General features: G+C 50.9%; 2 protein-coding genes and 1 non-coding gene across 7 annotated transcripts; 1 reads left to right on the forward strand and 2 right to left on the reverse strand.

The window, feature by feature from the left end:
• Positions 1–3,515: 3,515 nt before the first annotated feature.
• Positions 3,516–71,671, reverse strand: CACNG3 (calcium voltage-gated channel auxiliary subunit gamma 3). The gene is made up of 4 exons (XM_036308219.1): positions 70,880–71,671; positions 11,817–11,900; positions 8,794–8,934; positions 3,516–4,538 (listed from the first exon to the last, which is right to left on the reverse strand). The coding sequence occupies exons 1-4, from the start codon at positions 71,088–71,090 to the stop codon at positions 4,027–4,029; spliced, it is 948 nt and encodes a 315-aa protein (XP_036164112.1). The 5' UTR covers positions 71,091–71,671; the 3' UTR covers positions 3,516–4,026.
• A 34,169-nt stretch (positions 71,672–105,840) lies between these two features.
• PRKCB (protein kinase C beta) lies at positions 105,841–405,195 on the reverse strand. Of its 5 annotated transcripts, none has more exons than XM_036308214.1 (17): positions 404,839–405,195; positions 403,887–403,918; positions 253,970–254,052; positions 224,855–224,966; positions 224,198–224,326; positions 190,222–190,378; positions 188,848–188,982; positions 180,978–181,074; positions 174,990–175,136; positions 155,918–156,091; positions 141,044–141,135; positions 139,692–139,754; positions 135,719–135,857; positions 133,085–133,165; positions 132,733–132,840; positions 127,778–127,918; positions 105,841–106,483 (listed from the first exon to the last, which is right to left on the reverse strand). In XM_036308214.1, the coding sequence occupies exons 1-17, from the start codon at positions 405,009–405,011 to the stop codon at positions 106,331–106,333; spliced, it is 2,016 nt and encodes a 671-aa protein (XP_036164107.1). In that variant the 5' UTR covers positions 405,012–405,195; the 3' UTR covers positions 105,841–106,330. The 5 variants fall into 5 exon arrangements, with proteins under 5 accessions (XP_036164107.1, XP_036164106.1, XP_036164110.1 ...); XM_036308213.1 differs by lacking the exon at positions 105,841–106,483 and adding an exon at positions 108,589–112,097 and having other exon boundaries at positions 404,839–405,194; XM_036308217.1 differs by lacking the exons at positions 105,841–106,483; positions 253,970–254,052 and adding an exon at positions 108,589–112,097 and having other exon boundaries at positions 404,839–404,905.
• A 3,239-nt stretch (positions 405,196–408,434) lies between these two features.
• LOC118657119 lies at positions 408,435–408,541 on the forward strand. The gene has a single exon (XR_004967858.1). It is a non-coding gene; the product is annotated as a U6 spliceosomal RNA (small nuclear RNA).
• The last annotated feature ends 72,218 nt before the right edge of the window (positions 408,542–480,759 follow it).

The following is a 480,759-nucleotide window of genomic DNA, read 5'->3' on the forward strand; positions in this document are numbered from 1 at the left end:
ACAGATCCCAGTTTCAAATTATATTGATTTTTGATGTACTCATTTAGTGCTTGTTTCTCCCACTGCACTGAGAGTTCCATGAGGGCAGCGGTCATATCTGTTGAGACATGGCTATTTCTGGCACATAGTAAGCACTGGATAACAAGTGCTAGCTGAATGGATAAATGAATGAATGAGTGAGTGAATAAATGATGAATAAATGAATGCCAACAAGCAAGAGATTATGTGGCCTAGGAGTCACTGAAGACTTTATGAGAGCGCCGAATCCTAACCACTAGACCACCAGGGAGGTAAAGACTTTATGGAAGGGATCTTGGTCTTGAAGAATGGACGGCATTTGGAGAAAGCAAGGAAAAACATTTCAGGCAGAAATGTCAGGGAGTTGGGAATAAGTATGGTGTAGCAGGATACAGTGTGGGCACTGGCCTCATGGGAGCAGAGGTGTGTGTTTACATGATTTGGAAAGTAAGATGGTCTAGGTTGAAAAGGGACCAAGCAGGAAAAATGTAAATCTGAGAACACTATTAAAATATTATGGTAAGTACTGTTTTTGTGTCCATTTTACAGATGGGAAGTTGAGGCACAGGGAGTTCTTGTGGCTGGTAAATGCAGAGATGGCATTGAACTCTGGGCAGACACAGAGTTAGTGGGCTTGCACACTATGTCAAGCTGCCTCTCTGCTCCCGAAAGGCAGAGACATGACTTGGCAAAAGGTCAGTTCTGGGGCAGCAGGATGGAGAAGCATGCAAGGCAGACACAATGGCTCTGGTCTCTAGGAGACTGCTGGGCCAGAAACGAGTGGGCTGGGGAAGGGAGCTGCATGACATCTAGCTGTGGGTTTAGCAATCGCCCCTGCCTCAAAGGTTAGGATGAAATGAGAAAAGAAGAGGTGTCCATGGCAAACTGCTTGGCACACACATGGGGACCTGGTGAAGCGAATACTCTTCACAGGGGTTTGGAGGACCAGGATTGCCCAGGACCTAGAGATAATATTAATATCTCTAGAGGCCGGGTGCATGAAATTCATGCACTCAGTGGGGGCGGGTCCCTCAGCCCAGCCTGCGCCCTCTCGCAGTTTGGGAGCCCTCGGTGGATGTCTGACAGTCGGACATCCTTAGTGCTGCCTCAGAGGCAGGAGAGGCTCCTGCCACCTCCACTGTGCTCACAAAGCCGTGAGCCCGGCTTCCGGCTAAGTGCATGTGAGTGGTTGAGTGGCCTTAGCATATCATTAGCATATTACATTTTGATTGGTTGAATGGCTGACGGATGACCAGACACAGCATATTAGGCTTTTATTATATAAGATTTGATGCTACCAGCTGTGTCTAGATGAGGACTTTTTAAGCAAAGGCACTCTGAGGCCACATACCAAAGCCTTGCAAAGGCCAGGGTTAGCAGCTGTGCGTGTGAGGGTCCTTCCAGGGCTCAGGGCCTCCTTCTCTCCCCCTCCCACCCCTGTCTCTGGCCTTCACAGGAGGGCTTTGTACCTCAGTCTCCAGAGCAGGCACCTCCATACCCTAGCATCTTTCTCTCCATCTCTGACCAACTCCCCAGATGCCCTGTTTTTGACAAACTTCTAGGTCCCAGGGCTGCGAGTTGCCTTTCCCACCTCACAGTATTCATCAGCTACTCAATGCATCGCTAAGATCCTTCCCTCCTCACAGGGCCTCAGCCACTTTTCCCGAAGCGCGGGCGGGATGAGATCCCTGATGTGACGTGGCCGGCTGTTAGAGAGCAGCAGACCCCTAGAGAGAAAGTGACCCCCTTTCCAGGCCTCCTCTGATCCTGCTGGTCCAGCCAAGGGAAGCTCTTCTCTGGTGTGCGAATACCTTCAGCATCTTTCTAACACCTGGGTTATACCTTTTCACAAAGAGCAGAACAGCCTGCAGCTAGAATGTGGTGTGATTGTGGTGTTCCATTGTATTTACTTTCCCAGTTACTATTTCTACTGGCAATTACCTTTTGAGAGTAGTTCTATAAAGTTCAGTCTCAAGAACTGAAGTAGAAACTGAGCCAATTTCCAGAGAAACATTAGGTAAGTGATCGCCGATGTGGTGTGTGGACATGAAACTTCACGGGGTTTCACTCCATCAGTAACTGAAGTTCGGAGGAGATCAGTAAGTTAGAGCAGAGGCTCGGATGGAAACGCTGGCCCTGCTCGCTGGCTCCTAAGACGCGTGCTGTGCTGAGCCTCTCCTTCCTCACCTGCCGAAGCGGGTGATGATTCCCACTACACACGGTTGTTTTCAGGGTCAATGAGGTCACCTGATGGGTGTGAGTGCAGGTTGAACACAGGGACTCTGGAGTGTTAACATGGACTGTTGCTATCTGTGCCTGACAACCAAGTTCGCTGTGAGTGTGGACATATGACTAGTTTCAGGCCTCTCGTCCCACCGTGGCAGTGCAGTCTGGGCAGCCGGTCACCTCTCTGCCTCAGCTTCCTCTGGGTAAGCGGGGACACTGCCGGGAGGGCAAAACGGTGGGGTATGTGTGCAGTGCTGGGACACAGCCTGGCACAAGCCGCATCAGGGGAGTGTGAGCTCTGGGACCGTAGCTCCGCCCCTGAGAGACTGGGGCGGAGCAGGAAAGCTCTTGGAAGGGAGAGTGCTGGGGTGTGCCTCAAACTCCAGAAAGTCAGTGTCCGTGGAGGTGACTGCAAATATTCAAAATATTCAAAAGTCCTTCCACTTTCTCCCCCAGCACCCTCTGAGCCTGTGCAAGCACTCCCCTCCCTGCAATAGGGAACAGCCCCATTGGCCATGGACTGGGTGGTGCCCCACCCTAACTTCACCCCAAGGTGAGGATATTTGGAGGTGGGGCTTTGGGGAGGGTTAGGGTCAGATGAGGTCATGAGGGTGTGGCCCTGGTGATGGGATTAGTGGCTTTGTAAAAGGAGGAAGGGAGAGAAAGAGTTCGAACTCACCCTCTCTCTGCCATCTGAGAGGAGGTGGCTGGCTGCAAGCCAGGAAAAGAGCCCTCATCAAGAACCCAATTGGCTGTGCCTGCTCTTGACTGTGCAGCTCCAGAACTGTGAGAAGTAACTGCTGTTAGAGTCACACAGCCTATGGGGCCCTGTTACGGCGGCCTGAGCAGGCTAATGCCATGCTCATTCTCTCCCGAATCCATCCAAAAATTACATATGTACACACATGTATAATTTACAATGTGCTAGTCACTCTACCTGTGGTGTTTTTTTTAAGCCTCACAACCTCATGGAGAACAGCACTAAACCATGCTCCATTTTTAAGATGAGGAGACTGAGGCTTGAAGTGTAGGTGGACTTGCCCAAGATCCTGGAGCTACTGGGTCCGAGAGCCCGGCTTCAGACCACATGCTGGCCCCGGGATCCAGGTGGGGGACACCGACTCTGACATTGGTGGGAGCGCCTCGCTGCCTCAGGAGGCGAAGGGATCGTCCTGCCAGCCAGCGTGCAGCTGAGCAGAGCTGGGCCTCCAGCTCAGCGGGGCAGCCGGCTTCGCAGCGAGACCGGAAGCAACAACACCTTGGCGCGGTTGGTCACGCAGAACCTTTAATCACATGAGTGCTTATTACAGGAGCTGCTCCGGGGCCCCGCAGCTTTGATTTCTGGTCATGTTTCTCTAACACGGAAAGGTGAACGCCTCCCCAGGGCCACTGGGCGGTTGGTGTCCTGAGGATCTGTGTGAGGGGACAATCGGGACAGCTGTGCACACGCCTGGGTATGCGGGGATCCCCCCGAGCCACCACCTGTGACTCTGAGTGAAATCCTATTCCCAGGAGGGAGGGAGGCGGAGGTCCTTCCGGGGAAGAAGGAAGGAGGGAGACACTCGGCACAGATACACAGAGAGGACGCGTCGGGGTGGGCTTGGAGATCGGGGGGAGCAGAGGGTTAGGGCCTGGAAGGTAAGGGGCAGAGGGGGGGACAGGGCCGATCCATTTGGTTTCATTCTTTGTAAAAAATAATACCATCACCAGGACCATGCCATGCAACCTCAGCGACACCTGTGCACCCCTCCCCGCCCGCTGCCCGCGGAGGGCGAGAGGCAGTCAGACCGGCGTGGTGCGCCTGTTGGCCAGGTCGTTGTGCAGCGCCTCCTTGAAGTCTTTGGGCGTGGAGTTGTGGAACTGTAGAAAAGCGTGGTCCCGGTCGGAGTTGAGGAGGGTCCCCATGGTGATCTTGGAGGGGTCCCGGGAGAGGGTGAACATGGAGATGTCGGTGGAGGGGATGGCGTGGAAGCCTTTGCTGATGGGGGACAGGTCTCGGGACCTGGGCTCCGTGGAGCGGGAGCTGGACCGCCGCCGGAACCTGTACCTGTAGGGGGGCAGGCGAGCGAAAGTCGATTTCTTCAGGAGCTCCGAGTGGGACCTGGCGCGCAGCTGCTGGTGCTTCTCTATGTAGATGTGCACGGCGACCACCCCCACAATCTCGGCGATGATGAAGGAGAAGGCTCCGAAGTAGAAGGACCAGCCGTACGAGTAGCTCTTCTTGGAGTCGCGCTGCCCGGGGTCCCCAGCATTGGCCGATATGTAAACTATGATGCCAATGATGTTGCTTAACCCTAAGATAAGGGAAGAGAAACACACCTTTTATAAGCCTCAGTGATATAAAAAATAATAAAAAAATATAAGCCTCAGTGGTAACTTGCAGTCTTGGGATGTTTATAGAAGATGTGGAGGGAACGGGAGCGAGAGGAAAGGATTTGTGGCGGGAAGCCTGAGCCTGCTGAGCTCTCCCACGCATCTGTCCCTGGGACCTGAGCTCAGTCCTAGGCGGTGGCCTTCAGCTAAGAGTCAGCTGACTCCCACTCGGGATGCGCGACTGCCCCGAGAACCAGTTCACTCCACCGACACGCAATCTCCGGCAGGAAGCCATGAGGATGGTAAAATGAATGGGGTGCAGGTCCCTGCCCTTGAGATTGATATGTGAATGCAATTGGAGCAGAAGACAGGAGGGCTCTCCCAGAGACATGGACAAGTGGCTCAGGAGCCAAGGAGAGAGATGACGCAGCCACTGCCCTTTGAAGACAAGGTGACACTGAGCTTGGCCCTGAATTTGAGGAGGCGTGAGCCAGGCGATGAAAGGCCATGGCCCAGGGAGTGAGAGGAAGAATGACTTACAAGGCTCCAGCTTGAGTCATGGGGACACTGCTGGCATCTTGAGCTAAAATAAGAGGCAGCAGAGAGAACAGGTTTTGAAGAGGAGAGGAGAGGAGAGGAGAGGAGAGGAGAGGAGAGGAGGAGAGGAGAGGAGAGAGGAGAGGAGAGGAGAGGAAAGGAGAGGAAAGGAGAGGAGGGAGGGGAGGGAGAGGGGGAGGGAGGAGAGAGAGGGAGGGGAGGGGATGGAGGGAGGGAGAGAGGGAGGGGAGAGGAGAGGAGGGGAGAGAGCTGAGGGAGAGGGAGGGATAGGCGGAGAGAGGTGAGGGGAGGGAGCAGGGGGAGTGGGGGGACTGGAGGAGAGAGGAGAGGAGAGGGAGGAGATTGTGAGGGGGGAGGATCCTTCGAGTCGTCAGCGGGGGGGTCCGCTTTCTTAGCGCAGTTTGGCACACCGAGTTGGTTGCTGTCCAGTGGATGTGTGTGGAGCTGCAGCTGCAGTTTGGGGAACTAAGGAACCCGTGGGGAAGGGACAGTAGCCCCCCAAGTCTCCTCTAAGGGTAGGTAATGCTGTAGATTAGCTGCATCGGAATTGGGGCATGAAGTGTTGCCCCAGTAGGCAAGGTCCCCACTTCGTGTCCCCAGGCGCCAGCACGGTGGTGGCTGCCGAGGCGTCGGGGAGGAGCCAGCTCTCCAGGGAGTGGGAAGAAGGAGCCACAGAAGCCGGGCCTGGGCTGAGCGCCTGTCTGACCACCTCCCTCCCATTACTGCTCCAGAGGCCGAATGTCTCTCTTTGTTCCTTTGCTTCAAGGGCCTCGATACCAGCAATGACTCCGAGAGGTGGGTACAGCGCTGGCGTCTCCTGGCCTCCACATTTAGACCACCTGCAGCGCCCTCACTCTCCTTCCCGCACTCGCTGGTCAATCATCGTCAGGACCTCCTGACTCTCCCCTCCACTCCCGAGCACCCCGTACGCTTCCCGGGATCCCCAGGGTCTCCCCATGGTCCAGCACCCGAAAGGTGAAAAGCAGGGCCTGCTCTGTGCTGCCATTCTGCCCAGCTGGTGCCCGCGCACTAGGGGCCTTCACATTGGAGGGGTCTCCGGCCGCACTCCACCAGGCCTGGCCCCTGAGGGCAGGCGGGTCTGCTTCTACTGTCTCCTCCTGGCAGGACTCCAACAGGCATTGGCGGCAGGCACTGGTCCTGAGCTAGTCTCAGTGTGGGCTTGGCCCCGCTAGGCCAGGCCGGCCGCAGCACCCACAGGATGGAGGCCTCCCTCCCCCGGCCGCAGCACCCACAGGATGGAGGCCTCCCTCCCGGAGCGCCAGCTCCAGGCTCAGTAGGGCAGGCCCAGTCTTTCACATTAAAATGAACATAAGCATAACGAGGAGGGGGGAGCAGAAGTCCTAAGTGTCAAAGGGAGACAAAGACATTTCAGCTTCTCACTGTGGCCCGACTCCCATGCAGTGGGAACACATTGGAAGCTCCAAGTGGAAGTCTTGCCAGAAAAAACAAAGTTCAGAGAGAGGCTCCGAGGTCAGACCAGGTGAAAGGAGGCGGGAACAGGCGGTGTCGGGCACCTCCTGTGCACTGCCCCGGGGCCCCGGGCGGTCTGCGTGCACCACCCAGGCAGCCCCGGCAGCGGCCGCGTGGAAAAGTCCCCTCTCCCACAGATGACAAGACCGAGACAGAGAGCAGGAGGCACCTCCCGTGCCCACACGGCCAGGAAATGTGGGTGGGATGTGAGCCGAGGGCGGCCCCTCAGCCAAGGTGGATTGAGATCCCGTTGACCAAGCTCACGAAGCACCAGTGGTGAGTGGGCAGCCACTGCCTCCTGCTGCCCGCTGTCAGCTCCCTGCGGGCAGGGCCGAGACTAGTTCTGGTCACGGCTGTGGCCCCTCTCCCTGCCCGGAGCTGGGCCCGCAGCGCGCGTGCAGGGCATATTTGGGGGTTGAGTGAGTGAACTGAGACGGCATAAGAATGACATGGATCAAGGTATAGAATGGCAGCTGCTATGCATTGAGAAGTTGCTGTGTGCTGGGCAGTTCTAGGCACTTTATACCAACACATCTAATCCCCTCAGCAGCCTGAAGAGGTAGAGCCATTATTAGCCCCGTTTTTCAGATGAGGAACTGAGGCACAGAAAGGTTAAGAGACTTGTCCGAGGTCACACAGCTGCAAGTAGGAGAACCAAGCTTTGCAGCAGACAGCCTGGCTTCAGAGCCCAGCAGGCTCTTCAGCATTTTGCACATAGGAGGTGCCAGTAAAGGGTTGTTGATTGCTTGTCTGAGACCACAGGTCGGTAGAATAGCTGAGCGAACAAGAGCCTCAGAGAGGCCTGAGTCCTCGGGAACTTCCAATTTTTAGGTGGAAAACCTGAGGCTCTCCGAGTTCCCTGCGGGAGATCGTGGGGGAGGTGGCCTGGGATTCGACCCCAAGCTCCTGCTCCTTCTCCCGCAGGTTCCCAGCTCCCTGTCCCTGATCAGCCAGACAGCCCCCAGCTCCTCCGCTGCCGGTGACACGCCTCCCTAGGAATCCCCTGGGGCACACAGTCCGGATCTTCTCCTGCTCAGAACTCTCCCCTCAGCACAAGGCATCCCTTCTGTGGGCGCCCAGGGGCCTGGTCTGGCCGCCAGAGACTAGAACACGCCTCTAAGCAACGTGTGACCGGGCGCTCCTTTGGGGTGACCACAGCGGGGAGGTCCTGCAGGGGCCAGGACTGTACCTTTGCTGCTTTGCCAATACTAGACAGTAATACTGTGCTTTTTATGTTCAACCTACTTTCAACAACCCTGTGAAGTAGGAAGGATTATTATTTCCCATTTTACAGGCGAGGAAAGCAAGCTACAGGGAGTTGGTCGGGTTCCCAAGGCCTTGCAGGTGGAGGAGCAGAATGCAAATCCAGGAGGTAAGCTCCACCCCTTCATGCTCTTCCCCAGTGTCTCCTCCCGAGAACTATCCCGCCATTATTGGCAAAGCTCGAGGTCATCGCCCAAGAGGCAGGCCCCTCCCCAGCCCCTGCCTGCTCTTTGCTTTCCTAAAGCATTGCATCCGATGGCATGGGGGGCAGGGGGTGGTGAGGTGGGGAGCGGAGGGGAGGAGATGGGGGGAAACACAGAGGAGCCAGGGGAAGATGAGGAGAGTGGAGACAAGGGAGGAGAGAGCAGGCAGAGAGCAGCCCTCCCTGCAGCTTGTCTCTCATCTCCTGGGCCCCCTCTGCTCAGGGCTGCCGTGGACTAACTCTTCCCCTGGCAGCGTCTGGCGCTGCTGGCTTTGCCTTGTTCCCAGAGATGCTTTGAGCGATCTGCAGCTTTGAGCCCTTGAAGAGCGGTGAGCAATCGTTAACCAGCAGGCACATACCTCCAACGGCCAAGAGGCCCTGGTGAGCGGAAGTTGGACCCTTTCAAACACACGGACCCCGTCTCTCAGGCCGCACGCCATTCAGGCCCCTCACCCTCGTGCGAGCGTGGGCACCCCTCAGTCCTGCCCCCTGAGCTGACCTTGCACGTCGCCTCCCGTCTTTCCTCCACGCCACCCCTCGTGAGTGTTGGCATCTCTGTTCTGATTAAAGTCCTTGGGCCCTCCTTCCTAACATAACAAGCGAAGGTTTTCCTGCTTCTCCCTGGAGGGAGCCCTGGGCAGCACTGCCTTGCCCCTGGCCCTGGCCGGGTGTGGTGTCCGTGTGGTGTCTGTGCGGATCTCAGGGCGGGGCCGGGTGCTCACCTGCAGAGACGAAAAAGATGCCCGCGCTGAGGATGACGTTGTGCCTGCTGCGGTGGAACTCGCTGGCCGCCACGCAGAGTCCCCCGAAGAAGAGCAGTGTGACGCTGAGGATGGGGAAGACGCTGGAGGCCCTCACAGCCCCTGCGGGGAGAAGGAGAGACCCGCCTGTCCCAGCCGGCCCAGGGCCCCCGCCCCCCTCCCCGAGGCCCCCGGCACAGATGCCTGAGGGAAGCCAGTGTGTGCTGGGCAGAGCCTGCATCCGTGTGGCCCTGAGACCAGCGCCTCCCCAGGGCCCGGGGCTGGCTTCCTCTGCAGCAGACCCTGAAACTCAGTCATTTAGCTTTGGATTTGGGTAAGGAAGTCTGATGGGCCAGCGCAGCTACCCGGGGCTACAGGCCTCACTCACATGAGATTCCCCCCCACCTCCCACCTCCCCTTCTCCTGGGGATGGGTCCTCAGCTGCCCACTTCCCTGCCCAGCCAGTGAGCACAGCCGCTGTTTGCTCCTGGTGGGGGTTGGGCACGGGCACAGGAGAAGCAGGGCCCCTCTGAGTGTCCCTGCAGGAGGGAGTGTGACAGCGAATAGCCAGTATAAGGCACTGTGCCAGGATGGCAGGTCGCAGAAGAAACTGACGTTTTGTTTTGCCCACGTTTCGAACCAGGAGCCCGGGCTTCATGTTGCACGGGGCCCTGAAAATACATGGCCAACCCGGTCCCGGGCCTCCCACCGATCACACGCTAGTCACCATCACACAGGCTCTTCCCAGCGCACACCTACACCTCACAGCCCTGGGCTGCGTGCACGTGTGAGAGGCGTGGCTATGCGGTGCGTAAACGTGGCTGTTGCCCTGTGGTGCTGTCACTGCGTGGTGACCGGTCGGTGGCCAGCCCACTCCCCCGAGCGCTCGGCTCCACTTGCTGCCTCACGCCGCACGCCAGCTGTGCCGTTTCTTCCTGTCGGCTGGTGTCCACTCTGGGTTTGTGTTAGCCCAGCCAGGCACTTTCAACAGCCTTAAGAGGTAGAGCCATTATTAGCCCCATTTTTCAGATGAGGAAACAGGCTTCCGAACAAAAAGGCTTTACTGTTTTCTTCCCCAACCACCAGGGCTGAGCGCGGGTCTTCAGGGTGGGGAGGGATGCTTATTCCCGGTGACCTCACCATCGGTGCCTGAGCGGGGCTGGCCGAGCCCAGAGGTCTCTTAAGGGGCGTCTCTGGTCCACAGGAATGTGTGTGAACAAACCTCCCACCACAGGTGTAAGCTGTCGCCCACCCACAGCACACGGGAAGGAGTGGACGGCAGAAGAGTCAGTGTGCAGAGCCCTGTCCCGCCACGTGTGGTCACACCAGGACCTGCTGTCGCCAGCACTGGGGCCGGCACCCCTGCGGGAACATGACCCTGTGTGGCTGGGTCAGTGGCTCCAAAATTCTCAGCAAGAAATCCGTGTGCTGAACCCCTTAACCTGGCCACTTCCGTGGCTGAGGGTGGAGCACAGGTGGGCCGTGGTGAGGACCCCGCCCTTGCAGAGGCAGAAACGTGTTTTGTGGGAAAAGCCACGGACCGCTCCCAAGAGCTGTCCAGCAGGTTTCCGGTTGTGAAATAGAAGTCACAGTTCCATTCGGTCTCCAACAGGGCAAACAGCACAGCCTCATCAGATGCGAAAGAAAACCGAGAAAAACTCGGAGCACTTGGGAGAAACCCCACTGGGAGGGACTGTAAAGTCCTCTTTGGAGGGGTCCACGGACTCTCTGTCATCCTCAAACTTGGGTCACGCCAGCTCTCTAAGCGTGGCCTGTATTCCCCACACCAGTCTTTCTGAGCTGCTGGCATAAGTACCTCTGAGCAGGCCTCTGGGTAAAGGCTAGTAAATGGATAAGGACTGAAAAGAGATAAGTGGTGCGCTCATGTTGTAAAAATTAGCTTAAATATGACTGTTTCTTTCAAATTGACCCCTGCACCACTCACATTGTTACGTGACTAAAGGCTCCTACATAGACCCACAGCCCATCTGCAGACTAGCGGGTGTGAATAGAGCTAAAAATGATTTTAATTGTAAAAACACTCATCTTGAGTGATGAGGTACACACATACTCTGAATAGGACAATTTCTCAAAGTCCTTATTTTAATAGCAGTTTTATAAACAGCCACCTTGCCTTGAACACTCCCCTCGAATTCCCCTTTCAGGCGAACTGGGTACACACGCCCGTTGGAGAAGTTACATTTCAATTACACTAAGTCCCAAGTTCTCCTTGTGCCTGCGCGGGACCTTGCTATTGCTCATCTCACGCAAGGGAAAGGGCTAACGCGCGCTGGCTAAATGGAGTGGGCGTGAGCTTATTTACTAGTAATTGTCCTGACCCTGTCAGAGGGAGGACATTATAATCTCATTTCTGACGAGATAAAGAAATCGAAGAGATGGAGGGATAGGCGGCTTGGCCCAGGTCCATCCCCGCTGGCAGGGCGCCAGGCGGGCACTCAAGCCCACAGTGACCGGCATCCAGAGACCTTGCTCTAAGTCGCCACACTCTGCACCTCCGCCTGCTGTGCTTGGGACAGTCCATGTCATTTCTGGGTTATGACCTTGGGACAATCCTAGGGAGACACTGGCCCTGCCCTTGTAGGACTGAAGTCAAAGAGAAGTGAGCTTTGCTTTTCATTTATTCCCCCAGGTCTTGCCCCTAGCACCTCGCCCATTAGCACTTTTCCATTAGCACTTTCCCCATTAGCACCTCACATCCACCCTCTGGGGAAGGTGCAAACTTGGATGCCAGTTAAAGGAAACGCCTTCGATTTCTCCCAAGCAGACGACAAGGCCCACTTCATTCCCGGTTTCCTGTTCAGTGAAAGGAGACTCGGCTATCAGAACCGCCTGAATGTCCGTCTAGAGCAAAGGTCCCCTGAAGGCTCCTTTGCACGCGTCCATTTCTAGGGGGAGCTCTGAGCAGCCCCAAACTCAGGGGCAGCTGGGTGACTCCAGGGCACCTTCCCTCCTCCCTGGGGAGACCCGGGAATGGGGCAACTTACGAAGCAGATACTCAGCCGTGTCCTGTTCATAGTCAGCATCGTCTGGGAAGTGGTCGATTTTCTTGCAGACCCCTCGGAACGCCCCTGTGGGAACAAACGTGGTCCTGAGCGAGGGGGAGGGCTGGGTGTGGTGGCGGCGGGGGGCGGGGGAGGGGGGTGGAGAGCAGAGTCTCTGCCTGGTCCCAGCCCCGCTCCTCAGCCCCACGGTGAAGACCCGCCTGGGTTGTTGGGGTTGTGGCCGGATGCGTGGAGGCTGGCCCAGCAGCATCTTTCTTAGGGCACAAAAAGGAGCCAGTAGAGGAAAACAAGAAGAAAAAGACAGGGGCACCTGTTTTCTAGGTGCTGCACGGTCTTGGGATCCATTTAGAAGAGCGGAGAACTCTGAAGCACAGGCACTCATGTTGAGAACTGTCCTCTTTCCTTTCTCCCAACCAGCGCGGGAACCGGGAGAAGGGAGCGGAGCGTCACGTAGAACTTCCCTGCCCGCCCCGCAGGCGCCGAAGACGGGCATAGGCATTTGCTTGTGCCTACCCGGTGAAGGCAGCACTGGAACTCCCGTCCAGATGTGCTGGCTCCTGGGGGCAGGTCCCAGGCCCCCCAGGAGGAGCCACCCCCCTAACAATGGGCACGGCTGGCACAGGACCGTCCCCCCTCCCCTGACAGACTCTAAGGCTCACCCTTCTGGCAGCTGCATGGCTGCATCTTGGGGAAAGTGACTGTCAGTATTTCCCTTCCTTTTCTTTCCTCAGCATCAGCTTGACTTAACTCATTGTGGGTGTTTGATAGTCGGTGTGGGTGTTTGTTAACTACCCAATTAACCGGTCTCTGGGGGCAGCTAATGGCTCCGCCAGTTCTTATACATGACAAACAACTTCAGAACTTCTCACCACAAGCAGCACGGATTGCGCGTTATTAGCGTTCCGGTCCCTGTCACAGAGGTCTAGTGGAAGCGCGGGGCAGGTGTCCTGGACAGCGGGCAAGGTTTACAGTCACACAGAGCCTGGCTTTTGCTGTGAGAATTACGTGAGGTGACATGTGAAGATGAGCTCATGGTCTGCAAAGCTCTGGGCATGTCAGAATAATGGTCAATACTTAACGGGCTTCCAATGGGCCAGGCACAGAGCGGAAGCCCGGCTTTCCTTCTCCACTCAGTTGGGCAGCCCCAGGCGACGGGCTATTCACAGGGGCATTTGATGGTGAGGCCAGAGGACCACAGAGGGGCTCAGGCATCACCACTGGCGGTGGGGAACCTAAGCCCACAGTTTTCCATGACACTATGGATGTAGCTGCTGTTATGATGCGTATTATTATCTTACTAGAGGCCCAGTGCACAAAATTCATACACTCGGTTGGGGGGGTCCCTCAGCCCGGCCTGCACCCTCTCATAGTCCAGGAGCCCTGGGGAGGATGTCCAACTGACATCCTTAGTGCTGCTGCGGAGGCGGGAGAGGCTCCCTCTACCGTTGCTGCGCTCGCCAGCTGTGAGCCTGGCTTCTGGCTGAGCGGCGCTCCCCCTGTGGGAGCCCACTGACCACCAGGGGGCAGCTTCTGCATTGAGAGTCTGCCCCCTGGTAGTCAGTGCATGTCATAGCAACTGGTTGAGCAGCCTTAGTATATCATTAGCATATTACACTTTGATTGGTTGAACATATGACTGGATACTTGGCATATTAGGCTTTTATTATATAGGATACTATAAAGAGGCTTCGAGCCAGAGGCATCTCAGAATAAATGCGTTGCGCTATGAGGCCATCCTCTTGGGCTCCGAATCAGGAAGGGGTGTCCTGGCGAAGAGACCTAAGGACTCAAGGAAATTCTTGGGAGAAAGACAAATTCATAGCTTCTTTCCTGATATTGAAAAAAGGACTTCATTGTTTTTTCTTTAGACATTCGAGGGTCATTCACATGTCCCTGGTTGTTTTAAGCCCCCTGCCCTTCCAACTGGCTGGGTGTAAGTCGGAATAAGTCACCCGTTGAGCACACACCAAATAGCACATACCATTCTGAGCACTTTACCTGTTTTATCTTCTGTTTTATTTTTTTAATCTTCACCCGAGGATATTTTTCCATTGATTTGCAGAGAGTGGAAGGGAGGGAGGAAGAGGAGATAGAGGTGGAGAGAGAGAGAGAGAGATACGAGAGAGACACACTGGTTGATTGTCTCCTGCATGCGCCCTGACCCAGGCTGGGTACGCACACCCTTGACCGGGAATCCAACCTGTGACCCTAAGGACCAACACTCTAACCCAGTGATGGCGAACCTTTTGAGCTCAGCATGTCAGCATTTTGAAAAACCCTAACGTAACTCTGGTGCCGTGTCACATATAGAAATTTTTTGATATTTGCAACCATAGTAAAACAAAGACTTATATTTTTGATATTTATTTTATATATTTAAATGCCATTTAACGAAGAAAAATCAACCAAAAAAATGAGTTCACGTGTCACCTCTGACACGCGTGTCAAAGGTTCGCCATCACTGCTCTAACCACTGAGCCAAACCGGCCAGGGCTGTTTTGTCTTCTTTAGCTCTCAAAATACTAGTAGCTATTTGAGGCACCTGGTCGTCTAATCCTATTTTCCAGAGGAGGAAACGGAGGCTTAGTGAAGTGAGTGCCTTCCCCACGGACACAGCTCCCAGTGGCCACTCCAGGGCAAGTCTGCCTGGCTCCACGTTCGTGCCCAGCACTGTGACTGCTTCTCTTCCGCAGCATAGAGCCGGAAGCGCAGACCTCTGCTAGGAGGCTTTGTGATAGTTTTGTGGTCCATCCGCTTGTATCAAACTGGACCAGCAGTTCTCCATCAACCATGCTTTTCCCATGATATACGTGGGGGCCACAGAGCAGGGTGATAGCAGTGGTTGTGTGACCACCTATTGTCAGCTGTCTTACATCCTCCAACAAAGATTTCCTGGGAAGAAGAGTTCAGATGATGATGAAATGCAAACCCTACTAAGACAGACCAGCCAGAACCACGTGGTGATAAGGACCTGCGCGCATGCCTGTGCCTGAGTGTGACCTGGGCCTCCCCGAGGCAGCCTAAAGCGGCTTGAAGCGAGCGAGGACTTAGAGCAGCACACCCTGCAGCTTCCAGAGAAACAGCGTCTGTTTTTTTTCATAGTCCATGAGCTAAGAATGGTTTTGCATATTCAGGTGGTTGGGAAAAAAGTCAAAAGAATAGTATTTTTTTCATGACATGTAAAAAACATGTGTGCAATTCAAATTTCAGTGTTTGTAAATAAAATTGTACAGAAAAGCATTCCCTGGTTTACAGCGTTCACGCTGCAATGGCAGAGACGGTGAGGCCGCAAACAGTCATTGTCTGTCTAGGAAAGCCTTGCTGATCCCTCACAGCCCTGGCACAAACTCTGGAGTCTGGCCTTCCTGGGACAGAGGACACGGCGCAGGGGGCACTCCCAGAGCAGAGGTCAGGTGCCACGGCTTGCAGAATGGCGTGCGGTCTGGATTCTCATTTTGCTTCGTGTGCAGTATTTCGGTGCATCATTTGTAAAAATTAAATATGCTTCTGCAGTTTGAAATTTAGGATTTGTCACATGAAAGCTTGATGTGCAGATTCTCTTTGAGGAGGGGGCGCTCTGGCCCACCTTCCCCTGGGGCAAGGACCCCTGCAGGGCCCCCACCCCCACCCTGAGAGCAGCCCCCAGGCCTTCGTCACCAAGGCCCCTGCGCAGATGACCACCCGAATTCAGCCTCTTCTGCACAGTGACGACAGTCACAGCTCACGGCGCCGTCAGAAGGGACTGAGGCCGGGGTAGAGGCACAGCGCCAGCCCTGTGCTCAGCGCCTTCCTCCTGACTCTTAATCAGGCACCAGCGTAAGCACTTAGTGCAGTTCCTGGCACGTGGTTAGGAACTCGGTGAATTAGAGCTATGACTACCGGGGATCTCGGTAGGTATTTTAGGACCAGAAGAGACACGCTGGTGTCGTGGCGGGTTTTAAAAAGCAACATAAAGGAAAGAGAAGCAGGAGTTTCCCCGAGGGTGACTCCACGCTGAATGAAGCCGCTGGCACCTCGTCATACGCGCCCCGACAGGGGGCTGGGCCATGCGTGTACTAGTAAGCGGCATATTGCCGGCTCCCAGAATACCCACTGTTAGCGCGTCTGTGCGCGCCCTCTCGGGCTCTCTCCCCGAGCTCGCACACACACGTGGTTTTATAAAATTGGGCTCATGCTGCTCTTCTCAACTCCATATTCTCAGGAGTATTTCCCCATCAGTAGATCAAAGGGAAATAGGATGGGGTGGACCTGCTCCTGAACAGCAGAGGGTGGGACCAAGAGCGACGCCCGCCACAGGCACCTGCGGGGACGCAGTCAGAGGCAGAGACAACCCTGACCTTGCACAGTTGCAGCTAAGGCCCCAGGGCTGAGAGTGTGGGAGCCGGGAAAAGGAGCCGTGCAGGTTGGTCTGGGGGAGAGACCCAGTGGTCACAGGTGAGAGGCGATGGGAACCCGGGTGGGGCAGGCTGAGAGCGAGGCTGTGAGGATCCAGGTCCGGTAAGAGGTTTGGGATGGAGAGAGTTGGCAGAGGCTGCCTGAGACTGGCTTGGGGGTGGGGTGGGGTCTCATCCTGTGTAGAGGCGATTGTGCTGATGGTTCGTCTATGACTTGGACAAGGGAAGCACCTTTCCTTTATGTGAGGAAGGGCACACCTTCTTAAAGGGGAACCTCAGAAATATTCCATTAGAACCAAGAACTAGAGGCGGATGCCCACCCCCACCACCTCTATTAGACCACGATTCTGCCAGTGCCCAGGCAAGAAGCAGTAAGACAGAGCACAGAGTTAAAGCAAAAGAGAAAAGAGGCTGAAATGACGGTTTTCCAGGTGATAGAGTGGCTACTGAGGAAGCTGAAGGCTGTCTGCTAGAAAAAACTTCAGAGTGAATGCATGAGCTCAGGAAGGTGACTTCTTATGATACTAAGCCACACAATGAGGCTGCAATCATGAAGTCACTGTGGTCCTGGCATTAAAAAATAACATTTATTAGGATATTTTTTCAATGCAGAGAAATATTACAAAGAAAATAGGAAGCAGCCCATTATTCCATATTCAGATAATCCATGTAAAATTAAAAGAATATATGTACACAGAAAATTCAGTGTATATAAAAAGCATTAGATTAAAAGTAAAAAGCATCTCCCTCATCGCCAAAAATTCTCTCACCTAATAACTTAGTAGAGTGATTTTTGTTAACTGAATGTTGATGGAATCATGTGTAAGCTGAGATCCGCAGGTTAATTAAAAGTTAATCAGAGTACGGGAGGCGTGTCGCTTCAGGCAACATGTGTGATGATGAGAACTCAGAGTAGCTCAGGGTGTTAGAGGATCGAAGGTGGTTGGTCGGGGGACAGATCCAGCGGTTACAGGTGAGAGGTGAGAGGTGAAGGGCTGTGACAACTGGTTGATTCAACCTTTGTCCTCTCCCTCTCTCCTTCCTTCTTTCTTCCCTCCTTTCTTCCACCCAAATTTAATGAGCACCCACGGTGTACTAGAGCTGTGTGAAGGCCTGAGAGCCTGTCCGCATTGGGGAGAGCCTGCAGACCAGCGAGCCAATGAGCAGGACTGCTGTGCCTCGGGGCGCCGCGGCCATGCTCACTGTGCATGGGCGAGGGCAGGCGGCGAGGGCAGGCGGGGAGGGCAGGCGGCGAGGGCAGGCGGGGAGGGCAGGCGGCGAGGGCAGGCGGCGAGGGCAGGCGGTGGCGGTTTTGAGCAGGGTCTCTGGGCAGACACTTGAGCTCAGGCCTGAGTGAAGGGGAGGGGCCGGTTTTGTGCAGAGCCAGAGGGGCTTTAGTTTGAGGACCAGGAAGGAGGCCCGTGAGGTGAGGACGGCGTATCATGGCAGTCTCACTAGGCCCAGCAGCTGCCCTCCTCGCATCCCTTCAGCGGCGGGTCTCTAGAATATCCAGGAGGTTGGGTGGCACAAGGACCAAGGTCAGTTCCCCCCTTCCTTGGGGTTGGGTGACCTAAAGGACCCACGCGGTCCTGAGGGGTTTCCGAACAAGGGAGGCCGCAGGGCGGGGCAGCGTCCTGGGCGCACGGTGCGTCCAGGCTCCGTGGCTCCGTCCCCTGCGTGTTTCCCTGCGATCTCGCACGGCGCCCAGCCTGGGCCCGGCCTGGCCAGCAACAGCCAGGAAGCCGAGCGAGGCTGCTCGGCTGTGAGTCTTTACACACAGGTTGGGTTCTCGCCATCTGGAGGAAATGGAGGCTGTCCTTCAGCAGGACGTGTCTGACCTCTAGAGGGGTCGTGTGGTGCAGTGGCTGCAGCGTGAGCGTGGGGGCCCTCAGGCTGAGTTCGAATCTCTGCTCCCCCACTCACTAACTTACTCGGGGCTCTTGGCTGAGTCATTTATTCCCCCGAGCCTTGGTCTTCTTTTCTCTAAAACATCAATAATCTGCAGGTTGTTGGGAGTTTTCAGAGTGGCGAGAAGAGGGTTAAGGCGGGACAGCACTCTGTTCCTCGTTCTGTTTTGGCCATGGGGGTGGGAGGGCACCAGTGGGCAGCGGGGGGATGGCCTCCTCTCGTCACCCTCACGTAGACGCACACACATACGGGAGATCTGTGTGTGGCGCACACGCGGAGGGTGACGCAGGCAGGAGCCCAAGGGGACACGACGCTCCAGCAGGGACAGGCTTCGACCTCCAGCAGGGACAGGCTTAGACCTCCAGCAGGGACAGGCTTAGACCTCCAGCAGGGACAGGCTTAGACCTCCAGCAGGGACAGGCTTAGGCTGCCTGCCGTGCCGGGTGGACAAGGGCCAGGCTGAGCCTTTCCGGGTCGTCTCTGGCAGCTCTGCGCTTCGTGTTTCAGCCTCGAGTCAGGAGATCCTGGACCCAGAGCAGAGAGGCCTGGGAAGCGCGAGTGTCATCCCAGGCTCAGCCTTCTTACGTCTGCAGCCCCGAGGGGAGATCCCACATCTGCAGTCCCGAGGGGAGACCCCACATCTGCAGTCCCGAGGGGAGACCCCACGTCTGCAGCCCCGAGGGAGACCCCACGTCTGCAGTCCCGAGGGAAGACCACAAGTCTGCAGCCCCGAGGGAGACCCCATGTCTGCAGTCCCAAGGGGAGACCCCATGTCTGCAGTCCCGAGGGAAGACCCCAAGTCTGCAGCCCCGAGGGAGACCCCATGTCTGTAGTCCCGAGGGGAGACCCCACGTCTGCAGTCCCAAAGGAGACCCCACATCTGCAGCCCCGAGGGGAGACCGTGAACGGGAGGCAGCCGTGCCCTGTTTCCCTCTCCAGGGAAGGAGAGGACGCCAGCAGGGCTGCTCCCTGGTCCTTCAGGAGGGGCTCTCCTGCGAGCAGCCCACACTGATGGTCCTGGAGCAGAATTCGGTGACTGTGGCACCAGCCGACCCAACAAGGGACGCTACTTCTGAGCAGTCTCGGCAGTTACCATGCGCCCAGAGTGAGTGGGACACCCCTAACCAGCTTGCCCAGCCCAGCAACAGTGCCCAGAACCTGGTCCTGCCCAGAAATACAGCCAACACAGGCCCAGAGCTCGGCACCTGTCCCAGCCACGAGTCCCACTGGTGCACCCACATTCGAGGCTCCAAAGTCCAGCCCAGACCCAGACCAGGGTTGCCTGGAGCTAGGGCCCTGGGCCCGAAACGGGGGCCTTCTGTGAGGGCCATGGTGATGAACTTGCCTTGAGAAATCAGGAAAGAGGAGAAACATCACATTTGTCTATGCCCCTGAGTGCTTGGGTTAAGAAAGCAAAAGTAACTTTTGCCTGACTGTAAGAATGTTCGGGTTCCTGTGTTCCAGCAGGTTTTCATCATCACAGGATACAGATACCATAAAGCATGTTGTCAGCGTCGGCTGCACATGGAGCATGTTGTCAGCGTGGGCTGCACATGGAGCATGTTCTCAGCGTGGGCTGCACAGGGAACTAGCAGGGGCAGGCGAGGGGTGGAGGGCTGGGGAAGTGAGTTGGAAAAGACGGACGCTCTGCGAGGTTGTCAGTCAATCAGGGCAGCTGGGCTTTGCAGGGCCCCCAGGGAGGCCCACCTGCGCAGCCAAGACAACCACAGCCTCCAGGTGAATCCACTTAGAAATAGGGGCCAATAAATAATGACCTTCAAGATGTGCTTCCAGCTTTATCTTACAGTAAATGGTCGCTGATGAAAACATGCTATTTTGTCTTATCTTTTCTTATGGTTCACTCGGGTGATCAGAAGCGGAAGCGCTGTTGCTCTTGGTGGGAGGGTCATAATTTTTTTGACAAAATCGTGTGATGGTCTGATGTGAAAGCCCCGCTTTCCTGGCCGGGCGGTGAAGCTTGGCTTTCACAGTAGATCATAAAATGGGTCGTTTTTGCAAAACACACTTGGGCACGTCATCCGTTTCCTCTAGGGCTTCGCTAACCCTTTGACATTCACGTCCTTGCACGCGCCTCTCACCATTCTGGTCCACGGTCTCTTCCCCATTGCCAGCTGGTGTCCCCCTGCCAGGCTCTCACTGCCCGTCGGCATGCACGCCACCCCGGCAGACCCACGCCCTCACATCCCTTTCCTGACGTCCTGTGCGCTGTGCTAGACATGCCACCTCGCCGTGCAGCCGTCCGCCTCCTGCTTGCACGGTGCTGACGCGTTGACAGGAGGCGGCGATCGGAGCTGTGGGCCGAGCGGACTGTGAACTGCAGAGCAGTCAGCGGGCCGGTGTGGGCCGGGCGGGGCGGCTCTGAGTAGAGGCTGGTTTCCTCAGTGGTCAGGCCATGCATGCACACGTCCATATCAGGACTGGGTTTGCTGGCTTGTCCACGCAACCTCGCAGGTGCAAGGATTTGGATACCGAAATCAGGGGCATGAGGACCCTGAACTAAACTTGGTCTCTGAGCAAGATGGGCGTGGGCACAGCAATGACGGCTTCCGTTTCTTACAGGAAAGCCGAAGGCGCGAGTCCGGGAGGATGACGCCTTCTCTGATGTTCCCGAACTGCTGTCAGTGCACAACCCCGGTTCAGTCTTTCGTTCCACAGACTGAGGTGAAAGGTCATTTCACACGAAGCAGCGTCCTGGGCACGAGGGGCTTATCAGCGAACTGAACAGACGAGGTTCTGGATCTCAAGGCTGCTATATCCCCGCAGGGGGAGACCGACTGTATGAGCACGTTAAGAAACAAATGCTTCTGTCAGAAGGAAAGGTAATTTCAGACACTGATAAGTGCCGGGACAGCAATACATTCTGGAGGGAGGCTGACTCCGGAGGACAGGAGGAACAATTACGAGTTCGGGTGGACAGGGAAGGCCTCTCTGAGAAGGCGGCTTGAGGGGCAACATGAAGCCGCCCACGAGAAGATTTAAGAGAAGAGCTTTCTGGGAAAAGGGCCCCGAGAGTGCAAAGGCCCTGGGGCAGGGTCACCTTTCGTGTGTTTCTGGAACCAAGGGAAAGGCAGGTGACTGGAGCAGAGTGAGGGGGAAGCAGAACAAGACCAGACCCAGGGGAGAGATGACGATGGGGCGCCTGACCGGCCAGGTCGGAAGTCCGAGAGGACTGTGGCGCACAGTTTTGGAGGCTGTTGTGCATGTGACGCGCACGTCTGGTTTATAGTTTTAAAAGGTCTCTTGGATGCCAGGGGCTTGCGGAGGAGCAGGAATGGAAGTGCATTTTCAGAGGGATCATTGAAAGCCACCTTACCTTGCTTGATCGGCTCATTGGGTGGGTTTGCAGTAAAATGCTTTCTCTGGTCCTAATTATGTAGTTCATCCAGGTCCAATCGGAACACAAGCCTAGCCCAAAACCCAGGTCTCAGCCAATCCTAGAGCCTGGAGCCCAGGGCCCTGCCCAGAGCCCCCCCCATCCGGGCCCAGACCAGGATCCTAGTCTAGTTGTATGTTCTAGGTCTCTTTGCTGCCTGTCACCCAACACAGCACCTGGGACTTCATGGGCCCTGGTGTGGGATCAACCAATTAGGCAGAATAAGCCTGTGTTTGGGGTACCAGCTAAACAGGGGTGCAGGGAGAAAGAGAGGAGAACTTGGAATTATTTGATATTTGACTTTTACAAAAGAGCATTACAATAGCATGGAAAAATTAGAAGTGTGTTGATTTTCCTCATTTAATGGCTTAGTATTACTATTTCAGTTTTGGATTATCTATGAGGGTGGGTGGTCATAATCATTTTAGTGCTTCTAAAAGTCTTACTTCTGCCTTGGGAGGCGGTAAGTCAGGAACTCACCCAGTTTCCAGACCACAGAGGTGACGGTGGCCATGGTCGGGGCAGGGGGAGAGGGCGGTGGCCTCTTCATCTCTGTGCGGTGAGGTGGGCTCTTGTTAGCAGAAAAGCACATTCCTGGGCCCACACGATGCGCTGACTCAGACGAGTCCGAGAGCCTGTGCTTTTCGCAGCAGGCACCTGCGGGGCTCCAGCGCCATGAGCCGGAGCCAGGAGGACACCGTCAGCGGCGCGCTCGACCACGTGGCCTCTGTGGATATTGGACCCCCGGCTGGAAGACAGGCCAGGTGGGTTTGGGGTTGGGAGTGTTTGTACACGGTGACCCTCACTTATGTGAGCTGAAGTTGAGGCCCGAGGAGACGTGTTTGAGGTCCCTCACCAACGGAGCGTCACACAGCCCTTGTACTTGGCCTTCACATTCACAGGTGCCAGGGGACGGTGGTGTTGTTCCCAAATGCAGCTCCGCACACAGCCACAGGGACACGCTGACATCCACCGTGCACCTCTGACCCTGTTCCCATCCCCAGACCCTCCCCTGGGGCTCTACTTCCTGTAAGTAGCATGTAAATGGCACAATTACAATATAATGTGGCAAGTGTGGGGTTCAAACGATTATTATTATTATTTTAATAGATTTTATTTTTTAGAGCAGGTTTAGGTTCACTGCAAAACTGAGCAGAGGGTGCAGAGCATGCCCACACACCCCTGGTCACATGCACGCACAGCCTGCCCAGCGGCAGCGTCCCCCCAGGTGGTGCCTGTGACAATAGACGAACCTGCATGGATATATCATTATCATGCAAAGTCCATCGTGGACATTAGGGTTCACTCTTGTTGGTGTACATCCTATGGGTTTAGAGAAATGTATAATAGCACGTATCCACCATGACGGTATCATACAGAAGAGTTTCACTGCCCCAAAAAAGTCTGTCTACCCATCCCCCTGTGCCCCGAACCGGGCAACATTAATCTTTTCACTGTCTCTGTAATTTGCCTTTTCCAGGACATCAGACAGTTGGAATCACACAGTGTGCAGCCTTTGCAGATTGGTTTCTGCCACTTAGTCAGATGCATCTGAGGCCCCTCCGTGTCTTCTCATGCCTGGCGGCTCATTTCTTTTTAGCGCTGATAATATTCCACTGTCTGGAGGGACCACGTTTATGCACCCATCACCTACTGAGGGACATCTTGGTTGCCTCCAGGTTTTTGCAATTATGAATAAAGCGGCTCTGAGCATCTGTGTGCAGGTTGTTGTGTGGACATAAGTACCAAGGAGGATTTGGGTGGACACCAGGGTGAGTGGCTGCTGGGTCCCATCGTAAGGGTCTGTTTACTTTTGTAAGAATCTGCCACAGTTTCCTGTCCCATCTGCATCCGCACCAGCATGAGTGTGAGCTCCCGCTGCTTCGCCGTCGCCAGCACTGGCTGCTGTCAGTGTTCTGGGTCTCGCCGTTCTGTGGGTGCGCATCGCATCGCGTTGTTTCACTGGGCGCCTCCCTGATGTCGTGTGATGTGGAGCATCTTTCCTCTGCTTACTGGCCGTATCAATATCTTCTTTGGTGAGGTGTCTGTTACTGTCTTTGGCCCATTTATTAATCGGGTTGTTTGTTTTCTTGTTGAATTTTAAAAAATATATTTTTATTGATTTCAGAGAGGATGGGAGAGGGAGAGAGAGTTAGAAACATCAATGATGAGAGAGAATCACTGATCAGCTGCCTCCTGAATGCCCCACACTGGGGATCAAGCCTGCAACCTGGGCATGTGCCCTAACCAGGAATTGAAATGTGACCTCCTGATTCATAGGCCGATGCTCAACCACTGAGCCACATGGGCCGGGCTTATTGTTGAATTTTAAGAGTTCATTGTATATTTTGGGTATGGTTCTTTATTAGATGTGTCTTTTGCAAATATTTTCTCCCAGTCTGTGGCTTATCTTCTCATTTTCTTGACATTGTCTTTCCAAAGGTTATGTTTTAAATCCAAATTTAGCACTTTTTTTTATTAAAAAAATAATCCAAAAGAGTTTTGTTTTGATTTTTAAAGTGGCATCTCATATTATGAGTGATCTGGGCTCAGATATCTGCCCTCTGTAAACATGTCACAAAATATCCACAAAACTGGGGCATATGTTTAAACTGTCTCTACAGGAAGCCACACTTTTTGACATTTTGTGCCACCTAAGAAAGGGGAGAGAGGGGCTCCTGGACCCATTTCCAGCTGCCCTGGGCTGCTCATTCCAACCCTCACTGGTCAGCTCTGCCTGACACTCGCAGATCAACTCCTGAGCAAATTCATCCGGGGCCCTGACATTTACCCAGCGTCTCTTACTCTCTTCTATTCACGAAGCATGGGCGGTTGCCAAGGCAACCATTAACTGCACCTGACATCTTGGAGTGGTTCCGGCATTGGGAGCAGACACCGCACTGGGGTTCAGTTCTGCAAGGTAAAGAGCTGGCTGCCTCCTCTCACCCCGTGACTTCGTGGTTTCTCCCTGCAGCTGGTTAGGCGGGACCTGGTGCGGTCGATGGTCCCAGGACATGAGTGGCGCACCTGCACAGCTGCACGTAGGTTAGTTCGCAGGCTGCTGACTGCACAGGTCGGTATTGGTTTAGATAGAATAGTCATGAAACAGATCCGGGCATAAATGTGTCTCAATAAGCATCGGAGAAGATCGAGAAGGCTCCTCTCAGCGGCGGTTACCTCTGGGGGTTGGGAGAGGATGGAATTTGAGTAGCAGATGGTGGGTAACTTTTGCCTTTTAGTCTTTTGTTTTTAGAGTGGATTATGAATGAGTTTTACTGTGTTGGTTCCATTTCCCTATATTTTTCAAATTTAAAAATCTTCTAAAAACAGAAGTAATATGTAAGAAAACGTTGAGCTGATCACTGTCTGGCACGGGTTGTGTTTTCAATAAAAACGTCTGGCCACTGAAGGGGAACATGCGGCATCGATAGTATGTCTGGTGGGAGGAAGAGGCTACAAAGCTAAGAGAAGCTGGGGCCGTGGAGCCACAGCTGGTTTGGCGGTTTCTGGTGTGTGCCCACGTGACCAAGGCGAGGCGCTAATGAGACCACGGAGCCGTTCCAGGTGCTGGCTGGGCCAGCTTCCCTGGGGCATCTGGAGACCAGTCTCCTCTCTCTCCCCTAACTGGAGGGATGCTGAGGTGAGAGCTGCAGGGCTAGTGGGAGCGGGGAGTCATTGAGGGAGGGCGGCAGGGGTGGCCCCGTCAGATCCAGGCCCTTCTTCTCGCATGCACTTATCTGATGGCAGAGCCTGAGCCGAGCTGACGTGAGCAATTATTCTTGCTCACAACTGACTTCACTTGAGACCATTTCAGTTTCGCGGCAGAGCGATGAGTGCGTCTGATCGCAGGGTGCTGCCCAGAGGTGGTAAGCCAGCTGTGCTAAATGCACACTGTGCTTTTCTGAAATCCTAAACGTTCTCACTCCTAGAATGCACGGGTCTGGGGCAGCAGGTGCAGCTGCACCAACCGCACGTCCCAGGGGCCCTTCTCCATACATTTATATCACTTACTAGAGGCCCGGTGCATGAATTCCTGCACAGGTGGGGTCCCTCTGGATGCCCTGCCGGGATCGGGCCCCACTCATGCCCCGAGTCATGCAGCTCCAGCTTGTGCCCCCCGCCTCGCAGCCCCACAGCCTTGCCTGGCACCCTGCCTTGGCCTGGTGCTGCCCCCTCACCTGCTCCACCATCCTGCCTGCCTGCAGGGCGATCGATCAGGCCGGGGCCTCAGCACCTGGGAGCCGGGTGGCGGCCCCGTCCCCTGGTGGTCAGCACACCTCATAACAAATGGTTGAACTCCTGGTCTCCTGGTTGAACTCCCTGTCAAATGACCGCCCGAGGGGACAATTTGCATATTAGGCTTTTATTATATAGGATTTTAGGATCTGTCTTGCTAGTATATTTCTCTTTAAATCAACTCACTTTTTAAATAATCAAATTTATTTTAAAAAGAGACTTTATAACTCAACTGTACAGGGAAAGCAAGTACTGCCAGCCATAACTAGAAGGCCACTGCAAAAATAAATACAACAAAAACAAAATGATGTGTTAAACCCCCAGCTAGATACTGTGAATCAAAAAGCAAATAGCTTTCTTGCCATGTGCTGAGAAGTTGTCAATGCCACACCGGACAGCCGGCACCAGCCAGGGCAGGAGTGACCAGAAGCTGGGAGCATGGAGGCTGCTGCTGGGGGCTGTGGGGAGCCCCTGGTAGAAGGAAGGGGCTAGGGAACCCCCTTCCCTCTGGGGTGGGCAGCGCTGGTTTTGCGTGCCTCAGTGGGCACCATTAACAGCACCCTTGGTGTGAGAGGAGCAGCCAGAATTTGCCCAAAGCCGCCCGTTCCCACCTGTACAGGAGATTTCCCCCTGAGCCCGCCTGCTGTACAGTTTGCCTGAAGAGCCACTGTGTACCAGCCGGGGCGGGGCCTGGGAGCCGCTCTCTGAGGACCTGGCTCTGGGCAGGCAGCTGGTGTCTGAGCTGAGGCTGGTGCTGAACAAGAACCAGCCACCTGAGGACAAGAAGGGGACATCCAGGGGGGGAGGCTGGAGTCCCGAGGCCCGTGAGCCCTCCTCCTGGGCAGTGCCTCTCCAGCCTCAGGGGGCTGCAGAATCCCCGGGGGAGAGGGGTCTTTCATTAGGACAGATTCCCCAGGGATCCTGGGTCAGCAGGTGTGGGGTGGGGCCGAGGATCTGCATTCCAACCTGCTCCCAGGAGATGCTGATGCTGCCGGCCCAGGGCCCACCCTGTCCCACTCACAGTGCTCCCTGAGGGAAGCTCTACTTTCTAGCCGCCCCCACCCAGGGTGCTGTGCTGTGCAGTCCCCCCGCTTCCAAATGTGCAAACACTGCTGATGCCCAACCAGGCTGCGGCCTCTCCAAATCTCCCTGTGCCAGAGCCGCCCGCAGCCTGAGTGCGCAGGAAGAGAGCCCAGTCCTGGCCCAGGCCTACCTGCTCCTGGTGAACTGGGCTCCTCCACATCCTGCCAGTGGCCCTGCCAGGCTGCGGAGCAAACCCCGCCTCCCCTCCTCTGATTCTTCGGGGATGCATGGGCGTGGTCATACATGGGCGTGGTCATGCGTCTCAGGGAGGGAGCCAGCCCGGTGGGATACCCCGCTGGCCAGCTGGCCAGAGCTCAGGCCCAGGAACCAGCCTGACCCAAGTCAAACCCAAACCTGCCTCTGCCCCTTGTTGCCTCTGCAGCCTTGTTCAAGTTTCTCAATGTCTCTAAGCTTCAGTTTCCTCCCCCGGAAAGCTGGAAGGGCCAATAAATGAGATCAGAAATAAAGCCCCTGGCACGTCCCTGGGACATAGGCAACGCGGACAATAGTGCTGATGCTGGTTGCCAGGCAGGCAGGTGGGTTACTTGTAGGACCTCTTGGTTCACACTCAGTCATTTGGCCCCTTCCTTCCTTCCTTCCTTCCTTCCTTCCTTCCTTCCTTCCTTCCTTCCTTCCTTCCTTCCTTCCTTCCCTCCTTCCCTCCTTCCCTCCTTCCCTCCCTTCCTCCCTCCCGCCCTAGTTCCAGTCTGGGAAGCTGGCCCTACTCGCCATGCTGTCTACACCCTCAGCATGGTAGGAGGCACTTCCATTATGTTATTCCATGTGTGTTACATGTGCATGCTCATCCTTATCTCATTGGTGAGGACACATCAGACCGGGGAAGTGGAGGGAGTGATTTCAGGGTGACCCAGCCCCACAGCTGAGCTGAAACTGGAACCAGGTCTGTTGGTTCTCACTCTTGGGGGGCCACCACATGGGGACATGGAGAACACACACACCTGGGCAGAGCCAGCACGCACTCCCAGGACTGAACACACGCTGCCTGGATCAGGCCACGGCTCCTAAGCGTGGGTGAAGTCTCGGGGCTCTCAGCTGGGCTGCTGGGAGGCTGTCTGGGCAGGCGTCCAGAGCAGAATGAAGCCACAGATGGATCCATCAGTTGTTGCTCCCGGAGGGCCAGGCTGCCGCCGAGGCCACGCTGGCTCTGTGGGAGGCCAGGAAGCAGGCCAGGACCTTCCCGCGGGAGCTCTGTGTCATTGGGAGAGAGCACACACTCACAGAGTGGGGCCATTCAGAGCGGCAGTGGGTGCTTAGCGTGCAGAGGGCTCCCAGAGTGCCGGCATTGCCTGGGGCTGGAAGGAGGGGCTGGGCCTGGGCCTGGGCCCGGGCCTGGGCACTGGTGGGGGAAGCATGGGGCATGCTTTAAGGCCTGGCATAGCCCAGACCGAAGGGGAGGGCTCTTGCCAGGGATTGGAAAGGAAGGCGGTGCCTGCTGTTGATGCCCTGCAGGATGGATGAGGCCCAAAGAGTTCCTGAGATCCGCCCCCTCCCCCCACCTGGAGTGCAAAGAACTCAAGGTTTTAGCCAGCCTGGCTCCCAGGCTGTGTGGCCTCGGGCCAGTTCCTTACACTCTCTGAACCTCCTTTCCTGCTTGGTAAAATAGGGATGATAATAGCACAACCCCTCAGGCGTGCTGTAGCGCCAGACGAGAGGATGCCTGTGAGCACGCTGTCTGGTGCTTGAACACGCTCAGTAAGGTGACCAATTAAGTGATGCTGGAGATGGGGAGGGTGGCGCGAGGAGTAGGAGAAGTGAAGGACAGGCCTCTCTGCAGCGAGGAAGTGCACTGGGAAGTCCCAGGGCCTTCCTGGGGTGCGGAGAAGACCTTCCTCCCGGAATGTGAGATGGAGGTGGGTAAACCTTGGCCAAAGGTACAAAGCAAGTCGGCAGCATGTCCCTGTGGCCTGGCCCTGGGGAAGCGCCCAGTGCACTTGTTGAACTAATAGATTCCAAAAATAGTTCTCCCGAGGTTGAGGAGAGGTGGGGGTGCTGGGTTAGGAAAGTGCCAGCGCGAGCTGGGAAGGCTGGGAGCTCCCTGCCTGAGCCGTCACCTCCGACCTTCGACTTTCGGGAAGGTAAGGCCACGCGGGAGCCCAGGAGAATCCTCAGCTCCCTAATGGGGCTGAAGGCTCCCAGCCTCGGCTTCTCCGTCCCACGGCTCAGAGCCCACGGCTCCTGCTTTCTACTCCCCACCACCTACCTGGATTTCCTGACTGCAGGAGGGGCCTGGATGGCATGCAAATGAGGGAGGATAGGTGGGGTGCAGAGGAGCAGGAGATGCAGGAGGAGGAGGAGGAGGAGGAGGCAGTGAGAGTCCTTGAGGAACTTTCCAGGTCTCAGAATGAAACTGCCACATGGCTGCTGGGGGTGGTGGGAACTCAGGGACATAATATCTATACTGCGAGGGCGGTGGTGGCCCACACACGCAGGATGTTGCGACGGCTAATAAATCCTGGGGCAGAAGCTGGGCTTTGGCTCAGACTGAGAAAGAGCCTGTGTTCTAGGTTCATCCATGAGGACGAGGCTTTCTCCCTTTTTAGTTTTATTTTTTTAATTTATTTTATTGATTTCAGAGAGGAAGGGAGGGAGAGGGAGATAGAAACATCAATGATGAGAATCATTGATTAGCTGCCTCCTGCACGCCCCCTACTGGGGATCAAGCCCACAACCCGGGCATGATTGTGCCCTGACCAGGAATCGGACCGTGACCTCCTGGTTCATAGGTTGATGCTCAACCGCTGAGCCACACCAGCTGGGCACCTTTCTACCTTTTAAACATCATGGTGCACTGGCGCAAAGGTCAGTGCCACTCGGGCAACAGGTCTGGGGCCTGCCTCTCCCCTGGGCTGCCCCGAGGACCAGGGGCTCCAACCTCCTTGACGGGGCCAGCTTCATGGGCACAGGACTGAGCAGTCTCACTGGGTCCCAGGCTGAGGAGAATCCTGTGCCTGGATGGGCATACTGAGCTCTTCACTGCCCCAGGGCCTTAGCACACGTGGCTCCCTCCGCCTGGATGTATCTCCTCCATGGTCTCACAGGCTGGCCTCATCTTCCTACTCAGCTCTCAGCTCAGATGTCACCCCTTCGGGAGGCCCTCCCTGCCACGCCATGCTCTGACTCACTCTTGAAGATCATTCTCTCTGCTTCTCGGAGAAATCATGTTACGCAGCACGTTCTTGCGCTGTTTTCACCACCCCCTCCCCCAGGCACCCCTTCGTGAAGGAATGTGAACTGTAACTCATCTGCTCACTCAACGGACATTGTGTGAGCCAGTGTGTGCAAAACAAGACAGACAGCACTGTGCTGGCCCATCAGGGGTCAGAGCCCACGCCTGAAGCTTATCTGGTGCTTCTCACGCTGAAAACATTTCACGGCCCAAAGTTTCTACAAAGAGCAAAGTTGCTCTAACAGGTGTCAGGAGGCCGGTTAGAACCCTGGCTCTGCCGCTTGCTGTGGTGGCCTTGGGCAGGTACTTCACCCCCTGAGCCTGCCCATCGCATGTGCTGCTGTTGGGGGAAAAGACCTCAAGTATGGCAGGGGACCTGGCACAGGTAGCATTTGTGCACGGCCTTCTCTTTCTACCCTAACTACGTTTTAGTCCTTTCTTTTAACTTCGTGCACATTGGAGACATATAAAGTGATGGTGACACACTTGCACTCAGAACCTGATTCCACTGCCTTATTCGCTATGTGACCTCAGCAGGTCGCTTGACGTCTCTGTGCCTCAGTGGCACATCTGCAGAACAAGATTAACAACTCATCGAGCTGATGTGAGGAAATGTAGCTAATCCAGCGGCACTTAGTAAATGCTTAAAAACGGTTAGCTTCTGCCACTGAAGATGTTAATCAGTTAAGTGCTCACAGTGGGCTCAGGCCTGGACCAGAAGATGCAGGACTGCAGACTCAGCCCAGGTCTGAGCACGGCGTGTAGAGATGATGGATGGACCTGAACAGCCAGCGCAGCTATGTGGGCCGGGCAGGCCTCAAGTGCAGAGAGGGCAGTGGGCATGCTGGCCCTGCCCTGGCCTGCGGGCACTGTCCCACGCAGGCCTGAAGCAGTGGGAGTGGGTCTGTACCTCCCCAGGGCAGGGACTGCTCCATCAACAGTACGGCAAGTGCTCTGGGGGTCACTCACCATCTAACCCCCCACCTTGACTGGCCTTCTTCCCGGGTCCCTGGCTCATTTGTTCATTCAAGCAATGTTTCCGGGGTGTCCACAGGTCAAAGGTCATGTCCTCTGCCCAGGAGTTTGAGATGCAAATAAGTGGGGCCCCACGTGGAGAGTTCAGGGAGGAGGGGAGGAGGCAGCAAGCCCATTGCCCACAGATGCAGAGCAGGAACATGGGTCTCGGATGCACCCCTGGACCAACAAAGGGAGGTCCTCCATCCAGGCCCAGGTTGCTGCAGGGGTCCTCCCCAACCCCTCTGTGCTGAGCAGCGCCACCACCCCAAGAGCCATGAGTCTGGATGCAGAGACTGCAATGAAGTCTTCAGGGAGTGGGAGCCCGCCCCCCACATAGCAGGCAGGTGTCTCCCCAGCCACATGTCCCCCACAAGCCTTTTGTCTCATGTGGGGACCTCCTGTTCTTCTGAGAGGTGCAGGGAGAGGCGGAGGGGCCAGGGCCCTGTGTCCCATCTCTGCATGCGGACCGGACCGAGGGCACGCTTACCATGAGTCCCGGGAGCTCAGGTGGGACTCGGATGGTCTCAGCCCGTTGCCCAGGCCGCAGACTCCAGAGACGGCATAAGAGGTCCCTGGGAGGGTCCTCAGGTGCCTGCGTGTGGCGGGAGGAGGAAGCCGGGCAGACAGGGACACGGGACAGGCTGTGGTTGCCCTGTGGCTGGGAGCTGGGTGGCACTGTGTTCTGAACGACCTCCCTGACCAGCTCCTGAACACGGATGCTCCCAGGGAGGTGGGGGAGCTCAGCGACGTTCCTGGTCTGAGGAGCTTCCCAGTGAGGAGCTGGGCAGGGCACAGGCTGTTGCTGGGAGGAGCGGGGCTGAGGGGAGAGCTTGCTGTGCACCCCAGCATCGGCCGCCCAGGTCACACAGCCTGGGGTGCCCGCAGCTCTGCCACTGCGGAGCCTCACTTCCCCATCTCTAAAGGGGGCGGGTGAGGGCCCAGTGGGGGCTGCGGGGCAAGGGCAGGGCCGGGGGTAGGGCGGGAGTGTTGTTGAGGTCACTGTCAGTGTCGCTGGGACAGCGCGGAGTGTGTGCAAGTCCATTGAGCTGTATGCTTAGCTGCATTTCTCTGTAAGCATGCCACACTTCAATTCTTAAAAAGAAAAATGTAAAAGTGCTAATATTAAAAAGATGATGGCACCCTTTCCCACGTGTAATTAAAAATACTTTCCTGAGAACATGCATAAGGACACACAACACACCCCGAAGATTCTGTCAGCAGGGCTGACCACAGCGTTGGTGTGACCGACACAATTGCATTGTTAAAAGGTCCCCTCTCTCCCCCCACCTCCTCTTGCCCGCAGCGCGCACTTAGTCTGCCATGAGGTCTGGTTTCCATATGGAGACTCGATCCTGCTGGATGGAAAAGAGTTCCCCAGCCCCTGCCCTGCCTGGGGTGAAGCCTTTAACCCATCCCTGCAGCCCTGAGAAAAAGAGCCCTGAGCAGAGGAGCGTGCAGACCTCAGGGGGGGTGAGGGGGGGACGGGTACATCTTCCCAGTCCAGCGGCATCCTCCTGGCCACACCCCTGTGCCCCCGCTGGGCAGGGACATCGCCCCCCCACACACTGCCAGAGAGGTGCCCTGCCGGATGCTCCACCTCAAAGGCTGTGCTATGTCCCAGAGCATCCCTGCACCTCCCAGAATCCGGCTTCTCTGGAATCTCGTTGGCCAGGGAAGAAATACAAGTGAACGTGTTTTGCAAGACAAAATGACCCAATGTTATGCAAACTTTTTAGTATGTGGGACCCCCTTTTCAATATAGACGGATGGTCATGGATAATGGAATTGTTATGCTTTTTCTATCGACGAGACAGTACAAACACAGAGGTCCCAAACTGGAATTCCCAAGCTCATATTCTGCCAGAGGACATACTCTTACAGCGGGTTGGAAAGATGGACAATCACAGCCAAGGTTTAAAAACTGCAGTGTTCGCACAGAAATCTAGATTTCTGGCTTCTCCCAACATATCAGAAGACCTGCCAACAAGGCCCACCTTGCTGTAACAGACCATGTGATTTCCAGTTTGCCAGCCCCGCCCCCCTGTGTATAACCCACCCGGCTCTGTAGGCACCTGTGCTTGTGACCCTTGTCCTTCCTACAGATTCAAGAGCCCATTGTTCGTTCCCTGAGGTCTTAGATCCACAAGTTGGAAACAAACAAACATATAAAGCTCTTATCTGAGACTTAAAAGGACTTTGGAAGCCACTGAGATCAAAAGATCTTAGTCAGAGCTCAAAAGAGGCCTCTACAAAGCGAGAAATGCGTGTAGAAATGAGCACAGCTTTCCACTCGGAGCCCTACCTGATGCGAGCGGTCCCCGGTCCTCCGAGTGGCTGCATTGTGCGTGCAGTACTTACGGATATTGATCTCCTCAAGCAAAAAGGACTGCGAGTTCCCGGAAAGCCTGGGAAATGTTATCCTAGGAAGTGTCCTACCCTGTGTGCGTGCAACCAACTTCAGTGAGACCTGACCGGCAGCAAGTAGGTTCAGGGCACATTTCTCCCCTCCTGTGCTGCCCTCCCACAGAGGAGTGCGGGGAAGCATTGTTTAATCAGAACCTGTAACACACGCTGTCTTCAAGGGTGTGTGTGTTGGGGGGGAGGCCAGAACGAGCCGCGTGAAAGTGGTCAGACTTGGAGACAAGTATGAACTCATGGTTACCGTAATGTAAATACAAATAACTAAAATAGAAATAAGTATAGACCTGTCTATGCAGATGGGGTAGGAGACGTGCATCCATTCCCAAGCGTTGCCTGCGCAGAGGGCCAAGAAGCAAAGGCACCTGGTAGCAGCGGGCATAACCAGCACCAGGCCTTGGTTTCTGCTCCCACTCTCCAGGAAAAGGAACAGGGACACTTGGAGAAACACGTCTTCCCGAGCTGGGCAAGGGATGTAGGAGATGAGCCCCGAGCATTTTGTAGGTCAGGAAATAAGTGTTCAAGACACAAACGCATGTGGGCGAGTCAAAGTGAGCAGGAGCCTGCTGACAGAGCCCCTAATGGCCCAAACTGGAACTACATGAGCAACAAAATAAATAATGGAGCAATGAGTCCCAATCCAAGTATAAAATTGGTATCTATGAGCCCATACTGATATAAATACGTGAACAAACAGGTAAATGGTGGAGAGTAGATTGGCCTCCCACACAGAAGACTTCCACATGGTTTTGCAGATACTACCTCCTCGGGGAGGGAAGCAGAGCTCCCGCCTTAGGTGTGGGCTGTGCAGAGCCGCCTTCTTCCAAACAGAGCAGCAGGGGAGGGGGTGGAGGAACTATTGCGGAGAAACCTGACGAATGCGACCTCCACCAGGTGGTCCAGTCGCCATCGGCAGCGATGTCACGTGGCTAGCATGTGCCCTTGATGTGATGTGATGAGAATGGCACGTCTGTGGTCTTCTCAAAACCCCGCAACCCCGGATGTAATCATGAGAAGAGCATCGGACAAAATCGAGGGGCATTCTACAGTCCACATGGTCAGTTGTTCTCAAAACTGTCAAGGTCACCAAAGACAAGGAAAATGAGAGACTGTCATAGTCTAGAGGAGTCTAAACACAACATAGGATCCTGGAACAGGAAGAGGGACAGGCAAAGACTAAGGAAATCAGACAAATTACAGACTTCAGTCAATAATCAGGTATCAATATTGGTTTGTTAGTTGGAACAAATGCAGCATACTAATGTCAGACTCCGGGGAGACCGGGTGGGGATGCAGGGCCCTGGTGCATCGCCACAGCCTTGATACAGATCTAAAACTATTCCATGCTCAACGTTTATTTAAAAGTATGCTTGTCTTTTTACTCAGGAATTGCAGTTCCAGAAATTCCATCATCAGAAAATTATTATGAATCTGTGCAAGAATTTATTTACAATGACTTGTGTGTGCCTATTATTTTTCATTGAAAGCAAATGAAATTCTCAGTAAGAGGGGATTAACCAAGTAAGTTATGGGGAAGTGTAACAGTGAAATGCTATCCGGTCATTAAGTGATGCGGTGAAGCATTTGCTGGTGTAGAGAAGACAGTCACAATGCTTCGGTAAGTGGAAAAGTACCTTTGGGGTAAAAAGACACAACTACGTAAAGTGACAATGTAGTTATGGGGACATGAGGGTGATTATTACTTCTTACTTTCAAACTAATTTTTATTTTCTAAGTTTTCTGTAGTGAATAATGCATTGCTTCTATAGTGGAAAAAAAAAAGTTGTCAAAGGCTAGACCCTGACCGTGGCCACTGACTGCAGCACCTCACCGCAGTGGACGCGCACGGCATGCTCCGGGTCCTGGGACTCAGACACCTGGCGGGTGCCAAAGTGCGCACCCACATGGCCAGTCCCAGAGCAGCGGCTGGCGGACAGGCTGCTGGGGAGCCGCGGGAAAAGGGCCTCCTGGGCGGAGTCACACAGCCCCACTTGGAAAGGGGTGCGTTCTCCCTGGTCGTCTCACTGATGTTTAGGGAAATCTACTCGGGGTGGGGATAGTCCGAGAAACGGCCTTATGGCACCATGCACGTCTTCAGTCATCAGAATGAACTTCTTTACACCAGGCTCGCTCTACTTCCGAGAGGTGTCGTGAAGAGCGTTCTATTAAATGAGCAGGTTTTGGAAAAAAGAAAGAAAGAAAAGCAATTCTGTATACTTGTTGTTGTTGTTAAAGAAAAGAAACCCAGGCCCCCGGGCCCGGCCGTGGCCCCACTCGGCCACAGTGACGGGGCTTTGGGCTTTCCCTTTCTCCAGGCCACTAGGGAGACACAGGCGACGCTTCCCAGCACAGGGGTTTGCCGCTGAGCGCGTGAGGCCCTAGCGCCTTGCAGAGCTCCCCACCCAGGCGCTCTGTCCCCCACCCAGGCCTTCTTCCCTGGGGACCCTCAGAGGCCTCAGCGGCCAAGGGCTCCGGAGTGCTGCTGCCAGCCTGGGCGGCCGCGGGGCTGGGGGGGACCTCCGCACGCTGCGGGCCTGAGCGAGCGGATGGACGGATGGACGGACGCGCACCTGCTCCACTCGCTCCGTCCTCTCGTGGTCACAGGTCCGGCTTGAGAGGATTTGTGTTCTGGTCGCCGGAGGCCTTGCTCCCCGTGGCACGGGGCCCTCCCCGGGCTGCCCTTTTGCAACCCGCCGAGCAGCTTCGGAACAAGCTGTTCCCTCGGCCTCGGTTCGAGCGGGGCTGCAGGCGGGGCCAGGTGTCAGCCGGCCAGGCCGTCTGTGCGGCCGGACTGAGCACGCGAGGCCGGCTGTGCTCTCGGGTCCTGTCCTTGTTTGAGGAGCAGCTGCAGGGGAGGGCCATTTGCAGACCCAAGAGGACCGGCAGACTGGACAAACGGCGAAGTCCTGTCTGGCCCAGGCCTCGCCTCCTTGGGCCCTCGGTGACTCCCTGGGCACCGAGCAGCCCCGGCTGCCCTGAGGCGTTTGGAGGCTCCTGGTTTCCGAACGGCAGGCTAGTGGCGGTTCACACACAGCCATGGGCGCCATGCACAGCGAGGAACGAGGAGGGAAATGCTGGCTCCCTGCGCTCAGGAAGGGAGAGCAGAGGCTGCGGGAGCCCCTCCAGCCCCGCCCGGGTCCCAGAGCCACTCGGGAGTGTCCCACAGATAATGGGGTGGCGTCCACGCTGCTCCTCTGTGCTCGTCTCTCAGAAGTACTGATTAATTTTTTGTGCACAGCTGGGAGCCTGGTGAGGAAGAGGCTTAGTTTTGTTCTCTGCAGGAAGCAGTGACAGTTGTGGGAGGGCTGCAAGCACAGAGCACAGACTTCCGGAAGGGGACAACAGGACGGTCGTGGGTCTCTGTCGGTCAAACAGCCCAGCCAGTGGTGCACGGCCATGCGCCCCGGCTCCTGGTGGCAGTCACCCCGGGCGGACGGAGACAGGACAGAGTGAGGTCCTGAGAGAGAAAGACAGCAGGGACTGGCGGCCGCTGGGAACATCTGACCGTGGCATCCCCAGGCAGGCTGAGCAAGCAGACCCCTCCCCTCAACTCCTCCCAGGGCGCATGGTGATGTTACGCGTGGTTCCGCTTCCAGTTCCGGCCCTGGCTCTGTCCCTTTCACAGTAGCCAGAGGGTTACTGAACTTCTCCAGTTTCCTCCCCTGTAAATGGGGACGATGCTAACACTTCCCTCTGAGTCATTGTCAGAATCTCATGAGGTACAGTATGAACGTGCTCAGAGCAACACCCAGTCCACAAATCAGTAAAGCCTGTGATGACTGTCAGCTGTTGTGTCACTCACACCTTAAAAGACCACAGCCCACGGGTAGTGATTGCATGGTCTCCGGAGCCTGAGCTATAGCCAAGATCAGTGCCGGGGGGGGGGGGGGGGGGGGGGAGGGGGGAGGGGGGAGACAGAGAAGATCTACTAGGTGGGCCTGCCCGGAGGCAGGCCGGAGGACTGGACTCCAGTTCAGGCTGCAAGACTGGAGAAAGCGGCCTGACCCGTCAGACCCATGGCAACCTGGAGACTCAGGGAGACACCAGGGGAAAGAACAGGACTTCCAGCTAAACTGGCAGGTGGGGATCCCAGGCTCGGCCTTGGCACCCCCGAGGACGCGCTCCTGGGCGCACCCTGCAAGGACACCCCTCTCCCCCCTCCCCCCCAGGGCAGGTGAGGGCAGCCAGCCACCTGGCACCGCTCTGTCCCCAGTGCCGGCCTCTAGGGCACCCAGCACCGGTCATTTGAGTAGATGCACGGTGCATGCGTAAATGAAGAAGTGCTATGTATTTCTCACAATCTCTTATACCTGGTATCTCATTTAATTCTCATCAAAGCCCTATGAAGTATGCAGGGCAAGATAAACTGGCAGAGGACTCGCTCCTGGCTACCTCCAGGTCTCAGACCCCTTGTTCCTGCTACTCTAGGACGCTGCTTCCTCAATGTCTTTCATTTGTTGTTTCGCCAGGAGCTGAAGACAACATGGCTTTGTCGCCACCGTTTGCCCACTTGGCCTCCGAGCCGAGCGTCCTCTGGCTACGGAGGCAATTATCTCCTCCAGTGCCCTGGAACCCGGCCTCCCGCCGCACAGCGGACACTGCGCCGGCCTGCGGGCAGCTTCAGCACAGGCGGCCTTGCCGGCTGTTCAGAGGCTTTCTCATTCCCAAGCCCAGGGGATCCTGGCCCAGCCCCCTGGAGGGGGACATTCTGTGTCTCCTTCCCACGCCCCCTGTAAGCTGAGAGTGCCGATGAGCTAAAGGGAGGGTTTTACTACCTCGATTCGCTGTCTCGCTCCTGCACCTGCCGTCCGGTGCCCAGTCTAGGTTTGTGGGAAGAATACAGCTCTTTAGAGGCAGCGGATTTGCTCAGAAGGGAGATAAGGCAGGAGCAGTTTTCTTGGAAAACGCATTTCTGCAGCCGAGGAAGAGGCTGGCGATCAGAAGAGTGGAAAGCTCCTGGTTGAGGGGTTTTGCTTGTTCCTGTTCCACCCGGATGTCCCTGGATGGGTTCCGGAGCCAGAGGCAGGCGGAGGAGGCTCTCAGACACCTGCTGCCTGTCCAGGCATCACGATAATCCTATCACCAAGAACAGCAGAACTGCTGAAATGCTCAGGGATGTGCCTTTTACTTTTATGATGAAATTAGGGCAGGCTCTCTTCTCGCTCAGGTATTTTCCGAGTTGCTTCTGAGTAGGGTGGGGGGAAGGGGTGTAAAGAACCCCATTGTTATTCAGTCTCCAGAGGAGGAGCCCGAGGACCCTGAGAGTGCAAAGCAACTTGTTCAAGGACTCGCAGCTTCGGGTGCAGAGGCCAGATCCGAAGGCTGGCTGTGCGGCTCCAAGTCCGTGCTCCCAGCTGGCTGCCAGGTGGCGGACGGTGAGAGAGCCAGAGGTGGAGGCTCAGAGCTGGAGGAGCTGGGGGGCGTCTAGTCTAATTCTTTCATGTTTACAGAAGGAAATGGGGGGGGGGGCACGGGGTGAACGAGCAAGGGGCAGAGCTGAGACTAGAGCTAAGATTCTGGTGTTTCCAACAGAGACTCCAGGAATTGCTTGACAGACCCAAGGCCTTGAAATCTAAGAGGCAAGGATTTTGACTGGGGAGGGGGCCCATGTCCAGAGGAGCCATGATGCGAAAGGCCAGGTGTGCACAGCGATCACCCAAACATTGCCAGGAGCCCGAGGTCCGCCAGGGAGAAGACTTGACATCCAAGTGATTGAATACCCTTCCTCTCCCTGCTGGCTCCCAGGCCAATCCGCCCCCTTGGCTCGGTTTCCGCCCAACACCCGGGCCTTCACGCGCCCTCGTCCGTCCGTCCGTCCGTCCGTCCGTCCATCCGTCCCCTGCTCCTCACGCTGGGGAGTTCAGGCTCTTTCCTCTCAGCCATTTTATCTTTCAGGGTTTTTGTTGGGTTCATTCTGGTGGTACCCACATTTCTTAGGACTGACTCAAAGGAAAAAGCATTTTGTTAAAATAGCTGCGTTGCTTTTAAACAATTTGTCCTCCTACTCACTTTTTCTTTTTGGGAGACAGAAACTGAATATAGATTTGTGGGAGAGAGAGAAAGAGGGAGCCAGAGGAGAGGGGTAGAGGGGTAGAGAGGAAGCAGGGGAGAGGAGAGCGGCTGGGGCGGGGGGTGGGTGCGGGCGGGCAAGAGGAGTGCGGGCTCCCGATGGTGCCGGGATCTCAGGCAGGACCCCCCGTTTCTGGCTGAGACAAGCTCCAACCTGGGACCAGGCCTTGTTTCTGTCATAAAGGAACCAGCTCCCTCCCTGTCCCTCAGCTCCTGGGGCCCTGACATGAAGTCCCATTTAACACGGAAAAGGAAGGCCTTTCTCCGGGCCCCTAAAGGGGACCGGGAACCAGTGGCCTGACCCCGGAGATCAGGCACAGGCTGCACTCAGGTGGTTCCTGGACTCTGTTTCCCCATTCGTGACTCCCCGCAAGGAACAGATGGGAGGACAGTTCATGCATATTCAAATCCCTCCCTTCAGCGCTAAGCTTAGCTGCCACCTTGCTCATCCTGAATGCCTTCCGCCTCTGCACCGGGTCTCCGCCCCACCTGTGTCCGGGAGCCCTTCTGCCTGTCGCTCCCAGCTCCCACATCCGTTACCCCCAAATGACCGCCCCTCGTGTGCCTGAGCCTCTCCCCGCTGGCTCATCCTGAGTCTCCAATCTGCCTCCCTTCAAAGTACATCCTCCTGAACCCCCCTCCACCGCCTGCTGCCTGCTTCTCGCCTCCATTCGCTCCATGTAATGTAGCTAACACTTAGGTTGGAGCCCGTGTTCAGCACATCTTCCATATCCTAGTCACGCGATCCTCGTCCAGCCATGCGAGGTTGGCACTGTCATTGCCTCTTCTTTTGTTTCACAGACGAGGAAACTGAGGCACAGAGAGGTTAAGTCGCTTGTTCCGGGTCACACAGCCAGTAAGTGGCGGAAGCAGGCCCTGAGCCAGAACAGGTGGGCTCCCTATGCCGGCTCCGCACCACGGAGCCGTATAACAACGCAGCCCCCCGCGCCTGGCTTTCTCCAGCACTTTGTTCTGAGGAGGATCTGAATGTGAGGCCCTTTGTCTTCTCCCCCTGCACAGGGTGCTGTGCCCGGAGACCCGCCGTCAGCCCTGCCCGGGGCACCGTGTTATGTGAAAGGCGCCGGTAGGGAAGGAGATGCTCCTATCTGCCCCTGGCACCCAGGACAGCGGTGCACAGCTGCACACCCTCAGGTTTCTATTAAGGAGCTGCTACCTATTGAGCACACTGAGTGGCTGGTGCTGTGATGAAGACTTTGCGTGTATTACTTCATCCTGCCTTTAAAATAGCCCCATGGCCACCCCTACTGTCCCCCTGACAGGCGGAGCAGCTCGGGCGGGGAGATGGAGTCCTTTGCGCTGCAGTGAGCAGGGAAAGCCGACTGCCTGTCTCAGCCCGGGCCGTTCCTGCGAGTGAGCCAGCAGCCAGGCTCCCCCTCATCCAGGGGCGGCGAGGAAGCTTGGTCTACAGGCAGCCTGGGAACCCTCAGTCTGGGAACCCTCAGCCTGGAAACCCTCAGCCTGGGAACCCTCAGCCTGGGAACCCTCAGCCTGAGAACCCTCAGCTTGGCAACCCTCGGCCTGGGAACCCTCGGCCTGGGAACCCTCGGCCTGGGAACCCTCAGCCTGGGAACCCTCAGTCTGGGAACCCTCAGCCTAGGAGCCTCTCAGTCTGGGAACCCTTCGGCCTGTGGACCATTGGCCTGGGAACCCTCGGCCTAGGAACCCCTCAGCCTGGGAACCATTGGCCTGGGAACCCCTCGGCTTGGGAACCATTGGCCTGAGAACCCCTTGGCCCGGGAACCGTCTCCCTGGGAACCCTCCTGGCCATTTATTATAAGATGCATGCTCAGACTCATTCTTGGCTCTGTTTTGTTCCATTTTTTCCCTTCTTACTTAGTCCAATTTAAAAATCCAACCTATCTTTCCTTACTTTGGGTACTTAGAAGCCACACTAAATTCTTTCTGGGACAAGGTGGGTATGCATCAACAAATATGCTAAACATTTATTTTGAATTGCAGTAGGGCTTCTGACACATAGTAGGTCCTCATTATATCTATGATGACATTTATTCTAACCTACTCCTGACTTGCTAGATTCTAAGTCTCTCCAATCCCCAAGGCTGGACTTCCCACAGTTCTTAGCGACGACCCCACATCTTTCTCTGCTAATAAGCAACAGCCACGTTACTGACTGTTTCCGGTGTTTCCTACGTTCTTGGTACTGTCCTAAGACACTTTCAAGACTTAGTCCTGGCCAATGGCTCAGTTGGTTGGAGTGTCATCCTGTACACCAAATGTTTGCGATTTCTGTCTCACATCAATGTTTTTTATCCTCTCTCTCTCTCTTTCTCCTCTCTTTAAAAATCAATAAAAAACAAAACATCCTCTGGTGAGGATGTAAAAAATATATATATAGGCTTAACTCAGCCCCATAGCAACCCTCTTAGGTGTTATGATTCCCATTTTAAAGATGAAGAAACTGAGGCACAAGAGGAATCAAGTAACGTAAATAAGGTCCTAAGTTCTAGGTAGTGGCATCAGGACTGCAAAGCCCTGGTCAGCGCCACAGCCTGACACCTTCACCGCTGTGAGTGGCACCGGCAGAAGTGCTGGTGCCCTGAGGAAACACGGTGCGTGTGAGGGCAGAGGGCAGGCCTCGTGGACTGAGTGAGCCCTGCGGCTGGTGCAGGGAGGCACGCGGGGTGTGGGTGGCCACAGTTGTGTTGATGGCTCAGGCTCACAGGCTCATCAAACCCTCCGAAGTGCATGGCTCCCACTCTTGTCAAATTGAACCGACTTTGCAGATTTCACTTTCAATCCTGCCAACTTGAAAGTTTTAGCATTTCAGCTTCTTCAGAATTATAAAAGCCTACAAATGCTAAGGTGCTTTTTTTAGAGTTTAAAAAAATGTGTCTTTTCCCCACCATCACATAGCAATCTGAAGCGATTTTTTTTTTTTTTTTTTTTTTTTTTACAGATTCTTGCCAAATGTGTATTTTTAAAGATTGCATTTGGCCAAAGACCAGAAGTGGAAAATTGGGGAGGAATGTTGGGGAGGTTCTAAGGCACATCCACAGAGGGGGAGGGGAAGCTCCCCCATGTCTACTGGGGTGCGTGCTGCTTATTTCAGCTTCTCTCTACCGTGGGGCACTGACAGAGTGTTTCCTTAGGACCAGCACATCACTGCTGCGCGGCCCAGAGGACATCTGGGCTGCAGCCTGGCCAGGGAAGACCACCACGACTGTCACCAGCAGCCTGATGGCCCTCAGTGGACACAGTCACTGCACCCACTGGATCAGGTGCCAGCTCCATCCCCACTAATTAAGTGTGTGTTTATGTGTCACAGACGCTCCCCCTGTGTGAATCAGCTCAATCATCATTTTGCAGTGTTTCAGCCTCAGATTGCAAACATCCACCAACAAACAGGAGCCTTGCTTCCTAACGCGCTGGAGATGTGTGGGAAATAGAGCCGCTCGCAGGAGTGGTGAGCCACAGATGTTCCCCGGAGATGGCGGGCTGCGCCAAGTGCAGACGGTGTGTGTGGCCACGAGACAGGTCGCAGAATCTCACCAGGGAAGTGTTGCCCACGGAGTCCAGAGATGAAGGCATGAAGACAGGCAGGACGGAATCTGGTCTTTCCTTCCCAAAGCCTGGCCTCTGGACAGCTACAGGCCAGTACGCTGGGAGTGGTCCAAGAAGCTGAATATTTAAATTTGAACAACTGCTACCAAGGTCTTCACTCCCAAAGCACGGGGAAGAGGTGTCTCTAAGGAGTCAGAGAGATCGGGTTCAAATCCTGGCTACAACACTTGGTCATCGAGTGCCCTTGACAAGTCACTTAACCTTTGGGGGTCTTGACCTTCTCATCTATAAAGGTGGACAATAGTAGGACTTGCCTGTTGAGTCATTGTGAGAATTAAATGAGATAGTGCAAGCACAGCTCTTCGCATAGTGTTCACTCACAGCTAACGCTCAATAAACAAGACCTGTCTTCTTTGTCATCGTCATCGTTATCATCATCAGCCCCTCATTTCTTTTTTTCTCACTCTAGCCAAGTTGTCCTGATCTTGCTAAGCTTCGTTTTTCTCCTCTGCACAATGGCAGTAATGAGGCCCACTTCAGAGAACTGAGTAAATGTTTATTAATTTCCAGGACAGTGTCCAACACATAGGCCCTCGGCTATGTTCTTGAACTTTTCCTTCTCGGGGATTTTATCAATGACTGGGTGAGGAGCGAAGCGGCGTGCGAGTCTGTCACACCGCAGATGACACTTCGCGGGGGGTCTCGTGGCAGCCGGGATTGCCAGGAAGGGCCTCTCCACAGGAAAACATGCCAACCTGCGCAAGAGGAAGCTCTAAATCTGGGTTAGAAAGCCCCGAGAGCAAAAACATGCTGCTCCGAATGGCATTTGGGGAGCTGCTCTCAAACAGCTCTTCCCCAGCTTTTTAAAAAAACACAGTGAGAAAACAGAACGCCGGAAACGCAAAGCTTAGAAATGGAAGACTGAAAGATAATTTAATGGTATAATTTTCCAAGCAACAACTACTGATGCAGTTGGAGACACAATGAAAAAATAGAGAGGAAAAAAAAGTAGATGAAAAGAAAACTCTACGCCATCGCTGAGAAAACTGGTCAGCGCCACCCAGGCCTTTACGCAGCGCGAGGAAGGGACTGATGTTCTAGGAAACAAAACCCTCCAGAGAAGGCCCGATTCAAGCAAACAAGCAGGAGAGAAGTCGCCAAAGAAAGGCCCCAGGCGCCAGGGGCATGGCAGGTCCATACTGTGCAACCCACTTCAGAGCACAGAGACCGCTTACCAAGCTGCTAGGACTCTCATAGCAAAACTGCACAAAGCACACAAAAGGCAAAGTGCAGACAAACATCATTGAAAAATATCCGGAAAATCCTAAATTACATATTAGAATTTCTATTTCGGCATTATATTATAAAATATGCCCCCAAAGGATGTATTATAAGGATGAATGAAAGCTTGCTAATATGACAGGCATTACACAACTTATCCTATTAACAAACCAAAGGAGAAAAAGCTTGTAATCTCAATAGGTATCCAAAAAACGAAACCGCCATACTCAACGACAATTCTTAGTTAACGACACTGATAGAAATGCAGGATAAAGAAAACCCTTTGACACCAGCAGTAAACACCATGTTGTTGGTGAGACGCTGAAGCAGCAGTTCACTTCAGGGGGAGAAGGAGTCACCCCGGGAGTTTGCTAAAATGCAGATGACCAGGTTCACATACATTCTGGGCTTTATCCCTGAATCTGCAACCACATTCTGAAAAACACGGTCTGCAAGCATTACAGCTGCAGTTAGGAGTGGGCAGGGCGGTCTTTAAGCAACCCCATCATTCAAGCCTATTCTCTAAGCCTCAGTCAAACAAACAAAAAAAATTCAGTTCTATCTATTATCTGCAGGTGACATGATTGTTTACCTGTAAAACCAAATGAAATTAATTACAGTGCAATTGGCATCACTAAGAAAGTTCGAGCAGCTTACAGATAATTACAGCACTAACCACTTAGAAAATTTCCTGGAAAACCCCCATCCATTAACGTTAGTAATTGCAAGTATAAAAGCCATGCACGGCTTCAATGAAGAAAATGGTGCAACTTCTGTAAAAGACACAAAAGAAAACATTAATAAATTAGAGATATATTATGTTTTAAATGAGGAAGACTCCATGTTCTAAAGATGTTGATTGTGCTCAAATGATGCTATTAATTAAATGTTATTAATATTCCAGTTTTTCTGGCAACCTGACAGAATGGTCAGAAAATCCACTGGGAAAATCAAAGCCTCAGAACGAAGAAGATATATTAGCATTCAGTCTCAGAAAACTGTCTTAATTTGAACAGCAGTGTGACAGAGCATCAGACAGAGAATTATAGGTGAAAAGGAAAGAATACAAAGCCCAGAAAACAGGTACAGATCTATGATACGTGTCGACAAAGGCACAACTCAACTCAACGAGGATGAACTATTTCATAATTCACGAATAACTTAATTTGTAGCGTAAACATTTAACACAACGTAGCCTGCAAGTGCTTGGGATTTTCCTATCCATCTACAGCAAACACAGGAGGGAATTAACATGGAGGAGCAGAGGGGTAAAGCATTCAGGGTCAGTCCGCCCTGGGCCCGGTAAGCCTCCAGGCCTGTGCAGCTTCCGAAGCACTGACTGCCCTCTAGGCTACATCGCAGAGGGGGCGGGAATGGGACCCTAGTCACCTTCCTCTCCCTACTTCACGTCTGACCTTGAGCAAATCGCTCCACTACCTTAGCCTCAATTTCCTCCACAGAAAACGGGGCAACTGCTCCCAGGTCCTGTCTCAGTCAGAAAGTTGTGAGGGGAAACGAAGTCGTGTGTGACAGCCTCTGTAACAGTAAAGTGCTGAGTGACAATCGACATCTGGTAACCTTTTCCCAATGTAGGGTTAAGAGGCTGTGGCAAGAGACTGCCTGAATTTGTACTGGGATTCCATCACTTACCATCTGTGGGCCTTCTCTTATCATTAAAGGGTGATGACACCTCAAAGGTTGTTACAAAGAGCAAATGAACCCCCCCGCCCCACACACACACACACACTGCTTCGAATCGTGCCTGATATGTAGTAAGTGATGGATGATGCTTGTTTGAGTAAGGTGTCGTTGAGACCACCTGGACTGAATACTTCACTGAGCTCAGTTAAGGCCTCTGGGTAAAGGTTTAAGATTCCAGTGACAGGGACAGAGATCTATTTGCCTTGCCACATCCAAGACAAGCCTTGCATGTAAGTCCCTTGTTTAAAAAACCTACCACCTACCAAGCTGCGTGGCCTGCCTCTTTCTTCAGTCTCTTTGCCTTCTGTGTATAGGGGCCAGTTTACAAACCAGCACTCATCTATTACTCTGAAATGGCGTCCACAGAGAGGAAGCAGAGAAAGAATGGTACCAGAAAGAGTGTATTTGTGGATCTGACCCCTGCATTGAGCCATCCATACATTTACTATCCAGTGCATGTACCAATAGCATCCTCTCTCTCTCTCTCTCTCTCTCTCTCTCTCAAGTCAATTAAAATTGGGTTTTCTGTCACTTGCAACTGAATGAATTCTAGGTGCTACAACAGTATTATTGTATTATTATGACCTTGGACAAAATGTTCCCAAATTCTCCACAACATTTTGGGTCTTGCTAGTAACAGAAACTCCGCACTTAGTACATTTGCCGCCTTGGTGTGTAGTCACACAATTATAAGTGATGATCCTTCATCCGGATGACGGGCATTTTAAGAATGAAAACAGCACTGCCCTTTTCCAAATTCTGTTGAGAGAACAGGGCTAGAGACAAGTCAAGAGCTTCAAGCTCATGACCTTCAAGCAGCAGCTTCAGGGCTGAAAAGAAAATTAGTCAAAACCATCATTTCAAATTCCAAAAGGTCACCATTTATGAAAAGATTCTTAAACCAGATGATACGTCGGAAATGAAAGGGAAAACAAGAAATGGAAGGAGACGGAGCGGAAACAATGGTTTGCACAACTTGCTCTCCACACCCCAGTAAACTCTCTCTGTGCCCAATTAGATGGGCCGTGACCTTCTGAGGCTGCATTTAGACTTTTAATGTCAGTTAACCTGTCGCACAGAACCTCACCTAATGACCTTTCACTGGTTGTCTCTGATAGAATTAGCAGAGACGGGAACGTAACATGCTTGACTGTTTCCTGATCAAAAAGGATAGCTAAATAGTCAGACGTCCCTTATGCGCTCTGGGTCACTGCATCCAGTGGCCCTCTGAGCACCCCCAGCTGAATGCCAGATGGAAGCTGCAAGTTGCATGTTCTCCCCCTACAAACTTTCCAGATGTAAAGGCATCACTGTCCACCTAAGGGTAAAGCCAGAAACGTGAGACTCACCTGACCTCATTTTCCCTCACCATTGACATACAACACCAGGAAATTCTCGATTCCAACTCCTAATGGCCAAGGTCTCCGTCACCACCACCACCGCCTTAATAGGGAAATCTGCCGTGGCCCCTGCATTTTCATATCAAGGCATTTTAACTGGCGTTCAAATATTCCTCTTCCATTCCCAAACCCACTGTCTACGCTCCAGCCAGAATGAGCCTCAAGAATAAAAGCCTTATCGTGCCATACTTTTAAATTCCCATTTTGAACTTTCTGACGGATCCCTGTTGCACTCAGGATAAAGTCTAACTTATCACCCCTGCCATGGAAGCGTACGACATGGTACCTGCCATTCTCTGCGTTCACCTGTTTCCCTAACGGCGGCTGGTTTCGACTACGGTTTTGTTCCTCTGTTATGCCGTGCGCTCTCTCTAGCTTCCAGACCTCTGTACGTGTTGTTCCCTCTTCCGGGAACAACACTCAGCCCTTCGTCTCTCTAACTCCCCTTCATCCTTCAGCTCTTTTCCAAGTTGTACTTTTTCTTTTGTAAGATTCTTCTCTGTCCAGGGAAGTAGCTGGTGGTTAAGGGTTAGGCCATGGAGTCATCTCATTGGAATTCAAATTCTGTCTCGGATAATAGCGAGGTGTGTGGCTCTGTTTTATCTGTAACATGAGGATAACAAGCATTGTCCAAAAGGCCAAATGTGGCCACGTCAATTACTGGCATCACAGCTAGCACGCCAACTATAAACAATGTTAGGCATGATTATCACTATGACTTCATTTGCTGTGCAGGGTGCTCCCAAAGCCTATGTCTTTGGTTCTGTCCTCTTATTTTTACAGCCAGTTGGAGGGTCTTATTCATGCCCAAGGCTCTACCTCTACTACCGGTGATCTCCAAATATGTGCTTCCAGATCCAACCTCCCTCCAGACTTCTAATTTCTTGTTGGAGTTATTGCAATAGTCCCCCCCCCCTCCCACCCCCACCCTGCTCCATTCTCACATCTCTTAAACCTGTTTCCACATGGCACCCAACTATACTTTTTAAAACGTCAGCTCATTTGGGGCAAAGGCCATTCCTATGACATTCCCGCAAACCTGACTGGCACCTCCCCTCATGGGAGATCTGCTAGCCCCACTCTCCAGGGTCTTGGTGGCCCCAGCCTCCCAACACTTGATGGCTCTGCCCTGCTGAGATCTGGGCAGAATATGGGACATACTGAGTTGTGTGGCTCTGAGGCGGGGGCCACTCCCCACACCTTTCCCTAAGGCTGATCAAAACTTCCCCTTCATGGGAGATCCACTAGCGGCTAGTGACTATCCTCCTGACTCCCCCTGTGGCCCTGCCCTGCTGATAGCAGGCCCTGGGCAGAGTCTGGGACAGACTGAGTTGTGTGGCTCTGGGGTGGAGGCCATTTTCCCCTCATACACCAACAGGTGCAGAGTTCTCCCTTCACACAGCCAAATCTTGATCTCTTTGGGCCTGATGAGCTCTGCTGGCCTCACTCTGATGACACCCAGAGACCCTGACCCACCACAAAGTGTGCAAGCACCTAGTGGGTGGCAGCTAGGCTTGGTCTAGCCTGGGACATTTGCTGAGTGGCCTCAGGTCCAGCACTGGCACCAAGTCTGAACTTGTATCAGTCTGGTGAACATCGCCTCTACCTGGTGACTCAGATGCAGTATCATGCAGCTCAAGTATCGCCAGAGGCTCTTTCAGTGACTGAGCCTAACAGGCAGCCGGCGGGCAGAGGGTGGGGCAGATCTCAGGGCGCCTTTGGGGTTTTTGCTGATCTGCTCCTGGACCTGGTGCTGGTAAAGCCAGCCTTGGTGCGCAGCGTGGTCCTTCCCGCATCCATCCAGACCCAGCAGTGGCAGCCGCACTGTAGACTGCTTTGTAGCTCCAAACAGGTTGGCCAGGGCCAGTCACTGGCAGTGTCTGACACTGACCTGCATCAGAGTCCCTCCCAAGAGGCCCCAGAACCAACACACCCAATGGCCAGCTTCAGACAACATCAGAGCAGGGTCCGATTAGCTTCATGAACAGCACATCCAAAGGTAGATCTCAGAAGGCACCAGATCCTGCTGCTTCATGTGGTCAGCCCCTGCACAGCAGTTTATACACTGTGGTCGGGGCCACAGTAAGCCAGCCTGAGGGTCAATCCCACACACAAAGGGGCCAATAGCAATCAAGACTCAATTATAGCAGGAGGGCCCATAAAACCTACACAAAGGACATTCTGAGCACCTAGCTCAGGTGATCAAGGAGACTGTGCCACTGGGTCCCACAGGATGCCTACTATGTAAGACCATCCTACCAAGACTGGGAGACATAGCAGATCTATTTAATACATAGAAACAAACAAAAAGCAGCAGCCAAAATGGGGAGACAAAGAAACATGCCTCAAATGAAAGAATAGGAGAAATCTCCAGAAAAAGAGCTAAATGAAATGGAGGCAAATAATTTATCAGATACAGAGTTCAAAAAAGTAGTTATCAGGATGTTCAAGAACTTAGTGAGAACTACAACAGTGTAAAACAGGACATTAGAACCATAAAAAATAACCAGTCAGAAATGAAGAATACACTAGAAGGAACAAACAGCAGGTTGGATGAAGCAGAGAATTGAATCAGTGAGCTGGAAGATAAGGTAGCAAAAAATACCCAATCAGAGCAGCAAAAAGAAAAAAGAATTTCAAAAAGTGAGAATATTTTAAGGGAATTAGGGACAACATGAAGCATAATGTCATCCATATCATAGAGGTACCAGAAGAAGAGAGAGTAAGGGATCGAGAACCCATTTGAAGAAATAATGATTGATAACTCCCCTAACCTGGTGGGGGAACAAATACACACACACGTCCAGGAAGCACAGAGTCCCACACAAAATGAACCCAAAGAGGTCCACACCAAGACACATCACAATTAAAATGCAAACGGTTAGACCAGTTGGACTGGCTCCATTAGCTGAGTGTTGTCCTGTGCACCGAAAGGTTGCTGGTTCAATTCCAGGTCAGGGCACATACCTGGGTTGCAGGTTTGATCCCCAGTTGGGGTATGTATGGAAGGCAAGTGATCAATGTTTCTCTCTCATGTTAATGTTTCTCTCTCTCTCTCTCTCTCTCTCTCTCTCTCTCTCTCTCTCTCTCTCTCTCTCTCCATGTACTCAGGTGAAGATTAAAAAATGCAAAAGGTTGAAGACAAAGAGAGAATCTTACAAGCAGCAGAGGAAGAGAGTTAGTTACCTACAAGGGAGCTCCCATAAAACTGACAGCTGATTTTTCAACAGAAACATTTCAGGCCAGAAGGGATTGGCATGAAATATTCAAAGTGACATACAACCAAGACTACTTTACCCAGCAGAACATAATTTAAAATTGAAGGAGAAAAGCTAAAGGAGTTTGCTACCACCAAACCAATATTACAAGAAATATTAAAAGGCCTTCTTTTTTTTTTAAAAAAAAAAATGTTTTTATTGATTTTTAGAGAGGAAGGGAGAAGGAGAGATGGAAACATGGATGAGAGAGAAACATCAATTGGCTGCCTCCTACATGCCCCCTACTGGGGATTGAGCCTGCAACCTGGACATGTGCTCTGACCAGGTATCGAACAGGTGATCTCTTGGTTCGTGAGGTGATGCTCAACCACTGAGCCATACTGGCCAGGCAAAAGGTCTTCTTGAAGAAGAAGGAGGAGGAAGAGGAGGTGGAGAAGGAGGAGAGGAAACAGAGGGATACAGTTAAAAGAATAAAATGGCAATAAATATATACCTATTAATGTACATCAACTTTAAATGTAAATGGATTAAATGCTACAATCAAGAAATTATGTAAAAAGCAACAACAACAATAAACAAAAAAACCTCATAGACACAGATAATAGTATGGTGATTACCAGAGGGAAAGGAGGGTGGGGCAGGTAGAAGAGGGTAAGGGGGCATGAATGGTGATGGAAGGACACTTGACTTCAGATGGTGAACACACAATGCAATATACAGATGATGTATATAGAATTGTATACCTGAAACCTATATAATTTTATTAACCAATGTCACTCCAATAAATTCAATAAAAAAACTGTTAAAAAAAAGACACAGGGTAGCTGAATGGATAAGAAAACAAGATGCATATGTATGTGTACAAGAGACCCACCTCAGAATGAAAGATACAGATTAATAGTAAAGGAATGGAAAAACACATTTTATTTATATTGAGAGGTAAAGAAGCTGGGGAAGCAATACTTATATCTGACAAAGGCTACTGTAAGAGACAAAGAAGGACACTTCATGATGATAAAGGGAGTGACCCAGCAAGAGGATGGAACCCAGGTAAACATGTAGCACCCAGGATGGGAGCACCTGAATATGGAAAGCAAATCTTGCTGGGCATAAGGGAGAGAGTGACAGTAATACAGTCATACTAGCCTAGGGGATTTTAACACCCCACTGAATCAATGGGTAGATCTTCCAGACAGAAAATACACAAGGAAAAAGCAATCTTAAATGACACACTAGATCACATGGATGTCATTGACATCTTCAGAGCATTTTGCCCCGTAGCGGCAGAGCAGACATTCATTTCAAGTGCACATGGGACATTTCTAGGATAGACTACATGTCGGAACATAAAACAAGACTCACACAATTAAGACAAATTGAAATCATGTCAAGCATCTGGTCTGATGGTATGAAACTAGAAATCAATCATGAAAAAAAACTAAAGCACACAAAGACATGGAGGCTAAATAACATGTTACTAAATAAGAAGTGGGTCGCTGAAACTGGTTTGGCTCGGTGGATGGAGCGTCGGCCTGCGGACTGAAAGGTCCCAGGTTCGGATCCGGTCAGGGGCATGTGCCTGGGTTGCGGGCATATCCCCAGTAGGAGATGTGCAGGAGGCAGCTGATCGATGTTTCTCTCTCATCGATGTTTCTAACTCTCTATCTTTCTCCCTTCCTCTCTGTAAAAAATCAATAAAATATATTTAAAAAAAAATAAGAAGTTGGTTAACTATGAGATAAAGGAAGAAATAAAAAGATACCTTGAAAAAATGAGGACACAACAACACAAAACGTATGGCACACAGGAAAATCAGTCCTGAGAGGGGAATCATAGCATTACAGGCTGATCACAAGAAACAAGAAAAATCTCAAATAAACAATCTAACTTTACACTCAAAGCACTTGCAAACGAGCAGCGAACAAAGCCCCAAGTGAGTAGAAGAAAGGAAATAATAAAGATCAGAGCAGAAATAAACAAAACAGACTCTAAAAAATAAAAAGATCAATGAAATCAAGAGCTGGTTCTTTGAAAAGATAAGCCAAGATTTACACACCTTTAATCAGACTCATCAAGAACAACAGGGAGAGGAGCCAAATAAATAAAATCAGAAACGAAAGAGAAGTAACAACTGACACCAAAGAAATAAAAAGAATTGGAAGAAAATATTACAAACAACTATATGCCAACTAATTGGACAAAGTGGACAAAATGGATAAATTCCTAGAAACAGACAGTTTTCCAAAACTAAATCAGAAAGAATCTGAATAGACAGATTACAGCTAGTAAAACTGAAGCAGTAATAAAAAATTTCCCGTCAAACCAGAGTGTTGGGCTGGATGGCTTCACAGGTCAATTTTACCAAACATTCACAGAAAAACTAACACCTTCTCAAACTATTTCAAAAAATTCAAGAGGCAGGAAGACTCCTGCGCTCATTTTATGAGGCCAGCATGACCCTAAATCCAAAACCAGATAAAGGCACTACAAAACAAACAAATAAAACAAATAAACAAAAAACCACAAAAAAACAATATTCCTGATGAACCTGATCCAGCAATACATTGAAAAGATCATACACCATGATCAAGTGGGAATTATTCCTGGGATGCAAGATTGGTACCATATCTGCAAATCAATAAACATGATATGTCACATAAAAAGTGAAGGATAAAAACCACATGATTGTATCAATAAAAGCAGGAAAAGCATTTGATAAGACCTAGCACCCACTTATGATAAAAGCTCCCAGCAAAGTCGGAATAGAGGGAACATAACTCAACGTAATAAAGGCCATATATGACAAATCCACAGCCAGCATCATGGGTAAAAACTCAATGGGTAAAAACCTAAAGCATTTGTTTCCTTTAAGATTGAGAACAAGACAGGGATGTTCACTTTCACCACTCTTATTCAATATAGTACCGGAAGTCCTAGCCACAGCGATCAGACAAGAAGAAGAAATAAAAGGCACCCAAATTGGAAAGAAAAAAGTAAAAGTGTCACTATTTGCAGATGACATGATAATGTATATACAGAACCCTACAGATTCTACCAAAAAAATTACTAGAACTGATCAGTGAATTCAGTAAAGTAGCAGGATGCAAAATAAATATCTAGAAATCGGTAGGATTTCTATGTACCAATAATGAACTATCAGAAAGGGTAACTAAGAAATCCCATTCACAATTGCATAAAAAACAACCTAGGAATAAATTTAACCAACGATGTAAAAGACCTATACTCAGAAAATTATAAGACACTGAGAAAGAAACTGTAGAGATAAGTGGAAGCATATACTGTATTCATGCATTGGAAGAAATAACATCTTTAAAATGTCCATACTACCCAAAGCAATCTATAGATTCAATGCAATTCCTATCAAGGTACCAAGAGCGTATTCACAGAACTAGCAGGAATATTTCAAAAATTTATGTGGGACCACAAAGACCCCAAATAGCCACAGCAATCTTGAGAAAGAAGAGCAAGTAGGAGGAATTATGCTACCTGATATTCAGCTATATAAAAGGCCATAGTAATCAAAACAGCATGGTACTAGCATAAAAAGGGACACATAGATCAATGGAACAGAATCAAGGGCTCAGAAATAAACCCATGCCTCTGTGGCCAATTAATATTTGACAAAGGAGACAAAAACACACAATGGGGTAAAGAGAGTCTATTCAGTAAATGGTGCTGGGAAAACTGGATAGCTATGTGCCAAACAATGAAACTTTTTTTCACAGAGGTGGACAGATTCTCATATCTGCTCCTGCATTTGCTCTGCTGACAAATGCTGTTTTACCTGAAGGAAACCTAGCTCAGACAAACCTGTGAGTAGCAAAGAGAGGTGTTTGAGTAGCCTCTGGAGCAGGGGCGGGCAAACGTTTTGACTCGAGGGCCACAATGGGTTCTTAAACTGGACCGGAGGGCCGGAACAAAAGCATGGATGGAGTGTTTGTGTGAACTAATATAAATTCAAAGTAAACATCATTACATAAAAGGGTACGGTCTTTTTGTTTTTTTAGTTTTATTCATTTCAAACGGGCGTAGTTTGCCCACGGCTGCTCTGGAGAGAACGGTGGCTAGTCTTCCTTGAGACTACACCAAAACGCGGCAAGCAGTGTTGTCTTAAAGACTAGCTGCCACATGGAATCTGAAACCAATCTAATGAACTTTTCATGCTCTAGGGTCGTGGTCGGCAAACCTCGGCTCGCGGGCCACATGCGGCTCTTTGGCCCCTTGAGTGTGGCTCTTTCACAAAATACCACGTGGGGGCGCACACGTACAGTGCGATTGAAACTTTGTGGCCCATGCGCAGAAGTCGGTATTTTGTGGAAGAGCCACACTCAAGGGGCCAAAGAGCCTCATGTGGCTCGCGAGCAGCGGTTTGCCGAACCCCAGTTTGCTGACCAGGCTAGGGCAGTGACGGTGAACCTTTTGAGCTCGGCGTGTCAGCATTTTGAAAAACCCTAACTTAACTCTGGTGCTGTGTCACATATAGAAATTTTTTGATATTTGCAACCATAGTAAAACAAAGACTTATATTTTTGATATTTATTTTATATATTTAAATGCCATTTAACAACGAAAAATCAAACAAAAAAATGAGTTTGCGTGTCATAGGTTCGCCATCAGTGGTCTAGGGCATTAAACTCCATTGTTCTAGTCCGTGTTGAGTGACTCTTTACCCGTGGATAGTTTTGTAGCATCATGCATCGGTCACTTGGAAACGATTGGTTCACTGAGTGACACAGGTCTTTCAAATGTGCTGAAGACCTGGCGCGTTGTTTGCAAGCACATTTCATTACACAATATTTAAAATATGACACTTGCTCACAGGAGCAGATAGAGGCAAAACTGTGATTTTCACTTAAAACTTTGAATTTTATCTTTGGCAACAAATACTGTCAGCTGCTTTTCTTGAAGTGACGAGCTCTCTTAGCTCAGTTTGGAGAAAAGGCCTGCCAGTCCGCAAGCCTGAGAGCCATAGTTTGCCCATCAATTGTTTGTTCAAGTAAACACGGTGTTTCAGGGGGAAGCAGCGGGCTCAGCTCGCAGCTCAGCCGCACAGGCCCTGCTGGAGACCATCTTCGTACTTTGGCCAAAAGCCCAAGTGCTTTGTATGTACTCCCCGTTTTGCTAAATGCAAGGTTCGAGATTTACTGAAATCTAATAAAATCGATGCTTTTGTACTGCTTCACCAGGTGCCCGCAGTGCTTTCTTCCCTCTGGGTGGTGGCGGTGGCTGCTTGGGGCACTGCCCCTGCTCCTCGCAGTTGCTTTGACTCATCAGTGTAAGCGCCAACACAGTGCAAAAGGCAACTACGCCTCACGACTACCACAAAGTAGACGTTGCAGACCCCATGACATGGTCTGGGGAGGGGTCCTCTCACCCCCGGGGTTAAAAGACCTGGAACTGCATCACCTCTACCCCTCACTAGCTTTAAAAATTTGGGACCGTTGCTCCTCTGAGATCCAGTTGCTCATCAGTAAAATGGGGAGGACCCAGTGAGCCAATGCATTAAGCACCCAGCATGCACTCACTATTGGTATTTACTAAGGCCTAATGGTTCCACCCTGTGTCTCAGTCAGATTCCCTAAGGTTTTGACCACCTCATCAACCAGCATGAAAAGAATCAGGCCCAAGCATATCACCACCAAGGACTCCGAGTCTGGCCTCCTGCAGGGTCTCATCAGCTACAAGGCGCTGGGAAGCAGACTTGCGGAGATTCGGGGGGATAGCGGAGCAGGGGACCAGGCCTGCAGGACTCCTTGCTGACGGCAGAAAATGCAGATGAGCAGATTCTGTCCGATCTGTTTATCACAGGAAGACGGTGACAATCAACACCAAACTAGTACTCACAGTGCCAGGCACTGAGCGCTGTGCAAATATAGCCCATTCACTGCAGATGAGGACAGTGAGGCGCGGACAGGACAAGTAACGTGCCCAAAGTGACACGCTCTATGTGGTTGACCTGGGATTCGAAACCAAGCCTCTGACTCTAAGGCGGAGTTCTTATCTACTGCCCTGTACCAAGGAAGCAGGAGCGAAGGAGGGGCATTTTCCAGAAGGTCCTTTCCTCTCCACAGAGCTCATGTTTAAAAAGCTCAATTTTATTCTAAAACGACCTGTTTAAAAAAACACTTTGAGTTCAAGAGAAACTCCAGAAAAAAAAGTGTACCTCAAGCCAAGTGTGATATAAACAAATATGTGGCCGGATTTTGAGCTGGTGAAGGGTTAGAAAGGAGCCTCCATTTGGACATTTTTCTTTGAATGACTCAGAGACTGTGACATTGAACCAGCAAAGAGGAGAACGGAATCCTAAGAAGAGCTTGGTCTTGCATTAAACACTGTCTACATCAAACAATGATCAGTGGTTTCTGAGTTCAGAATTGATCTGTGGCCCAACATAGATGTTAGCGGAGTCAGAGACAGAATCCCAGTGGAATGAATCTGACAGCGAAAAGGTAAAAAGGCAGCTCCTGGACCTGGGCAGGCAGGAGGGGGAATGTGGACAGCCGCATCCCGTAAGGTGGGAAGCTAAGACGTTCTACCCAGGGTGGAGGCAAAAGAAATGAAGATTTATGTGATTTTTTTAGAAATTGGAAAGGTAATCAATATGAAGGGTGGAGTGAGCTCGCTAAATCCCCACCTATTGTGGCAGGAAGTCAATAGATTATAAATCAAGAAATAAAGGGCAAACATATTATTTAGAGGTTTGGATAGAACCACCAGAGGAACTGAGTCAGAAACGGTTCCTCTGAGCAGTAGGACTTGGGGTGAGAACGCGGGGGCACCGAGAAGCGATGCTTGTCATTAAAGCCCCTTCTATGCGCTATGACGTTTGAATAGTGTGCGTGAGTAATGTCTTAATAAACTGTAAGATAAAGGCTCTTAATTAAAGTGTGAAGTTTTAGCTTGAAGAGAAAAGTATAACCTTTCTAATCTTTTTGACTTAGTAGAGCAGAAAATTAGGGCAATGATGTTTATTAGCTATTTACTAAACTGGGATCGCAGCCATTGGGGGTGAGGAAATGAGACGGTAGTGAGGGTAGAGGGGAAACCTTGCTTTGTCTTTTTTTGTTTTAAAAATTTATATTGAAATGCATTTTGTGTTACTTTTATATTAAAAGTATTTTCATTAAAAAATACAATAGGAAAAATATGCCACTCAAAAGAACATGAGAAAAATTAAATACCCAGCATTTTTTTAGAGAGAGAGAGAGAGAGAGAGAGAGGTGCAGTCACTCAGTGTGTCTCCCTGGTCTCTAGAGGTGGGCTACCAGCCTCCCCCTTCCCTCTGCTTGAGGACCAGAGCCCAGGAGGCTGGCTTCCTTTCCGCTCCAGCCCGGCTCTTGGGAGAAGTCAGTTCTCCTCTGTGGACCCTACACACGCTTGCTTTTTCCGTGCATTTGGCAAGAGGGTTTCAAGCACCTATTGTAGGCCAGGCGGCCTGGGGACACAGCCCTAGGAGAGCATTTCTGTGACAGGGCCCCTCCCCTGAGGCCCCCCCGCCCCCCGCCCCCAGGAGCATCCTGCACCTCTGCTGGGTGCACTGCTCAGAGTCTTCCCTACACAGTTCTGACCTTCCCAGAGACAGCAGCGTGTCCACCGAATGCTGTGTCTAGCACATAGGAGGTGTTCAGTAGGCACTCATAGAGCAGGTGACACAGGCTGAGGTTGTCCCCAAAGGCAAACCACGCACTCCCACCCCCTAAGGGTCTGCAGGCTGGGAAGGGCTGGGAGAAGGTGCAGGTGGGCGGAGCAGGCTGGAGCCCGAGCCAGGAGGCCTGCCCAGCAGGACAATGGCCCTCAGACTCTGAGCACCGGCCTCCCACATTGCTGTCATATCTGTGCCGTGTTCCCACGTGGGAAGCATTACACTGACAATGGCCGCCTTGCCTTCAGGGAAGGACGACAATGCGGAGGAGACGCCGTGGGCTGGCCAGTCCTAGAGGGATGGGCCAGGGTGAGGCAAGGCTGAGGGTGCAGCGTGCGGGGAGTGGGGTCACAGGAAGCGCCCTTCGGTCCAGCAGTGAGCAGCGCAGCTGCGGGGAAGGCTGGGACATGGCGACCTCCAGAACGCGTCCCTGGGCTCAGTCAGTCCTTACAACTTCCTTCAAGACCTGCCTGACCGGCGCCAGGGCCTGGGCTGTCTGTGCCGCTCCCCTCCCCTCCTAGCCACACTGGCTCCTGACCCCCACGTCCTCACCTGGCCTCTGCATTCATGCTTTCTGCCCTGAGTGCTGTTCCGCCCAGAGCCGCTGGGTGGCTCCCCATCTCCCCCACACGTTGGGTTAAAGGTCACCTTCTCAGGGGACCCTGCCTCGGCCACACTGTTTACCATGTCATCCTCCTTGCCACCAGCCCACCCTCCCACCTGAGGGCCGCGAGCCCAGGGACTCTGCCAGGACCCCTGGGGGGCGGCGGGGCTCAGACCTTAGCGTCTCTGGGACCAGCCCTGCCATCTCCCCGGGCAGGAGCGAGGCCGCGGTGGAAAGCGGAGGAGCACTGAGCGCGCTGAGCGCCGAGCAGCAGAACTCTGACCCAACGCACATCATCGCCTCTTGACCTGATAGTCTCATTTTTCTCTAAACACGGAGTGCGAGCCGCGTCCATCGTCTTTGGTGAAAAGTACTATTTTGAAAAACCGGGACTAACTTGCTAGTACGTATTTTAAGGCATTTGAAGCTGGTGAACAGTTCGCTGGCTCTGCGTCCTGTCATGGCGAAGGGGGATGATTTGCGGTGAGTATGCATCTCTGTGAGCTGCTCTTTGCCCAAACCAGTTTCCGCAGGGACAGCGGAGTCTCACACTAGAAGAGGAGACGGCAGACCCAGGATTCTCGGAATCGCTTTGATTTCGCAGGTGGGTGTGATTGCAGTTAAAGCAGCTGCGCGCAGTGCTGAATAGAATATGTGGCAAACGTGCAGGTAACTGTGTACAGACTCTTAGGCCGGAAGAATAGACACAGAGTCTGCTGGGTGTGTGCACAGCGTAGCCACGCAGCCTGTTCCTCCCCTCTCCCCCGCTGGGCTGCACCCAGAGCACTAGACATTTCTAAAGGAGACGGTGGGACCTCTCTGCATAATCTTTGAGGAAAAGATGGAAAATAAGGGATGGAGAACTAACGTTGAAATTTTCAAGACGGTGGAGTCCGACGGCCCCGAGCTGCAGGCTCCTGCGGGGCCCACAGTGCGGCCGGGACTGCAGCGTGTGCTTTAGCGGGAGGTCTGTAGGCACTGAGCCCAGGAGAGCGACTGCCGGAGGTTAGGGGGGCCTCTGAGTTCAAGGTGAGTGAGTTGCCTCACGAAGCACATTCCGTGCATGTCCCCTGGGCATGTGCTATGTGCCAGGCTCTGGTTCTTGGCCAGGGTCCTGGGAAGGGTGGTGGAGAAGGAGCGTTTCCATGGTGATCAGGTATTGGACAGTGCCTCTCTACAGTGTGCGAGGAAAAGGGGGATGATGGTGTCAGGTCTTGCCTGCCCCACGCCCATCTCGGCTGCCCATGCCTGGACTGCTGAGGCCACGGTCACGGAGAGCCAGCCTGGTGGGCCGTTGGTCTGTGGCAGGCCTGGTGGCGTCAAAGGAGGGTTTGGCCCCCTGAGCGCTGCCCTGGAACCGCCTGCAGATCCCTAAGCCACAGAGTTATCAGACAGAAACCTCGACCTCTGCCTGCCACAGACTCTAAAACACAAATAAGTCAAATGATGGTGTGCCCAAGTCCAGTCCTCAGGAAGCGGGGCCGCCACGAACCCCACGGCCCCTGGGTTTTCAGCACCCTCCCCCCCCTCCCCCACCCCGGTCTTCATGGCGAGTTCGCCTGAGTCCCCGAGAGTGTGCTGGCCTGCAAGCAGCCAGACTCTTTGGGAAAGAAACTGTTCTCAATTCAAGTGATCGATGTTGCCTTTTTTAAAAAAAATAGTATATTTGGTCTCCAGAGATGCTGTATTTTTTAAAATATGTTTTTATTGACTTCAGGGAGGAAGGGAGAGGGAGAGAAAGAGAAACATCAATGATGAAAGAGAATCATTGGTTGGTTGCACTTGCACGCCCCCTACTGGGGATCGAGGCCTCAGCCTGGGCATGTGCCCTTGACCGGAATTGAACCTGGGACCCTTCAGTCCACAGGCCAATGCTCTATCCACTGAGCCAAACTGGCGAGGGCCAGAGGTGCTGTATTTTTGCAGCCTAGAGCCACAACATGTAAATCTAGTTAGTTCTACCATTTCTTTTCCTTGACCTTGCTTTCTGGATTTGGAATAAAAATGGGCAAAGGTTGGGTTTATTATTTTTCGCAATATTTCTTGTTGAGGGGTTCAGAGCCGGTGACTGACAGGAAACTCTCTTTGACACAGGAGTGGATGGGCTGGAGAAGGCCCTCCCCACCAGGCGGGGCCCTGCAAAGGGAGCCAGTGTGGTGGTGAGGGTGGCGCTCTGGCACAGTCCCAGCTGCTGCCACTGGAGGTGCTGTATAGCCACTGGGCTTCTCTGAGCCTCAGTCCTTGTTGGTGAAACAGGCCTGTAGGTAGGGCAGAGGCCAGTAGGGGATTCAGCTGCATTTGTTTATCCAAGTGCATGGGGCGTAGTAATGACAGCAGCACAGGTAGGGTGGGGTCCCAGCTCTGCCTCCTACCAACCATGACCTCTCTGGCTCTGCTTCCTTATTTGTAAATGGGGACAATAGAGATATCTACTTCCTGAGAAGGTCCAAGGATTGGATGAAAACCATGTGTCAAGTGCTTACAAGTGCCTGGCATGTACCATGTGCCTGATACACACATAAGTAAATGCTCAGGGTTTAGCCTAGAAATGGATGCTCATAGCTCGGCAAGGAGAAGGTGTTTATTAAGTGTTAGCTATTTGTCACTTTACTGTTTCCTTGTCACCTCTTCCTGGGATTCTCATGGCCCATCCTCTCCTTCTACAGCTTCTTTGGAAGCAGGTGTGAGGATCCACACTGGCGTCTCACCTGCTTGCTGACCCCAGGAGGAAGGGAAGACCTCTCCTGGACATGGCTTCCACGTGCAAACCCAGGAAGCAGCCCACAGGAGCCTTGCAGGGAGCTCTCAGACCAAGAGCTTCTAGTCTTGGCCTTGCTGTTTATCTGTGTCAGCTGGGAGCACGCCTCCAGAGACCCTCCCCACACTTGCCTGATCCTGACTTCTCCTCCTTGGTGTTCACCGGCCCCTCTGCCCTTGTCCGGAAGTGCCAGTGCTCCCCAGGGTCCTGTCACGTTCCCTCCTGGTGTCCCCTGGGTTGTCTCTGGCACTTCTGCACTTTCAAGCCTTCAATTACCACCTATGCCTGGGTGATCCCAAGTGTCACTTCAGGTTTCACCTTTATCCCGAGCTCTCTGTCAGCGCTTCTTCACATTTTCAGAGTGTGAGACTCTCTCCATAGAAGCGCACACTCACATATTTTTCTTGAAGTTTCATGAGCACATGGAGCCTTATGCATGGAGCTACATGGAGACCCCATGCTAACTCCATGGGCCTCCCTCTCTCACCCTCCCCCTCCGCAGCTGTGTCTGCTGGGTCTACCCTTAATCTCTCGTGTCATTCCTTTTACCGCAGTCAGAACATCGCCTCCCAAGGCTTCTTCCCATTCCGGCCCCAACAGATACTACTTCCTGCATGTTTGGTCAGGGGCTGCCTTTTCCTGGAGACCATTACAGAGAGGGGGTTCACACTGACTTTCTTTCAACCTCTCAGAAAAGGGCCCAGGGCCCCTGAGCAGAGAACTGAGTGCGAGGTCTCCAGGAAAGAAGAGATGATGCAGCAGAACGCCTGACGAGATGAAGAGTCTCGGGGAAAGGCAAGAAGAAGTGCGATTCAATACTCTTGGAAAAACAAAGGGCACTTCCAGAAATAACATGTTGTTATAAATTTCTGTAATAACTGTCCCGTTTATTCAGTGGCAGTAAATGTTTTAGGCTTCGCAGGCTAGGCAGAAAACTTGAGGATACTAAGTAGGTACTTATGAAATAAGAAACAAACTCCACAGATGTTTTAATGGCAACATTCAAAATTATAGATGCTGAAATTTGAATTTCTTATTTGTGTGTGTTGTGAAATATTATTTGATATTATTTATTTATTTATGTTAAACATATTTTATTGATTTTTTTACAGACAGGAAGGAAGAGAGATGGAGAGTTAGAAACATCGATCAGCTGCCTCCTGCACATCCCCTACTGGGGATGTGCCGGCAACCAAGGTACATGCCCTTGACCGGAATCGAACCTGGGACCCTTCAGTCCACAGGCTGATGCTCTATCCGCTGAGCCAAACCAGTCAGGGCGATATTATTTAATTTTTTCAACCATTTAAAATGTACAAAATATTCTTAGCCCGTGCATTGTACAAAAATAGGCGATGCGCTGATGTCTGCACATGGGCTATCGTTTGCCAACCCCTGAGATGAATGTCTCCCATTCTCCACAGGCTGAATCCGACACTTCCATCATTTTAGAGGCAAAGCATGAAGTACATCCTGTTTATTTGATGAGTCTCAAGTCAGTGGCGTGTAAATGTGTCACTGTTCTATCTTTTGACTGTGTTATATGCAACCCTTCATTTCTTCAGTGATATTGTGGGCATATTTTATAACTTTCCAGCCACTTTTGGTTGTTAAAACTTCCAGTTGTATATCTGATTGCAAGGTTGTATCCCTGACCCTCTCTCTTTTGCATCCTGGCAGCTTCGGTATGTTGAGCCAGGGAGCAGGAAGAGAAAGAAGGTCACGTGCCACTTGGCTGGGTGAAGGTGCGGACCTGTCGTTCATCGTTGCCGCATCTCCAGCTGGCGCCGATGGCCAGGACCCTGCGTGGCGGGAGACACCTGCCTGGTTAGCGGAGGGCCCTGGGGCCTTCCCACTGCCACCTCCTTCTCTGATGTCAGCCATCTGAGTCGGGTCCAGGCTTTTCCATCCCACCTTGGCTCCCACCACTGACAGCTCCCATACCACTGAGCCCGTGGTACCCTGTGAGCCTTTGTAAAAGGCCCTCCTCCCTTTGGATAGACTCCGTTGTGGACCAAGGTGCATGGTTCGGGGAGTGGAGCGTGGGATGACTCTCAGTCCTTGCTGGACCCCTAACTGAGCAATCCTGGGCAGGGCAACATCTTAAATGCTGTGCCACCCTGGCTGGACTCTTCTTGCCTAGCAGGTTTCTCTGTTGGGTGGGGCACTAACAAAATGGCTCAAGCTCCGCCATCCACTATTGGACCCCCTGCACTCCCAGCACCTCCCCGTTGCAAACAGGCTGCCCTGCTGCCAGCCCCTCACTCCGCCCTGGCACTTCCCTCCACCTCTTGTGAAGTAGGCACGTGAGCAGAGGGTCAGCCCCGCTGCCTAACAAGCATCCAGTCCAGGAATGGCACGCCAGTCTCTTTCCCAGGCACTTGGATCTTGAATTCTTCTTAGAATCATCAAGGAACTAAAGGTATTGGGAGGAAGGATAGTGGTATAAGAACGCTAACATCATTTGTCTTAGCAAAGGGATAGTGTCTAACATGGATGGATCAAGGCCTACTGATCAGCATACTATGTAGAAACATGAAGGAATGAAGGGACCACAGGAAGGACTGAGACAAAGTGTTAAAAGCCCTTGCTACTTTCATTTTCTTCCCTTGCAGGTGAGGAGACTCATGCTCAGAGGTTAACCAACTTCTAAGGCCTCACGGCTAGTAAATGGCAGGACCCAGGTAAGAACTCATGTCTACCTGCCCTCAGAACTCCGCTGTCTGACATTCTTGTCGTCTCCCAGGGATTATTAAAGGCCATTTGCTCCTCTCAGGGCTGAGAGAGTGGGCTCTGGCAGAGTGGTGCGGGCGGGGGCGGGAAGCAGCATCGGAGTTTTGTGTGCTTCTCTTTACCCTCAGCAGCATTGGTTCACTGGGGGCACTTCCACATGTCAGAGTCTAATTTCCAAGTTGTAAGAAACACAATTCTCTTAAAATACACAGGGAATTCATGTCAAGTTTTATTCAACACATCAGTGAGGGAGCCGGCAGAATGACAAAGCTGGTTCAAAGGAGGATGCTATATATTTTTTTCAGTGAAAGTGTTCCGAAATAGATAGTTAAGTTAGATATAAAACTGATTAATGTCCTAGAGGGTAGGCAATAAATCCACAACAGTTGTGTCTGTCTCCTCTCATGAACAGAAACCATTTGGATCTCAACTGAACAAAAAGCGTATGTGCATCTTCTGGAGCTTTCTACAAGTAAACCTGTAACTACAGCTGGGCTTGCACTCACAGTAAACGCTAGTCAGACAATGTTATGTCCCCGGAGAATCAGATGGCCCCGTAGGTAAGCTTGTTGGACGCTGCTCTACGAGAACATTCAAAGGGCAAACCATCTTTTTGCCCAATTTCTTGTTTTATTGTTTCCCAATGCATGTTGGTAACCCGCACTGGTCACCCGACAATGGAATGCAAATCACTTGCCTTTATTCTAACAAAATTTCAAATGGTGATCAGAAGTATCTTCAAGCGTCTATTTCCTAAGATGTGTTGAGCCCTAGAATCAGAAGGTAGGGGGCCAGGTTTCAGGTAGAAAGAAGAGAAGCAGTTCTTTTCCACCAATGATGACACATCTAGGAGTAAGATTCAAAATATTTAAACACCGGTAGGACACAAGGCCTGCCAATCAGAACGGATGCTTCCATAGGGCTGGAGCAGGGTCATGATGGCCCTGCTGGCTCAGGTCTAACCCTTTATGTGATGGATCTTACAGATGCCTGGGAGGATCCAGGAAGGACTATGGTGGGGTTTTGAGGGCGAGGGCTGGGGGTGGGGTGGGGGGGGGGGGACGGGGATGTGGGCCAGGAGCTGTTTACCAACAAGTAGGGAAATAGTTCAACATTTTAATAACTTGTGTGGCTATACTAACATGTTCTGGCTGAATGTTAGTCAAGCTCACACCCTCCTACTCTTGCCACCATGCCAATCCTGACCCACCCCCGGCACAGTCCTGGCCACTCTTTCCCATCCTCCCTCAAGACTCCAGTTCACTTCTCTCTTCTCTCTGCCTCTTGGGCTTTAGGGACAAGGATGAACAGTGCAGGGACAAGAGCAGAGTCAGGGGTAGGGAAGAGAGCACCGAAGTATTCTGTACCCGTGGCCAAGGGAAGGTACCGCATTAGATCTGGGCCTGGAGGCACAGAAATGACTCCTCGATGCTGTTTTTAAGCTCTAAGGCAGTGGTTCTCAACCTTCCTAATGCCGCGACCCTTTAATACAGTTCCTCATGTTGAGGTGACCCCCAATTTCATTGTTACAAATTGAACATAATTAAAGCATAGTGATTAATCACAAAAACAATATATAATTATATATGTCTTTTCCTCGACCCCTGTGAAAAGGTCTTTAGACCCCAAAGGGGTCTCGACCCACAGGTTGAGAACCGCTGCAGGCTATAGCAGCACCACCAACAGGCAAGAATCTCTGTCCTTCCCAGTTTACAGTCTCCCAGGGGCAGCGCGGAGACAGGAGCAGTGTGCCTTGATGCCTGTGGAAGCACCCAGCAGTGGGTGAGCACACGGGAAATACTCAGGCAGCGCTCTGTCCCTCGCTCACCCTGGCCCAGCCACATCTTTGCAGCTTCCCTGAGGCTTCTGAGCACATCAGTAACGCTAGAACCCCATCTGGCTGAAAAAGTCAGCCATCTGGAGATTTGGAAATATGGGGAAACTTCTAATGACTGACTAATTTTTTCCCCCCGGTTTTTCAGCCAGATGTTTGATGTCATTCAGGCCCATCTACAGCAGAAATAGCAGTTTATTGAAACTCTTTTTCATATTTTTAATTTCCCTGTCCTAAAATCCTAAATGGGCTTTCTTTTCTTAGTAGGATTTTTTTTTTTTTTAATGAATCAAAAAAGTGATCCTCGGCTAATGAAGAGCAATTCAGTAATCAAATGTAAAACTATAAGAAATTTGAATTAAAAGGACCTTTTAGATCATTTCCAGGTCTCAGCACTGGCAGCCCAGGGGGCAAATTCAGCTGCAGGGTGAGTGTGACTTTGCTGGCACCGTGTTTTTAAGAAGTTGACTTAGTTGCCCACTTTTTAACAATCAAGAGAGTTTTTACCTGGCATTTTAAAATTTGAATTACTGGGCCGAATTGGAACACATTTCCCCAGGGTAAAAATCAACTGAAGCTAAGGAGCAATCGCCCCTGAGATGGGGCTTGTCCCCAATTTGCCACAGTCCCCACCACTCTCTATTGCCCCCACACTGAGACAAAGTTTCCGTTACCATACATCTTCTTCAATGCACTGCTACTCCCGCCCTCCCCCATAGAATTGAAGTAAGGGGACTGTGAAAGGCCCTTTTTCACACTTTACACTGCCTGCCCAGTCCACACGGAAATCTGGGTTTGGTACGCCTTAATCTTATCTGAAGCTCCCATTGTAGATTTGGGTAAAGCGAGGCCCAAACAAGGAAAGGACACACACAATTGACATAACATTTAGTGACAGAAATGGGGTGAGCTGCCAGGGCTCCTCGCCCCTAGGCCTGTGCAGTGGTCTTTCCACTGCCTCAATGCACTGCTTTGATTGTGCCTAGGGCTCCACGATTTCCCTAATGAGAGCGTCACATGTCAAACAGGTTCTCATTCAAATTCACACACGGCTGTTGGAAGCCCGCAGCAGGTTGGGCTCTCCTCTGTGAGAGCCTTGCCTGCTTTCCAGATAATGAGTCAGGCGTTCGTTTCGGTTTCTCAGTGTGGGTGTCTCTACATAGGTCGCTTGTTTTTTCATTCAAAGCATGTCCTTTGCTGCCTCTGAGCTTGCGCCTGTCTGGTGGCTCCCGTGCCCGCAGACACTGCACAGGCATGCTGAGTGTTCTGGGAACCGGAGCATCTGAATGGCAAGGCCCACGGGTCGGGGCGCCCTCACAAGCCAAATGTCTGTGCCAGTCGCAGCCTGTCCCCCAGAGCCTGAGGGAATGCTCTCCAGCCCATGCCCCGAGAAGCAACCGGGCTCAGGTGCAGTAAGCAACTGCTGAGTTGAGGTGTGTGACCTTGGGAAAGTTACATAACTTCTCCAGCCTCAGTTTCCTCATCTGTAAAATCAGGGTAATAATAATACCTATAGTGTTGAGCTCCTTTGGAGATGAAAGTTCATTTTTCAAAATTCTTAGAACAATCCTAACACCTGGTAAATGCTAACATAACACTGTGGTGAGTGATAGAAATGAACACTGGGCACATCGCCTCTCTGGCTTCAGCAGCCATCCCAGGCCCATTGTAATCACTCAGTTGGCTTTGACTTGATAACTGTTTGGAGGATTTTTAGGAAATTCAGACTCCCTCGGCCCACTGCCAACCTATGGAAGCAGAGAACCTAGTTGTGGGGCCTGAGGATCTATTCTTTTTAAGCTCCTTATGTGATTCTGATGGCCTCCCAGGTCTGAGAGCAACGGATGCACTTGAATATCTTTCTGACACTTGAATACTTCGGTGGTGGGCAGCTCATCGCCTCTGAAAGCTCCCCGTTCTGCAGGGGACACATTTTTAGATTGAGGCCAAACCTGTTTACCTCAAGCTCCCACTTCTACCCCCTGGAGGCCACGCAGAAGGCTTCACATCTCTTTTCCGTATGAGAGCTCTTCAGACAGTGCAGACAGCTGTCATATTCCTGCTGAGCTTTCTCTTCTTTTGGACAAAATGGCCATATTCTCTCATGGGGAAAAAGTATGGACAAACTGACTCCTCTAATTTGCGATATATAAAAAGATGAGCTACAAGGCCCCCATGCCCTAGTTATCCTTTGACACTTAAAGGACCAGAAAAAATGAGGATGTTGAGGCTCTGGAAGGCAGGAGGTACCAAGCGGGGGAGGGCTGTGCACCTTCATGTCATCAGGCAGGGCTCTGTCTGCGGCATGTGCCACGCAGAAGCCAGAGGCCCCTGCAAATGCCAACACGTGAGGTAGTCAGTACATGAAGGCAAATCTTGGCTTCCGTTTCATCCAGGCCCATCTAGGTGTTGGCTATATGGATGTACACACAGCTAAAATTTTATTGTGATTCATTGAAGTTTCTGTATCTTACAGTGTTTGATACTTCAAAAATATAAACAAAAATGTAGCTGGACCAAATTTTATGGAGGCTGCAACCAATATTCTCAAGAGAATTCACCTGACCAAGAGCATGTCTTAGCTTCACCAAATCCCACTTGATTCAAATTCTCACTTCTCACAGAATGCCTGGGTGGGGCTCTGATTCCTTGTGCCAACTGTGGGTGTAGGAAATGCTGCTGGAGAAAAGAGAATCCATCAGCTGAGAAATGCTAAAGGTTCGGGAATCCTAGGCCCTGAAGGGGAAATTGGTGTTTAATTGTGCATTCCAAGGTTTAGTTCCTAGAGGCAGAAGAGTTGGAAATAATTGAAACATGGTCTACATGTGCAGACATCAGTAGGAATCTCCGATTTTTTATGCCACCCCTGGAACCATGTAGGCATCAAAATATCCACAAAATCACAGCTTTACAAATGGTAACTCAATTCCTTATTGTCCATATAAGAAAGCAAATTACGGAATTTTCCTTAAGTAAATGACTTCACCAAATCCAACCACAAACAACCACAAATGTTAGCTTCTTGACAATGTTTAGGAAAGAATTATTCTAGAATTTCCATCAGTACACTGGATACAATATGAGCTTTGGATAGTGATAATTTAATACCACCTATTCCAAATTAATAATTTCCCAAATTAATAAACTGAGGGTTGACAGTGGCAAATGTCTTAACCAAGGTCATACAGATAATTTGCAGCCTTGCCCAGGTATTCTGACTTCACACACAGAATCCTTCTTGCATTTAAAGTATTCCTCTCCCACCTGGACTTCCCACCAGTTGCAAATGTGCATTGGAAACAGACTCTGTTGCAGTAACTCTTACAGGCAGGAGAGCAGTTGATCAGAGTGTCAGGACACGGGAAGAAGGCCAGGGAATGAAGCAATATTACACTAGCAAGTGATGTCATAGCATGACTTCCTAAGCGGCTGACATAGATGCAAGTCTTTAAGAAGCCCTGGCAAGTGTCAGCCAGTGAGAATGCAGGCTGGACAACCAATGATGAGCAGGGGAAGGGAGCATATAGGGAATCAAGATTCTCTTACCCATCACTGTGACAAGCTTCGCAGGTTCCCTAGAAGCCCAAGAAAACTCCCTTTTAACCCTTTAATCCAGGGCCTTCCCTCAGGCACCTAGGCTCCAAAAGCTTCGATTTTGTTCTCTATCTTTCTGCTCTCTCCCACTGACATCCGGCCATTGCCCAGTGATGCTCAGAGTGACTCCAGTGGAGTGAAAGCAAGTTTAATAGTGAGACAGGCTACCGAAGAGCTTGACATTCTAAAATCGATCTGTCCTCTTCATTGTAATTAAGCTGATTCTCAATTTTTAAAATTAGAAGTGACAAGCTTCCATTCTTAAAGAATCAATCTTTTGCAAATATCATGAAAATATATCTGTTCAATTTGGGGAAGATTTAGGAAAGAAGAAAGGTGTATACCAAATACCAAGATTTCACTTTTGTTTTGATCCCCAAATAATAAAATGTGTATTTATAAGGACATTTTCTTAAAGTGTGTGTGTGTGTGTGTGTGTGTGTGTACGCGTGCGCGTGCATGTGTGTGTGTGGGAGGGTTCACGTATGTTAGTCTGGAACTGGTTGGCAATGGAAGTTCATGAAAATATCTAGTTAGACCAAACTCATAAGGAACTGGTAAGACTGTGTTGAAAAATAAGGAAATAGCTTAGAGTGCATCAGGCTAGGTCAGGGAGTCGCTCTCCCTCTCCCCCACCCCCACCCCCACTGAAACACAATTCAAGCCGAGCCAAAGACCCCATCTCAAGCCAGAGATCAAAGCAGTTCACAAAATGACTAGGGATTTTGTATTTGAAGACTTTTCTTAATCGCAGAAGCTGCCTAGGGGACTACACAATCTCATCTCATGAAGCTTATACCAAAAACAATCAGTCAGCTCCAAACCCTTCATCCCACACAACATGGCATTAGTCTTGCTGGGAACGGTCTGGACAGCCGCACCTTCTCCGCAATCATCGGAACCGCTTTTCCTCCCCCCGCCCCCACTCACTGCTTCTGCCTCCCCCAAGCCCCCAGAGGAATATTCAAATATCAGAAACGGGATTATTATTGAGAGGAATTTGCAAATACCTTCCAGGCAGCAGGTCCTCCACAGCCCTGAGTGTGTCATTACTTCTTCATTCTTCCTGCTGGTTTCATTATCACTTGTAGATTTAGTCCTGCACACACCTCTGGAATATAACCAGTAGTCCGTGCCCACTGCAATGGTCATTAAACTAAACGCTGCAAAGGCTCCCACAGTGGTGATCAACATCTGGATACCTCTGTCACCCATCCTCATAATTCTTCATGGTATTCTGTATGGCTGGGGGTGGAAGGGGAAGTTCAATGCCGGAGGAAAAAAATCACTCTGCAGCTGGGTAACCTAAGACAGGCTCTTTCAAAAATTCGGGTCTTCGTTTGTCAGCATCCACAGGGGCTTTGGGAAAGCTGGGCTTTCCTGTCTGGAGCTCTCTCCAGTTCCCTGGTTCGCCTATGGCCCTGGGAAGGGTGCAGGCTCCAGGGGGCTGGTCCACATCACTGCTGCCTTCTGAGGGTCCCTGGATTCCTTTCATTCCTCGGGAGGTTGGTAAAGATGAGAGTCCGTGCAAGGCATGGCTCCGGAGCCTGGAGCTGCCAGCTCGGTTTGAGATGCGCCTGGCTCCTCACAGCCCCGGGAGACTCAAGGCAAAGAAATCCAGAGAGGTCTCGGTGTGTGCGCGTGTATGTGCGCGCGCTCGCGCGTGCGTGCGTGCATGTGTGTGTGTGTGTGTGTGCGCGCGCGCGCGCGCGCGTGTGCTGGGGGTGAGGGCGGATGGCAAAAAATAGCACTGCTGGGAGGCGAGTCGCTGAGAAGAGTGTTCACTGCTTCCCCTGCCTCCCAGGAAAGCTCTCCGCCTGCTGCCGACACCCCCGCTCAAACTGGAGGAAAGAGAGTCGTGGGGCGGGGCCGGCGGTTTCAGGGGGGCAAAGGCCCGCGGTGCTGAACGGACAGCTCCCGCCCGCCGCCCCGCCTCCGCCATCCGAACGCCCGGGCTTCGGGTCCGCGGTGCTGAACGGACAGCTACCAGCCTGTCACTCCCGCGGCTGCACCCCCGCCCTTCTGGCGCCGGGGCTAGAAACTGGGGCTGCAGGAGGGTCTTCCCCTCCCCCCCTCCCCCGCCCTTCCCTGGCCCTTCCCAGGATGGGTCTGAGCAAGCCCACGCTCCGCTCAAAGTTTGGGGAGCTGGGGCAATCAGAGCCGCTCCTTGCGCTGCAGCACAGCCTGGTCCCTCCGCTCCCGCGAGAGTTAAGGAGAGGGGAAGGGGAAAGAAGCCCGCAGCGCACCCTGGCGCTCTCACAGCTCGCACCCAGCGCGTCCCCACCTTCCACCGCACCCCCACCCCAACCCCCACCAATGTGCCAGGCAAGTTTGCCTTTTGCTGCTGGCTCTGCTGGAACCCACTGGGAAAGACCCAGTCTTCTTAAAGGGACCTGAGACTCTGGACGACAGTTCCAAGGCTCACTTGGGTGGGCAAAAAGTGTTGTCACAGACACATCTGTGTATAGTCTGTCTCAATGTGGCTCCCCACAAAACAAGCAATATGTCTACCCTCCTTTCTCTGGAGCCCTGGTGTACACCGGAGACCACATGTTCAGATCAGACCTGGAGCTGTTCATATACATATGAGCATGCACTCCTAAAAGAAAGACGGGCTCATTGTATACAGACTCTGTTGCACACATATCAGGGGTTTGGGGAAAGGGGTGTTTAACATTGATCTCTGGATATACCTCATATGTTTTAACAATCCTACATTGCGGGGGTGGAGGGCAGAGATGGATTCAAGGGGGGAAAGTCACGGAAAACATCAGATTCCTTCCACAGGTCCTGGGTGTTCCTTTGTTGACATCCTTGTCTAAGTTAGGCCAGGGGCAGGTAAAGTTAGTCCAAAGTGCAAATGCAAAGTGCAAAAGCACACCCGAAAGCTAGCGAGGCTCTCCCTCCGAAATAGTCAGTGTTGCAAAAGACCAGCATTTAACCGGCTTTTTCTTACCACGCATTCTGGCATACACATGAGCAGTCACTGAGTTAGCTAAAAACAGTCCACAGAATGCCTTGATCCCCCCCTCCGCCATCCACACCGTGGCCTGATGGGATGGATGCCCCGAGGCCAGTGTTTGGAGTGGAGGCTGCTTGGGTGATTTCTATAGTCCCTGAGATGTGTCCATAACCAACTGTAATGTTGGAATGTTATTTGACAAAAATATAATGGGAGTTAGTCACAGCCACACCTGTTCTGCTGCCACCTCTGGCTGTCCGAGAGGTCTACAGACGACAGCAGCAGCAGGTGCGGAAGAGTGCTCAAGGCAGCCACACATTCTCGGGGACTTTGCTACTTGTCTTTGGTGCTAAGGTCACTTGAAGTCTTGATTCTTGGTTTTAGATATACCTGCATGTGCACGATAGGTTTGAATATATAGTCATGGTACAATTATGTTGACCGGTGCTGTGTTTAATTTAATTGTGAGTTCTGAGTTTGTTGTAGAATAAACAGACATGTAGCTATGTCTGTGCTGCATGAGGTGTTGTGTGCCATGTAAATGTACTTCTGTAAATGCATAGCTTTTTGCATGTGTGGGTGGACATGCCTGGGGCTAGGTATAGTGTGGGCTTGTGTACCTCTCTGCATATGCATATGATTTGTGGGCAGGAAGTGGAAATATTTAAAATTTTCCACATAACCAAAATGAATGATAGGAAATGGAGGGGGGTAAACAGGGCCTTCTTTAAGGTCCCCCTCAAAAAATTTTTTTTGCTATAGCCCTGGCCAGTTTTGCTCAGTGGCTAGAGGATTGGCCTTTGGACCAAAGGGTCCTGGGTTCGATTCCAGTCAAGTCCACATACCTTGGTTGCAGGCTCCTGCCTGGCCCAGGCTGTGGTCAGGGCTCGTGCCGGAAGCAACCAATCAATGTGTGTCTCTCACATTGATGTCTCTCTCTATCTTTTCCTTTCTCTTCCACTCTCCCTAAAAATCAATGGAAAAATATCCTCGGGGCGGGGGGGGGGGGGGGATAAACAACTAAAAAGCCACATGTAACATGAGGTGAAACTGGTCTTTCCTGGGAGGGTTATTAAATATGTGACATTTTCTTTCCCCCTCTCAGAAATACAAACCATATGAATTAATAATAATAACCCAAACAGCCATTTTAGGATCCATTTGCTTCTTTCCTTGCTTCAGTCGGGATGAGAAGGGCCTTTTCTCAAAGCAGGACCATGTACGTGGAAGTGCAGTGGGCTTGGGCTTAAGGCCTCCCCCCACTCACCAGACCCACCGTCCACCCACAGCAGCTCCCTCTCCACCTCCTCAGCTGTCACTTAACCCCAGGCAGGCGAGGCGTGGTGCCCAGGGGGTCGGGTATCCAGGCAGAATAGTGTGGAGTGGGGACAAGGGGCAGAGCTCAGGCAGATGGTGGAGTCAGGACGTGCACACATTTTCTGAAGGAGAGAAAGGGACACGTGTAGAAAGAACGGAGATTTGTACTGAGCCTTTGACCACAGGGTGTGGGAAGCCCTGAACCTGCCTGTGGAGCAGTTAGAACACCTGAGTGGCGTGGGCGTGAGGAGGCAGGGCCACGGCCAGTTAGTTCCTGATGCTGCCTCCCCACTATCTGGGGGGTGACCTCACCCTTTCATTCAGCTGATGCGTAGGTGTGTGTATACATGGGTGCTTAGACTCGGTTTCTACGGAAGCCTAGATACAACTGCTATTTCACCACTAGAGGGCTCTTTGATCATCAGTCAAGGGCCCAAGAGATTCAAAGCGCTCTTCCTTAGAGCGATGGAGCCAGGCTCTCTCTCTGTTTGCTGATGACTTCTCTAATCCTTCTTATGAGGCAGGAGACTGGGAGGCATTTAGACAGCTTGAAACTGACATTTGATTCCCTTACTAAGGCTCCTTCCCCCTCCTCCCCTTCCCCATACCCCACACCCACTGGACTCAGCTAGGAGAGCAGCTGGCAGAGCACCCCAGTCCTTTCTGCGGTTCACCCTCTCAGAGTCGCCCTTATCTCAAGAGGGGTCAGTGCCCCCCGGAAGTGGTTGAGGGAGGAGTACTGGAGGCTGATTCCATTCAATAAACGCTTCTTGAGTGCCTACTGTGCACAGGGCCTTCTGCTTAGCGCGTTGGAGAATGCAAGGACACGGCTCCTGCCCCCACGGAGCCCAGGCTACGGGAGGGGATAGTTTGTTAGTCCATTTGGCTGTAAAGAGCAGAAACTCACTGGAGCCAGTTTAAGAAATCGGGGGATTTGGTATAAGGATGCGGCTGTGTTTTAAGGAGCATTAGGACAAAGCCACCAGGGGGCCTCAGCAAGGAGCTGAAATCAGGGAGGAACGCCATTTTCATCTTCACTGGGTTTTATATTTTTAGTTGAGAAAATTGTTTTGCCTTTCCTACTCTTCGATACTCCCGATGTAAGCTAGGTTTTGAGATTTCACGTCATCTCTTTCAAGATACCCACCCAGACTAAACAGGGCAGTTTCAATCCCAATTACAAATGTCCAGGGGAGACGCACTGATTGGCCCCGCTTGTGTCACGTGCCCTCTCTTGGCCCAACCAGTGTCCCCAGCGCCAGCGTCCTGTAGTGCAAGGTGGTGTCAGTGCCAGGCCCTGGGGGCTGGGGAAGGGAGACATTGCTCAGATTAGGGGGGGTTCTATGACACCTCCACTTGGATGGTGCCATGGGCTCCGCAGAACAGCAGGGCCAGGAAGGAGACTTTGGAAACTGCTAGAGAGGAAGTGGGCTGCGTGTCGGTGTCGCCTCGCCATGGCCTGTGCCCTTCTTCTCAGGGGCACGGGTTAAAAGAGAAAAACTCCTCTGAGGGAAAGGCACCCACATGGGCAAGCGAAGGAGATGGTGAAAATCACCCAAGAGCTTGCCAGTTCCTGTCGCCCAGAGCAGCGAGGAAGCTGAGAGGTGGGAGGAGGGGCGGAGGGGAGGGGCAACCCCGTCTCACAAAGAGAACAGTCAATGGGTACCGCCTATGGCTGGTGAGGGCTGAAGGTTGGCGCATGTTATTGAACATACAGAGATAACCAAGGGATGCACTAAAATGATCTACAACCAGGTTTCGGGTGAAGTGAGCTAAACTAAGGCAGAAATGGGTACTTGTGGTTAGCGTTGGGGAGAGGCCTGGCGTGGGAAGGACAGCTGCTTTTCCTTACAGCTCATTCGATCCTATTTGATTTTTAAAAACCTCATACATGTATATCCAGAAAAGCGTTTAAAGTCAATTAAAAAACAAATGGAAACAGCAGCATGCCCTGTCTATCTCTCCCAGCCCCTCCTGCTTTACCAGCGCAGAAATGCCAGGCTCACCCAGCCGGTCCCTGTGTCTGGAATGCTCTTCCCGGAGGCATTCTTCTATTAAAAAAGTAACACTTATTTGGAAACAATTGTGAATTTACCTGGAAGTTGCTGCCATGGTTGTCACAGTTCAACCCCTCACTTCATTCGGACCTCAGCGGGAGTGTCGGCTCTCGGAAACCCTCTGTCACTGCCCTCCCCAAAACAGCGCCTGCACCGCTCCCCCTCTCACTCGGCGCCGTTTTCCTCCCAGAGTCCGTCAGTACCTGACATCATCCTCGGTCACATGCACGTTTGGAAACAGGTTCACATATATGTTTGCGTGCTTATCGCCATCTCCCCAGCCTAGAGCAAAGGAAAGAACCTTTTTCCAAGGACAGTGGTTCGTGTTGTCACAGCTAACTCACAGGTCCTGGGCAGTGCCCGGGATACAGGAGGCCTCCGCTGGCACGCGTGTAACCAGGTAATCGCATCCATAATCACTGTCTCACGCTCTGTGGGAGGCACTGGCAGATCAACCCTAAGCAAGGAGGACATTGATTGCTCTTGATTGGCTGGAACTCTCAGTCTAATGGAGAGGACAGGGATGATCTATAATAATAAAAGCATAATATGCTAATTAGACCAGACATCCTTCTGGATGACCTTCTGGATGAAGCTGGGGCTGCAAGGGAAGCCGGAGTCCAGGGTGCCAGAAGGAAGCCGGTGCCGGCAGCCAGGGGAAGGAGGTCTAGCCTACTGTTGCATGAATTTCATGCACTGGGTCTCTAGTTAACAAATAAGAACAATTGTGGTGGATGCTGCTGGTTCCTGTAGACACCCAAATCCCTTTACTGGGTTGGTCCATTGCAGCCCGAACCCTGACCTCCCCACTCCCGCGGCCCTCAGCTGCCCCTTCTTGGGAGAGCTGCTCTTGGCTGATAGAAGCTGCCTCGCCGGCCTGCAGTCAATGAGAGGCCCTTACAGGGTGTTGTCTTCTCGCCAGAGGCAGGGACCACTCTGTGTTGCCACGTAAGCGCTAGTCTAGAGTCCTCCACGGGTCAGGCCAAGGCGAGACGTTATCTGGGACCCATCCTGTTTGACTCTGTCCCCATTCCCTCTGGTTCTCCAGCGTCAGTGGGCAGCAGGATCACATGGGAAGCTGGCTACACCCCCGTGTGGAGGGGGCTCTTAACATTTTGTGTTTCTAGCCAATGCCCCGGTGATGCCAGGGCTGCTCCTCTGAGAAATTGCACTGGCTGTCCTCATGCCGTTCCCATGCTCCCTGTGGGCTTCCTCAGGGTCACACCTGTGAGGCAGGTCATCTGAACCCCTGCCCCAGGGAGCTCCACCTAAGAGGGAGGACGGGGAGGGCTGTGAAGCGCTCTGTGGGGAGAGCAGGTCAGGGCAGAGCGTCATTGAGGGTCGTGGAGAGGTCTTCGCAGAAGGAGTTCCATTGAAACTGGACCCTTAACGATGAACAGCCAAGCGAAGAGCAGGGGCAGCTGTTGGACTAGCAGGTTAAAGCCCTAGTGCACGATGCGTTTGAGGAAATGAAAGGAGCCTAGCATGACTGCAGAGTAATGTGGGCCAGGATGGTGGGCTCTCCATGCTTGAATATTATGTATGGAATAGACATTTGGCCATGACTGCTCTTCCAGAAAATATCGGCAGCCTATTGGCTTTTTCAAAGAGCTATGTTGCCACAGAATTCCCAAGCTTGATATGCAGCAACCTGTGGCAATTAAACCTGAATCAGGAAACCCCTTATAGATCCTGAGCCCAGTAGGAAGCTTGTCTTCCCATATCCACCTCAGATGAGTTCAGGGAGAGAGATGGACAAGGAAGAACCTTTGGAGGGCAGACAGAAAGGGGAGGGAGGGTGTAGGCAAGGGCCTGCTTCACGCCAGCAGGAAACTCCCCCCATTCTCTGGGCAGAGCCATGGCACTCCTGTGAACCGGTGAATGCTGTGGTGCCTCAGCCTCTGTTTTCAGGAGGACCTCTGGTGATCTGTGCCCTTTCTGCTATTGAAGGATGGGTGCTAGGGCAGGTAAGTGGTCTTTTGTTCTCCTTTGGAGAGGACTGCCCATTGCCCAGACCCTGCCCCCGAACGTGGTCTCTATGCGGCAGGTGAATGTGCTCTGTGCACGGAAAGCCATTTCTGGTGAAGGCCTGGGCGGTTTCAAAGACTCCTAGCTGCTTACCCAATAGCCTCCATTTCTTCTAACAAATGAAATGGCTGGGAGTTCATTTTGTCTAGTTGAAAGAAAATTACATTTTTTTCAGTCTTCCTTAAAGATAAGTGTACCCTGTAACAAATTTCTGATCAATAAAGTATAATTAAAAGTTGTTTTGTGAACAATAGCCAAAAGGTGGAAGCAGCTCGAGTGCCCACCAACAGATGAGGAATGGCTAAACATCTGCAATAATGAAAGTGTAATATGCTAATTAGACCAGACATCCTTTCCGATGACCTTCCTGAGGAAGCTGGGGCTGCAAAGGAAGCCTGGGTCCCAGGTGCCAGAGGGAAGCCGATGCTGGCAGCTGGGGGAAGGAAGGCCTACTCTTGCACAAATTTCGTGCATTTGGACCTCTGGTCTATATATATAATATGCAAATAGACCAGGGGTGGGCAACCTTTTTGTGAGTGCATGCCAAAACCAGCAAAATCTCTGACTCAAAATTCTTCTGCGTGCCAACCCTAATTTTTTGAGAACATGTTACACCTACTTGATATCTCTTAAGGTGTACGTATGTGAAGAACCTTGAAGAAATAATAAAATTCATTTGAGCGACAAAAACAGTATATGATGGTGAAAAATACATTTATTTTTTAATGTATATATGTACACTGATAGTCGGACAGAAAACTTTATGACTCCGTTTGATATTATTAGTGGGACTTTTGTTGCTGCATCACTGATGACAGAGATTTTACATCAGGTTTATATTTCGTGACCTTCAGAGATATGCACGAGCTACTACTTTCATCTATCAGGCTACTCCTGTTACGAGACTTAACAAAATTCATCACTAAGAACAAAGATTCATGAGCGTATGTGGATGAAAACATGGAGAGTAACGCTGTTGCAAAGTTTTTTAAACAGAAAAAGTTTTCTGGAATGGCATTCCAAGTCCTCAATAGTTCGTTTTCAACACTTCTCTCTGGTACTCCTGTCTCTAATCACTTTTTTTCAATGTTTTCCAAGTCAACTCTAAGGTCAATAAATTTCTGCTTCCAAATTGAGCTACTCTGAAATTCAATCAACTGCATTTCAAGTCAGCCATGTCTATCCATGAAAACATTTGTAAGTTTAGTTCCTCCAGTTTCATGCTGTCTGGGAACCTCATGAATTTTGCTGTCTCTTCCAGTTCTCTGAATTTCACAAATCTTGAAAAGAACTGCTCAATAGTTGACTCGATGATGTTTAAAAACAGCTTGAAGGCTTTGACAGTCTGTTCTGTCATCTTTTGGGAGGTCTTTGATGTGCCTCTTGAGGTTTGGGAAATATCTAAATCTCTCACCATCCACATCCCTCTTAAAGACTTCCAGTTTCTTTTCAGAAGCCTTTCTGTAACCAAATATAACATCAAGTGTCTTGCCAGTTCCTTGTAATTTAACATTTAAGTCATTCAAATGTTCACAAAAATTGTAAATGGAAGATTATAAGAGAGGGTTTCGCGTGCCGTGCCAGAGGTTGTCCACCCCTGAAATAGACTGAAGGGTGGAACAACTGAACAACTGGTCGCTATAATGTGTGCTGACCAGCAGGGGGCGTGCGTGCAGAAGGCAGCAGAGCGTGGCGAGCATTGGCAGAAGGCAGCAGAGCATGGAACATGGCAGGCATTGGCCTTGGCAGGATGGTGGAGCAGGTGAGCGGGGGTGCCAGACCAAGGCAGGGCACCCGTTGCTGTCATTGGGGTGAGCCTCTGGTGGTTACTTAAAATTTTTTGCTCCCACACTCCATGGTCCCCCTGGGCACTTGCACTTGCTGCCGGCGCCAGCCCCACTCCTACCTGCTGACAGTGCCAGAGCCACCTCTTGCACTTGCTGCTGGTGCCCAGCACTGGCCCCAATCACTTGGCACCATCAGCAGGTGCGAGCAGAGGCTGCCCGCCCTGATCTCCCCTCAGGGCTTCTCCACCCACCCCCCCACCCCCCGCTCCTGAGGGGCAATTAGGGCTCACACCCACTGCTGGTGCCACTCCCAATTGCTCCCCTGTCAGTGCATGGGAGCTGTGGTGGTGGGAGCAAGGCTGCTGGCAGACAGGGGCCCCAGGGCCACGGTGGGAGGGACTGGGGGGGGCTGCCGACAATGGGCCGATACCCGCCCCTGTGCCCACCACAGCCTCCTGGCCCACAATTCCTTTCAAAGTGCACAAATTCGTGCACTGGGCCCCTAGTATGTTATATACATACAGAAGAACATTACTCAGCCATAAAAGAAATGGAATTTGGACACATGCTACAACATGGATGGGCCCTGAAAACACTGCGTTAAGTGAATTAAGCTACATACAGAAGGAGAAACAGTGTGTGATTCCCCTCATAGGAAGTACCTAGAATAAGCAAAATTCATAGCGATGAAAAGTAGATTCAAGGTGTTCAGGGGCTGAGAAGAGATGGAAGTGGGGAGCTGTTGCTTAATAGCTCAGGAATTGTTCAGTGTGATGAAATGTTTTAAAAATTGACAGTGGTGTACTTGCTGGTTTGGCTCGGTGGGTAGAGCGTCAGCCTGTGGAATGAAGGGTCCCGGGTTTGGTTCTGGTCAAGGGCACATGCCTGGGTTGAGGGCTCGATCCCTACTGGGGGGGAGGGGGCTTACAGGAGGCAGTCAATCAATGATTCTCTCTCACATTGGTGTTTCTATCCCTCTCTTTCTCTCCCTTCCTCTCTGAAATCAATTAAAAATGTGTATATTAAAAAATTGACAGTGTTGATGGTTGCATAATATCATGTATATAATTAATGCCACTAAATTATACACTTAAAATTGCTAAAATGGCAAAATTTATGTTTCACATATTTTATAATGAAAAATGGGGGAGAAAAGGTTTTCCTCTGGTCTGTAAAGTCTCCGTTAGGGGCTGTGGCCATACTTCGCTCGCACCTGTGTTGCTTTGGCCTTCTCTCCTCTGTCCCGACTGGAACTCAGAGCTGGGGGTTGATTAGTCACCTGTCACCATGGGCAACAAGCACATGTGTAGGTGGCTGAGAATAAAATAAAATTGAAGAAGCCTGAGTCCCTAGTAGTATTACAGAGCCACCATCTCAGGCCAGGATAGGTTATCTCCAAAATTATTATTATTAGTAGTAATAGTATTAAAATTATCATGACATGACAAGAATGGACTCCTTCATTTACTTCACCCTTTTCAAGTTTAGCAGCTGAACATAATCCCCAATTTAGATGAAAAGAAATGAAATTAGGGAGGTAACCTGGTCATGAAGCTTCTAGTCACAACTGACAGAAACACAACTAATCAGAAGCAACCCGTAGTGCATGTGACCCAGGTGCCGGCGGGCCTCTCCCCTCCCCGCCCTGCCTCCCTCTGCTCCGCTCCAGAGCAGCCTGGCTCTCAGGCACCAACAACTCCTGGCTTGATCCCACGACCTGAGGAGAAAGGGGACATTTGACCACCAACAGGTGCAGTCCATGTCCCAGGGCTGGTTTCTCACTGACCCATTTGGCTCAGACCTACCTGGATCCTGGGGGCCAGGAAATGAGTCCCGGAATTTCAGGCCTGGGCTACCTTTCTGTCCCCAGACACACCAGGAAGGCCAGTCTCACCTTAATCCGTGTGGACAGAGTGAGCAAAGGGCTGATTCTCTACAGGAATCTGAGGGTGCTCTTACCAGAAAGGTGACTCGATGGCAGGCAGTAAAAGTAACAGACGCTCACAGTGCCCAACAAGCGTGTGGCTGCCGAGGCGGGCGGGCCTTTCGGCCTGTCAGCTCATCGGCACACATCCATCAGACGGCCTGGCTGACCAGGCCCTCCGTGCGCCCTGGAGACAGCGGGGGCAACCAGATTCTCTGCCTCTGGGGAACTTACGAGCCAGGGGAGGGAGACAGGCACTGACTGTACAACCGCCCACCACGCAGGCCGTGAGGAAAATCAGACGGGCGGTGAGGGGATGTGACCAGTGCTGGTGGCACCAGGACTGCCCGATGTAGGTAGACAGAGGGCATTCTGAGGAGGTGACTGAGCTGCAAAAGGCCTGTGGTGGAGTCAGCCCTACGCGGACCCAGGGAAAGTGCCCCCAGCAGAAGGGTCAGCGGGCGCAGGTGCCCTGCTGTTGAAGGACGGGGGAGGCTAGTGTGTGGGAATCTTAGCAACAAAAGGGAAAATCGTAGCCAGGAGGTCAGAGAGGCGAGCTGGGCAGGCTGGGCGGGGCTAGTGGGCCAGCACGGAGTTGTTTATTTCTTCGTTAGCGTTTAAAGCCGGCACACAGTGTTAAGAGGGGGGGACGTGATTTGATCTATCTATACTTTGGAAATGTCGCTTTAGCCACCGAGTGATACTGGGCTCTCCAGGGGCAAGGGGAGACTGGGCGGCGAGTCAGGAGGCTGTTGCGTTAACTGGGCGAGGACACTGGCTCTGGGACCAGGGTTGTGAGGGACACGCCTTTCTCCTGGGGGGGGGGGGCACCCCGAGAGGGACCAGCTGGGAGAGACCTGCTCAGTGTGTTTATTTGTGGCGCTTGCGGTACATCCGAGCCTGGGCTCTGCTCCAGGGAATGGAAATGGCAGCAGAGACCAAGAAGATGGCAAGGAAGTTGCAGTCTTTGCCCCAAGCCTACCAGGCAGCTGCTCTGCTGCCCGCCCCGTAGGCGAGTAAGTGGGAGGGGCACTGGCCCGTCCCCATCCCTGACCAAGAATCAGGCCCCGGGGGACCCCCACACGGTGTCCTGGGCATCGTGGCCAGGAGCCGCGGGAGAAGAGCCTGGACCTCCTCTAATACAGAGCAGGTTTGGGGGCAGCCCACACCCCGTCCTTGGTGCCGGCGGACGTGTTGGTAGAGAGGGCGGGCTTGGCGCCAGTGAACCCTGGATTCAAGTCCTAATCGTGTCACTTGCTGTGTCACCTTGAGAAAAAGACTCAACGCTTCCGTGCAACTCTCTTCTCATAAATGAAATAAAGAGACAGTAAGAGGACCTACCTCTTTGGCCAGTGGGGTCTGCTTGTTAAATAATGGGGAATCCGTATAATCCACATAAGTGCTTAACACAGTGCCCAGCATGTATGAGGGGCTCGATAAATGGCAGCGCAGCTACAAATACAGCAGTGACGCCGAGGAAGCCGGCTCTCCCAATGAGATGTGTTTTAATCTGCCACCTTCAGGATGACAGACGGCCAGCGACTGCGTGGTTAGTCACTTTTCATGAGACGTGGGCACTAGCAAAACAAAGTGACCCAAGAGGCGGTTAGAAATTCCAAAGGCGTCCTATTGAGACATGAGATAAACACCCCAATAAACAACTAAGAGGCTTGAAACCACTTTGGAAACCTTCCTAAAATCAGCAAAACAGGATGTGGCTTCGGGCTTTTCCTATTGGCCTGAAATGTTGGCTGAAGCTCCCAGAGCCAGAACAATAGGCTTGGAGCATTTCGGCAGCCAGAGCCAGAGAGCTGGGGGCGACTCCCCGGGCTCAGGGAGAGGCCAGGCAGGTCCTGCCCCTCCCCGTGACTTCCTTCTGGATCCTCTGGATGTGTGAAGACTGGAGTTCAATGAGGAGGGGACCTACCAAGTCAGGAGCCAGGGCAGGAAGGGCTTTGGCTCTTTTGTCCCACCCCAGGGTGGGGGAGGGGCAGCTCATCCCCACCAGGCCAGTGAGAAGAGGGCTCTCCTGTCTGGTAGCACTGGAGGGATGGGGACCTGCGGCTCCAGCCGGTGCCTGCAGAGCTGTGGGCACTGGGCTGGGCCTGGAGCACAGGTGGGCACATGGGCATAGGGGGGCCTGGAGAGCCCTGAGGAGAGGCTGGCTGGAGCAGTGCTGCCCTGCAGGCCAGGAGGGAGGGCACCAGGAGGGCAGCCTTGGCTCCAGTGCCAGGTGGAGGCTGAGGAAATACTGGCCCCAGCTCTGTCCACGGGCCATGCTCACAGGAGAGCGGCACTCAGCAGCAGGCAGAGCCTGCTGGCAGGGACCCGGCCAGGCCCGCTGCCCCTAACAGTATGATCCTGCCTCTCAGCCCCCCCAGGCCCCAGCCCTCCTCCCCAGGAGTGGCAGAGGACTGGGGGGGGGGGCGGGCCGGGGGTCCCCCACTAGTGTTCAGGCTGGGGCTGGAGAGAGAAAGACTTTGGATTGAATGCGAGGTTCAATTCGGATTTCAACTGAATTGGACTGAAAAAAACTTTTTATTATGAAAAAAATTTCAAACATGTGAAAGTGGGGAGGAAGTGCAGTGGGGAGGAAGGTGCAGTAGGGAGAAAGGTGCAGTGGGGAGGGAAGTGGGGAGGGAAGTGCAGTGGGGAGGAAGGTGCAGAGGGGAGGGAAGTGCAGTGGGGAGGAAGGTGCAGTGGGGAGGAAGGTGCAGTGGGGAGGGAAGTGCAGTGGGGAGGAAGGTGCAGTGGGGAGGGAAGTGCAGTGGGAGGAAGGTGCAGTGGGAGGGAAGTGCAGTGGGGAGGAAGGTGCAGTGGGGAGGAAGGTGCAGTGGGGAGGGAAGTGCAGTGGGGAGGAAGTGCAGTGGGGAGGAAGGTGCAGAGGGGAGGGAAGTGCAGTGGGGAGGGAAGTGCAGTGGGGAGGAAGGTGCAGTGGGGAGGGAAGTGCAGTGGGGAGGGAAGTGCAGTGGGGAGAAAGGTGCAGTGGGGAGGGAAGTGGGGAGGAAGTGCAGTGGGGAGGGAAGTGCAAGGGGAGGGAAGGTGCAGTGGGGAGGGAAGTGCAGTGGGGAGGAAGTGCAGTGGGGAGGAAGTGCAGTGGGGAGGGAAGTGCAGTGGGGAGGAAGGTGCAGTGGGGAGGGAAGGTGCAGTGGGGAGGAAGTGCAGTGGGGGGGAAGTGCAGTGGGGAGGAAGGTGCAGTGGGGAGGGGAAGTGCAGTGGGGAGGGAAGTGCAGTGGGGAGGGAAGGTGCAGTGGGAGGGATGCAGTGGGGAGGAAGGTGCAGTGGGGGAGGGGAGGGAAGTGCAGTGGGGAGGAAGGTGCAGTGGGGAGGGAAGTGCAGTGGGGAGGGAAGTGCAGTGGGGAGGAAGGTGCAGTGGGGAGGGAAGTGCAGTGGGGAGGAAGGTGCAGTGGGGAGGGAAGTGCCATGGGGAGGAAAGTGCAGTGGGGAGGGAAGTGCCGTGGGGAGGAAAGTGGAGAGGGAAGTTCAGTGGGGAGGAAGGTGCAGTGGGGAGGAAGTTTTTCAGCAAAATGTCCCACCTGAGGACTGCTGAGTAACGCCTCTCCCGAGAATCAGTTTCCACAACAATCAAGGCCAATGGTGTGGAGGCGCCTCTCTGATCCCGCCTGCTCCCAGCACCACAGGGATCACGCAAACCGGTTGCTCCCACCTGGTTTAACATTCCCGTGGCTGTGAATTGGGTGTTGGCCCACATTTCCGCCCGCAACTGGGTGGAGGAGAGCAGCGTCTGCCCCTTCGATGAGGGAGGCCCGCTTCCTTTTACCGCAGCCCCAGCCCCTGCCTCCCGCCCAGGGCCTCTGCGTGGCTCCAGTGTTGAGCAAAGAGGGACAGGGAAGGACAGGGGCCACCAGCTCCCTCCAGCTCCTCCAAGCTCATGAGCTCACCTCTGGGGCACCAGGCCACTTCCGTTTCTTTGACTAATTTTTCACTTTCCCCGGCTTTGTATCTTACATCTTCTCATTGTTTTTTGAAATCAACTTTCTGGCTATATATGTTTTCCTATAATATAATCCATCTCATCAAAGGTTTCTCATTTATCAGTATGAAGTCACACATGCTGGCTGCATTTTAAATTTGTTTTTCTTAACCATCATTATGATTTCTCTTATTCTTTTTTTTGAATTATTAATTCTTTTTTTAAATTAAATCTTTATTGTTCAGATTATTACATTAGTTACTCTTTTTTCCCACCATAACTCCCCTCCACCCAGTTCCCACCCCACCCTCTGCCCTCACTCCCCACTCACTGTCCTCATCCATAGGTGCACGATTATTGTCCAATCTCTTCCCTCACCCCACACCCCTCCCCCCCCCCAAGAATAGTCAGTCCATTCCCTTTCTATGTCCCTGATTCTATTACAATCACCAGTTCATACTGTTCATCAGATTATTTATTCACTTGATTCTTAGATTCACTTGTTGATAGATGTGTATTTGTTGTTCATAATTTGTATCTTTACCTTTTTCTTCCTCTTCCTCTTCTTAAAGGATGCCTTTCAGCATTTCATATAATACTGGTTTGGTGGTGATGAACTCCTTTAGCTTTTTCTTATCTGTGAACTCTTTATCTGACCTTCCGTTCTGAATGATAGCTTTGCTGGATAAAGTAGTCTTGGTTGTAGGTTCTTGGTATTCATCACTTTGAATATTTCTTGCCACTCCCTCCTGGCCTGCAAATTTTCTGTTGAGAAATCAGCTGACAGTCGTATGGGTACTCCCTTGTAGGTAACTGAGGTTCTTTCTCTTGCTGCTTTTAAGATTCTCTCTTTGTCTTTTGCTCTTGGCATTTTGATTATGATGTGTCTTGGTGTGGTCCTCTTTGGATTCCTTTTGTTTGGGGTTCTCTGTGCTTCCTGGACTTGTAAGTCTATTTCTTTCACCAGGTAAGGGAAGTTTTCTGTCATTATTTCTTCAAAGAGGTTTTCAATATCTTGCTCTCTCTTCTTCTGGCACCCCTATAATTCGGATGTTGGTACGCTTGAAGCTGTCCCAGAGGCTCCTTACTCTATCTTCATATTTTTGGATTCTTTTTTCATTTTGCTTTTCCAGTTGGATGTTTTTTGCTTCTTTGTATTTCAAATCTTTGACTTGATTCTTGCACTCCTCTGGTCTGCTGTTGGGAGTCTGTATAATGTTCTTTATTTCAGTCAGTGTATGCTTAATTTCTAGTTGGTCCTTTATCACAACATCGAGAGTCTCATTAGATTTCTTGAGGATCTCACTACATTTACCAGCAGTCTCACCAGTCTTCTTGAAGATCTCACTACATTTATCGGCGGTCTCACCAGTCTTTTTGAGGGCCTTATTAAATTTATCAGCGGCTTCTAGACAGTTCTTTAAAGACCTTAAAAGTGTGGTTTTGAACTCTATATCCAACAGTTTGCTTTCCTCCAATTCTGTCATTTGTGTCCTGTTTCTTTGTCTTGGCATTTTTTATGCTTTGCTGTGTCGATAGAGTGCCTTTCTGTGCTAAGTGTCCCAATTACCTGAGGTAGACACTCTTGGTGCACCCCCTTGTGGGCTTTGTGCACAGTCTTATTGTAATTAAGCCTTGATTGTTGTAGTTATCACTGTGAGGAATTGACCTCCAGGCCAATTGGCTGTGAGAATCAGCTGTGTCTGCAGTGGGAGAACTTCTGTGCTGGAGACACCCCTCTGGGGCTAGACTTGCTTCGATGGGGCTTTGGTGCTCATGGAGTCTGCCCCCTGAGTGTGTCTTTTAGGGTTCCACGGAGCTGCAAACTGGATGGTCCCACTCTGACCTCTGGGCTTCCTGGCTCCTGGATCTCTAGGGAGGTGCTAATCTAGCCTTTGCCTGAGGCTATCCAGCAAAAGTCTCCCTGCAGGGCTTGGGCAGGGCAGGCCCTATGGGATCAACAGGGCGGGGTTAGCAATTATGGCTGCTCTCAGCCTTGCCCTCAGAGGCTCTGCTTCTCAGTGTCCCAGTAATCACTGCAAGCCCCATGGAGAGAAAGCTGCCCTAGGGTTCTGAGCAATGCCAGACAGTCCCGCTTCTCCCGTATGAGTCGGGGTCCCTGGAGACTCGCCCGGAACTGGAGCTCAGAGCCTGAGACTCCCTCCCGATTGAAAACGACAACCACGCCCTCAGCCGCCAGCCCGCTCCGCATGCACTCCGCACCTTAGTATTTTACTTCAGCACTGCGCCTCCTCTGAGTCTCGGTATGCTTTTCTCTTTTCCTCCTAGTTGTAGAACTTCCACTCAGCCAGCCTTCCTGTGGTTCTGGATGATGTCCATTCTGTCTTTTAGTTGTATTTTTGACGTGGTTTTTCAAGACAGCAAACTCCGGTGTTTACCTATGCCGCCATCTTGGTTTCTCCTCTGATTTCTCTTCTTCTTAATGGTGCCTTGACTCTCTCCCTCTTCTTGATGAGGTTAACTAAATATTTATTTCTTTTTATCCATCCCCAACAGCACCAAAGATCCACTTTGAATGTTGTCTCATCCATACCATATTGAGTGTAAACATTTTAAAGCTTCAAATTACATGGGTGGCAGCCTTCTATAATTGCCAGAAAGAACACAGCTTTACTCTTGGTTATATATATATATATATATATATATATATATATATATATATATATAGAGAGAGAGAGAGAGAGAGAGGAGGGAGAGAATGTGCACACATATGCAAGGGTGGGCAAAATGGATTTACAGTTGTTCACATGGAAAAAGACATGCAGGCTCTGATTACTACAATCACTGTATTAACTCAGAAGAATGTCACATGGCACAGGAACCTACGTTGCCAGCCCTGTATGTATTTTTATGGGGAACAAGGGAGAAAGGAGGGCAAGATAGATAGTAGGTGCCTGGGACCAAGTGATCACATTGCCTTTTCCCCTGGAACTTTGTCTAGATTGTTTATTTTAGTTAACATTTATTGATTTATTTATTATTTTAAAATTCTCACCCAGGGGTATGCTTATTGATTTTAGAGAGAGGGGGAGAGAGAGAGAGATCAATTGGTTGCCTTCTGTATGTTCCCCAACTGGGGATTGAACCCATGACCGTCTGGTACACGGGCCAATGCTCTAACCAACTGAGCCACATCTGCCCAGGCAGTTTTAATTAACTTTTAAATTACTTTATAATGTTTAATCAATCTGGATTTTACCTTGATGTATAGTGTAAGATGAAGATTTAATTTTGCTTTATTTACGCCCCCCAAAATGTTAATCAATTGCCCCAGCATCATTTATTGAATATTTCTTTGCCACTTTTATTATCTAATAAAAGTCAGGCACATGAAAGACGGCCGCAGAGCTGCCTGCTCTATTGATCTATGTTTCAATACTTATGTGCTCTGCTATTTTAATATGTGAAACTTTACAGCCCATTTTACAATATATGTTTAGTGCGTCCTGTCTTCATGCCTCACTTTCTAGTTGTTCTTACTATTTTGTCCATTCGTCTTCCCTGTGGAAGTTTAGGGTGACCGTCGGTTTCTCTCCCTTCCGCCAAAGGAAAGCAAATACTGTAACAAATATCACATTAACAAATATAAAATTAGTTGTTCATTAGGATTGCATCAAACCCACATTTTTTCAGGAAGAAGCGACATTATTAAACAATCATTCTTTAATTCCATTAGTCTGATTTTGCTTTAAACTTCCGTGGGGAACTTTTGCTATTTCTTCCTGCACATTTTGCACGACCCCCGTTTAAATGCAGAGGCTACTGGATTTGAATCCACTTCCATCTGCGAGTGGAGCCTGACCTCATCACTGCTACTTTGTCTAAGGTCAGACTGTACCTTGAAGGAATCTTGGTAATTATTTTCCGGAAGAGCATCAGTTTCATCAAAATGTGTCTGTCTGCCAACATAGAGCTATACTTTGGACTTTCACTGCCTCTTCTAGCTTCTTAAGTTGGAGGCTTCACCTAATTTCCTTCTTCCTCTTTTAATGAATGGAAACCATTAAGGCGGCCCTCTCCCTCCCATGCGCCCTGCCCTGTCTTCCTGAATTTCATCTCGTCACAGTCACCGGGGCTCCTCTGTGTCCTGTTGCTGGAGAAGAGACACAGTCACTCTGAGACCTGCGCCCTGGTCGGCCGAGTGGCCAAGATCCTGGACCACCCGGGGGCCCAGTCCAGCTCCTTCATAGCTCGCTGCGCACTCCCCGGCCTACACTGTGACGGCTCCTAGGCCACCGCCTCTCCTTGGTTTGGTCCGTGGAACAGCCAGAAATGACACTTTAAAAAAGATTTTACTGCCCTAACTGGTTTGGCTCAGTGGATAGAGTGTCAGCCTGCGGACTGAAGGGTCCCAGGTTCGATTCCAGTCAAGGGCATGTACCTTGGTTGTGGGCACATCCCCAGTGCGGGGGTGTGCAGGAGACAGCTGATCGATGTTTCTCTCTCATGGATGTTTCTAACTCTCTATCCCTCTCCCTTCCTCTCTGTAAAAATATCAATAAAATATGTGTGTTTTTTAAAAGAGATTTTATTTTACATTTTCCCATCACTAGTTATCCCTTCTCTGCCCTCTTCCACCTTCCCTCACCCCTCTCCCCAGCAATCACCTCACTGTTGTCCATGAGTTCTCTCTCTTTGTTTCTTTTTGTGCAATCTCTCCATCCTCCAACAACCCCCTCCCTCACCTCCCCCCCCCCCCCCCCCCCGCAGCTGTCTGCCTGCTCTCTGTCTATGAGTCTGTCTCTATTTTGCTTGGTAGTTCAGTTTGTTCATTAGATTCCACATCTGAGTGAGATCATATGGTGCTTGTCGTTCTCTGACTGGCTCATTTCACTTAGCACTATGCTCTCCAGGTCCCTCCATGCATGCGGTCACAAAGGGCAAATTTCCATCCTTTTTACAGCAGAGTTCTATTGCATTCCGTAAATGCACCACATCTTTCTTATCCACTCATCTGCTGATGGGCACATGGGCTGCTTCCAAATCTTGGCTATTGCAAATAATGCTGCTATGAACATAGGGGTGCATGTATCCTTTTAAATTAGTGTTTTCGGTTCCTTCGGGTAAATTCCCAGAAGTGGAATCTCTGGGTCATAAGGCAGTTTCATTTTTAAAATTCTGAGGTAACTTCATACTGTTTTCCGCAGTGGCTGCACCAGTCTGCATTCCCACCAACGTGCACTAGGGTTCCCTTTTCTCCACTTCCTCGCCAACACTTGTTGTTTGTTGATTTATTGGTGATTCTGACAGGTGTGAGGTGATATCTCATTGTGGTTTTAATTTGCATTTTTCTGATGATTAATGACATCGAGCATGTTTTCATGTCTCCTGCCATCTGTGTGTCCTCTTTGGAGAAGTACCTATTCAGGTCTTTTGTCCATTTTTTTAAATTGGGTTGTGTATTTGTTTCAGTGTTGAGTTTTATAAGTTTTACATAAATTTTGGATATTAACCCCTTATCATTGGCGAATGTGTCCTCCTAATCAATGGGTTATGTTTTCATTTTGTTGATGATTTCCTTTGCTATGCAAAAACTCTTTAGTTAGATGTAGTTCAATTTGTTTATTTTTTCTTTTGTTTCCCTTTCCCAAGGAGATACATCAGAAAACATACTGCTGGGAGAAATGTCTTAGATTTTACTGCCTATTTTCTCTTCTAGGGTTTTTACGGTCAACAGCGATCTTGAGAAAGAAGAACAAAGTTAGGAGAATCACACTACCTGATATCAAACTATACTACAAGGCCATAGTAATCAAAACATGGTACTGGCATAAAACACAGAGATCAATGGAACAGAACAGAGTGCCCAGAAATAAGCCCACACCTTTATAGTCAATTAATATTTGACAAAGGATGCAAAAACATACAATAGACTAAAGACAGTCTATTCAATAAACGGTGGTGGGAAAATTGGACAGTTACATGCAGGAAAAATGCAGCTAGACCACCAATTTACACCACACACAAGAATAGACTCAAAATGGACCAAAGACTGAAACGTTAGACTCAAAAACAGAAATGGTACTTTTAAAAAGCTGACCAGGTCATGTCACTACGCTATGTTTTTCAAAAACTTTCCAATTTCCCACTTTCCTTAAAACAGACCCACATTTACGGTGGCCAGCAAGGCCCGTGCGCTTCGGCCTCGCCTCGCTCTTGGCCCTCACTTCACACCCCCTTCTTCCTGTTCTCTCACGGCTGGTCTGCTTTTTGTTGTTTCTTGAACAGGCCAACTCCTTCCTGTGATAACCCTGGCTTTCCTCTCCGTGTTTAGCGGCCCAGATGCTGTCTCCAGGATCACGTGGTCTAGGTGTCACCTCATGTTCCTCAAAAGCCCCTGGCGAGCCGGGACCGAGGCGGCTCCTGGCTTTCCCACCACTGCCTCACAGCAGTGCCCACGGTCAGCCCGTGCTCCTGGTTCACTCACATGCTTGTCTGTGTTCTTGCCACCTGCTGCCAGGCTGGAGTCTGGGTGAAGGACCCCACCCATCCTCTTCACAGCATCTGCAGGGCCTGGCACAGTGCGTGGCGTCTCCTAGGAGCTCCGTCCCTGGCGTGCACTGAGCGCGGTGCAGGGGCCTCGCTGGGCTGCGCTGCGCACTGCGTGCCTCTGCTGGGCCAGGCGAGCTCCTCAGAAACGGCAGTGCCTTGGGGGTCGGACGCAGTGCACAGAGCAACACAGACGGAGGTAAGCCCTTCGCTGTCTGCGCACCCGCACGGCTCTCAGGGAGCGGCAGCGGGCTTACCAGCACCGCCAGCGGCGGGTGTGGAGCCAAGACGCAGCTTTGCAGGCCTGCAGTCCGTCAGTCTGTCAGTCTGCAGTCACATCAGGCAGCCTGTTTCTATTTTTATTTTTTTGCCCATTTTCTCCCAGGACCTACTTCACACTCACTGTTCCTGGTGCGATCATCTGCTATCACCTCTCGTGGGTGAGGGCAAGGTGCGCATGAAGAGGAAGGGTTTTAACCCAGACCCTCCAGTGTCCAGTCTGTGCTCTGAACTGCTACACGTCACCCATAAACTGATGGGTAACGCCAATGGCCTTATTCTTAATGGTTGCTTGACTCTCTCCCTCTTCTTGATGGAGATGTGGATGCGTCCGGTGTCATTGCCCAGGTGTGCCCTGGCTGCAGGCAGGGAGTGGCCGGGTGGGGTCGCCTCAGAGGCTCCCACTCGCAGGTCGTTGTGGCTGGTGCTGGCCTGGGCTACAGCCTCCACAGGGGCCTCCAGAGCCTCGTGCCCGGGGCCTCGGTGTGGCCCGGCGTCCTCAGTGCGGCCTGTCCCCGGGCACGCGCCAGGAGGAAGCCCTCTGGTTTGCCGACCAGCTTTGGAAATCGGAAGGCATGACTTCAGCCCCAACCTGCCCGTCAGAAGCTCGCCCACAACCAGGTGCAAGTGAGTTCTGCTTTCGATGCGACAGGCGTCGAAACGACCGGCGAGATATTTAGGACCACAAGCAGCCACACTGGAGCAGGCTGCTATCTGCACCAGGTGATTCTTTACTTGTCAGCAAAAATAAATAGCTGTTCGATGGCTCCGAACATGCATGTCAGCAGCAGCGCACCCCCTGCTCGCGGTGACTGCTGGAGGCTGGGGGAGGGCCAGCGAGGCTCCCATCTGGCTTGGCGCCTGGTCGCCTCCGGTGCTGAGCTCTCTGGGTCACCCTCGGCAAAGGGGGTGACGGAAGTGTAGTCCATGGTGAGAGGCACAGGGGCGGGGAGCAGTCCCTCCCTGTAGGGTGATGACTGCTGCAGCCCCACCTCCCCAGATCCCTCCCTGTTACAGGGGCTCCAACCAGACCCGACAACTGCTCCTTTCCTGGGTGAGCAGGCCTGGGGCCACCTTGCCCTCACCCACCACTTCCAGGACCTGAGTTCCACTCTCCTCACCGGCACTCAGCTCTCCAGGGAGCCCCTCTCCAGGCTGAGCCCCAGGCTGCTGGGGTGGGTGGGCATGGCAACAGCCCCTGCAGCCGGCGCGTGGCCAGGGATGCGCTGCCAGTGTGGGCGCAAACACGCTCCCCCTGAAAAAGCTGCCTGGAGGCATAGACTTGGAGAGGGAAGGTTAAAAATAAAGAGTGGTCAAGTCAGGTTAAAAGTGGGGGAGAGCCCTCCACTCCCCTGCTCTGGGAGGGCCAGCGTTGAGGTGGCAGCATGGCGGAGCTTACGTCCCCAGAGCCCTAATTCCCGGGACCCCCAGGTTCAGACTACCGCATCTGCTGCCTCGCAGTGTGGCCTCATCCTCTGAAGCCTTCACGTTTCAATTGCTTTTCAGGGCTAGCCCCCCACAGAGATTTTAAGTGTTCAACGTTGAATGTTTTTGAATTGGGCCCTGGCTCCCAGGTATCCCCAGGGCTTCCTATGATCCGTGAGCAGCCAGCTCACCGCCATCAAATACTTTCTTGGCTTCGACAGACATTCAGGGCTGGTTTTGATCCCACTAAGTTTGAAAAGACGAACTTAGACTTTTCCTGCTCTCCCGGCGCCAGTAAAACTCACGCAGATGCTGCACCCATGGTGTCCCCAGAGCTGTGCTCCGTCTCAATCAGCTACAACCTCGGTCACTCCCCTGGACACCGGCAGCTAAGGGTCCCAGGGCTTAACCGCGCTCCCCGGAATGACCGGCTGGTGAGATGACAGCGCTGGCAGGTGGTTGGTGGTTGCACGTGACAGGACATGGGTTAACTCGGGAAGCAGAAGGGTGGGCCGGGTTGGCGCCTCCAGGGCCAGCTCTCCAGCTCCCAGCGCTGGTCCTCTGTTTCAGACCAGCTCTCTCCGTGTGGCGTCTAGCCTCCCACAGCCAACAACCGGCCCTCTCACCAACCCCCGTAGAAAGAGAGCGTTTCTTTCCCAATAGTTTTATTTTAATGCCCAGGACACTAGTAAGAACGGAATAAAATAATCATGTCGGGACCAATCATGTGGCCGAGGTACTAGGTGACAGTGCATGCTTGACACCTGCGGGGGGGGAGCCCCGCCGAGAGCCGCCCTGACGGAGAGCGCGGCTGGATGATGTCACTCGGAGCCCGGGCGCTCTTCCCAGCACGCGGACGGCCTGGACACCTGCCAGCAGAGAAGTCTGTCACCTTCCTCCCCAGTCAGAGGCTTGAGACTCTCCCACCCAGAGTGAACAGGGGACCCTCGAGGGCAGCGGTTCTCAACCTGTGAGTTGCGACCCCTTTGGGGGTCAAACAACCCTTTCACAGGGGTCGCCTAAATACATCCTGCATATCAGGTATTTACATTATGATTCATAACAGTAGCAACATTACAGTTATGAAGTAGCAACGAAAATAATTTTATGGTTGGGGGTCACCACCACATGAGGAACTGTATTAAAGGGTCGCAGCATTAGGAAGGTTGAGAACCGCTGCTCTAGGGTCTACACAGACCTGTCGCTGGAATCTTAGCATCCAGCAGAAGGCAACTCCACAGCCTGAGCTTCTAGAGGACACCTGCTGGCACTGGCCCCCAGCACCCATTCCTTGTTCTTCTTAAAATCCCACCAGCACGTTCCTCCGGGAAACTACCCCTCGCCATGCAATTCAGCATGTCCACCCTGCTCCAGGGGTGACCGGGCTTGCTAACCTGATGTTTCTCTCTATGGCCAAAGTGATTAACTTAGAGGTGGGTAGTTAGGTCAAGCCAGTCCAACTTAGTTCCATACCTGTTCTTGAAAATATTGGAGAAAATAGCTTCTCCCTTCACTGCTATTCCCGAGCCCTGGGACGGGGGCTGGAGCGTCCGGGGCCACAGGAAGGTGAAGCCACAGAGAGCTCTGATGGAGGTAGTCGGGGGACAGCCTTCGTATATGAGTCTCTGGACCCACTTGTGCCTGAAGCCAGACAAACCAAGACCCTTCAAATCACTGAAACAAATAAATGATCCTTTTTTATTTTAATGACTCCAGTTTGAGGTGGGCTTTGCCACTTGTAAACTTAAAAGGGTCCAACATACACGTTAACTACCGGAGCAGGTGTTGGGTTCTAGAAGGGAACGAGGCAGGGGTTCTCCTCACATTCATCCAGAGGGCAGAGGAGGCACCTGCCTCTTGCTTTGGAGCAGGTGTCAGAGGGCAGGGCCTGGGCAGCGTCCAGAGGCTCCATCCTGAACCTGGGCCCTTCAGGCACTGCCCGGCACGTGGCCTTCTCTTGGCACCTGGCCGAGTTACTCCACGGCCATTGCAAGGAGTCTGTTTCCGCTTGTCCCTTAGCAGAAGCCCTCCTGGAAGAAACAAGCTCCTAAGCGTTTTAGTGCGGGTCTTACACACGCAGGCGACAGGGTCCATTCGCTCTGCACTCAAGCCCTCCCTTGACGGCTCACCGGCTGTGTGACCTTATTCAAGCGTCTTGGCATCTCTGGAACTCAGCTCCTTCATCTATAACATGGGTTTAATAAGGCCCAGCTCCCACAGCTTTATGAGACTCCCATGACCTTACACTGATGGGAACCGATTCTCAACTCACTGAAACCTGGCTACTGGCAGCATTACCAAGCAGCCTGCATCCCCCCACTGCTCCGTTTTGTCTGCGAGGTAATTCGGAACCTCTCCCGTGGCTGTGTCCTTCCTTGCTCAGGGGCGTTATCACAGAGGTTACACCACAGGCCATTGGCGTTACCAATCAATTTATAGGTGACGTGTAGCAGTTCAGAGCACAGACTGGACACTGGAGGGTCTGGGTTAAAACCCTCCCTCTTCATGCCTGGGCAGACTGGAACCAACGGCTCACCGCTCTGTGCCTCAGTTTCCACATAAAATGGGGATGATAGAAGTCGTCCCTGTCTCATGGGGCTTAAGTAAGCTAATATTTGTAGAGTGTTTAGAAGAGTGACTGGCTCACGGTCAGCGCTCTGTAAGGGTTCGCCATCACCTACGTGCTGAATGCACGTCAACAACAAACACCCACCCGTGGCCAAGGGCCGACTTCCGGTGGGCAAAGCAACTCTGAGGCTGTGGCCAGGCTTTGCTGAGCTCTGATGGCCGGGGTCCTCTCGTGGCCCTGCTGATCCCAGCACCACTCAGCAATGGGCATCCTTCCTTATAAATACGCGCTTTGGCGACAGCTCTGGCCATGCCAACATTCTGTGTGGGGTTTTAAAAAAATGTATGTGGCTCATAAGACATTGTAAGGGCAGCCTACATTAGAAGCCGGCTCGGACTCCTGCCGTGTTGTGTGGGCAGGTTACTTAACCTCTGAGCTTCCCTTCCCGCTGCCGTAAAAAGGCATAAGTAATCGTGCCCTGCCTAGGGCTGTGGTGAGGATTAAGTGAGTTGTTGTCGGAAAGCCCTCGGATAGGGCTTGACACACGGCAAGTGCTAAATTAAAATGTGATAAATAGCAATGCCCAGCTAATAAGTCCTGAAAATGGAAAGCTTCCCCAGCACCCTTAGAATTCTCTTGAAAGAGCTGAAAATGTGTGCCATTGATCCTGTACACTAGAGGTTTCACGCTGTGGCCTGCCTAACATATATATCAAATGGGCATCTTTTATTTGCATGACTTAGAGCTTCAAAAAATTACAATCGGTGGCCCACATTTCATATACAATCTAGATTCCCAGCCTCACTGGGGGATGGGACACAGTTTGCTGGCTGCACCTGCAGGGCCCCCTAGAGAGGGTCAAGAACTCCGGGCACACAGCATCCATTTTCCACTCCCAGGATGCTCATGCATTTGCCTGACCTGCCTGGCTCCACTAACAATGAAAACAGTAGCCAATGCATGCAAAACATACTACATTCCAGGCCCTGTCCCACTCAGCTCCGCCCCAGTCCTCAGGGAGAGGCGCTGCTATTGTCCTGTCTCATCTCAGGGCTGGGCAGACTAAGTAACTTTCCAAAGCTGTGCTGCCGGTACAAGGCAGAGGTGGGAGTGGAGCACTCGGGGTACAGTCTGGGTTCCCACATTCTGCCGTACTCCGAGGAACCCCTTGATTCTAGCCCTGGTAAGGCTGCACCCGCCAAATGGGACCATGTTGAGGGTGTTGATACTCAGTTCTCATGGCCATGCCGGCCAGGAAGGCTTCATTACAGATGCCTGGGGTCATGATGTAAGTAGTCAGATGTCTGATTTCCCCGTTGCCCTCAGCACCACCAGATTCATGGCCGATACCCCCGGACTGTCCCACTGAGCCTATCAGCTCCTGCGGAAAGGCAGTGAGCCCGGGGGGAGAGTTTCCTCCCGCCCTTGTGCCTCCTCCCAGCTCAGCCCCTCACTGCAGGGCAGGGGACAAAGCCCACCCCTGGAAGTTGCTACATTCTGCTCACCCTTTGCAACCACAAACACAGCCCTCCCCAGGTGGCCCGCCTCACCCTCCACCCACGCTGAGAATGAAATCAAGGTGACACAGCCCTACGCTGGGGCTACGCACCTTTTTCCTAACCTATGTCTCTTTTCGGTAAATATAAGAATCTCACATGGCCAGGAAGCTTCCATGTGGGGGCCTGAGATTATTGATGGAGAATTCCCTCCGCTTTCTGCCCTGCTAGCAAGATGCGGTCAAGCGTTCCTTCCTAGAGTCTGTCATAAAAACAAGACGTTTTATTTCCCCTTCTTGGCTATCAAGTTTTATGATAATATTTGAAGATGTTGTTGCAAAATACGATTCGCCTTTTATTCCAGCCCTGACTCACGAATCCATGAGTGACTCTCGTGAATTTTGAAGAGAATGTCGGTCCCCACATGGTGGCTTTTGAGAGAACACCCAACAACTGCTGTCAAATGCTTAGCGTTTGAAAATGAACCCATAGGCGATGAATTGAAGTGAGTGCGTCCACTCTCTGCAGCTCCCGCCTCTCTGCCGCGAGACAGGCAGGCACTGAGCCCACGCAGGCGGGACCACCCGGGGAGGCTCTGTCCCCAGGCCTGAACATACGAAGCAAGGGCTGTCTTCTGGGGTCCCCCAGGAGAGCAGCACCCACAGAGGGGGGGCCTTGCTCCTAATTCCAGCTGGTGGGGACTCCACTAGGTGAGGGGCTTAAAGCACCAGCATCCCTGGCTGTCAGAGTGGCTTTCTTAGTTTCTTCTCATCTTGTTTCCTGGGATGATTGGGAGACAGACCCCATCCCTGACCCCACAGTGGACAGTCTTGGCTCCAAATTACACTTTGGTCAGACTCGGCTAGGAGCTGGTCCCCCACAGGTGTGTTAGCTTCTTGGAGATGCTATCACAGAGGGCCACAAACTGGACAGCTTACATGACAGAAGTTTATCCCCTGTGTTCTGAAGGCCAAACGTCCACAGTCAAGGTGTCGGCAGGGCCAGGAGGCCCTGACGGATCTAGGGCAGACCATCCTTCCCTCTTCCAGCTCCTGGCGCTGGCAGCGTTCCTCGTTCCTCGGCTTGTGGCCGATGGCTCTCAGCTCCCTCTTCACAGCGCCTCCTCCTCTGTGTGTCTGTTCCCTCCCGCTGCCTCTCTCTTGGCAGGTACTCTGATGGCATTTAGGACCCACCTGGTGATCCAGATCTTCTCTTCATCTCAAGATGTTCGATTTATTACATCCGTGAGGACGCTTTCCCCAAGTGGGGGGACGTTTACAAATCCCAGGGTTAGGACTCGATACCTGGGGTGGCCTTTCTTCCACTTACTCCACCAGGCTCCCCTCACCATAGCTGAGGCCCTCACCCTCTCCTGCCTCTACTCCCTGCCAGTCCAGGCCTCTTCCCTCCAGGAAAGGCGGACAGACCCAGCTGGTCTCTACAGGGGCTGAGCTGGGATGGTTGAAAGCACCGGTGTGGCTGGATTTGTTCAAATCAGTGTCGCTCCTTCTCTGCCTTTCGTCTCAGCTCTGTGAGGATGGGTGGTCCAGGGCAGCTGCACCTCGGCTGTCCCGGCACCGATTCAGAGGCCTCCGTGCCCTGCCTGCTCTGCCTGTACCCTCACAACCACGTTCCCTAAAGTTAACCAGGTCATATCCATCCTCAATGCTTCAACCCTGTGGACAGACAGACTAACGGTTTTCTAAAGAGGTCCATATCCTAACCACTGAACCGTGAACATGTCACCTGATGTGGCAAAGGGGACTTTGGAGATGTGCTAGGATGATGAGCGGGGAGAGTTTCCTGGGTTACCGGCGGGGGGCGGGGGCGGGGGCGGGGCGCAGTGTAACCACAAGGGAGGCGGGCCGGCCGTAGATAGGAAAGACGTGACTACATGAGCAGAGGCCAGAGTGATGTGCTTTGAAGAGGATGGGGCGGGCGGGCCGTGAGCCCAGGAACCCTGCCCCTCTGGGAGCCGGGAAAGGCAGGGAACGGGGTTTGGGACTTCTGGGCTCCAGAACTGCGAGAGAATAAATCTGTGTTGCTTTAAGCCACAGAGTTTTTGGTCATTCGTTACAGCAGCAACATGTCCAACGGATTCTCATTGGATCGAGGACGGTGTCGAACTTCTTCCAAGGTCTGCAAATGCCTGCAAGATCTGGGCCTGCCTCCCTCTCCAGCCTCACGTTCCCCACCCGGCCCTGTGCTCACCGTGCTCTGGCGACAGGAGCTAGTTTCTGCTCTTCTGCAGCCAGGCCTCCCACGCTGCCCTGATGCCCCTCTGTCTGGACTGCTTTACGTGGACTCCTTGTCATTGAGTTCAAACCATCACCTTCTCAAGGAGGCCTTCTTTGAGCTTTCGGGGTGACTATCTGCCCACCCAGCCATGCCCACCAGCCACTTCCACCCACGGCCCCACTTTGCTTTCTCCGTGGCACGAGTACCCTCCGCGATCATGTCGTTCACTGTACTTGAGACGGTTCCTCCAGAACGTCAGTTGCAGGAGGGCCGTTCTGTTCCCCACCAGAACAGTCATCGGCCCTAAAGAGAGATGTGCTGAATGAACAGACATATTCATTCTTACTCAGGTCTGGGGACCCCCGCTGCAGTCACGGGCTGCCTGGCAGAGTTTCCGCCTTTGTAGTGTAATAACAAGCCCAGGTCTGAGCCAGGAGACACAGAGGATGGGAGGCGGCGCTTCCTGCTTGCTGCTCTCGTCAGCTTCCTCCTCCTCAGCATAACGGAAAAACATCCCCCTTCTCACCCACTTCCCCGTGAGCCCCGCTGGGCAGCGTTCCTGAGGATGGCCTGGGGTCAGGCTCTCTCGGCTCCTCACCTGGAGTTGCTGCTGGCCCTGTGGCTTTCTGCTCCTCCACGGCGGCAGAGACATCAGTCTGATGCTGCTCACGGTTTAGGGGCTCCAGGAAACTCCTTGTTTGAGACCAGGGGCCCTTAAATTTTAAGGGCTTAATAAGTGATGACTTCTGTTCATGAGGAGTCTGAATCTTTTGATCTGAGAAAAAAGTCATTTCCATTTGGATCAATGGGGTCAGCCTGGCCACCCACACCAGCCCGGAAACTCTGGGTCAGAGAGGGAGTGATGGTAGACAGCAGCGTCTCCTCCCCACCTCCACTTCACTCGATCTGGTAGATCAAGATGGAGCACATTCATTGGACACAGTGCTAAGACCGCCTTTCTCTCCCATAGGCCATCCCTTATCATGTCTCTTGGAGGACGCCCTTTCCGCCGCCACAGGGTAGGCTGCTTCTGACGTGGCTCCCAATAGTCCCTGCCTTCCCCGCTTAGTTCTTGTGCAATCCCTTCTTCCTAAGTGTGGGCTGGATTTAGTGACTTGTTTGTAATAAACAGAACTCACTGTGAAAATGCTATACTGCCACTCCTGTTCCATTCACAGGAGAGAGGAACTCCCGTTTACTGATGTTCTCGCGAGTGCCATCCTAGCAGTGCACTTAGGTGAAGCGAGCAGTCATTTTGGAAAGGCCCACATGGGGAGGAACTGAGGGCAGCCTCCAGCCAAGAGCCGGTGAGGATCGGGGGCTCTCGGTGGAACAGCTCACAAAGAATTGAATCCTGCCAACAACCATGTGAGCGAGCTTAGAAGTGGAGACCATAGCCCCAGCCAACACATCGATTGCAGCTTCTGAGGGTCCACCCACTGTGCCTGGAGTCCTGACCCACCTGCAGAAGCTGTGAGCTCATAAATGTATTTTGTTTGGGCTAATCTGTTAACAGAGATCAATATGTAATTTGTTAACGGAGATCAACAACCCACACAATACCTAGGAACTCACCACGTGATCCAAGCCACCTGAGCAAGTCTTCATTTGCTAGGCCCTGTCCTCTATGCATTTTTTTGCCTCTTGGACCTTGGGAGGAAGCGTGACTGTTTGAAAACAGAACAGAATGTTCTTGCATCTCTTGTTCAAATGCCACTTCATTCTTACCCTGACATCTGGCCTAATTTGGGAGGCCACACACCAGGGAGAAGAGCATTTATGAGACAAGATCCACAGTGGATAGTGTGGTTCAATCATCGAGCCAGGACTCTAGAGCCCAAACCTCTATTGTTTGGGGAAATTAGACTTCACGTTGGGAGCCTGTGCTGTTTGTCTAGGAAGTGGTGAGCAGCAGAATCCCATGTAGGTCAAAGCAATTTAACCTCAAAACCAGGAAAGATACAGGACCTGAGACAGTTGGCTTTGGGCTTTTAGATTTGGTTCCCATCCATCTTGCTTTGCAGTCCTCCCAGATTTCTCCAGCATCTTAGCTGTGTGGGGTTAGAAAAAGGACCATGGCAGGAACAACACCCGAAGGTTTAAGCATTTTGTCCTCCTTGGTTTGAAGAGCCTACACCTCAGCTCTCTCGCTGGCGCTGGTTGTCCAGCTGACAAGCCTGAACTCTGGCGCTGGTCTTTGTATGTTGAGTTTGAAGAGACAAGTAAGACTACCACCTTCTGGTCATCCCTGTGGTCTGCCCATGGGACGCCCAGGAAGTTCCTGGCAATTTCTTGGTCTTCTGTCTTATTTCTTTAATGCCCCCTGAGTTCATGAACAGGTCCACTGATGGACTGTGCAGTGGATGCAAAATGGCCACACATTTTCCTACCCTGTGCCCATTCACCTCTGCAGCGTGTTTCTGCAGTGCCCCGTCCACAAGGGGAACCTGTGTCTGGAGTTTGGCTTATGGGAAAAGCAGCAAACATGACAGAGCAGAGACTTGAAAAGTGCCCGGGCACTAGGCCTTGCTTCTCATTGCTGTTCTGTGGGCCTCCTTAAAACCACCAGCTGAAGACCTCGCTGGAACACACAAGAGCATTCGGGGCAAAAACCAGTCCTTCCAACTGAGCTTCCCCGAGGCCAGCCGGCGTGCCACACACGTCACATGTGAATGTGGCCGGCCTAGGCCACCCGTCACCACTGGCCTTCCAGCTGACTGTGGAGACACAGCAAGTCCCTCACAGACACGCTGGGTGGCCGGACCAGGAAAACCACCACTGCGATTAAATGCATGGTGCTTTTAAGAGACACGCAGGGTGGAGGTGGTTGTCACTCAGTGTGGATGACTGACAGACTTCTATTGTGTGTATGTTTCTACCAACGCATCTTCTTGGTGGATTTTCAGTCCCCAAAGGCAAAGGACTATGACTCATCAGAAGTTCACATTTAAGCCCCTGCCCTTGGTGGTAGCTTGGCAACGAAACAATGGCGACCTGTGAGGACCCAGTGAGTCAGTCTTTTAACTGATTCTCAGTATTGAGAATCTTCAGGGCAGCCCCAAATTCCCATCTGGGGAGAACCCACCATGGTCTTCCTGAGCATACACCCACCTTGTTCCAAGAACAGCTTCCAGTTTTCATTCGGAGAGCTGTCCCCGCCCACCGTCCGTCCCTGTGGTGTGGGTGGCACACCACCCAGTTCCAGAGGTGCCGCTCAAGGTGTGTGTGGAAGGCAGTTACTAAGCTGACACCCAGAGGCCCCACCGGACTGCTCCCCTCGTGGAATCCCCTCCCTTCAGTGAGGGCGGGGTTTCTTTTTTTAATTTTTTTAATGATTTTTTACAGGGAGGACGGGAGAGAGATAGAGAGTTAGAAACATCGATGAGAGAGAAACATTGATCAGCTGCCTCCTGCACACCCCCTACTGGGGATGTGCCTGCAACCAAGGTACATGCCCTTGACTGGAATCAAACCTGGGACCCTTCAGTCCGCAGGCCAATGCTCTATCTACTGAGCCAAACCGGTCAGGGCAAGGGCGGGGTTTCTTCACTTGCTTCTAAAGAACAGAAAACAGCAATAAGATGGGGCTACTTCTGAGATGAATGGCTTCTGGATTAGGCGCTTTCACTTGCATCATTCACACCCAGGAAGCCAGTGGCCATGGCCAGAGGCACCCATGGAGATGCTCTCTGTTGAGGAACTGAGGCTGCCCAAGGCCATGTACTTGAGCATGGACATAAGTCCCACCTCCCCCCAGTTGACCCTTCATGTGTGACTGCAATCCTGGCCGATGGCTTAACTGCACCCTCAAAGACAAGCATTACACCAGCTAAGCCACACCCACTTTCCCACCCACAGACCCTGAGAGGTAAGAAATATTTGTTTCAAAATTTTGGAGTAATTTGTTACACAGCAATATATACAACTTAGGTCTGGCCAATCAAAGCCCCTCACCCGCCTCCCCTCTCTACCCAGGCACAGTGCTGGCCAGGCTGAGCCAATCAGAGTAAAGTGCAGAGCTTTATAGGAGTGGTCCCAGGAGAGGCTGGGAAGTCTGCAGTCTCCTCCCTGTGAATGGACAGTACTACACTATCTTGTCACTTTCTCCCCAGCACACAGAACTAGGCCGGGCTCAGAGCAAGTGCTCAATATTTGTGCAATGACAGACAGGTTTATATCCAGCAAAGGGAGAAAATATGAGGGGCTGGCATGAAATGGGGAGACAGGCGCTCGGGCATGAAATGAGGGGCTGGCATGAAGTGGGTAGCACGGAACCTCTTCTATAATATTATCTTAAATGGAACGTGTCATCCGATGTCGATAGAGAGCCATGTGTTTTGTTTTCTAAATGTGACGTGTTAGAGCACAGTTTCTTCTTGGAGTTGGCTTTACTCAATTTTAATTGGCAGCGTTTCTAAAATTCCGAGGATCAGTAGATCCGCTGTCTCCTCAATGCTCCATTGCCGGGCGTCTTCCAAGGAGATGAATAAACTCCGTGGAGTCACAACGTACTTGGTGGGTCAGGTTTGTCCTTTGCTGCTACCCACGGGCGTCGGCCGCTCCGAGGCACGTGCCGTAGGCTGCATTACCGACCTTCCAACAAGAAGCCTGGGCATGACTCCTTCAGAGGAGGCAGCAGGCGATACCGCGATGCAGCGACGTGCACGCTGCTGCCAGGGAGACGGGCTCCTTCCCAAGCCAGCAGCGTTTAGAAGAGCCCGCCCTGCCTGGCCCCGTCTCTGGCCTCCTTGGACAGGAGGGAAGGACATATGCCCCGTGGTGGTGTTTTTGTTGCTGTTTGTTTGTTTTTTTGCAGAGGCTAAGTTAGGAGAAAATAGTGAAAGGTAAGTAGTTTTACAATGACATCCTCGTAGACCACAGAGAAGTGGTGTCACTATGTCGCCAGCAGCCTCCGTGCTGACTCTGTCACGGCTAGAATGACATTTTTGTTGTCTATTTCGTGCTTGAGGATTTAATGCACAAAAACCACACCGACTGGGTGACTGAGCAGATACTCTGATTATGGGCACGGGAAATATTGAGGTCACTAAGCTTGTGACTCTCAAATGTCTCACCTGCAGATGGCTACCGCAGCCAGGTGGGTAGATAAAAAATATAGACAATAGGGCATGGTGGAGACTGTGGCAAAATGAGAGCACACATTGCTCTTAAAGGAGACAGCCATGAGTCAGTTCTGTCAAATTATTTCCACATGGGAACCAAGGCCCAGTACTGCCAGTCTTTTGATTTTTTTCAAGTGACTATGAAAGCCCAGAAACTTAAATAAAATATCGCATTTTTAAAAAATGTTGACAATGCCGTCAATTAAATAAAATTTTGTGCATGTGGCGCAAAGCTCATGTTCTGGCTGCATTAGACTATGGTTCTCCAATTTGCAACCTCTGTACCGGAGTCTATTTCAAAGCAGACATGGTAACAAGAGAGTTTGCATATATTAACTCAGTTTAATCATGTCAATTCTTAAACAAAAAATTTCCTCCGAGAGACAACAGTTCACAGTAACTGCAAAGCTTACTCACTATTTTTAAAAACACCAGTCATGCTTAGCATTCAAGGGAAATGCTGCAGAACAGCTGTAAAAACTTTCACTAGGAACATCAGCTTCTGATTTTAAAAATTACAAATACTGAAGCATTTTGGGATCAGACACGGTAGTTTTGACATCGTCTGTTCATTTGATGAGCTTCTGGAAGATTGGAAAACGGTTCCTTTCTACTTGGATAAAGCGCTTACTCTAAACTAAACATTTTTCAAATGTAGAAAACAAACTAGCAAGCTACACATCCAAAGAGAAGCCTCCGGCCAGCTCCCACCCTGGAATGCCGGCAGGAGCACCACGGATCTGGAAGACGAATCAATGCCTACACTCGGCCTGGAGTCCTACCTCCAGGCTCGGCGAGGAGCGGGCGCTCGCCTACACGTTAATGACAAACTCTGGGTTAGTATAGGAGAAGCCGGCAAACTCATTTTGGTCCAAGTTCATGATGAAGAGTTTGTCCGTGGGCGTGAGTTCCACAGGCTGTCTGGTGAACTCTTTGTCGAAGTTGGAGGTGTCTCGCTTGTCTCTCTGCCAAATGGAAAGCAGACACGTTAACACAGCACAGAGGGCAATGTGACCGAGATGCGCCAGCCACGGGGAGCTGACGCCCTCTGGGGCGAGTGGGATGCCCCGCGGAGTGGCCGCAGGGCGAGTGCGACCGCCTAGCTTGCGTTTCACAGCCGTGCTGGCTTCAGGAGAGAAAGCTTGCAATGTTTCTAAGGAAATGAGACATTGAATGTCTTTGAGGCCTGTCATAAAGTGGGGTGTGCTCTGTTTTTGGCTTTGAGATGAATTGAGTTGGGAACTGCTTCTCACCAGGTGTGATGTCAGAGTCGGTCATTGGGTGGAGTGTCCCCTAGCACACCACCCCAAGCCACCCGTGGCCAGGACGGCCTTCCTGTAAGGAGAACAGCTGCACAAGCGCGCAGCTCCCCACAGCAGAGCGCCCGCTGTGGGGAAAGGCGGCCACTGCTTCATGAAAGGAGGGGCCGCAACCTCCCTCACTCCCTGCGGCAGCCCAGGCGAACCCGGGAAGCTCAGAAGCCCACCACCAAGGCTGGGCCTGCAGCCAGAGGGCTCTCCCAGGTGGGCAGAGCCCACATCTAGTAACAAACTATAAGAAACAAAACCCAAAGCTTAGCGTCAGGTCTGCAGGGGCAGCCTTACAACAAGCAAAACTCTCTTCTCCAAGTGAATCTGGCATTTCTTGGGGTGGGGAGCAGGCAGTAACCCCGGCTCGGGGCAGGTTTCGCCAGGGAAGGAGTGCGGGCTGACTCCCCACATCTGAGACAGGCTCGGGCCTCTGTCAGCCTACCCTCTCTTCCTGTCCTCACTACCCAAGGGCAGGGGGAGCTGGAGTCCCCCCTCCCCCCACCCCCGCTGTGATCTGTGAGAAAACCAAGGCACGGGAAGGTGCGGTGACTTGCCCACGACCACCCAGAGGGTGAGTGACGTTACCCGACCACACTGCTCCCGTGAGGCCTCGTCTCAGCCCCTCTGACTAGGGAGCAAGCCTGCGGGCTGGTTCATCACAGGACAACCCGGATGCCACGCGGTTCCCTGGTGCCGGGCAGGCTGAAGCCCCGTGGTAAAGAGGAGAGGGTCAGAGATGAGTGACTGGCTAACGTTGGCCAATCACCATCCAGGTTTTAGGTTCAGCCTCCAATGGGCACCGACTGATGAGGATCTCTCATTCCTGGGCTCATGCCCCTTTGCAAAAGGCCCTCTCAGGAACATTCCTCCTCAGGCCGCTCCCTGAGATAGGTAAGGTGTCCTCACGGAGGTCCCCACCTCCTCTGGCCCTGTGTGTGGCCGTAGGGGTGAGTGAGAAACCGGGGTACACTCCAGTGAGCGGAGCCCGAGTGGAGCGGGCGGAGGATGCCCATGGAGCTGTCCTCTGGATGGGCCTCTCCTGCCACGCCCCGCCCCTCTGCTCTGTCCTGTCCTTCCTGTGTCCCGTCCTGCCTGTCCCGCTCTGCCTGTGTCACACCTGTGTTCAGAGAAAAGCTCTAGTGCACCTCTTCCTTCACTACTGCCCTGCACGCCTCTCTGGGCCCCACCCCCACACTTAGGAACCTTCTGATGACCTGCGTTGAGCTTGCTGCAACCGGAAACTGACTTATTTGTGGCCTCTCTCCAGGAGGGCAGGGCCTGGCTGTTTCTTCACTACTGTGTTTCCAGGGCCACGCGTGGTCTCGGCACACGGCAGGCTGTCCACGCTCTGGTGAATGGATGCATCCACGAGTGAAGACCCCACGAAGGGTGAGCCTCTTCACTTTCCCTCCTTATAGTGGCTCCCCAGCCAGAGGCTTCACTCTGGAGTGAAACAGTGGAATGTGTGGCCACTGAGCCTTGGGTCTCTCCCGTCCATTTTGAGCCCCAGGGTGAACTGAACTGTATTAGGCCCCTTCAAGGCCTGGGTTCCGTGGGTCCATGGGGTCCCGGTAAGTCTTGGGCTAGAGGGCAGGCAGCTGCCTCCTGGCGGGGCTCCCCAGGTAACGCTGACCCCACGCGCCCTTCCCTGCCTCAGCTTCCCGCAGCCCAAGGCGCCTTCCCCACCAGCCCAATTCTGAAAGCCCTTCCTCCTTGTGGTGATGACTCCTGCTCCAAACAGCCACGTGGTCCAAACAGGGCTTCCATATGCACGTTGTCCCAGGGCAGATCTCCATCGACAACACCCCTGGGTTTCAGCCTACAAGCTGGGAGGGAGCCGGCCTCTCTGTTGGGACAATTCCCGAGCTGACAGGCTCGCGGCCCCACGAGAAAGTCTCGCTCACCGAGGGGGGTTACGAATCCACTGGCCTGCCTTACCTTCCCAAGTCACGGTGACCGTGGGCCTTCCTATCTTAGAAGAGGGCAGGGTAAGAAGTCTCAGGAATGACAAGCGGGTCTTAGATCCCGGGAGACAGCTAGTCATGGCTGACATGTTTAGGGTTCCTTGGCTTTCCTTGCTTAGTTGTTCATTCTCCCCGCGTTTTAGTTCTTTTGGAAAATCTCGGGCTGTGTCATCTAGAGGCGCCAGGCCGAGTGCAGCCAGGGCTGCGTGCTGTGGGGCAGCGTTCCCCGAGGGCCAGGAAGGGACTCTGAGTGAGCCTCGGGACTCAGAACTGAGCAGAAATCCAGGTCCTCGTCCCTACGGTGTCCACTGGTTCAAGTCCCGTGACCCGTGTTTGTTTGAGCACGGACAGTGCTGTTGGCCTTCTAGAAGGAAACCCACCCCAGCTGCCCTGCCTCCCTTCCCGCCCACGCACTTTAGGGCTGTCCCAGAAGCCCGGCTCCAGGGGCGCTGCTGCGCCGCTCTGTCTGCTCAAACCGCGGTCTACAGAGAAGCCTAACCCGAAGACCTGTGAGGACTTTGTCTTTCTTACCAGAAGCCTTCCCTGACCAACCCAGGGACGGCTATCCTTTGATGACAGCATGCGTTCAATGACTGCGTCAAGACTGCCCTCCTGGATGGCATCCTGCGCTTCCCCACGGTGCTCCTGGCACCCAGCGCAGGCCTGGTATACAGTCGGTGCTCAATAAATGATGGCTGGGTGAATGCATGGAGGGCAGAATACATGCACGATGGGAAAATGAACTAATAGCTTTCTTCCCGGATCAATTTGCGAAGATGCTGTATGTGGAAGGCTCGCCTCCCGGGCTCCTTACACGGAAGTGTTGATGGAAGAAGGAACCGCAGGCTCTGACTCAGGGCCTGGCTCCCACAGGCTCCCTGCCGGCCTCGGCCAGGGCCTAGGGCAACAGAGGCTTGGGCTGGAGTTCATATTTCTGCACGCTATCAAACGTCTGGGAAATGATGGCAGCAAGTGGGGACATGTGGAGCAGTGGACATGCGCACTGTATTCTCCCATCTACCTGATTATCACCTCTCCACCCCACCCCCACCTGGCTGCCTGGCTGCACTGGTCTCTAAAGTTGTCTCGGGTCCTTGGTCAGCCACCCAGTGCTTCTCATGGTTTTTTCCCTCCTGAGAGCAGATCCAGGAAAGGCTGGTCACCCAACAGCCATAGGACGGACCTCCGCTAACCTGCCTGCGGGTGGGCGTTGCTCAGATGCCAGTCACAGGGAGAAAGCGTCTTGTGCTGAGTGTCAGGAACCGGGTTTGCGTCCCAGCTGGCTGACCCTGGGCAGGTCACTTCCTCCCTGCAGGTGGTTTCCCCCGCAGCTAAGGAGGGGGTTCTGCCCCATTTCCCTCCTCTCACCTCCCCAATATCCCTCTGGGACTCACGTTTGCCTTCCCCGAGGTCTAGATGGCTACCGCAGGCAGCCGCCGGGAGGCCCACAGCCGGCTGCGAGCAGCGGCGAGAGGCAGAGAGGGATGAAGGGCAGGTTGCCCTAAAGACGAGAAGTCTGACTGCAAGGATGTTTGTCAAGTTCCCTTGATGGTCTCTTAGAAGCCCTGGAGCTTCCGGAAACCACTCAACTGGTGATGAGAATTCTCTTTAGGCCTGAGAATAGCGGAGGCAGGAGGCAAGGATGGAGAACCACTGCTGTCCTCGTCTGTGAGACAGAAATGGGGTTCCTCCTGCCCACGGGCTTTCCTTGGGCTTCTGGGGCCTCACAAAGCTGCTTGCTACAGAGAACATCTAGTCCAAGTTGGGAGGAGTAGTGATTTTGATGAGAAAGTAAAGCGCTTGGGCCATGCTCCTAGCTGGCCCTAATGTGGGCTGTGGGCTCTGACATCATGAGAGGGCCCACCCCAGGCCACCAGGAGGCCGTGACAGGCCCACAGCCTCGGCCTCTGCCTGGCTGAGCACGGGGCTGAGATTAAGCTCTGGGTTTCGCTCCTCTGTCCGGAAACCTCGGAGGCCCCCTCTGTAGCCTGGGTCCACATTTTTCAAAGCCATTTTCCGTGAAACAGCTTTTCTCCTCCTGTGTTCGCTATTGCATCTCAATGCTAGAAGAAAAATGGCACATGACACATCCAGACACAAATGGACATTTCCACAGACATCTTGGGAAACCACATCGAGAAATGGCGTCTTTCTCCGAGCACTTAAGCCAGCTGCACCCCAGCCCCACCCACTGCCCAGGAGCCTGTGCCGCCCAGAGCAGCCTCCTTTGTAGACCCAAGCTGGTCGCTATGGTCAGTAACATTTGGACACATTTTTCGAAGCATGTAGGAACAAAATGAGTATTTTTGATTGTTTTTTGTTTGTTTTTGCATTTGAACAACAACAGAAATAAAGCCCCAAAGCAAATAAAGTTTGAAATGTGATGTGAATCCTGGTCCTGGGACCGTGCGAGAGTGACCATGTCTCTCAGGAAATGGTGCAAATGCCCTTTCCAAGCAGTTTGGGGTGAGGGTGAGCAGGGACGCATCGGACCAGAGGTGACAGCAATGAGGTAGCACCCAAGCTGGTTGCCTTTTGACCCCTTGAGGTGCTTTTAGATAGAAACTTTGTAAAAGCACAGTTTTGGAATTTTTAAAAGGACTTAGACAATCTTCTTAACTTTGAGTAAAAAAAAAAAAAACAACAAAAATGTTATTTGTAGCACGTTCTTTTCAGAGCTCGTGGTGCCCCCGAGCCAGAAAGAATGGAGAAATTCCTGCTAAGGCAAAGCAACCAGATCCTTGGACACCAGCCAGGCCACTAGCACCCGGCCATCCATTCACTGGGCAGAAGAATCTAGATGGGATGGTTGGAGGGGGAGAATGTGTAAAAATGGCCATGCAGAGAAAAAGGAAAAGAAAGCAGGCGTTTTCTGTCCCCACTGGATCTGCCTGACAGGCATGCAGGAGGAACTGGGAGAGGACTTCGACAATGTGCTAATTATGCAGCCTTTTCGACAGGCATCTGCATAATCCCATCTTGTAGAGACGCTCCAAACTGCCTGAGGACATTTGTGTTCCAGGACATGGTCACTCTAGTCTCATCAGCAAATAAACATGGATGCAACTTGGCAATGAAAAATATGTCACCATGATGGCCGTCGAGCTCGAACGACAGAAACGAAGGACGGAGATCTACACATCTACTTAGCTCTTGACTTCAGGTTTTAAAAATTCAGAGTTAACAAAGGAAAATCCTTCGAATTCTGACTGGTCAATATTCCTGATGACTTCCTGGTCAGGAGGTGTGAGGACGGGTGGATGGCGGGTGAAAAACCGGTCGAAGTTTTCAGCGTTGCGCCCACACTATGAGAGGGGAAGAAAAGAACTTGAGGTGGGTGGACACAACACAAAGCAGAAAAAAACAAAGCTGGGTGTGGGTCTCTCCATCCCTTCCCTTTCACCACCTCTGTTTCAATGACCAGCCATGGGAGCAACAGAAAATGCAGAATTCTCATGACCTTCAGGAATGCCCTTGGGCTCCTGACCTTCGGTTTCTGTAGCTCTGAGCTGCCGCGGGCGGAGTCCCCTGGGCAGTCAGGAGCTGTGTGGCAGAAGCGTGAGATGGTGGGGCTGCAGGCACGTGCCATGTTTCTCACCCCTCCACCCCCCGAGCCAGCCAGGCTCATCTGCTGAAGGAGATGCATTCAGGCACCGGAGATGTTTCATGTGGCGAAGGATGCGAAGTCATGGCCGGCTTATACGTCACCGGGGAGATCTCAGCATTTAGCAGCAGGTCCTCACAGTGCTGGCGGAGGCTCTCAGTCAGGGAGCACGGACATTTCCTAGCCCAGCAGGTACCGGAGTGTACCAGCTCCAGTCAACAGAGAGCAACCCCAAGACCTGGGTGTGGTGCCCACCGTGCCTGGCCCCCACAGGGCGGGTGGGGCGGAGCAGGTCCTGGATAAGCTATCGGCCTTTGATCTCCTGGTGGAGGAGCAGCAGCCATCTCTCTCTATCAGAAGGGAGGATGTGGGGAGAATGCAAACCAGAGCTTGGTGAGACTCTAGAGAGAAAACCAGCACCATTTCCCACCTACCCCGCGGTCCTCCTATGTGAAAAGGTCCCGGCCTGAGGCAGTTATAACACGTGTGTGTGCATGTATAACACACGCACATGCTGGTTCCCACCGAATGGGCAGGGGAAAGTCACTAAATCTGAAGCCCCGAGTCAAGCCCAGTGTAGCCCCAGCGTAGTAACACGGTGCTGGCAGTCGCTGAATCATGACAGCTCACATTCGCGACACCCTTACGACATGCCAGGGCCCAGAACTCTCTTCCACGCGTGATCTTATTTAACCTCCAATGACGCTGTGAAGCGGGGTTGAGATCCTGCTACGGGACAGATGAGGACACAGAGAAGAGCTGACATGCGGCCGGGTCTGCCTGGAGTCAGAGCCCAGGCTTCCGGCTCCATTTTACAAGAACGGCTGACAGGTTGGTAAGTTGCTGCATGGTGGGGTGCAAGGGCGGGGGGAGGGAGGAGAAGTCAAGGTGGGGATGATGAGGCCTCTGGCTTGAACGACAAAGAAAGGGAGGTACAGAAGGAGGACTATTTCCGTTTGGGGACCAGTGAGATTCTGGGAGACGATGAGGGGTTGGAAGCACAGGTGCTGGACGGCAGGAGAGAGGCCTTGAAAAAAAATGTTTCAAAGACAGAATATGGAGGGCGCGAAAGAGGTCATCGCAATAGGAATAAAACCCACTGAGCGGCTCCCAGGCCACAGACAACTGGCCTTGCTCGGCGCTCTGCTCACAGTGCCTCTCAGTGCACATCCCGCCCTGCGGTTAGGTATCTGGTTCGCACGGGTCCATGAGAAAACTGCCCCTAACACTTAGGGCGCTGGGAGCAGAACCAGGAGAGAGAACACCAGACAGGCTGGGATGAGAGGAATAAAAACAAAGGGCACTGTTGTGGTAGGAACTTCTCCGAGAGCCGAGCAGGGAGGCCCTGCCACGGCCACTGCACTGGCAGCGGGAGGAGATGCCGGCCGCTGCCCACCTCGCTGGAAAAGGAGGGAGCTGAGAAGGCACGGAGAGCACGCTCCTCTTTCAAGCTCTGCAGTCGGAGCAGAGGTATCGGGTGCAGGTGCAGGGGACTTAGCTCTCAGGCCCCTTCGGCCAAGGCTTCATCGGGAAGAAGGAAGCCCGTGCAGGCATGGGTTCGAATCCAGACATCGCACCACTAGCTGTGCAGCTCCAGGCACGTTCTTTAAAGTGAACCAGACCATCTCATTCCTCCCACAGGGGTGTGAGTGCGGTAACAGGAGACGAAGGGCGTGCCTGGTACAGTGCCTGGCACCCAGCAAGTGCCCCGCACACCCTCGCCGTGAGCGTCACTGAGCTCGTCTTCTTGCCCCCACTACAGACCCCTCCAGGTAGCACGTGCCCTGCAACGGGCGTTCCCAGGACGGTGAGGTTGTAAGAACTGAGGAAACAGCCTTCATTTCCAAAAGGCTTGCATCAGACTCAGAGAAAGATCTGTGTTATCCCAAGCTAATTGCTTCAGTTTTTTCGTATCTTGGCTCCAGTCCTCAGAAAATGAGAAGTGACCCCCCACCCCCCACCTGACCATACGATCAAGACTCGGATCTAAGGGATGGTGTACTGGCCGGTGGGGGGACGCCAACACAAAGATGGGCTCTCGGGGTCAGTGCAGGGTGGGCAGGACTGTTGTCCAGATTCTTTCTTCATTCATTTTCTCAGTCAAGAAATATTTATTGAGTATCTACTACGCGCTGATCATAAATTATACAAAATCCGTGCTTTGTGGATCTTACATTCTACTGCAGGGCAGGGGGAGGAAGGGGTTGGTTGGAGAGACGGCAACAAACAAATAAATAAATATATACTTGTAAATGTAAATACATGTTTTAATGCTAGAAAGAGGTAAGTGATACTAAGAAAAATAAAACCATGCCCCGAGATGAAGAGTGAAGATAATGCCATTTCGACAAGGCGGTCAGCTCTGAGGACATGAGCTGTGCACAAGCCTCAGTGAAGTGAGGGAGGGGTTCCCTGGATGTCGGGAGGAAAAGCACTCCAGGCAGAAGGAACTGCAGGTGCAAAGGCCCGGAGGCAGGAGGCATGGCAAAGCCACCACACAGCAAGGGGGCCAGCATGGCCAGACCAGGGGCCCGGGGAGAGAGGGGTCAGAGAGGGTGCCGGGAGCCAGGCCACCGACCTCGCCGGCCGCGTGAGGACAGAGGGTTTTCACGCGGCTGGAGAACCCTGAGCGCGCCCGCAGGGCCGGGCAATGGCGGAACAGTGAGGCCAGTGAGGAGGCATGAGATGCGGAGGCTGGAGGCGGGTGGTAGTGGGGTGCGGGAAGGTGCATGTGGTTTGGGGACGTGCTTTGAACTTGGAGTTCACAAGGCCTGCTGATGGGCTGGATGTGGGTGAGAGGGAGAGAGGACTGGTCAGTGACCCCAAGCCTTTTGGCCAGAGCTACTTGGTGAGTGGGGCACACGAGGGGCAGAGCGTAGTTGCGGGGGGATCGAGCATCAGTTTCATTAAGGTCAAGTCTGCGCGTCCCGTGGAGAGGTGACAGAGCGAGTGGGAGTCCCCAGCTGCTGTGGGGGCCTGCAGAGGAGCGGGGGCGGGACTGAAGGCAGAGGCACGGAGGCAGGAACGGCTGCCATCGTCCCCAGGGCAGAGGTGGTGGCGAGAGTGGTGGAAAGGGGTGGGGCAGAGGGGACGAGGTGCCCACAGGGATGCAGGGGCGAGATGGCAAGTTGTAAGGCAGACAGACCTGCAGGTGTTTCTCCTGGCCTGGGTGTTGGGATCCACACCAGCCAGTCTAGGAAGCACGTTAACTGAGACACAGTCTTCAGGGGCCATTTTTTTTTTTAAAAAAAACCATCCATTTCCCATCGAGAGCAGAAGGCTGCTTTGCTGGGGCCCCCCCAGAGACTATAATGGGAAACAGAAAACAGCTCCTGGCAGCTGGGCAGCCTCCTCGCCATCGCTGCCCGCGGCCTCTGAGAGCAATGACATCTTTTAAGGGAGGCAGCAGGGAAGAGAGGCAAGGACGGGGCAAGCACAGGGGCACCATAGAGAGAGTGTGACGTCCCTGCTGATACGCGACGCGCGGGGCTGGCCGATCACAGCCTCCCTAAGTGTTGCCGTGGTTTTCAAACGGAGCTGCCACTGCCTGTTAGCTTCAGGAGCTCCTAAATGGAGACGGCACCCTCGGGAGACGCAGCCGATCGCTCTGTGCCCACTGCGTTCGGGAGAACGGCAGCTCCGTGCTGGGGCCCAGCACAGACGCAGTGTGGGCCACACCTGCTTCCTGTTCCTGGGCGGTACTCTGTCCTTGCTGCGCTCCCCAAAGAAACCCCAGCCCCCCAGACACCCAGATGCACCGCTGGGGCTCCTGGAGCAGCGATGGGGCCACACCAAGCAGGTTACGTAAACAGATGGCGCTCCTCCAGGGCGCAGAGAAGCGAGGACTGTGACTCGTTCAGTCGTGCCGAGTGTGAGAACCTAGACAGTTTGAAACATTTCTCTGTGAGCTGTGACACGTGAGCATTTTTTCTTCTTCTTCGATTCTTTCTAATTTCTGTTTCATTGTGTTAATAACAGCTCTGCGTCTAGCTGTCAAATGAGGTTGGCACAGGGCCAGCAGCCACAGGATCTTTCAGACTCCAGCCTGGATATGTCACCACTTCCATCAGCAGCAGCTCCCGCTGCCTGAGGCCCCACTCCTTAGCAGGGCTGACGGGACTGCTCAGGACTTAGCCCTGGCCATCTGGTATTAACTAGCCCCTCGGTGCCCACAATCCCCAGCCCCACGCCCCACCCCCAGCACACCCTCCTCTGAAAGGAACTGCCATTGCCTGGGAGCACTCACTCACACCCTCTCTCCTCCAAGCCTTTGCCAGGCTGTCTCCTCCCAGGAGCAGCAGCCTCCCGACCCGGCTGTGTCCCAGGCAGCCTCCCTGCCTCCAGCAGGGGGCACTTCCTCCAGGAGGCCTTTCCTGGACCCTCCTCGAGGCCTGGGCTTACCCATCAAGACAAAGGATGCTCACCAAATAATTGGTAGAAAGGGAAAAGATTTGAAATCAGCTGTCAGCTGGTAGGGAAGAAAGTTAAATAAATAATGACATGTCTATTTGATGTATGACCATGCAAAAACACTTCCAAACATTGAAAGAAGATAAAAGAATATTAATGGGCGTCACTCCATATGCACTGTGTTCCTGTTCTATAAATTATGTGCACAAGGTGTGTGTGCTATCTGTTTGCATGTCTTATATATGCTCACGGAGATTGGGAGACTTCCAGATTGGTTCATTTTCTACTCTATCTTTTACTAGAGGCCCAGTGCACGAAATTCATGCATAGGTAGGGCCCTAGCAGCTGCTGGCTGCCGGCCCTGTCCCCTGGTTGAACTCAAGGTCAAACTCCCGGGCGAGGGGACAATTTGCATATTAGGCTTTTATTATATAGGGTGCTTGACTGTGTTTTTCAGATTTATATTACAATCAGTTCTTTCTATAATAAGAAAAAAAGCTATTTTAAATGAAGGAGCTATTGCCGTGGAAGAAAGCGGGAAAACAGAAATAAAGAGAATGGGGCATTTAGCCAGATGGGTAAGGTCTGCCTGGCGCTATTTAATGGGCTTCGTCTCAGTCAAGAACACAAAGACCTCCCACGTGGCTGCCTCGTGTGTGCGGGGGCCGAGAAGATGCTGATGGAGGCTGCACGGAGGTCCTGTGCATCCTCTGCCCAGCAGTGTAAGAGGTCCCTGTCCTTGTCATCATGGCGCTTACAGCTAGCAGAGGAGGCAGCTGCACACCGGCCACAGCAGGGTGCCACGGAGAGGCGCTGCCTGGGAGCAGAGGCGGGAGCCTAGGGAGGGCCAGGGAGACTTTCTGGAGGAGGTGACACCTAAGCTGAGTAGGACCAGAAGGAAGGGCACCGCTTCCTTGAAGGAGGGAAGGAAAGAGCCCAGAAGAAATGGAGTGAAAATAGGGCCAGGCCAGGCTAAGGTGCCGAGGAAGAGAGTCAAGGCCCAGCCCACGCTGTTCGCTGCTCAACTGGGTTGGATAACGCGAGGCTAAGGGCACAGGAAGCTTCCCACCGGCCTCCATCAAGACAGGAACTGAAACTAGAAGGTGCCATGAAAAGATCACCAGGCCACAGTCTCTCTATTTCAAACGTGCATATCCAATGAAATCCAGGGTCCTCTGTATGCCTCGCACAGTTCTCCACAGCGGGAAGCAAGGAGGGACTCGCCCAGGGAGAAGCGGCGGGGAACACAGAGCCACGCTCACACCCGATCACTTTCAAAGGCCGTGCATGGACCCAGTGCTTCCGCCGAGCAGCCACGGCACCAGCGTGGTCGGGCCGCGGCGAAGGAAAGAAAGGCGAAAGCCCTGGTCCGCGGTGACGAAGGCCCTTACAATCGGGACGCTGGATCTCGGGTCCACTTAGGAGGAGGTGGCAAGAGGGGGGTCCTTTGTGCTTGACAGCAGTTTCGTTTATTTATTTATTTTTAATTTTTCATTTAAAAATAACAGGCACTGTTTGCTTTCCTCAGGTCTTGGTTTAAATGCCACGTCCTCAGGAGGCTGTTCCGATCCCTTCCAAGTGGGGGGTCCCCATTCTCCCTGCCCTCACTCTCCATCGGAGCACCCTGCCCACCTCCTTCATGCCAGACAAAACGTCCAAGCACACCAACCTGAAAGCACAGGTTCCTTCCTGCTCGGCTGCTGGTTGCTGTGTCCCCTCCAGACTGAGAGCGGAAGCCCCTGGCTCTGCCCGTCACTGCTCCCCAGGCCCGGCCCCGGCTTCGGCACACGGAGGCACCCCGTGTTGTCCAGTGGATGATGTCAAGAGCTGATTGTGAGCCGGATGCCGTGTAGCCGCTTTACACGCATCATCTCACTTAACCGCCCAGCAGGCTCTGCTGTCCGAGGAGGAACGGGTGTAGAGAGCTAGGATTTGACTCCAGACCTGACAACTGGCCCCAACCTTCCATCAGTCTTCTACATTTTTGCCAAAACGGAGTTGCTCAAAGCACCAAGAAAAATAAACACCACAGCCCTTGTGATTCCACAGCCGGCATCTCCACGATGCAGCATGTGGTCTGCGCCCGGGTGCTGGGGGATGGGCGGTGGCTGCTTTCCACCCTTTGAACCGAAGTAGACTTGTTACTTTCTGTTCACCCTGCTTTTCAAAACTCAGGTGACAGGCCACCATCTCTCATGCCAACAAAGCGCCACAGTTTCCTGATCTCTTCTTCACCATTAACCTGGAGCCATGCTGCCGGCTTCAAAAAAGCCAGCCCCAAAGAGGAATTGTCCCTCCGTCTGCCGGTGTTCCCATGGCTTTGATCCTCACAGGGCTGGGAGGTGACCTCCACCCAACAGGTCATTTGAAAAGTTCACAACGTGGTCAGCTCTCACCGCTAAAGAAGGACCAGGATTCAGTCTCAGCTGCCAGATTCCAGGGACCACTCTCACTGCCTTCTCACTTCTATCCAATCACGGGGCACGCACTTAACCTGGGTATCAGTCTTGGCACCACCAACCCCCAGCTACACAACCTTTCATCAAGTTAGCGAGGTCCCCGAAGCCACGTTTCCTGCTATGGCAACGGGCCTACTCTTCAGTGTGCGGTGAGGATGACTGGGCGACATGCACATACGATATCTGACAAGGTAGCTGCTGGCTGCTGCCGAGTGCTGACTGGCTCAGTCCTGTCCTGTGAGCTAGTCCGACACGTGTGGTTGTGCTCTGGCCACAGAGGGGTCCGGAAGGCCCTGCACCCTAACCTATCCTAGGATATTACTGTTATAGGCACTTAAAACACAAAACCACCCTGGCTAGGTGGCTCAGTGCACAGAGAAGTGGCGGATTCAATTCCTGGTCAGGGCACATACGTAGGTTGTGGGCTCAATCCCCTGTCGGAGTGAGTATGGAAGGCAGCCAATGATGTTTCTCTCTCTCTCTCTCTCTCTCTCTCTCTCTCTCTCTCTCTCTCTCCCAACAATAAAAATGTAGCCTTTGGTGAGGATTTAAAAAGTTAAAAAAAAACCACACAGCAATATAAAATGAAATCTTTCCCACCAAGGCTGGTGGCATGGGTGAGGGTCGGCAGGTGGGCGGGCCCTGGGCTCCCATCAGCGGAAGTGAGGAAAGATGTGTGCAGGGCAAAGGGCTGCCTCTCCACTCGCAGCCGAGTCGCAGGTTAAGCAGACGCACGGACCACCTGGGAGCTGCTGGGTCTCACACCCTAGTCGGTTGTTTTTAAGAAACTGCACTTGTAAATAAATAAATAAACACGAAATATGCGTTTCCCCTCCCTTTCAGGGTCATGGGCCTCTCTCTCCTTCCAAATTCTACTGACACCAGACGTCTCCACGGAGTCAATACTTCTACCAGGACCGGCCATGGAGGTGGAAGAAAGTCAGTGAGCCCAGCACCATAAAAACAAAGGAGAGGGGCCCAAAAGGGAGGGAAGGATGGCCCTGGCCTGGTAGCCCACTTGGTAAGAACACCATCCCGATGCACCAAGGTTACAGGCCCAGTCCCCGTGAGGGACATACAAGACAACCAATGAGTGCATAAGTAAGTGGAACAACAAATCCTTATCTTTCTCTTTCTCTCAAAAATCAATAAATTAAAAAATAATTTAAAAAGGAGGAAAGGAGTCTGAATTTATATCCTATAGACATACTCACACATACAGGAAGCCAGGAAGCTATTGAGAGAATGACGGAGATTTCGACGTGCTTACTAAGAGAGATCTCCAGGACGGACGGGAGTGGAGGGGAGCACAGACCTGCACAGGCGGGTGGGTGCAGGAGGGGGTCTCTGGTGCGGGAGGGGGGGCTTTAACTTCACTGCACAGCTTTTGATGCTGCCTAAATATTGTACTTTTTCAGTTTGTTTTCTTACGGGAGGAAAATCAAAGTACCAAATAACATAGAGAGGCCAAGAAAGATAAGACGCATCTGTGAAAGGCCTTCCTGAGGTCATTGCTGACCCAAGGAGACAAGTGCCCATGGAAGAAGCCAGGCGCACCGGAATGAGGAAAGAACGGGCTCTAATTAAGTGGGGCATTAACTGGCCACTCTTTCAAACCTGTGCACGGCAGGATAAGGCAGTGGCCCCGGGAGCAGGACGGAGGAGCCACGGGAGGGCGGGGCTTCTAAGCTGAGACGGTGTGGCTGGGTGCGTGTGGGAAGAACCAGAGGAAGCCCGAGTGGATAGCTGCTCTGCTTCCCCAGCGGCCACCACCCTTCCCAGCAGGAGGACCTGCCCCTCCGCCCAAGAGACCTGGTCCAGACGGGAGGGGCCGGGTCCCCGCCGTGACCCAGGCCTGGCCAGTCAGCACACCCCGCCCCCGGGGGGTGAGAGCTCAGAGATGGCCGTCTGGCCCAGTACCTTCCAGTCGACTGAGTGCCGGCTGCTGGGAGTCTCAGGAAAAGGAAGCTGTGGTTTGCAGAAGCGGCTAAGATGAGGGTGTAAGTCTGGAGCAGCTCTGCCTGGGAAGCCTTCTGAGAATGAAGCCGACACAGGAAAGCAGCCGCAGGATGCAGAGAAATGGGTCCCTTCCGACATTACTGAGACCCTGAATCTGGCCCTAACGGGACACTTTAAAAATGTTCTTTAAGTGTCAGTTTGAATCCGGTTCCTATTTGCAATCACAGGAGCTTTGATTGATACGGAGAGAAGCTGTAGGCACAGGCAGACAGAGAGATGGAGCAGGGGGCGGGAGGTCTTACACGAGGGGGACACGGAGGGAAGGGGTCCAGGAGGTCAGCACGCAGGCCCAGGAAGTCAGGAGCCACCCCCACGGGTGCCCGCTGCCTTAATTTCTCCCTTGACCTAGGAGACGGGTGATCAGCTGAGACCACGGGGGTGGGGGCGGGGCGCACAGCAAAGCTGCTGTTTGAATCCGGCTCAGTCTGGCTCTCAATCACATTCTGCTTGGCCGTCTCCCCGGGTCCGTCGCTTCCCCCTCCAGCCCTCCCCGCTTGGCCACTAGCTTTCCGGGGCGCTGTGCTAAGAGTTACAACCTGGGCAGGGCTGACGACGAATCAGGAAGCTGACGCCATGAATCTTCACTCAACAGAGCCCACGGCCCGGGAAAGTTCAAAACCTGTGTGTGTGCAGCTGGCTGGGAGGCGTGGGGAGTGCGCTGCAGAGGCCAGGAAGGAGGCTCTGGAGGTAGAGGTGGGAGTTTAATTACACTGGCACTCACGCGTACCTGCTGTGTGGCCGTGGGAAGTCGCTTCGCCTCCCCGAGCCCGTTTCCTCAGGAGCACAGAGGAGCCAACAGCACGCCTGCTTCAGGCGGCTGAGTGAGATGGTAGCACCGCGCTCCGTGCTCTAGTGAAACGGAATCATTTCATAGGGCCTGCCTGACCCGTTTGATTGTTTCTGCTAAAAGCAGAGTTATTAATAACACTGAATGGAGCCTCTGTTTTCTTGCCTGGTTCTGCTTTGTTCCCTGCGTAGGCAAGTCCCGGCACTGTTTTAAGTGCCTTCCGGTCTGACCTCATGTCCTTCTCCCAACCCCTCCAGGAGGCAGGTGCCAGCACCCCGCACCCGAGGGCACGGAGCTCGGGAAGGCAGCTCCAGGGAAGAGTGGCGTCCCACTCCTCGGGCACCTTCCAGTTCTCGACCTCTACGATATGTCAGTGGTTGTTGCCAGACATATCCTAAGAGTTTCATGCTCCCCCCAGCATGCTTCCCAGCTACCGTCCAATCCAAACTGTTGGCTTCTATGCCAGGAGACAGTTCAAAGCCATGCACCTGGCAAGTGACAGGAACTTCACTGGCCTGGAAACCTGCCCATTCAAACCATCCCAGGGAGCCTGGCTTGGCGGCAGTTTCTGTCGGAGCTCCGTGGGCGAGCGGGCGGATGGAGCGAGGCAAGCCGGCAGGCTCCAGGCTTTCTGTCCTAAACGACTCTTGGCTCGTTGTTAGTCAGCCCAATGCTCTGATTACGCTCTCTGCGAACCCCACACCCTGCGCCTGACTGCAGTGCCGCATCCTTGAGGCTCCCACCGGCCAGTCATTGCGTGCTGGCTGTCAGCCTCAAAATCAAAGCCTCAAGGAGCAAGTAGATTTGCATTTAAAGGCCTGCCAGTGAATTATAAAAGGTGAGACTATGCCACTTACTTGTGGCGATATTTTATAATAAATGTGAAATCATTTGAACTGTAAGAATACTTGGTCTTTTCCTGCCATGCAGTGGGTGCCATCAGATGGAGCATCCGCTCTCCTGGCAGCACGGTCGGAACCTAAGGAGCTCGACCGCCTCCTGAGGGGCCGGAGAAGGAACCGGGGAGACTGGAAGCACGGAAAGCAGTGCCTGGGGCAGAGGGAGTGCGATCTGTGTGAATAGCAGAGGTCCCATGAGAATTATCTTAAACCCCAGCTTCCCGAGAGGTATTGTTCTGTGAGCATTCAGGGAGATTCCATTCCTAAATCAATCATCCCATCTCCTGGTTAGCCATGCGGAATCGGGCTGGGTCCAGAGAATCCATGTGTTAATCAGACAGCAGGGACCCGTGTGTGCCGTTTACGAAGCTCTGCTAGGCTACCTCATGGCATCCGTGGCACTGGCCTGGGCAATGACAGATGGCAGGAGTCACAGCCTGTCCACGCACTGCACCCTGAGGCCCCTCACCAGTCTCCCCTGGTACACACTGCACCCCACGTCACCAGGACCCACACTGCAGCCCTGGATGAATGGGGCAGTGGCTGCCCGACAGCCGTTAACATGGGAGACGCTGCTGAGCGTGGGAAAACACAGTGCTCTACTCCCGGCCCCCACAGCCCCCTACAGCCCTCAGCAGAGCGCACTGCAGGATCGGCTCCCAGAGCCGAGCGTTCACTCAGTAAGCATTCCAATTACCTGCCGTGGCCTACGCCGGATGCTAAGCACTGCCGTTCAACCGTGAGACGACTGTCACCAAAAAGGCACACGTGATACTGAACCAGCAATCACAGGAGTCTGATGGGACACTGGGGCAGGGTCTCCACTCGGGACCACGGCCTCCCAGAGGGTGCCCTTTGCTCACTCCCTGAGGAGAAGGGGCAGGCTGGGGGGCACTGGCAGAGGCTGGGCACTCGGGGACTCTGGGTGGAAAAGGCCAAAAGGAAAGACAAGGCGGCAAGAAGCTCAGCAACGCGCTTCCCTTGGGGGAGGGGCACAGCTGGACCTCGGGAGCCCCCAAAGCCATCGCTAAGGAACCTAGACACGGTTCTGGGGCAGCGGAGAACCCTCGGCAGGGGCTTGAACCCAGAGCGCCACATGGATGCGCATTCACTCTGCGCCCTGAACTACACTCAAAGCCAGTGTATTCCAGGGCTAAGGGCAGCACTGCCAGCCCCTTGCCACCATAGAGACGGCATGGGAACACCTTAAAGCCCCCGTAAATGATTCCCATGGCCGGCGCTGTCGGCACCCTCCACGGCGTTGGAGTGCACTCCTGCTATCGCCCACGGTTTCCCTCCCCCATTCTTCTTAATGGTGAGCGTGAGTCAGGAACACCGACAGACTGTGGGTGCTCAGTTCCCACAAGGCACAGGGGCGCTCGCCCTGAGCCCCTGGGAAGGAGTGGGGAAGGGGAGACGTGAAATCCTTACAGGGGGTCCAGGCCAGCATGCAGACATGAAAGGCACTCGCTCAGGTTGCATCAAATGAGTGGGCGGCATTGTCATCATTGTTTCTAATTCAGTCTAAGGGTGACGGGCAGTGCCCGCTTCCCCTGAGAGCGGGAGGTAGACATCCCAACGTGCATAGCCCGGTCCAGTCACTGTATGTGAGAGTCACTGCTGGAGCCCACGCAGGGAACGGAAGGCACTGGCCAGTGAAATCCACGCACAGCCGCCGAGGGATCCTGACGACTGCAACCTTTTTCATTCCCCACGAGAACAGCTACCTTTACCCTTTCCTAGCACCTTCTGTGAGCCAGACACTGGGCTCGACCTTTTGTAGTCATTATTGCTTAGCAGGAATCGTCAAAATGCTGGACCAGTCAGAGGGGACTCGGTGGGAATAACCAGAACCAATGGGAGTGGACTAAATGTCAGCCGACTTCCCCAGAGGCCGCACACTCACCATCCACAGCCGCAGACTGCTTGTGGATGTATTTGATTTGGCCGGAATGATGTTTAATTTTTAAAAATTTGTTGCCCAGCTGGCGTGGCTCAGTGGTTGAGCATCGACCTATGCACCAGGAGGTCACGGTTCGATTCCCAGTCACAGCACATGCCCCAGTTGTGGGCTTGATCCCCAGTGTGGGGTGTGCAGGAGGCAGCTGATCAGTGATTCTCTCTCATTATTGATGTTTCTCTCTCTTTCTCCCTCTCCCTTCCTCTCTGAAATTAATAAAACTATGTTTTATAAAAATAAAAAATAAAATCTGTTGCAAAGATATAAAAAAATAGTGAGATTTCACATAAAGATGCTGACGAGGACGGACCAGTGCGGTGCCTGCTTCCTTGCAAAGGGGGCCCGGCCAGCCCAGACAAAGGCAGTGGCTGCGGCCTGGCTAATGTGAAAGACTGCAATGCCAGTGGTGGCCACCAGGCCCTCCTGCTGGCCGCTGGGAATGAACACCCGCTGAGCCTTCTAGGTAGCTGGCGCTCTGCGGTCGGCCCCTGGCCCCCTCCCCTGACCACGTTTCCATTGCCTGCCTTGCCCCGTAGGCAGCTGAGCTGTCACCCAGGCTGGGCGGGAAGCAGTGTCTTCCTTACAGAGATTCTCTCTGGCCACACTCCAGGCCTCTGCCTGGCCCTGCCCCCAGGCTCTGTGATGCTGACACCGCTGGTCAGGAGGCCATACAGAAAACCACTGCCCTACAACCAAAGCCTGAAACCCAACGCCGCTGGGTTCAGAGCCGGCGGGCATGGGAGCGTTTGCATTCTTCCTCTGGCCCACTGAGGAGGGGATCCACGTTTTGAGACGTCATGAATGGCCCCACAAAACTCCAATGAGTTGTGTCCACCTCCAGTTTCCTGAACGGACAACCCATTCTTCTCTTCCCGATTGCCCTTTGACCTCTTCCCAAATGGTGTAATAAAAGCGATGCTGCCGCCTGTGACTTGCAGGCCCCTCTCCAGCCGCAAGTGGACACCAGGGCACTCTAAGGAATCACATCAGCAGGACGCGACGCCATGCCCCTCAGACATGCTGCGCCCGAGACCCTGAAACTCATTATCAACTGTCCTGTGCGGGCGCATGCTGAGCGCTTTATGCATAGACGGTCCTCCCTGTGTTACAGAAGATGAGCCGAGGGGCCGAGGGGAGCTCGCGCATCCAAGTCCACCATCGCTAGCGTCATCAAGCGTGTTGGGCCCGCTGTATCCGCCGAGAGTCAGACACTGTTAGGAATACTGAGCCCAGTCCTGTGTATCTTAGATGAGTTTTGATTACCTGGAGGACAATAGGCACTTGGAGGTGATGTCATATGAGACATGCTTGCAGGTACATGTATGTGTGAGTGTGTGTGTGTGGTGGGAAGGGCCTGCCTCTGAGCACCAGGAGATGTCCAGATGGAAGCAGGACTCACCGGGGCTGCTGTCTTCTAATCGTTTGGGACATGCACGACTGGGGCGATGAGAGGTCATTGGGAGACTTTCTCAAACCCCCTGCCCTTGGTCCGGGCATTCTGTGCCTCTGCCGGGCCAGACTGTGACGCCTGGCTCCGTGGTGCGCTGGCTGAGTGACCTCACAGCCTCCATTTCCTCTGCCATTACAAGGAGGGGCAGGTCATTGTGAGGACTTAGATCAGCAGTTCTCAACCTGTGGGTCGCGACCCCTTTGGCGGTTGAACGACCCTTTCACAGGGGTCGCCTAAGACCATCCTGCATATCAGATATTTACATTACAATTCATAACAGTAGCAACATTACAGTTATGAAGTAGCAACGAAAATAATTTTATGGTTGGGTCACAACATGAGGAACTGTATTTAAAGGGCCAGAAGGCTGAGAACCACTGACTTAGATGTTGCATGTGAAGTGCCTAATACGGTGCCTGGCACATAGTGAGTGGCCAGAAAATTAATAAAAATGTGCACCATTAGCATGGTTGTTTCCTTCACACCCGAGTCCCTGACACCTGCCGGTTTCTATGACAATGTTTATGTTCACTTTCAGCCTCAGTCGGCAATTTTACAGCCCATAGTAATGCCCCCAGGTCTCCGCTCTGCTCAGTCTAACAAGGAACATCCCCCACGGAACACCGATCTGCCTAACCCAGGAGCTGACGAGCATCGCGGGTCTTTGGGGACGGAGCACCCTTGTGTGTGCAGGTGGGGAAGGGGCCTTCATCCTTGTGCTACACAAGCTCCCGGCGTCTGTGAGCAGGTCCGCTGCCGTCTCATCTCTTTCCCTTTCGGGGGAGCCTCTTGTTTACTGACTGAGACGTGCGAGTTTCAGAATTAAATTTACATACTGCGGAGACACACGACATGACCTTTTCAGTGGCAGCATGAAGAGACGACACCGACCAAGGGGGAAGGACGAGGGGGAAACTGGGTTCTTGACCGCACCTGCAAGTGGGCTGACCCCGCTCACCAAGCCCCATCCCGAGCGCTGCCAGCAGGGCCGGTCACAGTTACCGAACGGATAGAACAGCCTCAGTAGCCATCGTCCCCCCCACAGTGAAGTGCCTAATACGGTGCCTGGCACATAGTGAGTGGCCAGAAAATTAATAAAAATGTTACCATTACCATGGTCATTTCCTTCACACCCGAGTCCCTGACACCTGCCGGTTTCTATGACAATGTTTATGTTCACTTTCAGCCTCAGTTGGCAGTTTTACAGCCCATAGTAGAGGCCAGGCTGCGTGGATGGAAATCGCCACTTCTGTACCTGAGACTCTGTACAGAAATGTGAGCGATCCACGTGCCCGTGTCCACGCCCGCCTCTGAGAGCAGGGAGGGCGCACACGGGTGGGCGGGGAAAGAGCGCGGGGTGTACACGTGGCCAACGGCCAGAAGGAACGCCTACTTACGGCTTTTGGCTTATACGGGGGCTGAATCTCTTTGCATTCCAGTTTCTCCCAGTCAATATACCGGAAGAACGCGTGCTCTTTGATGTCCCGCTCGCCTTCGGGCCCGCAGCCCAGACGTTTGCCCGGGTGCTTGGTCATCAGCTTCAAGAGAAAGAGAGAGGGAGGGGTTAGTGACCTCTGGGGAGCCGCCTAAGGCACAGAGCACCCCGCTACGAATTAGGGAAGGAAGGACCCTGCAGAGCCCCAGCCAAAACTAACAGTAGCCCTAGCCGGTTTGGCTGAGTGGATAGAGCGTCGGCCTGCGGACTGAAGGGTCCCAGGTTCGATTCCGGGCAAGGGCACATGCTTGGGTTGCAGGCTCCATCCCCAGTGTGGGGTGTGCAGGAGGCAGCCGATCAATGATTCTCTCTCATCATTGATGTTTCCATCTCTCTATCCCTCTCCCTTCCTCTCTGAAATCAATAAAAATATATATTTTTAAAAAAACTAACAGTAATATCGATGGACACTGTAATTGGGGAAAAGGACTTAAAAAAGGAGCCCCAGCTAATTTTTTGTTGCTGTTATTGTTAATCTCCACCAGAGGATATTTTTTCCATTGATTTTTTTTTTTTAAGAAAGAATGAAAAGAGAGGGGGAAAGAGAAAAACATCCATGTGAGAGAGACACATCGACTGGTTGCCTCCCTCACGCGCTCGACCAGGGTGGGGATCGAGATACGTGCCCTCGGTGGGCCGATGCTCTAACCACTGACAACACCAGCCAGGGCCCAAGTAACTTTTATTTTTATTTTTCATCCCAGCAATGCTTTCCTGGCCAAGGGCTTTGTACCAGGAGGACCCGACAATAGTGCCTGCAGGCTACTCGTCCAGAGCAAGATCCCTGTGGCTAAGTGAGGACCGGACTTCAAGTTAGAAAGGTCACCACGATGAATCTGGGTTCAAGAATAAGATCTATGCAACCACTGCTGCATTGATGAGAGCAGCTCCGGTCTCTTCCCGCCCTCCTCCCGCCACGAGAAAGCCAGAGGATAGCCCTGGCCACGGCCACATCCAGACAATGTCGGCTTTCTCAGTAAGCCTCCGTGACAGCAGAAGGAAATACTAGTCAGATGGGCCCAAGTTTCAAGTAATTACTTCCCGAAAGCTCATTAAACAGTCAAAGCCAGCCCAGCTCCTTTCCCTCGCCTCACACTCCCTCAGACTCCGCAGGGGCCTCCTGTGAAATTACTTATCAAACCCTCCATCTTCGGGCCTCAGAGCCGCGCAAGAGACCAGATGAATAGCTGCTCCGAGGCTAAACCAGACAGACTTTCTCTTGCGAGCAAATCAGAGGAGCTTGGAACTGTCTCCATCGGCACTTCAGTGAATGCACAGGGTGGACAGGAGGAGTGGTGATTATTAACAAGTACCGACAAGAGGGCATCCAAACACAGACCTGGCCGGCAGCTCAGTGGTTAGAGCATCGCCCTTGGACTGAAGGGTCATGGGTTCGATTCCCGGTCAAGGGCATGTACCTCAGTTACAGGTTTGATCCCAGCCCCAGTCGGGGTGGGTGCAGGAGGCAACCCGTCGATGTGTCTCTCTCACATCAATCTCTCCTTCCCTCCCTCCTTCCTTATCTCCTCCCTCTCTTTCACTCTCTCTAAAAATCAATGGGAAAAAATATCCTCAGGTGAGGATTCTTTTAAAAAAAGAGATGAAACAAAAGTGATTGGGACACACAGGTCCAAAAGCTTCCAGCGTTGACCAGACACAAGGAGCCCATGGTGTCAGAGCTCTTAGATTGTTGCCCAGGATTTGCTGATTGAGGGGAAGGGAGGGGCCCAGCCAGTCACACCTACTCTGTTGGCCATTCCGCTCAGCTGATTCCTGCTTTCAAGATAACTTATCTCCGCCACCTTCTCCCCCACCACCACCCACCCTCCCACCCCCTGCACACGCACAAACTTTCCACATGTGCTCCACCTTCCAGGGGAGAATAACTGGGCACGTAGCGTTCTAAGCTACGTCTTCACTTACACACACAACCCCACCTGGTTCTGACAATAGCCCCAGGCACTGGGCATTTATTTTCTTCATCGAATGACAGGCAGGCGGCACTCACAGAGGTTAAGCAACTAGCAAGGACTCGCAGAGCGTAAGAGGCAGAGCCAAGACTGACCCCGCCTCTCACCATAAACCCTGGGCTTTTAAGAGGAACGGGAGAGCTCCTCGCGGGTGGTTTCCGGAGGTACCTGTGGCTTGGTCAGGGAGGGCCTCCGGAGGGCGAGCAGACTGAGCTGAGCCTTGAGATCTGTGTAGGGTCAGGATGGCGGGCGGGAAGGCTATGAACCGTGGCCACAGAACCACCACCACCGCGATCAGGAGGGCTCTGTGCACGGGGCAGGCTCATGCCCACGGCTTCCCGCGCACGTTACACCTCCGTCTCCACACACTCGGAGGCCTTAGCAACTCTTATCCTCACTTCCAGACAAAGAGCTGGGTCCAGTAAAGGAGCCATTCGTCCCAAGCCGCACAGCGAAGCAGCAGCAGCGGCCGAGCACATGTGCCCGGCCCCCGGCCCGCGGCTCTGCCCGCAGCCCCTCCTGCCTCCACGCTGGACGCTGTTCAAAGCGGGCGTGGCAGTCTGAGCAGATGTGCTGATGTTTTGCTTTGGTAGAAAATAGGGTCTGTCAGGATGGATATAGAAAGAGCATTTTCACTGGGGTTGGGACTGCATTCAAGAGCCTGGCTTAATGTTCATGTACGGGGAGCTGCCAAGCCGAGCCACTGCAGCCTCAGCGGCACTCAGCGAGGCTCTGCGGTCCCCACGGCTGGTGCAGACAGCGCCCGTCCCCGAGGGCCTCCCCGACGGACGCCTGGGCACTGAACGGAAGCCTTCGGCTGTTCCCTGAGCAACGCCCCTTCTTTGGAGCCTCGGCCTTGAGAAAAGCCCACACGGGACTCAGACCACTCAACTCAGCGCCCAGCCTCGTGGCTGGAAAGTCGCCCCAGTGAACCCTGAAGGTTCTGGGTCCTGAATTAACAGAAACCTGCCCTCCCAGGGAGCTGCTAACTGGAGCTGAAGCTGAGACCTGGACACTCACCCCAAGGCCGCCTCAGCCCCGCTGTGCAGGCCGGCAGAGCGAGGGGCAGGCCCTGAGCGTGCACTGAGCACCTACTATGTGCAACGCCACTCAAGGAGCTTCCTGTTAGGTTAGGTTCCTTAACGCTCTCACAAACTCTGTTCAATGAATACTATTGTTTCCTTTTTAGAGATAAAAAACCCCCATCCCCCCTGTCAAAGTGACTTGCTTCAAACCATGCTCCCAGGAGGTGAAAGGTCAAGATCTGCAAAGGACTCTTATCTCCAAAACTCCCCACTTTAAAAATCCCAATCAGGGGGGGTGCAAACCCAAATGCCCAGAGGAGCCGGCATGTGACATGGCAGTGCCAGCGCTGGCAACAGTAACCATAGCTCAAGGGCTGGGGCAGAGCCCCTGGCGCTGTTCCCATTCACACGCACCAACGCCTGGAGTCACCGAGGACTCCGTGTGTAGGCCTGTCAGCATCCCTGATCTACCGATGAGGGCAGACAACATCCCTGCGGTCCAAGGGATAGCAGGCCAGGGACAGGTCTGAGCCCAGGTGGCACCTGGCAGATCGGAGAGGGTGCTCTGTCTGAAGGGGCACTGGTTTCCAAGCCAGCGGACTGAGACGTGTTTTAAGGGAAACTGGCAGCTGCATGCTTGTGGGAAATCCTGATTTTTCAATGCCCGCAGCCACCAGACTGAAGGCTCAGGCACGCCTCTCCCTCCTACCCAGACCCTCAGGGCCTACACTGCCTCCCTGGGCCCTTTTCCCTACAAGCCTCGCTTTGGCTCCTAATGAACCTGCAGGTCTCAATTCTCTGCCCTTGCCTCACACCTCAAAGAAAATACTTTTAACCAATTCACTTTAAGATGTTTGAGACTCGCTAAGAGTGGGAATTCTGCCAGCGTGACGAGGTGCGTCCAGACTGAGAGGCTGGTCCAAGCTGCCCGCACCCAGGCCAGCTCCATGGCCTCTGACGCTCCAGAAGAGCAGCGCTGGGGGAGGGGAGGAAGACAACGGGAAATCTGCAGACACCCCAGGATCTGGGACTGCAGGCCTGCTTCATTCAGACACATGCAGGAACCCGCTAGAAGACACAGCCATGCCCTAACCTCAAGACCACGCCTGCACCACAGACTGCAGGGAGAGCTGACTTCAAAAGGCAGCGTTTCAGGGCCCTAGTGTCCGGAGGTGCCATGTTGCTTGCACACTTCCGCCACAGGAAAAGTGACCACCTCTGGATAATATGTTTAGAGGCACGGGGACCTTTTCAAACCGCAGAAGCACATGAGGTCATCCGAGAGGCATCAAAGGTGAGCCCAAGGGCCTCCAGGGACTGGCCTCCTGGCCCAGCACCAGACGCACCTCGCGACCCTTAGGAACAGGGCCCTGCCTGCCTCACACATGCACCCATGTGCTGCTTGCAGCCCTCTGTGTGCCGGGGCGGCTTAAGAAACTGGATCTGGGTCGCTCATCTAGAGAACCCCTCAAAAGCAGCACTCCCTGGTATTTTCTTCGAACAAAGCCACGCGCTCAGTGTTAACCACACTCATGGGCTGAGCCGGCGTGGCTGCCGGATCCGTGCCGCAGACCTCCACCTTCCCATGGTTCCAGCTCTTCGGCTAAGCCCCTGGGCTCCCTGCCTCATTCACGCCAGGCAGCGCCCGTGCTGGGCCAGAGGTGGAGCCCGCCAGCAGCGAGATGCCGCTCCGGGTGGCCTGGACGGCGCAAATGAGAAAAAGCGCCCTTTCCTCTGGGAGGGAGCAGGTCCGCCAGGGCTTGGGGGTGGCCAGTGGGCTGAGAGGTGGAGCTCAGTCTCCTTCCCCCGCCCTGGGAGGGGCCCCTGTGTGTGGAGGCCCTGGCTTCGAGGCGTGCACTCACCCCTTTGCAGATGGCCACAGCCTCCTTGGACATGGACTTGGGGTAAGCCACGTTGTGCTCCATGATGGACTGGAAGAGTTCATCCTCATCCTCCCCTTCGAAGGGCGCCTGCGGGACAGAGGACAGGTGGGCGAGTGGGCGAGGGGATTCCTGCCTGAGACTCCTGAGCCAGCACCTCTGCCCTGGCCCACGGGGAGGCTGCAGGCTTCCAGCGAGAAGAGGAGAATCAGCCAAGACTAGGGTAGCCACAAGGCACGAAGTCAGAGAGCTTCAGACTGATGAGCGGGGATCAAGCTGACACTCTCTTGCAGGGAAGCCACACTTTTCCTACAAATCACTCAAATTCAATTACCTGCCCGGCCAGCATCTCATACAGCAGGACTCCGAATGCCCACCAGTCCACCGACTTCCCGTAGGGCTGGTACGCAATGATCTGGAAGACAGAAGGCAACCCGTCAGGGGGTGAGCAGGTCCCTGCAGCCGGAGACTGGACACACACCTTTGCAGTGAGAGTGGACGGCCAGGTGGCGGGGGAGGGAGGTCACCTGCCTACTGCGAAAGGTTAAACGGGCTGTCCCAGTCCCAGGTGCAGGCCACCGTCTCAAACAGTGGACAGGGAGCTGGTGCCAGGCAAGCTGCTGCTCCCCATGGGGGAGGGGTCTCCGGCAGCGGCCTCAGGCCGGGGACGCCTGTGCATGCCACGTGACCTGTCAAGTCACTGCTTTGTGTGCTTTTTTAAATTTTAATACAGCGAGGGTGAACTTTTAAGAAGAAAAACTGTATTTCTCATTATAAAAGTAATAACATTTATACAACAATGTGAATGTACTTATCGCTACTGAACTGTACATTTAGAAATGGTTAAGATGGCAAATTTTATGCTTTTATTTACCAAAATTTAAAAATTTTAAGTGAACACATGTAATAGCATTTATTAATATTTTAATATTTATTTTAAAATATAGATAAGCTAAGAGAATCCCATTAAAATCACCCATAATCCTTTATCGAGAGAAAACTTATGATTGATATTTGGTCTATTTCCTTCTAGATTCTTTTCCGTGAATAGAGATTAAACTCTCTGTGTGTATGTGTATTACATAAACATAAATACTTTGATGTGTGAAATATTAATAAAGTACTTTAGTCACTTAACATTTCCATGTTAATACCTCTATGTCAACATACTCAGGCTTAACTTGATATAGCGTCCCATTGCCTGGCTACAAAACCTGTCTCACCAATTCCCAACGGGCGAGGTTTCTCCTGACGCTACAATACAGACTCTTGTAACGAGGCATTTCCACATCTGTCCCCTTATTTCTGTAAGTCAGGGCCCTAAGAGGGAAGGCAGTGTGGAGGCAACACCCTCCTGCTTTACTCACTGTATTATACGTTTCTATGTACAACTTTTCAAGGGCACAAAAAAAGTGACACTTTTTTAAAAAAAGAAAAAGATGAATTCCTAGAAGCGGATTTTCAGGGCTCAAACACTATACACAGCGATCAGGGTTTTGACACTTATTACCAAACTGCTAGGGCATGGGAGTGTCTAGAATACCGATGAGCACCCGCATTTCTGATAGGGTGTAACACTCTGTCGGAGGGGATGAGAGGTGACAGAGCAAAGGTGGAGGTCAAGGTCTGGGGAAGCAGTCCAGACGCAAGATCCTGACCGCCACGCCCTCCCAGTTGTGTGACTTGGAAGGAGTTGCCTACCTTCTTTAAGCCTCAGTTTCCTCAGTTTATAACAGTACCCATGCCGTAGGGCTTTGTGAGGATGGGAGAGAAACATGTGCCTTCACATATTATGCCCTCAGGTGTTTGCTATTACTGGGAAGTCCTGTAACTCAGTGACTGCTTGTGTGGCTAAATAAGTGCAGCCAGACAAACGGGGTCCACCGGTCCAGCGCCGTCTGCCACCCCAGCGCCCAGGCGGGTGGAATGCGCTCGTGCGTGAGCCCCAGAGGACGCGGAGCTCCGTGGGGACTCCTGCACACTTGTGAAGCACGTCACCTCGACTGGATCCCCACGACAACCTATCGCAATCCTTCCACAAAGGAAAGCGAGCCCGAGGAGGCGAGAGACGCTGCCGCACGATGTGGCTGCGGATGGCGAAGCCGGGAGGCCCGCCTGAAGCTTGCTCCTTGCGGACTGCGGAGGGGCCGCCTCCCCGTGTGTGTGTGTGTGTGTGTGTGTGTGTGTGCGTGCGTGTGCATGTGCATGTGTGCGTGTGTGCATGTGTGTGCATGTGTGTGTGTATGTGTGCGTGATGTAAACTAGGTTCCTAGGAAAGGACCTGCTTTGGTGAAAGAGAATGTAGGATTTAAATATTGTGCCACGCTATTAGTTACATGGGGCCTCCAGTCACCAATTCCATGTGAGGTGACAGACAAGCCTAGGATGTCCATTTCCAAGATTCTGCGCCACACCCTCAGTCCCATTCCTAGGAAACCAGTAGCAGACTGTACATACAGTCACCTCTCTGGGCACCAACTCAGAGAGAAAGGGAAGTATCGCCTGGCACAAATGTTTGTACCATGACCTGTTGGGAAACCCATTCTGCAACTGACCATCTCCTTCGGGAAGGGGGACTAGAATTCGACCTTTACCCTTTCATTTGTACCTGCATCACAGGAAGGGACGCCAGGTCTTCCAGGGCTCAGCACACCTACTGCCTCCCGCCTCACACCAGCCCAGGGACCTCTCCCGCCTTCACAAACATTCTGATGTCACAATAAGCAGGCACCACATGGCCATGAGCCACAGTAGCTGAAGGAGGATTTTGCTGATTGTGGTGGATGGTTCGGTTGAGTTTAATTAAGCTTTCTCCCAAACCTGGGTGTATCTGGGCCTGATCTCTGGGTGTGTGCTAAGCGAATCTGCACGTGTGATCTCTAAGGACTGACAGCTCAGAGGGCCGGGGGGCTGCTCCGTGCAGCACCGGGTGGGGGCGCAGTGCGGGCACGAGCCGGGGTGCGCTCACCTCAGGGGCGATGTAGTCCGGAGTGCCGCAGAACGTCTTGGTGGTCACCCCGTCCCAGATGTTCTCCTTGCACATGCCAAAGTCGGCGATCTTGATGTGGCCCTCAGAATCCAGCATCACGTTGTCAAGTTTTAGGTCGCTGTTGAGAACATAAGAGTATAGGGGCTTAATACACGTTATTTATTTTAAGTCAACCAATAGCCACTCACGTTGTGCGAGGCACTGTGCTGGGTGTGTGGGGGACAGAAGGGAGTGTGAAGCAGCCCTGGCCCTCCAGTAGCTGATCACCTGGCAGGAAGATCAGGAAAGGTCCACAAACCCGTGTGTGCGGCTTTTTCTGCACAGCCAACTGCGCCCAGCTTCTCGCGAGGCCCAGCGAGACGCCGGGCGGGAGAAGACACCCCCAGGATGCTGGATGCTAATGAAGGGCAGAGGTCCAGGCGCACCCCACGGACTGACATGTGTAACTTAAGGACCCCTTGCATTTCATAGAAGAGATTATTTCACAAAATTGTTATTTTTAATATGTTTTTTATTGATTTCAGAGAGAGGAAGGGAGAAGAAGAGGGAGAGAGAGATAGAAACATCAACGATGAGAGAGAGTCCCTGACTGGCCGCCTCCTGCACGCTCCCGGGATTGAGCCCCAACATGCCTCTTAAGTTAGTCTGAATTGAGTTGCTGTCGCATTTTCAACCGAAGGAACACAACCTGGACACATATGCTGGCACCTCCTACCTGTGTCTGCGAGGTCTCTTCTTCCGGGGGTGGGGGGAGGGGGGAGGGCGGTTCACTTGCACCCCGGCTTGGCGTCCACTACCTTTGGTGCTGTCCACGGTGCTACCCCTTTCCAGCCTCATGCTTATCTACAAGCCGGGGTCCCTGCATGCTAGCGCAGAACTTAGGGAAGCTGGGCTTTGCAGAAACGTGCTTCGTCTACACTCGTCTACATGGTCTGGTCACCAGGGACCCATGACAGCCCCCTCATCTTGACCCCATGCCCCCACACAAGTAGCTGGGCACTGGAGAGAGAAGGGATACGATCTTCATGTTACAGGAGAGGAGTGTCAGGAGCCACAGGCCTTAGGGTGGAGAACACCCAGGTATACTCGCTGCACACGGCGTGGTTTGAGAGTCCTCTTTTGCTCAATGTAATACCCTCCTTTGATACTAAGTTTGGCAGGAAGGCTCTTCTGTCCCCCCCGCCCCGGCCCCCCAACACCCCCAGCACGGTCCTCAGAGAGGCAAGTCTGACACACTCGCTCACCTCTTCACTGAGGCACTAAATAAGGGGGAGGGCTTTGTGACATTGGAAAAGATCGTGCTTCCATGAAGGCAATCTCAGTGACATTAAGAAGCCCACACGCTGTCACGTAATGTTTTTATAGTTTTACTTTATCAATTTCACAAACTCTGTCTTAATTGAGATTCTTTCATGTGAGCAACAAAAGCAAACTCTATTTCCGCCTAAGAAGGATGTTTTAAAGGGAATGGGTAGCTCATGGAGCCTGAGGAGCTGAGGCCCAAGACGGAGGCCTAAGTGCAGCACAGAGCTGGCAGGAAAGACAGCCCCCTTGCCTCCAGGCTGCCTGGGCACAGACTCGCCCACCTTCCATGGAGCCCGGGGGCTGCCCTCTGGATGTTGCTACTAAGAACCACTTCCCCTCTCACCCTGGGAACTAGGTGGGGCCGATTTCGAGGGCCAGTCTCTGCTTCCTTGGTCACTAACTTCCGATTCAAGGTCTCGGCCAGCGTGACAAGAGGCAGAGCCTGGGCTGTGTGCCTGGCCTGGCTACGGGGGGCTGAGCGAGTATCTGCATTTTAAATCTGCACAGTGGGAGGCGGACTCTTGCTACACACAAATGCCGGGGCTCAGATGCCAAGTGGCTTAGAGGGATAATGAATAGCTCCTGAAACCACCTCAGACGTGAGGGAGCGTGGGAGCGCATGCACTCAGGAGAGAGAGCTTTGGAGTGAAGCATGCTGAGCGCCCAAGATGCTGACCTCGGGATTTTTATGGCCTGAATGGCCATGTCCTGTCTCCCACATCCCTGATCCCAACTGGAAACCTCACCCTGATCCCAACTCAGTTGACAAAGATTCTTATTTCCTCCTCAGATTCCTTCCCTGGAACAAGATTTTCTTCAAGAAACTTGCAGTCCCATGTTCGACCCCCCAGCAGCCTGAGCGCTGTACAGGGTCAGGTTCTAAGGTCCACGTGTAAGGGAGAAATCAGAGGGAGCAGCCACCCCAGCCCTGCCTCAGGTTAGGCACAGGGAGGTCACTGGCTTCGATTCACGGCTCATGTCACACAGAAGATGTGTAGCTGCCAGCACCAGCATTGCATTCGGCACACCAAGATGCTACACCGTGACAGCCGCGGGGAAACTGAGGCTTCACAGGTCCGCGTGGGCAGTGAGGGCAAGCATGGCGGAACGACCACACGACATGCAGTCCACACGATTATCCCCTCTGTTCCTGTCGCCCCACCACCACCAAGCACCAGCTGAAGCCATTCCTCTCTGACCCCCCCGCCCCCTGGCACCAGGAGTAAAGGGGGCGTGGGGGCTCCGTGTCGTCAGGACGAGATCGTCCCTCCCCGGCTAGACTTCATGCTGCCACTTCCAGGAGCCATAAGCCAGGACTCTGCAGGCTTCTGGCAAGGCCCCACCTTCCGTCCCCCCATGCCAGCAGCACCCACAGGCCACCACCCTATCTGCTTTGAGACTACCAGGCCTGATCCCTTTACGCCTTTTAGTCACAATCCTTCTGTTGCTTTAAGAGGTCCAGGACTCTGAGGTCCCTCTAACTCTTCAGACCCTCATCCCACGCCATCTGCAGAATGGCGGGCACCACACCACCCAGCACACCGAGCCCCCTCCCTGCTCGCTCTTCCCCACAGCACTCATCACTGCTCAGCGGCCTAGGCCTGGTTCCCGCGTCTGTCTCCCACCACCAGAGTATCAGTTCCACAAAGGCGGGCGGTTAGGCCTGTTTTTTCACAGCTGTATCCCCATCACAGTACACGGTGGGATTTGGATAAATGTTTGTCAAATGAATGAATGAAATGGACTTCAATAGACCCCACACGTGGCAAATGCCCTTTGGAAGCCTGAGCCCCTGCCAGACCCTCTTGCCTAGCAGCAGTGCAGCCGGCCCTGTCTGTGGGTGTGCGTCCATGCGGTTGTGAGAACTGCACACCCTGACTCACTGACAGACAGCAGCCCGGCTCAGCAGTCTGCCTTGCATGAAATAGGAGATGGTCTGACTCACGCAGCTGTGGTCATACACTTGCTCCTCCAAACATGGGCAAATGCCAAGTCCCAAACTTAATCCTGTCTTTCAGGGCAAGCTACTCAGAAATCCATTTCTGAATTGTGATTATGTAGCAAAACAACACAACCCGTCTCATAATAATATGACCTATCATGTTCTGCTAAACAAGATGCTTTGCTTGCTCTCCAGGCAAGAGGAAGAAGTGCTGGGCCCTCCTGCTGAACCACCTCTTAGAACAGTGGTCGGAAAACCATGGCTTTCGAGCCACATGCGGCTCTTTGGCCCCTTGAGTGTGGCTCTTCCACAAAATACCACGTGTGGGCGCGCACGTACAGTGCGATTGAAACTTTGTGGCCCATGTGCAGAAGTCAGTATTTTGTGGAAGAGCCACACTCAAGGGGCCAAAGAGCCGCATGTGGCTCACGAGCTGCAGTTTGCCAACCACTGTCTTAGAGCAAATGGCCTTGGGTTTGAGGTGCAAACCATCACTGGTGGCGGAGGGCAGGGAGGTGTCGCCACACAGAGCGCCTGAGCTTTGCCAGGGCAGTGGGCGACGCTGCCTCCGCCCGGTGGAGCACAAGCCCGAGTTGGCCTGGGAGGACCCCTCCTCACCACGGAATCTATTTTAAAAGCAGTTAAAGAAAGAGGCAGGGACCGGAGGAGCAAAGGCCACGCGGGGAAAGCACGCAGCTCACGTACCGGTAAATGATGCCCTTGCTCTGTAAGAAGAACAGGCCAATGGCGATTTCTGCAGCGTAAAATCTGAAATAAACAAAAGCCATGAGAAGTTCAAGGACACCATATGCTTGGCAACTCTCAGAATTCCGTACAACATTGAACTGGGTGTAGGACATCAATGCCTGTCATGGATGGCCAGCCACCCATCTCATAAAACAAAGTACGGAGTGTGGATGGGTGAGCAGGGTTTAGATAACTGCCCTAAGGATCCACTGGGGTGGGCAGAGGGTCAGCAGTTGTGTGGTGGGGAGGAGGCCATGGGATATGATGTGCTAGCTGGAGAAGAGTTGGTTCAGAGTACACCAAGTTAAAATCCTATATAATAAAAGGGTAATATGCAAATTGACCCTAACAGCAGAATGACCAGAACGACCGATGGACCAGTCACTATGAGGCTCACTGACCACCTCTTGGTCCCTTTCCCCGACTGGCAGGTTCCGATCACCTGATAGCCACTGTGGCGGGGGCAGGGCCGGCGAGCAGGTGTGAACAGCCGACCTCTCGGTCCCTTCCCCTGGCTATCAGGCATCGATCACCCAATGGCGAATGGGGAACTGGGGATGGGTGGCGGCAGGAGGCGGGGTCAGCTGTGGGCAGCTGGGGAAGATGGCCCTGATAGTAGGCCAGGCCTAAGGACCGTACCAGTGCATGAATTTTGTGCGCCAGGCCTCTAGTAGCTTAATAATAGCAGCTGCCATCTGTTGAAGGCTGGCCCTTTCCCTAGCATCATTGTGGGTTATTATCTGTTTCAATTTTAACTGCAGTCTGGTGAGGTGGGTTCTACTATTACCTCCCTGCTCCTTAAATGAGGAAACCAAGGCTCAGTGACATGAAAAAACTTGGCCAAGTTATACAACTGATAAATGGTAGGCCAGGGTGGGAGAGCTCTTACTGAAGGCCGGTTATAGCACAGGGCTGGGCAGGGCTTCGGGGCGCATGTATGTGTGTGTGTGCGTGTGTGTGAGAGAGAGAGAGAGAGAGAATAGGATTAAGGCTTATAGTCCACTATTAGAAGTTGAAGAAGAGAGACAACTCTGACCTCACATTGCCATAGCAATTGTGCCAAGATATGTGAGTGGCAGGATTTGGAAGCAGAAGAATGCAACTCTACCAGCATAGAGTGGTCACAGCCTGGGCAGGTGGGAGGATAGGGCAGGGCTGAGCTGAACAGCAGCCTCTGGAATGACAGGATGGGGCCCCGAGGGAACCCCGAGGGCTTGCTGAAGGGCCATGAGATCTTAACAGACGCCCTAGGCAAGCTTGTCAACCCACCGCATGTCCCCAGGGAAATGCACAGCAAGGTTCTCACTTACACAGCATGAGGCTCCTTAAACCGGCCAACCTGCTGGATGTGGTACATGAGGTCACCGCCGTTCACGTATTCCATCACGAAGTACAGGCGGTCCTAGAGGAAGACAGCAAATGGCCCATCAGCACCGGCATTTCTCGGGTTCCAAGTGGACAGCAGGGAAGAGCTGGGAGGCATGACCAAACACCAGAAAGCCACCAGCCTCCATCGGTCAGCTCTTTGTTCCTTGTCGGGGGTGGGGAGGTGGGGAGGGTGTTTGTGTCACTGTAAGCATGCAGGTGAGCACAGGTGGTGCAAGAGTGTTCTTTTTAATCAGTAACTCTAAGTTTATATTCATTTGTATTGATAAAGATACTTAGCACATGAGTCTTGGGACTTAATATGCATTATTTAGAATAAAGCTAATTTTAGTAAAAAGTAGGCAATATTAAGTAAATCCTATTACAGTTAATAGGTGGCTTATCAAAGCTCCATGATGCCCCCTCCCATGAGTTTCACCTCCTGGTCTTCACATCCTATGTAGTCCCTCCCACAAGGGCTAGGACTGACTTGGTAATCGATAGGATACAGTATCAATGACAGTGTGGGACTTCCCAGACTCGTCAGAAGACATGACAGTTCCCACATTGCTCTCCCTTCAATCACTTGCCCCGGAGGAGCCCGCCATGCCCCGGGGACCCTCGGCAGCACTGTGGAAAGGGGCCTTCAGCAGAGGATGGACCTCCTGCCGACAGCCAGCACCCCTCCCTCCTCATGAGTGGGCCACCGTAGAAGCCAGCCCCTGCAGCCCCTCTCAGACCTTCAGGTGATGCAACCCTTAGCTGGAAACCACAATTTTTTAAAATTAATTTTATTGAGGTGACTGGTTAATAACATTATATAAGTTGCAGTGTCCAACTGTATAATACATCATCTGTATATTGTATTGTGTGCTCACCACCCATAGTCCAGTCTCCTCCCATCACCATATATTAGACCCCCTTTTACTCTCTTCAGCCCTCTCCCCCACGCCCTTCCCCTCTGGTAACTAACATACTGTTGTCAGTCAGTGTCTAAGAGTTTATTAATTTTGTTTCATTTGTTGCTTTCTTTTTTATTTCCCACGAATGAAATCATATGATTTTTGTCCTTTCCTGTCTGAATTATTTCTCTTAGCATGATAAAGACCTAAATATAAAACCTGAAACAACAAAATACATGGAAGAAAACATGAGTACTAAACTTATGGACCTTGATCTCAAAGAGGATTTTGTGAATTGACCTCAAAGGCAAGGAAAGTAAAAGCAAAAATAAATGAATGGGACTGCATCAAACTAAAAAGCTTCTGCACAGCAAAAGAAACCATCATCAAAAGAAAAAGTCAGCCAACCGAATGGGAGAAGATATTTGCAAACGATATTTCCAATAAGAAGCTAACATCTAAAATATATAATGAACCCATACAACTCAACAACAAAAGCAAACAATCCAATTTAAAAATGGGCAGAGGACCTAAATAGACACTTTTCCCAAGAAGATATACAACTTTCATCTGAGACCCCAGAGTCAGAATTGCCCAGGGAAGCAACCCCTGAGCTCCCAGCCCACATACATAAGTTGGGCCAAATCACTCCTTTATATCAAACTAGTGGCCCGGTGCACAAATCTGTGCACATTGAAAGGAAATTAATTAGAAGAAATATTTTAATATCGCTATTCAACCTTTCTCTATAACAGAAGTGTCATCCAAATTCACGATCGACAATGACAGATCAAAACACATGGCACCAGCAAGAGCTTTACATATATAGATAAACGTGCTTAATTTGCCCTGCTTTCTGATTTAGCTAAACTTTTTCCAGCCCAGTGAAGCACCCCAACTTCTCTTTCAGGTAATTATCAGCAACACAGCAGTAAATATCAACACGAAGCAGATTATTATTGTAGATCATGCAGGGAGAACGAAGGGTAAAATTTTTAACTGTAGCAGTGTTTAACTATATTCTGTACAGTGAGAAAATGTGAAGTCATTTTAAGGTCCACCATTTCTTACTTCTTTTCAGTCGGGTCAAGTTTCTAAGCTTTCCAAATCTCCATTTTCTGGCTAATGAAAAGAAAATTGGATTTCACGGAGTCTCCTGTCTACCTACTCGAGGATTTCTGTGAGGATCAAATAAGATAAGGCATGGGAAAATGCTTCACAGACATTTGGTTAAAGTGTAAAATGTTTGCACCTGGGTACAAAGCAAGTCACGTTCCTGGGCTAAGGAAACTCCAAGGAGGCTAGTCGCTAGGGAGAGGAAGCTGGGTGTTGCTACGTGATGTAATTACCCAGTGCCCACAGCCACCGTTTCCAGGCTGGGCTGGGCAGTGGGCTGCATTTTGAGCCATGGGGTCTTGGCAGCACTGGCTGCGATTAGGTGGGGTGTCGCTCCTGGGTGGTGGCGAGGCCTGTGTCCCACTTGGGAGAAGCTGAGTTGCTTTGTGGGTGCCAGGTCCATGGTGCTGCTTCTCTGTAAATGACCAGTGTGTGTCACGGGAGCTCCTGCATTGAGTTTCTGCCCCTTGGTGGTCAGTGCATGTCATAGCGACCAGTCGGACAGTCAGACAGTGTATTAGCCATATATATATATATATATACTAGTAGCCCGGTGCACGAAATTCATGCACATTAAAAGGGAATTAATTAGCAGAGATATTTTAATATTGCTATTTGCCCTTTCTCTATAATAGAAGTGTGAGAGATGAAAGGAAATTAGTAAAATGTGTATGAAAATAATATATAAATTAATTAATAAACAGTAACAAACGGATATAACAACAACAGAGGCATGATATAAAAATGACAAAAACATGATATGAAAACAACAAAAACATGATTTAAAAACAACAGTGACACAAACAATAACCAATAAAGTGATTAAACTTATTCTAATATCTCCCTGTACACCACATTAAGAGTGAAAACACTTTCAGAGTGTTTGACTAATTTCCCTTGTGATGAAGTATTTAGAACTTTAACTGTAACATCACATGCTCTTCAAACTCGAGAGAAAGCAACATATAACTGACCATGTGCAAAAACGGGTTCAGATAGGAATATGCCTACTTTGTCTAGAGTTTGTCCTTGTGATTTATTAATAGTCATCACAAATACTGGCATTGTGGGAAACCATCATCGAATCAATTTAAATGGGAGGCCAGTGTCAGATGGGGACAAATTAATTCTTGGAATCAGAACAACCTCTCCCTCTGCAGATCCTGTTAATACTTCAGCTTCGATAATGTTAGGTCATAATCTTTTGATAATAAATCTGGTACCATTACAAAGACCCCATTTACTATTGAGATTTCTCAATAGCATGATGATTGCACCCACTTTCAATTTTAATTTATGACACAGCATTCCTGAAGGAGTAATACTATTAAGAAATTCGATGGGAAAATTTTCCTTTTCAGCATCATCTGTGGAATCAATGGAATTATCACTCAAATATGTGTGAAACTCTCCATCGAGTACATCCAAAATTTCTTCATTTAGTTTTTGAACATGCTCATTTTTTGGACAAAGAATTGCACGTTTAGATATATTTTTAATGTTATCTATAGATATAGTATTTCCAAAGGCAGCTTCAATAATAGATCCATTACAAATCATTTCACAAGGGATTTCAATAATATCCATTCCTACATGAAAACTGCTATCAAGTTTGCCATCTCTAAGTTTTACTAACCATCCACTATAAGTAGAATCCTCTGATCTCATATTTGTTGTAAGAGACAACTTTCTGAAACATCCCCAAACATTACAGCACTTTAAACTTGTTTGTACTATGGCCGATCCCATAGCATGCAGTACAATACTGAGACATTGTCGAAAATCCCCTCCAAGAAGGAGAACTTTCCCACCAAATACAATATTCAGACCCATAATTTCTCTTAGTAATCTGTCTATGGCGTTTATAGCATGACTGGATGCCATGGTGCATTCATCAATAATGAGAAGTTGGGCCTTTTTAATAGTTTTAGCAACTTCACTCTTTAAATTGAGTCTAGAAATTGAAGTTTCATTTAATGGAATTGGTAATTTATATTGGGAATGAAAGGTGCTTCCACCGAGAAGTAAATTTGCAGAAATTCCTGTAGACACTGTGGGTAAAACAGTACCACTACGACCTCTAATATAATGTATTAAAACTTTATACAGATTTGCAGGTGAATGGGATCCCTAGCTGGCAGGGCCCTGATAGCAAGCTGGCCACCTGTCGATTCCATGAGGAATGGGGCTCCCTCGTCCCTCCTGTCAGGGTCAGGGATGCAGGTGAATGGGGTTCCTGGCTGGCAGGCCACTGACATCAAGCTATCCAACAGCAGATTCTGTGAGGAATGGGGCTGCCTCCTCCCTACTGTCAGGGCCTGGTTTGAAGGCCAGACTCAGTACTTCCATGCTCTGCTCCGAGGGCGGGTTCCTGCCTGAAACCTCGCCCTCCGGGGAAACAGCTGGGGGAGGGTGCAGCCGTTTCCAAGACGACCCCTGCAGGACTGACTTCCTTCCAGTTGGTCGAGCTTCTGGATGTGATGTTACACCAAGAGTTTTTATATAAGTAGACTAGAGGCACAGTGCATGAAATCCGTGCACTTAGGGGAGGGGGGTCCCTCAGCCTGACCTGTGCCCTCTCGCAGTCCAGGAGCCCTCAGGGGATGTCCAACTGCTGCGGAGGCAGGAGAGGCTCCCGCCACCGCCACTGTGCTCACCAGCTGTGAGCCCAGCTTCTGGCTGAGCAGCACTCCCCCGTGGGAGTGCATTGACCACCAGGAGGCAGCTCCTGCGATGAATGTCTGCCCCATGGTGGTCAGTGCAAGTCATAGCAACTGGTCATTCCACCGTTTGGTCAATTTGCACATTAGCCTTTTATTATATAGGATAGATTATCAACTTAATAAAAAGTGAAAGAAAGGGGTGGAAATGACCAGCATGTTCTATAGCAGTGGTTCTCAACCTTCGGGCCCTTTAAATACAGTTCCTCATGTTGTGACCCAACCATAAAATTATTTTCGTTGCCACTTCATAACTGTAATGTTGCTACTGTTATGAATAGTAATGTAAATATCTGATATGCAGGATGGTCTTAGACGACCCCTGTGAAAGGGTCGTTCGACCGCCAAAGGGGTTGCGACCCACAGGTTGAGAACCGCTGCTCTATAGAGAGCTAGGTATTATTTTGTGAGATGCACTTTTATGTTATATTCATATGTCAGTGTGGCTGGGTCACAATGTAAAAGGTTTGCAATCAAAAGTTGCAAAGTTACTGTGCAGACGGAGCTACAAGACCAGGCGCGGGGGCGTGGAGCACTCAAGGGCAGGGCAGTTTCCAGTTCTGAAATCAATACAGGATCTGAAGTCCCTTTCCACTACTTCTAGCTGTGTGACACTTCTCGAGTCTCCAGCTGTCTCTTCACCTGTAGGTGGACGTTGCTCACCTGCCCCATAGAGCACTAAGATGACATGGAGAGTGTCCACATGACGTTGGCCATGCAACAAATCTTCCACCCACCATTTAAAAAAGCTCCTTCGAGTGGACAGAACTCCATCATAAGTAACAGCCACATGTGCATTTGTTGAATGTGTACTGAGTGCCTAATAATTAGAATGACAGAAATCACAAAATAAAGCTATCTTCGTGTGAGCACTTATATGTGACTGAGCCAAGTGCTCTATATGTTTGTTCTCACTTATCTTTCTAAACAACTGAACATGACCAGTATTACTGTTTTCCCACTCCCCCACCCCCTTTTTGTAATCCTCATCCAAGAATATATTTTTTTATTGATTTTAGAGAGAAAAGAAGGGAGAGAGAGAGAAACATTGATGTGAAAGAGAAACATCGATTGGTTGCCTCCTGTACGTGCCTCAGCTGGGGATTGAACCCACAACCTAGGTATGTGCCCTGACCAGGAATCAAACCCACAACTTTTGGGTGTACAGGACCACACTCCAACCAACTGAGCCACCTGGCCCGGGCCAATTCTCCCCCTTTTAAAGACATGAATGTTGAAGCTCAGAACAAGTAAATAACCCGCCAAAGTTCACATAGCAGTGAAGCTGCAGATTCAGGATCTGAACCCAGGCAGATCGGTTGCAGAGTCTATACTTGCAACCTCTTAGTAGGTGCCTCCTAGACTCTGAGCTAGACATCGTGTGCTTGGTGGTATTTCCTCCCCTCTGAGGGGTCCGGTCCAGGGGGAGAGGAGCTGGCAGGCCACAGGGGAGGCGTCCAGGATGGTCGATTACTTTTGAAACACTCAAGGACCTCCTCAGAGCAATACTCCTTTACCCTCCAGTGAGGGCCAGGGAGGGAGACAGCGCCCAAGGCACATGAGCTTTGCAAAAAGGTCACATACAAGTTAGTGGTGCAGTGGACACCGTCAGCTAGAACTGCTGACACCTGATCTGGTTCTTTTGGGGGGGTAGCGGGGGGAGAGGTTTGATAGAAAATAAGCTTTAAAATAGCATCTGTCTTTGCTGCATGTTGAAAGAACCAAAACACTTGCTTTTAAAACTTATTTTTAAAACTAGCAGATGGCATTGGCCACAGAGAAGAAGCGAGGGAGAGATTTCACTGCTTCTGCTTGGAAGGCCTCCGCTTGCCCTGCGCGCATCAGCCACAGTCCCCGCCTCGGGCTCCGCCGCGGGGAGTGCCACGCTCTGGGGGCCTCTTCTCTCACGAAGCGGATGCGGGGAAGCCCCGAGACCCACCAGCTCTGGACTTCACTGAGCCCGGCTTGGCACACCAGGGCTCCAGCTATTAAACATTACACGGGCATCTCACTGTCATTTCACTTTCTGAACAGTGATGCCCACACTATGCCAGGCGCTCTTCCGCTGCCAGGGGTGCTGCTGGGAATAATCTGGGGCCCCTGTGAGGGATTCCCCAGGCCTGGGGAGAGACCAGACACATGTCCCCATGGCAACCTTTCCCCCGACGGGGTGAGCAATAACTTTGGTTGGGCTATGGATGAACATGTTCCCTTGATCATCTCATGTTGTTTTAACGTGTATGTGGAAATAGAACAAGCACTGGAAGGCCCTGGTTTTATGGTTCTTGTTGCTGAGGGAGAGGAGGATGCACAGAGCTGCAAAGGAGGCGAGGGACAGAGGGCGAGGCCAGGTGAGGACGAGGGGGCAGGCACCCCCCACAGCCCACGTGCCCCAACACGCCCTTCTACGTCTTCACCGTGTTGCCTCAGCCACAAGAACTTACTTACTTTTAAATATATTTTTATTAACTTGCTTTTAAAAACTTAAACACAATTATTTTAAAGTTTTAAAACCTCATATCAAAGCCATAAATGGAAATTTGTTGTTTCTGTAAAAAATAAACACACGTCTGGAGCCTCTCAATGCTATGCTCCATCCAGTCTGGCTTTGGTATCTCAATCCCCGAAGTGACTTATTTTTACAACAAATGCCATTTGCCTGTGACCCCACAAGTTCATCGCCCACTCAAAAGTAAGGGACATCAACATTTGGAAAACGCCAGCGGCCACCTAGAGCCAATATGGAACATAGAAGTGTTTTGTTTTGTTTTATCCTCAGTTGAGGATTTGTTTTATTGATTGATTGAGAGAGAGAGAGAGAGAGAGAGAGAGAGAGAGAGAGAGAGAGAGAGAGTCACCTCAATGTGAGAACCATTGACTGGTTTCCTCCCATACTCACCCTGACCAGGGATGGAACCTGCAGCCTAGTTATGTGCCCTGACCAGGAATTGAACCTGAGACCCTTCGGTGCACGAGATGACACTGCAATCAACTGAGCCGCCGGCCAGGGTGAGACGTGAATGTCAGACCTTGTATTGAACATTTGTTTTTGTAAGTCATGCATTAGGTATCAAAGGAAAAAAGTGATGAATAAGATACAGACTTTGCCCACAGAATTTCAGTTGAAACAAATAGACAACAAACTCAAGCCATCATCTAGAATAAACTGTGATAAGAGATTACATGAGAGGCACAAAGAGGGAGCTCTGGGGTCTTCGGCCAATGAAACTGCCCCCCCTTCTCCCCCCTCCCACCCCGCTCGCCCGGCCTCTGAACCTCACATAATCATTCCCTCCTCAGTGACCTGAAATGTGACCAAGACTCTTCCTGTAAAGTGATGTGTGGTCTTAAAAGATCTCTCAGGCAGCCACAGGCAGTGGTTTTGATTTGGACCTACTTGCTGTACCACATGAAAATCAAAGGTAGCTATTGAGTATGGAGTCAAGGCCAGCCTGGCTCTCTCCTACTTGCCCAGTTTCCCAAAGAGGACTTGCCACAGTTCAAAACTTCAACACTCGTCTCTCGGGCTGATGAATCCTGACTTACTCGTCTTTCCTCCCCCTTCCTCCCGCGCTCCGGCCGCTCCAGCTGGCTGCAGGACGTTTCCACGTGGGTGTTCCCCTGTCAACCGCAATCCACCGCTGAAAGGCAAGCTCCCTGTCTTCCTCCGCAAACCAGCCCGTCTGCTAACGCTCAGGGCACGTCTTCCCGGGTGCCCGGTATTGCTGTTACTCTTCATTACACATGGCCCTCATCTCCGAAGCATGCAGTGACTCTGGTTCATTTTAAGTCTCCTTTCTCCTTTATCCCTCACATTTAATCAGTAATTAAATAACATCAGACGTGTGTCCGCCCCTGCATCACGCAAAGGGTTGGATAGAATTTCCCAAATCTGGAGCGTGAAGATGAGGATGGTCTGATTTAAAACATGACTGGGTGGCGTGTTCACCTGGGGCCCAGGACAGGGCAGAGAGAGGATCATCCCCCAAGACAAGGGGAAGAGGGATGTGACATCATGCCCATGGAACTGCCAGGGGACACCGGCCACTGTTAATAAGATACTACGGACAGAGAAAAGCAACCACGTGGGCATGCACCAAGCTCTAAGGAGGTTGAAGAAAGCGTTTCCCTACGGAATGATCTTCAATGGTTTTCCCTGCCGGTGAGGGAATTAATCCTGCGTGTCCGCTGTGCCTCACCGCTCAGATCCACCTGTTTCCCTGGAAAAGCTGTGCAGTGCTGTGGTTGACATGAGCTGGTCCTGGGTTCAAGTCCCAGGTACACGGCTTCCCCACTCTGAGAACTTGCAAATATTTAAACTTCTCTACCTCCCTGAGGGTGATGGCAGCATCTCCTTCATTGGGTGTTGCAAAGACACGTCAAGTCCACGCAGACTCAAAGACCTCGAAGCCGTGGCTCACCCAGCTGCTCTTTCCTGTGTATGCTATAGCCTCAGGACACTATCAGAATCAAGTAACTGAGGCTCCTCTGACTTTTTCAGCTTTCAAAGCCTTGCCCTCCACATAGAGAGCAAAGTTCTCAGGGGCTGGTACCCTCTCTCTTCTTTAGAATTCTATGGGTCTTTGATTATTGAATGAAGACGCAAAGGCCACCAACAAGAAGGCAGAGAGAACCAGGCTGTGTCTCTTCCTACTCAACCCAGACTTACATGCCTTGTTGCATTTTTGGGTCCTCTCTTGCACCCAAGATTCCCGAGTGGCTTTGACTGCCTAAAGCCCTGAACCCACGAAACTCTGCCAGCTTCTTTCCCTCCATCCCTCGCCGAGGGCCCAGTGGCACTGCTACAGCGGGCTGTGTCCAGCTCCAACTCAGTGTCTTTGGACTCAAGATGACATCTCCCATCTGATATGAGAGCCAACATTCCTGCCCTGTGGATTTAACCCCTTTTTAAAGGTTCCTACCAAGTTAGTAGTAGCCAGTTACAGCTGATCGTGCCAGGAATAAAACATCTGACCTGCACACGCCCATCAGATTCCCTGTCCTCCAAGTATGAACTGGAGTCCAGGGAGTTGGGTAGGTAGGCACCTGCAAGGGGCTAGGGAAGCCATGTTGCCATGACCAGGGAGAAACACAGACCAGGAGGCCCGGCCAGCATGGCTCAGTGGTTGGGCATTGATCTATGAACCAGGAAGTTCCAGTTCGATTCCCGGTCATGGCACTTGCTAGGGTTGCAGGCTAGATCCCCAGTGTGGGACGTGCAGGAGGCAGCCGGTCAATGATTCTCTCTCATTATTGATGTTTCTATCTCTCTCTCCCTCTCCCTTCCTCTCTGAAGTCAATAAAATTATATTTTAAAAAAAGAAAGTGTGGAGGAGGGGCGCTCTGTTTCTTGCAACCCACCCTCCTGGCTGAGAATGCTGCCCGAGCTGCCTTCTGCAGCGCCCTGTGCCCGATCACCTCCGTGGAGGCTGCTGCCAGCCCAGAGCCCACCTGAGGCGCCAGGACTTCTGGACACTCTTGGTGCTCAGCAGACATGTCATCAGAGGCCAACCCAACAAGTGCAATCATCTTCAGCCCCCTCCCTGTCCGCTACTGCATGCTGGGTTGATGTCCCTCCCAGCATGCCTTGCAACTGAGTTCCTATTGGGCCAAGACAGCAAATTCGGGAAGTAACTTCTATCCTTCAATGACTCATAAAATCTAATTCTATTTTTTTAAAAGAAGTGCATATGTTCCATCGAAAAGAAAACATTTAAAATAGATGTTTTGCTAAGGAGGCTTAACTGCCTGTGCCCACTGGCAGTTGGGAAATTTTGTGAATGTGGCGGCTGACAGCTGCCCCTGGAAAACCCAATCCCCTCGTGTCGCCGCAGCAGGTGCCCCAGCCCAGCTGGACGCGGGCGGCCTCCGCTCACTGCTGCTCCTGCACGTGGCACATCACCTCTCTTACTCCCGCTTCCCGTGCCCCCTTTAAGGACAGTGACCCCACATGCAGAGCGAGCAGGGCATCCCAGCCCGGGTTTCTGTAGCGGAGGTGCTCACGCTTATCCCTGTGTGCGCTAGAGGACAACTCCCTGAGCCCCGCCCACCTGAGGCCAGTTCATCCAGTGAGCAATCTCCAAGCATCGAGCCCTCGGATGGCTCCTGCGTCTGTCTGGGTGTCCACGCTTCCACCGTGTGGCGCTTTGCGACACTTTTCAAGACAAAGACGGTCACCCATGACCCTCCCTAATTCACGCCAACGTTTTGATTAGTCTGTGCCTGTCTCTTCCTGGTTTCTTCCTTCCTTCCTCCTTCCTTCTCTCTCTCTCTCTCTCTCTCTCTCTCTCTCTCTCTCTCTCTCTCTCTCTCTTCTCCCTTCCTTCCTTCTTCTTCTTTCTTTCTTCTTTCTTCTTCTTCCTTCTTTCTTTCTTTCTTTCTTTCTTTCTTTCTCTCTTTCTTTCTCTCTTTCTTTCTCCCTTTTTCCCCCCTGGTCCCTTTCTATGTGCACATTCCATTTTCGCACATTTAGAATCATCTCTGAAATAGAATGTATCTCCTACATTTTCTGTTAAAGTTGCGTTGTGCATATTTGTCAAAGGTTTCAAATCCAATTGTCTAAGAATACATCTGATGTAACTTTACTTTTCTACACAAGGTTTTAGGAATTAAATTTGCATCATTTTAAGAAGGACAAAGGCGCTTTGTATATTGGTAGAGTCTTGTTCTCTTTTATCTATTTTGACCACCTTAAGGTGTGTGTTTTTTAAAAAAATCCTATTAAGATCTTTTATCTTCAAATTCTAAATCTCTGGCAAGACAAACACCACACTTGCAACGTTACGCCAGATCTGTCATTTTTTAAAGGTAGATGATTCATAAAGGAATTCTGGACCACAAAACACACCGGCAATCCGCTCAGCCCAGTGGCCTTGGCCGCTCCTCTGGCGCCAAGCGGGCGTCCCGCGGGGGCACCACCGCAGTGTCCTGCTGTCGCGGACACTGGCCCAGACACGCTCACGCCCGCTCCCTTGCCCACCCCAGTCGCTGCTTAAACGCCATCCTCAGCAGGAAGGCCTTCCCTGTCCACCTACCCAAAGCAGCACCTCCCATCCCAACCCCGCCGCCCCCGCCGCTCTGCTCTGCTGCCACGGTGGCCGACGGCCTCTCTGTGGGGACAGGGCTTGTCTCTCTAGTTCCTGCTGTCCCCTCGCAGTGACGCAGCGGCATCCTGGACCGTTTACGCCAACAGTAACCCCGCTGGCGGCATCCGTAAGCATTAGCCCTCTGTCCACGGCAGCGCTGGCTGACGCTTAGGGACACGGCTCTCGAGATACTGCCTTTCAGCCGGGCTGCCTCCTCCAGGGCACCAGGCTGGGGTGCAGAGAATGCGCGGGTCCAGAGGGTGAGCGGGAGGCAGGCGACCTCCTTGGGCCTTCCCAGCAGGGAGGCGCCGTGCGGATCGCTCGTGTAGATGCCCCTTGCACTCTAAATCGCTCCCTGATCGATCTTTCCAGCAGTGCCACGTCCTGCGGAAGCAGGTCTCCTCATGGTGGGAGTGACGCTTGCAGGGCACGAGGACCTGCCGCTTAGCGCTGGTGACCGGAGCCGGCGCATCTCTCAAGGGTCCGCGTCCTCTGTGCAGGTGGGAACAGTCCCCTTGTGAAAATTAGATGTGACCAGGAAAGTGAAAATAATTCCTAAACCAGAGGGAGAATCCGGAGCGAGGCAGGGGCAGGAGGCCGGTGCCTGAGGGGGGCCCGCGAGGCTTGGGAACCGGCCCCAGGGCCACGCTCCCCGTGTGCGCGGCAGGAGTCCGGGCGCCTCTGCACACCAGTGTCCTTGCCTACCCGGGGCAGCAGCCGCCCAGAGGTGCCGAGGGCAGCGTGGGGACCCCTGCGGGCTGAGCAGGGTCCGGCGCGGCCTGGCACTCGCAGGGCCAGCTCTGCTCTTGTCCTTGTCGTCACCACTACGAAGGCCATTCTGGTGGCAGCTCAACACACTGGACTGGCAAAGCTCAGGCGCGTCCAGCGGGCGTGTGTCCGGTGCTGTGTTTAGGGAGAACCACCCAGCACCCAGGTCGTCAATCCTTCCCTGTAACGTGGGATGCCAGTCCTCTCTGTCGCAATACCTTTAGGGAGCCCAGGAAGAAACCAGTGCTTGAATGGTACACTCAGATGGGAAGCCAGTTCCTCTCTGAGGGATGGAGCACCAGGCGCGTCTGCGCAGGTGGGAGAGGGGCAAGGCTCCTGAGGGCACAGGCCCCGCACAGCCGGGCACAGGCAGTGCTGCGTCCCGCCCCAGGGTTCCAGGGGAGTGGACATTGTGATTCACACTCAAAGGCATAGTTACTGCAAAGCCCCTCGGAGCCTGGCTGCCTGGGTTCAATCCTGGCCCTGAAGCACCAGCTGTGCGGCCTCAGCCCCCTCACCTGTGCGATGGGATGAGGGCAGGACGCATGCTCCCTCCACGCCGGCGAGATCTGGACACTGCCCCGGCCTCCAGGCCCCCAGCGTGGGCTCCGGCCACGCAAGACGAGCACCCGCTGCATCGCACGCTCTGGGCTCTCTGGGTCCAAACCTCTTCCCGGAAGGGCCCCAGGCAGGGAGCAGCCTCTGCGAGACCGGGCCCTGCTCTCCCATCCCAGGAAGCACACTGACACGCCGCCCAACAGTCAGGAGTAATTTCCAAGTTAATGTATCGTTTTTAAAATAGTCAATTACAAATGAAGACGTTGAACTTCAGCAAATATCCATCACAGATGACCGATTTCTCCCAGTCTCAACACGCGCAACTGAAACTGAAAACCACTCCGCAGGCCCAGCCCCCGCCTTGAGACAAGGTCTCCGTCCAGTCTATTCACCAGGCTGAGCCCCCTTCCCCCGCGGATGCCGCCAGGCAACTTGGGGACCACCGACGGAAAAAGAGAAGCCTGGGAAGGAAGGGACTAGAGCAGCGGTTCTCAACCTTCCTGATGCCGCGACCCTTTAATACAGCTCCTCATGTTGTGGTGACCCCAATTTCATTGTTACAAATTGAACATAATTAAAGCATAGTGATTAATCACAAAACAATATGTAATTATATGTGTGTTTTCCGATGGCCTTAGGCGACCCCTGTGAAAGGGTCGTTTGACCCCCAAAGGGGTCGCGACCCACAGGTTGAGAACCGCTGGACTAGAAGCTTGAGGGTCTAGTCTAGTCCGGTCGCAGCCCCCACGTGCATTCCCTGAGGCTTCACTCCCCACCTTTGCCAGGTCCCCAGATGACGTGAGTTACTGCTCACTTGTATTGTTCTTTGCACTGACTCCCTAAGTCGAAAATTTTATTTTCAAAGCAAACATGAGTCACCTTTGGAGCATAATAATGAACCAACTCTTAGAAACTGTTAAACAACGGGAACGAATCAAGCATTATCCTGCCTTTCCCATGTGAACTGCACCCTGGGGAAGCAGGCACTAGATGAGGGAATCTTGTGCTTTTTCATTAAAGGATTCAAACTAATAATTGCAGTGGGGGCTCTGGCCTCCCCTCCTTAGGTGTGGAGGCCAAGGTCTAGTTTAAGCAGGAACAAGGCTAAGCGGTCTTACAGGGATGTCTCTTGCTCTCAGAGTTGGAGTCACAGTCTACAGCAGCTAGAGCACAAATGTCCCCCCTCGGGAGCCACAGCTCTGAGCTCACACCTAGGGGTCCTCCGAGGGCTGTGTCCTCAGGCAACCCCTCGTCCAAAGAGGTCCATGCCACGGGGGGAAGGTACTGGAGCCCCAGGCAAAGGGCCCAGAGGGCTGCCCACCGCCACCTAAGCACAGTGCTGGACCTCTGCCCACATCCCCACCTGCTGCTACATCGCATATTGTGAGGCCGAAAGTCCTGCACTTCTGTCCCAAGTGGCCTCTTGCTGTGAAAGGCCCTGCTGCGCAGGTTGCAAAACCCACCAAACCCATCGGCTGAGTCCCTGCATCTTTGCTGAGGCAGCACCTGCCTCCGGGGAGAGCGTCTCAGGGCCGCTGAGAAATGCTCAGCAGCCTCTCTGGGCCCACATTCCCCCGTCGCCACGGGCAGCACCCAGGTGCCTCTGGGACAGCTTTGGCCCAAACCCACTGAACCGCCCGAGGCAGAGCGCCAGGCCCCGCACGAGTTACCATGGTCTGGAAGCAGGAGTGCAGCTGGGTCAGGAAGGGTGGCTTCCCGGGCAGGGCCAGCACCCGCTTCTCCACCATGGTGCACTCCACGTCGTCGTCCTGGATCACCACGTCCTTCTTCAGGATCTTCACGGCGTAGAGCTCGTCCGTGCCTTTCCGCTCGGAGAGCATGACCTGGGGAGACACAGCAGGGCAGGCTGGGTGGAGGCCGGGCGCCGGGGGAGCTCGTCAGTCACATCTCCCCGGCTTTGTCCACGGGCTCCCACTGGCTCTAAACACCCACAGACCTCACACTTGCAGTGGCTCAACCCAACCAACAGACGGTTCCAGAGCAGCGGCACCTAGCGGTCCCTTCGGGATATGGGTCAACGCCCAGCCACGTGAGGGCAGGTATGTTTGCCTGTTTGTTCTCTAGTGTAACCCAAGACGCTGGGATAGTACCTGGCACACAGTAGATGTTCGATAAATATTTGTGGGAAGAGGGGATTCCTGATCAAACTAAATATGGGGCTCTTGTTCCCTTATCATTTAATATTCATTATGAGCCTGTAAGCACTGGGGGTACAGCAGTGAACCAGCAGCAGCATGCTCTGACTCTGTGCTCCAGAGCGGGAGAGAGACTTCAGACCTGATCACAGGACGGTGACAGTGGTATTCCAGCGCCTCTCCTGTTGCCCAGGGCCTCCATCCATGAGCCTGGTCCCAGCCAAGGCAGGTTAGTCATTGGTGTGGCTCACGACACATCAACATTGTCACTGGTCGGGGCTGCGCCAGAGGGAGCAGTGACCAGCAGGTACCATTCCCTAGAAGCCTCTAAGGAAGAACCTTCTGATTGGGCAGTGGACCCACCTGGCCATAGCTGATCGGTAGATGGCTGACCTAAGCTGAGCCAATCAGATTCTCTCCCTAAGGATTTGCAATTAGGAGACTACAAGTAGTCAGTCCTGGGCCCTGAGAGAACACAGAGCTGCCGACAGTGGTTCATTTCACCACACGCACACGCAAGCGAAGAAGAACGAAACAGACGTGTGAGGAGAAGGTGGAGAATGAGCAAAGACCTCGATTTCCAGCTCCCGGTCCCAGCCTCTCAGGAAGCTGGGTTGTGTCCCATTAGAAAACTCCCTAGCCCTCCAATAAAACCATCCTTACATTTAAATTAAGTTAGTCTGAGTGCATTTATGCTTCTTAGCGGTCCTATAAGACAAAGTTATTGCTTGAGTAGCTCAAAGTCTTAATGAAAATACAAAATTCAGGAACCCCTTTAACACAAGGGCAAGTTTCTTTCTTTTTTTTTTTTTTTTTTTACATTTTTATTGATTTAAGTGAGAAAGGGAGAGAAAGAGATAGAAACATCAATAATGAGAAAGAACCATTGATCGGCTACCTCCCGCACGCCCCACACTGGGGGCCCCACACTGGAGATCGAACCCACAACCCGGGCAGGTGCCCCTGCCTGACTGGGAATCAAACCGTGACCTCCTGGTTCATAGGTCGATGCTCTACCACTGAGCCACGCCAGTTGGCGCAAGTTCCTTTCTTTACAGAGACAGTGCCTCTGGCCTGTGTCAGAATCCACCCCCCCCCCCCCCCCCCGGCCCCAGCTCAGCACAGCTTCCCAGCCCTCCTCCCATCCAGAAGGCTCTGGGCGTGGCCCGGGGTCTGCACTCTAACCATGGCCCCCTCTCCTCTGGAGTCTAAGCGCCAAGCGTGTTGCTGTGAGGGACTCTGAGGTACCATCAAAACCGACTCACTCACTATGGGGGTGAGGCGGTGTCCAGAAGTAAAACACTCCTTCTGTCTTATCTTCCTAACAACGTCTCGGCAGTCATTCACGGGGAGAAGGGACGTTTCCTTTTTCCTTAATATTCTAGTCAAGCTTTCCTTTTTGTATTAAAGTCTAGTTGGCACACAGCACTATTTTAGTTTCAGGTGTACCACCTAGTGATTCCACATTTGTGTGCCTGACGATGTGATCCCCCATAAGTCTAGCGCCCATCGGTCAGCACACAAAGTTATTAGGGACGACTGGCTATTCCCTGTGCTTTCTCTACATTCCTGTGATTATCCTATATAATGAAAGGGTAAAATGCAAATCGACCAAACGGCAGAAGGACCAGTTTCTATGACGCGCACTGATCACTAGGGGGCAGACGCTCAGCACAGGAGCTGCCCCCTGGTGGTCAGTGAGCTCCCACAGGGGGCGGGCTGCTCAGCCACAAGCCAGGCTGATGGCTGGGGAGAGCAGCAGGAGCCTCTCCGGCCTCTGCAGTAGCGCTGAGGGTGTCTGACTGTGGCTTAGGCCCACTCTGAGGGACCTTCCCCTCCTTTCCCCCAGTGCATGAATGTCGTGCACCGGGCCTCTAGTTTATAACTGGAAGTTTATGTCTCTTATTCCCCTCCAACTTCTTCAAAGAAGCTGCCATTCTACAGGAATATTGCTCAATAATAACAAAACACATGTGTCCCCACCCGACCAATGCACGTGGCCCCAGGTGGGTTCCAAGGCAACAGCTTCTGTCCGTTTCTCTTGGGCGCCTGCCTCTGGAGCCCTGAGGTCACTGTGCTGGTGAAGCCACAGAATGAGGTCACGCAGAAAGACCCTACCACCACATGCAGAGCCAGGGGCCCAGGTGGCTCTTCCAGGTGTGTCAGCCCCAGCTGTCCCAGCTCCGGCCACAGAGGACAGACCCCCAAACCAGACCCATCAGTGAGTACCCCAATTCCCTGACCCCCAGGGGCTACAAGAGATGAGAGATGATTGCTGTTGGTTTAAACCTCTGAGTTCTGGGTGACTTGTTAATGCAGCGATAGACACCTGAGGGGAGGGGCCTAGCCTGGGGCCCATGAAGATAACCTCACCACGCCTTACACACTCTGTGCATCACCTCCTTTAATCCCCGCGAATGTGGAGCGTGGGCACTGCTCCTGCCCCTGCTTTACAGGGGAGTTAGGTGACTTGTCTGCTAGGAAAGGCTCTTGCTGCGTCACCTGTGGCCTAAGTCACGCTCAACCACACCCCTTCTCGCTCCCCGAGGCCCAGGTTCCAGTTCTGTGCTGTGAGGCTGCCGCCTGCAGGTTATTGCTGGGCCCCCTTTTCCCTCCCACCCACCTGCTCAGACTTGGGACCCTGTGGACTGATTCACAGCCACAGGGGGAGAGTCACTGCCTTTCCCCGCTCACACCACACGCTCGTCGCGATGAGCTGGGCTCGGTGGCGTGCCCGCGACAGGACGGACACGGCCCTGGTTCCTCACAGCAAGTGGCTTAAGAAGCCCTGCCCTCTCTCCTGGGCCCTGAGCATCAGCAGGGAGAACGGCGGGAGGCAGCCGGCGCTCCGGCCCCGACAGCATGCGTTCCTTTAGGTGGAAGGGGCCGTGGATTAATGGTCAGGAGCTTCCACTTCAGCCAATAGCAACGGGGCGGGGGGAGGGGGGCTGTTTGTTCGCTGTCCTTCCTCTGCCGGTGGCATTCCAACCAGAGGAAAGGATGTGCGCAGTGATGTTCTTATCAAACCCAAGCCACACCTGCTACCCACGCATCTTCTGGGGAGACGTGAAGACAGCAGGCCTCCAGCGACCGCAGAGAATGGAGAGGGGGAGCGCAGGGCGTCTGGCTGCAGAGCAGATGACGAGTGAGCCAGGGATCCTGGCTCCTGGCACCAGCCCAGGCTCCTGATGGTGGGCACGGACTCCAGAAAAGAAGACCTGGTACCTGTCAAGCTCTCCCACGTGCTAGCGCTGGACCTTGGAAGGTCATGTGACTTGCTGGGCCTTGATTTCCTCATCTGTACAGCAGGGAGGCCCACGATACTCAGCTGTGGGTGGTGCTGAGGGGACTTGGTCGGGTAAGGTGTGCGCGGTGCTGGAGTGAGGAGTGCTAATAGCCAGCGGGTGTACTGGCTTCCATGGCTCCGCAGCAAAGACCAGAAACTGGGGCCTGAAGCAACAGGAACTTGCTCTTAGTCTGGTGACCAGAAGTGTGGGATGGGGGGGGCGGGGCTGTTTCTAGAGGCTCAGAGGCAGAGCCTGCCCAGCCTCTCCAGCGCCACGTTGGCCAGCAACCTGGGTGCTCCTTGCCTGGCTCCGTCACTCCAGCCCGTCTGTCTCCACACGGTGGTCTTGCCTGGGTCTCCGTGTCGTGCCCAAATGGCCTCTGAAAAAATCACCAGTCACTGGCCTGGGCCACCCTAATCCAGCGTGTGCTTGTCTTAGCTTGCCTGCACCTGCCAAGACCCTGAGTCCACACAAGGTCGGGCACAGGCACCGGCCCTTGGGACCCAAGCACGGTCGGGGGAGGCCGTTGTACCCACCGCAGTGCCATCATCAGCCTCGTCCACCAGCACCAATTTCCGGTTCTCAGCAGGCGAAGGAGATGCGCCCTGAGGGAGCTGTGTGTCCACTGGCTTACTAAGGGGGTCAGGCAGAGACAGGCAGGGACCACGGACCCACCGCGCACTTCCCCATGTCAACAGCCGCCCTCAGTTCTCTTACATCAGCACGTGTGGTCAGCTCTACATTCAAAAATACCCACCCTCGTTCCGGGGCGAGGTGCCAGGACCTCCGGCCCGCTGTCCACAGCGCCCCTGCCTAGTTCTGCCTGCCCATCCTCAGCCCGCTCTCCTGCTGGCTGGACCCCGCCCCCCACATGACATGCCTGCAGTCTGCCCCCTGCGCCCTCCTGAAAGAGGTCCCCCGACCACCTTTTCTGAAGCTGCAGCCCTCTGCCGCTCCCCATGCTCTCCCTCTGCTGTGTTCTTCTTCACGGTACTTGCCACACCTGGCCCTCTACTAACCTGTTTTATTTCCTTCCTGGAACGAACCTCCATGAGGGTAGCTATTTTGTTTGCATCGTTCACTCTTCTCTCCCCAACATCCAGCACATAGTAGGCACTCAATGAATAAGTGTTGAATGAATGAATAAGTATATTTGAGTGGAGGAAGCAGCTAAAAAACAAACAAGCCCCTATTGCAGGGGCGGGCAAACTTTCTGACTCGAGGGCCACAATGGGTTCTTAAACTGGACCGGAGGCCGGAACAAAAGCGTGGATGGAGTGTTTGTGCGAACTAATATAAATGCAAAGTAAACAGCATTACATAAAAGGGTACGGTCTTTTATTTCAATAGTTGTATTCATTTCAAACGGGCCGGATCCGGCCCGCGGGCCATAGTTTGCCCACGGCTGCCCTAGATGTTGGTCACTAAAGATCTTCAGCATAGTTTAGCACATACGCCTATATCCAACCCACATTTCACAGGAATTGGAGGTAGCATTCAAGATTATATAACACAAACGAGGATTTTATGCTGTGTAAATTATACCTTGATAAAGCTAGTTAAAAAGCATGACATAGCAGCCTTGGCTGTTGTTGCTAAGTGGTTAGAGTGTTGGCCCCTGCCCCGAAGAGTCACAGGTTTGATTCCCAGTCAAAGCATTTGTTTGGGTTGCAAGTTTGGTCCCTGGCCTGGTCTCAGGGTGCTCGGGAGGCAACCAATCAACATGTCTCTCACACATCGATGTTTCTCTCTCTCTCTCTCTCCTGCTTCTCTCCTCCCCATTCTCTCTTCCCCCACCCCTCCACCCTTCCCTTCCATTCCCTCTAAAATGGAAAAAATATCCTTGTGTGAGGATTAACAAAAATATAATAGAAATAAATTATTACATAGCTGTGCTGATTACATAGTGTGCATATATATTATATATTTGTGTATGCATGTGTGCAACTCCACTGTATATACAGGGTGGGCAAAAGGAGGTTTATAGTTGTATGTGAAGGCTTATTGTTGTATTATTATTATACTATTTATTATTAACCTACTTTTGCCTACCCCTGTATATTATAAATCTTATGTGTGTGTACTCTCAGCTTTCTAGAAGCTGAAGGCACCAGAGATACATGAACAGAACAAAAGTTCCTGTTTTCTACAAGGAAATAATTTCTTAGGAGAAACACAAGCTTTCCCTAGAATGTAGGTCTACATGAAATATCTGTGGTGCTGCCGTGGCTGATGTTCTCAGTCGCGGGCCTATATCAGGAGAGCAGAAGGAGGAGGAGGAAGAGGAGGAGGGGGAGGAGGAGGGGGAGGAGACCCAACCACCTAGCCATGCGGGCCTGCAAGCTACAACACAGGGACTGGGAAGGATCTTAACTGATAAACTCAGGCGGGGAATCTGAGAGACAGACAGGCAGGCAGGCAGGCATTCGGGGATCATCAGGCCCCGAGACACTAACTTAGCAGAAGAGGATCCGTGAGGTGCCATGAGCTGAGGTGGGCATGGAGAGAGAAACTAAAGCCAGGTGTGTCAGCTGTGGGCCTTCAGGGGATCCCTCCCCTCCCCCCCACGCCTCTCACACTAGGGAGCGGCTTGTGGGCAAGGCTGGTGCAGGGCTGGGGGCTGACCCACTGCCAGGCCTGTCCCCTCTCTACTTTAGGGTTCCACCTCTTTGAGGGACACTGCTCTGGACCCAGTTCCTGCTTGGGTGCCACCCAGTCCCTCGGAAGACCTGTCCGGGGTACTTGGGAGAGCTCAGTGCTGCGCTTGGCAGGTGCAGTGATCCGCCCCCACCCCCATCCTTCCCAGACTGGCCGTGCTGCTCACGCCCCTGAGCCATGTTCCTCCAGCTGCACCTCAGAATCCCAGGAGGTCTGAGGGCGGGGCCTGCGCACTCCATACCTTCCATCAGAGCTCTGAGCACAGGGCCTTCCTGCCAGCCAAGCCCCTGGAGGCTGGCGGTGAGCTGGCAAGAGGCCCCCAACACGGCACTGAACCAGGGGAGAGAGCACTGGGTGACACCGTCTGCCTGCACTGCCAGGGACAGCCACCCTCCTCCAGAGTGGATCTTGAGAGAATTTGGGTGCAGTGGGTTACAAAATGAAAGTTAGCTTCGGCACCCTCCTTTGGCAGGTATCCTGACAAGTTATTTGAAGTAAGACTGAGATTATGACGTTCACAGAGTGATCAGCTGGAAGTTTATATCTAATCAGAATCATAAAATCGTAGTAGGAACAAGTTCTGCTCTGGAATCATGAGTTCAAATCCTAACTCTGTCATGTGCTTGCTGTGTGATCTTGGGCAAGTTGCTCAACCTCTCTGAGTCTCAGTGCCCTTGTCCTTACAGGGCATAACAATAGTTCCTCCCCGTGTGAGCAAGTGACATAATAATGCAGGCACAGCAGGTGCCCGGCACACAGCAAGCCCCACTGTTACAGTGCGAGCATAATTATGGGGATTAAGAGGGACGTTCCTACTCCTTCTGTGGGATGACAGACAGTGGGCCAGAGCACAGACCAACGTTCCTGGGCAATCTGTCTCAGCAGGTCCTTAGGCAGAGCCCGGAGCGAGAGGAAGCCCATCCTGTCTGCCCAGAGGCGGGCTGGGCAGGAGCCTCCCAGAGGGGCCAGAGGGCTCCACGGAGCTGCATGCCCGGCACAGACAGGACTTCCCTGTGGAATCAGCAAACCATCCGTTAACCTCTAAAATTCCAAAGAGGGGAGGGGCTGTGTGGCTTCCAGGCCCCACAGACTCGTCTTTTCTGGCATGGAGACTTGCCAGAGCCCTTCTTCAGACCAAGCAAAGGTGAGGGGTGGCCTACGCCACCCACCCGAGAAACAGAGGCCTGACACGAGGGCAGGGGATCTTGTAGCAGCTGGACAATGGGGTGAGATGCAGGCACAAGCCTGTTAGCTCACAGGGCGTGTGGAGAGCGTGACACAAAGACAGAGCTCAGTGCACTGCTCGTCTCGGCTGGCGAGGCCTGCACCTATGCGGCTCTCCCAGCATGCAACGCTCCCCTTCATGAAGGGCCCTCACACAGTCTGGGTCTTCTTTTTCCAACTTCGTGGAGTCGTTTTTATCTAGGTTCTCTTGAAGACCCTAATTTCAATTCTCCAAAGTGCACTTTACCATTCAACTCCGGGTCAGATTTCCTCAGCATGTCTACCCACACATACATGTCACACTAATCGAACAGGAAGTCGTGTGGTTTGGGGAGTCGAATGCACCTGTCTCTAGCAGCAAACACATGAGCAGCCTAGAAACGACTTCTGGCTTCTAATGGCGCTTTGGAGCAGCCACTGGGCAGACTGGCTAATTGAAGAAGCACTTCAGGAAAAATTGAGAAGTGGGAGAGCGGGGAGAGATGCTAATGGGGAGTTAATAGCGTGGATCTGGGCAGGGCTGAGCTGCTGCGTGGACGTGATTTCAAGTTGACTAGACAAAGCTGAGAGCAGCTGCAGCGATGCTCAGAGCACATGGCGTGGTCATTTCATGATTGATTATGTAAGGTTTTCTATACTTAAAATAAAAACTCTTTACATGGTTACATACTGCCTGCCTCCAACTACCTGACATTCTGGGAAAGGAAAACCATGGAGACAGTGAGAAGCTCAGTGGTTGCTAGGGGGTAGGGGTGGAGGAGTGACTAGGCAGAGCGCAGAGGACGGGGGCACTGGAGAGACTCTGCTGACACCACAGGGGGGACCATGTCTTACACAGCTGCCCAAGCACAGGATGTGCGTCATCAGCGGCGACCGTGAGGCGCACGTGGACTCTGGGCGATAGCGAGGTCAGTGTAGGGCCATCGTTGCCATGAATGCACCACTCCGGTGCGGGTGCTGATGGGGGGGGCATGGGTCTGTGCAACAGACAAACAGTTTTCAGGCCAGAAGCCAGGCTGACAGGTGGCACGCTTTAAATCCTTTAAGTGATGCCATGTCACCTTGGATTTCATCAGGCTGAAGTTTTGCCACCGGCAGAGCAGGCCCAGGGAAGTGTGAAGCATGGCGGTGCTTTGGCCTCCATCCCGCTCTCAGGACTTGCTATTGTGAAGTAAATGTCACTGCACGCCTCCCCCCCCCCCCCCAAATGACTCACAGCGATTGGGGATGGAGGAGCGGGCAGGAGAGCTAAGCCTGGAAGGAGCCTCTGTGCTTCACTGGAGAAGTCCCGCTGGGTTTAAGAGAAGCGTTTCACTGTCGATTGGGAAACGCAAAAGGACGACTGTTTAAAACTCTGGCTGCATCGCTTCCAGCCACTGGTGCCAGGGAACTGACAGCACAGGGCCGAGAAGTACCAATTCCAGGTACGGAAGTGCCCTTGTGAGCTCAAATCAATGCGCTGACATGTGTGTCTAGTCCAGTGGTCGGCAAACTGCGGCTCGAGAGCCACATGCAGCTCTTTGGCCCCTTGAGTGTGGCTCTTCCACAAAATACCACGTGTGGGCGCGCATGTACAGTGCGATTGAAACTTCGTGGCCCATGCGCAGAAGTCAGTATTTTGTGGAAGAGCCACACTCAAGGGGCCAAAGAGCCGCATGTGGCTCGCGAGCCACAGTTTGCCAACCACTGGTCTAGTCAATTGTCTTTGAATCATATGCTAGATTACACAAAAGTAGATGGTTAAAACGAAAACAGACTTAGGTTCACTGTTTTTACATGGTCCCCGGGAAAACAGACCACTAACTGATGCCTTTCACGGAAAGAAAATGCAGCGAAACACGTAGGGCCCACCCCTCATTCATTTCAACAAAGAGCTGCACACAGGAAGCACGTCCCTGCAATCTGCCCTGCCCTGGGCATTGCCCCGTGTGCCACGGCTCCCTGCGCCCTGCGCCTGCGGGTGCGGTGGGGGTGCGGGCACGGGCTGAGCGCAGTGAGCTGTGCAGCCTTGGCTTGCGGGCAGGAGCCAGGCTGTGGGGTGTGAGCCGCACCCCCTCTGCAGGGCTCCAGTTCCACCCTCTGCTCTCCCAGCTCCTCACGGAAAGTGGAGACTACAGCCCCCCCTTCTGCCCCCAGGTCATGGTGAAGACTCAATGAACAGTGCGTGTGAAACACTAAGACACATCCTCAGAGCTCAAACCCCATCACCATCCTGCAATGGTTTCAGGGAGGTCGGTTCATGATGGGAAGCAGACGGCGTAAGGGGAGCTGCAATAAGCGAGGGCCTGTTTATGCACCTTAACCATCTATGTCTGCACATCCAACATAAGTGCACGGGGTGGGCCATAACCTACAGGGCCATAACCTACAGGGCTGTTTTAGACGATGGCCATGCTGCTGGGGGACAGGAACGCATCGCAGCAGAGCTGTGAGCCTCTGAACCAGCTCAGGAGGATGTAGGTGCGGTGGATGCATGGAGGGCGGTGGGACCTGCAGCTCAGGAATGGGACCAGTGGCCGTGAATGACCCGCTGAGACAGTTCCCTGTTAACAGGCGCCAGCTGGCCCTTCAGTGAAAGGACCAGGTTTAACTTCGGATTGTTTTTCCCAAAGAGCCAGGCAACGTTAAAGAACACGCAGACTTCAACTCGCGTGTTTTCCCCCTTTTCTCAGGGAAGCTGCGCGTCCCACGCCCGCTTTCCCGTCCTCGGGCCAGCCTTCCTCAGGCTGGATAAAAAAATGCGCGCCCCCTTGGCCAATCGAACCACGTGGATCCCTGAGCCACAGCTTCCCTTTCCTGGGACGTAAACTCTAGGTGTTCTCAGCCTGGGGGTGAGACGCTGAGAACTGAGAGCAGCAGACGCTGAGGGAGGTGGTGGGAGGCAGGGCCCAGAAGCAGGGTGACAGGCGGGGGCCAGGACAGACCATGGCAGTGGGGCTTCCGGAAGCCCTCGCCTTCCCACAGCACGCCCTGCCCTGCCTTTGGCGCCGGAGACACACAGAAGCATGCCCCGTCTTTCCAGTGAATCCCCCGTCCTCACTCCCACTCGGCGGCTGCTTCCTGCAGGACAGGGGGCTGGAAGCCCTGCTTCCAGGCACCTCCCTTTCTCTATTGTAGCTGTCTTGTTGGGGAAAGGGACCCTTGTACATTCTTGTCTGTCCCTTACTGTGTACTCAGGAGCGAAGGCGGCAGAAGAGCCAAGCCGGCCCCTGCACGGGAAGGGCCTGGAAGAATTGGGAGAGTGAGAGGGCCTCGCAGGATTTGGGGAGATGAGTTGGCAAAAATGCACAGCAATCAGAGTCGCATATGAAAGACTGGGGGCTGGGAGGAGGGTGCTGTAATTGGGATGGAGCCAAAGAGAAGGCAGGAAGCAAGAGCAGACAGCAAATGTGAACTGGTTCTCTGGGAGGAGGGTCAAGCGGCAGCAGCAAAGGCTGCCAGCTGTCTGGAGCCTGTGATCCAGGAGCTCCCGTGGGGCAGGCAGGCAGGCGCGCAGCAGGTGATACAGGGAAGGGCTTGTCTGCAGGGTTATAACCGCGCCCAGTGCCTGCACCTGAGCCGTGCATCCACCCACCGGTGAGACTAAGAGGAGGGCGACCCCACCGCAGGAGCGCCAAGACTTGTGAAGAGGCCTTGGCTCCGGTTTGAACCACCCTGACTGTAATCTCCTGTGGCAATTTCTTCCTGTCCTGTTTCAGTGCTGCTTGGTTCCAGCAGGAGACGCTGCCACCGGGGCCTGGAGCCCTGGATGCCCTCTGTGCCCACCCAAAGCTCACACGAGTGACCAGGGGCCTTTCGGGAGACGAGCGTGGAGGTTGCTGAGGACGTGCTGCTGGGGAGCTGGTGCCAGCCCCCAGGGCCAACTTCAGGAGACACGCTGCGCAGCGTGGGGAAGGCACGGCCCTTTTTAGGGGCTCATGGGAGGGTCTTCATTTCTTTCAAATCACAGGAAATGAAGAACTTTTAGGCTGAAGAAAGGCTTTAGGATGTAACAGGAACACACTTGCCCTGATAGCGATGCAATCACAGGACACACGCTCTACGTTTCCCGAGTGGGAGGAGGTGCCCATGTCACTGTGCACGATTCTGAAGCTCCTCCCAAAGGAAGCTCGAAGGGCGGGGGCGGGGAGGGGGGGTAAGTGCCCCGAAGCAGAGAGAGCACCCTGGTGATGGGAAGAGGCAACTGGAATCACAAAACTTCGTTTCAAATCCGGGTCCTGTCTCTTTCCAGCTGTGCGGCCTTGGGGAGGTCACGCAACCTCTCCTACTCACAATTTCTTTCTTTTTTTAATTAAAAAAATATTTTTATTGATTTCAGAGAGGAAGGGAGAGCAAGAGAGAGATAGAAATATCAATGCTGACAGAAAATCATCGATTGGCTGCCTCCTGCACACCCCCTACGGGGATTGAGCCTGCAACCTGGGCATGTGCCCTGACCAGGAATTGAACTGTGGCCTCCTGGTTCCTAGGTCGACGCTCAACCACTGAGCCGTGCTGTCTGGGCTCTGACTCCAAATTTCCATAGAGGTATAACAGGTCAATATCAGTAACTGCCGTGCAGGGCTGTGGTGAGAATTAACATGATGTCATGCATGTGAATCCATGCATGGTCCCTGGCAATTAGTAGGAGCTCAGTAAGAGTTGGAGCGATGGGTGGGGGTCATGGAATAGGACTCGGGTTGAGGGCTAGAAGAAATGGAGGTGGGGGCTGAATAGAAAAGACTTGGAGGATCCCATGAGCTGAAGCCTCAGAGGAGGCGAGAGGGCAGAGGGCAGCGGCCAGGGGAGTGAAGCCCATTCTCGTGGGCCCTCTCGGGAATCCCTGCCGATGGTGCAGTTCCAATGCGCGTCCCCACATGGATGGTGGACAGGCCCAGAGGGATGTGGGAAGAGCAGAAACCCGAGCGTCCGTCAGCGTACGGGCATGCAGCTAGTCTGATGGCAGAGGCGCAGTGAAACACCGAGGCGTGCATACTGCTTAGCACGTGGAGGGAAACAGAGGGAGAGGGAGAAAACGAGGAGGGAGAGTGGTTAACCTCCCCACGTATGTCTGTGGCACAGAGAAGGACCTCTGTGTAGAGTAGAAATGCAAGAGTTAAGTGTCTGCAATTGAGAACCCAAGATCGCACGTATCTAGACCAAACCTGGTCAGTTAAGTGCCGCTAACTAGCTGTGTGGTGTTAGCAAGTTATTGCCACTTTCTGCGTCTCCTTTCTCATCTGTGAAGTGGGGATGAGAGTCCTGCATTACAGCGTAAGTGTGAGCCAGTGCATTAGAGCACTTAGCAGAGCCTGATGCACAGGGAGGGCTCAGAGCGCCAGGGGTGCTGTCACCATCGTCGCCATCGCCATCACCGTCGCCATTGCCACACCACCACAACATATGTTCCGTGAGGACAGATATTTTGTCTCTTTTGTTCACAGCCATGTCCTTTGCCCCTAGAAGAGTGTCTGGCACATAGTAGATGCTCAATAAATACTTCTTAATGATGCCCGTCAGAGAGCAGTTACTATAAAAGTGATAACGTCTCCCTGGAATGGGGTGTGGGGCCAACCTGAGCCCCAGTTCCTTTCCCTCACGCCTGCCCTCTGCCGCCACAGCTTCCACCACACCGTGTCCTCAGATTGGAGAATTAGGAGCTAGGTGGGCACTGGTAACCTGGGAGATGGGTATTCCAGAAGCTGCTGAGGGCGGAAGTCACAGAACAAAAGGATGAGGCACAAGGGCATGGCGGGGGGGAGGGGGGGTGGGCAGAGGCAGCAAATCTTGAAAGGGCAGTTTGATTCTCTGGATAAATTCAGTGAAGAAATGATGGAGAAGAGCCAGTCAAGACCACAGGCAAGGCCTCTAAGGACACAGGAAATGTTGAGTGTGTCCCTCTTCGAAGGACAAGCTATGGGGGACAGGGAAGATTAGAGACTTTCTGTACCGTCCAGATATGAAGAGAAATGTAGCAAAAACACTTCGTGTCCTTAGAAATACAATAGTAACTGACGTTCCAAATTGTCATTGTGAGTTTAAGATCTTAAGACAGTTTTCCATATAATGTAGTACCTGTACCATGAGCAAAATTACTTTTTTTTAATAAATTCTCTTAAAACACACTAAAATCCTATATAATAAAAGCCTAATATGCTAAGTGTCCAATCGTCTGATCATCCATTCAACCAATCAAAGCATAATATGTTAATGATATGCTAAGGCTGCTCAACTGCTCACTGTGACATGCACTGACCACCAGGCGGCAGATGCTCTGACCAGTAGGTTAGCTTGCTGCTGGGGTTGGGCTGATTGGAACTAAGATGGGCCGGACATGCCCTGGCGCCCTCCTGTGGTCCCTCCCCAGCCCCAATCATGCACTAGTGGGATCCCTCAGCCTGGCCTGCGCCCTCTTGCAATCCGGACTGAGGGGACTTCCCTCCCCCCCCCCCCAGTGCACAAATTTCATGCACCAGGCCTCTAATAAATATACAACAGGCAGATCAAGCCTGTGGTTTCACCAATATTACTGCTATTAATGCTAAGAACAAGAAAAGGAAGTCAGCCCTGGCTGATGGCTCAGTTGGTTGGGGCATTGTCCCATACACTAAAAGGGTTGAGGATTCAATTCCCAGTCAGAGCACATACCTAGGTTTTGGCTTCAATTCCAGATCAGGGCATGTACAGGAGGCAACAGATCAGTGTTTCTCTCTCACATCAATGTCTCTCTCTCTCTCTCTCTCTCTCTCCCCCCCCCCACACACACACACACACACACACCCAAAAATCAATAAAAACATATTCTTGGGTGAGTGTTTAAAAAAAGGAAAAGAAAAGGAAGTCAATTACATCAACTTAAAGAAAATATTTAAGGTAGTGGAAAGGAGGTATGTATACGGCAAACAGTAAACAGGTGCATGAATAACAATATTTAGGAAACTTGGCCAAGGCGCTACTCATCCCTGTTGCCTGTGTGAATTATCAGCAGAAGGAGTTGGATCAGCACCTTGGAGAGCACACGTGCTGGGTCTGGGAGGGACCCCAGCCGCATCCCCATGCCAGTGGCCTCCTTAGTGACAGTCGGGCCCTCAAGCACTAAAGGAGAAGGCTAGGGTTTTGCTTTCACCTCTCAGGTTCTGATTTTAGTGCTGCTTAGATGCATATAGAGCAGTGGTTCTCAACCTTGGCTGCACATTAGAATCACCTGGGAATCTTTTTAAAATCCTGATTTCTGGGCCTCATCCTCTGGAAAGTCTGTTTCTTTGTTACTAATATTGTGGCCCCACCCCATAACAAAGAAACAGAATTTCCGGAGGATGAGGCCCAGAAATCAGGATTTTAAAAAGATTCCCAGGTGATTCTAATGTGCAGCTAAGGTTGAGAACCACTGATATAAAGTAACAGACCTGGATGGGACTTTTTGAAATGATAAATGTAATATGGGAGCCCCAGCTTCTAAAGGCTTTCCACTTTTTTCTTTTCTTTTCATACACTAACTTCCTATTTGATTTACCCCCAGCTTATGCTGTGCTTCAGGAAAAGCAGCACTAACACCTGGAACGTTCCATGATTTGAACCAAGGAAATGTCACTGGGAGGAGGAGCTTGAAGTCTTCTGCATGTGGGTGTGATAGATTGGGAGTTTTAAAGGGGAAAGCAGAAGGTCTCTTGTGTCCCCAAGAAAAACTCCAACAGCAGCTGAAAAGCAGAGTGTAGCTGAGAGATTAGCTTTCCACCACCATTGTTCTCCCGGCCTCCCTTGCATGAGGGAGGGCCATGCGACTAAGTTCTCTCTAACAGTGGGTCGGCAGAAGCGAAGGGTACCATTTCCAAACTAAGGCTTTTTGGAAGCAGCTTGAGCCTCCTCCATACGCTCTTTCCCCTCTGCCCCTGAATGTAGGCAGAACAAGGCCTTAGGAATTGATGGAGCCACATGAGATGGAAGGAACCTGGATCCCTTAACCACTACATGGAGGATGTGGGCGAGGACAGAAACACCCATCTGGTACTGCTGCAGGAGTGAAAAGGGAGCTTCCATGGTGTCTGAGCCAGTACACATGGGGGCGGGGGGGTTGGGGGGGGCGGTCCCACAGTTGAATTCACCCTGGCTAACAAAGGAGCCTAGTGCCCTGGCCGCACCCAGATCAACCAAGCCTGGCTGGGGGTCTGACCAGGAAGAGGAGGCCTTCTGAGAGCTCCATGTGCTGTGCCCGGTCTGTGTCCTTTGCCCGTCCTCCAGATATCACTCGAGTCCCTTTGGCCTGGAAGCCTTCCCCGCCTTCAGCGAGGCCACCCCCACTCCGCAGGCGCTCTCGGCGCATCTGACTCCGTGGCACATCGCATCTGTGTGATGTTTTAGATTAATATGTACATCCCCACAGGGTTTCGAAGTACATGTTTTTCAAAACTCATAGGCCGCTACACTTATTTGTGTCCTTCGTTGTATGTAAATTTCCCCTTAAAATAGTTAAAAACAAATATTGAATTCTGGTCCAATGATATGCACGCTGAAGAGTTTAGGGGCACAGTGTGCCAACACCTGCAGCTTGCTTTGAAATGCATGAAAGCGTGCGGGGTAGCAGCTGCCCTGCGGTGCTCTCCCCTTTAAGGGGTGTGATCTATCTGCCTGACAAGACTGCAAAACAGGAGACTCGGGCATCTAAATGTAAGACCACGGTTGGCAAACTAGGGTGGCAAAGGATAGCTACTTGTTTTGAAGGGTCACAGAGGTTTCTGTTATCCTAGTTGCTTTCATGACATACTGTTGTTGTCATTTATTTGATGCCATATCCCGAGTCTGAAACTGAACTTTCAATCATTATAACAGTTTCCATAGAAACATATCATCTATACTTGCCCGCTCCCTCACTGCTCCCCAATGGCCCGCTCTCCCACCTCTCCACCCACCCCCCAGCCCCAACCCTTTCCACGAGGCCCTCTGGAGCTTCCATTCCTCAATAAAAAACTCTCCAACCTACACTGTTAACTCTGGAGGTAACAAGGCCAAGAATAAAAATGCACATTTATGTTTGTTAAATTAACATGGAGACACTGGAAAGATGCAAATGAAATGAACAAAAGTGTTAACCTAAGGAGGGCAGTAGCAGAGAGGGGCCACGAAAAGATGCGAACTTGGGTGGGAGCAAGGCTTCAAAATATTTACCCTTTAAATATAATTTTAATGAGGAACCAGGGATGTAGTGCTTGCTAAAAATATAATTTAAAAAACTTTCCAACAGCCTCAGCCTATTAGAGCTCTTCATTTAGGCCACTTTCTTCCATGTCATCATGGAAACCGCCCCAACTTTGGATCTAAATGCCTCTGTTCTTAGCATCTTAAATCTCTTGACCTCATCCATTTGTTTTCATCCCCAGGCCTCCAGACTCCTTCTTTCTCACCAGGATACAACCTTCCTCCTGCTCTGACTTCCTCCCAGCCCGGTCTAGACACTGTCTGCATTCATCTATTCGCTCTACTTTTGCTGAGAACGTGCTGGAAGTGGGCATCCCTCATCCCAGAATCCTTACCTCCCTTATTACTGTAAACTCCACCCACCATCCACGCCTCCACATCTAGGCTGCTCAGAGCTGCTGGCAAAGATCATGCAGTGGGGTGGACCACTGCCATTACCAACTTCTTACTGGGTATGTGGGACTGCTCAGCAACCCTACTGTGTGCTCCTGCTCTCAACGCCCATCAGCAACCCTACTGCGTGCTCCTGCTCTCAATGTCTATCCCGCATGGGCCAGATCCCCAATCCATCTCAGCAGATGACCTGAGCCCCATAGAGAAAATCTAGCATTCAGTCTCGGCCCTGACTCAACTCAATCCACAGGCACTGGGAGTTCAGTGCTGAACACGACAGAGAAGGTCCCTGCTCTCGTGCAGGTCAGATCTTAGGAGGAGAAGAACGAAAAACCAATACAAGCAAGAAAAATATCACCAGGTGATGGGTGCTGCGAGAGTTAAATATAGTGAAGGATGAATGAGTGGCTCTCTGAGGAGGTGGTCTGGGAAGGCTTCCCAAAAGAGATGACCTCTAAGTCGCGTTGGGAATGACGAGAGGGAGCCAGCCACGCACCACAAACCCTCCAAGGCAGAAGGAGCTTTGTCTGTTTCACAGTCCCAGGAACCACCAAGCAGAGTGGGTGGCGGGAGGAAGAAAAGGAAGTTGTTGAGTGGGGTTTATATCAAGAGTCATAATTAAGAATGATGTAAGCCAACCCGGCCGGTGTGTGTCAGTGGTTGGACAAGGAGGTCACGGTTAGAAACCCAGTCGGGGCACATGCCTGGGTTTTGGATTCGATCCCCAATGTGGGGTATGCAAGAGGCAGCCAGTCAATGGTTCTCTCTCATCATTGATGTTTCTATCTCTTTCTCCCTCTCCCTTCCTCTCTGAAATCAATAAAAATATGTTCTACAAAAAAGAATGATGTAAGCCACAACATAGGATAGAATTTATTCTAATTGTGAAGAGATGTCATTGGAGTGTTGCAAGCAGGGGGGTGCCTTGACCTAATGTAGTGTTTTAAGAATGACTATGGCTGCTACAAGGAAGGGGTATTACTATAGCTCGCGGGTGAGCAGGAAAGCAGCAAGGAGCTTCTGCAGCAGTCAGTGGTGTACACGGTTAGCGTAGGTTGCATGGGGAGCGTGGAGAGAAGTGTCAGTGCAAGACGTGCTCTGGGGAAGCAGGTGCTGGGACTCACCAGCTGACTCACAGCTGGGGTATGAGCAGGGTGAGGGCAACTCCAGGATAACTCATATCTTTACTTAAGCTACAGAGATGGGAAAGAAACTTGTATTCTTTGCACACCCGAGTTCATGGTATGAGATTTATACTAGACATATCTGTGGCACACAAAGGGCTTAAAAGGCTCAATGCAACACTAAACAAGTCAGGAATACTTATAATACCATCTCAGGTTCAGTAAAACAGTCTCTCCAGGCATCTATAAAAGCATCCAGAACCACTCTACGAGGCCCGGGTCATCCTTCAACTGTGCTGCTATGTGAAAGGCACTGTCTCCATTCTTGGCTGCAAGAGTGATCTTTTCCAAAAGGCAAATCTGATTGTGTCACTTCTCTGCTTAAAATCTTTCAGAGGCTCTCCACTGCACTGTGAGTAAAATCCAAACTCCCCACCACAGCTCATAAGGCTATGCATGACCAGGCCCTGCCCATTTCTTCAACCTCACATCCTACTACCTCCCTCATTCATGACATTTTGGCCCCAACTCCTGATGATACCTAAAATGTACCAAGCCCTCCCTACCCCAGGACCTTTGCACATGCTGTTCTCGCCTAGCTCTTTGAATGTTTAGCTTGTTCATTCTCATCCTCAGGTCTCAGTTTGTATGTCACCTTCTCAGATAAATGTGTTCGCCTTTTTAGTAATTTTTTTCTGGAGCAGGTACAACCACCAAACCACACTGTACCTTGCCAAAGCTGCCTTTCCCAAGCACCATCAGGAAGTTAAAATCACTCAGCTTCATCCGGTCCCTGTTCCCATTGTTGTCAAATTTGGCTATGGTGTTGGTAGTTTTTTCTTCTGGAGTCTTGGGTGTCTGGCCAATCTTGGCCCTCTGGAGGGGGAAACACAAGACACATCATTAAAAAGCCAAGTCATAAACCGGAAAAAAAAAAAAAAAACACATGATTAAGGTTTGAAGATGCCTTTGTAGGAAGACACATATAGACATGCATGGTGTGGTTCCTGCCACTCACACACCCCTATCCCATGAAAAGCATGGCCAACAGCCCACTCTGCAAGGCCAGAACCTGGAGGCCATCCTTGGCACCTCCATTTCTCTTGAAGCCCTCACATCTCACCAGGAGCAGTCACCTTTTCCTCCACGCGGCCTCTAGAATTCATCTTCTTTCCATCTCCACCAACATCACCTGCCATCAGCCCTCACCTGGACAGTCACCTTGGTTCCCTCCACACTGGGCTTCACATGAAGCCAGAGCAAGATTCCACTTCCTCACACCCAACCGAGTCACTACCTGCTTAAAATGCTTCAGTGGTGACTCATTTTTAGGATAAAGACCTTGAAGCATGTACTGGCCAATATGGCCCAGCACGATTGGGCCCTACCTGGCTCTCCTACCACATCACTCCTTGAGCCCTTCTTCCCTGCAACCCGGCTTCATTCTTTCACCTCCCACCTCAGGGCCTTTGCACATGCTCTTGCTTCTCTCTGGATGGCTATTCTCTCCCCTTCCTTCTTTCGTCAACTTAGTTACCCGTTTCACTTCCTCGGGCAAGTCCTCCTTGATTCCTTGTGTCTGGACTAAGTATCCCTACTAGTATTTGCTTCCTTCATTCATTTCACCTCCCATTTATACTGGATGATAACTGCCTGTTCACTTTTCGCCCCAGGCGCACTGAAAACAGTGAGGGCACAGAGTATATCTCATTCTCCACAGTTTCCCTGACAACCAATATAGTTTCTGGTCAAATGGATAAATGAATGGGTGAGGCAAAGGGGGAGGGACCTGCTTCTGTGAGCAGCAAAATAGTGACTCAAATGGCAGCAAATGCTCTGGAACAAGAAGAGATAGGAGAACAGCAGGGAGACCTGCAGCTGCCAGGGCCTTGTTACTGGATTTGCTTCTAGGAGTGAGAAAATTGTGGCATTAAAAGCTCAGCTTAGAATTCCCAACTCTGGCAGTGGACAAGCTGTGTAATCCTGGCTCACAACACTCCTCCACCAAACATCCCAGACCTTCCTGTCTCTGTCAGAGAAACAGGCAAAGTCCACAGATAACCTTGCCCCTCTGCACTCTCTTATTTCAGCCCCTTCTCCTTGCTATAACCACATGGCCTCATTGCCGTTCTCTGAAAGCACCAAACACATTCTTTTCCCAGGGCTTTTGCACTTGCTTTCTCTTGTGACTGGAGGTCTTTCCCCAGAGCTCCCTCACCTCTAAGAGATCCCAAGTGCCTGACATGAAATAGCTCTCAGCAATCTCCCTCCTCCTTATTTACTTTATTTTCTTCATATCTCTTATCACCACCTACAAACCAGATATGTACTTGTTTCTTAACTTCCTGTCTTTCTCCTCACACTAGAACACAAGCTCCATGAAGACTGCCTACCACCACAGAGAGGCACTTACTTGCATTTGCTTAATGAACCTTTCTAAATCTCAGTCCCCTTTCCAAGAAGATGAGTTAATGACATGAGAAAATGTATCACAAAGTTCTCAGCACCATTCCCGTCACTTAGTAGATGCTCAGTGGATGGTAGACATTATTATTGTTGCATTACTCACTTGTCTTTATAAGGCAAAGAGGCAACAAAAAGCTTTCCATGGAATTTAATATCAGGGAAGATTCATTCATTCATTCAAGAAATACTTATTGAGTGCCTGCTACATGCCAGGTATTGCCCTAGATTCCGAGGCTCCATCAGGGAGCAAAGCAGATACAGATGCTCAAAGAATTTGCATCCCAGCAGGAATTGGGTCCTCTGCACAAAATGTATTTAGGAGTTATCCAGGTGAAGAATTTGAGTCAGCAGCAGAAAGCCTTTACAGAGCCGACAACAAGACACATTCAAAGACTAAAATCTGTCTGGAGCACTGATGGCCAGGCAGATGTGGCCTGGGAGGCAGTCAGGAGCTGAGAAAGCCTTGCACACCCCATCAAGGTCTGGGCTGATCTGAGCACAGGAGGCTGTCACAGGGCCCTGGGAAGAGCACGCTGAGTTTAGGGAAGGGACCCAGTTAGAGGAGGCCAGTTTGAAACCTTTAGGAAGTGACTGCAGTCATCACGGTGAGAAATGGCGGGGCCTGGCTCAGTGTCTGCAGGGTGGAGGGAATGAAGCGGGAGACAGACTTCTCAGGGCTGGACACGGATGGGGGAGGGAGGTCAGGAGTGAAGGACCGCTCTGTTTGAAGCACCTGGGAGGGTGGTGGCGCTCTTCAGTGAGATGAGACGTGGGGGAGGGTAAACTTGGGCGTGTGAGCGGAAGGGGGAAGGGGTGGCTAGTCTGATTTCAGTCAGCGAGATTCCCCCTGCCCTGAGCCTTAAAACTGCCCAGTGTCTGTCTTCTCCACGGGTGGTTCTGCCAGCATTCTGCTTGTCATGCTGACAAAACACCCACCATTTTTTTTCGTTTTAATGTTTTAAAGGTTGAGGTGGATAGAGTGAAATGCATAAATCTTAGGTGTGCAGTTCTGTGAGTTCTGACAAATGTATACACACAAGTAACCCAAACCCAGATCAGGATGCAGAACATTTCCACCCTCAGGAAGTCCTGCGGCCCCTCCCTCCTTCCCACACAGGACTCCCTGCTCCCCCCTCCATCCCTGGAGGTCAGTGTTGTAGCGTCACCTACATGGAGCCATAGGATGTGACACAATAAGAAGTATATGTTTGGTCTCTGCCCCTGGTTTTCCGGACAAAGAGCTCCTGAAGCCCTTGGAATCTCCTGGGTGACAGGGCTGCGGGGATCATCCTTTGTTCTACTATTTGGCCTTTGATCCGAGTTCCTAAAGCCCTTGTGATTTCCTGGGTAATAGGAGCATCCTTTTTCCTAACACGGGGACTCCTGGTGGGCTCCTGAATGTCCTCTGGATGGAGGCTGTCCCAGCTGGACCAACCATGACTGGGAGCTTGGTTCGACCCCCATCTTCTGGGGCTGGAGATGGAGTTAATAACCGATCAATTGTGCCTGCATAATGAAGCCTCACAAATTCCTCAAACTGCGGGGTGTGCAGAGCTTCTGGGGTGGTGGACACATGCACATGCTGGGAGGGTGGTGCACCCAACCCCAGGGCCCGGTGGGACATCCTCTCCACACGGGGCTGCTGGCCCAGGACCCCTGTGGCCCTGCCTTGGGCTCCCCTGGTGCACGAGCACACAGCAGGGCAAGTGGGAAGTGCTGGCAAGTTACCTCCCTGGAAGCAGCCCTCAGCACGAAAGGAAGGGCCCGGGTGGGAACTTCAGCCTCCTGCCCCTCGACTGGGAACCCTGAGCACACGTGCAGTTCCCAGTGGACGAAACCCCGGGTGCCCACAGCGTACGTGGCTGACAGCACGTGCACTTCGGCCCCCTGCTTCCCGCACATCCCTTCGGACCTCCTCCAGAGAAATGCCTGCGCTCGAGTCCTTACATTTCCGTCCGCTGCCGGGGACTCGCAAGGTAGGGCAGTGAGCAGTGTGGGATGTGAGAAAGCGGCTGAACCTCTTGGGGCCTCATTGGGGAAAGAGACATGGGGCTGCTAATAGCATCTACCATTCAAAGTGGTCACGAGGAGGAAATTCAACGAGTTAGTATTTCCAAAGCACTTAAAATAATACACAGCACATGGTCAGCACGTTTAAATCTAAAAACGCTAAGAAATTTTTTAGAAAAATCTCAGAAAACCCATTCTGAACATCCAGAATGGTGCCTTCCCTTCCCTGGCCCATCGGCAAGCCCACAGTCAGAAGACAGTCCTTCAGCCCACTCCGACCTTCTGGAATGCACCACACGTGGCAGCTGCACCCCACACACCCCAACTGTGAAGTATTACCCCAACTCCAGCAGCTTGACTTTACCATCACTCGGAATTTCTCCAGATCAGAGAATTGAAAATAATGTCTGAGTCATTCTAGGTGCTAATTGGTTATTGCACAGGGATTACAATTTCTCCCGTTCAAGGTCAACTGAAACTCCTCCGTGTGTCTGAGAACAGTTCTCAGTCTGTTGGAAACATGTTTTAGCCAACAGCTTTGGCCCAGAGCGATTATCACCCAGGTACACGCCAGCACGCGCGAGCTCCTGCCGGAAGCAAGGGACGAAACAGCCCGTTCCCTCACGCCAGGAACTGGCCCCGGCAAACGCTCTGCTCGCGCAGGAAACGTGATCCTTGTGTTCCTTCTGCCCGAGGACAGAAGAAATCATTTTGCAAAGTTGCAACTTCACTGTGTACAAGGAAAGGCTGCCCTGGTGTTTTGTCACCCACAGTAACACACTTACCAGCAGCAAATGGACACGCCCTCGGGGGAGGGAGAGACAGAAACGGTCTCAGGAAGGACTGTTTATCAGTCAGTGTCCAGCTCTCAGCATGGCTGGGTGGGAAGTCCGTCCATCAGCGCCTCTGGCCTTGACCCAAGTATACGGGAATGACCCTCAGTTACCAAGTTCAGCTTAAGCTCAAGGCCAGCATGCTTATTCCACTTGCTTCCAGGAAAGGAAATCCCACGGGGTCAGGGCTGTCACCATCGTCCAGGTTTTGTGGAGGGCACAGGCTCAAGATATGGGTCAACACTCAAGTGCTGTTTCTGTCAAGTTCAGGGGAAAACTAACACGGCTCTCGAAATAAAAGGCAAATCCTTGCTATGGCCAGCACAGACCTTCTGGGCCTGCCCCCGCACTGCAGCCCTGCCTCAGCTCAACTTCGGCTCTCCCTTCTCTCCCACAGTGCCTTGTGGCCGGTCTCATGCTGCGGCTGCCACTCCCTGCCACAGGGCCTTTGCACGTGCTGCCCTCTCTGCACGGCATGCTTCCCCTCTTTACTTGGTAACTCCCGCTGCTGTTTCCTCAGGGACGCCATCCCCATGCTCCAGACAAGCTTACATTCCCTCTACGTCCTCAAAGTACCGTGGGCCCCTCGTCCAAAGAACGTTCCCTGGTTGTATTTTTTCATTTGCTTGTGGGGTTTTTGATAGATAGCAGTGATGGTGATCTGTTTTTCTAGCTATGCTGTACATTTTTTCAGTCAGTAAACCACCGCTGCTTATCTAAAATTGGTAAACATGAACAAAATCGTGTTTTCCCTCATGGAACAACTTTAAAAACACTCAGTACACAAATAATGAAAGAACGCAGGCCCCTCTTCCCAAAACGCTTTCTCTGTGAAACTGGGATGTACCCTCATCCAGCTGCTCTCAGGCAGATGAAAATAGGGTCTATTGGCCCCACAGAAGGGAAGGGGGTGTCGGAGGCAGAAGCAGAGCCAGCACTAGAGCCCAAGGTCAGGGCCAAGGTCAGGGCTCGGACTCTTTGGAAGATACACCCACTGGTATTTCATGGAGTCACCAGCACAGTCAGTTCCATTTCTCCACATGACAGCACCACCTGCCAATACACCCAACCCAGACTCTACCCCTCAGCAAACCCCCTGACTCAGCCGCCAGAACACATTCTGTCACTGTGTTCACCATCACCCCCGCCCCCGACCACAGCACCAAAACACCCGGCAGAGAACGAGCACTTTCCAGAAAAGTCTAGAGCTGCAGGAACACGGGGCGGCAGGGATGGCCTCACAAGGCAGGGACATTTAACTGAGGTCTTGGAGGCTAAATCGTAGTGTTCTGGGAGACACCATGGCCTGGGGTTAGGAAAGGCCACGCTAGGAACAGCGCCATGAAGGGGACAGACAGCACAGGCAGGCTCCCCGGTTCCCACGGAGGCAGAGAGACAGACAGCTCACCTCAAACTTCTGCCGCAGCTCCTCGTTGCCTTCGCCTCCTTCCGGCGGCACGGGCACGTTGAAGTACTCGCCCTCCTCCTGGCTCAGCAGCTTAAACCTAAAGGGAGACAGGGCCAGGATCTCATCGGCAGAACCAGGGGAGGCCTAGGCAAGCTCTACTCTGACATGCGGAGGGTTTTGTTCTGGTGTGTGTGTGTGTGTGTGTGTGTGTGTGTAGCCAGGTGTGCTAATGTATTTTTATTTTTGTAACTATTCTATGGACATCAGAAAAAGTACATTCTGTGCTTAAAGGATGTAACGTGCTCCCGTTCTCTCCCCCCACAAGTGTCTTAGTCATATCGCTCCATACCGCAAGTTGGCGCCTACTGTTTGCCCCCGGGGTGATTTCTGTTCTGGAAGCTGCTCTGAAGCTCTCCGTGCCCGCGTCCCTGTCCCTGTCCCAGCACTGCAGCACCCCCTCTTTCACGCACGCTGCGGCGTGCTGCCCGGGCACTGGGCACTCGCATGGCTGTGCCCCAAAGTGCTTGGACTCGAGAGAAACAGATGCCCTCGGTGGCCAGGGACACGAGTCCTGGAGTCGGCCTCCGTCTCTGCCCAAGTCGCACTTCTGCCTTTGCCTCCAGGACACCCCTGGGCACGCTGGCTAAGCCCCGAGTCTTGAGTTTTCTCATCTTCAAAGGGAATGAAAGCCTCTTTGTCATTGGATCATTGTGAAGCCGATATGATGATGCATGAAAAATGGGCAGAGTCCTGGCACTTAGCATGTGTTCAATAAAAGGCGCATCATCACCATCACTGATACTAATGTCATTAAATAAACTCAATGCTTCCCTTTTCCCTGACCACCAAGACGCGTCCCCCGGTCGGTGAGAGGAGAGCAAGGAAGGAAAAGGCGTCGGCAGGCATTCGAGTCAGGAGGGAGAGAGCCCCAAGCGCCAAGCTCCGCCAGAGGCCTCCTAACCACGAGGGGCATCATTCAACCCCTTTCTCCACAGTCCCGTTCTCCACTCACTAATCACCCCTTTCTCCACAGTCCCATTCTCCACTAACTAATCACCCCCTTTCTCCACAGTCCCTTTCTCCACTCACTAATCACCCCCTTTCTCCACAGCCCCGTTCTCCACTCACTAATCACCCCCTTTCTCCACAGTCCCGTTCTCCACTCAGTAATCACCCCCTTTCTCCACAGTCCCTTTCTCCACTCACTAATCACCCCCTTTCTCCACAGTCCCTTTCTCCACAGCCCCTTTCTCCACTCACTAATCACCCCCTTTCTCCACAGCCCCTTTCTCCATTCACTAATCACCCCCTTTCTCCACAGTCCCTTTCTCCACAGCCCCTTTCTCCACTCACTAATCACCCCCTTTCTCCACAGCCCCTTTCTCCATTCACTAATCACCCCCTTTCTCCACAGCCCCGTTCTCCACTCACTAATCACCCCCTTTCGCCACAGCCCCTTTCTCCATTCACTAATCACCCCCTTTCTCCACAGCCCCGTTCTCCACTCACTAATCACCCCCTTTCTCCACAGTCCGTTCTCCACTCACTAATCACCCCCTTTCTCCACAGCCCCTTTCTCCATCACTAATCACCCCCCCTTTCTCCACAGTCCCTTTCTCCACAGCCCCTTTCTCCACAGCCCGTTATCCACTCACTAATCACCCCCTTTCTCCACAGCCCCTTTCTCCACTCACTAATCACCCCCTTTCTCCACAGTCCCGTTCTCCACTCACTAATCACCCCCTTTCTCCACAGCCCCTTTCTCCACTCACTAATCACCCCCTTTCTCCACAGTCCCTTTCTCCACTCACTAATCATCCCTTCTCCACAGTCCCTTTCTCCACTCACTAATCACCCCCTTTCTCCACAGTCCCTTTCTCCACTCACTAATCATCCCCTTTCTCCACAGCCCCTTTCTCCACTCACTAATCACCCCCTTTCTCCACAGTCCCTTTCTCCACTCACTAATCATCCCCTTTCTCCACAGTCCCTTTCTCCACTCACTAATCACCCCCTTTCTCCACAGTCCCGTTCTCCACTCACTAATCACCCCCTTTCTCCACAGCCCCTTTCTCCACTCACTAATCCACCCCCTTTCTCCACAGTCCCTTTCTCCACTCACTAATCATTCCCCTTCTTCCACAGTCTCTTCCCAGTCCCTTTCTCCACTCAATCACCCCCTTTTCTCCACAGTCCTTTCTCCACTCACTAATCATCCCCTTTCTCCACAGTCCCTTTCTCCACTCACTAATCACCCCCTTTCTCACAGTCCCTTTCTCCCACTCACTAATCATCCCCTTCTCCCACAGTCCCTTTCTCCACTCACTAATCACCCCCTTTCTCCACAGTCCCTTTCTCCACTCACTAATCACCCCCTTTCTCCACAGTCCCTTTCTCCACTCACTAATCATCCCTTTCTCCACAGTCCCGTTCTCCACTCATTAATCACCCCCTTTCTCCACAGTCCCTTTCTCCACTCACTAATCACCCCCTTTCCTCACAGTCCCTTTCTCCACTCACTAATCATCCCCTTTCTCCACAGTCCCGTTCTCCACTCACTAATCACCCCCTTTCTCCACAGTCCCTTTCTCCACTCACTAATCATCCCCTTCTCCACAGTCCCTTTCTCCACTCACTAATCACCCCCTTTCTCCACAGTCCCTTTCTCCACTCACTAATCACCCCCTTTCTCCACAGTCCCGTTCTCCACTCACTAATCACCCCCTTTCTCCACAGTCCCCTTTCTCCACTCACTAATCACCCCCTTTCTCCACAGTCCCGTTCTCCACTCACTAATCACCCCCTTTCTCCACAGTCCCTTTCTCCACTCACTAATCACCCCCTTTCTCCACAGTCCCGTTCTCCACTCACTAATCACCCCCTTTCTCCACAGTCCCTGTCTCCACTCACTAATCACCCCCTTTCTCCACAGTCCCTTTCTCCACTCACTAATCACCCCCTTTCTCCACAGTCCTTTCTCCACTCACTAATCACCCCCTTTCCCCACAGTCCCTTTCTCCACTCACTAATCATCCCTTTCTCCACAGTCCCTTTCTCCACTCACTAATCACCCCCTTTCTCCACAGTCCCCTTTCTCCACTCACTAATCACCCCCTTTCTCCACAGTCCCCTTTCTCCACTCACTAATCACCCCCTTTCTCCACAGTCCCTTTCTCCACTCACTAATACCCCCTTCTCCACAGCCCCTTTCTCCATTCACTAATCACCCCCTTTCTCCACAGTCCTTTTCTCCACTCACTAATCACCCCCTTTCTCCACAGCCCCTTTCTCCATTCACTAATCACCCCCTTTCTCACAGTCCTTTCTCCACTCCACTAATCACCCCCTTTCTCCACAGGCCCTTTCTCCACTCACTAATCACCCCTTTCTCCACAGTCCCTTTCTCCACTCACTAATCACCCCCTTTCTCACAGTCCGTTCTCCACTCACTAATCACCCCCTTTCTCCACAGTCCCGTTCTCCACTCACTAATCACCCCCTTTCTCCACAGTCCCTTTCTCCACTCACTAATCACCCCCTTCTCCACAGTCCCGTTCTCCACTCACTAATAACCCCCTTTCTCCACGTCCCTTTCTCCACTCACTACTCACCCCCTTTCTCCACAGTCCCGTTCTCCACTCACTAATCACCCCCCTTTCTCCACAGCCCCTTTCTCCATTCACTAATCACCCCCCTTTCTCCACAGTCCCGTTCTCCACTCACTAATCACCCCCTTTCTCCACAGTCCCGTTCTCCACTCACTAATCACCCCCTTTCTCCACAGTCCCTTTCTCCATCACTAATCACCCCCTTTCTCCACAGTCCCTTTCTCCACTCACTAATCACCCCCTTTCTCCACAGTCCCTTTCTCCACTCACTAATCACCCCCTTTCTCCACAGTCCTTTTCTCCACTCACTAATCACCCCCCTTTCTCCACAGCCCCTTTCTCCATTCACTAATCACCCCCTTTCTCCACAGTCCCTTTCTCCACTCACTAATCACCACCTTTCTCCACAGTCCCTTTCTCCATTCACTAATCATCCCGGGCAGCTTCTACACGTAAGGGCTCGGAGAGTCAGGCAGAGGTGACCAGCGGGCCTCCACATTTAATATCCAATTCTCCCCTTCACAGTTCCCACTGGAATTCCGAAAGGAACGCAAAAGGGAGAACATCTGAGTCTTTGCCAGAAGTCATTAAGGGTGCCCCGCACACAGCAGGGATTCTGGGAATCTCCACCAAGTAAAGTCACAGGACGAGGCATGGAGGGGGGTTGGCACACTTTGTTCACCTTCGTGGATCTCGATAAATCTGGATATTATCAACTAATGATTTTCACTACCTTATCTCTTTTTTAAATAATAAATTCACTTTGAAAGGACACTTGATCTCTCTTATACAGAAGGCCAACATAACTTGTTACAAGGACTAGGTAACGTAAAAATATACACATATCAACTCGATGGTGCCCAAGTCTAAGTAGACGGTAGAAGCAAAAGCTCTGCGCCCAGTGCCACCTCCTTGTTAAAGCAGGAGGCGAGCGGCAGCCCAGCGGTGACACCCCTGCCTCCAGCGAGGCCACCTGTCAGTCACTTAGCCGCCGTCCTAGTGGCCAGAGCGGCTGTCCCAGGACCCCAGGGCTTATATTCAAGTCACCCTTGTTTTACCCAAGAGTGGCCCCAAAGCCTAGGAGGCGTGAAGCTGGCATCGGATACGTCAAGAGGAGCCATGGGTGCTTCCTGTAGTGAACAGGTGTGTGTGTAGGAGAAACATGGCCTGTGCGGGGTGCGGTACCATCAGGAGTTCCAGGAGAGCAGTGGGGTCCACCCACGGATAAGAGGGGCCACTGTGGAAGCCGCTGGGAAGGAAATTAACACTCCACCTGCAGACCTTGCTTAAGCAACAACAGCTAGAACGCAACCTGTCAGAACATGGAGGAAATCTCTTCCCTCCAATGCCTGATCGTTGTTTTTAAAGCGCGGAAGAAGTTAAGAGAGGAAAACACATTAGCAAAATGTTCAGCTGAAATCCAAAGAGCACAACACAAACTTCCAGGAAGGAGACAAAGAAGCGATCCTCTGGGGGGAAACAACAATAAGACAGACGAACCTCTGGAAAAGGGGAAGCAAGGAGACAGCATAAATAAATGGGGAGCCGAGAGGAGAATCGGGCTCAGAGGGAGCTGGTGGCAAGGCAGCGGGGCCTGAGGCTGGCGCCCGCCGGGCGTGGCTTACTCCAGACCACAGAGTGTTAAAAGAATCCCTGGAACAGAACCCAAATTTCTAGAATTCGGTACATTTAGAGCTAAAACAGAATCAGAGATGTTTTGACCCTAAATCTGAAGAGGACATTCATCTGCAAAATCTGAAGAGGGCTTTTATTTTGCAAAAGTGCCCTCCCAACTACAATGTCATCCACTTCACAGCTTTCCTAAAAGGTGGAGGGGGCGGGGCTGTAATTTCCGTGGAGAGCGAGTCCTAGCTGCTGAGAGGGCCACGGCAGAGAGCGGACAGGGCTCCGAGTCCCACGCACCCGTCCCGCTAGGAGGCTCTGTGGTCCGGCTCGGCCCCTGTGGCAGGAGGCAGGGTGCATGTGCTTGTGCTTAGGCTCTGCCACTGCCATGACCTGGGCCGAACCCCAGACCTGTCACTTCTGAGCCGTGTGCCCCCCTCACCTTGCTGAACTACCCTGATCCCAGGAACAGTGCTCTGCCCAGAGCGGCTGGAGAATTCACGTGCCATGCAGGTGTACACGCAGTAATAATGGGCCGTGGTCCTGACGTGCTGTCCCTCACCATGAAGCATCTGTCCTGCCTGCACTCTGCTGTGGGGCCAGGAGGGCGGCGGCACCTGTGGCCACAGCCCTGCCCTCTGGGGCCCAGAGAACCCTGGGAAGGAGAAGGGTGAGGGTGGGGGGAAAGCAGGAGCCTACAGGGAGGGCCAGAGAGAGCAGCTGCGGGCGGGGAAAGGTAGAGGGCTCTCCACGCAGGAGACTTGGACATGAGGGGCAAGATGTGCTGAGGGGTGCAGCCTGGCGGTGGCCTGGGGGTTGGGACAAAGAGAATAATGTGGGGGGACCTCCCAGAGGCGAAGAGCAGGAGCTGGGACTCCAGCATGAAGCCAGATGGGGCCCCACAGCTGCACAGTCCCCCACCCCCCCGCCCCGAGCTCACATGTAGTAAAGGGGTTCTCTGCACATCTGGTCACCGCTCATCCGTGTGACTCCCGATCTGGCGAGTGGTCAGCCTAGTGCCAGCAACCCAGTGAGACGGTATGGCAGCGGCTGCTGCTGCAATAATCATCGTCTCCCAGTGTCTTCTCTCCGTCTCCCCAGACCCCCGGGTCCCGTGCCCTTCCTCTGCCCTCTCTAGGCCTGACTTAAGGAGGAGGGACATGGAATCTGGGAGTGGTCACGGGGCAGTGTGCAAAGGTAATGCATCCATCTGTTAAGAACAATGATCCAAAACTTGGGTGAAAGGCAAGAAGATGACGGTGTGACCTGTTAATATCCTGCTGGAGCATTTTCTAATGAGCCCCCTCCTCCCTCACAGCACTATCACCTGCTCCCAACCCAGTGGGGCCCAGACAGCCCAGCTCTGCAGAGATGAGCTAACTTAGAGTGGGTGAGATTCGGTCCTCTGTCCCCACGTCGACACCTGCTCAGCGGCCGTTTCCTCCAACTCCCGGTCACGTCAGCCTTCCTCCTACCGACACACACCTTGGGGCCAGTGGCTCCGCCTCCTGGTTTCCTCCTGGTGAGCTAGGGGAGCCCTGGCAAATTCTCCTTTATGAGAATGGTGTCTTTAACCATTTGTGCATTGTGCTTCAAGGCACCTGCTTCTTTTCTTTTTTGCCCTGGGCTCTGTCCTCTTGGCTTGTCTGCTCCTGCAGTGATTCGCTCTCTAACTTCCTCCTCAAGGCCTCCCCCTCCGGAAGCCAGCTCTGCAGAGCACGTCTGTCCACACTCAGGTACTAGTACCTCTAGCGACAGACGGAGTGGACACGCAGGGCGAGTTTGAAGAACCCCCGGTCAGTAGGAGGAGAGACAAGGCATTTGCAAGGTGGTCCCGGTAATCCGGTCTCTTTCTTGCTATACCAGTTTGATTTGGACTGACTTTCACTTATAACTGAAAAGGCCCCGGGACCACTCAGAAATGCGAGAATTTCTCTTCCAGAAGCCAGAGCTGCCATGACCACTCTCCCAAATGGACAGCGCCAGTGGGACCCTCGGATGCCTTCACCTAGATGGCTGCCCAGGGGGCTCCCCAGCCTCCTTGTTGGGAACACGGGGCATGGAGTTTCTGCCTGAGGAAGGGACCAGGGCAAAAGCTCAGACAAAGGAGACATGCTGCTGCCCGGCCAGCCAGCCCAGCGTGGCCGCAGTCCGGGAAGGAGACTTCTAAAGAGGCCCACATCTGGCAGTGGCGCACGCGTCTTTGGGGTAAATTGTGAGAGCTGCTTTCTAGCCATGGGGTCAGTTAGGCCACATAACTGTGCGAAGTGGGGCTGGTGTAAAACAATAGGGAGTGGTGGGGACTGTGGCAAATACAAAATCCTGTCTAAGCAACATGAAGTCTCCTGCTGTTCTCATTCGATTGGGCCCGGTGTGCCCAGATTTTTCTGGTTTTTCAAGACATAAATCTAGATTTTTATGGGAAGTCCTGACTTTTAAAATATTGGCAATTAATTCTTTTTCGTTCTTTTCAGCACGAGGACCAAATAAAATGTATCAGTGAGGCCAGTCCAGTCTACCAGCCTTCACTCTGCGACTCGGCTTCAGCACTTCGCTTGCAGGAGGAAAAGGGGGACAGTCTGGGTCCCACGCTTGAAGGACCCGGCTGTCCTACGGCTCCCAAAGCAAACCTTCCTTACCAGCCATCCACCCCCGCCTTCTGCAGCTCAGAAATCCCGAACGACAGGGAGCCCATGAAGTCGTTCCGGCTGGTCAGATCCCAGTCCCAAATCTCCACGGACAGCCTCCGGTCTTTGTCCGATTCCTTCAGCTGGCTGCAGGGAGAAAGACAGGGAGGTCAGTGCCTGCGACAGTGATCTCGCCAGCAGGTGAAACGTGCCAGAGGACAAGGCCCAAAGGCGTAAGTTTTTAAAGATTACAAGCTGTTGCAAGAAATCTATTCCCTTTCCATCCCGGGCCGCTCCAGGAGGAAGCGCTTTCTCTGACAGCCTGTGGCTCAGGAGAGGCAACTCCTGCTGCCTCCCTCCGTCCTATCGGGGCTATGGTGTGCTGGAAATCTTGTCACAGAGTCGCTGTGGGAAATAGGGTGTCGATTATGTCATTGTGTGGGTGTCAGCACACATGTGGGTCACAGGGCGAGGCTGGGGAAAGGCTGGAGAAAGCCTCCCAGGTGCTGGTCTGGGGAGAATGCATATTCGGGGCATCTCCTTGACTAAGGCTGCGATGGGCCCCTAGACGGGCTTTGAGAGAAAGAGGGGACAAGGCTATGCTCAAGGAATCATGCTTGGAGCCCGCAGCCTCTAAGTCACTCTCAAAGGCTGACGCTCCGTCCCGTGCTTGCTGCGGGGCTCGGGGCACATTCTCTAAGCCCCGTGGGTAAAATGGGTTGAAATGGCCAATGGAGCCAGACCATTCAATACAGTGCTTGTCACACATAGTATGTGCTCAATAAGCACCGGCGACACCCCTACCCCTGCTGGCCCAGGCGTGTCGAAAGCGACCCCGGGTTCTCGGAGCACCGGCCCGGGAAGGCCCTCCATGGAAGCTGGCAGCAGCGCCCAGCGGGTGCAGGCCCAGCATTTTCCATAAGGTCAGCCCCGGAGAGGTTAGCACCACACCCTATGGGTTTGCGGAGACCCTGAGCTTCCCACAGCTTGCCTTCACCTAGCAACACATCACACTATTTTCTATGCCACCCACTCCCCCACACCACAGACATTCTCAACTCTATTAAAAAAAATGGGCTCGATGTTTACTTGGCTTGCAATGCAAAAATGCAGATGGAAGGGGAGGAAAAGGAGGAAGGAAAGAGTGGGAGAGGAAATGGGGGAGGGAAGGAGGGAAGGAGGGAGGGAGGAAGGGTGGGAGGAGGGAGGGAGGGAAGGAAGAAGGGAGGGAGGAAGGGAGGGAGGAGGAGGAAGGGTGGGAGGAGGGAGGGAGGGAGGAGGGAGGGAGGGAGGGAGGGAGGGAGGGAGGGAGAAAACAGCTGGGAGAGGAACTCCCCATCTCCGGTGGCCCACCCCCCATGCTGGGCTGCAATAATTTCAACTTACAATCTGAATGTCTCGTTCCACTCGGGGTTGAGGGAGCACTTGATGGTTTTGGTCTTCTGTTTGCTCTCACTTTTTGGGTCAGGAATGAGTTTCAGTTTCACATAGGGATCTGACAAGCCATTGGGGTCCATGGGGACAAGGTTTTTAGCATCTCTTACTGAAAAGAGAGAAAGCACTTTCAGCATGAATAACGCCCAGAACGTTTAAGCACCAATGGGCAATCGCTGTAGAGCCTGTGGGAGGGCTCTTGGCACCACACTCACTTAATGGCAATTTTATTTTATTAACCTCAATAGCTAAGATGGGATAGGGGGAGAATGGTGAGTGACTACTTAGTGGGTATGTGGTTTTCTTTACAGGCGATAAAAATTTCTTGGATCTAGACAGAGATGATGGCTATGTGCACACTATGAATGTACTAACTGCCATTTTTTTCTGTTATGTGAATTTTACTCAATTCAAAAAGAAAGAGCTAGAAGAGAAACAGATGTTCACTGAACCAAGGTACACCCATCATCCATGCAGCACGTGAACCCAGAACCCAAACAGCCCATAGAGAAGAGACTGGAAAAATAGTGGCTCCACCCTCAGTCAAGAGCACAGCCTAGAGAAGAGAAGAAAGCAGAGGGCAGGCGGTGTAGGTGCTGGCCACGTTACGGTGGGGTACAACATCGGGCTGGAGAAACAGGAAGTAGTTCATTGGTAGCCAAGGGAAGGAGATGAGAAAATGGAAGTTGTGTAGATCTTGTGAGTTGTACAGATCTTAAGGATACAGTGCCAACCATCTCACTTGTGAAAAAAAATCCAAAGTAATATTTTGGGTTGAATTAAGCTACATATTAGAAGGCTAATATCTAATGACTCCTAGCAAGAATGCAAAGATGGTTCAATCTTAGAAAATCTATTGTTAAAATAGTCATCATATTTACAGGGCAAAGGGGAAAACCACCAGATCGCTGCAGTTAGCTAGAAATAGCTGATTTCATTCACGGAATAAAGGCTGTCTGAAATAATAACCCACAGTTAATGATAAATGCAATCCCTTAAACTAGGAATGAGACAGATATCCATGACCACTGCTATGATTCAACATTGTTTATAACTGTCCCAAAAGTGCGATAAAACACTGGAAACAGAACTTTGCATAGCAGGGGATACAGCACCCCGTTACTTCCGGCATCCTCTGCTTCCACCCATCAGTTACCTCCCCACTGGAGCTTGTCATCCCAGAAACGACACCACTTGCTCAATTCAATCTCAGTACCCCCAAATCTTACATCTCATTCCTGCACCAGGAGCAAGTGTGTTTCCTTTGATTCAGTTAAGTTCCATAGCAAGTCCCTACTATGTGTAGGCATTCTGCTAGCAACAGGGGACAAAAGGGACAACATAAGATGCTGTTCCTGTCCCCAAGAAAGTCATAAAACCAAACTTATGCAACATATAGTTGATTTCTAATGACACAGTAGCCAGGTTGTACAGTGTTGTGGATACAGGGCTGCAAGATGCCGGAGTCTGCATCTTCCCTATCATTACTTCACATTCCTGAACTCAATTTCTTGACTGATAAATGGAGGTACTGCATAACTCATTGGCTGTTAGGAGAGTACAGTCAGATAGAGAATATACATGTTTGGCACAGAATCTGGGGCTTAGGGAATAGTCAATAAATGCTAGCTATATTACTGTTATTTCATTACTAGAAGCCCAGTACAGGAAATTCATGCACTGGGGGGAGGGGGGGGGGGGAGGCGGGGGGCGGGGGGAAGTCCCTCAGCCTGGATTGTGAGAGGGTGCAGGCCAGGCCAAGGGACCCCACTGGTGCACGGGTGCACAATCGGGGCTGGGGAGGGATGCAGGAGGTTGGCCAGCCAGGGAGGGACCACAGGAGGGCTCCAGGGCATGTCTGACCCATCTTGTTCAGTCCCGATCGCCCAGACCCCAGCAGCAAACTAACCTACTGGTGGGAGCGTCTGCCCCCTGGTGGTCAGTGCAGGTCATAGTGACTGGTCAACTGGTCAACTGTGTGCCCCCTGTTGGCCAGTGCACGTCATAGCGACTGGTCGACCAGTCGACTGTCTGCCCCCTGGTGGTCAGTGCACATCATAGTGAGCAGTTGAGCAGCCTTAGCATATCATTAGCATATTACGCTTTGATTGGTTGAATGGCCGACCGGACACTTAGCATATTAGGTTTTTATTGTATAGGATTATTTTATCATTATTACTCACTGCCCTCCTTTACTATGTGTCCATTTTTATTATGGAGATTTAACCATTTCTGAGTGAACTGGTATCAAGCAGTGGTCTCTTCCTGAGAATAGTACATCTGACCTTCACACCTGACCCCTTCCGGGAGCGCCTTTCAAACCCCAGCATGCAGCGGGTCTCTCAGGCTGGGCGGCAGAATCCCGCGCCCCACCCTCAGACAGACTCTGACTCAGTAAGTCTGGAGTGACCTGCTCACCTGCTTTTCTAACAGGTGCCCAGGTGAGCGCATGCACAGAGCACACAGTAGGTAAAGTATAGACCTGGTACAACTCCTTAGGATGCCCATGCGGCCTCCCCGTAGAGCAACCGGTGGCCACAGCATGCTTAACACCTGCAATACCTGACTGTTTAGTCAGGGCCACTGACCTCTTTTCCCTGAGATTGTCACATAAAAAATGACAACAGCCAACACAACAATAGCCAGCCGGTGTGAAAGAATCCAAATTATACCTATTTTTTGTCAGATCGGCAAAAGCTATTTAATACATTTTGGTGTGCTGCCGAATTTTAGTAACTAGTTTATACGCCATGAGATAGGAAGGTTGAGAATCGCTGCCATAGAACACAAACTCATCTCTTGGGCCTTCCAGCGGCTGGGCTGGGCGCTCAGGGGGACTCATCCACCACATCGTCAGCTGCACCGACACAGGGCTAGGGAGCCCTGACGTGCCGGGGAGCTGGCTGACTGGCCACACCTATGCAAGTGGACACAGCTCATCTTCTTCTCCCCGCCAGGGCCAGGGCCAGGGCCAGGGCCAGGGCCAGGGCCGCACCCTTCCCCGAGCGGAACTGACACGGCACCATCAGAGGAGAGCACGCATCCCTCGGAGGGTGGGGACCTCACAGCCGCCCCCGAGCGTGCTCTGCACAGCAAGAGCACTGCATTCTCAAGCCGCCTCACAACTAGTGGTGTGCAGTGACCTGCCCTCAGCGGCTACTTCCCGTGACCGAGGCTGAGTCCACCCTCTCCCAACCCTTCAGGCTCCTTTCCTCCACTCCCTCGGTCCGTCCTCTGCCGGGGCCAACAGTTTCTGCGGGAGGAATGGAGCGGAGCTGGTTCTGGGACTGACACTGGGGCGCTCACAGCTCCAGGAGCCGTGGCCCCTCACAGCTGCATCATGAGCGGCTGACAGCAGTTACAGGCCTGACCCGCCTAAAGCTGTTCAAAGTCAAGTCCTTTTCCCAGCAGCGAGAGAGCCGCCGTGTGTGGAGGGAGCCACTCTCAAGCCCACGCGTGGCCACGGACTTTGATTTGCCTTGAGAAATGCTTCTTTTCTATCTGGTTAAAATCCAGCAGATGGTACAGCGTGCTCCCCCCGCACAGTTCACTGCACCGCTGGCCGCGAGTGGGCGTGAGCTCACCGATTCACAGGAATGCTCAATCTGAGGGAGAGGTAAAGCAGCCTGGTTTGGGGGTTGTGAGCAAAAGAGACCAAATTTAGCCTTATCTCTCACACTCTGAATTTATTACAAAGAGAATGAATCCTTTTATTAATGGTGTATTCATCTTTTTAAAAATTCAGTATGCACCTGTCCTGCCCTGGCCAATTTGGCTCACTGGATAGAGTGTCAGCCTGCAGACTGAAGGGTCCCAGGTTTGCACGTAGCTCAGTTGCAGGCTCAATCCTGGCCCTGGTCAGGGCGAGTGCGGGAGGCAACGAATCAATGTGCCTCTCTCACATCAATGTTTCTCTCTCTGTCTTCCCTCTCCCTTCCACTCTCTCTAAAAACTCCATGGGGAAAAATATCCTTGGGTGAAGATTAACAAAAAAACAAACAAAAAGAGGAATCCATTGTCCTGGCCTTGAGGGACCCCATCCTGTTTCCCAAAGACTGTAGAGCAAGGGGTCTGCAAAGAGACGCTTAAACACTCAGGGTCTGCATCACTGAGCGCTGGTGAGCCACGCATGGACACGGGACACCCTCAGCACATCCCCAGCATCCAAACAGGGGTGGAGGGAGAGAGGCTGACCAGGTGAAAAATCTCATAGCCACCCCTCTCTTTTCGCTACCCTGCCCTGCCCTTCCTCTATTCCAGTGACCCCGGCCTCCAGTTAACCCCAAGGGGAGCCCCCTGCCCTGCCACACCTTTGTAAACTGCAAGCTTCTTTAGCCCTCCTCTCACCAACCATTCCTGATTCCTGTTAGCTTATTCCTTCTTCTACCACAGGTTCTCTGATGCCGTGGCAGTGAGCACTGGCTCCATCAGTCTCCTTCCAGCCCCCTTTACTGGCCTTCCCCTAGGACCTCAGCTTATCTCTGATGACAGCGCAAGCACGCCCGGGGTCTCCGGCAGCCCACATTGGGCACGCGGTGGCCACAGGCCCCTAGGACAGCCGGCTCCCTGTCCTGCTGGCGTGGCACAGCCTGCACACATGGGCCTATCCATGTGGAGACAGACTTCCCGCTGGGAAGTCGCGGTGCCATTCTCACAGAAAGCCTGTCGAACCACGGCAACTGAAAGGATGGTGAAGAGCTGGTACCTGGGAATCAGGGGCCACATGATAATCTGACAAGCAGCTCAGGGGAGGCCTGCATGGCAGTCCTGCAAACACAGACCTAAAGTCACCACAAAGGATGGTCTGAAATTAAACTTTAACTAAAAGCAGTTATGGTGGGCAGTTACGTCCTTGGCCGGTTCACTGACAAGGTCAACCTTTACCTTAACTGGGCCTATGGTCCTTTTGCATCTATTATAACACCCTTGAAATGTCTGGGTAACTTGTAACTTCCTGTTTTCTGGACCTTGGGGCACAACTTAATGTGCTGGGCACCAGGAAAGAGACCACAAATTCCTTCATTATCATGTTAATTGTTCCTGCACCCACCTAAGCATGTGTCTATCATTTTACCTTTTATCCAATCCCAGGGGTTTCCCTGCTTTGCTTCCTCCCGCCTCTCTAGTCTACCACCAATGGATTTCGTGTAACCCACCTCCATCCCTTTTCTTTGACTGCAATGTGTAAATATAGATGTAACCCGCCCTTCTCCAGAGCATTGTCTCAATTCGTTGAGGTTCTGCTTCCCGGCATATGTGGACAGTTTGGCTCAAATGAACTCACAAAAATTCTTTACAGGTTTCCATGGTTCTTTACGTTAACATCACTAACGTGCTCTTAGAACATCTAATCCTCCGTGGCCCTGCCTCCAAAACGCGATAAAACCACAACCAGCGCAGAGGCCACTGGCTGACCACACAGCGGCCTGACCAGGACAACAGCCTCCGTCTGCACCTGCGGTCCTTTCGCTCTCAGGAGCCCCAGTTTGGACGATAAGTTATATGGTCACCCTAATTCTAGGGGCTAACGTAGAATGTGAAGCACATGGCAGAGGCTAACAACGCCGGCTTCCCTTCCCCTTTGAGCCTTTGGATGCCGTTATGTAACTGTCAAGCTACGTCCCAGGGCTAAAGGAGTGCCCTCCAATGGGACTCTGCTACAGATGCAGTGGGCAGAGGCAGCATGGGAACGACAGACGACCTGCAGCCAAACGTGAAGTCCACCCTTCTCGTGCCGGCCCCTCTCCACTGCAGTCCAGCCCGCTGGCGTCCCACCCGCCCAGCACTTCCTCTGAATAGCCAATCACCCTGTACTCTCCAACTACAGCTGACATTCAGTATTATTTTATACTAGAGGCCCCGATGCATGAAATTCTTGCAAGAGTAGGCCTTCCTTCCTCCGGCTGCCGGAACTGGCTCCCCTTGCAGCCCTGGCTTCGTCCGGTCTAATGAGCATATTACACTTTTATTATGATAGATTAGTTTCCGGTGGATGGCATAGTGGTTTGACATTGATACGCTTTACCAAGTGTTCCCCTCGATTTCCCCACCTGGCACCAGGCGGAGGTTACAGTATTAGTGACTACACCCCCATACTGTGCTTTACACGTCAGACCACTTTGCAACCGCCGCTTTGTACCTCCTAATCCCTTCACACTTTTTATCCAACCTCCCTGCCCCCTCCAATCTGCCAACCATCAGTTTGCCCTCTGTACCTACTACAGTCAAACCTTGTTTCTCAACCGTCTCCCATCTCGAACAATTCAGTTCTCCACCACGTTGTTCACAGAAAAAAGTGTCTCAGTTTTCTAACCAAACTCGGTTTCCTGACAACCCTTTCAGGCTGACACCTCAGCATGACAAAAAGCGTCTCAGGCAACAAACAGAGGAGAGAACGCCTTTGCTGCTGGGAAAATCAACAATGAGCACAACATTAAAGCATGGAGAGGCCGTCCAGGGTGTGAGCGTGTGCAGGAAGCAACGATCACAGGAAGCTGAGGGCGGAGAAAACCTGTTGTTGATTTGCATAAAGAGCAGTGAGCCAGGACAGCATCGGAGGCAGCGATGGGGGAAACGAGAAGATGCGCGTGCTGGCCTGAGAGACGGCCTGGCAGGAGGGCAGGAAGCGGTTCCTGCAAGGCTAGTGGCGGATGGCGTCATGCGTTTAGGAAAAGAAGTGCTTCTTTATAGATTAAATGGATTAGTTCAATTCACATTATTCCTAATAGGAAAAACGATTCAGGTTTTCAAGCACACCGCTTCTCGAGCAGCCTTCTGGAGCGAATTAACTTCGAGAACCAAGGTTTCCCTGTAGTGTGTTTCTATTTTGTTTCTTCATTTCGTTTTTTAGATTCGACATCCAAGTGACAGCATATGGCATTTGCCTTTCTGTGTCTGACGTTTCACTTAGCTTAATATCCTCTAGGCCCACCCATGTGTCACAATGGCAAGATTTTACCCTTTTTTTAGAGTTGAGTTAATTCCATTGTACACATGTCCCACCTCCTCTTTATCCACTCATCTACTGATGGGCACTCAGGTTGCTTCCGTACCTTGGCTATTGTAAATAGTGCTGCGATGCATATAGGAGTGCGTGTATCTTTTTGGATTTCTTTGAATCAACACCCAAAAGTGAAATTTCTGGACCACATGGTCGTCCCATTTTAACCGACGGAGGAACTTCCACACTGTTTTCCACGGCGGCTGCACCAACCTGCAATCCCATCAACAGTGCCTGAGAACTCCCTTTTCTCCACATCCTCGCCAGCACTTGTACACAACCCAATAATATCTTACCCTTTTATTTCCTTGCTCCCTTTATACCATTTTTTTTTTACCACATCAACTCCCCCGCCCCCTCTCCATCCCTTCCCTCTGGGCCACGGGCGCACTGCTGTGGCATCACTTCTTTCCTGTCCTGCCCGTATGGAAAGCCCTCACTCTCTTCTGGCCAGAGGCCTGGACGCCTTTACCCTCCGGCCTGTTCCACAGCACACTCTGCACACCGCTGGGCCTCAGGGGTGTCTGACTCGGACAGTGCACTGAGACTCACTGACGGCCTCCAACACAGCTCGGCCCCCCGCCCAGCCTGCAGCCTCTTGGGGTCCCTAGTCAACCCCTCCCATTCACTAAGAAGCAATGTCAAGAGCTCATCATTTTAAGCTCCCACCCGAGTCCATCTCGTTCATATTACATGCGTGTGTCATGAATTTCTACCTCTATGATCTTTTCATCAGAAAATGTGAGCTGGGGCATATGGGGGAGAATTTAAGGAGGTTGCTTTGCAAACTAATATATCACCAGTTTTGTGGGTTCTAGAAAAAAAGGTGCTCGTCCTATTGAGGGGTTCAAGCTTCAAGGTAGACATAGTTGGTATTCCCTTTAATTATATTACTTAACGTATCGATATCCATATTTTTACCAATCTTCTCTGTTAAAGATGGACAAAAGCATATTTAAACCCTCTCGTTATGGTACTTCCAGAAATTTCTCCTTTCATCTCCAGTCGTTTTTGTTTTGTGTATTTTGACCCCGTGTTGTTTGAGGTTCATGCCTGCATGTTAGTCTTAGATTTTACCTTTCATCATCTTTGATACAGTTTACTCGTCTCGAACTGTCCTTGCCAGCAGGCCTTTTCCATGTGCCTGGTCTCCTCTCCGCAGTGCCTGACACCGCGTGTCTGGCCTCTGCATCTAGCAGTTCTCACGGCCGTGTTCATTTCTTTGTTCCCTTTCCCCTGCCATCACCCCTTGAGCTTGTTTCCATATCACTGGCTACACTTTCTGGAGGAGGCATTCCCCTGTTGGGTGTTTCTGTGCATTTTAATTTATTTTATTGTTTTAAATTACTTCTTAGTATCATAACATATCCTTCTCGCTTATGCCTTCCTCTTGTCCAACTCCTTTTTCATCTCTTCTACTGCCTTATCCTCCTGCCCCCGGCTCTCTCAATCTCTCTCTGTCTCTGTCTCCCCCTCCCCCTCCCTCACTTTCCTTCTCCCTGTCTTTCATCACTCCTTTTCATTGGTGCGTAGTATTCCACTGTGTGGACACACCAGTTTGTGCACCTGTTCCCCTGCTGAAGGGCCTTTGACTGGTTTCCAGTTCTGGTGATAGAGCTGCCATACATTCCATTTCTCTAGAGTAAATTCCTAGGAACGGAATCACTGAGTTACATGCTAAGTGCATGTTTAACTTGATAGGAAACTTGTTTCCAGAGTGGCTGCGCCCCCTTGCCTTCCCACAGCCCTGCGCCTTGCCAGCACACGGTGTAACAGCGTTCACTGCCATCATGTTTTAGCCATTCGGCAGGTGTGCAGTGGCGTCTCACTGCAGCTTTAACCTGATCTCTAGTGATGCTGGATATTCTCATGGATGCAGCTGCCATCCTTGCACTGCCCTTGGGGATGTTTGCCAAGCTTTCGGCCCATGTTTTTGGTGGGATTAGTTTCATACTAATGGGTCTGAGAGCTCTTTAGTCTGGACACAGTCCTTTGTCAGCATGCGATTTGCAAATATTCTCCTGCAGTTTGTAACTTGACTTTTCACTTTGTCACAGTGTCTTTTGCAGAGCAAAAGTTTTTAGTTTTTACTTTAATGAAGTTGAATTTATTGTTTTCTTCCTTTTATGAGTCATGTTTTCAGCGTCAGATCTAAGAATTCTTTGGTTCCAGGGCATAAACTTGCTCGCCTATGTTTCCTAAACTTGTACACACTCACAGTTTACATTTCGATCTCTGATCCATTTTGAGTTACTTCTTGTATAGGAAATGAGGTGGCGGTGGAGGCTTCTTTTGTAGGATGTCCAACCGCTCCCATATCATTTGTTAACAGACTGTCCTTTATTAATGTCATTGTTTTTAAAAAGCCATATATTTGTATGAGTATGTATCTGAACTCTATTCCATTTCATTCATTTTTTGAATCAACCCCTTTGCCAAAACCTCATTGCTTCATTACTGAAGCTTTATACAGTAAGTCACAGGATCGAGTACTTGTGTGCCTCCAAATTTATTCTTCATCTTAAAAAAGGTTTTGGCCCTTCTAGTTTCTTTGTCTTTCCATATAAATTTTAGATTCACTTTGTCCATATCAACCAAGATTTCTGCTGAGATTTTGATTAGAATTTCATTAAGTCTATGGATCAATCTGTAAGAATTAGCATCTTTACTATGTTGAGTCTTCCCATCCATGAATATGTCTTTCCATTCTTTAGATATTCTTTGATATCTTTAAATGTTTTGTAATATTCAGCATACAAACCCTAGACATATTTTTTAGCTTTATATTTAAATATTTCAAATTTTCAGAGTTAATGTAAATGGTGTTCTTTAAAATTTTGGTTTCTAATTGTTAATATATCAAAATAAAATTGATTTTTTTGTGTGTTGACCTTATATCCTGCAATCTATCTAAAGTCACTTATTAGTTCTAGAAGGGTTGTTTGTTTGTTTTTTGTAGATTCTTGTGAATTTTATACATAGACGATGTTTCCTGTATATACAATGAGTTTGATTTCCCTATCCAATCTGTATTTCCCAATCTTTTATTTCTTTTTATTGTCATTGTGCTGGCTCAGCATGCTGGTATGATATTGAATAGAGTAGATATCCGTGTCCTGCCCCATAGCTTAGGAAGAAAGCATGCAGCCTTCCACTACGAAGTATGTTAGTTTTGTCTATTTTGGTTTTTGTTTTGTTTTGTTTTGTTTTTTGGGTAGATGTCCTTTCTCAGGTCAAGGATGGTCCCTTGTATTTTTAGTATGCTGGGAATGTTCATTAAATTTTGTAAAATGTCTTTTCTGCATCAATTCATATGTTCCTGTGGTTTTTCTTTCTTTAAATTATTAACATGGTGATTACACTGATGGTTTTTTGATTATTGAGCCAGCTTTGCATTCCCCAGGAGGAAACTCATTTAGTTGCAGTGTTTTGTTCTTTCTACATATTTCTGGATTGGATTTGCTAGGATATTGTTGAAAATTTTTACACTTACTTTCTTACGGGACATTTATCTATAGTTCTATTGTTTTTGTCTGGTTTTGGTGCCAGGTTAATGCTAACCTCATCAATAAGTTAGAAAGTGTTCCTTCTATTTTTCAAGCATCAGTGTTATTTCCTCTTTAAATGTTTGGTAGAATTCCACAAGATAAATTTTATTTCAAGCATTTCTTTATCTGGCTCCCACAAATGTTGATACGCTCTAATTTCATTGGTTCAAGATATTTTCTAATTTTCCTGGAGACTTCCTCTTTGGACCATGGATTATTTAGAAGATAGTTTTAATTTTCACATTTTCCAGAGGGCTCTGCTGCCACGATTTTAACTTCTACCTAGATACTCTTTACTAGGCCTTAGAACATGGCACACAGCTCTCCACCAACGGCTTCTACTGCATGTCCAGTAAGTGTGACCCTCTAAACAAGTCCCTGCACAGTCTTAGAAAATGCCTTATTAATATTATTCATTATAAAACTACGTCAAAGGAGAAAAGCCATATATTATCTTTTAAAAATGACAAAAATGCAAGTGACAAAATTCGATAATCATTCTTACTTTTAACTCTTAGAAAAAGAGGAATGGGTGGGTGCTTTTCTTGGCTTAGGAACTTATCCGAGGCCTTCCTCAGGCTCACTGGTAACACTCGAGCCTTTCAGGTTCCATTAAGGCCACCAGCAAATTAAGAAAGCCCTCCATCACCATGGAACCGAACACGGTTAGGACGTACCAGCCAATGCAATTACAGAAAAGCACTGCGAGGCGTAGGTGTTGGAAAGAGGAGACGAGATGAGCTAATGTTGTGTGACCTGTTTCCTAAAGAGATTCCTCAATGGTTCTGGCGGGTAACCGACATGCTCTTCCCAGTTTGCAGCCCCGGGAAATGCTTCCCATGTTTAACTCCCAGTCATACAGTGGGACTTCAGAAGAAGGAGAAGTTAAATACATAGTCTCAGTTGAGCATGAATTCCTTTTTTAATTAGAAAAATAAATGTTCCTGTAAATCTGAGAGAAAGGACCCATGGCATCCACTGGTTACTGGAAGGCCAGTCTTGTGCACATCGTCCCAAACAAACTGGAACTGGATACAACATGCATGTCCCCAAGACCCAGTGCCCTGACTCCCCATCCCGAGTCTGTCTGTCACCGCACACACCATGCAGCTGCTGTGCTCTGTGACCGGGGAAGTCGGGGCTCCAGAGTCCACTAAACCCCGCTGCGTGCCACCTCTTCTCCAGTCCCCTGGTCACTCTGGTCCTGCAAACGCTCACTGTGGCTCTATCCACCCTCAACCCCGGAGGTCCAGAGGCTGCTCAGCTCCACGGGGGATCCGGGCTCATCTCCCTCTGACATCTCACAAGCCCAGCCTCTCAGCTCCACAGCAGGGCGGCAGTGTCCCCACTGCGTTCCCAGGGGCCGGGGGGCGGCATGCCAGGCTGGAGGCAGGCAGAGAAAGAGCTCTTCGGACCAACTTGGAAAACAGGCGTAAACTGCGCATGAACACCTGTTCCCCGGCAGCCCGGGGTCTCTCCCTGTGCCCCGAACAGAAGGTTTGGGAGTAAGACACCCAACACGCCAGCGGCATTCTTGTTTGGAGACCACCTCCTGCCTCAGGCTGAGAGGAAACCAGAAAGACGAGGCGATGGCTTCTTCGCCGCACTCAGCACAGGACCACGCAGCCCCCACGCCCGGCCCACACCTGCCCGGGCCACACCTGCCCGGCCCACACCTGCCCGGGCCACACCTGCCCGGCCCACACCTGCCCGGGCCACACCTGCCCGGCCCACACCTGCCCGGGCCACACCTGCCCGGCCCACACCTGCCCGGCCCACACCTGCCCGGCCCACACCTGCCCGGCCCGCACCTGCCAGCCCACACCTGCTCGGCCCGCACCTGCCAGCCCACTCCTGCCTGGGCCATACCTGCCCGGCCCACACCTGCCAACCCCACACCTGCCAGCCCACTCCTGCCCAGCCCACACCTGCCAACCCCACACCTGCCAACCTCACACCTGCCAGCCCACTTCTGCCCGGCCCACACCTGCCAACCCCACACCTGCCAACCCCACACCTACCAGCCCACACCTGCCCGGCCCACTCCTGCCCGGCCCACACCTGCCCGGCCCACACCTGCCAGCCCACTCCTGCCCGGCCCACACCTGCGCCCACTCCAGGCCCCCACGTGCCCAGCCCACACCTGCACCCACGCCAGGCCCCCACGTGCGTGGAGCAAAAGCAGCAGCAGCCCCACGAGGGCGCTCTAGGCCTCGGTGCTGGCTGCCAAGCCTGCTTTGGGCGCTGTCTCACAATGTGATTATTTTTAAAGATGAGGCATCAACATGAACATGGGGCCCAGGGAGCTGCAGAATCGCTCCTGGCAGCTTAATGTGGACGTTCAATCAGAGCTGTCGGTCGCGGCTCGGCAGCTCCGCGCAGCCCAAGCAGCTGGGCCAGAAGCGCCACCATCGGCTCTGTAAGTGATGGGTTTAATTTCCCAGGCTGCGGACAGGGCCTCCCAGCTCCAGGAAGGCGCTGGCCTGCCTTCTCCAGAGAAACGTACATGTTTTCTCGCTGCTTCGATGGGCTCCCTGCTTTGACCACATCACTGAATCAGGGAATGCTGCGGGTCTGACAGCCACGTTCTCACGTCATGGCCCCCAGGCACTCAGAACAAAAGGCTGTCATTTGAAGATGAGTTTTCTGTTTCTTCTACTGTCATTCCATTCCAGAAAACAAAAGAAGGAAACATCTGTTAGGAGGAGCCCCACAGAGGGATATCCCCCTTAGGCACTGTCAGACCTGCGCAGGGGCACGGAGCATGAGGCGGAGAGGGTTCCTGCCAACGGGAGGAGGGAGGGAGGGAGGGAGAGAAGGAGGGAGGGCGGGAGGGAAAGTGGGTGGGTGGGCAGATGGATGAATGGATGGACAATTAAAGCCACGGGTGTGTTTTTTCCTTGTTTTCTTTTTTGGGTTTTTTAAATATATTTTTTATAGTTGATAGTATTACAGATGCCTCCCATATTTCCCCCCCCACTCCCTCCTCCTCCCAGCCCCCACCCCCACCCCAGGTCTTCTCCAGCCTATAGCCCATGTCCATGGGCTACGCACGCAAGTTCTTTGGTTGATCTCTTCTGGCTCCCCAACCCCACATGGAGGTCGGGTCTTATTTTGTTGGTCTATTCATTTTGTTCGCTAGATTCCACAAAGTGAGATCATGTGATATTTTTCTTTCTCAGTTTAAAGCCACGGGTTTTAACAAGCCTGGAGGAATCTATCATCCTTCCCACTTATCAATTATCATAATAGTCCCCTTTTCCCTCACTCTTCACCACTGCACACTCATACTCACACACTCACATACACAGACACACATAGACACACACTCACAGACACACTCACACACACAGACACACTCACACAGAGACACACACACTCACTCATACACTCACACACACAGACATACACATATACACACACACAGAAACTTACACACACAGACACACGCTATGTTTAAAACATTTCCAAATGGCATCACCCGGTCCCAGTGAACAGCACTGATGGCATCCTCCCCATTGAACGGGGCCTTGGCGGCCCTGGATAAGCCCAGTGGCTAACTCAGTGGCTGGGCTTGGAAAGGTCAGAGAGGACCCGGGAGCAGCAGGGACAGTGGACAGCCCCTCAGGCAGTTCCAGCTACTCGCCAGCGGGTACAGAACACTGCTGGCATGTTCTGGAAGACGTCCTAACCACACTCAGACGCTCAGGCCAGCCCCAGGGCCGCCTGTGACTGGGATGCACAGCTGGTGCAGAGCTTCACTGCTTCTGCTCCACCCCACAACGCTGCCTGCAGCTCCAAGCGCTGCTCAGGTGGGCATCGGGGACCCTGCCTGTGGGCGGCGCCTGCCCACTGAGAATGCTCCTCCCGCAGTTCAGCCAGGAGCTGGCTTTGGCGGCTGGGTAACAGATTGAGGTTTTAAGTCATGATTTGAGATCACGGAATTCTGTCACTTGTACCCGGAGGCCTTCCCCTACCCCACAGCTTGCCCCAGGGCAAGTCGTCAAGGCATAACCAAGGGACAAAGATGCAGATCCTTGGCTTTCCGGTTCTGGAAGCTAGCTCCACCTTCCTCCCCAAGGGCCTCTGGGAAAAGCAGAGGCCGGCAGAGGCCTCGCTAGCCGTCCCGCTAGTGACAAAGTCTGTGTGCGCACAGAAGCCCTGCATGTGTGGAGTGTCTGAAAGGCGGCCACAGTGTCGGAAGAACTATTACTCAGCTTATGCACCTTCATGAGTTTAAGTATAAACAGCCACGTGTGGCTAGACCTGGGTTGCAGGTTTTTGACTCGGGGGCCACAATGGGTTCTTAAACTGGACCGGAGGGCCGGAACAAAAGCGTGGATGGAGTGTTTGTGTGAACTAATATAAATTCAAAGTAAACATCATTACATAAAAGGGTACGGTCTTTTTTTTTTTTTTTTAGTTTTATTCATTTCAAACGGGCCGAATCCGGCCCGCGGGCCGTAGTTTGCCCACGGCTGGGCTAGAGGCTGCCACTCTGCACAGCACAGCCTGGACGGCTGTGTCAGCCGCCAATGGACCCGCTACCTCACCTCCCTCCTGCCAGGCCCGCCTGAGCTGCAGACAAATTAATCTTCTCGAAGCGAAGATCTTATCATGTCAGTCCTGAGCTCAAAAAGTCCGGTGACTCAGCACTGCCTACCGAATTTAAGTCCCTGTTCTTTCTGTTCTTTTTTTAGGAAGCAAAAAATGATTTATTCCAAAATGTGATAGAAATACAGATTAAATAATAATAGCTAGGGACACATGAGCTCTCACGATGAGCCGAGCACTGTCCTACGTGCTATCCGTGTTGTTGTCACGTTATCCTCACGAAAGGCTCATGACGTGAACAGTACTGTTCTCCCCATGTTACTGTGTGGAAACTGAGGGCTGAGGGGCTTAAGGGGCTTGTCCACGGTCACGCCGTTGGTAACAGCAAAGCCGGCATCTGAGTTCGGGTTCCCCGGCTCTGAAGATGGACCCTTGACCATGACGTGACCCTGCCTCTGAGACCATGGGCGCAGGCTGCCCTCTCATCTATAACTACAGCCACACGCTCTATGCAGCGTCTGTCTTACACACGCCACTGCTCTCTGGTAGCGAGATGTCTGGGTTCCTTCAGGGAGAGAGCACAGAACAGCATCCTTCCCTCTAGCACATCGTGGGGGCGGGGGAGGGGGGCATGATGGGAGACATATTGAGCTTTAGACTTAGACATTTAAAACATGGCAAAAATGGCCCTGGCTGGTGCAGCACAGTGGTCAGAGCATCAGCCTGCACACCAAGGGTCACAGGTTCGCCTCCCAGTCAAGGGCATGTACCTGGGTTGCAGGTTTGATCCCTGGCCCCGGTCAGGGCACATGGGGGAGGCAACAAATGTATATGTCTCTCTTACTTCGATGTTTCTCTTTCTCTCCCTCTCTCTCTCTCTCTCCCCCATCCCCCTTCCCTCCCTCTCTTGTACTCTTTCTAAAAATCAATGGAAAAAATATCTTCAGGTGGGTGAGGATTAACAAACAAAAAATGGTAAAAATGTTTAAGGCAGGTGGGATGCAAACAGATGAGCAATGGGAGGTGGTATTTGGATTAGCAAAGGCTCTTAAATCTAGAACTCGCATCCTACCCGCCACCACAGGGCTGGAGGCTGTGCAGCCAACAGCCGTACCCACTGGAACGGGCGTGCTGGGCCCGGAGGCGATCCCAGCTCCCGCTGCTGCGACGTGAACCCCTTCATTGCTCAGCACAGCAGGGGTCCTGGCGAGGGGCTGAGGAGCCGAGGACGCAGAGGGCACTGGGGGCACCGATTATTTTCCGACTGGTCTCCCCTCCCACACCTCCCCTTGCTGAGACAAGCAACCGGAAACACGTGGAGGGGAGAGTCAGTCTACAAACGGGAGTCAACTATACACGTGGACAGACCGCCAACTTCCGCTGACCCTTGAGGAGTGAGGGATGAGAGGCACTGACACCCCGGGCAGTCGAAAATCCACATATAACTTAGGACCCCCAAAACCTTAACCGCAGCCACCCCTCAGCACGCATGAGTACTGAGAATAAAGAACAGCATATCCCAGGGCTCAGTGAGGGGCCAAACGGGCTGACAGTCCCCACAGGGAGCGGCGGAGGGAATGACGGTGGGAGAGACAGACTATGGCAGCACAGGGTGAGCGTGATCACACACAGTGGGCTGGTTACGTGATCACACACAGTGGGCTGGTTACGTGATCACACACAGTGGGGTGGTTACGTGATCACTCACAGTGGGGTGGTTACGTGATCACACACAGTGGGCTGGTTACGTGATCACACACAGTAGGGTGGTTACGTGATCACACACAGTGGGGTGGTTACGTGATCACTCACAGTGGGGTGGTTACGTGATCACACACAGTGGGGTGGTTACGTGATCACACACAGTAGGGTGGTTACGTGATCACACACAGTGGGCTGGTTACGTGATCACACACAGTGGGGTGGTTACGTGATCACTCACAGTGGGGTGGTTACGTGATCACACACAGTGGGGTGGTTACACGGCTGGCCTGCTGTGTGACCTCGGGCCAGTTGTTCAACCTCTCTGATCTCAGCTTGTCAGCTACAAAATGAGACTACTTGGTATCTCCCCTACCTACCTACTCCTCTCTATGGCTGAGAAGGTGAAATGCCAGGGAAAGGATGCCAGTCTACTTCTCCACAGCCTGACTCTGCACGTGGTCATGTGACTCGCTTTAGCCCCTGGCACACTAGCCCATGTGATGCAGACAGAGTCCTGAGAAGAGCTTGTAGGATGAACCTCGTGCAGACGGCCAGTCGCACAGCAGCTCAGCCGGCTGTCCAGATCACCCAGTTCAAAGGTCAATTTTCTAGAGGCCTTTGAAGCATCTCCCGGGCTGCTAAGCATCTGCCACTATCAACACGAAGTTCAAGAGCCGCGTCCCGGATGTTGAGTCTCTGAGACTATTGCTGTGAATGACTTTAGACCTCAGAGCCTCATTCCTACCTGAGCCATGCAGGGATGACGGCGGGTCAGAAAATACGGACTTTACGCCAAAGACCTGCTCTCTGAAAGGCGGGGGCGGGGTCTCTGGGTTCAAGAACACTCAGCTCAGCTCATTTTAAAACAGCGATTACTCGTGTGCAAGGCAGGGACTGCAAAGACTGGAAGTCATGTCCCTCGAGGCTGCAGCCAGAAAAACACAGCCAGGATGGAAGGGCTGTTCAAGGGGTCCTGGTCAAGCTTGGGATCGCCAGGCGCTGCGTAACAGGTCCACGTCGGAGGAGAAACGGGAATCGAGTGGCAGAACCCTGGTGACAGCTGTGCGGAGCCCCGCTCCGTCCGCGTCCGCATGCAGGGACAGGCAGCCTCTGCCCTGAGAATGTGCCTTAAAAGGAGTCACGGTTCATCTGACAAACGGTTGTCAAGAGGGTCCCCAACAGGGGCACCGTGGGGTGCCCTCCTGCACCCCCCAAGATACTTCTCCACAAGCAGGACAAGATGACGATGATGGTGGCAACGTTTCTTTGAAAACTACCGAAGTACATTACATGACAGCCTTACTAGTCAGACAGCCCAGCACCCCGAGTCATCGTCCCCGGCAGAGCTGGCCTGACCCGAGGACCGAGGCCCCTCGGAGGACCCACTCGGCCCCAGAAGAGCGAGTGCAGGCATCTCAGGTCCTAGAGCAGCGGTTCTCAACCTGTGGGTCGCGACCCCTTTGGCGGTCGAACGACCCTTTCACAGAGGTCGCCTAAGACCATCCTGCATATCAGATATTTACATGACGATTCATAACAGTAGCAACATTAAAGTTATGAAGTAGCAACGAAAATAATTTTATGGTTGGGTCACCACCTGAGGAACTGTATTTAGAGGGCCAGAAGGTTGAGAACCACTGACCTAGAGGGTCCCTGCAAGGACCCGTCCCCAAGATGTCCTCGTCGTGGGGAGAGGGGCAGCTCCTCTCCAGGCTGGCCGGTCACCCCGAGCCGGCTCCCACCCACCGGAGCAATGCGGGGACCTCCACGTGAGGGGCACACCAGGGAAGGTGCCACAGAGCCCGGAGTCATGCCACTGTGGGCAGTGCCCAAGGTCTCCAGGCATTTCTCTCGGTTCGAAGCCCATCGAGAAGGCACACTGACGAGAGGGCACTGCTGTGCGTGCCAAAGGCCCCTTCCAGGCCTCAGACCTGCCCCTGCACCAGATTCGTGCAGAAGAGACGCCCTTCAGGTGCAGCAGGTGCGCCCAGCCCTTCAGCCGCAGACCCGCCCTCCTGGCTCCTGCGAGACCCACGGGGAGGGCAGGCCTGTGTGCGCTCCGAGAGCCAGAGGCACTAGCCCGTCACCCGCCCCGCGCCCCCGAGCACACACCCGAGGCCTGTCCACGTGTGTCCTCCGCGCGAGGCGCTTCCTCCGTGTGATGCGTGTAAAGATGCCACATGTGTGCTTCCATAGTACTTCCCTCTGTACAACATACTTCATAGTTTCCCGACTGCATTTTCCATTCATTGTCTCCACTGAAATGCAGGCTGGAGGAGGGCAGGGGATTCTGTTCTGTTCACCAAACTATCTCGGGTGCCTAGAAAGTGGCCAGCACCCTGTCACACGGCCAGGAAGGGTCTGTTGAACAGGAAAGCGCTGTGAACGGAGGCGTGGACTGAACTGCTCTCACTGGCTGCTGAGCGTCCATGCCCACACCCACGCGATCAAGCCAGGGTTCTCCTGCCGCCACTCAGCTGCACCTACAAGACAGGAGGCGAGGCCAGCCAGCCCCGGCGGCCCGCAGCCAGCCGGCGAGAGGAACCTCCCACAGACCCACGGCCTGAAGGAGATGTGTGCGTCGCCCCCACTGCAGGTGGAACGATGTGTTACACAGCGGAGCCCCCCCCCCCCCCCCCCCCCGGTACAACTGCTGTCAGGTAACGCCGAGGCCTCTCCCGGGGCAGGGGCAGGGGCAGGCGGTGAGGCCCAGCAGAGGATGCCCCGTGGCCTGTCCCAGGCAGCTGTCCAAGCAGCTTTCCAACAAAGCCCAGGAAGCCTCAAGTTACACACAAAATAAAAGTCAAAAATGAAAGAGAGAGAGGCAAGTTGAACGTTTAGATTGCTTTGCCCTTCCAGAATTCCTTTTCTTTCTTTTTTTCAACAAATTGCCCAGTGTAGAGTCTTTTCTTTTTTTCCCCTCCCGAGAAGTTATTTATTTTTATGGGCTTCTTTCGGGAAATAAAAATCAATTTTGGAATGCAAGTGATACATTTTACTCTCCCAGTAATGAAAGCCAGAAAATTAAAGGCCTCCAGGAATAAGCCCCCCCACACGCCCCCCATACTAACATGATGTAGAATGCAGCCCAAATGGCCTGTGTGAGCGTTTTATAAATTGTGACCACCGTTGGCTGATGGCGACTGGAAATCGCTCACAGAGGACACAGAGCCTCCGCGAGGAATGGATGGCTTCGGGGGAGGGGTGGGGGCGCCCACAGAAAGGCGCTCCTACACGCCCTGCTTTGTGGCTCACAACTCTGGAAACTGAATGTCGGGGTGCTCCTGTGTGTGTGTCCCAGTAACATGTTTGTTCAGTGATTCAACAGATAATTAATGAGCATTTATTATGTGCCTAGGCCTGGTGATATGACAAGAAACACGCCAGCCATAGCCTGGGCCTTCAAAAGCTCACATGCAGGGGAAGTGCCCAGACAGTGGGCAAGGTGCGTCCGATCAGGGCCTGGGAGCAGACTCCGAGGTGAAGACGAGAGCGGGGCCCGGGGGAACCCCTTGGGAGGACCTCCAGGGGGGGGAGGGAAGGAGGGTGACCAGCAGTTCAACAGCAGTGCAGCCCCAAAGGCCTCGGCCCATCCATGGTCAGAGAGCTCTGTGCGGGTGGCCCCAGACGTGCCCCCAGGTGCAGAGGGGATGTGCTTTGGTTCCCAGCCCCCACAGGAACCCATGACCCCTGGGGGTGGGCTGCCCCGGAAGGGGCAACCTTGCCGGATGCAGCTCCTTCGGCCGCCCTGGAGGACTGAGCTGTGCGCTGGGCAGCCAACGCCCCCTCCGCCTGCACAGAGGCACCTCAGTCCTGAAAGGGGGGGTAGGGGTGTGGGGGGGCAGCACCACTCAGGAGTCCACGTTCTCGCAGCATCGTCCACACTTCACTCCCTCCGTGACAGCCAGGGCCACTGATCCGCGCGGCCCTACGTCACATGACCGAATCCAGTGACTGGGTTCCCAGCCTGTGCTCTCCTGAACTGTGGGGGCCGCACCTGCCTTCTTGGCCTCTGCCCTCCCAGCTCCTGTGACCTCAGCCCTGCGGGCCCCCTTCTTCCGCCGGAGCACTTTCTCTGCTCCCTCCCAGCTCCTCTTCCTCACTCACCCTGGAGTGGCCCCCCCTCCCAGGCCCCACCATGCTGCCTCCCACCCCCTCTCTCACCCGACACCCCACCGCTTCAGCTTCTGCCACTCTATCCAGACCCCCCGCCTCAGCTCCGTTTGCTGGACCCCCCCTGCCTACTGGACATAAGTCACCCATGGAGCCCAACCGTCTCAGGCAAAACCCTGACTGTGCGTCGCACCCACTATCCACACATCCTCCTGAGCACAAATTGCACTTAATCCCCGACTCCCCCATCCTCCCCCATCCTCCACATCCATTTATTCTCGCCTGTCCATTTGCTGTCGCTTCCTGGATTTGAATGCGCATCTCATCCATCCCCCTGACAATCCTCTTCTCTAGACCAAGTCTTGGCCACTCCCTGCCACCTACCACTGACAAACACCCAAGCTCCCGGATGTCCCTGAGCCGCCGGCTGGGCGCGTCCCTGCAGCTGCACTCTGCGGGCTCCGCACGCCTGGCACCGCGCCTCCACGCCGGGGCCTTCGCCGTGTGGCTGCTTCTGCCGACAGCCCACCCAGCGAGCCCTCTGCTGGCACTTCATCTCTGCATGTGCCAGTGGGCGCTGTGAACACTGAGGTAGGCGCTTGCCCTCCATCCAATGCAGGGAGACGGGCAAGAAGCACATGCACAGGACAGATACATGTCGCCACGAAACAGTGTTAGGCGGGGAAGGGGACCGAGGGCCTGGAAGGGGCTTCTTTGGAAAAGGCTCGGGGGTGGCCCTTCTGGGTAGGAGACGCTGAAGTGGCCAGGACGCCGGTTCATGGAGGAAGAGCAAGGGCGACAGGGAGCCAGGTCACAGGGAGCAGAGACCACATCACAATCACGGCAAGTGGGCAAAGAGAGAGGAGCTGGCGAGAGCGGGCGGCTGGGAGCACCGGCCTGCAGGCTCTCTGGGGCGGGGTGGCGGGGGGGTGTCTTGCTTTCAAGTGAAGGCTCCCAGAAGCCTCGAGATCTCCCTTTAGGACGGCCCCTCCCTCCGCTGGGTGAGAAGAGGATTTCAGAGGGCAAACGCCCATGAAAGCTGCCTTTCATCTCTCCAAGTACAAGCCAGACAGCAGGCCCGGGGGCATGCGCCTTTCCCACTGACTCTCAGACCCCAAGCCCCCACCAACCACCCTCCTGGCGGCCCAGCGGGCAGTGCCGCTGCTGAAGAAGTCTGCAGACAAGACACCCCCAGCGCAGGGGCTGCCGACCCATCGTCCCGCCTAGGGACCCGGTAGCCCGCGAGCCCCAGGAGTGTCTCTGGAGCCGATGGAAGCAGAGACAGTGGCCGGCCCAGGTCAGGGAGCCGTCAGGAAGCATGAGGCGGGCTGCAGGGAGGGAGTGGGAGCTGTGCATCTGGGCGGCTGGAAGGAAGCAGGTTCGTCACAGCCAAGTTGCAGGTTCGATCCCTAAGCTCTCCGGTTGCCACAGTGGCTGGGGGCCTGGCCTGCAGACTCAGACAAGCAGGCCCCGACCAGCTCTCCATCACCACCAGCGTGGGGCCTGGGGCCATCAGCGTGCTCCCGAGCCCGTCCCACCTGGGCCTGGGCCTGGTGCTGGTGCAGGGAGAGCTCAGCACTGCCGCACACCAAGGCCCTTGTGTTGTGTGTTTTATGGTAACATTTAGAGGGGACTTTAATGTCGGGGGAGCAGCAGGGCACACACCGCACAGAACAAGGAGAGGGCAGAGAGGGAAGCGGAGCGTCGCTGGCTCTGTGACTGTCCCCCGGGCACCCCACCAGCCCCTCCACAGTTTCCTGCAGTTTGGGTCACTTTGCTTTCTCAGCTCAAAGGCCACTGGGGTTGGGATGTTGTCAAGCTACAGGTGAAGACAGGGGGTTAGATGAAAAGAAATAAAATCAAAGGATCATTGATCCTCAACTGGGGGCAGGGGAGACAGGCTCTCAGCTCACACTCGAGTCCCTGCAGGATCCATTCTCTAGCGGAAGCAGGCACCTGGGAGGGCCATGGGGGCCGCGGGAGCCCCAATCCAGCCATCCTGACTGCCTCCCCCAACTGCCAGGAGGAGGAGGAACGGACAATAGCAGCCAGTTCCCGCCTCCCTCCCGCACTCCCTCCCGCACTCCTCCAAGCCCAGCAGGCGGCTGACATAACTCAGGGCACTGACAGCCCGGGAAGCTAGCTGCCTCTCTAGCCTCCAAGCACCAGGTGTCTGAGGCCGTGGCGGGAGCAGCCACTTCTGCCCTCATTAAGAGGCCTTGGGTGGCAGAAGGGATGCGAAGGATCTCTCTGGTGTATTGGGCTCCTGGTGAGACGGGACAAAAGCTCCCAGAGCTGGACCCCAGGCCCCTGCCACTGCAGGCCCTCATCTGCATCTCATTTGCATTGCATACTTAACAGGAGCCCAGCTCTGTCACCCAATTAGGGGGTGGGGGTACGCTGAGGGAGAGGGGGTGTCTGCACAGCAAGCCCACACAGCAGCCTCCGCCCTCCAGGAAAACAAGGCCTCAGTCAGACCACAGTGAGGCAGACAGATGGAGAGCACACTATTCCGGGACGGATGGCCAACTAAATAAAGCTGTGGTTACATCATGCACAGAGACGGACAAGAAAACTCCAAGTATTTCCAAGAGGCCGTGTTGGAACGATGCAGACCCGCTGCACGCAAGTCCGGTGCTGAGGGTCCAGCTGCGCCCACAGCACGTGGAGGATCCGGAGCGGGTGGTCGGTTCCCATGGAGGCCTTTCCCTCTCAGGAGGGTTCCCGTTGGGTTTGACTGACACACACACAGCACCCTTGGAGGGTTAGCACCGCCCCCGTATAATGTGGGCGCTGGGATCTCCGTATGAAGGCAGGCTGGGTTCAAACCCCGGCTCTGGCCCTTCTCGCTGTGTGACCGAGGGCAAGTCACTGCACCTTTCTGAGCTTCAGTTTCCTTCCTGTGTCGAACGGGGGCAAGAGCTGTATGGATCTCTGAGGGATTCAATGATGGTGCATGTGAAGTGCCTGGCACAACGCCAGGTACCTCTTACAAAATACAAAGCCATGCGATGCTGCCTCTAGTTGAGGAAACAAGAAATGAAGTTGGGTGTTTATAACTTAAAGGAGCTGTCAGAGCTACCGGAGCCATGAGAATGGGTTCCCACGCACGAAGGCTGCCATGGCAACCCAGTGCCGTCGCTCAGATCCCTTAGCGAGAATTACAAAGCCCTCGGCAGCTGCCTCCGTGCCACCTCGGCCCTCCCACCACGACTCCCAAGCCTCCTGCCACTTCCTCAGGCAGGCTGTGCATGCTCCTGCCACAGGGCCTTTGCACGGCTGCTCCTCGGCCTGGAATGCTCCGCCGCCAGGAGCTGCATGCGCCCTCCTCTGCTTCTTCAGAGTCTCTGCTCCGATGTCCCCGCCTCAGGGCCTTCTTCCTGGCCACACATCTGATTCTGCAAGTCCTGTCCCCGCCCAGCCCTCCTCCTGCTCTACTTTCCCCTCAGCACCCGCCATCCCATCTGCTGGGTGTTCTTATTCACCGACTTCACGGTCTGTCTCGGGACAGAGGCCTGCAACCTACAGCCCGCGGGCCAAATGCACTGCCCTGTTTCTGCAAATACTAGAAAAGCTTCGTGGGAACACAGCCACACCCGTTCGCTGACACTGTCGCCTCTCCTGCGGCAAGGACAGGGACCCCGGGGTGCAAAGGCCGCCTGGGCCTCAGCAGGAAAGCCTGCAGCCTGAGCTGGAATAAACCCGTCTAGTCCTCCACTGGTGCCATCTGCCTTCGTCTAGAGCGGCATTGGGCACAGGGCGGGTCTTGGCGCGCTCGTCATGGTCGGCGACACGAGCTGAGAACCAGGACCCTGGAAGGAAGGAGAACAGGACCACCAGGACCGAGGCCGCAGAGGGAGGCTGAGGGGCGCAGGTCTAGAATGAGGGAGGCGCCCACCTCCTCCTCTGCCCCCGAAGGCCCTCCTCCGCCTGGCACCGTGCCCATCGGGGGGCTGCTCCGGCAGCGGAGGGTGCTCGGCGGGCCTGCGTGGCTGTGCCCCGTGGGGCGGGCCGCCTGGGCGGTGGGATCGGGCCGGAAGCCGCGCTGAGGGCTTGGGCAGCTTCCCAGAGCAGAAAGGCTGGGCGCCCCAGCCCTGTCTGCGGGCGAGTAACAGCTGCCGCCGCTGGGCGCCATCCAGGAGGAGCTTCACAGGGCTCATCAGCTCGGCGGGTCGGGGTTACTGGCTTCCCTGCCAAGTCCACCGGCCTGGGCCACTGCCCTTCCTGACCTTCGGACCTGACCTCTCAGCGCTCCCGGGCCCTGCTTCTCCCGCCCGTGTGAGTCCCCACGCTTCCAGGGGAGCACCTTCTATTGGTCAGTGAGCAGCTCCCAGGAGACTGCAGTGACCTTTCCCCATCCCCCCCCACCAGCTGAGTGCCCTCCCCCCTCCAGATTCCTCAGCTCCGCTGCCCCCACGCCCACCGCACTCAAGGAGGCAGGGGGCGCATGGTTAGGGGCAGGGCCCTGGAGTCAGAGAGCCCAGGGTTGGAATCCCAGATCTGGTCGGCCACTTCACAGCGGTGCGACTTTAACGAGCCGCTCAGCGCCCACACCACTGCCCGCCCCCATGTCCAGCACCCTCCGCCCCCGCGTCCAGCGCCCACTGCCCCAGCCCCGCGTCCACGAGCCTCTAAGACAAGCGCCACCAGCATGGGCAGCGGCCCTGCAGCCTGGGCGCGCCACCCCAACAGCAGGGCCCAGGGAGCCCCCAGGGGTGCACGGAGAGGAAGACCTCCGCACAAGGAAGCACAGCAGACAGGGGGCTAACATCGCCCCTCCGGCCCCCAGGAGGGAGGAGGCGAGTCGACGGTGCCCCAGCCCAGAGCACGGGAGTCCCGGCTCTACCTCTTCCTGGCTGTGCGAGTCACGGAACCTCCCGCTGCCTCAGTTTCCCCGTCTGTAACACGGAGCTGACACTAGTGAGCATCTCACAGGGTGTTGCTAGGGTTCCATGTGAGGCTGGGAAAGCCTTCTGGATGCCCTTGATTCCACCAGCTTTGCTAGGGCCTGGCCTCATTATCCTGTAAGTGTTGGCAGCGCAGTAACAAAGGCTCGCCTCCTCTCTGTGCCCATCTGCCTCCCCCAGGGAGCCACCTGGGACCCGCCCAGCCCACACTGCTCCCTCACAAGGCCTAGCCGGCCCCCTGTCTACCCACCGGCCTCATCACTAGGCTCCAGCCGCACCATTCTCTGTCCGCTCCTGCAAGGCACACGGCCTCACTGCTCCCTCGGGGCCGTTGCCTCTGCTGTTCCCTCTGCCTGGCATGCTGTTCCCTGGATTTCCAGCAAGCTGGCTCCCGCCTGCTCACCATTCAGGTCGCCACCAAAGGCCCTGGCGATGACGCCCAGCCGCCCTCAAGCTCATCACTGCTTTGTTTTGCTTTCTTTAGGCCTTTATCACGTCTGTCTGCTTCAGGTTCATTTCCCTCACTGGGAAGCAGACAGGGGCCACAGGGCAGGCGCCTGTGCAGCTCGATCACAAGGGTAAGCTGGAGCCAGGACTCTCACTCCGGCCTGCGTCCTAAGGCCGCTCAAGCCCTGTGAGCACAGCCTCTCCTGGCTCAGTTAGAGCCTTGCAGCCAGAACAGGAGGCTGCAGGCCAGAGAGTAAGGAAAGCCTTCTGGGGGCGGGGGGCGCGAAGACCACAGCAAAGCAGGGAAGGGAGGCTCAGACCATTGTACGTGAAGGGCTGAGCCAGGGGCTGTTGCTACCTGGGTCTTATTGCAGGGCACGTGGGTGGGTTCGGCCACAGAGGAAAGGGGGTTCTGGCCCCGGGGTACTGACACCAGAGCTTCACGTGGGCCCAGGGGCCAGGGCCTTCTCGGAGGCCGAGGTGGGGCTGGACGGCTCTCCACCGCCTCCCACCCATCCCCAAAACTGTGGCAGCCCCACCCCCTTACGGGAACAGGGCCTGGGAAAGCCACCACCTGGTAGACCAGACACACTCCCCTGTCCCCTGCCAGTCGCAGCAAGGAATTTTATGGCGTTTTAGGGTGCGTACACATCTCCTGGGAGGTGGCTGAAATGTGGATTCTGACTGTGCAGGTCTGGGTGGAACCGACATCTGCATTTCTAACCTGCTCCAGCGACACTGCTGCTGCTGGTCCCCGAGCCCTCAGAGCAGCCAGGGCCAGCCTATTCGGAAGCGTGAACCTCCCCCAGAACTCTGCGCCGGCCACACAGTGGGGAACGGAATAGGAAGGCGAGGAAGTCAGACCTAGAGGCGGGTGGGCCTAAGGCAGCCAGGCAAGGAACAGTGAGCGGATGCTGTGACGAGGGCGGCAGAAAGCCATCAGATGGCAGACACCGAGGGTCAGCGAGCAGGCCCCGCTCGGGGGGTGGAGGCCACGCAAGACACACGCTATAACAGCAAGAACCCAAAAGCACCAGGCAGAACTGGGCCCGGCCCTGCCCAAGCTGGGGAGCACCCCCAGTCCGCAGTCACCGACACCTGTCGTGGGATCAGCCACTTGTTTCCCTGCTCTGGTTGGTGGAACGTTTAGTTACGAGAGTTTTTCCTATTTAGAATTTTCCTGTTTTTTCCCACCCAGCGCCTCCCAGTCCCACTTCCCCAGCCCTCCCTGCAATCCGGGGTTTTCAGCCTTCCACTCCCTGCTCCCCACCCTGACAAAAATACAAACATCACTCCACACACAGAACGCATCTGTCGCAGCTGCTTATTTCTTCGAAATGAGATCAAGCTAAATATTTTTTTATGCAATGCAGGCCTCTCACCTAGTGCATCAGAGATGGCCCTCCGTGTCATGGGTTGGCAGTGTTTCCAGGGAAGGCCACAGAGTAATAGGTTAGGCTTTGCAGACCATGCAGCCTATCATGAAAGCAGCCAGAGGCAACACGGAAATAAATGGGTGTGGCTGTGTGCCAATAAAACTTTATTTATAAAAACAAGCAGTGGGCCATAGCTGGCCCATAGGCGTCGTTTGCCAGCCCCTGCTGCAGGGCATTAGCTGTAGCTCTGATGCTTTGGTGTTTTGTTTGGTTTTTAATTAGTTAGAACTTTAATTATTTAAGTTTTTAAATAATAAAAGTGTCATATGAAGTATACTATACATATAACAAGTATCAAATCATAATGACACAGTTTGATACATTTTCACAAAGTGAGTACATCTGCGGGACCAGCTCCCACGTCCAGACCAGCTCCGTAGTCACACACACCCATTTTAATTCATGGTTTTCAACAACTGTGTCACAACAGCCCATAGAATGGATACACCGTAACTGGGCAAGTCCAACTCTTTGCCACTGGGAACTGCACATCAATAAACATACTTGTTCTGGGCGTTATTTCCCTGTGTGCTGGTGCTTTATTCCAATAGGACAGATTTCCCAAGGGTATAATATGTACGTATTTTGGCAAGTACTGCTGGACCACGTCCCCCCAGGCAGTGGCCCGCGCAGCCCTGCAGGCCTGGCCGCCCCCTTCACGCGGTTCGGCAGGGACTCTGAGGAACAGCCACGGTGCACCCAGCACATCCCAGGGCTTGGGGCCTTGGGCGGTGGCTGGGCTTGACCATTCTTACGCGTCTTTAACACTCAGGGAAGAAGAGAAGAAACGCAGAATAGAAAGACCTCAGCTCCCTCCATCTCCTCAAATCAACCCCGTGTCCTTCAGCGTCCAGGACACCGACCGACCGCTTCACAGGCCAAAGGCCGCGAAGGAAGGGCAGGCGGGGTGTGGTCCAGCCCCAGGGTGTGCGGACCTCACCTACAACACACTGAAAGCGACGGTCGGCGTGCCCTGGATGCAGCTATGACTTCACTCAGCTTCCTCATGACAAAGCCACGGCAGAGAAACGAGTTTGTTTCAGGGAATTTTCTCTCCAGTGAGGACACAACGAAGTGTTTTCAATACACCGATTTCACTGCACTGCAATTTCTTTTTTTAAAAAAAAAGGAAACCTAACCACCATCAAGTATGAGGTACTCTAAGGAATCCTGGGTACCATGGGCCCCGTTCCCAGAGCTTGTGAGTGTGGGGGCCGGGGTGCATGTCTGCCACACAGGGCGTTGCTCTTGGGATGGCGTGCATGGCTTGTCCCAGAGCCCCAGTGGCCGCTGTGACAGCAGAAAAGAGGGTGAACCAGACAGGGGCGAGGTCCCTCAGCGGTACCCATCTCACAAAACTCAGCCATTGCGCACGGATGTGTGCACGTCACTCTATTACGTTTAATCTCAAAAGTAAAAACAAAACAAGCTCTGAGTTCTAGGTGATGCTGCAGTATTCAGGGGGCGGCCCGCTGCCTTCACCTTACTTCAGAAGGTATCAAAAATGAGATGACTGGTGGGGAGAGCGAGATGCAGGGACACTGATTAGGCAAGTGCAGCGAATGTGGTGGCAGAAGCCCAGGGCGGACAAGCGGGTGTTCGTGGTGAGATTCTTTCAACGCTGCTGTCTGTTGCACATTTTTTATGCTAAAAGGTGGGGGTGGGGGGTACTAACCAGCAATGTCTAAGGGAGGGGCTGGGTCCTGTCCCCGCTCTGTGGCGTGTGGCCTGGAGAAGCGCCCTCCTCTCCCTGGCCTCAGGGCCCTGGGAGCCGCTGTACTCCCCTCTGCCACGCCCCACTTGTGGTCCACAAGGTCTGAGCAATTCTTGGAAGAGAGCCTTCGGGAGGGCCGCTTCCAAGGCAAGACTGCCCCCTGGTGGCCAGCAGCCTAGCTTATGAACATGTTCTGACCCACTGAGGCTCCGCAGAGGAATGCTGAGATATTAACACATGAGGAGTTACCACCATGACAGTCCCCTTTCCTCCCCTCTTCTCTTTCCCTTTAGAGCAGAGAGCCAGCTTGCGGGGCGGGGGGGGGGGGGGGGGGGAGGCAGGCAACAAGCTGAAAGCCTTCAGCCCCCTTGGCTCTGTGCCCCAAACGCAGGCTTCCAACAGGAAACCACGCGGAAGACGGGGGATTTGTGGACACAGTGTCCTGGAAAAAACTCAAAGGCAGTGAATTTTAACCTGAAAAGGAGGCCATTCCCCATGGCTGAGAGAGAGAGAGAGAGAGAGAGAGAGAGGTTCCCCAGGGTCCCAGGGAATTGGCAAGAGCCCAGATTGTGAGGCTCATCCAGGCAGACCTGCCCTGTCCGTGCTGAACCCAAGGTCCAGAATCTGCTGGGCAAACCCTGGAATCCGAGTTAATACTGTTGCATGAACAGGGGGTGGCTGGGAGCGCAGGGGAGAGGTTGGGGGTGGGGGGTAGAGGTTCCTGAGGAGCCGCCACCCAGGAGGGAGGCAGGGAAGCCGACTGGGCGCTAACAACTCCCCTCCCCCGCCGCCCCGGTTCCCACGCTTTCCTGCCTGAGGCAGCGTCAGGGCAGGTCTGTGGGCCATGGAGCCTGGCTGCCTGGGCTCAAACCGGAGACCCACACTCACTGTGTGAGTCCTGGGAAGTTAGCTGTCTCTGTGCCTCCGTTTCCTCAGGTGTAAAAGGGGGGGATATGAACACCTACGACAGGATTGTTAAGATGACTAGCAAGTTGACCTAGGTAAAGTACCTGGCATGTAATAAGTACTCAATAAACACAGCTGGCATTATTTTTCTCATTTTCCCTGACACGCTTTGCCCATTCCTGATAACCCCCACGCCTCTCGCACTCAGCCCGGCCATGCCTGCTCTGGCCATGCCTGCTTCTGGTGCCCTCTGGGGCTCCCAGGGGACCGCAGTGTGGCCACATTTTGACTTAATTATCTGCACTTGTCTGCCCTCGAGGCTGCGAGCTCTCTGCAGGCAGAGGCTACATCTCACTGCCATTAGGTCCAACCTGGTACCCAGGCCCTTCTGGAATGGATGGATGAATATAATGGATGGATGGATGGTGGATGGATATGAATGGATGGATGGATGGATGAATATGAATGGATGGATGGATTAATATAATGGATGGATGGATGGATGGATGGATGAATATGAATGGATAGATGGATGGATGGATGGATGGGTGGATATGAATGGATGGATGGATAGATGGATGGATGAATATGAATGGTGAATGAATATGAGTGGATGGATGGATGGATATGAATGGATGGATGGATGGATGGTGAATGAATATGAGTGGATGGATGGATGGATATGAATGGATGGATGGATTAATATAATGGATGGATGGATGGATGGATGAATATGAATGGATAGATGGATGGATGGATGGATAGATGAATATGAATGGATGGGTGGGTGGATATGAATGGATGGATGGATAGATGGATGGATGGATATGAATGGTGAATGCTCTATGCTCACTCCTCGCCCCATAGCAGCCCCATGAATCACTTGAACAAGAAACTCATCTTGGCTCTATTTTTAGAGAACGACAGTCAAAGCACGAGGTTCTTCCATCCCAATCCATCAGCAAGCCCGTGCCAAGGGCTGGCTGTGCCCAGAGTGGTGAAGGGGCAGCAGCCGGGCACCACCGGGACCTGCTGCCGGGGCCGGGGCCGGGGCCGGGGCCGGGGCCGGGGCCTGCACGTGACTCCAGGCGAGCTGCTCAGCCTCACGGAGTCTTAGTTCCCCTTCCGTGTGAGAGCAACAGCACTCCCTCCAGTACCAAAGCACTCAGACAACCAAATGCTGGTGGTTATCAATTAATGTGACCAGAACTCTGAGCATGGAAATACTCTGCCCCTCACGTTCATGTTTTTTAATTGATTTTAGAGAGAGAGGAAGGGAGAGGGAGAGAGAGAAGCATCGATGTGAGAGAGAAACATCGATCGGTTTGCCTGTTCGACACACCCCGACCAGGGATCAAACCTGCAACCTGGGCATGTGCCCTGACCGGGAATTGAACCAGTGAACTATGAGTGCATGGGATGACGTCCAACCAACTGAGCCACACTGGCCAGGGCTCTACCCCTCACTTTAAAGGAACCTCAACTTTCCTCCCTTCTCCCCTGTTTCACTTGTGTCTCCCCAAAAGATATATTCAAGTCCTAACCGCAGCACCTGTAAATAGTACCTTATTTGGAAATAAGGCTTTGGCAGATGTAACCAACCCATCCTAGGAAGGGTGGGTCCCTAATCCAGTGACTGGTGTCCTCACAAGAGGAAATTTGACACAGACATGCAGGAAAGAATACCAGGAGGTGATGCAGGCAGAGACTGGGCAACACCAGAGGCTGGTGGCAGCCACCGGAACGCAGAGAAGGGCAGGGACCGGACTCCCTAAGCGCCTCCAAAGGAGCCAGCCTCCCCCGCCGGCCCTTGGATTCAGACTTCCAGCCTCCGGATCACGTAGAGAACAGGTATCTGTCCTACTAGGCCATCCGTTTGTGGCATTTTGTTGGGGCGGCTGTAGGAAATAAGTGTTCATAGGCATATACTAGGATTGCCAGAGCAAACATGGAACGAAGGGGAAGACTTTGGCCTTGACTTCGAAGGAATGCTGTATTGCATTAGTTGGAACAAAGACTCCCCAAGGAAGGCCCGTAAGAGGCAACTAAACCACAGCAGTGGGTGGCAGGGCGCTGGAACACAGTGACCCAGTACAGCGCACTTCAGGGTGAAGCAGACCCACGTGACCACGTGTGGGCACCTCTCCGCCCGCTGCCCGGTCGGTAGAATACCCTTGCTCCTTAGCTCAGTAGAGTTACTGAAAAAAGCAACAATATTGCCTGTGGATGCTTTGCACAGTGACGGACACATTAAAAACTCGAAGGTTGGCTATTGTATCATTCTTACTCTTCTTGTTAATGGAGTAAGGTCTCGGAAGCATAACTTTTCTGAGCCTCAGAGCTTCATAAAATGAGCATAATAGGTATTCACAAGGCTGTGGTGAGCAATGGAAGAGAACATGGACAGCCCTTTTGATTGAGACATAACTGACACGCAGCACTGTGCAAGTTTAAGGTGTACAATGTGCGGATTTGATACCCTTGTGGATTGCAATACGACGGCTGCCTTCTTTCCCGTCACATAACTATCACTTCTTCTTTGTAGTGGGGACAACGGGTGGGCCTTAGGCCACTGTGATGACGGGGTGTGAGCCCTGCATTCATGAGCTCCAGCAATGGTGGCGCCGCTGAAAGGTCCCGTCACATACTTGAGCCTTGTAGTTCCTAGAATATGACAGTAGAGGGCAGCAGGGCCTCACTTTTTCCCTCTCACCCGCATGCTTAGTCCTGGGAAAAACAGCTACTTTTGAACAAGGGACTGCAGGCTCCTGTCCACAATCCCCAGGTGTCCTGATGGGATGAAGTCCGCCACTTGCCTTCTTTTTAAAGGATAAAGCAATTCAGTGGGTGCGCACCGGGTGTCACGACCCCCAGCTTAAAACAGGGATTGTATTTTACACGGGCCAGCGCATCAGAGCTACTGAATCATTCTGGGGCCTCACAGGCCAGTTTTTACAAAATCAGCCCCTTTCGTGAGCAATTTCCTAAGTTACCAAGTGATGAAACCCTAATTACGTTGGTTAGCTATAACATCCCACGCTCGGCCAGTCAGAGCTGGTTTCGCCTCGGCTTGTGGCCGCGTGCTGACCGTACAGCGGGCCTCCACCTCGCCCGAGCTTCCTGGGCAGGGGGGGGGGGGGGGGGGGGGGGGCAGAGGTTCTGGGACGGCCCATGACAGGAGGACGGACACCTCGCTCTCTCGTCCCCAGCCCCACTGCACACCCCCCAGCAGGCTGAGCGGCCCTCCTTCCTGTTAGAAATATTTCAGAAGCACCAACGGTATGGAGGATGTGCACCAGGACCAGCGAAGCCTCTGTCAGCTGCCAGAAAGAAATATTTCCAACACACGGGAAGTCCCCGCACCTCCGCCCCCAGGAGTGACGCTCTCCCGGGGTTTCTCATCAGGACCCGCCTCTTCCCACGGGAAACATGGAAAGAGCCCAGCACCGCTTCCCTGCTGTCCTACTAAGGGAGCCAGAGGTGCACACGCCACAGACACTGAGAGAGTGGGGGGGCCGCAGGGCTGTGGGGCAGGAGCAGAGGCGGTCGCGGGGCCCTGCCCGTCGGTGATGGAAGCAGCCCCCCACCCGGCCACCTACCGAGGACGGTGAGGACTGGCCCCTCGATGTGCGCCCGGATGTAGATGCGGCCGCGGCGCTCCGTGTGGTCCGTGCCGCAGAGGCTGGGGACGTTCGTCACGCAGCGCTTGTGGACGTTCATCATGCAGGCTGGGGGCGGGGCGAGGCTCGGGTCGGCCGGGGCGGTGGCAGGCCTGTCCCCGCCAGGCACTGGGCCTCCTTCCCCTCCTCCCTTCCAGGCGGCCGAGACCCCCAAGCTTGGCCGCAGCAAGCCCGCCAGCTGGGTCCCACCAGGAGGCTCCTCCAACCCCCCACCCCCACCCTGAGGGTCAGAGGAGGTGGAGCTTGTCCAGCCTCCCGAAGGCTAAGGGTGCACCCCACACACCCCACACCCCACACACCCCACGGGCCCTGAAGCCAGAGTCACTAACTTCAGTACCAGGTGGCAGGTAACAAGTGAGGGAAGGTGTGCATGAGGGGACTTGGCCAAGCTGACACCCCAGCAGCCCCCACTCCAGCACAGCAGGGGGGACGGCGGGGGCGGGGGGGGGGGGGGGTTGGGGGTTGGCCAAGAGGCCAAGGCTTCCCATTGGTGCAGATAAGCAGGAGCCCTGACAGGGCTCGCCCGGAAGTGCTGCCAGCCAGCAGGTGGAGCCCCGTTTGAGCCAGGGTACTTACTGTCACATTTCATCCCCTGGTGGATGAGTCCGTACAGCAGCGACCCGCAGTGGTCACAGAAGGTGGGGCTGGAGTAGGTGTGGATCTTGAACTTGTGCTTGCTCCGGGGGTCCTGAGGCCAAGAGAAGAGGAGAGGCCCGCGTCAGCGCATGCGTCCCTCTGCAGGGTCCCTGGAGAGCCCGCCCCACTCCTCACGCCTGTCAGGACCTTCGCTGGAGCCTGGGCCAGACGTGGTGCCCGGTAACCAGTGGCCGAAGGGGCCAAGGAGCACTCGCTGTGCCTGCCTGTGGGGCCTCCGTCGGAGAACCCAGCCTGCTGTCCCTGCCTGCAGCAAGGACTCCCGGGACAGCAGGCACAGTGCACACGGCAGGTAGACCGTGCACTCGCTCCCCTTCTCCCTCCGCCTCTCAGCAAGCCTCTGGTGCAGTGGTTCCAACGGGGGCACACGCCCCACAGGGGCAATTTGACTTTTAAGGGGGGCAATTCGAGAATGAATTATTAACAGTGCATTTTCTGCATTCCTTATGGTTCTAGGGGCCTCACATACAGTATATAATGTACTAGAGGTCCGATGCATGAAATTCGTGCAAGGGGCTCGGCCCTCGTGGCCCTGGCTTCATCCAGAGGTCATCCGGAAGGTCGTTCGGCTGTCCAGTTAATTAGCATATTACACTTTTATTATTATAGATATACTGACACATTTATGCATTTCAGTTCTCTATTATATGTCTTGAAATGTTATTCGCGATTTTTTCATATCATTTCATATTATATTTTTAACAATTTCTTAGTGATCTCTTCCTCAGTACTTCAACTGTCCTTTCGTTCTTTTATTTTTCTCTTTCATGGGTGCCATGTTCTTTGGAAGCTTGTTTAGACCAAGTTAATGGCTTTTAGGCTTCCTCCGCGTGAATAGGAGCTAGGAGCTCACTTTTTTTTTTTTTTTACACACTTTTTTTTTTTTTATTGCTTAAAATATTACAAAGGGTATTACATATGTGTCCATTTTATCCCCCCACCCTAGACAGTCCCCTAGCCTCCCCTATCCCCCAGGGTCTTATGTCCATTGGTTATGCTTATATGCATGCATACAAGTCCTTTAGTTGATCTCTTACCCCCCTACCTCCTGCCCCCCAACCCTCCCCGGCCTTCCCGCTGCAGTTTGACAATCTGTTTGAGGCAGCTCTGCCTCTGTATCTATTATTGTTCATAAGTTTATAATGGTCTCTATTATCCATGAGTGAGTGAGATCATGTGGTGTGTTTCCTTCATTGACTGGCGTATTTCACTCCGCACAATGCTCTCCAGTTCCATCCATGCCGTGGCAAATGGTAAGAATTCCTTCAAGAGCTCACTTTTTGAAGAATAAGAATTCCATGTCACGGGGCGGGGGGGGGGGGGGGGGTCAGGATTTTAGAGATGCTGAGGTGGGGCGTGGCCAAAAGAAGGTTGGGAGCCACTGTCTGGGATGAGGCCCTCTGCTGGGACCTCATCACCTGCAGAACAGAGTTCAAGGTCCAATAAAGAGTCCGCAGGCTGTGGCGGAGACTGCGGGTTCCCACCAACACCCGCTCTTCCCTTTAATAACAGAATCCTGGAGTTACAGCAGAGCACAGCCACCATGAGAGACTGCATTTCCCGGCCTCCCTTGCAGCTGGTGGGCCGGTGTGACTGAGTTCTGGCCAATGGGACATGCGCGCTTCGGGGTCAGCTCCCTTAAAAGAGAGGTGTATAAACACCCGGGCCCTTGGGGCCCCTTTCCCGTTCACACCAGCTGGAAGACGGTGAGGACTGGAAGTGACCACTCTAGACTCAAACTTGGGCCAGGTGTCGAACGGATAAAACCGTCCTCACTAGCCTTGGACTTTGTCCCTCGGGACAGACACCTGGGAAAAAACCTGCCTTCTATCTTCAGTCACTGTATTTAAGGGCTACTTGTTACAGCCGCTTACCCAGCTCCCTAGCTGACAGACTGCACACATCATGAGGGAATGTGCTGTCGGCTATATCCCGGGGCATATGTTGTATTTGGCATAGAGGAGGAGCTCGATAAATATTTAAAGAGCGAGAGTTCACAGTTATTGAGCTTTGACTCATGCCTGGAGCTATTTTCAGGGACAGCCAGCCATGAAGGTACTTAATCGTCTAACACCCCTATGAAGTACGTTCCAGTTACTACCCCACCCCCTTTACAGGTGAGGAACCGGAGAGAGCGGAGGTGCAGGGCCCTGCCCAGGGCTCCGCCTGGCTGCCACGGCCGAGCCGGAGAGCTGTGGTGGCAGCTGCGGGCTGAGACCACCCCTGACCACTGAGAGCCCTGCAGATGCACGCGCTGCTTAAGAAAACCACGACGCGGGGAGAGCTGTGCAGACACTCGAGAGCCGGCCAGGAGGAAGGAGCCAATCAGGCGAGCAGCCGGGGAAGTTCGTTTGCGGTCCACGTGGAGGCTGTTGGAGGCTCCTCCTCCCTCGTCCCCTGCCTTAGCTTTCAGGGGGACTCAGGCTTGCCAGTGCCCACTCCAGCCCCCACCCCACAGTCCCTCAGACACTAGACCGAGCAGGGCATGCCCCTCGCCTCTCCCACCTGGAGAGCTCGGAATACAGCCACACGGTCCCCGGGACCCGCGATCCTCAGGACAGCCCTGAGGGAGCCCGCCCGTGCCTGTCCCTGTGGTGCCACTGCCGAGGTGGACGCGTTTGCACCCGGAGGCCCACTCCCTGGACACAGGCGACTGGCAGACAGGTGACATTTGGCTCCAATGGCTCCCATGGCTAGTGGCTGGGACGCAGGTGGCCAGGAGACAGGCAGCCCCAGGCTGAGGTGGGCTCCAAGGAAGAGAGAGGGGCAAGGACAAAGGTCACGTGACCTCGGATGGGGCCTGGTGCCAGTCCCCTGGGGACCTGCCCTACAATTCCACCTGACGCCCCCGTGGCCTCTACACATCCTCCTTCGTGCGTCAGCGACCCAGGTGGGCAGCCGCTACCTGCAACAGGGCGGAGGGCTGGGAGCTACGGCCCTAGGGTTCAGGCACTGCCCACTGACCAGGCAGAGGAACAAGGGTGGCTGTGCTGGGAGCTAACCCTTTCATTGCCGGTCATAGCGAGGTGAGGTGGTGAGGGGCCAGCAGGGGAGAGGGTGGGCGGAAGGTATGAAGGGGAGGCCCATGGGTCCAGTGGCTACTTATCAATTGGTGAAAAGCATGTCAGTATTTTCACAGCTGGCACGCTATGCTAGTGGGACGGGCTAAAGGTCAGCTCTGTCTTTAACCAAAACACTTCCCTTCCCAGCTCCGAGGTTCCTGCTGACCGGCCCTGGGGTCCAGGGAGCTCGAGTCAGAATGCTCCCTACGTCTTGTTTGATGCCATTCAAAGGTGCAGCGCCCACCTCCATCCCTCCCGCATCCTGTTCCACAGTCAGGTCCCACCCGGCCGCGCGGAGGGGCCTCTGCACCCCGTCTCCACCCCCAGCCCGGGGCCTCCCTCGTGCTCAGGGGCCTCAAGCTGGCGCCCATGCTTGCAAACTGAGCTTGGAAACAGGCTGCCTTTGGCCCAGATGGTGCTTCTTAAAAATTTGACTTCGTTGATTTGAAAATATTTAAAAATCATGAAATGTCAGCTCAAAATGTAAATTTCTGGCTCCTTTTAAAAAAACCACAAGTAGTGGCAACACTAACACATTGCTGCGGGCTGAGCAGCCGTTGTCCCCTTCGGGGAAGGGATACGCAATCCAGTTCTCCACAGTCCCCACCGTTCCCTGTTATGAGTCTCAAACCACGCCTGCCTCACTCTTTCCTGCCCCGCCTGGCCCCTCTGCCAGACACCCACCCCTCTCCCTGCAGCACACTGGCGGGGACCCAGCCACATGTGAGCACACTGCCCCAAGTCCTGGGTGAGCTCACTGGGCTCATGACCAGATGCTCTCCGAGATAGGGTCGAGGCCACCGTATCCCTATCACAGCATCACCGCCTGGTTTCCAGGCCCTGGTCATCTCTCCACCCCCGGAATCAGGTGCCTTAGACCCTGAAGCGACTCCTGTCCCATATTTCCTGTGGCTCAGGCCCACCATGCTCTGTCCTAGGCGAGCCTTCATGTCCACGTTTCCTTCCGCTTCTGATCTTGAGTCAAGAGACTGACAAATGACAACAAAATGCTAATCACCTGCTGTGACTTTCGCTGTCACCATGAACTGAGCACAGACGCCTGCCACACACAGCGCCGGGTGCTCCAGGTCATGTCATCCAACCCTCTGGCCACTGAGTGGGGGGAGGGGGACAGTGTTATTCTGGACGTCCAGACGGCCAGCGAGGCTTAGGAAAGGAAACTGCTCGAAGTCTCCAAGCAAGACAACGGGAGAGACAGGCGTGGAAGCCCAGTGTGTCAGGCTCCAGCAGTGGGGACAGCGGGCAGAACACCTGGCTGACCCCCTGCCCCTTGTCTCCCCCAGAGGGCCCCTACCTGACAGGGGGTTACAGATGAGGACAAATGCAGCACCGGCCAGTGACAGCCACTTGGGGTGCCCTCCGCCCGCCCCACAACCAGAGTCTTCATGGTGAGCACCCAACCCCAGGACCAAGGGCCTGAGTCCAGACACAGCAGCTAAGAAGGGAGAAGCACAGATCAGAGACAAACCGCTGAGTCAAAGCCTAGAACAGCCTCTCCGGTCGACATGGCCGTGCGGCCTGCTCTCAGGTGGCTGCAATCTGGCTGAGCGGAGGCCGAGCTGCAGGAAGAAGGAAGCTGATGAAAGCAGCAGGTCGGGGAGGAAGTTCAGGCTGTGAGTTCAGGCTGTGCCACCCCCGCTGCTCAGCGCAGAAGCCCCTGAAGGGCCACTCGCAGGGCCCACAGGCAGGCGGAGGGGAGGCCCAGCCGGGAATCATCTCGGAACAGAGGGGGCTACGGCACAGGCTCTGGAGTCGCCGTGTGACCTCAGGCAAGTGACACTCTCTGGCCTCCGGCTCCTTGTCGGTGAAATGGAGATAAACACCAGTGCCCCCCGGAGATTCTGTGGTGGGGAAAACGGCCATGCTGAGCGCAGGCGCCGTCCTGAGGTTGCACGTCTGTGTGCCGCCTGTAGAATGATTTATGCAGCCCTTCGTTTTAACTCACATGCCATTTTTACTTAAATAAAGCTATTTTAAAACAAAACTCCGCAAGATTGTAAACTCAGGAAACCAATGTGAAAATTATGTTTTTCCCGCCTACACCTGGGCGTGGACTAGACAGGTCTTAGATCGAAAGCTTAAAACGAGAGCATCCATCTGCCCGTCGCATCGCACGTACAAGCGGCTCCCCCTCTGCACCCCCATCCCACCGCCTGGCGTTTGTGCTGGAGGCCAACCCAGCGCAGAGCAACGGGACTGGGCACGGCTGTGCCTCGAAGGAGAGGGTGTCCGAGCAAACGTCCCCAACAGCCCGTGGAGGGGGGGCCGCTGACAACCCACAGCGCCGCCCGCGGAGGGACCGAGGCGCACCCGAAGGAACGGAAGCGCCGCGCTGGTGCGGAGTCGTCACGGGGTATTCGTGAGTGAAACTGAGAAAGGAAACGGAAACCCAGGTGCAGAAATGTGTGGGTCGCATGTTACCATTTATCGTGAGAAAGTGAGGAGGGTCGCAGAGTGCACGGCTGGTACTCCCAGCCCCACACAGATGGACACGGTACTCCCAGCCCCGCACAGATGGACACGGTACAGAGGGACACTGTACAGAGGGACATGGTACAGAGGGAGACGGTACAGAGAAACATGGTACAGACAGACACGGTACAGAGGGACACAGTACTCCCAGCCCTGCACAGACGGACACGGTATAGAGGGACATGGTACAGAGGGACACTGTACAGAGGGACAGGGTACAGAGGGACATGGTACAGAGGGACACGGTACAGACGGACACGGTACAGAGGGACACGGTACAGAGGGACACGGTACAGAGGGACATGGTACAGAGGGACACGGTACAGAGGGACACTGTACAGAGGGACATGGTACAGAGGGAGACGGTACAGAGAAACATGGTACAGACAGACACGGTACAGAGGGACACAGTACTCACAGCCCTGCACAGACGGACACGGTATAGAGGGACATGGTACAGAGGGACACTGTACAGAGGGACAGGGTACAGAGGGACATGGTTCAGAGGGACACGGTACAGACGGACACGGTACAGAGGGACATGGTACAGAGGGACACGGTACAGAGGGACACGGTACAGACGGACACGGTACAGAGGGACATGGTACAGACGGACACGGTACAGAGGGACACAGTACAGAGGGACACGGTACAGACGGACACGGTACAGACGGACACGGTACAGAGGGACATGGTACAGACGGACACGGTACAGAGGGACACGGTACAGAGGGACACGGTACAGAGGGACACGGTACAGACGGACACGGTACAGAGGGACACGGTACAGGCGGACACGGTACAGAGGGACACAGTACAGAGGGACACGGTACAGAGGGACACGGTACAGACGGACACGGTACAGAGGGAGACGGTACAGAGGGACACGGTACAGAGGGACACGGTACAGAGGGACATGGTACAGAGGGACACGGTACAGACGGACACGGTACAGAGGGACATGGTACAGACGGACACGGTACAGAGGGACACGGTACAGAGGGACATGGTGCAGACAGACAGGGTACAGAGGGACACGGTACAGACGGACACGGTACAGAGGGACACGGTACAGACGGACACGGTACAGAGGGACATGGTACAGACGGACACGGTACAGAGGGACACGGTACAGAGGGACATGGTGCAGACACGGTACAGAGGGCCATGTACAGAGGGACACGGTACCGAGGGACACAGTACAGACGGACACGGTACAGAGGGACACGGTACAGACGGACACGGTACAGACGGACACGGTACAGAGGGACATGGTACAGACGGACACGGTACAGAGGGAACAGTACGAGGGACACGGTACAGAGGGACACGGTACAGACGGACACGGTACAGAGGGGACCGGTACAGCGACGGTACAGAGGGACACGGTACAGAGGGGACAGGTACAGCGGGACCGGAAACGGACACGGTACAGAGGGAGACGGTACAGAGGGGACACGGTACAGAGGGACACGTACAGAGGGACATGGTACAGAGGACACGGTACAGACGGACACGGTACAGAGGACATGGTACAGAGGGACACGGTACAGAGGGACACGGTACAGAGGGACATGGTGCAGACAGGACAGGGTACAGAGGGACACGGTACAGACGGACACGGTACAGAGGGACACGGTACAGACGGACACGGTACAGAGGGACATGGTACAGACGGACACGGTACAGAGGGACACGGTACAGAGGGACATGGTGCAGACAGACAGGGTACAGAGGGACACGGTACAGACGGACACGGTACAGAGGGACACAGTACAGAGGGACACGGTACAGAGGGACACGGTACAGACGGACACGGTACAGAGGGAGACGGTACAGAGGGACACGGTACAGAGGGACACGGTACAGAGGGACATGGTACAGAGGGACACGGTACAGACGGACACGGTACAGAGGGACATGGTACAGACGGACACGGTACAGAGGGACACGGTACAGAGGGACATGGTGCAGACAGACAGGGTACAGAGGGACACGGTACAGACGGACACGGTACAGAGGGACACGGTACAGACGGACACGGTACAGAGGGACATGGTACAGAGGGACACAGTACAGACGGACACGGTACAGAGGGAGACGGTACAGAGGGACACTGTACAGAGGGACATGGTACAGAGGGACATGGTACAGAGGGACACGGTACAGATGGACACGGTACAGAGGGACACGGTACAGAGGGACATGGTACAGACGGACACGGTACAGAGGGAGACGGTACAGAGGGACACTGTACAGAGGGACACGGTACAGAGGGACACGGTACAGAGGGACACGGTACAGACGGACACGGTACAGAGGGACACGGTACAGAGGGACACGGTACAGACGGACACGGTACAGAGGGACACGGTACAGAGGGACACGGTACAGAGGGACACGGTACTCCCAGCCCCGCACAGAGGGACATGGCAGGGAGCAGCGGAGGTGAGTGACCATGCGCATCTGGGAGGCGAAGGGGCAGAGTGGACAGGGAGGAAGACATAGCTTTGTATAGATGTTAAGTAGCTCATTTTGACTGTTTTTCTGGGAACCACAAAACGCCCCCAGCAGGTACCACTACACCGGGCCCCAAAGTGCACAGAAAACGCCCAAAATTCCCAAGAGACAGGGAAGCATGTGGGCTGAGGTTTTGTGAACATGAAGTGTGTGTAATGTTAGAAGCTGTGATTACACTGCGATTTGTCCCTGGAGAGGGAATAGAGCTGATAAGGCTGTGTGAATGCGCGCATGCGCGCGCGTGTGTGTGCGTGTGTGTGTGTGTGTGTGTGTGTGTGTGTGTACACGTGAGCACGTGCCTGGTAATCATTTGCTCCTGTGTTTGACACACCACGCCCTCTTCCAGCCCCACTCCTCTGGCAAATAACTAACGATTCCGTTTGAAGGACAAGCGTCTGATATGTACATTTCCGTGGCACTCTAAGTCTGGTTTCCTGGGGTAAGATGGGTTCTGGAGCCACTGTCCCCGACCGGGTTAATCCACAGCCGTGCTCACATGTAACGCAGCTCTGGCAGGCAGCCATGGGCTGCTCCATCGGGGCCAGTCATTCAGCCCTTGTAAATGTCAGTTTCTTCATGTGGAAATGGAAAGTGATCCCAGTAATGCGCAGTTCCTAAGATGACGAGAGACTCGGTGAGTCACTGCATGGAAGTGCCCAGGAGTCACTGGTGGAAATAAACAGTTAATAACTATCCGTGTGTCAGGAACTCTGTGCACAGCCTGTGTCCGGGTTTAAATGCAGGTTGGTTTCTTTCTAAATGGCTGGTAACAAATTCTCTCTGGTTTCCCCTTTCCTTCCTGTCTGTCTCCGCTGCGGTAACGCCCCTGTAACTTCATTCTCTGACCGTTTCACTTTCTGCTCTGAAATCATTATTTCCCTCGCCATCCGTGGTAGCAGGCGCTCCGGGGAAAGGCCTGTAATTTTTTCTTGGTGTGTAGTCGGTTGTAACAAAAACTGCATGGCTGTTCTGCCTGCGGGTCTGAAAGGCCTCTTTTGTCCTCCGCTACCTTCTCAGGAATCCTTGTTCATTTTTAAATCGCCTCTTATGCTCCACTGACTGCCTCTCCATTCCCGCCGCAGTGCCATCCTCTTTAAACATGGCATAGGTTTATAATATCATCTAGAAACATGTATTTAAACCCTCCCACCTCCTGCCAGCATTACTGCCTGCTTTCAAAACTTCCGTGGTTATTCTCACCCACATATTCTTCCAGAATATATTGGAAATGCCAACATTTGCCAACCCTTCGTCTTGTCCCCTCTAGAAAAATCCCCACCTACAGCACCAGCTCAGGGGGCAGTAGTGTGTCTAACCTCATGCTGATGGGCCCAGGTCTAGTCAGTGACATGCAATTTATAAAGGCCAAGCTGGGCCCATCAGAATTCCCAACAGGGACCTGTGCGGTGCCGGGTGCCGGGTGCCGGGTGCCGGGTGCCGGGTGCCAGGTGCGGGAGCCGAGCTGGCGGGTGGTGGAGGGAGGTGTGGGACAGAGTCAGGGCTGGCAGCCCAGAAGGCAGAGACGGACAGTGTGGCTGAGCACTGGTGGCACTAAGCCCGCTCTCTCGAAGGCAGCGCTGGGGTGGAGCAGAGTCCTGGCCACCAGCCCTGCTGGGCACGGCCTGGGCCCCGCAGGCATCTAAGTTGGTAACTCCCCCATCCCAACGCCCAGCGGCAAGAGAGAGCGAGGCAGCAGCCGCTGCATCCATTGCTGAGCCTTGCACCGGTGCAGACCCAGCCTCAGGGAGCAGGGGAGCCCTCATGCTCTCAGCGCTCCGAGTTTTCCCCTGGAAGGCTGTGTGCGTGTGCAAGCCAGCCCGACCCTACGAGGCACCAAGGCATCCGGCATTCGACCTGCAGACTCCGCCCCGTCGATGCCAAGGTCACCAGGGTCTGAGAAGCCACATTCTTTCCAGCAGGTGAGGCCTGGCCTGGCCAGTGCACCGTGCAGAGGTGGTCAGTGGGCGAGGCTCGCGGCTGGGTGGTCTGGATTCAAACGCCAGCTCCCCGGCTCACAGCCACACCCCTGGCCGCGTGCCAGGACTCTCCACACTTCAGTTCCCTCTCTGTCACTAGCGATCACATCATATTTACTCCTGGGTTGTTATGGTGACTGCATTACTAAAACCTTTAAAACAGTTGCTTGACAGAGAGCAGGTACTCAGTAAACAGCAGACACTCACCATCATTCATAGAGAAGTACTGCTGACCAGGCATCCCTATGTCTACTGGGTTGTAACTTTTCCCAATAAACCCCAAATGTGTTCCCACTTCTTGAACTTCACTCTGCATTTTTCTGCACCAATTTCCTCCACTAAAGCCTGAGCCATTCATGTGTTTATCATTTATTCACCAAATACTTGCCAAGCACCTTGCATGGTCAGGTGCCGGGTGAGCAAAATCACACACAGGTCTGCCCTCCTGAGCTCCCAGGAAGAAGACAGTAAAAAAGTACAAATAAATTTATACTTTCAAGTGCTAGGAAGGAGGAGCCCATGGAGCTGAGAGAGTTTGTAGCGAGGGGTTCAGATGGACAGAGAGGTCTGGGAGCCATCCCTGCGGAGGTGAAGTCTGAGCTAAGATCTGAAGGATGAGGCATAACTGGGGCCCAAGCCACCTGGCTGGGGCTCTGTGAGCAATTCAGCTGCATGGGGTCCTGCTTCAAGCCAGGACCTGGCTGACACCACCCCCAGTCCCTCCTCCACCCTCCCCACCTGCCTGGCTCCCAGCTCTGCCTCAGCCCCGCTTCCCTGTCCCCAGCTCAGGCCCCGAAGCTATGAGACCCCAGCCCCTGTGAGAGGAAGTTGAGTAGAGAGCTCATCATAAGACTTTAAAGCTGGATGGTCAGATGCAACCCCAGCTCTTGCTCCCCATCATGGGCCTCGAGCAAGTTACATACACGCCATGAGAGCTCGATCTTCTCTCCTTTAAAATGGAGACAAGAGCTGCCATGTGGCGGGCAGGACACTGCAGAGGAGCAGCCTGCATTGCAAGGCCAGGAGGCATGGGGCTGAAGCCCAGCTGTGTGACTTTGTGCAGTTTACCTAACCTCTCTGTGCTTTAAAGTAAAAATAATAATGGCATTAAATCCTCATAGGATTATGAGAATTTAATGAGTTAGTATTTGTAAAGGGCTCAGCACAGTGCCTGGCACTTAGTGAAATACTATTCAGGTGTTTGCCGAATGTAAGAACCATTTCTTCGTTCTAGACTTGAAAGATTAACACCATCGTGATTACACTGTGCTTACTTAGCACAGGGCGGGGCATGGGCACCTGATGCTAACTGAGTGAAAGCTCCATCTGTGACCTTGGGCAGGTCACTTCCACGCTCTGGTCTCAGTTCCCCCTTCAGAACACAAAGGGGTGACGCTGGCATTCCCAGGGGGCTTTCAATGCTGACAACCTGGGTGGTCCAGGCTGTTCACAGAGGGGCCCGCCTCTTCCTGTGGAGGCCACAGTGTGAATCTGTAGCTCAGAGTGCACAGCAGCGGGTTCAAGGAGCAGTCACACTGCAACAGATCACACGCTCCTGATAGAAATGAGCCCTCAGGCACCCGCAAAGCAAGCACACATCCCTGCCCCGGCCGCCTCCGCTCCCCACAGCAGCCGGCTGAGGGACAAGACATGGTCTGCACCCCTCTCCCTGCTGAGTGGGGGTCGCCCAAAGGCAAGGCCAGGGCACAGGCGCCGTGGGCTGGCTTTCCGGGTGCAGAGCACAGTGCCCAGCTCCCTCTGCATGGAGGCCCCCCCACGCACACCCAAGTCTGCCTCCAGAGGAGCAGAGAGAACCTTCACGTAGAAGGACATGAAGAAAGCCGGGGCCACCATCAGCGCCAGGGGCTCGACGCCACCAGCCCATGCAGGCTCCGATCCTAACGATCCTGACATCCAGACGCAAGATCCCAGAGACGAGGCCGCGCTGGGGAGACGAGTTCTGTGCACACCCACCGCCACCCTCTACCAAGATCTTACTGGGCCCACGCTGCCACAGTTTCCGAAGAGCTCTCAGGGCCCGTGTCACGGGCAGCTGCGAGGGACTCGGCAGCCGTCACCGACCCCACCTTCAGGGACGATAACAATGGTGACTACTGCTACAGCAGCAGCCAACACCGCCAGGCACTGCACTAAGAGCTTTACACATAATTAAGTCGTTTGACCATCATCGAAATAGGTTTATTATCACCCTTGTTTCACAGGGGAGAAAACTGGAGCACAGAGAAGTTAAGTAAGTTGCCCAAGGTCACACAGCTAGTGAGCTGGATCCTAAATTTGGGCTCTTTGTCACCATGTCACACTCCTGTGATGTGTAGGAGTCAACCAGGTCTGAACCCTGGACACACCCTGAACCCACTGGGAGGCTTGGACTCAGCCACCAGTTCTGATTTCACCTGCCTACATTGGGCCCAGGCACCAGTACGTGGTTATAAAACTCCACAGATAATCCTGCTACGCAACCAGGGTTGAGACTCACTGACTCAGGGGGAACTCACTGAAAGCTGTGGCCGGCAGTGGGCAGCGTGTGCAAATGCCTGGTGGTGGGAGGAATCCTGGGGCATGAGAGTGAAAGAAGACAGCTCAGAGGCGGGGAAGGGAGTGGTCAAAGAGGCCAGACATGGCCGGCATGACCTGTGAACCAGGAGGTCACAGTTTGATTCCCGGTCAGGGCACATGCCCGGGTTGCGGGCTTGATCCCAGTGAGGGGTGTGCAGGAGGCAGCTGATCAATGATTCTCTCATCATTGACGTTTCTATCTCTCTCCCCCTCTCACTTTCCTCTCTAAATCAATAAAAATTATTTTTAAAAACAAAAGGCCAGAGGGATGAATGGGCCCACAAGCGGGGAGGCCATGTGATCTCTTCCAAAGGGGGCGCTGGAGAACGGCGTGGGCAGAGGCCACAGGATTCCGATGCAGCAGAATGGCCGGTGTGCTCGTGGGCACGCTCGGCAAAGGGATGTGCGCCCGCCTTGCTCATGAGCCACGCCAGAGGCTAAACCGCGGACATGTTTTCCACAGGTCCAGTGCCGTGCTCACATCTGATTTTCAGAAAGACGACGCCACAGCACCGTGGAAGTGACAGAGAGGAGTCAGGGAATCAGGACCGGAGGATGCCAGACCAGGGGGGCTGAGTGAGTCTACACAGGGTTTCTCTCTGTGAGGATGAAGGAGAGGGTAGCAGTACATCGTGGTGGTTAAGAGCAGACTCTACAGCCAGGTCACGTTCAAATCCAGACTCGGCTTCTTATTAGTCATCTGAGTTGGCAAGTTGGATAACTTGTCAGCTTCAGGCTCCAGCTCTATAAAATGGGCATATAAAAGTATCTTTCTCAAAGGGTGAGGATGCCATGAGCGAGTGTCTGTAAGTCACTTAGAACAGCAGCTGGCATGGTTGGTGCTACCTAAGTGTTAGCCACGGTTATTATGTCAGAGGTACAATAGTGGTTGGCAGTAAGCAGGTGGGGAAAGTCTGGGAGCACGGAGGAAGAGGCCCCAAGACTTCCCATTGGTCTGTGGGACTTTGGGGGTTCAGTTATGGGCCCAAGGGAGTCAAAGACAGAAAGTTGCATGAGGAAGTGCTGAGATGCAGAAATAAGAAACAGAACCAAGACCCAAGGCCAAGCTTGAAGGCAAAAGCAGGCTCACCACCGTGGGTCCAGCAAACACGAATATAAAGCGCTGGGCACTGTTTTAAGCTCTTTGCATATATCCATCCCTATGAAGTAAACACCTTATCACCCTCGTCTTGAAAATGAAGAAATAAGAGCACAGAGAAGTTAGGAGACTTATCCAAAGTCACGCAGCTAGTAAGTAGCAGAGCCGAGGTGTGAACCCAGGTGCCATGCTCTTAATCAACACGCAAGACCCCAACCTGAGCCGGCACATGTCACCCTGCCCTCACCCGAAACAGCCACTGAAGGTTCCAGAAGGCAGTTGTCAAAACAGGAGAACCTATTTCAGCCCAGAAGTCAGGGACAGGTGACAAGTAAATGCCAGAAATGCTTCCAGTGGGTCTCCATGTAGAGAAAGGTGGGGCGTGGCTGGAGGGAAGGGCAGCCTGGCCCGATTCTCCCAAGTGAAGGGAGTTAACGTGGCTACGTCTGGCGGTGGGTGGCGTGGGGGACTGACCAACACAGGAAGCCACGGCGAATCTTCGCGGGTGCCTCCCAGTGCTGGCGGCAGCAGGCGCTTATAAACAGGCACAGTGCTGAGTGACTCTCCCAGAGCTTCAGGAGGAGCCAGCCCACCTGCAGATCCCGCCTGACACGGAAGGTGCCGAGTCCAGCAGGGGGCGCTGCGGCCGCCGCTTCCTAAGCCCAGCCAGCGTAAAGCTGGGCCACACAGCCGGGAAAGGGGACCTCCTCGTGCTTTCAGAGCTCTTGTCCTGAACTGCTGCTCCCCTACTCCCCAAAGAAGGCTGGCTCGACTCAATCCGTGTGTTCCACTCCCTGCACGGGGGAAGGAGCCCTTCCGCTAGCAGTCTGACCCGCTAACGCTGCCAGACACATGAATCCAGCTGTAAATGTGCTTCACATACACCACCGCTGTAATCCTCGGCTGATCTGTCAACATCTAAAATTAGGAGACTTCTCTTGGAAACTTGGAAAATCTGGACGCTGGTCCTTTAAGCAGCGGCAATAAAACCACTGGAGCCGAGCGGGCGGCTGCCCCTTCCGGCCAGGGCGCACGCGCACCAGACGGACGCCGCACGCGTGACTAATTCGCTGACCTGCCTGGCCCGCGCGCTTGGAGTCGACCACCCAGAAAAATGCGATGCTGTCATCATTTCAAAGTCACGTGGCCACACACAAAATATTGGGGAAAGCAGCCAAACACAGGAGAAGGCCAACTATATAACCCCCTCCGTATAGGGTTCAGAGGCAGCCAGCACACCGCTCCCACAGAGGCTGCGCCACCCCCACTCCCGCCAGTGTGCGAGGTTCCCGTTCCTCCGCCAGCGCCAACACCTGTCTTTTGGGTTTGTTGTTAAATGCCACCCTAACAGGAGTGGGGGGGGAGACCTCGCTGTGCATTGATTCCCATGTCCTGATGCTTGGTGACACTGGCACCTTTTCATGTACCTGTTGACTATTCGCCTGGCTTCTTCGGAGAAATGTCTATTCAAGTCGCTAGCCCACTTGGAGGCTCCTCAAAAAAATAAAACATGGAGCGACCCCATAATCCAGCCTTCCTGCTTCTGGGTATTTACCCACAAGAGTTGACATCGGGATCAGGGCGGTTCTAGCACTGCAGCGCCATCACGCAATGCACAACAGCCGGTGGGAGCAACCCAAACGGCCATTGGCAGATCCGTGGATACAGAACATGGGGTAGATACACAGCAGAATACGGTTCAAGCTTTAAAAAGAAGGCAGTTCTGCAATATGGGCCGGCATGGGTGAACCGGAGGACACTGTGCTAAGTGAAATAAGCCAGACACAGGAAGACTGCCTGATGCCCTTCTGTGAGGATCTAAAATAGTCAAACTCGCAGAATCAGAGTGGAAGGGGGTGCCAGGGGCCGGGGGAGAAGGAACTGGGCGGTCACTAGGCAACGGGCATGAAGTTTCAATTAAGGGAGATGAGTAAGTTGTACAGCATAGTGTCTACAGCCAACAACACTGTACTGCACTTAGGAAGGGCAGGTATAGCTCATGTCCTATGTTCTTTCCAAGTAAAATAAAACTCAACAGTTCAATGGGAAAGAAAGCAGGTAACCTACTGCTGACCTCGAAGGACAGGGCTGGGGTAAGGCTGGAAGGGGGCACAGAAGGCCTTGGGGGTTCTGGTTGTAGGAAAAGGTCCACTGTGTGAAAACTCATCCAGATGGGCACTTTTCCTGAACAACAGTTTTCGAAAACCATGTGACCAGCCCAGACTAAAACCAGAACCTTTAAATCCAAATTCTAATCTCCTAGAAGAGGGAGTGGGGCCATTCAAGCTTGGGGCCCGAGCCCACATGCACCGGCCCAACAGGCCGAGGCTGTGGGGTCCCAGAGCTGCTGGGGTGCATCCCGGGAAAGGCAGTTCTCAGGGGAAAGGGGTGTCTCCTCCCATTAGATTTGTGCAGGTGCACAGGGCTGAGGTGACGAGTCTGGGGTACGGAGTGAGAACGTGGCCTGGGGCCAGGCTGCCGAGGTTTGAGTCCCGGCTCTGCCACTCACCGGTCATGTGATCTTGGGTAACTCAGTCTCTGAGTGCCTCGGTTTCCTAATCTAAACTGGGGATGATAACCATGGTACTTACTCATAGAGTGGAATGAAGAATAAAGAATATTACTGCAAAGTGCTTAGCACAGAATTGTATCTATGAATGCCGGCTCTTGGATGTTATTGTTAAGAAATAAAAACCTGAAAATCCCAGAATCCAAAACCAGTAGAGGTGGGGGAGCTCCGGGAATGGAGTCAGAGACAGAGGGCAACTGGAAGTGAGGCCTTCTAGTGGGGCCAGCGCCTTCCTCACCCCTCCGGGCTGCCTCTCCACAGGGTCCTCGGCCCTTCCATTCTCTCTTTTCCCCAAGGCTGCAGGCTCCACAGGCTGAGGTCTGCTGGGAAACTGCTCTTCAGGCTCTGAGGCTGGTCCCACCCCCAACTAGGAGACGCCAAAACAATTCACAGGACAGGACACCTCCCCCCGCGAGTCCCAGCAGCTCTGCCTGCCAGGAGGGATGGTGGGTTTCGGTCGGTTTCGGAGGGACGGTCGGTTTCTGTGCCACGCTGCATGTCACGCGTTTGCTTCTTCGTCCCCGTGGGAAGCTCTGTGTCTTTGTGACAGCGAGGGACAAAGGGCTGAGAGCAGCAGCGGCGCTGACCTGTGCGTGCTGGTTCTGCCCTGCACGAGCCGTCGTCATGCATGGCGAATGGGAGCAGAACCACGTGAATGCACCTCACAGTCAAAAGAATCGCATCCATCACCTTACCATCGTTTCCTTCGACTCTCCCAAGCAGCCACGGGAGCTGCCTGCCTTTCTGTTCTGTGGCAAGAAGATGGCTGCACGCTGTGTCGGAGACGAGGCTGGGTCCCGGTACCCCCTCCAGACAAGGACCACGGTGGTAATGAAGTGACGCCGCATGCCCTGTGCAGGCAGCGCACAAGGCTTTCCTGGGACCAGCTCACTTCATCCTCACCTGACCCCCTGACGAGAGCGCCGGCTTATCCTATTTTCCCACAGGAGGAAACTGAGGCGGAGAGGGCAGGTAACTGGCCCAAGATCACTCAGCTCGTTAGTGGCAAATCTGGAATTCAAACCCAACCATTATCTAATTTTCCCTTACATTGATTTCCAAACTCGGCGACCCATCACAATTCCCTGAAGGACTTTACCGATTCCCGGCCCTGGTCTGTATCTTCAGGTGAGGTCGGGTGTTAGCAGGCTCCCCAAGTCATCTTTAAGCATTCAGCCATCAGCATTGTGCAAGTAGCTTTCGAAATCGCAGTGGACATGTGCTGTGTTGATCTGTTCTACATCTCTGCTTCCTCTTTGGCAGGAGTGCCTCCATTACCCTTCACATCCCCAGCCCCCTCCCCAGCGCGCTCAGTCTAGGAGGGAACATCTGAAAAACCTGAGGTCCGCCAGATCATCTCTCTCCTTCTCGAATCTGAATTTAGAACCAACGCAACATAAGAACGCAAATCAGACCCAGCTGGTGCGGGGATGCCCGTCCTCCTCCCGGTCTCTGGAGCTCACCAGGCCTGTGCAACACCTGCCTTCCGAGCACGAGTGAAGCAGAGATGGTTTCCGGCGCAGGCACCCAAGCCACACCAATGGGAAGAACCACCAGTGTGGTCCAGCTGCTTCACGGGTCTGGGGAAATGTGGACACCTGCACAGACACCCCTCAGTCCAGCCCCAGACGCTCCCATCGGCCCGACGTCGGATGTTTAACGGCCGCGCGGCATCCTGCCACGCCGGTGCGCCTGACTTACACCACCTGGCAGGCAGCCGCGGGTTGTTTGCCGAGTGTTGTTAGTGTGACCGCTGATGTGGGGATCGCCGCCCTTACATAATTCCTCAGCAAACATTCCCAGAGTCGTGATTCTTAGGCCAAAGGGGATTAGATTTTGCAATTCTTTGCTCAAAAACGGTCATTATGGGTTTTGATACACATTGGTAATTTTCTCTTCAGAAAGATTATACTAATGTACACACTCACCAGTAATATTTTAGAATGAATTTCCCTCCCCTTCCTCCTGTTTATTCTTTTGCTTTGAGTCCCATTTCTTTTTAGATTATTACTCAGACCATGTTTTATATTTATGTGTGTTTTGTGGTATATCTTTGCCCCTTTTATTTTAACCCATGTCCTAAATTTCTCTTAGACTTTGCCTGGAATTATACCTTGTCCATCCAATCTGACAGCCATTGCCTGAGGTTAGAGAACGTCACCTCATTTACATCGTGAGGTAATGGACACTCAGCTATCACTTCTACCATCGCAATCTCTGCTTTCCAGATTTTATAGCTTCTTGCTGGCTTATTTTTATCTTTATTCCTATGTTTTGTTATGTTGATCAAAATTTTCTGTTACCTTTATCTCTGTTTGAGATTAAAAAAAAAAAATAAAGTCTGTTTGAACCAATATATCTATGCCAAGCATTAAATAGTATTAAATGTTTTGTTTAGGATTGTTCATCTAGACCAGCAGTTTTCAACTGGTGTGCTGCAAGAATTTTTAAAACCTGCAATACCTGACTATTTACTATGAGTGGGGGGCATTGACCTCTTTCCCCTTAGATTGTCAAATAAAAAAATGACAACAGCCAACACAATAGCCGTCTACTGTCAATGAATCAAAATTATACCCATGGTCTTTGTCAGATTGGAGATATATATATATATTTGGTGTGAGCAGAACTTTAGTAATTAGTTTATGAAATGAAAAGGGTTGCAAATCGCTGATCTAGACACAGAGTTTACTATAGTTCACTTTTTTATGCCAACTTTATTAGGCTATGCTGGTAGCTGTGGTCAAGTCAGCTTATAATAATAAACTGTGATAGCTATTGATTTTATCGGCTCATCAAAGTTTCCCACCCCTCTTCTAACAGGCACTGCTCTCTGAGATATGCCTCATGATCCAGGCCTGATAAATTATTAAAGTACATTCTCCTAACATAAGAGGACCAACCAATGAGAAGCCTTGCCTGAGACTGATTCTGAACTCATGGAGTAAGACAGCCACTTCTACCATTAGGGCTTTTATCTTCCCAACCGGTCAACTATAACCAGGTTGACAGACATATTTGCAGACATGTCCTGTCTAGAGTAGGAGCAAATGAGGCAAGGACTAGTCGGTCAGAGTCCCAGCAGGAAACAGAAGGCACATTCAAATTAAAAGAGTTTCTGAAAGTTTTCAGAGAAGAACCAAGATGCAGCACAGGTAAATGCCAGTACTCCCCACCTCCCACAACCACATCCATATTACAACTAAAATACAGAACAACCATCATTCAGAACCACCTGAACTCTAGCTGCAAGGAAATCCTACAACTAGAGAAGTAAAGAAGAAAGCACATTGAGACTGGTAGAAGGGGCTGGTCCAACACCCATGTGTGGAGTATCTCCAAGGCCTACCATGAGAAGAAGAGGGTCCAAGCCCCACATCAGAACCCAGACCAGGGTTCCAGAACTGGGAAGAGGCGTCAGCGTAACTTTGGGCTGTAAAAATGAGCAAGGATTGTGGCTGAGTGGCATGGAGCCTGCTGGAGTCTCAGGTGTTCCTCTTAAAGGTTCCCAGCATGAACTTACACATCCCACTCCCTCTGAGTTCCAGGGCCAGGCAGTGGCTTTTGGGGAATCCAAAGACATATGGAGAGGAACTGGACTGTCTGGCATCAGGGCAGGAACTTGGAGGCAGCTTTTTCCCAGACATGGGCGCTCACAAAGGTCATTATTCCTGTGCTGGGATCTCCCCCATCGCAGAGCTGACTGCCAGACATATCTGAGTTTCCATAAGTATGGCCCACACTGTTCACTCCCTCTGGTGATTCCCTAAGACTCCACCCCATCCAATTTGCAGCTGTTTTTCCATATGAATGGCCTGTGCTGGCTCAGGCTTTAGACTTTCCTAAAATCTCTCAAACTAGCAGCAACTGGCATCAGTGTGCCCCATACCTATCAATAAGAGGCCCAAGACCCAGCACTAGCACCAGCCTGTCTTGCTTCACAGCTGGGCCTCACCTGGGCACTTCCAAGCCCAATACAAGTAGCAGCCATCTGCAGATCTCTTTGTAGCTCCTGCTGTTTGGCCCCAGGCAATGGCTGACTTTGCACCTCCTGGGAGGCCCCAGAGCCAGTGCATCTAGGGGACAGCTTCAGACCAAACCAGACTGCAACTCTACACACCCACAAGGGACACACTCAAGGGGCAGACTCAATGAGCACCAAATAAATTCTTTGCTCAAAAAGGTCTGAAGTGAGTCCTGCTCCAGAGGGGTGTCTCCTGCATAACAGCTCTCCCATTGTAGACACAGCTGATCCTCACAGTCAATTGGCCTGAAGGTCAATTCCTCCAATTCACAGTGACACCAACAGCAATCAAGGCTCAACTACAACAAGCACACAGCCCACACAGGGGGTACACCTAGAGTGCCCAGCTCAGGTAACTGGAGAGGCTAACCCACTGGGCCTTACAGGACACCTACTACACAAGACCACTCTACCAATTCCAGAAGACATAACAGCTCTACCTAATACACAGGAACAAACACAGGGAAGCAGCTAAAATGTGGACACAAAGGAACATGTTACAAATAAAAGAAATGAAAGCAAGCAAACTACTGGACACAGAGTTCAAAACAATGGTTATAAGGTTACTCAAGGAACTTAATGAGAACTTCAAGAGACTCAAAGAGCGCTTCAAGGGATTTAGTGAGACTTTCAAGGATCTTAGTGAGAATGTCAACGACATAAAGAAAGACCAGTCAGAAATTAAGCATACACTAACGAAATAAAGAATAATTTATTCTTTAGATTAGACAGTAGAGGATTCCAAGAATCAAATCAATGACTTGGAATGTGAGAAAGCAAAAAATACTCAATTAGAAGAGCAACAAGAAAAAAGAATCCAGAATATAACGATAATGTAAGGAGCCTCTGGGTCAACTTCAAGCATACCAACTTTTGCATTATGGGGGTGCCAGAAGGAGAAGAGAGAGAGAGATCAAGATATTGAAAACCTATTTGAAGAAATAATGACAGAAAATATCCCCTATCTGGTGAAAGAAATAGACTTACAAGTCCAGGAAGTGCAGAGTCCCAAACAAGAGGAACCCAAAGAGGCCCACACCCAAGACACATCATATTTAAAATGTCAAGGGTTAAAGACAAAGAGAAAATCCTAAAAGCAGAAAGAGAAAAGCAGTTAGTTACCCACAAGCGAGGGCCCAAATGACTGTCAGCTGATTTCTCAACAGAAACTTTATAGGTTAGAAGGGAGTGGCAAGAAATATTCGAAGTGATGACACAGCAAGGACCTACAACCAAGATTACTCCACCCAGCAAAGCTATCCTTTAGAATTGAAGGTCAGATAAAGAGCTTCACAGACAAGAAAAAGCTAAAGGAGTTCATCACCACCAAAACAGTATTACATGAAATGTTGAAGGGCATTCTTTAAGAAAAGGAAGAAGAAGAAAAAAAATATGAACAATAAAATGGCAATAAATACATAACTATCAACAATTAAATCTAAAAATCAAAATAAAACAACAAGAAATCTAGTGAACAAAATAAACTGATGAATAAAAATGAATCAGAGGCATGGAAACATGGAACAGACTGACAAATCTCAGAAGGAAGTGGGGGTAAAGGGGCGGGAAGAGATTAACCAAATATCTTATATGCCTATATGCATTACCTACAGACACAGAAAATAGGGTGATGAATGCCTGTGGTGGGTCAGAAATTGGGTGGAGGGGAACAATGGGGGACAATGGGGGGGGAGGGACATCTGTAATATTCTCAACAATAAAGATTTTAAAAGAAAAAAAGAAAGTTTTCATGGAAGGACTAGTTATAGAGGTATGGGCATGGTGTTGGGAAACCAGAGGTGAATCTTGTCTTGGCCATAACCAGTGATACACAAATAAAGGCTTCAAAACACCTGGACGTTGGGGATTTCCCTCTCTTGCTGTGCTCGGAACTCTGAAACCAGTATGTGGATGAGTTCCAGGTGGTCCACAGGAGGAGAACTGAAGTGCCACCAGCCTGCCAGCCATCAGTCATACCACTGAGGCTGTTCCAGGAGACTGCGATACTGTGATCAATAAAAAGAAATAGGTCTTCATCCTATGTCTGGCGCACAGCTCCTAAAACCCTAGGAATTTCCTGTGATGACAGGATAAAGGTGTCTTCTGTTATGTTAATGAGGTGACTTTTAGGAAGGACACCTGGATGGGGGCTGGGTGCCAGAGGAACCACGTGATTTCAGGGTTGGAACTTTCGGTCCCAACCCCTGACTTCCGGGGAGGGGAGAGGGTCTGAAGACTGAGTTCAATCGCCCATGGCCAAAAATTTAAATCAATTGCGCTGATGGGATGAAACCTCCGTAAAAACGCAAGAGGACGGGCTTTGGTGAGCACGTGGAGATGCGGGGATAGTGGCACCAGACAGAACACAGAAACTCAGTGCCCCTTACCATGTACCTTGCACTACCCAGCTCTCCCATCGGGCTGTTCCTGAGTTGTGTTCTTTCATAATAAACTGCTAACCTGGTAGGTAAGTAAATCGGTTTCCTGAGTTCTGTGAGCTGCCCTAGCAAATTAATTGAATTCAAGGAGGGGGTCGTGGGAACCTCTGACTTAAAGCCAGTCCATCGGAAGTAAAGGTGAAACCGTGGACTTGGAACGGATATCCTGTTTGGAGGGGGTCGTTGAAACCTCTGATTTGTAGCTGGGTAATCAGAGGCATAGGTAACAACCTGGGTTTGCGATGGGCATCTGAAGGCGAAGGGACTGAGCCCTAACCTGTGGGGCTGATGCTGTCCCCGGGTGGGCAGTGTCAGAATTGAATTGAATCACAGGGCACCCAAGGGTGTCTGAGAATTGCTTGGTGCTGTGAGGAAGCCCTCCCTCACCCACGGGAATTGCTACCAGATCCCAGTTAGTGGTCCAGCACCAGCCAAGTCACTAGCTGACCAAGACACGTGAGAGCCTGGCAGAGAGAGAACAGCTACCCAGGCCCAGGTCAGAGGAGTCCCCAGGCAGCACACAGAGCCATGAGAAATAATAAGTGACTGCTGGTTTTTAGCGACTGCATTTTGGGATTGTCTGTTACACAGCAAAGGCAGCCGACACAACTGGTCACGAGCAAGCGCCTGGCCAGCATTGGAGCCTCTGTTCCATGTCCCGGCAGCTCTTCTCCCATCCCCAGCGTCCTTCCCAGGAACTAATGTCTTTTTCTACTCCTCATCAGAGCTGGATTCTCTCGCTTTCAATTAAAAAACTCATGAAGCTCTACTTTTTCTCTGTGATCCGATACGGTTTAAAACAAACAGAAATCCTTCATTCCTCTAAAGTTTAAAGTAATTTCCCCACGAAGACTATTAGGCTGGGGCCCTGGGAGGAAAAACATTTCTTGGGCAATGTTCTCATTTCTCTCTTTATTATTCCCCAATTCTGGTTTTCAATTTCTTCTTCAGACAAAAGTGGCAATTTAAAATTTCCTGGAAAATCATTCATTTCCACCAGATCTTCAAACACATTAGCATTTGTCTACATACCTTTTTAAATATATAAATATAACATCTCCTTTCTAAAGCTCCTTCTATTTTCCCTTTATTAAATTTTCAACATGGAGCACCATTTGTCCTTTTTAAATACTTCTCCCTGAAGCGGGACCTGATGGAGAAACACAAAGGGTGCACCCCCTGCCCCTGCCCCCCCCCCCCCCCCCCGTGCGTGCCCACCGCCGGGAACTGCCAAGCTAGCGATGGAGCCAGCAGGGCGCAGGGCGCCAACAATGGATTTTATTCAGCACCTTGATTATATATCATAAGGAGTTACTTCTAAAACCATAAAATGTTGAATAAAGTGTTTTTGGGTTTTTTTGGTTTTGGGTTTTTTTTTAAATATATTTTATTAATTTTTCACAGAGAGGAAGGGAGAGAGATAGTTAGAAACATCGATGAGAGAGAAACATCGACCAGCTGCCTCCTGCACATCTCCTACTGGGGATGTGCCCGCAACCCAGGTACATGCCCCTGACCGGAATCGAACCTGGGACCCTTCAGTCCGCAGGCCGACGCTCCATCCACTGAGCCAAACCGGCTTCGGCAATAAAGTGTTTTTTATATAAACCTAAAGAATCCTTTTGTCCCACCTGGCGCAGAGCCCCCACTCAATAAGCATTATTGTCAGCTACTGCTCCTGGCAGGCCAGAGGGGGCCTAGCCCTTCTTGAGCGAGGAGACGCTCCTCCGGGCAGGGACAGTGAGTGCGAACCCACTCATGGAGTGGCTTCCGGGTGCCAGACACTACTGTGGATGTGGCTCATCCGTCTCTTCACAATGCCACACAAGACCCTCTGAACGGCACCAAAACCTGTGCATCTTCCGTGAAGTCAGAGGTTGTGCTCTCAGTGGCCTTTTGAGTCAACACGACCTGCAGTAGGTTTCCCAGAGAGCCGTCCCTCCCACAAGGAGTGAAATCTAGTTCTGCACCATCCAGTGGGACCTAGCAAACATGATGCACAGGCTGAAAAGCACTTGTGTGTTGGGGCAGGCTCCCTAGCCCTTCTTGGAACCACCACGTGAACAAGCCCGAGTCAGCCAGCTGGAGGACGCAGCCACATGGAGAACCAAGCTCCCAGGCCAACAACTTGCTCACTGCCAGTCCTGTGAGCGAGCCATCCTAGATCATCCAGCCGCAGATAGCCACCAACACAGGTGCCAGGGCAAGTACCTCATTTGACTCACCCTAGTCCCAGCCTTCAGAGACAACGCCTCTCTCTCTCTTGTTCTGAGATCTCCCAGGAGGCTGTGTATGTGGACAGCACTGTAAGTGATGGGCATTATAAATGATGGGTAACTGCAATGTCCGTATATGCTGCTTGAAATGGTCCAAGAGACAGCGGGACTGAGAGCTCCCAGACCGGAAGGGACCAGGAACCAGGAGGATATTGGCAGGTGACCAGAAGTACCAGCCAGGACTCTGTCATGGAGGTCCTGCGATGTGGGTGCCCATGTACTAGTATATTGATTCCCATTGGCACGGAATAACTGGGTCAGTAGCTGGGCTCACTGGGACAGTGCCTGGTCCGTAAAGTTCCTCAGGCGGACTGATGTTCCGTGACTTGGGCCTGTCTGTAGAAGACAAGGTCCTACGATCCAGCATGTTCCTTAGCTCAGGCTGGGCTTAGAAGAGCAGAGGGTCGAGGGCAGAGCCCAGCACGTTCCTTTTCCGTGGATGGAGACTGCTTTCCTGCTCCGTGAGCTCGCCACACCAGCTCCCCAAGGTCACACAGGAGGAGGGCACTCCTCCAAACCCGCGTGAGCCTCAGGGGCAGCCAATGAGAGGCTGGCCAGGTTGGTGAGCAGGTGTGGACAGATCTGTAATCATGCCTCCGACCATGGACAGAGAAAGGTCAATGAACTGAGAATCGAACCAATTCAACTGTCTGGACCAATTCATCATCCTTGGTGCCAACCAACCTTCTTGGAACAATGCCCAGAGATGGGCTCATCCCAGGTCGGCTGCCAATCCCATGCATGCCGGCGGCAGGGTGCTTCCTGCTCTCCCCATGCGAGGTGATGGGTGGCTGCGCTGCTCTGCACATACAAAGTGGGATGCTGACCCCCCATGGGGCCGCACACTGCCAGGAAGCACTGCCAGGTGGCAGCAGAACCTGCTCACCCTTCCCGCTACGCCATGGACCTTTCCTTGCTGCCTGCTGTCATCACCATCTCCTCCACACGCAGCTCTTGCCAGGTACCAGGCTGTCCTTGGTGCTGTCACTGATATTTACACATGGGATGCTCATAACTGCTATATGGTAGGGGCCCTTATTTTATCCATCTTCAGCGGAGGAATCTAAGGCACAAAGGGATTTAGGTAATTTGCCAAAGGTCATAGATATTTGAGCCTGCGAATGCCGGCTCCATGGTGTATGATTTCTAACCAGTTCTCAATATTTCTTCCCTCGTTTTCTTCCAAGTGACCACCTCTCCCTCACGCACTCTCTCCCACACAGGGCCCTCCTTTCCAGGAGCAGACACATGACAGGTCTGGCCAATCAGCACAGCCATCCTTCGGGCTGCATGTGACCCATGATCCAATGAGACGTCAGCTCTTCTCCCGCGAGCTGCAGCCATGAGGATACATAAGAGGAGGGGAGCTGCAGCCATCACGCTCCCTGGGAGAAACAGGCCCCTGAGGCTGAAACCAAGACAGGAGGGCCGAGCCGAGATGCAGAGAGAGTCCTGAGGACCTCACATCTGCACCTGGATCCCGGTGTCTGAAGCCAGCCTACCCCAGGCCTTTTCAGTTTCAGGGACTAAGAATTTCCCCTTTCACATAAGCCAGTTTGAGCTAAGTTTCTGTCTTAGGCAACCGAAAAAGTCAACAAATACAGGAGTTGGAAAAGGTAGGTTTACAGTTGTTTGTATGGAAAATAATACAATAATTAATTCATAATACAAGAGTGAACTCTTTCGTGTACTCCGACTGTAACACGACTTTGCCCACCTGCATGGACAGGCTATGGAAACACCACCCCTTGGCTGCTCCCAAGTAGCCAGCCTCCATCTGTAGGAACATTCAGAGCAGCATGATGGGGCCAGGCTATCCCCCAAACTTCCCTGCCTGTTTTCCTGGGGATGAGAGAGCAATTGCACTAGAAGGGCCAGGGAGCGTGCTCTGGGGGAGCTTGACAATTGCCCCATCTTCGTCTCTGCAGACAGGCCGGTAAGGACTGGTGGCTCCATGATGCTTGGAGTTCTTAACCCCAAGCACCAGTTTCCAAGCAGAGCAACTGCAGTGTGAGCTCTAGAGCGTTCATGTTGCTGTGGCAACAGAAATGCCTCTGATTTGCAGGGACGTGGTGGTAAATGACTATTTGTAAAAGGTTAGCAAGAGTCAAAGAAATCCAGTGCCCTAAGGTAGCCACCACTCTGAAGGCAGCTGTCGGTTCTAAGTGGGTAAGAATAAGACCAGTAATGGACAAAATCCATGGAGAGAATTCCAGGAGGGTGAACCAAAACCCGACAAATAAGAGAACTAGGGTGACAGCTGCCCAGTGGGTACCCTGAACACAATTCATGACTGGGCGGTGGAGGACTGTCCATGGTGGGAAGTCCTCCTGGGAAGTTCAAGACTCACAAGTCCTCGTGCTGAGCTTCTTATCGCACATACACTGTCTGGCATAGGAACTCAGGGTTGGCTCATTAGCTTATCAATGTCACCAGTGCCTGGGGTTCCTTCCTCTCTGCCGTGCTCAGCATGTCAGCCACGCCTCCCTCACCGACCCAAAGGGGCTATCACAACCACCAGCAGGACAAGAAAGAGACGTCTTCGCTTATCAGAAAGGACAGTCTTGCCTAGAAGCCTACCCAGCTTCCGCTCCACACCCCACTGAGCAGAGCTCGGTCACATGCTCATTCACTAGCTACAGACGCCCGTGGGAAAGCAAGTTGCCAGGTATCTCAGCTTCTAGCATGAAAGATGCCTGTGCCAGAGTGTGAGGGCCACAGTGGCTGCCGGGAGGCAATCAACAAGGTACCAAAACTTTACATCAACTCATACCAGCCCTAGCCAGTTTGGCTCAGTGGATAGAGCGTCAGCCTGTGGACCAAAGGGTCCCTGGTTCGATTCCGGTCAAGGGCAGGTACCTGGGTTGCAGGCTCCTCCAGGGCCCAGGCCCTGGTCAGGGCTCGTGCAGGAGGCAACCAACCAATGCATTTCTCTTACATCGATGTTGCTCTCTGTCTTTCCCTCTCTCTTCCACTCTCTCTAAAAATAATGGAAAAAATATCCTCAGGAGAGGATTAACAAACAACAACAAAAATAAACCCTCATACCAAGGGTTCTGCCATACATAACCTTAAAGTATCCATACTATCATTCATTTAACTCAGTGGTTCTCAACCTTCCTAATGCCGCGACCCTTTAATACAGTTCCTCATGTTGTGGTGACCCCCAATTTCATTGTTACAAATGGAACATAATTAAAGCATAGTGCTTAATCACAAAAACAATATGTAATTATATATGTGTTTTCCAATGGTCTTAGGCGACCCCTGTGAAAGGGTCGTTCAACCCCCAAAGGGGTCGCGGCTCAGAAGTTGAGAACCGCTGACTTAACATATTCCTTAAATCAATACATCTTTGGTTTACCTTGACTTAGGTAGGAAATTTTACATCCCTATTACAAAGGCACTACTAGATACATTTTTCCAACCCACGTTAAAATAAATTCATAACAATTAAAGCAAAAATTATTTGCCTGTTTTACCTAGAAGCATCCCTTGCCTCAGTAGTCATACTGGGGGGGGGGGGGGGTGCATAGTAACGGGACAAAGTCATGTCTTCCTAGTTCCTGGGCCCTGGTATCAGCATTTCCCCAGCAAAGAGCCATCAAGTGCATGCGAGGAAGGTACTCTTCCAACCACCTTTCCACAGCCGTGGGAACAGCTCGGCCCCGCCCACCACTCTCCATGCCCCCCCCCCCCCCCGCTGTCAAGATGAGAAGACATTTATAAAACTTTTATATAATCTTGTTAACCAATGTCACCCCAATAAATTCAATAAAAAATTGTAAAGACATTTGGCAACATCATAGTAGGAGAACTAGCAGGTTTCCTGTACAATCACAGCCCCGTCTAAAATGTTTTTTTTCCATTACAATGAAAAATGTCCCAGAGGCTGTAAGGACCTCTACGTGCCTTGGCGTGAGACCATCCCAACTTCTTTGTCTCAGGGCCCTCCCTCACGATGACTGTGGACAAAGAGAGGTGACCAGGGCCCGTTACTTACATCAGAGGCTGGACCCTTGTCGGCGCCGGGGCAGGAGAACGTGACAAACTCATGGCACCGCTTGTGCACAACAAAACAGCAGACTGCAAAAGAGAGAAACAAGGGAGGAGGTGGGGAGAAGGAGAGTGGGAGGAAGGGAGGAGAGGGAGAGAGAGACGGTTAAAACCTGGCTTCTCGGCAAGTAGAGGCTCTACGGCAAAGCAACAATGCCTTTGCTTCTGCCCCTATCCTAGCTGAAGTCAAACTGGGTACACGGAGGTCAGGTCTTGCAAACTAGTTAACTTTCTAAAGTAACTGGGTCCAAAAGTCACATATACTCAACATGACACTCGCTGAGCTTCACTTACATTGCCGGGTTTGGGGGGGGTTGGGAACAGAGCGCTGTTCCTTAGATGGGGCGCCATGAGAAGTAGCTGGCTTGTGTCAGGTTCATAATGCACAAGAAACACGTATATGTAAACACTAGCATGGCACATAGGCAGGCAGGTAATAGGAAGGGCATGTGTAAACAGAAATAGCAGGAGAGGCAGTGCCCCCCCCCATCTCACCCAGGAGCAATGCCCAGTAGGTGGAAGAGTGGGAGAAATCAGCTGCGATGTTTACACTAACACATTAGTGATCTGCAACCAAATGCATGCACACTTACTCTGTATTTGAATTTGTTTGAGTTAAATGCATCAGTGCATGGCTCTACTATTTGGGGATTGTATCACTTGGGCAAAGGGGAAGTCAGAGAATGTATACAAAAATAACAGATTTTTTTTTATTCCTATCTTCCTTTGTAGTTTTGTTATTCAAATCACCTTAAACAAACTCTAGACTGTGGGTTCCTGGAGGACAGGCCCCATGTTAAAGGAAGAGCATCTTTCTTTTTTAGTTTATTCTATTTTTCAGTAAGAATTTTACATTCAGTATTATTTTGCATTATTTTCAGGTGTACTGAAGGTTGCCCAGGGGGAGGGAGTTGGGAAATGGGTATAAAAGGGGAAGGATTAAGAAGTACAAATTGGCAGTTACAGAATAGTCACAGGGATGTGAAGTGCGGCACAGGGAATACAGTCCATAGTGTTGTAATAACTCTGTATGGTGTCAGATGGATGTGAAATTTATCTGGATGACGACTTGGTAAGTTATGTAATGTCTAATCACTGGATGTACACCTGAAACTAATATAACATTGTATGTCAACTGAATTGAAAAATAAAAAATTATTTAGGACCCGACCAAAGAGAGCCAATGGTGGTGTAGGTAAATGCCGGTACTCACCACCTCCCACAACCACCTCAAAATTACAACTAAAATACAGAACAACCATCACTCAGAACCACCTGAAATCTGGCTGAATGGAAGTCCTACAACTGGAGAAGAAAGCACATTGAGACTGATAGGAAGGGTGGAGGCGAGGAACAGGCTGCTCCCACACCCACGTGTGGCATGTTTTTAATCAGGAGGGATATTGTGATGGCAAAATCCTCCCATTAGGAGCAAGGCAGCCCAGCCCAACAGCAGACCCTCAGCCCAGGGTTCCAAAGCTGGGAAGAGAAGTTCCCGTAACTTTGGGCTGTAAAAACCATCAGGGAGCATGGAACAGACTGATATACCTCAATGTGGGGTTGGGGTGACAAAAAGAGATAAGCGAAAGAACTTATATACTTATGTGCATAGCCCATAGACACAGGGGATAAGTTGGTGAAGTCTTGGGGGGGGGGTGCTGTATGGGTCTGGGGGGAAAGGCTGGGAGGAGGTGGGGAAAGAGGAAAAATAAGAGATATCTATAATGCTATCAACAATAAAAGATAATTTTTTTAAAAAAAAAACACAGCAGGGACTTTTCCTGAGTGACACAGAGACTGCTAGAGTCCCAGACAGTTCCTCTCAAATGGACTGAGCACAAACTTACACAGTCCCACTCCCTCTGAGTTCCCAAACTGGGTGGTGGCTTTTGGGGATCAACAAACATACTTGGAGGAACTGGGTTGTCTGGCATTGGGGCAGGAACGTGGGGGAGGCTTTCTCCCAGACAGGGGTGCTCACAGGGGTCATGGTTCCTATGCTGGGACCTCCCCTGTCACAGAGCTGACTGGCAGCCATATCTGAGTTTCCCTTAGTGTGGCCCATACTGCTGGCTCCCTCTGGTGATTCCCTGAGACCCCGTCCCATCCAGTTTGCAGCCCCACCCAAGCTATTTGCAGCAGCTTTTCCATATGAATGGCCTGTGCTGGCTCAGGCTTCAGAATTTCCTAAAACCACTCAAACAAGCAGCAGCTGGAGTCAGCATGCCCCAAAACTATCAATAAGAGGCCCAAGACCCAGCACTAGCACCAGCCTGTTTTGCTTCACAGCTGGAACTCACCTAGGCACTTCCTAGCCCAATACAAGTAGCAGCCATCTGCAGATCTCTTTGTAGTTTCTGCTGGGTGGCCCCAGGCAGTGGCTGACTTTGCTCTTCCCGGAAGGCCCTACAGCCAATGCACCCAGTGGACAGCTTCAGACCATACGAGATTACAACTCTATACATTCACAGCAACACACTCAAGGGGCAGACTCAGTGAGCACCAGAGCTCCACTGAAGCAACTCCTGCTACATAGGGGTGTCTCCTGCACAGCAGGTCAATTCCTCCAATTCCCAGTGACAGCAAGAGCAATCAAGGCTCAACTACAACAAGACTGTGCACACAGCTCACACAGGGGTGCACCGAGAGTGTCCAGCTCAGGTGACTGGGGAGGCTGACCCACTGGGCCCTACAAGAAACCTACTACACAAGGCCACTCTACCAATTTCAGAAGACATAATAGCTCTACCTAATATACAGAAACAAACACAGGGAAGCAGCCAAAGTGCAAAGACAAAGAAACATCATATATAATAAAAGGCAAATGTGCAAATCAACCATACAGCAGAACAACTGGTCATTATGATGCGCACTGACCACCAGGGGGCAGACACTCAATGCAGGAGCTGCCCCCTGGTGATCAGTGCACTGACACATGGGGAGCGCCATTCAGCCAGAAGCAGTGCTAAGGAGCAGGGAGCCTAGCTTCTGGCTGGTGAGCACAGTGGCGGTAGTGAGAGCCTCTCCCACCTCTGCTGCAGGCGGGTGGTAAGGAGCGAGGGGTCCCTGACTAGCGAGAGCCCCGGACTGCAAGAGCGATGTCTGACTGCCGGCTTAGGCCCGATCCCTGGAGAGATCGGGCCTAAGCCGACAGGCAGACATCCCCCGAGGGGTCCCAGACTGTGAGAGGGTGCAGGCTGGGCTGAGGGACCCCTCCTCCAGCCCCCAGTGCACAAATATCATGCACTGGACCTCTAGTGTTACAAATAAAAGAAATGGAAGCAAGCAAACTACTGGATACAGAGTTCAAAACAATGGTTCTAAGGTTACTCAAGGATCTTAATGAGAGCTTCAAGGGACTCAAAGAGAGCTTCAAGGGACTTAGTGAGACTTTCAAGGACTTTAGCGAGAATGTCAAAGATATAAAAAAAAAAAATACCAGTCAGAAAGTAAGCATACATTAACTGAAACAAAAAATAATTTATTGGGATTTGACAGTAGAGTAGAGGATTCTAAGAATCAAATCAATGATTTAGAATATGAGGAAGCAAAAAACAATAATCAGAAGAGCAAAAAGAAAAACGATTCCAAAATATGAAGATAGTGTAAGTAGCTTCTGGGTCAACTTCAAGCGTTCCTATATTCACATTATAGGGGTGCCAGAAGAAGAGAGAGAGCAAGATATTGAAAACCTATTTAAAGAAATAATGACAGAAAACTTCCCCTACCTGGTGAAAGAAATAGACTTACAAGTCCAGGAAGTGCAGAGAGTCCCAAACAAGAGGAACTCAAAGAGGCTCACACCAAGATACATCATAATTAAAATGTCAAGTGTAAAGGACAAAGAGAGAATCTTAAAAGCAGAAAGAGAAAAGCAGTTAGTTACCTACAAGGGAGAGCCCATATGACTGTCAGCTGATTTCTCAGCAGAAACTTTGCAGGCCAAAAGGGAGTGGCAAGAAATATTCAAAGTGATGACACAGCAAGGACCTACAACCAAAATTATTCTACCCAGCAAAGCTATCATTTAGAATTGAAGGTCAGATAAAGAGCTTCATGGACAAGAAAAAGCTAAAGGAGTTCATCACCACCAAATCAGTCTTAGATGAAATGTTGAAGGGTATTCTTTAAGAAGAGGAAGAAGAAGGAAGAAGAACAACAACAAAAATATGAACAATAAAATGGCAATAAATACATACCTGTCAACAATTAAATCTAAGTATCAAAATAAACCAACAAGAAATCTAGTGAACAAAATAAACTGATGAATAAATTAGAATCAGAGGCATGGAAACATGGAACAGACTGACAAATCTCAGAGGGAAGGGGGTAGGGGAGTGAGAAGAGATTAACCAGAGATCTTATACGCATACATGCAATACCTATGGACACAGACAATAGGAAGATGAAGGCCTGGGGTGGCTCAGGAACCTAGTGGAGGGGGGCAGTGGGCGCAGTGTGAAAAGGGACAACTCTAATACTCTCACAATAAATATTTTTTAATTATTTAAAGTAAAAAATAAATAAATAAAAGAGCTATAAAATTAAAAACAAAACTGCAAGAGGAAAAAAGTGGGACAGAGGAGAAACTTAAATATTCAAAGAGATTTAAGAAACATATAAACTAAATGCAATATGTGGGCTTTTGATCCTAATTAAAGGCAACAGCTGGTTCCAAAACTATGAGATAATGTCAGGAAAAACTCATTCTGATGTTGCGAAGGGATTATTATTACTGATATTGGGCAGAAAGAGTGAAGGGGAAAGGTTACCAACAAGGAAACAAAAATGGTTTTATCATCAGGTTTCTCATTAGCAATTGTGAATTCTTCAATATGACAGAGCAAGCAATATCTTCAAAGGTTAAGGAAAATCCATTTTGAACCTACAAAACATTAAAGTAAAAGTACAAAAGAAAGACATTTCCAGAGCACAAGAACTTAGTATTTTTACTTCCTACACAACGAGTGAGTGAGTGAGAGAGAGAGAGAGAGAGAGAGAGAGAGAGAGAGAGAGAGAGAGAGAATTTTTTAAGTGAATAAAGGAGGTGTAAGAAATAGTGGTGAATCCCAGCAACAACACAGCACTGGTAAATATTACGCAGCCAGCTCTGGGCAGTGAACTTCCACTGGACAGAGAGGCCCTGTAGCCTCAGAGGCCATCCCCAGAACACTGCCACCCAGAGGCTGACCCACAAACTGACTCTTTGCTAAACACAAAATAAGGCAGTCTAGGAAACAAATGCGGCTTGCTTTAAAATAAGGACTGTGGTTTACAACACAGAGGAACAGTGTATCGCAGGGAAACTCAACACTCTCCTGAATACCTGGCAGGTCTAAGGCGAGCCACACTGAAAAATAGAAGAACCGAAGGACCTTCACTACTGCAATATTTTTTTTTTCTTTTTTCACCTTTTAACTAAGAAACCAATTTTTTTTCTTTTTTTTTCTTTTCCTCTTCTTCTTTTTTTTTTTTTTCTTCTTTTTTCCATCACCTGATTTTACCCTTTTAATTACTACCTTCTTATTTTTAACCAGTATTATTACTGCTACCATTTTACCATTTTTTTTAAAGTGCCATTTTATTTTCTCTTTATTTTATTTTGGGATTAGTGTTCTCCATTCTATTTTCATCGTTATATTATTGGTTGTTTCTAGTTTGCATTTATCTCCAGGGAGCTGTTGCTGGAATTTGTTGGGATTAATGGCTGTTCTATAGGAGTATTCTCCTCATATAAAAAGTCTCTTCCCCTCTTCCACTTCATTCTCTCTATTCGCTTTTTTTTTCTTTTCCTTTCTTTTCTCACTTTTACTTTCCCCCCTCCTTTTTCCCACTTTCATTTTTGCACTTCTTTTTTTGGTCCCTAATTTTCTTTTCTTTTTTCTCTTTTCTCTTTTTCTCTTCCTTCTTCCTTATCCCCTAATTCTCTTAATTCAGGTGGTCACCTTTATTTGGGGTTATTAATATCGTGAATATATTTGTGTATAGTGCCTGGTACGTGGTGCCTTGTTGTGTTGTATTTTGTGCCTTTAAATCAACACAGCAGATCCAAGCAACAGCAACCTCCTGAGCACCACACCCTCTGCTGAGGAACAGCAGCTGTACGTGAAACCTCGCCCCACCAGCCAGAAGAGCCACCACAGCTGTGAACAGCACCCACCAGAGGAGTTGCTGCCAACTGAAGAGCAGCTGCTACCGCAACCGCCCGAAGAGCAACCGCAGACCAAGGAGTCACTGCCACCAAGGGAGCAGCCACTGAACGACTCAACGTCTAGATATGTCAGTGAGATCAAACATGGGTAGACAAAGAAACCCCCAAAGGAAAGAGAAGGAGGACTCTCCAGAAAAGCAGCTAAGTAATACAGAGGCATGCAACATGACAGAAAAAGAATTCAGAATAAGGGTCCTAGAGTGCATAAACCGGATGGAGGAAAAAATCGACAACCTCAGCAAGAAGCAAGAAGAAACAGATGAAAAAATCGATAACATATGGAAGAAGCTAGAAGAAACAGATGAAAAAATCGATAACATATGGAAGAAGCTAGAAGAAACAGATGAAAAAATCAACAACTTAAGTAAGACCCAAGAAGATATGAAGAGTGATATAGCTGCAATGAAAAACTCCATTGAAAGTATCAACAGTAGACTAGGAGAAGCGGAGGACCGAATTAGTGATTTAGAAGACAAGGAAGCAAAACACACCCAAAATGTACTGCAATTGGAGAAAAAAATGAAAAGACAGGAGGAGAGCCTAAGGGAGCTTTGGGACAACATGAAACGAAACAACATACGAATAATAGGGGTACCAGAACAACAGAAGGATGAACAAGGATTAGAAAACCTATTAGAAGAAATAATATCAGAAAACTTCCCTGAGGTGGGGAAGAAAAAAGTCACACAAGCCCAGAGAGTCCCAAACAAGGTGAACCCAAAAAGACCCACCCCAAGACACATCATAATTACCATGGCAAATGTTCAGGACAAAGAGAGAATCTTACAGGCTGCAAGAGAGAGACGGAAAGTTACATACAAGGGATCTCCCATTAGACTGTCAAATGATTTCTCAACAGAAACACATCAGGCCAGAAAAGAATGGACGGAAATTTACAAAGTGATGCAAAGCAAAGGACTGAATCCAAGAATACTCTATCCAGCAAGGCTATCATTCAAACTTGAAGGGGAAATAAGAAGCTTCACAGACAAAAAAAGGCTAAGGGAGTTTATCACCACCAAGCCAGCAATGCAAGGAATGCTAAAGGGACTGGTATAAAAATAAGAAATAAAAAGCTCAGAAAGAAAACAGCCACACAAAAACAGAAATGGCTACAAACAAGTACCTTTCAATAATAACTTTAAACGTAAACGGACTAAATGCTCCAAACAAAAGACATCGAGTGGCTGAATGGATAAAAAAACATGACCCATACATCTGCTGTCTACAAGAAACCCACCTCATTAGAAGGGACTCACACAGACTGAAAGTGAAAGGATGGAAAAATATCTTTCAGGCAAATGGAAAGGAAAAGAAAGCTGGGGTAGCAATACTTATATCGGACAAAATAGACCTCAAAGTGAAGGCCATAACAAGAGATAAGGAAGGCCACTTCATAATACTAAAGGGATCAATACAACAAGAAGATATAATCCTGGTAAACATATATGCACCCAATGCAGGAGCACCCAAATTCATAAAAAAACTCCTGGAAGATATCAAAGGAGACATCGACAACAATACAATCATAGTTGGGGACTTTAATACACCACTGACAGCACTGGATAAGTCCTCTAGACAAATAATCAGCAAAGATACAGCAATCCTAAATGACTCACTAGATCAGATGGACTTAATAGACATCTTCAGAACATTTCACCCGAAAGCCAGGGAATATACATTCTACTCAAATGCTCATAGGACATATTCAAAAATAGACCATATATTGGGTCACAAGCAAAGTATCCCCAAATTCAAGAAAATTGAAATCATAAAAAGCGTCTTCGCAGACCACGATGGCATAATATTAGAAATAAACTACAATAAAAACAACCCAAAATACTCAAACACCTGGAAGCTGAATAGCATGCTATTAAATATTGATTGGGTTACCAATGAAATCAAAGAAGAAATTCGAAACATCCTGGAAACTAATGACAATGAAAACACAACAATCCAAAACCTATGGGACACAATGAAAGCAGTCCTGAGAGGGAAGTTTATAGCTCTACAGGCCTATCTCAACAAACAAGAAAAAATGGTAGTAAATCATCTAACTCTACAACTCAAAGAATTAGAAAGAGAGCAACAAGAAAACCCCAGAGTGAGCAGAAGGAAGGAGATAATAAAGATTAGAGCAGAAATAAATGACATAGAGACCAAAAAAACAATACAGAAAATCAATGAAACCAAGAGCTGGTTCTTTGAAAGGATAAACAAGATTGACAAACCTCTAGCCAGACTCACCAAGAAGCAAAGAGAGAGGACCCAAATAAACAAAATCAGAAACGATAGAGGCGAAATAACAACAGACCCCACAGAAATACAAATGATTGTTAAAAAATACTATGGACAGCTCTACTCCAACAAACTAGACAACCTGGAGGAAATGGACAAATTCCTAGAAAAATACAACATTCCAAAACTCAATCAGGAAGAATCTAAAAATCTCAACAGGCCAATAACTATGGAAGAAATTGAAGCAGTCATCAAAAAGCTTCCAGCAAACAAAAGCCCAGGACCAGACGGCTTCACAGGGGAGTTTTACCAAACATTCAAGGAAGAACTAAAACCTATTCTCCTCAGACTACTACAAAAAATTCAAGAGGAAGGAACACTTCCAAGCTCATTCTATGAAGCCAGCATCACCCTAATACCAAAAGCCGGTAAAGACAACACAATGAAAGAGAATTACAGGCCAATATCGCTTATGAACATAGATGCCAAAATCCTCAACAAAATCTTAGCAAATCGGATCCAGCAGTACATCAGAAAGATCATACACCATGACCAAGTAGGATTTATCCCAGGGATGCAAGGATGGTACAATATCCGCAAATCAATAAACGTGATACATCACATAAACAAATTGAAAGAAAAAAACCACATGGTCATATCAATTGATGCAGAAAAAGCATTTGACAAAATTCAACACCCATTTTTGATAAAAGCTCTCAGCAAGGTGGGAGTAGAAGGATCATACCTCAACATAATAAAAGCCATATATGACAGGCCCACAGCCAACATCATACTCAATGGACAAAAACTAACACCATTTCCCCTAAGAACAGGAACAAGACAGGGATGCCCCCTCTCACCACTCCTGTTCAACATAGTACTGGAAGTGTTAGCCATTGCAATTCGGCAAGAAGAAGAAATAAAAGGCATCCAAATTGGAAAAGAGGAAGTAAAACTGTCCTTATTTGCAGACGACATGATATTATACATACAAAACCCTAGAGACTCCATCAAAAAGCTACTGGACTTAATACATGAATTTGGCAATGTAGCAGGATACAAAATTAACCCCAAGAAATCCGAGGCATTTCTATACACCAATAGTGAACTTCCAGAAAGAGAGATTATAAAAACAATCCCGTTTACCATCGCACCAAAAAAATTAAGCTACCTAGGAATAAACTTAACTAAAGAGGTAAAAGACCTCTACTCAGAAAACTACAGGACATTGAAAAAAGATATAGAGGAAGACATAAACAGATGGAAGAACATACCGTGTTCATGGATTGGTAGAATCAACATCATTAAAATGTCCATACTACCCAAAGCAATCTATAAATTCAACGCACTTCCCATTAAAATACCAACGGCATACTTCAGAGATCTAGAACGAACTCTCCAAAAATTCATCTGGAATAAAAAAAGACCTCGAATAGCTGCAGCAATCCTGAAAAAGACCAAAGTAGGTGGGATCTCAATACCAGATATCAAGATGTATTACAAAGCCAGTGTTCTCAAAACTGCCTGGTACTGGCACAAGAATAGGCATATAGATCAATGGAATAGAATAGAGAGCCCAGAAATTGGCCCGAACCAATATGCTCAATTAATATTTGACAAAGGAGGCAAGAACATACAATGGAGCCAAGATAGTCTCTTCAATAAATGGTGCTGGGAAAATTGGACAGATATATGCAAGAAAATGAAACTAGACCACCAACTTACACCATACACAAAAATAAACTCAAAATGGATAAAGGACTTAAATGTACGACAGGAAACTATAAAAATTCTAGAAGAATCCAAAGGCAACAAAATCTCAGACATATGCCGAAGCAATTTCTTCACTGATACAGCTCCTAGGGCACTTGAAACGAAAGAGAAAATGAACAAATGGGACTACATCAAAATAAAAAGCTTCTGCACAGCAAAAGAAACCATGAACAAAACAACGAGAAAACCCACTGTGTGGGAAAACATATTTGCCAATGTCATATCCGATAAGGGCCTAATCTCCAAAATTTATAGGGAACTCATACAACTTAACAAAAGGAAGATAAACAATCCAATCAAAAAATGGGCAAAGGACCTAAATAGACACCTTTCAAAAGAGGACATTCAGAAAGCCAAGAGACATATGAAAACATGCTCAAAGTCACTAATCATCCGAGAGATGCAAATCAAAACAACAATGAGGTACCATCTCACACCTGTCAGACTGGCTATCATCAACAAATCAACAAACGACAAGTGCTGGAGAGGATGTGGAGAAAAAGGAACACTTGTGCACTGCTGGTGGGAATGCAGACTGGTGCAGCCACTATGGAAGACAGTATGGAGTTTCCTTAAAAAACTGAAAATGGAACTCCCATTTGACCCTGTGATCCCACTTCTAGGAATATATCCCAAGAAACCAGAAACACCAATCAGAAAGGATATATGCACCCCTATGTTCATAGCAGCACAATTCACCATAGCTAAGATCTGGAAACAGCCTAAGTGCCCATCAGTAGATGAATGGATTAGAAAACTGTGGTACATCTACACGATGGAATACTGTGCTGCTCTAAAAAGGAAGGAACTCTTGCCGTTTGCAACGTCATGGATGGAACTGGAGAGCATTATGCTAAGTGAAATAAGCCAGTCAATGAAGGAAAAATACCACATGATCTCACTCATTCATGGATAATAGAGACCATTATAAACTTTTGTACAATAATAGATACAGAGGCAGAGCTGCCTCAAACAGATTGTCAGACTGCAGCAGGAAGGCCGGGGAGGGTTGCGGGGCAGGAGGTAGGGGGGTAAGAGATCAACTAAAGGACTTGTATGCATGCATAGAAGCATAACCAGTGGACATAAGACATTGGGGGATAGGGGAGGCTAGGGGACTGTCTAGGGCGGGGGGATAAAATGGACACATATGTAATACCCTTTGTAATACTTTAAGCAATAAAAAAAAATAAATTAAAAAAAAAAAAAATAAAAAAAAAAAAATAAATAAATAAAAAAAAAAAAAAAAAAAAAAAAAAAAAAAAAAAAGAAATAGTGGTGAGTGAACAAAAAGCTCCAGGAGCGAGGAGGGGTCTGGGTCCTGCGGGGCTGGGAGGAAGGGCTCTGGAATGCGGAGACCCCTGTCTTCCTCCCCAGGAGATCACAGGAACTAAGAGAGGCCACATGGGACATTACAAGTTTGAATATGTGTGTCAACAATTGAGAATAAGAATGGAAAGATTATGTGTAACTTGCAGATCATTAAAAGATAAAACTGGACAAAGAAAACAATCCAACTACACTTCCAAAGAGCCCCGTACGCCCCAAGTTCATATAAATGTCACTCTTTGTTGTTGTTGTTTTGCTTTTATATGGCATCACTTGCATTTTAAGCTCTTTAATCCTCTGGAATTTCCTGGTATCTGATGTGGCATGGGGATCTAATTTGCCGTATTTTTCCAAATGGTAATCAGTTGTCCCAGCATCTTTTATTGAATAATTCGTCCCTTCCTCACTGACTTCAGACGCCAACTTTACTGGATGCTAATTCTGCACACTGGAGTCTGCCTCTGGCCTTCTGCTCTGTTCCCCTGGTCTGTCCTGTGATACAGCAACGTAAGTTCTAATTACAGTAGCTTTGTAATGTATTAATCCGGGCAGGGCGATCCTCCCTCATTATCCTTACTTTCAACATTTCCTACGTTTACTGCTCCGAATGAACTCTGGAATCAAATGGCCAACCTTTTAAAAATACCAATGGCTATGTTTACAAATAGGAAAGCAATGAGTTGGCAGTACTGTATGTTTATTTTGTAAGCATCTTTAAACTCGTAATAGTTTTTCTGAGCCCTCAGTTTCCTTTGAGTTTTCCAGGTAGAGAATCATATTATTCCGCATAATGTTCTTTTCCTTTCTGATAGAAATGCCTCTTTTTTCCTTTGCCATATTTTACACCTAGAACTTTCTGAGCAGCATGGGACAGAGGGGACAACAGCAGGAAGTCCCACCTGTTTGAGTCTCCGCCAGCTCCACCTGCCCATCACTGTCTGTCAAACTGGCTTTTGGAATTCATATTTTTCCTTGGAAACTGTCCATCTTGTCTTCCATTGTATTGTTAGTTCCTCTTTTTATTTTCTCCCAGGTTTGGCTTCTTTGTTGTCTATTTTATTATCCTATCATTTTAAGGAAGCAAATCATGTCTGTATTTTTCAATGCTACTGGTTTTTTTCCTACTTATCAATTGCTACTTTTACTTTTATTTCTCCTGCTTATTATCTTTGTCCTACTTCTTTTATTTGTATTCCTTGTGCTGCTTATTGGTTAGGAATGTTTTAAGTTTCTAAGTGGTCTATTATGGTTTTCATTTCTTCCTTGGCACAGAATTACTTATGAAAGTTGTTACGGGCCCGCAACCCTACCCTCATTTATCAGAAGTTGCTTTAGTCTAAACCTTTCTTCAAAATATCAACGATGATTTTATTCATCCTTCCTCTCTGTGTGGGAGGGAAGGGGGCTCGTCTCTAGCTACCCAGTGTCTACCACAACTCTTGGACATAACTGATACGTGGCAAAAAATGTTTGGTGAATGAATGAATGAATGAAAAAAATGAATGGCATGAGCCATAGAAAAGGAAGAAAACCCGACCAACTTCACAGTGATGTATCCCTGATGGCCGTCCACCTTCCAACACCATGGACAGGGTGGCCGCACACGCGCCACTGACCAGGCAGCCACCCCGTAGCCGGTAGCTGCAGAGATAAACCACCCGGCCCACAGGTGGGATCAATGGCCCAGTGACCTGACTCCACCAGCACATGCTGCAGAGAAGCTGGGCACAGACGAGGGAAAGACAATGAGCTTCTGGTGCAGGTACCGCCTCTGCACCATGTGCTTCTGAGAAGCTGTGCAGATCACATTTCCCATTAACCAGAACACTTTAAAGAGAAGCAGTGCAGCTGGCTATTTAAAGAAACAAACCAAACCTTTCCTGATACAAATAAACACCCCCTCATTTCTGTTTGGCAAATTCAGGGAAAGACCAGCTTTTCTTAAATAAGAGGCAACATTTACTGAGCTGCTGAAACCTGTGCCAGGTCGTCCTCGTAACAGGCACTGGCAGGAGCCCAGAATTCCTGGAGGCCCTGGTTCACGCGGCAAGTCCTTGCTCTGCAGAGCGGAAGCTCGCAGCCCACCTCTCCGCCAGCCTGCCGTGCTTTCCCGGACTGCACACGGGGTCTCCGGCTCAAATGCCTGGGGTTCCGCTGGGAGAACACATGTGCGACTTGTGTAAACAGGAAAATTGCCACTCAGCTCCGCAGGGAATGAGACTCACGTCCCAAGCTCCATCCACCTGCACCTCCCTTTTTCAGTGTAAAATGAAGACCACAGGCCAGCTTGGCAGGTAAAACAGTGCCTCCCCCCCCCCCTCGCCGGAGATGCCCGTCCTCACCGCGGGAACGTGTGACCGGGGGTGACTACGGTACCTCGCGTGGCAGAATGGACTTTGCAGGTGTGATTCAATTGAGGACCTTGAGATGAGGGTCATCCTGGACCATCTGTGGGCCCAGAGGGATCACAAGGATCCTGTCGGAGGGAGGAGGAGTGGGAGGAGGAGTTGGAGCGGGGGTTGAGGTGCTGCATTGCTGGAGAGGACGGATGGGGGCGGGCTCCGGAAGCCGGAGAGGCCTCGGGAAGGAAGGCATCCATCCCTGCTGACTCCTTGATTTTAGCCCCATGTTAGACTGCTGGCCTCCAGGACGGTGAGATCAGGCATCTTGCCATTGGAAGCCACTCGGCCGTGGGCAGTGGTTACAGCCGCCCTCGGAACCGAATGCACCAGCCAAGGAGCAGAGCACCTGCGTGGCCCCGACGCAGAAAACCACAGTCACGAGTCTTGGGGAGCATCTGCTCCAAGAAAGCACAGGGACCCCAACTCACACGACCCTGCACCCCACCCCAAATCCCACCCACCACCTTCACGTAGCCACCGCAGTCCAGAAAGGACTGTCAAGCCATCAAAATTCTATTTTGTTTTGTTTTTAGAGTTGATCCCCCTCTTTTACCCTGTCCTCACTGGGGTCTTAGCGGAAACCGGCATCTCTGGGAAACCACCTTTGCCCCGAACTCCACATCAACCTGAGGGGGACTTCAGTGCTGGCTCCAGGTTCCTGGGTGGAGGACAAGGAGGGCCCTAGGCACGCCCCTGGGGGCAGATGGGCCGGGTCTGGACCACCCAAGTCCTTCGCCTCTCGGATTGTTTCCTCCTCCACAGCGGGAGTAACAAAGCTCCCACAGACAGCACAGGCCAAGTGCTCGGGCGTGCGCCTGCGCAGGGGCCACATGCCAATCCAGCTCTGCTGTGTCTAGGGGGACCCCTTCTGCTCCCAGTGCAGAGCTGACTCAGTGTCCACGCTCAGGCGGCGCTTCCCCAAGCGCTTTCCCGAACCATCTCCATGACCAAGGCTGAAAGGCCTGGTCACCATTTCCACCCAACCCCTCGCCTGACTCCCGTGGCCATGCCACCTGACTGCCAAGGGCTCTCCCGTCCCTGCTTCACCTGAGCGCACGGCGCCTGGGGAGAGGTCTGGGGAGGGGCCTGGGGAGGAGTACTGGGGAGGGGCCTGGGGAGGGGTACTGGGGAGGGGCCTGGGGAGGGGTACTGGGGAGGGGTACTGGGGAGGGGTACTGGGGAGGGGCCTGGGGAGGGGTACTGGGGAGGGGTACTGGGGAGGGGCCTGGGGAGGGGTACTGGGGAGGGGTACTGGGGAGGGGTACTGGGGCGTGAACAGGGCCGCTGATGCTCAGAGAGCAGCGTCTGCCTGAGGCGTCCAGGCAGTCGGCGCAGCCTCCATGTGGGAAGCAGGCGTGTCTCCCGCAGCTCTCAGCTTCCACAGTGCCCTTCACCGTCCAGCTCGCTGCCCCGAAGAAAGCTCCCCGCTTCCCTCGCCCCGCCACCCAGGTGATGGCTAAGCTCCCACGGATTCGTCCTTTGCCAACATCTTTCACGCTGTCTCCCGAGCCCCGAGCCCCACTCATTCCTCCCTGGCTGCCTCGGCACCTCAGACGTGGGGTCTTGCACTAAAGCCTCATCCCACCTCCCTTACGCCTGTGACCGTGAAGCAGCCTGGGGTGGCACGGCCCAGAGGGTGCAGCTGGGCCCACTGAGCACATGCCTGTCCCAGGGACACTCGCTCCATCCAACAGTAACCCTGGGGTCACTGTCCTGTGGCCGGACAGGACTTTTTACAGCTCTGTGCAAGCCATTCAAAGACACCTGAGCCGCACCCACTTAGAAGCAGGGTGTTAGGGGGACATCCTGGCTACATAGGATCTCCGAACTAAAACCCAGCCACAGAATGGGGCAGGCCACCTACTTCACACATGGCTGTGAGGAGAAACCAGATTAACATGCCTGGTGCATGCCTGCCTCATATCTAATTCTCAATAAAAATATGAATGAATGTATTAGCAATGAATGAATGAGTGAGTGGCCTCTCTTGCCGCCCCACACTCAGAAGTCACTCACCCTGGCTGGCTCAAGGGAAAGGTCGCGCTGCGTGAGCGCAGGCCATGCACGGCCCGCGTGGCTGGCTTTGAGTGTGAGGATCTCTTTTTAAACAGCGTCCCATGCTTATGGCTTAACATTCAAACATCGCAGAGGAGTGTCCAGTCGAGAATCACTGCTCTGCTCCCTTTAGTGCAGGAGGCTATTCTCTCCAGTGTCTACCAGATCCTTCACACATGAGCGCATCGGTGTGAATCTATACGTGTGTGTGTGTGTGTGTGTGTGTGTGTGTGTGTGTGTGTGTGTGGTGGGACATCCTCTGTTTTCTTCTTGGGTTTTATCTGTGTCCCAGCATGTTGAGGAGCCTGCTAATCTGCATGCTTTCCCCAAACTGACGCAGCCAGGCCCACTCCACCCCAGCACCCCGAGAACCACCGCCCATGCCCCACAGCTGCAGCCTCCAGGGTCTGTCAGTCCTCCCGCGGGAGAGGAGGGAGAGAGCGAACCTCATTTGTTTATCGACAGCCAACAGCCGAGCTCTAGGGAGGGAACTCAAAAGCAATAACCTTGAGGGGTCAAGCAACCACAGGAATGCTTTTGTTCAGAATGTCCCCAAGTTTATTTAATTAAGCAAGATAAGCGGTGGAGCCAAGCAGAAGTGAAGAAGTCCTCAGACGTCAACAAACCCGTGAGAAGAAAGGCGCCTGCCACCACCACCTTCTGCTACACCAACCCTGGGAGGCAGTGCGGGCAGGACAGCTGCTGGGGACACCCTGCTGGCTCGGGGAGCACACGGGGACTGCCCTTGACCCCGTGGCCTCCCGCTTTCAATCAGGCCCCAATGTGGGGGCAGCAGGACATAATGCCCAGCCTAAGAGGAAACACCAGCACCCCTTCATTCACCAGCCATATCAGCCACACCCAGACGCAGAGCGGGGGCCAGAAGAAGACCGGGCCCTGAAACCAAGTGGGGGACATCTCTCGTTTCTGCCTGAGCAGCATCCATCCTTTGTGCTTCTGCTTTGGGGGTCACCCTCTCTGAGCCCCAGTTCCTGTGAGCCGGCTAAGGCCGCCCTCGCTCCCCTCCCCCCACCCCCAGCTCCCCTGACATAAAACCCAGGCTGCACTGTATGTTTAGGGTGGGCGTGTGGTCAGGGGCTTGTGCCAGAATCATCAGGAAAGAGGCCGCCCTTCCCGGTAGTGCTGCTAAGCTGCCAGGGAAGTGAGTCTGCCAGCTTCGTTTTCACGAAGGAAAGGCTTTTCTGAGAACGAAGCCAGCAGAGAAAAGCAGAGCGGAGATGTCCGATGGCCGCATCCGAGCACCTGACCTCACCAGGCCTTGGGGAGACCCCCGCAACTTTTCTACGAGCCCACAGATCCCTCTTTAAGTAAACCAACTGAATGAAGTGCTTGTTTCTTGAGACCCAAGACTTCTGACTCATACACCAAAGGTTAGAAGTAGGAGAGTGGGCAGTGAGGGCCCTGTGTCCCCCTGTGCTTCATGTGTTCGTATAAATAAACCTCTCTCCTTTTTCAAACAGGGCTCTGGTAGTAAGAGCACTCAATCCGATCAGCGCCGGGGAACAGGAAAGCTGGGATGCAGCGCCTCACACCTCCTCAATCCCAGACTCACAGCCTCGCAGACTCACCGTTCATCCAGGCATGCTCGGTAAGAGAAAGCCAGGAGCTAGACCTGAAGGCCTCCTGACCCTCGGGCACCTGTGATTGGGCTTCTGTTCAAGAGACGGTGCATCCACCTTGCCAATGAGTTCGGAGAGCTTCACACCACCTGCCATTCCCAGCTCCTGCTCTTGCTCGTGAAGGTGGGGCCACACAGCACAAGGCCAAGTCCTTTCTTGACATGACAATGAGTTCTATCCACCAACTTGTGCTTCTGAAGCTAGGTGGCATGAAGCCCAGAGACAAATTCATGTCCAAAATCAGCCAATCACACTTTTTCTCCTGTGAATTTGCTTCTTGAATCAATGGTGTCCCCATAGAAGGTGGCCCATTAGTTCCTGCCACTCAATCTAAGAGCTACTCTCGACCTTGTACTTTCTAAGGCATGGCGTTGCATGAACAGAACCCTGCACACTTCCCACTGATTTTATAAGACAACTAGACTCAATTTCCGTTGCTTACAAAACCTAACAACCCTAGACAATTTAAAGACATCTGATCTCCTCCGAAGCTGATGCAAACGTCCTCCCCACCACATCCCTGAGAGTCACCAAACTTCTCACTGCCCACTCCACCTCCTCAAACAACCTAATATTAGAAAGTTCTTCAGGCTGCACACGTCGGCTTCCATGTGCCTCCCCTTGCCTGTGCCTCCCCTTGCCTCCGGAATCCTGCCCTCCGGGCCCCTCCTTCCTTTCCCTAGCTCCTCCAAATGATTTCACATATATGTGAATCTAAAAACAATACAAAACAAAAACAGACTCACAAAAACAGACACCCAAGGGACGGTTACCAGAGGGAGGGGGTGAAAGGGGGGAGGAGATATAGTCAATAATCCTATATAATAAAAGACTAATATGAAAGTCAACCAAGAGGGAGAAACCAAGATGGCGGCATAGGTTAACGCCGGAGATTGCTGCCTCGAACAACCACTTCAAAAAACAACTAAAAGACGGAACGGACATCATCCAGAACCACAGGAAGGCTGGCTGAGTGGAAATTCTACAACTAGGAGGAAAGAGAATATCATACCCAGACTCAGAGGAGGCGCAGTGCTGAAGTGAAATACTCAGGTGCCGAGTGCACAAGGAGCGGGCTGGAGGCGGAGGGCGCGGTTGTTGTTTTCAATCGGGAGGGTGTTTCAGACTCTGAGCTCCAGATCCAGGCGAGTCTCTAGGGACCCAGACTCAAATGGGAGAAGCGGGACTGTCTGGCTTCGGTCGGAACTCAAAGGCAGCTTTCTCTCCGAGGTTTGCAGTGGTTGCTGGGACTCTGTGAGGCAGAGCCCCTAGGGACGGAACTGAGAGCAGCCATAACTGCTCGCTCCGGCCCGCCCTATAGAAACCCAGGGACCCACCCCACACAAGCCCTGCGCAGAGCCATTTGCCAGATAGCCTCAGGCAAAAGCTAGATTAGCACCGCCCTAGAGATCCAGCACAGAAGCTCTCCCACTGCAGAAACAGCAGACTCTCATAGCCAGTTAGCCTGGAGGTCAAATCACCCCTGGTATTGCCGACAACAATCAAGGCTTAACTACAACAAGACTGTGCACAACAACCACTAGGGGGTGCACCAAGAAAGCATAAAAAATGTGGAGACAAAGAAACAGGACAAAACTGTCAATGGAGGATATTGAGTTCAGAACCACACTTTTAAGGTCTCTTAAGAACTGTCTAGAAGCTGCCGATAAATGTAGTGAGATCCCCAAGAAATCTAATGAGACCCTCGATGTTATGATAAAGAACCAACTAGAAATTAAGCATACACGGACTGAAATAACGAATACTATACAGACTCCCAACAGCAGACCAGAGGAGCGCAAGAATCAAGGCAAAGATTTGAAATGCGAAGAAGCAAAAAACACCCAACCAGAAAAGCAAAATGAAAAAAGAATCTGAAAATACGAAGATAGTGTAAGGAGCCTCTGGGACAGCTTCAAGTGTACCAACATCAGAATTATAGGGGTGCCAGAAGATGAGAGAGACCAAGATATTGAAAACCTATTTGAAGAAGTAATGACAGAAAACTTCCCCCACCTGGTGAAAGACATAGACTTACAGGTCCAGGAAGCACAAAGAACCCCAAACAAAAGGAATCCAAAGAGGACCAAGACACATCATAATTAAAATGCCAAGAGCAAAAGACAAAGAGAGAATCTTAAAAGCAGCAAGAGAAAGAAACTCAGTTACCTACAAGGGAATACCCATATGACTGTCAGCTGATTTCTCAACAGAAACTTTGCAGGCCAGAAGGGAATGGCAAGAAATATTCAAAGTGATGAATACCAAGAACCTACAACCAAGATTACTTTATCCAGCAAAGCTATCATTCAGAACTGAAGGTCAGATAAAGAGCTTCACAGATAAGGAAAAGCTAAAGGAGTTCATCACCACCAAACCAAGATTATATGAAATGCTGAAAGGTATCCTTTAAGAAGAGGAAGAAGAAGAAAAAGGTAAAGATACAAATTATGAACAACAAACATGCATCTATCAACAAGTGAATCTAAGAATCAAGTGAATAAATAATCTGGTGATCATAATAGAATCAGGGACATAGAAAGGGAATGGACTGACTATTCTTGTGGGGGAAAGGGGTGTGGGAGATGCAGGAAGGGACTGGACAAAAATCGTGCACCTATGGATGAGGACAGTGGGTGGGGAGTGAGGGAGGAGGGTGGGGTGGGAATTGGGAGGAGGGGAGTTATGGGGGGAAAAAAGAGGAACAAATGTAATAACCTGAACAATAAAGATTTAATTAAAAAAATATAAAAAAAAAAAAAAAAAAGTCAACCAAAAGGCAGAACGACCGGTCACTATGATGCCCACTAACTACTAGGGGGCAGACGCTCAACACAGGAGCTTCCCCCTGGTGGTCAGTGCATTCCCACAGGGGGAGCACCACTCAACCAGAAGCCAGGCTCACAGCTGGCGAGTGCAGTGGCAGTGGAGCGGGCCTAAGCCGTCAGTCGGACATCCCCCCCAAGGGCTCCCGGACTGCGAAAGGGCGCAGGCCGGGCTGCGAAAGGGCGCAGGCCGGGCTGAGGGACCGCCCCCACCCGAGTAAACGAATTTCCTGCACCAGGCCTCTAGTATTGTAATAAGTTCGCATGGTGACACATGATCACTGGGATTAGTGGGGTGATCACATTGTAAGGCATAAAAGTGTCAAATCACTATGCAACTGAAACTAATATAACCAGTTTTAAGATTGTATAACAACTATATTTAAATTTTAAAAAAATTTAGAAAAAGTTCCTACTCATAGAGTTGCTGAGAGATTAAATGCAACAACATATTAAACACTTTAACAGAAAAATAAGCCTAACACAATAACTGGCACAAAGTATGTTCATCAGAAATATTAGCTATTGCTTTTGTTCTTGTTATTACTAATAATAATAGCTTTCATCCCCCGGCTGTTACCTCCACTAGGCAGCAGAACCGCAGGCTCTGGTCACTCCCACATCCCTAGTGTGGCACAGAACAGATCTCAGGGCCCTCCCATGACTGACGGGTGCAGATCTGTCTCCAGCATGCCCCCCTCTCCACACCAAACACTCCCTTCCCTCCCAGTACTTGTGAGCGTCCAGGACACAGCCTCCTCGCCATCATCCCAGTGCCCGGAGGCGCAGAGCAGTCAGCAAAACGTCCTCATGCTGAGACGTGCCATTGCTTTCTTTTTTATTTGACTAAGTCAATTGAGGTTAGAAAATTTAAGCACAGAAAGAAATTGGGAGGAAATACATAAAATGTTGACAGCGGCAATAGTTATCTCTGATTACAAGAGCATCAGGGTTTTGTTGTTCTTCTGTAATTCTGTATTTCCCTAATATTCTAAAATAACAAAGCAAACTGTCAGCTCACCAGGCATAATTTAATACAAGAAAACGTACCATTTTGGATGTACAGTTCGGTGAGTTTTGACAGATGTATTACACCCGTGTGATTGCCACCACAATCAAGACATGGGCCCTCTCACCACCCCAGTTCTCTTGCGCCTTTTTACAATTAACCCCCCCGCCCCACCCCAGCCCTGGGCAGCCACCAATCTGCTCTCTGTTACTCTAGATTAATGGAACCATACCATGTATATTTTGTCTGCCTTCTTTCACTCAGAATAATGTTTTAATTATTAATTGCAGTTGCCAGTATCAGTAGTTAGTTTTTATATATGGTTATCCTAAGTTTGTTTATCCATTCATCTATTGATCAACATTTGGGTTTTTTCCCAGGTTTCTGGCTATTAAAGTAAAACCGCTATGAACATTTATTTATATGTCTTTGTGTGGGCGTGTAATTTAACTTATGTTGCTAAATACCTAGAAGCAAAATGGCTGTGTCATACGTTAACTCTGTGTTTATCTTTAAAGAAAAGAAAAAAAAAAACTGCCACTGTTTTCCAGAATGCTTGTGCCACTTTATTTTTTTAGAACGAAAACAATCCAATACATTATTTTAATGGGTTCATATGTCTTTTCGGAGTCTCAGCAGGAAATGGAATTCACCCTGGATGTTCAATTAAAGACACTGACAACTAACAACCATAGGAAACTGTTACCACACCTAGGACTACGGTTTAATCTTGTGAAATAATGTCAGAAAAGCCCAGAGAGCTGGACCAAGGGAGAGGGCCGCCTGCCAGGAGCTGCCACTGCGAGGGGCCAGCGGTGGAGGAGGGAGCGGAGGCTGGAAATACTCTAACACCTCTCTCCTCCTGCCTCTGGGCTCCCGCTGCTCAGCCAGCAGGGTCCACCTCCAGGCAAAGGCCAGGGCTGAGAAGGGTGGAGAAGGGTGGTCCCAGGCAAGGCATGGGATAGGGAATAGACACTGTCTGTCCTCAGAGGCGTGAGAAAAAGAACAAGGAGAAGATTAGCAATGTTCCCAGAGTCAACACTCAAACCAACCTGAGTCTTGGGTGACGGAACCATTACTGCTACTACTACAAGTACAACAATAACCACAACTACGATTGCTCTACTGCCAATACCACCGACTCAACAGCAGCGGCAAATACCTTATTGGGTGCTTGCTACAGGGGTCCCCCTTATCCGCGGGGACAGGTTCCAAGACCCCCAGGAGATGCCTGAACCACCTGCTTTCCACAAGTTCACATTACACCACTTTGCTTCTACAAAAGACCTATATTATGCCCTGCTGGTTTGTCTCAGTGGATAGTGTTGGCCTATGGACTGAAGGATCCCGGGTTCGATTCCAGTCAAGGGCATGTACCTCAGTTGCAGGCTCAATCCCCGCCCCCGGTCGGGGTGCGTGCAGGAGGCAACCAATCATTGTGTCTCTCTCACATCAATGTTTCTCTCTCCTCTACCTTCCACTCTCTAAAAATCAATAGAAAAATATGTTCAGGTGAGGATTAACAAAAAAACAACAACAACAAACTAACAAACAAAGAGTCCTATATTAGTACAGTAATGACTTTTTGGGTAAAAAGCGAAAGTCCTGTTTGGATCTCTTTGGGCAAAGTCACCTTTAGGAAACAGAGATCTGCTCACTAGGGGCCATTCTGGCTGCAGAATGGCGTCGCAGGAGAGGGGGAAGCCTCGCGTGCTGTGCTCCTCCTCCTCACACCCTCTCCCTCACAGCTTGTCTGGGTCACCTCCGAGTGCTGGCATCACCACCCCTGCACGTTTGGGCCATTACTAAATAAAAGAAGGGCCACTGGAACACAAGCACTGTGACCCCAGGACAGTCGATCTGATGGCTGAGGCAGCCACTGGTGACTGAGGGCGGCGTGTCTGCAGGGTGGACCGCGATGACTCACATCCCGGTGGACGGAGAGGGACTTGCGAGAGCTCGTCACACTGCTCAGAACGGTGCGTAAGTGAAACCTACCAATTGTTTATTTCTGTAATTTTCTGTGAATACTTTCAGACCACAGTACACTGGGCGACTGACACTGCAGTATAATCCAAGCACGTGCTAAGTGTGTCCAGGATTATCTCATGCAACCCTCACAACAACCGTAGAAAGGAAGTCTATTCTTCTCCCCTTTCATGTCTAAGAGAAGCTGAGACCTTTAGAGGCTCATAACACCTGCCCAAGGGACTCCAAGGTTGGTCAGCCCTGACCACTCCCCAGGTGCTCCCTCAAGGAGGTCGGAAGGCTGGGCGCCAGTGGCCAGTGCTCCCCCGCGTGGGGAGGACGGGCATTCCCGCCTCCGTCTCCTCGTTCATTTGTGAAATAAGGAAGGCCCGCCTTGAGACCACTGGGAGAACTGAACGCAACAGAGCGGCCAGCAGACGCTGATTTTGAGCCCCGGGGGGCTTGTCACACCAGGATCACTAGCCTTGCAAGGACTGCAACAGTTCCTGCCCGACAAGGAACGGGTGGCTCAGAGAGACTCCCGAGCCTTAAAGCACCTGCCAGAGATCAAAGGGCTAGCAAGAGGCCGTGGAGGGATCTGAACGCAGGCTACCCGTCTCCAAAGGCACACTCTGCCCTTCAGGGGAGAACAGGAAGGGTGACACACGTACAAAGACTCGGGTTTGGCGCCCTCGCTCCCAGGCCCACATTTTTGCCAACATGCAGTTTGGCTCCAGTGAGTGGCTTCCGTCAGCAGCAAAGCGGCCAGCTCCCGGGACCAGCTCCCGGGACCAGCTCTGTGGTGCTTCCCTCCTTCGCCCGGTGCTTCCGCCTGCAGAGCCCAGAGCCCAGGTGCTGCCCAGGGCCCAACGCCTGGCGTCCTTACTGACCTTGTAGACTGTATATAAGTGGGTACCAAGCAGTGCTTCTGCCCTTTGGTGCCTTCTCAGAGCCAACTTAACCTGTGGCACCGCTATGATTTCCCGGGAAAGCCCCAGGTCTCAATGCAAACACACGCCGCCTCCAGTCCCGAAAGGCAGCGTTCTTGCCACGTCCTCCTCCCTGTCACTCGAGCACTCAGCCCCGTGCGCACTGAAAGCCCTCTGCTCTGTGCTCTGCGCCAGGCCCCGATGTTTCCTGCTGGCGCTGACTCGGTGGGGAAGGCACATGTGAGCCACGAGGCTTCAAAAATAGCCTGGAACTTTTCAAGGAAGGGCCCGCAGTGGGATGACAGGCAAGCTATTCTGCATAACAAAGGCCTGTGTCCCCAGAGGCAGGCACAAGCCCACCCTTCCCCACGTACACACATACACCCATCAATCATGCCTGAAATATCCTCCCTGTGGGCGGAGGAGAAGATAATGCTGTGATCAGTGAGGCCCCGAGCGCTGGTGGGGTGGACTCCACCCAGGGGGGAGGCAGGTGGGGGGGGGGGGCGGGGGGGCGGAGAGGGGGTATTTTCTACCGCCAACAGGTCAGTTTTGCTTGGAGTTAACCCACTGAGGTAATAAATGATGATGAAGAAAAAGGAGGAGGAGGAATCGGAGAAGGCGGTGGAAACAACAATAGCTGGCATCTATTGATGGCAACAGCAACAACAGCCTACTATGTGCCCGGTATTGTTCTAAGCTCTTCACATAGATCAACTCATTTAATGCTCACAGCCATGAGGTGGGAATCACTAATATCCCCATTTTTCAGATGAGAAAAACGAGGCCTGAGAAGTTAAGTAACCAACAGCCTCTGCTCTTACCTGCTGCACCTCCACCTCATGCTCCCCACAAAGAGCTCTTATCCCTGCCGCACTGCAGGGCAGGGAGGGCGGTCTCTCGTCCTAAAACTGTCTGGGGAGACAATGCAGGGAACAGCTTTCTTTCAGGTCCCAGGAACGACTTGAGACCCCCAGAGCCTCAGCATCATGGACCGCTTACTACTTCCCAGGCACATCTGTGAGCAGCGTTACCGCCAATACCCTGCTGAGGTAGCGGCCTATTATCCTCTCCTTCCGAGAAAAGACTGTGTCTGTGCGCTGGCTGCCCCGTCTCCCCCAGGGCCCACTCCGCCTGCCTGCTGGGATCTGACCCGGACGCCACCCTGCGGATTAATCTGGGGCATCTGCCCCACTTCTTCCTCGCCTCCATGTTGCCTTTGGGAGCAGTGGCCTCCCTCCAGACCACGTTCCTGCCAGCAGGCCCTCTTCCTGAGCTCCCGCCCCCTTCCCTCTACCTGCTCCTTCCTCCTGGAGGTGCTAAGTAACACCTCCGTCAGCTCCCTTCGATGAAGCCTCCCAGCAAGAGTTTCCTGCTGGGATCCTGACAGATAGATCCCATTTTCCCAGGAATCTCACCACCCACTCTCCCAGAGCCTCCTGCTGCTAGGAATTGCTCCTGCTAGTGTCCTAAGTGTCTTTCCCCAGTTCTAGTCCCAATCCTTCCCACACAGGCTTTCCCTCAGTCCCCCAAGGTCACATACTCAGGCAACAAAGCTATTCATTCTCTGCTTCAAAGCCGGCTTCCCAGCTCACAGCCCACATTCCCAGCCCACGGCCCACAGCACTTCTCCACGTCAGGCCACCACCCTGTCCCCAGCAGGGACTATAGGAAGCTACTTGGTCCTCCTGGGGACTGGAACCCAGCCACGGCTGCTGTCCAAGCAAGGGTGAGGGCAGGGACATTGGCACCCACGGCCTGCAGCCTGCCCTGTGGGCAGCAAACGCCAGGAGACCCTCAGGCAGGGAGGGACGCGGCACCCTCTGCGCCCACCACCTTGGCCTGGCACCAGCTGCTGACTTGCAGGGCAGACACCTCCTCCCATGGCTGCTCCAGGAGCCTGTGGCAGTGGGGGCTGCAAACCAGTGGCCACATGTGCTTCTTCTTCTTCTTTTTTTTTTTAATATACTTTTATTGATTTCAGAGAGGAAGGGAGAGGGAGAGAGAGAGAAACATCAATGATGACAGAGAATCATTGACTGGCTGCCTCCTGCACACACCCTAATGGGGATCGAGCCTGTAACCGAAGCGTGTGCCCTTGACCGGAATCGACCCTTCAGTCCGCAGGACGACGCTCTCTCCACTGAGCCAAACCAGCTAGGGCTGCACTGTGCTTTTTAAAACAATGTGAAACCATTGGCAATACTTAAGGTAGTAGTGTTCATGGTTTTTCAAAGTCCAAGTTTCTGGCTTTTTTCCCCCAAATTAGGAAGTTATAGCAACAATGGGTACATATTGTCACGTGGTGTCAGAGCAATTGGACCCGAGTTCACCACTAAAATGTCAACTCCAAGAGGGCAGGCGTTCATCACTCCCTGCACTGCTGTGTCCTGTGTCTGAACAGCACTTGGCACCTAGAAGGTACTCAATGAATACGTGTGAATAAGCGAGCAATCGAGCAATCGCTTCCCTTTCAGATGAGCTTACATTCTCCATTGCAAAGCAATCCCCTGGCTCCACTCACTCACCCAACCTCCTTGCCTGGCCCTGCAGACGGTTGGGTTTGAGACGCCCTAACTTATAGTGTGGGGTTTAAAGGCAGACAAGGCACAGCCCCTGCTCATCAGGAATGAAAGATTAGAGGAGAGAATAATAACAACGACAACAGTAATAATCACATGTAGAACAGGTAGTGTGCTCTCAGTGTTCTCCATGCTGGTCCTTCGATCTCACCACAGCCTGTGGGAGGTCCTGGGCAGGAGAGGAAGGTGGGGCACAGGCCTGGGCAGGAGAGGAAGGTGGGGGACAGGCCTGGGCAGGAGAGGAAGGTGGGGCACAGGCCTGGGCAGGAGAGGAAGGTGGGGGACAGGCCTGGGCAGGAGAGGAAGGTGGGGCACAGGCCTGGGCAGGAGAGGAAGGTGGGGCACAGGCCTGGGCAGGAGAGGAAGGTGGGGCACAGGCCTGGGCAGGAGAGGAAGGTGGGGCACAGGCCTGGGCAGGAGAGGAAGGTGGGGCACAGGCCTGGGCAGGAGAGGAAGGTGGGGCACAGGCCTGGGCAGGAGAGGAAGGTGGGGCACAGGCCTGGGCAGGAGAGGAAGGTGGGGCACAGGCCTGGGCAGGAGAGGAAGGTGGGGCACAGGCCTGGGCAGGAGAGGAAGGTGGGGCACAGGCCTGGGCAGGAGAGGAAGGTGGGGCACAGGCCTGGGCAGGAGAGGAAGGTGGGGCACAGGCCTGGGCAGGAGAGGAAGGTGGGGCACAGGCCTGGGCAGGAGAGGAAGGTGGGGCACAGGCCTGGGCAGGAGAGGAAGGTGGGGCACAGGCCTGGGCAGGAGAGGAAGGTGGGGCACAGGCCTGGGCAGGAGAGGAAGGTGGAGGACAGGCCTGGGCAGGACAGGAAGGTGGGGCACAGGCCTGGGCAGGAGAGGAAGGTGGGGCACAGGCCTGGGCAAGAGAGGAAGGTGGGGCACAGGCCTGGGCAGGAGAGGAAGGTGAGGGACAGGCCTGGGCAGGAGAACAGGGTGAGAGACAGGGAGAGAGCAACTTGTCCGAGTCTGCATGGCCACAGGCGGGGGCAGGCAGGATTCAAACGCAGGCCGTCTGGCCTCACAGGTCTGGCCTCACAGGTATAACAAGTGACCACGTGAGGATGCAGGAGGGAGAGCCAGGCCAGGAAGCCACTCCCGCTGCCCACGGAGGTCTGTGATTCGCTGCGGGAAGCAGAGCCAGGCTGGAGTCCTCTAATGCACCTCCGGCTACTTCCACGGGAAGCCACTCTGAGGAGATGCCTGTGAGTGGCCATCTGAGAAGGTGTCCGTCCCCAGCATCCTGGCTAACGATACCCCCAGGCCTTCTTCGTTCTGCTGAAACGCGTGTCCAACCACAGACGGTGCCACTCACACTCACGGCTGCAGTGGCCGAGGGCGAGACCGCGTGCACTTGGCTGGCCTGCTTGGACCAAGGGCCTGAGCAGCAGAGCCCTGTGCACGCGGAGCAGCTGGTGCTGGTACTGGAGACCGGGCCTGCGGGCTGAACCACGTCTGGCTGCCGTGGGGAGCGGTGCCCAGCTCTGCATTCCAGCAGGTTCTGGAGGGGGAGGGGCGGCGGGGCGGCAGGGCAGCGGGGTGGCGGGGTACAGAGGAAGGTTTGAGGGCACAGGCCCCAGCTCTGCACTTCCTCCAGCTGCACACCCGCCAATGCGGCCTGTCCCTTCCAGGGCCACTGTCCCCCTCTGCAGAGGAGCTGAGCAAGTGTGTATCTTTGCTCACAAGTCATGTGTCCATCTGTCCTCTCCTTGCTCACCAGGCGGGGGCCGCAGGTGCATTTGCAGGCGCTGTCCCGCATCACGGGCCTCAGGGACGAGACTGTGCATGAGGGCCCGGCCCCCGGAAGGGATTCCGCAGAGCCCAGCCCCGCTCCCTCACCTCTTCGGTGAAGATCGCAGTACTGACTCTGAAGGTTACCGAGAACTAAAGCTATGTTCCTTCCACGTCAACACGGAATAGCAGGCGAAACTGAACTTGTCAAGGGCCAGGCGGGCTCGGGACCAGCCCGGGCAGCTTCTTCTCCAAGGGTAAGAGAGTAAGTACTGTGGGTCTGCAGCCCACGCAGTCAGGGTACAGCCACAGGGATCCGTCCTGGTAGCACTAAAGCACCCACAGACAACACGGAAGGCAGCGGTCATGGCGCGTCCCCACCCGCCATGCTCCAAGTCGGAGCCACAGCCACCGCTGAGCGACTCCAGGTCGGTCTGTGGTCTGCGGCGGAGGCGCCCACAGCTGCCCCGCACACTGGGAAGGTGGCTAGTGGAACCCAGGGGCTGAAGTCCTTCATTTCATTTGACATTTGCTTAATTAAAATTAAAATTTAAATCTGTGGCTGCCATATCACAAGTGAGGCTACAGAAGTGTGTAACCCGTTGCACGCTCAGAGCAGCCAGGCTCGAACCGCCAGCACCGGTCACCAGCAGACCCCATGTGGACTAGCGTGATGGTGGCGGGGATGACGGCAGTGCTCACGCCACGCGCAGCACCGCGGGGGACCTGTTCCGTGGCTGGCAAGAGGGAGCGACATCATGTAGAGATCAACGACATCTAATTGAGACAACACGAGGAAAGGGGACGCCTTGGGTGGCAGCCCCAGGCAGCCCTCGGAACTGCTCAGAAACAAACCCCTCACTAACCTAACCAGGCTCTTCCCCAGGAGGGCCAGGCCACCCTCCTTAGATCAAACAGGCACAGGAGCCACAACACTGCACCTTCCTGGCACCCCAGGGACCTCAGAGGAGGCCCCTCCCACCAGGGGGCGGGGCCTCCAGCCCCAGGCAGCAATGGCTCACTGCTCCTGATTGATGGACAGCAAAGGAAGCAGCAAAGCTCTTTCAGCTTCTAATTTTCAAAATGACAGTTTCAACCATGTTTCAGGTTCTGCTCTAGGCTAATGATAAGAGTTACCATCTGTTGAAAGCTTATTGTGTGCTGACACTGGATAAGGTAAAATAATATTAATAGCAAGTAGACATAACCATCATTTGTATTGGCTCAGTGCTTGCCATGTGCCAGGCACCGTGCTGAGCGGCTCCTCACAGCAGCTCGGTAAGGCCGGGCTGTCCTTATCCCCATTACAGAGATGAGGGATTTGGGGCTGGGAGAGGCGGGGAACTGGCTCACAGGCTCACAGGTCAGGACAGGTGCGGCCTGGATTCAAACCCTGAGCTGCCGGCCACTAGCCCACACTCATCATGGCAAGTCGGGACTGAAGACGTGATGACGACAGGACGGAGGTGGCCATGCCCTGATGGGAAGACAGAGAGTGGATGGGTCATCAGAGTCTGAGCTGGAAGCACAGTAAGAACACCTAACCTGGACTTGGCAGAGAGGACTGACCAGGGTGGAGGTCCCGGAGCGGGACTTCTGAGCCGAGGTCCAATGGTGACGAAGGGGTCACCAACCAAAGGGTGTGCCCAAGAGGGTTCCAGAATTCAAAAAGCACATACAATGTCCAGAGAGAGAGTGTGGCACATGCAAGGAACTAGAAGAAGCACATGTGGCTGGAAGCCAGGCTGGGTGGGGGAAGGGGAACCCGGGCGGGACCGAGGATAAAAAGAGGAACGGTGGGAAGACTACGTGAGAGGCGGCCAGGGTGGGGCATGCTGAGCTTCAGGTTTGGGTGGTGCAACCGAATGGAATGCCTAACTCTGGGGGTGGGGAAACTGAGGTTATAACTAGGCAGGCAAGGGCAGAGATAAGGAGAAAGAAGCAGAGAAGAGCCCAGAGACTTGGTGTGTGGACATCTGCTGTTTCTGCCCATCCAGCATCCATTCCTACAGGTAACAGCCCTTTGGTTTTTCTTTACGAAACCACTTCTACCGACTCTTAGCCCTAATTTGGCTCTAAGGTTGATGAGATGGCCCAGCCTGGCCAATGGGAATACTACATCTCCTGGCCTCTGGGATTGGTGTAGGGATGTACACATGTCCCAAGACGGGCCAATGAGAGCGATACTAACACTTTTCCTGTGATCCTCGGGAAAGAGGCACTCCCACTCCGCTGATGGAACTCAACTATGGAGGATAGATTTGGACCTACCAGTTGCCATGGTCTCATCAGAGAAGAAACTGTGAGAATAAAACAATGCAGAGAAAAGCAGAGTCATGATGTGGGCAGAGTCAGAGGGCTGATCATCCCCCTAACACCTGGATCACACCTTACCTGAAGCCCATGCACCCCAAGGCTTCCAATTACATGATCCAATAATTTATTGAAACTAGTTTGAGTTGGGTTTTCTGTCATTTACAACTGAAATACTGAGACGCTAGGAATGCCTGAAATTGGGTGACCAAAGAAAGGAGGAGGGCCGGTGAACAAGGAAGAAGAGGAGCCATTGGCAGTAGAGAATCAGACCAGGTGTCACAGAACCCACAAGAGAAAGAGTTCTAAGACTAGAAAGCCATCAATAGTGTCAAGTGCACCAGGAGGATGAAGACGTGAAAGGCTATTGGATTTAGGTAGGCCTTGAGCAGCGGCCCTGTTTGGGTTGCCCCAGAAGCAGATCCCAAGAGATGACTGAAGAATGAGGGGGTTCCAGGGCGCACCGGTGGGAAGGTAAGACAGGGGAGGGGAGGAAGCCTGGGAAGGATGTGTTTCAAGCATGAAACCACTTGGCAACTGGATGGGGAACACTAAGAAACACAAGCCGCAGAGATAGTTACCCTCCAGCTCGTCAGATACTGCTTGAGGGCCGCCCCTGGGGCAGGGGGCATTGAATCCCAGACCCCCACATTCCCAGCCCAACATGCACATGGGCAGAGCCAGCCAATGGCCAGAGCAAGCCACAGGCGAGCAGGCACAGGTGCTGCCAGGTGGGAGTCGGGCAGGGAGCGGACCACCCGTAGCATCAGCTGCAGAAGGTGCTTCACGCCACTGCGCCTCAGTGTCCTCATCTGTGAAGTGGGGGGATCACCCAGAACTGCTGTGAGGATTAAGTGACGATAAATCCCTGTCAGTCCTCGGCCTCACGCCTGCAGACAGCGCTCAACACGCGCTACCATGTCTACTTTTGGTGACCTTTCGGGGAGCGGTGTCTACACAGGGTTATGGAAAGCAGGACTAGTGAGCTAGTGGCCGTGGAGAATGCAGACCATTAATCTGAGGTAGCACCAAGGCCAGGAGACGTGGGTTGGATAAGTGATCATCGCTAATACCCTATTTAAACAGCAAGCAAACTTGTGTCTATTTGTGTGCGAAAGTCCTCGATTTAGCGAGAGGGCTTGGTGCCAGGCGCTGCCTTCCCACCCACCCTTTGTGACAACATCAGTCCGTCCCACTGCCGGAAGCAGAGCAGCAGTGTGCTCGCTCCATTACTTTGGTTCTACCCCGAAGCTGCATCAGTGCGAATGTTAGGCACACCAGACAGAGAGGCAGAGACACTCAGAAACTGCCCCACGGTGTCAGTTTCTCGACTCTCAGAGCTCCGCCTTAGAGTGGCCGGGTGGGTTCAAACAGGAGAATGGGCCTTGGCCAGGCAAATAGTGACGTCACCACAGTACACCCTGCGTGTTCAGAAGGCTTCCTTCATCTCTGCCACGATCCACAGGGAGTACGTGACGTGTCTGAGAGTTTATCGTGTGACTATTTTAACAAACATTTACATAGAATGAGGCAGACACTCCTTTAATCCTTGTAACAACCATGTAAGGTAGGTTCCATTGATAGCCTCAACTTGCAAATGAAGAAAATACGGCAGGATGTTAAGTAACTTGGCAAGGTGCGCACGGCAGTAAGTGGCAAAGCCAGGGTTTGAACAGAGGCAGATGGAGTCCGGCGTCTGGCTCTGAATCACCGTTCTGCTACCTCTAAGGCCGTGAGTGAGCTTCGGCACTCCTAGGCCCTGACGGTAGATCGGTCTGTTCTGCGGGCATTGCTAAGGCAGCACTTAAAATAGTAGAGGAGGAGGAGGAGGAGGGAGAGGAGGGGGGAGCAGGGAGGAAGGCGGAGGCGAAGGAGGAGGAAGAGACATATCAGTAGCCAGTAATAGCTAACAGTTACCGAGCACTTCCTAAATGCAGGTCCGTGCTAAGTAATAGTAACAGTTACAATAACAACGGGATCAATGCCAGGAGGCAGCACCATTTCACAGATGAAGAAACCGAGGCCTGGGATCTGGGTGAGGCTGTTCAGCGGGAGGGGGGAAGCTGGTATTTGAAGCCGGGGCCGCCTGACTCCAGGGCCTTCCTACTAAACTTCCGTGCAGTGACCTGCAGGTGAGAATGAGGGAGCTTCGAGCTCCGGGAGAGAGGGCCATGTGCTCGGTTCATCGGCTGCAGGCCCTGGTGAGACAGAGGAAGGGAAAAGGAAAGGGGTGTCTTGGGGCTAACGCAGAGGGTGGTACAAACACTGCAGTGACAGGTGGGGAGAGGGGCTTTGCTGAAACCCCGGAACAGCCTGGAGACTGGGACTTTCCAGAGGGACAGGGAGGGGCGCCTCGGCGGAAGGAGGCGTGGAGGCAGTGAGCGGCGCGCCCAGGGCTAGAACTTGTGGCCGGAGATTTTGTTTTGATGGTGTTTTTGCCTTCTCTCTCCTGGGACACCTGAGGCTTTGGGCGGGCACTCAACTTTCTCAAAACGATAAAAAATAAAGACACAGAAAACATTTCCTTCCCTTTTCTCGACTCCTCCAGAGCTTGCTAGGTTTGGGGGCCGCGCATTTACTGGTTCATCAGTGAACTCTACTTGGAATAAAAGGTGCGGAGTCTCCACCCCCAGCCACAGTCTCCCGACTGTGTACATGTAAACGTTTTTCCTCGTTAACTTCCATCTTACCCACATTGGAAACCACGGTACATTTTCTGCTGGCTCTATTTTACTAGTACTTCTTAATTACATAAGCAAGCCAGGATACAGTCTCCTTTAAAAGGTGAAGATGTTTTTATAGAACCAAAAATGTCTCATCTGCCCCTTTATCACTTCTGGGTTTCCCTCACTCAAGGCATGGAGGGCTACGTTCCTAACGTTTCCTCGAACATTCCTTCTTATCTTCACTTCAGTGTCTTTTCTCTGTGATTCACCCCATCTATCATTTGTTTTTGCTAAGATGTGAGTTAGGAATCAAACTTGGCATCCATCCACAAGGCCCCCCAATTATGCCAGCACCTTTTATTAAACAAACCGCTCCTCCCCACTAGCCCAAAATATCACCTTTTAATACGTTACGTTCCCACATTCCCCAAGACCCATTCAGTCCCTTCATGGCACAGCTGGAAGAATTTCTGCAATTATTTGAAATGTGTTTCATAGCTTAACAATAGGTATTTTTATCTTTTAAAAGGCTTTCTGAGAGGCACTTTCATGCATTGCTGGGGGGTGCATAAATTGGAGAGTAATTTAGCAGTACCCACTACACCTGAACATGTTCACTTCCTTGGCCCTAAAAACCCCACTTCTAAGAATTATTCACAGAAATCCTCACTGAAGTACCCAAGAATGTTCACTGCTGCGTTGCTCATAATTTTTTTAAAAATGCAAACAATCCAAAGGCCATCAATAGACTATCAGTCAAACAATAAGTATAAATAAAACCGAAATAAATAATATGGTGGCCACCATGTTATGAAATACATTTAAAAGATAAGTTGGTCTAAATAAGGTATTGATATAGAATAAAGTCCAAGAATTAACAGGTTAAAAAAATAGGTTACAAAAAGTGTATGTAGGATCTGTTTCATTTTTTGTTAACTGGTTACATGGTTATACGTCCAAATAAAAAATTTCCAAATAAAAAATTACACGCCAATGTTAAACCTGCAGCCTCTGTAAGGTGCAGACTTTCTACCTACATTACACAGTTATACAGTTACATTCTCGTGCTTTTGGGTGACAAAAACACAAATATATTTGGTGATTAAAAAATACAAAAACAGCCGAAACCGGTTTGGCTCAGTGGATAGAGCGTCGGCCTGCGGACTGAAAGGTCCCAGGTTCGATTCCGGTCAAGGGCATGTACCTGGTTGCGGGCACATCCCCAGTAGGAGATGTGCAAGAGGCAGCTGATCGATGTTTCTCTCTCATCGATGTTTCTAACTCTCTATCTGTCTCCCTTTCTCTCTGTAAAAAATCAATAAAATATATTTAAAAAAAAAAATACAAAAACAGAAAAGCAGAAAACAGCCTCTGAATCAAAGTGAGGTCCTCCTATCTGAAACTCATGCACAAGAAGTCAACGTAGGAGCAAAGTTCACATTGCAAGGAAGATGCTTTTCATATATATATACCTATCTAATAAAAGACAAAAGGGGTAATTGACCGTACCTTCATTATGCTTCCCATTGGCTAATCAGGGTGATATGCAAATTAACTCCCAACTAAGATGGCAGCCGGCAGCCATGCAGCTGAAGTGAGCAGGAAGCTTGCTTGCTCCAATGATGGAGGAAGCCAAGGTTCCCTGCCTGCCGCGGCCCAGCTCTGAGCTCCATAAGCAACAAAGTTTCAATTATAGAAGCTAAACAAACCCCAGATACCTGCTTTCAGCAGACTGTGGCTTCAGAGCTGGGATCGAGCAGGAGCTGGCTCTCAGCTCCAGTGACGGCAACAAAGTTTCAATTATAGAAGGTAAATAAATCCCAGAATTAAAAAAAAAAAAGAAAAAAAGGATAAGCTGGGAGCTCCAGTCGCTGGCCAGCCTGAAAACGGCCCTCATCTCTTCACCCAGACTGGCCAGGCACCCGAGTGGGGGCCCCCACCCTAAAGAGGGTGTGGCCAGCCTGAAAACAGCCATCAGCCCCTCATCCAGGCTGGCCAGGCACCCCAGTGGGGACCCCCACCCTGAAGGGGGTGTGACCAGCTGCAAACAGCCATCAGCCCCTCACCCAGGCTGGCCAGGTCAAGTGGGACCCCCACCCTGATCCAGGACACCCTTCAGGGCAAACCAGCCGGCTCCCACCCGTGCACCAGGCCTCTATCCTATATAGTAAAAGGGTAATATGCAAACTGACCCTAACAGCAGAACCACTGGGAATGACTGGTCACTATGACACACACTGACCACCAGGGGACAGATGCTCAATGCAGGAGCTGACCTCTGGTGGTCAGTGCGCTCCCACATGGGGGAGCTCTGCTCAGCCACAAGCCAGGCTAATGGCTGCCAGTACAGTGGTGGTGGTGGGAGCCTCTCCTGCCTCCTCAGCAGCACTAAGGATGTCCTACTGCAGCTTAGGTCTGCTCCCCGATGGCAAGTGGGCATCCCAGGAGGGCTGCCAGGCTTCCAGAGGGATGTCTGATTGCCAGCTTAGGCACAATCCCCAGGGGAGCAGGCCTAAGCCAGCAGGTGGTCATCTCCCGAGAGGTCCCAGACTGCGAGAGGGCACAGGCTGGGCTGAGGGACACCCCCCCCCCCGCCCCAGTGCACAAATTTTTGTGCACCGGGCCTCTAATATATATATATATATATATATATATATATATATATATATATATATATATCCCTTTCAGAAAGGAAGGTAGAGGGAGAGAGAGATAGAAACATCAATGATGACAGAGAATCATTGATCCGCTGCCTCCTGCACACCCCACTCCTGGTATCAAGCCTGCAACCTGGCCATATGCCCTGACTGGAAATCAAATCGTGAGCTCCTGGTTGGTTCATAGATTGATGCTCAACCACTGAGTCATGCCAGCTGTGCAGGAAGATGCTTTTCTGCCTTGGGGTGCAGAGGCCAGCTCGGCCCCCTCTGAGGCAGGGATCAAACCCACCTCAAACTGACCCCAGCTGCTTGGTCCTGGTCATCCCACATCTACCATGTTCCTTCTCTCATGGGCAGGGCAGAGGTGACAGAGAGAGATCAGATGACACCTACAAGGCTGGCCCTGGTGGAGGGTGAATGGCTCGCGGGCTCCTGAGAGTCTCAGCAGCACGCAGCACCAGCAAGCACACAGGCTGGCCCTCACTTCTCCCCCAGCCGGAGGGACTGGGCCCAGCACCTTACCTCTCTGTTTGCTTACGTGATGTCCAGGCAACTTTGACCATTCAGGCTGTGATACCACAGAAAACATCTCCACCCGCCCATGAACACAGACCCCCAGACACAGAACAGTGGGCCAGGCTAAGACACTGCTCTCTGGTGGAGATGGGGACAGGAATGGGCCATGTGCCCTGCCTGGGAGCAGCAAACAATTGAAGTAGTCAAATAGGGAAGGCTGGGTACCATAAGTGTGTGTGGAGGGCACCGTCCATCAAAGAAAGAGCTGTCCAGAAACTGAGCCTCAAGCAAGACTGATTCCTTACAATAACCACGCGAGTGGCTAGCGTTGATTAAGTGCACCTTATCCTGGGCCTGCCATTGCTCTAAGTGCCTTCCATCAACTCGTGGAGTCTTCAAAATAACACTATGATATGGGTATTTTCTTCCCAATTTACAGATAAGGAAACGGAGGCGTGAAACCAGCCCAATATCACACAGTAGGCAGTGCAGCTAAGTTGACCCTGTGCCACATGGGTGTGCTCATCACTGACAACTCTCCAAGTTCCCTCGTCCTCCCTCTCACTCCCTCATCTCCCCCGACTCTCATGAACGGAGCTAGTGGGTCACCCCCGTCGGAGACGTCTAGCCGTGGGTCCTGCGGGAAGCACCCCCACTGGGTACTGCAAGGCCAGGAGGTGCACAGCAGCTGCAGGCCCACTGCCCCCTCAGGAAACTGCTGCGCGTCCCCGAGGCTCCCGACACATAAAACCAACAGCGCTCATGGTCACAGAGGCTACGCAGGGAGGGCCGCCGCCGCCTCCTTCTGCTGAGCGCACATCTCCCACTCAGTGAATCGCCGACCTGTGTTCCCTTGCTCCTTCTTAGCACTCATCTCCTTTCATGTCCGACTGGCCTCTGACAAAAACTCCCTGAGAGCAGTGACTATGTCTGTCTTCTCCGTTGCTGAAATCCCAGAATTCAGTGTAGACTTTCACATATGAGTAGGTGCTCAATTAATAGCTGTAATGTAGTCAGATGGATGAATGGTTGAATGGATAATGTGGATAAATTTTCCACACTGAACAGTGTAAAGTCCCACCGAGGGCCTCTCTCAGGTGGAGGGACAAGAAATACGAGCAGATAGTGCAGGTGAGCTGGAATCTACATGGAGAGACGTCCACAGTCCCATTCCTGTCCTGGAGGAACCATGCGGCTGATGAGACCATTTCCCTCCACCCCCCTTCCCACACACGCCTGCAGTGAAGGCTCCGCCCACTTCCCACACACACCTGTAGTGAAGACTCCACTCACTTCCCCACACACACCTTCAGGTAAGCCCTGCTCCATCTAAGGCAGTGGTTCTCAACCTGTGGGTCGCGACCCCTTTGGGGGTCGAATGACCCTTTCACAGGGGTCGCCTAAGACCATCAGAAAACACATATATAATTACATCTTGTTTTTGTGATTAATCACTATGCTTTAATTATGTTCAATTTGTAACAATGAAATGGGGGGGTCACCACAACATGAGGAGCTGTATTAAAGGGCCGCGGCATTAGGAAGGTTGAGAACCGCTGATCTAAGGTATCCCAACGAGCTTTCCTCTGCGACCTGAAGAGTCCAGCTGGCACCCAGTGACATCTCACGATTCCTGTGTCAGACCAAGCTGAGGGCCAAAGGAATCGCTCTAAGACGCAGAATTCCAGGCAAAGGGGAGCCAAGGCAAGAGGCTTGCTAACGTCCTCAGACCTCACCAGGAGCGATGGGAACTATCGGGGAACCATCAGCCAGACAGAGAGCAGCGGCCTTAGCAGTAAAGGGGCCTCCACAGCCCTCACTGCTGCCCCAGAGGCCGCTCTACCGCACCCCATGGTGCTGTTTCCCCAACACCCCGCAGCCCCGCGCCCTGCAGGGCTGGGTTCAGAGCACATTAGAAACTGCCTGGCTCCGCTTGTAGATTGACTCAGCTCGCAGTAACTAACCTCTCCAGCCCCAAGTCTTGGAGTACTCCACACACACACACACACACACACACACACACACATACACACACACACACATACACACACATACACACATACACACACACATACACACACACAGACACACACATACACACAGACACACACACATACACACACACACACATACACACACACATACACACACACATACACACACAGAGAGACACACATACACACACATACACACACACATACACACACAGAGAGACACACATACACACACATACACACACATACACACACAGAGAGACACACATACACACACATACACACACATACACACATACACACATACACACATACACACACATATACGCACACATGCACACACATACACACATACACACATACACACACATACACACATACACACATACACACACACATACACACATACACACATACACACACATACGCACACATTCACACACATACACACATATACGCACACATGCACACATGCACGCACACGCACACAGACACACACACATACACACACATACACACACATATACACACATACACACATACACACACACATACACACACACACACACACACACACACGCGCGGCTCCAGCCATACTGAGCTCCAGGCACTGCCCGCATGCATCCCGCTCCCCACTCCCGGCCTTTGCACATGGGATTCCTCGGCCTGAAGCAATCTTCCCCCAAGTACTGTTAGCCTTGCTAACTGTGTCCACGTGTCCTTGAGTCTCAACAGATACCACCTCTTCCTGGAAGCCCTCCCTGACCTATCCCCAAGATGTGAACAAATGTCTTCTTATACACTCTCAGAATCGCCTGGCGGGCCTTTTGTTCACCTCTGTCCTACTAGTGAGGTCACGAGCTCCTTGAAGGAGAAACTAACCAGCACTCACTGTTGTGACTAGCACCTAATGTTCAATGAATATGTTGAGCAAATGAGCAGAGGAGGAGAGAGCGGACGCGCAGCACAGGCCTCTCCTGCTGGCACCTCCCTGCCTGCCCTGAAGGTCTTCACTCAGCACCCCCAAAGTCTTGAGGCCACAGGACGAAAATCAAGTAACCTCAAAAGCAATCATCGGCAAGTGGAGACAGCAGCTAAAATTAATGTAATTACTAACAGGACAAGGACCTCCCAGCAGACAATCCTCAATGAACTCCCACAGGCCCTGCGTGTGAGGCCCAGAGCTTGTAGAACTGCAACAGGGGGCTGCCCAGGGCCGCCTGGAGGGCTGCCATCCCGCTAACCTGGGCAGTGGCTGGGAGCAACCACCAGGAAAGGGCAATGCCACCCAGTCAGTCGCCAGATCATCCGCATCTTCCAAAGCTGGGCACTGCCTATGGTTTCCAAACATCAGCCACAAATCCGACTGGTGAACGTCCCTGAGAAACGGCTGAGTGGCGGAGACCGGCTCTGCAGAACCGCCCGGGCGCTGGCACTCACCGCTGACCTCCCAGCGAGATGTTCAAACTGTGCCTCCCCGGCCCCCAGGGGTAGCGGCACCTCCCAGCTTGGCGCGATGGCACATGCAGTAACGCACGGACACTCGGCGCAGGACCGCGCGTGCGGGAAGCAACAGCTAAATGCTCTCGGTGCGGGCTGACGGGACCAGGGTTACGGCTCGCCCACTGCACTGCGACTTAAACCACGGTCCTCCTAACCTGCCCATTCCGGCAGCGCCGGGCCCTGCCCTCACAGCTCCTGAGCCACGTCCCTCCATCACGCAGATTCGTGTACACAGCATTTCCATGGCAATAAACTGCTCCACAAAAGGGCCGGTCAATATTTACTATTTCTCACACACGTCAGGTTATTTGGGTATAAAATCTAACCGGCACTCTCCGCTGCTTTAGAAAATGACAGTGGAAACCAAGCCCGTGGGGACTGAGCAGAGGTGCCCTCAGCAACAGGGGACACGGAGCATGTGGCCACAGGTGATGGGACCTATGGAGGCTCCGCTCACAAGGATGCCCGCCCCCCATGCTCAACCGCTCCAGCCACCCCGTCCTCCCCACAGCAAATGCAACACATTGCAGGTTCTTAGCACCTTCACCCCTCTCCCCTCTCCACTCAGCCGCAGCATACACACACACACACACACACACACACACACACACACGTTCTCCGAGATGTCTAACGCCTCGTTCACACATACGCAGAACACGCTGCCCCTCAGAGTCTTGAGAGCTAATCCCCTCACATGTGTGTGACAGCACAGCCTCCTGTGCCTGCTCAGGAGGGCGTCCTGCAAGGAGGGGTTTCTCCGCTCACTCGTGGGAGCTTCGGAAATGTCAGCTGAGCCGGGAAGAGCTCGTGACTCATGTGACTCACGCCCTGATCACTGCCATCTCTACAGGGAGGGCTGCGCACAGCTTCCCATTCACTCCCTCATTCAGGCACAAAACCTGTTCTCAGAAAAGGAAAAAAAAACAAACTCATTCAGGCACAAAACTGTGCCCAGCCTTGCACTGGCCCCAGAGGAGCCAGACACGGTAAAATGCAGTGCTGGCCCCAGGTGTCTCCGCCAGACAGACAGACAGACAGACAGACAGGTGTGAGGGGTGCTGCTAGAGGGGATGACATTCAGAAGACTGAACACTTGACTGTAAATGCGTGGTGTCTGCGTGAGAAAGGAATTCAAAGAAAAGGAAAGACACAGGACAGCCCCAGGGGGATTTTCAACATATGTCCCAGGTAAGGGACTAGTGCTCACCATATATGAAGACAGTGACTATCCATCAGTAAGAGAAAGCCCACAGGAAAATGGACCAAGAATAGGAAGAAGGGATTCCCAGAGAAGGAAGTAAGAAATGGGCAACAGGCAGATGAAGACATCCCAGCTTCATGGCCAGAGGGAAGAGCAAATTAAGACGGGATCTTTTTCTCACCTTAGTTTGGCAAAACTTGGGGGGGGGGGGTCATAATTGCCAGTGTTGGCAAACATGTGGGTTGGGTGAATGAGGAATGAATGAGTGGAACTGTAGGGAAGCACCCCTGAGTGAGGGAGCGGTCCTCAGCTCCTCCCGGGACACCCACCTCCCTGCTCTGGGTGCTCTGCACAGGGCACACTCAGAAGCCCCCGGGGAACCGAGCTCCGGCCACTGCACAGCCTTCACTCCCCACCCTTCCCGTGGTTGTTCAGGGCCCGGGATGACCACAAGTAGCAAAGGGTCTGGAAGAGGCACTGGGACAGAGCTGGCGACCAGGGACCAAAGAGCTGCTTTGATGACGGCCACTGTGGTCCTCACCAAAGGCAAACCGGGCACACACTCAGCTCCCCAGCTCCCTGGCTCCCGTGACAGGCAGAGTGGGGATCAGAGGCATGTGAGCGGTTGCTGGAGAACAGGCAGGAAACAGACCAAGGGACGAGGTGCCGTGTAGAGCAGGAGGTGCCTGTGCCAGTGAACCTGCAGGGAAAAGGGAACCAGGCCTAGGGGCCAGACTCAGGAGGCCCTTTCCGCTCTGTCCGTAACGGGTGTAGCCACACAACGTTTCCGTGTGCCAGGCGCTGAGCTGAGACCTGCAGGCGCCTCATCTCTACAGCCTCTGACACAGGTACTCTCGCGCCTGCTTTCCAAAGGAACTCAGAGAGGTTAAGCAGCGCAGTCAATCGATGGCAGCGCTGGGATTCCACCTAGGACTGTCTGACTCAGGGCCCCCTGCTCTTCTCCACACCACCTAGCTTGAGCTGGCCCAGTACCAGGAAGTCAGCTCTCAAGGAGGAAGTCCCGCCCAGCGGTGGGTGGGACTGGAGGTGCGTCTACCCACCCGAGAAAAAGCAGGAGCACGCTGGGGGATTCAGTGCGCCAGATGCCCCAGAAGGGACTCACTGGGCACAGGAATTCTGGAACCTGGGTTACATCCCAGCTTAAGTGAGTGTGGATATGCCCACCACCCTCCACCACATGGTTTCCCCTAGAGGCATCAACAACAAGAACTTCTCATCCGACAGCTGAAGTTGCTGTAGGCAGAAGCGGTGAGGAAGCGGGCAGACCTGGAGGCCACATCCGCCTGCAGCCCGGCTCCTGGGGCATCATGGGTGGTGGCAACATTAGGGGCTGGTCCCGGGGCCCAGGTGAGGAAGGAAGGGGAAGCTCTGGGTCCTGTCCCAGGCTGAGTCACAGTGCAGAGTCAGGTTCAGCTGGTCCTGTTTGGTTCTGACCCTCCTAGCCCGCACAGAGATTGGCTCTAGCCGTGAGCCCTCAGGCAGTTGACTCAAGCTCCCTGGCTCAGTTTTCTCATCTGTGAAATGAGGGTAGAGTGGTGTATTCCTAGGGAGTGGGTTAGGGCTGTGGGTGAGAGTGGAGATACCACCACTTAAATCAAGCTGGCACCCACTGGACCATGCCTCTCTCAGCCACTACACTGGAAAGTATGAGAGCCTGCCTGCCTACGTCCCTGCCGTATCTCCAGCACTTACCACCATGTGTGGTTCATGGTATGCATTCAATAAATATTGCTTGAATCATTAAATCCCAGGTGCTCAAAAATATTTGTTGAAGAAAAAGAGATGAGAGGTCAGAAGAAATGAAAGAAGGTAAAGAACGAGAGAGGAAGGGAGGAAGCTGGACGCCCAGGAAGGTTCCCGGCCCATGAGAAGCAGCGGTTGACCAGTTAGCCAGTGCGCCTCCTTGGAGCTTTGCCCAAGGGAATGTCAACTGCCTGTCCTGGTTAACAGGACCAAGTGCTATGATCAGAGGACGGTGGCCGTCTCACTCTCTGATGGGTCCCTGGGTTTAGCTGAAGCTTCTTTTACTTTCTTCTCTGAGGAAGCCTTGGAGGACAGATCTTTCTCCTCTGAGTTCCAACCTCATTCTTTTCCCTGCAGCCCCCACCTGCAGACTCCAGAGCAGGGGTCCTCAAAGTTTTTAAACAGGGGGCCAGTTCACTGTCCCTCAGACCGTTGGAGGGCCAGACTATAGTTTAAAAAAAACTATGAACAAATTCCTATGCACACTGCACATATCTTATTTTGAAGTAAAAAAACAAAACGGGAACAAATACAATATTTGTATTTGCATGTGGCCCGCGGGCCGTAGTTTGAGGTCCCCTGCTCCAAAGCATGCAGACACTCGTGGTCCCTGGTCCACACAGTGCCCCTCTGGGTCAAAGCCAAGTGTCTGCCTGCTGGAACAGCTGCCTCTGTTACCACTCCTTGGGGAGAATGTGTTGTTGGGCCTGGACCCAACGAAGCATGCACCAGGGACGGACGCCTGCACCAGGGACGGGCCTGCACCAGGGACGGACATCTGCACCAGGACGGGCCTGCACCAGGGACGGGCCTACACCAGGACGGGCCTGCACCAGGATGGCCTGCACCGGGACAGGCGCCTGCACCAGGACGGGCCTGCACCGGGACAGGCGCCTGCACCAGGATGGGCCTGCACCAGGACGGGCCTGCACCGGGACAGGCGCCTGCACCAGGGACGGGCCTGCACCAGGGACGGGCCTGCACCAGGACGGGCCTGCACCAGGGACGGGCCTGCACCAGGACGGGCCTGCACCAGGGACGGGCCTGCACCAGGGACGGACGCCTGCACCAGGGACGGACGCCTGCACCAGGGACGGGCGCCTGCACTGGGACAGGCCTGCACCGGGACAGGCGCCTGCACCAAGGATGGGCACCGACAAGCACCTTTCCATGCCCACAATCCCTCAACAAGACGTGTGGTGCCTCAAATATGTGTTTTGAGGCCAAGTGATCTGGACTCAGCCCCTGGCTCCTCCACTACCAGCCATGTAGCCTTGGCGAAGTAAGTCCACCTCTTCACGACTCAGTTTCTCCAGTTGTCACCTCACTGGGTTACTGTGAGAAGTAAATGAGATAATGCACACAGAGTGGTGCACACAGTCAGGATTCTGGCTGGGAAACAACAGAACCCCCTCTAACCACTGTAAGCAGGGAGGCCACGGCCAGGAGCAACATTGAACCCACAGCGCAGGGCCATCCAGGAGAGGAGCCCTGCCCCCACTCCAGGGTCCAGACTGGGCGGCCTGCACACAGACTCCGCCGGGACAAATGCCGCCAGCAGCCTTCCCACAGCTGACCGTCGCCTCCCTCTGGGATGGGTCACACAGTGTCCACTCCTTCTCTCACTAGCAGCCACGTCAAAACCCGGCAGGGATGCATCCGATGGGCAGACCCCAGGCCTCAGTGTGTGCTCGCTGCCAGGGAGGCTGGCCAAAGGGTTCTGAATTCTGCTTTACAGAGGCATGGGTCAGTAAGGTGGAGATTCCCAAACATAAAATTGGTATGCGAGAGGATGAGGCCAGAAAGTGTGACAATTATCCCCTGTTCGTTCTTGGCACACCGTCTGGCACATGCATGCTCAGTAAGTAGCTACTGCTCCCAAAGCAAGGAGGCTCCTGTGCGACAGATTCCTCTTCACCACTCTGCGTTCGTCTGTGACCTTCCGCTTCGTCCTTCCCCCTTCGTCCTCCCGAGTCCCAACTCTACATGCCTTCAGAGACTCCTGGGAAACTAGCGCCCAGCAATGGGCTCAAGTGCTCCTCCAACCAGCCAGAATCGTAGGTTCACGGAGCCTCCAAGCGCCCCTAAGGGAAGGTCGCTCTGTCCTGCTGTCTTATTTTGCAAACATAGAAACTGGATCCAAAAGAGGGGAAAGGGTGTGGCAAAGGTCGCACAACTAAGCCCTGGCAGAAGCAACACTACGATCAAGGAAATGAAAAGGAGAGGAAACCCATGTCCCACTTTCCCACAGGGGTAGTGCTGCCTGCAGCCAGGCACCCTTAGCAGGGCTGAGCGGGGCTCCTCCCCAGGAACCCATCTGGAACAAAGGGATACTGCCCTGTGAACGTGACCTCAGAGGTGGTGGGGAGAAGCAGCAGGAACGCAATGCGGTCAGGGTGTCCCAGCCCCTGCTACTCAAAGCGTGGTCCCCAGACCAGCAGCAGCAGCACCGCAGGCCCCTCCCAGCTGCAGTCACACTCTGCGCTTACCCAGATCCCCAGGTGGTTCGTGTGCACATTGCATTTGACAAACGCAGCCCTAGTCAGTCCCAGCATAACGAACTCAAGAGGAAAAGGCTGCTGAGAGTCAGCACCGATGTGCACCATGTATGAGATGCGCGCTTAGAGCATTGAATCCTCTCATTGAATCCTCTTAACCGGCCCTTGAAGTCGACTTTCAGAGCCCTATTATACAGGCAAGGATGAGAAAGGAGGTGTAACTCACCCTTCAACACTGCGTCCACCTGGCCACACACCTCTACTCATTCTCTGGATGGCCACTTAGGTAACTTCATTAGCAAAGTTGTCCCCGATAATGCCTCTCGCCCATACTCTCCTGGCAGCATGAGCCAGCCCTGTTATTCTAAGGTGCCTTATGAAACTCACCCCTTGACCGTGGACAGCCCAGTAAGGTGAGGAGAGAGGCCATGGCCTTTGAATCCATGCTGTTGCTGCTTACAATACAGATGCATCAGTTAACCCTCTGAGCCTCTGTCTCCCCATCTGTAAGAGGGGGAAGTAAATTCTGGGTTCCATACGAGGACGTCACACACATGACGTCGTGTGGGGACAGAGCAGGGTGAGTTCTTCTTGCATTCGCCGTTGCCCTGCCCAGACATACTCCTCCTCCAGTGGTGAGCAAGACCCAGAGGAGCCAGTGTCTCCTGTCAACCCCACGCTCAGGGTGTCACATGAAACTGACCATGGTGAGAAATTTACACCATGGAAATCAGCAATCAGCAAGCATTTCCTACCAGGTTGTGTTTCTGCTGTTGAGCAGAGAGCCAATTATTAATTAGTAGAGGCCCGGTGCATGAAATTTGTGCGGGGGGGGGGGGGGTGTCCCTCAGCCCAGTCTGCACCCTCTCCAATCTGGGATTACTGACTCCCAACCACTCGATTGCCTGCCTGCCTGATTGCCCCTAACAGCTTCTGCCTGCCAGCCTGATTGATGCCTAACTACTCCCCTGCCATCCCGGTCGCCCTCAACTGCCCTCCCCTGCCAGCCTGATCACCCCCAACTGCTCTCCTTTGCCAGCCCGATCGCCCCTAACTGCCCTCCCCTGCAGGCCTAATTGCCCCTAACTGCTCTCCCCTGCAGGCCTGGTCCTTCCCAACTGCCCTCCCTTCCCCGCAGGCCCAGTCGCCCCCAACTGCCCTCCCCTGCCAGCCATCTTGTGGTGGCCATCTTGTGACCACACGGAGGTGTCCATCTTTGACCACATGGGGGCAGCCATCTTGTGTGGGTGTGATGATCAATTTGCATATTACCTCTTTATTATATAGGAGGATTTATCAGCAGGCCACTTTTTCCATCCCTCCCTGATCCACAGAGTGGTCGGACCTCTCCCACTCAGATTCTGCAGCTCCTGGTCTGTGACTTCCAGAGAGCCGAGAGCTCACTCTGCAACCGTCCCCCAAAGCAAGCCCACCGTGAGCCCTCACTCGCTCAGCCGATGCCTCTCGGACACCTGCTATGTGCATGTGCATCCTGCCTCCCTCCCTGAGGGCGCAGGTGCCGGCACCTGTCACCCGTCATATCAGAAAAACAGTTTTCACAGCTATAATGGTGGGGGAAGAAAATGAGTAAGTTCCAAAGATGGCGGGGAAGGATCACATGCATCACTTCCCCATCACCCTCTCCGTGAAAGCACCTCCTGACAGCAGGGTAACCTTCCCCCAGGCTCGCCCGTGCCCACCACACTGAGCAGGAATCGCATGAAATAAAGACCCAGTCTTTTGTGTTCTCACGGCCAGAAATGTCAGAGACTCCTGGGTGCCGGCACCATCAAAGGCCTCTGCCATCTGGTCATGCCGTGATGGAGCTGCTGCCCAAGCCCCCCAGAACCCCACTCTCTGCCCCGCAATCCCACCATGCTCCTTGTCTTCCTCACCCCCTCACCCCCCTCATCAGCACCCTCTCACTGACCCCTCAGTCTCCTCCTCTCTCTCAGCCCCTTCATTCTCTCCTCTCATTGCTTCTCGGTCTACAACAAGGAGTAGGGACAGAGACAAATCAGATGTTCCTTAAGATGCTGACATGCAACTAGTCAATTCACATTAATTTCAGTGAATTGGCTTTTGCAAGACTGACCTAGAGCTGCATCAAGCAGAACCCACGAGAGGGCATGAGTGGTGATGGAGGAAACCTCCAGAGTCTTGCGCATTAAGACCTGCCTGACCCCTGAACACTGGGTGTCCCTCCCACCGGCCATCCACACAGGTGTCAGCAAGAAGGGACCTGGCAGAGGAAGGCCTGCAGCAGAGCCCACCTGCACCCTCAGCCCTGCCAAGATGAAATGGTGGGACACACAACCTTTGGAGACCATGGGTCCGTGGCTTCCCCAGTGTGCCCTAACATTTAACTTCAATGACTCATGCATGTGTCATTCCAACTCTCCCACAGCAGAGTGAATTTAAAAATCTAAAGATTTAACTTTTAAAAAAAGTTTAGCAAGTTAATTTTCTAAATTTAAAATGTTTCAGAAAGAAACAACCTACAGAAGGATAATTTTAAGCTATATCAAAGCTCAAAGATGACATCATGGAGTTCTAAGTATAGAGGCTTTGAGGCGATAGAGGTTGCAGGCAACCTTTTGGGCACATGAGAAATGTTCACAGGATGTTGCTACTATGATGGCATCCCACCTTCTGCGTATCCTAACAGTCCCTCGGAGATGATGTGGAAAAGCGAAAGTAAGCAGAGACCTCAGGCAAGATTAGCGCCCTTGGGCGTCAGCGTCCACTCCAAATCTTCACCCCACGGTAAGAGTCTTTCTAAGAGAGTATGCGAAGGTGCGCGTGGAGACCAGACCAAACGCATCATGAGTCTATAGATTCATATGAAACCAAGCTGGACCCCTCAGAGCCACCCGCTCCCCCGGTGACCTCCTTCCTCCCATGCTGGGAAGAACACGTGAATTCCCTCAAAGGTCCTAGCACAGTGCCTGGCGTCCAGGAACCCACAACCAAGGTTGGGTTTGCAGACATTCCTGAGGAAGATGTAGCAGCCGTGAGACCCAGCGGGTGGGGGAGCTGCCCTCGGCCGCCTGGCGTTCCCCTCGCTGTCTCATGCGAGTGCCGTGTGGCTGGGTGGAAAAGTGTAAATCACTCCATTCAATCACTGCTCCTATAAAAATACATTCCCGATTTCTGAGATGGCTTATGCATCTCAGAAAGGTTTACATTTTTGAAGACAGAGTCTGTATATTATATGCTATGGATTTATGTGTACGTAACATATTAAAGTAAAACACATTCATACATCATGGTCTTTGCAGCGATGCCCTAAGGTAGACAGCGTTTTTCTTACTTTCAGCTTCAGGCTGGTTACTAGTTTCCCCGGCAGCAAAGCTCGTGCGGGCGGCGAGGCCTTGAAAGGCACCCCCACAGCATCCGGCCCATCTTTCCTCCTCCCCCACAGCCTGGTCTCTGCCCCTCTGCTCTGCATCCTACTCCCAGCGCCGCCCTGGCTGCTCCAGAGGAAACAGGAAGGTGGAAGGCACAGCGCTGCCCCCAAGAAATGATCTGTGACTGATGCTCTCCTTTCCTGAGGCGAGAGCAAAGCTCAGACGCAGGCCGCGGCCGAGCCAGAGGGCGGCAGCCGTAGGATTTCCCAAACCCCAGGATCTACGCTTGGCTTCCTGGTGTTTGTTTGTTTTATTAATTTGAGAGAGGAAGGGAGAGGGAGAGAGAGATAGAAACATCAATGATGAGAGAGAATCATTGATGGGCTGCCTCCTGCACACCTCCCTACTGGGGGGTCGAGCCCACAACCTGGGCATGTGCCCTGACCGGAATCGAACCCGGGACCCTTCAGTCCGCAGGCCGACGCTCTATCCACTGAACCAAACCGGCTAGGGCCTTCGTGGTATTTTTAAAGGGACGAGGAAATTAGCCAATCCCAGGAAGGCTGCAGAAAGGGACTTAACTTTTAGTGAGCAGTTGGGGAGATGCTTTCTCCCCCAAAAGGTAGTTAACGCTACAATACCCTGGGGGCGAGGCTTGCTTTCCTCAGTAAGTGGGCCAGGCTACGGAGGCCCAGAGAAGGTGAGTGACTGGCTGAAGATACAGAATCAGGAAAGAAGATTAAATGGAGTAGGAATGCAGTTGCTGCCCACATTCCTCTCCGACTCCAACGGTGCACACTCCGGGGCCACACGTCTGTGGAACAACAGGCCCGTGGGTGAGCACCCCCACGGATGCCAACTTCGCTCTGATGGCACCTGAGACCTGGCATGCTGAGTGTGACTCTTTAACAACCACTTTCCTGCAGACAGGGCAGGGCGGCTTTGCCCGTCTGTGGTTAATACTCACGTTGCCCATTTCCTCCTGCGAGAGGGCCACAGCTCGCGGCCTCTCTGCCACGTGCGCAGAGGAGGAGAAGCTGCCGGGCAGGGAGGTGGCAGCCGGGCAGGGAGGTGGCAGCCGGAGACCAGAGGAATAGCTTTTCCATGATGCCACCCATCTAGTTAGGGCTGCAGATCTCTAAGAAGTTACTGATTGTGGACACTATGTTTGTAAACATGCCCCTTACCCAACTCTCTTATCAGTGCAGGTACTAACAGTTTTTCAACTGATTCCCTTCATTTCTAAAATAAATAATAATGTCACCTGTGCCCAATATTGATTTGGCGTTCTTTTTCCCAATATGAATTACTACTTATATCTGTTTCTTTTCTTGTTTCATTGACTAGAACATCCAAAACAATAACAAATAACAGTGTTACCGACAGCTGGCCTTCATTTATTCTTGGTTTTAATGCCTCGATCATCACAAAATTCAGCATATTTTTGGCTACTGGTTGGCCACAGACAGTATTTATTATGCTGAGAAAGTATATTTTTATTCTTAGTTCTTTCTCTGAGAGTTTCCACTGCAAATGAATATTAAAATTTTAACAAGCTTTTTTGGCATCTGTGAAGACAATCATATTTTCCTTTGAACATATTGATGGGGTTTATTAACAGACTTCCTAATAATAGGCCACACTGTCTTTCTAGAGTGAACCTTCCTTAATGGAGGTGCATTATTCTGCCAACATCCAACAGCGGCCGTTTGCCCAGGTTTTACCTGGGGCTCCTTCCTCTGTGTCTGTGAGTGAGATGAGACCACCACTCACTCATGTTTGGGTGTCACGTGTGTCGGATATTTGTGTGTGTGTGATGCTAGGTCAGACGAAAGACCTGAGATAGTTTTCTTCTTTTTCAAGCGTTCAGAGAAGTTTTTTAAAAATCAAAAGGATCTGAATTTGGAAGCAGCCCAAGTGCCCATCAATAGATGACTGGATAAAACAGCTGTGGTACCTGTACACAATGGAGCACTACTCAGCCACAAAAAAGAAACAGTTCCCCTTTGAGACAGCATGGAGGGACCTGGAGAGGGTGATGCTCAGTGAAGTTAGCCAGACAGAGAAAGGCAAGTACCATATGGTTTCACTCATATGTAGAATTTAATGAACAAACTGAAATAACAAGCAAAATAGAGGCAGCCTCATAGACAGAGAGCAGGCTGATAGCTGGGGGAGAGGGGGTTAGGGGCTGCATGGAGGTGGGGATTGAGCAGAAAAGATAAAGGAAGAGAAAGAACTCATGGATCTGGACAACAGAGTGGTGACTGCGGGCGCAGGGGAGGGGTGTGGGTGAAGGTGGAGGATAGTAGAGGGGGGTAATGAGTGATGGAAAAAATAAAATATATATACTAAAAAATAATAATTAAAAAATATTCCGCCCTAGCCGGTTTGGCTCAGTGGATAGAGCATCGGCCTGCAGACTGAAAGGTCCCAGGATTGATTCTGGTCAAGGGCATGTACCTTGGTTGCAGGCACATCCCCAGTAGGGGGCGTACAGGAGGCAGCTGGTCGATGTGTCTCTCTCTTCAATGTTTCTAACTCTCTATCCCTCTCCCTTCCTCTCTGTAAAAAATCAATAAAATATATTTTGAAAGAATATTCAAAAGGATCACTTATCCTGAAGGTTCTGCTTATGGGTTTGAGGGCTGTGGTCATTTCCTTCTTTGCTCCTGGTCAGGCCAGGGCCCAGGGAGCCGCAGCCTGCAGGCCGCACGCACTGGATGAGCGGCTGCACGGGAGCACAGCCCCGCCCCGGCAGCACTGACTCGCTGCCACCAGTGCCCCACAAACCCGAGAGGCTTTCTGGCCCTTAGAAAAGAACACTTCCCGACCCTGCCCTTTTACAGTAGACAGTTTGGGCATTTGTTTCCTAACACTTTCCAATTTTATACCAAAAATTAATGTTAGCTGCGCTCTGAGTTGTACAGAGCGCACAGAGATGGGCCGAGCGCGTGCATGTGTCGTTTCGCCGCTGAACCCACGCAGTCACTGCGCTATGATTCCCATTTCAGAGGAAGAGGCGAAGCCGAGGGAGGTGGGATGACCCGCCACGGTCACGGGGCGGCGGGAACGCCACCTGCGCTGAGCACCGCTGCGGCACCTCGTCCTGGTCTGCTTGGTCCACCTCCGCATGTATGTCCTTTCTCACTCCTGGTTTGCATTACTCGCTCGTTTTATAAACATTATAAGCTGCAGTATATATTCATTTTATAAATGTAGTATATATTCATTTCTACCAACATTTAATACAGATTCATTTTTACATGTGATTAGTCAAAAATGGATCTCTTGTATTGGCTTTCTGTTTGTTTTCTAGGACTCCTTCTTCGAATTAGCAGCACAACGCTTGTCATAGTCTGGTGCTCTCCTGCGTCAGACTGCAAACTGTTACCCATTCTGGTGCTATGTTTTCATTCACCCACTTTCCTCAGGCTTCTCTAGAAGAGTTTGTTGCCCTGACCTCCTGAGTGGAATGCTTATTTAATTGATAGTCTTTCTTGGTTGGTTAATATTTTTAAAAGTATTAAAGACTATGAATTGGGGTATTGATTAGATGCCCTCTCATAAGTTGTGATCTACAGTTTATCAACAACTACAGTAGGTATTTTTTGTTAAGCTTCTTATTTTGAGACCATTATAGATTTCCATGCAGTTACAAAAAAATAAGAAAGAAATCCCATGTGTCCTTTACCCAGTTTCTCCCAAAGGTAACATCTTGCAAAACTGAAGCCCAGTCCAAGCCTTTTTGGCTCAGTGGGTGGAGCGTCGACCTGGGGACTGAAAGGTTGAGGTTCTATTCCGGTCAAGGGCACATAGCTCGGTTGCAGGTTGGATCCCCAGCCCTGGTCAGGGAGCTTGCAGGAGGCAACCAATTGATGTGTCTCTCTCATATCGACGCTTCTCTCTCTGTGTCTCTCCCCCTTCCTTCCAGTCCCTCTAAAATCCAATGGAAAAATATCCTCGGGGGAGGATTAACAAAAATAAAAAATAAAAAACTGTAGCACAACATCACAGCCAGGATATTAGCTTGGACACAGGGGAGAGAGCGGACAACTCCCAAGGCTCCTTCCAGTTGCCCTGTTAGCCACACCCACTGCTCTCCGCCCCACCCCCTCTGCCTCCTGGCAATCACTCATCTGTTCTCCAGTTCCATAATTCTGACATTTCACAAATGTTATAGAATTGTCATCACAGCCATACAGAACATAACCTTTGGCAATGGCTTTTTTCGCTTGGCATAATTCTCTGGGGATTCAGCCAGGTTGTCGCACGCATCGACAGTCCATTCCTTTTTATTATTGTCTAGTATTCGGTGGTGTGGCCATAATACGATTTGTTTAGCCACTTACCCACTGAAGGACGTGGGGCTGTCCCAGCTTTTGGCTGTTATGAATAAAGCTGCTGTGAGCCTTTGCAGAGGGACGTCTGTGTTAGCCTTAGTTTTCATTGCTGGGGGATAAATCCGAAGCGCACAATCCCCAGGTCACACTGAGCAGGACAGTGAGGAGCGAGGGAGAGTCCTTGACAAGGGCAATAAGGGAACCTGAGACAAAATAATTTCCTCAATTGCACTGCTTTCGTGAGTTTGTCCAAAATCCACTGGGCACCATCGCGTGGATCTCTCTGTTCTGTTCCGTTCATCTCTGTGAGCCTCCAAGACCACGCAGCCCTGATTACTGTAGCTATGTGATAAGACTTACTTCTCCCACTTTAGTCTTTTTCAAAACCGTTTTAGCTAGTCTAGCCTTTTATGTAAATTACAAAGTATTTTTGTTGGGATTTTTATAGGAATTGCATCAAACCTGTATATCAAATCGGAGAGAACTGACATCTCTTGTTTGTTGGGTCTTCCATGTTCATTGCTGGTATATAGAAATACAATTTATTCTTGTCTCCTGCAACCTTGCCTAACTCATTCGTTTTAGGAGAGGGTGTGTGTGTGTGTGTGTGTGTTTAGTGTCCTTGGAATTTTCTGTATAGATGATCATGCCATCTGTATATAAAGCCAGTTTAATTTCTTCCTTTCTTATCTGTATGCCTTTTATTTCCTTTTCTTGCCTTATTACAGTGCTTAGAACTGGCGAGAACACCCAGCACTCGGTTGAATACATCCCAGGTTTATTAAGAAAAGTGTTTTAAGTTCTTGAGGTTCATAACCTTTATTATTCACTTCTAGTTTTATTTCTTCTTAATAAGAAAAAGTCGATGACATTTTATAATTAAGTCTTTCACATAAAAGGCAATAAATTAAGAAAATTTCCATTACCCTCAATCCCTACTCTCTACTTTCCAGTCTCATTAACATAAGCTGGGAATTTAGTCTCAAATAGATTAAAGTTATTTTTATGCCATATTACCTTTCATTCACAAATATTTTTGACATCTGCCATCTATTTTACTTTATTATTAAGACTTTATTTTTACCCTGGCACGGCACGCCTCTCCGGAGGGTGCCAAGACTTTATTTTTAGAGCAGTTTAAAGTTCACAGCAGAATTGAGGGAAAGGTGCAGGGATTTCCCATGTACTCCCGTCCCCATACATGCTCAGCTCCCTCATTCCCAACGCCTCCTGCCACAGGCACATCTGTAGCACCTGATGAACCTTCCACCAAGGAGACTTACAGAAATCACCTGGGCTCAGTATTGGAAGTTTAATTACTGGACGTGTTTGTCCCAGCTCCTCTATGCCAGTGGTTCTCAGCCTTGGCTGCACATTAGAATCACCTGGGAATCTTTTTAAAATCCTGATTTCTGGGCCTCACCCTCCGGAAATTCTGTTTCTTTGTTAGGGGGTGGGGCCACAACATTAGTAACAAAGAAACAGAATTTCCGGAGGATGAGGCCCAGAAATCAGGATTTTAAAAAGATTCCCAGGTGACTCTAATGTGCAGCCGAGGTTGAGAACCACTGCTCTATGCCATGCTTCTCACCCTGAAATTCCTAATATTGGATACTCTCAGACAGAGAGCATCATCAAATGACTCCTTCGCTGGTGATAGATTTCCAGAGCCTTTTTATATCCGAAAACTACTTTTCTGTTGCCTTCACACATTAATAACAGCTTGACTGAGAATTAAATACGTAGATTATAACACTCCCTTGGAAACTCGGTAGACGAAGCTGCATTGTCACTCGTTGCAAATACACATCCAGGCCCTGTCTCTGCCAGCAGACAGGTGTGTGCCTTGGCCCTGGTCCTGCTCTGTTCCCAGTCGGCGACGGCCAGGCCCCCTTTCTCAAGCCCAGGCTGGAGGGCAGGACAAGGCCCATGCTCCAGGTGTCCAGCAGCTCTGCTGACCTAACGCCGCTCCGCCCTCCTCCCACCCTCCTCCCCACCAGGCTCTGATCCCAGCAGGCACTCCCACCAGTTCCTCTGGGCAGCCCAAGGCCCAGCCCACCGCCCGCAGCTCCCTGCGCTAACCAGTGAGTGCATAAGCCTCCGCTCCCTCGCCTTCCCTCGATCGCGTGCAGCAAGATTAGGTCGTAGGAGGCCTCTGGTCCAGTGAGTCTTGAGCAGGAAGCTGATTTTTCACGGGGGCAAACATGGGTCTTAGTCTAGGAACGGACGGTGGGAGAGGGACAAAGGCCTTCCTGCCGTGTCCAGCTGGTCTCGGCTTCATAAGTGATGCTTGGAGTGAGTGGACCCAAACCCGCCCCGCCCGCCTCACAGTACCTGGAGATTTCACTGACTCGCCACACTGTCCTCCGTGCTCCCCGCCGTGTGCCTCCTGCGGTTTGTCATCCCAAGCATTTGAGGGAAGAGCTAGAAATGCTGCCTCGGGGACTGATAACCAAGCGGGACTTTCACCTATGCCAAGACTGTCCCCTTGGAATCACAGAGCTCTTGGGGAGTTGGGGGGGGGACAGTGGCAGATCCTGCCTGGACGAGCCAGGGTGGCCTGCGGGCCAGTCATGCGGGAGGGCTTGCTCCCCAGCAAATCCCTGCAGCGGCGTTCTCCAGGCCCAGAGCACTCTCAATGGCAAAGGCTGGGAGCTTATTGAAGCTGGCAAGGCTCCTCCCCGAAGATTCCCACGGACCAGGGTCTGCATTTTCATCAGACATGTGGGGGGCGGGGGTGCACGCAGGGGGTCCAGCCACAGCCTGAGAACTGCAGCACCAGAGCAACTCCTGTAAAACCACCAGCCGGAGCCCATAGGCCGCACACCTGCCGCACCTGAGGCGCACCTGGGAGAAGCAGCCCAACCCCGCACCTATCGCGCCTGCCTACTGCGCCTGCCACCACGCCTGCCTACCACACCTGCCACCACGCCTGCCTACCACGCCTGCCACCACGCCTGCCATCGCGCCTGCCACCGCACCTGCCTACCACACCTGCCTACCACGCCTGCCACCGCACCTGCCTACCACACCTGCCACCACGCCTGCATACCGCGCCTGCCTACCGCGCCTGCCTACCACACCTGCCACCACGCCTGCATACCGCGCCTGCCACCACGCCTGCATACCGCGCCTGCCACCACGCCTGCCACCACGCCTGCATACCGCGCCTGCCACCACACCTGCATACCGCGCCTGCCTACCGCGCCTGCCACCACGCCTGCCTACCGCGCCTGCCACCACGCCTGCCACCACGCCTGCCACCCCGCCTGCCTACCGCGCCTGCCACCACACCTGCCACCACGCCTGCCTACCGCGCCTGCCACCACGCCTGCCTACCGCGCCTGCCTACCCCGCCTGCCACCACGCCTGCATACCGCGCCTGCCACCACGCCTGCCACCACACCTGCATACCGCGCCTGCCACCACGCCTGCCACCATGCCTGCCTATCGCGCCTGCCACCACACCTGCCACCGCGCCTGCATACCGCGCCTGCATATCGCGCCTGCCTACCGCGCCTGCCACCACGCCTGGCCCTGCCGCAGCAACCGTGGGCTATGGACACCTTCTCAGGCTCCTAATGGTGACCGGGCTCCAGCCAACGCGCTTTCGCCAACAAACAGCACTCGGGAAAGGCCACAGGTGGCTTCTTCTCATCTGAGCGTCTGCGGGGACCACGGTCCCAAGGGCACCGTTTGTAAAGGCCCTGAGCGGGGACAATCTACGTCTGTCACCAGAGGGCCGGCTGGATAACGTGCCCCGTTCTTGTTGGCTTAAGCATAAGGAGCTCTCTTTACACGGACGCAGAAACGTCTCTAAGATGCAGGCGAGGGCAGGAGGGAGGCACTGAAATGCGTGACGCTGGCACGGCAGGAGCTCCTGCCAGCCGCCAGGACACCCGACAGAAGAACAAATGCCACCGCTAACCACACCAGGGCCTCCTCACCTCCTCTTGGCATCGGGAGAGAACACAGCGGAGAACATAACAACAATGGAGCTGGGCAAAGAACTTCTGGAAAAATACCCAGCAGGAGTGGGAAGTGGGTGGATGGAGGAAAGAGGCAAACAAGAGATTTTAAAACTATATACTTTCCTCTACTTTTCAAATTATGATTGCATTACCAAAAAAATATAGTGTTTTAAAACAGTAACTTTTTTAAAAGAGATTTTCGATGTGAAGGAGGAATAAACTAGTATATGCCCAAAGCTAGTGTGATGTTTTTAAAGACTTTTTTTGAGAGAGAGAGTGATAGAGAGAGAGAGAGAGAGAGAGAGAGAGAGAGAGAGAGAGATGTGAGAACAAAACATCAATGGAGCCCACAACCCAAGCGTGTGCCCTGACTGGGAATCGAACTGGCAAACTTTCTGTGCACAGGACAACACCCAACCAGCTGAGCCACACTGGCCAGGGCCAGGCCGGTGTCATTTCACTGACGCCTACATTCCCGTGGGCCCTGTGGTGGGTGTGCCTCACACGTGCCCCTGGGTGCGCAGGTTGCTGGTAAGGCAGGCGGCGAGCCTGGCCGCCTCAGTGCACGAGGCTGTGGCGCATCAGCGATGCTCAGAGCTGCAGGACTCCTGGCGGCTGTCACCCGGCTGCTGCTTGGGCCCCACCCGGACGGATCTCACTGGTTAGGGGCAGGGCCAGGGCACTGGGCCTTCTCAAAGCTGCAGGTCAGTCTAACGTGCAGCCACAGTGCGCCTCTTGGTCTGGAGCTCTGGAGTGAGGTTTCCGAATCCGAGTGAATAACGCATCCTCCGGGAGGCTGGCCAGCCCGTTCATGACCAGCGGTTCCAGACGTGCCTGCCGCCCAAACAGCCCCCTCCCTCCGGCGGTCTCAGCGCCCTCAGCAGGGGCTCCGCACGCGCCAAGGCCCGGCCCAGAGGCCACTCTGTTTTCTAAGTGCAATGCAACACTTCTCCCTGCAAGTGCGGCTCACACTCCTGCCACCCGCTTCTTCCTCCTGTCCTCCCACACACCCCAGGCCTCCACCAGAAGTCACCGGCAGGAGCAGGGGAGCGGCAGGGCTGAGACGGCGGGCCTCTCCCTGCTCTGGCGGGCGCTCCTCCACTGACCCCAGGGCCCCCACTGACCCCAGGGCACCCACTGACCCCAGGGCCCCCACTGACCCCAGGGCACACACTGACCCCAGGGCACACACTGACCCCAGGGCCCCCACTGACCCCAGGGCCCCCACTGACCCCAGGGCACACACTGACCCCAGGGCCCCCACTGACCCCAGGGCCCCCACTGACCCCAGCGCACCCACTGACCCCAGGGCCCCCACTGACCCCAGGGCACCCACTGACCCCAGCGCACCCACTGACCCCAGGGCCCCCACTGACCCCAGGGCACACACTGACCCCAGGGCACACACTGACCCCAGGGCCCCCACTGACCCCAGGGCACCCACTGACCCCCGGGCCCCCACTGACCCCAGGGCACCCACTGACCCCAGCGCACCCACTGACCCCAGGGCCCCCACTGACCCCAGGGGCCCCACTGACCCCAGGGCCCCCACTGACCCCAGGGCACACACTGACCCCAGGGCACCCACTGACCCCAGGGCACCCACTGACCCAGGGCACCCACTGACCCCAGGGTACACACTGACCCCAGGGCACCCACTGACCCCAGGGCACCCACTGACCCGTGTACTCCAAAGAGGCGAGACATCTGGCAAAAATATCACCTTGCCTGCTGTGTGCAAGGCTCCCCTTCCACCAGATGCTGTGGATTTGAACGCACCACCTGTGCAAAAACACAGACAGCCCTGAGCCATCCCCGAACTGCAGGTCATCACACCAGGGCGGAGCCTTGGGTGGCAGCTGTGGCTCGGGGCCCAGACTTGGAGGTGGAGGACGCATCGCTCTCCCGGGTGCTTTTGGAAATACGTGTCGAGGGGGCACCTGTGTGCACCAACCAAAACCTGGCGCCGTTGGCACCGCAGAGCAAACGCCACCACAGCGATGTGCCATCTGCTCTGCCCTGGGCCCTGGCCCCCAGCGGTCCTGCCTCACGGTCCTCGCACTGAGGCAGCGCCTGCACTGCCGTGGCTGCTTGAAGATAAGGCCGACGGCTGAGATCAGGAGGCGGATTTGCTTCCTAAGAGACTGGAGGCCTGGAATGTTACAAAGGCCTGTGCCTCTCGGCCGTGAGGGTGGGCAAGGGCAAGGTGAGGCCGGCAGACACCTCCAGCGGGGCCTCGCGGGCCTATCACTGGACAGTGGTCTCATCCACGGGCAGGGGGAGGCGGGGAGGGCGGGTGGGGGAGAGCAACCAAAGAACTTGTAGCCAATGCGCATAACCCACGGCACAGACAACAGGAGGGGGGGCGGTGTGGGGTGGAGGGCCTCCATCAGGGAAACGGGGGAGACATCTAATACTGCCGGCAGTAAAGCTAAATTTTACCAAAGGAAGGCTTCGGAAACACCCTGGACCACGCTGCGCCGTGTGAGCAAGCTGGGCGGCTGAGACTGGCTCCTGGGCGAGTGGGCCGGGCCTGCGTTTGAGCGGAGAGGGCCTTCCGCCAGGTGGACGGGCGGGCGGTCCCTGTGGCCCCGGCCCAGCCGCCTCCCCGAGGAGCTACACCCTTCCCGCGCGCGGCGCCCCACACAGGCCCAGCAGAACCTGAAAAGCTCCGAGCGCCGCCCAGAAGATGCATCGCCGCCCCTGAGGGTCACCGCGAAGCGAAAGCCCGTGCGAAGACCATGCGCTGGAGACCGGCTCCGGCGGGAAAGCAGCCGCGGCGCTAGAAGCCGAACCAGAGGAGAAGGGGGTTCCCAGGCAAGGACCCCGCGGGGAAGGAAGGGAGGGAGGGAGGGAGGGAGGGAGGGGGAGGTGGGCTGGCGTTAGGAAGCAGAAGCCTTCGGTGGGAAAAGGCTGCCGCTACCAAGACCCCAGCGCTGAGAAGCCCACGCAGCAGGAAAGCAGCCTGCGGCACAAGCTTACATTTGCTATTCCATTAGGTCAAATCGCTTTGGACAGCTACGTTTTTTATTCCTCACCCGAGGATATGTTTATTTATTTGAGAAGGAGAGGGAGGGGGGAAGAGGGAGAGAGAGAGAGAGAGAGAGAGAGAGAGAGAGAGAGAGAGAGAGAGAGAGAGAGAGAGATCAGCTGCCTCCCGTCAGCTCCCTGACGGGAATCGAACCCGCGGCCTTTCGGTGTACAAGACAACACTACAACCAAATGAAGCACCCAGCCAGGGCAATAGCTAATTTGGAATAAAAACCTGATCAAAGGCAGTGAGGAGAAAGAAATCGCACTGCTCTGCCGCTGGTGCGCACATCCGCCCTCTAGCACCCGTCACCGCCCCAGGAACAAGAAGACCCCCGGAGGGAGAAGGCACACGGGCAAACACGCCCCGTTTCTCACCTGAAGGGGATGAAGGGCCAAGAGGTCTTAGAAGCTAAACGTATTCTATAGACTTGATCATTGTAACAAAGACCAGCACCTTTACATGCGAGAGCACAATTCCCAAGAATCAAAAAATAAATATTATCTTCTTCAAACTACCATTGATTCCCTGAAGGAAGCAATTCCACAAGGTTTCCCTGGTTCCTTCCAGCCAGCAAAGCCATGCCCGACGCTGACAGCGCCTGAGGAGGTTTGAGGAAGCTCCAGGGAGTAAAAGAAGGGGAAATGGGAGCTTTTAATATCCTGAAACTGAAGAAACACTTTTTTCCCCGACGTCTAAAAATCAACACTTCTCTCAAAAATGCCAGACACTTAGAAGGCAAGGGGTCCCTAGAGAGAGGCTGCGGCAAGTTTTCCTTCACACCCTCTATGACCACCTAATCCCATTTTCCTACACATGACCTAACTGGGGAAAGAAAAGCATTTATACCAAAGTGATAACAGACAGAAGCAAGCAAGGCCAGGAAGAAAACCCTCCACTGCTCAAAGGGGACGCTCCATAAAGAGAAAATCAAATGGAGGGAGGGACGGAGGTATGAATGGATGGACGGAGGTATGAATGGATGGACGGAGGTATGAATGGAGGGACGGAGGTATGAATGGAGGGACGGACGATGAATGGATGGGTAGATGGTATATCGACGGACGGATGGATGGATGGCAGTGGTTCTCAACCTTCCTAATGCCGCGACCCTTTCATGCAGTTCCTCATGTCGTGGTGACCCCCAACCACAAAATTATTTTCATTGCTACTTCATAGCTGTAATGTTGCTACTGTTATGAATCATAATGTAAATATCTGATATGCAGGATGTATTTAGGCGACCCGTGTGAAAGGGTCGTTCAACCCCCCAAAGGGGTCGCGACCCACAGGTTTAGGACCGCTGGATGATAGGATGGATGGATGGATGGATGGGAGGCCGGATGGATGGATAACAGTTCATACAACTTTCAAAGTCAGAGCTCTATAAACAAGGCTCTAATGCCAGAGCTAAAAGTGCTAATGTTCTGCTTTAAAAGATTTTTCTCTCCAACTCTACATGCTCTTTTACCTACTTTCCTTCCCAAATCTCCAAGTCATGAAGCCTAACTGAATCAATTAAGATGCTTTGGGCTTCGATTAACAGAATGTGCTGCTTAAACAAAAGGGGCTTATCAGTAAATCTTACACATACAAAAAGTCGGAAGCAGAAGGTTCCTGGGGCTGCATCAGTGGCTTGAGGATGTCGGCACTCTAGGTCGCTGTCACTGCAATTCTAGGCTTCTTTGGAAGGGGTTGGGGTAAAAAGGAAGTCCTCGCCTCTTACATTGGCGAAAGCGGGTCCCTTGCCCACTAGTAGTCACTGGAGAGGCTACCGGACCACTCATACTTCGTCCCGTGGGTACATCGTCATTAAGCAAAACCAGAAACAAGAGGGAATGGCTGTCGGGTGGGCCAACATCTCCTTCTGTCCCCACTTCCAAATCCCAGATAGCGAAAAGGCCCCCTCCAATCAGAATTGCACCCTCACAATTCCCGTAATGTGCCCTCCAGAGAGATTTCAATAACCTCATTCCCTTTGTAACCAAGTTTTCCACCTTCATCTCCTCAGCCTCCTACTTGAGGCACTTAGGACCGCAAATGACAGAATCCCACTAAAACCAGCTCAAGCACAGAAAGAAGTGGTGAGGAGAAAACAGCGATTTCACAGAAACCAGGGCAGCGACTACAGCCAGGCTTCTCCGCAGGATCACCAGGAACCAAGGCAGCTACGCCACTCTGCTCCACATGACTGCTGAGCCCGCCCTACTGTCTCTGCAGCTCAGCTCTCTCTGCTGCTCGGTGCACACTGCCGCACCCCTGCGATGGCACGGCCTTCCAGTCTGCTGCGGATGGGGGCTAGCTGGCATCTCAATGCTAAGTCCAAGCCCCAGAGAAAGAATCGGGAGCCACGCCTGGTCCATCAGCCATGGGCAGGAATGCCAATTCACACAGTTCAAATATAAAAGCTAAGGACCACCCTTTGGTATCTATTTGCCAAAATGCAGGGAATGCATAGGCGTTGAAGTCCTGAAAGGGTGGTACACGCTCTCTTTGAAGGAATCTCTTAGACATCAGCCTGCAAGACCTAGCAGGCCAGTGGATGGGAAGGAAAAACACAGCAGTCATCCCAGAATGACCACCTGAGCCTCTCAGCTCTCAGCAGGTAGCACAGCTGGCAGAGCACAGCTGGAGGGAGGGAAGAAGCCACATTGATACACACAGCATCTTGCCTAGCAGCTACCCTGTTTTCCCTGCCCCCTGCTCTGCCTCAGGTTGGCTCCCGCCCAGGTCCCTTCTCACACCCTCACACCCACCTAACTACACTCAGCCTTGCATTCATGGCTCCACTCTGGGCTCTCTTTGCCAAAATGCTTTCCCACACAGGAGTCCCTGCCTCCCAAGCCACTTTCCACACACATGTGCACCTCAGAAGTAAGCTCGGTCTATTTTAAGCTCCTGTAGCTGTCTGCCATCTGTCTTGTCTGGAGAAACGAGTGTGGAAACATGGAAACTGATGGCTGGTCATGGTCCCACCATGAGCTCAGAACCTTGGGACAACCACGGCATCCTTCCCACAGTGGATGGAGAAAACTCCCCCATGGCTGGTTCTTGGGGCTGTTGGGAGCATCAAGAGATGAAAGATAAAAGGTTTGGACAGTGAGATGACAGTAACAGTAAGGTGGCAGCATCTTCCCTTACCTCTAGCCATAGTGGGGAATTGTCTAAAATTTATCAAGAACTTATAAAATTCAACACCAAACAAACAAACAATTCAATTAAAAATGGGCAAAGGACCTAAATAGACACTTCTCCAAAGAGGACATACAGATGGCCAAGAGACATATGAAAACATGCTCAAGTTCACTAATCAGAGAAATGCAAATTAAAACCTCAGTGAGATATCACCTCACACCTGTCAGAATGGCTACCATCAATAAATCAACAAACAACAAGTGCTGGTGAGAATGTGGAGAAAAAGGAACCCTCGTGCACTGCTGGTGCAGCCACTGTGGAAAACAGTATAGAATTTCTCAAAAAATTAAATATGGAACTGCCATTTGACCCAGTGATCCCACCTCTGGGAATATATCCAAGAAAACCCAAAACACCAGTCAGAAAGAATGTATGCACCCCTATGTTCATAGCAGCACCATTTACAATAGCTAAGATCTGGAAACAGCCCAAGTGCCCATCAGTAGATGAGTGGATAAAAAACCTGTGGTACATTACACCATGGAATACTAGGCAGCTGTAAAAAAAGAAGGATCTCTTACCCTTTGAGACAACATGGAGGGACCTTGAGAGCATTATGCTAAGTGACATAAGCCAGTCGGAGAAAGACAAGCATCATATGATTTCACTTAATGTGTAATCCAATAACAAAATAAACTAAAAAACAAAAAATAAAAACAGACTTATAGAGAACAGACTGACAGCTGTCAGAGGGGAGGGTGTTGGGAAACTGGGTAAAAAAGGTGAAGGGATTAAGAAAAAAAAACACACAAAACCACTCAATGACACAGACAACAGTATGGTGATTACACAGAGGGAAGGGGGTGGGGGAAGGTAGACGAGGGTAAAGGAGGGATAAATGGTGATGGAAGGAGACTTGACTTCGAGTGGTGAACACACAATACAATATACAGATGACATATTATAGAATTTTACACCTGAATCCTATATAATTTTATTAACCAGTGTCACCAAAAATGTTTCAATAACTTTCTTTTTAGATAATGGCTTCCTTCACTTTTCTGAGCAGACATTCCCAATGTCAGGGGGGAACAGCCAATGCCTGACCGAGATCCTCAACTCCACCCTTGGGCACTGATGCTTGGAAATGGTTCCCACGGCAATCAGCTCTGCCCCTTTGCTTTCTGAATGACCCTGAGCCGGTCATCCACTGTGTGAGCTTCGGATGCCTTCATGCGGCTGGGCTTCTGTTCATCGGCCCCGAGGTAGAACCATATGCCAAGGTGTGTCTCTAATACTGACACCGTGACGGTGCCTACCCCATGACGCTGCTGTGGGAATTCAATGGACTTGGCACTAACCAATGATAATCACAAACGTTTTAGGTGTATTGATTCTTGTATGCCTTTGCACATATATAGTCCTCCTGTGCCTTTGCACACGCCATTCCCTCTGCCTGTAACCGCCTGCTCCCTCTTCCCCCACCCTCCTTTACTTAGCAAAACCTATACACATATGAGCTTTGCATGCATTCATTCATAACAACTCATGAGGCCCATACTAAGCACTAAATGTTTACATTTAGAGACATAGCAACAGCAAGTTAGAAGAAATCTAGAAAACCAGAGGCCGAAAACCAAATTTCACTTCTTCCCTAGAATCTGCAGACAAGTCATTGAAATGCTCTTCAAAGGAGCCACTCCACCAATTCAATTGGGAGAAGAAGCACCCACCTGGACCACCTGCCCATCACACAAAGGGCAGCAGCCTCGGGTCAGCAGGACTGGACCCTTCCATACCCCACACTCACACTTCCTGCGGTCGTTCCTCAAGCTGCTGTCTTCCCCCAGATGAAAGCTTCCCACGTCCAAAAGACACCAGCTGGCTGGCAGACAGCTGCCTGCCCACATAAAGAGAGTTACTAGGAGGTGTGCCAATCACATGACTCTACAAATCCCACTTCCGCCACAGCAGATGGCGGAGAGAATCATTGCTGATACAAAATGTCACAGAAGGTTTCCAGGGGCCCCATGGGGAGTCACATGTCACAGAACCCTGTCCCCTCCACCACGCGGGTCCTCTCCCCCGCACCGCCTCCTCTGGATGGCCTCAGGAACACCCAGGCCTCCTGCTTCGCAGAACCGTCAGCGCTCCTCTCGGAAAACATAAGGGAAGCTCACCTTCCCCGTGAGGTTTTTATGAAAGCATCCAAGTGGTTTCCCTTTGGACAAAAATAGGTGTTTTCCAAAAAGAAACTGGTGTGATCCATTTTTTAGCCAAGAAATATTTATTGAGCATCTACCATATGCCAGGCACTATTCCAGGCTCTGAGGCTACACAAGGGAACAAGTTGTCAAGACAATACAATGGTCTTCGTGTGTTCGCAGGTCTGATTATGTATAAAGTACTATGTTAACGTTTACTGGAGAATTTTCTATTCCAGACGCTGCCCAGTGCTTTCAGTACATTATCTTACTTCATTCCTCACAACCCCGTGAGGTTTCTCATTCCTAAATCCAACCCCAGGTTTGAACCCAGTTCTAAAGCTCACATTTTAAACCCTGGCCGGGTGGCTCAGTTGGTTGGAGCACCATCCCGTACACCAAAAGGTTGTGGGTTCGATCTCTAGTCAGGGTGCATGTGGGAGGCAACCAATCAATGTTTCACTCTCCTCTTTCTCTCTCTCTCTCTTTGTTTCTCTCTCTCTCTCTCTCTCTCTCTCTCTCTCTCTCTCTCTCTCTCTCTCAAATCAATAAAAACAAATCCTCAGGTGAGGACAAAAAAAAGTTCGCAGTTTTAGCCAGTAGCTTGGAGGCCACATCAGCCTCTAGTTTCTAATTACTCCATGAGTCCTGTGCCTCCACAGTGGGCCCCACCTCTGCAGCGTGGTGCTAAACCCTCCCTGCTCTTTTCTACTGCGATTCCCCACAAGTGCCTTTAAGCCACGGCGATGCCTGCCATGGGGAACGACTCACTTTTCCTGAAGACAGTCCTCCCCACTTCTCTCCTGGGCCACCCTCCAGGCAGCACCCTCCCACCCTCTGTCCTTGTTCTCCTCCCTCTGAACCTCCAGCCCCATCTGACAGGAGATCCTTAAATACTCAAAACGCAAGTCACCTTCTTGGTCTTGCTTATGAGAAAAGAGCAACTACTGCGTAACCGACATCCAATGCCAGGCCAGATGACACATGGAAATCGTGTCCTGAGGCTACCACTCCAGGTTAAAACAGCCACCCTCTCCGGAAGCCCTCAGCCCCCCTTAGAGGTGTGTTTTCCAGACAACCTTGCCCCAGCCCTCAGCACCGGCTCTGTCACAGGACGGGCGTCAGTAGGCAGTTTCTCGGCCCCTGGAGCGGTCACTTCCTGACAGGGCCCGCCTGCGTCACCTGAGGGCCCCACGCTCCACAGCGCCTTGCACAAGCTCTTGTTCAACGTTTCTATGCTTTCACTTCTACACATTTCAACAATATTCCCAAAGCCCGTGTCCCTGTCTGGGGCCGCCTCCCTTCGCACCAGAGTCTGGAGAGTTTGTGGAAAGCTCACGGACTCCCGTGGCGACAAGTACACTGATACTCAATAACCGAGTCCCAGGTCTCTACCCTGAGTCCCAGGTCTGGATAATCCGCATGCCAACCGGTCTGTGCTTGAACATCAAGGGGAAACTCCGGATTTCCTCAAAGCACGGTCCTTTCCCATGGTCCCCACCTCTGGGAAAGGCACCACCATCCACCTAGTCCCCACGCCAGAGCCTGAAGGAGCCAACCCTGACTCCTCCCTCGACCACACTCCCCACTCGCAGGCCCAAGCTCTCTCAACAGCTCTCCCCAAACACCTCTCCCACACACCGCACCTCTCCCCCGACCCTGCAACCCAGGCGGCCTCCAATCGCCCGATTCCCACATGCCTCCCAACCCAAGGCCCTCCTCCAGCCTTGCCAGCTGGAAACCCATTTCCAACTGCAGCCAGCGTGGTTTCTAGAGGCCAATCTCGTCAGTAACACTCTATTAGAAAAGGCATCTGGACCCCAGAAAAAAGTCTGCTCTTTAATTGGACACATGAACCATTTATGCTAGGGGTCCTGCCTTCCTTTACCTAACCACCCTCCCCCCTCCCCCCCCCCCCCGCCCCGTAAATATATCATCACAGACACTGTGGCAGCAAGACAAACACGAGTGGTTCCTCAGTCCTCCTGTGCCTTTGCATACGCCATCCCCTCTGCCTGGAACGGCCTTCTCCCTCTTCCCCCACCCTCCTTTACTTAGCAAAACCTATCAGCTCTGAGGCTGGGCTTCAAAAGCATTTAGTCCTCGAAGGTCCTGATGCCTTGATTAGGCGCCCAACTCTGCCAGCCTCGGATCCCGCACTACCGCGTTCACAGCGCGCCTCGCTGTCAGCCCCCGCCTACTTCCTGCTCCGTGGTATTCACTAGACAACGCTTTTGTAATGGCCAATCACGTTCACTGTTGGATGCTTCCATCCCCACCTGGTGCAGCAGGCAGGCATTCAATCAATACTGCAATTGATAAATAAATCAATGACTGCACACATCAAGGCTTTTGTGAACTCTTGATTAAAATAATCCTCCAGGGCAATAATCTGAAGATGGGGAGCTGCCTGGCAGACTGAGAGCCTTTATTTCAGTTCTTAAAAAGTCTCCCCACTTGGGAGAGACAGGCCATCTCAGGCAAGGATGCTGGGGGTCGCACTGCAGGGCTGACGAAACAGTGGCAAGAACAGGGTCCTCGGCTTCTATTAAAATTGTGGGAATAGGCGCTCTCTTTTCAAGGAAAGGGCCAACTTTGGGAAAGGAGTGGGTGCCCCTGGCCTGAGATGCCCGGTGGCCGGAGAAGCCCTGTGGGCGTGAAAGGGAAGTGATGCCTCCTCCCGGTGGCATCCACTGAGACATTCCCAGGCAAAAGGCAGGGCACCGATGGAAGGCGCCCTGGCGGAGATTTTATAGGAGAAATAGCCCCAAAAAGGACAATTTCAGAGCTTCCCCATTCTGTTTGTTCCCCTGCGCCCCATCTCTCAACCTCCTTTCTTCCTCCATTGAGTGCTTGGGATTTGAGGCCAATGAAAAGGGTTAAATAACTCCACCCAAAACGCACTGACTGAGGGTCAGACGTTGACCTGGGAGGCCGTATCTACTGGCCTGCAAAAGGTCCAAGGAAAGAGGCCACGCCAACAGCCTGCCTCTGAAGCAGCCAAACCTTAACCCAGGAGCAGGTGGCAGGCAACTGCTGGGCGAGCGGAGTCTTTGGCTTTAGAATCAGGATCTAGAGGTATCGTGGTCTATTAGGAAGCAACAAAACGAAGATGAACATGCAGTCTGTGTCTGGGTGCTGAAACATTAAGTGGCACCACAGGAATCCGAATGGGTCCCCAAGAGGAGCACCAAGGCAGACGCTCCCTCCGTCCCAGCAGGGAGCAAGGGGGGCCCGCCGCCCCTTTGCAGTTCAGTGTGGCCGTGCAACCTGCTTGGCCAGTGCTGTGTGTTGGCGGGGATGGAACCGTCCAGGGAGAGCTTCGAGAGCCACTACAAGACTTGCCAAGGAAAGCAGCCTCGAGTCAGAGCGCCTGTTGGCCGGGTCTCTTTTGTGACCACAATGAGCAACCCCTCCTCTCCCACTCGAGCCAAACCATGCTGATCATGGCTAAGACCAGAAATAACGCCAGGCTCTACAGAGATGCCACACGGCTCAGCACCAGGAGAGACTCTGTCGCCACTAGAGCTGTGCAGGCTTTCGCTCTGAGAGCCGGGTGCCAGCAGCTAACACTGGGCATCACCAGTGGTCGCTGGAAGTGGATTCGAGCACTGGGCAGGACCCGGCGTGCTTGCTTAACCTTATTTTAGCAGCAGTGCCACAGAGCCTTCTGAAGAACTATCCCTCCCACTCTCAGCCCATACACCTCCATCCTGAACTCCAAGAATGCACTGCCCCTCAGAGCACTGCTTCTCACTGGCCGGCAGCCATTCGCCCCAGTGGGAGTCAGCACAGAGGTGGGGGCGCTCTTCCTCACCTGAACTTGAAGGCAGAGGAAAGAAATGTGGGTGGAGCCTCCACAGCCAACTCGCCATTGGGAGGGGAGGCTCTTTTATCTGAGAATGGAGCCCGGAGGGGGGTAGAGAGGAGAGACACTGTCCCTGGTAGCGCAATGCCCCCCCCCCCCCCCATCCAGCTATATGGAGAGGCAGGGGCCCTTGGACTTTCTGGTTAAATGAAGCAATAAACTCCCCTCTGAGTTAAGCTACTTAGAGTTTTCTGTCACGTGTAACCAAGATTCCTGCCTCATACACAGGGTAGTTGGAAGGAATAAAACTGAAGGTTCCATCCCACCCTGAGATTTAGGATTCAAATGTCAGCATTAGCTAGACACCCTCAGCATTAAAGGGCATAGGGCGCTTAGGAGGGAAAAGTGTATTACTCTAAAGAGCAGGCAGATCCTAGAAGGGTCTAAAGGGTGCTGCCTATGCCGGCTACCTACCGTAAGGGCTGTGCTCTGGATGTTAGCCAATGGAGGCAGCCATACCTAAAGCCCACCCCATCTCCTGATCATCAACATGGCGCAGCACTGGGCTGTGGGGGTAGAAGTGGGGGGGTCCTTAAACACCGCGAGAAGGGGGGCTGCTGGTGTTCTTTCTGAACTGTGCTGTCAGAGCCGCCTGCTGGGTGGAGACCGTGCTGGATGCCGGCACAGTCCTCGTGCGGCCTGCAATCCCCACTCACCCGGAAGATGTCAGCGCACCTTCCCGGCTAAGTACCTCTCCTAGCACAGCTTGTCTGATCCTTTCAAAAACCCCAGCAGAGCGTAGATGCGGGATTACAGGTGCTAGTCTTCCGCGGGCCTCTTGTGTTTGGTCCACAACATGTCTTCCTTTAAAAAATGGAATTTTTACATAAAATCCAGATTCCTGGCTTCTCTTGAAAAACTAGAAGAGCCAGCAGCCCTGGGCTTGGGTTCCCCCAAAGCAGAGCTCACTATTAGGTGCCCCTTTGGCCAAGGCACCGGCACTCCAGGTCCACGCTCCACACGCAGCCCACGTCACTCATGTAGGTCTCCCGCCTGGATCCTCCAGGATTTGGGTTTACAATCCTTTTACCTTACATATGTGTCCACAGATAAATGTGAAAAATGGCATTTTAAGGTTTTTTACATTTTATTTGACAGAGATAGAGAGAGAGAGAGAGAGAGAGAGAGAGAGAGAGAGAGAGAGAGAGAGAGATTGATCAGTTGACTCCTGGTGTACAGGGATCCTTTGGTGTACAGGATGATGTTCAACCAACTTAGCCACACCTGCCAGGGCGAAAAATATCATTTTAATCAGCCAATGTCTTCTTTGAACATTGGATTTCAATGTTTCTATGATCTCCCAAGAGTGTTCCATGTGCCACAGCACCAAACGTCTCAGTCGGTCATTAGTCACGAACAGCTGGGCACTCGCTGTCCCCTAAGCCTTTGCTCACTGGAGTCCACAGTCTGCAAGATCCCGCTCGCATGCCTTCCCCTTGGGCATGATGCCAGAACTGCCCAGGAGCTCTGGTCCCGAACAAATGGTTTCTTTCCGACCATTCTCATAATACGAGGGCACATCACATCTCAGCCTCGTTCCTCCCCACTTTGCACTGCAGTTTTGTAGGGACCAAGCTGTCTCCTCCTGAGGCCAGTGACTCTCCAGGACAAAGACCAAGTCTCCAGCACCTTAAGAACCACTGAGTCACTCCCTACGGCAGGGGTCGCCAATCGGTGGTCCGCAGGCCACTGGTGATCTGCGAGGTCCTAAAGGTTGGCGACCGCTGCCCTGGGGGCCAGCATTTTCCCTGGCTTTCTCATTTATACCCCACTACACCCCCTGTGAGGTGGGTCCTACTAATGTCTCCATTTGAAAGATGAGAAAACTGAGACTCGAAGAGGCTCTAAGGGTGGTTTTCTTAACTGCGATGCTGCCTGAGCACACTGCCTCCGGTCGGGGACCTAGCAGGCAATGGAGTCTGTGGGCTGGAGCAGGACACTTCCAGTTCCCCTTCCGCCAGCCCCTCCCCGGCTCTGCCCCAAGCCCTCGGGGCTGCCCTGGGCTGTCTCCCACACTCTGCCCCCACACGCTGCCTACCAGGGGAGCTGCTGACCTCCCCTCGTCGCACAAGCCTTTCCAGCAGCTCTGCTTCCCTCTGAAATTACATTAAATTGCTCCATTAGTGTCAAACGAGGAAGATGCATGATACTGCTATGAATTTCCTTTTCTAAAGAAAGTTATCTTCAGAGCTGTGCTCGCGCTGCCTGCCTCCAGAAAGGGCGAGGTTATTTGGGGGCACAATTTATTTGCAGAATACCACAAAATCAGTCTAAATGCCAGGGCTTATTCCAGTCGGCTTGCCTGAATCAATACGGACATGATAATGCAATTCACGGAAATGGACTTGAACAGTCATTTCTCCAGCGATGGTACACAAACGGCCAATAAGCACATGGAAGGATGCTCAACATCACTCCCCAGTATGGAAATGCAAACCAAAGCCACCATGAGACACGGCCCCACCCGCACTGAGACGGCTACCGACAACAAAACAGAAGATAGCGCGCATTGATGAGGACGTGGGGAAACTGGAGGGTATAGACCGCTGGCTGGAATGCAGCCACTACGGAAACCAGTATGGAGAGCCCTCAAAATCTTAAAAGTAGAGCTGCCATATGACCCAGCAGCTCCACTTCTGGGTATCTATCCAAAGAATTAAAAGCAGACTTGAAAAGATATCTGTACACCCATGTTCATAGCGGCTTTATCCACGATAGCCAAAAGGTTTCAGGAGCAGCCCAAGAATCCATCCATGGGTGAATGGAGAAACAAGATGTGGCGTGTCCATACCACACAGCCGTACGCAGTCTTAAAAGGAAGTGAGTCCTGACACACGCTACAACGCGGGTGACCCTTACAGACAGGATGCTCAGGGAAATAAGCCAGACACACAAAGAGGAATACTTATGATGCACCCAGAATAGCCGAAATCACAGAGACGGAAATTAGAATCGTGGTGGCAGGGGCTGAGGGGAGGAAGAATGGGGAGTCCTTGTTTAATGAGGAGGACAGTTTCAGTTTTTGCAAGACAAACAGTTCTGGAGATGGGTCGCACAGCTGTGTGAGTGCACTTGACGTTCCTGAGTGCACACTTAGAAATGGTGAAGATGGTAAATTTATGTTACATGTATCTTCCCACAATTTAAAACAGGGGTTCTCAACCTGTGGGTCGCGACCCCTTTGGGGGTCCAAAGACCCTTTCACAGGGGTCGCCTAAGACCATGGGAAAACATATATAATTACATATTGTTTTTGTGATTAATCACTATGCTTTAATTATGTTCAATTTGTAACAATGAAAATACATCCTGCATATCAGATATTTACATTACGATTCATAACAGTAGCAACATTACAGTTATGAAGTAGCAACGAAAATAATTTTATGGTTGGGTCATAACATGAGGAACTGTATTAAAGGGTCGTGGCATTAGGAAGGTTGAGACCCACTGATTTAAAATAATCGTGGAAGTCAGTAAGTGTCCTTTCTTTATGATAAAATGGTCCGACCCAGAAAGGACCTGGGAGAGCGTGATTCAAGCCCCTGTGCATGAGTTGCACACAAGTTGTTGGGAGCCGATTGCTAATCCAAAGAGCCTCTGACTGAGGGACAAAAATCCCACGGGTGTGCCTGTAGCGCCACACACCGCACACGGGGTGGAGGAGGGATGCTGCGTGCAGCAGAGGCACAGCTAAGAAACATCACACAGGGCTGGCCGCTCCAGCAGCCGTGAACTTCTAGGGCAGAGAGAGGGGATGGCTTACAGGAGGCTGATGAAGGGCAGCCGGGAGATAAGGCTGCTCCCCTCTGTCCCAACACCCTCCATCCCCAACCACTTCTGGGAATCTAAGCTGTCAGAGCTCATTTTTAGAGATCTCAACTTCTCCGTCTCCTTTAGTCAGAGACTGAAATGGTGAAAAGAGAAATGCCCGAATTCTGGCAAAACCCATTTCGATGGCTAACACTGGAGAAAGCACAGACCGCTGCACAGAGCAGGACACAGGAAGCCTCTGCACAGCCATTCCCTCCGCAGCACTTACTACCCCTGTGACAAACAAGACACGGTCCCTGCCTGGTGGAGAAAACAGACAAAAACTAATACATTTTGTCTGATAAGATTTAATAATTATTATTAAGCTACAATGTGTAGAAAATGCTATGAAGGAAACAAATTGATGAAGACCAAGACGGGGGTCCTTTTGTGGCAGATCTGTAAGTTGCACACCCACCAGCCATCCCTTCCCCTTTTCCTTCTTACAAAAAAACCCTGATATTGTTGTTCAGTGTTCCCACGTGAAAAATATTCTAATTCCCAGCCCAGCCAATAAAGACACAGACGGATTCCCTGGGAAGAGTACCACTCTCCCTCCTCAAGCAAAGCAGGCAAAGCCTTGCAAGGAAGCGTTCTGGCATTCCACATTCTCCATGCCTGGAATATAGAGTAAATGCGTGGAGGTTCTGCAGCCATTCTGTGACCGTGAGGGGGGAAAAAAGCATCTACCTGCTAAGACTGGTGGAGCAGGAAGAACAAAGGAGCCTGAGTCCTGAATGGCATCTTCTCTACAAGCTCTAGCTCACCCACCCTCTTCCCTGCCTTTTTTTTTCTTTTTCCTTTTTGCTTTATCCTATTTTCTTTCTTTGTTTTTAAGTGACACTATTACAGATGTCCCCCATTTTCCCCTCCTTTGCCCACCTCCACGCAGTGCCCGCCCTCACCCGCCCTCTCCGTGGGCCGTGCATAGATAGATGCATACAAGTTCTTCGGTTAATCTCTTCCCGTCCCTCTCCCACCTCCCCTCTGAGATCCGTCAGTCTGTTCCAGGCATCCAGGCCTCTGGACTTATTTTGTTCATCAGTTTATTTTGTTCATTAGATTCCACATATAAGTGAGATCATGGGAGACTTGTCTTTCTCTGACTGGCTTATTTCACTTAGCATGATACTCTCCAGGTCCTTCCATGCTATTGCAAAGGGTAGGAGATCCTTCGTTTTTAAAGCCTCATAGTATTCTATTATGTACTGTAAATGTACCACCATTTTTTTTTTATCCACTCATCTAGTAATGGCTGTTTCCAGATCTTGGTTATCATAAATAACACTGCAATCAACATAAGGTGTGTATATTCTTTCTGATTGGTGAGTTGGGATTCTTAGGATATAGTCCCAGAAGTGGAATCGCTGGGTCAAATAGCAGCACTGTTTTCCACTGTGGCTGCACCAACCTGCATGATCCTATTTTCTTATTTCTGCAACGATGCATGTTGCTTTCATGTAAAAAGAGAAACTGATCAAATACCCTCCGTTTTGAAATATACAGATATCTGGTTACATGGCAGAGATCATGAAAACACACTCAGGATCTCTATCCAGCATCTGTTTCAGACTCCAGGAGGCCTGAGATGTTAGTTCCAGACTCTCCCCTGCCTGTCCTGCCAGGAGCCTCGATGTCCGGAGCAGCTCCCTCAGTCCTTCCCAGGTGTGCCGTGTAAGTGACGTCATCCGATCTGGCGTGGCTGTATCCTAGGAAACATTCTCAAAGTGAAGAGCCACAGCTTCTTTCGGAAACAGCTTTCCCTGTGTGTCCTCACAACACACACCCCTCACATCACACTGCGACTGAGGCTGACAAACAGACCTGATGGATAATACAGGACATGGCATAGTGAGCAAACACGTGTGAACGTGAACAACAACATGCATGCTTCACCTTCCAAACACCGCCTGGCAAGCCTAAGGGAGAAGGCCGGCCGAATGGAACAACCAGGCGGCGAGCACGTCCGCCAGCCGCAGGCTCCCTCACTGAGCTCGCGCTGTCTTTGCTTCAGCCCCTCCGCCGCTGTAGCGTTGAGTCGTATTCGGTCCCATAGTTATTTAAGACTGTGAATTTTAAGTGCTGCATGTGCAGTTTGGTTGGAATCTGTTTCATCCCATCCCTCACCAGACAAGCAGCACAATAAAGAATGAGTCTGTATTCCTGCCTGAGACTACTCAGCAATGGGAACTTGTGGAGGTGCCTGAAATTCAGGGGGGAGTATAAAGTGGGGCTCTCCTAGTGGACCCAGAACCCACTTCCTGGGTTTTCACAGAAAGCCTCGCACTTCCCCATCAGCACCATCCGTTTCCTCCCTAGGCTGCGGGCCCCTCCCAGCCCTCCCAGCGTGGGAACCCCCCCCCCAAGTCAAATCGCCCCTGTGGTTTAGAGGCCACACCGCTCACTCCCGTGTCCACATCGCCCCTCAGCGTTGGGGGGTTCCGCCGCCCTTCCTGACAAACCCACTCACTGAGACCCTGAACACTCCTCTCACTGTACAACTCGGGCCTGGTCCCTTGCCCTGGTCAAGACCCTCGGGCAGTCATTCCAGGCCCCGGGAAGCACTAAGGAGCATCACAGCTTCAAGTCGGAGGCAGGTGGATGTTCCCAAGGACACGGAATTCTTTCTCGCTCTGAACCGGCTTGAAGAGATCACTTACCCTTCGAGACCCTTCGACCTCGTGCCCGAGTGTGAAGAAACACCTGATCCTCCCACTGGGCGTCTGAAACGCGCTCTCACCCTGGCATAAGTGAAGGTCAGCGGCTTCACTTATGTCGTCCATCTGGACACTACAGATAAGCCACAAATGGCCTTTTGCCAGTGACCGTCACCTGGCAAGCGGCTCCCAGGCTCTGCTCTTTGTCACTCAGATCTGTCCAGCCGATCCCATTGGTGACCTGGCCCCGTGGTCCCTCCTGGTCCCTGAGCCACAGCCTTTCTTTAGCGGCGCCTGGCCAGGCCATAGGGACAGGAAGCTTGGACAAAACCACAGCAAAAATGGCTTAGAGTCAGCACAGCGCAATTTTAAAAATGCACCAGAGAGGCCATGTCAGGGACCACGTGTCAGGGACCACGTGTCAGGGACCACGTGTCAGGGACCACGGCACAGTCATTAAAACAGATGTTCTTCATGCGCTGACATGGAACAAGCCCCAAGGTGTATTGTTAAGTGCAAAAGGCAAGGTAAGCGAAGGCTGGAATGTGTGTGGGGTCGGGAAACACAGTGGCCATGACGCATGTTCAGAGCACACACGAGCCTGGTGACAGTGGCTGCCTGTGGGAAGAGGAGCGCAGTCAAGGCTGGAAGAGACTTCTCAAGGTAAACCCTTTGTACCTTTTAATTTTGAACCAGCGGGTGTGCACAACTATGGGAAATTAAACTGAGAGCTCAGCGGACAGGACACAGGGTCTGGCACGCCCCTCGCCTGCCTCTCCTGCCCTGCGTGTTCACCACCCGTTAAGGATGAGCAGATTTCAGAACAATGCGCTTTAATTCTGGTTTCTAATTTTAACTTAACGTGCCTATCAATGTTGATTAAAATCAAGAATCAACCCAAATGCTAATGCTTAGCTTCTTCCTGAGTAGTGGAATTGTGGGTGGCTTTTATTTTCTCTTGGTTTATCTTCATTTTCTAATGGCTCTATGATAGGCAAGCATTTAGAAAATTTTAAACATCTCTTTTAAAATGTGTTTTTCGATTACAGTTGACAAAATATTACATTAGGTTCAGTTGTACAACGTAGTGATCAGGTGCTTATAGGCCTTACGAAGTGGCCACCAAGTAAGTGCAGGGCCACCTGGCACGTACAGTCATTGCAATCTCACTGCCTATGCTCCCTATGCTGTACTTCACATCCCGTGACTATTTTGTAACTACCAATTTGCACTTAAACATTTTTCAATTAAAAACATGAAGACTCCACCTTCGCCTTCCGTCCCATACGCTCCACTCCCTCGCAGGCAAGGCGGTGGTCCGCGCCCAGGCCCTCCCCTGAATGCGTTGTCTGGGGAGACTGCAGGAGGACCGCCAGATGCAGAGAGAGGGAGGCAGGATTTTGAAAGGCAGGGCTGTCAATCTCAGCATCAAACAGGCACCAGGCTTGCTTTTCAGTCCTGTACATAGGGCTGTGTATTCATTAAAACTGCAGGAGTTCACGGAGACCCCAGAGGCTGGGGCTCATGTTGGGGGGACGCGCCATAGGGGCAGAAGAACAGGACAGGAAAGGAGGCCGCCAAGGGAATCTGCCATTTTCCAGCACAAAACAGGCCCAAATCGCATCGCAGCCAGAGAAGGGCCACCCCCAGGGCTCCATGGCTCTCATTAGCTGCGTAGAGGTACAGACAAGGGAAGCAGCCAGGACCCCACGTACCTGCCTGGCCCCAACCTGCCCTGCTACACGGTTCTGGAGGAGCATGCATGCCCCAAGTTTCGGCCTGGCAGGTAGCACCCAGGGGGCACTGCAGAGGTGGACTGGACCACAGGGGCGAGGGCACAGCAGGCTGCTCCCTTCCCAAGAGGCCGCAGGCCACCAGGGAGAAGGCTGGGGCAGCAGCATTGAGGGCTCACTCTTCTAAAGGCTCTGTCTTAACTCATTTAAGTCCAGGTCCTACTATGCTCCCCATTTCTGGGAAAAGAAATTGAGACATATTCACAGGGATATAACGGACAGCATAGGGCATATAGTCAATAATGTTGTAATAACTACGTGTGGGCCCAGATGGGGACTGGAAATATCAGGGGGGACACTTTGTAAAGTATATCATTGCCTAACCTCTACGCAGTACACCTGAAACGAATATAAAATACTGAATGCAAATATATACATATATATACTTTTAATTAAATAAAATAAATGAGGCATAGAGATATCTTGCCCAAGGTCACCCAGCTAAGGGGGAGTGTCTTGACCCCAGAGCCCACATCGTGGCCACAACACCCTCTGCTTCTCGTGAATCTTACCAAGCATCCAATTCAAATCAGACCTGGAAAACAGTGACCTCTGACCTCGTGCCAAAGATCTTCTGGGTAACCACAAATGTCAAAGCCCCAAATGCCAGTGGTAGCCATGCCTGTCCCTCCGTGCAGGTTAAGTAACTGAGGCTTAAAGGCTTGAGAACAGTTCCACGTTCTGGGGAGCATCCTCACCCCCAAGCCAAGAGCAGAGACGGGGCCATCCGCGGCCCCCCGGCACGTGACACAAACAAGGGGGACACAACCTGAACTAAGAAACCGGGGAGTGGCATAGCCCCAGGAGCAGGGAGCAGAGTCCTTTCTATTGCACAGCGCCCAACGCCACCACCGCCTGGGCAGGAATGGTGAGATGAAGGCCACGGAGGAGCCAGGAAGGGAGGCGCTTCCTTCCCCACAATGGAGCAGATGCTACTCTCCCTCTCCTACGCTGTCTATAAAGAGCTGGCAGGGTGAGCAAGTCTGTGGGTGACTGTTTCCGTCACATCATGCTCTTTTCCCACTCGCGGACGACTTCCCGGGAGCCTCGGGAAGGAGGCGCAGGTTCATGGCTCCCGGTCTGCCTCAGTAACCACACCACTGGTCCCCCTCTGGGCTGCCTCCCTGCCCCTCCCCCAACCTGGTGCCCTGTGATCCCACCCTTTGCTCCAGATCATTGGCCACCAGATCTAAGCTGAGGCCATTGGATTCTTTCACGGACTTTAGAATGTAGGCTGAGATGCTAAGGGATGAACACTAGGCAGGTATGGGAGGTCACCTTCCATCTCATCTGTAGAATAACAAAGAAAGCAGGTGTGTGCAGAGGCAAGACTAATGGGTATAGACAAGAAGGAGAGACGGGATGGAGACCCCGGCTGTCTTCCAACTCCCAGTTCTCTTCTCCTCCATCGGCCAGACCAACCTTCCCTTGGCCGCAAGCCATTGCCTGCATTCTCTGACTAGATCCTCCTCTGGCTTTAGCTGACTTGAGTTGGTTTCTATTATTTGCAATCACAAAAACTTATCTAACACTGGCCCCCGCCCTCTGTCCTCCTGGGACATGAAGACGTCTGGCTAATACGCCCAAACAGCTGGAACTAAGTTCACTGGAGAGTGAACCACAAACCAAGAGCACAGCAAGCAAGGACGCCGGGGCGGCTCCAGGCCCAGGGGAGGCTCCAAGGAAGGTCGGTAGATACAGCAAATGCCTGCTGAACACTTACTGAGCCAGGCAGTGCTGTCGAATGCAGACCCTGCCTTTCAGCGCCATAGTGGAGGGGACTGATCACCAACAAAGCCATCAGTGAGACAGAGAGGAAGCTACAATGAAGGGTTCCACTGCCGATTCCAGGGGGTCCTCGGGGACTGAGGGGGAGGAGCACATCTCCTTTGAGAAAGGGGAGCTCTGGGGACAATGGGAAGGTCAGCTTAGCTGCACTGAGGCTGCAGGAAGGAGAAGGGCGTAAGCCTGAAGAGACAGTGGGACGCACCCGTGGAGGGGCCTTGTCCAGGCAGAGCGCCTGGTCTTCCATCATGGTACACCACCTGCGTGAAATCAGCCACATCTACACACCATTTGCAATACCATTAATGTTTTTCTTTAAAATGACTTTTTAAATACATTTTTATTGATTTAAGCGATGAAGGGAGAGGGGGAGAGAGATAGAAACATCAGTGATGAGAGAGAATCACTGACCAGCTGCCTCCTGCATGCCCCACACTGGAGATCGAGCCCACAACCCAGGCATGTGCCCTGACCGGGAATATAACTGTGACCTCCTGGTTCATAGGTCAACGCTCAACCACTGAGCCAAACCGGCTGGGGCAATAATAAACTATTTTTAATGGAATGAAAAACCAGCATCTCTTAGTGTAACTAGCAGTCAACTATAAAAATAAACACAACAAAAAAAATAAAATAAAGTTTGTTCACTCTGGTTTGGCCTCATTGCCTGCCTAAGGCCCTGAGCTGGGCTCTCTCTCTCAGTTAGGGTGGGGGTTGGGGTGTTAGAGAGCATTAACTAGTAATGCCAACTCATTAACTTTGCACCAACCAACTAACTAACACTCCCGCCCGAGTGGACTTCCCCTTAGCTCATCAGAAGAATCTGGAGAGAACAGAAGGGGACAGTCCACTGAGGCCTAACGCTGGCCAGGCCAGGCCTAAGGAGCTTGCTCCGCGCCCTCACCCACTGGCACTCTGGCAGACTTTGCTCTCCAGGATGAAACTCATGTTTGCGTGGTGCCCTCTGTGTGCCCACCAATGTGCTTGACTGTGTATCAGGCCGGGCCATCGATCTGTCACAACCAGGGTGTGGCCTGTGGCCGGCAGGGACAGCGGGAGGCACGGAGGGGCAGGTATGAGGATGGTGGCACTGACCACACACAGCAGGAAGTGCCTGAGGCAAGCACCTCGGAGGGGAGCAGTGCCCCCCCCACACACACACACAGTCCTTGTTCTACGAACTGCATGTCTGTGTTGCCGGAATTCATATTGGAGTGAATCCCCAGCGTGGCTGCACGAGGAGGCGGAGCCCCACGACCGGGAGCATGCCCTTCCAAGGCCCCGCAGAGCCTGCTTCCTCCCTCTCTGCCCCTGCCCTGTGAGGACACAGGGAGAGAGCCCTCTCGAGCTGGCACCGGATCTCAGGCCTCAGCCTCCGGGACTGTGAGGAATGATGTGTTCTCTAAGCTGCCCAGGCTGTGGTCTGCTGCTCTCGCAGTCTGGCTGACTAGGAGGCTGAGCTAGAGACAGTGGGAGGACTCTCAGGGGCACGTGGCCTAGCGGCACGGAACAGTGTGCCACGGAAAGGTGTCTACTGACACAGAAAGTGGATCATGAACCAGGAACGTCAGTCTGGATTCGTTCATTCCCCAAGAAGAAAGAGTGCCCACTGTGTGCCAGGCACTGTTCTGGGCACTGTGCACAAACCACAGGAAGCCCTGCCCTCAGGGGCATGTATTCTAGTGGGTGTGAGGTGGGCATGCTGACGTGCAGGAGAAACAGGAGGGCTCACGGCGCTGGTCAGGGGTGGGGGAGGCGCCGGGCGGGGTCCCACGCCGTTCGCAGTGCCCCTGGGCGCCGCTCTGCCATGGCTCTTCTGTGCTGAGCAGGCGACGGGTGTGGTGAAGTTAAGGGAAGGCTCAGCCCCTTGGCCGGGCCGCGGAGATGCTCCTCAGTCCTGGCTCCCTGCCTCCCTCACGGCCACTGCCTGTGTTCCAGCCACACCCGCACCAAAGTGGTTCTTCCGCCAGCAATCAGTCCTCCCTACATCTCTGCCCGGCCTACAAAACCCCAGTCCACCCATCGAGACACCTTCCCAAAGGGCCCTTCTTCCAGTCACTCCTCCCCACCCCCAGGCCACTCAGCAGCCACGGCCCCTCCTTGCTGGGGTCCCCAGTAATCCCAGCCATGTGACAGCTTCATCTGCAGACACTGCTCCAACCTCAGCCAGGCCGCTGTCTCCTCCCTCTCCCAGCCCCACGGTTCCACCCGCTGCTGTTTCTTCTCCAGATTCACCTCCACATCCCCCTGTTCTGGATGGAACTTGTCTTCCCACCTGCCACCCCAATCTCCTGAACACCCATACTCTGTGCTGCCCCCAAACACAAGCCCACAGACCCCTTTATGCCTAGGGGAAAGGAGACAATAAACTGACCCCGTTATATCACAAAACCGCCGCCTCAGAAGTCACTGCTCCTGGGCTGGGGCGTGGCGAGCGGGGAAATGCCTGGGCCGGGACTTAAGGGAGGTTTTGAAGCTTTTCTGTAGGGCCTGGTGGAAACCCCTGTTCCCCTGACTGACTCCCACCCTCCCCAGCACACCCCACACTCAGAGCCGAGGTCTCTGGTCTCTGAGATAGAAAGGCACCTCCCTCCTGGCTCCTCCGCGTCTGCAGCCCGTGATGCTGTGGGTGATGGCACCTGGGAACAAGGAAAGGCCTCCATGCATGCATCAGGCCCGCCCAGCTGCCTGCGAAGCTGAGACCCTGGGACATGTCAGCCGTGTCTGGACAAAGCGCTGGTTCTCACAATATGGGCATCTGGTGGGTGGAGGCCAAGCGTGTTGATATACATCCTAAAACGCACAGGACAGCCCCCAAGAAAGACTTATCCGTCCCAAATATCAGTAGCACCAAAGCTGAGAAATTCCCCTCTAACTAAACCCTCCGGCACTGGGAACGCCCGGCCCCTTCCCCACCCAGGCCACCCACTGCCCCTGCACACAGTATTTCTGGCTGGAGAATCATGGGGGCATGGACTCATGTCCCCCTTGAGGTCAGGGCCTGTGCCTCTACTCAGCTGAACCCCACAAAGTCCTTGCTGCCCAGCTGGCTCTGGAGGCTCCCAGAAAATGAGTAGAGAATCACTCCTCCACAGTTTAATATATGATAAAGGCGGCATTTCAATTCTGTGGGAAGCGATGGATTATTCAATAAATGGTATTGGGACAACTGGCTGGCCATCTGGTAGAAAATCAAGCTAGATCCTCACCCCCTTCCTAAAACCAACATAAATTCCAGATGGATTAAGGACTTAAGTGCAGAAAAAAAAAAAAGTTAAAGTAGTGAAAGAAAATATGGGAGAATTGCTCTATAATCCCATCGAGCGGGGCGGGGCCTTTCTAAGCAGCCATGAAATGTAGGATGCATGAAAGAAAGGTTCGTGAGTTTGACTAGGAACACTCAAATATCTACAGAGTAAAAAACTCCATAATAAACCAATTTTTCAATGCTAAAAAACAATTTTACATACGATTATATTATACAGAAAACATATGCCAGCTAAAAGATCTGTTCTTTAGCAGATAAAAACCTGTTAAAATCAATAAGAACGTTTTAAAAATAGGCAAAAGATGAGAGTTCACAGAGAGATATACAAACAGCCTCGCTGTGGAGAGCAGTGCAGCAGCCGCAGCCGCAGCCACACGCACAGCGGAGCCTGTGCCCTGGCCCGTCCGCGTCCCTCCCCTCCCCGCACGCGGGTCCGAGCCCACACGGCACTGCCACCACCACGCTGCTCGTTGCCGTACTGTTTGTAATAGCAGAAGACTCAGCAAGGCCAGTGCCCACCGTCGGAGGAATGGTTACATAGTTATCCTGCCAGGGGAGACTCCGACACTCTCAGAAATAATTGAGGCAGCTGAGCGGATCGATCCCCATGAGACGTTATTAAAAGGAAAAGCGGGAACAACATGGTATTACATAATACATTCCAAGTGTGCTCAGAGAAATGAGTGGGGGCATTTTCAGCCGTTCAGCTCACCAGTATTTATTAGGCACCACAGCGTGCCAGGCACTGCTCTAGGTGCCAGGACCCCGCCAGGAGTAGGTCTGTTCCAATGTGCGTTGGTGGCCCCAGCTGGGAAATTCACAGGAAACTCATCACAGGGGAGGCTCTGGGTTGTCAAATTTGGCAAATAAAAATATAGGACACCCCGTAAATCTGGATTTCATACACAGGAGATAATTTTGCAGTATGTTTGTTCTTCGCTAACTTCAGTTTTTTCTGAGCGCCCTGTGACCTGGGCCCCCTCTCTGGGGGAGCAGGAGGAGGGATGGAAAGAGACCTCTTTCACCGATGGCCTGTGGTGAGTATTGCACTGTCTGGAATTATCAACAGGTGTATGTATTGCCTTTATTACTATTTTTAAAACTGATATGAATGACAAGGAGAAGAAATTCCTAGGACCCCAGGCCCAATCCCCAAGCTGCGATTCCCAGCCAGGTTCAGGCCACAGCGTCTCTGAAGGGAAACGCCCTGCCCCACACCCACAGCAAGATCCCCAGCGGTGGACGGCTTCTAGCAGGTCCAATGCAAAGAGAGAAACGCCAAAAGCAGCAGGCAAGCAGCACCGGGCATGCTGGGAGCTGCCTTTCCTGAGAGAACAGAGAAGTAAATGCCTGGATTAGGTCTTGGGCTTCTCAGAGCAGCTCCACCTGCCCTCACCTCCTGCTTATGGAGATTTTGCCACTCCGAGAGGGAAAGTGCATTTTGGGTAAAGATCCTCCAACCTTTATGTCTGCAATACTTGTTGAGCACTAACAATAACTGATATTTAGGAAATGCTTTACCATATCCCAGGCCCTCTTCTAAGCATTTTAACCAGGATTGATTTATTTAATTATCTCAACAACCCCATGAGACAGATGCTATTATCCCTTTTATATATGTATATAGATAGATATAGATAGATATATAGATATAGATGTAGATGTAGATGTAGATAGAGATAGAGATAGAGATAGAGATAGAGATAGAGATAGAGATAGAGATAGAGATAGAGATAGAGATAGATACACACACACACTGAGTGGCCAGATTATTATGACCACCTGACGTTTGTAGGCAAATTAGCTATAATTTCGCACTGAAGTTGCTAGAGGGCCAGACCATTATAAATAGGAAAGCAGGTTGTTTACCACGACAGTTACCCAAGCACAGGAACAAAAGGATTGGACAGTCGAGCATTGGAAAAAAGTCATGTGGTCCGATGAATCACGTTTCCAGTTGCATCATGCAGATGGCAGAGTGAGAATTTGGCGGAAACAGCATGAAAGCATGCACCCCACATGCATGAGTACAACCCTTCAAGCTGGTGGGGGCAGTGTTATGGTTCGGGTCATGTTTTCCTGGCATGATTTGGGCCCTTTAATTCATGTGGAACAACGTCTGAATAGCACAACATACCTAAGTATCGTTGCTAATCAAGTTCATCCTATCATGCTGATGGCGTATCCCAATGGAGATGGCTTCTTCCAACAAGACAATGCGCCATGCCACGGTGCTGGTATTGTGCAGGAGTGGTTTCAGGAACACGAGGGAGACTTTACCTTGCTTAGGTGGCCCCCACAATCACCAGATCTCAATCCAATGGACCATTTGTGGGACGAAGTTCAAAGAGCCATCAGGCAGCTGGTTCCACAACCATCAAATCTCACAGAACTGGACAGGCATGTGTCAGATTCCTCGCATCACCTTCCAACATCTCGTGGAGTCAATGCCAAGAAGAATCGCCTCAGTACTGAAGGCAAAAGGTGGCCCAACAAAGTACTGATGGGTGGTCATAATAACCTGGACACTCAGTGTATATGGAAACCGAGGCACAGAGAGGCTCAGTAACTAATAAAGATCACACAGCTGATAATTACAAGACCTGGGATTTGAACCCAGCAAGTCTGGCCCCAGAGCCCACACCCCTCACCCCTGGCCAGGCATTGGGGGTGAACAAGGGAGACACACCCCGGCCTCGTGCAGCTTAGGCTTCCTGAGGGAACCCACCTGCACACGAAACAGACAAGCTCATGGTACACAGAGCTGCGTTCTAGAAGACTCAGTCAGGACTGGAAATAGCCCACTGGTTCATGTCTTCCACAAATACTTAATAAGGGCCTACTGTGCGCCTGGTGCCGTTCTAGGCACTGGAGGATCAGGCTGTGAACAGGACAGACAGACCCCACCTCATGAAGCTCATGGCCTGGAAACACCCAGGAGGGGTTTACACAGGATGCCAGTGAAGGCCTGTCTGAGGAGGTGACGGGTGAGCTCAGACCAAGAGCAAGAACTGGGCTTTGACAAGTATCCCAGGCAGGACCGAAAGCTGCAAAGACCTAGGTGGAAAATGAGTTCAAGTTGATCCCCAACCCCAAGAACCTTCCGCTGCTGCCCGGCCAGTGCTCTCCACCCATCCAAAAGCCGGACAACAAACTCTGTGTGTACGCTGAGCGCCACGTGCCCCGCCCCTCACCCTCCCCCCTCCCACCCCCCTGCAAGGCCGAGGGCAGAAGCAGCTTCACCTCTTCCAGGCCCAGGCACACGCTTGTCATTAGCTGCAGTGCTAACATTTTGTTTTTAACTCTCAAAATGAAGGCCTTCTCGCTGTTCCGGTTCTGACCAAGCTTTGAGAAAGAAGTGGCGGCCATCCCAGGCTTACAGAGCGGCCTGGACAGGCAGAAATGGAAAGAACCGGGATGGAACCAGTGGATCGTCACCTCTCCTGGCCCACCTCTCTCAATCTCTCTCTCTCTCTCTCTCTCTCTCACACACACACACACACACATACACACACACACACACATACACACGCTAAGCTCCTCATCCTTCTCCTACTCACAAAATCTCGGGGCCACGTATTTTTACTCTAAACACGCCAACAACACCAGGGCTCTTCACCACAGCCCTCTGAGCAGGGGCGGAGGCAGAAATAACACTTTGAACCCAGGTCCTGAGCACCAAGAGGCTCTTCTTGTTATCAGGCGAAAGTACCAGTGAAGAGTGAGAATCTGCCAGACAATCTGGGCTTCAAGTACTGGCTAGAAGATAGCTGTACTAGCTCTCCGCTTATACGGCTCTGCCTCAGCTTCTCCATCTGTAAAATGGGTACTGCTACAATAGTGCCTATATCTCCCAGGATGCTAAAAGGGTCAAATAAGTTACTACAGGTGTGGGAAAGGCTCAGAACAGTGCCTCTGTACAGCGTAAGTACTACCTTCACTGTTAACCTCCACTACTCCCCCTGCTTTTATTATCATTTCATTGTTGTTATTATTAAGATCCAAATAGAATATGCATTCTCAAAGGACTTCTAGTTACCTGCTGAAGAGCAGGAGCAAATGTGTCCCAGTCACGAGACTGGCATCAGAGGAGACTGTGTGACGGGCGTACAAGAACCCTCTGTATTAACTTTGTAACTTTTCTGAAATCTAAAAATAATCCGAAGTAAAAGGCTATTTTTTAAAGGCAGAGGCAAATACTTTCTCACTGCCTGTCCAGGTCTTCCTCATCACCAGGGGGCCAGGCTTCAGAAAGGGACCCCCCCCCCCCCCCTCCCAGCTCTGGGAAGCTGAACTCAACCACGCCCCTCCCCGGGGGTAGAAGCCCAACAGGCCCAGACCACCGCCCTCCCACCCCCGCCATCGCCTGTCTTCAGGGAGTATTTCCTGAGTGCCCCTGTGCACCAGGTCCCCTCCACCACAGCCACAGTGCCTTCTGCACCAGCTCCGGTAACTGAGGGCTGTGCCTGCGGGCCAAGCCCTTCTCGGCCTCCAGCGCTGGAACAGGGCTCTTTTCGATGATGCCACTCAAATCTTTGGGACCTCAGAGAAGGTGCCAATTCCCACAGGAGAGGCTTCAGGGGGACCCTCGCAAGCTCAGACAGCCATCTGCCACCCCAGGAGCCCAGTGCGGGGGGCGGGGTCATGGGCGGAAGCAACCCAACTTCCTATGGATTCCTACGTGGGTGCCAAAGAGAGGCAGGGAAACCGGCACGTCTGTTCTTCACGAAGACATTTCTCCCACGCTGCCTCCTCTTCCAGTTCCCTCATCTATCCATCCACTCTCACTCGCCTTCCGCTCCAAGCTGTTTCCTGCAGATAAAAACACCGCGGCTTCCAGCGTGCCGGACTGGCAGCCAGCAGGCTCCGGAGGCTCAGGAGCGCGCCACCGGCAGCGGGCGCCCCGCGGAGCTCATGGTTTCTTCAAGCCCGAGGACCAGGGCCTTCCTTCTAGCCCAGGAGAAAGCCCCTGGGAAAGGCTGTGCCTTCTAGCCCAGGAGAAAGCCGCTGGGAAAGGCTGTGCCTTCTAGCCCAGGAGAAAGCCGCTGGGAAAGGCTGTGCCTTCTAGCCCAGGAGAAAGCCGCTGGGAAAGGCTGTGCCTTCTAGCCCAGGAGAAAGCCCCTGGGAAAGGCTGTGCCTTCTAGCCCAGGAGAAAGCCCCTGGGAAAGGCGTGGCACCATCAGGCAGCACTGGCTGCAGAGGGGGCTCTCGCTGCAGCGGGAACCGTGAGCAGTTTGGCAACCTCATAGCTCAGAGCCTCTGAGTGACAGACACGACTTATTTTCCCAACCACCCTGGAGAACCGCATTTGATTAGGAACAAAAGTTAGCCGGTGGATGAGAGAAGTCAGTCCCAGAGGGGGAAGGGGGAGGAACCCACCGAGGGGAAGGTCACGAGCACCCGAAATGGGCACGTGAACGCATGGGCACAGATCAGATGCCATGTTGCTAGAAATCTCTAGTCGAGTCTGAAATGCACAGGCCTCTACCAGCCAGGGCACTCGCTGCAGCAGACCGGGGACGGCCCGGTGCCTGTCACCAGGAGACTGGCCGGCGCTGTGGAGGGCACACTGCGGGGCTGTTCAGACCAGTGAGGCCGCTCCAGATGCGCTCCGGGGGCTCTCAGATCTCAGCTACGCGCTAAAGTGTGTGCTAATGGTGCTAATGGTGCTACTGAGGGTATCGAACGACATGGACTTGAAATATCTCTTTACTAAGACATGCAAAGCTAGTAGCAGTGGGGTCCCTCAGAGAAGGGACAGGAGAGGAGATGCCTTGTTGCCTCCGCACACCTGGCTGCCTCCCCACACCTTGTATACTTTGTTATACCTGTAGGATTTCAAGCCTTGCATTATCTACCCAAAACAAGTTATTTAAAAAAATAATAATAATAAATAAAATACCTAGGAGAAGATGAAGGTTGAATCCATTGCGATCAACACATCATTCCCTATAATCAGTAATTTACACCCCACCCCCACTGGCTTTACAAAATTGGGACTTTTGATGAGAGATAAGGTCCCACAGCTGTGCACGGTCTTGGATTGCACTGCTGTTTGCAGGTGTCATGCATGCAGGATGCTCAGCCTCTGCTCATTAGCAGCAGCCCCCTCCAGCTGTGACACACGACATGCCTCCAGACAGGGCCAACTGTCCACTGGGCGCAGGTTGCCCATGTTACCTTATGGCAGTGGTTCTCAACCATGGCTGCACATTAGAATCACCTGGGAATCTTTTTAAAATCCTGATTTCTGGGCCTCATCCTCTGGAAATTCATAACAAAGAAACAATTTCCAAAGGATGAGGCCCAGAAATCAGGATTTTAAAAAGATTTCCAGGTGATTCTAATGTGCAGCCACGGTTGAGAACCACTGCCTATGGGTTCCTAATGAGCAATAATTGTGCCTTGTCTTTTTTTTAAAATCCTCACCCAAGGATATGTTTTTATTGGGGGTTTTTTTTAAGAGAGAGAGGAAAACATCGATTGGTTGCCTCTCCTATGCACCTCAACCAGCAATCAAACCCACAACCTAGGTATGTGCTCTGACCGAGAATCGAACCCACAACCTTTTGGTGTACGGGACAACACTCCAACCAGCTGAGCCACCGGGCCAGGGCAATTACGCCTTCTCTTCTCTCCCCATACTAAATGCTAAACAAATGGGCAAATAATTACAAATGAACAAAAGTATTTACAAGGCTTGTTTCAAATATTTACACACACACACACAGGAGCCTGACACTGGGTGTCTGAATGCTGAGAAGGCACGTCTGCCGTTCTTAAGTTGATACTTGATTTTGTAACCAGAGAAATGGCCCTGGCTCTCAGCAGAGGGGTCTGAGGAAAATGTCTTCCGACAGTGAGAGCGCGGGGATGCGGGGATTGGTCTGACCAATGGATAAGGAAGGGAATGGACTCTGTTCTCTGACAGTTACCACCCTGACCTTCCACGACCTCTGCAGTGCCAACCAATGTTGCAAATGACCGCAGCCAATCCCGATGCCCTTGCTGCCTGAAGGCCCCCAGCTGACATCTCCCCTCCTTCCGGGAACAGACGGAAAGGCAGCTGCCTCGCAGGCTGGCCGTGCTGAGTGGCAGGCTTCTGCTTCTGCAGAGACTCCAAGAGTGACCCCCACAAAGAAGCCATCAACAGGACCAAGGACAAGCCCTGAGCCCCAAAGAGAGCCCCGTCTCACCCAACACCATGCATAGAAAGAAGAGCAACAACTCCCCTCTGCAGGCGCTCCCTGTGGCCCAGGCATAGCTCCCCGCTGGAGACACTCCCTGTGGCCCAGGTATAGCTCCCCTCTGCAGGCACCCCTGTGGCCCAGGCATAGGGCTAAGGATGCCACCGACAGACGTCCATCGGGTTTAAGTAGAGTTAGTATAATTACCTGTATTCTCATATTATGAATTTTTATCTTCCTTCATCTCTCTGCCAGGAATGCTTTTCTACCAATCTTCACCTCATTTTTCTTTAAACTTTGCCTTGTCAAGAAAGATTTCTCTGACCCCAAAATAAGACAGGTCGCCTTGACAGACATTCTCACCCACCCTATTGTTCTCTTAGTTATAGCACTTATACTAAATACTAGAGGCCCTGTGCACGAAATTCGTGCATGGGGGAGGGGGGGATGTCCCTCAGCCCGGCCTGAAACCTCTCCAATTTGGGACCCCTCAGAGGATGTCTGACTGCCAGTTTAGGCCTGATCCCTAACCGCCTCTGCCTGCCTGCCTGATTGCCCTAACTGCTCTCCCCTGCCAGCCTGATCCCCCTATCTGCTCTCCCCTGTTAGCCTGATCCCCTAACTGCCAGCCTGATTGCCCTAACTGCTCTCCCCTGCCAGCCTGATCACCCCTAACTGCCTCTGCCTTGGCCCCACCACTGTGGCTTTGTCTGGAAGGATGTCCAGAAGGTCATCCAGAAGATGTCTGGTCTAATTAGCATATTACCCTTTTATTAGTATAGATATATAATTGATATTTGATTTTGCCTCTTGCATACTTGGTATATAATTTATATACCTCATGGAAAGCACCACGAATGAGATAGGGACTGTGTCTAATTTGCTCACTATTGGGGGAGCACCTAGCACAGTGCCTGGCAGACAGCAAGCACTCAATTAAATACTGGGTGGGCCGAAACCAGTTTGGCTCAGTGGATAGAGTGTCGGCTTGCGGACCGAAGGGTTGCAGGTTCGATTCCGGTCAAGGGCATGTACCTGGGTTGCGGGCACATCCCCAGTAGATGTGCAGGAGGCAGCTGATCGATGTTTCTCTCTCATCGATGTTTCTGGCTCTCTATCCCTCTCCCTTCCTCTCTGTGAAAAATCAGTAAAATATATTTTAAAAAAAAAATACTGTGTGGATCCATGGGTGGAAGGAAGGGGGAGGGGAGGGGAGGGGAAGGAAGAAGGGAAAGGAGGGAAGAAAAGTGAATAAACAGGTGTCTGAACTTAAAGATAGGCAAGGTCCTTAAGAAATCAAGTAACCCAATCCCCTCCTCATTTTACAGTTGAAGACAGTAAGGCTCTTGGAGATTAGGGTCAAGTCAGACAGAATCCAACATCAGAATCTAGACAGTTGCAGAAAGTGGGTCAGTTCCAGGAACTGGAGGACATGAGCTTCCAGGTGGCAACCGGACGAACCAATAGCAGGTGCCTAGAAGACCCCCAAGAGGTGATATCTGCATATTGGTTCCCCCCCAATATCATGTGTGTATTTAAATTCCAGGCTTATAAAATTGGTCTAGTTATCCCTTCATAAAGCCTGAAAAAGAAAAACACACACAGACACAAAACAAAACAAAAAGTCTTTCACAGCAACGAGCTGCAGTCTTTAGATTCAGGATGCCCTTGCAAACCCACAGGAAGCGCTGCTCTTGTGCCTCACATTGCAGCATGCAGTCCCCACTTCCTCAGGGGAAAGGGAAGCCATCTGGCAGGAGTTGCTCTCAGCTCTTCCCACCAACCCTTGCCCTGCTCAGGGCTCTGAAGAGCTCATCACATGTGCCTCCCACCCCACTGGTCCATCCCACTCCAACAGAAGCACCCAGCCTTATCTTTAGGGGCCCTCCAGTCTCTTTACACAACTAGGCTGTACACATTATGTATGTGGTTAATACCTGGCGCATAGCAGGTACTCAATAAATGTTTATTGGATGGGTGGGTGGATGGAGGGATGAAGAGCATTCCACCTGGCCCTTAGATGCCCTTCCTTTGGTGGCTACAAGAGACTAGCTGTGCTTACATGTATTCCTTTCATTCAAAAGCTAATTGTCGGATATTTTAAAATTAGAGGCCTAGTGCACAAAACTTGTGCACAGGAGCGGGGAATGTCCCTCAGCCTGGCCTGCGCCCTCTCCAATCCGAGACCCCTTGGGGGATGTCCGACTGCCGGTTTAGGACCTATCCCGTAAACCAGCAGTGGGACATCCCTCTTGCAATCTGGGACCTCTGGCTTCTAACCGCTCACCTGCCTGCCTGATCGCCTCTAACCGCCTCTGCCTGCCAGCCTGATCGCTCCTAACTGCTCTCACCTGCCAACTGATGGCCCCTGACCGCTCTGCCTTGGCCCCTGCCACCATGGCTTTGTCCGGAAGGACATCCTGAAGGATGTTGGAAGATGTCTGGTCTATCCAGTCTGATTAGCATATTACCCTTTTATTAGTATAGATAAGTTCATGGAAGCAAAATTAGAATACAGCTGTTTCCTCTCTCAGGACGTTTCTACATGCTGGTCCTTCTGCCTGGAACATCCTTCCTCCTCTCTTCACACAGCTAATTCCACCTCTTCCTTAAGACACAGCATGAACGCCATCTGCACAAGAACCATCCCACCCCCGACTCAACTTCCTAAACAACTACCCCTACGTACACCCACTATTCCCTTCTTACGCCTTTTCTCTATTCCCTTTATATCTGTTTTAACTTGCGGTCTATTTTTCTGTTTAGTTCTTTTTTGTCTCTCTCATCCTCTAAATGCAGATTTGATGCAGACACAGACTAGCTCTCCATTGCACACTCACACCCCCCATCCCCCGCACTTGGCAGAATGCCTGCGTATAGTAAGTATTCAATAAATATATGTTGATTGAATTATTGCATCAATCAATTAGCTTATAAAGATGGGTGAAAATTAGTCTACCAAATAAATGGTGAATAATGAAACAAGTAAATTATAGGAGCCACATCCCCAAAAGTCTTGAATCCTATGAAATAATGCAAGCATCCATAACAATTCATGTGAAATTAAATAAATTTTTGACTCTAAATTATTTAAGACAGGAGAGTAAATTGGGACAGGGAGGAAGTAGAAGTTTCAAAATGCTTTCTATTGCGTGAATGAGCTGGATGTGAATGGGCTGAATTATTCCCATAGAGGAGACATATATCAAAGACAAAGATTCATCATTTAGAGGAAAAAATAAAAATTCAAATATATATGGTTCACAAGAGACTTGCAAGAATAAAATGACACAAAATTGAAATGAAGAAACAGGAATGCTGTTATGAGTCAAAATATTAATTTCAAACATAAAATTTAAGGCATGAACTATTACACAGGACAAAGTGGAGTGTTTTACTGATAAAAAAAAAAAACATCGATAATAACAACACCAGTAGTAACGTGCAGTCCATTATGTTAAGCACCTTACTTTGGTTCTATCGTGTAACTTAAGTATCCAAAAAAAGTCACACTTGTAGGAGAATATAAAGCTGGCCCATCACAGCTAAGACCAGCCAAGAAGGATTTGAGCTCCGATCTGTCTGCCTTCACAATGAAGACTGGAGAGTCATGAAACTCTGACTTCTACAACATAAAAATACATTCAAAATACATAAAGCAAATTGTTTTCAAATATATAAAGATGTGTTGAAAAATCACAATCCTGGTGGGAGACTAGCATACTATCTAATCTTTGATAAATAAGCAGATATAATTAAAACTACATGAAGGCATTTAACGCAACGACTTCAGGAAGAAGTCATAAAACTAATAGGAAAGAATGAAGAATGAAGCAGGAATTCATGTATCAGGAGACAGAATTGGAGGAAGAACAGATACAGGGGAATGCGAGCATTTTGAGTGTAGAAATCACATTACATAAATGACATATTTTATTGTTTTTTATTAACATGAAAAAGAAATCATATTGTCTTGGAAATAACATGCTCATCCCTTGAGAGAAAAGCTCTGGGGCTTCGCAAAACAAGGTTTGAGAATCACTGAAGTAAGAATTAAAGTTCATGCCTTGAAACAGTTTAATCCGCCCATCAGCCGACACCGCGTCCTGAGCAAGAGCTGTTTTCACCAACCATGTCGTCGCTCTGTCGCATCCAGGTGTAAGGACAGAAGGGCACAGCATTCTTACTGAAACGGCCGGAAATGCTGAGTTTTCCCAACACATCTGTCCACCGCCAATTAAAACGCTGAGTGCTGAGGCCCCTGCCAGAGACCTCTCCAGGGCTCCCATGACAGGGACGTCTTCATCACTGAGGCCCAGGGAGTCATGCCACTTATTAACAGGCACTTGCTTCCGCAAATGCCACAGGGAGATGTGGGATCCAGCCGTCTTCCAATTTGCACACATTTGAAAGCTGTTGGTGACACAGCTCTGGGAGGGCGTGGGCAGGGGACCTATGATTTTTCACACATTACACTGGAAAGGATTCTAACTGCACAAGAAGGTAGGTTGTGGGATGCCAGCCAAGCTAAACAGTGACAAATTCCCTTCTGGTCAGAGACTGCAAAATTTGTGTTGTCTTTGGTGAGAGCTCCGTCCTGGGTCCATGTGGCAGCAGACACATGGCACCTTCCTTCACAAATGCCTTCGTTAGGATGCTCATCACACTACTCAGGTCACCCAGAGTAACACAGCCCCTCGCAGCTGGCTGTTGGATCTAGAGCAGGAATTACAACTAACCAGTTCCTCTATTAAAAACTCATGCTTCATCTTTCTTTGTCGAACTGGGGATTCTAGAGAAAAATAATAATAACTCCTGACAAACTCCTGTACTTCTTGAAGATATGCCCAACATAGGAAACCGAACAATGTACCGTAAGAAATGCCCACAAGTAACGAAGGACCTGAATAGACACTTCTCCAAAGAGGACACACAGGTGGCCAATAGCCACGAAAAATGTTCAACATCACTAATCATCTGAGAGATGCAAATTAAAACCACAGTGAGGTCCCCCCTCACACCTGTCAGAATGGCTATCTATTGTCAATAAGTCAACAAGCAACAAGTGTTGGCATGAGGTGAAGAAAGGGAACCCTCGTGCACTGTTGGTGGGAATGCAGACCGGTGCAGGCACTGTGGAAAAGTGTGGAGATTCCTCAAAAAATGAAAAAAGGAACTGCCTTATGACCCCGCGATTCTACTTCTGGGTATATATATCCGAAGAATCCCAAAACACTAATTGGAAAGAATATATGCATCTCTATATTCATCGCAGTGGTATTTACAATAGCCAAGATATGAAGACAACCCAAGTGCCCATCAATAGCCAAGTGGATTTAAAAAAAAAAAAAAAAAGCTGTGGTGAATTACACAATGGAATACTGGTCAGCCATAAAAAAAGAATGAAATCTTATCATTCGTGACAGCATGGATGGACCTAGGGAATATTATGCTAAATGAATAAATCAGAAAAAGAAAGACAAATGCCATATGATTTTATTTGTATGTGGAATCTAAAGAACAAAATAAATCAACAAACAAAATAGAAACAGACTCATAAACACAGAGAACAGACTGATGATTGACAGAGGGGAGGGGGGAGGAGAACTGGCTATAAAAGGTGAAGGGATTAAGATGTACAAATTGGCCCTAACCAGTTTCGCTCAATGGATAGAGTGTCGGCCTGTGGACTGAAAGGGCCCGGGTTCGATTCCAGTCAAAGGAACATGTCAGCGTTGTGGATTCGATCCCCAGTAGGGGGCGTGCAGGGGGCAGCCAATCAATGATTCTCTCTCATCATTGATGTTTCTATCTCTCTCTCCCTCTCCCTTCCTCTCTGAAATCAATAAAAATATATTTTTTAAAAAATAAGTACAAATTGGTGGTTACAAAATAGTCACCGGGATGTAGAGTACAGCATAGGGATATAGTCAATAATATTATAGCTATGTACGGTGCCAGGTGGGTGCTGGGGAAGTATTTTGTAAAGTATATGATTGTCTAACCACTACACTGAACACCTGAACCTAATATGAAAAGAAATGCTGAATGGCCCTGGCCAGTTTTCTCAGTGGTTAGAGCCATCAGCCTGTGGCCCAGATGGTCACTGGTTGGATTCCCAGTCAAGGACACATACTTCAGTTGTAGATTCCCCAGCCCCGACAGGGGTGCATGCAGGAGGAAACCAATCAATGTAATTTTCTCTCTCTCTCTCTCTCTCTGCCCCCCCTCCTCCCTCCCTCTCATCTCTCTCTTCCCCTCTTCCCTTCCCTTCCACTCTTTCTAGAAACTGAATGTAAAAAATAAACAAATAAAGCCCTGGTGGGGTGGAACAACAAATTAATTAGTTAATTAATTACATTATGTAATTTAAAAATTGTTTTGTTGCACACATTTAAAAAAAGATACCCAAGAGCACCTGCCGTGTGATTATAATTTTTATTATTTTCACAGACAATATTATTAGCACATGCTCAATGGGGAAAAGTTGGAGCACAGAGATGCACGCACTGTGAGCACCTGCACACATACACAGCTGTACACACATGCACACATGTAAACACACACAATATACTCATCAGGTCACCACCAATGACAAGCACACATGAAGACATGTAAGGACATCTTATGTTCATTTAGTTCTGTCTTAGGCCTATACATACACATGAAGATAAACTTCCTATTTTATCACCTGGCTTTCTCCCTGCCTCGCCGTGTATTTCTCCAAGCAAGGCACAGGTATTTTCTGTGACGGTATAACAGTCTATCACAGGCTTTAACATCGTTTACCTGTTGGACAGTTAGAATATTTACAATTATTCTGTTATCAACAGCAGTGTCATGGCCTTCCCAGCACACATCTTCAGGAGTTTCCTAAAGGGATCTGCGGTGAAGAGAATTTAAGTGAGAAAGCACAGAAACATAAGGCTAGGTTGCTGAAAGGTATGCCTCCGCCGATGTTGAAATAGAATCCTAAGATTGTGGCAGGCACTGGGGGGGGAAGGAAGACTGTGACTCAGGCCCCAGTGTGCTCCGGAAGGGGGAGGGGGCTGGTGGTCCGCAGATCTAAGCGGGGAAGCAGCAGGAGGGCAGAATGTGAGCCTTAAAGGTGAGCTCTTAGCCAGAGTGGGATCCCGGAAGCAGCAATGGGAACGAGAGGAAAGCCAGCTGTGGCTCCAGAGGGCTGGTGCTTCCGCGGGAATGACAAAGCCAGGCCCCCGCAGGCAGGACGGAGAGAGGCCAGGCTGCAGGGCGGAGTGGGAAGAATCAACAGGGAGGCAGGAGGCGAGGGGCGAGTATGAGGCGGGCCACGGGAGCGGGCTTCAGCCCACGACTGAGAATTACACAGAAGGAAAGCAGGGCTGGAAGCGACCGGCCCCTACGTCTGCAAGGGGGCGCAGATTACTTTGCTTCCAGGAACAGTTAAGGGTCTTTGGAGTATCTCTCCTAGTTTAAAAAAATAAAACTGACTAAAGATATGCTGGGCTTACCAAGGTGTTCTGTTCTGGGTGACAGCTGTGACGGACAGGCAAAGGCCCCGGTAAGATTCAGAACAGGGCCTGGGCCAGGACCGCCGCCCCGGGTTCGGGGCAGCTTCTGCAATCCAGTAGGTATTAGGAGGTCTACAGAGACAATGGGGTCTAGGTCTGGGAGTTTTTTCTTGATGCAAGGCAATAAAATTGGAGAATGAAAGGTCAGTATGTCCCTTCTCAAGCATCCGCTACCTCAGTAGGGACTTGCAAGGCACCATTCTAAACACTAGAACTGCAGACGTGAACAAACAAAGTGCTGGCCTTACAGAGAATCCACCGAGCATAACTAACAACAAACAATAAATGTGTAATAAGACACCAGCTAGTAGTATGTGCTATGAAGAAAAGGAAAAAGAAGCAAACGAAGGCTGGGGTGTCACTGTACATGGGTAGCTGAGAGGGAAGAGAGAATTGGTCGGATGGCTGGGTTATAGAGCAGTAATAAACCACGCCCACCGGGGCGAAGATTTCTTTTCCTTTCATACCACATGTTCACGCCAGATCGGCCGGGGAACCTGCTCATGTCTCCAGGGTCAGGTTGATAGAGAAGACAATGCAAAGACTGCTTTGGAGAGCAGGAAACCAGTATTGAAATGCTCCAACATAAGGTGAATACATCACTTTGGATCACAACTCTTTGGCCAGAACGAGTCATATGGCCCTACTCACCCAACAAGGGAACCAGGAAGTGCAAAGCCAAAAACCAGAAATATGCAGTGCAGAGCATTGGTGATTATGAAAGCTGTTAGCTAAATAGATGGGCAGATATAATAACAGCAATAGCACCTCACCCGTAACAACGCCATGAGGCAGGCTCTATCATTATTTTCAACATCAATCTCATTTGATACCTAAGGAGGCTGAGGCAAGGGGAGGTTTAAAAACCTAACCAAGATCACATACTCGGTGAGTAACAGAGTTGGGATCCCAACCTAGGCAGGATCACTCCCATGTCGATGTTCTTAAACATTACACTATGCTGAATGTGGATGGATGGGTGTGATCGGGGCAGAAAGAGAATATTGGAGACCAGCTATAACTGTAAGAAATATGAATCATGCTCTGTTAACCATGAGTGTTTTATTCCGATTAAGGGCCTGGGGGCTCACCTGGATTGCAGCCCCTCCTCCCCACCGGGAGCTGCCTATTCTCATGGAAAGATGAACAACCTTGTTGCAGAGACCAGAGCCTCCCGCCCTTTACACATCACTAGCCCTTTGAAGACCCTCCACCTGTGCATGCCTGCAAGCCTTTGCAAATCTCCATCCCGTATTACTTGTAAACTGCCCATTTGGCATACCCTTTTGCCTACTTACCCTTGTAATCTTTGTCCTCCCACCCAATATAAGCAGCTGGCTTATGGTGGGGGCAGAGCAGGCTTTTGTGGCTGACCTGCTGCTCTCCCATTCTGCCAGCTTTACTAGAATAAATGCTCAGGTATGAGTCAACCCTGTCTCTTCTTCATTGGCTCAGGCAGTAAGAGGCAGCCGGGACCCACTGACTGTCCGGTTACAGGTGGATGGGTGGGTGGACGACCAGTCATGCTGACTGACAATTATAGCCTTTACTAGGAAAATCAGAGATCCTGACTCATGATCCACAAGGTCTCACCTTTGTCCATCTGTCTTGATCATCCAACTATGTCGCCACTGACATCCCAGCCACTCCAGCTGTGGGACAGCTGTCACAGGGTTCTAAGCAGGCGGCCAGAGGCCCACATAGACACAGTGTGCGTTTGCCAGTGGAAACCCTTCCAGGCCTCCTGTCACCACATGCCTGCCACCCAGTCCCACACAGAAGCCCCTTTTTGGCAGGGGGCTCCTTAGAAAGTCAGGCAAGCCCATGCCAGCCCAGCGATGGCCCAGACAGGCTGTGGTTGAGAAAAAGCAGACATGACTAGGGTGGTGGAGGGACGGGGGCCAAACTGGTGGTTGTGGCAAAACCAATGGTGCCTGAGTCAGAAGCGGTGGGTTTTGAGGGTTTCCCCTTCTCCGGCACCAGCACACACTCAAAATGGAAAATAGTTGCCAGGCAGCATTTTGCTTACTAACAGCTTCCAGCTTCCACGATGAGGGGAATGAAGGAAGGCAGCAACGAATGCAGCCTTGGATGCCCCACGCCAGGCACGCGGGTCCCGCTTCGGCCCAGGGGAGCCCTCCATCTCCCAGAGGAGGACCCGTCTGCCAGTGGTGAAGCCACGGCGCCCACCCAAACAGCTGAGCCACGCTGCGCCTCCCACTGCTCAGCCCAAGTGTCCCACCAACTCACAACCTAAAGCCACTCAGATGCAGCATCTGCCCACAGAGGCAGGCCAAGACGGGAGGGGATCGATTTATCAGTGAGGTCACAGCATTCAACTGGGGAGAAAGCACTTGCCTGGAGTTCTCCCCTAGGTAGGCCTTGCCACCACCCGCTGGGGAAATGGAGAAAGGGAGTGGGGAGCTGATACCCTAAAGAAAAGGGGGGAACGCAGAGTAAAGCGAGTCAGGTCCATGGAGCTAACTGAAGGGTTCAGGTGCCCTCAGGGAATCACGGGACCTGGGAGATGCTGGGACCCAGCTGGGGAGGAAGGGGCCGAGCCACACAACTCCCTGCTAGCCGTAGGGAGCCCACTGCCTTGCCAGCCGCGGAGTGAGCCTACGCACTTCTCTGGAATTCGGCGATTTGCTCCAGAGCCATCTTCGGGAATGGAAGGGAATGGGAGAACAGCCACCGCCCAGAGACCCTGGCAGGAAACAGAACTTCCTATCCTAGAGTCCCCCACGACAGGTAGGGGTCTGAGTCAGGCTGAGTGCCGCAGTGGAAAGGAGAAGCATGCACCAAAGGAAGGAGACCCCCTGAGGCGGGGCACAGGCTCAGAAGGGGAACGAGGGAGCATGAGGCCTGAAAGGAGAGAGTGGCAGCAGTAACAATGATAGCCCTTCACTGAACACCTGAGGCGGCCAAGAGCACTGCTCACTCCTTGACATACTGCATTGCAACCCTCACGACGGCTCCAGGCGGTAAGCTCCGGTTGACTGCCTTGCGCAGTCTCACAGGCTGGGATCTGACCTTCAGTGTGTCAGATTCCAGAGCTGAGTTTCCTAGAGTAACAGGAACAAGGAAGAGAACCAGGCGAAAGAAGCTATGGTCCATCTACAACTCAAGGGGAACACCCTTAGCAGAGCTAGTTAAATGCCAACCAACAGCAAAGATGGTAGTTAGGGACACTTCTTGGTAGAAGGCTTAAGTTAAAATCCCGCTCCATGACCCTAAGCAACCATATCAACCTCCTAGGCCCTCAGTTTCCACATCTTTAATAAAAAATAATAGCAATTGTCTCAAAGGGTTGCTTTACGTATTAAAAGAGAAAACAGATGCGATGCTACTGCACAGTGCCAGCACATGGCAATCGATCAGGAGTTAGCTAGTGTTAATGTCATTAGCATGCTCCTCAGACATGCTGGTGCCTGGAATAAGATCAAAAAGAAATACACTAAGACCAGGGCCACTATATTACAAATCAATTTGCTGAGTGCCCAGAGGAGTTTAAAGTTTATAGAAAAACATCCAAAAAATATTTTTCCCACCAGCTTCCTTTTGTCTGAACTATGCATTGCCCTGCACACAGTGGCTTTCATTTTTTTCATTAAAAAATAAACCACCTGCGATCTAATTACAAAATAACTGATGAACAGAGTGGATCCAGAGACATGGAAGCGTGGAACAGAGTGCGGAATCCCGGAGGGAAGGCAGGGGAGGGTGGGTGGGTGGGAGGTGATCAATCAGAGAACTTGTGTGCATAACCCATGGACACAGACAATAGGGTGGTAAAGGCCCGGGGGGGCGGGGGGGGCGTCGGTAGAGGGGGCAGCCAAGGTCAATAGGGGGGAAAGGGGGACATATGTAATGCTTTCACTAATAAAGATTTTTTTAAAAATAAAAAATAAACCAACTACAAGACTTTAACACCCCATTGATATCAATGGATAGAACTTCCCAACAGAAAATCAACAAGAAAACAGCAACCTTAAACGACACATTAGACCACATTAATTTAGTCAACATTTGTAATGCATTTCACCCCAAAGCAGCGGAATATACATTCTTTCCAAATGCACATAGAACATTTCCCAGGATAGACTACATGCTAGGCCACAACACAACTCCAGATTTTAAAAATTAAAATCATATGGAGCATCTTCTCTAACCACAATGGTATGAAACTAAAAATCAATTACGGCTGAAACCGGTTTGGCTCAGTGGATAGAGCGTCGGCCTGCGGACTGAAAGGTCCCAGGTTCGATTCCGGTCAAGGGCATGTACCTGGGTTGTGGGCATATCCCCAGTAGGAGATGTGCAGGAGGCAGCTGATCGATGTTTCTCTCTCATCGATGTTTCTAACTCTCTATCTCTCTCCCTTCCTCTCTGTAAAAAATCAATAAAATATATTTTTAAAAAAAATCAATTATGAAGAAAACTGAAAAGCCAACACAGGGAGACTAGGTAACATGCTACTAAACATTGAATGGGTTAACAATGAGACAAAGAAAGACATCAAAATATACCTGAGACAAATGAAAATTAAAACACAACAACCCAAAACTTATAGGATATAGAAGAACAGTCCTAAGAGGGAAATTCAGAGCAATACAGCCTTAACTCAGGAAACAATTTAACTTTATACCTAAAAGAACTAGAAAAAGAACAACGAACAAAGCCCAAAGTGAGTAGAAGGAAGGAAATTATTGAGATCAGAGTGGAAATAAACAAATTATACAATACAAAAGATGAATGAAACCAAGAGCTAGTTCTTTGAAAACACAAACAAAATTGATAAACCCTTCACCAGATTCATTAAGAAAAAAAGATAGAGGACCAAAATAAATAAAGTCAGAAATGAAAGAGAAGTGACACCTGACACCTTAGAGATGCAAAGGATTAGAGAAAATATTGCAAACAACTGTATGCCAACAAACTGAACTATCTGGAAGAAATGGATAAATTCCTAGAAACATACACTCTTCAAAGACTGAATCAAGAAGAAACAGAATACTTGAACAGATCGATTACAACCAGCGAGATCAAATCACTAATCACAAAACTCCCAACAAACAGAAGTCCTGGACCAGATGGCTCCACAGATAAATTTCATTAAACATTCAAATAAAAACTCACACCTACCCTTCAAAAAACTATTCCAAAAAGTTCAAGAGCAGGGAAGGTTCACAAGTTCATTTTAGAAGGCCAGCATTACTCTGATTCCAAAACCAGACAAAGATATTACACAAAAAATAAAATTATAGGCCAATATCCCTGATGACCATAGATGAAAAAATCCTCAACAAAATATTAGCAAACTGAATTCAGAAATACATTTAACCCTGGAAGGTGTGGCTCAGTGGGTTTTAGCATTATCCCATACACTAAAAAGTGGTGGGTTCGATTTTTGATTCCCAGTCAGGGCTCATCCTCAGGTCTTGGATTCGATCCCTGGTTGGGGGCGCATATTGGAGACAACCAATAGATGTTTCTCTATCATCTCTCTTTCTCCTCTCTCCCTGTCCTCCCTCCCTACCTACCGCTCTAAGATCAATTTGAAAAAACAATCATACACCATGATCAAGTGGGATTTATTCCTGGAATGCAAGGTTGGCTCAACATCCACAAATCAATTTATGTGATACACCACATAAACACAATGATGGATAAACACATATGATCATATTAAAAAATGCAGAAAATCATACCACAACATATTAAAGGCCATATATGACAAACACAGAGCTAACATCATATTCAATGGGGAAAAGCTAAAAGTGTTTTTCTTAAGATCAGGAAGCAAACAGGAATATCCACTTTCACCACTTTTATTTAACATAGTACTTGAAGTCATAGCCACAGAAATCAAACAAGAAAAAGAAATAAAAGGCATCTAAATTGGAAAGGTAAAAGTAAAACTGTCACTATTTGCAGATGATATAATACTATATAGAGAAAACTCTTAAATTCCATCAAAAAAACTACTACAACTGATAAATGAATTCAGTAAAGTAGCAGGATATGAAATATATATTTAGAAATTGATTGCACTTTTATACACCAACTAGAAGCCCGATGCACAAAAACTGGTGCAAGAGTAGGCCTTTTTTCCCCCAGCTGCCAGCACCGGCTTCCCTCCGGCACCCGGGACCCATGCTGGCTTCCCTCGGGCCCCAGCTTTGTCAGGAAGGATGCCCAGAAGACGTCCGGTCTAATTAGCATATTACCCTTTTATTATTATAGATAACAAACTATCCAAAAGAAAAAATTAAGAAAACAAGATCCTTTACAATTGCATTAAAGAAACAAATGAAATGCCTAGGAATACATTTAACCAAGAATGTAAAAGACCTGTACTCAGAAAGTCCTAAGAAACTGAAGAGGGTGCAAACCAGTGGGAGCACACAGTGTGCTCATGGATAGAAAGAATTAACATCATTAAATATTCATACTGCCCAAAGCAGCCTACACATTCAATACAGTTGCTATCAAAATACCAACAGCATTTTTCATGGAACTAGAACAAATAATCCTAAAATGTATATATAACCGCAAAAGGCACCAAATAACCACAGCAATCTTGAGAAAGAAGAACAAAGTTGCAGGTATCATGCTACCTGATATCAAACTATAATCCAAGACCACAGTAATAAAACAAAATGAAAAAGCATGGTGCTGGCATAAAAACAGACACATACACCAATAGAACAGAATGGAGAATGCAGAAATAAACCCACACCGACATGTCAATTACTATATGGCAAAGGAAGCAAGAATATACAGTGGGGTAAATGTGGTCTAGCCAATAAATGGTGTTGGGAAAATTGGACAGATACAGGCAAATAAATGACACTAGGCCGCCTTCTTAAACCATATAAAAGAATAAACTCGAAATAGATTAAAGGTTTAAATGTAAGACCCAAAACCATAAAACTTCTAGGAGAAACCATATGCAGTAAACTCTCTGACACTGCCCTTAGTAATAGTTTTTCTGGTACTTCTCCTCAGGTAAAGGAAACAAAAGAAAATATAAACAAATGAGACTATATCAAACTAAAAAAAGGTTTGCACAGCAAAAAAAACAAAATGAAAAGACAGCCTACTGAATGGGAGAAGATATTTGCCAATGATAGAGCTAATATAATAAGGAGGTAATATTCAAAATTTATAAAGAACTCATACAACTTAAAACCACAAAAACAAACAACCCTATTTAAAAATGAGCTAAAGACCTGAATAGACACCTGTTCAAAGAGGACATACAAATGGCCAACAGACATATGAAAGGATGATCAACATCACTAATCATCAGAGAAACACAAATTAAAACCACAGTGAGCTATCACCGCATACCTGTCAGGATGGCTGTTGTCAATAAACCAACAACAAGTGTTGGGATGATGTGGAGTAAAGGGGACTGTCAAGCACTATAGGTGGGAATGCAAACTTGTGCCGCTACTACAAAAAAAAGTATGTGGGGTTCTAAAAAACATTTTAAAATAGAACTTACTACCCAGCAATTCCACTTCTGGGAATGTATCTGAAAAAAATCTAAAACACGAATTCAAAAAGACAGATGCACCCCTATGTTCACTGTAGCATTATTTACAGTAGCCAAGATATGGAAGCAACCCAGGTGCCTATCAGTAGACAACTGGATAAAGGGGATGTGGTCCACAAGTACAATGGAGTAATATTTGTTTATAAAAAAGTATGAAAATCTTATCATTTTGCAACAACATGGATGGACCTAGAGGGAACTATGCTAAGTGAAATAAGTCAGGGAAAGACAGATACCACATATTTCACCTATATGTGGAATCTGAAGAACAAAATAAACGAACAAACAAAACAAAAACAGACTCATAGATTCAGTGAACAAACTGAAGTTTGCCAGATGGGAGGGGATGAGGGGAAGGGTAAAAAAGGTGAAGGGGGTAAGAAGTTACAAAATAGCCATGGGGGTATGAAGTACATCACAGAGAATATAGGCAATAATATTGTAATAACTATGTATGATGCCAGGTGGGAACTAGACTTGGTAGGGGTATCACTTCATAAATTATATAATTGTCTAACCACTATGCTGTACACCTAGCACCAATATAAACTTTTAAAAATAAATGTGGAACCCACAAGAAAGAAGTTATAAAGAGATAGCAAAAAAAAATAGGGTAAATTGGCATGTGGGATCTAATTGGTGTGATAAAAATATTCTAAATGGATTTATGGTGATGATTGCATAACTTGATAACTTTATGAGAAATCATTGAATTGTACACTTGAAATGGGAGAATTCTATGATTCGTAAAATATTCCTCAATAAAGTTTTTTTTAGAGCACCTGACAGATATTTGGGAGACCCTGAAATACAGTACTTGTTCTGTCACTAGAAAAATAGCTGTGTGACCCTAAAGCTATAAAAAAATAAAAGTAAAACTCATGCAGACATGATGTACACGGCAGAGGGAGGAGTGGGTAGCATGGGTGGCAGAACTGAGAGCCAAACAGGAGTGTAAAGGATTTTTTTTAAGGAGCTGAGGTCTCCAGTCTGCCTAAGAAACACAGGAGTGATTGGGTTAATAAAAAAGCATGTAAAATTCACTCCTACAGAAAAAATGAGAGTAAAGAGAGGGAAGGTTAACATCATTGGGATAGTGCCTGGCACATTGCAGGCTCCAATAAACAATATTGGTGGTAGTAAGAAGAAGAAGAATAGCTGCTGTTCATATTACCATTGTGATAGTTTACATATATCATCTCACATAATCTTCATAATAAGCCTGAAAGACATGTATTATCATATCTTTGGTTTGTTAATGAGGAAGCTAGAACCAGAGAAATTAAATACGCTGCCCATGTTCATCCATCTGTTAGATTTGGGACTGGAATCCCAGGTCTGATCTCTACCCTACTATCAATATTCGCTGAATGACTGAGAGACCCTGTGGACAAAAGGGCTGCTATAATACCCCCCGAAAGAGGAGATGCCCAAGTTCCCAGGATCCACAAGATGTATAGTCAAACAGAGGCCAGAAGGGGAAGACAAAGAAAACGCTCACATTTTCCACATGATGTAATGTTTGCAAAGAGGAGCTTGGGCAGAGGGAAGGAACTTGAGGTTGACTTGCTTTGGAAAGGAAGATATAAATATATGACAAATGCTAGAGCCTGGGTCTACAAGTGTATGATGTGGAGGAAGTCTATGGAACTTCTCGTAAGATTTGCTTCCATGGAGAAAGCCTTGGGCCACTGGGGTGGACACAGTGCCACAAGCACCACATGGGTGCCAGAGGCAAGAAGGGGCTCAATCCTAAATCTGTGACCTGAGTATACATAACTTACCTTCTCTGAGCCTTTATTTCCTCACCTGTAACTGCTGCCCATATGGTAGCCACTAGCCAGATGTAGCTAGTAAGTACTTAAAATGTGGTTAGTTCAAGAGACATGTTTAAGTGTAAATTGCATACCAAATTTTGAGGACTTGGTATGAAGAAAAGTAAAATATTTCATTAATAATTTTATATTGATTACATGTTGACAAGATTATATTTGGGATATAATGAGTTAAAGAAAACATGGTCAAAAACTTCCTGTTTCTTTTGACTTTTTTAACGTGGCTACTTAGACAATTTTAAATTATGGACATGGCCTGTGTTATATTTATGGCTCATGTTACATTTCCTCTGAATAGCACTCATCTACAAAATGTAGTTAGGAGGTTGATATGAAGTTCAAAGAAGATGTCATATGTAAAGAGTACTAGGCATCAGGTTTTGTGTTTATTTACACACACACACACACACACACACACACACACACACACACCTTACATCTGATCCACCAGCGGGTCCTTTCAACTCCTAGATCTGCCCAGTCTCTCTAAATGCATCATGTCTCTCTCATCATCTCTCACCTGGATGTCTTTGGCTGTCTCTTCCCTCATCTTCCTACTTCAACTCTAGCCACCTGACAATCTATCACCATTCAACAGCAAATGAGTGAAATTTTAAATCCAAATATGATCCTTCCCATCCCGACATAAAACCCTCCAGTGGCCTCCTACTGCACTCACCACAGAAGCTTATCTCCACTTAGAGTCCATCCGTGATCTGGCCCTGCCCACCTCTTCTCCATCCCACACCCACCGTATCCCAGCTACATGACCATGCCAAACTGATTTCCTCCTCACAGCCTTTATATCCCCCATCCCAGGGCCCAGAATGGTATTTCCTGGATTCTGTGTGGCTGGCCCCTTCTCATCTTGTAGTCTCAGGTTACATAGCACTTGCTTCTGAAGGTTTTCCCCATCTAAGGTAGCATCACTGTGCTGCCTTCTCCTAATTAAGTCTCTTCATGACATTTATCATAAACTGAACTGAACTTCCTGTTGGAATATTAACTCCATGAGGGCAGGGACCTATCTTAGACATCCCATCTCCACAGCCTAGCTTAGGAACTGAAACAAGGATGGTTCCCAATAAAATCTAAGTGAGCGAATGGATGTGTCAACTGGACCTGTGAAGGGATTAGAGGCCAGGTCCCGGGAACAGTCAGCCAAGGACACTTTCCCTCCAGCCATTCCACTTCCAGGTCTATATCCACAAGCACTTAAAGCGGGGCCTCAAGGAAACATTTGTACACCCCTGTTCACAGCAGCATAATTCACCGTAGCCAAAAGTAGAAGCAACCCAAGTGTCTACCAACAGATGACTGGATAAGCAAAATGTGGCATATAACTAAACTGTAATATCATTCAGCCTTAAAAAGGAAGGAAATGCTGACACAGACTACAATATGGATAAACCTTGAGGACATTAACTGCCGCTCAGGGAGGGTAAGTAACTTGCCCAAGGCCACAGAATTATTAAACAGCAGAGCCAGCATTCAGGCCCAGGGAGCTGAGAATCCTTCTTTGGAAATCCAAAGGGCCACAAACAAGGGTTTTCCCCTCAGTGAAATAAGCCAGTCACAGGAAGACAAGTGCTGTATGATTCCACTTCTATGAGTTATCTGAAGTTCAAAGTCAGAGACAGAAAGTACAATGGTGGGCACCAGGGGCTGGGGGAGGGGATGTTGTTTCCCACAGGTATAGGGTTTCAGATTTACAAGATGAAAACGCTCTGGAGCTCTGCTACACACATGAATATACTTACACTGTTATAGAAAAACCGGACAAGAACCAAACAGCGCTCTTAGAGTTTGGAGTTACACTTTATTCACCGCGGTGGGCTCAGGGAAATGAATCCAAATTCTAAGCAAAGCTACAAGCAGAACTTCCCTTTTTACGGAAGAGCCAGCCCTTTGTGCGCTTGCTGGCGGCGGCCTTGAAAACTACACAGTTCTATCCAATTAAAAAATGCACCTGGGTGTATCTAGTCTCTGGCCTACAAGGTCAGACAGCTAAGTTTATCTCCCCCATTATTCAAGCAGGCTAGAAAGCAAAGTTACTTTTCCAGAATTAGATAGAGGCTGTCCAAAGAATAGCAGAGAATTCCAAACAGCAGTTTTATAGAATAGGGGTTTTCCTTCACAACACAACTGTGCTGTGTACTAAAAATGGTTATGATGGTAACTTGTATGTTTATACCATAACTTTTTAAATTTTTAAAATACTTTTTAAAACAATAAAATGTTGTGAGGACCCTGATAACCAAGGATGGAAAGTGGAGACCACAGAGAAGCTGATAGGAAGGCTTGGTTGCTGAAGGGCTGGCCGGGATCCCACAGACAACAGCTCAGGTTCTGGTGGGATACCTCAGCTGTGGCGGGTACCCACTGAGAACTCTGGGGTCTAATCCCCAAGCTGGGCCCCCCAGCAGAGAGCACCAGAACCGAGAAAGGTGCCCACAAAACATCTGCCTGTGAAAAGCAGCAGGGTTGCTGTCTGCCAGGGAGAGACAGCTGGAAATGCAGGCACCCTCTTAAAGAGCCAGTGCACAAGGTGTGCAGCCACTCACCTTGGGCTCCAGGAGAGGGAGGGCAGAGTGGACTGGAGCTGTGTGAGAAGCCAGTGTTAGAGTTCGGAAAGCAAACACCCCAGTTTCCTGTGCTGAGTCATTCCCTCACTGTAGAGAACATCTTTCTCAGGCAGACCATTGCTATCCAGGCGGTTTATGCCAAGGGGGGAAGACAGTTGCCTCACCCTGTTGGAAAACACCATTCCCCACCCTATGGAGTTTCTGAGGCCCATTGAGAGACTGGGAATAACAATTAGCCTCCAGGCAGAAGCTACTGCCCCACCCTGTTGGAAAATCTGCTTGCCCCACCTATAAACAATTGCCTGAGGCTAATTGAGACTGAATCCAATCAATATGGAGGCAGAGGTAGGTCTCTGGAGGCTTTGAGTCTTTGTCTGATCTAATTAGACAGAAACAGTGTTTACACTGTCCTGCACAAGAGATTGGACGGCATAGCTGATCTACCTCATATATAATCACAGACAGTCAAAATGGGAAGACACCCACCTCAGAACAAAAGACTCACACAGGATGAGAATGAAGGGATAGAAAAAAATTTTCCTTGTAAAGAGAAACAAAAACAAGCTTGGGTAGCAATACTCATATCTAACAAAATAGACTTCAAAATGAAGGCCATCACAAGAGACAACAAAGGTCACTACATAATACTAAAAGGATTGATCCAACAAGAGGACATAACCCTGGTATACATATATGTACCCAATATAGGAGCACCTAAATATATAAAGTAACTTCTAGAGGACTTTAAGGAAGAGATCGACATAATAGTAGGGGACTTTAACACCCCTCTAACTTCAGTGGATCGATCTTCCAGGAAAAAAAGTTAACAAGGAAACAAGCACTCTAAATGACACCATGGATCAGATGGATTTAATTGCCATTTATAGAACATTTCACCCCAAATCTGCAGAATATACATTCTTCTCAAGTGCACATGAGTCATTCTCAAAGATAGACCACGTCAGGACACAAAACAAGTCTCTACATGTTCAAGAAGATTTGAAAACTAAAAACATATCCCCTAAGAACAAGTCAGGGATGTCCGCTTTCACTACTCTTATTCAACATAGTACTGGAATTCATAGCCACAGCGATCATACAAGAAGAAATAAAAGGCATCCAAATTGGAAAGGATGAAGTAAAACTCTCATTATTCACAGACAATATGGAAACCCTAAAGACTCCACCAAAAAAACTACCAGATTTAATAAATGAATTTGGCAATGTAGCAGAATACAAAATCAACACCCAAAAATCAATGGCTTTTTATACACCAATAATGAATTCTCAGAAAGAGAAACTAAACAAACAATCCCATTTACCATTGCACCAAAAAAAAAAAAAAATAAGATACATAGGAATAAACTTAACCAAGAACGTAAAAGACTTTTATACTCGGAAAACTACAGGGCATTGAAAAAGAGATGGAGGATGATATAAAGAAGTGGAAGAATATACCATGTTCATGGATAGGTAGATTTAACATTATTAAAATGTCCATACTACCCACAGATTCAATGCAATCCCTATTAAAATACCAACAGTATATTTCACAGATCTAAAACAAATACTCCAAAAAATGTATATGGAACCAAAAAAGACCCTGAATAGCCACAGAAATATTGAGAAAGAAGAGCAAAGATGGAGGAATCACAATACCAGATCTCAAGTTATACTACAAAGCCACCGTAATTAAAACAGCCTGGTACTGGCACAAGAACAGGCATATAGATCAATGAAACAAAACAGAGACACCAGAAATTGACCCAAGCCAATACACTCAATTAATATTTGACAAAAGAGGCCAGAACATACAATGGAGTCAAGACAGTCTCTTCAATAAATGGTGTTGGGAAAATTGGACAGATAGATGCAAAAAAATGAAACTAGACCACCTTCTTACACCATAAACAAGAATAAGCTCAAAATGGATAAAAGACTTCAATGTAAGTCGGGAAACCATAAAATCCTAGAGGAAACAATAAGCAGCAAAATCTCAGACATCTCTTATAGCAATATGTTTACAGATACATCTCCTACAGCAAAGAAAACTAAGGAGAAAATAAACAAATGGGACTACATCAAAATAAAAAGCTTTTGTACAGCAAAAGAAACCATCATCAAAATAAAAAGGGAGCCCATTGTATGGGAGAACATATTCGGCAATGATACATCTGATAAAGGGTTAATATCCAAAATATATAAGAAATTCATACAACTTAATGAAAGAAAGACAAACAATCCAATTAAAAATGGGCAAAGGACCTAAATAGACACTTCTCCAAAGCAGGCATACAGATGGCCAAGAGACATATGAAAAAATGCTCAAAGTCACTGATCATCAGAGAGATGCAAATTAAAATGACCTCACATTAGTCAGAACGGCTAACATCAACAAATCAACAAATGACAAGTGCTGGAGAGGATGTGGAGAAAAGGGAACCCTAGTGCACTGCTGGTGGGAATGCAGACTGGTGCAGCCATTATGGAAAAACAGTATGAAATTTCCTCAAAAAATTAAATATGGAACTGCCATTTGACCCAGTGATGCCAATTCTAGAAATATATCCTAAGAAACCCGAAATACTATTCAGAAAGAATGTATGCTCCCCTGTGTTCATAGCAGTACAATTTACAATAGCTAAGCCCTGGAAACAGCCCAAGTGCCCATCAGTAGATGAGTGGATAAAAAAGCTGTGGTACATTTACACCACGGAATACTATGCAGCAGTAAAAAGAAGGATCTCTTACCCTGTGAGACAGCATGGAGGGGCCTGGAGAGCATTACGCTAAATGAAATAAGCCAGTCAGAGAAAGACAAGTATCACATGATCTCACTCATATGTGGAATCTAATGAACAAAATAAATTGATGAACAAAATATATCCAGAGATATAGAAGCATTGAACAGATTGCAGAATCTCAGAGGGAAGGCGGGGGAGGGTGAGAGGGTCGGAAAAGATCAACCAAAGAACTTGTATGCATATATGCATAATCCATAGACACAGACAATTGGGGGGTGAAGGCCTGGGGCCAGGGGCCAGGGTGGGCTAGAGGGGGCTAGTGGGGGGGGGGGGGCATCTGTAATACTTTCAGCAATGAAATATCTATCTATCCCAGGGAACAGAGTAGAAAGCTGTAGCTAAATCAGCTAAAGGAGGGAAACAACTGGAATCGGGGAAGAGGAGTTAACGTAGGGCCCCATTCGCTGCCCTGTCCATTCTTTGGCCTGCACCTTGGGAGGGTAGCCACAGAGACCCACAGGCCTGGGGCCCCATGAGCATCATAGGGAGTCAGGAGAGGCAAGCACTCCTTTCAGCATCACCCCTGCAGACTTCTAGAAATCCACTCTGAGGACCTAATCAGGCATGCAGGCAGGCACGGGATACTAATCGGAGCACTGCTTATAATGAGAAATGGGTGCGCCCTCGCCGGCCACCCTCCGGCACCTGTGAGTAAAGGGTTCTCAGACCATACAAGGAAGACTACAGAGTCACCCGAGGAAACAAGAGTGACATCTGAACTGACAAAAGGGCAGTCTCATCGCCATGGCGGCCCGTGTGTGTGAGGGACAGAGGCAGGAGGATGTGCAGGAAGGTGTCAGCACGGTGGGAGGGAGTGTTTGTTGTCCCTGTATTTTGTAACGTTCTCTGGTGAATACACACTGCTTCGGCAATGAGAAAGAATTATTTTAAAGAAAAAAATACAGCAGAAAAGAATGTTTGTAAGGAAACGCTAGGGGATCCCAAAGAAAATTCTAGTACCCTAATAGTCAAATGAATTACAGCACAGGAAGAACCCCAGTTAGGAACAGAAAACAACTCACAGTTATATAATTCAGAAAGGCCTGTAGAGGCTGCCAGACTCCCACAGAGACCCGACAGACCTTCTGGAACTCAAACCAGGCCAGAGAAAACACACAAAAGTAACAGGACCCACCCGGCGGCGGTGAAAGGTTAGGCATGCGAGTCCCGGAGACAACAGTGAGTGGAAGAGAGAGGAGGCAGCAAACCCTGTTCTCTCTTCCTTCAGGCACCAGTGCCGCTTTGGGTTGGGGCAGAGGGGCAGCCGCAAAGCACACTCCCCACAGCCTCTTGGGGGCCCCTCTATTAGGCTAACACTGAGAGAAAAGAGTCCTTCTACTCAGCTGTCTTCTGTGTCAGCTCAAGCACTGGGTCAGCAGCCCCTAGCAGAATGGAAAGATCCACAGACCCAGCTTCCCCGGTGATTGCTGAACTGGGGTGCGGACACACAAGGATGTGTGACTCCCGGAGCTGGTGACAAATAACGGGAAACCCTTGTCAGCACACCCAGAGCCAAGCACTGTTCTACATACTACACATACACACACCCTCTGATCTTCTCAGTGACTATGAGACCGTTATTATTATTATCCCCATTTTATGGATGAGAAAACTGAGGCTCAGAGAAGTTAAATAACTTGCCCAAGGTCACGGAATTCATGAATAGCAGAGCCGGGATTCAGGCCCAGCAGCTGAGGCTCCAGAGCCCATGCTCTGAACCACTATGCAATCCTCTCCTGAAAACCCAAAAGGCCGTGAGCGAGGGTTTCCCAGATTCCTGTGAGAGATTATCTCCAGGGGAAGCTACATAGAAAACCTCAGAGTCTAGTATCACTGCACTCATCACAGCGGAGGAAAACAGCCCAAGCTCCCGGGGAAACCACTCTCCCACCCCCACCACCCCACTACTTCGCTCCATGGCCCTCAGTATTCTCTACGACCCACAACACGTGCAAACCAGCTCTCAGCAGGGGCCTGCTGCACAGGCCACTGAGCAACACTGCCTCTCAACAGTGTCCACAGCAGAGACAGGTCCGAACTCCGGCTGCACGGCCAGCGCACAGCTGCCGTACCTCTCTCTACACCGCCTTCCCAGGCTGGAAGAGACGACAGTATTACAGATTTTGGTTTTTTGCAAATTCACTGACTTGCTTATTCCCCCCAAACCAATACTCACAGTATTTTGTGATCGGTATTTTGTGGTTGGTATTTTGGGATGGTGGAAAGCCTGCAGAGCAGCAGGAAACCTGAGTCACCTGCACAGGGTCCCAGCGGAGATCTGCCCGAAGACGTTTTCCATTTTCATGCTGTAAACTTTGCGTGTATTTAGCACCACGCTGTGATTTTGTGCTTTTTGTTGGAAACAGCTGTTTAAGATGTGCCCTCCCCAACACCCCACCCCACCCCCACCTTTGTTCCTCAGGGCAAGAAAGGTGTGAGGCCTTCGAACTAAGTGGGTTAAATGAGCTTCATTGGGGCATGAGTGGTAGGGCAGCTGGCCATGAGTTCAATGTTAAGTCAACAAAAGATAATAAATAAGACACACATATCTATTGACAAAACTGCCCTGGCACCTAGCCCTGCATTTGCCCGGGAGCAAAGGCTGAGCATCCACTCCCTCGGTGTTCGTGGGCCTTCTCAGAGCCGCCGCAGACAGAGCTGAGCACGCACTCAGCACTGCGGGCTGACCCGGCTGAGCCCTCGCACAGCGCTGACAGCACCAGTGCTGGGAGGCACCCTCACGACCACCTGTGAAAACTGTGAGTGTGGAGACTGGGCGAAATGAAAGAGAACGGCCCCTCACCGAGCAGCAGGCATTCTTAACTGCGCTAGAGGCGACTGGGACAATTGCGTGGCCCAGATAAACACAAAAGGAGCTATGACGCCATGGCACACGACCAGGGAGGAGGGCAGGGTCAGTCCTGGCTTCGGCTGAGGAAAGCAGACTCTGGTGACCTCCATGTGGCTCACATGCCCAGGGCACGCCCCTTGGTTTCCCTTGGGAGCCTTACAAGGCATCTGGTTGGAGTTAGCGAGTGAGGGGCGGTCACGTGACTCAAGTTGGCCAATCAGAAGCTCCCTCCCTGGACTTTGCATCTGCAATGGCCCCTTAGATCTTGCTTCCTAGATCCCTGGAATTTCTCAGTTCCAGAACTTTCCAAAGCCTAATTCTCCATCATTTCTTTCACATGTCTGCTTTCTCCCACAGCTTTTCGGTAAATTCACTTTTCCTTGAGTTATCTGGAGTCCATTTTTTGTTCATCACAACCAAAGGACCCTAACTAAGACAGGAATGTTCAAGGAATAGCCTTTTGCCCACCCCCTCCCCTTCCCTGTGACTAGCACCCCAGAATACAGGGCCCTCCAGAGCCACCACTTTCCCCAGCTGCACACTTGGCTCGGAGCTCGGCTCTTCTGGCGGGTGAATTTCACACCCGGGCTCTAAGAGAGTGCAAAGTTAAATCACCAAGCCACTGCCAGGGCCCCAGCAGAACCCTGGAGAAGCAGGAAAACACTAGGAGGCACACAAATGTTCCGTTTTCAAAACAGGGAAAGAAACAGTGTCTTCTGCAGACAAGAGAGTGAGCCCTATCAAACTCACCTCGCTTCCTTTTCGTGGGAGCTTTGTGTTGTGTGTTTGGACAGTTGCTAAGCTGGTGGACAGGGAAGTGTGATAGGACCATGTCTCTGGACGTTAGCAAGCCTTTCCTCACTGCGCTCGCTCGTGAGTCTTTAGAGAGAGTCGGAAAAATGTTCTCAGTCTTCTCAGGTGCAACTGGGTGCCACACGGTCCTAGAATATGGCTTGCCTTTGTGGCGCTTGTAAGTGTGATTATTTATGTAATGGCTTCGCGTCCACCTTCCCCTCAGATGGCGTAGTCCACGAGCGAAGGAACAGCGTCAGTCCTGGGCACCATGACATCTCCCACACCCAGCCCTGAGCCTGGCACACAGATAGGGGCTCAAAACAGCACTACAGGCACGAAGGGATTAAATCAATGCATTATGTCAACCTGGGGAAAGGCCCATAGAAGAATTACACGCGCAAAGGCCCCCGGGCCAGGCTGATCATGGGAAATGGGGCAAACGGAGAGACTGGAGAAGCTACTAGTATATCCATCCAACGAGTCAGCCACTATTGGTTCGCCTAGGCCCGGGGCCTAGTCAGATGCAGAACCTGCGCTGCTGGTCATCATGAGCTCTCAAAAGCACCTAATACAGGTATATTGGGGTGAAATCCAATTTTTTAATGTAGGTTATTAATTTTTTAACATCTTAAGTCTAGGGCGAGATTCCTTGGACGTCACCAGTGAGCTCTGCTACTGAGGGGGCTCCGGGCCCTGAGTCCTGTCTCACTTAGTATTTTTATCGTAAGACTTGGAGGAAGGACCAGATGAGCCAAGTCTGAAAGCAGCCCATAGCTGAGAAAGCTAGTGACCAAGCTGGGAGGCAGAAGTGGGATCTTAAACATATATACCTAACAGGATGGATCCAACACGAGCGAATTCACAAGTCCAGGAACGCAGCTTGGATGAAGAGACTTCCAGATGAAGCAGTTATGAGTCACTTAAGGATTTCATTAGACAAAAAGCTCAGTGAATCAGCAGTGACAGGGCTGCCAAAAAATAGCTAATGCGTTTAGGTTAGTTGGATATATTCACTACATCGGGGATGGCAAATCGGTGGCCCACGGATTGTTTGGTCTGCGAGTTGTTTTTTAGCTTTAAAAAATAAGTAAGTTACCAATACTCCGAAATTAGGAAATTTCTTATAAATATTCTGATTTCCTCTCTTTTTTATAGAAATGAAGATTCTGGCAACAGTGGGCCTGTGCTTCCACATTGTCAACAACTGGCTCAAGCCGAGTAATGGCCCCCCCTTTGAGACGGGACATTTCCCTTTTGTTTCGCCACAGCCCCCACCACTCCCTGTGGCTCCCATCACAACACTGCCCATGGCCAGTTTTCATCACACTTGGATCTACGGCACACTTGAAAGGAAACATACCCATATATCTAAGAAAAGAAGGGAAAATGAAAGCTGTATTGAAAAAAATGTATGTTTCAAAAAGCACTGGTGACTGACCACTGGCGCTCCTAGCACGGCGATGACAACACAGTGTGGTGTTGTGATGCTTCGTCCCGCTGCAGCGACAGGCAGGTGCGGGCTGCACTGTGACCAGGGTTTCCAGATCCACGGCTAATGAAATCCGTGGACAAGCTGGAACACTGAGGACGGGTTCCAGAACTTTGTTCATGCATAGTACGGAATCCTATGCTGTGATTTTCTTTTTAATGTTAATATATTCTGACATGGAAAGACAGACATTGCTGGTGACATCAGAAAGCAGTGGAACTGAATGCTCAGCCTAATACTATTTTAGAAATACATGAGCATGTGGCTATAAATGGGTATTTGTCATGAGCACAGAAGAGCAGTTTTCCTGTTCAACCTAGAAATTCAGGGATTCTGGGAAGTTTCTGCACTCACACTGCCAACTGTAAGATCAGAAAGTGGCCCAGGGATTCCCAGAGGCAGACGGCAGGAAGCCAGGGCAATCACAGTGAGTGTGCTGGGAGGTTAGGAGTGAGTGAGGCTGAGAGGGAGTATCGATTTGAGAGCCTCATAAAGCAGCTACACCGATAGCAGCTGCCTCTAGCCAACATCTTTTGGGGTATCTGCCCATCCCTGGCAAACGTCTCTGAAACCTACAGGGTAGAATGCCAGCTATAGTGTCTTCCCTGTCCTTACCCCACACACACACCGCTGAATGGTCAGGGATGGGCACCTGACCCAAGGAGGGACAATCAGATGATCCCAGAAACTTGGAATGAGACTTAAGAGAAGCTACCTGTCCCAGTGGGAAAAGTGTGACTATGGCCCCACACAGAATGGTTGATCCAGTGCAAACAGCCAAGGAAGACAGAGAGGAGAACAGGCAGGCCTGTGGGAACGAAGGAACCCGTGGCCCGAGACAAAGGGACTGGAAGAGGCCACCTGCCGGTGTCCCCGGCGGCTTCCCCGTTCTGTCCAGTCCCTCGCGATGCCCCTCACACACACACACACACACACACACACACACACACACACACACACACACGAGAACAACAACACTAACGGTGACAGTTCACACAGAGCCGCTTTACCTACAGGAAATCATTTCATTCTCTTGAAAACCCTACGAGGCAGCTAATATTACTGTCCCTCCCCTATCTGTACGCACAGATGTTTAAGCTCACAAAGGTTGCCCAGTAGAAGTGACAGAGCCAAGATCTGAATCCAAACAATATGGCTATTGAGGCCTTGCATTTAAGCAGTAACTAATGACCGTCTTGGCCAAAGTTTGCTTCCGTGAATTTCCATCACTTGTGAGCCAAAGAGACCTACCTGAGACAGAGGCGGATGGACTTGAGGAAAACTTGAGGAAAAGCAGCCACTGGAGGATGCTGTCCTGGGAACCCTGCCTGTCATGCTATGTGGGCCGGCAAAGGGCTATTGCCTGCACTGAGGGTGGCTGCTGGCACCAGGGAAGAGCTGGGGGAAGCCATTCAGATGCCCACTGAGCATCCCTTTGACAAATATGACTTGAGCACCCATTATGATTCTAGGTGCCAAGAAAATAGCAGAAAACAAGGCAGGCAAGGGTTTTGCTTCCCCAAAGCTGACTTTCTAGCAGAGGGAGACAGAGTAACCCTTCAAGTGTGGTCACCCCCTGATATGCAGGATACATCCAAGTGGGTGCCTAAGCCAGATAGGACTGGACATACTGCCTTTCCTATATGCGTGCATCCCTATTTCTTATAACTTAGGCACAATAAGAAATTAACAATAACTAATGATAAAATAGAACAATTCTAACAATACACTGTATTAAAAGTTATGTGAATATGGTCCCTGTTTCCATATCTTCTTGTAGTGGACTCAGCCTCCTTCTGGTGATGAAGTGAGGGGACACAGTGCCTGTGTGTTGACATGAAGTGAGGGGACACAGGGCCTGCGTGATGCATGAAGTGAGGGGACACAGTGCCTGTGTGATGAGATGAAGTGAGGGGACACAGGGCCTGTGTGATGACATGAAGTGAAGGGACACAGTGCCTGTGTGATGAGATGAAGTGAGGTGACACAGGGCCTGTGTGATGACATGAAGTGAGGGGACACAGGGCCTGGGTGATGCATGAAGTGAGGGGACACAGTGCCTGTGTGATGAGATGAAGTGAGGTGACACAGGGCCTGTGTGATGACATGAAGTGAGGGGACACAGTGCCTGTGTGATGAGATGAAGTGAGGGGACACTGTGCCTGTGTGATGAGATGAAGTGAGGGGACACAGTACCTGTGTGATGACATGAAGTGAGGGGACACAGGGCCTGTGTGATGCATGAAGTGAGGGGACTCAGTGCCTGTGTGATGCATGAAGTGAGGGGACACAGTGCCTGTGTGATGAGATGAAGTGAGGGGACACAGTGCCTGTGTGACGCATGAAGTGAGGGGGCACAGTGCCTGTGTGATGCATGAAGTGAGGGACACAGTGCTTGTGTGATGCATGAAGTGAGGGCACACAGGGCCTGTGTGATGCATGAAGTGAGGGGACACAGTGCCTGTGTGATGCATGAATTGAGGGGACTCAGTGCCTGTGTGATGCATGAAGTGAGGGGACACAGTGCCTGTGTGATGCATGAAGTGAGGGGACACAGGGCCTGTGTGATGACATGAAGTGAGGGGACACAGGGCCTGTGTGATGCATGAAGTGAGGGGACACAGTGCCTGTGTGATGACATGAAGTGAGGGGACACAGTGCCTGTGTGATGCATGAAGTGAGGGGGCACAGGGCCTGTGTGATGAGATGAAGTGAGGGGACACAGTGCCTGTGTGATGCATGAAGTGAGGGGACACAGTGCCTGTGTGATGCATGAAGTGAGGGGACACAGTGCCTGTGTGACGCATGAAGTGAGGGGACACAGTGCCTGTGTGATGCATGAAGTGAGGGGACTCAGTGCCTGTGTGATGCATGAAGTGAGGAGACACAGTGCCTGTGTGATGCATGAAGTGAGGGGACACAGTGCCTGTGTGATGAGATGAAGTGAGGGGACACAGTGCCTGTGTGATGAGATGAAGTGAGGGGACACAGTGCCTGTGTGATGCATGAAGTGAGGGGACACAGTGCCTGTGTGATGCATGAATTGAGGGGACTCAGTGCCTGTGTGATGCATGAAGTGAGGGGACACAGTGCCTGTGTGATGCATGAAGTGAGGGGACACAGGGCCTGTGTGATGACATGAAGTGAGGGGACACAGGGCCTGTGTGACGCATGAAGTGAGGGGACACAGTGCCTGTGTGACACATGAAGTGAGGGGACACAGTGCCTGTGTGATGCATGAAGTGAGGGGACACAGTACCTGTGTGATGACATGAAGTGAGGGGACACAGTGCCTGTGTGATGCATGAAGTGAGGGGACTCAGTGCCTGTGTGATGCATGAAGTGAGGAGACACAGGGCCTGTGTGATGCATGAAGTGAGGGGACACAGTGCCTGTGTGACACATGAAGTGAGGGGACACAGTGCCTGTGTGATGCATGAAGTGAGGGGACACAGTACCTGTGTGATGACATGAAGTGAGGGGACACAGTGCCTGTGTGATGCATGAGGTGAGGGGACTCAGTGCCTGTGTGATGCATGAAGTGAGGGGACACAGTGCCTATGTGATGAGATGAAGTGAGGGGACACAGTACCTGTGTGATGCATGAAGTGAGGGGGCACAGTGCCTGTGTGATGCATGAAGTGAGGGGACACAGTGCCTGTGTGATGCATGAAGTGAGGGGACACAGTGCCTGTGTGATGCATGAAGTGAGGGGACACAGGGCCTGTGTGATGAGATGAAGTGAGGGGACACAGGGCCTGTGTGATGCATGAAGTGAGGGGACTCAGTGCCTGTGTGATGCATGAAGTGAGGGGACATAGTGCCTGTGTGACACATGAAGTGAGGGGACACAGTGCCTGTGTGATGCATGAAGTGAGGGGACACAGTGCCTGTGTGATGACATGAAGTGAGGGGACACAGTGCCTGTGTGATGCATGAAGTGAGGGGACTCAGTGCCTGTATGATGCATGAAGTGAGGGGACACAGGGCCTGTGTGATGAGATGAAGTGAGGGGACACAGTGCCTGTGTGATGCATGAAATGAGGGGACACAGTGCTTGTGTGATGCATGAAGTGAGGGGACACAGGGCCTGTGTGATGAGATGAAGTGAGGGGACACAGTGCCCATGTGATGAGATGAAGTGAGGGGACACAGGGCCTGTGTGATGACATGAAGTGAGGGGACACTGTGCCTGTGTGATGCATGAAGTGAGGGGACACAGTGCCTGTGTGATGCATGAAGTGAGGGGACTCAGTGCCTGTGTGATGCATGAAGTGAGGGGACACAGTGCCTGTGTGATGAGATGAAGTGAGGGGACACAGGGCCTGTGTGATGCATGAAGTGAGGGGACACAGTGCCTGTGTGATGCATGAAGTGAGGGGACACAGTGCCTGTGTGATGCATGAAGTGAGGGGACACAGGGCCTGTGAGATGCATGAAGTGAGGGGACTCAGTGCCTGTGTGACGCATGAAGTGAGGGGACACAGTGCCTGTGTGATGCATGAAGTGAGGGGACTCAGTGCCTGTGTGATGCATGAAGTGAGGGGACTCAGTGCCTGTGTGATGCATGAAGTGAGGAGACACAGGGCCTGTGTGATGAGATGAAGTGAGGGGACACAGGGCCTGTGTGATGCATGAAGTGAGGGGACACAGTGCCTGTGTGACGCATGAAGTGAGGGGACACAGTGCCTGTGTGATGCATGAAGTGAGGGGACACAGTGCCTGTGTGATGAGATGAAGTGAGGGGACACAGTGCCTGTGTGATGAGATGAAGTGAGGGGACACAGTGCCTGTGTGATGACATGAAGTGAGGGGACACAGGGCCTGTGTGATGACATGAAGTGAGGGGACACAGTGCCTGTGTGATGACATGAAGTGAGGGGACACAGTGCCTGTGTGATGCATGAAGTGAGGGGACTCAGTGCCTGTGTGATGCATGAAGTGAGGGGACACAGTGCCTGTGTGATGAGATGAAGTGAGGGGACTCAGTGCCTGTGTGATGCATGAAGTGAGGGGGCACAGTGCCTGTGTGATGCATGAAGTGAGGGGACACAGTGCCTGTGTGATGCATGAAGTGAGGGGACTCAGTGCCTGTGTGATGCATGAAGTGAGGGGACACAGTGCCTGTGTGATGCATGAAGTGAGGGGACACAGGGCCTGTGTCATGAGATTAAGTGATGGGACACAGGGCCTGTGTGATGCATGAAGTGAGGGGACTCAGTGCCTGTGTGATGCATGAAGTGAGGGGACATAGTGCCTGTGTGACACATGAAGTGAGGGGACACAGTGCCTGTGTGATGCATGAAGTGAGGGGACACAGTGCCTGTGTTATGACATGAAGTGAGGGGACACAGTGCCTGTGTGATGACATGAAGTGAGGGGACTCAGTGCCTGTGTGATGCATGAAGTGAGGGGACACAGGGACTGTGTGATGCATGAAGTGAGGGGACTCAGTGCCTGTGTGATGCATGAAGTGAGGGGACACAGTGCTTGTGTGATGAGATGAAGTGAGGGGACACAGGGCCTGTGTGATGAGATGAAGTGAGGTACACAGGGCCTGTGTGATGAGATGAAGTGAGGGGACACAGTGCCTGTGTGATGACATGAAGTGAGGGGACACAGGGCCTGCGGGATGAGGGAAAGTCAGCATTGTGACGTAGCGTTAGGCTACTACAATGGTGCCTGGAACACAAGCACTGTGAAACCGGCTCAGTGGACCTGGTAACCGAGATGGCTGCTAAGTGCCGAATGGGTGGGGAATATGTTCAGAGTGGACATGCTGGACAATGGGATAATTCACATCCCAGGTGGGAGATTTCATCACACTACTCGGAATGATGCGCAATTTAAAATTTATGAACTGTTTACTTCTGAAATTTTCATTTAACATTTCAGACAGGGGTTCACCAGAGGTAACTGAAACTGGAAAGGGAAGAAGCAGATGCGGGGGGTGGGCTGCTGTAGTTGCAGATGCCATGAAAGAAAAGCCAAGCGGACGTGATGAGCGTGTGGAAGGGGGTGCGTTAGCTAGGCAGCTGGAGAAGGGTTCTCAGTGGGTTGGGAGACAATGACAGGCAGGGGCTGTGACCCTCAGTTAGAGGCAGAGAGTGGCACCAAGGTGGGGAGAGCTTGGCAAACTCGGGGAACAGAAAGAAGGCCCATGGTTGGAAGCACGTTCCTTCCACATATCTGTTTGGGCACCTCTGTGTGCCAGGCACGTGGAGAGAACGGCGTCCCTGCTCAGTCCCTGGCCTCCTGTAACGCAGACGCTAATGCAGTCGGTGGGGTGGTTTCAAACATCGCCAGTTCTTCCTTCCCAGCGGGGTCCACACCCTGGGCAGCAGGGCCTGGCCGCTCCTCTATTCCCCCACTTCTAGAATCCGATGGCCTGTGACTCGTTTTTGGCCAGTGGCAGCGTTCCAGTTCTGTGGCTTTGCCCCTGTGTCATTCATATCTCAAGAAGCAGCTCTCGCCTGGTCTTTGGCAAAGGGGGAAAGAGCAATGGCCAAGCCACAGCTCACGCCTCGGCTTAGATCCGCTTAGATGTAGAGCGGATCATGTCTGCTCCAGTTCCACTGGCCAATTTGTGTCACGTGGCCAAGCTCCCCAGCAATAACAGGCAAGTACATCCCTCCTGTAAGAAGACACTTTGGGTCAGCGGTCGCCAACCGGTGGCCCGTGAGGTCCGAAAGGTTGGCGGCCGCTGCTTTAGATCACATAGCGATCAATGAGCAGGGATGTCTAATCCTCTCACAGGGAGAAAGCAAGCAGGTGAATCGATAATAGAATCCACCACAGCGACCTCGGGCAAGTCCTCTCACTTCTCGTTCTCGATCTGTGAAGTGAGAACTCCTGCTTCAGAGTCAAGCTCAGTGCACATGCGTTCCCTCCCTTTCCCATCTTCTGAGAGTCATTCAGGGCAGCCCAAACCCAGTGAGAAAGACCTTGGTAGAGCAGTTGGTAGAATATTTGGTCCAAGATCGGGAACCAGCCAAAAGCAAACCCCAGTGGCCTGGAGTCTTCCTCAGAGATGGTGCACCCTCCCAAGTCAGCCACCGTCCCTCTATGGCACCCAGGGCAGGGCACCACACACGGAAGTCACCAGTTGGAGAACTAAAGAGAAAGCAGGAGGGAATGGCTCATTCCTGATAACCTTATGTGTGGAAGAGCACACATTTTGGAATTTAAATTGTGGCTCTGTGATTTATTTGCTGTATGTCCTTAGACAAGGCAATAATTGAGCCTCAGATTCTCAGTAAAGTGGGGACCATAAATTATTTGTCATAGGTTACTGTGAAAATTAAATAAGATAATTCACATGTGTGATTTATTATTGTGCCTGGTCCAAACAAATGTTCAATAAAAAGAAACTTATTAAGAATGATGATTCCCCCTCATTATTGATGTTCCTATCTCTCTCTCCCTTTCCCTTCCTCTCTGAAATCAATAAAATAAAATAAAATAAAACTCTTATGAATGCGGGGGCATGTCCCATGGCATAGATCAGTGGTCGGCAAACCGCGGCTCGCGAGCCACATGCGGCTCTTTGTCCCTTGAGTGTGGCTCTTCCACAAAATACCACATGCGGGCGCACATGTGCAGTGCGATTGAAACTTCGTGACCCATGCGCAGAAGTCGGTTTTCGGAAAGGAGATAGACGAAACAAGTGTACAAGACGAGTGTGGATGGGAGAGTTGAAAGGGGTCGATCTCAGCGAACGTACCTCAATCAGATTGAGGAAGTTTTTAGCAAAGGCCAGCTTAGGAGTCCCCTAATTAAGTTAATAACAATGTACCTACCTATATAGTTTAAGTTTAAAAAATTTGGCTCTCAAAAGAAATTTCAATCGTTGTACTGTTGATATTTGGCTCTGTTGACTAATGAGTTTGCCGACCACTGGCATAGATGTTCAAGTATTTCAAATCAGCCTTTTGCATCCAGTATAGGGAAGTCCTTGCTTATACCAGCTGTAGAAATCTGAGTTCAAGTTTTTTTTAATATTTTGATTTTTAGAGAGAGAGAGAGAGGAAGGGAGAGAGACAGAGAGAAACATCATTGATCTGCTGCCTCCTGCACACCCCCTTCTGGGAATCAAGTCCACCACCCAGGCATGTGCCCTGACCTGGAAATTGAACCGCAATCTCTTGGTTCCTGGGTCAACACTCAACTACTGAGCTACACCGGCCTGGCCTGAGTTCCAATTTTGTTTCTGATTCTATAATACACAATAGGGCACTGTTCCCTGGGAACCCCGCAGTGATGCCCTGACCTCGCTATAAAGGATTTTCAATTCTTTTTAAAGGATCTAAAAGAAATAAAAGGTGCAGCGGTCCTTTCTGACAGTAATAAATGGATGCGGACCATGCCCACATCGGTTTCCCCAGCCTTGTATTCAAACAGTGCGTCAGCAAAAGGCTGCTGTCAGTACAAGGGACCCTAGCAAAGGAGACCCTCCCCTCCCGCCTCCCCCGCCAAGGAAAGGATCTCCATTTACTATTCTTTGGAGCTGGATCCCCTGTTTTAATGCGTGGTGGATGTTTTTAGCAACAAAGCTAATTCCATCTCCTCGCTGGAGGACATGTCACCAATTACTCTGAAAACAGATGAATAATTAAACACACTTCTCTAGAGAGACAGAGAGAGAGACCAAATGGAAGTGTCTGTGTAACAGTGAAAGGTTGCAGATAATAACCTCCCTGTGACTCACAATTTGGTCTATTTTCTAAGTCTGATCAAGCTTTCAAAGTTTACCCAAGACGGAGCAACCTGTGACCCAGGGCCAATCATTCAGTCTCTCTGAGCCTCTGTCTTCTCATCTTTAAAATGGAAATAATGGATTGCTTTGAATGCTCTGCTAGGCTTCCGGAGCTGACCCAATCTGAGGGAGTGTATTATTCCAGACATCGGTGACGGAGGACTCAGGACTTAATGAAAACAGACCAGAACAAACACAAGCACAAAGAACTTGTGAAGGACTGGTGTCCAGCAGATTGAAGTAAAAAAACAAACAACAAAATGTTAAGGGGGGGGGAGGGGCCTGGCCGGTTTGGCTCAGTGGATAGAGCGTCGGCCTGCGACTGAAAGGTCCCAGGTTCAATTCCAGTCAAGGGCATGTACCTTGGTTGCGGGCACATCCCCAGTGGGGAGTGTGCAGGAGGCAGCTGATCGATGTTTCTCTCTCATCGATGTTTCTAACTCTCTATCCCTCTCCCTTCCTCTCTGTAAAAAATCAACAAAATATATTTTTAAAAAATAATAATAAAAAAATAAAGGGGGTGGGGGGATTCAGAGAAGATAAAATACAACCATCCAATAAAAAGGTGCTCAACCTCACTAGTAATCAAGAAAATTAAATGCCTATTAAAATTAAATGGCATTTTTCTCCCATCAAATTAGGGGGGAAGAAAGCTTGACAATATCCAGACTTAGGGAGAAAGCGGTAAAACGAAACACACAGTGACGGTGGTAGTGCACACTGGCTCCGCCACTCTGCAGAACACTGGGCAGTACCTTAAAATGTGACTCATGTACACCCATGGCCCCGCCATTCTACTTCTCAGTAACTAGCGAGATGTCTGCATGTGTGAGACACGTGTAGGATGCTTATTGACGTACCACCCCCTGAAAAAAAGGAACCTAAATATTCCTCAACAGGGGAATGGCCCCTGTGTGGGTACAGAATGAGTCTCCCTAGAATATGCCACCCTGAAATGTGGATTATTTTGAGCGGAAGACAACGAAGAACAAAAGGCTCGGGAAGAGCTTTCACCACCCCTTTAACCACTTGCAGAACTCAGACCAGGGTCCTACCAGCGAAATCTATGAAGAGTATGGGGTGAGTATGGTGACAGGACCTAGGCAGGGTTTGCAGACCAAAGTCCTCCTGTGTCCCATTGTCTGCAGGGCTCAGCAAACATTTGCTTTTCCATCTCCATGGGAGTTGCCTTCCTCACCTGGGAAGTCCCAGACTCCTGCCTCTTCTCATTAGTACAGAATGGCATCTAAGCCCCAATGGCCTGGCTGCCTGTGGGTCCCCATATCCTTAAGCCCCCATATGTATGAAATTAATTTTTTCTCCATGAATGTCTTAGGTTAATTCGATTATCAGACCAGCCAAAGAAGATAGAAGGGTAGAAGGGACATTTTTGCTCCCTGACACCACAATATGGAGAAAGTGCGTTCTTGTGGATTACTACAGAGCAGCTAAAAACTCACAGCTGAGACTGCTCTTCAAGACCCTGTCAGTGAAAAAGCAAGTTGCAGGATGATGTGTGCAGTGTGCCACCATTTAGGAAGTCATACACAAACACAAACTCTACTATAACCTACACAGGAAACGTTCTAAAAGGAGACAGCAATGGTGACCTCTGGGGAAGGGAGAGGGGGCCTCAGATTAGGATGTCAAAAGAGCCACAAAGGCCTTTCACCTTCTCCACGGCTGCTTTATCTTGATGAGATTGTCCTTAAGCATTTCCCATGAACTTAATTATTTTTGCACAATAGGCCACCCTCAGTGCATCCTCCACGGTGGGACATAAAACCTAGCCAACTCCAGAATCAACAGAAGGTATGCTTGTGGGGATAAATATGGTCACAATGATTACCACGTGACTGAGACGTCTGTCTTCCCTGAAGCTTTCTCCTCACTCTGAGAAAGAAACAGGAAGCCACAGCACACCTGGCTCTTTGCGATTCTAGCCTAAGACCTCCCGGCTTACTCCCTCCCCCAGCTTGAGAACTGGCATTTTTAATGCAGACACTTTACAATCAATCAAGTTAACACCTGATGTTCTTCTCTGCTAACACTTAGGTGTGAAAAGAAGGAAAATGTTTTAGGGATGGAAAGAGCAAGAGATTGATTTCAACAGGAATCCACAGAACCTGAGTGCAATTTGGTCAGGTAGGGGTTCTGAACTCAGAATGAATGGGGTAGAGAGTGAATGTCAAGTCTAAAAAGGAGATTCTTCAGCACAGCATCCAGTCTTCATAATCTGGGCGTTAAGTCTACCTCTCCGGAAACTTCACAGCTCCACCGAGCCAGGAGGGCAGAATCTGTGCCAAGTATAAAAGGCAAGACCTATGACAATGGAGGGGGGTAACCGACCAAATGAAACACAGAGACCAGCCCAAAAGAGCCCATCTGATCCATCCACTGTTTCTTCCATTGAGAGACCTCAGAAGCTCTGATCATAAGAAATATCCTCTCTCTTAGCTGGGTAGCTCAGCTGGTTGGAGCACTGTCCTGCTATGTTAAGGCTGTGGGTTCAATCCCCAGTCAGGGCACATACAAGAATCAACCAATGAATGCATAAATAAGTGGAACAACAACTTTCTCTCTCTCTCTTTTCTCTCTCTCTCTCTCTCTCTCTCTCTCATAAATAAATTTAAAAATTTTAAAAACACACCAAAAAATATTCCATCTCCACTAATGGTAGAGGAATGGAGAAGGCATTGCCTTATGTTTTCTGTTTTATCACAATGATACCATTGTCATTAGCTAGTTACTAATAACAGAAACGGAGCAAAGGGAAGGCCAGGCATTACTGGCATGTCATTTGGGTAACTTCACGAGAAAGCTGCGATTTCACTCCCCAAGGAACCCCAGCCCATTCCCTGCAGATCACGGGGAGAGGGGTCCAACAAAGTGGAGACATGCATACACAGTGAAGTGGGGGTGATATTCGGAAGGTACTTGTCTGTCAATCATACCTGGGAACAAAGATCATTGGCCAGAATGGGCGTGGCCAATGCAAGCTCCTGAAAATTCGGGAATACTCAGTCGCCTAAACAAAGGAATTCTCTCTCTTGTGGCTCTTGGCTCTCTTGCATCCGGACCCCACAGGCAAGGACGAATGGACTGCGGCTGGCCTGGTGCTGGACTGGACTCGGCTTCAACATGGACACTGGCCTTAATCCCAGCCCTACTGAAGCCAGATGCGCTTCTTCTTTGGGGGGGATGAAGGGAAATGGGACCTTGGAAACTCTGGGGTATACTTCCAGGGAAATAAAGCTTTTATAATACCTCATCCGCCCGTGCAAGTCTCAGAAAATTCCTTTTCTCGAGATATCGCATGAGCAGCAGGTGGCGAGGAGGACCTCCCCTACCCGTAACACCACCCATGAAAAACAGGTTTCTGTTTTAATAAGTGTGTGTTTCCAGCACTCACCACAATCTATAAAGATCTCTTTTTTTTTCTTTGTTTACTTGTTTTGTGTGCCTTCAACTAGACAGTATGTCCCATGAGGAGTGTCAGGGCCCAGGGCGGGCCACCTCAAGATACCCCACAACGGCATATTGATTACTTGGAATTAGTTCTTTTACTAGCAGCCAGGAAGTGCACACTGACCTCCCCCGCCTCCTTGAATGCAGGAAATAAATCTCTCCTGTGAAAGGTGCCTCCTCGCTCCAGGGAGGCTGAGAGGCACCCTGATCGCTAACGTGAGGAATCCAGTGTCAAAAAGCCATGTTACTTCTTACTCACTTACTACCCGAGCCCAGACTGTCTTTAGGCTCCTCGCTAAATGAGCACCCAAACCTAAGTGTATTTGCCCTGTCAGCTCTTCACAAAGGTATAGTTTCTTTGTCTAAAAAGTCTAAACAGCGGGCTGGTTCATCATTTCTGAGCACCATTTGTGATCTCCTTGCACACGTATTAAGTTGGCGGTTCTCCTGCTAATCGGGTCTTGTTTTATTAGCCCAGCCATAAGAACTCAAGGAGGGCGGGAGGGTCATTCTCCCCGCCTCCAGCAGAAGCAGGGAATTCCCCTGTTTGCTCACTGCTGTGTCCCCAGTATCTCACATATATCCTAGGCCAGCGGTTCTCAACCTGTGGGTCGCGACCATCGGAAAACACATATAGCATATCAGATATTTACATGACGATTCATAACAGTAGCAAAATTACAGTTATGAAGTAGCAACGAAAATAATTTTATGGTTGGGGGTCACCACAACATGAGGAACTGTATTAAAGGGTCGCGGCATTAGGAAGGTTGAGAACCATTGTTAGACGCTCAATAAGTATTTTCAATCTTGAAGGTGAGGATTCTTCCAGAAATTCAGCAAGAAGCCTAAAACATTGTGCCTGTGGGTAAGACGGGTCGCTGAGCAGAGACAGGGTTAGGAAACAGAACTGGCAATGACTCTGTCTTGGAGGGACCTCTCCTGTTCCTAATGCAAAGGGCATAACATCGGAGGATTTTATAAGGATTCTTCTCTGTGGCTCTGGGTTGTTTAAAAGTTAGAAACTTCATGGCAATGGCCCTACAAAGGAGAAAGGGAGACCCTGATGGCCAACTTTTAAAGTTTGACTCAGTTTCACTAAGATTTACTCCATATCCATTAGTGACAAGACTGGTACAAAAATAAGAGCAGTCACTTCCGCTTTTATTTTTTAAAAAACAGAGAGGGAAAAAACGTACTGAACTCTGAACTTCCTCTCTTTAAACCACAACTTACTACTGACTTATTCTGGTAAAACGATTGGCAAATACATACTAATCAGGCACCTCTTTGGTGCTGACAGTCTCAGTCCTAAACTCTGCCTGGAACACCGTCTACTGATGTCAGCCTTTCAGGGAGCCAGCCCAGGGATCCTGATAGGAAAGCGACGAACAGGACCCAAGGCTGCCAGAAACTGCCTGCCCAGCTCTGTGGCTGCTACAGCCCCACTCTCGGGGCGGGCACTTTCCACGCCAAGATGAAACCGAGCCCAAGCTGGCAGGTGACTGAGACACAAAGCCACCGCCAGCTGCCCCGAAGGGCGCTTGAACACTGGGCGCAGCAACCTGAGTGTGGGCCAGGCGCTGCCACTGAGGAAGCTCTGTGATGCGGGGCAAGTGGCTTGACTTCTCTGGCAACAGTTTCCCCATCTGTCAGAAAGAAAGAAGACTTGTGTTTCTGGTACAGTCGCGCAAACCCCAACCTTTCCGCAGACAACAAGTAAAACTCTGGACAAAACTTCTGCTAATTCTTTTTTGTTTGACCTGAAAGCACTGGCAAGTACACAAAAGAAGTCAGATTCTGGAGGGGTGAGGGCTGAAGCGCGAACGAGAACGGCCATTGGTCAGCTTTGACTCGGACAGCAGGCTGCAAGCCAGCACCACGCAGGAGCTGAAACTCGGACAAAAACCTTAAGCCTCTCTGCGTGCAGAGCAGGAGACAGACTTCAGGTCGGCCACAGCTGCTAGAAAGGGAGGAGGGGATCCAAGAACAGAGAAACCCGAGAGAGGGGGAGCCCCGAATTCTGTACCAACTCTATCCAAGGGCCTGGCTGCCTCTTGAACCAGGCCGGCGTGAGGCAGCCTCAAAGAAGACTCGAAGATAAAATAGCCAGAGCTGACATCTGAGCTGATGCCCAAGGGACACTTTACTGTCCAACCAAGCCAATAGCTTCCTGAGACCAAAACATCAACAGTCTCCCAACACACAACGGAACTCGACAGGTGAAAGAGAAAACAGGAAAATATGACCCAGCCTTAACAGAAAGTCTAATCAACCAAGGAAAACAGGAGGAGTCCTTCCTACCAGGTTGGACAATCATCTGAAATTGTATGAGATGCAATGTATTCAGCTGCACGGGACAGGAATCCTATCCTGAAATGGTTTAAGTACCAAGAGAATGTATTTCTGAACAAAACAAGATTCCCAGAGAAAGAGCCAGACCAAGGCCAGCTATTTATTCAGTGCTCAAGGCCACCCTGAGGACACAGCTCCTCTCCATCTTCCCACCTGCCATTCACAGCAGGGCGTCTGGCACCTCATGGTCAAAAGACAGCTGCCACAGCTCCAAGGTATGGCATGAGGTGCCTGAAGACAAATACTTTGTCCTGTGTCCCTGCTGTCTTGTGAGGACGTGACTCTCAGAGCTTACACAGCCTTCCTGGGACCGAGGGGAGATGCTGATGGCACTCTGATGATGGCAGAGAACGAATCGGTATGCGGCAACCCAACAGTGAACAGTCAGGGCTACAGGGATTCTCATGGAGACAGTAAAACCAGCCCCAATGGATTTACGGCTTAGAACTGGCAGAAGACCAGCTCAATCCAACATGGCAGCTAATTTCACCTTGTATAACCTCTAGCTTACAGTAATACATTAGCATACTAAACGACACACCCCACACTGCCTCGATCAAAAAAACAGAAAGCCCATATAAGGACCCAAAATGGGGCTCTTCTGAGAAGTCTCCATCACTTTCCCAGAAAAATCCTGAACATTCCTCCCCCGTATTAAGTCCCTATTCCTCTGTTAGATGAGCCTCAATAAAAGAAGCAAATCCCGCTAGGAAGGGCTGCTCTGTCTGCGGAGTAGCCGCTCCCGTCGCACGGCTCCACTGGCTCACGTCTGAATCCTTTCCTGCATGATGCCGTGATGCCAAGAACCCACAGTGCGTAGTGCACTTCGGCCCCCAGGTCCCCAGAGCGCCTGTATCACACCTACCGCCACACAGCTCCTTACGTTGTTCTGTTATTAACAACCAAATCATCCTATTGGAAAGAACCACCAGACCTTGGAAAGCCAGTAACATTCGCTCTAAATAGAAGACAGGCATAAAAAAACACAATGAAAATTTAAATTATTATATTCTGGCAGCCATGTAGCCTAAGGTTCCTCATTCTTTTTATTTAAAAAGGAGATTAGCATGTTTTAGAAAGATATTTAACACATAATAGAATGGCACTGAGACATTCTCCTTAACAGGCAGCAGAATTATAAGAGAACTAAAGAAAAACGAAACTGTGTAACCCGTGCTGTTTAATGCCATTTACAATTAAAGCCTTTGAGTACCACCAGTAATGTAGGTATTTTGAAAAATACAGCCTTGTATTAATAACTCCCAAATCTTTACCTCCATCTCTGACTTCTCATTATTCTCAATTGCCTTTTGGACACCTACACCTGGGTATGCCACAGGTATCTCAAACTCAACATAACTAATGCAGAATTCACTATTTCATCCCCAAGCTTCCTCCTCTGCGGGAATCTCCTACTGCTCTTATGATGCCGTTATTCATTAAGGTGCCCAAACAAGACCTCCCTCAACAGCCAGCAATGTTCCTGCTACTGTTTTTTGCACCAGTGCCAGGCAGGGTGCTGCGAGGCCCCACACAAACACCATCCTCACAGCATGATGAGGAAGGCACTACCCTTATCATTCATTTCTTTTTAAAACGAGGAAGCCAAGGATAAGAAGTTCGCCTGGGGCTGTAGGATCTGAAGCCGTATCTGTCTCATTTCTCCCTTTACCTGCTAACCAAAGCAAACAGAGACCGTCAGGCAAAAATCCCTCACCTGACCACTAAACTTATTGTATTTCCCACCCGGTTTCCCTTCTTTTCTTTTCCACCCAGGCTTCCGTCTCCCCTGAAGGTGTGGTCCTTGCCTTGCTTGACTGCTCTTTTGTCAGCACTTAAGGCTGCTGACCTCACCACCTTGAGATCTTGTCAGCTCTGAATCCTGGAGTTATTTCTCTCCTACTTTCAAAGGTCTCCTGCCTTCTTTCTGCCCCCTCCAAGCTTAACATTTAGTCTTCAACTACTTCCTCGAAACACGCATCCTTTCTCTCTCTTGCTCCTCCCACCTTGCTGACACCCCCCCCACACACACCCCCTTTCACTGCTTCTGCTTCCTCAAAACTCAGCTTAGAACTGGGGCTCCTGTGCAGCCTCCCCAGGACCCGGGGAAGCGAGCTGCTCCCAGAGTCCTCCCTCCACCACCACCACAGCACACCAGCACGCTGTTATAAATGTTTCATGCATGGGTCTTCCCTATGAGACTGAGGGCTGCTGGAGTTCAGAAACAGGCCTATGTCCCCATACTTCCCCTGCACGTGAGGGGGTGGCCACATATGCCAGGTGGACCATACTGTGCTATTACATCTTTTATATTATTCCCCTCTGAGTGGATTTTGGGAAAGATACATAGGCTGTAAACCACACCTGATATACCACCTCTGTGCCCTGGGCAAAGGCCGAGCAGGTCTCCTGCAGAATACTTGAACCACAAGCTCAAACCAGACGGTCTGTCTCCCTCTTCAAATACTTCTTAGTTTCAAGGCTCGGGGCCAGTTATCTAACATCAATGAGCCTTAGTTCCTTCGGGGAGGTAAAATGAGATGACCTTTAGGGTATGCTACACACTTTAAATAAGATCATGTGTGAGCGCTTAGTTTGGTGCCTCAATAAATTAGAGCAGCTCTTAGAGGAAGTATGGCCATGGCATGGACTTGTCTGCCCTACGTGACCCCCTCCTCCCCATGTTGCAAGGACTTCCACAGTTCTCACCCTGTCCTCCCAGCCCAGCAGCTCAGACACAAAGAAATCAGCTGACCGGGGTCACATGACCATCGAAAGGCATGAGACCAGAGTCCCTTTCTGAACTCCTTATTCAGGGTTATGGATAAAAATGTGCAGACTGCACACTCCCTCACAGGAAAAAGATTTAATGGAAATATTTTGTCCTACTAGGGAATTTCCACAGTCGGTAGATTGTGCCAGTCTCTCCCACTGCGGTGGCCAGCAAGCTCTCCTGTCCCTGCAGACAGGAACGGTGTATCCCAGAGGCTGCCAGGCTGCTGTCCCGCCCCACCTGCCAGGGGCTCCACCATCGAGCCCTCCCACCAAGCCCTTCAGAATCAGACCAGACGGACCTGAATTCCACACAGCCCTGCCGTTCCTGCGCACGCCTTCGTCCTCATAAAGCCCATTTCCTTTTGGATGAATGCGAATAAACATAACAGAAAATCTTCGTGGAGGTGAAGATCCAAAGGGATGAACTCGTAAAATGCCCAGCTCACTGCAAAACCCCAAACATGAGCAGCCTCTGTCACCGTGACCACAATTCTACCGTCATCATCGTCATCACCACCAGCATCATCCCTTTCGAAGCCCTGCATGCCTTTATTCAGTCCTGAACTCAAGGCTGTGCTTCAATCCTCACTCCATGCAACTTCAGAAAACCGTCTTCAGTCTTTGTGCCGTTTCCCCAGCAGGCATTGGGAATAACAGCACAGCAAGCTCACAGGGCGCGCTTGGGACTGAGTGAGTGCCGTGTGAGCACTGAGAGTGCCAGGCAGACTGTAAGCACTCAATCGAGCCAGCATTTAAAAGCCTTCTGTGAAAGTGTCCAAGACTTGGAGAATTCCCTGGCCTGTGTCCCCAGTTAGCAGAGATCCTCCCAGGGGCTAGAGCGGCACATACCCTGAAGCAGGAGTGGATCTGGCCCTAACTTCGTTTTTTTCTTGAACATGACCTTTTGTCCCATCTGAAGAGCCCTGCCCCCACTGTGGCCCTTGGGCCCAAATCAGAGAAGGCCAAAAGGGAAGTTACAATGGGGGGGAGGGGGAAGGGGGAAGAGGCCACAAGACCCACCTCCCCGCGGTCCCACCTCCCCAGGGCTCTGTGCAGCCCCTGAACCCCTCCCCCTCCCTCCCTCTGTGCTGATCTGTTCTCAGCCCACATTGTCCCCAGGATGGCCAGCTCCTCTCTCTGCAGGAGGGACAGCTCTCTGCTGGCACTCGGCACAGCACTTGGCACGTCACCAGGTGACAGGTCAGTCCTCCAAAGCTAACAATTCCATCTTAAAAATGCGTGTCCCATACTTAAAATTCTATCTGCAAAACTGACTTCCATCGGTGACCTGGTAAAGCTCAAAGAGGATAATCAAAATAATCTCTGACAGGTTGAGAATAAAACAACTAATTCTAAAGAATTCAAAACAACGCATGTGTCTCATTTTGAAAAGTAAATGAAGCCTCGGCAGTCCACAGGCCAAGTTCACAAGCCTCACGTGCCTCTTGTCCATACTTCCCACTATGATTTTCAAACTGTGTTGACCATGGCCCACAGTGAGAAGCACATTTTACATGTCCAAGAAGTGAAATAAAGTTTTATGCAACAATACTAGGCTTCCTGAGTCTGGTGCCTTCCTATATCTTCCATGCTGCTTTTTTTAAAAAATATATTTTTATTGATTTCAGAGAGGAAGGGAGAGGGAGAGGGAGAGAGAGAGAGAGAGAGAAACATCAATGATGAGAGAGAAACATCATTGATTGGCTGCCTCCTACACACTCTCCTCTGGGGATCGAGCCCACAACCCGGGCATGTGCCCTGACCGGGAATTGAACCATGACCCCCTGATTCATCGGTTAAAGCTCAACCACTGAGCCACGTCGGCAGGGCCATTCTGCTTTTTTAGAAGGTTCATCACCTTCTAAATTGATTTCATGACCCTCTAATAATGATGATCCACAATTTAAAAAACAAGTTAGAGGAGTTCAAGAAAACCCATCCCCAGGAGGAGCTGCAGAAAGGTGTGAGGATTCGGGGCAGCACGCAGTGAAGTCCGTCGGAATCTCCTGTGACTCCAGAGTATGGTCTAAAGCAGCGGTTCTCAACCTTCCTAATGCCGCGACCCTTTAACAGTTCCTCATGTTGTGGTGACCCCCAATTTCATTGTTACAAATTGAACATAATTAAAGCATAGTGATTAATCACAAAAACAATATGTAATTATATATGTGTTTTCCCATGGTTTTAGGCGACCCCTGTGAAAGGGTCGTTCGACCCCCAAAGGGGTCGCGACCCACAGGTTGGTCTAAGGGAAGTGAGCTGGTAGGATCTCCCTCCTGGGTGGCCTTGGCAGCCATGCCCAGGTCCCAGGTCTACTTGGATTAAGGCTCTCTGTGAAGGGCATTCCTGTTCCGCAAAGCACGTCTGTGAATCTGGAAGGCATCTAAACCAGCTCGGGGAAGGGCTCAAAGGAGCCCCACAGGCTTACCAATGGTCAAGGGGGCGCGGTTTGCAATGCACCTCTGAGAGACCTGGAAGCATGCCACGGACCCCATGGTGCATCCCCGAGACCCTCCGCACACCGGCAGGGCCAGGACACGTACCCCAGCACCTGGGAGTGTAGAGACCCCACATCTCCCTGCTGCATCCTCCCTGGGAGCCCTCCCACGAGGAAGGAAGCTGCCTTACCTAAGGAAACGCCAGCTTTTCAAGAGCCGCCAACTGGGTGCAGGTCCCCAGGGCCCCACTTCCAAAGGGCCACACCAGCTCCAGATTGGCTTTGGCCTCTATCACAACTATTGCACCACAATCCGACCTCCCCCTCCCTGCTGCTCTCAGTCCTTAGGGGGGTTGTTCCCAAGAACTGCTCCCCAATAAGCCGCCTGCGTGCAAAGCTTCATCTTTTAAAGAAAAAACACCAATGACATTGGCCAGAGTCATGGGCAGAGAAATAAGCAAGATTGGTACCTTTCGGGTGTCTTCAAGGGTAGCTTTGAGAATTTCTTTCTCAGACCTAACATGTAATGATCGATCCCTGTTCTTGGCCTGCTCGTCTCATTCAGTGCACCTGGCACGCGGGGAGGTGGGTCCTAGGTTATCACCTTCATTTCACAAAGGAGGAGACGCCTGCCCTGACGCATGGCTCCGGCACAGTTCTGTGGGGGGATGCAGCTGCACATCCCTTCCTCGGACCCCCTCCCCGGGGGCAGACGCCTTGTGTTCTGCCTCTCAAGTGCAGAGCAGAGCTCCAAGTGCACAGCCCAACCCAGAGGGTAGTAATAGTAGTAACAGAGCACAGGGGGCAATGGTGGGAGCATGGGGGGAGGGGGGGTGCAGTGGTGGGAGCGCTGGGGGTAGTAATGTGAGTGCCAGGGGCAGTGGTGGGAGCGCTGGGGGTAGTAATGGGAGTGCCAGGGGCAGTGGTGGGAGCCCCAAGGGCAGTGGTGGGAGCGCTGGGGGCAGTGGTGGGAGTGCCGGAAGCAGTGGTGGGGGTGTTTCATGTGCACTAGGCCCCACGCTGTGCTCTTATACAGCATCTCAGTTGGCCCTGCCACTTCCCAGTGAGGTAGGTCCTGTGATTAGGACTCAGGGCTGAGCGCTGACCTGGGGCCTGCCTGGATTCGGGTGCAGCTCAGCAGCTGCACACTCCACTGAGCATGCGCAGAGAGCTGAGCAGTCAGAGGCCTCACTGAAATGGGCCTGGTCAGCTCCCGAATGTGTCACATGTCCCTCGCAGCTTTCCCTTCCCAGAGGGAGAGTGTGTCCTTCTGTTTCCTCCTCACCTCTGGGGAGGCCTGTGCCTTGCTCCCACAGAACGTGGCGGGGTGGCACTGTGCGGCTGGGCAGCGCCCTGGGTGGTGTGGTGCATCGCCAGCACCTGGAGCAGGGCCCTGGCCGCCCCAGCCGCCCCAGGCATCCTCCAGAGGCTGCAGACAACCCGCCTCGACCACAAGGACCACCCACTGAGCCAACCCAAATTACTGACCCACAAACACTGGGGCTGAATAAAATGGTGGCTATTTTAAGCCACTAAGGGTTGAGGGGTGTGTTATGCAATCATAATAGGTAACTGGTTCGTTAGGTGTCCAGTCAAACATCCAAAAGTAGAACCCCCCCGCGGATTCTTCTAGGAGGGAGGACACGTGAGCCCAGGGAAGAACTGACCAGCGGCCCTGCCCTCAGGGAGGAGCGTTTACCAAGGGCGCCCGCCGAGGGGAGCATTTGACTGGTTGGAAACTGGGAATTCTGAGAGAATCAGATTGCTCTCAGCAAAAGCAAGAAGAGCGCTTCCTCATGTCACTCTTAGTAACACAGCTCACCGTCCTCTCCTCGAAGCCACCCCACACGTTTGATGAGACAAAGGGCCTCAGGTCTCACCTCTCAGTCCTCGTGGTGCCCAGGGAAAGGCAACACTGGGTACGCCACCCCGAGTTCGGGAAGGAAGCGCGGCTGTGGGGACTGGAGCAGCTCGCCGTGGGCACCAACCCGCCTCGGGGCACGCAGCTGGTCGGCATGTCCCAGGACCTGGAGTTGACGTGGCTCTGGCCTCGGTGTGGCCAACACACTGTGAGCCAGTGATGCAGTCCCTCCCCGCTGCCGTGGCTGTGGCAGGAGTGTGCCCCCCGCCCGAGGGAGGACCCGGGGTCTCTGCGTGGAAGATGGCCTGACCCGGTCCCCGCCGGGGCCGAGTGTGAGGGAAAAATAAATCCCTCTGCCAGGCCACGGAGGCATCGGGACTTCCCCTTCCACACAGAGGCTCCCAGGTCTTCCCAGCACCTCAGCCAGCACCGCACTTCTAACATCGAGCCCTGACGTGGCGCGTGAGCCCACGGTTTCCAGTATTAACAGAGCTCATTACCCTACCGGGCGGGGAACTGCGGCGGGGCCTGGCTTTCTCGCTCTACCGCTGGCACCCATGGGCGCCGCTGGAATGGGGAGCAGATGCCCCGAGGGTGCTCAGAGCATCCCTCAGTGGGTGACTCCAGCCGGATTTCACTTCCGGGTGCAAAACAAACCCAACTCACCTTCCTCAGACAAACTCAGTGATTTAAAACTGTGCTTTTCAAAAACATTTTCGGTGAAGTGTAAGGTCATAACGGAAACGTGGGAACAAGTACAGAGCTCAGTGAACTTTCACAGCCTGAACATCCAGGTAACCAGCACCCAGATCAAGAACATGGCCACCACCCAGGGGCCCTCCTAGTCGCACCCCCACCCCCCAGGGCTATCCCTGTGCTAGCCACCATCACCTGCATGACGCTCACCAGTCCCTGAGCTCCGCCTGCATGGGGTCAGGCGGGATGTACGTCTGTCTGGCATGTTTAGCTCACGCTGTGTTTGGGAGAGTGCTCTGTGTGTAGCTGTACCTTGTTCATTCTCCGTGCTGCAGAGCATCCCACTGGCCACCCCCTGTTCCACTGGGAACTGCATGTGATGCTAAAGAAAATTCTTTCCACTCTGGCCCACCAGGGTCCAGGAGGCACAAAGGCGGGGACCTCAGAGGAAAAACCACTTATCTTCACAGACACAGGGACCGGCCTGAGGGTCCATCCAAAGTTAAGACTGCAGTGTCCACACCCGTCTGAGCATCATTTCCCACAGGCTCCCATGAGGGCATGTGTTTCCAACTCAAACCAAAACGACCAGAGCTTGTAAACTAGGAAGTGATTCGCTCTCTATAAAAATCACAGATAAAGCTGTCGCAGCACTAGCACCAAAACCCAAATCAAATGACCCCTCTGCTGAGCCATTCTCCCTCTATGTCCACTCACGTACCGCTATGAGCAAGCACACACCGTGGCCGAACAGGGAGTCCGCACTCCAGAAAAAACCGGGAAATTACAGAGACGTGGTCCTTACTCTCTTGAAACTTATACTTTGGTAGAGAAGACAAGACACTAAACTCTCAAATAAATATACAATTAGAAAATGTAAACATAGCAAGGGGATATGAGATTGTACCAGGGGGAACCTGGTTTGGAAGATCAGGGAGGGCATCTCTGAAGAAGTGACATTTGAGCTAAGTTCTGAAGGGTAAGTAGGAGGTGAGCGGGGGAAGAGGAGAGGGAGGAGCGATTCAAGCTGAAGACAAGGCATGTGCAAAAGCCCTGTGGTGGGCAGGAGTGAGTCGTGATTGAGGGAGACCAGTTGGTCTTCGGATAGAGGATGAAAAGTGAGTGGAAGGTGGCACAAGGGAGGCACGTGAGGACCCAGATCAGGCAAACACTTGTAACTCATGTTATGGATTCTGGACTTGATCTTGGGAAGATCAGAAAGCCGGCCACATGGCATCTACCTGAAAGAGAAGAGGCCCCTCACCACTCCACAGGCTAACCCTGCCTCTCTAAGCGCGCTCTTTGGCCCAGGTAGAATGATCAATACCATCAACCACACATTTCACACACACACACACACACACACACACACACACACACACACACACACACAGCATCCAGGTACCATCAAAACTCTCAGCCACAGCACTGCCTACACTATAAAGAATGACCCCGCCCCCAGGGAGAGAGGGAATACCTTCCAGAGCGGGCCATCCCCCCATCACAAGATGGGACACAGCAGTGTGGCCTCACCCTCCACCTTCACCCACACCACCTGCCAGCTTCTTCAACCCACAGGAGCCCGCAAACATTCCATCTGAAGAGTGAAGAATTCAAAAATTTACATTTGAAAGATGAAATGGTCAGAAATCTATTTAAAGCTGAAATGCCATCCACGTCTTTTCAAATGAGGACATTGATGGGCCACGATTTCAATTCCGCTTTCTGAGGTTTCCCACAAATTCAAGCACCAAAAGCCAGGAAACGGCTGCCTGGAAAGCGCTGCACTCACCCGGCTCAGCGCCCCCTCCACCCCGCCCCCTCCCCAGCCGGAGCCGGAGCCGGAGGGCGCCCAGCCTCTGACCCCCAGCCTCTGACCCGACTGCAAGCTCCTTCACTCTTGCATCCGCCCTGGATTCAGGACACCCCTCTTGCCTCCCCAACAGTTTGTGAACTCGGTGAGGACAGACAATGCCCAGCCTGGGAGCAATGGAATTAGCTGCTGTTTATCAAGGAAGCACCTCACCTGTGCCCTATAACCAGCTATTTCACTACTGCCATTTGCCTCTGATGACACACAAGCTGAGGCTTTAAGTAGCTTGTTCAAGGTCCCATAACAAAAAGCCAAAATTTAAACGGATGCCTCTCTGTCTCCAAAGCAAAAGCCCTTCACCGGGGCGGCAGCGCAAGCTCCAAACCGAACCGTGTGCTGGACCCGAACAGCGTGCTGGACCTGAGCAGCAGGGGAGCCGGGGGGCGGGGGGGGGGGGGTAGTGGAGAGGGGTGTGGGAGCGTCCCTTTCTGAGGCACAGCCCTGTGTGTGGCCCTCTGCATCCACAGTGCAGAGAGCATCCCCAGTCAGAACCATAAAAATAACCCCGTCACCACCTCCCAAGATAGAACCAGGAACAGGAAAATCCAAATGTCTCTTCAGGGTGTGAAAATGGCAAGCATCCCTAGATTCTCCGGGAACACGTCCCCACTGCTTCTACATGGCCATTTCTGTCTCTCCCACCTGCCCTCCAAACCCACCAGCTTGGAATCTCAGAATCTGAGTCACTGTAATCATTGTTTTAAAATGCATCTCATTCTCTTCTTTTTCAAACATCTGGCCATTTCATTCACCCCCACACCTCCCACTTTAAAGCAATGACAACAGCCACTTCCTAGTCACTACTCTGCCTTCGCCAGATCCAAACCCTCCAATATGACGTCCGTCTCCCACCAGCTCCTCCCTCACACATCCTCCTTCCTGTGCCCTGCCTGTGCCCTGCTCGCTCCTCCACCTGCTCCTCCACCCGGGCTGCACTCCGCCTGCCTGAAACGCCCTCCCAGCCCCCACCCCCTGTCAATCTGGGAACTCCTACTCCTTCTGTAAGATTGTTCCCAAATGTCATCTCCTCGGGAATCTTCTCCACCCCTTCTCAAGAAAGGGTATCAGCCAAAGGGTGTTTACCCCTTCGGTGCAGCACTTTTCACTTGTGTATCAGAACTAATCTGCTGGTCTCGCGTCAGAAGACCAGGAAGATCTTCAAGGTTAAAGACAATGTTATATGTCTCTTCAAAGCCCATGTTGCAACCTGACATTATACATTATATTCTTTCTGTTATTAATTAATTGCTGTTCTCCTTCCACTAAAGTGTAAATTCCATGAGAGCAGGGACTGTCTTGTTCACGGCTCTAGTCCCAGTGTTTATTTATTGCAGGCACTCAATAAGTATTTGCCGAATGAACAAAGAGATGGACAGATGGCTACATGGGTAGGGAAATGATTAAATGGGTGGATGATGGATGGAAAGATGATGGACGGATAGATAACTGGATGGATGGGTGAATAAATGGATGATGGATACGTAAGACTGGCTGGGTGGATAGATGGATGGATTGGTGAGTGAGTGGGTGGAGAGAAGGGTTGTGTTTCACCAGCCCAAGGTCATGGAGTCACGAAGAGACAGAGCCAGGTCTGGATGTCAAGTTTTGAGCCTGCACGCTCAAGCCCGATTTTGGGGCACCTCTGGAAGCCCAGTCTGTTCACTGGGCAGCGGCAAGGTGAAAGAAGACAAGTCTAGATTCCCGCCCAAGAACACAGTTACTGTTGAGCTAAGTTCATTTCCATCTACTCAGCAGGAGGGGACCAGAAACCCTCCTGGTCTGGGTCTGAGGCCCCCTTCTCACCCACTAGGGTGCTTTCTGCCTGTGGGCTGAGGGAAAAGGAGACATCCAGGGGCACGGGCGGACCAACAGGACAAAGGACAACTAAAATGCACCAACAGCAGCAACAATAACAGCAGAAAAAGGCTGACACCCCTGAGGGGACCGCCACCTTCGCAGACCCTGCGGAGCCTACAGCTGCTGTCTTTCAGTCTCTGCAACACTGAGCACCCTTCCAACCCCAAAGGCTTCCAGGAAAGACTCAGCTCTCCTTCCCTGTCCACAAGGAGGAACAGCCAGGACAAAATTAAGCCCAGAAGTTGAATGGAACCAGGCTCAACAGCAGGTGAAAGGGGGGAAAGGGGTTACAGGTAGAAATTAATATATTTATGTTCTAGTAATTCCTGGTGGTCCCTTTATAATAAAAAATAAAACACATTTACTAAGTGCCCATGTGTGTGTTTGATGCTAAAGACATCTTAGCACCAAATGGAGACTTTCTCCTGGATGAAATCAGAGGGATGGAAAGAGTGGACAAAGCATATTATAAAACTCTTAAAATTGTCCTGCAAATGAGAGAAAATACCGCCCAAGCAAAATGAAGGAACAGTTGTAGAATATCAGACATGGACCAGGGAAGTCGGGAGGCCATGCAAGCAATCCTGTGCCCCTTCGCCGAAAGGCTTTACTCTCCCCTTACTTTTCTTCAATCTATTATTTCAGACATCCTCTTCCACCTCTGAAATGGTCTGATTTTTCTGCTTTAGAACAACCACCTCAAATGCAACCCCCAACCAAAGAAGTTAGCTCGTTATCTGGGCTCTTGGCTAAAAGATGAAGTTCTGTCTGCCAAATGGAGAGAGAGGCATCTTAAAGTACCATGTAATTCTACTAAACACTCATCTTACTTGCAGCCACGACACAAGGAGAGTCAGGGCTTCCTGCAGGTGGTCAGCAGTAAGCCCTCCTGCGTATCTTTATCCAGATACGGGCACCTTTAGCTCTGGCTCCTTCACAACTCAGTCTTGGTTCAGAGACCAGCAAGTGTGGTTTTTGTTTTTAATTCTCAGAGCAAAGAAATCCCTGACTCCACCCCTAACCATTACATAGGTTGGCATCCCATAGCATCCTGTACATTTCCTTCAAAATACTTAACAAATGTGAAGTGAATGAATATCAGTGTAGGATGTCTTATCTCCCCATTACACTGTAAACTCCATGACAATAAGGATGTCATTCAGCATTGTTTTCTCACCATTAAAATAGTGCTTGACACATAGAACTTAATGAATGCTTTCAGGAAGGAAGGGAGGAAGGGAGGAAGGAAAGGGGAGGAAGAGTTATATGTGGTAAGTATATAAATTTCCATCAGATTTTCAAGTAGCCATCGCACCTCTGAATGCCATAAGTAAACACTGGAATTTACATACTCTATAAAAAGCCCAGCAGTCAATCTATGGAATATCACACAATTCCAATTTGGAGCTGGATGAGTGAAGTCAAATAATCCATGGTATTAGATCAAATGCCAAAATGATAAGAGACAAAGCTTTTGAATGCATCAGCCATACACGATGAGCTTTTCAGCTGACCTCCCTACCGACCCCAAATTCACTGGACTGCAGTCCAAAAAAAGAACAGAGACAAGATTTTAAATTGTATTTAGTAATTTAACAACCTGTAACAAAAAAGCATCCAAAGAAGATGCATATTCTCAAAACTGTGACACTTTGATCTATTTGTGTGTGTGTGTGTGTGTGTGTGTGTGTGTGTGTGTGTGGCACGGGTGGGGTTAGTGGATACAGGAGGACAGGCAGAGAAGGAAGAGAAACCCCTACAGCAAGAATGTGTACAAGTTATTTTCAAACCTCCAGTTATCTTTTGGCCCACTACCTCCTCTCTATCTTTTTCTCTGTTGACCCTTATACATCATAAACGCTGTCGATGGCTCTGGGCAGCACCTAGACTAGAGTATCCTCTGTGCTCGGAAACAATGTTTTTTAATTAACTTTCGAAGAAACATGTTACATCAACTAGATTTTCAAAGGTCATATTTTCCATATTTACTTAGGAAGGACAGCTGTTGCCCAGTGACAAAGCTCCAGGCTTTCCCCGCGTGCGCTGCAGCTCACAATGAATTAACTGCTGCCTCCCCGCAAGCCGGCCTCCTTTGTGAGACCCAACAGTACGCCACCACAGATTTTTATTTCACCTCAGGCTTTGGGCCTGAAATCCCACTCCAGGTGGAAAAATCAGAAAGTCAGGCCATCAGACAGGCTTTCATCCACGCAGATCCCCCGGGACACACTGGGAGTAAGCCGAAGGTGAGCGGAGCTTCACGCACAGGCCTCTGGGCTCTGCTCGGGGGACGCAGAGAGGAGGCATAACTGAAGCAAGCTCCAGTAACGTGAAACCTGGCGTGGTGGTTGCACACATGCATACGCACACGCACACATGCATACGCACACACATGCACACACCACCACACTCTCTTTATGACTGTGTTGAGAAAATTCAACCTGACATGCAGAATATCATATTACAAATGGAAAAAGTGATGCCGAAAGTAAAATGAACCTTTTGATTCATCTTTGATGGATGTTTTTCTAAAAGTGCATATTCTAATCAGTATGTTAACTAGAGACAAAAAATGAACTTGTATGCTATAGAGCTGATGGTGAAATAGCAATGGTTGGGTTCGTGCAATCCATCGGGTTTTTTTAAGAATAATTTCTATTAGAATGCTTAAAAACATGTGTTCTAGTCGACACAGGAAAGGGAAGAGCCGGTTTACTCATTCTAATCACCAGTGTCTTCACAGCCATAAAATTAGTGCACGGGGGTTTTCTACGGGGGCCATGGCAAGTTTAGATCTTTCTCACAAGGACAGGGGTGAGAAAACATGCTCTTTACAAGCCTGGCTGTCTGGGCCCAAACCTGAGCTGCGCACTCCCTGGTGTGACCCAGAGCCCGTGGAGAAACAGACCTGAGAAGAAAGCCCATCTGCATACACGCAGGAGGCACAGTCATCTAATGAGTCCAGAATAACTGTGTCCCACGGTTTCCTGCCGCTAATCAAGTAATAATGAGCATCTCACTCAGAGTCACGGGACCTTGGTGTGAACATTCCTCTCGCAACCCCTCGGCACTCCTGGCCAGGACCCTGTAGGTCGGTGTCGCTGGACAACTGTCCCAGGGGAGAAGTGAGGCCCTACAAGTGGGCGTCCCCAAGGTCACACAGCGAGGAGGGGGCACAGCAGAGAGCCGACCCAGTTGGATCTCACTCCAACCCCACGCTACGAATTCTGAACCTCTGCATTTTATTGCCTTCCTATTTCTACTGAACTGACTTCCTTAAAAAAATAAACTCTCCACTAAAGTGCAAAAACTTCTTGGAGGAAGAGTCTAATTCTACCCAAAGGCTCGTCTTCATTACAATTAAAGCACAGATGCAGCTCCCAGGCGCCTCTAAAGAACGCCATAGAGAGAGCTCTGCTTGCCTGACGGGCCCCCCTTCTAACCCAGAACTGAGGCAGTTTCATAATAAGGATTCTGAGCCCCAGTCCCCTGCCACCAGGGACACCCTAACCCTACCCCTTCAACTAAAAAGCAGAGTGGGAACACAAAGGGGGAGGTTATGGGGCAGCCACGCTAGAGTTCTGTCCCCTGGCAGTACAGAACAAGGAAGTCTCATCTTAAGCTCCTCCCACCCATCCCTGCCTCCCCAACTTCCATGCCAGCACAATGGACCATGGGGGCTCAGTGGTTTCCTTGCCTTAGGATCACCCTACACACCTCCTAGCCAAGAATGGCAGAGACGGTATCCTCTCTCCCCTTCTGCTTTGAATGAAACACCCCACTCACACACACCTTGACTTCTAGCAGGGAACAAGGCTACCTGAAATTAACGCACACTCCTTTGCAGCAGGGTGTGGGTATGCCATTCAATTCTAACCAAAGGCACAGAGGCAGAAGTACCCGTGGCAACTTCCACAGCAACCGTGCCTTTCTCTCCCCTTTCCTTCCTGCGGACTAAATAAGGATGTGCTGACCGCATAGTCTAGCATCCTTCTTGGACCATGAGATCTCTGTCCCTCCCGGGACGGTGGAGCAGAAAACCGAAAGGAACCTAGGGCCCTGGGCTCTGGACGCCTGACTTCGGGGTGAGAATAGTCACACTTGTTTTCTATACATTAGATTCACTTTAAGAGGAAATATGTGGTACCAACAATACCCAGGTAAGGAAGTGCTTTCTGGTGCGCAAATTAGTCCCAGGCAACTCTGAGCACAGCTGAGGGTAATGTCCACCCTTCCGGAATGTCCCCACACTGAGCATCTCAATTTCAGGAGCTGCCCAAGCATCTTATATGTTGCAACCACTTTGAGCCACTCGGCAACATTTTAGGGTGGATCCTGTTATTGGACCCATTTTAGAGATGAAGAACTGGAGGTGCAGAGAAACTAAATAACATGGCAGGGATTCAAACTCACAGCGACCTGCCGGTACCCTGTGCATATGCCCACTACCCTACGATGCCTCTCAAGGAGAAGAGGAAACGGAAGGCAAGGGAAAAAGGCACTCCTACTGGGACGCAGCCATATTTCATTGGAAACCTTAATCCTGCTTCACTCTCCACACCAGGGAATTCCTACCATCTACTCCTGCGGCAGGTGTGTCCTCACCTGGACATTCTGATCTTGCCAACCTTGAATAACTGCAGAGCAGGTGGGACAGGATAGTAGCAGTAAAAGTTCCAGTCCCCCGTGACCTCAGCAGGAGACAGACAGAAACCGACTCATGGAAGTGAAGATCTTCTATGCATTCCGGCACCAACGTAGGGGTTTTGCTTGAGGGGCCAAAGTTCTAGAAAACAGCCCAGCTGTTTGCACTAGTACCTCAGTTGTTGGGACTTGGGAAGTGCTCCCGTGCAGTCCACGAAACTAGGGGTCACAGTCTTGTAAGAGAGGCTGGGGGGAGGGGGAGTCTACAAGGGTCAAGCGCTGAGCCAGCCCTGCCCCAGATCTCAGGTGAAGGGACACAGGAGTCTCAGAAGACAGCAGGGCCATGCTGCCAGCATTCTGAGCAACTGACAATGCCACCAACACGCACAGGGATCACTTTACTTTTCCCTGGAGGGTGGAGGTGATACAACCAAACTGTCAATCAGGACCACATCACATCTCCTGCTCTTTAACACTTAAATACTTTCCTCTCACCAAATTCAACCACACCTAGCCCAGCTGGAAGTTACAAACTCAAATGCTTCCGGAGGCCAGAGATGGGTGAAGCATGCCTGCAGGGCATCAACAGAGACAACGTGATGAATGCGCAGACAGCCATCTCAGTCCAAATGACTGTTGTAACTGGAGAGAGGGGGCCAAGTCTCAGCACACTTGAAGGTGGAAATTCAGAGATGTATGTGAAATCTCCCAGCTCTAAAATGCTGACATCAAATTCAAAAAATGGTCGACAACCTAAGGTCTCGACATGTCTAGGTGACGTGGCCCCAGGGAGCGAATCTGCAACCAGTGACCACTGAGGCCACATGCACATAATTAACAGACCTGCCAAGTTGGGCCTCCCTGGCTTGGGTCAAGGATGTCAAACCGGATGTAAGGACCCAGGTGAGCAGTCACTTAGAGCCCCCCCACGTCTCACCAGAATATAGAAGGGGTGACTTAAACCAAGATCTGAGAGGCACCCCACCTGGGCCACCTCCTTCGGGAGGCCCAGGAGGCCACGCCCGCCATCACCTCTACAGGACGGCACCTCCGCAGAGTGGCAGCCCGCGGAGGCCTGCGCGAGGCAGGGGAAGAGGCAGAACTCACTCCGTGAGAAGAGGAAGCACAGTGAGCAGGAGTGAGGGGGAGGGGCCTCCAGAAGCAGCCTGGAGGGTAGAGTCAATAGACCCGGTTAGACGCTCCTGCAGCTGGGAAGGGAGAAGGAGGGTGCATGCCTAGGCAGGTGAGGCCTCCTTCTCCGCGCCCTTTCCTGGAAGGGGCATCGCTGCCCCGTAGGCACCCGCCCCTTCAAAGGACCCTCTGTGGTGAGGAATCCCAGGTCCCTGCTACAGCGATTCCTTCACTCTCTGCCTAACTCAGTCACTTCTACCAAGTCCTTTTCACCGTATCTTCCAAAAATAGGGGGGGGGGAGGGGGCATCCCAGGCACACAGCCTACCTTGGCACTGGAACCCTTGCTTCCCGAAGCCCCTGCAAAGGCAGAAGGAGGCAAGTCAGGCAGCTGGAGGGGAGCCACCACCAGCTAGTTCCCCACAGTCGCCCCCTCCCCCCTCCCCTACCGCCCCTCCACCCCAGGTGCAAACTCCCAGCCACAGGCCGGTGCCCCAGAGTCTTCCGCCTTTGAGGGAGAGAGGGAGGGGGAGCGGGGAGCTCGGAGGTATCCTCCACCTCCTCTCCGAAGGCAGAAGAGGGGAGGCTGCGACCACCAGGTGGCGTTTCCGGGGGGGGGGGGGGGGAGGGAGGCGGGAGATGTGCCCGCAGAGATGCCCAAGTACCTCGGGGAAAGAGAGGAGATGAAGGCGCAGTGGGATCCAGGATGAGAGAGCCCCGGGGAGCGGTGCCCCCCGGGGGGCTGGGGAGGGAGAGGGGGCTCCTCGGGCCTAGAAGGGCAGGGGAGAAAGGGGCCCGCGGAGCCTGAAGGGGAGGGCTCGGGAGTGGAAAGGGGAACCCAGGCCCCCGGAGAGGCGCGAGGAGAGACAGCACCGGGCGCAGTCCCCGGAGACGCCGGAGGAGGAAAGGATGCCCGTGCCGAAGGGAAATAGAGAGAGGGCACCCAGGGCGCTGCCCCCGGAAAGGAGGGGTGGGGTGCGCGCTACTGAAGCCCGGAAGGGGGTAACGAGATAGGGCCCACGGGCGAGAAGGCACTCCCCAGGAGGGACAGACAGACCCCAGCTCTGCGCGGCCCGGGCGCTCCATAGGCGCCTGGTGCTGGCCCCCCTGGAGCCCGGGCAGGAGCTGGCCAGGGGGTCCGGGCCAGAGGGTAGGAGAGGGGCACCCGGGACGCGGGGCCCGCGGGGCGGCTGGTCCCTCGGGGCACGGAGGATCCCCGCGCGCGGCGCGGCGCGGCGAGGCGCTGCCCTCGGGCCGGGAAGGTGCCCGCGCGCCCTCACCAGATGAAGTCGGTGCAGTGGCTGCAGAAGGTGGGTTGCTTGAAGAAGCGGGCGGTGAATTTGTGGTTCTTCACCTCGTGCACGTTCTTCTGCCGGAGGGCGCCTTTGCGGGCGAAGCGCACGGTGCTCTCCTCGCCCTCGGCCGGCGGCGGCCCCGCAGCCGGGTCAGCCATCTTGCGCGCGGGGCGCGGGAGCCCGCGAGGGGCGACCGGGGCGCGGGGCGCCGGCTGCGGCCGGGAGGCGCGGGGAAGGCGGCCGCTGCTGCCGAGCCGGGGCGCTTCCCTGCGCGGCTCGGGCGGCCGCGCGCTCGGAGCTGCGGCTGTCACTCGCCAGCTGCCGCGCTCGGCCAGCTGCGCTCGGCACCGCTGGTCCCAGCTGCGGGGGGTGGGGGCGGAGCCCAGGGCCGGCACGCCCCCTCGTTTGCATTGCGCGCAGGCCCCGCCCCTCCGCTGCTTTACATATTGGCACCCAGCGGCTGCGGGCCTCGCGGGGAAGCTAGCTCAGCCGCAGCTCTGCAGCGCTGGGACTGCAACCTGCGGTCTTCCGACTCCAGCCTCGCCCCTCACCCGTCCTCGGCCCTGGGTGGCGTTAAGGAGATGTGCACTGAGAGTGCTACGCGGGAGGAGAGCGGAAGGGCCAACGGGGGCTGGGAATGGGGGGTGGATAGGGTGGGCTCCATGGGTTCCGCCCAGACCTCTGCAGAGACTGGTACTCATCCAACCCCCCCCCCCCCCATCCATCCCGTTGGTCATTCTGCAAGTGTCTCCTGGGTTCCCGCTGTCACACATTCAGGGAGGCCTGTGGCTCCACACACTTAGACACACGTACTGCAGCGGTAGGGGAGGAGACATCGTTAGGTTATATATATCTAACTCCACCACAAAGAGAATTCTTGGCTTTACTTACCCAGCAAATTAGGAGAGGACTTCCTACCTTCTGTCCATCCCCTCCAGAGAGACTCAACTTCCTCAACTGTAAAAGGGACTAATGGGGAGGGGAGATTTATTTGTTTTTATTGAAATTATTGGAGTGACTTTGGTTAATAAAATTATACAGATTTCAGATATACAGCTCTACAACACATCATCTGTATATTGTACTGTGTGTTCACCACCCCAAGTCGTCTCCTTCCGTCACCTTGTATCCCTGCTTTACCCTCTTCTACCTCCCCAACCCTCCTTTTCCTCTGTCAATCACCATACTGTTATCTGTGTCCACGAGTCTTTTATTTTGCTTAATCCCTTCACCCTTCTCACCCTGTCCCCAGCCCCCTCCCTCTGACAGCTGCCAGTCTGTTCCCTGTATCCATGCATCTGTGTCCACTTTATTTGGTAGTTTATTTTGTTTATTAAATTCCACATATAAGTGAAATCTTTCGGTACTTGTCTTTCCCTGGCTGGTTTATTTCACTTAGCATAATGCTCTCTAGGTCCATCCATGCTGTCACAAAAGGTAAGAGTTCCTTCTTTTTTCTGGCCACGTTGTATTCCATTGTGTACATGCACCCCAGCTTTTCCAAATCTTGGCTATTGTAAATAACACTGCAATGAACATAGGGGTGCATATTCTTTTGAATTGGTGTTTCAGATTTATTTGGATATAGTCCCAGAAGTGGAATTGCTGGGTCATAAAGCAGCTCCAATTTTAATTTTCTTGAGGAAACTCCATACTGCTTTCCACAGTGGCTGCACCAGTCTGCATTCCCACCAGCAGTGCATGAGCATTGCCTTTACTTCACATCCTGGACAACACTTGTTTTTTGATTTGTTGATGCTAGCCATTCTGACAGGTGATATCCCATTGTGGTTTGCATTTTTCTGATGATCAGTGATATTCAGCATCTTTTCATATGTCTATTGACCATCTGTATGCCCTCTTTGGAGATATATCTATTCAGGTCCTCTGCCAGTATTTTAATTGAATTGTTTGGGGGGTTTTTCGTGTTGAATTGTATAAGTTCCTTATAAATTTTGGATATTAAGCCCTATGTATTGGCAAATATGTTCTCCCATTCAGTGGGTTGTCTTTTCATTGTGTTGATGGTTTCCTTTGCTGTGCAAAGACTTTTTAGTTTGGTGTAGTTCCATTTGTTTATTTTTTTCTTTTGTTTGCCTTGCTTAAGGAGATATATCAGAAAAAAATATTACTATGAGAATGTCCAAGATTGTACTGCCTGTGCTTTCTTCTAGAATTTTTATGGTTTTCAGTCTACCATTTAAGTCTTTGATCCACTTTTGGTTTATTTTTCTGTATGGTGTAAGAAGATAGTCTAGTTTCATTCTTTTGTATCTGTCCAATTTTCCCAACACCATTTATTGAATACACTATCTTTATCTCATTGTATGTTTTTATCTCCTTTGTCAAGTATTAATTCACTATAAAGTGTGAGTTTATTTCTGGGCTCTCCATTCTGTTCCATTGATCTATATGTATGTTTTTATGCCAGTATCATGCTGTTGATTACTATGGCCTTATAGTATAGTATGAGTTCTGGTAGTGTGATTACTCCAACTTTGTTCTTCTTTCTAAAGATTGCTGTGGCTATTTGGAGTCCTTTGTGGTTCCAAATAAATGTTTGGAATATTTGTTCTAGTTCTGTGGAATACACTATTGATATCTTAATAGGAATTGCATTGAATCTATTGGTTGCTCTGGGTACTTTGGATATTTTAATGATAATTCTTCCTGTCCATGAACATGGTATATGCTTCCACTTATTTGTATCTTCTTTAGTTTCCTTCTTCAGTTTCTTTCTTCAGCGTCCTATAATTTTCCAAGTGCAGGTCTTTTACATCCTTGGTTAAATTTATGCCTAGGTATTGTTTTTGTTTTTATTTTTTGTTAATTCTCACCTGAGGATATTTTCTCCATTGATTTTTAGAGAGAGTAGGAAAGAGAAAGGGAATGGGAGATATATATATATATACATTGATGTGAGAGAGACACATCAACTGGTTGCCTCCCACACACACTCTAACCAGCCGGGGATCAAAGCTGAAACCCAAGTATATGCCCTTGACCCCAAGACCCTTTGGTGTGCGGGCCAATGCTCTAACAGGGCTCTAGGTATTTTTTTGAAGCAAATGTAAATTGGATTGTTTTTTAGCTTCTAATTCTGATAGTTCATTATTGGTGTATAAAATGCAACTGATTTCTGGGTATTAATTTTGTATTCTTCTACTTTACTGAATTCATTTATCAGTTTTAGTAGGCTTTTTGTAAAATCTGTAAGGTTCTCGTTATACAGTATCATGTCATTTGCAAATAAGAACAGTTTTACTTTTTCTGTTCCAATTTGGATGCCTTTTATTTCTTCTTCTTGTCTGATTGCTATGGCTAGGACTTTCAGTACTATGTTGAATAAGTGTAGTGAAAGGCCCAGACAGTGTGGCTCAGTGGTTGCGCATGGACCCATGAACCAGGAGGTTAGGGTTCGATTCCCAGTCAGTGTACATGCGCAGGTTGTGGACTCAATCCCCAGTAGGGTGTGTGCAGGAGGCAGCCGATCAATGATTCTCTGTCGTCATTGATGTTTCTCTCTCTCTTTTCCTCTCTCTGAAAATCAATAAAAATATATTTTTTAAAAAGAGTGGTGAGTGCTCGCTTCAGCGGCACACATACTAAAATTGGAACGATACAGAGAAGATTAGCATGGCCCCTGCGCAAGGATGAAACGCAAATTCGTGAAGCGTTCCATATAAAAAAAATTTTAAAAAGTGGTGAAAGTACTCTTCTTAAGGGAAATGCTGATAGCTTTGCCCATTGAGTATGGTGTTAGCTGTGAGCTTGTCATACATGGCCTGATTATGTTGAGGTATGTTTCCTCTATTCTCACTTTGCTGAGAGTTTTTAATCACAAATGCGTGCTGGATTTTATCAAATGCTTTTTTTCATCTATTGAGATGATCATGTGGTTTTGATCCTTCATTTTGTTTATGTGGTGTATCAAGTTTATTGATTTGTGGATATTGTACCAACCTTGCATCCCTGAAATAAATCCCATTTGACATAATGTATGACCTTTTTAATGTATTGCTGGATCCAGTTTGCTAATATTTTGTTGAGGATTTTAGCATCTATGTTCATCAGGAATATTGGCCTGTAATTCTCTTTCTTTGTAATTTCTTTATCTGGTTTTGGAATTAGGATAATGCTGGCCTCATAAAATGAGCTTGAGAGTCTTTATTCATCTTAAATATTTTTAGTTTGAATGTTTGGTAAAATTTACCTGTGAAACCATTGGGTAGGGAGATTTAATAAGGTTAGTATTTCCTCAACTTCATTTACTCTTGACCCATCTTCACAAATGCTGGTCATATTTGTGCACCATCTGGAGAAAAATATATAGTCTATCTGGTTTCTGATTTTGAATAGCAGGAGGTATCCATACTATTAAATCTCTCCAAATCTTGCCACCGCCCAAAACAGCTGCATTTGGGCCTTCTTTTATTTGTTAAGAAAGGAGATGAACAATTAACTTAAAGGAAGGTTAAAGACACACCAGCATCCAACTGGGACTCTCTCCTGGATGGGAGGATAGAAGGTAACCAAAGCAATAACAGTGTCTAGGTGAGTGATGCGGTGTGCTTTAGCACCCTGTCCCTGCACTGCATCTAAAGACCCCACTACTCTGCCTGGCCATTGCAGCTCAATGGTTGAGCTTCGACTTATGAACCAGGAGGTCATGGTTCGATTCCTGATCGGGGCACATGCCTGGGTTGTGGGGTTGCTCCCCAGTGTGGGGCATGCAGGAGGCAGCCAATCAATGATTCTCTCTCATCACTGATGTTTTTCTATCTCTCTCTCCCTCTCCCTTTCTCTCTGAAATCAATAAAAATAAATCAATTAACTAATTAATTAATTAAAATAAAGATTCCTCCACTGTGCCCCACAGTCTGGAAAGGTAACACCATACGAGACTATGAATTAGGTCTGGGCTCTGAGAGTAAGCGCTGCTCACCATTGTGTCACCCAGCACCAAGCTCAGTGCCTGACATCTCCTAAAAGCTCAATAAATATTGATTGAATGAGTGAGTTATTGTATAAACAAATGGTCGATGAAAAATTGAAGGAGAGCACTCTTACGCCCACTCATACCCAGTAGGTATTTAATAATGATAAACATCAGGGACTACATCGGTGTCAGGTACTTGCACTGTCTTACTTAGTCCTCCCAACAACCTTCATAGTCTGGTAACTCCTTATGGCCCAGGACGCTGAGGCTCAGAGTGATCAAGATACACACTCTAAGTCACACTGTTGTTGTTGGTGTGTAGGACGGCCTAACTACAAATCATCCTGGCGACGTATGACGAAAGAAGGCAGGAGGAAGTTGAGCCAGCGACACTGAACTTCTGCCTAAGGAAGCTCAGGTCCCACTGTGACAATTTTGCCTGGAAGCTGCTGAGTCATGACGAGGTGGCATGTGGAGGGCAAAGCCTGTCGTCATTGGAGAATGTCCCTCCCCCACATAATGCAAAGGTAGCGAGCGGGAAAATAGCTTCACTTTTAACATTGACATGTTTGGAAATCTGGATGTGCCTGTCTATTATTAGTCCTTTAGCAGGCTCCGTCCCCTCCCAGGGAGGCTTGGGAAAACATCCCAGGAGACACTGCTGCTGAAGTCACTTCCCTTTGAACCATGAGCTGGAAGCTTGCGGCCCACATCCTGCTTTTTGAATGAAGTGCTTGGATGACTTTGGCCTGTAACAACAAACGGTACCTCATGGGCCTGAACCTGGGTGGATCCCAATGAACCACTCCATTCCTAGAGGGACTGTACCATCTGAGGATGAGGGAACACAGTTCCTATTTGACTCAGATCCCTATAGGGCTGGTGATGCTTGAACACATTTTTTAGCCAGCCCAGTAATTAATTTTTTTTTTTTTACATTGGATAGAATTTTACCTACATACACAGATTCTGACTTCTCTAGGGGAAAAAAAGATATGGCTACATGGAGTCTGCAATCCTCCACTCACTCATTCATTTGTTCATTCAGCAATGAATTTATTGAGCACCTATTATATGCTTATCTATACATCTATATATATAAAAGCCTAAGTGACCATTACAACTGGTCAACCGAACCACATGTCAACAGACACTGTGATGATGCACTGACCACCAGAGGCAGACACTCCATGCAGGAGCTGCCCCTTGGTGGTCAGTGCACCGGCCTACCTCCCGCAGTCCCTCCCCCCAGCCGGCTGGCCCTGATTAGCCCTGATCGGGGCAGCCAGCTGACCTCCAGCAGTCCCTCCCCATGGCCAGTCAACCTCCCGCAGTCCTTCCCCCCAGCAGGCCAGTCTCGATTGGCCCTGATTGGTCCCGATCACCAGCCAGGCCAAGGGACCCCACCCATGCACAAATTCATGCACCAGGCCTCTAGTTGTTAAATAAAATGGAAAGAGTCCCTGACTTCATGGAGCATACAGTCTAATGGATGGAGAAATGGATAATAAACTAATAAACTAAAAATCTCTACTAGGTGATGTAGAGATTCATGCTGCAAAGAAAAAATGAAGTGTGGTAAAGAAATGAAGACTGACAGTGGCACCCAGCAGGTGTGGCTCAGTGGATTGAGCATGGCCCCATGCATCAAGAGGTCACTGGTTCAATTTCCGGTCAGGACGCATGCCTGGGTTGCAGGCTCAATGCCCAGTGGAGGGCCTATAGGAGGCAGCTGATCTATGTTTCTGTCTCTCTCCTTCTCCCTTTATCTCTCTCTAAACTTCAATAAAAACATATTTTTTAAAAGAGACTGACAGTGGCCAGGGAAATCCTTTATAAGGAGACATCTGAGAAAAGACCTGAGTGAAGAGAGGAGGTAAGCCGGGGGCGATCTGAGGGTAGAGTGTTCCGGACGAAAGAGAAGACAAATGAGAGGACCTGGGGAGGAGTGTGCTTGGCATGTTGAGGAGGTGGCAGTGAGGCCCTGTGGCTGGAGTGGAAGGAGAGGAGAGACCAGGTGCCAAAGGAGGGCAGTAAGTATCAGGGCCTTGTAGATGGGGTTAGGAGTTTGGATTTCACTCCACTGAATGGGCAGTCATTGGGGGGTTGAGAGCAGAGGAGTGGCCTGATATGACTTATGTTTTCTTTAAAGATTAACCTGAATACTGTGTAGAAAATAGATTGAAGGGGAGAAAGAGTAGGAGCAGGGAGAGCAACTGAGGTCATCTGAGTAGATGAAGCAAGATGACAACATGGCACGGTGCCACGTGCAGCTAAAGGGCAGGGGCTCCTGAGAGGCCGGGCACAGGCCCTCAAGGTCACCAGGGGCCCTCACAGTCCACTCAGCTTGTAAAGGAATGAGGCAATGAGGACTCAGGGTGTTCTGACTAGAAATGGAGTCCAGGTCTCTTAAGTCCAGACTTGCTGTCTATATTAGTTTCTTGTGACTCTCATAACAAATATCACAAAACCAGGTAACTAAAAAGAACAGAAATGTATTATCTCATAACTAGAGGCCCGATGCACAAAATTCATGCAAGAGTAGGCCTTCCTTTCCCCGGCTGCCGGCACCAGCTTCCCTCTGGCACCCGGGACCCGGGCTTCCCTCCAGCCACCAGCAGGCACCCAGGACCCAGGCTTCCCCGGCAGCACAGGCTTCGTCCAGAAGGTTGTCCGGTCTAATTAGCATGTTACACTTTTATTATTATAGATTGTGAAGGCTGAAATCAAGATGTCCTTCTGGGGCTTTAGAGAAGAATCCTTCCTTGCTTCTTCCAAGTGCTGATGGCTATCAGCGTTCCTGGGCTTCCTTGGCCTGTCGCCACATCACTCCCCCCCTGCCTCCATCTTCACAGCTTCTTCCTCTGTGTCTTTCTTCTCCTCTTCTGTCTATCTAATCTCCTCTGTGCTTCCCTGACAAGGTCACTGGTCATTAGATTTGGGGCTCACCCAGTTAATCTAGAATGATTTCTTCATCTCAAAATCCTTAACATAATTGCACCTAAAAAGACCCTTTTTTCCAAATAACATAACATTCACAGGTTACAGGAACTAGGGCATGAACAAAGTCAACATACTACATGATAACCCTGGGCAAGTCCCTTGCTCCCTCTGTGCCTCACTATAAGATAGGGGCAGAGATGTAGTACTTGGCCTCCCAAGTCTTTCATACAGAGGCTGCACTCTCCAATATAATAACCATGAGCCACATGTGGCCATTGAGCACTTAGAATGTAGCTAGTCTGAACTGAGATGCAACTGTAAGTGTAAAATACACCCCAAAATATCAAGTACTTAATATGAAAAAGAAAAATATCTCATAAATAATTTTTTATTTTCTTTGCATGTTGAAATTATATTATTTTGCATATATTGGGCTAAATCAATTTTTTCTCTAAAATTAATTCCACCTGTGTGGTTTTTTTTAATATGGTACTATAAAATGTAGAATTATAGCCCAGCTGGCGTGGCTCAGTGGTTGAGCATCGACCTATGAACCAGGAGGTCACGGTTTGATTCCCAGTCAGGGCACATGCCTGGGTTGTGGGCTCCATCCCCGGTAGGGGGTGTGCAGGAGGCAGCCGATCAATGATTCTCATCATTGATGCTTCTATCTCTCCCTCTTCCTCTCTGAAATCAATAAAAATATACTTTTTAAAAATGTAAAATTATATATATGGCTCACATTCTATTTCTTTGGACAGCTCTGTTCTAAAGAATTGATTTAAAATAATTTAATTAATTAATTTTTACAAACTAAGTAAAAGCCCATCTCTATTCTATGTAGCATCAGCAGTGGTGTCTTGACTGGGGGCTGAAGAATCCACTTTCAAGATGCTCACTTACATAGCTGATAAATTGATGCTGGCTGTCAGTTGAAAGCTCACCCAGAGCTTTTACCCAGGGCCTTGGTTTCCCTTTACATGGGCCTCACCATTGGCACCTTGAGCTTTCTCACAGCATGGTGGTTAAATCCTAAAAGTGAATGTCCCAAGAGATAGGAAGTAGAAGATGACAGTTCCTTAAAGCCTGGTCTGGAAACTGATCCAGTGTCATTTCTGACATATGTTATTGGTCAAGCAGTCTCAGAGCCTATATTCAAGGGAGACCCCATGTCTCAATGAAAAGAGCACCAAAGAATTTGAAGCTACACAGGAGTTTATTAAATATTTATTGGAAGTTTTAAATGTCATAATTCCCATCTCACATATGAGAAAAGAGAAAGTTAAAAAAGTTAAGCAATTCTCAGAGTCACTCTAGAACCGCTACTAATAATAATTATATGTATAGTCCATGGACACAGACAACACTGTGGGGAAGGCCTTGGGTGGAGCAGGGGCTGGGTGGAGGGGAGCAACAGGGGAGAAGAAATGGGAGACATCTGCAATACTGTCAACAATTTTTTAAAAAATATTAAGAAAAAGAAAGTATGGCCCATTCAAAGGAAAAAAGTAATCAACCAAAACTGTCCAGTGAAACATCACATAGAGAACCTATTAGACAAAGACTTTAAAACAACTGTCTTAGAGATGTCCAAAGAACTAAAGGAAGATGTGGAAAAAGTCAAGAAAATGGTGGATGAACAAAATTCAAATGTCAAGAAAGAGAGAGAAAAACTAAAAAGAAACCTAAGCCCTAGCTGGTTTGGCTCAGTGAATAGAGTGTCAGCCCTTGGACTGAAGGGTTCGGGTTCAATTCCTGTCAAGGGTACATATCTTGGTTGCAGACTTGATCCCTGGCACTGGTCAGGACACATGCAGGAGGCAACCAATCGATGTGTCTCTCTCACATCAATGTTTCTCTCTGTGTGTGTTTCCCTTCCACTCTCTCTAAAAATCAATGGAAAAGTATCCTTGGGTGAGGATTAACAACAACGACAAATAATTATAATAATAATAATAATAATAATAATAATAAATAAATAAATAAATAAACCAAAAACAAACTCTAGGGCTGAAAAGTAAAATAATTGAAATGAAAAATTCCCGAGAGGGTCATTCAAAGGCATATTTGAGCATAAATATGGCAGTATCAATGGATCTAAAACTAGGACAATTGAAATTACAGAGGAACAGAAAGAAAAATATTGAAGAAAAGTGAACAGAGCCTAAGGGACTTGTGGGAAACCATCAAGTAAACCAGAACTGTGGGAGTCCCAGAAGGGGAAGAGAAACAAAAAGGGCAGAAAGATTATTTGAAGCATTCATGCTGAAAACTACCCAAATTTGAGGAAAGACATGAATAGAAACATCCAACAAGTTCAAATAACTCTAAGTAGGATAAACTCAAAGAGACTCACACTAAGACAGATTATAATCAAACTGCCAAAAGACTGAGAAAAGAGAAAATTTTGAAAGCAGCAAGAGAGAAATGACTCCTCACAAATAAGGGACCCCCAATATGATCATATACAGGTTTCTCATCAGAAAGTGGACTGATGTATTCAAAGTGCTAAAAGAAAACAAAAAAATGCCAGTCAAGCCTCCTATAACCAGCACAGCTATCCTTCAAATTGTGAGGGAGAAATTAAGACATTTCTAGATAAAAGTTTAGGGACTTTTTACCACTAGAATTTCCCTGCACGAATGCTAAAGTGAGTCCTGCAGATTGAAATGAAAGTCCTGGACAGTGACTCAAAGCCAGTGTTATCATAGAAATGGTTTGTGACTCCCCCATTGTTATTTGCAACATGATTTAAGAAACTAATATACTTTTTTTTATCCTCACCCAAGGATATGTTTTTATTGATTTTACAGGTGAGGAAGGGAGAGAGAGGAACATCAATGTGAGACAGAAACATCGCTTGGTTGTCTACTGTGGGCCTGGGATTGAACCCACAACCTGGGTTTGTGTCCTGACCAGGAATTGAACCCACAACATTTTGGTGTATAGGACGACACTCCAACCAACTGAGCCACCCGGTCAGGGCCTAATACACTTTTTTACAAAAGAATTATCAGCCAAAAAGCTAGTGTTATTGGAACTTTGGTTTGTAACTCCACATTTTATTTTCTACATCATTTAAGAGACTAATGTATCATAAAAATTAAAACATTGGTTTATGTTTTTGAATACATGATGTATAAAGATGTCATTTTGTAACACCCATAACTAAAAGAGGTGGGGATAGAATTGTATGGGAGCAGTTTGGTATGTTGTATGTACAAGTGAAGCTAGTACAAATTCAAATTAGTGTGAGGATGTTAAATGTAATGTCCATGGTAAACACAAGAAAACAGTTATAGACTATACACAAGAGGAAATGAGTAGGAATTAAAATGTTTCACTACAAAAAGACAGCTAAACACAAAAGAACACAGCAATGCAGGAAACGAGGGATTTTTTTAAAAAACTAAATGGCATTTATAAAAGGAAATAACAAAATGACAGGAGTAAGTCCCTCCCTCCTTATCAGTAATTACTTTAAGTGTATATTCTCCATCAAGAGACAGAATTAGGAAGAATGGATTTAGAAAAATATGATCCAACTATATGCTGTCTACAAGAGAATCAGTTTAGATCCAAAGACATGAATAGGTTGAAAACTGAAGGATGGCGAAAGCAGGATCTTGAAGGTATTTGTATACCAGGTCATAGCAGCATTGTTCACAGTGGTTAAAATGTGGAAGCCAACCAAGGGCCCATCAACATGTGAATGAATAAGCAAATGTGGCATATGCATACAACGGAATGCTATTCATCCTGAAAGGAAGGGCCTGGTTACATATGCCACAACATGGATGAACTTGGAGGACATTGTGCTAAGTGAAATAAGCCAGTCACAAAAAGACAAAAATTGTCTGATTCCACTTATATGAAGTATCTAGAGTATTCAAGTTCATAGAGATAGGAAGTAGAACAGTGGTTAGGAAGCATAGGGAGTTATTGTTTAACTAGAGGCCCAATGCACAAAATTCATGCAAAGGGCTCGACCCTCACACCCATGGCAGCTTGCCTCGGCCCTCGCAGCCCCAGCTTCTTCCGGAAGGTCCTTCGGCTGTCCGGTCTAATTAGCATTTTATGCTTTTATAGATAGATGGGATGCTGAGTTTCAGTTTTGCAAAATGAAAAGAGGTCTGAAGATGGATGGTGGTGATAGTTGCACAAGGATATGAATTACTTTATACCACTGAACTCTGCACTTAAAATGGTTAAGGTAGTAATTTTTTGTTATGCACATTTTACCATATTAAAAATGGGATGAACAAATTAATGGATACAGAATTTCAGTTTGAGAAGATGAAGAAGTTCTGGAGATGGATGGGTGGTGGTGGTTGCACAACATTGTGAATGCATTTAATGCCACTGAACTGTACAGTTTAAAATGGGGTGGGTGTTTAAAAAGATAAATTTTATGTTTTATATACTTTACCTTGATTAAAAAAAAAGAAGTAAATGAAAAAAACCTATTGATTGGTCACTCCCATTGAACCAGATCCTGTGCTAACCCCTGTTGATGCATTGATGTATCTACTGTGTGATTCCTATGTTATACACAATCAGGAAGCTAAGTTACAATGAGGTTAAGTAACTTTTCCGAGGTTCCATGTCAGAAACTGGCAGTGCTGTGACTTAAACTCAGGCTTTCTGAACCCAGAACCCATGCTTTAACCATAACAGCTTTCTTTATGACATTTCTGAGAAACATATTCTGATAAGGGTGGGACACTTCTACATAGGAAAACTCTACCAGAAACTCTACCAGAAAATTTTTCTGTTGTTGCAGTATAACATATATGAAATAAGGTCGATTAATTTTAAATCTACAGTAGAGTATGTTTTTACATGTGTCTACATCTATGTAATCACCAGAACCACTGGCGTGGCTCAGTGGTTGAGCATTGACCTATGAACCAGGAGGTCACAGTTTGATTCCCAGTCAGGGCACATGCCTGAGCTGTGGCTTGATCACCAGTCAAGGGCGTGCAGGAGGCAGCCAATCAATGATTCTCTCTTCTCATTGATGTTTCTGCCTCTCTCTTCCTCTCCCTTCCTCTCTGAAATCAATAAAAATATATTTTTTAAAAAGAAGTTCTACTACCCTTCCCCAGAAAATACCCCCTACAGAGGGAAACACTGTCTAACGTCTATCATCATAGATAAAGTGTTTTTACTTTTTAAAAAATTTTAAATTGTGGCATAATATATGTAACAAAATTTACATCAAATGTTACATAATATGTCACCTATGTGGCATAATAAATGTAACAATATGTGTAACACAATTTTTTAAATTGTGATGTGATATTTGTAACAAAAATAAGTAATAAAATGTATGTAACATAATAAATGTAACAAAATGTACTGTCTTAACCATTTTATTTTTTCCAGTTTTATTGGGATATAATTTACTAAAACATTGTATTACTGTAAAGTGTACAACAAAATTATTTGATATGTGCATATATTGCAAAATGATTACCACAATAGGTTTAATTAACATCACTCACCTCACATAGCGGCAGTTTTTTTCTTGTGATGAGAACTTTTAAGATCTACTCTCTCAGCAAATTTTAAATACACAACACAGTATTGTTAACATTACATCCCCAGAACGCATTTATCTTATAACTGGAAGTTTGTACCTGCGACCACCTTCATCTGTTCCAGCAGCACCACCCGCTCCAATCCTCCCAGCTCCTGGCAACCACTAATCTACTCTGTTTCCGTGTCTGGTGTTTATAGATTCCACATGTAAGTGGGATCATACAGCATTTGTCTCTGTGTCTGAAAGACCACAAGGTCCATCCCTGTGATCACGAATGGTAGGAAGTCCTTCTGTGTTATGGCTGAGTAACATTCCATTATATACAGCTGACATTTTACTGTCCATCCACCCAGCTTGTTCCCGTGTCTGGCTATTGTGAGGAATGCTGCCATGAGCACAGAGATGCCGGTGTCTCTTCCAGATATTGATCTCATTTCCTTTGGATATATGCCCAGAAGTGGGATTGCTGAATTGTACGGTAGCCCTATTTTTAATTTTTTGAGAAAGCTCCATATTGTTTCCACAGTGGCTGCACCGATTTCATTCCCTTCAGCAGTGCACGAGGGTTCCCTTTTCCGCGTCCTCACCAACGCGTTTTATCTCGTGTGTTTCCGGCAGCCATGCTAGCAGGTGTGCGGCGGCTCCCGTTGTGGTTAAGTACAGTAGGTGACGTACACTCACGTGGCTGTGCAGCCCACTTCAGAAGTCTCATCTTGCAAAACTGAAACTCTCTACCCATTAAACAACAGCCCATTCCCCACCGCCCCAGCCCAGCAACCACCATCTACTTTGTCCCTATGAATTTGACGACTCTAGGTAAATCCCGTGAGTTGAATCATATAGGATCTATCTTTTGTGACTGGCGGTCTTAGTTAAGGTCGCTATAACAGCTTGCCACAGACTGGTGACATAAAGAGCAAGCATTTGTTTCTCGTGGCTCTGGAGGTGGAAATGTAAGATCAGGGCCAGTATGCCCTGGTCTTCATGGGAACTCTCTTCCTGCCCTTCTCATGGAGAGAGAGAGAGAGAGAGAGAGAGAGAGAGAGAGAGAGAGAGAGAGAGAGAGAGAATATCTTGTGTCTCTTTTTTTAAAAAATAAGGGCATTAATGTCATTATAGAGGCTCCACCCTCATGACATCACCTGCTCCGAATTACTTCCCAAAGGTCCCAGCGTCATCTGTCATCACTTTGGGGATGGGGCCTGGACAGATGGAGGGGCGGGGAGGGGCAGGGCACAGGCGTTGGGTCCATAGCCCTGGCTTATTGCCTGGAATAACGCTCTCCCGGTTTATCCGTCTGCAGCATGTGAGTTTCCTTCCTTTGGCAAAGCTGAGATCATGGATTGGTCTTGCCTATTCTTTTTTTTTTTTTTAGAAAGTTCACTTTTTAAAAATATATTTATTGATTTCAGAGAGGAAGGGAGAGAGACAGAAACATCAATGATGAGAGAGAATCATCGATCTGCTGCCTCTTGCCGGCTCCACTCCGGATCGAGCCTGCAACCTGGGCATGTGCCCCGGCCGGGAATCAAACCGTGACCTCCTGGTTCACAGGTAAATGCTCAACCACTGAGCCACGCCAGCCGGGCACCTATTCTTGAACTTCATGTAAATGTGAATCATAGTTTCTGAATGTCTTTCTCCACATCTGCAGCATTCACCGTGGTTTTTGCGCATGTCCGCGTTCATCCTTCTTTTTATTGCTCTGCATGAATACACCGCAATGCGCTTACGCGGCCAGTGGCAATAGCATCTGAATCAGGCCCAGTGTAAGCTACTTTGGAAAAATCCGCTGTGAGCATTCTCAGATACGTCTTTTGCAACGGATGCGCTCATGTCGCGCGGATAAATCCCTGCAGTGAAAAGTCTAAAATCAGGACCGTGAGTCCTTCAGGGGGCCTCCCCACAGCCCGGCCCGCCCTCCCGCTGAGGCCCCTTCGGGGGAGGCCGCCCCGCGTCTCCTCCCCTCGGGCCTCCCCTCCGGACCCAGGTGGGTTCTCCCAGCACAGCCCCAGGCGGTGACGGTGGAAAACGCCCTGTAACAATGCGCACGGCACAGTGACCCCAGCATTCCGGTCAGGGAAAGCTTTGCTGGGCTTACTGAATTCTGGAAAAGGAAACAGAATATGAAGCCATGAGGGCCCCAATGGCAAGGTCGCGCATCCAGACCGGGGCTGTGTTCGCGCTGGCCTGGTCCTCCCAGCAGCGGCGATGGGGGCTGGACCCGAGGCAGAAGGGCGGTGGGTGCGGGGCTGTGGGTGCCAGGGCTGCCGCTCCTCACTCGGGGGCTGCGGCGGCTGCCCGTTCCTTTTGCCCATGAGTCAGAGGCGTGAAAACGTGCTGGCAGCCATCCGAGAGCGTCGCCTCGCTGTTTTCAGAACCATTGAAAGCAGCTTAAGCCAGGAAGGCCTCCCGTGAGAGACGGGGAGAGGTGGTGCCATGGCAAAGCAACTGGCAGGCCTTTCGGGCCCCCGTTTCTGGGGTCAGGATGGGAAGGGATAACTGACGAGGGGGTGCTGCCTCCTCTTCCCACGATGCTGTCTGGGAGCAGACACACAGCCTGATGGGTGGACAGACAGCTCTGCCTCAAGCCTCCTCCACTTGGCATTCCTCAGCAGGGCCAGGGCTAGGATGAGTAGAGCGAGGCATTCAACTTGAGCCCCCAAATTAAAGGGCAACATGAAATCAGTAAGCAAGATAAATAATGGTTCAATGCAATATATTTGAAAATAAAAACTGCCCTGGCTGGTATGGCTCAGTGGATAGAGCGTCGGCCTGCGGACTGAAGGGCCGCAGGTTTGATTCCGGTCAAGGGCAAGCGCCTGGGTTCCGGGCCAAATCTCCAGGAGAAGGCGTGCAGGAGGCAGTCGATCAATGATTCTCTCTCAACATTGATGTTTATCTCTCTCCCTTTCCCTTCCTCTCTGAAATCAATAAAAAAATATTTTTTTAAAAAGAAAGAAAATAAAAACTAATGCAAAAAAAAAATGATGATGAAAAAAATCAACTTTTTAACCAAAGGTCAGATCTGAGTGCCAGGATTAGATTGAGGTAAGTGAAGTCGAGTCATGAAAGTACAGAATTAATCCACAAAGAAGGTGTTAGGATTAAATGAGCTAATGCATGCAGTGTGCTTGGGACCCTCGTGCACTGCCGGTGGGAATGTAAATTGATGCGGCCACTATGGAAAACAGTATGGAGATTCCTCAGAAAATGGAAGATAGAATTACCCTAGGACCCAGCAACCCCACTTCTGGGTATTTATCCAAAAAAATCCAAAACACAAATTCAAAAAATTATATGCACTCCAATGTTCATTGCAGCATTACAACTAGAGGCCCAGTGCACAAGTTTGTGCACCAGTGTGGTCCCTTAGCCTGGTCTGCAGGATCTGGCCGAAACTGGCTCTTCAACACCCCCCCAAGGGGTCCCAGATTGCAAGAGGGCACAGGCCAGGCCAAGGGACCCCACCAGTGCACAATCGGGGCTGGGGAGAAACATGGGAGGTTGGCCAACTGGGGAGAGATCACAGGAGGGTTCCAGGGCATGTCCAGCCTGTCTTGCTCAGTCCAAATTGGCCAGACCCCAGCAGCAGGCTAACCTACCGGTCGGAGCGTCTGCCCCCTAGTGGTCAGAGCACATCATAGCAAGCGGTTGAGTGGCCTTAGCATATCATTAGCATACTATGCTTTGATTGGCTGAATGGACGACCGGACAACCGGACAGTTAGCATATTAGGCTTTTATTATATAGGATAGCCAAGATGTGGAAGCAACCCAAGTGCCCATCAGTAGATGAGTAGATTTTTTTAAAGTGGTGGTACATTGCAATGTGACTCAGCCATAAAAAATAATGAAATTTTATCATTTGTGACAACATGGATGGACCTAGAGGGTATTATACTAAGTGAAATGGGTCAGATAAAGACAAATACCAAGATTTCCCTTGCATGTGGAATCTAAAAGAACAAAATAATGAACAAACAAATCAGAAACAACTTACAGATACAGAAAACATTAACATGAGCTTCAGTCGTGGTCTGCCATTTTGACCATGGAGCACGTTTTGTCACAGGTAAGATCCATGCCATGGAAATTAGTTGCCAGAAGGGATGAAGAGGGGTGGGGGATGGCTGACAAAGATGAAGGTGTTAAGAAGTACAGATTGGTAGCTACAGGATATTCATGGTGAGGCTCTTGTCTCTCTGAGCAGCACCATGGCGGTCAGCGAGGACAAGCACCTGATGAAAGGCAGCAAAAAGGAGCCAGGAAGAAAGCTGTCGGTCCGTTTTCTAAGGAAGATTGACTGGTGTGACGTGAAAGCACCAGCTACGTTCAGTGTAAGAAATGTTGGGAAACAGTAGTCACGAGAACTCAAGGAACCAAAGTCACCTCTGATGGTCTCAAGGGCCGCGGTTTTGAAGGGAGCCTCGCTGATGTGCCGAACAATGACGCTGCAGTTGGAAAATTCAAGCTAACTACTGAGGATGTTCAGGACAAACTGCCCAATTTCCACAGCGTGCTCTCACCCGTGACAAAAAGTGCTCGTGGTCACAGTGGCAGACCGCGACTGAAGCGCGTGTTGATGTCAAGACTACTGATGGCTGTTAGCTTCATCGGTTCTGTTTGTTTTACTAAAAAATGCCACAATGAGACTCAGAAGACCTCTCATGCTCAGATCAGCAGGCCTGCCAAATCTGGAAGAAAATGATGGGAATCGTGACCCAAATGACTGGAGAGATGTCCATAAATTGATTTCAGATTGCACTGGAGAAGACAGAGAAGAGGCTCGCCAATCTAGTCATCTGCTCCAGATGTCTTTGTGTGTCACCTGTAATTGAAAAATTTTTTAAAATGGTTTTGAAGAACAAGGCATTGATGTGTGTGTTATTATCGTCACTTCTGCTGCTACTGGGACTGTCACAATTGTGCTCCAGGAGAGAGAGGCTGCTGCATCGCTGGGTGTGGTGGGATCTGCCGTTCCCAGCCCTGCCTCTAAGAAGCCTTTCCTGGTTTTTGGAGTTTGAATTAGGTGTCCTCACCTGTGACCCTCTGTCATCCTGAGCTGCCCTGGTCATTGCACCGACCCTGAGTTGTGTCATGTTTGCTTGTCCACCTCCCCTGGGAGCCTAGGACATCCACGGGGGTAGAGGCAGTTGTATCTGGCTTATCAATGTACCCTCCTCAGGGCACAGAGCCTGCTCATAATACCGACTGGAACTATATTTATTATCTTATATGAGTATGAATTGTTGTCCAGAGACCCCTTCTTAATCCTTCTTCGATTGGATTGCATCAAATGGCTCAGGGGTGGGGAACAGAGGGAGGGCAACCTTTTGCATGCCAGCCAATGTTCCTATTTAGCCTGAAGTCACATAATAATAAAAGTATCATTATTATTTCTCTTAGTGCTAACACTAATTGGGGACTTCACATGTGCTAAGCATTGTTCAAACCTTTTCATGAATTAACACACTTATTCCTCATAATAATCTTATAGAAGGGTAATAGCAATGTCCCCTCCCACAGAAACTGAGGCAGAAAAGTCAAGTGCGGGCCCGAGGTCGCTCAGTCACTGGGTGGAAGAGCTGCTCTCTACCCCAGTCTGACCCCAGAGAGGACCACCAAGCACTGAATGAGCCTGGGCCGCTGGCTCCCAGACCCCTGCTCCCGCTTCGGGGAGACGATTCCAGCTCATACCCCAGGCAATGTTTACTTACTCCTGCTTACAACCAGAAAGAGCCAACGGCAAGAACTTCTGAGGAAGAGAAAATGGATTTTGTCATTTCTCTGAGAGGCCACCTGTCCCTGCAGGTTAAAAAGAAAATTTTAATATAACAAGTCTGTTTGTCCTGGAATTCTGTTGCATGCTTGGCTGGCCAGCTTTGTCTTGAGCTGGCCGAGCAGAATGCCTTTCCATGGAATGGTGTGGTGTGCAGGCTGTGCAGCTGGACAGGGGTCTCAGCAGCCACCCCAGTGCCCATGTAGGGAGCACACGCAAGAAAAACAGCGATTCAGTTAAGGGCCATTTATTGCCTGCCTTCTCTGCTTTGGGGTTTTTATCAGCACATTCCGGGTTCGGGTGTTTGTTTGTTTTGTTATTATTATTGAATTTATTGGAGTGACGTTGGTTAATAAAATTATATTGTTGTTTTGACTATGAGTTTGTGGGGTTTTTTTTGCTTAATCCCTTCACCTTTTTCACCCAGCCCCCCAAACACTCTCCCTTCTAACAGCTGGTTTGGGCATTTTTTACACAATGTCAAGGTTGTCAATATAGCATGTTTTCTTTTCACTGCCCTGAATTCTTCAGACAGTACCATGGAATACAATGATACAACATTATTGAAAAACTAGAGGCCCCATGCATGAAATTCGTGCATTTGGGGGGAGGTCCCTCAGCCAGGCCTGCGCCCTCTTGCAGTCTGGGAGCCCTCAGGGGATGTCCGACTGCCACGGAGGTGGGAGAGGCTCCCGCCACCGCCACTGCTCTCGCCAGCCATGAGCCCAGCTTCTGGCTGAGCAGCGCTCCCCCTGTGGGAGCACACTGACCAGCAGGGGGAAACTCCTACGTTGAGTGTCTGCCCTCTGGTGGTCAGAATGCATCATAGCGATCAGTTGTTCCACTGTTCAGTCAATTTGCATATTAGCCTTTTATTATATAGGATGACCTTTTGTTTATGCTCATTTTAGAACAGTTAATATGTTCATATTTTCTAAAGTCAAAATGATATAAAAAGATGACCATTGAGATGTGTACCTCCCTCCCCAGCCATTTCCTCCACCCCTGGAAATAATCATGTTTATTCATTTCTTCATTTCTTGATCATCTTTCCTCACTTCCTTTATTAAATTTACCATCTAAATATAAGAAAATGAGAATACATATTCTTATGTATTTTTCCTCCCCCCTTTCTTACACAAAAGATAGCATACAATATTCTGCACCTGATTTTTTACTTAACAGTCTCTCTGGAGGCCTTTCCATGTTAGAGCCTGGGGGACACCACTGGTTTTCACAGCTGCGCTGTATTCCATGCCCGAGTACCTAAATAGTTAAACCAGACCCTCGTGCGTGAACACTTGGGCTGTTTCCAAACTTCACAACTACAAACAGTGCTGCGATAAATGACCTTGTTCATGCATCACTTTCTCCCCACCACGGGGCGTCTATAGAATAAATCCCAGGACTAAGAAAGCGAGGTCAAAGGCTGATGGGCATTGCCAGCCTGCCCTCCACAGGGCTTGCAACCTCGTGCACACACCCCAGTCAGGACAGCACCTGTCCCCACAGCGACGTCGTTCAGCCTTTCTCCTTTTGCCCGTCTGGTCAGTGATAAATGGTATCCGCGTGTCATTTCAATTTGTATTTATCTTATGATGAGTATTATTGGGCATCTTTGCGTGAGAGCAGTGTGTTAAAAACGCTTTTGTTGTAACAGGCTAACTCAAGCAAATGAAGGGAAAATTGCTATAAGAATTACAGAGGGCCGTAACCGGTTTGGCTCAGTGGATAGAGCGTCGGCCTGCGGACTGAAGGGCCCCAGGTTCGATTCCGGTCAAGGGCATGTACCTGGGTTGCGGGCATATCCCCAGTAGGAGATGTGCAGGAGGCAGCTGATCGATGTTTCTCTCTCATCGATGTTTCTAACTCTCTATCTCTCTCCCTTCCTCTCTGTAAAAAATCAATAAAATATATTAAAAAAAAAAAAAGAATTACAGAGGTGGCTCACGCAGCCGAGATCAGCTGTATAGCCAGGCCCCAGGAGAGACTGAGTCTAGAAAACAGAAAAAACATTAACTCGATTCTCTCTCTCTCTCTCCCTCCTACTTGTAAAATCAGCCCCTCCCATTTAGCCCCATTTAGGGAACAGTGGCCCACTGTTCTCGGCACAGCCCAGGGCTTTTCCACGCCATCATCAGGAATAGACACTGGTGCAGTTCTAGCCAATGATCCATAAGGAAAGTCTCCTCAGAGTGCCCAGGTGGGCACTCTCCTATTGCTGTCTGTCCTTGTGTCTGTATGAGATTCTATCAGTTAGCTTGTGGCATAACAAACCACCCCCAAATCTAGTGACTTAATACAGAATCATTTCTTATTTCTGGTGATTTTGTGAGTTGGCCAGGTGGTTCTTCTGATAGGGGCTGGAGCAGGATGGTCTAAATTGGCCTCATTCACATGTCTGACAACTGACAAGTTAGTTGGTCTACAGGGAGTTAGCTGAGGGTTGGGGCTGGCTCATTACTAGTCTATCAGCAAGTTAGTCCAAGCTTCATAAAAGAGTGTCTCAAATTCCAAACAACAAAAGGGGGGAGGGGGGGCTCCAATGTGCAGGCACTTTTCAAGTGTCTTCATGTGTCACATAACTGTTATCCCATTGACCAAAGCAAGTCACATGGCTAAGCCCTGGCTAGGTGGAGAAATGACTATATCTCCTGATGGAAGTAGCTTAAAATAAAAATAGTGTAGCCATCTTTGCAACCTATCACAGTGGTGCCTAAAACTCGAGTCATCTTGGGACCATGAGGGTTACTAGCCTAAAGATGACAAATAAGAATTCGCAATGATGACACTGAACTGGTGAGATTGCTAACCCTGGAGAGCTACTACCTTGGAAGTTCTTGGTATGTGAGATAATTAATTCTTGTTTAAGAGAGTTAGGTCGGCATTACACTACCTTTGCATATCACTGAGGTGTTGGGAGAGGGCAGATAGTTCTCAGACAACAAAAGATTGGTCATCCACAGCCAGACTTCCCAAATTGGATGGATATAAAGGAAGTTATTGTGAAGAAGTCCTGGCTGATCGCCTGCTTCATATGAGCCACCTGAGAGGGGTGACTACCCAAAAATCAAATGCAAACGTGAGCATCCTTAATTAGATGTAGAGTTTATTGAAGGACAAGCAATGCTCGGTTCTGGGGTCCAAAAATGCAGATGCACACATACATGGCTAAGGAGAGGGTGTAAAATGCACAGTATGTGAAGAGGTGTAAGGGTTAAGCTCCATGTGGTGATATAACTTACGTGGCGGTCCTGTCACGGTCTCTGGTGTGTAAAAGTCATTACCTGGTGTCACCGTCCTAGGGACACAGAGAGAAAAAAGGAGAAATGACCTAGAAATATTGGGAAGAAAGCATTTTACTTAATGTCAAATATGGCAAAGAGGTTCCGTATAGGAAGAGCTAAAAAGAGACCATGACATTTTTGTCAGTGGTCACGGCAGCAGGAGCAATTTCAGTGGTGTGACGGGGTGAACGCCGTGGTGAACAAAGAGTGAAGTGGAGAGGAGAAGGGGGAATAATGCCTGTGGACAGTTCTATCACCTCGGGCTCTTTTGATTAGATGACCCATAATCCCAATTTAAACCAGTTTGGTGGGGGGTGGAGGGAAGCTGGTGGGTTTCATGGCTCTTACCATTGAAACATTGAAAGGGAGCTGGCTTCAGACGTACCTGGATTCAGGAGCTCACACATGACTGGAACCCTGTCCTTCTCTCCACTGCTTGTTTCTGCTCGTCTTCTCAGAAAGTCTCTGTCCACATGGAAGCGAACGGCATCCTCCCCAATGGCTCACGCAGAAGTCTCGGGAAGGACGCTGCGAGGCCCAGCTCCGGGAGACCTGACGTCCCTGAGCCAATCGTGTGAGCCCAGGAGACAGTGTCCTTCCCGGCTACCCCTCCTCAGCCTCCCTGCCACCAAACCACCCAGGCCGAACAAGATTCTTATGAAATAATGAAAATGGTGATTCACTAAAAAAGAAAAAAAAGGGGGGGGGAACATGTAAAATAGACATGACACGAAAAGCAAAGAAAATTTGATAAATTGGATCTCAGGAAAATTAAAAATGTGAAAGACCTATAGACTGGGAGAAAATATTTGTAAACCACATAACCCATAAAGGGCTAGTATCTAGAAAATATTTTTTTTAACTCTCAAAACTCAACAATAAAAAGTACAAACAACCCAATTAGAACGTGGGCAGAAGACATGAACAGACATTTCATGGAAGAGGATGTACATATGACAAATAAACACATGAAAATGTACTTATAAGCCATGAGGGAAATGCAAATTAGCACCAGAATGACACATCACCACACCCCTAACAGGATGGCTGAAATTTAAATATAGTGATAACACCAAATGCTCATAAGAATGCAGAGAAACAGGGTTATTCATACTCGTTCGTGGGAAATAAAATGGTGTAACCACTCTGGAATGGGGGATGGCAGTATTTTACAAAAATAAATACGCCTGGGGCTGCATTAAACTTAAAAACTTTTGTGTATCAAAGGACACAATCAATAGAATGAAAAGGCAACCTATAGAATGGGAGAAAATATTTGCAAATCATCTACCAAATAAGGGGTTAATATCTGGAATATATTTTTAAAACCACTACAGCTCAACAACAAATAATCAAAAAAATAAAAGAATTTAAGAACTGGCAGAGGACCTGAATAGACATTTCTCTGAAAATGGCATAGAAACGATCAATAAGCATGTGAAAAGATGTTCAGCATCACTATTAATCAGACAAACACAAATCAAAACCACAATAAGATATTGTCTTACACCCATTAGAATGGTGGCTACTATTAAAAAAAAAAAAAAAAAAACAAACAGAAAGTGCCCTAACTGGTTTGGCTCAGTGGATAGAGCATCGGCCTGCGGACTGAAGGGACCCAGGTTCGATTCCGGTCAAGGGCATGTGCCTTGGTTGCAGATGCATCCCCAGCAGGGGGTGTGCAGGAGGCAGCTGATTGATGTTTCTCTTTCATCAATGTTTCTAACTCTCTATCCCTCTCCTTTCTCTCTGTAAAAAACCAATAAAATATTTTTTTAAAATTAAAAAAAAAACCCAGAAAGTATCAGCACCATTTAACCTTGAGTTTTCACAGCTGTGGAGGCATTTGGGGCATGGTTACCTTGACATGTCCATTTTCAGCCTCACAGTGGGCATCATTGGCAGTTACTGGCCACCATGAACCAGATGGAGCCAGGCAAAATGGAAAAGCATGGCAGACAGATTGGTTTGGGAGTACAGTGAAGTTTAATATTTAATAAGAAAGGGATTCCAAGATGGTGGTGGGTTAAATGGAAGCTACACTGACACTCTCCCACGACCAAACTGGAATTACAACTAAACTATGGAGAAGTCATCCTGAATAACCAACTGAAGACTAGCTGGAGAGAATCCTTATAACCAAGGACGTAAAAAGGAGGCCACACTGAGACTTGTAGGAGGTGCGGAGGTGCAAGAGGGCTGGCCAGACTTCCACAGGCAGCAGCTGGAGTTCTGGGCCGGGAGGGCGGGGAGGTATCTCAGCTGTGAGGGGTTCACTCTGAGAATCTGGGGTCTAAACCCCAAGCTGGGCCTCTCCAGAACTGAGAAAGGTGCCCACATAACATCTGGCTGTGAAAAGCAACAGGGTCTCTGTCTGGCAAGGAGAGACAGCTAGAAACACAGGCACCTCCTTAAAGGGCCAACACAGTAAATTTTGTTTGCAGCCACTCACCTTGGGCTCCAGCAGAGGGAGGGTAGAATGGACTGGAGCTGTGTGAGGAAAGTCTGGGGTTGGTGGCTCTGGGAACAGAGAGGAAGGGACAGCCGGCAGGATTCCTGTGATGAGTCACTCCCCATGCTTCAGAAGCCATCTTTCTCAGGCACAGCTTTCCCTTCAATGCAACTTTAGCCTGGGAGGAAGCAATTGCTCCACCCATTGGAAACGCTCTCACCCCACCCTGTGGCGTTTACACCCTGCTGAGGACTACAGCCTGAGACTCATTACATGACTGAGACTAACAGTCAACCTGCAGGCAGAGATGGATCTCTGGGCACTTTGAGTCTTTGCCTGGCCTGCCTCTGGGCCTGGAGCTAGGAAAAGCAGGCCTTGGTGTGCAGCTTTGTTCTTTCCTCACACACCCAGCCCCAGCAGAGGAAGCAACAAGCTGTGGATCGCTGATAGCTCCAAACAGGGTACTCAGGGCCAGTCACAAACAGCATCTGACATCGGCCTGCACCAGAGACCCTCCGAATAGGCCCAAATCCAATAAACCCAGTGGCCAGCTTCAGAGCAAGAACCAATAAGCTTCATAAGCAGCATATCCACAGGGAGATATTGGTAGGCTCCAAACTATGCTGAGGTGAATTCTGCTTCATGTGATCAGCACCTACACAACAGCTTTGCACATTGTGCTGGGGGTTGAGGCTCACTGTCAGCCAGCCTGAGGGTTGAGTCCATGCATGAATGGGCCGATAGTAATAAAGACTCAATTACGACAGAAGAACCCACAGAACTTGCACAAGGGACATTATCAGAACACCCAGGTCAGGCCATCAGGGAAACTGTGCCACTAGGTCTGACAGGTCACCTATAACATGAGGCCACTGACAACATAAGGCTACCCTACCAAGACTGGGAGTCATAGCAGATCTACCTAATACATAAAAACAAACCCAACCAGGCAGCCAAAATGGGAAGACAAATAAACAAGCCCCAAATGAAAGAACAAGCAAACTCTCCCGAAAAAGAGCTAAATTAAATGGAGGTAAACAATTTGTCAGATATTGAGTTCACAGTGATGATTACAAGGATGCTCAACAGAATAGAAAAAAAAAGATATAGAAACTATGAAAAACAATCAGTCAGAAATAACGAATGACATAGCAAAAATAAAGAATACACTGGAAGGCCTGGCTGGCATGGCTCGGTGGTAGAGCATTGACCTATGAACCAGAAGGTCATGGTTCAATTCCCAGTCAGGGCACATGCTCAGGTTGCATACTCAATTCCCAGTGTGGGGCTTTCTCATGCTTGATGTTGCTATCTCTCTATCCTTCTCCCTTCCTCTCTGAAATCAATAAAAACATATTTTTTAAAAAATACACTGGAAGGAATAAAGCAGATTAGAGGAAAGCGAGGATTGCATCAGTGAATTAGAAAACAGGGTAGAAGCCTGGCTGGTTTGGCACAGGATTTAGAGCATCAGCCTGTGGATTCCCGGTCAAGGGAATGTACCTTGGTTAAAGATCCAATCCCTGGCCCCAGTCGGGTCATGAGTGGGAGGCAATCAATCAATGTGTCTCTCTCACATCAATGTTTCTCTCTCTCCTCTTTCTCTCTTTATCCCTCCCATTCCCTTCCACTCTCTCTAAAAATCAATGGAAAAACATCCTTACTCCTTGGGTGAGAATTTTAAAAAAAGACATGGTAGAAAAAAATCACTCAATCAGAGAACCAAAAAGAAAAAACAATTAAAAACTAGGAGGACAGTTTAAGGGGGCTGTGGGACAATATGAAATGTAACAATATCCACCTCATAGGAGTACCAGAAGGAGAAGAAAGTGAGGGCGGGCAGTCAATTAGCCTATTCCCTCTTTATTAGATAAGGATAATGAACTCTCAGAAAGAGAAACTTAAAAAAAAATTTTTTAAATCCCATTGACCATTGTAACAACAACAAAAAATAAGACATGTATCAGAAAACTACAGGACATTGAAAAAATAAATAGAGGAAGATACAAACAAATGGAAGAATATACCATGTTCATGGATTGGAAGAATTAACATCATTAAAACGTCCATACTATGCAATACAATCTATAGATTCAATATTAAAATACCAATGGCCTATTTAACAGATGTAGAACAAATGTTCCAAAAATTTATGTGGAACAAAAAAATCGAATAGCTGCAAAAATCTTGTAAAAGAAGAACCAAGTTGGAGGAATCACAATACCTATACCAAATTATATTACAAAGCCATTGCAATCAAAACAGCCTCATGCTGGGACAAGATCAGGCATACAGTGCAATGGAATTGAGCAGAGAACCCAGAAATCAACCCTCAATCAATATTTGACAAAGGAGGCAAGAGCACAGAATGGAGTAAAGACAGTCTCTTCAATAAATGGTGTTGCAAAAATTGGACAGATACATGCAAAAAAATGAAACTAAACCAACAACTTACACCATACACAAAAATAAACTCAAAATAGATAAACGACTTAATGTAAGTTGTGAAACCATAAAAATCCTAGAAGAAACCACAGGCAGCACAATCTCAGACATCTCTCAGAGCAATTTATTTACTAATACATCTCCCAGGGAAAGGGAAACAAAGGAAAAATAGACAAATGGGACTACATCAAAATAAAAAGCTTCTGCACAGCAAAAGAAACCATCAACAGAATGAAAAGTGGCCCACTGTATGGGAGAACATATTTTCAATGATACACCTGATAGGGGTTAATTTTCAAAATATATAAAGAACTCACACAACTTAGCAAAAGGAAGACAAACAATCCAATTAAAAAATGGGTGAAGGACCTAAATAGACACTTCTCCAAAGAAGACATACAGAGAGCCAACAGACATGAAAACATGCTCTAAGTCACTATTCATCCCAGAGATACAAATTAAAATACCTGCCAGAATGCCTACCATCAACAAATCAACAAACTACATAGGATGTGAAGAAAAGGGAACCCTCATGCACTGCTGGTAGGAATGCAGACTGGTGCAACCATTATGGAAAACAGTATGGAGTTTCCTCAAAAAGTTAAAAGTGGAACTGCCTTTGGACCCAGTAATCGCACGTCTGGGAATATATCTTAAGGATCCAAAATCACCAATCAAAAAGAATGTATGCACCCCTATGTTTATAGCAGCATAATTTACAATAGCTAAGATCTGGAAACAGCCCAAGTGCCCATCAGTAGATGAGTGGATAAAAAGCTGTGGCACATTTACACCATGGAATGCTATGCAATTGTATAAAATAAGGATGTCTTACCCTTTGAAACAGCATGGAGAGACCTGGAGAATACTATGCTAAGTGAATTTTGCCAGTCAGAAAAATATAAATATCTCATGATCTCACTCATATGTGGAATGTAATGAGCAAAATAAACTTATGAAAAAACAGATCCAGAGGCATGGAAGCATGGAGCAGACTGATGAATTTCAGAGAAAAGGCGGGGGTGGGGGTGGGGATCCGAGTGTCATCAGCGGGTGGAGGAGCAGTGTGCTGCACCCAGGCAGTGGCTGCCGCTCGACTTCAAGGGGAAGGAAATCCCAGCACCTGCTACACCGTGATGAACCCTGAGGACAGTGAAGTGAGCCAGTAACAGGATGACACATATTGTACGATGCCACTAATGCGGGTGTGTAAGTAGTCACGTTCACCGTCATCCTCCATCCATAGGCCCAGCGTCAGGCAGTCTTCCTCCCTGAAGGCACTACACTGTGACAGAGTCAGGGGTCCTCGGTCCTCCATCAGCCGCGTCACCCCTGCACGCCTGCGGGCAGGTTGCGTATTGCCTCGCTTGTGTCACTGGTGGCTAGTCCCTCTTCATCGCTCAGACGTGTCCTGGCTGGAGGGCCCCTCTTATCATCAGCTCCTTCGTTGGCTGCCTCCTCCTCTCTCCCTGTGTGCGATGGTGAGCATTCCCCATGTTTCTGCAGCTTGCTTGCTTTCGGAGCCTCCTTGCTTGAATCCTGGGTAACTTGTCCTGAAGTGTCTGGAATCTGAGTGGCAGTTGGGACTCTTTCCACTGCAAGTGAGAAGCGCTGGATTTAAACTGAGTTTTATCTTCTTGGGGTTTTTAGACGCGTGTAACTAACACATCCGGGGCTAGATCCGTCCAGCTTCAGGCACAGCGCGACCCAGGCTCTCCAGCAGGGTCCTCGGAAATCACTGTTTTGCATCTCTTTGTTGCACTTTCCCGGCTGGTTTGACTGGAAGCCCGACTGTGTCCACGCAGCGGCCCTGGCTCGGCGCACAGTCCCACTGCCTCAGTGACCCCCCAAGAACAGGGAGCCGCTCCTTCCCCAGGGCCCAGCAATGTCCTAACAGCTGGCTTCAGCCGTGTGCTCGCTCCCTGTGGCTGCCCAGCACGGAGCAGCTGGGGCTGCAATGGCCAGTGTGTCCCTGGGTCCTGGGGGCCGATGGCAGTGTGCTGGCGAGCACCTCCCGCGCAGACTGAGGCAGGACCCCGTCCTGCCCCCAGAGCTGCTGCCCGCCAGCAGGCCCGGCGTCCTGGGTTTGTGGCCGCATCACCCTGGCTCTGCCTCCGTCTCGCATGGCCCCCCCTCCTGCCCGTCCAGTCTCCCCTGTGTTTCTTCTATAAGGACGCGTGTCCTTGGAGTTCAGCCCAGGTGACCTCTTTATCTCAAGATCCTTAGCGTAGTTACATGCGTAAAGGTCCTTTTGCCACAGAAGGCCGCAGCCCCAGGGCCCTGCGTTCACACATGGCCATGTCCTTTGGGAGCCGACACTGGACGCGCTGCAGTGGACACGCAGGCCATGCAGCCTCACAGGACTCCCTCAGAAGGGCCCCCTCCGACTAGTGCTCTGCTGTCACCATCCTGAAATCTGTGATTGTTGAACAGGGACTCCTCACTTCCGTGCTGCTCTGGGCCCCGCTCATTCGGCGGCCGGTTCTGGTCCTAAGAGAAACACAGGCTGAGAAATCTTTACTCGGGGTCTGCCCCAGGCCCCTTTCCAGGACAGCGGCCGGACTGTGTGTGGCTTTCTCATCCCTGCCCATCCGTCTGGGATAAAGACTAGGAAGGGAATCGGAGGGAGTGGAGAGCATCTGGCTTAGGCTATCAGGGATGTGAAGGATGAAGCGTCAGCTGAGAGCTAGTGAAGTGAGAATGTGCTGAGGCAAAGGGGCAAGCGTATGCAGAGAAGTGGAGGCCAGCGCAGCCAGCGTGTCTGTCCTTCTTCCTGTTGCTGGGGGCAGGGCCAGGCTGTCAGGGATGTGACCACAGGATGTTCCCACTGGGCCGGAGGGAGCCGGGGGGTTAACCAACGTGGTAGGAGGCAGACAGGCTGTCTAGAATGACACAGTCACTGTCTACCAAGCCTCTTGTCACTTCCCCCTCCAGGGTGTTCTGCCCGGTTGGCCAGAATTGGGCCAAAGCAACAGTTCCTCTAGCTACTTCCTCTGCCTCTGAAAGACAACAGCATCAGCAAGAAAATGAAGAACTGGCCAGAATCTTGGATCTTAGTTCACCAAGACCGTCTGCGGGACCCATGTCACTGAGCTGCATCTGCGACAAGGGAGCCGTTTGCAAAAAGGTGGGGGACGGATCGATGCAGCAGGAAGTGGTCCAGGGAGCCCTGGGGAGCCACTCAGATGTGTTCTTAGAGGTTAGGCTCCTACCTCTCTCCTGATATCACATTAATTCTAGAGAAAGCAAAAATGTTAAAGTAAAAAAGAAATAAAACAAAGCAAAACATATATAAAACAATTAGACTACTAGAACATGGGAGGGAATGTTATACATTGGCTTTCTAAGCGAGACACAAATCTGCGAAGTGATAAGACAAAAGATTGATCTATTTTAATGGGTAAACAAATCTAACTTTCCACAGGGGAAAATAGATACAAAATCAAAAGACAAACTGTAAATCAGGAAGACTATTCACAACATATATAACAACGCATGAGCTAATTTCCCTAATATAAAAATACCTCTTAAATATTGATAAGAGGAAGACCAGCCACCCAGCAGCAAAACAAAGCTGACAAAGGGCAAGAATAGGTAGTTCATGAGAAAAGGACTTCAAGTGGTGTATAAACAGATGAAGTGACACTCAGCCTCACCACCGAATAAAGAAACAGTGAGATACTGGTGTTCCCCCATCAGACCAGCAAAGATCAGAGGCTTGAAAGACACGAGGTTTAGGAGGAAGTGTAAACACACACCTGCACGCAGTGTTGGTGTGAGCACGTGTCGGTACAACTTCTTTGGAAGGAAATTATGAAACAGCAATCAGAAATTAAAAATATAAAAGAAAAACAAAACCTTTGACCCAGGAACTCTAGTTTCAAGACTTTGTCCTGGACATACTCTCAATACGAGTAGGATGTTTGCTCATGGTTACTTTTTTATTTGTCGTAGCAAAAATGGGAAATAACTTTTTCCAGTCAGTTGGAAAGGGTTCATATAAGAATTTTACATATAAGAAATATTAAAAAGCCATTTTTAAAATAAGGTGGATTTTATGGGCTCTGATATTTAAAAATTTCCAGGAGATACTGGTGGGGCATATAGTCTGAATGCTATACACCTACTAGTGTATAAAGAGTCAAGGATGAGAGAGAGCGAGATCAGAGACAGGGACTGCGATGAGACAGACAGACAGAGACTATGCACAGAACATGTCTGGAAACTCACATAAGAAAGTGTTAACAGTAACCATCTCTGGGGATGCAGGTAAAGGAGAAACCTTACTTGCATTGTTTAGACTCTGTTACTCTTTGAATTTTACCATGTTATTGTTTGTCTATAAAATGTGTAATGAAAACTATTAAGAGGATGAGATGCCTGGAGGGGGAGAAGAAAGAAAGAAAGAATGAAAAGAATTCTTACAAAGAAAAATGATAAAATCCCCGCCCCCAAGGAAACTACTGACAAGTACTGTCGTCACCTTCTTCCAGAACTGTTCCTATGTTTATACAAATGTGGTTAAATCAAATTTTGCTGTAAGTCCTGGATTTTCATACTCTCCCCCTGTCCCCACTGCCTGCCCTTCACCCAAGCAAGCAGCCGCCAGCTTGGAAAGTTCTTGCTCTAGAGGAGGCTTGGGGGAGGTCTGCAAAGCGAGACTTGGTGGTTTTTGCTCCAAAAAGCTAAGCCCACAGGAGACTATAGACTCCATAGTTTGCAGATCTAGAGGGGAGGCAAAAAGATTCGGGAGCAAGAGACACTGAAAAGACTAGTACAGCGTGCGACCACCGTGGGCTCGCGGATCCGCCTCCCTGGGCAGAGAACAAAGCCTGAGTGTCCGGGCTGTTAGCAGCATCTACAGGTTCAAGGCGGTAGAGGCGGGAGAGGGGAGCAGAGAAGCATGAGGCAGAGGAAAGGAGAAGTTAATGCAGATCTACTGCTAAAAATACCGCGGAGGAGGGAGCTGAGTAATACTGCGATCAGATAAGAAAAGCAACCACTTTCCATTAGTGGGAAGGGCATGAAAAAGCAGCTCACAGAAAAGACAATGCAAGAGCGGCTTATACACGGGAGAAAGCATCCTACCTCAAATGCCAATTAAAACAATAACCAGATGGCATCTCCCCTGTCAGGCTGGCGAGCAAGGTGGATGCTAACCTGTGGGCGCCTCTGTGCAGGTGGGAGAAGGGCGCCCCCTTGTGGGCAGAATCACCGCGAGGGGTGCAGGGGGTGCATCCTAGACATCAGTCCTTTTCAGTCCCAGCCTGGACCATTTGCAAACAGACCTGGATCCCTCGGCAAAATAGAAAATGGCTCTGAATACTGTTTGGCGTGTGGGAAACAGACCCCGGCCCACGCCTCAGGTAGCTTTTTCTTGTTTTGCCCGTGGCTTTAACACGGTAATTCTAAATAACACGACTATACCTCTATGTGTTGATCTATCGACTTGAAGCTACATTGTCTCCATCACTACAAAAGAAGTAAATTTAGCTCAACTTCACTCTCCCTTTCCTGTTTCCTCAGTTTTGTGATATTATTTGCAGTCAATAATTTTTTTTTTTAATCCTCACCCGAGGATATTTTCCCATTGATTTTTTAGAGAGAGTGGAAAAGAGGAAGTGGAGGGAGGGGGAGAGACAGAGAGAGACATCAATGTGAGAGAACTCATTCATTGCTTGCCTCCTGCACGAGCCCTGACCAGGGCCCAGGCTGAGAAGCCTGCAACCAAGGTACATGCCCTTGACCAGAATCAGACCCAGGACCCTTCGGTCTGCAGGCCAATGCTCTATCCACTGAGCCACACTGGCTAGGGCCATAAATATTTATTAAGAACCTACACACAGTAGTCTCTTTTTTCTAGGTGCTCATTGTTCTATGACTGTTAGTTTTATCTTTTTCTTGCCCGTATGATTTTGAGAAATAGACTTGATCCTTTATTTTTCCATCCACAGAAGCCATCCTAATTCATATTTTTAATTCAGGGTTTTGCAAGTGACAGAAACTAGCTTGGACAAGCTTAAAAAGAGTGGGAAGGCCCTGCCGGTAGTTCAGTTGGTTAGAGCGTTGTTCCGACACGCCAAGGTTGCAGGTTCAGTCCCTAGTCAGGGCACATGCAAGAATCAACCAATGAATGCATAAACAGGTGGAACAACAGATTGAGGTTCCCCCCTCCTCTCAAGTCAATAAATAACTTTTAGAAGAGTGGGGAGGTGCAAAGCTGGGAGACCCGCAGCAAGAATGCAGGCCTCCCCCCTGCAGCCCTCAAAACCTCAAACTCCTCTTGGGCCAGGGGTCTCGGGTCCAGTGGTGTTGATGTGGCTGCTGAGACAAGTCCAGAGAACGGGGAACTGTGGACACCAGGCACTGGACTGGCATCTATAACACAAACGTCGTTTCTTCATTGGAAGGTGTTGTGTGAAAATGGATCTGTTTGGATGAAATCAGACGACGCGGCCCCTACCCCACGGTGGAGTTACGTGGGCCAGACTGCCATGCCCAGAAGCTTGGTTCTCTGTCCCTGGGAGCATCCGGAAGTTTCTTTGCAGCCGCTCTTCCAGGCCAACCCCTCCGCTCCTCTTTCCGCGGCCCTCGCTTGGTCACCAAAGCTACGGGATTTGTCGGGAAGGACGTGCCAGAAAGTTGGCCTGACCTGTGCGCTCTTCCTTCGTGTACACGGGGCGCACGCCTGCCCTCTGGCACCGCGGTGCTGGAGAGCCTGCCTCAGAGCAGCGGGCGCAGGGCGAGCCCCAAATGGCTGTGCGCCTTGTGAAGTCCTGCTTGGTCAAGAGCACTGGCCTGGGCTCCCTCCTCCCCAGCTTTAAACTCCGCTACGCCAGGTGCTCGTTGGAAAGCGCTGACTGATGTAACCAACTGCCCAGACTCGGGGGCTTTACCCAAGTAGAAAAAGGAGACGTAAATAAATAACTTATTTTAAAACCTGGAAATGGCCCGGCCGCGTGGCTCAGTGGTTGAGCATTGACCTATGAACCAGGAAGTCTGGATGCAATTCCCTGTCAGGGCACATGTCCTGGTTGTGGGCTCCAGCCCTATTACAGGGTGCGTAGGAGGCAGCCGATCAATGATTCTCTCTCATTATTGATGTTTCCATCTCTCTTTCTCCCTCTTCTTTCCTCTCTGAAATCAATCCTATCTAATAAAAGAGAAACATGGTAATTGGCGTACGACCGCTTCCCTTCCCATTGGCTAATCAGCGAGATATGCAAATTAACTGCCAGCCAAGATGGCAGCCGGCAGCCAGGCAGCTTGAAACTAACATGAAGCTTGCTTGCTTCAGTGACAGAGGACTGCAACGTTCCCCGCCTGCCTTGCCAGCCTCTGAGCCTGCAATTTCAAACATTGTAACAAATATAGACGCTAAACAAAACTCCAGAAACCAGCTTTCAGCCGGCTGGGATCTCAGAGCTGGAGTTATACATTGTTTCGATTATAGAACCGAAACAAACCAGATACCTGCTTTCAGGAGCGGAGGCCTCAGAGCTGGAGCCTCAGAGCTAAAGCTGGCCCAGAATAAAAAAAAAAAAAAAAAAAAAAAGAAGCAGTTGGGAGCTTCAGTCCCAGCCTGAAAACAGCCCTCAGCCCCTCACCCAGACTGGTCAGGCACCCCAGTGGGGACCCCCACCCTGAAGGGTGTGTGACCAGCTGCAAACAGCCATCATCCCCTCATCCAGGCTGTCCAGGCACCCCAGTGGGGACCCCCACCCTGATCCGGGACACCCTTCACGGCAAACCAGCCAGCCCTCACCCATGCTCCAGGCCTCTATTCTATATAGTTAAAGGGTAATATGCCTCCCAGCACTGGGATCAGCGGAGCTGAGAGGCCTCCCGGCACCGGGATCAGCGTGACAGGGGGCAGCGCCCAAACCCCCTGATCGCCTGCGGCTCTGTGTGTGACAGGGTGCAGCGCCCCAACCCCCTTACCCCACGGGCCCTGCTCTGTGTGTGATGGGGTAGAGCCATAACCTCCCCATCGGCCCTGCGCTGAGTGTGACAGTGGCGGCACCCCAACCCCCTGATCCGCCCTGCTCTGTGTGTGACAGGGGGCGGTGCGCCAACTCCCCTATCGGCCCTACTCTGTGAGTGACAGGGGGGAGCTCCCCAACCCCCTGATGGGCCCTGCTCTGTACGTGACAGGGGGTGGCACCACAACCTCCCCATCGACCCTGCCTTGAGTGTGACAGGGGGCGGTGCCCCAACCCCCCAATCAGCCCTACCCTGAGCGTGACTGAGGGTGGCATCGCAACCTCCCAATCCGCTCTGTTCTGTGCATGACAGGGGGCGGCGCCCCAACTCCCCAATCGGCCCTGCTCTGAGCCCGACCAGGGGCTACACCTAGGGATTGGGCCTGCCCTCTGCCACCCAGGAGCAGGCCTAAGCCAGCAGGTTGTTATCTCCCAAGGGGTCCCAGACTGCAAGAGGGCACAGGCCAGGCTAAGGGACCCCCCCCCCCCCCAGTGCACAAATTTTTGTGCACCGGGCCTCTAGTAAAAATATATTTAAAAATAACAATAATTTAAAAAAAACCTGGACATGGCCCTGGCCGATTGGTTGGAACATCCACCCGTGCGCTGAAGGTCGAAGGTTCAATTCCAGGTCAGGGCACATGCCCGGGTTGCAGGGTCCACCCCTGGCTGAGTGAGTAGGGGAGGCAACCAATTGATGTATCTCTCCTACATCGATGTTTCTCTCGCTCTCACGCTCTCCCTTCCCCCCCTTTCTGAAATAAATGCATAAATAGGAAGAGCCTGGAAAGGCATTGTCGTACAGCTCTGGAGGCGAGAAGGCTGGCATCGAGGCATTGGCGGACCATTCTCCCTCCTGTCCCAGCTCCTAGTGGCTCCCAGCCGCAGTGTTCCTGCTCAGGGTGCATGGCCCCAGTCCTCTCTGTGCACCTGAACTCCCGAGTCCGCGTGTCCCTCTGCACACGTCTGGGTCTGCGTCCACATTTCCCCTCCGGAAGGAAGCCAGTCCTACTGGGTCAGTGCCACCCTCTTCCTGTGTGGCCTCGTCTTAACTCATTACATCTACAACGCGCCGATTTTCAAATAAGCTCACATTGCAGGTCCTGGGGGTGGGACTTGAACGTGTCCTTGGGGGAGGACATAATTCAACCATCGCAGCCTGTGTGCCACCCCTGGCCCCCAGTTGTTCAAGTGTGACATGAAAATAGACGTCTTAGAGGTTACACTGCCTGACAGATGGATGCATGAGGTAGGTTGCTCGGGGAAGCGGGAAGGCGCTGAGTGAAACCTGTGCCGTGTGGTGTGTTTGGGTGTGTTTGGGTGTAGAGGGAAAAGTTCTGGGTGGATGCACCAGCATTATCTCTGGGGAGGGCGGTCGTGACATAGGGGAGGAAGGCTGCAGCCTTTCCCATGAGGTCCCGGTAGTTCTGCGTGAATTGCTTTAACTCGTTTTTATAATTTAATAATATAAAGAAAGCAGATAGACTACAATCCATTGCCCGGCTGGGCTGCCGTGAGCATCAGTTGCATGTGCTGGTGTGTGGTGGCTGTTCTCTGCAGCTCTCGCCACAGAACTGAGTATAACAGACAGAACTGGAGACAAGCCAATTGCCCAACTAATGGGAGAGATTTATTCAGGAAACCCCATTACAGCCGCGTGATATATTATTAATCAGCACTAAAAATTATGTTGACCAAAGTCCATAGTAACAAGAAAAACTGTTCACAATATAACGGAAAGGGTAAGATTTAAAGCAGGATGCCGACCTCAAGCTTTGTAGCATGTTTTTGAAAATAATGTTCCATCATGTAACCCAGCTAAAGAGTCTCTCCACTAGTGTCTGGACTTAGGAGTGACTTTTTCCTTCCTTCTTTTCTCTTTTTACTTGTTAGTAGTTTCTGCTTTGCCTTTAAAGAATGTGCCCTATTTTTACAAGGAAAACATGATCGTCATCAGAAGAGAGATGACATGTGACCTTATTATCCAGGTGAATACCATTCCCACCTAACGGAAACCCTTGTTTTCCACTGGGAGAGAGCGCCAGCCTCAAGGCTGAGAAGCCACGCTTCCAGCATCCCTCCTTCCCTCTGGTGCCATCAGTTCCTGTGTGTTCCAGAGTCTCTCCTATCATCCTTGGACCCAGGAACATGGACTGAAGGACTACAAGGGACAGAATCTACATAAATGGCTAAACAAATTGTGGACTATCCATGCCATGGCATATTGGTCAGTAAAAACAAGGAGGAGGAGGAGGAGGAGGAGGAGGAGGAGGAGGAGGAGGAGGAGGAGAGGAGGAGAGAAAGGAGAAGAAGAAGGAGAAGGAGAAGGAGAAGGAGAAGAGAAGAAGAAGAAGAAGAAGAAGAAGAAGAAGAAGAAGAAGAAGAAGAAGAAGAAACAAACTTGATACACCCAACAAACCCAGGTGACTCTCCAGAAAACTGTGCTGAATGAGAAAAGATAATCCCCAAAGGTTACATCCTATGACTGCATTTATATTACACTAGAGGCCTGGTGCACGGATTTGTGCACCAGTGGGGACCCTTGGCCTGGCCTGTGCCCTCTTGCAATCCGGGACCCCTTGGGGGATGTTGGAGAGCTGGTTTTGGCTCAATCCCTGCAGGCCAGGCCGAGGGACCCCACTAGAGGGGGCTCTAGTATGCATATAAGATCTTTGGTTAATCTCTTCTCGCGCTCCCTCCTCACCCTTCCCTCTGAGATTCATCAGTCTGTTCCATGTTTCCATGCCAGTGTGTTGAGCATCTGCCCCCTGGTAGTCATTGCACAGCATAGCTATCAGGTGGTCCAGCCTGCTGGTCACTTAGGCTTTTATGTATAGGGATTCTTGAAAAGACAAGCTTACAGAAATGCTATGAATTAAGGGGGAGGGAGGGGTGTGGCTATGGAAAGGCATCCTGAGACCCTGCGGTGGACTGCAGTGCTGACATTGTCCTGGCTGTGGTAGTGCTGTGAGATGTCCCTGGGGTAGGCAGTTACACAGACAGCAGCAGGGAAAGTCCAGGTGCCTAGCAGTGGACAATCGTAGGGTGGGGCCTTCCCCAGGGTGACCTCTTCTCCCCTAGCACATTGCTGGTCATGTGGTTTGGGGCCCTGACCTTTCCTCCCTAGAGATCACATCTAGGGCTTAGTTGTATTTCAGCTCCAGGCCCAGAAAAACAGCAAAACTAGACAAGTGACCTCACGGCTGACCTCAGGACCAGCGGCATCGGACAATGACCCCCTGCTCTGGACCAGCCAGGCAATCCGTGGGGACCACGACCCTGAAAGGACACACCTGGAAAGCTGCTGACTATCTGCTGAGATCCTCCCCGGGACCTCCCCTAACTCTCCATTCTTAGAGCCCTTAGGCAAGGACCCAGCATGCTCTCCCCGGGGCGGCCTGTGCCTTTCCCTGCCCCCCCCCCCCCGCCCCCTCAGGGTGTCACCATCAGCTTCCTCACTCCCAAGCTCCAAGAGCCCTTCCTTTACCTCCATAACTTGTTTCCAAAGCCCATTTCTTCTAGGAATCACTGCTTCTACCTCTGTGATTTACCAAATCACTGTTCCCTTAGAGTTTGAGTCTTGGGTCTGAATTCTTTCCCAGCCAGAACCCAAGCACAGAGGCTGCTGACCCAGGTCAGGTCTGACCGCACGGGAAAGCACCCGGTGCTGTTCCCGCCTCCCATAAATTACTACGGGAGAAAGAGAGCAAGGGTAGTGTACGTGGGGCCTCTCTCTGTTTTTTCTTACAACTGCATGTAAACCCACAATCGCCTCAAAATAAAAATTTGTTTTTTGACAAAGGGGGAGTTACAACATATAAAGGAGAACGTGGACCTGGTTGTTACCGATCACCTACCTCCCAGCTGGGACTTATGTATGCTGCCGAGGGCAAGGCACTGCCCACGGGGTCTGCTGGCTCTTCACATTACAGCTACTTTAACCTCCTCAAATCCTAGGAAGTGGTGCTGTTATGCCCCTGTTTTACAGATAAGGACACGGAGGCTCGGTGACTTGCCCACGGTGACACAGCGAGTAAGCAGTGCATGTGGAACGTGACTCCAGGCACTCATCCTAGGGTCTCTGATTTCAGCCACCATGTTGCCCAGGGCAGGCAGAGACTCTCGTCGGGGACACTCAGCTCCTCACCTCGCTGTTCTGGCCTCAGTTTCTCCCATTCCTCGGCGCCTCCTTTTTCGGGCCATGTATGTGTCCATCTCTCTTTTCAGGGAAATTCAGCAGCAAGAAATAGAATCTACCCATTCATCTGGCTTTAAACTTCAAGGAAATGTTATCCTATCTAATAAAAGGGTAATATCCAAATTAACCGTCACTCTGTCACAAAGATGGCAGTGCCCATAGCCACAAGATGGCGACACCCAGTCCTCTCAGCCCCACCGGAGTCCCCCAGTCCCAGGGGGACGGCCGCTGAGAGTGGGCAGTGTGAGCGGCCTGGCAGAATGCTTGCTTCATCTGTGGCAGAAGGCCTCTGGGCAGTGGGCACGGAGTGGCTGGGGGGGGGGGGGGGGAACGGTCATCACCCCAGTGATGAGGCAAGTGTTCTGCGCCTGGCCATGGAGGGCCTCTGGCCAGGCTTGGTGTGGAACACTTGCATCATTGCAGGCCAGGCTGAAGGATCCCCCCCCCACTCCACCCCTGTGTATGAATTTTGTGCACCAGGCCTCTAGTCTCACATAATAAAATGAGGCATCTTCATAGTTGGTTGAATCAGCAACTCCATTCAGTAAAGACTAACTTCTTGGCCTGGATGGTTTGGCTCAGTGAATAGAGCACCGGCCCATGGACTGAAGGGTCCTGGGTTCGATTCTGGTCAAGGGAATGCACTTGGGTTGTAGGTTTATCCCTTCCCTGGTTGAGGTGTGCAAAAAGCAACCAATCGATGTGTCCCTCTCTCATCAATGTTTCTCTCTCTCCCTCACCCTTCCACTCTCTCTAAAAATCAATGGAAAAATATCCTCGGGTGAGGATTAACAACAAAAATAAATAAACAAACAAACAAACCAAATATTAAAAAAAGAAAGACCAACTTCTTTCTGCTTTTCCATTCGGCCATTCTTGGCTTTTGAGTCCCCTCGTGGCCACAAAATGGCAGCCCAGGCAGCATTCCTGGCAGCAGCATCCACAGGCAGTGCGGGGCTGTTTCTTCCCTCTTGGTCTCCTTTCGATTAACGAGGAAACACTTCACTAGAAGCCCCAGCACGTCCTCTACCTGCGTCCCCTGGGCCAGAACCTCCCGATGTGTCCATGCCTCAGCCAGCCATGGAGCAGGGGAACAGGACACCAGGGTTGGTGTAGACCCGTCATGCCACTTCCTGGGGGTCGAGACCACCTCCCTGAGAACATGAGCAGCTGTAGGGCAGAAGGTAGCCGAAAATACAAGTGGGAGGACTACCACAAAAGAGGAAGAGGAAATGCTGCTGTCTAGAAAAAGCTAAATGTTTGTTATACTCCATCTGCTGGTGCAGACCTCACCGGGGTTCATATGCTCTCTTTATAAGTGCAACCACCCACGGACAGTGTGAACTACTGATGTATGGTAGCAGTCATCTCAGGTAGAAACTGTAGTTTAACTTTAACCCTGTTGTTTGGCTTCTGTACTTACTTGCTTTGTTTAACAATAGAAAAGTTACTTTGATTTTCTGAATTATACAAATCATCCCATTCGATTGAATACCCTATTGATTGTAATGTGAATACCCCATTGGTTGTGGTCATACTGATTTTAGAAAGCACATTCCTCTGTACCTGGCAACCAGGACAGCACAATTATCCTAAATTGCCTCAGTGGCCACCGATAATGTGCTTCCGTTGACTCAGTGGTCCCAAGACCTGAGGGCTCTAGATAATGTGTTTCTGTCAACTCAGTGGTCCAAAGACCCAAAACTATAATTAATCTTTGTAGATAACTAATCAGCTCAATTTCGCTTCTGTAACTGCTTTTTGCAAACCAGGTCCCTCATTCCAAACCCAAAGATGTAATCGATACCTTTGTGATTTTTGCCTATATAAATCTGGTGTTGCGGCCATCTTAGGACTGCGAGATTTGGAGAGCAAAATGCCCCCTCATAGTCACGGATTTGAAATAAATGTGACTCCTTAATTCGACTTCTTGAGGCGTCCTTGTGTGATTCGCGGGGTACATTATAACACTACTAGCAATGGGACAGTCCAGCTTAGCAGTTCTCGAACATCAGTGTTGTTAGAAATAAGGCGAGCCCCCAAATTCAGGGGTCCTGGTAGAACACAAAACACACTCGGGAGCCAGGCAGCAGGCAAACTTCTTTACTTCTACGTACAAGGGAGTGCTTGCGCACACATGGTCTGCTGCCGGGTTTATAATCTCTGACGCATGTGACCTGTCCCTCACTCTTGATTGGAGCTCAGGCACACAGTCTTTTGCGACTGGCTAATTCAAAAGGAAGGGTTGGCCTTTGCTGTCCAAGATGGCGGCCCCCGGGGAAGCTGCAAGCCATGCAGCCAACATGACGGCTGCCAAGTTACGCAGTCCAAAATGGCAGCTGTCTAAACCGTTCTTTGACAGAAAAGATGACTTGTTTCTTCTCACAGTGTGCACAAGACCCACCCAGGAGACTGGTGAAAAGGCAGACCCAGCGGGAAGCTGGGACCAGAGCCCCAGTCCACCTCATTCTAACAGCTGCTTTTCGCCATGTTCTAATGAGCTCCTGCTCTGTGCCCGGTCTGGTCCCAGGAGCTCCCGGGATGCCGAGAGCGGACTTAGGCCTGAGTTCCCCTTTCTTCACGGTGTTTCCCTGTGACCTCGTTGGGTGTCTCCCTGTGACCTCGGTGATCGCTTCCAGATAGAGGAACTTGGCCCCAGTTTTCCATTCCTTCCGGCAGAGGGGTGGTGTCCTTTGAAATTCACATGAAGGGATCCTTTGCAAAGTGGTGGCCATTGTGAGTTTCCATTCTACCCCCAGTCCTTCAAGATTCCTGCCTTTCAATGGAGATGGGTGTGCGTGTGTCCACCAGCTTCTCTCCCCCTCCTCGGGTGGCCACTTTTGTGTTCCTACCCTCTTGGGGCCACGGGTTTCCCATAAGCAATGTCCTTCCCACTCCTGGGCCTGGGGCACAGGTGTATGTAAATCTTAGGTTTTACGCCGCCGCAAGGAAAAACCGTGAGTCCAAACAGAGACCAGATTAAACAGGCTTTATTGGGAGCACACGGGCGGGTTCACCAGCTCAGAGAGGGGAGCAGGAGAAGCCGCGCCCAACCTGGGCAGGGGCAAGGTTTTATACTTTTCTGAGGCAATTGTTGCTGGCCGAAACTGGTGGCAGTCTGGGCTTTCCAGGGTCAGGTGAAACCTGCGGTCTGTCCTGCGGTTTGGTCATTTTCCGGAGCCGTTTGTCCGGCAGAGATTTTTCACCGGGGTGGGGTGGTTTCCAGACGTCAGTGTGGACAGGTCAGCTTCTCACCAGCCCAAGAGAGGGAGGGGGTCCTTTCGCCCCGGGGCAGGGTGCCAGCGAATACCAGACATTAGAACCGGCCGTGAGCGAGAACAGCGACCCCTGAGGAGCAGGGCCTTTCTCTGGGGAGAGAGTGGTGAGCCATCACGGGGCCTCGCCACACGCGGCAGAGCCCTCAGAACACTCATCTGAGTCTACAGAAGCAGGAGCAACTCCCGTAGCTCCCTGCCCGCTAAGGAGCTTCGCCGCGTTCCGCTAACGAGCACTGATTGGCACCACATTCAAATGCAAATATGGGTCTTTGTATTTTTTTTTTTTTCTTTTAAAAGCAAACCCTGGGAGACTGGTAGTTTCAGCTTGGTTGCAAATCCGACTGGGTTTTTGGTTTTTATTCCTTCAATTCTGCCCCACATCAGCCTGCTCACCCCATTGCCCACAGTCATCCCAGCATGTTCTCCTGGAGGAGGCCTTGCATTTGCAAGAGACGGCGCTCGAACTGGACAGAGTGGGTGCGGGTTCTGAGCGCCTGCCAGAGGTGAGTCACCATCCTTGTTGTGAGAGATGCCCTCCTTTGCTCACTTCTCTGTGAATCTCAAGGTCTAACTACTATTTCGCAGCTTCTAAGACTAAGAGTCTTTCATCGTGTTTAACCTCCACTGTTAAAAAACAAAATTCAACTGAGGAAATTTTAAAACCTTACTGGCTTTATTCAACAATTCATGAATCAGGCAGCACCCAATCTAGCAGAGAGAAGAGCCGTACAAGGCAAGATGTTTTACAGGCAGAAGGGAGTGGGAACAGGGGAAGCTGTAGGAGGGTTGTGGGGAGGATTGGTTATTGCAAAGTTAATTCCCTCAAAGGCAAATTACCTAACGAGTGCTGATCAGGCGATTCTTGATTGGCGGGTTTAAGATTCCATTTCTGAGAGAGCTGAAGCTGTAATTAAGTAATTAAGCCTCCGTTTGGTCACGTGGGGCTTAGCATAAGCCACTCCATTATGGCGCTTGTCTCTCACAGCACCAGGTCAACATGTTACCTTAACGTGCTGTTGAAATGTACTCAGAGACCAACGAAGTGTCCCCCGGCCTGCACTTCTAACCATCAGGATCCCACGCACACAGTAGGTGCCCAGTGACTGCCCCCTCGAACTACCACATTTACAGGCGACCACCTTTCCCCTCCATCCATGGCCTGCAGTCTGTGGAGTGTGCCCTCCCAAGACGAGTCTGAGGGTACAGAACCCAGGGCAATCACTGAGCCACTCGAGTCATGAGGACTCTTTTCCTCAGAGCGGAGCGGCTCCAAGCCCCACTGGCTAAGTAGGCAGCTGCCAGGCTCTGTGCCGGAGTGGCCCCTGGGGGAGGCTGGTTAAGTGAGCGCATCTCTCCTCCCTGAGACACACAGGCTCGGGTGCGAGGAAGGAAGCAGTATCTACAGCACAGGACCCAGGGCACGCATTTCACCACCAGAGAGACCTGGATTGGAGGCTGAGCTCTGCCCAATAGCAGCTGTCTGACCTGCACCGGGTTCCTTAACTTCTCGAAGCATCGTTTTTTCTCCAGTAAAATGGGGTGCTGAGTATGAAGTGGGTTCTTTGTGAGGCACCTACCATAATCCTCTCCCACCCCGTAGCCAGACTGTCAGTCGGTTACTTTGGTACATGATTTGGTTTTAGCCGTGTGATTTGTTTTGACCAACGGGACATTAGCAAGTGTGATCCAGGTAGAGGTGGAGGCACACTTGCACATTAGGGCTTACTCTCTCGCTGTGGGACCCCTCCACCCCCCAATCACTCCCTGCCTGCCTGTGTGAACAAGCAGGCCTGGATGATGAGAGGAATGCGGCTGTCCCCTTCCCTGCCCCCCCCCCCCCCCACACACACACACATTAGAGCAGCTGCTGGATTTGTGAGTGAGTGAGGTTGCCCATGTTAACGTAAAAAAAAAACCATTGAAACCTGTAAAGAATTTTTGTGAGTTTATTTGAGCCAAACTGTCGACATATGCCGGGAAGCAGAACCTCAACGAATTGAGATAGTGCTCCAGAGAATGGCAGGGCTACATCCGTATTTATACATGAAATCCATTGGTGACAGATTTAAGGAGGTGGGATTAAGGGAAGTGGGGGGGGGGGGACCTCTGTGATAGGATAAAAAGTAAAATGATGGACACATACTTAGGTGGGTGCAGGATCAATTAACATGATAATGAAGGAATTTGTAGTATCTGTCCTGGTGCCCAGAACATTTGGTTGTGCCCCAGGGGCTCCAGAAAAAGGGAAGTTACAAGTTACCCAGACATCTCAAGGGTATGTTATCTTAGAGGCAAAAAGGCAAATGGGCTCAGTAAGGATCAAAGTTGATCTTGTCAGTGAAGATACTGGCTTAGGACATAACTGCCCACCATAACTGCTTTTAGTCAAAGTTTAATTTCACCTCAGAGACCTTGGTTAAAACACATAGTGCCAAGAAGGTGAGCAAACATATTAAGAACAGTATGCCATATATGCCAGGTCCCTTGAAACAGCAAGCATGGACCGGCTCCCGGCACCAATTCTAACAGGATAGACTTTATAATCCTTAAACAGTTGAGGTTCCAGCTTCAAAAATTTTCAATTAATTTCCCATACAGTATTCCAGTAAAAATAACTTTAAGAAACCAAACATTTTGGGGGAGATTTTTAAAATTGAAGTTGGAAGGCTTGTTGATAACTATACACTCAACAGTCCAACAGGTGAGTTTTTAAAAATTTTCCCATTTGGGACGTTTGTTGACATTCACTCATAAAAATACTGAGGCTTCAAGATAACTGGATGTTTGGAGAGCATATATTAAATGTCAAAAAGTTGAAGAGGAAGTGCATGGGCAGTTCTATAGAAAAATACATATATCAATTGAAGGGCACTTTTGTTTATTTAATTCAGAGGTATAGTCAGGAAAGCTTGTTAAGTGGCAAATTCTGTTTCAATCTTGTTATTCCCACTTTAGAAAGGTGCTGATGTCATTTCAATAAGCAAAAAGATGCTTACATTTAGATTTGTTCAAACATTTATATAATTCCATATGATTTTTCTTCCTACTTATACTATTCCTTTAAAGATTGAGGACATAAAAAATGCCACAGGAAGGAGGTGAACAATTGTTTTACAGCCTTGTTGGAGGTGCCTCAATCCTTTTTTCCATTTAGGTTTTCCAAGAATATGCCATTTGATTACCCCACCCCCCCCCACAACTGGAAACAGGGCAGCATGCCATGAAGAAGTAACACAACACTTAATTTTGTATGCAGTTCACTTCAAAGACTTTATGCACATGTGGGCAAAGACACCTTGGGAAACTTAGGGCCAAGAACTCACCTCACCATCCACATTGCTTTTATGTGTTTGTAGTAAAATCAGACAAGAAATCCCATTTAGTGGAAAACTTTATTCTGAATATTTTAACAATCAGATATTCAATTTAAACATTAAAGTATATTGTTATTAAAATCAACACTTATAAAATAGTCTTGAAGAATTCAAACTTTGTATTCTATGCAGAAATTTCATAAGGGGATCTAAGATTCTTGCTTCTTCCCAAAACCCACCATTTGCATCTATTCATTCTTAAATAACAGAAGACAATTTCTTTTCAAATAAAATGTCATCCATAAAAAAAAAAAAAAAGTTTAATTTCAGACCATCCTTTGTGGTTATTTTAGGTCTCTGAGTCTGCTAGGCCGCCACGCAGGCCTCCCCTGAGCTTGTCAGGTCAGCATGTGGCCCCTTTCGTCCACACCTAAAGTACGCCGCACCAGCCCAAGTCGGAATACACCTCCAGGAAAGCCGCAGAACTGTGAGAAGCAACACAGGCTTGCTTTAAGATGATACTGAATTTGGAGCAGGTCTGTTATGCAGCAAAACCTGACTGAAACAGCCCCTCACTCGTTGATGTTGAGCCTCACGTGCCTGTGCATGTGCATGTGCATGTGCGTAGGAAGTGCCTCGCCGGTGCCGGCACATGACAAGTTCCCAATCCGTACTGATCACAGCGTGTATCTGTGAGGCCAGGACGCTGGGGACCGCCTTGCTCTCCCCTGAGGCAGCGGGCAAGGAAACAAACTGCTTAATTTAGCTACTGCCTGGGGCCTGGTTCTCTGGGGGGGGGGGGGGGGAGGGGGCTGAAGACCCTGCAAGAGCACCCCGTCACTGCTGGTCTTGCTATCGCGGATTCCCTTCAGGAACATGCCTCTCTTGCCCAAGTGACCAGGCCCTGAGCCTCCCAGCCACGCCCCATCCCTGTGCCCTAAGAGCAGCCTCCCGTGCCCTCACACACTGGTTCCCCACAAAAGCGCCGCGTCCTTTCCCAGCTCAGAAGGAGGCCCGGAGCCATACAGAGGATGCACGAGCTGGCAGGCCCGTGCGAGGATGTCTGTGCTGGGGGAGCTGCCACCACCACTGCTTGCAATGCGACGTCCTCAGGGTGCCGGGGAGAGAGGTGGCTTGGGTGGAACTAGCCTGCCCCATCCCTGCATCCCTGCCACCTGCCCGTTCCCCCCAGGACTGCAAAGGCTCGCATCACAGTTCTGCAGACGGCACATTTGTAAAAGCCAAACACTGGGACCCACGCAAATGTCCTTCAGCAGGAAAAGGGGTTCAAAAAGAGGAAGGTGGCTGTTCACACATGGAACGGAATGCCCAGAACAGTGAGCATACGCAAGACTCCTCATGACACCCATGGCTTTCACAGATACAAAGTTAAATGAAAACAAAATAGTATTTGAATAAATCTACATAAAGTTCAAAAACAGGCGAACTTAGCCCAGCCAGCATGGCTCAGTGGTTGAGCATCAACCTATGAACTAGGAGGTCACGGTTCGATTCCCGGTCAGGGCACATGCCCAGGTTGCGGGCTCGATCCCCAGTGGGAGGCCTGCAGGAGGCAGATAATCAGTGATTCTCTCTCACTATTGATGTTTCTTTTTCTCCCTCTCCCTTCCTCTCTGAAATCATTAAAAAAAATTTTTTAAAAAAAGAAACAGGCAAAACTAAATGGCTTGGTTCAGGAATGCATTCTAAGATGATAAAAGTATGAAGAAAGGCAAGGACGGAGCTGCCCAAAGCCTGGAGCCACGGCTTCCCCGTGGTGGGGGGAGGAAAGGGTCTGAAAGCACAGGAGTGTCCAGCACCCGGGGGGCGGGGGTGTCCTATTTCTTCATCTATTCTAGGTGGTGGTTACTGACCTTGGCATTTGCCTTCTGGAAATTCCTTATGCTGTCCACTTCCGTGTTATGCATTTTCCTATGTGTTACATACCCACCCACCCCAAACAATTTTAATCAATTCCGCAGTATGTGTTCTTCACACTTCTAATGGCAAGGGCTCAGCCTCTCCCAGGGGGTCCAGCAGGTGCAGATGCCACATCCAGGCTGCTAATCCCTCCTTCTTCTGCCAGTTATAGCTTCGTGACCATTCGTGGATGCATGGGTATTGGTAAGGTGGTGGTTGAAGTGGACGGTGTTTATTTCCACCACAAGATCAGAGCTCCTCTTCAGCCAACCAAAATGCCAGGAGCAGGAGCTGGAGCAGGAGAAGGAGCTGGGGCAGGAGCAGGGGCAGGGGCAGGGGCAGGAGCAGGGGCAGGGACAGGAGCAGTAGCAGGGGCAGGGACAGGAGCAGGAGCAGGGGCAGGGACAGGAGCAGGGACAGGAGCAGGAGCTGGGACAGGAGCAGGGGCAGGGGCAGGGGCAGGGGCAGGGGCAGGGGCAGGGGCAGTCATAATCCTAGTGGTTGACTCCTATACGGACCCTATTGGAACAAGGCTAGAATTTGCCCAGCTCTAGCTTAGCATGAATTTCCACAGCAGGTGTGAGCTTCTGAGAAGGGTAATGCGCTCTGTGCCCCATCAACTGAGAGGGAACAGAGACCAGAAGAACAGCACCCTGCAGGGGAGGGCGATGAGAGACGACCTCCCAGGAAGTAAGGAAGAGCAGCGAGGGGACGGTCACCGGAAGCCCAGGAGGAGCCGTGTTTCCCGCGCTGTGGTCCTGCTCACAGGCGGCGAGGCCGCAGACGGAGTCAGCCCGTCTCCGGAGCTGGATTCCTGTAACCCGCCATTTTATCACTTAGGCGCATTTCCCCGGAAACCCCATTAGTCTAAATTGCATTTTGTTAGTTCTGGAAGAATAAAGTACTCACAGTGGCTCTCTCTGGGGACCAGGATGAGTGGGGTGAAGAAAGGACTCTTACCTTTCACTTTATATGCTTCTGAATTATTTTAGTTTTTACAAAGAGCATTCATGCTTTTGAAATTTTAAATGAAGACATTAAAACAGCTACATGTCAACTAACAGTGGCATATGATGTTGAAAGAAGGGGCCAGCAGCCCGACCGCGGAGGGGAAGGCCATTGGCTGGGGGTGAGGGCAGATGGGTTGGGAGGGTGAGGGCTGAGGATGTACCGGAAGTGTGGGCGTGACAGACAGGTAGTGAGAGGAGACTGGGTCCAGCAACTGCAGAGGGGTGTGGCTTGCACACTGGGGGAAATACAATGGGAAGCAAGGGGGACATTGCTCCCCACCTCCCCACCCCCACCCCACCCCCACCCCCACCCCCAAGGCGAGATACCCATCCAAGTAAGAACCCAGAGCAGAAAACAGAGGCAGGAGGAAGGTAACAGCATAGGGTTAATTTAACAAACTGTGGTCCAGTTCACCTGGCCCCAGAAATACACAAAGTGAGGGTCTGGCAGGCAGCTCAGTTGGCTAGAGCAGACTCCTGATACACCAAGGTTTTGTGTTCTATCCCCACACAGGCATCAACCAATGAATATACAGATAAGTGGAACAACAAGTTGATTTTCTCTCTCTCTCTCTCTCTCTCTCTCTCTCTCTCTCTCTCTCTCTCTCTCATTTAAAAAAAAAATAGAAAGAGCCCTAGCCAGCTTGACTCAGTGGATAGAGCATCGGCCCAAGGACTGAAGGGTCTCGGGTTTGATTCCAGTCAAGGGCATATACCTCGGTTGCAGGCTCAATCCTTGGCCCCGTCAGTGTGCGTGCAGGAGGCAACCAATCAATGTTTCTCTCTCACATCCGTGTTTCTCTCTCTCTGTCTCTCCCACTCCCTTCCTTCCACTCTCTCTAAAAATGGGAAAATATCCTCGGGTGAGAATTAACAAAGCAAGAAAATAGAAAGAAATTTGCAAAGTCCCCTTTCATCACATCCTAACAAACGTTGATTGGATCTTTTATTTGATTTTTCAGTCTTCCCTACTAACTTCATTGGCAAAAAGGACCTTATGGTGACACAGGCAATGCTCTAAATGGCTTGCTTCTCACCCTGGCTGGTGTGGTTCAGTTGGTTGAACATCATCCCATGCACCAAAAAGCTGCCAGTTCAAGTTCTGGTCAGGGCACACAGCCAGGCTGTGGGTTGGATCCTAGGTACAGGGAGGAACGATGTACCTGATGTCTCTCTCTCTCTTTTCCTCTCCCTTCCTCTCTCTCTCAAATCAATAAAAGCATTTAAATAAGTTGCCTCTCAAATCCTTGAGGGTGAGATGGTAACTTTCACCTTTGCCTCCGGGCATGTCATTTGACCTAGAGTGAGGGAATGAAGGTGCCATCACAGTGTTGCTTTATTTATACTAAAATACTGTGAAGAGTTGAGCATTTTCCCCACAGGTGCAAGCACAGGGAACCTTTGTGGATATGTGGCCCGTGGCAATGCAGATTCCGGTGTGACATGGTTGGCAACTGGCTCCCACCAACACGAAGGGTTCACCCAGGTTATTGCATTAACGCTGCGCTCCACAGCCCTGCATTCGATACTATTGCACGGTGGGTCTCAGCCTTGGGGAGAGGCTGCAATGTGGTCAGACTTCCTGCTCTGAGATGTGTCCACCAGGGGGCGTCCCTAGACCTCTGAGAGGAGTCCACTGGGAAGCGCATGAACGGGCGGAACAGCATCTTCTCCGTCACAGGTGAACAGCCTGCGGTCAGTGGCCCAATCCGCCTGCCGCCAGGCAAACAAAGGCGGTTGGAAACAGCCACGCCCGTGCGTTCACATTTGGTCTCTGTCAACCTAGCACTGCGCTGGCGGCGTGGAGTGGCTGTGATGGAGGGCTCCTAAGCCAGAAAGCCACAGGGTTCACTATCTGTTCCTGCACAAACAAAGCTCGCTGACGCCTGGTCTAGACCCTCTTACAGAAACGGCCCCTGGCACTGACCCATCTGAGAAGCAGCTGTGTCGGCGGCTGTAGGGCAGCATCCTAACGCTGTGGGGTACGTTCTATTATCATCACCCCCACTTTACAGAGTAGGAAACTGAGGAGCAGTGGGGTTAAACAAATCTCCCAGAGTCTCACAGACAATCACGGTTGGGATCAAGATTTCAACCCAGGTAGTCTGGTTCTAGAATCTGCATTTTTATTAATTTTGTTGTTTATTTATTTCCCATTGATTTTTTTTTTTTTTAAGACAGAGTGGAAGGGAGGGAGAGAGAGAGAGAAACATTGACGTGAGAGAGACACATTGACTGGGGCTGGGGATCAAACCTGCAACCCAGGTACATGCCTTTTGACTGGGAATTGAACCCTTGACCCTTCAGTGCACAGACCGATGCTCTTAACCACTGAGCAACACCAGCCAGGGCTAGAGTCTACATTTTTAACAATGTGTTTTTATTGATTTTTAGAGAGAGGAAGGGAGTGGGAGAAAGAGATGGAACTATCAATGATGAGAGAGACTCACCACCCTCCTGCACACCCCCTACTGGGGATTGAGCCCAAAACCCAGGCATGTGTCCTGACTGAGAATCAAACCGTGACCTCCTGGTTCATAGGTTGACCCTCAACCACTGAGCCACTCTGGCCGGGCTAGAATCTGCATTTTTAACCCCCACTACAATGCTCCCTAAAAGTTTCCATAAAGGGAAAACAAAAAACAGCCACACGCCCTAACCGGTTGGCTCAGTGGAAAGAGTGTCAGCCTGCGGACTGAAAGGTCCCAGGTTTGATTCCGGTCAAGGGCATGTACCTTGGTTGCGGGCACATCCCCAGTAGGGGGTGTGCCAGGGGCAGCTGATCGATGTTTCTCTCTCATCAATGTTTCTAACTCTCTATACCTCTCCCTTTCTCTCTGTAAAAAGCCAATAAAATGTATTTTTAAAAATTAAAAAAAACACAGCCACATACGAAGATTCATACCCTTCAATAGCAACAGGGGCAGCTGGGGGGAAATGACACCTGTTTATTAAAATAAATTCTTGAGTGAAAACATATTTTTAATCTAAAATTCCAGACCCTGCTGTCTTACAATCAAGTGTAAGGGCAGACTGAGGACGTTGGCAATCCTGTGAGCCCTCAAAACACTTCCCAGCGATGTGTCCTCTCTCGGTGCCACTGGAGGGTGCGCCCTGCCGCAGAGAAGTGAGGCTGCAGCAGGAAAGCAGCGCGGACGGGAGGGGGGGCCCTGGAGAGGGGAGGGCCCACAGTGTGGAGGAGGCAGAGGCTCTTCAGACTGAAGCAAGAAGCAGGGCGCCTCCAGGTGGGAGCTGGAATCGCTGAGCTATTGCTGTGCAATGATCACCCCAAAACCAGCAGCTTAAAGCGACAAATGCTGATTACGTCACACAGTTCCTCAGGGTCAGAAACGTGCTTCTGGGCCATGGCCTTCGCTGAGGCTGTCCTCACGCGAGGCTGCCGTCCTCTGACGGCTCCACGGGGCAGAGGGGCCCACACGCCCCAGGCTCGCTCACCGCCCGCCACAGCTTCCCCGGGGGGTAACGGGAGAGGGACAGAGACCAGGACAGAGACGTTCCAGTCTCAGAACTCATTTCTGCAGGATTCTATCGGTCACCAGAGATCAGCCCTAAAGCCATGTGGGGATGACATCTCGTCTCTATAATCACTAGGAGGCAGTGTTGTCATTGTGGTGGTTGTATTAGAGAGAAGTGCGGGCAGACAGACTCAACCCTTGGGCAGGGCAGCTCAGCTCATCCTTACAACCGAGGTGCGGGGCGTTGGGGACGGAACCCTGCCCCGCCCGTTTGCCCGCGCTGTGTGTCTTTGGGCAAGGTCATCGCGCTGTCATGCCTCCTGGCCCCCGTCTGTGAGACAGGGGTAATAATAGCTCCTGTCCGGGGCTGTTGGAGACTTACATGAGGTACCATTTTACAGCTCAGAACATGCCTGGCACACATGAGTGTCTCATTAACAAAGTCAGTAACCTTGTCCAGGGACACTGAGCCAGGGGGCAATGAAATGGGATTCTAAACTTCAGGCTCTGAGCTCCAGAACTGTCTTTCTTAACGACTATGAAACCCACGGTGTTAAAAACAATCCTGTAGTGTGCCATCTGGGAGGTAAGTCTCCCCTCCCCCGACCTCCACGCCCACTGCTCAGAAGTAACCAGCAGTGGCAGTTTCTCGGGTGTTCTCTGTGAAAGTAGCTACATGTATTGCTTGTAATTCTTCAAATGGCCGTTTTTAGAGCTTGAAAAACAACACTCAGTGCTCAGGCCCCAGCAGACGCCTATGGCGGACGTAAGGACATATCTAGAGAGCCCAACAATGTGTCCATCGGCACCGAGGAGTGTCCTCAGCTGTGGACAGCGCTCAGTGTAACTCTTGGCACCCAGAGAACCCAGCCCATTTCTTCGACTTTATTGCTTCTAGCTCACGTCCAGGGCATGGTGCTTAAAACATCAAATTCAGAGATTACACAAAAATGACAAGTTAAAAATACCAGCGCTCGCTGCATGTCGCTGGCATATGTTGGTTAGGCAGACGGGCCCAAAGCAGGTTGAGAACATATTTGAACGCACTGGATTTACATATTATGGATAAACCATTTCTAGGCAACCTCTCCAATACTCCGCTTGGAGGAGGATGGGAATTAAGGCACAAACTTTGGAAATTCTGGGGGAATCATTTTTGCTTGCATTGGCACAGTGCCAGATGGGAACTGCATTCAGCTGCTGGTAACAGAGACCCAGTTACTCAGGCCTGAACATCTTAGGGTTTGTTCTGTGAAAGACTAGAGCTGGTGTAGCAGCTCCACAAAGCTCTCTGGGATTCAGGCTCCTCATAGTCTCAGCCTGTATCTTCAGACCTCAAGGTCAAGGTTATTTGCATGCACAGTGAGGCTGTGGAGTTCGTGCCCTACGCAGGCCGAAGAGAAAGAACAAAAGATAAGAGGGCTGTCTTTTGCAGCTGATTTATTCTTCTCCCAGGAGCTTGCAGGGTGCTCACATCTCACTGGCTGTCCAAGGGAGAAATGCTGACGCTTAGCTGGGCTCTTTGCCACCCCAAATAAACCCAGTTTTCTATCATTAAAGAAAGGGAAGTAGATGGGCCACAGTAGGTCTCTAGGAGGCTCCAAGAAGAGGTATTATTGTGCTTAAGTGGGCACAAAACTCTTCATTTCCCCCCAAACTTATGCCTCCCCTGGGACCTCCCAGCCCTATAAGTGGCACCATTCTCTAACCAGATGCTCAAGGTGACGACCTAGGAAACATCTTTGATTCTTCTTTTACCCTCCCCCACATTCAAGCCATGGCATGTTTTGTTGACTCTGCGTCCCAAATATGTCCCGCGTCTTTCTAAACAAATCTAACCTCCGCGTTCACCATCCCCATCCAAGCCACCCCTCTTCCTACCTGACCTTCCTGCTTCTACTCTTTTAACAACATTTTCAGCCCTAGCCAGTTGGCTCAATGGATAGAGCGTCGGCCTGTGGACTAAAGGATCCCAAGTTCAATTCAGGTCAAGGGCATATGCCTGGGTTGCAGGCTCAATCCCCCCAGCAGGGAGCGTGCAGGAAGCAGCCAATCAATGAATCTCTCTCACCATTGATGTTCCTATCTCTCTATCTCCCTTCCTCTCTGAAATCAATTAAAAAAATGTATTAAAAAAAAAGAAAAACAGAATATTAAAAACGTTTTCACAGCAGGTCCTTGGGGCCTTCCAGACCTGCTGAGTCACAACCTCTAGGGCAGAGACCCAGGAAGCTGCATTTAACAGCCCGTGGGTAAACCTGTCCTTATTACCAAGTGCATTTAACCAAATGGACCGTTTTAAGCACTGTAAACTCTACAATTCGGTGACATTATATGCATTCACAATGCTGGGCAACCACCGCTACCATCTAGTTGTAGAACTTGTTTATCATCCCAAACAGAATACCCACACCCATTAAACATCCAAAACCCATTCTCCTGCCCAGCCAGTGTGGCTCAGTGGTTGAGCATTGACCTATGAACCAGGAGGTCATGGTTCAATTCCCAGTCAGGGCACATGCCCGGGTTGCAGGCTCGATCCCCAGTGTGGGGCAGCCGATCAATGATTCTCGCATCATTGATGTTTCTATCTCTCTCTCCTTCTCCCTTCCTCTCTGAAATCAATAAAAATATATTTTTTAAAAACCTTCCTGCCCCAACCACAAATCCGCGTGCTCTTTCTATGGATTTGCCTGTTTGGGCAGCTATGTCCATGGAACTGGACATTGCGTAGCCTTTTCTGTGCGCCTCCTTCCAGGGGCACGTTTCCAAGGCCCGTCCAGGCCGCAGCCTGGGCCAGGACTTCCCTCCTTTCTGCAGCCGGATAACATCCCCTCGTGTGGATGCAGCACATTTTGTTTATTTTGGCAGCGATTTGGGCTGCTTCCCCCTTTTGGCCGCCGTGAATAGCGGTGCTGTGAACATTCAAATACAAGGTTTTGTTTGCACGCCTGTTCTCCGTGGCTGTGGGTGAATGCCTAGGAGTGGAATCGCTGGGTCATAGGCTGATTCTATGTTTAAGTTATTGAAGAACTATCAAACCTGCTTCTATTCTGTCCCCTTATTTGTTCTTCACACAACCACCAAAGTGACTTCTTTAAAAATTGTAACAGATTATGTTACAACCCCACTTACAACTTTCCAATGGCTTCCCATTTCTCTTAGAATAAACTTCAAACTCATTATAGTGGACTGTATGTGTAATATGGCTCCAGCTCTTTCTCTAATAGATAGCTTCTCACTCTCTCCTGGCTACGGAACTCTTTCTGCTTCTGCCTCAGGACCTTTGCACTTACTTTCCCTCTGGCTGGAGACTCTTCCTCCTGCCCCTTCCATGTTTGACTTGCTCTCAGCCTGCAGGCCCCACCTCAAGTATCACCTCCTTAAAGAGGCCTTCACCAACCACCTTACCTAAGCGAGCCCCACCCACCCTCAACCACGGCCTAGAAAATCACCCTGCTTTATTACTCTACAACACTTATCTTCCTTTGAACTTGTTCTTTTTGATGTTTTTTATTTATTTCTTTTTTAAAAAATATTTTTTATTGATTTTTTACAGAGAGGAAAGGAGCGGGACAGAGAGTCAGAAACATCGATGAGAGAGAAACATCTATCAGCCGCCTCCCGCACACCTCCCACTGGGGATGTGCCCGCAACCAAAGTACGTGCCCCTGACTGGAATCGAACCTGGGACCCCTCAGTCCACAGGCCGACGCTCCATCCACTGAGCCAAACCGGTTAGGGCTATTTCTTATTTTTTGTTAATTCTCATTCAGAGATATTTTTCCTTTGATTCTTAGAGAGAGTGGAAGGGAGGGGCAGAGACAGAGAGAAACATTGATGTGAGAGAGACACATCAATTGGTTGCCTCCCGCTTAGGGAGTGGGACGGGGAGAGGGGATCAAGCCTGCAACCAAGGTACGTGCCCTTAACTGGAATCAAACCCAGGGCCCTTCAGTCCGCGGGCCAGTGCTCTATCCACTGAGCCAAACCAATTAGGGCGAACTTACCTTTTTTGTATATGAATTTGTTGTGTTATCTGCCTCCCTCTCTAGAATATGAGCCCTATAACAGTGGGATTGTCTTGCTAATCCCTGTAACACTTGCTTTTAGCTCAGTACTTGATGTGTCAGAGAGTTCATGAATATTCATAACTAGTTAAGCAAGCATTCACTTGAGTCTGAAAATATTGCTCGGAGTCAGGAAAGGAAGGGGTCGGTAGGGATTTCAAAGAGAAGTTGATGATCTGAGTATTAAATTAAATAACTTTTGTGAATTACTTTTGTGCCAGGGAGTGACAAGCAGACCTCTTAACTATCAAGTAAGTACACACAAATGTAATTATGAGAATTCATATGTAAAACTGGAAGGAAGACAGAGAGAATGCTTCACCAAAAGAAGCACTAATGGGATTAGAAACCACATTTCCCAGCAGACAGAGTGGCGCACTGACTTAGAGCACCATGGGCTTGGCCACTGAGGAGCAGCGTGACCGCGAGAATATTGCTTCTCATCCATCCCCGGTGGGGTTCATAAAGAACGCCTACCTCGGGCCTTTATTGTAAGAGTTAAACGAGGTAATGCTGTGGGGAGCTTAGCGTAATAAGAATTTGCCCTTACGATTGTGCCCCTATCGTTACAATGTAGAGGCAGACAGTGCGGGGAGTACGGAGTGCAGTTGGCGGGAATCACACTGGGGGTGAAACGGGGAGGAGGCAGGACTGGCCAGAGAGAACCTCAGACCACCCAGCGGGAGTTCTGGGACGCAGACTCCCACTACAGGAGACCCCCGAATGAGCCGAACTCGCCAGACCCTTGCATCTTGCTCAGCCCTCCACTGGGGCTGCTGCGAAGAGGTGGCCCAGACTGCAAGCCAGGCTCCGGCAGCCCAGCGGCCCTGACACCGGAGCTCAAGTTCCTTCTCGGGGGAGCCCTGCCCACCTCCACACAAGTGACTGACTCTGGTTTTTCACTTTATTATAAATAACACTTAAGTGGACAACCTGGTAGGTCAATCGTTTCATACATCCATATTTCTTCCCTTAGGATAAATTCCTAGACATTAGAGTTCTGAGTCAAAGAGTTATGGCCATGTTTAAGGCTTGTGATATAGAAACCAGACTGATCCTAAAGAGAACCATGGTTTTACTTGGATTTAATAATTTTATATGCTTTTGGACGTTTATGTTTCTTTTCAAATTTTTATTGCTCATACCTTTGCCTATATGATGTTCATCTTTTTCTAATGGATTTGAAAGAACTACTTATATGTAAACTAGAGGCCCAGTGCATGAATTTTTGTGCACTGGGGAGGGGGCGTCCCTTAGCTTGGCCTGCCCCCTCTCACAGTTCAGGAGCCCTCAGGGGATGTCCTACTGACAGGAGGCGACCTGGCGGATCAGAAGAAAGTGCCATCCCCATCACCCCACTGCTGCTGCCACTGCCAACCGCAGCAGCTGTGAGGCCTGAGCCCCAGGCTTCACAGCTGCTGGGGCTCATGGCTGCCTGAGCCCCGGCCTCTCAGCCACTATGGCTTTGTCTGGATGGACGTCTGCCCTAATTAGCATATTACCCTTTTATTAATATAGAAGATTTTAACCTCTTACCTGATGCATATAATGTAAACAAGTCTCTGTTTTCCTTTGCCTTGAAAGGTTGCTTTACATGTACAGAAACTTCTTTATTTCTATACAGTTAGCACGACGACTCCTTTTCTTGATGATTTTCTTAGAAAAGCCTTGGACCCTCCGGGTTACGTTAATACCCACGTGCACCCTCACTAAGCCGCTTGTTTCAGTGGCTCCCGTCTGTACCCAGCACTACAGCCTGAGACCCCCATGGAAGCCTGAGACCGCAGATAGCACCGAGCCCTGCAGAGAGCATGTTACCCGGTACATACATACCTATGACCAAGTGTAATTTGTAAATTTGGCGCAGTACGAGGTGAACGAAAATAACTAGTAATAAAACAGAGCAGTGTGGCAGCATCCTGCACAAACTGTGGACATGCGGCTGAGAGGGCGACGCCAAGGCTGCTCCCGGGTCTGCAGCGTCCTCACCTGCAGGGCGTGGCTTGCCGTCCCTCATTTCAGGGGGCCCCTGCTGAAGCCTTCCAGGCTCAATGTCGCCAGGCGCCACCCACTGCCGGCAATCAGAGCACGATTCCTGTCCGTGTCCTCTGCCCGCAAACCGAATGCCTCTCCGTCCTAACTAAGCGCTCCTCACGCGCTGGGGCCGCAGCGCCGGCAGCAAAACCAGCGCACGTTTCCTTTTCCTTCTTCACAGTGCCACGGGTAGGAGACTCATTCTGACTAGAGAGACAGCGCAAGATTTCCTCACGCTACTCAGAATGGCGTATAATTTAAAACATACAAATTGTTTCTGGGATTTTCTGTTTTTTAGCTTTTATTTATTGATTTTAGGAGAGGGGAAGAGACAGACAGAGAAGCATCGATTTGTTGTTCCACTCACGCAGTCACAGGCTGTTGCCCTCTGATTGCCCTCTGCCTCACGGGTTTCCTACCCTTGGGAGAAAACAAGGTGGCAGACAAACAGGGAGGGCCGTGGGCAGCCGCCTGGCTCTGCCCCACTCCCTAGCAAACCCCATTTTCAGTTTAGTTTTGTTGTGTTTTTATATTGTTGACAGTATTACAGATGCCCCCTCCCCCCCGCCCTTCTCCACCCAGGCCTTCCCCACACATTGTCTGTGTCCATGGGCTGTGCATGCATGCATATAAGTTCTTAGGTTAATCTCTCCCCATTCCCTTCCCCACCTCCCCTCTGAGACCTGCCAGTCTGTTCCAGGCATCCGGGCCTCTGGACCTATTTTGTTCGTCATTTTATTTTGTTCATCAGATTCCACGTATGAGTGAGATCATGTAATACTTGTCTTTCTCTGACTGGCTTATTTCACTTAGCATAATGCTCTCCAGGTCCCTCCGTGCTGTCTCAAAGGGTAAGAGATCCTTCTTTTTTACAGCCACGTAGTATTACATGGTATAGATGTACCACAGCTTTCTTTATCCACTCATCTACTGATGGGCACTTGGGCTGTTTCCAGATCTTAGCTACTGTAAATAATGCTGCTATGAACACAGGGGTGCATACATTCTTTCTGATTGCTGTTTCAAGTTTCTTAGGATATAGTCCTAGAAGTGGGATCACTGGCAGTTCATATTTAATGTTTTGAGGAAACTCCGTACTGTTTTTCACAGTGGCTGCACCAGTCTGCATTCCCACCAGCAGTGCACTAGGGTTCTCTTTTCCACAACTGGTTGCTTTCTGTATGTGCTCTGACCTGGGATCAAACCCAAAACCATGGCATATGGGGATGATGTTCTAACCAACTGAGTTACCCAGCCAGGGTTTACTGGGATTTTCCGTGTAATGTTATCAGACCGTGGTTGACTGTGAGTAACTAAAACCATGGAAAATAAAGCTACAGACCTAGCCGGTTTGGCTCAGTGGGTAGAACATCGGCCCATGGACTGAAGGGTCCCAGATTTGATTCTAGTCAAGGCCACATACCTGGGTTGCAGGCTCGATCCCCAGCCACAGTCAGGGAGCATACTGGAGGCAACCAGTCAATGTGTCTCTCTTACGCCAATGTTTCTCTCCCCTTCCCTTTCACTTTTTATAAAAATTAATGGAAAAATAGCCTCGGGTAAGGATTAACAATACACACACACAAAGAAAGAAAATAAAACTGGTAACAAAGCCAGCAAGCTGGACAATGTGGATGAAATGGAAAAATTCCTAGAAAAATACAGTCTCCCAAAACTGAATCAGGAGGAATCAGAAATCCTGAATAGGCCAATAACTGATACAATAGAAGCAGTAATCAAAAAACTCTCACCAACAAAAGCCCAGGTCTGGGTGGCTTCACAGGGGAGTTTTACCAAACATTCAAAGAAGAACTAACACCCATCCTCCTCAAACTATTTCAAAAAATCCAAGAAGAAGGAACACTTCCAAACTCTTTTCATGAGGCCAACATTATCCTAATTCCAAAACCAGATTAAAACCCTACAAAGAGGGAGAACCAAGATGGCGGCATAGGTTAACGCCGGAGTTTGCTGCTCTGAACAACTACTTCAAAAGTGAAACCAAAAAACGGAAGGGACATCACCCAGAACCACAGGAACGCTGGCTGAGTGGAAGTCCTACAACTAGGAGGAAAGAGAAACGCATACGGACACTCAGAGGAGGCGCAGTGCTGAAGTCAAATTCTGAGGTGCGGAGTGCGCGGAGCGGGCTGGCGGCGGAGGGCGCTGTTGGCGTTTTCAATCGGGAGGGAGTCGCAGACTCTGAACTCCAGATACGGGCGAGTCTTTAGGGACCCTGACTCAAACGGGAGAAGCGGGACTGTCTGGCTTCGGTCAGAGCGAGTGCAGCTTTCTCTCCCAGCTTTGTAGCGGGTGCTGGGACTCAGAGAGGCAGAGCCCCTGGGGACAGGACTGAGAGCCGCCATAACTGCTCTCTCCGGCCCACCCTGTTGATCCTGTGCGACCCGCCCCGACCAAGCCCTGCACACAGGCATTTGCCGGATAGCCTCAGGCAAACGCCAGATTAGCACCTCCCTAGAGGACAGAAGTTCTCTCACTGCTGACACAGCTGATTCTCATAGCCACTTGGCCTGGAGGTCAAACCCTCCCTGGAATTAGCTACAACAATCAAGATTTAACTATAAGACTTCGAACAAAGACCACTAGGGGGTGCACCAAGGAAGCATAACAAAATGCGGAGACAAAGAAACAGGACAAAATTGTCAATGGAAGATATAGAGTTCAGAACCACACTTTTAAGGTCTCTCAAGAACTGTTTAGAAGCCGCCGATAAACTTAATGAGATCTACAAGAAAACTAATAAGACCCTCGATCTTATATTGGGGAACCAACTAGAAATTAAGCATACACGGACTGAAATAACGAATATTATACAGACTCCCGACAGCAGACCAGAGGAGCGCAAGAATCAAGTCAATGATTTGAGATGCGAGGAAGCAAAAAACACCCAACCGGAAAAGCAAAATGAAAAAAGAATCCAAAAATGCGAGGATAGTGTAAGGAGCCTCTGGGACAGCTTCAAGCGTACCAACATCAGAATTATAGGGGTGCCAGAAGATGAGAGAGAGCAAGATATTGAAAACCTATTTGAAGAAATAATGACAGAAAACTTCCCCCACCTGGTGAAAGAAATGGACTTACAGGTCCAAGAAGCTCGGAGAACACCAAACAAAAGGAATCCAAAGAGGACCACACCAAGACACATCATAATTAAAATGCCAAGAGCAAAAGAAAAAGAGAGAATCTTAAAAACAGCAAGAGAAAGAAACTCAGTTACCTACAAGGGAATACCCATACGACTGTCAGCTGATTTCTCAACAGAAACTTTGCAGGCCAGAAGGGAGTGGCAAGAAATATTCAAAGTGATGAATACCAAGAACCTACAACCAAGATTACTTTATCCAGCAAAGCTATCATTCAGAATTGAAGGTCAGATAAAGAGCTTCACAGATAAGGAAAAGCTAAAGGAGTTCATCACCACCAAACCAGGATTATATGAAATGCTGAAAGGTATCCTTTAAGAAGAGGAAGAGGAAGAAAAAGGTAAAGATACAAATTATGAACAACAAATATGCATCTATCAACAAGTGAATCTAAGAATCAAGTGAATAAATAATCTGATGAACAGAATGAACTGTTGATTATAATAGAATCAGGGACATAGAAAGGGAATGGACTGACTATTCCTGGGGGGGAAAGGGGTGTGGGAGATGCGGGAAGAGACTGGACAAAAATCGTGCACCTATGGATGAGGACAGTGGGTGGGGAGTGAGGGCGGAGGGTGGGGCGGGAACTGGGAGGAGGGGAGTTATGGGGGGGAAAAAAAAGAGGAACAAATGTAATAATCTGAACAATAAAGATTTAATTAAAAAAAAAAAAAACCCTACAAAGAGAATTACAGGCCAATATCCCTGATGAACATAGATGCTAAAATCCTCAACAAAATATTACCAAATCACAGCCAGCAATATATTAAAAAGATCATACACCATGACCAAGTGAGACTTATTCCAGGGATGTAAGGCTGGTACAATATTCACAAATCAATAAATGTGATACGGGAGGAAAACTAAGATGGCGGCATAGATAAACACCGGGAAATTGCTGCTTCCCACAACAATCGATAAATGCATCAAAAACACAAGGTGGACATCATCCAGAACTACAGGAGGGCTGGCTGAGTGTAAATTCTACAACTAGAAGGAAAGAAAAGCACACTGCGAGCGGGAGGAGCTGCGGAGGTGGAGTGCAGAGGTACGGGGGCTCGCGTGCGTGGAAAGGGTCTGGCACCTGAGGACGCGGCTGTCTTTTTTAATCCGGAGGGAGACACAAGCTCCCGACGGCTCTGAAATCCGGTTCCGGGAAGTCTCTGGGGACCCAGGACTCATACGGGGAGATACTGGACTGTCTGGTAGCGGGCGAGCTTGAGAGCGGCTTTACCTCAGAGGTGCTTGCAGCCATTGCCGGGACACTGGGACTCGCGACTCCTTAGGGCAGGGCTGAGGCTCTGCCATAGCTACTTTCTCCGCCCTTTGATTTCTTGAGACCCCGCCCCGCCCAGGCTGCGGCAGAGGCTTTTGCATATGAATGCCCCGGCCATTTGCAACCTGTAATTACCTAACCGCAGCAGCTGGGCCAGATAGACCCAGAGCTTCCAAGAGAAGGCCCAAGGCCCCACAGCGGCTTGCATTGCTACACAGCTGAGCATCATCAGGGCACTTCCAAACTCCAAAAAAAAGGAAGGGGAATCTGCAGTTCTCTTCGTAGTTCCTGCTGTGTAACCTCAGGCAGAGGCTAAATTAGCACCTCCTTAGACCCAAGAGCCACTGTACCCAGTGGTCAGAGGGGAACCATCCAGATCACAACTCCTCAGATCCATAAGGGACACACTCAGGGTGCAGTCTCAGTGAGCACCAAAGCCCCACTGAAGCAAGTTTTGCCCCAGAAGGGTGTCTCCAGCACAGAAGTTCTCCCACTGCAGACACAGCTGATTCTCGCTGCCAATTGCCCTGAAGGTCAATTCCTCCCAGTGATCCTACAACAACCAAGGCATAGCTACAACAAGACTGTGCACAAAGCCCACGAGGGGGTGCACCAAGAGTGTCCACCTCAGGTAACTGGGGAGGCTGAGCCACTGGGCCCTACAGGACACCTAGCACACAAAGCCACTCTATCAACACAGGGAAGCAGCCAAAATGCGAAGACAAAGAAACAGGTCACAAATGGCAGAAATGGAGGAAAGCAAACGACTGGATATAGAGTTCAAGGCCACGTTTATAAGGTTTTTCAAGAATGTTATGGAAACCGCCGATAAATTTAATGAGTCCCTCAATAAGTATAGTGAGACCATGGAGGACATGAAAAAGGACCAACTAGAAATTAAGCATACACTGACTGAAATAAAGAATAATCTACGGAGATCCAACAGCAGACAAGAGGATCCCAAAAATCAAGTCAAAGATTTGAAATACAAAGAAACAAAAAATACCCAACTGAAAAAGAAAAAAGAAAAGAGATTCCAAAAATATGAAGATAGTGTAAGGAGCCTCTGGGACAACTTCAAGCGTACCAACATCAGAATTATAGGGGTACCAGAAGAAGAGAGAGGGCAAGATATTGAAAACCTATTTGAAGAAATAATGACAGAAAACTTCCCCCACCTGGTGAAAGAAATAGACTTCCAAGTACAGGAAGCGCAGAGAACCCCAAACAAAAGGAATCCAAAGAGGACCACACCAAGACACATCATAATTAAAATGCCAAGAGCAAAAGACAAAGAGAGAATCTTAAAAGCAGCAAGAGAAAGACAGTCAGTTACCTACAAGGGAGTGCCCATACGACTGTCAGCTGATTTCTCAACAGAAACCATGCAGGCCAGAAGGGAGTGGCAAGAAATATTCAAAGTGATGAATAGCATGAACCTGCAACCAAGATTACTTTATCCAGCAAAGCTATCATTCAGAATAGAAGGTCAGAGAAAGAGCTTCACGGATAAGAAAAAGCTAAAGGAGTTCATCACCACCAAACCAGCATTATATGAAATGCTGAAAGGTATTCTTTAAGAAGAGGAAGAAGAAAAAGGAACTCTTACCATTTGCCACAGCATGGATGGAACTGGAGAGCGGATAAATACCACATGATCTCACTCATTTGTGGAATATAATGAACAACATAAACTGATGAACAAGGACTGATCCAGAGACGGGGAGGCATTGATTGGACTGTCGGGTCTTGGAGGGAAGGTAGGGGAGGGTGGGGGTAAGGGGGAAAGATCAACCAAAGGACTTACATGCAGGCATATAGGCCTAACCAATGGACACGGACAACCGGGGGGGGGGGGAGGTGAGGGCATGAGCGGGGGCGGGGGGTAGAGGGTAACGTGGGGACAAGGACACATATGTAATATCTTAATCAATAAAAATATATTAAAAAAATTAAAAAAATAAATGTGATACATCACATAAACAAGTTGAAAGGCAAAAATCACATGATCCTATCAATAGAAAAAGCATTCAACAAAATTTGACACCCATTTTTGATAAAAACTCTCAGCAAAGTTGGAATAGAGGGAGCATTCTCAACATGATAAAGGCTTTATATGACAAATCTATAGCCAACATCATATTCAAGGGGCAAAAACTAAAAACATTTCCCCTAATGTTTTTATTTTTTGAACAAGACAGGGATGTCCACTTTCACCACTCTTATTCAACATAGTACTGGAAGTCCTAGCCACAGCAATCAGATAAGAAGAAGAAATAAAAGGCATCCAAATTCGAAAGGAGGAAGTAAAACTCTCATTATTCACAGATGGCATGATATTGTACATAGAAAACCCTAAAGACTCCACCAAAAAACTACTAGATTTAATAAATGAATTTGGCAGTGTAGCAGGATACAAAATCAACACCCAAAAATCAATGGCTTTTTTATACACCAATAATTAATTCTCAGAAAGAGAAACTAAACAAACAATTCCATTTACCACTGCAACAACAACAAAAAAATGGTAATTAGGAATAATCTTTTTTTTTTTAATATTTTTATTGATTTTAGAGAGGAAGGGAGAGGGAGAAGGAGATAGAAACATCAAAGATGAGAGAGAATCATTGATCAGCTGCCTCCTGCATGCCCCCTACTGGGGATCAAGCTGGCAACCTGGGCATGTGCCCTTGACTGGAATTGAACCTGGGACCCTGCAGTCCGCAGGCTGACGCTCTATCCACTGAGCCAAACCGGCCAGGGCAATTAGGAATAATCTTAACCAAGGAGGCAAAAGACCTGTACTCAGAAAACTACAGGACCCTGAAAAAAGAACTAGAAGAAGATATAAAAAAGTGGAAAAATATACCATGCTCATGGATTGGTAGAATCAACATCATTAAAATGTCCATACTACCCAAGGCAGTCTACAGATTCAATGCAATTCCTATTAAAATACCAATGGCATATTTCACAGATCTAGAACAAATACTCCAAAAATTTATATGGAATCAAAAAAGACCCTGAATAGCTGCAGCAATTTTGAGAAAGAAAAACAAACTTGGAGGAATCACAATACCAGATCTCAAGTTATACTACAAAGCCACCGTAATCAAAACAGCCTAATATTGGCACAAGAATAGGCATATAGTTCAATGGAACAGAACAGAGAACCCAGAAATAGACCCAAGACTTTATGCTCAATTAATATTTGACAAAAGAGGCAAGAGCATACAATGGAGTCAAGACAGTCTCTTCAATAAATGGTGCTGGGAAAATTAGACAGATACATGCAAAAAAAATGAAACTAGGCCACAAACTTACACCATACACAAGAATAAACTCAAAATAGACAAAAGACTTAAATATAAGTCATGAAACCAGAAAATCCTAGAAGAAACCATAGACAGCAAAATCTGAGACATCTCTCATAGCAACATGTTTACAGATACACCTCCTACAGTAAAGGAAACTAAGGAGAAAATAGACAAATGGGACCACATCAAGATAAACAGCTTCTGCACAGCAACAGAAACCATCAACAAAATGAAAAGGGAGCCCACTGCATGGGAGAACATATTTGGCAATGATACACCTGAGAAAGGGTTAATATCCAAAATATATAAGGAACTCATACAACTTAACAAAAGGAAGACAATCCAATTAAAAAATGGGCAAAGGACCTAAATAGACATTTCTCCAAAGTAGACAGACAGATGGCCAAGAGACATATGAAAAAATGCTCAACGTCACTAATCATTCGAGAGATGCAAATCAAAATGGCAATGAGGAATCATCTCACACCTGTCAGAATGGCTACTAACAACAAATCAACAAATGCCAAGTGCTGGCGAGGATGTGGAAAAAAGGGAACCCTAGGACACTGCTGGTGGGAATGAAGACTATTGCATCCATTATGGAAAACAGTAAGGAGTTTCCTCAAAAAATTAAATATGGAACTGCCATCTGACCCAGTGATCCCACTTCTAGGAATATATCCTAAGAAATCTGAAACACCAATCAGAAAAAAATATATGCACCCCTAGGTTCATAACAGCGCAATTTACAATAGCTAAGATCTCGAAACAGCCCAAGGCCCATCAGTAGATGAGTTGATAAAAAGCTGTGATACATTTACACCATGGAACACTATGCAGCAATAAAAAAGAAGGATCTATCACCCCTTGAGACAGCATGAAGAGATCTGGAGAGTATCATGCTAAATGAAATAAGTCAGTCAGAGAAAGACAAGTATTACATGATCACACTCATATGTAGAATCTAAGTAACAAAACAAACGGAAGTACGGAGTGGATTCAGAGACATGGAAACATGGAACAGAGTGGGGTATCTTGGAGGGAAGGCGGGGAGGGAGGGTGGGTGGGAGGTCATCAACCAAAGACCTTGCATGCATATATGCATCACCCATGGACGCAGACAGTGGGGTGGTGAAGGCCTGGGGTGGAGGCAGGCTTGAGGCATCAATGGGGGGGAAAGGGGGACATATGTAATACTTTCAACAATAAAGAATTATTTTTTAAAAACCTGGAGGCAAAAAAAAGGAATGGTTGTATTTCATTCTATGGTGTGATTTCAGGGTCTACAGTAAACATATTATGTCATACTATATAAAGTGTGTATATATGTATGTGTATATCTATCTATATATGTTATAGATAAGTATATCTGTACTTTCTTTTTTGTCCCATTGATCTTTCTGTAGCAACGTCCCAGTTGGTTTAATTATTTTGGTTTCATAATAAATGTTAACTATTTAATCTATAGGTTAAACACATATTTAAACATATGACATGCTGATTATTTAACATAAGTATGTTTTTTTTTAAATATATTTTATTGATTTTTTTTTTTTTTTTTTACAGAGAGGAAGGGAGAGGGATAGAGAGTTAGAAACATCGATGAGAGAGAAACATCGATCAGCTGCCTCCTGCACACCTCCTACTGGGGATGTGCCCTCAACCAAGGTACATGCCCTTGACCGGAATCGAACCTGGGACCTTTCGGTCCTCAGGCCGACGCTCTATCTACTGAGCCAAACCAGTTAAGGCTAAGAATGTTTTCTTTATTTTGCTTTCATGATGAAGGTTAACTGATAAGGTAAGGCCCATCTGCCTATTCATCCTTTTAAATGCCTACTTCCCGCTCAGCCAGCATGGCTCAGTGGTTGAGCATTGCCCCATGAACCAGAGGTCACGGTTCGATTCCCAGTCAGGGCACCTGCCCAGGTTTGGGGCTTGATCCCCAATAGGGAGTATACAGGAGGGAGCCAATTAATGACTCTCTCTCATCATTGATGTGTCTATCTCCCTCTCCCTCTCCTTTCCTCTCTAGAGCCTACCTCCTTCTCTGTAGCCAGGCGTGGTAAGTAAAAGATGGCACTTGTTCTATAATTGCCCTCCTTTCCGGAGGAGTCGGCCTTGCCTCACTTGTAAGGTCTGTGACTGTTTTGTTTCACATATTTCGGGCGAAGTGAAGTGGTCCAATTTTGAGGCCCAGGCTTTTCCACTTCCTGTCTCTGGGAGACATGACTGCCGGGGAAGACACCCAGCCTGCACATACCTGTTCTGGAGAGCCTGGCCTTCCAGGTCTCCCTATCCACGTGCCACCCCTGTGAGCCAAGTCAAGTTGGACCTGCAGCCCCGCCCTCTGCCAGCTGAACACCACAGGGGGCCTCAGTCTAGACACATGCAGGATTGCCCGCTGAGCCCTGCCACAGCCCTGGCCCACAGTCTCCAGGTCAGTTTTACAGAGTGGCAGCTGTTCTGAGTTACCATGAATTAGGGTGACCTGCTGCACCATGACGCATCACATGACAGGCAGTGACTCCCTGGGAGGGTAGACTTTCCTGCCCACTGACCTCAAGTGAGAGTGTGACCTGCTTTGGCCAGCGTGTCCCGCAGACAGGGCGCACGCGGGCCCGCACAGACACTGCCACTGTTCCCGGCGCGCCTCTGCTCTCCCTCCCACGGGATGGCCTGTTCTGGCGGGGCTGCTCCCGCAGCCTGGGTCCTGCAGCGTGAAGGCACGTGGAGCAGAGTTGAAACTGACCCACCGCCAGCAGCATAGATGCCGAGTGAGCCAGAAACCCACTGCTGCCGTTACAAGCCATGGAGATGAGGCACAGGGATCTCCATGGCCACAGCCACCCCGAGCGTGATGACTGCACAGCTATTACTGCTCTCCCCGTCATCGCTATTGGGAAAGCTCAGTTCCCACGCTAATGCCCATGAAAGAACACCCAAACCCATAGGAAAGTTTAATACGAGCTTTTGAGCCAAACTTTTGAGGGCATGCCTGAAAGCAAGATCTTAGGGGATTGAGAAAATGCTCTGGAAAATGGCAGGTTTGCAGTTCCGTTTATGCATTAGAATCAAAGGGGCTACCAAAAGAGAGTTCAGGAGGTCCACTGGTGGCCGCCTAGGAGGCGATGGGGGTGGGGGTGGGGGGCAAGTGGGGAAATCTAGGACTAAATAAACAGCGAAGTGAAGGCACGCATGCTCCGTTCTCATTGGCAGGCACAACACAGTTAGTTAGCGGTCGCAGCACCTAGAGATGGTATTCGGGAGTGAGATGACGATGCGGGGTTCTGGGGTGTGTTGGGGTGCTGGTCGTTATGCTCGCAAGGGGTCTGAGGAAGAAAGTTACTCTGACATCTCAAAGGCATGTTCTCTTAGATCATGAGAACAGTGGCAGGGCTCACTTAAGGTAAGGACTGGTCTTTGCTAAGGATGCTGTAGGCCTGGGCCATGACCACCTGCCATGACCTGAGCAGTGGGGAATGTTTATGTTCAGGCCATTCTGCATTGTCACTTTTGGTCACTGAGTTTGTAAGTCCTGCCATGCAGGCCCCCTGAGCTTGTTAGGTGTAGTAAGAGGCCCCTCCTTCATTCACAATAGAGTCTGAAAATGTCACCTACTTTTCTGGCATCCCTGACAGCTACATGTGTCCTTGTTCTGACCCGTGACAGGTAAAGGGTAGTCTTTGAGGGGGGTATCCTTCTGGTAGAGATTCTCCTCAGTGATCCAAATAGAGGGACATAAAAGGAATTATGTATCTCCAGCCACTCAGACACCCTTTCTAGACTCTATCCTGTGAGGACACAATGGCTAGAGCTACAGCAGCCACCTTGAAACCATGAGTAAAAAATCCCGAGAATTAAAAGCCAAAATATATCAAGGAGTGGAAGGTAAATAAGATCTTGGATCCTTGCCCTAGCTGGTTTTGCTCAGTGGATAGAGTGTCGGCCTGTGGACTGAAGGTCCCCGATTCGATTCTAGTCAAGGGCACGACCCTCAGTTGCAGGCTCAATCCCTGGCCCTGCAACCAATCGATATTTCTCTCTCTCTCATTCTCTCCCTGTCCTGTCCACTCTCTCTAAAAATCAATGGAAGAAGTATCGTCGTGTGAGGATTAACAACAACAACAGAAAGATCTTGGATCCTTAAAATTGTTAGCCATTCAACAATTCTAAGACTGCCTACCACCAAAAAAATCTTATAATGTGAGATAATTATCTTAATTGTTTAAGCCACTATCAGTTGATAATTCTGTTATTTGTAGCAAACCAAACTAATTAGCATATAACTATCTGTTGATTTTGCCTGCCCGACATATAGCCCTCTTCTTCTAGTAATAGCATTCTGGTTTTTCTTTAGGGAACCGGAACACTACACACACACACACACACACACACACACACACACACACACACACGGGAAACCAGCACACTACACACACACACACACACACACACACACACACACACAGATGATACATTTTGATTCAAGTGAGATTGCACTCTCCAGTTTCTGGGGTGAACATGTGACCAGGCTGGCCAATCAGAGTGGCACATCCACCCGGCAGAAGTGACGGGCTGAGCTTTACTTCTGGGAGCTTGGGCAGGACTATATGGAGAGCTCTCTTTTCATTGGGTTTGCTGCTTAAGAATGAAACCAACACAGAGTAAAGCAGAGCTGAGATAGAAAAAGTCTCATTTCTGATGGCACCATTGAGCCTCGAGGACTCAAATTTTCCTGGTCTACCTTTGGACTTTTCTTTCAGTTATATGAACCAATAAATTTTTATTCTTCCATAAACCGGTTAACAGCGGAAAAAATCCTATCATAGACCAGAATTCTAGTTGACAGATAAGGGCCAGGGGCCTCCGCTGAAGTAAGGCGAGGTGGGGATGGAGCGGGTAGGGGAAGGACAAGTCACGGCAGCTCTGCCAGGTCGCTGCTATTCGTACCTGCCTCTTTCACAGACCACAGGGGTCTGAGCAGGACCTGCCGACTCAGTGACCAGAAGTAACAATGCAGAATGATCTGAAGGGCAAAGTGGCCTACCCAAGGTTGTACGGAGAATAATTAAAAGGGCTCAGACACAGTCTCAGAGCTATGAAACTCAAGTTATTCCTACTGAACCACACCCATTCTCAGGCAGGTCTATAGCAGGAGCCAGGTCTGCACATTGCCTGGTAAATACCGAGAGTTTTATTGGTGTTGGCTGGGAGGGGCTGAGGGCAACTCAGTTTCCTTCTATTTGAGAGTCGCGTTCAGAATTCTGACTTTTCCTGGTCAGCTAGGAAGAGGCAATGGTCGCCACCATAGGTCCCCCCAGTGTCACCCCTTGGGTCCTCTGCTTGCTCCTCTCCTTCGGGCTCCCTGCACACACTGCCTCAGTCAGTCACCTTGGCAACGGAAGGAGCTCCCATCTTCTCTCCAGGATATGTAGATGGCTTCTTCCAGAAAATGCCGGTCAGCCCAGCCCTTCCCAGCAGCTCTGGTGGAGCAGGCGGGGACAGCGCCAGTGCCCCCCACAGCACTCCGGGCCCCTCTCCAGTGAGGATCCAGGGCACAGGCCCAGCTCACTGCACCCCGGCACGGGACCCTCCCCTGAGGACTCTATTGTGTCAGCCCAGCATGTGGGCAAGTTCAAGCCAGCCCCACCCCTGCCCCAGGTCTCCAAACTCACAGTCTTACCAGGTCTGGACACAAACGTCAGCAGAAGACAGTTGCTTTCAGCGTTTCCAGCTCCGTAGCACAGCGTCTGTCAACAGCCCTGCCACTCGTCGCAGGACCTGACCTGGTGAAGGGTTTCCATTTCTCTGGCCAAGCTCTACCAATCCCCGTCTGACCAGCAGGCAGCCTGAGACCCAGGATGTCCAGCCACCGATGCTGCGTCCACAATGGCCCCACAGGACGCACTCCCAGGACCACTTCCTAGCAGCTGCCCACAGCCAGCAGCTCCCAGAGTGTGGGAAGCAGACCCCTCATGCCCACAAGGTGACTTCCTGGGGGTAACGCTGCAGCTTTAAATCACACTGACTCTTGCCCTCCTAGGGCAAAAGAAACTAAGGAGAAACTAAACAAATGGGACCACATCAAAATAAAAGGCTCCTGCACCGCAAAAGAAACCACATCAAAGTGAAAGGCAGCCCACTGCGTGGGAGAACATATTTGCCAATGATACATTGATAAAGGGTTAATACCCAAAAGATATAAAGCACTCATACAACTCAACAAGAGGAAGACAAACAATCCGATTAAAAATGGGCAGAAGACCTGAATAGACATTTCTCCAAAGAGGACATACAGATGGCCAAGAGACATATGAAAAAATGCCCAAAGTTGTCCAGCCGGTGTGGCTCAGTGGTTGAGCGTCGACCTATGAACCAGGAGGTCACGGTTCGATTCCCAGTCAGGGCAGATGCCCAGGTTGTGGCTCAATCCCCAGTGTGGGGCGTGCAGGAGGCAGCCTATCAATGATTCTCTCTCATCATTGATGTTTCTAACTCTCTATCTCTCTCCCTTCCATTTAAATATATATATATTTAAAATGCTCAAAGTTACTAAACATCAGAGAAATGCAAACTAAAACCACAATGAGATATCACCTCACACCTTTCAGAATGGCTACCATCAATAAATCAACAAACAAGTGCTGGGAGGATGTGGAGAAAAGGGAACCCTAGTGCACTGCTAGTGAGAATGCAGATTGATGCAGACACCATGGAAAACAACATGGAGTTGCCTCAAAAAATTAAAAATGGAACTGCCCTTTGACCCAGTGATCCCACTTCTGGGAATATATCCTGAAACCCCCGAAATACCAATCAGAAAGAATATATGCACCCCTGTGTTCATAACAATGTTATTTACAATAGCCAAGATCTAGAAACAGTTCATCAGTAGATGAATAGATTTAAAAAGCTATGGGACATTTACACAATGGGATGTTATGCAGCTGTAAAAAGGAGGTACTCTTACCCTTTGGGGCAGCCTGGATGGACCTGGAGACTATTATGCTAAGTGAAATAAGCCAATCTGAGAAAGACAAATATCACATGATCTCACTTATTTGTAGAATCCACTGAACAAAATGAATTGGCCAACAAAATAAGACCTGAAGCATGGAGGCATGGAACAGACTGACACACCTCAGTGTGGGGGTCAGGGGACGAGAAGACATAAACCAAAACACTTATGCACTTACTAGAGGCCCAGTGCACGAATCCGTGCACCCGTGGGGTCCCACGGCCTGGCCTGCAGCCATCGGACCAAAACCAAACCGGCAGCCTGACACCACCTGCCACTCCTGCCTGCTGCTCCCGCTCATCCTGGCCTCACTATGCCTGCCTCAGGCTCACGCCCAGTCAGTCCCGATTGGGAGAGGCTCGTGAGCCACAGCGGCACTCGCCAGCCATGTTTTCTTTATAAGCTCAAATATATACATTTTAAATAAGCCCTTTCATAAACAGATAAGTAAATAATGGCACGGATCACAGGAACTGTACAGTGATAACGAGGATGGTAAACAAACCAGAGATTTGGCGTCTGTGCTCACAGCACAGGGCTCCCCACAGGTGTTCTGAGGACCCCGGAAACAAATCCACAGGCATTTCTGGATTTGATGTCCAGAGAGTGAGGTCCAAACAGCCTGTTTCCTGGCAGCCAGACTGCTGCTCCCTCTGCAAGACCAAGTCTCCCCCTCCTGAGCGAGGGAGGGGTCAGGGCGCTTTCATGCCCTCTGCTCCCCCTTCCACCAGAACAGCAGTGCCGTGTTGGGGATCCCCCAGTGACCCTCACTGGTCGTTGGCACAGAGTGGGAGTGGACAGGAGGCCTTTGCTGAGAGCCTTCGGCCAGGGTCTGCTCAGCACTTGTGGACACTGGGAGCCTCTTATGGACACTTGTCACTAAGGAGTCGGTCTGGCTGGAAGCTTTAGGTCAGTGTTCCTAAAAGTTTGGTCTTTGGATGTCCAACATCGGAATCTCTTATTTAATCTATAGATTTTGGCCCTCTCCCTTCGGGGAACACGCCTTGCCTTTCCCTCCCCCTCCCTTGCCCCCTCCCCCTCCCTGCCCCAGGCACTTTACCATTCACTTCCTCACTCCCAAGCTCCAAGGACCCTGCCTTTACCTCCATAACTTGTTTCCTAAGCCCATTTCCTCTAGGAATTACTTCCTACCTCTGTGATTTACCCAATAAATGCTCTCTTACAGTTTGGGTCTTGGCTCTGAATTCTTTTGTAGCCACAACCCAAGCACCAAGGCTGCTGAACCCAGGTTTGGTCTGACCCCACCGGTCAGCACCGGGTGCCGTTCCCTCCGCTTGTTTCCCAGGTTCATCCATGTGGTAGGTAGTATGTACCAGCCTACAGCAAGCATGTCAAACTCGAGGCCTGCGGGCCACATGCCACCCACAACGAATATTTTTGCAGCCCAGCCAATTTAAAGTATGTAAGAAACGTTTTAATAAAAATTTCGTAACTTAATTTTTACAACATCCTGTTCTACATAATGATTAATAATGAACTACAACGTTCGCTAATGACTGATGACTATAATCGTGTCGCATTCATCTCCCTTACTCGCCCTACATGCAGGCGCACCATTTCTCTCCACTAACACCAGCAGCGAGTATTTTAGCAGCCGATGGCCACGTCATTAGTCTTGGACTGACTTGTTTGGTGTGCACAACAGGAAATATTTCACTTTCAGAGAACAAGAAAAATAGGTTTATTTGTGTGACGCTTATTAATTTGTGCAGTTATTCAGTGTCTGGTAAGTTAATGTTCAAGAAAAAAATATTAATTTTACTTAAAATGTTCTGTTATTTTATGTTAACAATGACTCATTTATTTCAGCCCTTTGTATGTATGTCTCTATCGAAATAAACCTACGTTTCTATGAAAATTGAAGCTTTTGATTTTTGTGGCCACATACACTTCAACCTTGTTTATTTGGCCCATGTTAGCCTTGGAGTTTGACATGCTTGAAGTAGAAAGTCTGTAAAGTGAATTTGGAACTGTTGATATAATTGTTAGGTCTGATCAAATAATTGAATCAACATCCCCACCCCTGGGAACTGACATTTAGATCACTTTACAACCGACATTCCCTTTCACTTAGACCAGCGGTCGCCAACCTTTCGGACCTCGCGAACCACCAGTGGTCCACTGACCAACGGTTGGCGACCGCTGGCTTACACCACATTCCACTTGCTAAGACCATTATCCTTCCCCTCTGGACCTTCCTAGGATCCAGACCTGCCCAGAGAGTTCTCCATCCAGAAAAAGCCCGCCCAGAGTCCTTTAAAATCTCTGACTCCCCACCCCTGGGTGCTGGCACCATTTTGGGGCTCAGCCCATTTGGCTTTCAGATGACCTGGTTTGCAATTGCTACTGCTTTCGGCCTCCTGCATTCCGCTTTCAGCGACCCTAACAATGATGTCTTGTGCTTTGTTCAAGTTATGTTTCTTAAAACTG

The sequence above is a fragment of the Myotis myotis genome, unplaced genomic scaffold (assembly GCF_014108235.1).
Source record: "Myotis myotis isolate mMyoMyo1 unplaced genomic scaffold, mMyoMyo1.p scaffold_m19_p_5, whole genome shotgun sequence".
Taxonomy (NCBI): domain Eukaryota; kingdom Metazoa; phylum Chordata; class Mammalia; order Chiroptera; family Vespertilionidae; genus Myotis; species Myotis myotis.

What these genes read in the sequence shown, in the direction of transcription:
- CACNG3 (XM_036308219.1), bottom strand. Translation starts at nt 71,090, where the DNA reads ATGAGGATGGGTGACAGAGGTATCCAGATGTTGATCACCACTGTGGGA. An exon ending in CACGGCTGAGTATCTGCTTC is followed by an intron (nt 8,935 to 11,816) that starts GTAAGTTGCCCC and finishes TTCTCCCCGCAG; the next exon opens with GGGCTGTGAGGGCCTCCAGC. An exon ending in CATCTTTTTCGTCTCTGCAG is followed by an intron (nt 4,539 to 8,793) that starts GTGAGCACCCGG and finishes CCCTTATCTTAG; the next exon opens with GGTTAAGCAACATCATTGGC.
- PRKCB (XM_036308213.1), bottom strand. Translation starts at nt 405,011, where the DNA reads ATGGCTGACCCGGCTGCGGGGCCGCCGCCGGCCGAGGGCGAGGAGAGC. An exon ending in AAGGCGGGGGTGGATGGCTG is followed by an intron (nt 181,075 to 188,847) that starts GTAAGGAAGGTT and finishes GTCTCCCTTTAG; the next exon opens with GTTTAAGCTGCTGAGCCAGG. An exon ending in CTGTGGCCATCTGCAAAGGG is followed by an intron (nt 127,919 to 132,732) that starts GTGAGTGCACGC and finishes TTTCTCTTGAAG; the next exon opens with CTGATGACCAAGCACCCGGG.